At 48.4% G+C, this 411,473-nt stretch overlaps 1 protein-coding gene across 3 annotated transcripts; it reads left to right on the top strand.

The window, feature by feature from the left end:
• The first annotated feature begins 27,214 nt into the window (after positions 1-27,214).
• PDE2A (phosphodiesterase 2A) lies at positions 27,215-407,057 on the top strand. 3 transcript variants are annotated; one of them, XM_028725795.2, is made up of 31 exons: positions 27,215-27,585; positions 149,149-149,212; positions 293,595-293,684; positions 316,194-316,282; positions 343,102-343,211; positions 345,027-345,082; positions 353,905-353,964; positions 356,815-356,974; positions 360,114-360,166; positions 360,596-360,670; positions 362,786-362,827; positions 363,459-363,527; positions 365,168-365,298; positions 365,633-365,744; positions 369,042-369,081; positions 371,464-371,527; positions 373,931-374,009; positions 383,188-383,365; positions 384,902-385,014; positions 386,265-386,342; positions 388,114-388,236; positions 388,930-389,000; positions 390,769-390,891; positions 391,818-391,905; positions 392,571-392,618; positions 392,983-393,057; positions 394,392-394,491; positions 396,180-396,292; positions 398,883-398,921; positions 400,824-400,930; positions 401,684-407,057. In XM_028725795.2, the coding sequence occupies exons 1-31, from the start codon at positions 27,518-27,520 to the stop codon at positions 401,910-401,912; spliced, it is 2,847 nt and encodes a 948-aa protein (XP_028581628.2). In that variant the 5' UTR covers positions 27,215-27,517; the 3' UTR covers positions 401,913-407,057. The 3 variants fall into 3 exon arrangements, with proteins under 3 accessions (XP_028581628.2, XP_077782952.1, XP_077782953.1); XM_077926826.1 differs by lacking the exon at positions 27,215-27,585 and adding an exon at positions 148,814-148,913; XM_077926827.1 differs by lacking the exons at positions 27,215-27,585; positions 149,149-149,212 and adding an exon at positions 160,680-161,123.
• The last annotated feature ends 4,416 nt before the right edge of the window (positions 407,058-411,473 follow it).

Below are 411,473 nucleotides of genomic sequence, written 5' to 3'. Positions count from 1 at the left end.
CGCAGGGAAACCAAAATGCTTCTTTACAAAGACACTTGAACTCAGGACACAAGGGAGAAACGTGCCAAGAGGAAGGCACGCTTGGCAAATCCACACCATGATCAACTCCCGCCCGGAAACCAATGTCCCCACTGTGGAAGGACATGTGGATCCAGAAATGGCCTCCACAGTCACTTACGGACTCACTGTTAAAATTGTGATTGCCAAAGAAGAAAAAGAAGATCCTGGGAGGTGGAAATACCCGCTCCTCACCAGTCCTAACAGGAAGACATACTTATCAAAGTGTATGCACAGACACAAGGTCCTCATTCATGCCAGTTTGTAGCAGGAAGAAGGAAACAAAGCGACTGGTGGCAGCACCTCGATCAAGCAGATTTATTGCATCTTTTGTGAACTATAGGAGTGCGGTTTATCCTTGGCTGACAGAGAGATTATCCACACACACAGAGGCGGGTGCAAATAGGACATCGGGAGCCCAGGACTCACCACACAGGAGCAGAGACCCAGTTCCTAATCACAGTAGGAGGAGCGATTGCCTGGGATGTTAATGGTCATTCAGCTAGTGCAAATGACTAATGTTTATGTATGCCTGTCTTTCTTTACCTCTTTGCTTTTATGAATCACTTTCCGTGAATCATCCAGAGCGACTTCCCAAAACAATGGACCGCAGAATCATATAATTGTAGAGCTGGGCCCCCCAAGGGTCATCTAGCCCAACCCCGTGCAATCACAGCTGAGGAATGTTGTAAACAAAAATCTGCCCCTTTTCCCTTATGGGATATCCAGAGCCCATATAGAGTCCTTACGTGGGTTCCCTATTGGTAGGAGAGAATAACAGAGGCCAACCAGAGAATATTGAGAAGCAAAGCAGCTAGTAAGCCTGATCCTTATTGATCTGTTGCAACAGGGTGCTCCCCTCACATGCAGGAAAGGAGGAGAACCTCAGATAATGGCATGCAAGGCCTTATATAGACATTTTAAATTCCCTACCTGGAGTCCAAGACCACCCCTAGAAACATCACATATACATCACAGAAGGGGTGTAGCTCAAGACCACCCTCCCAGATACATCATACCTACATCACAGAAAAGGCGGTCTACAGCAGAAATCTGAGTGCTTTGTTTACCTCCTGTCTGCCAGGTTACCTGTTTAATGGTCACTTGACTGGATTGCCTGGGGAGCCTGGCCAGTCTTTTGTAATGATAAATACTTCGTTCCTGAGCCAGGTCACAGGCTCACACCCTATTCATATCTTAAATGTGCCCTTAAGACAGGATTTGTGAAGGAAAAGACAATGGGGAGGCTTTTCCATTTTCCTTTGACCTTGCAGAGAAAACATTTGGTCAGTCTGGGAATCAAAAATGGTTTCAGGTCGGTCTTCCTGTGCTGATCTATTTATGTGCTTGGTTGGTACACTTATGAACATTTAACATACAGTGGTACCTCAGGTTAAGTACTTAATTCGTTCTGGAGGTCCGTACTTAACCTGAAACTGTTCTTAACCTGAAGCACCACTTTAGCTAATGGGGCCTCCTGCTGCCGCCGCGCCACCAGAGCACAATTTCTGTTCTCATCCTGAAGCAAAGTTCTTAACCTGAAGCACCATTTCTGGGTTAGCAGAGTCTGTAACCTGAAGCGTATGTAACTTGAAGCGTATGTAACCCGAGGTACCACTGTATATCTAAGACCTCAAAATTCCTATCACAGAAACCCCTGACAGGTGACCATCCAACCTCTGCTTAAAAATCTCCAAGGAAGGAGAGCCCAGCACCTTCGCTTCTAACTGTGCAATATTCATATTAATTTCTGCGATATGTGTGGTCCTCCTGTCTTGCATGGGGCCTTGCCAAAGGGCATCTGGTCAGGACAGAGGCTTCTACACAGCCTAGGACTTAGTGTGGGATCTTAACTTAAGCCCAGAAGTGTCCTCTTTGCCAGCATGGTGGTGATTGGCAGGTAGCAACGTGGCTTGGCTTCTCCTGGGGAGAAACAGATGCAAACACAGCCCTCTTTGGGCTCCCATTGCCTTTTGGCTCAGGCTGCAAAGTTAAATAAACAGCTGACCTCGTTGAGCATCTATGCCTCCCGCATTGATCCTCAGACAAATCAATTTCACCGCAGTGTGACTTTCCAGCGCTAATTGCTGTAGAGATTTCCAATCGGAGCGAAAGACAAAATGGGCTTCGCCCAGAGTGGGTGTTCTTCCTAGCCCATCGCCTCCAGGCGAAGGCAGGGAGCACGGGAAGAAGGCTGTGGAGGAAGGCAGCTTCCAGGAAATTAATTCAGCAAAACTCCTAAGCCATCAGGAAAGCAATTATGGGCTTGCTGACAGCACAAAGATGGTTTGATTGAGGACGTATTTATCCCCTCTTTGCAGAACACCTGGGTCAAAAGGAAACAACTGAGTATCACTCAACTGTAGAGTTGGAGGAGACCCAAACGGGCATGCAGTTCATGCCTGGAAAGCATGGAGGAAAGGTAAGCCCAGAATCTCCCTTCCTGTCGGGTGGCAAACATAAACCATCAGCCCTAGAAGTCTTCCAAGCTAAACCCCTGGCACAGCTACTATACGGGGGCCCAGATTTGGACCTTAGCACTTTGGAAGCTGTTCAATCGAAGTTTCTAAGGCAGATTTTTTTTCTGTACCACCATGCGTCCCAAACGCATCATTGCGACTGGAGGCAAGTCTCCCTTCAGTAGAAGTACGGACTTGGCAAAGAACTTTTAATTTCTGGCTCCGCCTAAACTCAAATCCCCCCGGTTTACTATCCCTAGTACTTCAAGACTCCCATAAAAGTGCCTGGCTTAAAACCGTCTATCAAAAACGTCACTCTTGTGGCCTATCCCCACAACACCTACTCACTATGGGCCCCACTAAAGCAAACAGACTAATTGGGCAACGTCTATAAGATATCGAGCATCGGAACAACCTGGCCACTATAAGGAAATTCTGCCCTTGGTATGTTCATTTTCCACCTCTCCATTTTGATTCTCTGGCCCCATATGTGCACAAACTTATTATCCCAAAATACAGACGTGCTGTTACACTTGCAAGACTGGATGTTTTGCCATCTGTGGTACTTGAGGGTCAATTCCAAAAGATCCCGCCTGAGAAGCGTCTTTGCCCCTGTGGAGATGGTAGCACCGAAACAGCGGCACACGTCCTCCTGTCCTGTACTCCCTACAAAGACCCACGGAACGAGATCATCACCCCACTCCTACTAACCACCCCAGGGCGCCCAACCACTGCCACAATGTCCTTTCTTCTATCAGGTCAAAATGAGCAGATAACAGCAAAGGTGGCTAGGTTCATAGCAGGGGTAATCAGAATAAGGGCCACTAACTGACGGCTGATTCAGGACTTTAAATTGTGCTCTTATAGCAAATGTCCTTTTCTGTGTATACTGTAATGTTTTACTGTTGCTATGGCCATTGGCTAATGCGAATAAAGTGTTATCTATCTATCCCTTCCTGTCACTTGAATTCTTTCATTTGGGTCCTGCTCTCTGGAGTAGCAGAAAACAAGCTTGCAGAGATCTGAAGGTGGCTATCAGATTCATGGAGGGCTTCATCTGGAATGGAGTTGGCTGGGGCACAGCACCAGAATCTGGTGTGTGAGCTCAGTCCAAATGCGAAGGAATTATGATGAGGGGAGCATCCTTGAACAGATAAAATTATGGAGGGTAAGTCTACTGGTAAGTCTACGCCGAATATGATGCTTTTGAATTATGGTGCTGGAGGAGATTCTGGAGAGTCCTGTGGACTGCAAGAAGATCAAACCTATCCATTCTTAAGGAAATCAGCCCTGAGTGCTCACTGGAAGGACAGATCCTGAAGCTGAGGCTCCAATACTTTGGCCACCTCATGAGAAGAGAAGACTCCCTGGAAAAGACCCTGATGTTGGGAAAGATGGAGGGCACAAGGAGAAGGGGAGGACAGAGGACGAGATGGTGGGACAGTGTTCTTGAAGCTACCAGCATGAGTTTGACCAAAGTGAGGGAGGCAGTGGAAGACAGGAGTGCCTGGCATGCTCTGGTCCAGGGGGTCACGAAGAGGCGGACACAACTAAACGACCAAACAACAACAACAACAAAGTCTACTGGCGGCTGCTTGCTACGATGGGCGTGTTCTGCTGCTGCAGCGATCCCTCTGAATGCCGGGTGCAGGAGAGAGAGACTTTGAGTGCTCAGGTTAAGAACATAAGAAGAACCTTCTGGATCAGGCCAATGGATCATCTAGTCCAGGGATGTGCAACTGGTCAACCGCGATCGACTGGTCGATCCCCGGGAGGTTTCAGTTGATCGCTGTTGATCACTGGCTCTTTTTCCTTTGCGGGGGGGGGGGGGAGAACATCCAGCCCCGCCCCCTCGCCCCGTCCTCCAATTGCGCATGATCGCTAGAACGGAAGATGGAGTTTTCGCTGTGAGGCTGGTTGTTTCCTGAGCGATCTTTTGGTGAGCGACATTTTCCTTTTCACCCTAAAGAAAGCTCCACATTTTTGACCGCTCAACAACTTTGACCTGAACACCCCTCCCCCCCCAAAAGGTGTAGATCACTGCCAGTTTTTCTTTTTTTCTTTTTTTATACATAAATTTTCATTAGTTTTTTAACATATCATTTCCAACAGTAATTAAACATACTTTTACATCTTATTCAATTTTTTTGACTTCCATCAGTCCTGTCTGAAAATTTTCCAATCTAATCTCTTAGTATGCATTTCTTATTTTCCCTCTTACATTTCAAACTCATAACCAATATCTCTATCTTTTTCTACTTTGTAAAACTTTGTATATTTCTCCTTACAAAACTTCTTGTAGTTCTACTAGTGAAATTTGTTGATTACAGTTGCTCTTCAAATAATTCATATACTTCTTCCAATCTTCTGTAAATGTTGGAAGATCACTGAAAGATCACAGTTTTTCATTCTGTGAGTCGATCGCAGTCTCTTGGGGGTTGGACATCCCGTCTCTAGTCCAACATCCTCTTCTCACAGGGGCCAACCAGATCCCTGTGGGAAACCAGCAAGCTGGACTTGGGCAAAAGAGTCTTCTCCCCTCCTGTGGTTCCAGCAACTGGTTTTCAGAAGCATCTCTGCCTCTGACTGTGGAACACAGCTATCACGGCTGCTAGCCATTGATAGTCCTCTTCCTCCAGATTCTGGAGGCATCTGGTTGGCTACTGGCCCGATCCCACAGCCAGGTTCTCTTGATGTTTTAGAAAGGTGCTGTCAGGGGTTCAGGGAGAGAGGCACAGATGAGGGAGGAGACTGAGAGCGAGGGGGAAGAATCCCGGAACGAGGAGGAGGAGGATGACAATGACTTGAGGGTTTCCATGAGTCTTTCAAGTGAATCGGAGGATTCCCAAAAGGGGGCGCCCCTGGTCAGGCCAAGGGGAGCCACGGGGGGACTCGTCAGGAGCAGGGGAGCAGCAGGGAAACCCCGAGTGGGAGTTGGAGATCGGGGCCGGCTTCCCCGCCGGAACGGAGTGAAGAGGGTGGAGTTCCCAGTGTGACAGACGAAGCAGAGCAGGAAGCAGAGAGGGGAAGGAGATCGGGGCAAGACGTCCTGCCGGAAGGGGCGGAGAGTAGTACAGAGAGTAGTGTAGCTGTCAAGAGGAAGGTCAGAGGTAGCGAACGCGCGCCAAGTTCAAATGTGGAGGCGCGCGGAAATGCGGAGAGCCCGGAGGAGGAGTCTGGTCCCAAAGCACGGAGGAGGGGGGAGCAGGCGTCTGGGGACTCAGCGTCAGGGGAAAGCAGGAGGGAAGGAACCCAGGGGGGCAGAAAGACCTTGCGGAAAAGGAAGGACAGGAAGAGGTGGACCAGCAGAAGCCTCTTAAACTGGTGTGGAGGCGGGACTGATTCAGAGGGGACTTCAGCGGTCTAAGCGTAACAGACGTGGGGCTGCGCGCCTCGGCTGTGGAACAAACAATGTACTTCAATAAAGACTTTTGTAAATAAAGTGGACTTGGCGTTGGTCTCTTGTGAGCTGGGACCTGAGGCAGCCCTGACAGGTGCCAACAACTCATTCTCTTTTATGGGATTTGGGGTGCAGGGATGGCCACCAACTTGGATGCTTTTAAAAGTCAAATTCACGGAGGAGAGGGCTAGGAGCCATGGTGGCTCTGCTCTGCTTCAACAGCTGGAGGCAACAATGCTTTGAAGTACCAGCTGCAGGAAACCACAGGAGGGGAAAGTTGCTTGTAGGCTTCTCGTGGGCATTTGGTTGTCCAATGTGAGAAGAGAATACAGGGCTAGATGGGCCTTTGATTTGATCCAGGAGGCTCTTATTATGTCTGCTATGTGGGATGTGAAACACAAAGCAGTCAAGTCCAACATTCCTAGAGTGGACATGCAAGGAGATGCTTGGTCCAGCCAGTAGAAAACTTCCTGTTTCCTCCTGGGCTGGGACAAACTTCCTCTGCCTGTGACTAGAGATGGGTGTGACCTTACCTGTTCAGGTGACAAAAGGACCTCTCTCTCTCTCTCTCTCTCTCTCTCTCTCTCTCTCTCTCTCTCTCTCCATTCCTTCCAGAAGCAACAGCTCTTCAGCTATAGATGTCCTGTTGCACAAAGGGACTATCTCCTTTTGGGATAGTTTCCATGTGTATATACTTTGTAACCTAAGTCTGCCTTCAGGGATCCATCTGTGAACTGAATGTGTGAGTGAACTTCTTTTATACTTTTTACACAAGATTATGTTGTGTCTAAGGGACACGGGTGGCGCTGTGGGTTAAACCACAGAGCCTAGGACTTGCCAATCAGAAGGTCGGCGGTTCAAATCCCCTTGACGGAGTGAGCTCCTGTTGCTCGGTCCCTGCTCCTGCCAACCTAGCCGTTTGAAAGCACCTCAAAGTGCAAGTAGATAAATAGGTACCACTCCGGCGGGAAGGTAAACGGCGTTTCCGTGTGCTGCTCTGGTTTGCCAGAAGCAGCTTAGTCATGCTGGCCACATGACCTGGAAGCTGTATGCCGGCTCCCTCGGCCACTAAAGCGAGATGAGCGCCGCAACCCCAGAGTCAGTCACGACTGGACCTAATGGTCCGGGGTCCCTTTACCTTTACTATGTTGTGTCTATTCTTTTTAAGGGGGAGTAAAGGGGATTACTAGGCATCCTACATTGAATGCTTAAACGAGCTTGCAACAAGCTAACCGCTGTGCATTTAAAAGAGGAATGTTAAAACTTTGCTAAGTTATAGAACTTGCTAGCTCAAGTTAGGAAGGATATTATTAAACAATATATCCTCTCCTGCCTCCCTGAACATTCCCACATACTAGGCATCATCATCATTATTATATCCCACCTTTTCCCCAAGCCCAGGACTCAAGGCAGATGATAAGAATGATTGATGGCTATGTTCCACCTCCCTTTTTCAGAGCCAGGGGGTCAGGGACTGGCTGGATGAGGAAGAGTGGTGGCAGCCAAGGAGGACACAGAAGGTGATGAGATAGGTCCTGGATCCTGGTGGTGGGATATTGAAGAGCAGCCTGGACGAGCTGGGAGCTGGGAGGTGCTGGAAGCAGGGGGGTTGAGCAATCAAGGGAGGTCATGAGAAGAAGGCTCTTCCAGGATGGAGTTAGGGGTTCAGAGTCACAGTGTGACCACAGACTCAGGCAGAGAGAAGTCGGAGGTTGTTCTTGCTCCCCGGCTGCAAGACAGTCCCAATCCTGCTGGGTTTCCTCCCCCTCAGATGCCCCGATCGAGGAGAGTCCTGCATGTTGCTGGGCCAGACAGGCCCAGAGGAGGAGCTCATCCTCTCAGTGCAGCCTTCATCTGCTTGGAAGTGATCCAGAGTGAAAGGTCGAGCCAGTGGTCAGTTTCAGCAATGTCTCAGCTGGATTAAGGTGAACCAGAAGACTCTGCTGTCTTGCCATTTTCCGCTAATAAAGAGCCAGTTGCATTCTGTGCCTTCTGTATGTGTGCCTGCCTTGTGGTTGACTTCTCTCTTGACAGCTCCTTGACACAGGCTTGTGCAGTGGTTAGAGTGGGGATTTGAACTCTGACCTCCCAGATCCAGCATTCTAACCACTACAGGGACGCAGGTGGCGCTGTGGTCTAAACCACTGAGCCCCTTGGGCTTGCCGATCGGAAGGTTGGCGATTCGAATCCTCATGACGGGGTGAGCTCCTGTTGCTCTGTCCCAGCTCCTACCAACCTAGCAGTTCAAAAGCACGCCGGTACAAGTAGATAAATAGGTACTGCTCTGGCAACAAGGTAAATGGCGTTTCCGTGCGCTCTGGTTTCCGTCACGGAGTCCCGTTGCGCCAGAAGTGGTTTAGTCCTGCTGGCCACATGACCCAGAAAGCTGTCTGTGGACAAACGCCGGCTCCCTTGGCCTGAAAGCGAGATGAGCGCCGCAACCCCATAGTCGCCTTTGACTGGACTTAACCGTCCAGGGGTCCTTTACCCTTTTACCTAACCACTACACCACACTGACCCATATATCCCTAAAGAGGGGGAAAGGTCTTATTTTGGCCAGGGGCATTTTTATTTCCAGCTTACACCTCCTTCTGGAAGTACAGGGAAATACACAAACACACATGCGGAGCAAGCTGTTTCTAACAGTGTCTTTCATGGCCAATTGGAGCTTGGCTTCTCATCCAACTTCTCAGCTTTTTTTTATTATCTTCCTGGTTCTTCCTTCCTTGGCTCAGCTAACCAGGCTCTCCATCCCCCACCCCCAACGAACCAGCAGCCCTGCCAAGTTTTCTGTGCACACACCATAATCACTTCTCGTTTTAACATCTCTGATTATGGCAATTGGTGCTTTGACCAGCTGCAGCTGACTCACTTGGTCCAAACATGGTGCCACATCAGCAAACATCAATCAATCCTCTGGGGCTTCCGGCGTGGGGGTTGGGGTGGGTCAGCCGATGGCTCCCGCTCTCTCCCTGCGGAGTGCGGGCAACACTGTCTGACATGAAGGCAATTAGCCGGCACAGAATTTTAAGGGCGAGCTTACATAATCTATTTTTGACGCTGCCACGGTGTCACAACAAGGTGACATTTCCCTGCGAGGAAACAGATTCTTCTAAAAGAAATTGGAGGGTGACTCAGTGGAATCTGTAAATGCCCCATCATAGAATAATGGAACTGTAGAGCTGGAAGCGGACCACCAAGGGTCATCTAGTCCAACCCCCTTGCAACGCAGGAATCTCAGCTAAAGCATCCATGACAGATAGCCCTTTCTTGTAACTTGGGTTCAAGTCCTACTCTCCAGAGCAGGAGAAAACAAGCTTGCTTCCTCTTCATTGTGACAGCCCTTGAGATATCAGAAGATGGCTATTATATCTCCTCTCAGTTTCCCAGCCAGATGGGCGGGGGGTGGAAATAATAATAATAATAATAATAATAATAATAATAATAATAATAATAATAATTTATTTCTACCCCACCTATCTGGCTGGGTTTCCCAAGCCACTCTGGGCAGCTTCCAACCGAATATTAAAAACAATACAGTATTAGACATTAAAAACTTCCCTAAACAGGGCAGCCTTCAGTTGTCTTTTAAAAGTGAAATAGTTGCTTATTGCCTTGACGTCTGCTGGAAGAGTGTTCCACAGGGCAGGTGCCACTACCGAGGAGGCCCTCTGTCTGGTTCCCTGTAACTTGGCTTCTCGCAGTGAGGGAACCACCAGAAGGCCCTCGAGGCTAGATCTCAGTGTCCGGGCTGAACGATGGGGGTGGAGATGCTCCAAGGCTGTTTAGGGCTTTCAAGGTCAGCACCAACACTTTGATTTGTGCTCGAAAACGTACTGGGAGCCAATGAAGATCTTTCAGGACTGGTGTTATGTGGTCTCGTCGGCCGCTCCCAGTCACCAGTCTAGCTGCCGCATTCTAGATTAGTTGTAGTTTCCGGGTCACCTTCAAAGGTAGCCCCACATAGAGCGCATTGCAGCAGTCCAAGCGGGAAATAACTAGAGCATGCACCACTCTGGTGAGACAGTCTGCGGGCAGGTAAGGTCTCATCCTGCGTACCAGATGGAGCTGGTAAACAGCTGCCCTGGACACAGAACTGACCTGTGCTTCCATGGACAGAATGACTCCCAGGCTGCGCACCTGGTCCTTCAGGGGCACAGTTACCCCATTCAGGACCAGGGAGTCCTCCACACCCACCCGTCTCCTGTCCCCCCAAAACAGTACTTCTGTCTTGTCAGGATTCAACCTCAATCTGTTCGCCGCCATCCATCCTCCAACCGCCTCCAGGCACTCACACAGGACCTTCACCGCCTTCACTGGTTCTGATTTAAAGGAGAGGTAGAGCTGGGTATCATCCGCATATTGATGGACACCCAGCCCAAACCCCCTGATGATCTCTCCCAGCGGCTGCATGTAGATGTTGAAAAGCATGGGGAGAGCGGATGGCAGCGGAATCCCCCCCCCTTCAACACAGCCCACCCCCCTAATGTCTCCCAATCCAGCTCTGAAACCAGTTGTTGCCTGGAGCGAAAAGTGGGTCACACCAAAGCTTGAGTTGAAGAGGGCAGGCAGGATCACGTGGGACGCTGCCACCCCCGTGGGGGATCTTGCACTCAGATCAGGTGTCGACTCTCTGCTGTCTGCGCATATTGCCAGCCTGTGATTTTGCTCCGATTTCCTTGACAAACTGCCGGAAAGAATGTCCTGATTAGCAGCTTCCCCAAACCTAGACAGCATCTAAAAAAGCAGAGACATCACCTTGCCAACAAAGGTCCGTATAGTTAAAGCTCTGGTTTTCCCAGTAGTGATGTATGGAAGTGAGAGCTGGACGATAAAGAAGGCTGATTGCTGAAGAATTGATGCTTTTGAATTATGGTGCTGGAGGAGACTCTTGAGAGTCCCATGGACTGCAAGAAGATCAAGCCGATCCATTCTGAAGGAAATCAGCCCTGAGTGCTCCCTGGAAGGACAGATCCTGAAGCTGAGGCTCCAAGACTTTGGCCACCTCATTAGAAGAGAAGGCTCCCTGGAAAAGACCCTGATGTTGGGAAAGATGGAGGGCACAAGGAGAAGGGGATGACAGAGGATGAGATGGTTGGACAGTGTTCTCGAAGCTACGGACATGAGTTTGACCAAACTGTGGGAGGCAGTGGAACACAGGAGTGCCTGGCGTGCTCTGGTCCATGGGGTCACGAAGAATCGGACACAACTAAACGACTCAACAACAACAAAGCAGCTCCCCACTAAGCCAGACCCCCTCAAGTGTTAATTGGCTGAGGAGGGGGAAGGAAAGCCCATTGCCCAGGGAGAGTCTCAGGTGCTGGGCCAAGGAGGGCAAAAGAGCTGTGAGGTTTGGCCAAAGGGTACCCAGTTGCCTTCCGAGGTGGTGGAGGAACCTGGGGACGCCCATCAGGAAACCTGCAAGTTCCCTGGGGAGTCAACTGGCCACAGTGTCAGCTGAGAACATAAGAGCCTGCTGAATTGGACCACTGGCTGTCCAGCCCAGCATCCTGTTCTCACAGTGGCCGACCAGATGCCCCAAAGATGCCACTATTGGGAAACCCACAAGCAGGATTCGAACACAAGAGCAACTCTCCCCTCCTGCAGTTTCCAGGATCTGGTTGGTTTGTTTATACAGTGGTACCTCGGGTTAAGTACTTAATTTGTTCCGGAGGTCTGTTCTTAACCTGAAACTGTTCTTAACCTGAAGCACCACTTTAGCTAATGGGGCCTCCCGCTGCCGCCGCGCCACCAGAGCACAATTTCTGTTCTCATCCTGGAGCAAAGTTCTTAACCCGAGGTACTATTTCTGGGTTAGCGGAGTCTGTAACCTGAAGCGTATGTAACCTGAAGCGTATGTAACCCGAGGTACCACTGTAAAGCAAGCTTATTAATTTTCAAAAAAAAAGAGAGAGGTTATACAAAATTCAGTGTTATCAGACTGTTTGGTGACTGTGTACATGGTCCATATACAATTACAGTGGAACCTCGGTTTCTGAACGTCTCCATTGACAAACATTTTGGTTTTTGAATGCCATAAACCTGGAAGTAAATGCTCGGTTTTCTCACTTGCCTCGGAAGTCGAACATGCCATGTGGCTTCCACATTGAGTTTTCCATAGTGGTACCTCGGGTTAAGTACTTAATTCGTTCCGGAGGTCCGTTCTTAACCTGAAACTGTTCTTAACCTGAGGTACCACTTTAGTTAATGGGGCCTCCCGCTGCTGCTGCGCCGCCGGAGCACAATTTCTGTTCTCATCCTGAAGCAAAGTTCTTAACCCGAGGTACTATTTCTGGGTTAGTAGAGTCCACAACCTGAAGCGTCTGTAACCTGAAGCGTATGTAACCCGAGGTACCACTGTATTGTGTTTTCCGTATTGAATTTTCAGTTTTTCAAACGCTTCGGAACTTGAATGGTCTTCCGGAATGGATTATGTTTGAAAACCGAGGTACCACTGTATAGAGCACTGCTGGATGAAAAACGACATAAAATAAGAATGTAAATAACCAGAGGTATGTGAATGCAGAGAAAGTAGTGCCTGGAAGTATTCATAGCATAGACAGGGTTAAACAAGACAGGGTCACAAAACATGGACCCCATTATACCAAAGGAAAGTGCCCTCTCCTCTTCTGGGGTTTCCAGCAACTGGGATTCAGAAACATGGCTGCCTCTAACTGTGAAGGCAGAGCAGGGCCATCCTGGCTAGGAGCCATCAATAGCCTTCTCCCCTTCTGCAAATTTGTCCCATTAAGCCATATAAGTTGGGGACCATCACTGCCTCCTGTGGCAGGGAGTTCCATAGTTTAACTGTGTGAAGAAGTCCTTCCTTTTACCTGATCTGAATCTTCCAACGTCAAGAATATAAGAGCAGCCCGCTGGGTCAGTGGGGGTGGGAAGCCTCCTGCCTGGGGGCCAGATGAGGCCATCCCTCCCAGCCGCTCTTCTTGGGCCTATTCCCAGACTGCACCCCCTCCCAGGCCACGCCCCTTGCCACTTTGCAATCTTGCACGGGTGGTTTTTTTGCCTTGGTGGGATGTTTGAGGGCTTAGATATATGTTAAATGTTCATAAGTGTACCAACCAAGTATGTACATAGATCAGCACAGGAGGACCGACCTGAAACCATTTTTGATTCTCAAACTGACCAAATGTTTTCTTTGCAAGGTCAAAGGAAAATGGAAAAGCCTCCCCATTGTCTTTTCCTTCACAAATCCTGTCTTAAGGGCACATTTAAGATATGAATAGGGTGTGAGCCTGTGACCTGGCTCAGGAACTAAGTATTTGTCATTACAAAGGACTGGCCAGGCTCCCCAGGCAATCCAGTCAAGTGATCAATCAAGTGAGCCAACGTGGTATAGTGGTTAAGAGTGGTGGACTTGTGATCTGGTGAACCAGGTTCGCTTCCCCGCTCCTCCAACTGCAGCTGCTGGGTGACCTTGGGCCAGTCACACTTCTCTGAAGTCTCTCAGCCCCACTCACCTCACAGGGTGTTTGTTGTGGGGGAGGAAGGGAAAGGAGAATGTGAGCCGCTTTGAGACTCCTTCGGGTAGTGATAAAGCGGGATATCAAATCCAAACTCCTCCTCTTCCTCCTCCTCCTCTCTTCTTCTTCTTCTTCTTCTTCTTCTTCTTCTTCTTCTTCTTCTTCTTCTTCTTCTTCTTCTTCTTCTTCTTCTTCCCTGCCTGGATGAAGGACAGAGAGCAGTTGATGGGTGGGTGTAGAATAGGGTTACCAGACATCCCCGGTTCCCAGGGACAGTCCCCAGATTTGCAAATCTGTCCCCAAACAATTCCATCCCAGGAATATCCCCAGATTTGCAAATCTGTCCCTGGGAAACGTGGCAACGGCAGCTAGCACTGTTGGCTCTGGCTGGCTTCAGGAGCTGCTCGCGGCCATGGCAGCCGCCATTTTTCCTCTCCAGAAGTCCCCATATGATGTGCCTTGTGTGCAACACATCATATGGGGACTTCCGGAGAGGAAAAATGGCGGGCATCACGGCCGCGAGCAGCTCCTGAAGCCAGCCAGAGCCAACAGCGCTACCAGGCTGGCTCCGGAATGCTGCCTGCTGCCGTTGCCGAAGGAGAACTGGGCACATTTCACTGGGTGCAAAAGAAGGGCTTTGCCCCTTTATACAATATGCATGTGTGCTTGGGATCAGAGTCTTTTGCCTCACCATCTCCACTACTGACTCCCTGTTGCTACTCAGCTTCAAGAAAGAAAAAAAGAGAGTGTCCCCAGATTCATTGAAAAAAATCTGGTAATCATAGTGTAGAAACCAGCCGATCATAGGGAAGTAAAATTCTCATGCATTGTCCCAGCCAGCCACTGGGATGTGGCCCCCCAGAAGGCCACTTAGAAGCAAATGCGGCCCTCCGGCTCAGAATCTTTCCCCAGTTCGGATGACACGGGACAGGAACTGCAAGATGCCCTATTGCCAAATGATATTGTTCCCTGCTGAAAGAAAACCACCAACCTCTCTCTGCCCATGCCCAGCCTGCGTTGGTGATGATCATAGAGTCACAGAATTGCAGAGTTGGAAGGGACCCCAAGGGTCATCTAGTCCTGTGGGGTGTTATACATAAGTAGCAGTCAAGTACAACATTCCTTGTTTTCCTAGAGTGGACATGCGGGGGAATGTTTGGTCCAGCAGTTGAAAACTTCCTGTTTCCTACTGGCTGGGACATATTTCCTTTGCATCTGGCTTAGGGCCCTCGTATTTATGGGACTGCCTCTCCTGGCATGCCCTGCAGAGGACCTTAAGGTCCATGAATAACCATAGTTTAAAGGTCCTGGGCCCTACGGAAGTCAGTCTATCCTCCACCAGGGCCAGGGCCAGGGCCTTCTCAGTGATGGCTCCGACCTGGTGGAATGCTCTGTCCCATGAGACCAGGGCCCTGCAGGATTTAACTTACTTCCGCAGGGCCTGTAAGACAGAGCTATTCCGCCTCACCTTTAATTTAAATTCAGCCCGATCTTTTATTTCCCTTCTCTTCCCTCTCCCTCCCCTTTTATGAAGATTACCCTCTCTGAGACCCCACAGCTAATTCTCCCCTGGCCTCCTCGCTGGCCCAAGTAGGACCAATTCAGCCAGCTAGCCCTGGGGATTATCTAATGCTTATTTCCCCTAAATTGATTTCTGAATTTTGAATTTTATTGTTATTCATGTTTTTATGTTGTATTTTATGCTGCTTTTACAATTAAGTGTTTTAAATTTGTTGTTAGCAGCCCAGAGCCCAGTTTTTGAACGGGGAAGGGCAGGGTATAAATAATTTATTATTATTATTATTATTAGAGGTGGGCATGACCTTACCTGTCCAGGTAACAAAAGGACAAGTCACGCAACACTCTCTGTCTCTTTGACTTCCTCCATTGTTGGAGCAGTTTTTTAGCTAGAGATGCTCTGGTGGCATCCAGCAAAGGACACTGGGATTATCCCCATATGGGATAGAATAGATCCACATGTATATACTTTGTAACTAAGGGACTAATCTGCCTTCAGGGATCCAACTGTGAACTGAATGTGAGTAAACTACTTTTATTTACTTTAAACAAGATTGTGGTGTGTTTATTCTTTTAAGAGGGATATAAGGGAACTTAAAAAGGTAAAGGTAAAGGTACCCCTGCCCGTACGGGCCAGTCGTGGCCGACTCTAGGGTTGTGCACCCATCTCACTTAAGAGGCCGGGGGCCAGCGCTGTCCGCAGACACTTCCGGGTCACGTGGCCAGTGTGACAAGCTGCATCTGGCGAGCCAGCGCAGCACATGGAACGCCGTTTACCTTCCCGCTAGTAAGCGGTCCCTGTTTATATACTTGCACCCAGGGGTGCTTTCGAACTGCTAGGTTGGCAGGCGCTGGGACCGAGCGATGGGAGCGCACCCCGCCGCGGGGATTCGAACTGCCGGCCTTTCGATCAGCAAGTCCTAGGCACTGAGGCTTTTACCCACAGCGCCACCCGCGTCCCACATAAGGGAACTTACCAGGAAGCTAATAGTGAGAGGCTTACACAAGCCTGCAACCAGCTATCCGCTGTGCATTTAAAAAGGGGAATGTGAAACTCTGCTAAGTAAAGGAACTTGCTAGCACAAGTTAGGAAGGATGTTAACAAACGATATATCTTCTCCTGCCTCCCTGAACATTCCCACAAGTCCCACCCCCTTCAATGCAGGAACCTCATCTAAAACATCCATGACAGATGCTGTACTGAAGCAGGCATTATGCTTCTCTCAGGATAGGCAATGGCAGGTTTTGCTGTTTTTAACTGTTTATCCAGTTTTCTTTACCATAGGCATTGGTTTTCAAGACATTTCGAAACAGTGTCTTTACAGAGGTTCACGTTGTCTGCTGGCAATATTTGTCTGGTTCCGAAGCCTTCCTCGTCCTCCACGGATGTGCCTTTTTATTTTTTAAAAAAGAACTTGTAGCCATTGACAGTTGTCTCTAAATAATGAAGCCTGGAGTGACGCCATTGAAGAGACAATGTGGAATGCAAAAGGCGATTTAAGAGTCTTTTAATAGCCTCAACTTGTGACTTCACCTCATCCTCCCTCCAGGATAACACATTTTCCCCTAACCCCTGACTGATAGAATATAATTGCATTTGCTTTGGTGGCATTTATACTGTTTTGCCTCTCGGATTAGGAACATCCACGTGGGGGATTGGATCTGATTAACAGATAGCCATTTGTCACACAAGCCAAGCAGGGCATTGCAATCTCCCAAATGAAAGGATTTGAGGAAGCAAAAATGCAGAGAGTTTTTGCGTCAGGATTGTCATATAGGCAGAATGGGCGCAGCTAAATTGATCTGTTACAGTGCAGAAGGGGGGGGGGAACCATACATAAAGATCTACCCTTTTTTTCTTGCTACATCAGCACAGAGAAACATCAAAAGCAAAATTGACAGGCAGAAAGCGTTATGAGCAGTCATCCAATCTATATCCTATTTCTAAATTTGTGTGGATGTTCATCTGTGTGAGAGCTTCTCATGGCTGGAGCAAACGAAGCTCTAAGTGACATGTCAAATATAAGCAGAGAAGGAACAGCCTATGTTTTTATCTGCAGAAAGCAAAAGACATAAAGTAGGAAGGCACAGGTTTAGGTGAGCAATCATAGAATTGCAGAATTGTAGGGATCCCAAGGGTCATCTAGCCCAACCCACCTGCAATGCAGGAATCATAGCTATGAGAGAGAGCTGTTGTCGTGTGTTGGTGTGGCAGCGCTTCTCAGCTCTTGGTTGTTGGTGGTTCTGGTTGCCTCACCTCAAAAAGGATATTGCAAGGTCCAGAAAAGGTCCAGAATAGAGCAACCAACAGGCTTTTGCTGGAGAGGGAGGGATATAAATAAATTATTATTATTATTATTATTATTATTATTATTATTATTATTATTATTATTATTATCAAGAGGGTGGAGTGACTTCTCTAGGAGGAAAAATTGCAGTGCTTGGGGCTTTTTAGCTTAGAGAAAAGGCGAGGAAGAGGCAACATGATAGAAGTTTATAAGGTAAAAAGGTAAAGGTAAAGGACCCCTGCATGGTTAAAATCCAGTGAAAGGCGACTATGGGGTTGCAGCGCTCATCTTGCTTTCAGGCCGAGGGAGCTGGTGTTTGTCCACAGACAGCTTTCTGGGTCATGCGGCCAGCAGGCCTAAACTGCTTCCAGTGCAACAGAACACTGTGACAAGTGCCAGAGTGCATGGAAACACCATTTACCTTTCCGCCACAGCGGTACCTATTTATCTACTTGCACTGGCATGCTTTTGAACTGCTAGGTTGGCAGAAGCTGAGACAGAGCAATGGGAGCTCACTCCGTCATGGGGATTTGAACCGCCGACCTTCCGATCAGCAAGCCCAAGAGGCTCAGTGGTTTAGACCACAGCCAAACCATGATGCCTTGCATGGAGAACCCGCCCCCCCATAACACTAGAATGATTCAGGATAAAGAAAAGGAAGTCATTCTTCATGCAGCACATTGTTAACCTATGGAACTCACCCCCACAGGAGGCAGTTATAGCCACCAGGTTTGATAGCGTTAAAAGGGGATTAGACAAATTCATGGAGGAGAGAGCTGTCCCTGGCTACTAGCAATGCTTCTGAAAAGCAGCCGCATGAAACCACAGGAGGGGAGAGGGCCCTTGTGCTTGGATCCTACTTGGGAATTTCCCATGGGGGCATCCAGTTGGCCACTGTGAGATCAGGATGTTGGACTAGATGGGACATTGGCCTCATCCCAGTATACGGCCTCGATCCAGTATATCTGAAGGAGCATCTCCACCCCCATCGTTCTGCCCGGACACTGAGGTCCAGCGCCGAGGGCCTTCTGGTGGTTCCCTCACTGTGAGATTACAAGAAACCAGGCACAGGGCCTTCTCAGTGGTGGCGCCCTCCTTGTGGAACACCCTCCCTTCAGATGTCAAAGAGATAAACAACTACTAGACTTTTAGAAGACATCAGGGATGTTTTTAATGTGTGACATTTAATGTATTTTTAATCTTTGTTGGAAGCCACCCACAGTGGCTGGGGAAACCCAGCCAGATGGGTGGGGTACAAATAAATTATTATTATTATTATTATTATTATTATTATTATTATTATTATTATCATTATCATCATCATCATCATCATCATCCAGCATCCTCTTCTTAAGTTCTTGACTTGCTGTGATGTCACTCAAGCTTATGAAGGGATGTAATGCAGGAAGGGAAGGGACGCGGGTGGCGCTGTGGGCAAAAGCCTCAGCGCCTAGGGCTTGCCGATCGAAAGGTCGGCGGTTCGAATCCCCGCGGCGGGGTGCACTCCCGTTGTTCAGTCCCAGCGCCTGCCAACCTAGCAGTTCGAAAGCACTCCAGGGTGCAAGTAGATAAATAGGGACCGCTTACTAGCGGGAAGGTAAACGGCGTTTCCGTGTGCGGCTCTGGCTTGCCAGATGCAGCTTGTCACACTGGCCACGTGACCCGGAAGTGTCTCCGGACAGCGCTGGCCCCCAGCCTCTTGAGTGAGATGGGCGCACAACCCTAGAGTCTGGCAAGACTGGCCCGTACGGGCAGGGGTACCTTTACCTTTACCTTTAACGCAGGAAGGCAGCGGGGACTGCAAGATTGGGAAAATGAGCAGAAAGAGGAGCTGCTGCTCTTTCCAGGCCTGTGAGCACATTTGCTGGGGCTGATGGGAGTTGTAGTCCAAAAAGCATATGGCGGGCACCAGGTTGGGGAAGAGCGTTCTAGGCAAGACCGAATTTGCTAACTGGAAACGTGCTCACCACTTGCCAGCAGGCTTTGCTTTATCACTGGTAGTTTGTAGCCGGGGGAAAAAGGTCCAGATATAAATCAGTCGAGGTAATTTAAATAAAGCAATTAACATGGAAAACTGCAGTCAGAACAGCAGAAGCCGTAGATCAGGCTTCCAGAAGCACAATAAAATATTCTCCTTACTCAAGGAGGGATGTGAAATTAATCACATTTTGATGAGCTAAAGCATCACTTAATGACATAATACACCCTTTTGGGTGCCTGCACACTTAAGTGAAACCAGTTTGGTATTAGCTCTGCTCTCAAGACGTTTCAGAGGATAATTGCATCGAGTTTTGCAGCATTACAAGGTGCTGAATGTATAATCCATGGGGCTTTTCTCTGGACTAGGGACCTAATGAGAGAGAGAGAGAGAGAGAGAGAGAGAGTAGAAGACGAAGACGAAGGGGAGGTTGAACCCTCTCCACAAAGTGCCCCAAATTGCTTCTATTCCATCCAGGCTTTTCACTGCTTGAGTTTCTGCCATAATGGCCACACTTTGGGTTAAATAGAGCCTCCATCTTCTGGGCTTTAAAACTGAGTCAGAGGTAGACCTGAATGAAAGGAAGAGCTCTAGATGGCTTTCCCACAGAACAAAGTAGAGCCATAGTGACGTGGGTTTTTTGCGGGGGGGGGGGAGGGGGGGAGGGATGATATATTATAAATTTCCTCGTGTCCATTTGCTGAAAAACAACACGGCTCAGTGGGAAAATGAACAGAGGAGCATTTGAATTGTGTTATGGCAATGGATTTCTCCCGCGGAGCCAGGACACAAACCGGAGGATTCAAATTGCAAGAAAGGAGATTCGGACTAAACATTAGGAAGGTAAGTGCCATCTGGGACCCCCGTACCTACGGGACCACCTCTCCTGGTCCGCAGAGGACCTTAAGGTCCACAAATGACAACACTTTGGAGGTCCCAAGCCACAAGGTGGTTAGATTGGTCTCAACCATAGCTGTCAACTTTTCCCTTTTCCTATTCGGAATAAGGGAATTTCCCTTAAAAAAAGGAAAACATTGACACCTATGGTCTCAACTAGGGCCAGGGCCTTTTCAGTACTGGCCCCGACTTGGTGGAACGCTCTGTCACAAGAGACCAGGGCCCTGCGGGATTTAACATCTTTCCGCAGGGCCTGCAAGACAGAGCTGTTCCGCCTGGGCCTTTGGTTTGGACTCAGTCTGACACTTATGTTTCCCTCCCCTTATGGTTTTGATCTATGGGCTACTATTAAAATGAGGCTGAATTTTAAATTGTATTTTTAACCTGTATTTTAAATTGGCCCTCCCCCCATTATGTTTTTATTGTAATTTTACTGGTGTTAGCCGCCCTGAGCCTGGCTCTGGCTGGGGAGGGTGGGGTATAAATATATTATTATTATTATTATTATTATTATTATTATTATTATTACTATCTGGCAGGGCAATGGACATCCTTGGAAGGTGGTGGACTCTCCTTGGTTGGTGGTCTTTAAGCAAAGGTTAAAGGGATTCCTTAGGCGTGATTCCTGCATTGCAGGGGGCTGGTCCACTTGACCTTGGGGAGTTCCTTGCAATTCTACAATTCTGTGATCCTACGACTTAGACAAAACTTAGAGAAGGACTTGCTGAAGGTAAGATCTGTTCAGTAATGGAGGAGGCAGCCTCGGTTAGGGCTCTTGATACAAAAGCCTGGGTGGCCACCTGCCCAGGGATGTTGCAGCAGTGGATCCCTGGCAGCTGGCAGTGGGCTGGACTAGATGGCATCCGAGGGGCCCTTCAAGGGCTAAGATCATGGGTAGGCAAACTAAGGCCCAGCGGCCAGATGTGGCCCAATTGCCTTCTCAATCCGGTCCACAGACAGTCTGGGAATCAGCATGTTTTTACATGAGTAGAATGTGTCCTTTTATTTAAAATGCATCTCTGGGTTATTTGTGGGGCAGAGGAATTCATTCATTTTTTCCCCAAAATATAGTCTGGCCCCCCACAAGGTCTGAAGGGCAGTGGACCGGCCCCCTGGTGAAAAATTTTGCTGACCCCTGGCTAAGATCCTGTGGTCCTCTGCCCAGCACCGCCCTGATCACACTGACGCCTGGTGGGGAGAGGTTGGCTCATCGTCTGCCTGTTGATCAAATCAAGACAAAGGGGAAGGGGGGGAACACACCCATGATTAAATAAAGGCAGAGTCTGAATAGAGCTTGTGTCATCCCCAGAAAGAGGCTGAGCTCACATACAGCCTCACCAGGGCCCGGCTGACGGGAGGAGAGCCCTCTTTGCCAAGAACAGCATAAGTGTCCAGATCTCTCCTTGTCACAGCAAGCTGTAGCCTTTCAGGGCAGAGAGAAGAAAGGACTTCTTCACGCAGCACAGGACTAAACTACGGAACTCTCTGCCACAGGAGGCAGTGAGGACCACCAGCTGGGATGGCTTCAAAAGGGGACTACACAGATTAATGGAGGAGGGGACGATTAATAATAATAATAATAATAATAATAATAATAATAATAATTATTATTATTATTTATATCCTGCCCTCCCCAGCCAAAGCTGGGCTCAGAGTGGCTAACGACAGTAAAAATAGCACAATTTACATAAAATCACAGTCAATTAATTGAAATGCATTCTAAAACCAGTTCAGAATCCAATTAATGGCAACCATTGCACTAGAGTTCTATGAGGATTACAGAAGGAGAGAGGGGGTCAGACTGTGCCCTGGCCAAAGGCCTAGTGCAGGGGTCTGCAACCCGTGGCTCCGGAGCCGCATGTGGCTCTTTTACATCTTTGCCGCGGCTCCGGGGCGGATACTAGCGAGGGGAGGAGGCGCATTGTGCGCCCCAACACTTCCCAATGTGGCGGGCGCTGTACTGGCTGTGACGTCGCATGGGGGCAGTGCGTGCATTAGTCACGCACCGTCCCGACGTCACCTTCCCGCCCGCTCCGGAGATATATTTGTTTTAAATGTCGCAATGGTTTTGCGGCTCCCAGTTGTTGTTTTTTCTTCGGAAACGGGTCCAAGTGGCTCTTTTTGTCTTAAAGGTTGCAGACCCCTGGCCTAGTGGAACAGCTCCGTCTTGCAGGCCCTGCAGAAAGATGTCAAGTCCCGCAGGGCCCTGGTCTCTTGTGACAGAGCATTCCACCAGATCGGGGCCACGGCTGAAAAAGCCCTGGCTCTGGTCGAGGCCAACCTAACCTCCCTGTGGCCCAGGATCTCCAAGATGTTTTTATTTGAAGACCGTAAGGTCCTCCGTGGGACATACCAGGAGAGGCGGTCCCATAGGTATGAGGGTCCTAGGCTGTATAGGGCTTTAAAGGTTAAAGCCAGCACCTTGAACCTGATCCTGTACTCCACCGGGAGCCAGTGCAGCTGGTATAGCACCGGGTGAATGTGATCCCACGACGAGGACCCCGTAAGGAGTCTCGCCGCAGCATTCTGCACCCGCTGGAGTTTCTGGGTCGGTCTCAAGGGCAGTCCCACGGGCTCAAGGGCTGCTGTTGATGCTACCCCAGTTGGAGGCAGCAATGCTTCTGAACTCAGTTGCTGGAAACCATAGGAGGGGAGAGATGCTCTTGCGCTCTAATCCTGCTTGCAGGTTGGCCCCTGTGAGAACAGGATGCTGGACTAGATAGGCCATTGGCCTGATCCAGGAGGCTCTCCCTACGCCCTGATGTCTCTTTGGCTTAATCCGATGTTGTCTGGCTCCTCTCCTCCCCACCATCACACCCCACACTGCTCCTGCGGCTTGAGTTGCCTCTCCCCAACCGGCCTTTGTGATCAGGAATCATCCTGACCCGATTTCTGAGGCTCCCCCTGTTTCTTACAGGCTGCCAGTGAAAAACGGATTAACATACACAGCGGCCCCTTTCCCTCTCCATTGTAGCAATGCGAGGAGGAGAAGAAGAGAAAAAAAACCCTGCGCGAATTAAATTACCAACATGCACCCGGCTAATAATAGCTAGAGCGATTTCAGCAGTGGAACAGCAGCCCCGAAATCGACCAGCTCACTCATTAGCCACAATTAGGCATTCTTGGCCCAAGCCGGGCTCAAGGCGGCTGCTTTGGGGAGAGGGAGATGGGTTGGCGCTCTGGAGATGGTGTGTGTGTGCATTGGAGGTGTGTGTAGGGGCAGTGAGAGGATCCCTGCAGGGTCCTTGATCCCAGCAGGAGGGAAGGAGCACCAGTTTGAAATGGGACAGGAGAGGAGAGAGCCCTTCACAGCTGGAGGCAGCCATGCTTCTGAACAGGGCCGTCTTATGCATATCCGCCGCCGTGGTGCAAAGATCCCTTTAGCGCCTCACCCTTTCCCAGAGTTGACTTTTTTTAGGGCTGGAGGAGGCAGGCAGCAGCTGGAGGGTGGCTCCTCTGGCAGAGAAGAGGTGGGGGCTGGACGTGCTGGTTGCTTCATGCCACGGTGGCCATGGCAGGCAACATACCGAGCGAGCGGGCCTGTGCTGAGCAAGTGAGGGCATGTCCACCGCTCCCACCAAACGCTGGCTCAATTTTTTCCCTTTTAGTCTTCTGGCGCCCCGCAGAATTCGGTGCCTGCAAGCTAAAAGGGAAAAAACTGAGCCGCTGTTCGGCAGGAGCAGCGCACGCACCCTCACTCACTCAGCGCACTCGTTCGGTGTTCCCCGGAGTCTCGCCTTGTGCCCTCCAGAACTTGGCGCCCCGGTGCCCCGCACCACTAGCCTCTATGGGTAAGACGGCCTGCTTCTGAATCCCAGTTATTGGGAGCCACAGGATCGAGAGGGCTCTGGTGATCGGATCCTGCTTGCAGGCTTCCCTGGAGGCATCTGATTGGCCACTGTGAATACAGGATGTTGGACTACAGGCCCCATTATCCCTGGCTGCTGGTAGTCCAAAAACAGCTGGAGACCCAAGTTTGGGAAACCCTGTTCTAAGGGGACCAGATATGCAAGAAGGGCCCTCCGGGAGAAATAAAAACCTGGAGTTGGGGAGGTGAGGGGCACAGGGAGGGCTTGGCTGGAGACCAAGTGCAAGAAGGGCAATATAGCGAGTCTCTGCCTGCCTGCCTGTGTATTTCGGCTCTCAGCTGCAAAGTGCTGTAAATAAACCCACTGGCGGAGGAAGAGGAGTGCGGGGGGAACGTGCAGCCCCCAGCAGCGCGATCCTGGTAGGGTGCCATCATGGCTGCCCCCCTGCCTGCGTTGGGCGCCACGCCCCTGCAGGCAGCATGCCCCTGCCCCCAGGACGCATGCCACGCCCCTGGGCTGCATGCCAGCTCTGTCCCTGCCTGCTTTCCACCCCCTGGTTCTGGAGCATGAAGCTCTGCCACTGAATAAACCCAGTGGCTCATATGCTCCAGCCAGAGAAGAGGATTTATTGGGCACACACACGAACCAGCATCTGCATAAACAGACAGACACTGTAAGAGAAGTTTGCTGGACTAGTCATATGGCCCATCAAGTCCACCATCCTCTTCTTGCAGTGGCCAACCAGATTCCCTAAATTGAAGCCCCCAAGCAGGCCCTGGGCGGAGCAGCACACTTGAGATACCCCTCAACTAGTATTCAGAAGCATTGCTGCCTCTCACAGTAATCCAATCCAGCTCCCAGCACTCTCTGGCCTGGTTCGCATGCAGGGCTAAGCTAAGGCTCATCAAACTGTGGCCTGGCACTATGTCTGAACCCAGCCCAGCAGCTTAAGTAGAGTTAACATAAGCCTGCTGGGTCTGGCCAATGGGAGCCCAGCAAGCCCAACAACCTGTCCTCGCAGGGGCCAACCAGGTGCCCCAATGGGAAACCCACAAGCAGGATCCGAGCGCAAGGTTTCCTGCGACTGGTGTTCAGAAGCCTTGCTGCCTCTGAATCCTGGCAAGAAGCCATCAATAGTCCTCTCCTCCTCCATCAATTTGTCTAACCCTCTTTCAAATCCATCCAAGGTGGGGGCCATCACTACATGTTCCAACCTCCAAAGCGGGGCCTCAGACCCTGAGAATGTATGAGGCCCTCCATAACCTTCCATGTGGCCCCTTGGGACTTTCCCCAAGCCATGCTCCCACTGGCCCTGCCCTCTGCTGTCCTTGAGCGCATTTGACTGAGTGCCATGTGCTCTTGAACTGTGATCCTACCTATTCCTCCTGCCTGGATGGAAGATGGGAAGAGTCACGGGTGCAGAAACCTGTGGTTCAGGTGTGGCTGGAATTTATTTATTTGGGAGATTTTTGCCCCACTTTTCACCTGGAGTCCTCAAAGCACCTTTCCATGCCTCTAACACACAGCAGATGCACTCAAGAGCCCAAACAGAGATACCTTGCTTGATCAGTCCTGTGATCTTCAGCACAGACTAGCCAGACAGCTCAGGGAAGAGGCAGGACAGAGAATCTGTCCCCACCTGCTTTTGCCAATGTAGCATATTGCTACTGAATAGAGAGGCAACTTTCTGGCTGTTTTGGCTAATCGCTGCTGATCGGTTAACTGACACAGCCTGTGTCAATTTGTCTAATTTGCATACTCTAGAGGTCACCTGCTGTGCAAAGGTAATGAGTATGTGCTTAGAGGATAAAACTTGGACCTGGGAGAATCGGGTTCGAATCCCTGCTTAGCCCATCAAGCTCACTGGGTGACCTTGGGCCAGTCCGTCACGCTCAGCCTAACCAACCTCACAGGCTTGTTTGGGAGGATGAAATGGGGAGGAGGAGAACCATGTACGCCACCTTGAGCTCCTTGAAGGAAAGGTGGGATATAAATGTAATAAATAAATAAAATTAAAATAAAGCACTGCACCCTTTTCTCCATCCACTTTTTTTGCCTCCCCCCACATCTGGCATTTGACTAATAATAATAATAATAATAATAATAATAATAATAATTGTACCCCACCCATTTAACTGGGTTGCCCCAGCCACTCTGGGCAGCTTCCAACAAATATAAAAGAGTACTAAAACATCAGACATGAAAATCTTCCTGATACATGACCACCTCCAGTAGGTTCCTCATGGGGCAATGTGGTCTTCAGCATGAAAACAGCTCCCAACACCTGCTCTGGAGCATAAACATGTTCTCATTAAGCACAGCAGCCTCCTTATTAACTATCCCACAGAGCTGCTTCAGTGACAGAAGAGAATCAGTGTGCTATAGTGGTTAGAGTCTGGATTAGGACCTGGGAGATCAGGGTTCAAATCCCCAATTCAGCCATGAAGCTCCCTGGGACAGTCAATCTCCCTCTCAACCTAATCTACCTCATAGCGTTCTTGTGAGGATAAAAATGAAGCGGGGGGGGGGGGGCAGAAATGTGTGTAGCTACCTTCAGCTCTTTGGAGAAAAGCTGGAATAGAAACGCTATAAAAGATAACTAATAAATAAAAAGGAAGGCCAAGTGAAGGGAACGGTCCTGTCCTCCCCACCCCCGCCATTGGGGCAGGGGCCTTCCAAGCTCATGCATCTAGTATTGCTTACTCACTGGCCTACAGAGAGGGGCTGGAGCAAACACCAGTTTTGTCCTGGACCCCACAACTGGAAGACCCACATCCTGGATATGTGGGGAGATGGGGATGCAGCAGCACCTCGAGGAAATGGATCCCTTAGAGCAGCTGTTCTCAACCTGTGGGTCCCCAGATGTTGTTGGACTACAACGCCCATCAACCCTGAGCTCTGGCCTTGCTAGCTAGGGGTGATGGGAGTTGTAGTTCAACAACATCTGGGGACCCACAGGTTGAGAAAGGCTGCCTTAGAGTGTCAGAGGCCCCCGCTTCTCTATTGTTGTTTCCTTGATTCCTGTGATCAGGTTTTGGGGCTGATCTCCAACGAGCCTTTGCGCCTTCACCCCTGCAGTGTTGTGAAATGCTGCTGGGCTCGCTGTCAACAGCTCAGGGTGGTGGTGCATATTCTATACCCCACTTTTCCTTTTTTTAAAAACAAACCCAGATGTGTCAGTGAGCAAGAGCCAGCCTTCCCGCACCGCCTAGCCCTGGCAGAGGCCACAACACGCCTCTAACCCCCTCTGCTTTGCGACACCACGAAAGAGCTGCCACGAAACCGACCCGCGGGTTCGCCAAGGCGGGCTCCTCGCTCGCTTGTTCACGCGCCACACATCCACGCTCTCTCTCTCTCGCTCACTCCCCCCTCCTTCTGCATGCTTCGGCAACCTGCATTAGGATCCGTTACAGCATCAGCCTTGAGAGCAGAGCAGAGCGAGCGAGCGAGAGGAGAGTCCCTAACACAGCTCCATCATTTGCCTTCTTCGGTGGAGGCGAGCGGCGGCTGCCTCGCCCCGGGGGCCACTGGGGCGGCATCCCTGGCCACCGGCCCCAGCCTTCCCTCCCACTCTCCCGTCTCCTCCTCCTCTTCCTCCTTCTGGCGAGGCTGACGAAAGGATGAGGAGTCATGGGCCAAGCTTGCGGCCACTCCATCCTCTGCCGGAGCCAGCAGTACCAGCCGGCGGCATCTGACTTGTGAGTGGTTCGTCCTTCCCTCGGAGTCCCTGGCCGCCGCCAGGAGTTCGGAGACTTATGGGGAATTTGGGAGGGGGGAGGGGGAGAGGGAGGCGGACGGGACCGGAGCCGAAGGAGCCTGGCTGGCGGAGAGGCGGGGAGAGAGAGAGACAGAGAGGCGAAATCGGGAGGTGGAGAGAGTTGGAAAGGAATGCAGGCAGTTCGGAAATAGCAGCCAGGAAGAACAAAAGGCTTTGGAGAAAGAGAGAGAGAGAGAGATGGCGGGGAGGGGCGCGCGCGCACAGAAGCGCTGGGAAGAGTGAATAGACCGAGATGGGAACGCGGAGGGGGGGGGATAGAGGGGGAAAGGATGATGGAATGTGGAAGGTGAAAGAGGGGGTAAAAGGGACGATTTAAAGGGTGTGTGTGGAGAGAAAAGTTATCTCTGCAGCTGGATGGAAAGCGTTGAGCTGGACCCCCCCCCCCAAAAAAGCCAAAAGGGCTTTGCTCCCCTCTGGGCGGGTCCCTCGGCTGCAGGTACACCTGTCCAAGGTAGAAGGGAGCGGGGCGCGCGGCATCCCCCTCCCCAAGCGGTTGCCAGGGCGACGCCGAGGGATGCTGTTCTCCGCCTGCCTTAGAGCATCCCTGCATCCCACGCCGGCCGCCCTTGGGTACCTCTCGGCGAGCGCTGTCCGTGGTGCTGAAGGCGGGAGGTTGCGCGGAGCGAGGCGGAGCGCCTGCAGCGCCTGGCGAGGGGAAGGGCGAGAGGGAGGAAGCCGCTGGCTCCACATGGGCGACTTTGCCAGGTGCGGAGACACCTGAGGATGCGGCTGGGCAGGTAGCTGGGATTCCCCTCGCTGAGCTGGGCTGCTCCTTCCTCCGGGGTTGAGTCGGTGTCACTGTGATGGTCGGCTGGCCGGGTGCAAAGAAGGCAACAGTTTGGGGTGGGGGTGGGTGGGGGTAAAACGGTTTTGGTCAAGTTCTGCCTTCCGTTTCCTCCAGGATATGCTGGCGCAGGGCGGGGTGGGGGACATCCTGTGAGGGAACAGGAGCCCGAAAAAGGTTCCACCGGTAAGGAGAGCTCCCCTTGTCGTGTTGATACAGGGAACCACATTCCTCAAAGTTTGGTTGCTGCTCAAAACTAGAAATGCATGGAAAGGTGTGGATTGTGAGTTATGGAAGGGCTACTTTGGATCTTGTGGGGGGGGGGGTCAGTCGGATTCCCCTAAGAGTGATCATTTAATGTTTGCAAGCATTTAAAGTGAAATGTCATAAAGAGTGAAAGGTGAAAGTGGCCCAGTGAGTGGCTGCAACTTTGTTGTGGTTTTAAGCTTTGCATCTCTTTCATCCAGAGCGCTGAATGGTTGGCACCATGTTGAGAAGAAGCCTCAGTTTGGTTAGGGCTATAAACAAGGTCTCTCTACCCCCCCCCCAGCTGGTTTTGTGTGCTCTTGGGCTAAAGGGAGGAAGACCAAGATATTGTTATTTCTGCTTAGATTGCAGTATGTGGCTTGCCTCAGAAGAGACACATCACTTTGATGGTCTCCAATGAAGGGCAGAGGATGGAAATGGAATACATTACTTGCTATCCAGTGCCCTGGATCAAGAAACTTCCCCCCTCTTATCTTTTAAGCTGAAGGAGCAAATGCTCTTGCGATCTCCCATGATCTGATGGTGTGGTTCGCTGTGCCAATTGAAAAGTGGAAAGGCTCAGGCCTTTGCATGCCATGGAGTTGCACTGGTGCAACACCCAGGGAGTTGATCTGTCTCGAGTGGTGCAAATGCTCTGGTGCAAGTGTGCAAAATGGGGAGGAAGAGGATGTGGGAAGACACAAGTCAAAGGAGTGACAGCAGCACCTCCAATCCTGAGCAGGACAAAATACACTTCTTGCAGGGGTCCAACCACCAATGATGATGGCGATGATTTATTTGTTGCATTCACATCCCTCCTTTTTCTCCAAGGAGCTCAAGGTGGTCACATGGTTCTCCCTTCCTCATTTAACCCCCACAACAATCCTGTGAGGTAGATTAAGCTGAGAGGCCACGACTGGCCCAAGGTCACCCAGGCTCTAGGCCTACACTCTAACCATTATGCCACACTGCCTCTTACCAAGACCCACAGGTGCAGCAGACCACAGGAGGCTGAGCAGGTATTGCAGCACAAAGTACAAACAGTTGCACACCAACAGCCCTATAGAATAAAACTAAAATCTCAGAGGTTTTCAAGTGGTTCAGGTGACAATTTTCACAGATGGCTGAAGAAGAGCCCTGTGCTGCTCTGAAGCTTGGCAGCCTGCCAGCACAGCTAGTCCTCTAGAAGAAGGCAGGCAGGCCCCATTAAATGGTACCCACTGAAGACACTGATGAGAACCATCCTCACTATCCCTTCTGTGCTGAACAGGCCTTCTGTTCACCCACAAGAGCCTACTTTTTGTGCTATGCTTTGATACTTTGAGCCCACGTGAAAGTCCTGGCTTGCCTACATCTTCCAGATAATTAGGATGACTTGCGCATTGTGGAAAATATAATGTGAGAAGTGGGGGCATACCATGGTCAGGTCTCTGGCAGTCGTGCTAGGGGTTGTGGGAGTTGCACAAACACCCGTTGTGTGACCCACTGTGCTAATGATGTCATCACTGCTCTTCCGCTATTTACATAGGTCACATAAACTAGCTGCTCTGCTTGTAGACTCTTGTAAAGCCTTTAGGCGAAGTAGGTATGGTGTCCTCCCCTCACCCCCTTTTATGAATATATAAGAGCAAAACACACAGCCAGGGAATAAATAGAAACACATCAGACTGTTAAAATGACAGCTAAACTTCAAGAACCAGTTCAGCTCATGCATATATGAAGTCATCTCACTAGGCAATTTGGGGCAAGGTGTCATCAGCACACTGACGATGCCCAGATCTCTTTCTCTGTAGCATCTTAATCACAAGAGGCTGTGCAAGGCCTGGAACGGTGCCTGGACTCAGCGATGGCTGAATGAGGGCCAGTAAACAGATTTTGAATCCTGGTGAGATGGAGGCACTGTGGGAGGATAGTTCCTGAGTCTGGATAATTGGTCCATTGTCCCATGGTCAATCATGGAGGAGTTGTGTGGCCAAAGCATACAACATGGGCTCAAAAGCTGGTTATGGGGAGCACATGGCTCCCAGGTTGCAAAAGCTCCACTGGTGACCTGTCTGTTTTGAGGCACAATTCAAAGTGCTGATATGACCTATCAAGCCCTTTAAGGCTTAAGTCCAGGCTATCTGAAAGACCGTATTCCCTCATATGAACCTACCTAGGCTCTGATATAGCCCTTTTCTTGGTCCCACCACTCTCACAGGGACATTTGATGGTGCTGTGGAAGAGGGTCTCCTCAGTGGTGGCTTCTCCCAAACAACTTTGGAACTCCCTCCCTAGAGAAGCCAGACTGACTCCCTCCTCGTTTTCCTTCTACCAACAGGTGAAGGCAGTTTTATTCTAACAGGTCTTTGGGAACTGTTTGCATTTTAAGGAAAGGGAGTTTAAAGAGTGCTGTGCTGATTTTTATTATCTGTACTTAAATAGATTTTTAAAAATATATTGTTTTAATTCTTTTAACGGTACTGTTTGATATATTTTAAGCTATTTGTGTTTTACTTGTGTGGTTATGGTTTGTGGAAGCCACCTTGGGTCCTGGTTTGGGAGAAAGCTGAGATATTATTATTATTACAGTATTATTATTATTATTATTATTATTATTATTATTATTATTATTAGCTTTGAGGGGGTGCTCTCTCTTGGCAGAAAGTAGTGTTGGCATAAAGGTGTTATAAGAGGCTCATGAATTACGATCCTCAGACAGCAGAAAAAGTGTCGTCTTAGCAGATTTATACCGAAACTGACACTCATATGGATCTTAATACAGGGATAATCTTCATGGAACACGCAGGCAACATCAAAATATAGACATCCATTGCTGCAATGGGGAGCAGCCCAGCAACAAATGTCTACATTTCTTTGGTTCGAGAGAATTAGCTAATTTATTCTAACCATAACTAAACTCTCTCACACACAAAACATACAGACGAGGAGAGGCATAGATGGCTCTCAGATCGCCTCCTTAAATCTGCTCTTTTCTGGGCTAAACATCCCCAACCCCTTCAACCGTTCCTCATAGGGCTTGGTTTCCAGACCCTTTATCATTTTGACCACTCGCCTCTGCACACTTTCTAGCTTGTCCACACCCTCCTTAAACTGTGGGGCAGGGCGAGGTTTTAGTCTCTAGGCTCCCCTCTGCTCCCTCCAAACGTTGGAGTGCCTTGCTCACTTTCTGTGCACAAGCCTTGAGGCCATCGGTGCAACTCTCTCAGTGTCTCTTTCGCACGATTCTGCCAGTCTCCCTGCCTTGCAAATGAGAACCCACTGGAACCATTTTCAAAAATCATATGCCGGCTGCTGAAGCAGGGTGTCTCCCCGGCTCTTGCAGCCAGCAGCCTGGCAATATTAAATATCCAGCCCGAGGTGTTTTGTGCTCTGAGTCTTGATCTTCTTATTTACCCCCAGCGGCTGCTGGGTGGAAGTAGGCCACACTGCATGAGTTGGATCGTGTCTTCCTCTGCACTCATTGCATGGTCATTACAGGGACATCCAAAAATTGCTCCTCCGCCTTCCATTTACTGGCCCTTTGTCCCCACTTAGTAAACTCTTCCTTCCTTCCTTTCTTCCTTCCTTCCTTCCTTCCTTCCTTCCTTCCTTCCTTCCCTTCCCTTTCCTTTCCTTTCCTTTCCTTTCCTTTCCTTTCTGTATATTTATTTACTTATCACGTTTCTATACTTATCACGGCCTAGGACCCTCGTACTATGATTCTATGATTCTACTTGTGGGACCGCCTCTCCCGGTTTGCCCCGCGGAGGACCTTAAGGTCCATAAACAGCAACACCCTAGAGGTCCCGGGCCCTAAGGAAGTTAGATTAGCCTCAACCAGAGCCAGGGCCTTTTCAACACTGGCCCCGGCCTGGTGGAACGCTCTGTCTCATGAGACCAGGGCCCTGCAGGATCTGATTTCTTTTCGCATTTCTGTTCCGCCTGATTTCTGTTCCGCCTGGCCTTTGGCTTGGAATCAACTCGATCGCCTCCCCCTCCTTTCTCCTCCTGTGGCAGAACTCCTATTTGGGGACTTCCCTGGCTTTTCTCTGGCCCATGTAGGACCAGTCTGGATAGTTGGCCTTGGTGAAGATTTGACGTTTTCATCCCCAAAAAGTTTTTGATTTGAGTTTCTACTGAAATGAGGCTGCATTGCAATGTTGTATTTTAATCTTGTTTTTAAGTTGTCTTTTAATCAATTGTTTTTATACCTGGTGTTAGCCGCCCTGAGCCCGGTCTCGGCTGGGGACGGTGGGGTATAAATAAAATTTATTATTATTATCCCACCTTTTCCTCCAGGGAACTTAGGGTGGGTCACATGGTTCTTCTCACAACATCCCTGCCAGGTAGGTCAGGATGAAAGGCCATGTCTGTCCCTCCAGCTCCACCCAGTGAGCTTCAAGTAGAAGCCTGGCCTCCCATGGTTGTAGTTCCCATTTCATCATCACAACAACCCTGTGAGGAAGGCCAGGCTGAAAGGCAGCCACTGGTCCAAGTTGACCCAGTGAGTTTTATGGCCAAGAGGGAATCTGAACCCTCTTCTCCCAGGTCCTATTCTGACACCACTGCATCATAATTTTCTGTGGGCCCATGTGGACTCCTACCTACCAACAGAGGAGAGGACACTTAACCTGAAAAAGTAGGGTACCATGTTCTCCATTAGCCTTGAGGTTGTTACAGACCCAGGCAGTACAGATGCCCGATTTACTCATGAGTAAAGTTTCATACCCCCTTCATGGATCACTGCCTTGCCGCGGCGAAGGGGCTTGAATAACTCAGAGAAGCTATGAACTATGCCGAGCAGGACACCCAAGATGAAGAGAGTCCCATGGACTGCAAGAAGATCCAACCTCCCCATTCTGAAGGAAATCAGCCCTGAGTGCTCACTGGAAGGACAGATCCTGAAGCTGAGGCTCCAAAACATTGGCCACCTCCTGAGAAGAGAAGACTCCCTGGAAAAGACCCTGATGTTGGGAAAGATGGAGGGCACAAGGAGAAGGGGACGACAGAGGATGAGATGGTTGGATAGTGTCTTCGAAGCTACCAGCATAAGTTTGACCAAACTGCGGGAGACAGTGGAAGACAGAAGTGCCTGGCGTGCTCTGGTCCAGGGGGTCACAAAGAGTCGGACACGACTAAACAACTAAACAACAACAACAAAGTTTTGTACAATGGTTTTGCTTGGTCATCTCCATTAAGGAAAATGTGGTGTCATTTGTTTAATTATTATTATTATTTGCAATAAATTCTAATGCGTGGTGAAGGTTAGGACCTGTATCATGCAGTAAGGCTTGTCCACATTTACCACTAGGAATCATAAAGTTGGAAAAGAACCTAAGGATCATCGAGTTCAACCATCTGCAATGAGGAATATGCAAGGATCGAGCCTGCAACCTTGGTATTATCAACACCGTGCTCTAACCAACGGAGCTATCCAGGCTCCCTTGATCTCTTCATCATCTGTAAGAACATAAGAGCCTTCCAGATCAGGCTGGTGGCTCATCTGCTCCACCATCCTCTTCTCACAGTGGCCAACCAGATTCCTGTCGGAAACCCCCCAAGCAGGATTTGAGCACAAGTGCATCTCTACCCTCCTGTGGTTTCCAGCAACTGGTATTGTTGCCTTTGTGGCTTAGGGCCTTTGTATTTATGGGACCACCTCTCCTGGTCTGCCCTGCAGAGGACCTTAAGGTCCATGAATAATCATAGTTTAGAGGTCCCGGGTCCTAAGGAAGTCAGATTATCCTCCACCAGGGCCAGGGCCTTCTCAGTGATGGCTCCAACCAGGTAGAATGCTCTGTCCCAGGAGACCAGGGCCCTGCAGGATTTAACCTCCTTCCGCAGGACCTATAAGATAGAGCTATTCCACCTGGCTTTCCATTTGAACTTAGCCTGATCTTTTATTCCCCTTCCTTCCCTCCCCCTCCCCTTTTTATGAAGATTTCCCGCTCTGGGATCCCACAGCTAATTCTCCCCTGGTCTCCTCGCTGTCCCAAACAGGACTAATTTAGCCAGCTAGCCCTGGGGATCATCTAATGTTTATTGGATGGATTTCCCCCCTAAATTGATTTTTGAATTCTGAATTTACTGTTATTCATGTTTTATACTGTAATTTAATCTGTTTTTTGTTGCATCAATTGTTTTAAATTTGTTGTTAGCCACCCTGAGCCTGGTTTTCTGAACCGGGAAGGGTGGGGTATAAATAATTTATTATTATTATTATTATTATTATTATTAATTATTCAGAAGCATTGCTGCCTCCGACTTTGGAGGGCAAAGCGTTGTCATCAATAGCCCCCTCCTCCTCCATGAATTTCTCCCATCCTCTTTTAAGCCATACAAATTGGTGCTCCTCACTGCCTCCTGTGGGAGGGAGTTCCGTAGTCTAACCGTGCAGTTTCTTTATCCGTCCTGAATTCCCCAGCATTCAGCTTCATGAGGTGCCCACGAGTTCACCCACAGCCTCACAGAAGTCTGCTTTGAAGATGCTTCCTTCTATTGATATAGACACATCCTTGATATTCTGACAATCCCTTCATTTCTTCCTCTCTCTCCTTGACTGACGGGATGAGAGAGAGAGGGAGAGAGAGAGAGAGAAGAGAGAGAGAGAGAGAGAGAAGAGAGAGAGAGAGAGAGGAACATCTGTGGGATGGGATGCTGAAATATCGGTTGACATGGTGTGATAAAAGGAACATAATATCAAGGCAGCTTATCATGTATTTATGCAGCATGGAGGCACATCTTATCAGAGCAATTATGCTTAATAAATGAGTTGCAAGACAACAGAGACCCCAGAGTGAATAATTGCCTTATTGGGCCATACCCAGAGCTAGTTTGACTGCCTTGCTTACGCAGGAAACTGCAAATTCACCAGAACGTAAGTGATGGAAATGCAACTCCTTCAAGCTTTCAAGGGTGGGGGCTTTTTTTGGAGGGGGGGGGGACAGTTACTGTCCCATACTTGGTTCACAGGCCGTGACTGACAGCGTGTCAAAAAACCCAGAGGGGTTTTCCTAGAATAGAAAAAGAGGGAAAAGGGATCCTTTTGTGTCTGCTCTGCCTGTGACATTGCAAAGCCGCCTGGGTGCAGAGGGAGGCCAGAATGTCTCCCACAGGCCACAGGGTGATTTCGGTCTGTGAAAAGAGTACAGAGGACTGACAAAAGATTTTTTTTTTAAAGCCAAATGTCCAAAGAGGAACATGGTCTAAGCCCAAATAAAGAACCCTAGAAGAAAAAGGAAATGTTTGGAATTTTTTAGTTTAAAGAAAAGGCAAGTACAGTGGTACCTTGGTTCTCAAACTTAATCTGTTCCGGAGGTCTGTTCCAAAAATCAAAGCGTTCCAAACTCAAGGCACGCTTTCCCAAAATGCAAAACGGATTAATCCCTTCCAGACTTTTAAAAACAACCCCTAAAACAGCAATTTAACATGAATTTTGCTATCTAACAAGACCATTGATCCATAAAATGAAAGCAATAAACAATGTACTGTACTATAAAATAAATAAAACAATATTGTAGATGATAAAAATTAAAATATTTTCTTACCTGCACTGAAGGTAGTTATTGTTTGGGTGGTGGGCTTTTCTCCATTTCTGCAGTCACACAATCAATCAATCAATCAATCAGTAGCTGCACTGGGATCCTCACAGCCGCAAAAACAAATTAACTGAAAAAGCCTTAAAACAAAAAAACGCAAAATAAATAGCAAAAACAAAAGCACCAAATATAAGCTCCAGATATCACCTCAGAAGACTGCAATCGGAAACGGAAGGCTTGAATTACAATGGGTGGGACGCAAATCAGCAGCGCAACAGGAAACACAGGGGGACGAAAAATGGGGCACGTTCGGCTTTCCAAAAAAGTTCGAAAACTGGCACACTTACTTCTGGTTTTGCAGCATTCTGGTTCCAAGTTGTTCGTGAACTAAGCTGTTCAAAAACTGAGGTACCACTGTAACAGGTGGCACAATAGAAATGTATAAAATTATACATGGCATGGAGAAAGTGAATAGAGAAACATCTATCTAGATCATAGAATCATAGAATCATAGAATCATAGAATCATAGAATCATAGAATCATAGAATCATAGAATCATAGAATCATAGAATCATAGAATCATAGAATTGGAAGAGACCACAAGGGCCATCGAGTCCAACCCCCTGCCAAGCAGGAAACACCATCAGAGCACTCCTGACATATGGTTGTCAAGCCTCTGCTTAAAGACCTCCAAAGAAGGAGACTCCACCACACTCCTGGACAGCAAATTCCACTGTCGAACAGCTCTTACTGTCAGGAAGTTCTTCCTAATGTTTAGGTGGAATCTTCTTTCTTGTAGTTTGGATCCATTGCTCCGTGTCCGCTTCTCTGGAGCAGCAGAAAACAACCTTTCTCCCTCCTCTATATGACATCCTTTTATATATTTGAACATGGCTATCATATCACCCCTTAACCTCCTCTTCTCCAGGCTAAACATGCCCAGCTCCCTTAGCCGTTCCTCATAAGGCATCGTTTCAAGGCCTTTGACCATTTTGGTTGCCCTCCTCTGGACACGTTCCAGTTTGTCAGTGTCCTTCTTGAACTGTGGTGCCCAGAACTGGACACAGTACTCCAGGTGAGGTCTGACCAGAGCAGAATACAGTGGCACTATTACTTCCCTTGATCTAGATGCTATACTCCTATTGATGCAGCCCAGAATTGCATTGGCTTTTTTAGCTGCCGCATCACACTGTTGGCTCATGTCAAGTTTGTGGTCAACCAAGACTCCTAGATCCTTTTCACATGTACTGTATAGATCTATCTATATCTATCATCTATCTATCATCTATCTATCTATCTATCTATCTATCTATCTATCTATCTATCTATCTATCTATCATCTATCTATCTATCATCTATCTATCATCTATCTATCTATCTATCTATCTATCTATCATCTATCTATCTATCATCTATCTATCTATCTATCTATCATCTATCATCTATCTATCTATCTATCATCTCTCTCTCTCTCTCTCTCTCTCTCTATCTATCTATCTATCTATCGATCTTTCTATCTATCTATCATCTATCTATCATCTATCTATCTATCATCTATCTATCTATCATCTATCATCTATCTATCTATCTATCATCTATCATCCATCATCTATCATCTATTATCTATTATCTATCATCTATCTATCTATCATCTATCTATCTATCATCTATCTATCTATCATCTATCATCTATCTATCTATCTATCATCTATCTATCTATCTATCTATCATCTATCTATCATCTCATGACACTAGAATTCATGGGCATCCAATGATGATGAATGCTGGAAGATTCGGGAAAGATAGAAAGAAGTCATTCTTCACACAATACGTAGATACACTATGGAGCTCCCTCCCACAGGAGGCAGTGATGGCCACCAACATGGATGGGTTCAAAAGGATTAAATTCACAGAATCATAGAGTTGGAAGGGACCTGAGGGTCATCTAGTCCAACCCCCTGCAATGCCGGAATCTCAACTAAAGGATCCATCCAACCTCTGCTTAAAAACCTCCAAGGAAGGGGAGTCCACCAGGTGGTGGGCTCTCCTTCCTTGGAGGATTTTAAGCAGAAGTTGGGTGGCCGTCTGTCTTGCATGCTTGAGTTGAGATCCCTGCATTGCAGGGGGTTGGACTAGATGACCCTCGGGGTCCCTTCCAACTCTACAATTCTATGATTCTGTGTGCCTTTGCAGCTGGAGATTTGCATTGTGCTGTGCATGAGGGTGGGGAGAATAAAAAGGAGACCCGTAGCCTTGGCTCCTGCTGTTCCTTCTGCTTCACTGTCAGTCTGTGATTCCGGCCCTCAATCACTGCCTCTTAGCTAACCCTGCAGTTTTGTCCCTCCGTGGGGGACATTTTCCTCCCTGATTATCTGCTTATCCAAGTGTTTTATGGCTCTGGCATCTAAGCAAATGCACAACGCTGCCTCTTCCGGATGGCGCAGAGGCCGCCGAAAGAGCAGAGCCACAGCACGCGGCATTGGGGGACGGTAGCCCCCCGTCCTTTGCAGAAAAGACCTGTGTTTGGATTTCCAAAACACGACGGGATAGGGATATTTCCGCGAGGCCTCTGAGCACGCATTTCCGCTGCGAGAAATGCACGGCAGCCTCCGCAATGGGGCTCTCTTTGTGAAACAGGAGGGGGAAACAATGGGGTTTATTATTTGCAACAGGCTGCCCTTCCCGGCCTCTGATGCCATGGTCGTCATTCCACCACCAAATGCCAGGCACGGGTTACAATTGTGGTGTTTCATGTCAGCTGGCTTCAGAAGCTGCCTCTGCCTACGGACATTTTTAGATGTGTAGTAGCAAGACCAGCACTTTTGAGCTGCACACTTGACCACAGTCGATGCAACCTAGAATTGTGCCAGCTTTTCCCTCTACTGCTTCATGCTGCAGGGCTTAAATCTGGGAGGGGGCTCTGCTGAGACCTTCTTGCCCAAGCCCACCCACCCCACTCTGGTTAGACTTAACGCATCCCACCTGCTCCCATTTCCCCAGTTTCCTGTGTGATCTCTTACCTGCTGTGCCACGTGAAATGCTGATTACGAGTCCACCACTCTTAACCACTACACCACACCGGGACCCAAAGAGTCATCTAGTCCAACCCCCTTCAATGCATGGGAATTTCATTTACACTCCCAATTCCCCCCCTCCAGGAGCTTAAGGGCTTAAGGTGCTCAAACACACAATTTCATTTATATCCCACTTTCTCCAAGGAGCTCAAGGGCGCATACGCTGTTCCCCACAGCAACCCTGTGAGGCAGACGAGGTTGAGGTGAAATGACTGGCCCAAGGCCACCCAGGGAGCTTCATAGCTGAGGGGTATTTGAACCCTAGTCTCTCCCAGGTCCTAGTTTGACTCTCTAACCTCAACACTATGCTGGCTCTGATAATCCACCCTACTGATAATACGACTATATATATATTGCTGTGGTCTTGAAAGAACTACATTGGCTCCCAGGATGTTTCCGAGCACAATTCAAAGTGTTGGTGCTGACCTTTAAAGCCCTAAACGGCCTCGGTCTAGTATACCTGAAGGAGCGTCTTCACCTCCATCGTTCTGCCTGGACACTGAGGTCCAGCTCCAAGGGCCTTCTGGCGGTTCCCTCACTGAGAGAAGCGAGGTTACAGGGAACCAGGCAGAGGGCCTTCTCGGTAGTGGCGCCAGCCCTGTGGAATGCCCTCCCACCAGATGTCAAAGAGAAAAACAACTCCCAGACTTTTAGAAGACATCTGAAGGCAGCCCTGTTTAGGGAAGCTTTTAATGTTTCATAGACTATTGTATTTTACTCTTCTGTTGGAAGCCACCCAGAGTGGCTGGGGAAACCCAGCCAGATCGGCAGGGTATAAATAATAAATGTATTATTATTATTATTATTATTATTATTATTATTATTATTAGCACTGACACTGCAGCTGCGGAGGCATGTTTTGAAGTGTGTCTGCCTATTGTCAGGCAGCGATGTTTTCCGGCTGCATCTTTAGCTACCTTGTCTTTTGAATTGGTGGAAGACAGGCTATTATCAGAGGCAATGACTCCTGCAAATCGAGAAGAGGAGAGCCTTTGGTGATGGCTTGGGAGGGAGCTGTCAGCACTGACCTGGGAACAGGGGCGCTGCAAGCATGACTCTGTTTCTGCAGGGAAATATAGGCACGCTTGGGATGGTAGCTCCACAGGGAGGTTCCTAGTGTACTCATAGAATCGTAGAGTTGTATGGGAATTGCATTTAAACAACTCCTGACCTTCCAACCTCCATTTAAAAACCTCTAGTGAAACAGAGGGGACGCGGGTGGCGCTGTGGGTAAAAGCCTCAGAGCCTAGGGCTTGCCGATCGAAAGGTCGGCGGTTCGAATCCCCGCAGCGGGGTGTGCTCCCGTCGCTCGGTCCCAGCGCCTGCCAACCTAGCAGTTCGAAAGCACCCCCGGGTGCAAGTAGATAAATAGGGACCGCTTACTAGCGGGAAGGTAAACGGCGTTTCCGTGTGCGGCTCTGGCTAGCCAGAGCAGCGATGTCACACTGGCCACGTGACCCGGAAGTGTCTCCGGACAGCGCTGGCCCCTGGCCTCTTAAGTGAGATGGGCGCACAACCCCAGAGTCTGTCAAGACTGGCCCGTACGGGCAGGGGTACCTTTACCTTTACCTTTAGTGAAACAGAGCCCACCACTTTTGAACAGCTTTTAACTGTCAGATAGCTTTTCCTGATGTTTAGTCAGAGCAATGGCTCCAAGTTGCAAGAAAGGAGATTCCTACTACAGTGGTACCTCGGGTTAAGAACTTAATTCGTTCCGGAGGTCCGTTCTTAACCTGAAACTGTTCTTAACCCGAGGTACCACTTTAGCTAATGGGGCCTCCCGCTGCCGCCGCACGATTTCTGTTCTCATCCTGAAGCAAAGTTCTTAACCCGAGGTAATATTTCTCGGTTAGCGGAGTCTGTAGCCTGAAGCGTCTGTAACCTGAAGCGTCTGTAACCCGAGGTACCACTGTAAACATCAGGAACAACTTTCTGGCAGTAAGAGCTGTTCAAAAGTGGAACGGTCTCCCTTGGAAGGTGGTGGGGGGCTCTCCTTCCTTGGGGTTTGTTCAACAGAGGGTGGGTGGCCTTCTGTCAGGGATGCTTTAGCTGAGATCCCTGCATTGCAGGGGGCTGGACTAGATGACTTCTTGAGGTCCCTTCCAACTCTGTGACTCTGTGCCGACGTGACATCGTAGCCACCCCTCGCCTACCTCCGCTTTAGTCCCACTCTTAAAATACAGGCCTAACTTTCACAAGACAATAGGTGCTTTATTTCAGTGGCAAGTTTCCAACCAGCCTGTTTTTATTAAACCTCCTCGTAACAGAGGCACCACAGTCTCCCTCGAGGGCTCTTGGAAGCAAGAACATAACTTAACATCTACCTTGTTGCAATTTAAGCCCATTCTTCTAGGCTTCCCTTTGGTTGCCATGGAGAGTGTTTGTGGCACGCGCGCATGCGCACACACACACACACACACACACACACACAGCACATTGTTCAAAGATCTATAGGATCATGCAGCTTGGAAGGACCCCATATTCCATTTTGTCCAACGCCAGTCCACAAAGCATGTCTCATATGCCAGTCCAGTTTCCTTTATATGCAGCCTATGCCCGTGCGACTTTTAACAGGTGTTCAACAGGTAGACATTAAGCGAATAAAGGCTCCAGCACCAGCATGCTTTGAAGCTAAGAAAAATAAAAGCCCGATTTTGTGTGTGGATCAGGCTGGTGTCGAAGGGGCAGGGACGGAGCCAGGTTGTTGTTTTTTAGCCTCTCCTGCTCAAAGAACAGAGCAAAGGAAGCACATCTAGATCTGCATTGCAGACACTGACTGGCAGGCTCTCTCTCCAGGATTTCACCCAAAGGTGTCCCCCAGACCTACTGGAGATGGTGGGACTTGAACCTGGGACCTCTTGAACACAAAGCAGATGCTCTCCTCACTGAGATACACTCCCTGTGCTCAGGGCTAAAGCGCTCTGCTACTACGGGACTCCTGGAGAGAAGAAGTGCTCTCTAGTATTTTTTATTTATTAGTGCATTAATTTGGAGGTTTAAAGTACTTATTTGTATTGAGTAGGTTTGACACTTGATCTGAAGGAATGTCTCCTTATTTGACATTACATTTTAACGTTACTCAATGGCAGGGGGGATGGACTAGTTGGCCTTTGAGGGTCCCGACTCTACAACTCCATGATTCTGAATAAGGGACGGTTCCTTGAAAAACGGAACAGGTGGGATGGGGAGCCTATTTACATTCTTCTCTTCTTCCAAAGAGCTCAAGACAGCATACACGGCCTCATTTTTTACTATTTCAGTCACCCAGTGAGGTCACTTATACTGAGTGGAAGCCCCACAGCTGTGGAATGCAATACATAAGTAGCAGTCAAATACAACATTCCTTGTTTTCCTAGAGTGGACATGCGGGGGAATGTTTGGTCCAGCCAGTTGAAGCTTCCTGTTTCCTCCTGGCTGGGGCATCCTTCTTTTGCATGTGACTAGAGGTGGGTGTGACCTTACCTGTCCAGGTAACAAAAGGACAAGGCACACAGCACCTTCTCTCTCTCTTTGATGTCCTCCGTCATTGGAACAGCTTTTTAGCTAGAGATGCTCTGGTGGCATCCAGCAAAGGACACTGGGATTATCCCCATATGGGATAGAATAGATCCACATGTATATACCGTATTTTTTGCACCATAACACTCACTTTTTCCCTCCTAGAAAGTAAGGGGAAATGTCTGTGCGTGTTATGGAGGGAATGCCTATGGGTGGCATGCCTACGGATTTTCCTCCTCTAAAAACTACGTGCGTGTTATGGTCGGGTGCGTGTTATAGAGTGAAAAATACGGTAAGTCTGCCTTCAGGGATCCAACTGTGAACTGATGTGAGTAAACTGCTTTTAGATACTTTAAACAAGATTGTGGCATGTTTATTCTTTTAAGAGGGATATAAGGGAACTTAAGGTAAAGGTAAAGGTACCCCTGCCCGTACGGGCCAGTCTTGACAGACTCTAGGGTTGTGCGCCCATCTCACTCAAGAGGCCGGGGGCCAGCGCTGTCCAGAGACACTTCCGGGTCACATGGCCAGCGTGACATCGCTGCTCTGGCGAGCCAGAGCCGCACACGGAAACGCCGTTTACCTTCCTGCTAGTAAGCGGTCCCTATTTATCTACTTGCACCCGGGAGTGCTTTCGAACTGCTAGGTTGGCAGGCGCTGGGACCGAACAACGGGAGCGCACCCCGCCGCGGGGATTCGAACCGCCGACCTTTCGATCGGCAAGCTCTAGGCGCTGAGGCTTTTACCCACAGCGCCACCCGCATCCCTCTATAAGGGAACTTACCAGGAACCTAATAGTGAGAGGCTTACACAAGCCTGTCCGCTGTGTGTTGAAAAAGGGAGATGTGAAACTCTGCTAAGTAAAGGAACTTGCTAGCGCAAGTCAGGAAGGATGTTAATAAACAATATATCCTCTCCTGCCTCCCTGAACATTCCCACAATAGCTGGGTGTGGATTTCAACCTGGGATTCTGCAGGCACTGTCTTGGTTGTGACACACAAGAGAGCTCACCCCCTGAATGTATGGTCAGCTTTTCCCAACCTGGGGAGACAATGGAAGACAGAACACTTTTGCAGGTGAAGTCAACCTGTTGGAAAGTTTCAGCGCCTGCTATGGCTGTAGAGACAGATACGGGAGAGAGATGTTTTGTTGCAGCTGGGGCAGATGAAGGCATCCGGTTGTGCTGCTGCAGACGCACCAGGGCGTTTCTTCTCTCTGCTCTTCTCCCGGAGGTCATTCCTCCTCTGGTCGCTGCTATAGATGCATGACCTGTCTGTCTCTGGGCACTGCAGTCGTCTGGAAGGGATTCCCAAATGGCAGGGCTGATGTTGCCAGCCTTCATGATATATTTGGAGACATTCCAACTAAACCTTAGGAAAAACTTTCCAAAGATAAGGGCTGTTCAGCAGGGAGACAAACTCACTCAGGGGATGGTGGACTCTCCTTCCTTGGAGGTTTCTCAGCAGAGATCGGATGGCCACCTGTCAGGGATTCTTCAGCTGTGATTCCTGCATTGCAGGAGGGTGGACTGGATTGCACCTGGGGTCCCTTCCAGCCAGCACTCTCTTTAGCATATGTGCTGCCGGGGTGCAAAGATCCGCCCAGTGCCCCCAATTTAGTTTAGTCCCCAAATTAACTTTTACTATGCTTATGTCAAACACCACGCTTACGCCTTATCTCTTGTTTACGAAAGAAGGGAGGGAAAAGAAACAAACTTTTTTATTTGCTCGTTTATTTACAATGCACTTATGCTTAAGTATACAACACCACAACACTTAAACTTATAAGTATTGTTTAGGTACCTGCTTAGGAGAAACATCAGTCGTGTCAAAGGGCCACTAACCCCGCAGCTGAATAGCAGCTCAATACAATACGTAACATAATATTTTGATGTAAGAGTTAATTTTGCGTGCACAGCGCTATTGTGAATGACAAGCGTCGTCATTGAGTCTGAGAAGCGCCGCTGCTGGGGCGGCACGTCTTTGGTAAATGAGTGCACAAAGTCGAAAGTCCTTTAGTGAAACAGTAGGTATACATTTTGGTAATACCTAGGTATACAGTCATACTTCATGTTGCGTTTGCTTCAGGTTGAGTGTTTTCAGGTTGCGTCCCGCGGAGACCTGGAAGTACCGGAAAGGGTTACTTCCGGGTTTTGCCGCTCGCGCATGCGCAGATGCACAAAATGATGTCATGCGCATGCGCAGAAGTGGCGAATCGTGACCCGTGCATGCACAGATGCACAGACAAGGGTTGCGTTCTGCTCATGTTGTGAACGGCCTCCGGAACAGATCCCGTTTGCAACCAGAGGTACCACTGTATATGTATTTTGTTTTTCTAGCTTGATCAAAATTATTTATTACTTCATAACAGGTAGATAGTAAGAGTTTAGGCGGTTTCAGCGGTGGGCGCCCCTGGGTAAAGATGGCCCTCCTTCCAGCTCTACAGTCCTATGGTTCTATGACTTGGGAAGCAATGGGTTCAAACCTGTTGAGAAAATGAATTTGATGCTGTGCCCCGTTCATCAGTAACTTGACACACTTCATTACACTCTCTCAAGCTTCGAGAAATCTCTACATTTCCCCAAATCACTGATCCTGAAACAGGTTGGTAGTTAGCTGCTGCCAGAAGACGAACTTAGTCACTCTGATGTCAAGGGGAATGAGTTCATGAGTGTCCATCTGGGAGAATTCAGGTCTCCTTGAGCTCTGCACCCGCCTTCCCCATGCTTGAATTAACTTCTCCGCTCTTTATTTCTGTTTTGGATCTTTCCTGAATCTCATGCATACTCAAAACTAGGAAGATGCCACAACAATGCCCTCCAGCAATGCACCCTTCATTATTGCTCTCACTTCTCATCCGAAGAGAGAAGCCAGAGGCGCAGCAGTGACTTGCTCAAGGCTCTGTTGTAGCCTGCCGGATGCAGAAAGGACGTCTGAAATTGTTCCTTGCCAAGCCTCACCCTGTCTGCTTTCCTGCCTGCAAAATAAGAACATTTTTTTCCAGTTTCCTAATGCATCCCCTGAATTTGTGGTGCTCATGAGAGCATCCATCCATCGGCCATCATGCGTACCCAGCACAATATTAAGACTCATGACAGATAAAAGTTAGTCCTTCTTCACGCAGCATATAGTTAAACTGTAGAACTCCCTCCCACAGGAGACGGCTACAGCTGCCATTCTAGATGGCTTTAAAAGATGATTAGACAAATTCATGGAGGAGAGGACTGTCAATGGCTCCTAGCCAGGATGGGTCTGTTCCGTCTCCACCGTTGCTCTTGTTCTTGAATCCTGCTTGCAGGTTTTCCACAGGCATCTGGTTGTCCTCTGTGAGAGCAGGATGCTGGGCAAGATGGGCCACTGGCCTGATCCTGCAGGTCTTATACTCTTATGTTCTTAAATGGTGTCTGGGCAAGAGTCAGATACAAAGGCCTTTGATTCATAGACTTGGAGAGAGGAAAACACACACAGGAGAAGGAGCAAGAGGAGATGTGTTGAGCAGCTTTGCCGGTGAAAACTTTCCAAATTATGGCTCTTCTTCCAAGCAACCAGTTACTATTTCAGTTCAGGGGAAAGACTGAATCACATGAAGGCTTGGTTAACTCTGATATTGCTCAGCAGAGCACATGGATTTTATGCGGCTGTGAGAGCAGGCAATTTCAAGATCCGCCTGCCTGGCTTTGAGAAAGCCAAAGGAAAGTGATGCCCAGTTCCAGGTCAAGTGTCAGACTGTATTGTTATGAGGTTGGGGGCCTGTCTGGATGATAACTCGAGTCCCTTCTGTAAGGAGCTCGTCCTACACTCGAGTAGGACCCTGGCAGAGACACATGCCCGACTGGCATGTTCTCTCCCTCCTGGTCGACCGTTCGGGAGCTTCAAAAGCTTTCTTCAGCCCGAACATCACAGCGACCAATGCCAACCGACACTGGCACACTTAGGGATGTGCAGAGTTTGCACAACTTGCACATGACAGACCTCAGCAACTCAGCATTTTGGCTAATCTACTTTATTTACATATAAACACACACGGAGCACTGCAACGTGGCTCCCTCTCTCTCTAGCATCAGACAGCAAAGAGAGAAAGAACAAAGGACAACAGTCCCACTTCACGGAACACAGTAACTCAAACATCCTGTCTCCGTCACTTCCCACTCTGTGGAATGAAAACATACACCATCATGTGATAGACAACAATCCCATGACTGCAACCATGGAGCAGGAATTCTAACACCTTCCAGTTCTTGGGGTTCTGTGTGCAGCAAGGGTTAGCTTCTAATGGAAGAGGTTGTTGAACTGCTCAGACGAGGGTTGATTTTTCTTAGACACTGACGTTCGCTGGCCCTTTTAGTGTCCTCATCAGCATCCCAAAAGAATGAGCTCAGTCGCAAGAGTGACAACTAAGGGAAGGTGCTCTCTAGGAAAATGGGTGGCTTGTTCCTTCACCCCCCTCACCTATCTGCTGGGTAGGAGTTGTGCATGAGCTGAGTTGGGAGCTGGAGACACAGAGACCTGTTTGTTCTGTGCTAGATCCAAAGCTGTGACTAATGGGGAAGCAAGATTTGCTGGGTTGTTAACGCTGGGAGCCGCTCTGTCTCATGCTCAGGTTGTATATTTTGTTGCTGCTGTTGTTGTTGTTGTTTAGTCATTTAGTCGTGTACAACTCTTCGTGACCCCATGGACCAGAGCACGCCAGGCACTCCTGTCTTCCACTGCCTCCCGCAGTTTGGTCAGACTCATGCTGGTCGCTTTGAGAACACTGTCCAACCATCTCCTCCTCTATCGTCCCCTTCTTGTGCCCTCCATCTTTCCCAACATCAGGGTCTTTTCCAGGGAGTCTTCTCTTCTCATGAGGTGGCCAAAGTCTTGGAGCCCCAGCTTCAGGATCTGTCCTTCCAGTGAGCACTCAGGGCTGATTTCCTTCAGAATGGAGAGGTTTGATCTTCTTGCAGTCCATGGGACTCTCAAGAGTCTCCTCCAGCACCAGAATTCAAAAGCATCCATTCTTCGGCGATCAGCCTTCTTTATGGTCCAGCTCTCACTTCCATATATCACTACTGGGAAAACCATGGCTTTAACTAGACGGACCTTTGTTGACAAGGTGATGTCTCTGCTTTTTAAGATGCTTTGCCAGGTTGTATATACCTGTGCATAAAAGCATATCTCCTGCAGACACCCTGGTCTGCGCTGACCTTCCTTCCAAGGAAACCCAACCTGTGTAAGTGTCTGAAATCCAGAATCTCTCCCCATTCAGAGATTGGGGTGGCGTGCGACAGTGTCTCTGGAGCAGGGAGGTCACTTTCATAAGTGATGTTACAAATGTCATTTTTGTCTGTGGCATATATTTCCTCCCCCTAAAAAAGCTTGACTCGATATAGCACAGGGAACATGAATTTTTAATGTGAACTATATCATCTTTTAAAAGATATATTCTTATTTATAAAGCGTCCAAGAAAGGGTTGGCAAGGTGCTGGTCGAAGATAAAAATAAATGGCAGGCTTTTGCCTGCAGGAATGCAATCTGAAATGTCCCTGGGTTATGGCTATTACAACCCAAGTGATCTGGAAACCGTGCATTTGCTTGTTCACTTAAACAGACATGGTCCCAAAGGCATTTATCGCTAGTAATTGCCATTGAGGGTCATCTTTAGCTGCATCTACACAGCTGTAAAAAACACTGCTCTGAAAAAAAACACAACGTTTTAAAACTCACAATGGAAAATTTCATAGTTCCGATTTCAGCTCTACAGCGCCATCTGGTGTCATGGTGTTATATCACATTTATAATTTGTGTTGTTTTACTAAAGTAGCTGGGACGCGGGTGGCGCTGTGGGTAAAAGCCTCAGCGCCTAGGGCTTGCCGATCAAAAGGTCGGCGGTTCGAATCCCCGCGGCGGGGTGCGCTCCTGTTGCTCGGTCCCAGTGCCTGCCAACCTAGCAGTTCGAAAGCACCTCCAGGTGCAAGTAGATAAATAGGGACTGCTTACTGGCAGGAAGGTAAACGGCGTTTCCGTGTGCTGCGCTGGCTCACCAGATGCGGCTTTGTTACGCTGGCCACGTGACCCGGAAGTGTCTCTGGACAGCGCTGGCCCCCGGCCTCTTAAGTGAGATGGGCGCACAACCCTAGAGTCTGTCAAGACTGGCCCGTACGGGCAGGGGTACCTTTACCTTTTTATTAAAGTAGCTGAGTCCTTTGTCAAAAAGGAACCTGGAGCAAATAAGCTTTGCTGCTGCTAGTGTGTGTGAATGCAGCCTACGAACCTGTTCTGGGAAGCAAATTGGGGAGGGTTTCTCTGGCTAGAAGTGCCTTTTGCCGTCTGCAAGTGGTATGACAGCTATGGCCATTACTGGACTGGGAAAGCTGTTCATGTTCTGGAATAGCTCAGCTGGTAGAGCACGAGACTCTTAGTCTCAGGATCATGGGCTCAAGCTCCACATGGGGCAAAAGATCTCTGTATTGCAGGGGGTTGGACTTGATGACCCCTGGGGTCCCTTCCAACTCTGATTCTTTGATTCCATGTCAAGACAGGATAATAATAATAATAATAATAATAATAATAATAATAATAATAATAATATTTATACCCCACCCATCTGGCTGGGTTTCCCCAGCCACTCTGGGCGGCTTCCAACAAAATATTAAAATACAATAGTCTGTTAAACATTAAAAGCTTCTCTAAACAGGGCTGCCTTTAGATGTCTTCTAAAAGTCTGGTAGTTGTTTTTCTCTTTGAGAAAGAGGAGGTGGGAGGAGGTTCCACAGAGCGGGCGCCACTACCGAGAAGGCCCTCTGCCTGGTTCCCTGTAACTTCGCTTCATGCAGCGAGGGAACCGCCAGAAGGCCCTTGTGGCTGGACCTCCATGTCCGGGCAGAATGATGGGAGCCAATGAAGGTCTTTCAGGTGTTAAGTGGTCCCAGTCACCAGTCTAGCTGCCGCATTCTGGATTAGTTGTAGTTTCCGGTCACCTTCACTGCAATGTGCTCCTGTGTGAGGCTTCACCCGCGCCTGATCCAGAAGCTGTAGTTAGTGCTGAATGCTGCAGCATGATTGCTGACGGGAGTGAGGCCTTGTCAGCACAGAATACATAATTTGCTCTGGTTGCCAATTTTCTACTTGGCCAAGTTAAAACCCTCAACAATTTGGGACCAGTTTGCCTACAAGGTGCCATATAATACAGTGGTACCTTCGTTCTCAAATGCCTTGGTGCTCAAACAACTTGGAACCCAAACACTGCAAACTCAGATGTAAGTGTTCCGGTTTGTGAACTTTTTTTGGAAGCCAAACATGCTCCATTTTCAATGTTACACTTCCGATTCGAGTGCCACACTTCCGTTTTGAGCGTTATGCTGAGGTCTGTCTGTTTTTGCTATTTATTTTGCATTTTTGTGGCTCTTTTTGTGTGTGTGACTGTGCAGAACCCAGTTCAGCTACTGATTGATTGATGGTGTGACTGCAGTACATTGTTTATTGCTTTCATTTTATGGATCAATGTTCTCATTAGATAGTAAAAATTCATGTTAAATTGCTGTTTTAGAGGTTGTTTTTAAAAGTCCGGAACGGATTAATCCCTTTTGCATTACTTTCTATGGGAAAGCGCGCCTTGGTTTTGGAACGGACTTCCGGAACAGATTAAGTTTGAGAACCAAGGTACCACCGTACTTGACTGCGCTGTCCAAGCAAGCCAATAGCTTTTTGCCTCCCAAGGAGGGAGGGACCTGCAGAGACTAATGATCTCACGCCGCCGATTCCAGGAATCTATCCCCCTCTCCCTCCCGGCAGCTCTCAGCCTCTGAGCTTTTATTCTGCCTTTTCCTCTGTCTCCTTCTCGGCTCCCACGTGGCCGGCTGATGGGTGTGTTGGGCCTTCGCCAGGGCTGGAGAGGAGGAAGCTGCCGGGAGTCTCTCTGGAGAAGCCCAGACAGGAGCAGCAGCGAGGAGGCTGTTCTCGCTGCACCTCCAGAGGGGATGGGTGGAAGTGATGGAGGGGGTGGGAATGCTTGGAGCTTTCAGAATCCATTCTGCCCCATTCCCAGCTTTCATTCCCCATTTCTTTCCTGTCGATTCTCCTCCTCATACCTACTGCATTTGAAACTCAAGCTGCCCGGATTTCATCTTCAGAGGCTAAAGAAATGGGGATCTTTTTACAGAATTGCAGAGTTGGATGGGACCCCTAAGGGTCATCTACTCCAACCCCCTGCAATGCAGGAATTTCAAATAAAGGATCCCTGGCCGTGCAATGTCTGTTTAAAAACTTCTGATGAAGGAGAGTCTAGCACCTCCCAAGGGAGTCTGTTCCACTGTCAAACCCATCTTATTTCGAATGAACGTATATAATGAAAATATCAAATGCTGTGCTCATGTAATAATGTGGTCACTGCAGATGGGTTTATGAAGCATTCTATATCTACCCGGGACGCGGGTGGCGCTGTGGGTTAAACCACAGAGCCTAGGACTTGCCGATCAAAAGGTTGGCGGTTCGAATCCCCGCAACGGGAGAGCTCCCGTTGCTCGGTCCCTGCTCCTGCCAACCTAGCAGTTCGAAAGCACGTCAAAGTGCAAGTAGATAAATAGGTACCGCTCTGGCAGGAAGGTAAACAGCGTTTCCGTGCGCTGCTCTGGTTCGCCAGAAACAGCTTAATCATGCTGGCCACATGACCCGGAAAAACTGTCTGCGGGCAAACGCCAGCTCCCTCGGTCTGTAAAGCAAGATGAGTGCCACAACCCCAGAGTCGTCTGCGATTGGACTTAACTGCCAGGGGTCCTTTACCTTTTTTTAAAGTTGCTACTGGACAATTCTTTTATTCCCCAAGAGATTAACCAAGTTGGTTAATCGAAGGGAGGAAATGTGCAAAGAGGAAGCTGCGAACCGATGCTCACATTGGTCCATCTGCCTCAATATTGTCTTGCCTGACTGGCAGCAAACTCTGCAGGGCTTCAGGCAGGAGTCTCTCCCATCCCACCTGGAAATGCCACTGGGGGTTGGCCTGGGGTCCTTCAGCATGCAAGGTAGATGCTCTAACAGTGAACCCAGGTGAGAGCAGAAGGGAGCCACAAACCCTCAGCCTGCGCCCCAGGAGGGGCCTCCTCTCCCCACCTCTGTGGGTGGCGTCTCTCTCTCTCTCTCCCCCCTGTTGGCACCACGGAAATATCACTGCGCATGGGCTTACCGGAGAGTTGACTCACATCTCCCAGGCAGACAGCTGGGATTAAGATGCCAGCGCTCCCCCCGGAAACCTTGTGCATTTCACAGGCTCTGCACGATAGCTTCTGGCAGCAGGGTTCCTGCCAGAGTGGCTGGCTAACACCAGTTGTGCAAGCGCTGTTTTATTTTGGAAGAAGACCTTGACAGATTAGAGAACTGGGCCAAAACAAACAAGATGAACTTTAACAGGGAGAAATGTAAAGTATTGCACTTGGGCAAAAAAAATGAGAGGCACAAATACAAGATGGGGGACACCTGGCTTGAGAGCAGTACATGTGAAAAGGATCTAGGAGTCTTGGTTGACCACAAACTTGACATGAGCCAACAGTGTGACGCGGCAGCTAAAAAAGCCAATGCAATTCTGGGTTGCATCAATAGGAGTATAGCATCTAGATCAAGGGCAGTAATAGTGCCACTGTATTCTGCTCTGGTCAGACCTCACCTGGAGTACTGTGTCCAGTTCTGGGCACCACAGTTCAAGAAGGACACTGACAAACTGGAACGTGTCCAGAGGAGGGCAACCAAAATGGTCAAAGGCCTGGAAAGGATGCCTTATGAGGAACGGCTAAGGGAGCTGGGCATGTTTAGCCTGGAGAAGAGGAGGTTAAGGGGTGATATGATAGCCATGTTCAAATATATAAAAGGATGTCACATAGAGGAGGGAGAAAGGTTGTTTTCTGCTGCTTCAGAGAAGAGGACACGGAGCAATGGATCCAAACTACAAGAAAGAAGATTCCACCTAAACATTAGGAAGAACTTCCTGACAGTAAGAGCTGTTCGACAGTGGAATTTGCTGCCAAGGAGTGTGGTGGAGTCTCCTTCTTTGGAGGTCTTTAAGCAGAGGCTTGACAACCATATGTCAGGAGTGCTCTGATGGTGTTTCCTGCTTGGCAGGGGGTTGGACTCGATGGCCCTTGTGGTCTATTCCAACTCTATGATTCTAAGGGGGGGCGAGGACTCCCAGGAGGAGGGGGAAGCAGCTCCCAGACCTGGAGAGTTCTTCCTTGGGGCACAAGCTTTTGTCTCTTGATCTCGCCACGGACTCTGGATTCCTGGCGCCTCTGAATTCTCAGCCACACCATCTGCACATCATTCGAGCTCTCGGCCCTTCAGAAACTCAGGTCTGCGCTTTTCAAGATCATTTTTTGGAACACAGCTATATAGCTACACTGGAAGCTGCCTTATTCTGAGTCAGACCGTTCGTCCATCTAGCTCAGTATTGTTTGTACATGGACTGGCAGAGACTCGCTAGGGTTTCCAGTAGGGATCGCCCGCATCCCTACTTGGAAATGTGGGAATGTTCAGGGATGCAGGAGAGGATATATTATTTGATTATAGCCTTTCCAACTTGTGTTAACAAGTTTCACAATTTAGCAGAGTAACATTCCCCTTTTAAACTTACAGCGGATGCATTTGCTCAAGCTTGCTAAAGCCTCTATAATAACTGTTCTGGTATTTTCCCCTTAAAAGGTAAAGGGACCCCTGACCATTAGGTCCCGTCGTGGCCGACTCTGGGGTTGCGGCGCTCATCTCGCTTTACTGGCCAAGGGAGCTGGCGTACAGCTTCCAGGTCATGTGGCCAACATGACTAAGCCGCTTCTGGCGAACCAGAGCAGCTCACGGAAACGCCATTTATCTTCCCGCCGGAGCAGTACCTATTTATCTACTTGCACTTTGACGTGCTTTCGAACTGCTAGGTGGGCAGGAGCAGGGACCGAGCAACAGGAGCTAACCCCGTCGCGGGGATTTGAACCACCGACCTTCTGATCGGCAAGTCCTAGGCTCTGTGGTTTAACCCACAGTGCCACCCATGTCCCTATTTTCCCCTTATCCCCTCATAAAAGATAAGACACGACACAGTCTTCTATAAAAGTATAAAAAGAGTTTACTCACTGACATTCTGTTCACAATCGGATCCCAGAAGGCAGACTTAGCTTAGAAAAGTAACATACACCTGGAAACTATCTCATAAGAAGACAGTCCCTTTGTCCTCTCTTGGCTGGAGGCCAAGAGAGCATCTTTGGCTAAGCAGATGTTGCTTCTTCAATGCATGTAGTCAAAGAAGAGAGAGATGGCTGCCCTGCCCTGTGCTTTTGTCATTACCTGCACAGGTGAGGCCACGCCCACCTCTAGTCACATGCAGAGGAAGTCTGTCCCAGCCCAGAAGGAAACATGAAGTTTACCTGCTGGCTGGACATTCCTCCCCATGTGTAAACATGTTCACTCTAGGAACTCTTCTTCTCTTCTTCTTCTGGGTACCAGCTGCAGGAAACCACAGGAGAGGAGAATTGATCTTGTGCTCGGTTCTTGTTTGTAGGTTTTCCAGGGTGGCACCTGGTGGGCCCCTGTGAGAACTGGACTAGATGCCACCTTGGCCTGATCCAGCAGGCTCTGCTTACCTTCTTTTGATTCCCTGGGAAGAAAGAGCGAGCGAGCATTTGAACCAGTTTGTTTGGTAAATATATCTACAGTGACTCGCATGCAGCGCCCCCGGGTGCCTGTGGCATATCCAGCACAGCATCCCTGGCAAGTGTAAGGATGCAGGTGTCTCTTCTCTTCACTCACTGCGGTCCACTGGGGCATGGAACAGGAGCCCAGAGGCAGCAGCAACACGATGGGCATATTCACTGGGATGCCAGCCCTCAAATCCTCAGATCCGCATCCCATTCAGGCCACAGACAGGCAGCCAAGCTGCTTCTCAATCTCAGGCTCCTTTATGAATTCACAAGAGCGCAAATGAGTTTTGCTAATCAAGTCTTTATTAGGTGTCTCCTCTTGCCCCCCATATTTCTCCTTTTGTACTTTGCATCGCATTAATCTCTTAAACTCCTCTGGAAGCGCATCGCAGTGCGTTAATTACAATGATATCTTTGGAGCGCAGCAACCGCTGCCTCCCATTGTATCCATGATCCGAGCTGCAGACCTTTCCAAATTCCCTGCTCCGTCCTTGTGCGTACAGCCCCCCTTCCCCCTCCCCTTTTCTCCCAAAACAACCGCTGATGAGATGAGAAGGTTCATCGTACCTGGCCTCTCGCTTGTAAAATTACTGGTGACAACAACTCTAAACGCTGCTAATTATATCAAAGCTTGCAGGCTGCTTCAGGCTCACCTCAAAAGGGCTATTATAGAGAGGTGCTGGAAAGGGCAGCCAATGTGATGAAGGCAAGGGAGCGACTCTCCTGTGAAAAAAGCAAGCAACATGATGGAAGTTTGTGAAATTTTGCCTGGCCTGGAGAGAAACTTTCCTCCCTCTCTTGTAACGCTAGACCTCGTGAGCATCCTCATGGACAACCCCCTGCAATCTTTTTGCCCAATGTGGGGCTTGAACCCTGCATCCCATTTATCCAAAGCCTTGACTGATGCGTCAGAGGCAGCCCCTGCCTCAGAAGTAGCACATGTTTCACCCAAAGGGGATGTTTCAATCAAAGTCCTGGTTGATATCCCGCCTGGGGCAAGGAGATGTGGCACTCTTTCAGATTTCCGTAATTCAGAGGATCACAGCTAGAGCCTCTGGAAGCCAGAAAGCCTTTGGTGCAAAGCTTGCCAGACATTCAGTCTGCTGTTCCAGAGCAGTGAATCGCCTTCAGCAGGCCTGTATGAGAAAGGCAGAGCAGTAGCAGCTACATGCAGTTTTAAAAACAGGGCCGGAATAGATCTCAACACTGCATGGAGCTTAGAAATTAGTGGGCAGGTGCAGAATTCAGCACCTAGGAAATCTCCGCGTTCTTTTTCCAAAGCAAGCTTCTTCCTGTTTTCACTTCTTTCATTCTTGCTCATTTTCCCAAGGATCTGGGTTGCTCCCGCTGAGGAGAAGGAGGAACTGGCTCAAGGGAGTGCCGTCTGAACCACGGACTATAGAATTGTAGACTTGGAAGAGACCCCCAATGGTCATCTATATTTCAGATATTAATATTCTGCAGTTTGAAGCGACTGGAAGCATAAGAATGGGCTCCTTTTGGAAGAAATAATTGTCCAGACCCATAAAAACACTATTCGGACTTTTATTTGCAGACATTTTGTTATAAGAAAAACTGCTCCTTTTCCCTTATGGGGTACCCAAGAGCCCATATAGATTTCTTGTGTAGGTTCTCCATGGGTAGGAGAAAAGAACAGAGGCCAAACAGAGAATATTGAGAAGCAAAGCAGCTAGTAAGCCTGATCTTTATTAAACTGTTGCAACAGGGTGCTCACCTCACACGCAGGAGGGAGGAGGAACCCAGAACATTGTTGTGCAAGCTTTTATATAGACTTTTTAAATTGCCCACCCTGTAGCCCAAGACCACCCTCCTGAAACATCATACATACACCACAGAAGGGGGCAGTCAACAGCAGAGGAGGCGGTCTACACCAGAAATCCTGTTTGCCAGGACCTGATAATGCTCACTGATTGCTGATAATGCTCACTGATTGCTTTTACTTGGGCATCCTGGCCATTCTTTTGTGATGGTAAATACTCAGTTCCTGAATCCAGGTCACAGGCTCACCCTATTCATATACAGATGCGCCCTTAAGACAGGATTTGTGAGCAAAGAGACAATGGGGAGGTTTTCCCATTTCCATTTCTCCTCCTTGTAGAGAAATATTTGAGGTCAATTTGGGAGAGTCAAAATGGTTTCAGGACAGTTTTCCTGTACTGTTTCAGACATGTGGCTTATATATTTATGTATGTGTTTGCCTGGTACATTTATGAACATTTATTTTATATCTTAGACCTTATAATTCTCATAACACTTTCTTCATAACACAATTAAAGCATCAAATGTACATCAAAAATATCCATAGAATATCTTGTGTTGCCCAGCACGGGCTCAGCATCTTAGAAAATATGAAATAATCCAAACAGACCCAGAAGCAAAGGTCTCTCTCCCTCAGCACCCATTTTGCCTGGAGCTGTTTTCCTTGAGAGCTTAATTTGCATCTTCACTCCACAAAGTTTTGAGGAAAAAAGGCTCAAGGACTACTCCCTTCAAAATGGAGATTTGCAACCAAATACCACCACCAACTAGGGACGCGGGTGGCGCTGTGGGTAAAAGCCTCAGCGCCTAGGGCTTGCCGATCAAAAGGTAGGCGGTTCGAATCCCCGCGGCGGGGTGTGCTCCCGCTGCTCGGTCCCAGCGCCTGCCAACCTAGCAGTTCGAAAGCACCCCTAAGTGCAAGTAGATAAATAGGGACCGCTTACTGGAGGGAAGGTAAACGGCGTTCCGTGTGCTGCGCTGGCTCGCCAGATGCAGCTTGTCACGCTGGCCACGTGACCCGGAAGTGTCTGCGGACAGCGCTGGCTCCCGGCCTATAGAGTGAGATGAGCGCACAACCCTAGAGTCTGGCAAGACTGGCCCGTACGGGCAGGGGTACCTTTACCTTTTACCACCACCAACTGATCTAAGGTTACTCACGTGTTAGCTAGCAGGAAACAACAACAGTTAATTATCAACTAGTTAAAGCTCAGACACAGCTCTTTTTGCTTTTAATATAACCCCATGGAAAATCGCCATGTTAAAACCTTTTCACCAACACACATGCAGTCCCACTTCAGTGCCAAATAGTCTGGCAAGACTGGCCCGTACGGGCAGGGGTACCTTTACCTTTTACCACCACCAACTGATCTAAGGTTACTCACGTGTTAGCTAGCAGGAAACAACAACAGTTAATTATCAACTAGTTAAAGCTCAGACACAGCTCTTTTTGCTTTTAATATAACCCCATGGAAAATCGCCATGTTAAAACCTTTTCACCAACACACATGCAGTCCCACTTCAGTGCCAAATGAACCAATTATAATGCATTTGCTGCATGAATTCAGGCACTGGTAACCTTAAGACTTGATTATTACAATTTCCACTATATGGGACTCCCCTTGGACTTCATTCCAGGAGCTCCAGCTTGGGCAAAATCCTGTGGTTGAGCTGTTGATGGGGACAGAAAACCACCAGAACATAACTCCAGTGCTCAAAAGCTGCCCATTTGCTAACGGATCAGGTTCAAGGTTCTTGTCTTAATCAACAACTTGGGTCCAGGATACTTCAGGGACTGCCTGATCGCTTACATCCCTTTGTTAATCATATAATACGACCTTTGCTTTAATTGTGACGTTGAGTTTATTTGTTAGTTGCTGCTTTGCAAACAGAGTAATTTTTTCATGGATGGTTTGTTAATTATTCCATATGATTTATGCTGCATGTGTGATGTTCTGCTATGTTCTGCCATGCTATTGTTATTTATTGTTTGAAGGCTGCTTTGGGAATCATTTGAGTGAAAAGCAGCACAGAATCATACTCAATCAACAAAGCAAATCAAGAATCAATCCCTGCCTGATCATGGATGTCTTGAGGGGAGTCAATGGACGAGATTGGCCTGATCTAGCTGATGTTCTCATGCCTCTCCCAAGTCCCCACTAAGTGTACCTGTGAGGACTGAGAGAAGGGCCTCCCCCCAAAATCTCAGAGACCAGGTAGGATCATATGGGAGAATACGGTCCTTCAGATACCCTGGGCCTGACCCAACCATTGGACATGTGGTGGAAGTGTTATAAAAATTTTAAGGTCTTAGATATATAATAAACATTCATAAACGTACCAACCAAGCGCATATATAGATGTGTGGACCACATGTCTGGAGCAGCAAAGGAAGACAGTCCTGAAACAATTTCGACTCCCAAGCTGACCAAATGTTTCTCTGCAAGGAGGGAGGAGGTGAAAAAAACCTTCCTTGTTACAGGAATTGGGTAATCACCATCTCAAAGGAATGGCCAGACTACCAGGAAAGGCAATCAGATAAGGCATTATCAGATAACCTGGCAGACAGGAAAAACAAAAACATTCAAATTTCTGTTGTAGACCACCTTCTCTGTGATGTAGGTATGATGTTTGTGGGGGGTGGTCTTGAGATACACCCCTTCTGTGATGTATGTATGATGTATTGAGGGGTGGTCTTGAGCTCCAGGGCAGGGAATTTAATATGTCTATATAAGGCCTTGCGCGCCATTATTCGAGTTCCTCCTCCTTTCCTGCATGTGAGGGGAGCACCCTGTTGCAACAGATCAATAAAGATCAATCTTACGAACTGCTTTGCTTCTCAATATTTTCTGGTTGGCTTCTGTTATTTTCTCCTGCCAATAGGGAACCCACGTAAGGACTCTATATGGGCTCTTGGATACCCCATAAGGGGAAAAGGGCATATTTTGTTTACAACGGAAGACAGTCAGCCCCTCCCACCCCTTCAGCTGGAGAGGCTGTTCTTCCCACAAATCCATCCTGCCAATGGTTGCCCGCCAAACCTGCACACCCTCCAACATTTCTCCGGTGAAAATAGGGACGTCCCATTCCGTAATGATAATTCTACTGTTTATATCCCACACATCTTACTGGGTGGCCCCAGTCACTCTGGGCAGATTCCAACATATATAAAAGCACAATGCAACATTAAACATTTATATAACTTGCCCATACAGGATTGCCTTAAGATGGCTCGGGGGGGTCAGATAACTCCATGCCCTCCAAGATTTCTCCAGTGAAAATAGAGACGTCATAAGGAAAAGTGGGATATTCTGGGATCCAATCAGAAACCGAGACAGCTTCTCTAAATCAGGGATGTCCGTGGGAAATGGGGGCATTTGGAGGGTCTGAACCTGTGGTGTTTCAGCTCTGTCATGTACCTGAGCATCAGCTGCAGCAAGGCATGCTGGGAGTTGCCTCTGCAAAGGGAGGGGGCTTTTCCCTTTTCTTTGAGATTCATGGCAGCGTAGGAGTGTGAAGCGAGATTTAAAAAACAAAAAGCACCCAGCAGCTGAGCTGCATTCTGTTCCCTTCCAGGCTGTGTCAAAAACCCACCTGTTTATGTTCTCCCTTTTAATTGCCAGCTCGGGAAGCGGCCTGATTTGCGCAGCGAAAGAGCAAGGGTCGAATCCGAGGCTGGTGCTAATTGCAGAACATTTCTTGGCTGCCTTCAGCTCCTGCCACGCGGGGCCGTTTGTCGCCAAAGTTCAGCGAAACGCTTTGGAGGCCGGGGCCTAATGGAAGGCGACACGTTGCCGACTCCTTTGAAGAAGGCTGAGCCTCAGGTGCTCACAGAGGAGAAACCTCTCCGCCTTTTAGATCGGGAGTGAAGATTCTGGAGAAGGAAATGACTGCCTTTCTGATGTTGGGCTGCTCTGAGATCCTTCAGTTTTCCCAGTAGTGATCTATGAAAGCGAGAGCTGGACCATAAAGAAGGCTGGTCGCCGAAGAACGGATGCTTTTAAATTCTGGTGCTGGAGGAGACTCTTGAGAGTCGCGTGGACTGCAAGAAGATCAAACCTATCCAATCTTAAGGAAATCAGCCCTGAATGCTCACTGGAAGGACAGATCCTGAAGCTGATGCTCCAATACTTTGGCCACCTCATGAGAAGAGAAGACTCCCTGGAAAAGACCCTGATGTTGGGATAGATGGAGGGCACAAGGAGAAGGGGACGACAGAGGACGAGATGGTGGGACAGTGTTCTCGAAGCTACCAGCATGAGTTTGAGGAAACTGCGGGAGGCAATGGAAGACAGGAGGGCCTGGCGTGCTCTGGTCCATGGGGTCACGAAGAGTCAGACACGACTAAACGACTAAACAACAACAACGAGATCCTTCAGGCATGTGCGTGAGTTCTTGAAGGAGCAGCAGAGCTGGCAAGCTGAGATATTTTGCTTGCCTCTGAGGCAAATATGCCCATTTTGGTTCCTCTCAGTTTTAAGTCCGGCTCTCAACATCAGCTGCAAATTTTGAGAAACACAAGATCTCTTGAATATTCAGTAGCATTTCGCATCCAAACATACCTTTTTACACCATTGCCTCATCTGCCCATTACCGCAAAGCAATTCATCCTAATGCAATGCACTTTTCTATGTTCTTTGCATATGCAGTCTGCACACAGTTTACCCTGTCGAGAGTTTTTCTATATACATTACTGATGCGCGCGGCATTGCAAAATTTCGAAAAGTGTGAATACCAAAGGAGAGTGGCGTCACATATTGGGAGTGAGAATGATGGAAAATTGCTTTCAAATACAAACTGAAGCAATTTCCCCTCCAATTCCTACTAGGAACAAGCATAGCTGTCTCAGCTTCATCCTTTAAGAGAGCTGCATACCAGCAGATGTTTGCAGCGAGAGATTTTGGGGTGCTCCTCTTTGACCCAACGGGTGCTTAAGGGGAATACCCCCCCAAAAAAGTAGTTTATGATGACCTTTTTATTCAGCATTAATAATAATAGTAATAATAATAATAATAATAATAATAATAATAATAATAATAATAATTTATTATTTATACCCTGCCCATCTGCCTGGGTTTCCCAATGCACTCTGGGCAGTTTCTAACAGAATATTAAAATACAATAATCTATTAAACATTAAAAGCTTCCCTAAACAGGGGTGCCTTCAGATGTCTTCTAAAAGTCTGGTATTTATTTCCTTGACATCTGATGGGAGGGCGTTCCACAGGGCAGGTGCCACCACTGAGAAGGCCTTCTGCCTGGTTCCCTGTAGCTTTTCTTCTCGCAGCGAGGGAACCGTCAGAAGGTCCTCGGAGCTGGACCTCAGTGTCCGGGCTGAACGATGGGGGTGGAGATGCTCCTTCAGGTATACTTGGCCTTTGAGGCCGTTTAGGGCTTTCAAGGTTAGCACCAAAACTTTGAATTGTGCTCGGAAATGTACTAGGAGCCAATGTAGGTCTTTCAAGACTGGTGTTATGTGGTATCGCCAGCCGCTCGCAGTCACCAGTCTAGCTGCCGCATTCTGGATTAGTTGTAGTTTCCGGGTCACCTTCAAAGGTAGACCCACATAGAGCGCATTGCAGTAGTCCAAGCGAGAGAGAACTAGAGCGTGTACCACTCTGGAGAGACAGTCTGCGGGCAGGTAGGGTCTCATCCTGCATACCAGCTGGAGCTGGGAGACAGCCACCCTGGACACAGAATTGACCTGTGCCTCCATGGACAGTGGTGAGTCCAAAATGACTCCCAGGCTGCGCACCTGGTCCTTCAGGGGCACAGTTACCCCATTCAGAACCAGGGAGTCCTCCACACCTGCCCGCCTCCTGTCCCCCCAAAAACAGGACTTCTGTCTTGTCAGGATTCAACCTCAATCTGTTAGCCGCCATCTATCCTCCAACCGCCTCCAGACACTCACACAGGACCTTCACCACCTTCATTTACCCACAGTGAGAACAGGACGCAGGATTAGATGGGCCATTGGCCTGATCCACCAGCCTCTTCTGATGCTCTTACGTTTTCTGAACCCTAAAGAGACCCTGCCAGTCAGAGCAGACAATATGGAGCGAGATGGACCAAAAGAGTCCAACTTGGACTAATGCAGTTTCCAGCGTTCCTTACTGGCCGAGAGCCCCATTGATCACTGCTATTCATCTGATCATAAATACATACATGATGAATGCTTTCCCAGGAGCGTGAAAACGGCTGACGGCAGCAACCTGGAAGGAAGCGGGGAGTGAAAGCAACAGAGCCCCGGATAAATAATGGGATTCAAACACCAGCCGTCTCGCTCGCTGTGATTCATTCTAATGAGGACGCTCAGGTCGATAAATAAGCGGGACTTGAGGGATGTGAGAAAGGTGCTTTTCTGAGCTGTGACTGTGGGGAGAGGAGCAAGGGGACTTCTCTGCATGGCAGGCCCTGCTTCAGGATACGTCCTTCGAGGAGAGATAATGGAGGTGCCTGATTACCTCTAATTCCTCTCCTCCCTGCTGCGAATGTACCGGGGGTTTAATAAATGCAACATTTAGGAACCTGCCTGTTCATCTTTCAATTAAGAGATCCCTTCAGCAGAAGAAGGGAAGAGTAGGAAGAGATGAAAATAAAGATAATTGCCTAGATGGTAGGTTGACATATGTTCTCTTTTTCCGGGACATGTCTTACTTTTTCAGAATTAAAAATTTCTGTTCGGGTGGATTTTTAAAATTTGGCAAAATGTCCTCTTTTTTGTGTGGCTTACACTAACTCAAGATTTTTTCAAATTCCACCCCTCGCCGTTTTCATGAATGAAGTGGGAGCATTCTGCAGTGCCGTCCTCCCAACGAGGAGTTGCAGTTGTGGTCATGTGGGTGTTTGTAGTTTTGGCGCCCGCAGCTCTACTCCCCAGATTCATTGAAAAAAAAAATCTAGTAACCTTAATGACAATTAATACCAAGGAGGTTCATAGATATAAGAGAGGAATCTCCTCAGGAACTTCTCCTGATTGCTATCTGCCTACGTCAGCGGTTACCGTGCCTTGGGCCGGTGTCTTCAGCGCCGATCGCACAGCAGGCTGGAGGGCGGGGATGCGCATGCCCATACGCGTGCACACATGCTATTTCCGGCGCACCTCTGGGTTGGAGGAGCACCGGAAATAGCTTGTGCATATGTGCATGGCCTCCTCCGACCCGGATGTGCTCCAGAAATAACACTTGCGTATGCACACAAGTTATTTCCAGTGCTCCTTCAACCCGGATGTGGGCAGCCGTGCAGCGCAGCGCCGGTAAGAGCGGGCGGCGGCAGCGGGCGGCGGGGGTCACTACGGGCCGGATAAACGAGTCCCTCGGGCCTTATCTGGCCCTTAGTTTGGGGACCCCTGGCCTAAGTGTTCTCAGACAAGGGGGATTAAGGAAGCAGAGGAAATATTTAGAGTATTTAGGAGTGCCGAGATGGCTTTTGGATTGCTCTCCTGTACTATTTTAGACACTGTTTTAGACAAACATAGTTAGTCCCTAAGGTACTACTGGACAATTTTTTTAATTTTTTAATTTATTTCGACTGAGTCAGACCAACGTGGCTACCCACCTGAATCTATTTTAGACACGTGGTTTATAAACTTATGTATGTGTGTTTACCTTGTGCAATTATCAACATTTATTCTATACTTGAGACCTTAAAGGTACCCCTGCCCGTACGGGCCAGTCGTGTCCGACTCTAGGGTTGCGCGCTAATCTCGCTTAAGAGGCTGGGAGCCAGCACTGTCTGCAGACACTTCCGGGTCATGTGGCCAGTGTGTCAAAGCTGCATCTGGCGAGCCAGCACCAGCGCAGCACACGGAAACACCGTTTACCTTCCCGCCAGTAAGTGGTCCCTATTTATCTACTTGCACCCGAAGGTGCTTTCGAACTGCTAGGTTGGCAGGCGCTGGGACTGAACGACGGGAGCGCACCCCGCCACGGGGATTCGAACCGCCGACCTTTTGATCGGCAAGTCCTAGGCGCTGAGGTTTTACCCACAGCACCACCCGCGTCCCAGTCTCTAAGGTACTACTGGACAATTTTTAAAATTTTTTAATTTATTTTTACTGAATCAGACCAACATGGCTACTCACCTGAATCTATTTTAGGCACGTGGTTTATAAACTTATGTATGTGTGTTTACCTTGTGCAATTATCAACATTTATTCTATACTTGAGACCTTAAAGGTACCCCTGCCCGTACGGGCCAGTCGTGTCCGACTCTAGGGTTGCGCGCTTGTAGTAATGTTGCCCCCAGCCGCTGCCCCTCCCTCACCTGTCTCTGCTCTCCGGCCAGACTAGGTTTCTTGAGCAGGGTTGGCGGACACACTACTTTTTACAAAAACAGGACAAAATCCAACCGGTAAGGCTGCCACCACTCCCTCTGTCTCGGGGACATAGAACCACAACCCAGGGAGAATGCTGTGACCCGTTATTACTGGCTATCCCCTCTCCACAAGTTGTATTACAGACTTGCAGGCAGAAATTCTACGGTAAAGCGTAACCAAGCGTAAGGCTAGGAATTAGCTATTCCCCCGGAAAGGCACACAAACCAAACAGGTTCTTCTTTAAAAATTTATTTTAAAAGAATAACGGAAAACATGCTAAAATAGCAGGCACTTCTTTTGAAAATTACAGACAAGAAAATAAAGACATTGCATAGTCTAACTACTTAGCTACTCACAAAGTTAAACACAAATAGGATAGTCAGAGTCCGCAAATTGAAGGCTTTTGTAGATCTCCATTTCAAAAGACGAAACGACGGCTATTAGGTGGAACATCACAGCCGGGCATCTTTGCGGATTGCAGCAAGCAAAGGCAGAGAGCAACTTCCCAAACAATTCCCTGATCTTTTATCCACAATTCGCACTTGGCGTCGTAACTCTCAAGCCAATCATAAGTCTTAATTAATATTTAAACTCACCAATGACCGGCTTGCTAGTCAATCAATCTACCCCTTGCAGCTGTGTCAATTTAAAATGCAGGACCCAAATCAAAGTGTTTTACTCCCTTCCATAGAAACTATCCAGATCCGCATTCCCAAGCACTTCAAGGACCGATAACATCATTGGGGGGGGGGGGGGTGTTCACACCCTGAGACCCAGGTGTCAAGCATTTCATTAAATCAAGGATTCCTTTATTCCAATAAACCTTTCACGCCAAGGAGCCAGCTAGTCTAGGGTTTAAAGAAACACAACTTCTTTCCCAGGGTTCTTGTGGCTGATAAAGTTCCCACAAGGCCTCACTCTTTTTACTTGAAGGAATGATTTCTGAACAGTACCAACTTTACTACAGTGCTAATCTCGCTTAAGAGGCCGGGAGCCAGTGCTGTCCGCAGACACTTCCGGGTCACGTGGCCAGCGTGACAAAGCTGCAGCTGGCGAGCCTGCACCAGCGCAGCACACGGAAACGCTGTTTACCTTCCCGCTATAAAGCGGTACCTATTTATCTACTTGCACTTAGGGGTGCTTCCGAACTGCTAGGTGGGCAGGAGCTGGGACCGAACGACGGGAGCTCACCCCGTCGCGGGGATTCGAACCGCCGACCTTACGATCAGCAAGTCCTAGGCACTGAGGTTTTACCCACAGCGCCACCCGCATCCCACTTGAGACCTTAGAATTCCCATAACACTGGAAAACACAGGAGAGAAGAGTTGCTCGAATCCTGCTTGTGAGGTTTCACATTGGAGCATGTGTTTGGCCCCTGGATGCTGGACCAAATGGGCCATTGGCCTGATCCTGCATGCCCTTCTGATGTTATGTCGTACAACCACAAAAAGGCACCTGAAGATTTGCATCTCACAAATCTGTTTATCTACTACAAGCCCATTTAATTCTTTGGCAGCCCCCATAAAATGTACTGAGCGGAGAGATCTAGTGGCAGTTAAAAAGGTAAAGGTACTCCTGCCCGTACGGGCCAGTCTTGACAGACTCTAGGGTTGTGCGCTCATCTCACTCTAGAGGCCGGGGGCCAGCGCTGTCCGGAGACACTTCCGGGTCACGTGGCCAGCGTGACGAAGCTGCTCTGGCGAGCCAGAGCCGCACACGGAAACGCCGTTTACCTTCCCGCTAGTAAGCGGTCCCTATTTATCTACTTGCACCCGGGGGTGCTTTCGAACTGCTAGGTTGGCAGGCGCTGGGACCGAACAACGGGAGCGCACCCCGCCGCGGCGATTCAAACCGCTGACCATGCGATCGGCAAGTCCTAGGCGCTGAGGTTTTACCCACAGTGCCACCCGCGCCCTAGTGGCAGTTAAGCCCCTGCAAAGGACAGGATTTTAAATACAAGCTGCCCAACTTTCCCCATTGAGACGTTCCGACTTTTCCGGTCTGGGGTTTTTGCTCGCTGCTTATTTGGAAGAGAGAAAGAAAGAGTTGCAAACTGCCTACACCCCTCTCCTAAATGACATGGCTTTGATCCTGCGGCTTTCAAGGGAAAATCATCTCTGCTATCGAGTTCCACGCAGCTAGCAGAAGTACACTGGAAGTCAAGGAGTTGGAACACCTTCTCTGTAGGGAACAGCTGCAGCCTTTGAGGCTTTGAGGCTTAGATTCAAAAGACGCCTCTCTATAGGGGCTTTTGCAAATTTATCGAGGGGGAAACTTCCCTCCCACTCGTATCGCATTGGAACTCAGAGTCACCAAATAGAAGCGGCAGGAGATGGCCCTTCGCCAACCCGGTGCCCTCTGTGTGTTCTGGACCACAAACCCCGTTAGCCCACCAGATGCCCTAATGGGAAACCCACAAGTAGGATGCGAGTACATGAGGGCTTCCCCCCACCTATGGTTTACAGCAACTGGGGTTCGGAAACATTGAGAGCTTCTAATCTCAGGGTTGTGGGTTCGAACCCCACATTGGGGAAAGGATTCCTGCATTGCACGGGGTTGGACTAGATGACCTGCAGGGTCCCTTCCAACTCTATGATTCTGTGACCGTGCAAGTTGTTATGGAAATGACAGGGGGGGCACATCTTTAAGATCGGGTTTCTGCCTCCTCCCTTGTTATGTACTGAGTTGAATAGGATCCAAAAGGCAGCAGTTTGATTGGTCCTAGAACAATAGGATTCAGAATGCAGCAGTCTGATTGGTCCTAGAACAATAGGGTCCAGAATGCAGCAGTCTGATTGGTCCTAGAACAATAGGGTCCAGAATGCAGCAGTCTGATTGGTCCACAGGAGCCACCCAATCCAGCTCCGGGTGGAAGTGAATCCGCAACCTGATTGGCCTACAGGAGAATCCCGGAATTAGCCAATCATGTGGGGCCCATTGTGTAAATAATGTATATAAAGCAGACAAGTTCTTTCGGTGATGGGTACTTAAGAGGTTGGAACGCGGGTGGCGCTGTGGTCTAAAGCACTGAGCCTCTTGGGCTTGCCGATCAGAAGGTCGGCGGTTCGAATCCCTGCCACGGAGTGAGCTCCCATTGCTTTGTGCCAGTGCTTGCCAACCTAACAGCTCGAAAGCACGCCAGTGCAAGGAGATAAATAGGTACCGCTGCAGCGGGAAGGTAAATGGCGTTTCCATGCGCTCTGGTTTCCATCATGGTGTTCGGTTGTGCCAGAAGCGGTTTAGTCCTGCTGGCCACATGACCCAGAAAGCTGTCTGTGGACAAACACCAGCTCCCTTGGTCTGAAAAGTGAGATGATCGCTGCACCCCATAGTCGCCTTTGACTGGACTTAACCATCCAGGGGTCCTTTACCTTCTACCTTTACCTTTATTTAAGAGGTGTTGGGAAAGGTGTCTGATAAAGTGGCCTAATGTTGAACTTGTGTAACCTTTGTATACCCCTCCCCATTTGTGACATGCTAGTGATGTAGTGAGTGGATGCAGGTGGTGCTGTGGTCTAAACCACAGAGCCTAGGGCTTGCTGATTGGAAGGTCGGCAGTTCGAATCCCCGCAAAGGGGTGAGCTCCTGTTGCTCGGTCCCTGCTCCTGCCAACCTAGCAGTTCGAAAGCACCTCTGAATGCAAGTAGATAAATAGGTACCGCTCTGGCAGGAAGGTAAACGGCATTTCCGTGCGCTGCTCTGGTTCACCAGAAGTGGCTTAGTCTTGCTGGCCACATGACCCGGAAGGTGTCTGCGGACAAACGCCGGCTCCCTCGGCCTATAGAGCAAGATGAGCGCGCAGCCCCAGAGTTGTCTGCGACTGGACCTAACGGTCAGGGGGTACCTTTACCTTAAACTCTTTAGTGATGTAGTGATGATGTATCAATGATGCTGCTCAAAGTGTATTCTTGGGGAAAGAGGGACATTTTTTTTTTTTTGCATTATTAAGTTTTTTTTATATATATATTTTATTAAGGATTTTCTTGTTTTACAGAAGTGTAGTGCCTCGTATTTTTCTTCTTCTTCCATGTAACATTTTTACAAATCCGTTTCATTTGTTGAGGCATTAGGGGGAGAAGAAAAAAGAAAGAGGGAAGAAAAGGGGGGTGGAGAGAGGGAAGATGGATGGGGGTGGGGTCGGGTGGCGGTGTTTCTATTATGTTTAATGTGTGTAGAGTTTGGTGTCAGCGTTGCTTGTGTTGTTCACTTGTGTTCCTTTGGTGGTGAGAGAGGTTGGGGTTGGCCTAGGGTGTGATTGTTTGCTTGTGATTGGCTGTGGTGATCTTTGTTTTCGTGTGTGAGTGAGGTGGGTGGGTGTTTTGGATCAGGTTAGCCATATTGATTTGTATGCTGTTGGTGGATTATTGTCATTGTGGAAAGAGGGACATTTTAAAAGAGGATGTCACCCCATGCTTTGGGTTCTTGCTCTGTATGGGGACCTGTTGTGCAACAATAAAGATCATGGTCTACTGACCGCTGTTTTGCTCCAAATTATTTGGCTAGAACTTCCTCCTTTTACTGACTGCATGGACCCACAGGGGACTTGCACCCCCGATGAGCTGGACTGTTGAGTAGCCTCTCACCCCAGAATTTTTCCTTCACAAGGCAAAGCATAGTCATCAGGGCTAGTAGGCCTCAATGTCTCTCTCCTCCTCCATGACTGGCTCTAATCCTCATGGAGTCTCTTACTTGTTCTCCTCTAAACTCAAAAGCCCCAGACCTTTCTTTGCAGGGGAGTTTTTCCACCCCCCTCGATCATTTTAGTTGCCCTTCTCTGACCCTTTCCCCAACTCTACAATATCGTTTTCGAGGTGAGGTGGCCAGATGGAGCCTTGGTCTGATCAGAACAGACCTTTCTGATTTCTCTGCACAATCCACCCTGAATCCCCAAGAAATTGTGGGGGGAGATTATTCCTAATAAACACCGGCAAAGGAGCAGGGTGGGAGGGGCAGGGCTGGGAGCGAGGCCGTTAGGCTGATGAGGAAACGAGGGCTAATTAATGCTCAGGCTGTCTCTCGGCAAGAATTGAAACCTAATTAAGTGCGCTGGGCGGCCGCGGGTTATCGGGAACGGTGCTGCGCTCGCCGGCACTGCCTCCAGCCATCTTTTGCAGCCCCTGCATCCTTGGCAAACATATTCAGGATTGACAGCTGCCAACCCAGCCAGTGGAGTTCTGGTCCAGGGGCTCTTGGGAAACTTCCCCATAAAGCAGGGCTGGCCCAAGACATTTTGGCACCGGATGCGAACCACACCACAAAATGGCCCGCCGAGCCATGGAATAAGGGGTGAATGAAGATCTACTGATCTGATGCCCCTGTGGAAATAATAATAATAATAATAATAATAATAATAATAATAATAGTAACAGGCAACCAAGAATTCTGTAGCACCATAAAGTCTAAGGCTCCAGTTCCCAAACCTTTCCCCAGCCACCTCAGTTCCAGCTGTTAACTGAAAAATCCGAGGGCTCCCTTGGACAAAAACAAAGACACCAACCAGGATAACTTGGAGCAAAACAGCAGCCTGTGGGCTTGGCCTTTATTGAATACTGTCGCGACAGGACTCCCACCCGCAACAAGATGAAGCAAAATGGAAGTCCAGAACAAAAGAAGACCCCAACTTTTATTAGTTACTAATCCACCAAACTACACCCCTAAGACTACATCACAACTACATCACAAAAAAGGAGGGGTTGAGGGAGGAGTTGTGGAGGTAACCTGAGTATCTTGTCACCTGGCTGGTTCCTCCTCTCCCCCTCCCCATGAGTCATTTCCTGAGGACAAAAGGGAGTTGGCAGTTTCCTGCCCCCAGAGGGAAGATCAGATCATTGTCCTTTGTTCCAGTCCATGCTGAATCCACTCCCATATGCAAGTCCTTTGTGACCTTGATGGTCTTCTGTCTGGGACCATCAAGGTTGTCGTGCCAACTGGGTAGGGCTCCTGTGTATGTCCTGGTATCGTTAAGGGATTATGGCCATCCTGTATCAAACCATCCCCCTTTGATAGTCTTTCCTTCATGGAGCAAAATAAAAGTGGACCGGTGTAAATCCGATGTATGGTTGATTTACTATGAATTTATAACAGAAACATCGCGTATGTCGTGTGTGTGTGTGTGTGTGTGTGTGTGTGTGTGTGTGTGTGTGGTGTTTGTACAAACTGAATGATTGGGGGGGGGGGTTTCCTGCAACACAGCCCAAAAGTTGGGCCTAGTGAGCATTTAAGATTCCCAACCCTAATCTGTGGGTTGCCATCTGATGGGATTTTATTCTGATCCTGATCTGATTTTAGGATGGATTTTAATTGATTGCCTGATTTCATGTTAATGTGTTGTACACTTGATGTTAGCCGCTCTGAGCCCAGTTTTGGCTGGGGTGTGTGTGTGTGTGGTATTATTATTATTATTATTATTATTAATATAGTTGTTGTTGTTGTTGTTAATATTATCTCAGACCCTCCAAGTGTCCCTATTATCCAGGCACAGTCCTGGATTTACAGAAGCCTTCCCAGTTTCTGATTTGAACCTTCACTGGAGGTTTCCAAAGGCAGGTTGGGCGGCCCTCTGTCAGGGATTCTTCAGCTGAGATTCCTGCAAGGGGTTGGGCTAGATGACCCTCGGGGGTCTCTTACAGCTCTGCGATTCTATGATTCCATGAGGTTATCAGTGAGCTGGCCATTGGTGCAACAGCGGCTTCGCCCCAGAGATGAGCTGCGCTACGAGAATGCCTCTCTGACCTCGTAACACAGAGCGTGTGGGTTTTGGAAGAATCCCGGGAGATTGGGCGTTGCAGCCTCCAAGGTCAAAACTCATGCTGGCGTTGACACAGTACCTGACCCTCCGAGCAACTCGCACAGCCTCTGGTGTTACGGTCCCATTCTTCCTACGCAATTGCCACTGGCCTTTGCTCCTTCTCCTCCTTGGAGGGCTGCCGCGAGAAGTTTGCCGGCTTTTGTTGACACAGTCAAGACTCCCTTTGAAGCCTTCCTGTGGTTTATTTGACCTCCTCGACTGTAGAAGGTCAGGCGGTGGTGGCATTTTCCACAGCTCAGGCTGCTAGGTCAGGCTCTATTTATGCACATGGTGAGCAAATTGTGTGTAATTTGCGCTTGTTATGAAAAAAATCAAGGTGTGAGGCTGCTCAGTCACCCAGCTCCTCGGGCAGAGCCGGCGGGTCCCTGCGGAATAAAGGAAGGAGTCCAGGCACCAACCGGAGCAAATAGCTGTAGACCAAAGTTTATTGCGCAACAGGTTCAAAGAGGAATTTTGAACCCTGAGGATGGGGTGACTTTTAAAACTTTCCCACCATATCCCAGAATACAGTTCGTACAGCATCACTGCTACATCACTGGCATGTCACAGAAGGGGAGGGGTAGACAGGGGTTACACTAGTTTAACCTTGGCAAACATGTCCAGACAAGTCCTTGGTACAAGATTAGCATAAGCAGGCATGGCAGGGCAAGACTCAGGTATAAGATTAGCCTAGGCAAACACCTCTGAGGTCCCACCACCCAAAGCACAATAGAACTTCCTTTGCATGTCTGGACCCCTTGGCAAGTCCGGTGATGGGATTAGGCTTTCCTTGGCCAACAATCAGCTCAGCAATTGTCTCCTCTGGGCACTTCCTGGGGTAGGAGCTGTGTATACATGTCTCCACGCTTGGGGAGGTGGCAGGGGAAAGAGTCGTTTTTCCAAGGGCAAAATAGTGTTGAAATGGAGGAAACTGGCCAAGGAGTTGATTTTATATGATTGTTAAAGCTAGGTAACTTCCCTGACCTGTCAAGTCGAAAGGATACATTTATGCATAATATTTGTAACATTTAACAACTTTAAAGAGGCGCCCCCCCCTGTAATTTCCGTAACAGTGCTCGAAGATGCTTTCAGCGCGACCTTCCTTCTCCAAACTGGTGCCCTCCCAGATCTTTTTGGATGGGAACTCCCATCTGCTGCACCCAGCGCGGCCCAGATCTTTTGAACTACAACTCCCGCTGGGGTCTATTGGAGTTACGGTCTGGAGGGCACCAGGTTGGGGAAGGCTGGACTGGACCAATTCATGGAGGAGGGGTGAGGTCTGTCAGTATCCGGTTGTCATGATAGCTAAGTGGAACCTCCATAGCCAATAGCAGCATATCCCTCAATAGCAAAGAACAAGGAGGACTTCTTGGCTTCATGCCCTGAAATGGAAGGTGTGTACAGCTGCCTCTCCTGGAAAATCACTCTGTTTCATGTTGTTAAAAGTTTGGAGGGGTGTCACTCTGGATTATATCCATGGGTACATTTCAGGCTTGTGATTCTGTATCCATTGAGATTAGCATGGCTGGGGCTGATGGGAGTTGTAGTCCAGAAGACCTGCTCCAGTAGTTTGGGGTGTTTTCACCTGTAATAAATGAAAATCTGCCCTTATTCCCTTTTGGGGAACACAAGAGCCCTTATAGAGTCCTTTGTAGGTTCTCTATCGGTAGGAGAAAATAACAGAGGCCAACCAGAGAATATTGAGAAGCAAAGCAGCTCGTAAGCCTGATCTTTATTGAACTGTTGCAACAGGGTGCTCCCCTCACACGCAGGAAAGGAGGAGCACCCTGAACAAAGGTGTGTCCGCTCTTATATAGACATTTTAAATTGCCCACCCTGGAGTCCAAGACCACCCCCAGAAACATCATACCTACATCACAGAAAGGGGTGGTCTACAACAGAAATCTGAGTGCGTTGTTTACCTCCTGTCTGGCAGGTTACCTGTTAATGCTTACTTGATTGGATACCCTGGGGAGCCTGGCCAGTCTTTTGTAATGACAAATACTTAGTTCCTGAGCCAGGTCACAGGCTCACACTATTCATACACAGATATACCCTTAAGACAGGATTTGTGAAGGAAAAGACATTTTGGGGAGGCTTTTCTATTTTCCTTTGACTTTGCAGAGAAATCATTTGGTCAGTTTGGGAGCCAAAATGGCTTCATGGCTGTTTTCCTGTGCTGATTCAGACATGTGGTTTATATATTTATGTACGTGTTTGCTTGATAGATTTATGAACATTTATTATATATATAAGACCTTAATTTTTTTATTTCACACCTATTAACAAATCATGACCGAACATGCTGTCCTTTTACAGGATTTTTTTCAGCCTTTCGGAAAATAAAGCAGCCATGTTTCTGCTCTTCCCTAATCCTACCTTCAAGCGGAAAAGGTCAGTTTAGGTGGGGTTCAAGTGTTTGAAAGACCCATTTCGCCCCGATCCCGGCTGGTGCTGTTGTTGATTTCGCTGTACACGCCCCCATGCTTTCTGGTAACTGCTCCTGCCTCACTCCTGAATTAGCTGCACGGATTATCCCACACAACCAGGAATCACGCTGCCAACAGCATCAGGTCCCAGCGCTGACCTCATCCTGACCTAGTTAGGCGATGAAGTCATTGAGGTCGGTGCAAATGAAGGAGTGGAGGTTTCTTGCAAGGAGTGGTGAAAAATCGCCAAGAGGCACGGCTAATTGTGAAAATGGAAGTCGTTCAAGCCTTTATTCTGGAAAACAGGCTCCTGTCTTAAGCTCTTTGGCTCAGCCCCTGTAATGATTATAGGGGTTGCTCATGCGTAAGTTGCCGCCACTCCTGGCTAGTGTGCCTGGTTAAGCCTTTTCTGTCTGGACAGCCCTTCACTTCGTGGCTGTTTCAGTCGCTAGCAGAATCCGTCAATGGGCGTTTCTTAAACCTTTTCCAGCATAAAAGCTGTTTGACGCCAAGTCTCCTCCTACTCTCTCTGCGCGGAAGTCTTCTGCGCAGAGAGGGTGTGGGTAGCGGAGGACCCGTGCTCTCCCCGCTGGTCTCCGGCGAGGAGTCCTGGAGCCCCCTCGCCGATTCCCCCATCTGCCCCCCTTCATCCCTGGTGTTACGCTCATTTCCTTCCCCAGCTGATGAGCTGCCTCCCTCCCTTCTCCAGCATCGCTTGGGAGCCTTGCCTCCGCCTCTGGCTCCGATGGCAGTTCCCTGACAGCCCCCAACTGTGTTCTTGGAAGAATCCTTGCACCTTTCGAATGGGGGTTGGCAGGTCCAGCAACTCTGAGCTCACCATAACTTTGCACATCCTGCCCTGCCGCCAGCCCCTGATGGGGGCAAGGAGAGCAACTGTCCCTTACAGCCTACTCACTTTATTATTATTATTTGACATCTGGTGGGAGGGCGTTCCACAGGGCGGGTGCCACTACCGAGAAGGCCCTCTGCCTGGTTCCCTGTAATTTGGCTTCTCGCAGGGAGGGAACCACCAGAAGGCTCTCGGAGCTGGACCTCAGTGTCCGGGCAGAACGATGGAGGTGGAGACACTCCTTCAGGTCTACTGGACCGAGGCCGTTGAGGGCTTTCAAGGTCAGCACCAACACTTTGAATTGTGCTCAGAAACGTACTGGGAGCCAATGTAGGTCTTTCAGGACTGGTGTTATGTGGTCTCGGCGGCTGCTCCCAGTCACCAGTCTAGCTGCCGCATTCTGGATTAGTTGTAGTTTCCTGGTCACCTTCAAAGGTAACCCCACATAGAGCGCATTGCTGTAGTCTAAGCTCCACGTTCCTTAAAGGTAAAGGTAAAGGTACCCCTGCCCGTACGGGCCAGTTGTTTCTGACTCTGGGGTTGTGCGCTCATCTCACTTAAGAGGCCGGGAGCCAGCGCTGTCCGGAGACACTTCCGGGTCACGTGGCCAGCGTGACGAAGCTGCTCTGGTGAACCGGCACCAGTGCAGCACACGGAAACACCATTTACCTTCCTGCTATAAAGCGGTACCTATTTATCTACAAGCACTTTTGTGCTTTTGAACTGCCAGGTGGGCAGGAGCTGGGACTGAAAGACGGGAGCTCACCCTGCCGCGGGGATTCGAACCGCCGACCATACAATTGGCAAGTCCTAGACACTGAGGTTTTACCCACAGCGCCACCCGCGTCCCTTAGTTCCTTAGGACGTCCCTATTTTAATCGGAGAATTCTCGGGGGGGGGGGTATGGAGTTATCCGACCCCCAAGCCAAGGAGATAGCAAGACAACCTTTAGAAGACGTGTGAAGGCAGCTCTGTCTAGGGAATTTTTTTCAATGTTTAATGTTTTATTATGTTTTTCTATATGTTGGAAGCTGCCCAGAGTTGATGGGGCAAGCCAGTCAGATGGGCAGGGTATAAATAATAAAATTGTTGCTGTTGTTGTGTTTTCCGGCTTCTGCTCTTGCCCAAACTTCCTCCCTGAGCCTTTGGCCTAGCTGTGCAAATTACACCCCACTGAACCCAAAAAAACACTCATTTGCTGCCCAAAATAGGCCATTCTCAGACATGTTTCTCTCTCTCCTGCATACATGATCCGAATGATGGCAGAAAAAACCCACATTACGATTCCTGACCTACTTTCCCGGGGTTTGCATTCAGCGCCAGCCAAGGGGAGAATGCGAAAGCTGCTTTACTTGGGGTTTTGAAACGTTGACAGCTGTGCGCTTCGCACATTGAGATAATTGCGCGGAGACGACTTGAAGAGTGTGGGCAGCAGTGTGATGGGTCTCGCAGAGGAAGTGCAGAAAGCGCCTTGTGTGCTGACTCAGACCCTTGGGCCACCTAGCTCAGTACTGCCTGCACGGACTGGCAGGGGCTCTCTAGGAATGCATGCAGGGAGTCTTTCCTACCTGGAGGTGCCAAGGGGGTTCAAACCTGTCAAAGTAGATGCTGTCGCTAAGCTACATCCCTTTAGCCAAGATGTGCCACTACTATTGTGCTCTTGAAGTGCAGGAGTTTTCCCTAGGATTTTTTATTTATGAATGCATTAATTTGGAGAATCATAGAATCATAGAAGGGACTGTTTGTAAACAAAATCAATCTGCCCTTTTCCCCTTATGGGATATCCAGAGCCCATATAGAGTCCTTACGTGGATTCCCTATTGGTAGGAGAAAATAACAGAGGCCAACCAGAGAATATTGAGAAGCAAAGCAGCTAGTAAGCCTGATCTTTATTGATCTGCAACAGGGTGCTCCCCTCACCCGTGGGAGAGAGGGGGGACCCAGAAAAATGGCGCGCAAAGCCTTATAAAGACTTTTGATATTGCCACCCTGTAGATCAAGACCACTCCCAGAAACATCATACATACATCACAGAAGGGGTGTAACCCAAGACACCCCCCCGATACATCATACCTACACCACAGAAAAGGCGGTCTACAGCAGAAATCTGAGTGCATTGTTTATCTCGTCTGACAGGTTACCTCTTAATGCTCACTTGATTGGATACCCTGGGGAGCCTGGCCAGTCTTCTGTAATGATAAATACATAGTTCCTGAGCCAGGTCAGAGGCTCACCCTAGTCATACACAGACAGACATACCCTTAAGACAGGATTTGTGAAGGAAAAGACAATGTGGAGGCTTTTCCATTTTCCTTTGACCTTGCAGAGAAAACATTTGGTCAGTTTGGGAATCAAAATGGTTTCAGGTCGGTCTTCCTGTGCTGATCTATGTACGTGCTTGGTTGGTACACTTATGAACATTTAACATATATCTAAGACTTTAAAATTCTTATCACAGGACCCCCGAGGGTCATCGAGCCCAACCCCCTGCGATGCAGGAATATTTTGCCCAGCCTGGGACTTGAACCCACAACCCTGACATTCAGGGCCTCATGCTGTACCAGGGAGTAGCTCATCATTTGATATTATGCTGGCAAGTCTGTTGATATTCCCTTTCCAAAGAGCTCAGGACGGCATACATGGGCTTATGGTATTTGGGCCTGGCAAGAGCCCTGTGGCAGCTGTGGGTTGTGTGGTTGGCCTTGCAGAGGAACAGCAGCAACTGCCCTCTGCAGAGTCAGACCCTTGGCTCACCTCTTAGCTCAGTATGGTCGACACAGGCTGGCAGCAGCGACTCTCCAGGATTTCAGACCAGGAGTTTTGCCAGCCCTGCTGGGAGATGCCAGGGTTCAAACTTGGCACCTTCTGCATGCAAGCAGGTGCTTCGCCACTGAGCTATCGCCCTTTTCCAGCAGGAATGGTGCTTGCTTCTCTATGGGTAGCATATAGCCATTCTGGCTTGTGGCCGTCGAAAGCATGATCTTCCACGAATTGAGAATGGGAAAGTGTTTTTCAAGGACTGGGCGCCGGGTTCCTTCATGCCTTGCCACCTTCCATCTGCATTCCCCCGGCAGAGAGGGCGCATGCTTGCGCTCATCGTCGCAATAGTGCACGAACGTATGGGCCACTAAATGCGGTAATTGCAGCTAAGCTTTAATTAACATAATTACATTTCTGTACAAATAAAACATTCAGCCTCGTAATTCCTAGTCTGCAAATGCGAGCTGGCAGATTTTTCTCTTCTTTTGCTTCCCCTCCAACTTAACAACAGCACAAAGCAAACGGCTTAACCGAGGGTGAGTAAATACAATCGGAATTCAGGCGAGTGAAGGGTATGTTTGCGAGTGTGAGGACACGCACACCTTGTGGCTGTGAGCCAAATAATTTTAGAGCTGCCTAGCTGAACCTCACAAAGTCTTAAATTCTTGGATATGCTATTGCAATTCCAGTAGCTGGAAGCAGGCATAGCTGTCAACTTACAGATTTGAAAATAAGGGACCAGCAGCCTCGAAAATAAGGGATCAGCAGCCAAAATAAGGGATTTTCCGAACACAGGTATGTTCAACTTCTGAGCCCCTCTGAGCCAAAGGCAGAAAGCCCAGCCAGCAGCCAAACGAAGCCTCAAGCGGTGGTTCCCACAGCGCAGCAACCCGGCAAAGGGGATGCAGCAAGGAAAACCACCGTCACCTCTCCGCTGGGAAGCGCTGAGCAAAGGCGAGTCCCCAGGCAATGCGGCCGATTTGATCGGCACAAGGCATGCAAGCTCCACCCCCCAGTCGTTCGTAGACTCCTTATTGGGTGAGCAACGCAGCCAACCAACACAGTTGGAACCTCCCTCCTCCCTGGCCGGCAGGGAGGGAGGGAGGGAGAGGAGCTGCTTCCTTTGAAACCCGGGAAATTTAAGGGACATCATCAATAAGGGACAGCAGCGCTGGGATAAGGGACTTTCCCACCAAATAAAGGACAGTTGATAGCTATGGGAAGCAGGGCCGGATTTAGGTTTGATGAGGCCATAAGCTACTGAAGGTAAAGTAAAGGTAAAGGGACCCCTGACCATTAGGTCCAGTCGTGACCGACTCTGGGGTTGCGGCACTCATCTCGCTTTACTGGCCGAGGGAGCCAGCGTACAGCTTCCGGGTCATGTGGCCAGCAGGACTAAGCCACTTCTGGTGAACCAGAGCAGCGCACAGAAACGCTGTTTAGCTTCCCGCCGGAAGGTATTTATCTATTTGCACATTGCTGTGCTTTCAAACTGCTAGGTTGGCAGGAGCCGGGACCGAGCAACGGGAGTTCACCCTGTCGCAGGGATTCGAACCACCGACCTTCTGATCGGCAAGCCCTAGGTGTTATGTACTGAAGTCTCACCCTGGGCCAGCAGGGGGATACTGTAGATAGTTATGCAAATGAAGGATCGAAAGTGACGTTCAGTGATTGGCTAGTTACAGAAAATGGTTACTGTTGCATTCTAGTGGAGCTCTATATAAGCAGGCTGGCTGAGCTCCTCAGTTCAGTTCAGTTCCAGCTTACAAATAAAGAGCTGCTTTGGAAGAATCGCTGTGTCGTCTGATATGTTCGCCCACAACTTAACACTAGGCTCTGTGGTTTAACCCACAGCGCCACCCGCATCCCTTACCATTACTTACCATTACCCTTACCATTACTGAGGGTAATGGGGCCCTTTATATGTCCAGCTGTCCTTTGTCAACAACAAATTGTTCCTGTTTTTTTGTTGAATATATATGCTAGATGGTAATTTATGGACCTAATAGGTATCTAAAGCCATATGCACATGTTGTCTTCCAACCAGTCCATGCAGAATGTAGGCACCCTATATATAGAAAGGAGCAAACCAGTGATGTTTTAGGGAGCAGGCTAGCAGGCGGGGCCCATGACTTACATCAAAGGAGCCTAAACAACACAGAACACTGTTGCTGTATGTAGGTGTTATTCCATTTGTTTTTTATCTTATATCTTGGAAATGTACATCCAGTTTTTTCCCCTTTAAATTTTTTGGGGGCCCTCTTGGGGGCCTAAGCTATAGCTTGTTTAGCTTATACAGTGAAACCTTGGGTTATGTTACCCTTGGGTAATGTAAACTTTGGGTTATGTTACCGGCACCCCCGGAAGTGTTTCGCTGCGCATGCATGCGCAGAAGCGGTCTATCGCTGCACGCATTTCCGGTTCTCTGTTTTTATCTTGCTGCTTTCCCAGGAGAAGTCGCTATTTCCCACTGGGTCAGAACAAAAGCCAATCCGCAGAAACCCAACTGGCGTTTGCTCCAATTCAGCAGTAAACAGAGGGTCTCCCTGGGGAAAGAGGTGGGACAAAAGAAATCATGGCTAGAAATCAAGGGACAAACAGAAAAGTGGATAAGCTCCAAGTCTAGCTTAAAGAGGAAAGAACCATGAAGGGGAGAGAGCAGGGAAGCTGACCATTAATAGTTAGCACCTAGAGAATAGCTTTTGCCAAAGGTGTCATGGGCTTTGGAGACACTCGAACTCAGGACACAAGGGAGCTAAGAAGAAGGCACGCTTGGCAAATCCACACCGTAATCAACTCCTGCCAGGAAACCAATGTCCCCACTCTGGAAGGACATGTGGATCCAGAATTGGCCTCCACAGTCACTTACGGACTCACTGTTAAGACTGTGTTTATGGAAGACAATCTTACTTGGCTTCCATCATGATTTGCGATATATTGCCAGGTCAAAAATTATGAAACCAACATAAGGACTTAAAACCAGTTTTGCGTGATATATTGAGATCTTGCCCAGCCCTATAGATCACTGTTTGGGCCCAGCAGGGCTCTTTTTATGTTTTTAAAAGCGTGCAGAAATCTCTTTGGATAAAAAAAACTGCTGAGATTGGCGGAGGAGAAAGAGGAGCGCGAGAAAGGTTCATTCCCCCCCCTCCTCCTCCTCCCTCTTCCAATTCCTCTCCAGGATTCTCTATTCACAGCAGGAGGACATCCTGCAAAGCCTCTCTCTGCATCAAGGACCTAGCTTTTTATAGACTAATTAATGATACATGTGGCCTTTTTTCCTTATTGATGACAAAAGAGATACAAGGAGTTTGAAAGCAGCTCCCAGCTCTTTAGGAGCAGACCTGTTAATGGAGCCATAAGGACTCACTTTACGCTTAGCCTCATTGACTAAGCAGGCAATTCTAGATGTGCAGGGAAGCAAATCCCATTGAAATCAAGGTGACTTCAGAGTAAATGCAGATGGCGTTGAGCTGCAGGTTAACCACAGGTACCCAGCACCCTCTCTGTTAAGGGATCAGGGTCTCCGTGGCACCAGGAGCTCCTCCAGAACTTCCTGCTTCTTGGAGATCCATCCTGATTTGCTTGTATGTACAGTCATCCCTCGGGTTACAGCAGCTTCAGTTCGCATTTCTTCGGGTTGTGGACCGCTGAAACCGGGAAGTACCGGAACGGGTTACTTCTGGGTTTTGGCGGTTGCACATGTGCAGAAGCGCTAAATCATGCGGAGGGCAACCAAAATGGTCAAAGGCCTGGAAACGATGCCTTATGAGGAACGGCTAAGGGAGCTGGGCATGTTTAGCCTGGAGAAGAGGAGGTTAAGGGGTGATATGATAGCCATGTTCAAATATATAAAAGGATGTCATATAGAGGAGGGAGAAAGGTTGTTTTCTGCTGCTCCAGAGAAGCGGACACGGAGCAATGGATCCAAACTACAAGAAAGAAGATTCCACCTAAACATTAGGAAGAACTTCCTGACAGTAAGAGCTGTTCGACAGTGGAATTTGCTGCCAAGGAGTGTGGTGGAGTCTCCTTCTTTGGAGGTCTTTAAGCAGAGGCTTGACAACCATATGTCAGGAGTGCTCTGATGGTGTTTCCTGCTTGGCAGGGGGTTGGACTCGATGGCCCTTGTGGTCTATTCCAACTCTATGATTCTATGATTTGCACATGCGCAGAAGCGCCGAATCGCAACCCACACATGTGCAGACATGCAGACGCAGGTTGTGAACGCTGCGGGTTGCGAACGTGCATCCTGCACGGATCACGTTCGCAACCCGAGCGTCCACTCTACAATGCTTAAGCATTAGCAGGAGTGCTCGGCATTGCCTGGGAATTTTCAGAAACAAAAATTATATCACGATGTATCACCGGTGGCCCAAAAATGGGCATGGTCACATCAAAGTCGTGCCTTGGTGTGACATCTTGATTCAAGTGCCCAGCGCTGTCCAGAAATGTTAAGAAACCCAGAAACATTGTGATTTCTAAATCGATGGTGTAAATTGTGAGTTTGGGCTGGTCGCACCAAAGATTGGATGGAGTCACGCCAGAGTGACTCCTTGGTCCACCATTCAGTGCTGGGAGGGGCGACTGGAGAGCAGCTGCTAGTCAGTGTGTGGTTGTTGTTACTCTTGTTTAGTTGTTTAGTCGTGTCCGACTCTTTGTGACCCCCTGGACCAGAGCACGCCAGGCACTCCTGTCTTCCACTGCCTCCCGCAGTTTGGTGAAAAGATCACAATATATAAAATTAAAATAAAAGCAATAACCCAGCAATACTCCCCCCCCAAAAAAGACCCACATTTTGAAAGGGTATAGGATGTTGATCAGATCAACCAAAGGCCTGGTTGAAAAGGAACGTTTTTGCCTGGTGCCTAAAGTTGTAAAATGATGGCACCAGGCAAACTTCCCTGGGGAGAGCATTCCACAGATGGGGAGCCACTGCAGAGAAGGCCCTGTTCTCGTGTTGCCACCCTCTGCACCTCTTGAAGAGGCGGCACACGAAGGATGGCCTCAGAAGATGACCTCAGGGTTCATATGGGAAGAGGCAGCCCTTGAGGTATTGCGGTCATGAGCTGTTTAAGGCTTCATAGGTCAAAACCAGCACTTTCAATTGGGCCTGGAAACTAACCGGTACCGATGTTGACATTTCCATTCCACCTTAAGGAGCAGACGTGTGGAACTGTTGCGTGTCACATGTCTGTTTACATTCCAGCACAGTATGCTGGGAACCTCTGTTGTGTATAGCTTTTGCTTTTCCCGTTCTCTCTGAGACGACATGAGAGAGACGACATGTTTCTTTGTCCTGATTTATGCTTACTAAATCTGTAGTTGTAGTATGCTTCCACAAGCCTCAAGCCTATTCTGTGTGTGCAGTTCGCTCTGCTGATAGTGTGCTTTGAAGCCCGGGTTGCTGATTTACATCAGAGCAGAGGCCGATGGTCTTCACAGCTGAATGGCTGGAAGGAGACGGCCCAGCTGGGGCTAGCCAGCTGGCTTTGGGACCCTCTGCATGCAGACAGCCATTGCAGTTGGTGTAAGTGCGGGTGGCACTGTGGTCTAAACAACGTATGTTATGTAAAAGGTTAACATGAGTCCATAGAAACTAATGCTATTCTAGGCTGCCTCAACAGAAGTCAAGTGTCCAGATCAAGGGAAGAAATAGTTCCAGTCTATTCAGCCTTGGTGTGCAGAGGAGGGCGACAAAGATGACCCAGGGTCTGGAAACCAAGCCTGATGAGGAACGGTCGAAGGAGCTGGGTCTGTTTAGCCTGGAAAAGAGGAGACTGAGAGGAGATATGAGAGCCATCTTCAAATATCTCAAGGGCTGTCACATGGAAGATGGAGCAAGCTTGTTTTCTCCTGCTCTGGAGGGTCAGACTTGAACCCACGGCTTCAAGTCACAAGAAAGGAGGTTCCGATTAACATCAGGAAGAACTTTCTGACAGTAATAGCTGTCCGACTATGGACTAGAAGACCCTTGAGATCTCTTCCAACTCTTTAATTCCATGATCTCGGGATTATTATCCTCCTGCCCCGATAGTAGCTCTGGGCTGGGTCAGTGATGGTTCTATCTCTTTGCCAGACAGTCGCCCTGGATTCCACTTTCTTTACAGCTCCTCGTCTCGGGATAAAATACGGCGGCTGTAAAAGTTCATGTTTGCAGGGACAGGGAGAGGAAGGCGATTTGCTGCAGCTCATCGCGTCTTACAGTAATAATGACAAGGCTGGCATGCCGGCCGCCGCGGCTGAGCTGTCAGCCGGATGTTCTATCGCTCTCTCGCGAGCGACGCTCAGCCTGCCACGGCAGCTGCTCCAGTGCGCTGGCTCCCCGGGCTTGTGCCGCGCGGCTGACGAGGCCAAGCGCACCGTGAAATATGACATCTCTGTGGCAGGGAGACAGGGAGAGGCCTCGCTCGTCTTTATTAAGTGCGGGCGGGCGGGAGACGGAGAAATGAGCGTGGGAATGGGAGGAGAGTGTCTCCGCTCTCGTGCATCTTTATGCGCCAGCTCCATCTCTCATCGGATCGTTGGGAGGGCCCCCCAAAGGTCATCCAGCCCAGCCCCTGCAATGCAGGGGTCACAGCAGAAGACTCCAACCCTGCTTTAACCCCTCCAATGAATGCCCCCCCCCGCCATGTTCTGATGGAGTAGGTCCCACCTTCGAACAGGTCTGGTTAGTTAAGTACCGTGATTTAGCATCACCAAGGAGGCTGCTCTGTTGCCATGGAGACCCCACTCACCTGTCTTGAAGGCAGAAGAACAATAGGTTGTGGGTGTGCGAGCCAGAAGCTGGGAACCAGATGCTGAAACCTGGAGACAGAGGGGTGTCTTTGCTCAGTCCTTAGTTAAGTAGAACCAACTTGAAATAGCTGCTTCCTAACGCGAGCAAAAGGCTCCCTTGCTAATGGAGGCGAAGACCTTCCTTCCTTCCTTCCTTCCTTCCTTCCTTCCTTCCTTCCTTCCTTCCTTCCTTCCTTCCTTCCTTCCTTCCTTCCTTCCCTGTCTCAAAGCAGAAACTATTAGCTTCCTTCCCAAAGGTGTTTCTCCCTTAAGAAAATATGGGGGGGGGGGGGGAGTAGATTTGGCATCACAAAAGATGGAAAGCATGTAATTATTATTTTGATAGAAGAGTGTCTAAATTGCCTTTAAAAATATTTTCCCCCTCCCTTTAATTCAGCCCCCCCCTTTTTCTGGCACTGCATATTAAAGCATTTATATAACTCGCAGTAAATGACTTAAAAGGGATGACTCATTACAGCAAGTACAGAAAAGTCACTGTATATTTTTAGCTGCCACAGTGCACCCTCGGCGCACGTTAACCCTTTGGTGGAAACAGGGAAGGCAGAGCTTTGCCAGGCCCCAAAGGGAGGAACACCCCCCCAAATGTGGGAAATGTGTATTTTATTACACTTGTGTCCCATATGTGCTTCTCCCCCTCACAACAACCCTGTGAGGTAGACTAGATTAAGCCTAGCCCAAGATGAGCTTCATGGGTGAGCGTTGATTTGAACCTGGGTCCAAGGCCGGATTTAGGTTTGAAGAGGCCCTCAGCTACTGAAGGTAAAGGTAAAGGTACCCCTGCCCGTACGGGCCAGTCTTGCCAGACTCTGGGGTTGTGCGCCCATCTCACTTAAGAGGCCGGGGGCCAGCGCTGTCCGGAGACACTTCCGGGTCACATGGCAAGTGTGACAAAGCTGCATCTGGCGAGCCAGCGCAGCACACGGAAACACCGTTTACCTTCCCGCCAGTAAGCGGTCCCTATTTATCTACTTGCACCCGGGGGTGCTTTCGAACTGCTAGGTTGGCAGGTGCTGGGACCGAGCAACGGGAGCGCACCCCGCCGCGGGGATTCGAACCGCCGACCTTTCGATCGGCAAGCCCTAGGCGCTGAGGCTTTTACCCACAGCGCCACCCATGTCCCCTACTGAAGGTAATGGGGCCCTTTATATGCCCAGCTGTCCTTTGCCAACAACAAAGGTTTTTTGTGTGTTGAATATATGCTATATGGTAATTTATGAACCTAATAGGTCTCTCAAGCCATTTGCATATGCAGAATGTAGTCACCCTATATATAAAAAGGTAAAGGGACCCCTGACCATTAGGCCCAGTCGCGGACGGCTCTGGGGTTGCGGCGCTCATCTCGCTTTATTGGCCGAGGGAGCCGGCATTCAGCTTCTGGGTCACGTGGCCAGCATGACTAAGCCGCTTCCGGTGAACCAGAGCAGTGCATGGAAACGCTGTTTACCTTCCCGCCGGAGCGGTACCTAAATATCTACTTGCACTTTGACGTGCTTTCGAACTGCTAGGTGGGCAGGAGCAGGGACCGAGCAACGGGAGCTCACCCCGTCACTGCGGGGATTCGAACCGGCGACCTTCTGATCGAACCACGACCTTCGACCTTCTGATTGGCAAGTCCTAGGCTCTGTGGTTTAACCCGCAGCACCACCCGCGTCCCCACCCTATATATAGAAACGAGCAAACCAGTGGTATTTTAGGGAGCAGGCGAGGCCATTACTAACATCATAGGAGCCAACACAACACAAAACACTGTTGTTGTATGTAGGTTTCATTCTATTTGTTTTTTGTCTTCTATTTTGGAAATGTACATCCATTTTTTCCCCTTTAAATTTTTTGGGGGGCCCCAAGAGAATGAGGCCCTAAGCTATATAGCCTGTTTAGCTTATACGTAAATCCAGCACTGCCTGGGTCTGCCTAGTCGTAGATTCATTAATTTCAATTTCATGCTCTTCGCTGCATTTATCTGTCTTCTAATTTCCTACTGGAAGCTGTTCAGAAAACCTATGTTATTGGGAGGCACATAGCTATAGTAAATAAACACATTAAAGGCATAAGATGGTATCCCTCCCCCCGCAGCTCCAGGTATGGGCTGGGCTGGGCACATGCACCAATTGGGACCAAATCAGTTCATCCATCCCATAATTTCTGCAAAGTGCAAACTGTATTAAAAGCGGACGGTACATATAACCCCCCTGATAGCATCATGAGCACAAATCATCGCAAATGATTTTAGCCCGTGGAGAACAGAGAGCAAATGTTCGTGGAACAAATTTGGCTCTCTGGTTCCCCCTCCATTTCCAGAGAGCCAGCGGCCAATCACACCACAGAGCCCTATCATTCTGGTCATGTCTAAAGAAAGAAAGAAAGAAAATCTGATCGTTAACGCTCTCTGTTGCTCGCTTTCCTTCCCAAGGCTCCTGCGTCGGTCTCATTAAATGCGATCCCCTTTCCGCAGCTCCTCTCAGCACGATACCCCGGCAAATTAATTTGGAAATATAAATATTGAATGAATTAATTGGAGAGAAATGATCCCTTTTTAATCCAGGTTGAACTGCTTGGCAAAGCGTTAGCAGGGGAGGGAGGGAGGAGAGAGACCGTGTGTGGTGTCAGGAGAGGTCTCTGTTGCTGTTAAATGAAAGCACAGAAGTGCAGGTCCCTGGAAGGTGGGATAGAAATGGAATAAATACATGTACCCTTGTCAGCAGTTCTTTAGCCTCCTCGAAACATGGGATTGTAAAGTTGAAAGGGTCCAACCCCTTGCAATGCAGGAAACACAGTTCAGATGGCCGTGCAACCTCTGTTTTTTGTTGTTTAGTCGTTTAGTTGTGTCCGACTCTTCGTGACCCCATGGACCAGAGCACGCCAGGCACCTCTGTCCTCCACTACCTCCCGCAGTTTGGTCAAACTCATGCTGGTAACCTCAAAAACACTATCCAACCATCTCGTCCTCTGTCGCCCCCTTCTCCTTGTGCTCTCCATCTTTCCCAGCATCAGTGTCTTCTCCAGGGAGTCTTCTCTTCTCATGAGGTGGCCAAAGTACTGGAGCCTCAGCTTCAGGATCTGTCCTTCCAGTGAGCACTCAGGGCTTATTTCCTTAAGAATGGAGAGGTTTGATCTTCTTGCAGTCCATGGGACTCTCAAGAGTCTTCTCCAGCACCATAATTCAAAAGTATCCATTCTTCGGCGATCAGCCTTCTTGATGGTCCAGCTCTAAAACCTCCAAAAAGGTCATCCTCTCACAGATCAGGGCGTCATAGAGATTTAATGTTGGAAGGCTCCCCCAGAGGTAATCCATGTCAGTACGCCTTTCAACCGATGTCAGCGACTGGGCTCAATAACTGGTTCTGCCCCGACTGGGCTAGACGACTGGAGCACTTTCAGAGAACTTCCAGTCCTGGAAAACAGGTCCCAGTGCACTGGACCCACAACTGTACATTGTGAGCACCAGACTCAGCAGAGTATAAATAACGCGGAAGCTAGCTGTGAAGCATAACTCCTTTTATTTTTCAATAGCTACTGCAAACTAAGGAACTGCTGGCTTGCATGATTGTTAGAGCTCCCACTCTGCCATCTGGTCACTACATAGATAAGACTGTCTCCACACACAGAGTCAGGCAGTCAGGCAGGAGTGGAAGAGGAGAAGAGCATTCCACCCCCTCCTTTCTCAATAATAATAATAATAATAATAATAATAATAATAATAATAATAATAGATTATTTATACCCTGCCCATCTGGCTGAGTTTCCTCAGCCACTCTGGGCAGCTTCCAATCGAGTGTTAAAAACAATACAGCATTAAATATTAAAAACTTCCTTAAACAGGGCTGCCTTCAGATGTCTTTTAAAGAGAAGATAGCTGCTTATTGCCTTCAATGTCATTGTTCTGTATGGGACAATGACAATAAACATATCATATCGTAGGGCGTTCCACAGGGCGGGCGCCACCACCGAGAAGGCCCCCTGTCTGGTTCCCTGTAACCTCACTTCTCGCAATGAGGGAACCGCCAGAAGGCCCTCGGCGCTGGACCTCAGTGTCCCGGCTGAACGATGTGGGTGGAGATGTTCCTTCAGATATACTGGACCGAGGCCATTTAGGGCTTTCAAGGTCAGCACCAACACTTTGAATTGTGCTCGGAAACGTAGTGGGAGCTAATGCAGATCTCTCAGGACCGGTGTTATGCGGTTCTGGTGGCCACTCAAAACATCAGATCAGGAGATTCTGTCAATGGGAGGGGTGAAAATTGTTAGGATATTTCTGTTGCACCTTAAAAGGGAGCAGGCTTTGTGAGTCGCAGAGTCTGCGAATTTCCTGTTCACAGGATGTTTCTGTTGTGTCTATGCTTTCGTTTCTCTCTCTGTGCCTGTAGATACCGAAGCAGGCAGTCATGTTTTCTCTGTTCTGACCAACGCAGAATAAACTTATAAATAATGCTCTCCTGTGTACATCTTTCGCTGTGCATTATCTGCTGATAGAGCGTGCATCAGCTCTGGAATGTGGCAAGCTATTTCTGGAGCTCATGTCGCTAATTGCTGATACTGCGTGTCTACGGGAGATCGATGGACGTCCGGAGGCGATGTGGAGTCATGATGGACTTTGTCTCCCTGGCAGTATCCCAACAAAAATATCAACAATCCAGTCCAGCCCCTGCCAAAATCACAACTAAAAAAAATCCCTGATAGGTGGTCATCCCAACAACCATTTAAAGACCCCCAATGAAGGAGAGCCTGCCACTTTCTGAGGGGGTCCATCCCACGGTCGAACAGCTCTTATGCTCAGAAAGTTCTTTCTGATGTTGAGTCAGAATCTCCTTTCTTCTCACTTGAATCCATCGGTTTGGGTCCTACAGAGAAGGAGAAAACAAGCTTGCTCCATCTTCCATATGACAGCCCTTCAGGTATTGGAAGGTGGCTCTCATGGTAAGCTCTCCATCTTCTCTTCTGCAGGCTACACCCCCCCCCCAACTCTCTTGGATCCCAGAATTGTAAGGTTGGAAGGGACCCCAAGGATCATTTGGTCCAGCTCCCTGCAATGTAGGAATCTCAGATATTGGTTTCTCAAAAAATAAGTTGCCAAGCGAATCTCATTTCTTCTTTTTTTGGTGGAGTTACACACTTGATGGATCAGGGGAATGCTTTGGTGTGGACATAGTGTATCTTGATTTCAGCAAGGCTTTTGGTATTCTGATATTCTTGTGGGGAAACTGGTAAAATGTGGCTTGAACGAGGTTACTGTTAGGTGGATTTGTAGCTGGTTAATTGACTGAACCCAAAGAGTACCCATTAATGGGAGCCTCCAATTACTGGTTCAAAAAAGACAAACAAATCCCAAACTATAATCTGTTTAATCTGTTTTTAGTTTAAGAACAACTGTGGAAATCTGAACTCGGTCGCTGCTTTTGAATAACCTCTGTAGTTGTACCAAGTAAGAAATAAGGATGCAGGAGAAAGAATATTCTACTGTAAAAGGTTTGTGCAAAAAGTTAGTAAACTAGAAATGAAGTATGGAGAAGATGGGAAGTCAATGAATTACAAGAAGATTTATTGTCAGTTATATAAATTTACTGGTCCCATCACCTCCTGGCAAATAGAAGGGGAAGAAATGGAGGCAGTGAGAGATTTTACTTTCTTGGGCTCCATGATCACTGCAGATGGTGACAGCAGTCAGGAAATTAAAAGACGCCTGCTTCTTGGGAGAAAAGCAATGACCAACCTAGACAGCATCTTAAAAAGCAGAGACATCACCTTGCCAACAAAGGTCCGTATAGTAAAAGCTCTGGTTTTCCCAGTAGTGATGTATGGAAGTGAGAGCTGGGCCATAAAGAAGGCTGATCACCGAAGAATGGATGCTTTTGAATTCTGGTGCTGGAGGAGACTCTTGAGAGTCCCATGGACTGCAAGAAGATCCAACCTCTCCATTCTGAAGGAAATCAGCCCTGAGTGCTCACTGGAAGGACAGATCGTGAAGCTGAGGCTCCAAGACTTTGGCCACCTCATGAGAATAGAGGACTCCCTGGAAAAGACCCTGATGTTGGGAAAGATGGAGGGCACAAGGAGAAGGGGACGACAGAGGATGAGATGGTTGGACAGTGTTCTCGAAGCTACCAGCATGAGTTTGACCAAACTGTGGGAGGCAGTGGAAGACAGGAGTGCCTGGTGTGCTCTGGTCCACGGGGTCACGAAGAGTCGGACACGACTAAACGACTAAACAACAACAACAACATATAAATTTATCCTTTTTGGTCAATGGTGTAATTTGTAACAAATGACGTAAATATTTTCTTTTTGTGCATTTTGTTGGTGCGTAAGCATAAATAAAGGAAAAAAATCTGTTTTTAGTTTAGTTTACCATAGTTCTTTACATACAAGTGGTGTACAAATTTTATGAAATATACGAATAAATATAAATGAGCAATGGGAAGCATCTCTGAGATACTGGCTAGGTTTCATCTTATTCTTTGATTACATAAAGATGGACAGGGAAGCCAAAGGTCTGAATTGCTAAAATGTCCACTGTGATTTGCTCCAGAATGGCACCTTCAAAATTCTGACAGCTGGGTTTCATTTCTGGGCTGCCACTGCAGATTTGGAAGCAGAGGAAAGCACACAGAAGCATTAGGGTTAAAATGTAGTCCAGTGGTCTATTTTAAGAATATGATGAATATTTTTTTAAAAAAATATCTTAATAGCATTAAAACGAGTGTCATAATTATGTTTCGGTTTTTAAATTAATTTTATTGTTTTACACTGTAAAACAGGGGGTTGTTTTTGTTCCTTTCCTTGTTTGCTTTGTGAGATGCCCAGAAAGACTCCTTCCATGGGGGCGGCCAAATAAACCCAGTAAAAAAATAAAATAAAATAAAATAAAAACAGCTCTGGCAATATTATCAGCACAGCACAGCCCTGCCTTGCATGGAAGCAAAGGAATTTGTGCTTTTGGCAGATGTACAGAGCACATAATCCCATTTAATCCATTTCAGGTCTGTGCTGAGGGTCACTATATTCCCCCTCCACGAATCTGGGAGGCCTAACTTGCATATTATGCAAATTCTTTGCCAAGCATGCAAATTCCATTCTGACTTGTTTGAAAATGACATCGCATCAAGCAAATATTATACCACACTTTCCAGGTGCATTTTCTCTCTCCTCCCCCCCCCCCCCCGCCAATATTTATTTATAGTGGTACCTTGGTTCTCAAACGCCTTGGTACTCAAAGAACTTGGAACCCAAACACTGCAAACCCAGAAGTGTTCCAGTTTGCAAACTTTTTTCAGAAGCTGAGCATGCTCCGTTTTGAGCGTTACGCTTCCTATTTGAATGCCAGTTCTGTCTGTTTTTGCTATTTATTTTACGTTTTTGTGACTCTTTTTGTCTTGTTTTTGTGACTGTGTGGAACCCAGTTTAGCTACTGATTGATTGATTGTGTGACTGCAGTACATTGTTTATTGCTTTCATTTTATGGATCAATGGTCTTGTTGTTTGTTGTTATTTAGTCGTTTAGTCGTGTCCACCTCTTCGTGACCCCATGGACCAGAGCACGCCAGGCCCTCCTGTCTTCCACTGCCTCCCGCAGTTTGGTCAGACTCATGAACACTGTCCAACCATCTCATCCTCTGTCGTCCCCTTCTCCTTGTGCCCTCCATCTTTCCCAGTCCTCAGTCTCCTTCATGGATCACTGCCTTGTCGTGGCGAAGGGGCTTTAATAACTCGGAGAAGCTATGAGCTATGCCGTGCAGGGCCACCCAAGATGGACAGGTCATAGTGGAGAGTTTTGACTAAACATGATCCACCTGGAGCAGGAACCGGCAAGCCACTCCAGTATCCCTGCCAAGAAAACTCCATGGACAAAGACAACAGGCATGGTCTTGTTAGATAGTAAAATCCATGTTTAATTGCTGTTTTAGGGTATTTTAACAAGTCTGGAACAGATTAATCCATTTTGCATTCCTTTCTATGGGAAAACGCACCTTGGTTTTGAAACCCTTTTGTTTTGGAACGGACTTCCGAAACGGATTAAGCTTGAGAACCAATGTAGCACTGTATTTATTTTTAACATTTATCATTGCATTCAAACAGTTTGTGTAATCATTTTGTGAGATTCTCTGAATCTCGTGACTTTCCCCCATCCCCTACACGGCTCCTTAAAACAGAATTTTAAACTACATATCAGTAGATTCTCCATAATTTTCATTTTTCCAAATTATCCATAATCTCCGTACTTTACAAGTGTTTCTTAAGAGTCCAGCTAGGATTTTAATTTGTTTACAATGGTCTCCTAGGTAAATTATAATTCCCCCCCAGTCTTTTTTAAAGTCCTTGTCTTCTTGAATCCTGAGTCTCCCCATTAGTTTTGCCTTTTCAGCACAGTCCAGCATCTTGGCTTGCCATTCTTCCCTTGTTGGGATTGTGTTTTGTTTCCATCTTTGGGCTAATAACATCCGTGGAGCTGTTGTCGCATACATTAAAAGTATTTTCCAATCCTTTGGAATCTCAGTGCCTATAATTCCTAGTGAAAACACTTCTGGTTTTTGGACAAAAGTTATTTTAAACATTTTTAAAAGTTCATTATATACCATTTCCCAGAATGATTTTATTATCTTACGTGGCCACCACATATGCGAAAAGGTACCTTCCTTTTCTTTTCACTTCCAGCAGATATTTGAACTTGTCCTATACATTTTAGATAATGTAAAGGTAAAGGGACCCCTGACCGTTAGGTTCAGTTGCGGATGACTCTGGGGTTGCGGCCCTCATCTCGCTTTACTGGCTGATGGAGCCGACATTTGTCTGCATAGAGTTTTTCTGAGTCATGTGGCCAGCATGACTAAGCCGCTTCTGGCGAAACAGGAGCTCACCCCATCGCAGGGATTTGAACCGCTGACCTTCTGATCGGCAGGCCCTAGGCTCTGTGGTTTAGACCACAGCGCCACCTGTGTCCCTTTTTAGATACCGTATTTTTCGCTCTATAAGACTCACCAGACCATAAGACGCACCTAGTTTTTGGAGGAGGAAAAGAAGAAAAAAAAAATTTTGAATCCCAGAAGCCAGAACAGTTGGCTGTTCTGGCTTCTGGGATAGCTGCACAGCCTGCATTCTCTCCATAACACACACACACACACACACACACACACACATATTTCCCCTTACTTTTTAGGAGGGAAAAAGTGTGTCTTATAGAGCAAAAAATATGGTAATATGGTAGGAGTCAAATATCGCCAGTACATCATTTTCACATAGTTTCCTTTCAGTGTACAACATGTTCCGGTGCTTTTTCCAATCCATTTTTTTTTTTGGGGGGGGGGTGCTGGATTTGTCTTGCAAGCTCTCCCTATCGACTTTTTTGCCTGAATTGGGATTGAATCCCACCTGAAACAAGCAGAAGCCTCGAAGCCGCCCGAGAAATACCCGGAGCAGGTCTTTGGTACAACACAATGTTCTGTGCTTTAACGATGTACATCGCCACGCTGCCTGCGGGCAGAGAGAATTCTTAAATACAGTTCGAGGATCAAAAAGCCCTTGTTTTAAGACAAGAGATAAGGCTCCAAAAATGCGCTAATGCACTCATGGGAAAGGTGAGAGGCTGCACTTGCTTCTCTTCCCACCACCGTGTAAATCGTAAAGCCAAATTCTAGGCTAGGGATCACCAGGAAAGGAATAGAAAATAAAACTGCCAATAAGCTGAAGGTCATTATACAAATCTATGGTCTGGCCAGATTTGGAGCACAGCGTTGGGGACTCCTTAGTTTAGAGAAAAGGCAAATGAGAGCTGGCATGATAGAAATTTACAGAATTATGCCTGGCATGGAGAAAGAGGCTGCAGAAGAGTTATTCTCCTTTCCACCAGCAGCTGAGCAAAAGGAACGAGTCCCTCTTGGCACCTTGCCTGCCTCCACAACAGTTGCAGCTTTCCTGAAATCGATCCAGGCTCAGCTGCAAAGAGATTTTACAGAGGGGAATTGAGAGACTGTGGGTGAGGATGGAGTAGTCCATTCAGGCAAGGAAGAGGACTTGCAGTCTTCTCCGATGCTCCGAAGCCGGGCAGCGGGGCGGGAACACCTTCTGAAGGCGGGCGGGGGGCAAAAGTCTTTGTCCCCCCCTGCCTGCCCTCCCGGGAGAGCGGAGAAACGCAGCGCGTTTCTCCGCTGTCCTGGACGGCTTTTGAAGGCAGGCGGGGGGCAAAAGTCTTTGTCCCCCCTGCCTGCCTTCCCAGGGGCTTTTAAATCGCCCCGGACAGCGGAGAAGTCCTCCGCTGTCCCGGGGCGATTTTAAAATGCCGCCCGCCAGCATTTTAAGATCGCCCCGGACAGCGGAGAAGTCCTCCGCTGTCCCGGGGTTTTTTAAAATGCTGGCGGTGGGAAGAAAAGCCCTTGTCCCCCCCCCCCAGCCTTCAGAAGAGGTCCGGGGACAGACTGTCCCCGGACCTGGTCAGAAGTCGGTTTCCCTAGGAACGCATTAATTGATTTTCAATGCATTCCTATGGGAAACCGTGCATCACAAGACGAAAAACTCGCAAGACGAAGAGACTTGCGGAACGAATTAATTTCGTCTTGCGAGGCACCACTGTATTTGGTTGTGAGTTTCCCTTGCGTTTCTGGAAGCTGAGCCTTTTTTGCATCAGGGAATTGAGTAGGAAGCCCACAGCACTGGTTACCAAAGCAGTTTAAAGCCAAATAGCCATGATGTTTGCCTGGGGGGGGGGTTGGTGGTGGCTTGTGAATTTCAGGGGGCTCTTGAGGGGTCGAAACCACTGAGCCTCTTGGACTTGCTGATCAGAAAGTAGGCGCTTCAAATCCCGATGGAGTGAGATGCTGTTGCTCTGTCCCAGCTCCTGCCAATCTAGCAGTTCGAAAGCACGTCAGTGCGAGTAGATAAATTCCGTATTTTTCGCTGTATAAGACGCACTTTCCCCCTCCTAAAAATTAAGGGGAAATGTGTGTGCGTCTTATGGAGCGAATGCAGGCTGCGCAGCTATCCCTGAAGCCAGGAGAGCAAGAGGGATCGGTGCACACTGATCCCTCTCACTCTCCTGGCTTCAGGGATAGCCATGGAAAGCCTCCGGAGCGCAGCAATCCAACAATCCACTGGGTCTTCTACTTTTTTCGTTGAACTTTATGAGCTACTTCTGTTGAAATCTACAATTCAATACAATGAATAGTATATATTATTTTTTCAAATGTACAGCCAGTTACGTCTTGTGTGTTTATTGAATACTTTTCACTTAACCAGAGGTTTGTTGTTGTTTTGAACAGGAGATTTTCAGCAGGGACCTGATTTGCATCGCAGGGGAAGGTTAATCTTGTTCTGGTGCCAGAGAGCAGAGGGCCGTTTTCTCACCTCTTGCAGCAGGGAGTTCCATAGTTTAACTTTCCTGGCTCTTCCAACATTCAGCTTCATTGGATGTCCCGGGTTCTAGGGTTATAAGAAAACCTTTCTCTATCCTTTTCTTCACGCCATACGTCATTTTACAAACGTCTATCACGCCTCCTTGTAGGGCTTCTCTACACTTCTGCTTTTCCTGTGGCTAGAAAGCACAGATCCACGCATTTTCACTGCACCTTTCCCAGAGAAAACCCATTCTTTAGTGCTTTTGTTGTTTAGTTGTTTAGTCGTGTCCGCCTCTTCGTGACCCCCTGGACCAGAGCACGCCAGGCACTCCTGTCTTCCACTGCCTCCGGCAGTTTGGTCAGACTCATGTTCGTAGCTTCGAGAACACTGTCCCACCATCTCGTCCTCTGTCATCCCCTTCTCCTTGTGCCCTCCATCTTTCCCAGCATCAGGGTCTTTTCCAGGGAGTCTTCTCTTCTCATGAGGTGGCCAAAGTCTTGGAGCCTCAGCTTCATGATCTGTCCTTCCAGTGAGCACTCAGGGCTGATTTCCTTCAGAATGGAGAGGTTTGATCTTCTTGCAGTCCATGCGACTCTCAAGAGTCTCCTCCAGCACCACAATTCAAAAGCATCAATTTTTCGGCGATCAGCCTTCTTTATGGTCCAGCTCTCACTTCTATACATCACTAAATTCCACTAGTGGGAATTTAGTGCTAAATCAGAGCAAGCATCAATCCAGAGAGAGCCAAAATTACCGGTTGCTCTGACTGAGTGCTAAAGAGTGGTTTTCCTGGGTGGGGGGAGCAGCGGCACAAAATGAAATGTGTTGGAGCCCTTTCTTGCCTTTCCTCACCTAAAAAGTCCGAAACACAGCAACCTTCCCCTCATGAGGGAATCACTCCATCTCCTTATTCGTTTTTGAAATATACTCAGAGTCAAGTGTGGATTTCATGCTCTTTATTCAGCTCATAGTGGTGAGGAGGAATGGAAGTTCCCCTTAGAATGTCTGCTTTATATACATTATTTACACAATGGGCCCCACGTGATTGGCTAATTCCGGGATTCTCCTGTAGGCCAATCAGGTTGCGGATTCACTTCCACCAGGAGCTGGATTGGGTGGCTCCTGCGGATCAATCAGACTGCTGCATTCTGGATCCTATTGTTCTAGGACCAATCAGACTACTGCATTCTGGACCCTATTGTTCTAGGACCAATCAGACTGCTGCATTTTTGATCCTATTGTTCTAGGGCCAATCAGACTGCTGCATTCTGGATCCTATGCAGCTCAGTACATAACAGTTTTGGTCTCCCTTTTCTGAACCTTTTCCAACTCCTTTCTGAGGCAAGGCGACCAGAACTGTACACAGCATTCTCAAAGACTCTTTAGCTGCATCCTTAGCCTATTCCCTGGGAGGGACCGTCATTCTGTGACTCATTGTATTCATGCCGGTTGCTTTCGCTGAGCTAGTCCCTCCTTCCTAGGATGCTCTCCCTGGGTACCGCTACCTGATGTAATTATAGTCGAGTATTATTTGTGATATCGCCAGCGTCTTATCACAATTTGCATAAGTCCCTTTGGAAGAACAGGCCCTGGCTGGCTGTTTTGAATGCTAATTTACGTCCTCTAAGTGGTCTATCGGGAAGGAGAGTTCATGCTAGCCAGTGGGGTGCAAATGGGGAGGGAGAACAAATTAATGCACTGGGGCGACTCCCCTATGAGGAAATGTTGCAGAGTTTGGAACTTTTTCGTTTGGAGACAAGACGAGTAGAGGACTAAGGGAAGTCTGTAAAATGATGCATGGCAGGGAGAAAGAGAAGGAAGGAACGCCATTCTCCCTCTTTCAGAACACTAGAACCTGTGGACACCCAAGGAATGTTGGAGATTTGGGACAGAGAAAAAGAAGGACATCTTCATGCAGCACAAACTATGGAACTCACTGCCACAGGAGGCAGTGATGTCCACCAACTTTGTTTTATATATATAAAATTTTCATTAGTTTTTTAACATATCATTTTCAACAGTAATTAAACATACTTTTACATCTTATTCAATTTTTTTGACTTCCATCAGGCCTGTCTGGAAATTTTCCAGTCTAATCTCTTAGTATGCATTTCTTATTTTCCCTATTATTCAAACTCATAACCAATATCTCTATCTTTTTCTACTTTGTAACACTTTGTATATTTCTGCTTACGAAACTTCTTGTAGTCCTACTAGCGTAATTTGTTGATTACAGTTGCTCTTCAAATAATTCATATGCTTCTTCCAATCTTTTGTGAACCTCTGGTCCCGCAGGTTTCGAATCCTTCCTATCATTTAGTCCATTAATTTCGTCTGCCATTCTTCTTTCGTTGGAATTTCTTCTTGCTTCCATTTCTGGGCTAACAATACTCTTGCTGATGTCCACCAAAGCCACTTCTGGCCTGCCCAGGAGGTGGGGTTGCGGGCTTCACGCCCACCCCCATGTGAGCGGGGGCTGGTTTCAGCCCCCGCGAGAGCAGAGGAATCCCGGCCGCGTTGTCCCCCCCAGCCAGCCAATCGGATGGCTGGGGGGCGTGACCTGCCCTATTTAGGGCCGGCGTGGACGGGGCTCGCCCTCTTTTGCCGGCTAGCCCCCACGTTTGGGGCTTGGATGGTTTTCAAGGAGGGCTAAAAGACAAATTCATGGAGGAAATCTCAAATTTTTATGCAGGACGCTTGGTACCACTCATTCTGGAATAGAAGTATAATGGGGAAAAATATGCATAATTTGATATTTTGACAAGGACTAGCACTTCCACTTTTAATATGATTTAGCATTCTTTTATGACATTTACAGCAGAACCACCATTTTCAAAAAAACCCTCGCCGCAGGCCTGGAAAATCTGGAAGTATATTCGATAATCCGATAGCGCTGATAATCTTACAGGTTTTTATTTCTAACCCATGTGCAACTGTGTTCATTCTACGTGTCTGTTTTGTAGTTTTGCTTTTCACCTGTCAATCTTCATCTGTTATTATAATTGAGCTGTATGTTTTGCCTTAAAAAGCAGAGACATCGCCTTGCCAACAAAGGTCCGTATAGTAAAAGCTCTGGTTTTCCCAGTAGTGATGTATGGAAGTGAGAGCTGGACCATAAAGAAGGCTGAATCGCCGAAGAACTGATGCTTTTGAGTTATGGTGCTGGAGGAGACTCTTGAGAGTCCCATGGACTGCAAGAAGATCAAACCTATCCATTCTGAAGGAAATCAGCCCTGAGTGCTCACTGGAAGGACAGATCCTGAAGCTGAGGCTCCAATACTTTGGCTACCTCATGAGAAGAGAAGACTTCCTAGAAAAGACCCTGATGTTGGGAAAGATGGAGGGCACAAGGAGAAGGGGACGACAGAGGACGAGATGGTGGGACAGTGTTCTCGAAGCTACCAGCATGAGCTTGACCAAACTGCGGGAGGCAGTGGAAGACAGAAGTGTCTGGCGTACTCTGGTCCATGGGGTCACGTAGAGTCGGACACGACTAAACAACTAAAGAACAATGTTTTGCATACGTTATAAAATGGATTTTTTTAAAAAAAAAACTTTGCGAAAAACAACAACACTAGCAGTGTTGGCTGTGCTCTGTCTCCATGATCAGAAGCAGTAGTGCTTCTGAATATCAATTGCTGGAAACTGCAGTATGTGAGAAAGGGCCCTCGTGTTCAAATGATGCTCGTGGGTCTTTGACTGTGAGAACAGGAGGCTGTGCTAGATGGGTCATTGGCCTGATCCAGCAAACTCTTCTTATGTCCCCAACTCCTAGCTCCCACCCCTTCCACATTTCTCTGGGATTTCCTGAAGTTTTTGTGTGGCACAATTCAGGCCACCCACCCACCCACCCCAGGACTCAGGTCTGCTGGATCAGAGCTCCAAAATTAGAATTCCTGCTTTTTTTCTGGAGTGCGATTAGTTTCTGATTGTCCTCATTGTCGGATGCATGTAGCTGATTGTAGGAATGGATTTAGACAGTAGGAGAGGATATTTTGTTCCAACTCTACAATTCTATGATTATTATTCCTTGCTCACTCCATCCTTTGCAGCTTAAACTTGGAAAAGGCAAGGTTGATTTAACCTTCTAGAAATGGTAATTTTGGATGCTTTAAGGCAGACTAGATATTCCTGGTATTACCCCTTTTCTCCTTAAAAACAACGATCTCTCTCTCTCTCTCTCTCTCTCTCTCTCTCTCTGTCTGTCTGTCTCTCTCTCTCTCTCATACACACACGCAGAGTTTTGTGGAGAAGTAAAAGTCGTATTTACTTACATAACCTAGGTCTCGAAGCCGCAGTTATGAAAGCAACATTAAGGGAAGTTTCTAACTACCATTACTCAAAGCTACTAACATGAGTTTGACCAAACTGCAGGAGGCAGTGGAAGGCAGGAGTGCCTGGCGTGCTCTGGTCCACGGGGTCACGAAGAGTCGGGCATGATTAAATGACTAAACAACAACATAACTACAGTGGTACCTCGGGTTAAGAACTTACCGGTAATTCATTCTGGAGGTCCGTACTTCACCTGAAACTGTTCTTAACCTGAGGTATCACTTTAGCTAATGGGGTCTCCCGCTGCTGCTGCGCCGCCGGAGCACAATTTCTGTTCTCATCCTGAAGCAAAGTTCTTAACCCGGGGTACTATTTCTGGGTTAGCGGAGTCTGTAACCTGAAGCGTCTGTAACCTGAAACGTCTGTAACCCGAGGTACCACTGTACTATATAAGTTACAAAAGTACAAGAATCTCAAACTTGTGTCTGAGCTGCTCAGAATGAAGAAAGACATAGATGTCCAGGCAGGAAGAAGTACAAAGAAGAAGTATTGTTACAACTTCCCCCCAGGGCAGACAAAGGCAGCAGCAGAGCATATGCCCACTCTGCCCAGGGCGGGCGCGCTCCCGAGGGGTACGGGGAGCAAAGGGTGCCCCCCCCAGGTGCAGGATAGCGACTCGGGTGCACGGAACGGTGCGCGCCCTGCAGCCACCCATGGGGGTGGAGCAAGCCGCTGATGGCTGACATTTGGCACACCGTCTGCCTGCGACTACCAAGTCTCCTCCAGCTGTCAAAATGAAGGGGGAAGGGGAGAATGCCGCCGGCAAAGAGGCGCAGCTCCTCCCCTTCCCCCGATGGCTTGGGGGTCACAGGCGGGCGCCGTGCCGAATGTCACCCCCCCTCAGGGATGACACCCAGGGCGGACTGCCTCCGCTGCACCCTCCTTCCTCTGCCAATGGACATAAGGAAGTGATCTTACAGAGTTCTCTCTAGCAAATTTCACAGGAAAGCTCCATGAACCTCAGCTCCTTCATGTGCCTATCTAGCAAAGCATGTATTGTTGGCTGGACTTCAATAATGTCCCACACTGATTTGTATGTGTGTATATATGTTGTAAAAGGGACGCGGGTGGCGCTGTGGGTAAAACCTCAGCGCCAAGACTTGCCGATCGCATGGTTGGCGGTTCGAATCCCCGCGGCGGGGTGCGCTCCTGTTGCTCGGTCCCAGCGCCTGCCAACCTAGCAGTTCGAAAGCCCCCCTAAGTGCAAGTAGATAAATAGGGACCGCTTACCGGCGGGAAGGTAAACGGCGTTCCGTGTGCTGCGCTGGCTCGCCAGAGCAGCGATGTCATGCTGGCCACATGACTCGGAAGTGTCTGCGGACAGCGCTGGCTCCCGGCCTATAGAGTGAGATGAGCGCACAACCCTAGAGTCTGGCAAGACTGGCCCGTACGGGCAGGGGTACCTTTACCTTTTACCTATATATGTTGTAGCTGATTAAACGACAGAGATGGGGAAGGTTCTCAGGCTATGAAGGACTTGCTGACAATTTTATTGGCAGCTGCATGAATTATGATAGCTAGGAAGTGGAAGGGGCAAGCAGAATATAAAATGGAAGAATGGTAAAAAGAGGCGTGGGATATAGCTATTAATGATAAATTAACATGTTCTGGAGAAATGATTTTGAGGAAATATGGAAGGTGTTTGCAGAAAGGGGTCAAACCATCGCAAGAGGTGTTGAAATTTTTGAGAGGTTGGATAGTTACAATGGAGTGGTCTCGGTGGTGAGGTGCACATTTTTATTCTTATTTATGTATGATTATTACTTTGTCAAAATAAACTTAATTAATTAATTAATTGAAAGAAAAATATGAAAAGAGAAAGAGATGGGGAAGCTGTGGTCCTTTGGATGTTGTCAGACTCCAGCTCCCATTCGCTGCAGCCAGCATGTCCAGCGGTCAGAGATGACACAAGCTGGAGACTGAGGCTATGTACACGCCTTGCATTTATCTTCCCCATCCTTGACGTCACTTCCAACTTTACAATTCCACGAACCTATTAAATCCCTCTGAGTTGCCAAGAAAGTCTTTGCAACTTCTGCAGAGTGCGGTGCGAACGAGATGGCGGAACTGACTGCATCACTTCAGTCTAGGGGAATCCTAGAATTTGCAGCTTAATGTGGAGAAAGCCAGAGCAGGGCCGCTATCCCATAGCTGCTAGCTTTCCTCTTGCAAGGAGCTCCATTGACTGTTGTCCTTTTAAGCAGGAGGGTGGCGGAGGAGGGGGAGGGATGAAAGAGAACATTTTCCCTTTTGCTGCCCGAAATGATGCAGTCCTCTCCGTCCCCCCTTCAGGTACATCCACAGCCCCAGGTAGTTCAATGACAACACTGAGCCATCTTCATTCAGAGCCCTTTGGCTTCCACGAGGCACCGGTTCGGTTTGTACATCTAATTTTAACCCGCTGCCCTTGGCGCCAGCTTGAGGAAATAAATGGGACTTGGCAAGTTATTCCTAAATGGTAATTTGGGATGGAAATTAGGAGCTAATCACTTGCTGAAATGTAAATTGACCCAGTTAGGCGACTGTGGTCCAGCTGTTCCCCAGGAGGAGATGAAAGGGAATCCGTGAGTGGGCTGCCTTCAAATGGCTTATTTTGGGCTCATAATATGGAGCCCCTTCGTACGCCAGGGAGTAAATTGTGGGACTTCAGCCACACTCCCCTGGCATCGCCACCTTTCTGAGCTGGTTGGTGTGCCCAAAGACCCACCCTGGGGGTGGCAGCAAAGGGGCATTTGGAGGGTCTGCAATACAGTTGGCACATTCAAGCCATACTCGCAGTGCTTTCCCTCCCTGTTACAACGCGCACAACCGAACGATCCTTTGTGCGGGGTAAAGACACCACAACGTTCAACAATGGGAGAAAACAAATTGTCTGGCTTTTGTTGGCTGGCAGCACGCAGAGAAAAGTCCCACCCCAAAGCAGAAATACATAGCAGAAGTTATTGACCGTATTGGCCAAGACCCCCAGAGACTCTGGTTTTTGTTTAGAGAACGTTCCGCTTTGTATTATGCTTTCCTTTGTGTCATGGGCATCGACGAAAAAGCCTGACTGATTTCAGTCTGGCATTCACCGCATCCAAGGCCGTTCCTGCATAAAAAGTGTGAAATTCAGCCTTAGGTTTTTAATATTCGATTTAGAGTCCTACAGTGATGTTGCTGAACGGGCAGACTGAAGGAGTGCCATACCCTGTTACTGTTAAATGGAAAAACAAAGCAATTTGTTAGGGGTTGGTTCTGAAATGTATAATTCCACACCAATCTGTAACTTGCCAGCAGGCGCAGCCCACTATTCTTCCTTGCTGCTGTTCTTACGAACATAAGAAAATAAAAATAGAAGAGCCTGCTGGATCAGGCCAATGGCCAGGATCCTGTTCTCACAGTGACTGACAAGATAGCCCAAAGTGAAACCCACAAGCCAAATAACTGCATTGCAAAACTGGGTATCAGGTTGGAGACTCTTTTGAACCCTGTGAATTTGAATCGTAGAATTGTAGAGTTGGAAGGGACTGCGTGGGTCATCTAGACCAGGGGTCAGCAACCTTTTTCAGCAGGGGGCCGGTCCACTGTCTCTCAGACCTTGTGGGGGGCCGGACTATATTGGGGAGGGGGGATGAACGAATTCCTATGCCCCACAAATAACCTAGAGATGCGTTTTAAATAAAAGCACACATTCTGCTCATGTAAAAACACACTGATTCCTGGATGGTCCTCGGGCCGGATTTAGAAGGCAATTGGGCTGGATCTGGCCCCCGAGCCTTAGTTTGCCTACCCATGATCTAGACCAACTCTCTGCAATGCAGGAATCTTTTGCCCAACTTAGGGCTCAAACCCACAACCCTGAGATCGAGAGTCTCGTGTTCTACCAACTGAGCTATCCTAGCCCGTTTGTTGTTGTTGTTTGATCGTTTAGTCGTGTCCACCTCTTCGTGACCCCCTGGACCAGAGCACGCCAGGCTCTCCTGTTTTCCACTGCCTCCCCCAGTTTGGTCAAACTCATGCTGGTAGCTTCGAGAACACTGTCCCACCATCTCGTCCTCCGTCGTCCCCTTCTCCTTGTGCCCTCCATATTTCCCAACATCAGGGTCTTTTCCAAGGAGTCTTCTCTTCTCATGAGGTGGCCAAAGTATTGGAGCCTCAACTTCACGATCTGTCCTTCCAGTGAGCACTCAGGGCTGATTTCCATTAAAAATGGATAGGTTTGATCTTCTTGCAGTCCATGGGACTCTCAAGAGTCTCCTCCAGCACCATAATTCAAAAGCATCAATTCTTTGGGCGATCAGCCTTCTTTATGGTCCTGCTCTCACTTCCATACATCACTACTGGGAAAACCATTGCATTAACTATACAGACCTTTGTTGGCAAGGTGATGTCTCTGCTTTTTAAGATGCTGTCATTTGATTCGCCTTTAAATGCGTTTGGAATTGAATTGTTCCCCATTGTCATGGGCCAGGAGTCAGCTTCACCTGTTGAACAGCAGCCTGAAGGAGCAGAGGGCGAAGGGGCTCCACCTGCTGCTGATCAGCCTTTATTGCTCCTGATGAGAAGCAGCTGGCTCCAGCTTTCTGAAGCAGCGTTTCCAGCCTCACTCAGTTGCTGGAAACCACATTCGTTGTTCCTGCCCTGACCTTGATGCTTCTTGTGGCCTTGGACCCTCGGCTTTCTTGACCCCCAGATTGTCTGACTATGTGAACTGCAAAACTCCTGGCCTTAAGACTGAACTCTGCTCCCAGGTAAGTATCCCCTGGTTGTCTCCACTGACCTCTGCCATGTCTGGCATCGCAGGACTATGACAGCCACCCCTAGCCAGGCAGATGACTTCTGGGAGTGCGCTGTTCTCCCCCCCATCTCAAGTGATCTGTCTCACTTTTCCACATTGCAGAGGGTTGGCCTAGATGACCACTGAGGTTCCCTTTCAACTCTTCAATTCTGTGAGTCACTCACCCAGCTCCCATGTTTTGTTGCTAACTCAGAGCTGCAGCTTGGTTTGGGGGCGGTGGAAATTGGAGACAATGAGCCGCTGCGTGAAAAGATTACGCCAATCATCCAGGGCGCTTATCTGCATTTTCTGTTCAGGAGTGGTTTTTCCCCCTTTATTTTTCTTTTTTCGCACGGAGGTGTTTATTTGCATAGCACTGCAAAATGTGGCAGTTTAAGGGCAGCAGAGCATGCAGGGGAATTCAGAAAGGTAGAGGCTTTCCAAGAGAGCAGGATCTCTTTTTTTGGGGGGGGGGTGTCTAAATTAAAGGAGAAGGAGGCATCCATTTTTTCATGCTCCCACATTCTGGGGTGGTGCCAGAAGTCAAGAGGAACCAGGGAAACTGTGGCTTATGAGGAATGGTTGAGGGAGTTGGGTGTGCTGAGTCTGGAGGAAAGAGGATGGAAAGGTGAGACAATAGAATCGGTATTCAAGATGATGTTAACAGATTGGGGTAACTGGGCCAAAATGAACCAAATGATTGTTGATCGGGACAAAAGTAAGGTTCTACTCATGGCCTGGAAGAACCCAAAGTGCAAAGAAAAGATGGGAGGCACATGGCTTGAGATCAGTACAAGCTGAACATGAGTCCACAGTGTGATGCAGCAGCAAATAAAGCTAATGCTATTCTAGGCTGCATAGCAGAAGTCTAGTGTCCATGTCAAGAGAAGTAATAGTGCTGCTTTATTGATCCTTAGTCAGACCACACCTGGAGTCCTGTGTCCGATTCTGGGCACCACAATTTAAGAAGGATGTTGACAAGCTGGAATGTATGCAGAGGAGGGCAGATAATCTGGGGTCTGGAAACCCAACCTGATGAGGAATGGTTGAGGGAGTTGGGCATGTTTAGCCTGGAGAAGGGGAGAGTAAGGGGGTGATACGATAGCGATCTTCAGATATCTAATGGGTTCTCCCATGGAAGATGGAGCAATCTTGCTTTCTCCTGCTCCACACAGTAGGACCCAACCCAATGGATTCAAGCTACAAGGTAGGAGTTTCCGAATAAACATCAGGAAGAACTTTGTGAAAGAGCGGGCTGTTCAAGAGGTGGGATGGACTGTCCTTGGAGGTTTTTAAGCAGAGGTTGGATGGCCATCTGTCATGGATGCTTTAGCTGAGATTCCTGCATTGTAAGGGGTTGGACTAGATGACCCTTGGTTGTCCCTTCCAACTCTACATTTCTGTGATTCTACAGCTGAGTGGCGGATTTGAACCCTGGCCTTTCAGGTCCTAGTCTGACATCCTAACCCCCCCACCCCACTGGCATGGGTGGGGCATGTTTGAAGGGCCATAAGAATAAGGGCCTACATGATGTGACTCTGGCACGAAAGAGCGGGCTGTGTGAAGGTCCCTTTTCCCTTTATGTAAGGATTAAGTAAGGATATGTTCGCATTTAGCTGATCCTGCCCAGAAATTTACATCCAACTTGTCCCCTTTTGGAACTACACCTCTCGACTCATCTGTCACGAATACTGTTTTCAAAAATAATTAAAAGATGGTGAAAGAGCAAAACCCTGTCCTGGAGTCAGGGAGACGCATTTACTGCCTGCACAGCCTAAGAAGACTGCATTATGTTTCTCTCTGCTTATCGCGGTAAAATCTTTTCCTTAGATACCAGTAATACAGTTATGTCAGGTCATTACTCTGTGCTGTTGTGTAAATGGAGGTCAGAAAAAACCTTGGCATTTCAGCTCCTCCTTTTCTTCCGGGAAGAGCTGCCAGAGATATTTTCATAATAGTCTATTCTCTATCAGGACTGTGAGTGGCTTTGCTAAATGTTATGGGGTGTGTGTGCACATTTTGAATTCGTTGCAGGCTTGTGAATTAGTTGTGCGACCAACAATGAGGGAGTGAAGGAGGGTGAGAAACGGTGTCCTTCGTGGAAAAATGGCCTTCGTGGAAAATGGGATCCCTTTATTTCATAATGGAATTCTTGCTGTACAATATTAGGGCAGAAAGATGATTGATTGATTGATTGATTGATTATTCACCCTTCACCTTTAGGTCCCAGAGTACATTATGACAATAATAACCCAATGCTAAAAGCAGCTTAAAATGGCTTAACCACCACAGAGATGAGGTGGGTCAACAAATTGTATTACTGGACGGGACTCCCAAGGGTCATCCAGACCAACCCTCTGCAAGGCAGGTGCTAAAAGAATTAGGACTCCCTGAGAAGGTCCTTCGTTGGAGGTTTTAAAGCAGAGTTAGGATGGCTATCTGTCATGGACGCTTTAGCTGTGATACAAGCATTGCAGGGGGTTGGAATGGATGACCCCAGAGTCCCTTCCAACTTTACAGTTCTATGATTCTATGAAGATGCTATTCTCAGAGGTGGGAAATTTAGCGGAGGATGCAGAGATGTTCTCTTCATGCTCTGCAGCAAACACAGACTTGATTTCTTCCCCTCGGCCTCTCAGCGAAGCAAATGGATTTCACACTTTCTCCTCTCTGAGAGATGTCTGAGCTGTCAGGAAAACACCGGAAAGTTGTGCTAGGTGAGCGGTGCCCAGCAAAACAAAAATTGCCTCCCCGTATCGGGCAGATTGAAATACTTGCCTGTCAGGGCTCCTTCCTGTTTTTTGAGCAACGCCTGTCTAATTCTTCCTGTCAGCATCCAGCAATCATACAAGGCTTTTCTCTCGTTGCCTCTGCGTCTTTTCCACGGGCTTTGACACCTGACACGTATACCTGTTCAAGACCCGCTCTGTTTTGTGTGACTGTGTTTTTTAATTGCAAGTTTTTAAAAACTGTTTTAAACTGCGCTTTAAAATGCTGCGATGTGCCCCGGGAGCCTAGAGTAGGGGTCAGCAAACTTTTTCAGCTGTGGGCCGGTCCACTGTCCCCCAGACCGTATGGGGGACCGGACTATATTTTGAAAAAAAAAACAATGAATGAATGCCTATGCCCCACAAATAACCCAGAGATGCACTTTAAATAAAAGCACACATTTGACTCATAATTATAAATAATAATAATAAATTGTATTTATACCCTGCCCTCCCCGGCCAGAGCCGGGCTCAGGGTGGCTAACACCAATAAAATTTCAGTAAAAACATAATAAGAAAAAGAAAAAAAAAATTTAAAATACAGGTTAAAATACAGGTTAAAATGCAGCCTCATTTTAAAAGTCAAAACCATAAGGGGAGGGAAACATAACAGTAAAACATAATCATGCAAAAACACGCTGATTCCCGTACTGTCCATGGGCCGGATTTAGAAGGTGATTGGGCCAGATCCGGCCCCCGGGCCTTAGTTTGCCTACCCATGTCGACTATATGGAATTGGCGGAAATGACTGGCAGAATCCGAGACCAGGGAGAAGAGTTGGTGGAAGAAGATTGGAAGAAATTTAAAGACCATTTGCAGAAATACTGTAAAATTAATGAATGTTAAAATGATGTTGGATTGAAAATAAGTGGTATTGGTAATAAGGTTAACAAGAATATGCAATTATGGATTGATAATGGATGAAAATATATAGTTATAATAGGTTAAGATATAGAGTAAAGATAAATGAAAGAGGGTAAGGATTTGCTGAAATGATTTTGTAAATGGGAATACAAAAAGGGGATGAGTAAATGAGCCTAAAGATATTGAAAAATGGATTTATTTTTAATTTTTTTCCTAGCTATTTGTTTTTTGTATTTTGTATTTTGTATCTTTTTTCTTCTTTTTTCTATGTTTGCTTTTTAGTTTGTTAATTTTTGTTTTAATTTTCTTTATTCTGTAAACCTATGTTTTTTGTAAAACCTTAATAAATATTCTTTAAAAAAAAAATAGTTTGCCTACCCATGGCCTAGAGTGAAAGGCAGGTAACATAAGAACTGATCTGCATCCAAGGAAACTGCAGGTGTCATCTCGGAGCCTGTGCCTTTATCCTTCAGTTGCGCATTTTGCCTAAGGTCGAGGGACCGTCTCCTCCAGCATCCTCTTTTCACAGTAGCCAACCAGATGCATCAATGGGGGAAAAGCAAGCAGGAAGTGAGCACAAGAGCATCTTTCCCCCTCCTGTGTTTTCCAGCAACTGGCTTTCAGAAGCATTGCTGCATCTGACTGCGGAGACAGAGCAGAGCCATTGTGCCAAGTAGCCATTGATAGCTGTCTCCTCCATCAATTTATCCAACCCTCTTTTAAAGGTATCCAGCTTTACCAAGCACAATTCAAAGTGTTGGTGCTGACCTTTAATGCCCTAAACGGCCTCGGCCCAGTATACCTGAAGGAGCGTCTCCACCCCCATCGTTCAGCCCGGACATTGAGATCTAGCGCCGAGGGCCTTCACTGCGAGAAGCCTAGTTACAGGGAACCAGGCAGAGGGCCTTCTCGGTAGTGGCCCCCGCCCTGTGGAACGCCCTCCCAACAGATGTCAAGGCAATAAACAACTATTTTACTTTTAAAAGACAACTGAAGGCAGCCCTGTTTAGGGAACTTTTTAATGCCTGACGCTGTATTGTTTTTAATATTCTGTTGGAAGCCGCCCAGAGTGGCTGGGGAAGCCCAGCCAGATAGGCGGGGTATAAATAATAAATTATTATTTTTTATTGCTATTATTATACTCTAATTTACCCAGAACCAGTGCTTTTTTTCCTGGGGGGATGCAGGGGTACGCTTACCCCTAAACATTTTGTGAATCCAAATTTGTCCTCATTGAGGGGCAGTATTTCAATATGAATAGAAAAATGAGAGTACCCCTTGTGGAAATGTTCAGGGAGGCAGGAGAGGAGATATTGTTTAATTATATCCTTTCCAACTTGTGTTAACAAGTTCTACAGTTTAGCAGTGTAACATCCCCCTTTTTAAACTTGTGCAGCAGACAGCGTTTGCCAGGCTTGTATAAGCCTCTAAAATAAGTTTCTTTGGTAATTTCCCCTTTAGTCCCTCATAAAAAGATAGACACGACACAGTCTTCTATAAAAGTATAAAAAGAGTTTACTCACTCACATTCTGTTCACAAATGGATCCCAGAAGGCAGACTTAAGTTACAAAAGTAATATACCTGGAAACTATCTCATAAGGAGACAGTCCCTTTGTCCTCTTGGCTGGAAGCCAAGAGAGCATCTTAGGCTAAGCAGATGTTGCTTCTTCGACGAATGGAGTCAGAGAGAGATGGCGGCCTCCACTCAGGTATTTTGTTACCTGCACAGGTGAGGCTATGCCCACCTCTGGTCCCATGTAGAGGATGTCTGTCCCAGCCCAGAAGGAAACAGGAAGTTTACCTGCTGGCTGGACAAACATTCCTCCTCATGTGTAAACATGTTCACTCTACGAATGTTGTACTTGACTGCTCTGTGTTTCACATCCCACACCCCTAAACATTTTTTTAAGAAGAAAAACACTGGCCGGAACATTTAGGGGACTAGTCTAGTCCTCCTAGCCCATGGACTGCACACCATTGTTCCAAACCGAGTCTAAAATGTATAGCACTGTTTAATATCTCTTCAGCTCCCTCTTCTGCCTAAGGTCAAGGGAGCCCAGAAGCAGAGTTTATGGAAAGTGTCTCCTGCAAAGCTTTGAAATATCTCTCTGATTCACACTGGGGCTGCCACACTTTCTGAAAGTGATCCTGCTGGAGGGTTTCATGGGAAGTGCTAATTGCTGGCCTCCCCCAGGGGGACTGTAGGCGGCTGATGAACCTCTCCAAAGAGTTTGAGATCTGTGCGGCGCTGGGGAGGCACCGGCTGCTGCACAGCAGTCATGTCCCCACGGGGGTCTTGAGAGGCAATCAGAAAAGCATTAAAAGACTCGATGAAGGGAAGAGGGCTGCATCGCAACTCAGCACTGCTGTGTGCAGGCACAGTATGTGTGCGTCCATGCGCACTTAGAGTTTGGTGGGACCCCTGCGGGCCATCTAGCGCAACCCCCAGCAATGCAGGGATATGTCTGTCGGAGGAAGGCAACATCTTGTTCAGAGGACTGCGCTAATTTTTATTTTTAAATCCACAAAAATTCTCCAAAAAGCCCCCCAACGTTATATATTTGGGTAAGGTAAAGGACCCGTGACTGTTAAGTCCAGTCGTGGATGACTCTGGGGTTGCGGTGCTCATCTCGCTTTACTGGCCCACCAGCTAGCCCTGGTGATCATCTAATGTTTATTGGATGGATTTCCCCCCTAAATTGGTTTTTGAATTCTGAATTTGTTATTCACGTTTTATACTGTATTTTATGCTGCTTTTTGTTGCATCAATTAAGTGTTTTAAATTTGTTGTTAGCTGCCCTGAGCCTGGTTTTCTGAACCGGGAAGGGCGGGGTATAAATAAAAATTTATTGTTGTTGTTGTTGTTAGCCATTTACATATCCAGGGACACCTGTCTCCTTGCCCCTTAGCAGCCCTGGGTAATTCCACCCAGCCTAGGGTTGTGAGGAAGGATTTCTGGCCAGAGGTGATGGTGGTCTCTGGGCAAATAGGAGCACCGCTGACTCTCTGCGCAGAAATTGCCTGTGGGGGGAGCAGGGAGTACCCAGCTTCTATTGATTACCCTTTTCCTGTAGCTAAGCAACAGGAGAATTTGACTCCAGTGCTTTCCCGGCATCTTTCCACTTTAGACCTGAGAGAGGAGCTGGTGATGGAAAGCTTTCTCACTTGCCTCAGACTGGTGGAATCCCCCTGCCCCAAGACTTAACCCATTATGGTGTTAACTGAGAAATCTGAGGGCTCCCTTGGACAAAAAACAAGGACCCCAGCCAGGAATACCAGAGCAAAACAGCAGCCAGTAGGCTTGGTCTTTATTGAGGACTGTTGTGACAGGACTTCCACCTGCCACAAGGTGGAACAAGATGGAAGCCCCAAACAAAAGAACCCCCAAACTTTTATTAGCTGCTAATCCCCATGTTACACCCCCCCAAACTACATCACTAATACATCACGGTTACATCATGAAAGGGGAGGTCTGGTGGCAGTAATCTGAGCATCCTGGACCCTGCCCCCTGGTTCCCCTTGCCCTCCACCAAACACCCATCAAGTGTAACAAAAGAGATATTTACATTTCCCTGTTTCTCACCCTTTTGTCTTCATCTGGGTTTGTGATTTCTGGAATGGCTACCTGTCTGGCACTCAGGTATCAGGATGCCAGGAATCATCACTCAGGCAGAGGGGCTGCTGAGGAGCTGAGCTGACATATTTATATGAATTTCTGAAGTTTTCCCTGTGAGCCAGTACATAGATGCATTGATCAGTGAATTCTTACATTTGGTATTCTGCAGCAAAGGCCCTTTGAATAGATAGGAAGAAACTGTGATGAAGTGTTTTGTGGGGACAAACCACAAAAGTCACAAAAGTGATTGTGCTGATTTTGGTAGTGGGCTGCATGTGCATGATATCTGCTGGAGGGGCAACCCCCCCCCCCCAACCTACACATAAATTCCTGCAACTATGTCAATGGCAACTAGCCGCAATGTCTCTGCTCTGCCTCCGTGGGTCTCAAGTAGCCATGCTGGAAGTAACAGGAGAGGGCTCTTGTGGAAATGAAGCCTTATTTACCTAGGGATCCATCAGCCACGCCATCCCCGGACCTTGGAGGGAACAAAAGTACCAGGAAAGCAAAATCTTCTTTGGAGAAAAAGTTTATTGAAATCTGTGTAGAGACAATCTGTACACAGAGACAGCCAGCTGGATAGCTCCTGAAAATACACTGGCTGCAAAGCAATACGCATCTACAGACTTTCTTATACTTTTCTGAACACTCTTCCCCCTCCCATACCTTCTCAAATTATTCCCTTACATGGCACATCTATATTGCTTGCTAAACACATTTTATTGCTTGCTAAACATTCCCTCCCCTTTCCTTCGTACACGTGTCTTCATCTTTGCATTAGTAAGCATAAGGCAGGAAAAGGGGCCTCTTTAGCAGGCCTGGTTGAATTTGCAGACAACAGCTATAATGTCCTTGCAAGCTAACAGGGTAGGAAATGGACTTTTGACCTGCCAGCCAAATTTAGCAGGTCTGGTTAGTTATTGCTAACAGCAGCGGTTTCTTGCTAGCTGGCTAGGCAGGAAACGACCTCCTGACCTGTCTGATTAGATATAGCAAGCAACTGCTGTCTTTGCTAACTGTTTAACCACAATTGCAGAAGTAGGATTAACTCAGAGATTTACTTAGGAATTTACTTAGGTGCAGATAATATGGTGAACAACTCTTCTTAGGTACAAAGTACAAGGCACAGAAAATATTGAGAGAAACCTTTCCCATCTCCCTTTACTCCCTCCTCTTCTTTTGAACAACCTAATACTTAGGTTCGTTCTGGGGTAAGGGTCTATATTCTCTCATTACAGCAATCACGCGAGGTCCCATCTTGCGGGACATCATCTTCTCCATCATATTTTGCATACATTGCATCAAGCAGGGCATACAGAAGCAGAAAAGCAATAGAAGCATTATTGGGCCTATCACCATAGTAAATATCCTCCCCATCCATCCACCTGGGAAGATGCCGTCCAACCAAGACATATCCCAGCCCTCCCAGGTTTGTACAGGGACATGTGCTACCTTTTCAATGCTTGCTGCCAGATCACGGATAGCCTCGCCATGGTCTGAAATGTTGAAGCAACATGCTCCATTTCAGCCATTTGTAACCACCTATTGTAGGGGTTATGGGCACCCCACTCAGTCATCAAACGGGAAATGTCGGCAAGGGAGGTCGGGGGACCTTTCCTTGGCTGTGCCAATACGCAGGTGGGTTCTCCAACTAAAAAGAAAAGGAGAATCATCAAAGGTATAGATGGATTACGTTTCCTCCCACAAATACGGTACCGTTCATGCCAACAAAAATACAGGAGCATCCAAACAAGCAGGCCGGTACATATCACTCCTACCCACCATCCCCAATATCTCCATGGTTCCTCCCACCAATATTCAGTCATGGTGGGTATCGTGTCAGTCACTCAAGGGTATGTGTGTAACTACCTCTAAGGCCCACTGGGTGTATGGTACTTCGATGAGTGGGAGAAAGAGAAGCACCTCCTGGAGGGGGGTTTGGTGAGAAATAAAAAGCAACACACCCACAAGAATAGACTGCTGCTAAAACTCTAGCCTGGTGAGGAGTCAAATGCCCAATGGGGCGGTCCCCTTCCCAAATTATTGTAAGTCTCGCTCTGTCCCTATATTGTGATAGGATATTCTCAGGTGGGTGAGTTCGTAGAACAGGTACGTTGGGAGCGCTGCCCGCGGGCGCCCCTCCCATCCAATTCTTCAGCCGTGCGTAGAGGTATCAGCCTCCGGAGTGATACCAGCAGGGCGGTCGTCAGCGGAGGGTCTGGAGATGGTCAGCCGAAGGGGTTAATCAGGATTTAACTGCACAGTCCAATCTATAGTGGTCACTCTGGTGTGGTGGACCCAAGGGGTGATGCCGGCGAATTTCACGGCGGTGGGTGTGGAGAGCAGGACGATATAAGGTTCCAGCACGGTTGTAGCTGCGTCCGTGCCCAATCGTTTACCCACACTTCATCACCTGGCTCGAACTGATGCAGCCAACACACAGGGGTTGCGAGCCTGGGTCCACCTGTCGAGACAAAAGAAAACTCGGAAGAATATCTGGACTTAATTATTCAATTGCATATCCTGGCTAGCATATGGAGTTAACATTCTAACATATGGAACTGGTCTCCCAAACATAACTTCAAAGGGTGACAAATGGGTCCGTTTTGACGGGAGACTGCGGACCCTGAGTAATGCCAAGGGCAACATGGTCACCCAATTAGACCCGGTCTCCTGTGTCAGCTTGGACAGCTGATTCTTTAGAGTCCTGTTCATTCTCTCTACTTTTCCAGAACTCTGGGGTCTATAAGCAGTATGCAGCTTCCAGTTGATCTGGAGCGCTTTTGCCAGTCCCTGTAGGACGGCATGAACAAATGCTGGTCCATTGTCAGATCCTATGGACCTTGGCAATCCATAGCGAGGGATGATTTCCCTAAGCAGGCACCTGGTTACTTCAAATGCCTTTTCAGTGTTTGTTGGCCATGCTTCGGCCCATCCGGTGTAGGTGCACACTGCCACCAGCAGGTAGCGGTGTAGTCCACAACGGGGTAATTCAGTAAAGTCCACGACAAGATCTTCCATAGGTGCAGTTCCACTGTGCTGAATCCCTGGGGGAGCCAGTGGTCCGGCTCTGGGATTATTCTTTTGACACAGCAGGCATTTCCTGGAAATCTGGGCTGCCAGTTGGTAGAGGTGGGCTATATAGAAGCATTTCTCCAGCTGCTTGGTTGTAGCATCTGGTCCTATGTGGGTCTGGGACCAGTGCTCCAATAACCGAGGCGGGGGCCAGTTCCCGGGCTGCTTCTTTGGCCACTTTGTCTGCCAATCGATTTCCTCTGGCCACTTCCCCTGGTCCAGTCTTGTGTCCATAACAATGGATAACTGCCACTGCCTCGGGTTCCCATACAGCATCCAGAAGGTTCAATAAAGCTTGTGGGTGGGCCACCTGGTTTCCTCTGGAGGTAAGCAAACCTCTTTCTTTCCATAAGGCTCCATGGGCATGTAAAGTCAGGAATGCATACTTAGAGTCTGTATAAATGTTTATCTTCTGTCCCTTTGTCAGGCTCAGGGCTCTGGTAAGCGCAGTTAGCTCTGCCAGCTGGGCCGATGTTCCAGGCGGGAGTGACTTTGCTTCGATCACCTGGTCTTCCAGGGCTACCACTGCATAGCCTGCTTTCCGCTGTCCAGTCTCAACAAAGCTGCTTCCATCTACAAACCATGAAGGCCAGTGGGGGTTTGCCTCGTCTTTAAGATCAGGTCTGCTGGAATATACTTCGTCCATCACTTCAATGCAATCGTGCGTCTGCTCCTCACCTTCTCCTACCGGCAACAGGGTAGCTGGGTTGAGGGCGGTGGTAACCTGGAACTTCAAACGCGGGTGCAACAATAGCATCTGGCACTTTCTCATCGTTGCTTGGGAGAGGAAATAGGTACCCTTCATGTCAAGCAGAGCTGGGACTGCATGCGGGGTCACACAAACAGTGTCTTGGCCAAAGGTAAATTTGTCTGCTTTGTTCAGTAGGGTAGCTACTGCCACAACTGCTCTCATGCATGGCGGTAAACCTTGTTCTGTAGGCGTCAGGCGCTCAGATAGGTATGCCACGGGCTGCTGCCAGCTTCCCAATTTTTGGCATAGCACTCCCTTTGCTGTTCCCTGGTCTTCATCCACAAACAGGGAGAAAGGCTTCTCAGGATTTGGGATGCCCAGCGCTGGTGCTTGCTGCAATGCCTTTTTCAAATCCTTGAAGGCATGCTGTTGCTCTTTCCTAAGCAGCCTTGCCCTCCTCTTCTCCTCCTAACGGTGGACTTCCCGTCTTCAGGGCCATCAACTTCTCTGCCTGGTACTTCTCCTTTTTTCTTCTGGGTCTCTTTTTCCCTCTGATTATAAGTGGTTTGGGCTATTTCTAACATCCATTTCAGGGTGTGGCCCGTCTGGATTTTTCGGCAAATATCGGGCGCTGCCTGGGCTACAAAAGGCCGCTTTGAAAATTAGGGCGTTGGCAGCCTCATCTGGGTCCACGGGGGTACACTGGCGGTAGGCTTCCTTCAGCCTCTTTAAGTAGGCTCCAGGGGCCTCCTCTGTCCCTTGTACTATTTCTCTGGCCTCCACGAAGTTGGTGAGTTTTCTGGCTGCCCTCCTCATGCCATTTAAGACATTCTGGCGATAAGTGGTGAGGGTATTTTGCCCTTCAATGATCTGATAATCCCAATTCGGTGTAGTTTCAGGATATCCTGTTGCAACAGCTTGATCTCCTGCCCCCTGCGCTCTCATGTGTGCTCGGGCTTCAGCATGAATTCGCCTAGCCTCTTCTGTAGCTAGCAGGGCATCCATCAAATATTACACATCATAAAAAGTGGGGTTGTATGTTTTAAAAAAAATTCCCTCAAACAGCTTAATGATTTTGGCAGGGTTTTCTTCAAATGAAGGGTTTTGGTTCTTCCAATTACAAACATCTGCACTAAAGAAGGGGACATGTTGAACTGTATGAGTTCTATTGGGCACCACCCCATTAGGTCCCGCGGGGGTCGGAGGGTCATACACTCTATGGAGAGGCATCACTCTGGCCGCGCCCTTCTCCTGTGCTTTATGTGCCCTATGGAGGGTCACTCTTTTCACTGCCTTCCCCACTCCTTCTGCCACTTTCTTCTCTGTTCCCCTATACATCCCGCTGTTTTTTAACATATGGGGACTGACGTCCACTTCTCATAAAGTTCCACATACTTTTTCAAACGTTTTGCCTGTTCCTCTGTTCATATCTTTCCATCACTTGTCAACTTAATCAATCTTCCTACAAATGCCTCATCCTCATCATCCTCTTCTCGTTCCTCCCTTTCTCCATCTTCGCCCAGGTCTTAACAATGCATTGTCCACAGGATTGGGGCTGGGCCATCTGCTCCTTGTGGCGGGGGTGGTGCCAGGGCTGTTGCCGGGGCATAAGGCGGTGGGGCATCAAAACTTTATCTTCTTCCATCTCTGAATCCTGGAGGACTGGGGAGTTGTCCTCCTGTCTTCCTGACTGAGCAGATACGGCTGCCTGAGACTTTTTGGCAGCATGACTTCAGCCAGGGGGGGGGGGGGGTCTGTTCCACATTGGTCTTCCATGTGGAAATGTAGGGGATTTGATCAGGGTGGACATTCAAAATGTTCTGATATAATGGATTAATGAGTTGCAAATCAAGGGTCCCGGTGGACAGCCAATTTGTTCTTTTGGGGTGGGCCAATCTAATTTACACAATGTCCTCATCTTCCCCTCTCATCAGCTTGAATCCCCAAAAGCATTTCAAAGGGGTACTTCTACTTTGGCCAGAACCCATTTCTTCCAGATACTTCGCTCCTATTCACAGTAAAAATTCTCTCACACTACAGCCCTACAATCGCTCGGCCAAGGGGACACTAAGCCCTGGCCCACACTTGACAACAATTCAGTCACTGGAGTATCTGACATGCAACATAACAACATACAACATACAAATCACATCAATATAATTTCAACATGTAACACACTAAACACACCAAAATAACTTCAGCATGCAATACACAAAACACACCAAAATAATTTTCCCTCTGTCCCCCCTTTTTACCAAACCTTACTGGTGGCACACCACTGCCACGCCCTTTTTTCCCTTCCTGGCTGCACTCTACTGCATGACCAGGTGAGGCTGATCAGGCCTCGCCTTTTTTTCCCTTGGGCCCACGCCCACGCCCTTTCCCTTGGGCTTACCGTTTTTCGCTGCGGACCTGTCCCCTCGGCGCCGTCCTCTTTGTTTTTCTCCCTCAACAAGATGTCTCCACTGCAGGACAGTGTGGCCGGCTTCCCCCACGAAACAGGCGGGGTGCGCGCTGAAGCCTGCAAACGCTGCTGAGCTGTTCACCTTGGTTGAGCCTGGCCCTCCGGTCCGTATTTGGGGAGGGGGCTTATCCCGGCACGAGCCCCCAAAGAAATGAAGCCTTATTTACCTAGGGATCCATCAGCCACGCCATCCCCGAACCTTGGAGGGAACAAAAGTACCAGGAAAGCAAAATCTTCTTTGGAGAAAAAGTTTATTGAAATCTGTGTAGAGACAATCTGTACACAGAGACAGCCAGCTGGATAGCTCCTGAAAATACACTGGCTGCAAAGCAATACGCATCTACAGACTTTCTTATACTTTTCTGAACACTCTTCCCCCTCCCATACCTTCTCAAATTATTCCCTTACATGGCACATCTATATTGCTTGCTAAACACATTTTATTGCTTGCTAAACATTCCCTCCCCTTTCCTTCGTACACGTGTCTTCATCTTTGCATTAGTAAGCATAAGGCAGGAAAAGGGGCCTCTTTAGCAGGCCTGGTTGAATTTGCAGACAACAGCTATAATGTCCTTGCAAGCTAACAGGGTAGGAAATGGACTTTTGACCTGCCAGCCAAATTTAGCAGGTCTGGTTAGTTATTGCTAACAGCAGCGGTTTCTTGCTAGCTGGCTAGGCAGGAAACGACCTCCTGACCTGTCTGATTAGATATAGCAAGCAACTGCTGTCTTTGCTAACTGTTTAACCACAATTGCAGAAGTAGGATTAACTCAGAGATTTACTTAGGAATTTACTTAGGTGCAGATAATATGGTGAACAACTCTTCTTAGGTACAAAGTACAAGGCACAGAAAATATTGAGAGAAACCTTTCCCATCTCCCTTTAGTAGAATCCTGCTCGCAGGTTTCCCCACAGGCTTTTTGTCAGTCACTGCAAGAACAGGATGCTGGACAAGAAGGGCCATTGGCCTGATCCTGCAGCAGACTCTTATGACTTCCATAGAACCATAGAAATGCGGGGAACACTGGGGCAAGAGGCTTGGAGCCCATTGCACTCATCCTGGCCCAACTGCACTGGCTGCCATTTAGTTTCTGGGCCCAATTCAGAGTGATGGTTTTGACCTATAAAGTCTTAAACAGCTCAGGACTGCAATATCTAAAAGACCGCCTCTCCCAGGGTTGCCATCTTTCAAAAGGTAAAATTCCTGACACCCACTAAGTTGTTGAATTATTATTTTTTTATAGGAAGAGCTCAACATTGCGGAGCTCTTTTGGGCAAACCTAACCCCAAAATAGTGATTTCAAGCCTTTTTTTCTTCTTTTTAAAATCATTTTTAATTGATTTTCCAATAAAAACAGCCAATCAGCATGTCCACATCATATTCCAATTAAAAACAAAAAACTAAAATAGACCAAATTGTAACCCAAATTTTGATTATTAATTTTTCCGGGCTCCCCATAGTCTGGACCTCTGAAGCAAATCTCCAAATCTTCAGTCCTGCCTCCTCTCGTTGTTTTCATATTTTCCACATCCCAATCTTAACACTTTAAAGTTCTCCATCCCTGGCTCTGCAATTTTCAATCGTGTCAGAAATCATATATCCTTTCTTCCGGTGAATACAGCTTTATTTGTATGTGTGTGTGTGTGTGTATATATATATATATATATATATATATATATATATATATATTCAACTGTCTACTTGCCAGCGCAGCTTTCCCTGACTCAATTCCAATATTCCATTTTAAGCCTTTTGAGCTATTTCACTGGTTTTTTCCCATTGCGTTGCCATACATCCGGGTTTTCCCCTGACATTTTGCCGATTTGGCAAAATTCCCCCTGATGCCTTTTTTGCACCCAAAACCCACAACATATCAGGGATTTTCCTGACATTTGACAAGCCTAGCCTCTCCCCATATATACCGTCCCTGACTGTGTACATCCTCTGAGGCCCTTCTTCGCATGCCACCTTCTTTGTGGCAACATGAAAATGGGGCCTTTTCTGTGGTGGCTCCCCATTTGTGTGATGCTGTCCCCAGGGAGGCTCACCTGGAGCCTTCATTATACAGCTTTAGGCACCAGGTGAAAAGGTTCCTATTCAACCAGGTTTTGGGCTGATTTACATCTGATACCCTTCTAAATGTGTTTGTGGGAGGGGAGGTGTAGGAACAGCATACCCTCCAACACGACACAGCCCGAATCCAGGACACTGTCTTCCGGAATCAAAATCTTGCATGAGTCACGTGACCCACGAGAGATCACAGACCCCCAAAAAGCACATGATGCAACCCCCAAATTTTTTTGGGGGGGGTAAGATCTCAGTGCAAAATTGTGCAAAAGCAAGGCTCTTGCATTGAAAAAAGGGATGTCCCGGTTTTTCTGGGGCAGTTGATGGGTAGGGAGGCAGGGTTATTATTTTGTATTGGTTTTATTACTATGTCTTTTGTGTGGGTTTTTTAAATCCTGTACGTTTATGCTGTGTATCGCCCTGAGATCTACAGATGAAGGGCAGTATACAAATTTCAACAACAACATAAGCCAGGCTTTACGGACTGGTTCACATTGTTTAGGTTTGCTAATTCAGCCTTTGGCAACCTAGTGTCCTCTGGCTGTTTTGGAGTACAACTCCCATCAGTCTGATGTAGTACAAAACATCAGGCTGGATGGCTCATTTGGTTAGAGCATAGTGCTGCTAATGTCAAGGTTGCTGGTTCAATCCCTGTATGGGACTGTTGCATATTCTTGCAACATATTCTTGCAATTTTGCATTGAGCAAAATTCAAAGTGTTGGTGCTGACCTTTAAAGCCTTGACCCAGCAGACCTGAAGGAGTGTCTCCACCCCTGTCGTTCTGCCTGGACATTGAGGTCCAGTGCTGAGGGCCTTCTGGTGGTTCCCTCGCTGTGAGAAGCCAAGTTACAAGGAACCAGGCAGAGGGCCTTCTCGGTAGTGGCACCGGCCCTGTGGAATGCCCTCCCACCAGATGTCAAAGAGAAAAACAGCTACCAGACTTCTAGAAGACATCTGAAGGCAGCCCTGTTTAGGGAAGCTTTTAATGTTTAGTAGGCTATTGTATTTTAATATTCTGTTGGGAGCTGCCCAGAGTGGCTGGGGAAACCCAGCCAGATGGGCGGGGTAAAGGGACCCCTGACCATTAGCTCCAGTCGTGGCCGACTCTGGGGTTGCAGCGCTCATCTTGCTTTATTGGCCGAGGGAGCCAGCGTACAGCTTCTGGGTCATGTGGCCAGCATGACTAAGCTGCTTCTGGAGAACCAGAGCAGAGCATGGAAATGCCGTTTACCTTCCTGCCGGAGCGGTACCTATTTATCTACTTGCACTTTTGATGTACTTTCGAACTTTTGAACTGCTAGGTGGGCAGGAGCAGGGACTCAGCAACGGGAGCTCACCCCGTTGCGGGGATTCGAACCGCCGACCTTCTGATCGGCAAGTTCTAAGCTCTGTGGTTTAACCCACAGCGCCACCAAATAGTAAATTATTATTATTATTATTACAGTGGTACCTCTGGTTACGTACTTAATTCGTTCTGGAGGTCCGTTCTTAACCTGAAACTGTTCTTAACCTGAAACACCACTTTAGCTAATGGGGCCTCCTGCTGCCGCCGGAGCACGATTTCTGTTCTCATCCTGAAGAAAGTTCTTAACCCGAGGTACTATTTCTGGGTTAGCGGAGTCTGGGTTAGCGGAGTCTGGGTTAGCGGAGGTACCACTGTATTATTATTAATATTATTGTTATTATTATTGCAATGGGTTGGATGATCCTTAGGGTCCTATCCAACTCTGCAGTTCTGTGATTCTCTCCAAAGCACACCAGGTGGCCGAAGGCTGACTCAGAGGCACCTTCCAGAAATGGCTCCTCCGTGCTGCCGTTTTGCGGGTCCCGAGTTCAAATGTGCCTCCCTCAATGGGCTTCCTCCATCTCTCCTCGGCGCCACCTCCCCGTCCAAAGAGGTCAGCCTTCGAGTCTTTCAAATCAGGCTGGTAGCTCCGCTTCTGCTGGTGGATGCAGTGATGCCCAGAGGGAGCACAGCAGGTTCTGCGCGGAAGGAAAGGCCTACTCGAAATGTGATATATGAGTGTGGTCTTGCACGAGGCATCGCGTACCGAGGGGGCTGGGGATTAATGCACACTTGTCTGCTGTGGGAAGTGGGGGAATGGATATTGATTTGCAACAGCTGGCTCACCTGGAGATGCTCACCTCTGCCATTCTTGAGATGTTATGGGGTCAGCATCCACCATCATGAACCTGCCCAGGACAGTTCAGAAAGGATGGGATGCTCAGTGAGGGGTGATGGGTCCTCCACTTCTTCTTCTTTGGCGATCCCTCATAGCCAAGTAAGATATATTTTGTTCTGCCCTCTGATGCCCCCCCCTTCTTCTTTTTGAATAGCTTTAGAAGGGAAGTGGGCAAATTCATGGAGGAGACTTCTTCTTGGGCGACCACTCATAGCTGAGTAAGATTGTTTTCCATAAACATGGTTTTAACCATGAGTCCATAAGTGACTGTGGAGGCCAATTCTGGACCCACACGTCCTTCCACAGTGGGGACATTGGTTTCCAGCGGGAGCTGATCACTGTATGGATTTGCCAAGCATGCCTTCCTCGTAACACATTTCTCCCTTGCGTCCTGAGTTCGAGTGTCTTCAAAGCCCATGACACCTTTGGTCAAGGCTGTTCTCCAGCTGGAGCGTTCGCAGGCCAGTGTTTCCCAGTTGTCAGTGTTTATACTACATTTTTTTAGATTTGCCTTGAGAGAGTCTTTAAACCTCTTTTGTTGACCACCAGCATTACACTTTCCATTTTTAAGTTAGAGTAGTTGCTTTGGAAGACAATCATCAGGCATCCGCACAACATGACCAGTCCAATGAAGTTGATGTTTAAGAATCATTGCTTCCACACTGGTGATCTTTGCTTCTTCCAGTACACTGGTATTAGTTCGCCTGTCTTCCCAAGTGATGTGCAAAAAATTTTCGGAGACACCGTTGGTGTCTTTCGAGGAGTGGAGATGGCCTCCAATTCATATGCCTTTTTGTCATAATACTATAAGTTTGGGGGAGGTTAGGGAACCAGACAGGCATGTTTCTCTGAAGACAACAGCAGCTGAGCCCTTTAGTGCCCTGATCAGAACATAGGATTGTAGAGTTGGGACCCCAAGAGGACATCTAGTCCAACCCCCTGCAATGCAGGAATCACAGCAAAGTATCCCTGCAAGGTCGTCACCCAACCTGTGTATAAAAACCTTCAGTGAAGAAGAGTCCACAACCTCCCAAGGGAGACTGATCCATAGTCAAACACCTCTTACTATCAGAAAGTTGGGAAGGTTCACGTCTTTTTGTGTTCAACAAGATCCACCTGTGAATGAGGACTTTGCATTCTTCAATAAAATCCTATAAAAAGAAAGTTTTTCCTAATGTTTAGTTGGGAACTCCTTTCTTGTCATTTGAGCAGAGCAGCAGGTCATATGACAGCCCTTCAGATATTTGAATATGGCTAGAATTGCATTAGCTTTTTTTGCTGCTGCATCACATGGAGGGAGACTTGTCAAGCAGGTGGGGTCTGTGTTTCCATCTGTGTTGTTTTTTTTAAAATATATAATATTTATTCAAAGTTTAAAGTTACAACAAAAAAAGCAATACAAAATAGAAAGAAAAAGAATACAAGAATAACAGAAAAAGAAAAAAAGAAAAAGGTATAAAAATACATTCACTTAAAATAGAAAAAGAACAGATTAAACCTTTACAAACTTTCTTCCTTTACTTGTTTCCTTGACCTCCTCATACCTCCCAATTTTGTATTCTAATTCCAATCGTTTTTTCAGCAAATCCTTCCAACCTTATTTTCATTTAAATAATTTAATTTAATATATTATAGTTTAACGTCCTCTCTTTCGTCAATTTCATCAACTCATTTTTACTTAATCCTTTATATCATATCTACCAAAACTACCTAATTTTCTTTTTCCAACATCTTTCTAACAGTCCTTAATTTTACAATGTTTTTGAAGATATACTTTAAATTTTTCCCAATCTTCTTCCACCGACTCTTCCCCTTGGTCCCGGATTCTGCCAGTCATCTCAGCCAATTCCATATAGTCCATCACTTTCGTCTGCCTCCATCTGTGTTTGTGTATGAGCAGTGAGAATTTGGTGGCTTCTCAGTGAAATGCAAACATAATAGATTTCCTCCTCCATCCCTATTGTGGCAGCAACCGGGAGTCATGGTTGTGTGGCAAAATACAAAGGGTCCTCCTCCTCCTCCTCCTCCTCCTCCTCCCAAGAAAGGAGATCCCAACATAACATCAGAAACACTTTGACATTAAGGTGGAATCTACACACATGCTAAAAGCGTTGTGAAAACACTTTTTCTTTTAAAATCGTTCTGAAAAATGCATTGAATTTGCCATAGCTCACATCCGCCATCTAGTGTCACAACTGTATATCACACTTTACAACACATTCAAAACCTTTTATTTGCAGCTGTATAGCTGAGTCCGAAGAGCTGTTTCAGCGGAATGGTCTCCCTCGGGAGATGGTGGACTCTCGTTCCTTGGAGGTTTCTCAGCAGAGGTTGAATGGTCCTCTGTCTTAGATGCTTCAGTTGAGATGCCTGCGTTGCAGGGGGTTGGACTAGATGACCTGAGGGTACCCTTCCCAATCTGCAATGCTGTAATTCTCATCCTCCTCCTCCTTAATTCCAGCACATTTGGGTCCGGTGCCTTCCCCTTGTTGACGCCGCTTCCAAGCCGCCACTTAAGTTTCTCTCGAGCGCACACAAAACCAGCTGGAACGCCCGCTTTGCTCTGCCACAATTTCCCGCTCTGGGTTGTTGTCGAAAAGTACTTATTTCAGGCAGCTGGAGCGCTACACTTTACCTGCCAGGGGGCTGTCATTGCCAGCAGGGGTGGGGAAGCAGCAGCAGCCCAGCTATTACTTACTGTACCCTATCATCACGGCGGCTTCTGCTGCCACGGCGCATTTGCATCCAGACAGATGCCAAAGGCGTTCTCTAGGATCCTTCAAAAGAGCCTTTTGAGCACTGCTGGGAAACACAGCTCCTCCATCTTCCTAGATTTCCCCTCCACCGTTGTCTCTGAGGTCGCCTTCCCATGGCCCTTCTAGACAAATAAACAACTCTGCCAATGGTAGCCAGAGAGTCCTTTTCCTTCGGGCATCTTTTGTTGTTGTCGTTTAGTCATTTAGTCGTGTCCGACTCTTCGTGGACCCCCTGGACCAGAGCACGCCAGGCGCTCCTGTCTTCCACTCCTCCCGCAATTTGGTCAAACTCATGCTGGTAGCTTCGAGAACACTGTCCCACCATCTCATCCTCTGTCGTCCCCTTCTCCTTGTGCCCTCCATCTTTCCCAACATCAGGGTCTTTTCCAGGGAGTCTTCTCTTCTCATGAGGTGGCCAAAGTATTGGAGCCTCAGCTTCAGGATCTGTCCTTCCAGTGAGCACTCAGGGCTGATTTCCTTCAGATTGGATTGATTTGATCTTCTTGCAGTCCACGGGACTCTCCAGAGTCTCCTCCAGCACCATAATTCAAAAGCATCCATTCTTCGGCGATCAGCCTTCTTTATGGTCCAGCTCTCACTTCCATACATCACTACTGGGAAAACCAGAGCTTTAACTATATGGACCTTTGTTGGCAAGTGCCTGTTGTCTTTGTCCATGGAGTTTTCTTGGCAGGGATACTGGAGTGGCTTGCCAGTTCCTGCTCCAGGTGGATCACGTTTGGTCAAAACTCTTCACTATGACCTGTCCATCTTGGGTGGCCCTGCACGGCATAGCTCATAGCTTCTCCGAGTTATTCAAGCCCCTTCGCCACGGCAAGGCAGTGCTCCATGAAGGGGCATCTCGGCCACCACTAAATTCCAAATCTGCTTTGGCATGTAGAAGGTCCCAGATTGGATGACTGCCATCTCCAGGGAGGGCTGTGAAAGACTCCTGAATGAAACTCTGGACGGCCGTTGCCAGTCAGTGTGGGAACTACAGAGCTAAGCAGACCATAGGAGCATAAGAAGAGCCTGCTAGGTCAGGTTGGGAATAGGCTAAAGAAAGTGCTTCTTCCTGCAGAGCACATTTACTGTAGAGCAAGAGATTCTTCGTAGAATTGTAAAGTTGGAAGGGACACCCCGAAGATCATCTAGTCCAACCCACTGCAATGCCAGAATCTTGATGTTCTTGTGGGAATGTTGTGGATAGTAGAGGAGGATATATTGATTAAATATTACTCTTCCTCACTCACGCTGGTGAGCTGGTAGCAGAGCACATTCCTTTGCACATTGCTGGAAGCAAGTTGATGGATTCGTTACCATCATATAAGTTGAGCAATCCAGTCTGGCTTCTCCAGATTAGGTCGTTCCTGGCAAATTCCCTTTTTGTTCCCTCTTAAAACCAATAATGACATGACAGTCTTCTTTTAAAAGTAATAGAAAAGATTTGGTGAAGATCTGACATTTTCACCCCCCAAAAGTTTTGGATTTGAGTTTCTGCTGAAATGAGGCTGCATTTTAATGTTGTATTTTAATCTTGTTTTTAAGTTGTATTTTAATCAATTGTTTTTATACTTGGGGTTAGCCGCCTTGAGGCCGGTCTTGCCTGGGGAGGGCGGGGTATAATTTAAATAATAATTATTATTATTATTATTATTATTATTATTATTATTATTATTATTATTTTATTAATTTTTATTATTATTACATTCAGTTCACAGTATTGTCTTGAAGGGCAGGCTTTATCTTATAGTTACAGGTACAGTGGTACCTCGGGTTACAGATGCTTCAGGTTACAGACTCTGCTAACCCAGAAATAGTGCTTCAGGTTAAGAACTTTGCTTCAGGATGAGAACAGAAATTGTGCTCTGGCGGCATGGCAGCAGCAGGAGGCCCCATTAGCTAAAGTGGTGCTTCAGGTTAAGAACAGTTTCAGGTTAAGAACGGACCTCCGGAACGAATTAAGTTCTTAACCCGAGGTACCACTGTACATGTGTAGAGAAAAGAAGCCTGAGCTAGGCCTCAGACTTTCTACCTTGTGGCTTCCATCCTCTGTAAGGATGAGCCGTGTTCTGCTGGCTAAGACCCAGCAGAAGGAAGATAGCAAAAGAGCAGCAGCCGAAGGGCCAAAAGAAGAAGAAGAGGAGTTTGGATTTGATATCCTGCCTTTCACTCCCTTTAAGGAGTCTCAAAGCGGCTCACATTCTCCTTTCCCTTCCTCCCCCACAACAAACACTCTGTGAGGTGAGTGGGGCTGAGAGACTTCAGAGAAGTGTGACTGGCCCAAGGTCACCCAGCAGCTGCATGTGGAGGAGCGGAGACGCGAACCTGGTTCACCAGATTACGAATCTACCGCTCTTAACCACTACACCACACTGGCTCTCAAGGTGCAAGAGGAAGATGGCCGCATGACTAGCACCTTTATAGGGTTTGCCAGGGTCACACCCATCTACCTGGTCACATCCCATCTACGCAGGGGGCAGATGCTCCAGACCAGGTGTGACAAGAAGTCCTCCTGGCTGGAGCAACATTCCCCTGCGTTCCCACTCTAGGAAACAGGAAGTGGTGTATTTGACAGCTACAGTGAAGATATATCCCGCAGTTCCATGGCTCCTCTGGTCCAGCATCCTGTTCTCCCCATGGCCACCCAGACGCCTCTAGGAAATGGGCAAGAAGAACCCAAACACAAGAACCCTCTTGCCTCCAGCACAGGGGCCCTGTGGAGCACAGTGGATGCTGCCGCCCGAGGCAGTCGCCTCATCTTGCCTCTGCAGGCCAAAGGTCCTGGGTTCAACTCCAGGTAGGGCTGGGAAGAATTCCTGCTCCAAATCCTGCAGAGCTGCTGTCTGTCAGTGCAGACAATCCTGAGCTAGAGGGACCAATGGCCTGACGCAGTATAATAATAATAATTTATTATTTGTACCCCACCCATCTGGCTGGGCTTCCCCAGCCACTCTGAGCGGCTTCCAACAAAGATTGTGTGACGCGGCAGCTAAAAAAGCCAATGCAATTCTGGGCTGCATCAATAGGAGTATAGCATCTAGATCAAGGGAAGTAATAGTGCCACTGTATTCTGCTCTGGTCAGACCTCACCTGGAGTACTGTGTCCAGTTCTGGGCACCACAGCTCAAGAAGGACACTGACAAACTGGAACGTGTCCAGAAGAGGGCAACCAAAATGGTCAAAGGCCTGGAAACGATGCCTTATGAGGAACGGCTAAGGGAGCTGGGCATGTTTAGCCTGGAGAAGAGGAGGTTAAGGGGTGATATGATAGCCATGTTCAAATATATAAAAGGATGTCATATAGAGGAGGGAGAAAGGTTGTTTTCTGCTGCTCCAGAGAAGCGGACACGCAGCAATGGATCCAAACTACAAGAAAGAAGATTCCACCTAAACATTAGGAAGAACTTCCTGACAGTAAGAGCTGTTCGACAGTGGAATTTGCTGCCAAGGAGTGTGGTGGAGTCTCCTTCTTTGGAGGTCTTTAAGCAGAGGCTTGACAACCATATGTCAGGAGTGCTCTGATGGTGTTTCCTGCTTGGCAGGGGGTTGGACTCGATGGCCCTTGTGGTCTCTTCCAACTCTATGATTCTATGATTAAAAATACATTAAAATGTCACACATTAAAAACTTCCCTGAACAGGGCTGCCTTCAGATGTCTTCAAAATATCAGGTAGTTGTTTCTCGCTTTGACATCTGATGGGAGGGCGTTCCACAGGGCTGGTGCCACTACCGAGAAGGCCCTCTGCCTGGTTCCCTGTAACTTGGCTTCTTGCACCGAGGAAACCACCAGAAGGCCCTCAGTGCTGGAGCTCAGTGTCTGGGGGTGGAGATGCTCCTTCAGGTCTACTGGACCAAGGTTCCAATATGGCAGCTGAGGTTCCCTTTGCTTGCCCTGTCCTCAGGGCAGCTCAGCCAGTCACTGCCCACTCCAAAATAGCAGCAGCCTGAAAGCTCCCTCAGAAGGTGTGCAGAAGGTGAGACATTTGAAAGGAGGGAAGAGGCTGGATTCTGCAAAACATACAGGGCAAAGTGATGCTGCCAAACAGAGTAAATACAGAAAGACCTTGATGAATCCTCTGCTCAGCATCAGTATTCCTTTTTTCATGCGCCCAGATTAGAATTCCAATTTATTTCTTTGCCACTGGGAGAAAAAAAAAAAGATGATTCAAAGGGGAGAGCCTCAAAACCTGGAGAGCAGATTATGAAGAGCCGGGGGAATGTCAGTTTAAAACGAGCTTTCCTTTGGCATCGGTTGTCAGGGCAGAGAGGAAGGGAAGTTGGCAGGCGGGGCGATGCCCAGGTGCGCCAAGGCTGCTTGCTGGTTTCCCGTTGAGGCACCTGGGAGGCAAGATGCTCTCTTGGCCTGATCCTGCTGCAGGACTCTTCTGACGCGTTCTTGGGGCCATTTCTCCCAAGAAAGCAAAAGCTGATGTTTCGCCACCAACAGAGGCATTGCATGTGTGTGGGGTGGGGGACAGCAGAGGCCACTGCCCTGGCTGCACATTCAGAAGGGTGCAACTGGGCCGCAGTGGTCCTGAAGGTGCCCCGAAAATGGGAGGGAGGTGGCTCCCTTTTTTGGCCTGGCAAAGCATAGTGCATGCATTTCCTGGGTGGTGGGATGGGTTGTGAGTGTCAGGAGTTCAGCCTACACTCGAGTAGGACCCTGATAGAGACACATGCCCGACTGGCATGTTCCCTCCCTCCTGGTCGACCGTTCGGGAGCTTCAAATGCTTTCTTCAGCCCAAACATCACAGCGACCAATGCCAACAGACACCAGCACACTTAGGGATCCACAGAGTCTTCGCATCTCGCATAACAGACCTCAGCAACTCAGCATTTTGGCTAATCTACTTTATTTACATATCAACACACACGGAGCACTGCAACATGGCTCCCTCTCTCTCTAGCATCAGACAGCAAAGAGAAAGAACAAAGGACAATAGTCCCACTTCACGGAACGCAGTAACACAAACATCCTGTCTCCGTCACTTCCCACTCTGTGGAGTCAAAACACACACCATCATGTGATAGACAACAATCCCATGACTGTAATCATGGAGCAGGAATTCTAACAGTGACTGGAGAGTGGGCAGCCTGCCATGCGGAGCCCCTCTGTTTGCCCATCCCCTTCAGCACCTTGGGACGGTGCACGCCGCCCGCTTCTCATGCCATGGCTGGTGCCACCGTTGTGCGTGCTGGGCTGCTGCTGTGCGGGGCAGCCTCTTTGGTTGTCTCCTGCCCAGGTGCCACCACAGAACTGCCAGCGAAGGCCCCCATACGGGAGCAGGCAGCTGCAGGCACGGCGGGGCACTGCCAAAGTGCCTGACGCAGACACAGGTGAGCTGCGGTTCCTGTCTCTTTTGCTCCTTGCCCCGGGCACTGGCAACTGACGATACGGCACTTGGTCCACAAGCTTGATCCCCATTGCACCCAGCAACTGATATGTGCCAAAACTCGGACCATCACAATAAAAAGCCCCTGTGGGGATGCTGAGGTACATGGACCAGTGGCCTGATCCTGCAGGCTTGCCCTGAACTCAGACATTGCCTCTTGCTCGTCTGGAGACAGTATGTGAGCCTGCTGTGCAAAGGTAACAGTGGCACAGCCTTCTTTTGCTTTCTTGGGAGAAATAGCCCCAAGAATGTCAGAAGAGTCCTGCAGCCGGATCAGGCCAATGGGGTATCTTGTCCTCCCAGGGGCCAACTGTCAGGAGTTCAGCCTACATTCGAGTAGGACCCTGGCAGAGATACATGCCCGACTGGCATGTTTCCTCCCTCCTGGTTGATCATTTGGGAGCTTCAAAAGCTTTCTTCAGCCCGAACATCACAGCGACCGATGCCAACAGACACCGGCACACTTAGGGATCCGCAGAGTGTTCGCAGCTTGCGTAACAGACCTCAGCAACTCAGCATTTTGGCTAATCTGCTTTATTTACAGTGGTACCTCGGGTTACATACGCTTCGGGTTACAGACTCCGCTATCCCAGAAATAGTACCTTGGGTTAAGAACTTTGCTTCAGGATGAGAACAGAAATCGCGCTCCGGTGGTGCGGCAGCAGCAGGAGGCCCCATTAGCTAAAGTGGTGCTTCAGGTTAAGAACAGTTTCAGGTTAAGAACGGACCTCCGGAACGAATTAAGTACTTAACCCGAGGTACCACTGTATATATAAACACACACGGAGCACTGCAACATGGCTCCCTCCCTCTCTAGCATCGGACAGCAAATAGAAAAAGAACAAAGGACAATAGTCCCACTTCACGGAACACAAACATCCTGTCTCCGTCACTTCCCACTCTGTGGAGTCAAAACATATACTGTCATGTGAAAGACAACAATCCCATGACTGCAATCATGGAGCAGGAATTCTAACATCTACCAGGTGCCTCAACGGGAAACCAGCAAGCAGCCTTGGAGCCCAAGAGCCCACTTGCCTGGGCATCGCCCTGCCTGCCAAGTTCCCTTCCATGCCCTCTGCCCACTTTTGACTCTGACGCCACCCAGCCCTGGAAGATGGTTCAGATCCAGCCGACTCTCCTTCCTCTCTTAGCGTGCCAATGACTTGACAGGCGAGCTGTCTGGGAGGCAGTGTGAATTCCTTCCTTTTGAAGAGAGGAGCAGTGGCGCTGCGCTGTTGGCAAGAGGCCGCTGCTCTCCGTGCCAGAGCAAGGATGTTCGACACATGTTCCCTCATTACCGAAAGGTGCATTTGCTGCTCGGATGCTTGGCTTACAGCTTTATGAGTCAGAAAGACGAGGCTTCTGGGAGGGAAAGGGATGGAGCTCTCAGCTGGGAGAGGCTGGGCTGATTTGAGGCTTTCCCCAGCCCCGGTTTTGGAAAATTGAAAAGAATACTGTCCTTCCAGTGACTCCCACCAGTGTAGAGGCTTAAGTGCTGAAATAGGACCTGAGTTCGAATCCCATGAAGCTACCTTACAGAGTTGTCATGGGGATGAAACAAGAAGCATGTATGCTACCTTGTGCTCCTTGGAGAAAAAGAGATGGGATAGAAAGGTAATGGAGAAAAGGAAATAAATCGGAAATAGATGAGTTCCAGAGGGCTTTGCTAGCAATGGTTGCAGAAGGCACAGATCCTTGCAGGCAGCTCAGGGAGAGGGGGGGTGAAATGGGGGCTCCACTTCACCAAAGGCTGAATGGGATGGATTTCCAACCCCAACTGTCAGCCTAAACTACTTTGCAGGGTTGCTGTGAGGAAAGCAGGGAGGGAGGGACAGAAATGCAATAGTAAAGCAAATTTGCAGACCACATTTGCAGAAATGTTGACCCCCTCCTTTCTTTTTTTGCAATATCTGAGCGCAGTAACAACCTCGATGGGCGCTATCAGAGTGTGGGCTCCAGCACTTGGCATCCCTGGGCAATGGGAATCGGAGGTGGGGAGAGCGCTGCTCTTGGGCTCAGATTCCTAGCAGGGCATCTGGTTGGCCACTGAGAATGGGATCCTGAACTCGGATGTGCCCAGGACTTTCCTTCTTCTGTTCACAAGAAAGACAATCGGGCAACAATTGTCTGCTCAAGTTTTTCCGCCTGCCAGCTGTTTTCAAAGGCATAAAGTAACAGTGAGGCAGCACAAAATATTTGACTGGCTCACCGGCTACCAATCTTCCTGTCTTTTGTTTTTTGAGCTGCCCTGGTACCCAGCCCTGATTTTGAACAACAGCCCTACCACCCGCTCCCAGGCACCCCCTTCAGCACAGCTGGATCCAGGTTGTACTATATCTCTGGACCCGAAAGAGCACTGCGTCCTTTTTTAATTTTTCTTCTTGCAAACGGGGGGTGGGACTCTAATTTTAGCACAGAACGGATTGACTCACCGCTGACAATGAACACTCCCACACTGGGAAGGATAGCTTTCCTTTGCAGGGTGAGTAACACTGCTCCACACACCTGCCAGCTCTGGGAAAATCCAGAAAGGAGATGGGGGGGGGGCTCTAGGGCTTTCTTGCCTGATCTTCCACCACCCTCCACCCTCCCCACAACTGCAAGGCAAACGAAACACCACAGGAAGTTAAAGACAGTCAGGCCAGCCTTGAAGGGTCAGACTGGGGTGCAATGGGGTGGGGAGAGCTGGCGTTTATTGGGACTGGGGTTGGTTTGGATGACCTTTGGAGTCCCCTTCCAACTCCACAGTTCTACGATTCAAAGAAAAGGGAGCCCAGCGGAGCAGCCTCTGTTGTCAAGGTGGGCCTTTCTGTGCCCACCTTTCATTTATTTGTTTCACTAGATTTATACAGTACTCCGCTTGGTGGTAAACAAACAAACATGCCTATGAGACTCTCAATCTCTGGGTCCTGGGTTCGAGCCCCAAATTGGGCAAAAGATTCATGCATTGCCTGGGGTTGGGCTAGAGGACAACTCTGCAATTCTATCACACTAATAAATTATCAACGGGGGGGGGGGGAGAGAATTGGCAACAAATAATTTATGACTTTGTTGGTGATGGTTCAACAATACCTGGTTGGGGGGGGGCAGGTTTCCTACCCTCCCTTTTTGCACATGTTGGTTTTGCTGTGAGCATTAAGAGGTTCTGCGCATGCTCTCTTGATTAATAATGTTGTATGCGCTCCAATGGGACACGGGTGGCGCTTTGGGTTAAACCACTGAGCCTAGGGCTTGCCGATCAGAAGGTCGGCGGTTCGAATCCCTGCGACGGGGTGAGTTCCCGTTGCTCGGTCCCTGCTCCTGCCAACCTAGCAGTTCGAAAGCACGTCAAAGTGCAAGTAGATAAATAGGTACCGCTCCAGCGGGAAGGTAAACGGCGTCTCCGTGCGCTGCTCTGGTTCTCCAGAAGCGGCTTAGTCCTGCTGGCCACATGAGCCGGAAGCTGTACGCCGGCTCCCTTGGCCAGTAAAGCGAGATGAGCGCCGCAACCCCAGAGTCGTCCATGACTGGACCTAATGGTCAGGGGTCCCTTTAGCTTTACGCACTCCAATATTTGAGTGGTGAGAGATTCCAGCTCTTACCCAAGTTTGGTTTCCTTGGAATGAAGGTCTAGTGCTTTGGGGGGCGTATGATTTGCACATATATAGGATGGAAGGGCTCACAGCATTAACATCCCAGAAAATCTTGCTTCTCTGTTAGATATTGTTTTGTGGGGGGGGGGGGATCCCTCTGAAGCTATAGCTTTGGTGTCAGCAGAGAGAGAAAGTCCGGCCTCTCTGCCTTTCCACCTTTCAGCCCCCGGCCAAGATGAAGCGCACTCACTCCGGAGATTGTTCTCCTACTTGCAAGAAGATGCTGTCTCCAGCCAGGTGGGAAGGAAGGCCGCCCCCCCCTCTGAGAGCATCCTCTCCCAGCTGTCTCTATGGCAACCTCTTCAGTCGTACAGAGGGGGGTACTTAACTGGGCCAGCTAGGAAAAAGAAAATGGTTTGACTAGTTCAGTTTCTCCTATAGACCCCCCATGTGGTAGAGGCATGTGTGGGACCCATAGGCACAATCCAAACCAACCTCCCATCAAACCTAGCAAAAATGCTTCAGGATTTTTTTGGGAAATGTACCGTATATCTAAACATCTTTTTAAATTCATTATAGATCAATTCCCAAAATGTTTTTACTTTGTCACACGTCTACCACATATGGTAAAAGTCTCCGTCCCAGCAGCGCTCTTCTTGCACCCTTACATCCTTAAATGCTGTTCTGTTGGGCTAGGAGCTGACGGGAGTTCTAGTTTGAAACGTCTTCAGAGCACCAGGTTGGGAACTGAAGAGCAAAACCTCTGAAGGGGGTGTGACTTTGATGCGAGTGCGAAAATCAACAGAGGGAGCAGAGTTCCTAAAAAACCCAAAAACAATATTCAGCTTTACTGGATTCTAGTTCTAGTCTTAAAAAGCAGAGACATCACCTTGCCGACAAAGGTCCATATAGTTAAAGCTCTGGTTTTCCCAGTAGTGATGTATGGAAGTGAGAGCTGGACCATAAAGAAGGCTGATGGCCGAAGAATGGATGCTTTTGAATTCTGGTGCTGGAGGAGCCTCTGGAGAGTCCCATGGACTGCAAGAAGATCAAACCTCTCCATTCCAAAGGAAATCAGCCCTGAGTGCTCACTGGAAGGACAGATCGTGAAGCTGAGGCTCCAGTACTTTGGCCACCTCATGAGAAGAGAAGACTCCCTGGAGAAGACACTGATGCTGGGAAAGATGGAGGGCACAAGGAGAAGGGGGCGACAGAGGACGAGATGGTGGGACAGTGTTCTCGAAGCTACCAGCATGAGTTTGACCAAACTGCGGGAGGCAGTGGAAGACGGGAGTGCCTGGCGTGCTCTGGTCCAGGGGGTCATGAAGAGTCGGACACGACTAAACGACAAACAATGAATTTGGTGAAAGGTTCCATCTGAGCCTCCCTTGCCTAAGCCAGCCGTGTCCATCTGTGACGACAGAGTGACTAACCAGCATCCTTGAAAGCTAATTAGAGCCGACTGAACGTTTGACCTCACTCTGCTTTCCCCTTTCCTTGGCAACGATCTGCACCAGAGAATGGAGAAAAAAAAGGGAGAAGAAGGAGTTCAGTTATGAAATTGCCACTTGTGGAGATGAAAGTCAACGCGCGAGAGAGGATAATGAGCCACAAAGCATTGTAGAAAAGCAACGCCACGCAGGCGGTAGTTATGGGTTTTGTAGGCTGTGTGTGTCTGTCTGTGTGTGTGTGTGTGTGTGTGTGTTTTAAAAAGAAGCACACAGCAACCCAAATTAATGGGGACATGAATGCCACCTGAACGATGCGAAGTTGTTTTCCAGGGAGCTCGAAGCCCAGAGAGAAGATGGGCAATTTGTTCTGATTTAGGGGGTCTCTGCGGGACCCCAGATTCTGGTGCGCAGCCAAAGCCTTTCCTGCCCGGGGTTCAAGAGACAACCAATTTGAAAGCACTCCTGGGAGAGGCAGGTTGTTGGCAAAAAGAGAGATGACTGAAAGAGGCAGCTCATTAACAGGAACAGGAGCCGAGGGTGGGAGGGAGGAAGGAAGGAAGGAGGAAGGAGCCTCACCTCCACCCAACAGCCACTAGAGGGCAGCTGTGTTCCCTAGAATCACAAAAACTGTAGATCCAGAGAGTTGAAAGGGACCCCTGAGGGCCATCTAGTCCAACCCCTTACAATGCAGGAACCACAGCTCAAGGCTTACTGGCGGATGGCCATTGAATCTCTACTTAAGGCCCTCCAGTGAAGGAGAACCCACACAACCTCCCTGGGTTGACCGTTTCTCTGTCCAACAGCTCTTGCTGCCAGAAGGTTCAACCTCCAATGGCAGAACAGACCAGATAGCCATCTTCAACTATCTCAACTGTGAGCCAGTGTGGTGTAGTGGTTAAGAGCGGTAGACTCCTAATCTGGTGAACCGGGTTCAATTCCCTGCTCCTCCACCTGCAGCTGCTGGGTGACCTTGGGCCAGTCACACTTCTTTGAAGTCTCTCAGCCCCACTCACCTCACAGAGTGTTTGTTGTGGGGGAGGAAGGGAAAGGAGAATGTGAGCCGCTTTGAGACTCCTTAAAGGGAGTGAAAGGCGGGATATCAAATCCAAACTCTTCTTCTTCTTCTTCTTCAAGGGCTGTTGCATGGAAGATGGAGCAAGCTTGTTTTCTCCTGCTCTGGAGGGCAGAACTCGAACCCATGGCTTTGAGTTGCAAGAAAGGAGATTCCAACTACACACACGGAAGGAACTTTCTGACGGCAAGAGCTCTTTGACAGTGGAACGGTCTCCCTTGGAAGGTTGTGGACTCTCCTTGGACCTTTTTAACAGAGGCTGGGTGGCCATCCATCATGGATGCTTCAGCTGAAATTCCTGGGTTGGTCTAGATGACCCTCGGGGGTCCCTTCCAATTCCATGATTCTAGGAGTTTGAGGGAGGGGGTTGTTCTTCTGGTCCTTTTTTATGCCCTTCCTGACTAGTTTTGTGCTTGCTGCTTGTTAGTCTTCTGGCTGGAGGAAGGCTCGATTCTGCCACAAGGGGGCGCTCTGGGACAGCGCAGAACACCAGGCAGGTAGAAGATGGATCTTTCTTCTGGGTAAACTGCACTGCTAGTTTCCGCTAGTTTCCCTGTGCAAAGGTTAGGGTTTGATTTGCATCAGGACACCACAGGTTGCCTTCTGCTGTGTCAGACCCTGGGACCAACGAGCCGGGCATCGCTGCTCTTCCAGGCTTGCCAATATTGGATCTTTTCTCAGTCCTGCTGTACTTTGAACCAGGGACCTTCTGCATTCAAAGCAGCTGTTCTGCCATTGAGCTACCATTGATGGCGCCATTGATGGCGCTTGTCCCCATCTTCTTCCTCGTTAACTTCTAAAAGGAGAGGGGAGGATGTGGTAGCAGAGCTTCAGGAACTCTTTCTGCCAACAGCGCAAGAGCGATAGAAGAGGCCAACCAGACGCATCTTTTCTGCAAGCCTGCAAGCAGGATTCGAACACAAGAGCAACTCTCCCCTCCTGTGGCTTCCAGCAACAGGTATTCAGAAGCATTCCAACCTTCAGCTGTAGAGGCAGATCGGAGCCGTCTTAGTAGCCTTTGATAGCCCTCTCCTCCTCCATGATTTTTTCCAGACCTCTTTTAAAACCACCTGGGTTGGTTATGCACCACAGCTTCCTGTGGGAGGGAGTTCCATAGTCTATCTATGCAGTTTTGGTTTTTTAAACGAGACTACTTAAAATTGCCATTTATTTCCAATTGTGTTTCTGCATTTACTGCATCTGCAGATAAATAGAAATCCCGCTCTGGCTAGAATGTACATGGGAGTTTTTAAACCATGCCCTTCCGCTTCCTCCCTCTTTTCAATGACATTCACAGGTCATGAAGTCCAGAACCCTGGTCAGCAACTGCTTTGAGGAAGAACCACTTCTGGTGCGGGGTGCTGTGCAAGTCAGACCACTACTTATTCCACTGCGGCGAAATCAGGGCCTCCTTGAGAGCCAGTGTGGTGTAGTGGTTAAGAGTGGTGGACTCGTAATCTGGTGAACCGGGTTCGCGTCTCCGCTCCTCCTCATGCAGCTGCTGGGTGACCTTGGGCCAGTCACACTTCTCTGAAGTCTCTCAGCCCCACTCACCTCACAGAGTGTTTGTTGTGGGGGAGGAAGGGAAAAGGAGATTGTTAGCCGCTTTGAGAGTCCTTAGGGTAGTGATAAAGCGGGATATCAAATCCAAATCCATCCAAACTCCCCCTAAGGTCTAAGAGTCCAGACAGGTTCATACAGGAGAATATGGTCTTTCAGATAGACTGGGTCTAAATTGTATTGGGCTTTACAGGTCATAACCAGCACTTTGCACTGTGCCCAGAAACAGGTCGGAAGCCAGCTGTCAACAAGGGAGTGGCCGCCGAGACCACATAACACCAGTCCTGAAAGACCTTCACTGGCTCCCAGTACGTTTCCGAGCACAATTCAAAGTGTTGGTGCTGACCTTGAAAGCCCTAAACGGCCTTGGCCCTGTAGACCTGAAGGAGCGTCTCCACCCCCATCATCCAGCCTGGACACTGAGGTCCAGCTCCGAGGGCCTTCTGGTGGTTCCCTCCCTGTGAGGTTACAGGGAACCAGGCAGAGGGCCTTCTTGGTGGCGGCGCCCGCCATGTGGAACGCCCTCCCGTCAGATGTCAAGGAAATAAACAACTATCTGACTTTTAGAAGACATCTGAAGGCAGCCCTGTTTAGGGAAGTTTTTAATGATTGATGTTTTAATGTATTTTTAATCTTTTGCGGGACTTGACATCTTTCCGCAGGGCCTGCAAGACAGAGCTGTTCCACCAGGCCTTTGGCCAAGGCACAGCCTGACTCCCTCCTTCGGTAATCCCCATAGAAGTCTAGCCCAATGGTTGCCATTAATTTGATTCTGAATTGATTTTAGAATGTATTTCAATTAATTGACTCTAGTTTTATGTAAACTGGGCTATTTTTACTGTTGTTAGCCGCTCTGAGCCCGGCTTTGGCTGGGGAGGGCGGGATATAAATAAAATTTTATTATTATTATTATCCCTTGATCTGGACACTCGACTTCTGTTGATGCAACCTAGAATAGGACTCATGTTAAGTTTGTGGTCTACTGAGACCCTCTAGATTCTTTCCACAGCTATTAAGCTGGGCAACTTCACATCTTTTATTTGTGCCTCTGGTTCTTCCTGTGTGGGGACGCGGGTGGCGCTGTGGGTAAAAGCCTCAGCGCCTAGGGCTTGCCGATCGAAAGGTCGGCAGTTCGAATCCCCGCGGCGGGGTGTGCTCCCGTTGTTCGGTCCCAGCGCCTGCCAACCTAGCAGTTCGAAAGCACCTCCGAGTGCAAGTAGATAAATAGGGACCGCTTACTAGCGGGAAGGTAAACGGAGTTTCCGTGTGCGGCTCTGGCTCGCCAGAGCAGCGATGTCATGCTGGCCACGTGACCCGGAAGTGTCTCCGGACAGCGCTGGCCCCCGGCCTCTAGAGTGAGATGGGCGCACAAGCCTAGAGTCTGTCAAGACTGGCCCGTACGGGCAGGGGTACCTTTTCTTCCTGTGTGAGTGCAGGACTTGTCTCTGTTGGCAGATCAGGCCTGGCCTGACTGCAGGGAGGGAGAAGTTGCTGAAGAGCAGCAGAAGGAGATTTCCCTGGCTCTGCTTTTGCACTTTGGCCTCGGGTCTTGTCCTCTTGGACCACATGGATGATCCACATGCCGGAGCCTCTGCGCGACGCAGTCATTTCCATAACAGGCATGCAGGATCCCTGGGACGCCGTCATGTGGGCAGATAAGCATGCAAATTGGTTGATGCGCAGCAGCTGCTTTGCACGCACGACCTCGTCCCTGGAAGAGTGTGAGCGTGTGTCTCACAGGTGAGAGATTGGCAAAGCGGAAGAGAGGCGGTGTTTTTGATGAGCCAGAGTGAACTTGGGCTGACTGCTGCGCCTAGACCTCAAGTGCCACAGTTCAGTGCTGGAAGATACGAGCAGGAGGAGTCCTGAGCATGCGCAGAGTGTTCACTCCTCTGTTATTCAGTATACCTGACGGAGCATCTCCACGCCCATCGTCCAGCCCGGACACAGAGGTCCAGCTCTGAGGGCCTTCTGGCGGTTCCCTCATTGCGAGAAGTGAGGTTACAGGGAACCAGACAGAGGGCATTCTTGGTGGTGGCGCCCACCCGGTGGAACGCCCTCCCACCAGATGTCAAGGAAATAAACAACTATCTGACTTTTAGAAGACATCTGAAGGCAGTCCTGTTTAGGGAAGTTTTTAATGTTTGATGTTTTATCGTGTTTTTAATATTCTGTTGGGAACCACCCAGAGTGGCAGGGTATAAGTAATAAATTATTATTATTATTATTATTATTATTACTATTATTATTAGACTGGAAAGGAAAAGTCTTTGGAACAGGGTGTTGATGTAGCATAAGACATTTGGGAGGGAGGTGAAAGCAAAAGGATTTTGAGGGAATATTGGTGTAATTTTATACAGTACTGGAAGTAAATGACAAACCATCTTAGGAACCTAGGAAGCCACGTGGATGTTCCTCAGAGAGAGAGAGAATGCAGGAAGATACGGGCTGAAAGTTAATGAATGGAATGCCTCCCCACCCAGGGGCTCCCCTGAACTTTCCTCAAGTCACCCCAGGGTGCTACGGCACACTGGTTGAAAACCAATCAGCTATGAGAACCAATACCACACCCTATACAGTGGTACCTCTGGATACGAACGGGATCTGTTTCGGTTTAGACCACAGTGCCACCCATGTCCCTTTTTAGATAATTTTGTTGTTGTTGTTTAGTCATTTAGTCGTGTCCGACTCTTCGTGACCCCCTGGACCAGAGCACGCCAGGCACTCCTGTCTTCCACTGCCTCCCGCAGTTTGGTCAAACTCATGCTGGTAGCTTCGAGAACACTGTCCCACCATCTCGTCCTCTGTCGCCCCCTTCCCCTTGTGCCCTCCATCTTTCCCAACATCAGGGACTTTTCCAGGGAGTCTTCTCTTCTCATGAGGTGGCCAAAGTCCTGGAGCCTCAGCTTCAGGATCTGTCCTTCCAGGGAGCACTCAGGGTTGATTTCCTTCAGAATGGAGAGGTTTGATCTTCTTGCAGTCCATGGGACTCTCAAGAGTCTCCTCCAGCACCAGAATTCAAAACCATCCATTATTTGGCGATCAGCCTTCTTTATGGTCCAGCTCTCACTTCTATACATCACTACATTGGTACCTCTGGTTAAGAACATAATGAAGATCTCCGCAAACCCAGGAATAGTACCTCGGGTTAAAAACTTTGCTTCAGGATGAGAACAGAAATTGTGTAGCAGCGGCGCAGCAGCAGCAGGTGGCCCCATTAGCTAAAGTGGTGCTTCAGCTTAAGAACAGTTTCAGGTTAATAATGGACCTCCGGAACGAATTAAGTATTTAACCCGAGGTACCACTGTAAGTGTTTTAAAGTGTTTTAAATTTTTTGTTAGCCGCCCTGAGCCCGGTTTTTGAACTGGGAAGGGCGGGGTATAAATAAAAATGTATTATTATTATTATTATTATTATTATTATTATTATTATTATTATTTTATTTTAGCATATTAACCTTGCTTAGAGTAGCACTCACTTGCCAAACATCCTCAATCAAAGCAAATAATGAAAGGAAGCGTGGATCTTGGCCCAGGTGGCCAGGATGACAAATGCAGTTAGCATCTGCGAGAGGCTCGACGGCCAACCAATAACTCTGAAATGAAATGGAAGCTCAGCCTCCAGTTATCAGGCCCGCTTGGCGAGACTCCCTGCAGAGTTTGACAAATTTGTTTGCTGCGTAGGAAAAGAACGCAAACCCGGGACTCTGGGCTCATTTGTAGCATTTAATCTTGATTACGCTGGATTACCTGTGCGCTCAGGGTGATTCGTTTTGTATTGTCTCGATTCAATGAATACCAAACAAAATGGAGAGGAAAAGCACCATTTGGACCCAAGGCGAGATGGACTATTCCAGAGGGGTTGTGTGTGCTGTTTTGCAAAGATTTTGGCCGCATCAACTTCATGTATTGATCGGGTCTCGCCAGTCTTCTGTGCGAGAGGTGCAGGGTGTTTCTCTACAAGCTGATTGGCGTGATTAAAAGGGATCCCACTCACGGGCGGAGTGGACACGGCTGTCATCTTGTCCCCAGTACCTGGGGATGATTCCCCCTGTCCATTTCACATCCTTGCTTCCGGTTTTTTTGTTTGTTTGTTTGTTTGTTTGTTTGTTTGTTTTAGAAGAGTTTGGATTTGATATCCCACTTTATTGCTACCCTAAGGAGTCTCAAAGCGGCTAATAATCTCCTTTCCCTTCCTCCCCCACAACAAACACTCTGTGAGGTGAGCGAGGCTGAGAGACTTCAGAGAAGTGTGACTGGCCCAAGGTCACCCAGCAGCTGCATGTGGAGGAGCAAGGAATCGAACCCGGTTCACCAGATTACGAGTCCACCACTCTTAACCACTACACCACACTGGCTCTCCTTGCTTCCCGCTTTTGAAAAAAGAATTATTTATTTGCAATCCCCTCATCCCCGAGGCTCAGAGGGGCAGCAATAATTTAAACGCGAGGTGACCGGTTAAGATTGGTTTTGATCCTTTTGTGCGTAATCTTCACAAAATGAAAATGTCGGAACTAGAGCCCGGCTGACGTGGTGCCTCCTAATCCGCACTGCGCAGAGGACTGCTTCATAGAAACATAGAACTGTAGAGTTGAAAGGGGTTCTGGGGGTCATCCAAACCAACCCCCTGCAATGCTTGTTGCGCTATGATGAGGCAAAGGGACTCTGCACGTGATTTAGTCACCCTCTTCTTTCATTCGTGAAGTTCCTGGGGGGAACCAGGTTCAAGTCCCTACTGGGTGACCTCCAGCCAGATATTTACCCCCCGAGTGCCTCCTTATTTGCCTTTCCCCCTAAACTAAAACTCCCCAAGTGCTGTAACTGTTCCACCCTCTTATCCAGCCACACAATATCCTTTTTGGAGGCAAGTCAACCAGAATTGTACGCAACATTCCAAATATGCTATCATCACAGATTTGCATTCTGAAGTACAAGTTTCAGATATAAGCTCATGTATCCTGGCTAGTCAAGGATGCGGGTGGTGCTGTGGTCTAAACCACTGAGCCTAGAGCTTGCCAGTCGGAAGGTTGGCGGTTCGAACATAGCTGTCAACCTTCCCCTTTTTTTTGCGGGAAATTCCCTTATTCCAGTGCCATTTCCCGCTGCTTCCTGCTGCTATCCCGGATTGGTAGATATCCCGTAGACTGTCCACGGGACAGGTGAGGCTGCTGATCCCTTATTTTCAAATCTGAAAGTTGACAGCTATGGGTTCGAATCCCAATGACAGGGTGATCTCCTGTTGCTCTGTCCCAGCTCCTGCCAACCTAGCAGTTCGAAAGCACGAAGTGCAAGTAGATAAATAGGCATTGTCCGTGGTGTGGAGAAAGGGAATGGAGGAATTCTCCTCTCTCATAAAACTAGAATTCAGGGCCATCCAATGAAGCTGAATGTTGGAAAGTTCAGGACGGATAAAAGAAAGTGCATTGTTAGCCTAGGGACGCGGGTGGCGCTGTGGGTAAAAGCCTCAGCGCCTAGGGCTTGCTGATTGAAAGGTCGGCGGTTTGAATCCCCGCGGCGGGGTGCGCTCCCGTTGTTCGGTCCCAGCGCCTGCCACCCTAGCAGTTCGAAAGCACCCCCGGGTGCAAGTAGATAAATAGGGACCGCTTACTAGCGGGAAGGTAAACGGCATTTCCGTGTGCGGCTCTGGCTCGCCAGATGCAGCTTTGTCACGCTGGCCACGTGACCCGGAAAGTGTCTGTGGACAGCGCTGGCCCCCGGCCTCTTAAGTGAGATGGGCGCACAACCCCAGAGTCTGTCAAGACTGGCCCGTACGGGCAGGGGTACCTTTACCTTTACTATTGTAAGCCTATGGAACTCACTTCCACAGGAGGCAGCGATTGACACCAACTTGGATGTCTTTAAAAGTGGAGGGGGAAATTCATGGAGGAGAAGGCCATAACTGGCTACTGGGCAGGATGGCTTTGCTCTGCCTCCACAGTTGGAGGCAAAAATGCTTCTGGATAGCAGTTGCTGGAAACCACAAGAGGGGAGTGTCACTGCTGTGCTGTGGTCCATCTTGCAGATTTCCCGCTAGGGTACCTGGCTTGGCGAATCTGAGAACAGGATTCTGGACTAGATGGGCTATTGGTCTGATCCTGCTACAGGGTGGTTCATATGTGCTTAATCGTAGGTGCCAGCGTCCTGAGCACCCACAAAATTCCCCATGAAGGGGCCAGGCACCTACAAATTTCAGGAACTAGGGCCATGCATGTTGCATGGCAGCCACACAGATCCTGTTCCTAATAGTAATTGTATTTGTTCTGGATGTACGATAACTCACAGGCTCATATAGCTGGAAACCAATTGTTTGGTGATGAAACCTGGAATAGGAATTGAGTATAAAAAGGTAAAGGTACCCCTGCCCGTACGGGCTGTTAGAGGACATTCGGCACAGAAACATGTGTGTATACCTTTAAGAAGTTTCTGGGATTAATTGGCTGCAGGTGACCGTTGCTATAAAGGAAAAAAGCTGAGTTTTGTTGCTTGCCTGCAGGAATAACATCCACCAGAGTTTGTGTTTATTTGCTTAGTAATAAAGTCTTCGTTTTAGTTTGGGTTTTTACACCTATGTCTCCTGGAGTCACTCTGTCCTCTGCCACCGGCTGGAAATCCCCCTCCAACACGGGCCAGTCTTGACAGACTCTAGGGTTGTGCGCCCATCTCACTCAAGAGGCCGGGGGCCAGCGCTGTCCGGAGACACTTCCAGGTCACGTGGCCAGCGTGACAAAGCTGCATCTGGCGAGCCAGCGCAGCACACGGAACGCCGTTTACCTTCCCGCTGGTAAGCGGTCCCTATTTATCTACTTGCACCCGGGAGTGCTTTCAAACTGCTAGGTTGGCAGGCGCTGGGACCGAGCAACGGGAGCGCACCCCGCCACGGGGATTCAAACCGCCGACCTTTCGATCGGCAAGCCCTAGGCGCTGAGGCTTTTACCCGCAGGGCCACCCGCGTCCCATGGAATTGAGTATAAAGACACCATAAAAGACTGAGGCATCATATCTCTGAATTATTATATGTTTGAGTCTCTCTCTCTCTCTCTCTCTCTCTCTCTCTCTCTCTCTCTCTCTCTCTCTCTCTCTCCTCTCAGTTCTCATTAGCTTTCTTAACTTTACCAGGTTGGTCATTATTTCCACTTTCCAAATTCCATCCATCAACTTCCAGAGCTCTCCTCTTTAGCTTTTAATTCCAGCCAAGCTACGTTTGATCCTCAGCACATTTAGAAATAATTCCGCTTAAGATGCAGTTTCTGTTGGTTTAAATAGTTTTTTGGGGCCACAGCTGAAGGCGGGAACACCTGCTCTGTATGTCGGAGGACCCAGGTTGTGAACCTGGGCATCTTCGGTGAAAAGGACCAGGTTTCACGTGATGGGGAGAAAGAACTTTGTTCGCAGGGGATCTGCAGAGAATGCGGCTGCCGTTCAGAACAGGCAGTGCTGAGCTAGAACTGGACAACTTGATATGTGCAGTTTCACATGCAATAGCTCTAAGACTAAGTCCAACATCCTCTTCTTACAGTGGCCAGACAGGATTTGAGCAGAGGAGCACACTGCCGTCCTGTGGTTTCCAGTAACATTGCTTACTCTGACCCTGGATGCAGTCCACAGCCATCAAGGCTAATGAATTTGTCTAATCCTCTTTTAAAGACGTCATTTAAAGGCAAGAGTTCCATATAGTTTAACCATGTGCTGCGTGGAGAAATATTTTTATTTTTTAACTCTGTCTTGAATCCTCTAACATTCAGTTCCACATGCTCTAATGTTGGACTGCAAGCCTATGCACAAAACTATTGGACTGTGTGGAACTTCCTTCTAAGGACACATGGAAAACATGCGTGTTGCTAGTTTTAGAGTCAAAAGGTTTATTATTTCATCTCAGGCTGCCTCCATGGATGTGTTTGTTCCCTGCTCATCTTATTTGCCTGCAGAAAGCGTTGTGCATTACTTAGACTATGCCCAGCCTTTATCGAGCATATGTTCTGATTTGCTTACAGGGTGGTTAAACAATGATCACTCATCCTACAATCATCCTGACTTGCTTGCGGTCTGTTTACACATCTTCCCTGTTGAATGACTAGGCCAGTTATCTGTTGGAGTTCTTTAGTATGCGAGTAAGCGTTGTATGGTTAGTAGACTTTGTCTGTTGCAAACACACACAAACACACACATGCATATGCGCACGCACACACACATACACAGACACGAGAGAGAGAGAGATTTGTTGTACAAAAAAATAACAAATTAATTTATTATAGGAAGTACGTTTAACTTGGTTATAAATGATATCTAAAGGTAAAGGTACCCCTGCCCGTACGGGCCAGTCTTGACAGACTCTGGGGTTGTGCGCCCATCTCACTTAAGAGGCCAGGGGCCAGCGCTGTCTGGAGACACTTCCGGGTCACGTGGCCAGCATGACAAAGCTGCATCTGGCGAGCCAGCGCAGCACACGGAAACGCCGTTTACCTTCCCGCCAGTAAGCGGTCCCTATTTATCTACTTGCACCCAGGGGTGCTTTTGAACTGCTAGGTTGGCAGGCGCTGGGACCGAGCAGCGGGAGCGCACCCCGCCACGGGGATTCGAACCGCCGACCTTTCGATCGGCAAGCCCTAGGCGCTGAGGCTTTTACCCACAGCGCCACCCGCGTCCCATAAATGATATCTAGTTCTAGCCTAAACAGCTAGTCTAGAGAAGGCAAAGGCAATCAGGCCAATGGAACCTTTTGTGTGTTCCTGTCAAATGCATGTATGCCTTTAAACCTTATACACAATAAAGCAGAGTTCCCAAACTTGGGTCTCCAACAGTTTATGGATTACAATTCCCATCATTCCTGGCCACTAGTCCTACTAGCTAGGGATGATGCGAGTTGGTCCAAAAACAGCTGAAGACCCCCCCCTTTAAAAGTTTCTTTCCAAAGTCCCCGTCTTCCCCTAGCATGGAAAAAGACCATGTTTGATAAGTTAAACATGGTTCACTTACAAACTCTCCAAAGGTCAGATTCATGTGCTTTTCCACACAGCATTCAGAAAAAGTTGCACAGGCAGTAAAACTTTGTTTAGGTACAAAGTGATGAAAGTTCTTAATTTATTGGTATAGGAACTCAGGAGTGGCTTCTGAGTGCATGCAGTTGAGCTGGAGCAACCACCTCAAACCTCTTCTTCACTGGAGCTGTGAGCTAGCTAACCATTGGGGAAAAAACCAAACCCCTCTCAGGTTTACACATACTAAATTAAATTTGAACTTCTACGGGGAAAGAGGAGAGCGCTTGCTTTGAATTGCTGCTGGTTTTTTCTGGCTTACTACTGCATTTCTGTAAGATTAAGTCTGAAGTGAGGATGGTGCAGCCTTAATTTAGGGAAGGCGGCGTCTTATCATTGCAGTTCCTGAATCATAAATTGACCTTAAAAGCAATCTTCCATTTCCATTTGAGGCCTGGTTCCTGCCTACAGGAGTCTGATAACTAGATCTTCCTGGCAAAGGCAAGGATTAGCACTCTGATCTTTTCTGGAACTGTTAGGAGGTCCAGAAGCTAGTTGTTCTCTGCAGGTCATGTATGAGATAAGAGCTTGTACCAGGGTCGGAGATCGGCTGCACTGATGCCGTGATGTATTGAAATAAACCATGTGAAAAGTCTAGACTAGCACCTGCCGTTACACCTCTTCCTGAGCACCATTTCTCCATCAAGGAAATCCAAAACCACACGTTCACAAAATCCTTTTGGGAACTGTCGACCTGACTCCCTGGTTTACTCACTTCTTTGCCGTTCCACTGCACAGCCTTCCCCAACCTGGTGCCCACATGGTAGTGTAAACTACAACTCCCACACAAATGGGAGCATGGCCAAGCTGGCGGGGGGTGATGGGAATTGTGGGCCAAGACATCTGGAGTGGAGGGTGGTCAGATGTTGCCAAAGGCAGCACACACACAAAAAGGTCTCTGCTGCTTTCTGCAAGGACTGCCTCCCAGTCTCTATTTTGCTTGAACTGAATATTCTTAGTTCATTTCTGTAAGTCCTGTCCCCGCCAAAAAAATAAATCCTGGCTAGGCCCATGGTCCTAGGCCTCAGGGAGGGGATGTGGGGACCCTAAACGGCCTCAGTCCAGTATACCTGAAGGAGCATCTCCTCCCCCATCGTTCTGCCCGGACACTGAGGTCCAGAGCCGAGGGCCTTCTGGCGGTTCCCTCACTGTGAGAAGTGAGGTTACAGGGAACCAGGCAGAGGGCCTTCTTGGTAGTGGCTCCCGCCCTGTGGAACACCCTCCCACCAGGTGTCAAAGACAACTACCAGACTTTTAGAAGACATCTGAAGGCAGCCCTGTTTAGGGAAGCTTTTAATGTTTGATGCATTACTGTATTTTAATATTTTGTTGGAAGCCGCCCAGAATGGCTAGGGAAGCCCAGCTAGATGGGCGGGGTATAAATAATAAATTATTAATTGTTATTATTATTATTATTATTATTAGAGGGTGCCATTGTTCAAAACCTGAAAAGTTGCGTGCAGTTAAAGAGACATTGGGTGCTTTTGGGCGGGGGGCGGGTTGTCAAAATAAAAAGCTGCGTAAGAATCACTGCTTATGAGCGATCGGTAAGAAAGCCATGGTGTAAAAAAATAAACAAGCAACGGGACTTCTACAGCAGCAGGCGCTGAGGTCTGGGGGATGGAGGCAGCCCCTCTCTCCGTCTCTCCAGGTTTTTAGGACCCGGGGAAGGCCCTGGGCTCCGCTGCTTCTTGCATCAAGCCTGCGAAGTCTTCCTCTTCGCTTCTCCCTCTGCTTGGCAGCGAGAGAGCGATGCCCAGCCGCGCTCCCGGGAGCAGGTGTGCATGACAAGCCAAGTGTGTGTGACAGAGGCAGGCCGGCCACCGGGAGGGGGGGGGGGGACGGGCGCGCTCTAGCTCCGTATCTCTCTCTCTGTCCCTTGCTTGCAAAAGTCTCCCGGCTCCAGCAGCAGCCGCGCTCGGTCCTCAGCCGGCTTCTTCTGCAAGCCCGGCGGGGCAGCAGGATGGTCCTGATCCTGCCGCACATTCTCATTGCTGCCCTTCACTTTTTCAGACGGGGCCAGCAGGTCTTCCTGAAGGCGGAGGAGGCGGCGGCCCGAGGCTCGGACACGCTACAGGTAGGTCGCTCTTTTCAGTTCCCCCTTTTTTTCTGGGGGTGGGGTGACGGGGGGGCCCCAGGGTGGTCCCCAAAGGTGGTAACTCTCTTCGCGTGCTCGGGATGTCCGCCCTTTGCATGTTCCCGCGGCGCTCTGTACGTGGCACGGTGAACTCTTGATTGCGGTTGAGGAACTCTTGTTGGCGATCGGCCAAGTTGGTTTCCCCACGACCCCCCCAAAATTAACTTGTTTTGCTCTGTTCTAAACATAGCTGTCAACTTTTCCCTTTTCTTGCGAGGAATCCTATTCGGAATAAGGGAATGTCCCTTTCGAATGCCACTTCCATCCTTATACGCATCAACTCGCGGCTAACTTTGCAAATGACTTTGGGATGTCTCAAAAGATATTCCAAAGCATCTTAGCACTTCGAAATTGTCTGTGATTCCTGCATTGCAGGCGGTTTGAACGACCCCTTGCGGGGGGGGGGGACTCCCCTCCAACTCTTTGATTCTTCGTAAGTGGACACGGCGCAAGCACAGTGAAGGTCATGCGTGGCATAAACAGAAGACAACTCTTCTGAAGGCGATCCTTTGATCCCATCCCTAATAGATCATTTCGTAGCTGGCTGGGACAAAGGGTGGCGCTTGTTAACGCGGCCCCCAAAGCAGGGTTCGTCCAGAGGCACTGAGAAGCTTTTACACTTTTGTTGTCCCGCTAGCATATCAGCGCCCAAAGATTTGTTCTCAACTAAGCATGGGAAAAGACCTAGGATTGTTGGTGCCTCCATCTCTGCCCGGTTGAGTTTTGAGTAGGGGGAGTGCACTCTCTTGCTATTTCAGAAGCGACCAAATCCTGTTTGTAATTGACCAACAACATCCCCTCTCCTTCTTTCTTTCCTTCCTTCCTTCCTTCCTTCCTCCCTCCCTCCCTCCCTCTGTTGGCTAAAACACCTTTTATTCACATTATTTATCCTTTCCCTCTCCTTTATGTCTTCTCCTTCCCTCCCTCCCTCTCCTCTTATTGGACAGTCCATGGGGCTCCGTCGCCTCTTCTCCTCGCCTGATTTGCCTCGGTTTGAGTTTGTCAATGGAGGAGCTCTTTGCGCCCCGGGCAGTACCACCCCATGCATGCCCCCCCCCCTCTTTTCGCGAGGCACCGAGGCTGCCAGCCACGACCCTCGCGGCGGCTCGGCAGGGCCCGGGAGGGCCGTGGCGCGCTCCTGCCAGCCGCAGGCAGAGCGGGCTCGCTGCAATGCAGGCGTGCTCTGCACGGCACCGCTCCTGCGAGCAGAGCAGAGGCCCTGGAAGTCTCTGAAAGTTGCTGGCTGCTGTTGGCAAGCAGAGAAGCAGCTTCGGAGCATTGGCTTGGCGTCTGTATCTCCCTCTCCTCCTCTGCAAGCACCCAGGGGACTCTGCAGGCCACCTTATTTGGGGAGTGAAAACACACACTCACCCCATTCTTCTATTTCCAGGCACCTGCTACTCTACCCGCCAGCACCCCAAAGCTGTGTGCATGATGGGTGGTAAATTTATTATTATTATTATTATTATTATTATTATTATTATTATTATTATTATATCCCTCCTTTCCTCCTCCAAGGAGCTCAAGGCTGTGTACACGGTTCTCTCCCCTCCTCATTTAGTTCCCACAACGACCCTGCAAGGTAGGTTAGGCTGAGAGGCAGGGACAAGATAGCTCAACCGGTACAGCACAAGATCCCTTAATCTCAGGGTTGTGTGTTCAAGTCCCACATTGGGCAAAGTATTGCAGGGGGTTGACCCTAGATGACCCTTGTGTGTCCCAACTCTACAATTCTGTGATTCTATCACTGGCCTCCAAGGTCACGCCCAGGAAACTTCATGACCAAGCGGGGATTTGAACCCTGGTTTCCCAAGTCATAATCTGACGCTCTAACCATTATGACACACTGCCTCTCCACGGGCAGCTCTGGGTCTTTTGAAACCCGCAGGCTGGTTCCTGGGGTGAATCGTCAAATTCTGTGATTCTGCATTGCTGGTGCAAAACTTTGGCCTTTCTTGAAAGCTGTTGTGCGCAGGGAGTTGGCCGTTTGGTCAGTACGGATAAGCTAACATCATCCTAAAGAGAGAACCCCATATTGGAAAGAGAAACACCGCTTTCTGTGTGGTGTGGTTTAATTTTATTAAAGTTTATTCAATATTTTATTGAAGATGGCTTCCGTGCCCCAGCTTCTCACGGGACTCTGTGGAAGAACACTTTGTGTTGATTTCTTCTTGCTGTGTGGCATCACTTTGCATCTTGATTCCAATGTACTATTTTTTAACGCCGTCTCTGTGCTTGGGGGAAGGGAGTGGACTGGCAATAATGTCGTTATCATGTTCTTAGTTCTGTTATATCTGAATATCAATGGAATACAGGGTTTGGTGTTTTGTTTTGTTTTTTTAAAAAAGGAATCAGAACTGGACCCTTGGACCTGCAGGGTAGTGCATGCAAGTTTATTTTGGGTAGGATTCCAGCCAGAATGCAAAGGCGTTGAGTCTTCTACAACATCTGCTGGCAGAAGAGTTCTAGGAATCGAAAGCCATGCCTGCTTCTCATAGAATTGTAGAGTTGGAAGGGACCTAAAGGCTGTGGGAATGTTCAGGGATGCAGAAAAGGATATATTGTCTGATAATAGCCTTTCCAACTTGTGTAAACAAGTTCACAATTTAGCAGAGTAACATTCCCCTTTTTAAACTTGCAGCGGATGCGTTTGCTTAGGCTCGCTAAAGCCTCTGTAATAACTGTTCTGGTATTTTCCCCTTATTCCCTCATAAAAAGATAAGACATGACACAGTCTTCTTTAAAGGATAAAAGGAGTTTACTCACACATCATTCTGTTCACAATAGGATCCCAGAAGGCAGACTTAAGTTACAAAAGTAATATACCTGGAAACTATCTCATAAGGAGACAGTCCCTTTGTCCTCTCTAGAGCATCTTAGGCTAAGCAGATGTTGCTTCTTCGACGAATGGAGTCAGAGAGAGATGGCGGCCTCCGCTCAGGTATTTTGTTACCTGCACAGGTGAGGCCATGCCCACCTCTGGTCACGTGTAGAGGAAGTCGGTCCCAGCCCAGAAGGAAACAGGAAGTTTACCTCCTGGCTGGACAAACATTCCTCCCCATGTGTAAACATGTTCACTCTAGGAATGTTGTACTTGACTGCTCTTGTGTTTCACATCCCACATAGACTCATCCAGTCCAACCCCTGTGATGCAGACAACAGCAACCAAGATGCTTGAGGACTTGGCAGGTCCCGCTTGCGAGCTTCCCACAGGCATCGGGATGGCCACAGTGAAGACTATTTGGCTGGTCCAGTGTCTCCAGGAAGCCCACAAGCAATAAACAACTCCTTGCCCTCTAACAGGTGGTATTCAGTGAACGATTCCCCCTGACTCTGGGGATTCTACAGAGCTATAATGGATGATTACCATTGATATTATCCTCTTCCTCCTTTTCTCCATGAATTGGTGTAACAAACATCCTTTCCCAACCTCCTCAGCTAGCAGCCCATGTCTCGCCTTGTGCTTCTGAATTCCATAGATTAATTCATACACACACACACACACACACACACACACACAAACAAACATTTTTATTGATTTTTTTAACATATCAGTTCCAACAGTCATACAACATATCTTCTCATCTTATACAATATTTTAGACTTCCGTCAACACCTCTGATGATTTTTCGTTCTTTGTCACTTATTCTGCATTTCTTAATTTCTAGATTACATTTAATTATCCTTAACTAATAATTCTCTTCATAGTCTTTCTTGCAGTATTTCAAATAATCCACCTTACAAAACTTCTTGCAGTCCTGCTAGCGTAATCTGTTCATCACAATTACTTTTCAAATAATTCATATATTTACTCCAGTCTTCTAAGAATCTCTGATCCCGCAGGTTTCGAATCCTTCCTGTTAATTTAATTTATCTAATTCTGCATAGCCCATCAACTTCATCCTCCATTCTTCTTTCGTCAGTAGTTCTTCTTGCTTCCATTTTTGTGCCAATAATATTCTTGCTGCTGTCATTGCATATAAAAACAACTTACAATCCTGTCTATTAATATCTCCTACAATGCCAAGTAAAAATGCTTCTGGTTTCTTAATAAATGTATATTTCAACATCTTTTTCATCTCCTTATATATCATTTCCCAGAAGTTTTTCCATAGATTAATTCAACATTACATGAAGTCCCCATCCATGATATCGGGTAAACAAAGACCTAGAACACCTTTGTCTACTTTAGATCTCTTGTTTCTGACCATCTCCTGAACTAGACCTTGTGACCACCAGCCAACTCAGTCCCTGTGATTTCTCCCTTCTGTGCTGCACATTTCCCTAGCACTTTTGAAAACATCTTTGCCTCCCATAGAATTGCAGAGTTGTAGGGGGACCCCGTGGGTCATCTAGTCCAGCCCCCTACAACACAGCTAAAGCACCCCTGGCAGGTCGCCGTCCAACCACTGCTCAGAAACTTCGGATGAAGGAGAATCTACCGTCTGAGAGAGTCTGCTGCACTGTCAAACAGCTCTCTCCCTCAGAAAGTTCTTCCCAGTGTTGAGTCAGAATCTCCTTTCTTGTCATTTGAATTAATTGGTTCAAATCCTCCCTTCTGGAGTAGCCGAAAACAGGCTTGCTCCATCTTCCACGCAACAGCTCTTCAGATGGCTATCATATCTCCTCTCAGCCTCCTCTTTCACAGGCTAAATATTCCCAGTTCCCTCCGCCATTCCTCGTAAGTCTCAGTTTCCAGACCATTTTCGATCTCCCTCCTCGGCACACCTTCCAGCTTGTCAATATTTTTTGAAAACACTCCATGCTCATAACCTTTCTGTGCTGCAGAACTGGGTCTGGACTTTGTGTCCCCTTCACGTGGAGCGAGACACCCCAGCTCTGCGCCTCATCAATTCGTCCAGATGGCAACCGTTTGGCTTGAGGTTTTGAGGATGTTTGCCTCAACCTCAAATCGTGGGACTTGTCGTCCTCCGCTGGCTCATCTCCAAAGAGGAGATAATGATGTTCAGATGCTTCCGAAGGATTATTTGCCAGTGGAATAGACTGGCCTTGATAGCATCGAGGGGTACCTTGTCTGGAAGCAGGGGACATTCAGCGATGGTTTTTAAACATGCATTGGAGGTGTTTAAACAGAGGTTGGGTACCCACCTCTCAAGTATACTACTACTACTACTACTACTACTACTACTACTACTAACAACAACAACAACAACAACAACAGAATTCTGGAGTTGGAAGGGACCCTGAGGGTCATCTAGTCGAACCCCCTGCAATGCAGAAATAATAATAATAATAATAATAATAATAATAATAATAATAATAATAATAATTGTACACCACCCATCTTACTGGGTTTCCCCAGCCACTCTGGGTGACTTCCAACATAATATAAAAACACAACTTAATATCAAGCATTCAAAACATCAAGCATTCAAATACAGGGATGCCTTCATGTAACAACAACAAATTTTTTTTATTTATACCCCACCCTCCCCGGCCGGCGCTGGGCTCAGGTGAGCCAGCGCCAAATATAAATTACAATAAAATGTAATAGGAAAAAAAAGTTAATTAAAATACGGCTTAAAATACAGCTTAAAATACGGCTTAAAATGCAGCCTCATTTTAGTAGTAGCCCATAAATCAAGACCATAAAGGGAGGAAACATCAGATATTCACCCGATCCGGCTATCCATGCTGGTCCTACATGGGCCAGCAAAAAAGCCAAGGGAAAATTTATACACCAAATCCCATATAAGGGGTCAGAGTGAGTCTAAGCCAAAGGCCAGGCGGAACAGCTCTGTCTTGCAGGCCATGCAGGAAGATGTCAAGTCCCGCAGGGCCCTGGTCTCCCACGACAGAGCGTTCCACCAAGTCGGGGCCAGTACTAAAAAGGCCTTGGCCCTAGTTGAGACCAATCTAACCTCCTTGAGGCTCGGGACCTCCAAAGTGTTGTCATTTGTGGACCTTAAGGTCCTCTGCAGGGCATACCAGGAGAGGTGGTCCCATAGGTACGAGGGTCCTAAGCCATATAGGGCTTTAAAGGTAATTGGTTATCTCTTTGACATCTGATGGAAGGGCATCCCACAGGACGGGCACCACTACCGAGAAGGCCCTCTGCCTGGTTCCCTGTAACTTGGCTTCTTGCAGCGAGGGAAGCGCCAGAAGGCCCTCGGAGTTGGACCTCAGTGTCCGGTCAGAACGATGGGGGTGGAGATGCTCCTTCCGGTATACAGGATACTTTAGCTGCGATCCCGCCCTTGCAAGGGGTTGGACTAGATGACTTCTGAGGTCCTTTCCAATTCTACAGTTCTATGGTTCTTTGTTCCAGATCATTCTGCATGCATGCATTGCTCATTCTTCCTCCTAAGGCATCAGAGCAGGCGGCAACATTATAGCACAACATTAAGAACAGTTTAAAAGCCTTCTGTGTGCCCCAGAAGTTGCATGATGAAGGTGCCAGGCAAGTTCTGCAGGAGGGAGTTCCTCAGCCTGGGCATTTGGTTGCCCCCCCCCCCCCGTGAGAACAGGATGCTGGCACTGGCCTGATCCAGCAGCCTCTTTTTATGCCCTTATCCTTTCCAGCAAGCCATCCCCGTTGGCGGCACACAGCACCAGTAACAGAGAGCAATAAAGTCCGCTATCTGCTAGATGAGAGTAATTGACTTTGCCCTCAAAGGGTTGCTAAAGACTCCTAAAGCGCGTTGCCAATTAAAAAATGGCAAATTGCACCGGCGACATCCTCCTGTTGGCTGCGCCTCTCCGGTTTTATGGCAGGCAAATGTTCTGCTCCACAAAAGGAGTGCTATGCGCATGAGAGGAGGCAGCGCCAGTCAGCTGAGAAGGTCACCCGCCCGTGTGGCTTGTCGGCATCCCAGATGCACAGCAGCCCTGGAAGGCGGGCCCTGCCTGGTTGTCAGGAATTCCGTTCTATTCTGGCAACAGGCACACACTGCTCTCCTCCTGCTGGGGAGAGTAACTGGAACCTCAGGAAGACAGAGGGGCTGGCAGGCAGGCGGTGGCAGCAGAGAGTGGAGGTGTTCTTGTTTGTTCAGCTTAATGGGATGTGTGGCTATTTTATTGCTCTTGGAGCTGGCCAAGGGAGCACGACTGGCAAGCTTTATCTGTGGAAAGCCAGGCTGAACAGACTCTGGAGGTGTCCAGAGGGACTGCCGGGGAAACTGTTTTCATGCAATATATTCTCACAGGTGGATTTTCCCAAGCAAACGTATTACAGTAGTACCTCGGGTTACAGACGCTTTAGCTTCCAGACTCTGCTAACTCAGAAATAATACTTTGGGTTAAGAACTTTGCTTCAGGATGAGAACAGAAATCATGCAGCAGTGGGAGGCCACATTAGCTAAAGTGGTGCTTCAGGTTAAGAACAGTTTCAGGTTAAGAATGGACCTCCAGAACGAATTAAGTTCTTAACCCGAGGTACCACTGTAATTGTCCAATCCTCTTTTAAATCCATCCATGTTAGTGGCCATCACTGCCTCCTGTGGCAGGGAGTTCCACAGTTTATTTATGTGCTGTGTGGAGCACTTCCTTTTCTGTGCCCCGAAACTTTCAATGTTCAGCTTAATCGGAAGTCCATGAGTTCTAGCGCTACGAATACAAAGGAAAACCTTTCGCTCTCCCCTTTTTCTCTGCCATGCACAATCTTATAAACTTTTTTTAAAAAATATAAAATTTATTTATATTTTTCAGGTTTATACATTTCACTAATTTTACAATCATTTTAACATTTCAAAACTTGACTTCCTTCCCCCTCTTTCTGCAGTTCCTTAAATTTACTTTTAATATCTTCTGTACATCCAAATTAACTTAATTTGCTCATTTATTCATCTACTTTAAATATATATACTCTTCTAAAACTGCAGGTTATTGCAATAAACCTGCCAATGTTCTTCCGGTAAGTTTCACCATTTCTGCATATTCCATAAGTTTTTGTATCCATTCTTCCTTTGCTGGGACTTCTGCTTCTTTCCATTTTGGGGTGAGTAACATTCTTGCCACCTATACATGAATAAGTTTCTATACAGTTTAGGTAGTTCTGTCCCTATAATTCCCAAAAGAAAAGCTGCTGCTTCTTTTTTGTTTTTCACACAAATGTTATTTTAAACATCCTTTTCAATTCATTCTATATCATTTCCCAGTAAGCTTTAACCTTACTACAAGACTGTGATATTGACACACTGTTGCACCTGGAGCAAAACAGGCTGGGTTATTGTAGGATTACCAGATGTCCCCGTTTCCCGGGGACAGTCCCCAGATTTGCGAATAAGTCCCCGGACAAATTCCGTCCCCGGATTTCATCTAATGTCCCCGGGAAACACAGCAGTGGCAGTCTCAGCAGCCCGGAGGAGTTGGCTCTGGCTGGCTTCAGGAGCTGCTTGGAAGTCCCCATGGGATGGTGGTGCAGGGGCTCTCAGATGCAGCTTCCGGGCTGCCTCCACCTTCCCTGACCCCAGCAACTCAGCTGTGAAAGGAGGCTTCATGCTGCCTATCAGAACAGCCTCCAAACTCTTACTTGCGTGCAAGCGGGGCGGGGATCTCTCAGGTGTGAAGGGAGGCTTCATGCTGCCTATCAGAGCTTGCATGCAAGCAGGAGGGGACAGGGATCTCTCAGTTAGGCAACGGGAAGCCTCCCTTCCCAGCAAGTAGGAATGGGATTGGGGCTGCTCCTATGGGAAAGGAGGCATTGCGCTCTCCAAGCCTTGTTGCCACCCAGGCTTATGGAGAAAGGAGATAGAAGCCTCAGAGGAAGGGGAAACATGGTGGTTGAGGTCAAGGCGGCGGCTGCCCCTCTGCCACCACCATTGCTGCAGCATCATCGTCCCAAAGTGTATTATTGATTGATTGATTGATTGATTGATTGATTGATTGTGTCCCCGAATTCATTGAAAAAAATCTGGTAACCTTAGGTTATTGACCTTGGACAGGTCTCTGAAAAAGGAGAGGGCGATAAGGTAGAAGATACATGGCAATGCTGAGATCACCATTTTTGGATTTCCTGACGTCCCGGGATGGTGTTGACAGTGGAATAGGCTCCCTTGGAAGGTGGTGGACTCTTTTGTTGGAGGCTTTCAAACAGAGGTGGGATGGACATCTGTCAGGGATTCCTGACATTGCATTGCAGGGGGCTGGACTAGGTGACTCTTGACTAGATGACTACAGCGTGATGTAGTGGTTAAAAGCGGTGGACTCGTAATCTGGTGAACCGGGTTCGCTTCCCCGCTCCTCCTCATGCAGCTGCTGGGTGACCTTGGGCCAGTCACACTTCTCTGAAGTCTCTCAGCCTCACTCACCTCACAGAGTGTTTGTTGTGGGGGAGGAAGGGAAAGGAGAATGTGAGCCTCTTTGAGACTCCTTCAGGTAGCGATAAAGCGGGATATCAAGTCCAAACAAACTCTTCTAATGTGGCAGAGGAGACATGGACCTAGACTAAATTGCTGGCAGAGCAGAAGGAGATGGGAAGAGGTTTTGCCCAGGCAGGTAAGAGAAGCTACAGCTAAGTCCTCCTGCTGTCAGGGCACAAAGGGAGCGTTTCTTAGAGTTCTCTCTAGCAAACTTGCAGGGAAATTCTGCAAGTAACATGGCATCATAGACTCATTCAGGATGGATGGGAGTATGGGTGAAATATTGAAGGCCCAAATGCAGATGATACCAGCAAGAAAGAGAAGTGGGAGGCGTCTAAGGAAACCGGTGTGGCTCCATAAGGAGCTTACAGACCAGCTGAGATTTAACAAGGGCATGGAAGAAAGGAGGAAATAACGAAACGTGAATTGAGAATATCTCACAAGGCTGAGAGGCTGTCACTGACCCAAACTCACTGGCCACCTTAGCCGAGTGGGGATTTGAACCTAGATATTTTACACACATGCCATTTCACATAGATCTGCCCCTGACATTGCAGGGGTCGGCTAGTCAAGCCCCTGGCCAACCTTGTGAGTGACTTTGCAGGGAGGGCGGTTTCCACCGACAAGGGGCAGTGTTGAGGAGCTAGTTGGTGCTCAAAGCATCAGGACGAGATGACAATAAAAGCACCCTTAAAGAGGCCTGGAGTGACCCCGAATTGTAGCATTGGGGGAGATGATAAGAGTCACTTCTCCCCGCAACTTTCTCTAGAAAGAGCATGCCTGATTTCATAAGGGTGTGTGTCTAAACTAGGCATAGGCAAACCCAGCCCTCCAGGTGTTTTGAGACTACAGTTCCCATCATCCCTGACCACTGGTCCTGTTAGCTAGGGATGTTGGGAGTTGTAGTCCCAAAACATCTGGAGGGCCGAGGTTGCCTATGCCTGGTCTGAGCACAAGCTATGGACAGGGGCACCTCTCAGTGAACTAGATTTTTGCTGCAGCAAAATGATCTCCACTCATGTGTGCTCCCGTGGCAGTGAGTTCTGCAGGCTTATTCTGCGAAGAAGCATTTCAGACAAGTACCTGGAGGAGTATGCATTCCTGAATTTCAGAGGGTTGGGCTGGATGACCCCTGGGTCCCTCCCAACTCTATGATGCGGGGAGTTGATGGTGAACTGACTTCAGGCGGTCAGCCCCCTCCCCTTCTATGCTGCAGATTTATTGGTATTGCATTTCTAGCCCACCTTTTCACCTAGGGAGCTCAAGGTAGCGTAGGTGGTTCTCCTCTCCTCCCCCCTCCTCATTTAATCCCCACAACAACCCGGGAGATGCAGTGACTGGCCCTAGACCACCCAGGAATAGGGGCCATGTAGGGATGAGCAGAATTTTCTGTGGGCCTTTGCTTCCAGAGTCAGGCCACAGAGCAGTCCCTGGCTGACATCTCGCCCTACAAAACCCCTGCCGCCATGTTCCTCTGTCAGAAGGGGCTGGTTGCACATAATGCAAGCCACTGATTTCATAGGAATAGAGGTAAGTGTCTTACATTGAATCAGAACACTGGTCAATCTTGCTTGGTGTTGTCCACACAGACCGGCAGCAGCTCTCCAGGGTATCAGAGAAGGTTCTTTCTCTGTCCTATCTGGAGAGGCCAGTGGTGGAACTGAACTTGGGACCTTCCCCTAAACAACAACAACAACAACAACAGATTCTAGTCTCTGTGGTTCTACAAAAAGAAAATAGAGTTGAATTGAGCAGGAGCTGCCTTGCTCTGAGTTATACCTGGGTAGCTCAATTGGTTGCGTGGGGCTGATAAATGCCGAGGTTGCAGGTTTGATCCCCTTATGATAAAATCGCATAGTCCTGCATTGCAGGGGGTTAGACTAGATGATCATGGGGACCCCTTCAAACTGTATGATTCTATGATATAGAGCCATGGTGTCCATCTAGCTCAGTAATGTCTGCTCTGGCTGGCAGCAGGTTGTCCAGGGTTTCCCCGCCCTGCTTGGATATATTATTGAGAACTTCTGCATTCAAAGCAGCTGAGCCACCGCTCCTTCTGCAATATGAAAGAGAGCTTCAATCTCACTTAGAGAGGCTGGTGGAGAGAAGCTGCGCTCCCGCTTTCTGTGCAGGAAAGCGCTTGTGGATCGTGCTTCCTAACTCACGCAAAACCCCAGGCTGGTCCTGGCGAGCGAGGCTCCCTCGCCAGGCACGGCAGATGAGTTGGGGAGCGGGGGGGGGGGCTTGGCTTGGCTCGGCGCCCCGTTCCTGCCTCCCTCGCCCGGGCGCACACACTCCTGCATCATCCTCGCACAAGAGAGAGGCAGCCGCGCGCTCTCGCGCCGAGGGAGAGCCGCCTTGCAGACCGCAGCGGTTCCAGCCGGAGGAAATGGGCAGGACGAGACTCCCTCTTCCAGGGCAGCCGAGCTGAGCCCCGTCTCCCCGCAGCCTCAGCACCACTTTCCAGGGACCCAGCAGGCTGGCCGGATCGCAGGTGATGGGCTCCGGACATGGGCAGCTTCTCCGAGAGTGTAAGGACCCGTTTTTACTCGATGCGCTTTGAGGGGCGCTCGGCTGCGCCTCCCAAACTCCCTGCCTCTCCAGCTTGCAACCCTGCCTCCCTCTTTTCCTTGTCCTGGTCTCTTATAGTTGCGATTCACATCCTTTTCGGGGAGAAGGAACCCCCGACTTCAGCTTGCTGAGGGGGTCCCCTGTTCCCGAGAGGGCTCCGGAATTGGTTCCCGCCCGCCTTTCTGCTTTAAGGCTTTGTGCACGTGTGCAAGCGTAACAACCGTGCTCCGGTTGCGTGTGCGTTTTCCTGTTGGGGAAGTCGAGGTGACTGACTGAGCACTAGCGAGCATTACGGAGCATGGTGGGTGGCGAGGCTGAGCATTTCAGGACAGCTTGAGGAACATTTCCTCCTTGTCTTCTGGGAGCGAGAACGGCTGCTCCTTAGTGCTTGATCCGTCAGGGATCCCGGCAGATCCACCCACCTTAAACCTCACTCTGCCCTGTCAGGGCATATTCCCGTTGTTGCCCCCAGATCTCTCCGGGTCCGGTGGGCATCACAGCTAACCACCCCCTATGCCTAACACAGGAAAATAACGGCTCGCCGTTGGCCCTGAGATTCTCTGAAAATGATTCTGAGCGTAAAAGTTTTTGGACTTGGGTGTTTCCTTCCTTCCTGTTCTGCGCTGCCTTTCAGGTCGGGGATGAAATGTCTGCCAGGGGAGACCTCCTCCTAGAGGCCTCTTTTATTGTACGGTTGTCATGATTTGCGCTCTTGATGGTATCAGGGAGGTTATACGCAATTCCGCTTTAATTCTGTTTCAGCTTGCAAAAGTTTCAGGGTGGGTGTACTGCAACTTTTCCAAACTGGGGCACTTCCCGTTGAAACCCTGTAACTTTTTAGACTGCTAATGTGGGTTGTTGTGGTTTTATTTATTTATTTTTTGGAGGGGGGGTGTTTATTTGTCCCATTTCCGTTGTTGTGCTCTGACACCAGCATGTTACAGTCATTAGAGTGTCTGACTATCACCAGGGAGACCAGGGTTCTCATCCCCACTCAGCCATGAAGCCATAACTGTCAATGTTTTCCTTTTTAAAAGGGAAATTCCCTTATTCCAAATAGGATTCCTCGCATGAAAAGTTGACAGCTATGCATGAAGCCCGCCAAGTGACTTCGAGCCAGTCCCCATCTCTCTGCCCAGCCTCCCTCATAGGGCTGTTTGTGAGGTTAGCATGGAGAGGGGGAGAGAAGTGTGTGTGTGCCTCCTCAAGCTCTTTGGAGCAGCACGTGGCTCAGTTCTGTTTTCTGAAAAATGGCCTGATCGCTGGAGCATCTTGGCACAAATGCCATCCCTTCTGCTCTCTGCCTGCAGCAGCAGCCTGTGGGTGATGTGAATTGATGGGCGGAAGCCCAGCTGGCTGTGGATCTCTTCCAGTTCCCTGATTTCCTGACCGACGTCCGTTCCGGACCAAGATTGTGTGATTCTGGCAGAGATGTTCGTTTGCTGCAACGTATACATGCAACATGCCTTTGGTCAGCGCTGGCGTGGCGCGAGGTTAAGAGGAAGCAGCTCTGTAGCAGCTGTAGCTTTCCAGGGCAGCCTTTGCCAACCTGTTGGAAGTCGCAGTCCGAAATATCTGGAATCTGGAGGGCGCCGGGTTGGCAAAGCCTTTTTAAGGCTGAAGCGGACATGTGTATCATTAAGAATGAGCAACTGTCAATCACTGGTGGGAAACATTCGTCATACTTGTGGGCGGGGCTGGGTGCGAAAGTAGGAAGAGTGACAGCTGTCGCTCTCACCTTTGTACAGCGGCCATTTCAGCCATACACATGGGCCATAGCTCAGAGGAGGTCGTTGTTCAACCCCCAACGGTATCTCCAGGTAGGGTTGGCAAAGAATGTTGCCTGAACTCCTGGAACTTTCACTGCCAATCAGGGTAGACCAGGGCTTCCCCAACTCCAGCTGATTTTGAACTCCAGCTCCCATCATCCCTGATCACTGGTCCTGCTAGCTAGGGATGTTGGGAGTGGTAGCCCCAAAACAGCTGGAGACAGTGGCTTAGCATGGGTTGCCAGTACCCGGAGTAAGGCAAGTATCCTCAGCGCTGCCTGTTGATAGGGTGGAAGGGAGGGGCGATAGCTCAGCGACTGACCTGAGTGGCAGCCGAGGTGCCCCATGAGCACGGAGGAGAGTGGGATGGGAGATTGCTCAGAGTGATTACCTTTCCAAAGTCTGTGCAGAGGGTGCCCTAGCAAAGCGGCTGTCACTCAAATTCATTCCTCCATCTGCCCACGCGATCGTCAGGAGATTGTGAGGGGGAGGGTGTGCTATTTTTTATTCCTACTTTTTTGTCTTTTGAAATTTGGTACCCCGAAGAATTCTGCGCCCAGGGGAACCGCCCCATGGCCTCCCCACCCCCCATGCTATGTCACTGGCTGGAGACCTAAGTATGAGAAACTCTAGGCAATATGAGCTCGGTGAGCCGATGGTCTGACTCTGTAAAACACAGTTTCCTATGCGCATGTAAAGGCCAGAGGTTTCTACACATCCAGGAAACCAAGAGGCATACTTTAGCCCAATGGGGTGGGGGTGGGGGGGTTGCCTGGGAAGAAGGGGCGTGGTTTAGTTTAGGGAGAGTCCTGTAGACCCTGTTATCACATCATGGTATTTACCACACCACTGTTTTTTAGATGCCAGCAACAGAGAAATGCCACGATCGAGCTGGTTTTTAGAGGTCTCCGCGGTTTAGCTTGCTGATGACTGTATTTCTTGTCTACGCCGTTTGGTGTCCTAACCTGGCCTGCAATCTGAGGGTGGGAATAGGTGTGCATAATAAAAATAAATCGATAAATAATCTGACTGCAGTACTAAGCTGTTGGAGACGCCAAACCTCCAAGGGACTCGGCTACTGAAAGGACACTCCTTTTGGTCTGGGGTTTGTGTGTGTGGAGTTGTGGACCAGGTCAAGGGGTGCACGGACATGATTTTTTTGGGGGGGAGGTGGCTGTGGAAAAGGGTTTACAGCTCGTCTTCTCGCTCCCCCTCCCTCCCCAATCTCTCATCGCTTCTGCGCTTGACATTTAAAGAAAAGATTTGAGGCTTCTTAAACATGTTCTTGTGTGATAACTATAGTGAGAAACGATGACATTAAACCCTGGTTTCTTTCTGACCTTTCATGGGTTTTTTTTAAGGGAGCCTGGGCGGTTTGCTGATGTCCGCCACATGAAACACACCCAGGGCTACTCCAGACTGATTTATTCAGTATTCATCCTGATTTGCTTACTTCGTTGTCAGACTATTAGCTGATGTCTGGACTTTATTGACCATTCGTTCCACAACAACGTAAGAAGGGGCAACTGCTGGCGTAGGTCAACCACCCAGCTAGTCCATCATCCTGTTCTTACAGTGGCCAACCAGATGCCCGTTGTGGGAAACCTGCAATCAGGATCCGAGCGCAGGTGCCCTCTCCCTTCCTGTGGTTTCCAGCAACTGTGACCCATAAGCTTTGCTGACCCCCAACTGTGGAGGCAGCCCAAAGCCACCCTGGCTAGTAGTCTTCAACAGCCCTCTCCTCCTCTATGAATTTGTCTGATCCTCTTTTAGAACCATCCAGTGGGAGGGAGTTCCATAGGTCAACTGTCTGCTGAGTGAAGTCTTCTCGGTCTTTTGAGGTGCAGTGATGCCATGCAGCTGCCCCTTTCTTCAGAACCACCATTGGACTGAAGAAGCCAACATGGTGCCCTCCGGATCTTATAGGACTGCAAGTTCCATCATCCTTGACCCTGCTGCCTGGGGCTGATGGGAGTTGGAGTCATTCAGTGTCTTTTTTTTTTTAAAAAAAATGCTTTTTATTGGTGTTTCATTTAATACAAACAAACAAAATACAGCAAAATTCAACAGTCATTTACCCACACTCTGCTGAGCAATGACTTCCTTCCCTCCCTTCAAGAGGTTTTCTTATGTCAGTTACTTTTCCACAGTTTCTTATTGTATCCAATCCTATCGACATTGTAAGATTTATTTCAGTCCTGCCAGAGTTTTCAAATTTCTACAGTTATTATTTATGTATTCCATAAATTTACTCCAATCTTTTTGGAATTTTGCTTCCTCCTGATTTCAGATTCTACAGGTGTGTTTTGCTAGTTCCGCATAATCAACCATCTTCGTCTGCCACTCCTCTATTGTTGGTAATTCTGGTACTTTCTATTTTTGGGCTAACAAAGTTCTGGCAGCAGTCGTAGCATACATAAATAACCTTTGATCTGCTTTTTCTATTTCTTCTCCCATCAAGCCTAGCAAGAAAGCTTTCGGCTTTTTCGGGAAAGTTTATTTAAATATCTTTTTCAATTCATTATAAATCAGTTCCCAAAGTCCTTCAGTGTCTTGAGGGCCCCATGCCAGCTACCCTGTGGGGTGGAGGTGGGTGCTTATCATTGGGGCATCTGGTTGGCCCCTGTGAGAGCAGGATTCTGACCTAGGTGGGCCATTGGGCTGATCCAGCAGGCTCTACTCATATTCATGCTGCCTGTGGGAATGTTCAGGGAGGCAGGAGAGGATATATTGTTCAATTATATCCTTCCCAACTTGTGTTAACAAGTTCTACAACTTAGCAGAGTAACATTCCCCTTTTAAACTCGTACCAGCGGATAACGTCTTTGCCAGGCTTGTATAAGCCTCTAAAATAAGTTTCCCGGTCAGTTCCCCTTTATTCCCTCATAAAAGATTAGACACGACACAGTCTTGTATAAAAGTATAAAAGAGTTTACTCACACACATTCTGTTCACAGATGGATCCCAGAAGGCAGACTTAGGTTACAAAGTAGATACACCTGGAATCTATCCCATGAGGAGATAGTTCCTTTGTCCTCTCAGGGTAAGAAGATGTTGCTTCTTCGAACAATGGAGTCAGAGAGAGAGATGGCAGCCTCCCTTGTGCTATTTTGTTACCTGTACAGGTGAGGTCACTCCTTAAAGGGAGTGAAAGGCGGGATATCAAATCCAAACTCTTCTTCTTCAAACTCACGCCCACCTCTGGTCACATGTAGAGGAGGTCTGTCCCAGCCCAGGAGGAAACAGAAAGTCCTACAGGCTGGTCCAGACATCCCCTTTTTATGTCCACTCTAGGAATGTTGTATTTGACTGCTCTGTGTTTCACTTCCCACACTGCCAAGGACCGGAGTCGGCCTTCCTCAGAGGTGCGAAGTGTGATCCTCAGATGCACATTGTGTGAGGGTGGGGTGGAACTGCAAGCAGTATGGTCAGAGCAGAGGCAAATGAAATGCAAAATTGGCAGACGCTGAGCGTTTGAGCGTGAGGATCTCACATTTCCTGTTTCTCTGCAACACCTATTGCAGAATTTCTTCATTTTCCCTGCCAGGAAGAGGCAGAAGCTGCCGCCTCTTCCTGCGACAGGAGAAATTAGAGTTCCCCATTGAATCTTGCAGAGAAGCCTGCGAGCTGCTTGTTCTCTGCTCTTGAAAATAAGCAACAGGACCTTCCCCAACCTGGTGCTCTCTGGGTGAGTTGGACTGCAACGCAGAGAAGTCCCAGTTAGCACAGGCCAGAGAGATGCTTTGGACTACAACTCCCATCAGTGTGCTGGCTGGGGCTGATGGGAGTTGTAGTCCAAAAGATCCTGAAGGCAACAGCTTGGGGAAGGCTGAATGAGCACATTGCATGTGTTCTGCGGTGACTAGTGACCAAACTTCCAGTGGAAATGCCACTCTTAATATCTCCCTGTCCAACTGCTGATGTCCTTATTCTTCACCATATCGCAAGGATTTTGTTGTGACCTCCAGTCTCTTACAAAAGTAACTTCCTAGTCCTCATGAATATGGAGAAAACCCTGTTTTATTGCAAGAGAATCAAGGTCCCCAGGGTTCATTTGTGTTTTTGGGACTTCTCATGTATAGTACCTTGTAATCCTTACAGAAATGGGGTGCAGGTCAGTCAGATGATCTCCCCATATTTCAGAGTTGCCAAAGCTTAAAAAAAAAAAAGGCTTTCTGATGGCCATTCAGGGAGTCCACGGCAGAGGAGACATTTGAACTGTGGACCTCCTGGTTTGTCGTTTAACCTGTTCCCCCTTCTTCCCTTCTGCACCAGCTCTGCAACGTTCTAAGTCTCCAGCTCATTCAAAAATCCCAACAGAAATGATTTTAGAAAGATAAATATCCACCGCAACCTCTCTCCTGCAAAGAAATTGATCCAGCAACACAAAAGGATGTCCAGTCTCTAGAGGCATCCAGTCTCTACAACGGGGGAACCAGCATGGTTAATTCCAGATATCCTTGGACACCTACCGTACAGCTGGAGGGAAATGTTTTCGGCCTGGGGCCGTATTATCTCATGGGCTATCTTCTAGGGGGCATGAACCAGTCAGGGCCAGAGGCAAAAGTGGGTACAGCAGTACCAAAGCCTACATTGGCTCCCAGTACGTTTCCGAGCACAATTCAGAGTGTTGGTGCTGACCTTGAAAGCCCTAAACGGCCTCGGTCCAGTATACCTGAAGGAGCGTCTCCACCCCCATCGTTCAGCCCGGACACTGAGGTCCAGCTCCGAGGGCTTCTGGCGGTTCCCTCCCTGCGAGAAGTGAGGTTGCAGGGAACCAGGCAGAGGGCCTTCTCAGTGGTGGCACCCGCCCTGTGGAACGCTCTCCCACCAGATGTCAAGGAAAGAAACAACTATCTGACTTTCAGAAGACATCTGAAGGCAGCCTAGGGAAGCTTTTAATGTTTGATGCTTTATTGTGTTTTTAATATTCTGTTGGGAGCTGCCCAGAGTGGCTGGGGAAACCTAGCCTGATGGCGGGGTATAAATTATGATTATGATTATTATTTATTTGCCTTTTGTACAATAGTGCATTCACAAGCATGCAAAGGTCAGAGGTCTCTCCCCTGCAGGACTCCTCTCCCCACACAGGCAGGCAAGAGGCGTCAATGCAGTCCAAGGATGTAATCTGGCCAAGCCAGAGCAATCCAGTGGGGGGGGGGATTGGAGGGGGGGCCTGGGAGGGGGGGCATGGCCAGAATCCAAAGGGCCGCATAGACAGGTCTAGAGGTCCACATTTGCCTCCCAGGTGTTATTCCGACTTCACCCCTGGAAGCGCACTCCATTGTCACATTAAGACAATGTCTCTTATCGACCTGGGTAGCTCAGTTGCTTACAGCGGGGTGCTGATAACGTCAAGGTTTGCAGGTTTGTTCCCCATATGGGGCAGCTGCATATTCCTGCGTTGCAGGGGGGTGGGCTGGATGATCCTCAGGGTCCCCTCCAACTCTGCGATTCTGCCTGGCATTCTAGGACAGATGAATGCCAACAAGAACCTTAGGGAGAGCAGACTGGGTTTTAAGGAAAGGGCCTTAGAAGCACCGCAACCCTTTTATTATCTGCCTTTTAATAGATTTGCTTTTAATATTGTTTCAAATCTATTCGAATTTAATCACCTTTGTAATGACTTCCCTGTTTTCAGCTTTTTGTATTTTCCCTGCATCGTTTTAATGTCTTTAAACTGCCTCGGGTCTGGGGGAAAGTCAGGATATAAACAAAGGTAACAGAAACTCTCATTGCCCTGGACCGCTGGCCATGCTGGCTGGCGCAGATGGGAGGCTGCTAGCTCTGGCTATCCCCAACAACTGGAGCATATCCTGGAAGCCATTCATGGGTTAGGATGGATCTGGGTTTGCTCAGAGGGCTCTCTCCTCTTTGCACTTGCTAAGGGAGTCATTTCTTACCTACTTCGGGGCCTTAATTTTGGAGACCGCCAGTCGAAAACTCAGTGGGAAGTCATGCTATAATGGGACGGATCTCTCTCTCTCTCTCTCTCTCTCTCTCTCTCTCTCTCTCCCTCCCTCCCTCCCTCCCTCCCTCCTTCCCCTCTTTCTCTCAGCAGCCCATGACTTTAGTCCCTTCAGCCACTGGCTAGAAGCTAGATCTCTCGGCTTGCAGCTCAATGCAATTATCCACTGTCAGTGACACTCCGATAAATCACACCCTAATTGATATGTGTTAGCAGCCTGCCTAAATGGGAAATAATCTGATTGTGAGTCCCTGGTGCTGCTTCAGCAGCAGCAGTTTCTTTCTTGTTTCCAAGCCAGGGGAGCACAGAAAGAGCGAGAGCATGTCAAAAGGACAAAGGGGCAGGCCAGCTGACCACCACCTTCTCTTTTTGTTCTAGAGCAGTGATGGCCAAACTTGGCCTCCAGCTGTTTTGGGACTACAATTCCCATCATCCCTGACCACTGGTCCTGTTAGCTAGGGATGATGGGAGTCGTAGTCCCAAAACAGCTGGAGGGCCGAGTATGGCCATTGCTGTTCTAGAGGTTAGCTGTAAGCCACACCCACCTAGAAGGGGCAGAGATGTAAATCGCTCTCAGCGGCAGCCAGGCTTCCTCTATCTGAAACTTCCAAAGGTTTAGCAGATTCTGAACGGCTGCCTTTCCCAAAGAAGACGTTCCTTTCATTACACTTTTAGGGAAGTTTCTAAATGTTTGATGTTTTATCGTGTTTTTAATACTCTGTTGGGAGCCACCCAGAGTGGTTGGGGAAACTGAGCCAGATGGGCGGAGTATGTATGCATGCATGCATGTATGTATGTATGTATGTATGTATAAATAATAATAATAATAATAATAATAATAATAATAATAATAATAATTAGAATTTGTATGCCACCTTTCTATATGGAGAGCCAGTGTGGTGTAGTGGTTAAGAGCGGTGGACTCGTAATCTGGTGAACTGGGTTCGCTTCCCCGCTCCTCCACATGCAGCTGCTGGGTGATCTTGGGCCAGTCACACTTCTCTGAAGTCTCTCAGCCCCACTCACCTCACAGAGTGTTTGTGGTGGGGGAGGAAGGGAAAGGAGAATGTTAGCCGCTTTGAGACTCCTTTGGGTAGTGATAAAGCGGGATATCAAATCCAAACTCTTCTATATTACTATGCACAAGGTAGCTTACAAAGCTGAAGAAACAACAAAATAGACAGCAAAAGTCACACTCTTCATAACAATCTGACCCAATACAAAAAGCCACATTAACTTTAAAATAAACAACTTAAACCATCAGAATGTAATAGTAAACAGTAAAATTAAGTAAAGGTAAAGGTACCCCTGCCCGTACGGGCCAGTCTTGACAGACTCTAGGGTTGTGCGCCCATCTCACTCAAGAGGCCCGGGGCCAGCGCTGTCCGGAGACACTTCTGGGTCACATGGGCAGCGTGACAAGCTGCATCTGGCGAGCCAGCGCAGCACACGGAAACGGCGTTTACCTTCCCGCCAGTAAGTGGTCCCTATTTATCTACTTGCACTTTGATGTGCTTTTGAACTGCTAGGTTGGCAGGCGCTGGGACCGAGCAACGGGAGCGCACCCCGCCGCGGGGATTCGAGCCGCCGACCTTTCGATCGGCAAGCCCTAGGCGCTGAGGCTTTTACCCACAGCGCCACCCGCGTCCTGACAACAGTAAAATTAGACATCAGCAAATAATATTTAAGCAGTTTACAGTGGTACCTTGGGTTAAGAACTTAATTTGTTCTGAAGGTCTGTTCTTAACCTGAAACTGTTCTTAACCTAAGGTACCACTTTAGCTAATGGAGCCTCCTGCTGCCACCACACCCCATGATTTCTGTTCTCATCCTGAAGCAAAGTTCTTAACCCAAGGTACTACGTCCGGGTTAGCGGAGTCTGTAACCCGAAGCGCCTGTAACCTGAAGCGTCTGTAACCCGAGGTACCACTGTACACTTATCCTTTGCTATAAATAATTACTAAAGTATAATCAATAAAAACAATAGCCCGTCACAGAATACCACAAAACATCCAAAACCACGTGAAAGGATCAAATTGAGAAACAAGGACACAAAACTTATAAAAATATTTTATGAAAATATCCCTGAACTGCTTCTTCTGTTTTCTAAGCTGTGGTCTGGGAAAGGCTCCTAAGGTTGGAAGATGGGGCAGGACAGGTGGGAAAAGCTATTGCCGGATGGACAGCAGAAAGTCAACCTCCCACCCTCATGTTTTGCACTATTTTTCCCATCAGCCCTGTTCCAGTGTGGCCATACTCCCAGGGGCAGATAGATGGGAGTTGTAGTTCAAGATAATTGGAGGGCACCAGGTTGAGGAAGGGTGGTCTGCAGTGACTTCCTAGATACAGCTAGATTCCAAACATGGATTTGGCGATTTATTGACATTGGTAACCCCACAGGAAATGGGGTTAAGAACTAAAGCCTTAAGAACATATAAGTGCCCTGTTGGATCAGGCCCATCTAATCCAATGGTTTAATACTTCCAATAGACTAAAAGCGGATTAAAGCTTGCATCAGCTTTCTCTACATCTGGGTAAAATGTTTTCAGCAGGTGCCGAAAGCAGTGGAGGCTCCTGTCTGGCGTTCAAGTGGCAGGGAGTTCCAAAGTGCAGGTGCTGCCTAGTAGAATGAAACGTCACGTTTTCACAAATGTGGCACAGAATGCGGCTGCTGGGCCAGTTCTGCCGATCGAAGGGTTCAAGGGGGTGCATATGGGGGTCAGTCCATTTCATGGGTAAACTGGTCTTGAGCTGCTAAAGGCTTTACACGCTCATAACAACACCCTGAAATTGTCCCGGCAGCAAATCGGCAAGCAGTGTGGATTTCTGAGCCCAGGTGTTATTGGGAGTCATTTTGGACTCACAGCTGTCCATGGAGGCGCAGGTCAAATCCGTGTCCAGGGCAGCTGTTTACCAGCTCCATCTGGTACGTAGGCTGAGACCCTATCTGCCTGCGGACTGTCTCGCCAGAGTGGTACATGCTCTGGTTATCTCCCGCTTGGACTACTGCAATGCACTCTACGTGGGGCTACCTTTGAAGGTGACTCGGAAACTACAACTAATCCAGAATGCGGCAGCTAGACTGGTGACTGGGAGCGGCCGCCGAGACCATATAACACCGGTCTTGAAAGACTTGCATTGGCTCCCAGTACGTTTCCGAGCACAATTCAAAGTGTTGGTGCTGACCTTTAAAGCCCTAAACGGCCTCGGTCCAGTATACCTGAAGGAGCGTCTCCACCCCCATCATTCTGCCCGGACGCTGAGGTCCAGCGCCGAGGGCCTTCTGGCGGTTCCCTCATTGCGAGAAGCAAAGCTACAGGGAACCAGGCAGAGGGCCTTCTCGGTAGTGGCGCCCACCCTGTGGAACGCCCTTCCAGCAGATGTCAAAGTGATAAATAACTACCTGACATTCAAGAGACATCTTAAGGCAGCCCTGTTCAGGGAAGTTTTTAACATGTGATATTTTATTGTATTTTTGGTTTTTATGGAAGCCGCCCAGAGTGGCTGGGGAGGCCCAGCCAGATGGGCGGGGTATAAATAATAAATTATTATTATTATTATTATTATTGCTGGCAAGGCCTCACACCTGTTCAGCAATTGGACTGCAGCATTCTGCATGAACTGCAGATTCTGGATCAACTGCAAGGAGAGGAAAGGGAAGAGGTAGGGGAAGGAAGGAAGGAAGGAAGGAAGGAAGGAAGGAAGGAAGGAAGGAAGGAAGGAAGGAAGGAAGGAAGGAAGATGCATAGAGGTTCCTGCTGCCGACCACTTGGCAAACCGTTCCATCTATATCATCATCTCTTCCAGGACGGAGGAGGACCTTACCCGCTTCTTGGCTCCTTCCCCAGATTTCTGCTCATATCCTCTTTGGCACCATCACTCAGGCTGTCCATGTAAACAGTCTCCACTGAGTGTGCTGCCTCTGAGGGCGATGTAGGGTGACAGCGATGCTCTGTCTTTGGCGAGCGGCCTGGACGCTTGCCAGCCCTGCCATGTGATGTTGCAGTCATTAAGGGATGAGCATGCCTCTGCCAGTGCTGGCAAGAGCGCTGCTCACAGGTCTGGTTCGAAATGGGTGGCACAGGAGAGGGGCAACTCCGAAAGGGCGTTCCCTTGGGAAAGGGCGTTTGTGTGGCTTCCACACGTCTGTGCTGAAGCAGGCATTTGCCTTGCCTGATTCCCTGACATTGCCGATTAGAACAGGGGTCAGCAAACTTACCGCATCTCGGGCCGCTGTCTCCAGCGCTGATTGTGCAGGGGAGCACATGCGCACACGCTATTTCCGGTGCACTTCCGGGTCGGAGGATCACCGGAAGTAGCTTGTGCGCATGTGCACGGGCGTCCTCCGACCCGGATGTGCACCGGAAATAATGCTTGCGCATGCGCAAATAATGCTTGTGCATCATGCGCAAAAGCTATTTCCGGTGCTCCTCCAACCTGGAACTGGGCAGCTGCGCAGCGCAGAGCCGATAAGAATGGGCAGCGGCAGCGGGCGGCACGGGTTGCCGCGGGCCGGATAAACGAGTCCCTCGGGCCTTATCCGGCCCGCGGGACTTAGTTTGGGGACCCCTGGGTTAGAATCACGGAATCGTAGAATAGCAAGGTTGGAAGGGATCCCCACGGGTCCAAACTTCTGCAATGCAAGAATGATGGGGTTAATGGGGGATCAGTTTCCCCACAAATGACTTCTGCTTCATCTGTCCTGGCCACCTAGTAAAACCCACAGCTGTATCAGGGATGTGACAATGGAGAAGTAAAAGATTTGGATCATCGAAAAAGATGCGGGAGGAAATGATTAAATTAGGACCCATAAAGTGGAGGGTGGAAGTCCAGGAGAATTCTTTGCTTTTTGGCAGACCTGCGTCTTTTGCTGAATTTATACCGTTCTGTTTCGGTTGCTGGAATATACTCGGAGTCGAGTGTGAATTTCATGCTCTTTATTCAGCTTGTAGTAGCAATGAATCAAACTTTCCCCCAAAAGTCTAGCTATATATACATTATTTGCACAATGGGCCCCATGTGATTGGCTAATTCCGGGCTGCTCCTGTAGGCCAATCAGGTTGGGGATTCACTTTCTCCAGAAGCCTGATTGGCTGCTCCTGCAGGCCAATCAGGTCGCTGATTCACTGCCACCTGGAGCTGGATTGGGTGGCTCCTGCGGACCAATCAGACTGCTGCATTCTGGATCCTAGGATTCAGCTCAGGACATAACAGTTGGAACATTCTTCCTGCTGGACAGAACAACAGTCTCCCTCGGGAGGCGGCAGACTCTCCTTCCTTGGAGGTTTTTAAGCTGAGGTTGGGCGGCCATCTGTCATGGATGCTTTAGCTGAGTTTTCTGCATTGAAGGGGATTGGAGGAGATTACCCTCAAGTCCCTCCCAACTCTACAATTCTGTGATCCTTATATCATATATTGGTATACCACTCTGGGGACATTATGGCAAAGGTTGGAAAAGAGATCTTGCAAATGAGCGAATAAACAAACCTCCAATCGCTGCATCATCCTTGACCAGCTGGCTCATGATTGTCATCTGGTCCTCATAGATTGGTGTAGAATGGATGGACTGTCTCCTCCTTGTGGGTTTAGATGAGCTTCTCTTGCCCTCCAGAGTGTCCCAAACTACTTCTTCTCTTCTTCTTAGGTGATCCCTCATAGCCGAATAAGATTGTCTTCCATGAACACGGTCTTAACAGTGAGTCTGTAAGTGATTGTGGAGGCCAATTCTGGACCCACACGTCCTTCCACAGTGGGGACATTGGTTTCTGGGCAGGAGTTGATCACAGTGAGGGTTTGCCAAGCGTGCCTTCCTCCTAGCGCGTTTCTCCCTTTTGTCCTGAGTTTGAGTGTCTTCAAAACCCATGACACCTTTGGCTGTTCTCCACCCTTATGTGCACACCTCCAGGACTCAAAGCGAATCCTCTGCAGGTGTGAGCTGCACTTGTGAACGGTCCGCCAAACCCACGATGGGTGTAAAGGGGAGGAGACCCTTTGGTTCCCACCCATCTCTACAGTTGCGACCTGAACTGCAGGCAGCTCCTCTTCAGTGAAACGGCGTCCTACTGCGGCATGACTAACTGAAATGTGAGCCGTCTCCTTCTGCACAGGATTGTTACAAATGCGCTTCCTTAGCAGATCTAATGATCGTGGTGAATTGCCGCCTGCCTCGGTGATTAGCCCTTCTCCCAATATGGTGCCTATCGAGGAGGAGGAGGTTTTTCTTGTTAAGGGAAGGAGGGCGGTGAGGATGGTCCTAGCAGCAGATCATAGAATGGTAAGGGGCCACCAAAGGTCATCTAGTCCCTCCTATGCAGAAGTGTGTGAAGAGCAGACATGGCAGCAGGACTCCTGGGTTTGATTTTCATCCCAGGCAGAGGAGCACGTCTTACAGAGGTGCAGGCAGCTGAGGGGAAAGGCTTCTTGTTGTTCTTGCACATGAACACACACACACAAAAAACCTCCATAGAAAAATCCATTTCTTTAGCTTGCAAAGTTGAAGCCCACCTTTCAGCTGTGCAGAGCCCGAGAGCATCCATCATCATCATCATCATCACCACCACTTTTAATTTGTATACAGTACCATCTTTCTATCTTACAATACTCAAGGCAGTTTACAAGCTGCAGAAACAAGGAATGTACATCTTATAACAATCAATGCAATACAAAAATGTGATAATAAAGCATAACTTTAAAATAAGCAACCTACATAAAAAAATGTAATATTCAACAATCATTAGACTAGTATAGACCAGGGGTCAGCAAACTTTTTCCACTGTCCCTCAGAATTTGTGGGGGGCCAGACTATATTTTGAAAAAAAATAACGAACGATTTCCTGTGCCCCACAAATAACCCAGAGATGCATTTTAAATAAAAGGACACATTCTACTCATGTAAAAACACGCTGATTCCCAGACCATCTGTGGGCTGGATTTAGAAGGCGATTGGGCCGGATCCGGGCCCCGGGCCTTAGTTTGCCTACCCATGGTATAGACCAGGGGTCTGCAACCTTTAAGACAAAAAGAGCCACTTGGACCCGTTTCCGAAGAAAACAACAACTGGGAGCCGCAAAACCATTGCGACATTTAAAACAAAGGTATCTCCGGAGCCGCGATCTGACAGCGGGCGGGAAGGTGAAGTCGGGACGGTGCGTGACTAACGCACGCACCGCCCCCATGCGACGTCACAGCCAGTACAGCGCCTGCCACAGTGGGGAGTGTCGGGGCGCACAATGCGCCTCCTCCCCTCACTAGTATCCGCCCCGGAGCCACGGCAAAGGTGTAAAAGAGCCACATGCGGCTCCGGAGCCACGGGTTGCAGACCCCTGGTATAGACTATAATTTCAGGCTCCAGACTTTAATTTCAGGCTCTTGAAAACAGAGGCGCTCTTCCAGCCTTAGACTCGTAGAATTGTAGAGCTGAAAGGGGCACACAAGGGCCATCTAGTCAACCCCCTGCAACGCAGGAAGCACTGCTCAAGATTCCAGCTCCACAGTTCTCTTCCATCTCTACAGCTCTGTGACTCGGTTGGGAATAATGGCACAAACTGAATTTTCTGGTTTGCGGTCGCCGAATCCACCCGAAAGCAGCGAGAATCTGGGAGCGCTCTGGGGCGACAAGGCAAGGTTCATTCTGGAGCCGGAACCAGTTCCTCCCAGCTCCCCTCCCACACCCTTGTTTTGTATCAGCTGTATTTGCTGATTGAACAGTAATCTGTCTCCTGCCAATTTAAAAGCCAGAGGATGTTTGTTTTCTGGGTTGATGATATGCTAGAAAAACGTAATTGACCTCCGCAAGGTTTTACAACAGTTCGGAACAGGACTCGGCAGCTGCAAGGTGTAAAACAGCCATGCGGGTGGCTGCCTGGTTATCTTAGCGCAGTGGTTCTCCACCTGTGGGTGCCCAGATGTTGTTGGACTACAACTCCCATCATCCCTGAGCTCTGGCCTTGCTAGCTAGGGGTGATGGGAGTTGTATTCCAACAACATCTGGGGACCCACAGGTTTGAGAAAGGCTGTTTTAGTGCATCTGCACTTGACTTAGGAACATAAATCCACAAAAGCTATGAAGATGGATTGGGCAAAAGGAGGCCCATCTAGTCCAGCGTCCAGTTCTCACAGTGGCCAGCCAGATACGCCCCGAAAGGAAGCTAAAAGTTGGACAGTTCTGGGCAGAGAAAACAAGTTCTTCTTCATGCAGCACGTAGTTAAACTGCAGAACTCCCTCCCACAGGAGACTGGGATGGCCATGCCCCTGGATGGCTTTGAGAGAGGATTAGACAACATTATGGAGGAGGAGAGGGCTATCTGGCCACCAGCCATGGTGAACACACTCTGACTTCACAGCTGGAGGCAGAGATGCTTCTGAATATCAGCTTCTGGAAGCTGCAGGAAGGGAGAGTTGCTCTTGTGCTCACATCCTGCTTGTGGGTTTCCTGTGGGCATTTGCTCCTCCGTCACTGTGAGTATAGGAGGCTGGACCAGGTAGACCTTTGACCTGATTCAGCAGGTTCCTGGAATCATAGAGTTGAAGAGTTGGAAAGGGACCGCAAGGGTCCTCTAACCCCCTGCAATGTACAAATCTCAACACATGCCAGCCGGATTTTAAATCATGACTCTCCAGGTTCAGGATGTCTGCATTATCCAATGTAATCCATTCTCTTAACCGGCACAAGCAGGCTGCCTCATAATACATTTGCGGGTCTGGCAGGGCAAAGCCTCTTCTTTCATTTATGTCTATCATAATTTTATGTTTAATTCTCGGCTTTCCCCCCGCCAGATGAATTTAGAAATATCCTTCTTCCATTCTTTGAAGCAGCCTGAATTATTTATAATTGGTATTGATTGGAATAAACACAACATCTTGGGCAGTAGATTCATTTTGGTGGCTGAGATTTTGCCAAGCAGGGAGAGCTTCATTCTCTCTCCCAGATCTCCAACTTTTTCTTAATCACTTCCCACAGTTTAACATAATTATTTCCAAAGAAGTTGAGATTTCTTACTGTGAGCCAGATTCCCAGATATCTAACTCTTTTTTTTTAAACATATTTTCAAACCAAACTATTTTTCTAACATATTTTTCGACACACGGTCCCACATCCAATTGAAACCATATCAGACCCTCCTTGAAAATATCCTAGCATGGTCTTACGCTACGTACCAGTATGGCTGAATACTCTTCCAAGTTGCCTGCTGTATGTCCAGCATACAGGGACAGTCCCGGAATTACGGAAGCCGTCCCGGTTTCTGATTTGATCCTGGAATGTCCCGCTTTTCCTCCCCCCTCCCCTCCGTGTCTCAGAGAACAATGAAAAGTGTGCGTTTGTAGGTGCAAGACTGGAGTCCTGTTTATCCTGAACATAAAATCCCTGCACCAAATGGAGGAAATGGTGACACTGGCATATTAAGTCCTTCCTATAATTTTGAAGGGAAACGTCAGCAATCCACTTTAAATCCTCTCATTGCAATGCTTCCGCAGCCAGCCATCTCTTAGGAAATGCACGGAGTGCTTATTCCTTTATTGTAAGTGGAGCCTGACACTGTCTACTGAGAAGTAAGTGGAGCTTACTCCCGGGTAACCCGGTAAAGACTGTGCAGCCTTACACTGCAGTCCTAAGCCTTTTTACTCAGAACTAAGTCCCGCTCTAGGGACGCGGGTGGCACTGTGGGTAAAACCTCAGCGCCTAGGACTTGCCGATCGAAAGGTCGGCGGTTCGAATCCCCGCGACAGGGTGCGCTCCTGTTGCTCGGTCCCAGCGCCTGCCAACCTAGCAGTTCGAAAGCACCCCCGGGTGCAAGTAGATAAATAGGGACCGCTTTATAGCGGGAAGGTAAATGGCGTTCCGTGTGCTGCGCTGGCTCGCCAGATGCAGCTTGTCACGCTGGCCACGTGACCCGGAAGTGTCTGCGGACAGCGCTGGCCCCCGGCCTCTTGAGTGAGATGGGCGCACAACCCCAGAGTCTGTCAAGACTGGCCCGTACGGGCAGGGGTACCTTTACCTTTACCTTTAAGTCCCTCTCTGCTATGTTCCTCCTCATTCTCACAGTTTCCATCATCATCATCATCATCATCATTATTATTATTATTATTTCCCTCCTTTTCCCCGGCAGGCACTCAAGGCAGCTTACCGCTACATTTCATTCCATTTATCTGTGGAAGGTGTTGTACACGATCCCTTCCCTCGTACATTTTTTTCCCCTTTACAACAATCCTACAAGGCAGGTTTGGCGGAAAGGTTGTCCTTGGCTCAAGGTGACCGATCTTGATGTATACTTGACTTCTGTGTGTGCAGCGAGATCAAACGCAGAAGAAGCGATAAGCGATGATCCATAATGACTTGGGGGGAAATGTTTAAAAGTACTCCCCCGCCCCCAAACCCAGAGTCCTTTCTGTTGCGGATAATTCAGATTGAAATTCAGATAATTCAGATTGAAACTCCCAAGTGTCAAAAAAGGGTTATTTATGTATGCCACCACTGCAGCCCATGTTTTGTTAGCTCAAAAATGGAAAACGAGGGAGATCCCAACCAAAGAAGAACTTTGACAGAGTATGCACAACTCGCAGACCTAACATATAGAATAAAAGAACGTAAGTTTAGAGAAGATTAGAAAATGTATGTGAAGTAACTGTGCGCAGCTGAAAATGCTGGCAGCATTAAGATAAATTCAACGATGTAAATAAGTTGTGATGGATGTCATAATGGAATACTGAATGGTGTAGTTTCTGTAAAATATGCAGGGATTTGTGTTATGTAAAATGAACCACGGAAAGAGAAGAAAGGAAGTCGTTTATATTTTCTGGATGTTTAAATGAATATTCTAAAGCAGGTACCCCCAAACTCGGCCCTCCAGATGTTTTGGGACTACAACTCCCATCACCCCTAGCTAAAAGGAGCAGTGGTCAGGGATGATGGGAATTGTAGTCCCAAAACATCGGGAGGGCTGAGTTTGGGGATGCCTGTTCTGAAATGTAAGACAGAAAATTCAATAAAAAAATTATATATACGAACATGGGAGAAGCTACCTGGTGCAGAATAGAATGCCCCTGTTTTCATCAGAGAAATGTTTGAGGGTCTGGAGGCATGCCTGCCTTTGGGTTCCTTATGTTTTCAAATCGGATCAAACCTGGTCTGGGAGCCATTGGGGTTTTGGGGTATTTGTGTGTGTTGTGTAGGTGCTTCCTGATCTCCTGTGTCAGGCAAAGGCTCCGTATCTCCCTTTTTACAGTATGTGGGGTCAACGCAAACACCCAGTTCTGGGAAGCCAGGAAGGGGCCGAGCTTTCCATGTCATTGTATGAAGTCACAGGCTCCCTGGCCGCCCTTCCCCTCTCATTTATCAATAGCCTGAAGAGTCACGAGAGGAAATGGTGCTTTGTTGTTGTTGTTGTTGTTGTTGTTTAGTCGTTTAGTTGTGACCCCCTGGACCAGAGCACACCAGGCACTCCTGTCTTCCACTGCCTCCCGCAGTTTGGTCAAACTCATGCTGGTAGCTTCGAGAACACTGTCCAACCATCTTGTCCTCTGTCATCCCCTTCTCCTTGGGCCCTCCATCTTTCCCGACATCAGGGTCTTTTCCAGGGAGTCTTCTCTTCTCAAGGGGTGGCCAAAGTATTGGAGCCTCAGCTTCACGATCTGCCCTTCCAGTGAGCACTCAGGGCTGATTTCCTTCAGAATGGAGAGGTTTGATCTTCTTGCAGTCCATGGGACTCTCAAGAGTCTCCTCCAGCACCAGAATTCAAAAGCATCAATTCTTCGGCAATCAGCCTTCTTTATGGTCCAGCTCTCACTTCCATACATCACTACTGGGAAAACCATGGCTTTAACTATACAGACCTTTGTTGGCAAGGTGATGTCTCTGCTTTTTAAGATGCTGCTTAAGGAGAGACAAATGAGGAACCAGTGGCCGTCTCAACCGGTCACCGCAACCCTGGTCGCTTTGCCGGTTGGGTATGCCATGATCAAACTGGAAGAGCTCGGTTTCCACAAAGCCTCTGCAGTTGCTCAGAAATCTCACCCCCTGGGGGTACAGTGGCATCACATGGGGGGCCCTTAGAGCAGGCATAGCCAAACTCGACCCTCCAGCTGTTTTGGGACTACAGTTCCCATCATCCCTGACCGCTGGTCCTGTTAGCTAGGGGTGATGGGAGTTGTAGTCCCAAAACATCTGGAGGGCTGAGGTTGCCTATGCCTGCCTTAGAGGCAAGGAGGCAGCAGGGGGGGGGGGCACTGGAAATGGCTTCCTCCAAGTGCATTGATCAATTATTTTCCATTCACCAGGCTAGAGCCCAGAGCAAAACATCTCCCTTATTTAAACTTTTACTGCTCTTCTTACTTTCAAAGCTGTAGCCTTTGCTTAATGTTGTATAAATTAGTTACTGTACATCTCTGTACAGATGAAGGTTCGGTAAGTAGTTTTATATGAATGTTTCAGGCTATAAATTACGCAAGAAGTGTAAAAATATTTTTCATGCAATACTCTTTGCTGCATATACCCCTTTTTTTAAAAAAAGCTACAAGATCAGATCAGAGCATAAATTTATTTATCCAAGTTAGTTTTTCTGAGAACTTACATCTACAAATCGGGTTTTGAATAAAGGTGCAATTAATTGTTACTGTTTTGAATTTTATTATGTTATTATATTCCCGAACAGCTATTCTGATTTATTTATTCATTTCATGAAAATTTATGTGCCACTTGCTTGATTATAAAAACTACAGCAACAACACCTCCAAGCGATTTTTTTGAAAGATAAAACAATAAAACTGTGAAGAAGAAAAACCACAACCATACTTTAAAACATACAAAAGTTAAAATGCTAAAACAAATTAAAATTACTTTGATCGGGTAGGGGGCATTGAGGATATGTTTATTGAACCAAGTGTGCAGTTGCCAGAAAAAGTTGGGGAACATCAAGCATTGTGGTCTCTTCCATGTCAGAGGTAGGGGTGGGGCTTCCTCTTTAGCTGCATGCAACCTCTCCAGCCGGGAGAGGCTGCGCGCGGCTTTGGCAGAAGCCAAGACAGCGAGTGGGATGGATCCCGCTCGCTGTCTTGGCTTTGTTTTTAGCCGCGGGGCTGGGACGCGGGAAGCCCAAGCTTCCCCCGACCCTGCTCCCCAGAGCAGATCCAGGAGTGGTGGCAAGGTTGCGCGCAACCTTGCCTCCGCTCCCAGAGCTTGCGGGACTGGGGGCGGGGGAAGCCTGAGCTTCCCCCGACCCCAGCCCCCAGAACAGGCTGCTATTCGCAGGCCTTTGGAGCCCGAAGGCTTGTGGATAGCTGCCTGAAACCTGGGGAGTGCAGCGGGAGTTGGCTTTCGCTCCCCGGGCTTCAGGCTTCAGGCTGCTATCCGCAAGCCTTCAGAGCGTCCTATAGAGCGAAAAATATGGTAGGTTTGATGAGGCCCTAAGCTACTGAAAGTAATGGTGTCCTTTATATGTCCAGCTGCCCTTTGTCAGCAAGATATGGTCACTGGTTTTTGTGTTGAATATATGCTAGATGGTAATTTATGGACCTCATAAGTATCTCAAGCCATTTGCACATGTTGCCTTGCAACCAGTCCATGCAGAATGTAGGCACCCTATATATAGAAACGAGCAAACCAGTGATATTTTAGGGAGCAGGCGAGCAGGCGGGGCCCATGACTTACATCCTAGGAGCCTACACAACACAAAACACTGTTGCTGTAGGTAAAGGTAAAGGGACCCCTGACCATTAGGTCCAGTCATGGCCGACTCTGGGGTTGCGGTGCTCATCTCGCTTTACTGGCCGAGGGAGCCGGCGTACAGCTTCCGGGTCATGTGGCCAGCATGACTAAGCCGCTTCTGGCGAACCAGAGCAGCGCACGGAAATGCCGTTTACCTTCCCGCTGGAACGGTACCTATTTATCTACTTGCACTTCGATGTGCTTTTGAACTGCTAGGTTGGCAGGAGAAATGGTAGCTCACCCCGTGTTGCTGTATGTAGGTTTTATCTTATTTGTTTTTTATCTTATATTTTGGAAATGTACATCCAGTTTTTTCTCCTTTAATTTTTTTGGGGGAACTCCAAGTGAGTCAGGCCCTAAGCTATAGCTTGTTTAGCTTATACGTAAATCCAGCATTGGGGGTCAGGCAGCAAGGCTTCTGAACACTGGTTGCTGGAGGCGAGAGTTGCCCTCATCCGGCAGACTCTTATGTTCAATGGAGGAGGGCCAACTTGGCCCTGCGACTGTGGGTGCCCGGGGCCATGGGTGTCATGTAGCATGTATGGCCCTGGTGCCAAGATTTGTGGGTGCCTAGCCCCTTCATGGGGAATTCCGTGGGTGCTTGGACTCCCAGGACACCAGGGAAACAGCACCTATGGTTCAATGTGTATGTGCCACTTTGCTAAAAGAGTGGTTTAAAAAAAAAAAAAGAAAACGTGGGTGTTATGTTGCACCTGTTAACAGTGCCAGTATATTAGGCCAATATATCTCCGCCCTGAGATCTTCGGATGAAGGGGGTGGTATACAAATTTAATAAATAAATAAGAATAAAACGCTAGTCGAAGTTTCATACCACAATCTGCATGTTAGGAGAGACCCAGCCCGTTCTGAATCTCCCATCCAGCCACCAGGCAGCTCCCCACACTTCTGGGTGGAAAGCAAATTGGACGCGAATCAGAAAAGTGAGATCATCCCTTTGGCACCGAAATATCCGCATTGGACATCAAAGCTGGAAAGGACCTGAGAATTCGGGAGTGTTGGGTTGGGTGCAGCTTGGGAGGGACCAAAAGATCCCACCTTCTCACCCATCTCAAACCCAAAAACCTTTGGGAGGAGGAGAGTGGCAGGTTAAGGGAGGAGGGAAGAAAACTCCCCCAGCATTGTCTGAAGGTAGTTAAGGCGTTGCTAGGGAAATTACAAATTATTGAGTCGTTCTGGATGAATGTGACAGGATGGAGTGCTTGGCTGACAGGAAGAGAACACCCACCTTGCAAGGAGTTGCCATGGGGACTGTTGCATGCTTACAGGCGCCTGTTCAGCCATGGGGGGGGTGTCATTTAAATCAACCCTCTTTAAACCTCCCTGCCCCCCAAGTCTCCTCTGTCTGGCTAAAGAGCCTCCAGGAGGTGCCCTGAAGCAGATGTCCAGCTTCAGCCAAGGGGGGCAACGTACGCCAGCTGTTAACCTCTTCGACCTCTCCTCAACAATTCTGTCAAATTCACGATTTATTTACCTCATTTATATCCAACCCTTTTCTCCAAGGAGCTTGAGGTGTCTTTTTGTGGTTCTGCCCCTCTCTGTTTTATCCTCCCTACAACCCTGCGAGGTAGGGCAGGCTGAGAGGCAGTGGCTGGCACAAAGAGCTTCACACCCAGGAAGCAAGATGAGGGGGGATTTGAACCCTGGTCTCCCAGGTCCTAGTCCAACACGCTAACCACTACACCACCTTTTTGCGGTTGGCATCCATCTGTCTCAAGAGACAATGGAGTGGGCCTCTGTGGAATGTAATCCAAAGGGAGCAGTCAGATACAACATTCCTTGTTTTCCTAGAGTTGACATGCAAGGGGATGTTTGGTCCAGCCAGTCAAAACTTCCTTGTTCCTCCTGGCTGGAGCATCCTTCATTTTGCATGTGATAGAAGGTGGGTGTGACCTTACCTGTCCAGGTAACAAAAGGACGAGTCACGCAGCACACCTCTCTCTTTTTCACTTCTTCACTCGACCAGCTTCTAGCTAGGACTGCTCTGCCAGCTCTCAGCTAGCAGAAGCACTGGGATTATTCCCCCATATGGCGTAGATCCACATGTACATATTTGTAACTAAGTCTGCCTTCAGGAATCCAACTGTGAACTGATGTGAGTACACTTCTTTTATTGACTTTGAATAAGATTGTGGTGTCTTTATTCTTTTAAGAGGGATTCAAGGGAACTTACCAGGCATGTACAATTCATTCTATCTTAGATTGAATTGTACAATAGTGAGAGGCTCACACGAGCCTGCAACCAGCTATCTGCTGTGCATGTAAAAAGGGGAATGCAAACTCTGCTAAATAAAGGAACTTGCTAGTGCAAGTTAGGAAGGATATTAATAAACAATGTATCCTCTCCTGCCTCCCTGAACATTCCCACAGCCTCCAGGAGTGAAGTCAAACCAGTGGAGAATCACAGCGCCTGCTGTGGCTGCAGAGACTGGTAACTCATAACTGCTGCCTCCTGTGTTGTTTTTAGCAGCACCAAAGTAACAACTCTGGGGCTCTCTTGCCAAATGCCAGATGGTTCTTCTCAAATGAGATTCAGAGGCAATACAAAACACAAGTGAGTGAGAAGATTAAAGATTAAAGCATTATATACATTACCACACAAGCACTTTGATCTGCCACTTGGGAAGCCCTCAAGACGCGGCAAAGTGACTCCCCCAGGTAGCCTTTGGTTTGCACGACCCTCGATCGATCATCTGATTTCTAGCAAGATAGCCTGTTAGCCTGCGTAGCTTGCCTGACTGGCTATGTGCTACTAGCTACGTGCAAATTCTTTATTAGCCACCCTCTCCCAATGCCTCACTTTCTTCAAACAATGTCCGGCATCAAAAGAATGTACCCACCAATATTCACTTCCTTCCAACAGATTAGGACTAGGACATTAAAGGCTGTTCTTAGCCATCAAAGAGTTTTAAAAAATAAAGGGAAAAGGAACAAGGGGGCAGGAAGAGGGCAACCGAGTTAGATCGCTAACTCCTCGAAATGCAAATATCTTCTGGATAAATTGCCCATACAGGGGCCCAAGCCTGAGCAATGTGTCTGGAGGTCCTGAGCTGCCCAGATGACAAGGCCTCACAGATCTGGTCCACAGGAAAGCAGAATTGTAGCTATATTGGGGGAGAGACAGGCTAGGCAGGTTTTTTGCCCTGTGTGAAGCCTTCAGAGGCATTGAGGCTCCCAGCCTGACCTGAGGGAAAGAGAAAGAAAGAAAGCCCCTTGTCTACTATCCCTGATGGCTCAGCTCAACTTCCACGGTCAGATGCAAGCAATTGTAATAAACGAAAATCTGCCCTTATTCTCTTATGGGGAACACAAGAGCCCTAATAGAGTCCTTTGTAGGTTCTCCATCAGTAGGAGAAAATAACAGAGGCCAACCAGAGAATACTGAGAAGCAAAGCAGCTTGTAAGCCTGATCTTTATTGATCTGTTGGAGCAGGGTGCTCCCCCCACACGCAGGAAAGAAGGAGGACCCTGAACTAAGGTGTGCCTGCCCTTATATAGACATTTTAAATTCCCTGCCCTGGAGCTCAAGACCACCCCTCCATACATCATACATACATCACAGAAGGGCTGTAGCTCAAGACCACCCCCCACAAACATCATACCTACCGTATTTTTCGCACCATAGGACGCACTTTTTCCCTCCTAAAAAGCAAGGGAAAATGTGTGTGCGTCCTATGGGGCGAATGCAGGCTTTCGCTGAAGCCTGGAGAGTGAGAGGGGTCGGTGCGCACTGACCCCTCTCGCTCTCCAGGCTTCAGGAAGCTATCCGCTAGCCGCGGCTAGCGGAGCACTGCATTAATCCTGAAGCTTGGGGCGCGCGGAGCTCAGCGCGCCCCAAGCTTCTGGGTGCCGGCAAGGTCTCGCTAGCCCTGGGAGAGCCCCGCGACGTTGCGTGGCTCTCCCAGGGCTAGCGAAGCGCTGCGCTAATCCCGAAGCTTGGGGCGCGCGGAGCTCAGCACGCCCCAAGCTTCTGGGTGCCGGCAAGGTCTCGCTAGCCCTGGGAGAGCCCCGCAACGTTGCGAGGCTCTCCCAGGGCTAGCGAAGCGCCGCGCTAATCCCGAAGCTTGGGGCGCGTGGAGCTCAGCGCGCCCCAAGCTTCTGGGTGCCGGCAAGGTCTCGCTAGCCCTGGGAGAGCCCCGCGACGTTGCGTGGCTCTCCCAGGGCTAGCGAAGCGCCGTGCTAATCCCGAAGCTTGGGGCGCGCGGAGCTCAGCGCGCCCCAAGCTTCTGGGTGCCGGCAAGGTCTCGCTAGCCCTGGGAGAGCCCGGCGACGTTGCGTGGCTCTCCCAGGGCTAGCGTAGCGCTCCGCTAGCCGTGTCTAGGCTGCGGATAGCAGCCTGCTTCCCGGAGCGCCGGGCGCCCTGAAAGCAGAGCTCCAGGCGCTTCGGGAACACATCCGCAGCGTGGGGAGCCTTGCAGGAATTCCCCACAGGGCTCCCCACGCTGCGGATAGCAGCCTGCTGCCTGGCGGGTGGGGCGCCCTGAAGCAGAGCGCCCCTCGCGCCAGGCAGACATCCGCAGAGTGGGGAGGCTTGCAGGAGTTCCCCACAGGGCTCCCCACGCTGCGGATAGCAGCCTGCTGCCTGGCGGGTGGGGCGCCCTGAAGCAGAGCGCCCCTCGCGCCAGGCATACATCCGCAGAGTGGGGAGGCTTGCAGGAGTTCCCCACAGGGCTCCCCACGCTGCGGATAGCAGCCTGCTGCCTGGCGGGTGGGGCGCCCTGAAGCAGAGCGCCCCTCGCGCCAGGCATACATCCGCAGAGTGGGGAGCCTTGCAGGAGTTCCCCACAGGGCTCCCCACGCTGCGGATAGCAGCCTGCTGCCTGGCGGGTGGGGCGCCCTGAAGCAGAGCTCCCCGCCCGCCGGACAGACATCGGCCAGCCCCACAAGCTTGGGGGACAGCAGGGAGGCGCAGCGCCACTATCCCGCTGTTCCTCGACCTGGTTCGGTTTCCCTGACCTGCTTTTGGGGGGGAAATAAAGGGGAAATTTTTTTTCTTTATTTCCCCCCCAAAAAACTAGGTGCGTCCTATGGTCCGGTGCGTCCAATTGTGCGAAAAATACGGTACATCACAGAGAAGGTGGTCTACAACAGAAATTTGAATGTTCTTGTTTTTCCTGTCTGCCAGGTTATCTGATAATGCCTTATCTGATTGCCTTTCCTGGTAGTCTGGCCATTCCTTTGAGATGGTGATTTCTTAATTCCTGAAACACTGGGAAGGTTCCCTCATCCCCTCCCTCCTCGCAGAGAAAACATTTGGTCAGTTTGGGAGTCAAAATGGTTTCAGGGCGGTCCTCCTGTGCTGCTCCAGACATGTGGTCCACACATATGCGCTTGGTTGGTACATTTATGAACTTTTAATATATATATATGTTGTTGTTGTTTAGTCATTTAGTTGTGTCCGACTCTTCGTGACCCCATGGACCAGAGCACGCCAGGCACTCCTGTCTTCCACTGTCTCCCGCAGTTTGGTCAAACTCATGTTTGTAGCTTTGAGAACACTGTCCCACCATCTCGCCCTCTGTCGTCCCCTTCTCCTTGTGCCCTCCATCTTTCCCAACATCAGGGGCTTTTCCAGGGAGTCCTCTCTTCTCATGAGGTGGCCAAAGTATTGGAGCCTCAGCTTCAGGATCTGTCCTTCCAGTGAGCACTCAGGGCTGATTTCCTTCAGAATGGATCGGTTTGTTCTTCTGGCACTCCACGGGACTCTCAAGAGCCTCCTCCAGCACCAGAATTCAAAAGCATCAATGCTTCGGCGATCAGCCTTCTTTATGGTCCAGCTCTCACTTCCATACATCACTACTGGATTATATATATATAAGACCTTAATTTTTTTTATTTCACGATGCTTCTGAAACCAAGAGGGGAGAGGGCTCTTGTGTTCGAATCCTGCTTGCAGGTTTCCCACAATGGGCATCTGGTCAGCCACTGTGAAAACAGGATGCTGGACTAGATGGACCATTGGCCTGCTCCAGCAGGTGAGTCTTACGTTCATGTGTGTGTGTGTGTGTGTGTGTGTGTGTGTGTGTGTGTGTTTTCCATCTTTGGGAGGCTTGATGTCTTTGGAGACCAGTCAGATTCCTCTGGTTGCTTTGAGCCAGCCTTGCTATTTCGCACCAGGATGTGGCTTTTCTCATGTAGGTGGCAACCCAGCTGACCTGCTTGAACCCCAGGAGGCACAAACAATGGTCCCATTCAGTGGGGTCTCTGCAGCTGTCCAGACCCATCGGAAAGCAGAGAGAAGCCATTGGATGCCATCTAGTAGAGCTCCTCACTTTTCCTTAGCGCTGCTTTTTCATTGCAAAACCACTGTGGAATTTTTTTTAAACATTTCTAGGGAACGGGGGATGAACTGTGTTATCAAACTTTAAAATAAATGCAACCCCTCGCCCCACGAAATATATGGAGCAAAGCATTCTTCCTGGTTCAAATTGCCTTCTGCTTTCCCCTTTTCCTCCTCCCTGAGCTTTTGAAGCCAGGAGGAGATATTTGCAGTGAGAGGCAATTAGCAGCCCCATTCGCTGCTCCGATAAGCCCGGGGCTCATCCTCCAGGGTTGACAAAACAAACTGTGCTCAGGTTGAAGGAGCCTTGGAGTAGCTAGGGATGATGGGAATTGTAGTCCCAAAACATCGGGAGGGCCGAGTTTGGGGGTGCCTGGCGTAGATCTTTTAATATTTTGTTGGAAGCCACCCAGATGGGTGGGGTATAAATAATAATAATAATAATAATAATAATAATAATAATAATAATAATAATAATAATAATTTTAATTATTTTTATCCCCTTTTATTTTATTTTATTTTTTTTAAAAAAAATTATTCAAGATTTTCAAAATACATAGAAAAAGAAAAAAAGTATACAAAGAAAAAAACATACAGAAAAAATATAGCAAAACAGAAATATAACATCCTAGTCCGAAACTTACTTTCTTTACAAATTAGACTTCCTCACATCTTCCGTTCCTGCTTTCCAAATTTAAAAAGTTCTAGACAGCAATTTATCACCTTATTTCAGATACTTATTTATATTTTCCAATTATTATGTTTCCCATTTTGTATTTACCTTCAATAGATTTAGAACCTTGTTTTGGACATAATATTATTCAAAAATTTATCTTAGACTCAGATCTCATTATAATCATTATCATCTCACCTTCTTTTTAACTGGTTTACTAAAGCCACTCTTATTTTAACTCTTTCACTTTCTTAACATTCATACAATTTACAGTATTTTTGTAGATAGTCCTTAAATTTTTTCCAGTCCTCTTCCACTTCTTCTTCTCCCAGGTTACGGATTCTGCCTGTCATTTCTGCCAGCTCCATGTAGTCTATCAGTTGCATCTGCCATTCTTCCAGCATGGGTAAATTCTGTGTTTTCCAATGTTTAGTGATGAGTATTCTTGCTGCCGTTGTTGCATACATAAAGAAAGTATAATCCTTCCTTAACACCCTTTGGCCGGCAATGCCCAAAAGCAAAGCCTCTGGTTTCTTAGGAAAGGTATACTTAAATACCTTTTTCAACTCGTTATATATCATTTCCCAGAAGGCTTTAACCCTGGGGCATGTCCACCAAAGGTGAAAAAACGTTCCTTCGGTTTCTTTACATTTCCAACATTTATTATCGGGCAAATGATATATCTTTGCAAGCTTGACTGGGGTCATGTACCACCTGTATATCATTTTCATAATATTTTCTTTTAAGGCATTACATGCCGTAAACTTCACACTGGTGGTCCATAATTTTTCCCAGTCAGCAAACATAATGTTATACCCAATGTCCTGTGCCCATTTTATCATAGCTGATTTAACCATTTCATCTTGTGTATTCCATTTTAACAGCAAGTTGTACATTTTAGATAAGACCTTAGGTTCTAACAGTTCAGTTTCTAGCTTCGATTTTTCCACCTGGAATCCTATCTTTTTATCCAATTTAAAGACCTCTTTAATCTGAGCATAATGTAGCCAGTCTCGCACTTTATCTTTTAGTTTTTCCGCACTCTGCAGCCTCCAAGAGTCTATTTTTATCCCCTTTTAAAGCCATTGAAGTTGGTGGCCATCACTGCCTCCTGTGGCAGAGAGTTCCTTAGTATGTGCTGCACAAAGAAGGACTTTATTTTACCTGCCCTAAATTTTCCAACATGCTTTGCATGCAGAAATCCCAGCTTCAGTCGCCAACAGCATCTCTGGGTGGAGCCAGGAAAATATGATTGTCTGACGGCTCATTCACACTTCCGCTTGACCCAGAAAACACAGGTCTGAGTGGTTTTCCACTTTCCTCATGGTTTCTGGGCACACGTGAGCAGTTGTGCCTTTGCCCTGCTTCTTTCATAGAATCATACAGTTGCGAAGGACCCCCAAAGGCCATCTAGTCCAACCCCCTGCAATGCATTTTGCATTGGGAAAATTTTTTGCTGTGGAAAATTCGCTCTCTGGTGCTAAATCAGAATAAGAGGCAATTCCTTTTTTTATAATTTTTTTTATTGAATGTTTTCACATAACAAATTATTCCAACAAATCATCTTTATTATATTTCACCCCGTTTCCCCCTCCCCCTCCCTCTCCCTACGACTTCCCTCAGCTCCTCTCTCTGATTTTTTTAACACCTATTATTCTCTGCATGTTATAAAAATGTAAAGATCCTCAACCTATCTATCTATTATATTAGTAACAATAAGCTTTGTGTCTGTTTATTCAAAACCTGCCAAGGAGTCCAGTTCATTTTGTGTGGGGTTTTTTTAATAATTTGTAAAAGGTTCCCATTCTTCTTTAAAGTCACACTTGCCCTTATCTCGCAATTTATACGTCAATTTCGCCAGTTTTGCATAATCCATCAATTTCTCTTGCCACTGTTCTTTTGTTGGGGTTTCTTCCTTCTTTCATCCTTGTGCTATTAAGACTCTTGCCGCTGTTGTTGCATACCTAAATATATTCTTCACTTTCCTGGGCAGGTCTTTTCCTACAATCCCTAGGAAAAATGCTTCTGGCTAGAATAAGAGGCAATTCTGCAGAAAACCCAGTTGCTGTTTGTTCTGATTCAGTGCTAAACTGCAGAAGGAAAGCTTTGGGGCAAACGCAAGTGTTGTATTATTTTATTGTTGTTAGCCGCCCTGAGCCCGGCTTCGGCTGGGGAGGGCGGGATATAAATAAAATGAAATTATTATTATTATTATTATTATTATTATTATTATTATTATTATTAAGTGTGGGTGAGCCCTAAAATCCCGGACAGCTGCTTCCAGTCAGTGTGGACATTACAGAGCTAGCTGGACCAAGTGCCGGTCGCAAATTCAGTTGCCAGCTTGCAAAATTCTCCATATCACGCCTAATTTGTGGTTTGGTGGCAGAACACTTGCTGGGCGTGGAGAAGGCATCTCCAGGTCGGGCCGGGTCTCCTTTTGATTTGCAATTCCCTTCTTCCATTCAGCACTGACAAAACTGAGCACAGCAGATCTAGCATTGTGGGAACAGCTGCTCTAGGTGTTTTCCCTCTTCTTGCACAGCTGACTGAAGAGCTGCAGATTCTTCTGCCTTGATACAACGCCAGAATATCTGCCTGGCTCTCTTATCCGTGTCGAGAGCTCCTTGGATGAATGAGCGCTATTGATCCTGAGTGCTGCTGCTATTCCTGTCGAGCTTCTTGCGGTTTGGGTTCTGTTTCTGGGCCAACACAAAACCGAGGGGACCCGTCCCACGCTCAGGGTCTCGCTCACACTAGGGTGATGATGGCTCATTATGTTTCTCTCTCATGGCATCTTTTCCTTGTCAGTAAGGAAGGCCCGGCTGTGACTTTATGGCACCAGGGTGAATCCAGACACTGGAAAGGGGGCCTGTTAGTGAGGTCTTTGTGTTAATTAACAAAAATCTGCCTTTATTCCCTTATGAGGGACACAAGAGCCCTTATAGAGTCCTTTTCAGGTTCTCCATCGGTAGGAGAAAATAACAGAGGTCAACCAGAGAATACTGAGAAGCAAAGCAGCTCGTAAGCCTGATCTTTATTTCACTGTTGCAACAGGGTGCTCCCCTCACACGCAGGAAAGGAGGAGGAGCACCCTGAACAAAGGTGTGCCCACCCTTATATAGTCATTTTAAATTGCCCACCCTGGAGTCTTAGACCACCCCCAGAAACATCATACCTACATCACAGAAAGGGCGGTCTACAACAGAAATATGGGTGCGTTGTTTACCTCCATTCTGGCAGGTTTCCTGTTAATGGAAAATGGAAAAGCCTCCCCATTGTCTTTTCATTGACAAATCCTGTCTTAAGGGTATGTCTGTCTGTGTTTGAATGGTGTGAGCCTGTGACCTGGCTCAGGAACTAAGTATTTATCATTACAAAAGACTGGCCAGGCTCCCCAGGGTATCCAATCAAGTGAGCATTAACAGGTAAACCTGTCAGATGAGATAAACAAAGCACTCAGATTTCTGCTGTAGACCACCTTTTCTGATATAGGTATGATGTATCTGGGGGGTGGTCTTAGGTTACACCCCTTCTGTGATGTATGTATGATGTTTCTGGGGGTGGTCTTGGACTCCAAGGCGGGCAATTTAAAATGTCTATATAAGGGCAGGCACACTTTTGTTTGGGGTTCCTCCTCCTGAGTGTGAGGGGAGCACCCTGTTGCAACTGATCAATAAAGATCAGGCTTACTAGCTGCTTTGCTTCTCAATAGTCCCTGGTTGGTCTCTGTTATTTTCTCCTACCAATAGGGAACCTATGTAAGGATTCTATATGGATACCCCATAAGGGGAAAGGGGCAGATTTTGTTTACAGCACTGTACAATCGGAGGCAGCAATGCTTCTGAATTGCAGTTGCTGGGAACCACAGCGGGGGAGAGTTGCTCTTGTGTCCGGATCCTGCTTGCGGCTTTCCCACTGATGCATCTGGTCAGGGCCTGGGAGAACGTGATGCTGGCCGATCCAACAGCCTCTTCTTAGGTACTTCGGTTTTGAAATGACAGGCGTGCTTTCTCTCTGCTTCCCCCGTCCAAACACCGCTTTCTCGTGATCTCCTTGCCTGTCAAGAGGAAGTGGGGGAAAATGCAAGCCTGCCCGGCCATGGCAGGCTCTGCATCCTGACCTCTGACCCATCCCAAAGTGCTTTTCAGAGATGTTTGTTTCCCGAAGAGAAAGGAGGTCACTGGGTCTCCTCTTCCTGCCTACACCGAAGAGTCGGAGAGCTTCTGCCTGGAGGGAGACAAAGGGCAGTGGCAGAAATAGGGCATTTATTCCACGCCTTCCACACGTCAGGAGTTGAAATGCAGAGAGGGGAGGTGGGCATAACACAGCGTGGGGCATTTGGGGATGAACGGGAAGTGCTCTTGCTGCACTGACAGAATCAGAGAACTGTAGGGCTGGAAGGGACCCCAAGTGTCATCTAGTCCAACCCTCTGAAATGCAGGAAGCGTCCCTGACATGTGGCCATCCATGCTCTTCCTAAAAAACCTGCAGCAAAGGAGAGTCTATCACTTTCTGAAGAACTGGAAGCCTCTTTCCCAAATGAGGTGGTGCTCCCAGTGTTGGAGAACTGGGAACTACTATGTTCCTTAAGAAAGCAGGCAGGCAGGCAGGCAGCCTCTAAGAAATCCTGCAGGGCTGCTGCCAGTCAGTGCAGGCTATAATAATAATAATAATAATAATAATAATAATAATAATAATAATAATAATATTTTATTTATACCCCGCCCTTCCCAGTTCAAAAACTGGGCTCAGGGCGGCTAACAACAAATTTAAAACACTTAATTATAAAAGCAGCATAAAATGCAGTATAAAAACATGAATAACAATAAAATTCAAAGTTCAGAAATCAATTTGGGGGAAATCCATCTAATAAGCATTGGAGAGTCACCAGGGCTTGCTGGCTGAATTAGTCTTACTTGGACCAGTGAGGAGACCAGGGGAGAATTAGCTGTGGGATCCCAGAGCGGGTAATCTTCATAAAAGGGGAGGGGGAGGGAAGAGAAGGGAAATAAAAGATCAGGCTGAATTCAAATGAAAGGCCAGGCGGAATAGCTCTGTCTTACAGGCCCGACGGAAGGAGGTTAAATCCTGCAGGGCCCTGGTCTCATGGGACAGAGCATTCCACCAGGTCGGAGCCATCACTGAGAAGGCCCTGGTCCTGGTAGAGGATAGTCTGACTTCCTTAGGGCCTGGGACCTCTAAACTATGATTATTCATGGACCTTAAGGTCCTCTGCGGAGCATACCAGGAGAGGCGGTCCCGTACATGCGAGGGCCCTAAGCCACAAAGGGCTTTAAAGGTCAAAAGCAGCACCTTAAACCTGACCCGATACTCCACCGGGAGCCAGTGCAGCTGGAAAAGCACTGGGTGAATATGCTCCCATGGCAGGGAGCCTCACAATGGCATTCTGCACCCACTGGAGTTTCTGGCACAGCTTCAAGGGCAGCCCCGCGTAGAGCAAATTACGGTAGTCAAGCCTGGAGGTGACCGTCGCGTGGATCACTGTGGCCAGAGCTAAATGGGGCAAGAGTCTGATTCGGGATCAGACAGCTTTCTATGTCCCTGTGTTAGAATCATGGAATTGTAGCGCTGGAAGGGACCCCAATTTAGTCCAAGCGCCTGCAATGCAAGAATTGTGACTAAAACTTCCATGAGAGATGGCCAGCCAGCCTCTGCATAGGAACCTCCAATGGACCTTCCCATGTTTAATAAATAATAATAATAATATTTTTTTATTTATACCTTGCCCTTCCCGGTTCAAAAACCGGGCTTAGGGCGGCTAACAACAAATTTAAAACACTTTAAAACACTTAATTATAAAAGCAGCATAAAATACAGTATAAAAACATGAATAACAATAACATTCAAAAATCAATTAGACAATGTTTACACTGGGACAAGGATTTCCTTGGGGTTTCAGCCAATGCAGCCACCAGGGGTGGGTGGTGGTCTGCAGAGTGCAGACCCCTGGAGATCAGATTTGTTGCATGAAGGGTGCTCACCCACCCCATCCCAATCTGTGAATTTCACAAAGCCTGTCTCTCCCCTTTCATAATTTTCAAATGCAGCTCCTTTCCTCATAAATACATGGAGGGGAAAAAAGAACAAAAATAACGCAGGATAAAATTGTCTGGCACAACCCTAACTCCAGATGTATCTGCTCCTCTCCAAGATTGAACTCCCTCCTCCCTCCCCACCCCCAAAAAACCTGGCAGTGGGATCCAGGTTGCCCAGATTCACCTCTTGAACTTCCTCTGGTTTGTTCTAATTAATTTTCAGCTGCTTTTCCTCCCCCTAAACAGGGCAAGCAGCAAACAAGCATATCAAATCAATACAACAAAATAAATATATTTTTAAAAAAAGACGAAATCAATATTTCCCCCCCAAAAAAGACAAACAAACCGTTTTTTAAAAAAATCCTGACAATGAGCAGAGATAAATGCACCAGGGAAACAGCTAAATCATCAGGGTTTTTTTTTATAAAGCACTTTAAAAATGCCTGTTGGGATAATGAAATAAAAGTTTTCAGAACCCATCTAAAAGCAGGATGGGAGGTCAAGGTTCTGATGGATTGTTTCACAAAGGGAGTTCTATACTGGTGGGTGTGAGATGTAATCCTCTGGAGCAGTCAAGTACATTTCCGGTTTGCCTAGAGTGAACATGCATGGGGAATTTGGTCCAGCCATTCAAACTTCCTGTTACACCTGGCTGGAGCATCCTTCCTTTGCATGTGACTAGTAGGTGGGCGTGACCTTTCCAGACCTGGCAAAAGGCCAAGTCTTGTAGCTACCTCCCTTCTTTTTCGTCCTTTTTCACCTGGACCGCACTCTCAGCCAGCAGTCCCTGGGTTATCTCCCATATGGGGTAAACCTATTTGTACATATTTGTAACTTTAAGCCTAAAGCCTGCCTTCAGGGATCACACTGTGCTTTGCCCGATCGTAAGTAAAACTACTTTTTGTTACAGGTAGGTAGCTGTGTTGGTCTGCCGTAGTCGAAACAAAATAAAAAAATTCCTTCCAGTAGCACCTTAGAGACCAACTAAGTTTGTTATTGGTATGAGCTTTCGTGTGAATGCACATGAAAAGGTATCTGAAGAAGTGTGCATGCACACGAATGCTCATACCAATAACAAACTTAGTTGGTCTCTAAGGTGCTACTGGGGACACGGGTGGTGCAGTGGGTTAAACCAGTGTTTCCCAACCTTTTTTGGGCAAAGGCACACTTGTTTCATGAAAAAAATCTTGAGGCACACCACCATGCCAGATGGGGAAAGGTCACTTTTTACTTATGTAAAAAAAAATAAAAAAAATAGTAACAGCATAGAAGGTAATGGTTAGGCTAGCATCCCTCTTCCAAATATGCTAGGTTTTTATTTGCAGGGACTGTTCTACATGGGAAAGCATTCAGCACTGTCATTCTCCCATCTGCCATCTGAATTGGTACTATTCTGGGTCAACTTACTCTGCTGCATGTGTAGATGAAAATGGCACCAAGTGTGGGGGAGGGGGCAGAACAGGTTTCAGATACAGGATATTAAGCATACACGTACTTCAGATTGAACTGGTTGCTTGCTTTGCAAGTTTTCATTTCCCAAATGACTGCCTTGGCAAGCGCAATACCTACCAGGCTCAACGCCGGTCTCGCGCTGCCGCTTCCCGCGCTCTCAAGGACCCGGGAGGAGGAAGGCGTGAAGGGAATCCCGAAGGCGCGAAAACCTCGCGCATGCGCAGGCCTTCCGCCTGCGACAGCCCAGTAGGCCGGCCGAAGCGAGCGGCGATGGGATGTGGGAGGGAGCTCGCTCGCCGCCCCGCGTGTGCCTATGTGGGGCACGTTACAGCCCCGTGACGTCAGCGCCACGCAGGCAGCCAGGCAGGCAGACAGTGCCCCGCCTCTCGCCGCCCGACTCGCCCGCCTCCCTCCAGGCAACATCTCGCGGCACACCAGGCAACGTCTCGCGGCACACTAGTGTGCCGCGGAACACCGGTTGGGAAACACTGGGTTAAACCACAGAGCCTAGGACTTGCCGATCAGAAGGTCGGCGGTTCGAATCCCCGCGACGGGGTGAGCTCCCGTTGCTCGGTCCCAGCTCCTGCCCACCTAGCAGTTCAAAAGGACGTCAAAGTGCAAGTAGATAAATAGGGTACCGCTCCGGCGGGAAGGTAAACGGCGTTTCCGTGCGCTGCTCTGGTTTGCCAGAAGCGGCTTAGTCCTGCTGGCCACATGACCCGGAAGCTGTACGCCGGCTCCCTCGGCCAATAAAGCGAGATGAGCGCCGTAACCCCAGAGTTGGTCACGACTGGACCTAACGGTCAGGGGTCCCTTTACCTTTTCCTAAGTTTGTTATTGGTATGAGTTTTCATGTTCATGCACACGAAAAGGTATCTGAAGAAGTGTGCATGCACATGAAAGCTCATACCAACAACAAACTTAGTTGGTCTCTAAAGTGCTACCGGAAGGAATTTTTTTTTACCTTTTTGTTACTTATGAATAAGGCTTTTTTTGTCTTTATTCTTTTAGGAGGCATCAAAGGGGTCTTACCAGGAATAATAGAACATATCTCAGTCTGGGCAAGGCAGATTGAATTGCTTATTGCCTTAAGAGACTCACACGAGTCTGCAGCCAGGTGCCTGGTGTGTAATAGGGGAATGCAGTCTGCTGTATAAAGAAACTTGCTAGGGCAAGTTAGGAAGGATAATATTAATAATCAATATAGCCTCTCCTGTTAACCACAACATTCCCACAGTGGGGCCCCCCACGAGTAGGGCAGGGGTATTCCCTTTGGGGGTTCAGTATAACCACCCAGTTCTCTGCTTCTTAGGCTTTATTCAGAGGACTGTGTTACAGGGCAAAGTCTGCAAGATCGCTTCAGGATGATACACTCTCTATAGGCAAAATATACATGAACTGAGCACTCTTTCGCCCCACCATCTTTCATCCCACCACAGTCCTTGGAAGCTCAACTCATTTTCTTTACTGCACATGCAGGCCATTGGCCTAATCCTGCAGGCTCTTCTTCGGTGACCTTTGAAAGGACCGACTGTGTCTCTTGGGCAAAAAGGGTTCCCACTTCTCTAGTCTAAAGCACCTTTGTGGAATGAACTCTGCAAGGAGATGTGAGTATCTGTCTGCTACCTCCCCTGCCTGGTCGAACCCCTGGGGTTTTCCTCCGAGCATCTTAAAGATGTCTTTGTTACACAGAGCCGAGCCCTGAATTATGGATCTGTTCTGCTGCCCTCCAGTCCTTGTTTTTAATCTCTCTTCTTCTGCTTGTATTGATGTGCTAGCTCTTCTTAGATTTGTTCTTTTTGTGTTTGGGGGTGGGAGCTGATATTTTATATATGGGGAACTGTGGGAAGCGAGAATCTTAGTGGGATGAACGGCATGTGCATTTAAATAAACGAAGGGATGGAAATTTGCAAGTGGGCAGAGACTGAAGCAGCAGTGATGTGTGCGAAGAGGAAGATGAGGAACAGGGGATTGGGGCCTGACCCAGAAGACAAACTTACCTGCATTGTCATTGGGTCCAGGGCTGGGCCAATTCGTGAGCAGCATCTGTGCAAAGGTCCTGCGGCTCACAGTATGCCACAGTCCTGATCACAGAATCATAGCGTTGTAGAGTTCGAAGGGACCTCTGAGGGTCATCCAGTCCAACCCCCGGCAACGCACGAATCACAGCTCAAGGATCCCTGACAGGTGGCCAGCCAGCCTCTGCTTAAAATCGTCTGAGGAAGGAGAGTCCTCCAAGGATGAACTTTGTGAAGGCAAGAGCTGTTTGATAGCGGAACGGACTCCCTCAGAAGGCGGTGGAGGTTTTTAAGCAGAGGTTGATGGCTTGTGGTCATCCATCAGGGAATCTTGAGCTGCGACTCCTGCATTGCAGCGGGTTGGGCTGGATGACCCTTAGGGGTCCCTTTCAACTCTACAATTGTATGATTGAAAAGTCATCTCAAGAAGCAGGGATAGAGAAGATGCTGTTTCTGCCTGAGACCCCAAGGAGGTGAGGGAGTGATGGAGGGGAGCAATGAACAATCCGATTCAGCAGATGACAACTTCATACGTTAAGGCTTTTTTTTGGCACAGTTTGGGCCCTTTCTTTCTTGTTGACTTACCCGTCTGTTTTTATTTTCTTCCTGTTTTTTGCTCTCTCACCCACTGTTAAATGGGATGGGCTTAATCTCCAGATCCGGCAATAGGCAGCCACGTTTTTTATATATTATTGCAGGCGCAGGTTGGGAAGGAGTTAATCGCCTTTCTTTCCAACTCAAGGGCCGCAGTTGAGCAATTCTTCATATTCCTGATGTTTTTCACCAGGCGCCTGCATCTTCATAATCACTGTGATTAAACCACCCGCGGAGAACTAGGTCCACACAGAAATGAGCTGCGGAAAGTGAAAATTCCCTGGGCTGTGCAGTTGTTGCCATTTGAGGAACGGGAGGAAAAAAAGGGGGGGGGGAGAGAAGTTAAGAAACACTTTATTTTGGCAAGGAGGGCTTTGCTGGCTCCTTTTGTGACTCAGTGACACTTTGGCGAGGAAGGAAGAATTATTGCACTTATGCTTGGAAGTCCCAGAGTCCCGGGAAAACCAAGTTGATGGACTATGCCAGGGGTCAGCAAACCTTTTCAGCAGGGTGTCAGTCCACTGTCCCTCAGACCTTGTGGTACCTCGCAAGACGAATGCCTCGCGAGACAGAAAACTCGCAAGGCGAAAGGGTTTTTCGTTTCTTGAGTTGCTTCACAAGACGATTTTCCCTATGGGCTTGCTTCGCAAGACGGAAACGTCTTGCAAGTTTGTTTCCTTTTTCTTAAAACCGTTAATACAGTTGCGAGTTGACTTCGAGGAGCAACTCATAGCACGCGGTGTGGTAGCCTTTTTTGAGGTTTTTGAAGACTTTGGTATTTTTGAAGCTTTTCCAAAACTTTTCCGAAACCGTGCTTCGCAAGACGAAAAAATCGCAAGACAAAAAAACTCGCGGAACGAATTAATTTTGTCTTGCGAGGCACCACTGCATATATATATATATATATATATATATATATAGGAATGAACAAATTCCTATGCCCCACAAATAGCCCAGAGATGCATTTTAAATAAAAGGGCACATTCTACTCATGTAAAAACACGCTGATTCCCGCGCCGTCTGCGGGCCGGATTGAGAAGGCGATTGGGCCACATCTGGCCCCCCGACCTTAGTTTGCCTACCCATGGACTATGCCGAAATGGCAAAATTAACTGGGCAGAGTAACCCAGAGGAAGGAGCGACTCCCCTGTGAAGAAAGGGGAGTATCTGAGGCTTTTCAATTCTGAGAAAAGCCAAGGAAGAGGCAACATGGAAGAAGTTTTAAAAATGATGCAAAGTAAGGAGAAAGCAGATAGAGAAAAGTTTTTCATAGCACTAGAACTTGTGGACATGCAATGAAGCTGAATGTTGAAAGACGGAGGACAAAAGAAGAAAGTCCCTCTTAAAACTATGGAACTCCCTGCCTCCGGAGGCAGGGATGGCCAGCAGTCTTGATCGCATTAAAAGAGGCTGGACATATTCATGTGGGATGAGGCTATCAATGGCTACAGGCCACGATGGCTAAGCTCTGCCTCCACAGTTGGCGGCTGCAATTATTCTGAATACTAGTGGCTGGAAACAGCAAGGGGGGAGAGGTGCTCTTGTGTTCGAATCCTGCTTGCGGGTTTCCCACAGGCACCCATTTGGCTACCGTGAGAACAGGATGCTGGCCTAGGTGGGCCATTGGCCTGATCCAGCAGGCTCTTCTGACATTAATGTCTAGTTTTTCTAAAGTGATGCTGCGTATTTACTTGCAGAGAGCACCCGTCCTCTTAAGAATATATAGAAAAAGCTAAGGTGGCTGGACCGACCTTTCTTCTCCACTCCTCTTCACTGAAAAAAACAAACCCATTTCAGCTACAGGAGGTGATCAAATTAAATCCCATTCAACTCCCAATAATGAGTGGAGGAGGCGGGGGGATATTGAGGGACCACTTCTTCACTCTCATTATTCGCTTGAAGAGCAGCCTGAGGTACTTTATTCTGTTCTCCAGAGATGCTGAGGGTAGACTTGTCTTTTCTGGCTACAAGTGGATGTGGGAATGTTCAGGGTGGCAGGAGAGATATATTGTTTATTAATATCCTTCCTTACTTGCGCTAGCAAGTTACTTTATGTAGCAGAGTTTACACTCCCCTTTTTACAAGCACAGCAGATAGCTGGTTGCAGGCTCGTGTGAGCCTCTCGCTATTATACAGTTACAGTATGTCTCAGATTGAATTGTACATTCCTGGTAAGTTTCCTTGAATCCCTTTTAAAAGAATAAAGATGCCACAATCTTATTCAAACTCAATAAAAGATGTGTACTCACATTGGTTCACAGTTGGATTCCTGAAGGCAGACTTAGTTACAAATATGTACATGTGGATCTACCCCATATGGGGAAATAATCCCAGTGCTTCTGCTAGCTGAGAGCTGGCAGAGCAGTCCTAGCTAAAAGCTGGTCAGCGAAGAAGGAAGTCAAAAAGAAGGGAAGGGCGCTGTGTGACTCGTCCTTTTGTTACCTGGACAGGTAAGGTCACGCCCACCTTCTATCACATGCAAAAGGAAGGATGCTCCAGCCAGGAGGAACAGGCAGTTTCAACTGGCTGGACCGATAACGATAATATTTATTACGGCCATAGGCCCATACAGGTAAAAACAACACATAAGTGACAGCTTGTGCCTTGGGGAAAAGAAAAGAAAAAAAAAAAAAAACAGTCGCTAAAATACCACTATAACAATAAATACTATAAGATGGAAAGGCATGCTACGCCTTAATTAGCTTGTAGCGCTCCTTGGCGTCGCTTTTGGGAGAGGACAGCGACCAGGAACCTAGCCACTTTCAGGGTTGTGTGGGAATCCTTATCCTGCAAGATTTGGGCAAGGTGGAATTTTGGTGGGGTACCCTCTAGTTTCTGTATGATTGATCCCAACAAATTTGCCCGTGGCACATTGAACAGGGGGCAAGTGAACATAATGTGCTGGAGCGACTCCGGCGTCACCTTATCACATTCGCACGTGGCAGGGACTTGGCCCTTTGAGAATCTGTGTCTCAGGACATTGGAGGGGAAAACGTTGAACCTCGCTTTGGTGAAGGCCAGTCTATGGGCAACAGTCGAAAGGGAGGAGAGGTATGATGGAACGCAATAAGTTAAAGTGATACCAATGTTCTGGGGCGAACAAACACCTCCCCCCAGCTGGACCAAACATTCCCTGACATGTCTTCTCTAGCATCACAAGGAATGTTGGACTCGACTGCCTCTCATGGATCACATCCCAAAGTGGAGAGAGAGACTTCGCTTTCTGTCTGCCTCTTGTAACACGGGGTTGAGCAATACCGGTGATTACCTGCAGATCTGGGAGAGATCAAGCCACCGCTTTTGCAGATACTCCTGGTGGGGGTCCCACCAAGGCAGAACCCTAAAATGCTAGAATTGCACAGCTGGAAGGGACTCCAAGGGTCATCTAGTCCAACCCCCTTGCAATTCAGGAGTCCCAGCTATAGCATCCCTGACCGAGGACCACCCGTCCTCTGTTTAAAACCCTCCAATGAAGGAGAGTCCAGCATCTTCTGTGGCGGTGCAAGGTGCTGTTCCTTCCCCCAATACTTTTGTTGACGCCGACCAGAATTGGACTCGCTTTTCTTTCGTTGCTGAGCAATGAGCTCGGCTTTATCGCTTTGCAGCCAGACTAGGGCGGTGGGGGGGTGGAAGCAAGGAAGGCAAAAGGCTTAAATGGGGTGGGGGGGGCGTTGTTGCTGCTTTCCCCAGACACAGAACAATCCAGCCTGTCCGGCGAAGATCTAATAAAAGATAACTTGGCGACTCCTTCCCCCGAAGCAGATGGAGAGCCTAGCAACCGTCATCGACAGTCGCTGATAATTACTTTTAATCAAGGCAGATTCATTCTTGTAGGGGTTTCATTTAAAACCACACACACAAACAGCCCACATCGGTCCGCTTTTCCCTGTTCTCCGCAGCCCTTTCTGTCTTGTTTTCACAGGGTGGCTTCTAAGGACTAGAAACTTTGCCCAGTTTGTGCCACCCACCCTCTGCCACGCTGGGCCATAGCTTGAGTATCTACTGCCCCACCTCCTTTTCCTTCTTCCGATGCAGCCAAGCATTTGCGAGACCCTTCTCTCTAGCACTGCCAAGCTCCCCTTCCCTTTCCCCATCAGTCCCATCCTGTCTTTCTGTCAAGGAGTCTAGCATCTCGTCTCTTCTCTTCCTCCTCCTCCTCTCTGTCCATTTTCAGTTTGCCCAGAAGGGCTAGGGGTGGAGTAGAATGGCAGCAAGCTTTTATGAGCCCCCCACCCACCTTCCGAATGGAGTGAGTAATCCTTGAGTTCGAATCCTGCTTGCAGATTTCCTTTGGGAGCATCTGGTCAGCCACTATGAGAACATAATGTTGGACTAGATGTGACATTGGCCTGATCCAGCACTCTTCTCACATCTCCTCCAACATTTCTCCGATGAAAATAGAGACATCCTATCACATGCACTGGGCAAAAAAAATGAGAGGCACAAATACAAGATGGGGGACACCTGGCTTGAGAGCAGTACATGTGAAAAGGATCTAGGAGTCTTGGTTGACCACAAACTTGACATGAGCCAACAGTGTGACGCGGCAGCTAAAAAAGCCAATGCAATTCTGGGCTGCATCAATAGGAGTATAGCATCTAGATCAAGGGAAGTAATAGTGCCACTGTATTCTGCTCTGGTCAGACCTCACCTGGAGTACTGTGTCCAGTTCTGGGCACCACAGTTCAAGAAGGACACTGACAAACTGGAACATGTCCAGAGGAGGGCAACCAAAATTGTCAAGGGCCTGGAAACGATGCCTTATGAGGAATGGCTAAGGGAGCTGGGCATGTTTAGCCTGGGGAAGAGGAGGTTAAGGGGTGATATGATAGCCATGTTCAAATATATAAAAGGATGTCACATAGAGGAGGGAGAAAGGTTGTTTTCTGCTGCTCCAGAGAAGCGGACACGGAGCAATGGATCCAAACTACAAGAAAGAAGATTCCACCTAAACATTAGGAAGAACTTCCTGACAGTAAGAGCTGTTCGACAGTGGAATTTGCTGCCAAGGAGTGTGGTGGAGTCTCCTTCTTTGGAGGTCTTTAAGCAGAGGCTTGACAACCATATGTCAGGAGTGCTCTGATGGTGTTTCCTGCTTGGCAGGGGGTTGGACTCGATGGCCCTTGTGGTCTCTTCCAACTCTATGATTCTATGACTCTACATGATGATAATAATAATAATAATAATAATAATAATAATAATAATAATAATAATAATAATAATAATAAGTTTATTATTTATACCCTGCCCATCTAACTGGGTTGTCCAAGCCACTCTAGGCAGCTTCCAACATAGAAAAACATAAAAACACATTAAACATTTTTTTTAAAGAAAAACCCTTCCCCAGACAGGGCTGCCTTCAGATGTCTTCTAAAGGTTGTCTAGTTACTGATCTCTTTGGCTCGAGGGTTGCATAACTCCATACCCTCCCAACATTTCTCCAATGGAAAGATGGACATCCTGAGGATAAGGAGGAGATTCCAGGATCAAATCAGAAACTGGGAAGGCTTCTGTAAATCTGGGGCTGTCCCTGGAAAATAGGGAAACTTGGAGGGTCTCAGGTTCTTAGGTAAGCTGGGTGTCAGCTTCAGCTGTTTGGAAAGGTGGCAGGTGTTCTTCGAGTTTAATGAAAATTGCTGAACCTGCCACGAGGGCTGAGATTTGTAGAGGAGGTGTGGGAAACTGATCTTGCGTAGACCTCAAAGTACATGTGCCAGAATAAATATGACTCTGCTGTCTGGGCGCTGGTTGCCCTTCAAAGCGAGAAAAATCCTTTTGTCTCCTGTGACAACAATGCCCGTGCCCTAGAATGCTGCAGCATAGCTCTTTATCCCACATATAGCATGCAGCCCATGAGATGCTAGCCCTCTGCTCTCCCCAGAAAAGCCCCAAGCCCCACGCTCTACCCGTCCCAAGATTCCAGGAACAGAACAGCTGAGATTAATGCTTTGCATTCCACAGCTACAATCTCAGGGTTTCTGCTTCAGGGCAGTAATCCCTCTGGCCAGAAATAAATGCCTTGAGGGCAGATCCTGTTACATCTGAATGTGGCATCAGCTGGCTTTAGCAACCTGTTTGCTTGTATGGCAATGGAGATATCTCATGTCTCTCTTTGAAAGTACATGAGAACATATGCACCAACCTGGACCCGGAGATCATCTTCAGTGGCCCTTCTTCATGTGCCTCATCGGCCAAAGGTCTGGAGGGTGTAAACACGAGAGCAAGGCCTTCTTTGCAGTGGCTCCCCATCTGTGGGATGCTCTCCCCAGGCGGATACACGAGGCGCTTCATAATACACCATGCATAGGCAAACTCGGCCCTCCAGATGATTTGAGACTACAATTCCCACCATCCCTGACCACTGGTCCTATTAGATAGGGATGATGGGAGTTGTAGTCCCAAAACATCTGGAGGGCCGAGTTTACCTATGTCTGCAATACACCTTTAGGGCCTAGGTGCAGGGCATAAATACTCCTCTTTGACAGATGTCCATCCAACCTCTGCTTGAAAACCTCCAAGGACAGTCCATCCCACCTTTCTAGGCTCACTCTTTCAGATAGTTCTTCCTGATGTTTATTCGGAAACTCCTACCTTGTAAATTGAATCCTTGGGTTGGGTCCTACTGTGTGGAGCAGGAGAAAACAAGATTGCTCCATCTTCCATGGGAGAACCCATTAGATATCTGAAGATCACTATCTTAGTCTTCCCTTCTCCAGGCTAAACATGCCCAACTCCCTCAACCATTCCTCACAAGGCTGGGTTTCCAGACCCCAGATCACCTTGGTTGTTCCCTCTGCACACCTTCCAGCTTGTCAACATCCTTCTTAAATTGTACTGCCCAGAATTAGACACAGGACTCCAGATGTGGTCGGAACAAGGCAGAATAGATTGGTACTGCAACTTCCCTTGATTCTGAATCAGGGCCTGGTTAGATTTCCACTCTGTAACTGTGGCAAAGCAGCTTTCTTTGCAGAGCTCAGGGCAAAGCAAAACCTTTCCCAATCTCCCGATACATCTGTATCTGCCTGCTGTTCTCTTTATCCCGCATGCTGAGCAGCAGCAGCTCAAAGAAACCTAACAGAGATGTCCGAGGCGCTGCTACAAAACTGAGTGTGCTTTTTATAGTCTGCTGTTTGGATGGCTTTCAGAGAGGATTGGGCAAATTCCTGACAATCAAGGCTATCAGTGCTACCAGCCATGGCAAAGGCTATGCTCTGCCTGCACAGTTGGAGGCTGTGATGCTTCTGTGTAGCCGTGGCTGGAAGCCACAGGAGGGGACAGAGGGCTCTTGTCTCCAAGTCTTGCTTGTGGGGTCCCTGCAATGGGCATCTGGTTGGCCACTGTGAGGACTAGGTGGGCCAGTGGCCTGATTTAGCAGAATTCTTTTCGCGTTCCTAATACTTGTCTGGAGAGATGCTTTGCAAGTGGCTGCGTTTCAGTTCATGAATTGTTTGGGGAAATGTATGACAGTGGAACCTCGGGTTATGTACCGTCCTCCTTACGAACACTACGGGTAATGAGCTCCGCTAACCCGGAAGTAGGTGCTCCTGGTTGTGAACTTTGCCCTGGGATGAGAGCAGAAGTCGCGTGCCAACAGCATGGTGGCAGTAGGAGGCCCCATTAGCAAAAGCGCACCTCATGTTAAGAACGGTTTCGGGTGAAGAATGGACCTCCGGAACGAATTAAGTTCTTACCTGGAGGTACCACTGTATTAGTTTTGCCTTTCATTGTGACATGAATCTGATTTCTACTTGACTAGATATCAGGAAGAACTTTCTGAAAGTAAGTTTTTCAGTGGAACAGACTCCCTCGCGAGGCGACGGTCTCTCCTCCCTTGGAGGTTTTCAAGCAGAGGTTGGATGGCCATCTGCCAGGGATGCTGTAGCTGAGTGGGCTAGAGGACTCTACACTTCTGTGATTCTATACCCTCTCAATACCAGCCACTCATAGTGATGCTCATTTGGACCCTGAGTGAACGTTTCAGGCGATAAAGCTGGCTGCCTCCAGATCTGCAAGGAAAACATGTCAGCCCGCAGGGCAGAGCGAGTAAACACGTCTGCTTCAGCAGCCCCTTTTGATAACCATTTCTTGAATCATCCTTCCTGTGATTCTCATATTCCGGGGGGTTGGAGTAGATGACCCTTCGTGTCCCTACAATTCCGTGATTCGTTCCTTCCTCTTCAGCAAAGCAGCAGGTGATGCCAAGCGCCGGAGCATCTCCTCCTGACTGACAGCTCCTCGTTTTACTAAGAACAGGGTGGGCGTCGAGTTCAAATCCCTTCGCAGAATGGCAGCTCGCCTTAATTACAGGCTTTGCATTGCCCCCTGCTCTCTTTCCCTCCTTCCTGATCTTGGGCTCTCTAATTTCTCATTAGGCCTTGTGTGCTCACGCTCTCTGGATTCCAGCTGCATCTGCAGATTTGGCCAAATCTCTCAAGCTCACTCTGAAGCCATCATCTCCATTGCCTGATGTGCCCCTTCCATCTCTTCATCTGATAAGCAGTAGAAAAAAGCTAGGAACAGGTGGGGATTGCTGCAAACTGTTGAAGCCTGGAGGGAGGTGAGGAGGTTTCTATCTTGCTCTGTGTTTATCACAACCAGCACTGTTCCTTCTCTGCTAGAAGATGCACGGACAAGATGTAAACCAAGCCTTATGAGGAACAGTTGAGGTAGTTGGGGATATTTAGCTTGCAGACCAAGAGGAGATATGATAAAAGGTAAAGGGACCCCTGACCATTAGGTCCAGTCGCAGACAACTCTGGGGTTGCGGCGCTCATCTCGCTTTACTGGCCGAGGGAGCTGGCGTAGAGCTTCCAGGTCATGTGGCCAGCATGACTAAGCCGCTTCTGGCGAACCAGAGCAGCGCATGGAAACGCCGTTTACCTTCCCGCGTGAGTGGTACCTATTTATCTACTTGCATTCTGATATGCTTTCGAACTGCTAGGTTGGCAGGAGCTAGGACTGAGCAATGGGAGCTCACCCAGTCGCGGGGATTCGAACCACCGACCTTCTGATTGGCAAGTCCTAGGCTCTGTGGTTTAACCCACAGTGCCACCCGCATCCCTTATTAGGAGATATGATAGCTGTCTTCAAATATGTAAAGCGCTCTCACATGGAAGAGGGAACAAGCTTGGACCTGAACCAATGGACAATTGTCTTTGTATTTCTCTTTAACAACTCTAATAAAATTTATTTTTATTTTTACAAAAAAAAAGTTGAGAGAGTTGTAGGGAATGTTTAGCCTGGAGAAGAGTAGATGTGAGAGCCACCTTCAAATATCCTAAGGGCTTGATTTCTGCTGCTCCATAGGGGAGGACCCAAACCGATGGATTCAAGGGCAAGAAAGGAGATTCTGACTAAACATTAGGAATAACTTTCTAAGAGCCGTTCCACAGGGAATGATGGGATCTCCGTCATTGAATGTCCTTAAACTGAACTTAGCTGTTAGATCATTTATTACGGTCCGAGACCAGCTTATAAAACACACTTGGGGGTACAATCCCAAAAGGAAAATAAACATTTAAAACAATGTACAACAATAAATTTTAAATTTACAAATGTGATAAGCATATAGACACTTAAACTTTAAGATGAGCTGCTGCAGAGAGATGATCCAGAGTCAGCGATGGAACCAAGTTTGGGGATTTTCTTAACGAACTAGATCTGCGCCTGCAGATCTGTACACAGAATCTGGTGACCATCCGGGTCATCTTATGATCTTTGCCTAACAGGAGAAAGTGAGTTTTTTGCTTTTCCTGGAGGTCAGCGAGCCGCACCAGCAGGGGATCCATGGTCTCATAGAATCATAGAGTTGGAATAGACCACAAGGGCCATCGAGTCCAACCCCCTGCCAAGCAGGAAACACCATCAGAGCACTCCTGACATATGGTTGTCAAGCCTCTGCTTAAAGACCTCCAAAGACGGAGACTCCACCACACTCCTTGGCAGCAAATTCCACTGTCGAACAGCTCTTACTGTCAGGAAGTTCTTCCTAATGTTTAGGTGGAATCTTCTTTCTTGTAGTTTGGATCCATTGCTCCGTGTCCGCTTCTCTGGAGCAGCAGAAAACAACCTTTCTCCCTCCTCTATGTGACATCCTTTTATATATTTGAACATGGCTATCATATCACCCCTTAACCTCCTCTTCTCCAGGCTAAACATGCCCAGCTCCCTTAGCCGTTCCTCATAAGGCATCGTTCCCTCTTCCATGTGAGAGTCTCACTACGTGCCTCTTCGTAAAAGGGACTTCTAAAGAACAAGTGCCCTGGGCTTCCTATCTCCTCCAATGAACAGGCGCAAAGTCTCTGAGCATATGGGACTTTTTTAAAGGATTCTTCCGGGACCGGCGAGGGCAAAGCCGAGCTTCTGGCATTTTTGGATACGTGAAAGAAGAGATATGCTGCTGGTGCGGCTATAAATCTCTCGATTTTTCCAATTAGAACTTAGCTGTTCAACAGTGGAATGGACTTCCTTGGAAGGTGGTGGGCCCTCCTTTGGTTTTTAAAGAGAGGCAAGGATAGGCACGTATTAGGGATTCAACATTAATGATTCCTGAATTGCAGGGGGTTGGACTAAATGACTCTTGGGGTCCCATCTCTACAATTCTATGATTCTATGACATGAGAAGGGACGTGGGTGGCACTGTGGTCTAAACCACAGAGCCTAGGGCTAGCCGATCAGAAGGTCAGCAGTTCGAATCCCCGCGATGGGGTGAGCTCTCCTTGCTCAGTGCCTGCTCCTGCCAACCTAGCAGTTCGAAAGCACATCAAAGTGCAAGTAGATAAATAGGTACTGCTCCGGCGGGAAGGTAAACGGCATTTCTGTGCACTGCTCTGGTTCGCCAGAAGCAGCTTAGTCATGCTGGCCACATGACCCGGAAGCTGTACGCTGGCTCCCTTGGCCAATAGAGCGAGATGAGCGCCGCAACCCCATAGTCGTCCACGACTGGACCTAATGGTCAGGGGCCCCTTTGTTGTTGTTGTTGTTGTTGTTGTTGTTGTTTAGTTATTTAGTCGTGTCCGACTCTTCGTGACCCCCTGGACCAGAGTACGCCAGGCACTCCTGTCTTCCACTGCCTCCCGCAATTTGGTCAGACTCATGCTGGTAGCTTTGAGAACACTGTCCCACCATCTCATCCTCTGTTGTCCCCTTTTCCTTGTGCCCTCCATCTTTCCCAACATCAGGGTCTTTTCCAGGGAGTCTTCTCTTCTCATGAGGTGGCCAAAGTCTTGGAGCCTCAGCTTCAGGATCTGCCCTTCCAGTGAGCACTCAGGGCTGATTTCCTTCAGAATGGATCAGCTTGATCTTCTTGCAGTTCATGGGACTCTCAAGAGTCTCCTCCAGCACCAGAATTCAAAAGCATCCATTCTTCGGTGATCAGCCTTCTTTATGGTCCAGCTCTCACTTCCATACATCACTACTGGGAAAACCAGAGCTTTAACTATACAGACCTTTGTTGGCAAGGTGATGTCTCTGCTTTTTATGATGCTGTCCCTTTACCTTTACCTTTATGACATGAGAACAGGCCTCCTCAGTGGTGGCTCCCTGCTTGGGGAACCCTTTCCCCAGGGAGGTACACCTGGCACCTTCATTATCTGTTTTTAGGCACTGGGCAAAACGTTTTCTCTCCTACCAGACCTCTGTGACCTTGTTTAGTGGGCATGTTAGTAGGAATGTATTTTCAACTTTTATTCTGTTCTAGCTTCATGTTGGTTTAAATGTATGTGCATGTTTTTTTTGTTTTGTTTTTTTTGTAACTTGCTTTGAGCTACTTTCCGTTAATAAAAACAGTGACTAATAATTGCAATCAATCAATCAAGGCTGGAGGAAAGTGCTTGAGGGCTCGCATCGGAGAGCTTCCAATGCGATCATGTTGTGATTTAGCCCGGCTGGGAACCTCTGAAAGCTACCCTGCCGTACAATGGGGGCAGCCCTGCCAGCTAAACAGAATAATTGTCCGCCTTCTAGCTGCGCCGCCTGAGCTGGGGATGGACGTGCTGCCTTTGATGTGGCTGAGAACTTGAGCTCTCCCGGGAATGCGCTCACGGATAAACAACTTCATTTGGTATTGTGTGTGTTCCCCTCCCTCTTTCATTGTGCACAAGCTAGCCAGTGGAGAGTTGTGTGTGTGGGAGAGAGATGTTTTTGCAGTTCCAAGGGAAAAGTGTGCGCTCGCTCTGGCCACATCTGCAAAACCACTGAGCGTTGCGCGCTGACACTCGCACAGAGAGGAGCGCATGGCCTTCCCAGACCCTCCAATGTCCCTATTTTCCAGGGACAGTCCCAGATTTACAAAAGCCATCTCGGTTTCTGATTGGTCGGAGGGTATGGAGTTATGCGACCCCTGAACCAAGGAGATAAGGAACTAGACGACCTGCAGAAGACATCAAATCACACCTCCAAAGAGGTCCAGAAGACGGATTATGCTCCATGTCCCTTTTGTTCCCTAGAAAACAGCAAGGATGTTGGGAACGAACATCACCTCCTGGCCATCACCTCCTGTTTACACCCTGGCAGCTGGCCCCTGTTGGAGTCACAGCACAGGGGAAGATTAACCTTTAGTCCCGTCCACCATGGCCTTGCCTAGATTCTTGACAGCTTTATTCTCGATGAATTGCACCGCTTGACATTCCCGAAAACAAAAGTTGGCTCGCAGCTGGGCGTGAACTGGGCTGGAGTGGGCTGCGTGTGCACAAAGAATGTCTTTAGTACTTCTCAAGGCCAGGCAAACAGTTTATTTTGATGTCAGGGGCTGGGGAGGTACGGCACGCCTCTCGCACCCAGAACCACTTGTCTCTTCTCCATCCTTTGTTTGCCTCTTAAATCAACGACTTCCTGCCCCTCCTCGGAGAGCCACCCCAACGCCTCCGCCTTATCCCCGTCTTGTGAGCGGCAAATAATAATAGAGAGTGCACTTCCAGGGAGAGCGCAATGTTCTGCGCGACGGGAAATCCTTGAAGAGGGACGCCAGGCGTCCGCCGCACCATTTGTCCTCTCCGACAGCTGAGGATCAACAGGATGCGGCCTTGACACGGGCTCTCTCTGTTTCCCTTTTCTTAATCGCTGCCCTCGACGCTTTTTGTTCAGCTGGGCGCTTGACGCGGGCGATGTCCAGCTGAGGCAAGGCTGAAAGGGGAGGGCGGGAGGAGGTGGCCCCCGAGGTGCCAAATGGGCACATCCAGATAACGTAGGCGCACGTGTCCGCTTCTGCCTGCCCTCGGGGGAGGACACAATGTGCAGCTGGAGATCTGACGGATGCCTTCTTTTGACGTAGCCTGCCACAATCTGGGCACGGTGACATACCCTCCAAGGTTTCTCCGATGGAAATAGGGACATCCTATTCCACAACAACAACAATAACAACAACAATGTTGTTGCCCCAGCCACTCTGGGCGGCTTCCAACATATATAAAAACACAATGAAACATTAAACATTGAAAAAATAAACTTCCCTATACAGGGCTGCCTTCTAAAGGTTGTCTGGTTGTCTAGCTTCCTTGGCTGGGGGGCGGGTCACATTATTCCATACCCTCCAACATTTCTCCAATGGAAATGTCCTTTTTTAAAAAGTTTTTTTTTATTAACAAATTCAGCATAACAAATCAACAATACAAATCATCTTCGTTGTTTCCCCCCTCCCATTTTTTCCTTCCCACCTCCCCAACAAACCCTCCCTCCCTCCCCCCCCCCCCCCCGGACTTCCCTCAGCTCCTCTCTCTGATTTCTCATCTCATATTGCTCTCTGCATATTATAAAATCGTATGCAGTGGTACCTCAGGTTACATATGCTTCAGGTTACATACGCCTCAGGTTATAGACTCTGCTAACCCAGAAATAGTGCTTCAGGTTAAGAACTTTGCTTCGGGATGAGAACAGAAATTGTGCTCTGGCGACGCGGCAGCAGCAGGAGGCCCCATTAGCTAAAGTGGTGCTTCAGGTTAAGAACAGTTTCAGGTTAAGAACGGACCTCCTGAACGAATTAAGTACTTAACCCGAGGTACCACTGTACATCCTTATATTATCTATCCACCATATTGACCCAATAAATTTGTGCATGTTTATTCAAAACCTGCCAAGGGGTCCAATTCATTTTGTTGTCTTTTTAAATAGACTGCAAAAGGTTCCCATTCTTCTTTAAAGTCACAGTTGTCTTTGTCTCACAATTTACATGTCAGTTTCGCCAGTTCTGCATGGTTCATTAATTTCTCTTGCCACTGTCGGGGTTTATTCGTTCTTCCATCCTTGTGCTATCAAGACTCTTGTCCTAAGATAAACCAGGGCATTCCGGGATCAGATCAGAAACCGGGATGGCTTCTGTAAATCTGGAACTGTCCCTGAAAAATAGGGAAACTTGGAGGGTCTCAGGTTCTTAGGTAAACTGCATGTAAGCTCCAGCTCCTTGGAAAGGTGGCAGGTGTGCCTTGAGTTTAATGAAAATTGCTGAACCAGCCAAGAAGGCTGAGATTTGTAGAGAAGGTGTGGGAAACAGACATTTGGAGGGTCAGCACTGACCCCTCCATATATTGAAAGCACCATGGCTTTACATAGTCATGGCTTCCCTCCTGCGTACTGTAGTTTTTCAAGGGTGTTGAGCGATGTTAGGTGACTTATTATTATTAATAATAATAATATTAATACCCCACCATTCCTCCATGGAGCTCAAGGTGGCATTCACAACTCTTTTCCTCCCCATTTGCCCCCACAACAACCCTGTGTGGTAGGCTAGGCTGAGAGCGAGCGGCTGCCTCACCCAGTGAACCTCATGGCTGAGTGGGGATTCGAACTCAGGTCTCCCAACACCCTGTCAACATTCCACAGCTCATCCTTTCCACTCCCCACCGCCAGGCAGCATTAGAATGCTCATGTGCATTCTGTGACATCACAGCAGCTCCACTCGTGGCTGGGAAGTGGGAGGGGGGACTGTATGTAGAGCAGATCCTGAGGTTCACTAGGCAGTATGTTATGTACTGAGTTGAATGGGATCCAAATGCAGCAATCTGATTGGTCCTAGAACAATAGGATTCAGAATGCAGCAGTCTGATTGGTCCTAGAACAATAGGATTCAGAATGCAGCAGTCTGATTGGTCCTAGAACAATGCAGCAGTATGATTGGTCCGCAGGAGCCACCCAATCCAGCTCCAGGTGGAAGTGAACCCGCAACCTGATTGGCCTACAGGAGAATGCAGGAATTAGCCAATCATGTGCGGCCCATTGTGTAAATAATGTCTATAAAGCAGATATTTGGGGGGAACTTTCATTCCTCCTCACCACTATGAGCTGAATAAAGAGCACAAAATCCACACTCGACTCCGAGTATATTTCACAGTATAAGAGAGCTGACCCAAATAATGGGGGCTGTATTGTTAAGCCCCTCTCCTGGCAGACGGAGCAGCATTTAAAGTCCAGAGAAATGGCATTGCGAGGCAGATGGACCCCAGGCAGAAAGAGTTTTCTTGGCGCTGGTTCTCGTTATCCTATTATCAAAGGTTACGCAATTAGGAGTGGTACCTCCAGCTGCAGGCTGTGGCTGCCTGATTTGATTCCAGGAATCTAATTTGCAAACTAAGCTACGTCGGGAAATAGATCATTGCAGGGCCTGGAATGGATTCGCTTTCTTTCTTTCTTTTATATATAAATTTTTATTAGTTTTTTTAACGTATCGTTTTCAACAATAATTAAACATACTTTTACATCTTATACAGGTTTTTTTGACTTCCATCAATCACATCTGAAAATTTCCCAGTCTATTCACTTAATATGCATTTCTTACTTTCACTATCTCTATTCTTTCTCTACTTTGCAGGACTTCTTGTAGTCCTACTAGTGTAATTTGTTGATTACAGTTGCTCTTCAAATAGTTCGTATATTTCTTCCAATCTTCTGTGAATCTCTGGTCCCGCAGGTTTCGAATCCTTCCTGTCATTTTATCTAATTCTGCATAGTCCATTAATTTTGTCTGTCATTCTTCTTTCGTCGGAATTTCTTCTTGCTTCCATTTCTGGGCTAACAATACTTTTGCCACAGTTGTTGCAAATAAAAACAAATCAACATCTTGTCTATTAATATCCTCACCTATAATACCAAGTAAAAATGCTTCTGGGTTTTAAAAAAATGTATATTCCAACATCTTTTTCATCTCATTATATATCATTTCCCAGAAGTTTTTTACTTTCTTACATTCCCACCACATATGATAAAATGTTCCTTCTTTTTCTTTACATTTCCAACATTTATTATTTGTCTTATCAATAAGTTTTCTAAATCTTTCATAAATCTATTCCAAACACAACCAATACCTTACATTTAATCCTTGTCCTTCTTCTTCTTTGGTGATCACTTGTAGTCAAGTAAGATTGTCTTCCATAAACACATTTTAGCAGTGAGTCTGTAAGTGACTGTGGAGGCCAATTCTGGATCCACACGTCCTTCCACAGTAGGGACATTGGTTTCCGGGCAGGAGTTGATCACGGTGAGGGTTTGCCAAGTGTGCTTCCTCTTAGCAAGTTTCTCCCTTGCGTCCTGAGTTCGAGTGTCTTCAAAGCCCATGACACCTTTGGTAAAGGCTGTTCTCCAATTGCAGCGCTCACAGGCAAGTGTTTCCCAGTTGTCGGTGCTTATGCTACATTTTTAGGGACGCGGGTGGCGCTGTGGGTAAAAGCCTCAGCACCTAGGGCTTGCCGATCGAAAGGTCGGCGGTTCGAATCCCCGCGGCGGGGTGCGCTCCCGTTGTTCGGTCCCAGCACCTGCCAACCTAGCAGTTCGAAAGCACTCCCGGGTGCAAGTAGATAAATAGGGACTGCTTACTAGCGGGAAGGTAAACGGCGTTTCCGTGTGCGGCTCTGGCTCGCCAGAGCAGCAATGTCACGCTGGCCACGTGACCCGGAAGTGTCTCCGGACAGCGCTGGCCCCCGGCCTCTTGAGTGAGATGGGCGCACAACCCTAGAGTCTGTCGAGACTGGCCCATACGGGCAGGGGTACCTTTACCTTTATACTACATTTTTAAAGATTTGCCTTGAGAGAGTCTTTGAACCTCTTTTGTTGACCACCAGCATTACGCTTTCCATTTTTAAGTTCAGAATAGAGTAGTTGCTTTGGAAGACGACAATCTGGCATCTGCACAACATGACCAGTCCAACGAAGTTGATGTTGAAGAATCATCGCTTCGACACTGGTGATCTTTGCTTCTTCCATTACACTGGGCATTATTTCACTGCCATTAGTTTGATCACAGGCTGCAATGCAGGAATATGCAGCTGTCCCATATGGGAACAGAACCTGCAACCTTGGCATTATCTGCACCAGGCTGTAACTAACCGAGCGATCCACTGGGATGTGAATTTTTATCTGCTTTAGCATTTTGACTTTTCGTATGTTTTCTTGGTTTTATCTTTTCACAAACAGCTTTGAGAGGCCTTTTTTGCAATCAAGGGTGTATACATTTTATGGAAAAAAATAAGTAAAGTAAATCACAGGACATGGTTTGGGGTCTTCCTCCCATCCCTCCTCCTCTCCGTCTCAGCTACTGTCCTCCCCCCCCCCCCATGTGCATACCTGCCAACATTTCTCCGATGAAAATAGGGATGTCTCATTCCATAGTTATATTTCTTATCATTTAGACCCAACACATCTTACTGGGTTGCCCCAGCCACTCTGGGCAGCTTCCAACATAAATAAAAACATAATAAAACATTAAACATTTTTTAAAAACCCTTCCCTATACAGGATTGCCTTCAGATGCCTCGGGGGTTGGATAACTCCATACCCTCCAACACTTCTCCAATGAAAATAGGGACATCCTAAGGAAAAGTGGGACATTCTGGGATCAAATCAGAAACTGGGACGGCTTCTCTAAATCAGGGAAGTCCCTGAAAAATGGGGGCACTCTGAGGGTCTGCATACGCCTCTTCTTCAGCTCTGCAGTCCCAGGACGGCCTCAGGGGCTGAGTTAAGGGATCGTTTCCCTTTCCCATTCCCATCAAGCTCAGGATGCCAGAAGGAAGGTCCTTTCCTGCTGGGACAGAGGCCAAGAGTGGTGCTGTGAGGTGGCCTTGCGAGAGGCAGGTCCGTGGCGGGGGGGGGGGCTCCAGGATGTTCAGCCCCCCCACTTGGAGGGTTTGGTTGTGACAGAAGTCAGGGCTTTTCCTGGCCGAAAAAAAGAAAAAAGGCATCTTGGTTTTACGCCCTGTTATCTCTCTCTCTTTCTGTCTCAGTAGAATGCCCCTTGCAGAAAAGATGGGAGACCTACAGAATTCTGCAAAATGAATGGAATATGGAAATTGTGGCAATGTGCATCTGTATTTTTAAAAACTTTGCTTTGCTGGTTGTGTTGGTCGAGTGGGGAAATGAATGTAGATCTCTCTGCAGCACCTCGTTGCGGACTTTTCTGGTTGCGCAAGGACCCCCGGAATGAATTAAGTTCGTATCCGGAGGCTCCACTGTATTATTATTATTAATAATAATAATAAAAGTGATAAAAGTTCAAACATTAAAAACTTCCCTAAACAGGGCTGCCTTCAGATGTCTTCTAAAAGTCAGATTGCTGTTTAATTCCTTGACCTCTGATGGGAGGGCGTTCCACAGGGCGGGTGCCACTACCAAGAAGGCCCTCTGCCCGGTTCCCTGTAACCTCACTTCTTGCAGGGAGGAAACCGCCAGAAGGCCCTCGGAACTGGACCTTAGTGTCTGGGCGGAACGATGGAGGTGGAGACGCTCCTTCAGGTCTACTGGGCTTTAAAGGTCAGCACCAACACTTTGAATTGGGCTCGGAAAAATCCCGGGAGCCAATGTAGGTCTTTCAATGTAGAAAAGAGGCTACCTTGGAAAGTGGTGGACTCTCCTGCAGTAGAGGGTAGGAATGTAGAATTGTAGCATTGGAGGGCACCCAAGCAGTCATCTAGTCCAACCCCGTGCAATGCAGGAATCCCAGCAAAAGAACCTCAGAAGAAGAGGAAGAAGAGTTTGGATTTGATATCCCGCTTTATCACTACCCAAAGGAGTCTCAAAGCGGCTCACATTCTCCTTTCCCTTCCTCCCCCGCAACAAACACTCTGTGAGGTGAGTGGGGCTGAGAGACTTCAGAGAAGTGTGACTGGCCCACGGTCACCCAGCAGCTGCATGTGGAGCAGCAGGGAAGCGAACCCGGTTCACCAGATTACGAATCTGCCGCTCTTAACCACTACACCACACTGGCTCTCAGACACATAGCGCTCCAAACTCTGCTTGAAAATCTTGTTTCTTTTTCAAACCAAAGGATTCAAATGACAAGGAAGAACTTCCTGATGGCAAGAGCCATGGTGGATTCCCTCGGAGGATTTTAAACAGAGGTTGGATCACGGGTTCCTGCGTTGGAGGGGGTTGGGATCCTTCCAATTCTACAATTCATTGATCTTACGGGATTTGAGCAGCGGCGTGCTTGCTCTTGCGCTAAAAGTGTTCCCTGTATGCCCCTTCCGAAGTGGAATTGGGCCCCAAACGAACTCAGCTCCGCTGCCTTGTGTCACGTACTTCATTTTGAGTTCCAGAGGCAGATGGCTCTGATGAATTCGCGCACACTCGGGGCCCTGGCGTCCCACGGTGCTTTGCCCAGCATGGAATGGGCAAATTCCAATTGTTTCTGACGTACTGCAAGTTTCCAGCTACGCCGGCAGATAATTGAAGAGCAAGGAGCCACAAGCGTGCCGGCACCATGGGATGGGTTGCAAAGTGAATCACAGCCGAACTTTTGCAAAAGGCTGGGTGGGATTTGGCGGAGCTGCTGGGCAGCGTGACTCAGCGGTTGCAGCATGCATACTTTGAATGCCAGAAGTCTCAGATTCAGCCTGCAGCATCTTCTGAGAGAACCAGACTTCCCCAAGCTAGAAAGACAAAGCATGTAAAAGGATGCTAGTCTCTTTCCCAGCCCCCTCTGGTAAAGGGTGTATTTATAAGAGCAGAAGAAGGTAAGAGACTGCTGGGTCAGACTAAAGGGAGCCTATCTATTCAAGTGTCCTCTTCTCACAGGGGCCGACCAAGCAGCTTTGACATGGTTTCCTTGCAGATCTGGGGGCAGCCAGCTTTATCACCTGAAAGACCTGAAGGAGGGAAAGAGAGTAGGGAGCAATGCAAAACCTGTAATTAAGGCGAGCTGCCATTCTGCGAAGGGATTTGAACTCGACGCCTACCCTGTTCTTAGTGAAACGAGGAGCTGTCAGTCAGGAGGAGATATGGCATCACCTGCTGCTTTGCTGAAAAGGAAGGAAGGAATCACGGAATTGTAGGGACACGAAGGGTCATCTACTCCAACCCCCCGGAATATGAGAATCACAGGAAGGATGATTCAAGAAATGGTTATCAAAAGGGGCCAGTGAAGCAGACGTGTTTACTCGCTCTGCCCTGCGGGCTGACATGGTTTCCTTGCAGATCTGGAGGCAGCCAGCTTTATCACCTGAAACGTTCACTCAGGGTCCAAGTGAGCATCACTATGAGTGGCTGGTATTGAGAGGGTATAGAATCACAGAAGTGTAGAGTCCTCTAGCCCACTCAGCTACAGCATCCCTGGCAGATGGCCATCCAACCTCTGCTTGAAAACCTCCAGGGGAGGAGAGACCGTCGCCTCGCGAGGGAGTCTGTTCCACTGAAAAACTTACTGTCAGAAAGTTCTTCCTGATATCTAGTCAGGTAGAAATCAGATTCATCTCACAATGAAAGGCAAAACTAATACAGTGGAACCTCTGGGTAAGAACTTAATTCGTTCCGGAGGTCCGTTCTTAACCCGAAACCGTTCTTAACATGAGGTGCGCTTTCGCTAATGGGGCCTCCTACTGCCACCATGCTGTTGGCACGCAACTTCTGCTCTCATCCCAGGGCAAAGTTCACAACCAGGAGCATCTACTTCCGGGTTAAAGGTAAAGGTAAAGGTACTCCTGCCCGTACGGGCCAGTCTTGCCAGACTCTAGGGTTGTGCGCTCATCTCACTCTAGAGGCCGGGAGCCAGCGCTGTCCGCAGACACTTCCGGGTCACGTGGCCAGCGTGACAAAGCTGCATCTGGCGAGCCAGCGCAGCACACGGAACACCGTTTACCTTCCCGCTGGTAAGCGGTCCCTATTTATCTACTTGCACCCGAAGGTGCTTTCGAACTGCTAGGTTGGCAGGCACTGGGACCGAACAACGGGAGCGCACCCCGCTGCGGGGATTCGAAGCGCCGACCTTTCGATCGGCAAGTCCTAGGCGCTGAGGTTTTACCCACAGCGCCACCCGCGTCCCTACATTGGGCATTTGTTGTTGTTTAGTCGTTTAGTCGTGTCCGACTCTTCGTGACCCCCTGGACCAGAGCACGCCAGGCACCTCTGTCCTCCACTACCTCCCGCAGTTTCGTCAAACTCATGCTGGTAACCTCGAAAACACTATCCAACCATCTCGTCCTCTGTCGCCCCCTTCTCCTTGTGCCCTCCATCTTTCCCAGCATCAGTTTCTTCTCCAGGGAGTCTTCTCTTCTCATGAGGTGGCCAAAGTACTGGAGCCTCAGCTTCACGACCTGTCCTTCCAGTGAGCACTCAGGGCTGATTTCCTTTTGAACTGCTAGGTGGGCAGGAGCTGGGACCAAACGACGGGAGCTCACCCCGCCACGGGGATTTGAACCGCTGACCATGCGATCGGCAAGTCCTAGGCGCTGAGGTTTTAATACATTGGGCATTAGTTCGCCATTATTTCACTGGCATTAGTTTGATCACAGGCTTCTGGGTTAGCGGAGCCCATAGTGTTCGTAAGGAGGACGGTCCATAACCCGAGGTTCTACTGTCATACATTTCCCCAAACAATTCATGAACTGAAACGCAGCCACTTGCAAAGCATCTCTCCAGACAAGTATTAGGAACGCGAAAAGAATTCTGCTAAATCAGGCCACTGGCCCACCTAGTCCTCACAGTGGCCAACCAGATGCCCATCGCAGGAACCCCACAAGCAAGACTTGGAGACAAGAGCCCTCTGTCCCCTTCTGTGGCTTCCAGCCACGGCTACACAGAAGCACCACAGCCTCCAACTGTGCAGGCAGAGCATAGCCTTTGCCATGGCTAGTAGCACTGATAGCCTTGATTGCCAGGAATTTGCCTAATCCTCTCTGAAAGCCATCCAAACAGCAGACTATAAAAAGCACACTCAGTTTTGTAGCAGCGCCTCGGACATCTCTGTTAGGTTTCTTTGAGCTGCTGCTGCTCAGCATGCGGGATAAAGAGAACAGCAGGTAGATACAGATGTATCGGGAGATTGAGAAAGGTTTTGCTTTGCCCTGAGCTCTGCAAAGAAAGCTGCTTTGCCACAGTTACAGAGTGGAAATCTAACCAGGCCCTGATTCAGAAGCCCATCCTAAACACTGGGCTGTGATTTAGCCTCTTCCACCTCCAGGAGTCTGCGAATCCAGGACTGTTCCTGCCTTGTGCTGCGGAGTCCAGTACAGTGGTACCTCGGGTTAAGAACTTAATTCGTTCTGGAGGTCCGTTCTGAACCTGAAAGTGTTCTTAAGCTGAAGCACCACTTTAGCTAATGGGGCCTCCTGCTGCCGCCACGCGATTTCTGTTCTCATCCTGAAGCAAAGTTCTTAACCTGGGGTATTATTTCTGGGTTAGAGAAGTCTGCAACCTGAAGCATCTGTAACCCGAGGTACCACTGTATGGAAGACTCTAGAGGCGCAACCATCCACCCAACACATCACCTTGCTGCGAGGGCTGAAGAATGCAGTTCAGTGGCTTGCCACACGGGGCAGCAGCAGCAATGCCCAAAGTCTCAGGATTGTGGCCATAGGCCACCACACCCTCCCAAAGCCCTCCTACCTCCTTTCCACCAACCAAGGGCAGCTCAGGGCATGGGAATGAGGGCACATGACCCAGCAATACTATGGAACCCAGGCAGCTTTGGGTCTCATTCTCAGTGACCACCACCGCTGGCAGTGACACAAGGGAGAGAGCCTCTTTCGTGGCTGCTTCCCAATTGTGGAATTCCCTCCCAAGACAGGCTTGTTATCCTCCCATGTACAGGTTAAGTCCTTGTTCAGACAGGTCTTTGGAGACTAAGACCGACTGCCTGGCTGCTGTTGGGGCGAACTGTATTACAGTCGCCAGTTCTAAACATGTTCCAGCGGGTTTTAGCTATTGTCTTTCGCTGCTTCATTAAAATGCTGGAAGCCTCCTTGTATCTCCATCTCGGGAGAAAGACGGGATATGAAATATTAAGTAAATAGACAGCAAATAATTAAATGTTTTAAGTAAAAAAGACAGCAATGAGCATTTGAAAACAGCAAATTAGCCACAGGCAAAAGCTCCTTGGAAATCTCTTTCAGTCCATTTTTAAGACACACACGCAGTAGACTCTACATGCCAATTTAGTACTTGCTTGTTCAATTGTATGGAGAGATTAGGCCCTGCCTTATCTTTGCCGGCAAAGTGACAAGAGCTTTAGTGCTAGGCAGCTCAAAGCCGGACACACCGACCTGGATTACCTGAAGGCAGCAAAGAGCTCCTTCCAAGTTTTGACGTGAGCGTCCGTGGCTGCAGGTTTTGGCCTGGCGGTGTTTGATCTCTGAGGGATTCTGTCTCTGAGCTGGTAAATCCACGCAGCCCAGCTTATTATCCCCTTCTTTAGAAAGGGAGCAGCCCTCCCCTGACCATAATGGATGATGGGGTTGGAAGATGGTTGGGTGGGCATGCAAGAGAGAGCCGGAGGTGGGGAGGGTTTACTGAAGCATTCCTGCAAGGACAGCATTTGCAAGCTTTAGTCAAAGCTGACACTTTATGAAAATGACCAAAGTCCATAAAACTATTGCACGGCAAGGAGAAATTGGATAGGAAACATGAGAACAGCCAATGACCCATCTAATCCAGCATCCTTTTCTCAGGGTGGATAAGCAGGTGTCCATAGGAAACTGATAAGCAGGATTCGACCACTAGAGCACCCTCTCTGCCCATGGTTTCCAGCAACTGGTATTCGGAAGTTTTTCTCCCTTTGTCCTAAAACTGGAAGTTGCGGATGTACAATGAAGCTGAATGTTGGAAGATTCTGTTAGGAGCATCCTACTCTCGTGTAGGACCCTGGCAGGGACACATCCCCAACTGGCATGTTCTCTCTCTCCTGGTCGATCATTCGGGAGCTTCAAAAGCTTTCTTCAGCCCTAATATCACAGCAACTGATACCAAGAGACATCAGCATGCTTAGGGATCCACAGAGTCTTCGCAGTTTGCGTAACAGAACCAATAGCGCAGCATTTTGGCTAATCTACTTTCTTTACAGATAATACACTCGGAGCGTTCCAACTTACCACCTGCCTTTTTCTCATCAGACAGCAAAGAGAGAAAACAAAGGACAATAGTTCCACTTCACAGAACACAGTAACGCAAACAACCTGTCTCCGTCACTTCCCACACTGTGGAATGAAAACATACACTGTCATGTGATAGACAACAATCTCATGACTGCAATCATGGAGCAGGAATCTTAACAGATTCTTCCTAATGTCTGTTTGGAATCTTCTTTCTTGAATCCATTGGTACCCACTGGAGCAGGAGAAAACAAGTTTGCTCCATCTCACATATGGCAGCCCTTTAGATGTTTGAAGGTGGCTATCGTATCTCCTCTCAGTCTCCTCCAGGCTAAGCATACCCAACTCCATCTATTGTTCCTCATAAGTTACAAGAAAGGAGAATCCAACTAAATATCATGAAGAACTTTCTGAAAGACAGTGGAACGATCTCCCTTGGGAGGTTGTGGACTCTCCTTCTTTAATCAGAGGTGAGATGCTAATGGGTCGTGTATAATCTAGCTGAGATTCCTCTGTTGCAGGAGGTTGGACTAGATTTCCCTTGGGGGTCCCTTCCAATCTACAATTCTATGATTCTGTAAAGCTTGGTTTCAGACTCTTGATCATCTTGGTTGGCCTTCTCTGCACACATTCCAGCTTCTCAACATCCTTCTTAAATTGTGGCGCCCAGAACTGGACACAGGACTCCAGGTGTGACAGAATAAAGGCTGATCGCCGAAGAATTGATGCTTTTGAATTCTGGTGCTGGAGGAGACTCTGGAGAGTCCCATGGACTGCAAGAAGATCAAACCTCTCCATTCTGAAGGAAATCAGCCCTGAGTGCTCACTGGAAGGACAGAACGTGAAGCTGAGGCTCCAATACTTTGGCCACCTCATGAGAAGAGAAGACTCCCTGGAAAAGACCCTGGTGTTGGGAAAGATGGAGGGCACAAGGAGAAGGGGACGACAGAGGACAAGATGGTTGGACAGTGTTTTCGAGGTTACCAGCATGAGTTTGACCAAACTGCGGGAGGCAGTGGAAGACAGGAGTGCCTGGCATGCTCTGGTCCAGGGGGTCACGAAGAGTCGGACACGATTAAATAACAACAACATGACTTCCCTTGATCTGGACATTATTACCTCAGTTGATGCAGCCTAGAACAGCATTTGCAGCATTTTTGCTGCTGCATCATGTTACTCGTGTGAAGCTTGCGGTCTTCTAAGACCCCCTAGGTCCTGTTCACATGTACTGCTATCCAGCTCAGAACAATAGCCTATCTCCAGACATACCACACCCCTTTGAGCATGGCAAGAACAAGCATGTTTCGGAGCGAAGGTGACTAGAATTCATTCCTTCGGCCCCTGCTGGAGTGTCGTCTCCGCTCCACACAAGATGATGAGCTGTGCTCCGATAATGGAAAACAAAGGCACCTATTTCCATCTGTCAAATGTCAGGAGGCAGGTGGAGGAAGTGAAAATGAATCCTATTTCCGGCTGGGGGCACAGCAGGGGCTGATGTCAGCAGAAGGCCCCAAGAACTTTCACTGGAGAGAAAGTTTTACAGCAGGACAAGACGTAGCCGCTTTTTTTGCAACCATGCGTTGAAATATAAACTATGTCCTCTGTTCCTTTGGCTCTGCAGAGAACTGCTACCTTGGGCCCTTAGAACGAAGGATGTTCATTGCCTGGGAAAGAGCAGAGAGATTGCTCACCTCAGTGTTTCAGCAGGGGGAGAGCCTTTTGACAGTGGAGAGGACTCCATCAGAAGGTAGTGGGATCTCCTTCGATGGAAGTTTCAAACAGAGGCTGGGTGGTCATCTGTCGAGGATTTGGGCTAGATGAACTTTGAGGTCCCTTCCAACTGGTAAGATTCTAAGATATCAGGATTGTTCCAGCTTCCACCATTGCTGCCTCCTGAGGGAGGAAGCTCCATAGTTTAACTGTGCACTGCATGAAGAAATCCATTCTTTCTATCTTTCCTCAATATCTCCTTCCTTGGAGGTTTTCAATTGGATGACCTTCTGTTGGGGATTCTTTAGCTGCACTGAAGTGTTTTGAGCTCCCTTCCATGTTTACAGTGGTACGATTCTATAATTCTATGAAGTTTCTCCTGAGTGCTAATGAAGAAAGGGGCAGATGTAGCACACCTATTCCACAAATGGGGAGCCACCACCTAGAAGGCCCTGTGTTGTGTACTAAGCTTGGATCCTAGAACAATAGGCAAGTAGAATCCTAGAATCTGACAACTGATTGGCCTGCAGGAAAAGACCAATCAGGCTCCAGGAGGGAAGCAGAATCAGCCAATCAGACGGGACTCATTGTGTAAATAATGTTTATAAAAGCCTGAGGTTTGGGGGACAATTCAATCACTGTTTTACAAGCTGCAATAAAGAGCATGAAATCACTACAGGACTCCGAGTATATTTCACTGGTGATGAAGGTGGGATCCTGCTGAGCTGCCTGCCGCACACCGCAACACAGCATCACACCGTGCACCCAGGTTACAACTCCAGGACTCAAGGACCCAGAATGGCGACAGACAACTGGGCAGCAAACATCAGTGATAGGCCCTCTCCTGTCTATCATAAGGCCCAAAATGGTTGATACTGGGAGAGACAACCTTTCTGGTCTCGGGTTCCATGCCACATAGCTACTAATACTTTGAATTGGGCTCATTAGCTGACAGGTGGTCAGTATAGCGATTTCAGGACCAGTGACACATAACTCAATTGGGCTGCCCACTTCCAAGCTAGCGGTCACATTCTGCACTAGCAGCAGCCTCAAGATCAGCATTTCCCAAACTTTTTTTTTGGGGGGGGCAACCCCTCTCTTTGTTTCCATAAACTCATCCCTAATGCGCCCTACCCTATGGAAAGCATTATGCAGAACAGCAGTTTGCATGACCGGCTAATGAAGACAACAACACCATTAAATTCAAAGCGGTAACAATTAACTGCACGTTTATGCATAAATAAATACATGCAAACAAAAATATGTGCTCTGGTCTAACCCTGTAGCTAAAAAAAGAACGCACAGCTAAGAATATCATGTGAAAAGTATTTATACACATTGCTACTAACGCAAACATAAGGGTGGAGGAAATTTATAGCACAACATGTTTATACATACATAACTGCTTACCAAATATGTACAAACTGTCCCCTGCTGCAGATGTACGGTTAATAAGAAAAACAATAATTGGCCATCTTGCGACAATTCAGAGTTGCAAATACAAAGAAAATGTGAGCAAAGGCAATAGCTCTGAAAGTGAGAAGAGCAGGAAAACGTTAAATACGAAGCTAGGGAGATGTTTTGTTCTAGGAACTAGCCTGGTCAATTGTTGTTGTTGTTTAGTTGTCTCCGACTCTTCGTGACCCCATGGACCAGAGCGGCACAAATACAAGATGGGTGACACCTGGCTTGAGAGCAGTACATGTGAAAAGGATCTAGGAGTCTTGGTTGACCACAAACTTGACATGAGCCAACAGTGTGACGCGGCAGCTAAAAAAGCCAATGCAATTCTGGGCCTCATCAATAGGAGTATAGCATCTAGATCAAGGGAAGTAATAGTGCCACTGTATTCTGCTCTGGTCAGACCTCACCTGGAGTACTGTGTCCAGTTCTGGGCACCACAGTTCAAGAAGGACACTGACAAACTGGAACGTGTCCAGAGGAGGGCAACCAAAATGGTCAAAGGCCTGGAAATGATGCCTTATGAGGAACGGCTAAGGGAGCTGGGCATGTTTAGCCTGGAGAAGAGGAGGTTAAGGGGTGATATGATAGCCATGTTCAAATATATAAAAGGATGTCACATAGAGGAGGGAGAAAGGCTGTTTTCTGCTGCTCCAGAGAAGCGGACACGGAGCAATGGATCCAAACTACAAGAAAGAAGATTCCACCTAAACATTAGGAAGAACTTCCTGACAGTAAGAGCTGTTCGACAGTGGAATTTGCTGCCAAGGAGTGTGGTGGAGTCTCCTTCTTTGGAGGTCTTTAAGCAGAGGCTTGACAACCATATGTCAGGAGTGCTCTGATGGTGTTTCCTGCTTGGCAGGGGGTTGGACTCGATGGCCCTTGTGGTCTCTTCCAACTCTATGATTCTATGATTCTATGATTCTATGATTCTACGTCAGGCACTCCTGTCTTCCACTTGGTCAAACTCATGTTGGTAGCTTCGAGAACACTGTCCCACCATCTCGTCCTCTGTCGTCCCCTTCTCCTTGTGCCCTCCATCTTTCCCAACATCAGGGTCTTTTCAAGGGAGTCTTTTCTTCTCATGAGGTGGCCAAAGTCTTGGCGCCTCAGCTTCAGGATCTGTCCTTCCAGTGAGCACTCAGGGCTGATTTCCTTCAGAATGGAGAGGTTTGATCTTCTTGCAGTCCATGGGACTCTCCAGAGTCTCCTCCAGCACCAGAATTCAAAAGAATCAATTCTTCGGCGATCAGCCTTCTTTATGGTCCAGCTCTCACTTCCATACATCACTACTGGGAAAACCAAAGCCTTAACTATATGGACCTTTGTTGGCAAGGTGATCTCAGCTACCTACAGATATCTCAAGGGCTGTCACATTCTCTCTCGGTCAGACCACAGCTGGAATAGTGTGTCCAATTTCAGAAGGATGTTGACAAGCTGGAAGGTGTGCAGAGGAGGGAGACCAAGATGATCAAGGGTCTGGAAACCAAGCCTAATGGGGAACGGTTGAAGGAGCTGGGTCTGTTTAACCTGGAAAAGAGGAGACTGAGAGGAGAAATGATAGCCATCTTCAAAAGAATTCAAAAGCATCCATTCTTCAGTGATCAGCCTTCTTTATGGTCCAGCTCCCACTTCCATACATCACTACTGGGAAAACCAGAGCTTTAATTGTATATGTGATCAACTGGGGGGGGGGGGCTCCAGTGCCCTCCTGCCGCTTCCTTGCCCCATAGCATCTCCCCAGGTAATCCCACTGCCTGTTTTGGGATCCACTGCTCTAGACTGTCTCCAAGGGCAGCCCCACAGGGAGCTCATTGCAGTAGTGCAGGTGGGAAGTTGGCCGAGAATCAACAACCGAGTCCGGCCTCTTCCAGATCAAGGAGCACAAATACCGTCTCTCTGGGTAACCTGAAAGGGGATTTGGCTGCTGCGGTGAAGCAGTCTGGTCAATTGTAGCTCTGCTTAGCCCTTCCTTTGAGACGCCGAGTTTGCAACAGAGTGGAAGTTTCCGACAAACTCACCGGAGGGGAGGCAGGAGCGATGGATGGGCTATTTTTTCTTTCTGGCTTTGTCCCTGGGCTTTTGCGAGCACTTCTGGAGAGAGGCCCAGCTGGGAGAAGGGAGATTACTCAGCCTTCCATCCGAAGCAAAGTGCTCACCTTTCTTTTGGCATCCTGGAGGAATTTGAATAGATGCTTAATAGAGGTCAAGTTGCATCGCACCAAGGCTTTGCAGATAGCAGCCACAATGTGTGTGTCTGTCTCTCTCTGCATGTGTTTAAATACCATGGCTCTCCAATTTTCATTTTTTTTAAAAAAAAAACTGCAATCACGGCACCTTATTCCACCTCCTTTTGCAAAGCATTTCCTCCTACCTGGCATATTTTCCGGGAGCCAATGCAATGCCCTTCAAAGATTTGAGCGTTTCATTCTGACAGCTGAATCGAAAGCGGCGAGGAAAAACATCATCTGCGTCCAAGTTGGTTTATCCAGCCACGGCCAGCCAAGCACCTGAAATTGCTTTGGTGGTGATTAGTTAACCTATGTGCTTTCCAAATGGCCAGGGATCAATTCTCCCCCACTGGGGAAACTGAGGCAGTCCCCGGCTAAAGTGCAACTTGGGGCTTATCCACATGCCCTCTTTCCCCCCAGGAGAAACTGCTCAATCAGAGCAAACAGCAATTCAGGTTTTCCTCATACAGTGGTACCTCACGTTACAGATGCTTCAGGTTACAGACTCTGCTAACCCAGAAATATTACCTCGGGTTAAGAACTTTGCTTCCGGATGAGAACAGAAATCGCATGGCAGCAGGGCAGCGGCAGGAGGCCCCATTAGCTAAAGTGGTACCTCAGGTTAAGAACAGTTTCAGGTTAAGAATGGACCTCCAGAACGAATTAAGTTCTTAACCCAAGGTACCACTGTATTGACATTTTATAGAATCATAGAGATGTAGCGTTGGAACAGACCCCAAGGACTAGCTAGTCCTAGTCCAACCCTCTGCGTTGCAGAAACCTCAGCAGAGTGAGCGACAATAGACCTGAGATCATAAAAAGTATAGAGTTGGAAGGGACCTCAAGAGTCATCTTGTCCATGCCCTGCCTGGCAACTCAATCACCCATGACAGATGGATGGCCTCTGCTTAAAACCAGTGCCGGATTTACGTATAAGCTAAACAAGCTATAGCTTAGGGCCCCACTCTCTTGGGGCCCCCCAAAAAAATTAAAGGAAAAAACACCTGGATGTACATTTCCAAAATACAAGATAAAAAAACAAATAAAATAAAACCTACATACAGCAACAGTGTTTTGTGTTGTGTAGGCTCCTATGATGTAAGCAATGGGCCCCGCCTGCTAGCCTGTTCCCTAAAATATCACTCATTTCTATATATAGGGTGCCTACATTCTGAATGGACTGGTTGCAAGGCAACATGTGCAAATGGCTTGAGATACGTATTAGGTCCATAAATTACCATCTAGCATATATTCAACACAAAAAAGTTTGTTGTTGACAAAGGACAGCTGGACATATAAAAGGGCCCATTACCTTCAGTAGCCGAGGGCCTCATCAAACCTCAATCCAGCTCTGCTTAAAAGCCTCCAAGAAGGAGAGCCCACCATCTTCTGAGAGAGACTGGTCCACTGTCAAACAGCTCCTACTGTCAGGAAGTTCTTCCTGATGTTCAGTCTGAATTGCCTTTCTTCAAGCCATAGGTTTGAGTCCTACCCTCCAGAGCAGGAGAAAACAAGCACGCTCCCTCTTCCATGTGACAGCCCTTGAGATATTTGAAGGTGGCTATCACATCTCCTCTCAGCCTCCTCTTTTCCAGGCTGAACATACCCAGCTCCTTCAACCATTCCTCATCAGGCTTGGTTTCCAGACCCTTGATCATCTTGGTCGCCCTCCTCTGCACACCTTCCAGCTTGTCAACATCCTTCTTAAATTGTGGCACCCAGAATTCGACACAGGACTCCAGGTGTGGTCTGGCCAAGGCAGAATAGTGGGGCTATTCCTTCCTTTGATCTGGACACTAGCCTTCTGTTGAGGCAGCCTAGAATAGTGTTAGCTTTTTTTTTGCTGCTGCATCACACTGTTGCGTTAAGCTTGTGGTCTACTAAGACTCTCAGATCCTTTTTACGTGTATTACTAGTAAGCCAGATCTCCCCATCTTATATTTGTGCATCTGGTTCTTCCTGCATTTTTTCAATCTATTACTAAAGAGCAGGGTTTCCCTTGGAAAAGAGCAGAGCAAGGCGAAAACGGCTCAGACCTTCACTTTCTAGGCCTGGCACAAGCGAAAGCAGGGACAAGCCCTTTGGTATTGATTTGTTTTGCCGAGGGAATAAGACTTATGTGCGTGTTTTCTTGACACACTTCTCTTAGAAGGAAAGTTGGGCAGCCTGGAGGCAATCCTCAGCTTTCAGTTCTGAAGTAAGCCTGCCAAACGTTGCAACTGGAGATTGACAGCCAGAAACACAAAAATGGTGTTGCTGTTTCCATATATTATAGGAGATGTGGGTTTCTCCATTCAAAAAATGCAGGCAAGCATATATCTCCTGGGACAAAGTGTAGATTAAAAACACATTGATTGTAGAGCATATAGAAAAATGCATCGTATTAGGGGATCTTGCTGTCCAAAAAATGTGTTGCTTAGGCAAAATTGCACATAAATGCGTCACACTAGGAAAGTGGTTCCCAACTTTTTTGGGGGCCATGCCCCCACCTAAGCATCTCTAAAATCCTGATGCCCCCTCCTTGTGACATATAATTCTTATTATCCAAAAATGAACTCCTATTCACATGGAGGAAACCTAAAAGGTCTTTAACTTGGTCTAACTCATTCTCAAATTGCCCCCCTTAAAAATCAAATTGCCCCCCCCATGGACTGTGTGCCCCCACATTGGGAACCTCAGCATTAGGAGAAATTTGCAGGGAAATGCTGGTGAAATTTTTGTGTCAATTTAAAAAAACCAAACTGAATTGGTCAGTGAACTGAGTTTAAGCCTGGAAAGATGAAAAACTGAGAAAAACCAAAATAAGCAGATTTCCTCATCCCCAGCAAAGAATTGGCTTCCCCTATCACTTAGCGATTAGTTAAAGCCATGGTGATGTATGGAAGTGAGAGCTGGACCATAAAGAAGGCTGATCGCTGAAGAATGGATGCTTTTGAATTATGGTGCTGGAGAAGACTCTTGAGAGTCCCATGGACTGCAAGAAGATCAAACGCATCCATTCTTAAGGAAATCAGCCCTGAGTGCTCACTGGAAGGACAGATCGTGAAGCTGAGGCTCCAGTACTTTGGCCACCTCATGAGAAGAGAAGACTCCCTGGAGAAGACACTGATGCTAGGAAAGATGGAGGGCACAAGGAGAAGGGGACGACAGAGGACGAGATGGTTGGATAGTGTTTTCGAGGTTACCAGCATGAGTTTGACCAAACTGCAGGAGGTAGTGGAGGACAGAGGTGCCTAGCGTGCTCTGGTCCATGGGGTCACGAAGAGTCGGACACGACTAAACGACTAAACAACAACAACAACATCACTTAGCGATGGGTGTTAGAGGTAGCACAGTCTATTAACAGGGTGCAATTTGGGGGGGGGGGGTATCAAACAATGCCCAGACCCTGAGGTCCAGCTCTGAGGGCTTTCTGTCGGTTCCCACCCTGCAATAAGTGAGGTTACAGGGAACCAGGCAGAGGGCCTTCTTGGTGGTGGCGCCCACCCTGTGAAACGCCCTCCCATCAGCTTTCAGGGAAAGAAACAACTGTCTGACTTTTAGAAGACATCTGAAGGCAGCCCTGTTTAGGGAAGGTTTTTAATGTTTGGTGTTTTATTGTATTTTAATATTTTGTTGGAAGCCAGTCAGAGTGAAACCCAGCCAGATAGGCGGGGTATGAATGAATGAATGAATGAATGAATGAATGAATGAATGAATAATGTACCATACTTTTCCGTGTACAGTGGCACCTCAAGTTACAGATGCTTCAGGTTACAGAGTCTGCTAACCCAGAAATAGTACCTCGGGTTAAGAACTTTGCTTCAGGATGCGAACAGAAATCGCGCGGTGGCAGCAGCGGGAGGCCCCATTAGTTAAAGTGGTACCTCAAGTTAAGAACAGTTTCAGGTTAAGAACGGACCTCCAGAATGAATTAAATTCTTAACCCAAGGTACTACTGTATGTTGTTGTTTAGTCGTTCAGTCGTGTCCAACTCTTCGTGACCCCATGGACCAGAGCACACCAGTACTACTGTATAAGACTAGGATTTTGTCTTCCAAAGTTATTCTAAAAAGTGGTCGTCGTCTTATACATGGATAGTGCATAGGGTGGACATTTGATTGATTGCTGCCATGGCTGTCAGCAGCTGTTGGGCGTGTTATTGGTTGCTGTGTCGTGGGCTGGTGTTGATTGGCTGACGCTACGGCAATTGGGCGGGCGATTGTCAGCTTCTGGGGGGAGTTTTGCGCTGCGTGCAGGCGAGCCGTTTTTGTCAATCCTCCCCCCCCAAAAAAATAGCTCAACAACTCTGAGTTATCTCCCCCCATTTTCTTAAATATGAGTCCCCCAAAATCGGGGGTGTCTTATACACGAAAAAATTTGGTACATTCCTTGACTCCTAGCTGGAAGGTGGCGATTTCTCAGCTGAAAGGAAGGAGAAGCATTGTCAAGAGTGCGTTCAGGAGCCAGGCCCTGTGACCAGTAGGACTTTGCAGGACTGGGGCCTTCCTAAGTTTGTTCTGAAGAGGCAAGGTGCAACCCCACAGGTGAGGCCGATTGGTAACTCACAGCACCTGGTGGCAAGAGCCGGGAAGGGATATAAGGTCAGCATTTCCCTTCGGCTCTTTGCCACAGCAACACACTTCCTGCCTTGGGCTTCTTGCTTCCTGATCCTTGAACCTCGGCTTCTTGACTCCTTGCTTCTTGTTCCTTGGACCCTTGGCTTCCTGACTCCTGGCTCTCTGACCCTCAGACCCTTGGCTTCCTGACTCCTGGCTTCTGGACCCCCGTTCCTGCTCCCGCCCCGCCATCTTGCCCTCGGTCCTGATGTCCCCTGCCGGGAATTCGATCACCCGTGAACCACACCGTGACAAGCATATCTGGATTTGCATTAACTGTCATTTCCGCCTTGCATGGGGTTGGGCTAGATGAGATTTGGGGGTCCCTTGCAATTCTGCCACCTGTGAGTTGGGTTTAGCGCACCTGTGGATGGGAGTTCCACCTTGCCTGCATCATCCTCCTGCCTCCTTTCATCAGCAAACAGAGCAGGAAGATGTCATTTCCTGAGTGACACATGCCAGCGGGAGGGGGTGGAGTGGGTGAGATGTCAGTGAGTCGCATCCCATAACTGGCAGCTGAACTCCTCTGTCTTGGCCCTTCAGAGGTGTCGGAGGGAAGTGACAGTGACACGGCACTGTTACACTCTGCTATTACACTGCTGGGATGGCGTCAGAGGGTAAGAGAAGGAAGCAGATTATTTGGCCTGCCGCAGTGGCAATAATGCAGAGAGCCCTCCTGTTTGACTGGCAGCCACTGATTAATTCTGAGTCTCTCCTCTTTGTCAGATGAGCTGAGGTGTGGATTGACTCTGGCCCTTGCCTTGCAAGGATGCCTTCATGTCTGGGACGGCACTTGTCACCAGTGACGGACTGAGCAGCCTCTGTTTCCGTTTCGTCGGTGCTAATGCATCATATCCCGTTTTCGCACAGGTGTCTTGGAAAAGAACCCGCAGAGAAGCTCTGCATTTAAACGGTGCTCAACTTTTTAGATAAAATAAGCATCTTCAATGCTTTCTGAGGCATTGCCCTATAAAAACGCCCTGTCCTGTGGGCATTTTATAAAATTCTATGGGACGCGGGTGGCGCTGTGGTCTAAACCACTAAGCCTCTTGGGTCGGCGGTTCAAATCCCCATTGCTCCTGCCAACCTAGCAGTTCGAAAGCACACCAGTGCAAGTAGATAAATAGGGACCGCTCTGGTGGGAAGGTAAATGGCATTTCTGTGCGCTGGTCTAGTTCGCCAGAAGCGGCTTAGTCATGCTGGCCACATGACCCAGAAGCTGTACGCCGGCTCCCTCGGCTAGTAAAGTGAGATGAGCACCGCAACCCCAGAGTCGTCCGCAAGTGGACCTAACCGTCAGGGGTCCCTTTACCTTTATGATTCTATAATTCTATGTTTATCACTCTGATGAGTCAACCTGGTCCAATCTCAAGAGAAGAAGTAAGTGGGAAAAGTCCCTGACCCATGTACAACCATGTTCATAAGCCATACTGTGCAATACTGTAAGAGAAAGGAAGAAGAGAATTTTGGGAATTATAGGGACAGAACTACCTAAATTGTATAGAGATTTATTCATGTATGCTACTACAGCAGCAAGAACATTACATGCCCAAAAATGGAAAGAGGAAGAAATCCCAGCAAAGGAAGAACAGATACAAAAACTTATGGAATATGCAGAAATGGCAAAACTTACTGGAAGAGTAAGAAATCAAGATAACATTTTTTAATATATAAAAGAAAGGAAATGGTTTATTGAATATTTGCAGATAAATGGTAAACAGATAAAAAGATTGGCAGGACTATTGCAATAACCTGCAGTTTCAAAAGAGTATGTATTTAAAGAAGATGCATAAATGGGCAAATTAAGTTAATTTGGATATGCAGATGTTGTTAAAAATAAATATAAGGAACCGCAGAAGGAGGGGGGAGGAAGCCAGGTTTTGAAATGTCAAAAGGATTGTAAAATTAGTGAAATGTATAAACTTGAAAAGTATAAATAAAAACAAAACAAAAAAACAAGGGGAAAAATACGGTAAGAACTGTTTGACAGTGGAATGGACTCCAAAGGTGGTCGACTCTCCTTCCTTGGAGGCTTTTAAGCAGAGGTTGGTCGGCCATCTGTCATGGATGCTTGAGATTCCTACTAGATGACCCCTGGAGATCCCTTCCAACTCTACACTTCTACGATTCTTTGACTTCCTGGCTGGCGTATGAGGCGACAACTTAATAAAGTTTGGCTTGTTCTGTCCCAGAACTTGCTGTAGTTGCTCTTTGTAGGTCTTCCTTCCATTTGTGAAAAAATAGCTTTTTCGTATCAACGTGCGAAGCTTCAACGGCCGGAAAAGAAGAAAAAACGAAATGTAATAATGGTATTCCTGGCCATTTGGGGAGCAAGGGGGGGTCCCCTCTCCATTAAAAGCAAGGCCGGGTGATGCTTCTCATGTTCTTTCAATTTAATGGTCCGTGGGTCAAGAAAATGGCATTGAATCAGGAAATCAGTAGGGAGGCTGCCTTGGAGAGAGAAAGAGGCCGGATTGCATGTTCTTCAGGACTGCTGCCACACACACACGGCCACATGAGCTGGGCAAAGGTTATTGGTGGTCCCTTCCCGAGGCTTCCGCGTTGCTGTGGGAGGCCATGCAAAACAAATAAAACCACTTGATTCCCTTCTGGAAGTCTGGATCCATCATCAGACCAGAGATGGGTCAGCAAAGCTGGTAGAGGAACGTCCTTGTGGAGCTGTTTCACCAAATAATTTTAGAGCATGCTTGGTGGTCCTGCTATTTGCTGGACCTTAGAAGGTTCCTGGGCCAGAGGATGTGCTAATCCTTTCCTCCTCCTCTGTGGGGCAGGGGGGTGGAAGGTCTCCGGCTGGGCCTGACTTGCACTGCACCCCCAGTTGTGTGCTTCTTCTTCTTCTTCTTCATAATAATAATAATAATAATAATAATAATAATAATAATAATAACATTTTATTTATGTCCCGCTCTCCCCAGCCGAAGCCGGGCTCAGACAACAGTAAAAAAACCACAGTTTACATAAAATCACAATCAATTAATTGTAATACATTCTAAAATCAGTTCAGAATCAAATTAATGGCAACCATTGGGCTAGAGTTCTATGAGGATTACAGAAGGAGGGGGTCAGACTGTGCCTTGGCCAAAGGCCTGGTGGAACAGCTCTGTCTTGCAGGCACTGTGGAAAGATGTCAAGTCCCGCAGAGCCCAAGTCTCATGACAGAGCGTTCCACCAGATCGGGGCCACAGCTGAAAAGGCCCTGGCTCTGGTCGAGGCCAGCCTAACCCCCCTGTGGCCCGGGATCTCCAAGATGTTTTTGTTTGAAGACCATAAGGTCCTCTGTGGGACTTACCAGGAGAGGCGGTCCCATAGGTACGAGGGTCCTAGGCCGTATAGGGCTTTAAATGCTATAGAAGACTATAGAAGGGGACCCCTAGAGTCATCTAGTCCAACCCCCTGCAAGGCAGGACTCTCAGCTACAGGCATCCATGAGAGGTGGCTATCCAACCTCAGAAAGTTCTTCCTGGTGGGGAAGGAGGTCCACAGGGGCTGCCACAGAGAATGCCCCCCTCCAGGGATGCCCCCCTAAGTCTCTAAGGGTGGAAGAACTACCAAGAGGCCGCCCTCTGCCAGTCTCAACACCAGAGAGGGTCTAGTAGTGTTTCTCAAACTTGGGTCCCCAGCTGTCGTCGGGCTACAACTCCGAACATCCCTCGCTAGCAGAACCAGCAGTCAGGGATGATGGGATTGGTAGTCCAACAACAGCTGAGGATGCTAGGTTGAGAAACAGTCTATAGGGAAGGAGGTGGGCTTTCAGATATTTGGGGCCTGAGTCGTTTAGGGCATGGGTAGGCAAACTAAGGGACGCGGGTGGCGCTGTGGGTAAAAGCCTCAGCGCCTAGGGCTTGCCAATCGAAAGGTCGGCGGTTCGAATCCCCGCGGCGGGGTGCGCTCCCGTTGTTCGGTCCCAGCACCTGCCAACCTAGCAGTTCGAAAGCACCCCCGGGTGCAAGTAGATAAATAGGGACCGCTTTCTAGCGGGAAGGCAAATGGCGTTTCCGTGTGTGGCTCTGGCTCGCCAGAGCAGCGATGTCACGCTGGCCACGTGACCCGGAAGTGTCTCCGGACAGCGCTGGCCCCCGGCCTCTTGAGTGAGATGGGCACACAACCCCAGAGTCTGGCAAGACTGGCCCGTACGGGCAGGGGTACCTTTACCTTTATCTTTTTAGGCAAACTATGGCCTGGGGGCGGATCCGGCCCAATCGCCTTCTCAATCCGGCCCACGGACAGTCTGGGATTCAGCGTGTTTTTACATGAGTAGAATGTGTGCTTTTATTTAAAATGCATCTCTGGGTTACTTGTGGGGCATAGGAATTTGTTCATTTTATTTTTTGTCAAAATATAGTCCTGCCCCCCACAAGGTCTGAGGGACAGTGGACCGGCCCCCTGCTAAAAAAGTTTGGTGACCCCTGGTTTAGGGCTTCTGACACTAATATTGTGCACCTTGAATTGGGCCCGAAAATGAGCTGGCAACCGATGCAACTTTTTTAAAAAATACTGGGGTTGTGTGAGATCAGCAGAGAACCCCAGGCAGCAACCCGGCTGCTCCATTTAGGACCAAATTTCTGAGTCATCTTCAAAGGTGGCCCCACGCACAGCGCATTGTAGGAGTCCAGCCTGGAAGTTTCCAGAGCATGCATTCCTGCGTTGCAGGGGGTTGGACTAGATGACCCCTGGGGTCCCTTCCAACTCTACAGTTCTGTGATTCTTTGGTGTAAAACGACCAGGATATCTCCATCTGAAAGGGGTTGTAGCTGGCGTACTAGCCGGAACTGGGAAAAGGCCCTCCTAGCCATTGTGGCTGGCTGAGTCGACAGTGACGGGGTCAGATCCAGAAGTATCCCCTTGGCTGGTTCTTCTGTCCCACGCTTCCTGCAGGCTTGGCCTCTTGACGCCAGTGGATCTTCTCTGTTCGCAGCCTTTTTTGCAAGAACCGGCTGTTGACAGGCATGTCCCAGGGCTTTGTTTCCCCATCGCTCCCCTTTGGGAGTTGCCGTTTTCATGTTTCCTTTCAATTCACGGCAGTGCGGGACACTTCATTTCAAAGAGCTGACAGGGTAGATCAGATACACTTTCCGTCAGGTGGTGGCTGGGAGAAACAGCAGCAGCAACGGCAGCTGGCTGGCAATATGCGAGAGCAAAGGAGTTCATTTTCCGTGGCAAAGCTTTCCGTCAAGAAGGAGCGGAGTATTGCATGAGACAAGGGGACTTCATTCCACATGGGAACCTCAAAAGAGCCAGTGGCCTCTCCAGTCCAGCATCCTGTTCTCACAGGGGCCAACCCATTATGAGAAACTCGCAACCAGGATTTGAACACAATAGCCATCCTGCGGTTTCCAGCAACTGGCATTCAGAAGCATCGCTGCCTCCAACTGTGGAGGCAAAACAGAAACATCCTGGTTAGGGGCCATCAATAGTCATCTCCTGCTCTGGAGGGTAGGACTCAAACCCATGGCTTCAAGTCAGAAGAAAGGAGATTCCGACTAAACATCAGGAAAACCTTTCTGACACTCAGAGTTGCTTGGCGAGTCCCCCGCCCCAGTGGAAATAAAGACACATGACACAACTATTAAGGTTAATAGGCTAAAAAAGGCCACAACTTTATTGGTTACAGGTGATGAGCGGTATTGGCTTAGGCATTGGTCCTGACCGACTATATCCGACTTCAGCCTGTCTGCTTGAAGTCCAGGAAGGGTTAACCACCAGTAGGGGGGAGTCCTTCTGATGCACATCAACTAGGAACTCCCCCAGGGTCACCAATAGGGGGCGTGCCTTAGGCCCTCACCTCCCTAGGTTTTGGACAGGGCCATGCCCCCCGGATTCCTTTACCGGACTGCCCTTCAATATGCGGGGCAGGTGATGGCGCTACCTCCCCTCTTCCATCTACAGAACTATTCCAATGCCTAACCGCCAATACCCAGAAAGCTGTGACGATTTGCTACAAGGTAGGTGAAAACCAAGTGGCTGGTGCCAATTTGCCAAGTGGAAAAATTCCTACCAGGCCCCTCAATGGTGACCAACCGAGGTCCATAGCAAGGTCAAGGAACGAAAATCTTATAGGGTGGGAGGGTGGGAAAAGCAGGAACAGCTGGCAGGCGGCAAAGAGGGCGATCCCCGGCTGCGCCTGCCTTAAATAGGGCAGGCCACGCCCCCAGAGCCAGCCGATTGGCTGGCCAGGGGGTGACGCAGCTGGGGATTCCCCCAATCAAGCAGGGGCTGGGCTGTGAAGCCCGCAACCACACCTCCTTTGCAGGGTGGAAGTGGCTTTGTTTGACAGTGGAACAGTCTCCCTCGGGAGATGGCAGACTCTCCTTCCTTGAAGGCTTTTAAGCGGAAGTCGGTCGGTCTCTGTTGTAGATGCTTTAGCTGAGATTCCTGCTTTGCAAGGGGGGCTGGACTAGATTGTGGTCTCTCCCAACTGTACAGTTCTATGAATTTGTCCAGTCCTCTTTTAAAGCCATCTAGCTTGGTGGGAACCACTGCCTCATGTGGGAGTGAGTTCCACAGTTAACTATGTCATTTATTCTATTTGTTCGGACTCTTCCAACATTCAGCTTCCACGAGTTCTAATCATAGCTGTCAACTTACAGATTTGAAAATAAGGGACCAGCAGCCTCGAAAATAAGGGATCAGCAGCCAAAATAAGGGATTTTCAGAGCACAGCTATGTTCAACTTCTGAGCCCCTCCGAGCCAAAGGCAGAAAGCCCAGCCAGCAGCCAAACGAAGCCTCAAGCGGTGGTTCCCACAGCGCAGCAACCCGGCAAAGGGGATGCAGCAAGGAAAACCACTGTCACCTCTCCACTGGGAAGCGCTGAGCAAAGGCGAGTCCCCAGGCAAAACGGCCAATTTGATTGGCACAAGGCATGCAAGCTCCACCCCCCCAGTCATTCTTAGACTCCTTATTGGGTGAGCAACGCAGCAGTTGGAGCCTCCCTCCTGCCTGGCCGGAAAAGAGGGAGGGAGAGGAGCTGCTTCCTTTGAAACCCGGGAAATTTAAGGGACATCATCAATAAGGGACAGCAGCGGGACACAGAGCTGGGATAAGGGAGTTTCCCGCCAAATAAGGGACGGTTGACAGCTATGGTTCTAATGTTAGGGGGGGACACCCCTTTTCTCAATCTGCTTTCTCCACGGTTTTATGAACTATCATTTTGCTTCCCGCTTTACTAAAACATCCCAAACGCTGCAACTTTTCCCCAATGGGGAGTTTCTCCATTGCCTTGATCATTTCAGTCACCCTTTCCCAAACCTTCCCCACCTTTCTAAGGTGAGGCAAACAGAGAGGTACACCCGTCTCCAAATGCCGTCGCGCCAGAGATCCGTGTGGCGGGATAATGATCCTGCCGCTTATATTTTTCGATTCCCTTCCTAACGATCCCTGGCACCCTCCACCACTTGCACCCATCTCCCAGGCACACCCACCCAAACCGAGGTTGCTGGGAGTATTGTTCCTCCCATAAATAGTTCCAGAACTAATTTCGTCGGGATGTTGCTAGGCGACCGGCATCACACCGTGGCAACAGAAACTCTATCGGACCTTCGGCGAGAAGGTGGAAGGGGCAGCGACATTTGGGAGGGGAGAGCAACTGTTTCTCTTTGCCCAGGACAGGGCCTGGCAGGCCTCATCAGGTCTGCAGCAGAAGCGCCTGCCCAGCAAGGACTGGGATATTTTGGGGGAAGTTTGGTCGGGAGTTTTTGCTATTGTTACTGATATAAACTTTTTGTATCTTTCTTTTTATTTGGAAATTGTTCAGTTGGGTTATGTGGTTTTCAATGAGTTTTATTCATTTTTATGACTACTTTGCTATACAGTGGTACCTCAGGTTACATACGCTTCAGGTTACAGACTCCGCTAACCCAGAAATAGTGCTTCAGGTTAAGAACTTTGCTTCAGGATGAGAACAGAAATTGGGCTCCAGCGGTGGCAGCAGGAGGCCCCATTAGCTAAAGTGGTGCTTCAGGTTAAGTACGGACCTCCAGAACGAATTAAGTACCTAACCTGAGGTACCGCTGTATTTGCAATTATGTAAGTCTTTTCATATTGTAAGCCGCCTTGAGCATTGTTTTAACTGTGGGAAGATGGCATACCAAAAAAGAAAAGAAAAGAAGGGATGACGAAGATAAGCTTTTCCAGGGGTTTAGGATAATAATAATAATAATAATAATAATAATAATAATAATAATAATAATAATTTATTTATACCCCGCCCATCTGGCTGAGTTTCCCCAGCCACTCTGGGTGGCTCCCAATCAGTGTTAAAAACAGTACAGAGTTACATATTAAAAACTTCCCTGAACAGGGCTGCCTTAAGATGTCTTCTGAATGTCAGGTAATTGTTTATCTCTTTGACATCTGATGGGAGGGCGTTCCACAGGGCGGGTGCCACTACCAAGAAGGCCCTCTGTCTGGTTCCTTGTAGCCTCACTTCTCGCAATGAGGGAACCGCCAGAAGGCCCTCGGCGCTGGATCTCAGTGTCCGGGCTGAACGATGGGGGTGGAGATGCTCCTTCAAGTATATTGGACCGAGGCCGTTTAGGGCTTTAAAGGTCAGCACCAACACTTTGAATCGTGCTCGGAAACGTACTGGGAGCCAATGCAGATCTCTCAGAACTGGTGTTATGTGGTCCCGGCGGCCACTCCGAGTCACCAGTCTAGCTGCCGCATTCTGGATTAATTGCAGTTTCCGGGTCACCTTCAAAGGTAGCCCCACGTACAGTGCATTGTAGTAGTTCAAGCGTGAGATAACTAGAGCATGCACCACTCTGGCGAGACAGTCCGCGGGCAGGTAGAGTCTTAGCCTGCGTACCAGGTGGAGCTGGTAGACAGCTGCCCTGGACACAGAATTAACCTGTGCCTCCATGGACAGCTGTGAGTCCAAAATGACTCCCAGGCTGCGCACCTGGTCCTTCAGGGGCACAGTTACCCCATTCAGGACCAGGGAATCCCCCACACCAACCCGCTCCCTGTCCCCCAAAAACAGTACTTCTGTCTTGTCAGGATTCAACCTCAATCTGTTAGCCGCCATCCATCCAATCTGTTAGCCGCTTAGGAAGGGGGGGGTGGGGGCTGAGGCAGGCCACCCCATGGGGTCATCCTGGGGTGTGTGTGACAAAATCCCCCCGGGCGTGATGGCCCCGCCCCCAGGTGCGCGGCATGTGCGCCGCTCCGGGTGCCCAAGCAGCTTGCTCCGCCACCGAGCTTTGCAAAGGACGAGTCCCGGCTGGTAATTCAGCAATATATTCCCTTGAGATGACTCAGTGGCCCAGCTGACTACCATAGCTGGGATCAGGGAGGGCCAGTGACAGCGCTAAGGGACGCGGGTGGTGCTGTGGTCTAAACCACTGAGCCTCTTGGGCTTGCCAATCAGAAGGTCAGTGGTTCAAATCCCTGTGATGGGGTGAGCTCTCGTTGCTTTGTCCCAGCTCCTGCCAACCTAGCAGTTCAGAAGCACACCGGTGCAAGTAGATAAATAGGTATTGCTCCGGCAGGAAGGTAAATAGCGTTTCTGTGCACTTTGGTTTCCGTCATGGTGTTCCGTTACGCCAGAAGCAGTTTAGTCCTTTTGGCCACATGACCCGGAAAGCTGTCTGTGGACAAACACTGGCTCCCTCGGCCTGAAAGCGAGATGAGCGTCGCAGCCCCATTGTCACCTTTGGGATCCAGGGATCCTTTACCTTTTTTACCTTTAGTGACAATCCTGTGGCCCATATCTGTGGGTCATCACAGGAGATGTTTGCTTCACAGGTGTTGTTTGATGTTCTGTGGGTGTGGCAGCCAGTGACATGAATGATGTGGGCTGATCGGGGGGGTGGCGGCTGCTAGTCCTCATGAAAATGTATGTATGTATTTAACAACAACAACAACAACAACAACAACAACAACAACAACAACAACAATTTATTATTTGTACCCCGCCCATCTGGATGGGTTTCTCCAGCCACTCTGGGCGGCTTCCAACAAAGATTAAAAATACATTAAAATGTCAGATATTTAAAACTTCCCTGAACAGGGCTGCCTTCAGATGTCTTCTAAATGTCTTCTAAATGTCAGGTAGTTGTTTTTCTCTTTGACATCTGGTGGGAGGGCGTTCCACAGGGCCGGAGCCACTACTGAGAAGGCCCTCTGCCTGGTTCCCTGTAACTTGGCTTCTTGCAGCGAGGGAACCACCAGAAGGCCCTCGGAGCTGGACCTCAGTGTCCAGGCAGAACGATGGAGGTGGAGACGCTCCTTCAGGTATACTGGACCGAGGCCATTTGGGGCTTTTAAGGTCAACACCAACACTTTGAATTGTGCTCGGAAATGTACTGGGAGGTCTTTCAAGACCGGTGTTATGTGGTCTCGGTGGCCGCTCCCAGTCACCAGTCTAGCTGCCGCATTCTGGATTAGTTGTAGTTTCCGGGTCACCTTCAAGGGTAGGCCCACGTAGAGCGCATGGCAGTATTCCAAGCTGGAGATAAATTGTATACCACCCTATAACCGCAGGTCTCAAGGCAGTTGCAACATAAAATCACAATATAAAAACACAACATATATTTATGTATAAAAAAAATCACTAGCATTTTAGTGCAGATTTCTAGTAGACAGATTTTGGTATGCAATTTCCGCTAATATTTTGGTATGTTACTTTTTCACTAGCATATGCATTTTTTACACACACTTGATTTATTTTTATTATTCACAGTTATATTCCACCTTTCACACCCAAGGAACTCAAGGTGCCGTACTTCTGCCTCTCTCCGTATTTATCCTCACACCAGCCCTGTGGGGCAGGGTAGGCTGAAAGAAGATCACCCAGTGGGCTTCATAGCTGAGTGGGATTTGAATCCTGTTCGCCCAGGTCCTAGTCCAGCACTCTAACCACTGCACCACACTTCCCCAAGTATATGTATTTTTGTGCACATTACTCAGCTACAGGACTGCGCTGCAAAATTCAGAAAAGGGCGAATTTCAAAGGGGGGCTGTCTTTGAGTTTGCATTTTATTTCAGGAAGGGTGAATTAGGCAGGGTGATCTTTAAATGTGAACTGGCTTGACTTTATCCCCGCATTCCCACCTCTTGATTCCAGTTGCTAGAAACCACAGGAGGGGAGAGCTGTGTTCGAATCCTGCTTGCAAGTTTCGCTTTGGGGCATGTGGTCGGTCAGTTTGAGAAGAGGATGTTGGGCTCAGTGGGCCACTGGACTGGTGCAGCAGCCAGGCTCTCCCGACGAGTCCCTTCCATGTCTCTGTTTTTTACAATTCTCAGTTCCTCATCTGTAAAATAGGAAACTTAATGAAACTTGTCAAGGAGTTGCTTTCTGAGGGTGTCGGAGAAGAGGTTGGCAAATCGCTTTTGTGCAGGCTGAAAATTCTGCGGAAGCAACACATGATTAATGGTGATGATGAAAGTAGTTACCGAAGTTTGAAAACAAAGAATTAAGGTTCCTTCTTTCTTTCTATTTTGCCTCTCAGCGGGTGCCGGAGTCAAGATGCTGGCAAATTGCCTTCCCAGGTTTCTGGCATCATTTAGAAAAAAGGTTAAAAAGGCATTCAAGGATTTCATACTCCCTGTGAAACTGCAAACCTGAAGGGTGTGTGTGTGTGGAAATGTATGGGGACTGGCAGGGCCAACCCAAGACAGTTGGGCACCAGAGGTGAACTGCAAAATGTCTCTCCCTGCCTGGGAATCATAGAATCGTAGAATTGGAAGGGACCCTGAGGGTCATCTAGGCCACCCCCTGCAATGCAGGGATCTCAGCTAAAGCACCCAGGACAGATGGCCGCCCAACCTCTGCTTAACAATCTCCAAGGAAGGAGAGTCCACCATCTCTTGTGGGAGTCTGTTCCACTGTCAAACAGATCTTACTCTTTTTAAATGCTTAATGTTTATTACGTTTTTATATACAGTCGTACCTTGGAAGTCAAATGGAATTTATTCCGGAAGTCTGTTCGACTTCCAAAACCTTTGGAAACCAAAGCGCAACTTCTGATTGGCTGCATGAAGCTCCTGCAGCCAATCGGAAGCTGCGGAAGCCCCGCCAGACGTTCAGCTTCCAAAAGAACATTCAAAAACCGGAGCAGTTACTTCCAGGTTTCAATCGTTTGGGAGCCGATTTGTTCGGGAGCCAAGGCATTCGAGATTGTACAAGAGGTACGACTGTACAGTGGTACCTCTGGTTGCGAACGGGATCCGTTCCAGAGGCCCGTTTGCAACGTGAAAAGCCCACAACCTGAAGCGCCATATCTGTGCAGGTTCATGGCACGATTTGGCGCTACTGCGCATGCGTGAGCGGTGAAAACCAGAAGTAACCCTTTCCGGTACTTCCGGGTCGCCGTGGGACGCAACCTGAAAAAACATAACAGGAAGCAAACGTAACATGAGGTATGACTGTATGTTGGACAACCCAGTCAGATGGGCAGAGTATTAACAACAACAACAACAACAACAACAACAACTGAATAGGCTGTCCCTATTTTAATGTTCGAGGGTATGCACTTTTGAGAGCCGTTGGGAACCTTGACGAGCGGGCTGACAGCTTGCCGTCGCTGCTTTCCTGCTGCGGAATAACATTTCCCGTGCTAACCGACGGCTTCGCTCACTTGCAAGTGCCTTTTAAGAAAGGTGCCGGCAGCAGGGAACCTTTCTGGTAGTGATCAGCGCTGCATTTTAGTGGCATTTTGCCGTGGCCTTTCCGTGACCCCAAACACGTGGCTCTCCATGTACCCGGCTCACAGACAAGCTCTCGCACAGAGGCAGCATCTGAATCTGATGTTCGAGGGATGGAGAGAGCGATCCGTCAAGTGAGAAGAGCTTTCTCCCTCTGTCTGCAGGGGTGGGGGCTTTCCTCCTTGCAGGGGGGGCTCCCGCATGGATTGAACGTGCACAATGCACAAGTCTCCCCACATTATGGATCTGTAATGTGGGGAGACTTGCGCATTGTGCATCATCAATCTGTGCAGGAGCCTCCCCACATTATGATTTTTTTTTAATATCTACATATACATTTTTATTGATTTTTTAACATATCAGTTCCAACAGTCATACAACATATCTTCACATCTTATACAATATTTTTGACTTCCGTCAACACCTCTGATGATTTTCCGTTCTTTATCACTTAGACTGCATTTCTTAATTTCCTATTACAGTGGTACCTTGGGTTAAGTACTTAATTTGTTCCGGAGGTCCGTTCTTAACCTGAAATGGTTCTTAACCTGAAGCACCACTTTAGCTAATGGGGCCTCCCGCTGCCGCCGTGCCGCTGGAGCACGATTTCTGTTCTCATCCTGAAGCAAAGTTCTTAACCCGAGGTACTATTTCTGGCTTAGCGGAGTCTGTAACCTGAAGCGTATGTAACCCGAGGTACCACTGTACATTTAATTCTCCTTAACTAATAATTCTCTTCGTAGTCTTTCTTGCAGTTTTTCAAATAATCCACCTTACAAAACTTCTTGCAGTCCTGCTAGCGTAATCTGTTCGTCACAATTACTTTTCAGACAATTCATATATTTACTCCAGTCTTCTAAGAATCTCTGATCCCGCAGGTCTCAAATCCTTCCTGTCAATTTATCCAGTTCTGCATAGTCCATCCTCCATTCTTCTTTCGTCGGCAGTTCCTCTTGCTTCCGTTTTTGTGCCATTAATGTTCCCCACATTGTGGATCTGTTGCAACATGCAATACACTTGGTCAAGGAACGGTTGCAGCATTTGAGACTTCTCAGGTTAGAGAAAAGGCGAGTAACAGGCCACATGATAGAGGGGAATAAAATGCGTGGCCTAGAGAGAGAGGCTGGAGAGAAGTTTCTCTCGCAGCAGTAGAACTCGTGGGCATCCCGTGCACCTGCATTTTGGAAGACTCAGGGCAAATGGGTAAACTATGGAACTCCCTGCCACAGGAGGAAGTAATTGACACTGATCCCTGATCGGCGGCACCCTCTGGGACGCACACCACGCCCTCTGGGATGAGCGCCGCTCCAGGTACTGGAGCAGCTTGCTTCGCCTCTGAAGAGGCCACAATGCTTCTGAACACCAGTTGCTGGAAACCACAGGAGGGGAGAGGGTCTTGTGTTCGAATCCTGCTTGCAGTTTTCTCGCAGGCATTTGGTTGGCCCCTGTGAGATGCTTAAAATGCCACCGACTGCTTAAGGACATTTTAAGCCACATTAGACACTTGGAGCAGGGAGGCAATAGCAGAAGAACCCCACACTTTCCCAAGAGTTTGTTCCAATGAGTCCAGCCCCACTCACTAGGCACTGCCGCATGAGTCCTTTTGTAGCTGGGCGTGTGAGGGCCTGGAAAAGGCCCTGGAAGGGAGCAGGCCCTGCAGTCCTCACCACAACCGATGGTACACAGATATTGTTGCATGCTTCACCATTTCTCCAGGCGATAGGAATTTGCAAGGGAGGCGTTAGGCAGGTTCTGGTTCCCTTTGGCTGAGAGGACACAGAAGGCTTTTGAGCACAAGAAGAGCCTTTGCTGGATCAGGCCAATGGCCCAGCGAGTCCAGCATCCTGTTCTCACAGTGGCCCGACCAGATGACTCAGGGGGGAAACCTGCAAGCAGAAATCGAACCCAAGAGCAACTCTTCTTCTGAAAACTGCTTGCAGTTTTCGAGGTGCTGGAAACCACAGGAGGGGAGAGTTGCTCTTGTGTTCAAATCCTGCTTGCAGTTTTCTCGCAGGCATGTGGTTGGCCACTGTGAGGACAGGATGCTGGACTAGGTAGGCCATTGGCCTGATCCAGCGGGCCCTTCCTATGTTCTTAAAAGATGCACAACATTGGAGCTTGCGTTTGAAGACACGTGCTGAAATAACAGCAATCTGTCCCTACCCCCACCGCCCACCCCCAAACTAATAGAGGAGCGGCTCGCTCCCTGCCATACTGTAAATTTGTAGTGGATGCAAAACACTGTCTGTTTTCTCCTGTCAAACCTTGAAGGGTGTGAATGATGGAGCTGGCGAGGAGGAAGGTGTGATCTCGGTTTGGAATGACAGAAGGCATGATGTTGAGGAATGAAAGCGGGCCAGAGAACTCCATATTAGCGCACTGGTACATGCTGTCATTCAGAGCCAATGGCCCTACCACAGGATGCAGAGAGGAGAACCAAGATTCTTGCAGAGAGCTAGAAGTGTAGATGACTTTCACTGATACCACGGCATCCAATCCATCTGTTTTCTTTAATGAATTAAACTAGATAGTTTTAATTTGGTTTTGAATAAATGTATAAGTAATTGTTGCTGTTTTGACGTTTGTTTTCATTCTTATCTTCCTTATTGGGTCTTGCAACCAGCTCTTCTGAACAATGGTTCTTATAGGGTAGGGTAATGGGGCGCTGGGAATGAGTTAATGGAATGAATGGGATGTTAGGAGAGCTTGCAGCTTGGTGAATTGGATTGATCACTTGCAGTCTCTGGGGTTCAAAGGCTTTATTCATGCAGGAGGCATTCACAGGTTGAGTAGAGATTAAAGAGAGAAATAACAGACATCTTGTCTCAACAAGTTGGGAGAGAGAAAAACCAAAACATGACTCAGCTTTTAGGAGTGGAGGTAACTTTGATGAAGAGGCTACAAGCAAGTTAGACCAGGCATGTCCAAAGTCCGTTTTGGTGGGGTGTAATCCGGTCCGCCGGTCGGTTTAATCCTAAAACCTCAACAACTTCAGTCCTAAAAAAAGGTTAACAACTTTGGTCGGCCCTCACGGCTCTTCACTTCATCAAATCTGGCCCTCTTTGAAAAAAGTTTGGACACCACTGAGTTAGATAAACAGTGCCCTGGTGTAGTTTAAAGTAACACATGCATTAGTTCAAGAGGAAGGAAATGTATTTGCTTTTCTTCAACGGGGGGCTGTGGCCCCCCAAATTTTGCAAACCACTTGTCTAGCCCCTTTGCCCTTTCCTCTAACTGAAAAGAAGCCTGTAAATGAGGGCGGTGGTTCATATGAGCCAATGTGACTAGAGTGTCAGACCTGGGAAATCTGGGTTTGAATCCCCACTCAACCAAAGAGCTCACTGGGTGACCTTTGGGGTCAATCACTGCCTCTCAGCTTAACCTACCTCACAGGGTTGTTGTGACAATTAAAGCGGAGGGGAAGACCTGGGTGTGGAGGACTCCCTGGTCCTGAATGGGGTAACTGTGCCTCTGATGGATCAGGTACGCAGTCTGGGAGTCAATTTGGACTCACAGCTGTCCATGGAGGCACAGGCCAATTCTGTGTCCAGAGCAGCTGTCTCCCAGCTCCATCTGGTACACCAGCTGAGACCCTATCTGCCCACGGGCTGTCTCACCAGAGTGGTGCATGCTCTACTTACCTCCCGCTTGGACTACTGCAATGCACTCTACGTGGGGCTACCTTTGAAGGTGACCCGGAAACTGCAATTAATTCAGAATGCGGCAGCCAGACTGGTGACTGGGAGTAGCCGTCGAGACCACATAACACTGGTCCTAAAAGACCTACACTGGCTCCCAGTACGTTTCCGAACACAATTCAAAGTGTTGGTGCTGACCTTTAAAGCCCTAAACCGCCTCGGTCCAGTATACCTGAAGGAGCGTCTCCACCCCCATTGTTCTGCCTGGACACTGAGGTTCAGTGCCGAGGGCCTTCTGGTGGTTCCCTCGCTGTGAGAACTGAGGTTACAGGGAACCAGGCAAAGGGCCTTCTCAGTAGTGGCACCCGCCCTGTGGAACACCCTCCCACCAGATGTCAAAGAGAACAACTACCAGACTTTTAGAAGACATCTGAAGGCAGCTCTGTTTAGGGAAGCTTTTAATGTTTGATGCATTATGGTATTTTAATATTTTGTTGGGAGCTGCCCAGAGTGGCTGGGGAAGCCCAGCCAGATGGGCGGAGTATAAATAACTTCTTCTTCTTCTTCTTCTTCTTCTTCTTCTTCTTCTTCTTCTTCTTCTTCTTCTTCTTCTTCTTCTTCTTTTTCTTCTTCTTGTACACCACCTTGAGCTAAGACCATACCTCAACAAAGGGAGTAGTTTGAAAGGCTTCCTCATATACACTCCATCCTCGCAGGTAGAGGATTGAAGGTTTGTTGTAAGGGGACCTAGTGTCCCATCCAGACTGACCACTCCCAAACATTCTGCAATTGCAAAACTGTTTGTGTTTCTTTGTGTCTGCCTGTATGTTTCCTTGATACCGTTCAGCTCTTTTCACTGCTTGGCTTGTGACATTTATGAAGGTTGCTGCAGATGGAGATCATTCTCTCAAACCCTGCTGACTGACGGGAGATGGTTTTGTCACCTGCTGAGTCATGTGAGGGGACAGCGTTTTGCTTGCACCCTGTCGACTCATTGGTAGCGCTTTGCTTGCGCTTTTGCTGACTGGAGAAAAGAGCCCAGTCGATGGAGAGCTGTCCACGCTCATTGCATGAGATCACAGGCAGTCATTTGCTAAGTGTTTGACGTGCACCATTTAGGAGCGCTTGGCAAACTATTTGCCTTCCTCCGTCCTGCCAAGAACAGGGAGGCGATTTAACCACACTTCTGCACCCGATTTAAGTCCAGAAAAGCGAGCGAGTGAGAGAGAGAGTGCTAAGAAACATCTCACTGCTGGGTGGGAGGCTGCAGATGGACGGCCGGCTTAATAGTGATATGTACAACTTGAGGAGCAGTCAACTGTAATCACTCCAAGTTTTGGCAAGGAGAAGCTGCAAGGAATTAGCTTTGGCTGGTGGCTGCATGTCAGCCTTGCCAGCCTTGAAGAGAGCCAGTTCTAATCAGGCAGACAGCGGAGACAGAAAGCAGGTGGGCTGGGCTGCTCTCCATCAGGTACGTCAACATGTAGAGACAGGCAGATGGAGGACTCAAAAGTCGAGAGAGAAGTTTCATAACAGAGGCTGGGGAACTGGGTTCATCCTTAATCCTCACATCCCTAAGGACCAGTTTCCAATCGTAATGATGGCAAGCGACTGCAGCGGTGCCACTTTGAGCCAAAGATTGAGGGGGCCCAACATTGCAGGCATGTGATAAGCACTTGTGACATCACTTTGTGGGAATGTTCAGGGTGGCAGGAGAGGATATATTGTTTATTAATATCCTTCCTAACTTGCAGTAGCAAGTTCCTTTATGTAGTAGAGTCACATTCCCCCTTTTATATGCACAACACATAGCTGGTTGCAGGCTCGTGTGAGCCTCTCACTATTATACAATTACAGTATGTCTCAATAAAAGAAGTGTACTCACATCAGTTCACAGCTGGATTCCTGAAGGCAGACTTAGTTACAAATATGTACATGTGGATCTACCCCATATGGGGGAATAATCCCAGTGCTTCTGCTAGCTGAGAGCTGGCAGAGCAGTCCTAGCTAGAAGCTGGTCAAATGAAGAAGGAAGTCAAAAAGAGGGAGGTGTGCTGCGTGACTCGTCATTTTGTTACCTGGACAGGTTAGGTCACGCCTACCTTCTATCACATGCAAAAGGAAGGATGCTCCAGCCAGAAGGAACAAGGAAGTTTTGACTGGCTGGACCAAGCATTCCCTTAACTATATGGACCTTTGTTGGCAAGGTGATCTCAGCTACCTACAGATATCTCAAGGGCTGTCACATTCTCTCTCGCTCAGACCACAGCTGGAATAGTGTGTCCAATTTCAGAAGGACGTTGACAAGCTGGAAGGTGTGCAGAGGAGGGAGACCAAGATGATCAAGGGTCTGGAAACCAAGCCTAATGAGGAACGGTTGAAGGAGCTGGGTCTGTTTAACCTGGAAAAGAGGAGACTGAGAGGAGAAATGATAGCCATCTTCAAATATCTGAAGGCCTATCACATGGAAGAGGGAACAAGCTTGTTTTCTGCTGCTCTGGAGGGTAGGACTCAAACCAGTGGCTTCAAATTACAAGACTAAAACATCTGGAAAAATTTTCTGAAAGTAAGAACTGTTTCAGGGGAACAGACTCCCTTAGGAGGCAGTGGACTCTACTCCCTTGGAGGTTTTATAGCAGAGGTTGTTTTAGCTGGATGTTTTAGCTGAGATTCCTGCATTGCAGGGGGTTGGACTAGATGACCCTGGATGTCCCTTCCAACTCTGCAATTTGATGATTCTATGAAATCTCAACCCGAGGAGAATCCGAATTGCTGTTTGCTCCAGTTGGACTAGAGGACCAATGACCTTCCATCTCTACGATTCTATCATTCTGAGACTTGGTGGGCCGTTGGCTTGATCCAGCAGACAATCCTTCGGTTCTTATGGTCTTTCTTACGTTCAGGATTGGGAGCAGGGGGAGGTAGACAGTCTACACCAGGGTGTGATGCTATGGTGGAGCATCTTTGCGCTGCCAGCTTCCAGCCCTGGCGTTGCTTGTCTTAATTGACGTCTAGGGGTGCGGTTGAGTCATTCCCTTCCTCCTTTGCCCTCTGGCGTCTCCTGCTATTCTCCTTGATTGAGAAGCTGGCAGGGAGCAGAAAGACAGGCTGATGAAGGCTGATTGGATTGCCGGATGTCAAGGACTGATCATGTTAACCCGCAAGCGTCACAATCTCAGCCAGCCTTCCCCAAGCTGGTGCCCGCCATCTCTTTCGGACGAACTACGGCTGGCGCTGGTTGGAGCGGTGGTCCAAAACAGATGGAGAGCGCCAGGTTGGGGAAGGGTGATTTTTAATTTAGCAGGGAGAGACAGGTAAGCAGAAGGGATCGCATAGCAATAGCCGGGCATAATTGGCCAAGGTGGAGAATCAGTTGACTAGCAGCCAGGGAATGAATGAATGAATGAATGAATGAATGAATGAATGAATTTAAAAACCTAAGAAGAGCCTGCTAGGTCAGGCCAATGATCCATCCTAACTGTGTTTATCAAGGGATAGTGATAAATGGTCTGGGAAAATAAAAATGTTGTTTTTTCATAGAATTGTAGAGTTGGGAGCCTGAGGGTCATCTAGTCCAACCCGTGCAGTTTTGGCCTGTTACTCGGAAGGCCGCAGGTCTCACTCGCACCACCTCACCTGAGACAGCAGGAGCACCTCCAAAGAATATACTGATGTATTGGCAGCCCTGTGTGAAGGCATTCAGATTGAAAGGCTTTGAAGTCTCTGAAGGCAAGGGCCAGCAGTTTGAGCAGTCTGGATTGTTTTAAAAGAAGATTCGACAAATTCATGTCCTGTCACTAGAAATTGCAGACATCCTGTGAAGCTGAATGCTGGAAGATCAAGGACAGGCGAAAGAAAGTCCTTCTTCACACAGTGCAGAGAAACTGTGGGACTCCCTCTCTCAGGAGGCAGTCAAGGTCACCAACTTAGATTACTTTAAAAGAGGAATAGACAAATTCCTGGAGGATGTGATGGCCTGGGACTTGAGCTCGGACTCGGAGCCAGGGGAGTCTCAGTCCGCACCGGACCCTTTGCCTCAGGCAGCAGCTGAACCTAGTCTGGGGCCTGATTCTGAAGAGCCCTGGTCTGCACAGGTTTCCCTGCAACAAGCACCAGCTGGGCCGAGTCCGGGCCTGAGCCTGCCCTGGCTCCAGATGCAGGGATGACCTCGTTGCCTTCAGCTGGGCCATCACTTACAGCTGCTCCACTACCGGTTGGGTCAGGGGAGGCTGAGGCGGCCTCTGGGTCTAGTAACCCACCGATGTGGGAGCTGCAGAGACTGAGGTCTGAGAGAAGGAGAGACCTGAGTATTCGCAGGAGGAGTGCTCGCCTTCGGGCGAAACAGGGAGGTGAGTCACCGGGGGATCAGGACTAGCCGTTACCCGGACAAAGATAAAAGGCTGCTGGACCCTGCCCCAGGTTGGGGGAGCAACATTGCTGTTGGCCAGAACCTGCCTCTGATCCTGTGCCTGACCTTGCCTGGTTTCCTGCCTCGTCTCCTGCCTCATCCCTGTTGGACTGACTCCTCGCGGAACCCTTGGATTCGGGACCGGACCTTGACCGCGTTGCTTGGGTAACCCCCAGGCCCAGCACAGTGGAGGAGAAGCCTATTGATGGCGAGAAGCCAAGCTGGCTCCGCTCTTCTCCATGGTTGGAGGCAGCAATGCTGAATCCCACGGGGGCTGGAGATGGCTCTTGTGTTCGAATCCTGCTTGCAGGGTTCTCGCCAGCATTTGGTTGGCCCCAGTGACAACAGGATGCTGGTTTCGATGGGCCACTGGCCTGATCCAGCCGGCCCTTCTTAGGCGCTTTCCTTCTTAACTGATGATTCCTGTCTCCTCTCTGCTTCGCCATCTGCTCCCATTAACCCAACATGGATGCTCTGAAAACGCAGCACGTCCTCTATTGAAATGGGTGGGTAGCTTCCCTCCCCTCCCCTCCCCAAGTGGACGCATGTTCCCGCATTGTGTCCCTCCTAATGAAAGCAGGGCCCTATCTTGTCCGCGATAAGGCTGCTATTGTGTCCTCTTATTTGGCGCCCAGCATCACCCGCCGCCATCAACGCCACCCTTCGGAGAGGAGATCAGATAGGAGGTTATGAAAGGAAGAGCGCTGCCTTTCATTCGCTGCCCCATCCAGGCTAGCCGGGAGACTGTCATTGTTAGTATTGCTGTCACCGTGCTGTCGATGGGGCAGGCGTCGCTGCCGGAGCGCCCTCCCCACCCGCTGCTGCTGCTGCCATGGCCTTGCCACCCACTCGGAGGACGTGATTCCCCTCCTCTCCCTTCTCTAATCTCCTAAATGGCTCCATCAATAACAATCTCAAGGAGTGCGCATGAGACATACGGGCGCACCTTTATTGATGTACGCGAGCCCCTGGAAAGGCACTTGAGAATGGATGGACGCAGATCAGCAGGGCTGGCGCGCTGGCATGTTTGGGGAGCTGCTGACCCCCGTCAGCGCCCCCAAGTGATCCAGGGCAACTCTCTGGATTTCTGGCAGATTGCCGCGGACTCTGCAGGTTTGGCTCAAAGCAAGTGTTTGCAGCTCCTTGAAATCTTAGCTTTGCAGCCAGTGATGCAAATATTTCCGGGAGTTTTTTCCTTTCTCTCTCTTGTGTTGGGAGGGGGGAAGGTAGCAAAGAGAGAACATAATAGCTGGTCAGTTTTGGTTAGAATGGGGGGGGCTGATAACGCCAAGGTTGCAGGTTCGATCACCGTGATTCTCAGGGTCCCTTCCAACTCTATAATTTTATGATTCCCTATGAAAAAGCAGAGACATCACCTTACCAACAAAGGTCTGTACAGTTAAAGCTCTGGTTTTCCCAGTAGTGATGTATGGAAGTGAGAGCTGGACCATAAAGAAGGCTGATCGCCGAAGAATGGATGCTTTTGAATTCTGGTGCTGGAGGAGACTCTTGAGAGTCCCATGGACTGCAAGAAGACCAAACCTATCCATTCTGAAGGAAATCAGCCCTGAGTGCTCACTGGAAAAACAGATCCTGAAGCTGCGGCTCCAATACTTTGGCCACCTCACGAGAAGAGAAGACTCCCTTGGAAAAGACCCTGATGCTGGGAAAGATGGAGGGCACAAGGAGAAGGGGACCCCAGAGGACGAGATGGTGGGACAGTGTTCTCGAAGCTACCAGCATGAGTCTGACCACACTGCGGGAGGCAGTGGAAGACAGGAGTGCCTGGTGTGCTCTGGTCCAGGGGGTCACGACTAAAGGACTAAACAACAACAACAACAACATAAGGCCAGGAGCCCATCTAGCCAGACTTCCCACAGTGGCCAACTGATGGCTGCAGTTTGCATCTGTGTCCGAGGTCATGAATGAAAATTAGGCAGGCGAACAGGAGAGGGATTTGTTGCCGTTCTATCATTAGAGACTCCACCCACTCACTAAGCCCTGTAACCCCTTCAGCTTCTGACACCTCCTCTTCCCAGGCTTCTCTCTCTTCTCCCTCTGACCACCCATCCTCGTCTCACCACCACTCCCCAGGCTCTGAGCCTTCTTCCCTTGGGGGTCCCCCAGCTGGTTCCTCCCACCATAATAACAATAAGCTTCTCCATAGTTGTACAGTCTACAGCATGGAGGCAACTTTTGCATATAGCCCACAAATTCTCTATGTGATTTACATCCAGGGAATTCCCTGGCCAATCAAGTACAGGCATACCTCAGGTTACAGATGCTTCAGGTTGCGTTTTTTCGGGTTGCGGATCGCCAAAACCTGGAAGTACCGGAACAGGTTACTTCTAGGTTTCTGTGGTCGCTCATGCACAGAAGCGCTAAATTGCACATGCGCAGAAATGCTGAATCACAACCCACGCATGTGCAGGCGCGCCACTGCAGGTTGTGAACATGCATCCCACATGGATCACGTTCACAACCCGAGTGTCCACTGTACCTGTGTTTGCTGCTCTGTCCTGAATTCTTTCACCACTTTCGATGTGTGAGAGGGGGCTAGGTCCTGCTGCAATATCCCAGTACCGTCAGGATACCTGTTTTTACAGCTCTGGAATAACTCTCAATATATTGGGGTAGAACCTCAATATATTGTGGCGAGCGCATCATTCCTTCTATTGGCTGCAGGATTCCGACACCATAAGGATCAACCGACTTTTCTGTTTCTGTTTGTCAGTTGATCCTTTTTAAAATTTTTGAATGTTGATGACATTGAAATGAAATGAAGGGGTTCTAGTAAATAAAGCAAAAGATTACGTAAGAGTGGATTGAGATTAGATGAAAGTTTGAAGTTAAAATATGTGAAATATGTGAGGAAAAATAATTAAGGACTAACCAATAGGATATGAATTTGCTGAACCAATTTTTAAGTGGAATACAAAAAAGGGAGGCGTGAGGAAGTCAGGATAATAAGTTGACTAAAGTGGATAAAAGAAAAAAGAGGGTTTTTTTCTTTTTCTTTTTCTTTTTCTACCTTATGTTAATTGTTTGTATTTTTGTATTTTTGTGCTTTTGAGTTTATTTTTGTGTTTTTCTGACTGTTTGTCTTATAATTTCTTTGTTGTGAAAACTGAATAAAATAATATATATATATATATATATATATATATATATATATATGATCAACTGACTTTTCGTGTTTGTTTTGAGGACAGGATTACGAGTAAGATAGAAAACAGGCTTTGTTTCAATTAATTTGCACAGGGGTGTAGATGTGCTGCCGGCCAGATCCAGAACGTGCTCTCCTGCTGTTCTTATGTCCTTTGCCTTCTGCAGCCAGGGATGACCAGGGCTCAAAGAGAGACAGGTGACGTCAGGGGCTGGGCATCCTGACAGGTGGCCACTTTTGCCTTCAGCATCTTTGCACGTACCATGGCAATCTTCCCATGCTCAATACAGCCATGAAAAGGTCCAGCCAGGCTGTCCTGTTCCGCACCCGGTCCTGCTTAAGCCCAGTTAAACAGAGCTTGATCTGAGCCAGGGATTCTCTCTCGTGTCCTTGAAGACATAGCCCCATTTTTGCGACCAGCCCACTAGGCCACACTACCCACTTCCTCCTCCCTACGGGGCTCCCCAGCTGTCGGGAGGGAGGGCAGGGTTACAAGCTTTGCACGCCTGCTGTCCTCTCCCAGGCTGTCACCAGCAATTCCTCTCCGCTGTGAGCGCGGGCAGCCGAGGGCTGTGTGTTGTGGTGGTGTTGTTGTTGTGAACAAACCTTGGGGCTTGATGATTTCTTCAAAGCATCTGTCAGCTTTGAAGGCATCCAGCACGTTCCAGTTGTTCTGAGCCGCCAGCCATGACCTTTCCCCTGGCTGATGAGTTCGATGGAGAAGAAAGAGCTCTGGTGGAAAGCCTGGCATCCTTTTAATCCTCCAAATTTATGGTCGGCCCTGCAAGGGGGGAGTGATTTAGGGAGCCGCTGCCGTCCCGCAAAAGGGTGGAGGGGAAGCAAGAAGGGCTTAAGGGAAGAAAGACCTTCTCTTTTTTTTTTTTTTATAAATTTTTTATTGCGTTTCTTTCCATAGTTTTATAGGTTACAAACAAATAACATAATTGCAAGAAACAAATTTTCCCTTTTTTTTAACAACAAGAACAAACAAGAACAACTTGGACTTCCCCACCCCTTCCGATTCTGCGTTATTTAAATTAACAATGTCAGCATTTTGTTACCTTATTTCATGCCTTATTGTAACTTTCAAATGTTATGTACCCAGATTCGATATATTGTATCTCAGTTTCAATGCCTTTAAAATAAACATAACATGTTCGATTCAAATTGTCTCCTTTTCTCTTTTATCACTTATTTTACAATTTACTTAATCATGATTGCTAAAGCATAACTTTTCCTAATCATGCACTATCTTAAGATTCATACAGCTTGTAGTATTTTTGCAAATAGTCTTTAAATTTTTTCCAGTCCTCCTCAATTGTTTCTTTATCCAGATCTCGGATTCTGCCGGTCAGTTCAGCTATCTCCATGTAGTCCATCAACTGCTTCTGCCATTCCTCCAGCGTGGGCAGATCTTGTGTCTTCCAGCTCTTAGCAATGAGTATTCTTGCTGCTGTGCTAGCATACATAAACAAGGTTCTGTCTTTCTTTGGCATTTTCTGGTCTACCATGCCCAGCAGGAAGGCCTCTGGTTTCTTGGGAAAGGTATACCTAAATACCTTTTTCAATTCATTATAAATCATTTCCCAGAAGGTCTTCACTTTTGGGCAGGTCCACCAGAGATGGAAGAAAGTCCCCTCTGCTTCCTTACACTTCCAACATTTATTGTCAGACAGGTGATGTATCTTAGCTAACTTGACTGGGGTCATGTACCACCGGTATATCATTTTCATAATGTTTTCCTTCAAGGCACTGCATGCCGTGAATTTCATTCACCTTCTCCATCCTCACCATGTAAGGTTGCCACCTGTTCTGTATCCTGTATTTTGATGTAAAATGCTACGTCCTGTATTGATACGGTTTTGTCCTGTATTTCAAGTCTGTCCTCTCTCTCTCTCTCTCTCTCTCTCTCTCTCTCTCTGCCAAGTTAGGGATCCTTTCCAAATGCATGTGTTTGAAGGGGTTTCAAAAAATTCCACTGGAAAAACGCTTATGTCCCCATGGAGATGGCAGTATTGAGTCAATGGCTCATGTGCTTCTGGCTTCCACTCTCTATAAAGATTTGAGGAGTGAGGTTATTAAAGGTAAAGGTACCCCTGCCCGTACGGGCCAGTCGTGTCCAACTCTAGGGTTGTGCGCCCATCTCACTCTATAGGCTGGGGGCCAGCACTTCCGGGTCACGTGGCCAGCATGACAAGCTGCATCTGGCGAGCCAGCGCAGCACACGGAAACGCCGTTTACCTTCCCGCTAGTAAGCGGTTCCTATTTATCTACTTGCACCCAGGCGTGCTTTCGAACTGCTAGGTTGGCAGGCGCTGGGACCGAACAACGGGAGCGCACCCCGCCGCGGGGATTCAAACCGCCGACCTGACGATCGGCAAGTCCTAGGCGCTGAGGTTTTACCCACAGCGCCACCCGCGTCCCTCCTAGTGAGGTTATTACCCCTCTATTATTGTCCATGCCGGGTCGCTCAACGATTGCTACTGTGTCCTTTCTTTTAGCAGATCAAGATGATCAGGTAACAGCAAAAACTGCAGGGATTTTAGCGGGGGCAATTAGAATTAGATCTATTCTCTGGGCCCTGAAATCTATTATGGGAAACCCGCAAGCAGGATCTGAACACAGGAGCCCCCCCCCCTGCGGTTTCAAACAACTGGTATTCAGAAGCATTTCTTCCTCTGAATGTGGAGACAGAACACAACCTTCATCGTGGCTGCTAGCCATCAATAGCCCTCTCCTCCACGAATGTGTCTAGTCTGCTTTAAAGTCTATCCAAGTTGATGTCCATCATTGCTTCCGGCTTCCATAGTCTAACCTCTGCTGCTTGGTGACTTATTTATGGAAGCAGGCATTTTAAGCAAGTTTCCCAGTTGATTTTACCTTTTGTAAACGCGCAGGGCGCTGTTTAGAGACTATGAAGTTAAGTGACGTATAAATTGTTGTGGGGAAAGGGTTGGAATAAATTTAGCGGTAGAAGCAGGCGCAGAAGTTATCCCTCCAGGCACAGGAATGCGGTGGCAAAAGACAAGGGCGGCGAGGAAGCCTGCCTGTTCCCAAATATATAATAGGCCTCCTTGGCGCCATAAATCCTTCTGCAACAACGGGAGAGCGAGCGCCTGCTCTCTCCTGGGCATCCTCCGTTGCGCACCGAGAAATCGAACGGTGCGCTTCATTATTTACAGACAGCCTCCTGCCTTCACTTGTGTTCCTTCCTCCTTTCCATCTAGCTGGGTCCCTAATGCGGAGCAGATACTCAAACAAGCTCCCTAACCATCCCTGACCGCCCGGCTGGATTAAAAAAACATGGGTTTGTGCAGTGAGATGAGGAAGTCTTCGCCCCATCAGGAGGACGGGGGATTTTGTGCGCGCCTGTTGTGGCAGAGCTCACTACAGCCGTCCTGATGGAAGTACAGGGATCACATTCCCTTTCATCCCTAATGTTGGGAGTTCTTGCTTCCATTTCAATCCGTGCACCCCTAAGGATGGAGGGAGGGAGTAGGCATACGATTCAAAGGACTTAGAACCAGGACTTTGTTGACCAGAATCTGCCTTGCCCCCCTCTTTTTTTGTAAATAATTTGTATTTGATATTACAAATGTAAAATTATAAAAGCAAAATTATAATTATAAAAGCATCAAATACATTTCTCTGAATCTCTAGACTTCCCACCATCTCCTCCATGGTTCCTATTTTTTGGCATTTTCAACTGCATATTATTTCATCATCCGTATTTTAAATCTATCCATATTGTCTAAAGTATTTGTTATAACAATACAGCATTAAACATTAAAAACTTCCCTAATCAGGGCTGCCTACAGATGTATTTTACTCTAATGGGAGGGCGTTCCACAGGGCGGGCGCCACCACCAAGAAGGCCCTCTGCCTGGTTCCCTGTAACCTCGCTTCTCGCAGGGAGGGAACCGCCAGAAGGCCCTCGGAGCTGGACCTCAGTGTCCAGGCTGAACAATGGGGGTGGAGACGCTCCTTCAGGTATACTGGACTGAGGCTGTTTAGGGCTTTCAAGGTCAGCACCAACACTTTGAATTGTGCTCGGAAACGTACTGGGAGCCAATGCAGGTCTCTCGACTGGTGTTATGTGGTCTCGGCAGCCACTCCCAGTCACCAGTCTAGCTGCCGCATTCTGGATTAATTGCAATTTCTGGGTCACCTTCAAAGGTAGCCCCTACCTGCCCACCCCCCTTGTTACAAATATGTACATGTGGATCTACCCCATATGGGGGAATAATCCCAGTGCTTCTGCTAGCTGAGAGCTGGCAGAGCAGTCCTAGCTAGAAGCTGGTCAAATGAAGAAGAAGGAAGTCAAAAAGAGGGAGGTGTGCTGTGCGACTTGTCCTTTTAGTACCTGGACAGGTAAGGTCACGCCCACCTTCTATCACATGCGAAAGGAAGGATGCTCCAGCCAGGAGGAACAGGAAGTTTCGATTGGCTGGATCAATGGCTGGATCAAACATTTCCCTGCATGTCTTCTCTAGCATTACAAGGAATGTTGTACTTGACTGCCTCTCACGGATCACATCCCTTCCGTCTGAAGGCAGCTCAGTCCAGCCATATGCTACCCTGGGTTGGGTTGGTGTTGGCATCCGTCTGTCTCAAGAGACAACAGAGTTTGTCCCTGGGGTGAAGTCAAATGACTGGAGAGTCCCAGTGCCTGCTGTGACTGCAGAGACCAGTAGCTCCTAACTGCTGCCCCCCGCATTGCTTTTGCTGCGCACCAAAGTGACCTCCCCAGGGCGCATGCCTGGGCAGCGTGTCTGGGGGTCCTGGGCTGCCCAGATGGCAGGACCCCCCTCTGGGCCTCCCTGATGTGGTGCAAAGGAAAGCAGAACAAGACGCTGGGCACCAGCTTCGAAGGAGGCGTTCGAGGAGCCACCCAACCGATGGATTTGTGCAGGGTTCCCTCCTGAGCCTCTTCTTCTCCCGAAAATGTTCTGCAAAGCATCGAGTTGGGTTAGGATGGGTTCGAATGCTCAGGGTTCTTGTTGCTGGTGTCTCCTGGTCCCCTAGGCAGGCTTTGGGGACGGGATAGGCAGCATCTCGGATGGAGCCTCACCCAGAAACAGAGCCCCCAAATGGGCAGCACCTGACGGAGCCCACGGCAAGGAAGGCCTGGCTGTATTCTACAGTGCATGTGTCTCCAGTGTTTTTGAGCAGCTGGAGATACGGCCCTGTCGGAATAACAGCCAGAGCCAAGAGCGTCAAAGGGATCCGTCTCTCAGGTATCTGCAGTGGGGCTGATGACGTTGACTGATGATTTAGTTTACTTATATGCTGCTTTCCCACAACGTGCTGTGCCCAAAGCAGCTCACAGCAAACATTCAAAAACACCAAAACATTGAAAATACAAACATGCAAATTACAGGACATGTTAGTAAAGTCAAGTGACAAAAATCGACAATTCAATAAATGCAGAATAAATCAGTATCGCCAAAACAAATAAACAAACCCAGACAAATCAATGTTCAAGTACATAAAGTAAAACAAAAGTGAGCCAGCAATAATGCTTCTGGTCTTGCTGCACTCTGAGGAGACTGACTTATAATTTAGAGGGAAGGAGCAGATGACATGCTGCTGGCATACAGGCTAGATGACACACAGCTGATTGACTTAATATTTTAAAATATGCTCTCACCGACACATTAGACTGATTATATGCTGATTTATTAAAGCAAAAATACATAAAGGTAAAGGTAAAGGTACCCCTGCCCGTACGGGCCAGTCTTGCCAGACTCTAGGGTTGTGCGCCCATCTCACTCAAGAGGCCGGGGGCCAGCGCTGTCCGCAGACACTTCCGGGTCACGTGGCCAGCGTGACAAGCTGCATCTGGCGAGCCAGCGCAGCACACGGAACACCGTTTACCTTTCCGCTGGTAAGCGGTCCCTATTTATCTACTTGCACCCGGAGGTGCTTTCGAACTGCTAGGTTGGCAGGTGCTGGGACCGAACGACGGGAGCGCACCCCGCTGCGGGGATTCGAACCGCCGACCTTTCGATCGGCAAGTCCTAGGCGCTGAGGCTTTTACCCACAGCGCCACCCGCGTCCCCATACCCAGTTTGAAATGCAAAATTAGTACATGGCATTTCTTCCATTTTCAGCCTCGTGCTGTTATTCGTAGCATGAAGGGCAGGTCCATCTTCTTCTCTGCTTTGCCAAAGTAGATGTAGCCATGTTGTTTAGTATTGGGGATGTGGTAGAATGTGAGTCCAGGCCAGTCATACCTCGGGTTACAGATGCTTCAGGTTGTGCGTTTTCAGGTTGCGCACCGCACCACACCTGGAAGTACCAGAACGGGTTACTTCCTGGTTTCGGCACTCGCACATGCGCAGAAGCGCTAAATCGTGCTTTGCGCATGTGCAGAAGACCAAATAGCAACCTGCGCGTGCGCAGACACGAAGCTGCGGGTTGCGGACGCTGCGGGTTGTGAACGTGCTTCCCGCACGGATCACGTTCGCAACCCGAGTGTCCACTGAACTACCACTCTGCCTCCCCTCTCAAACTGGATGTTCTGGGACCCTTTAGGAATATTGGGACATTGGGGCAAGGCACTGGGCTGCAGGACAGGAATAAAAACATTCCCATGGAATGGAGTGGGGGGTTAGGAGTGGGGAGAAAGGGGCCGGTGGGGTGGAAGCTCCCCTTTGGGGTTCAAGAATGGAGGCTCACACCATTCTCAAGTGGTCAGACTTTATTTGGTGATGGATCACAGGCAGAGCCCAAAGGCTCTGCAATAACATTTCCATTAGGACACACACAAGAAATAAATTGTTGGATGTCCCGCCCCCGCCCCTCAATCTCTGAGTTCTGTGAGATTCCAGTGGCTCCAGGGTTTGTGATTCCTTTTGAGATTGAGGCACAGCGGAGATTACAATGTCCGTAGGAGACATTGTTTATTTACACGTATATACAACCTGAGCCTAGGATGGAGGGGTTCGCAGCATCAACACCCCAAAACGGTGTTGCTTCTCCCATAGTCAGCTGTATGCCGAGACCCTTCTAATTCCTGGTTCCAGCAAGTGCTAAAATCTAAAAAAGGGTTCAAATCCCTGGAATAATCAGGCTAGCTTCCTGTTGAGGTGATTGCCTAAGCAGGGGTCATTAAGGCAACAAAGGAAGTGGCTCTGTGCCAGAGGAAAAAAGGGGTGCCCCTCCCTCTCTCAACTGTCCGGTAGTTAGAAAGACAAAGGCCAAAACTGAGAGTTGAGTTGTGCGCAAGCCAGAAGCAAGCTGCAGTCTGGGAAGACAGGAAGCTGGAGCCATGCCTGATTTCTGCTTGAATTCAAGGCTGCAGCTGTGAGAGAAGCAAGACGCCTTGGGGTGTTAATGCTGTGAACCTCTCCATCATCTCAGGTTGTATATACGTGTAAATCAGGGGTCAGCAAACTTTTCTAGCAGGGGGCCGGTCCACTGTCCCTCAGACCTTTTGGGGGCCGGACTATATTTTGAAAAATAAAATAAAATGAACCAATTCCTATGCCCCACAAATAACCCAGAGATGCATTTTAAATAAAAGGACACATTCTACTCATATAAAAACTTGCAGATTCCCGGACCGTCCACGGGCCGGATTTAGAAGGCGATTGGGCCAGATCTGGCCCCCGGGCCTTAGTATGCCTACCCATGGTGTAAATAAACCGTATATCATCAAGCCACTACGGTCTCCTCTGTGCCTCATTCCCAGAAGGAAACACAAACCCTTGGCAAGCGCCAGAAACCCCTGGAATCTCGCCCCACCTGGAGATTGGGGTGGTGTGCCAAAATATTCAGGGTGCCCTGCCTCCCTGCTGCGGATTTTCCTCTCCTGCCCTCTACATATTTTCCCCAGTCTCCGCTACCTTTCAGCCTCTCCTTGCTAGCTAAGCTATAATCCACACCCTCCCTGCTCTCCGAGTTCATTACTAGGCCCTGCGATGGGCTTGTGAGCTGCATCGATCTGTCCATAAGCATCACAACACAGCTAAAGTATGTCCTGATGATCAATGACACCCGGCCTCAAGGGACAGCGAAGATGCTCGCAGGCTGCAGATGCTCGCACAAAAGCGAAGGAGTGTGTGCCAGAGAGACGGAGCCTCTCTCTCCAATTTCAGGTGCTTATGGCTTATGGCTGCAGTTAATTAATGGCGAGGCAAAAGCACTCTGGACAAAGAAGCAAAGAATCGTGGAGTTGGAAGGGACCCCCCCGGCATCTAGCAGACGCTCCAGGTGTCTCCAGTTTCCAGGGACGTCCCTGATTTAGAGAAGCCGTCCCGGTTTCTGATTTGATACTGGAACGCCCCACTTTTCCTTAAGATGTCCCCAGGACCGGATTTAGGTCTGATGAGGCCCTAAGCTACTGAAAGTAAAGGGGCCCTTTATATGTCCAGCTGTCCTTTGACAACAACAAATGGTCGCTGTTTTTTGTGTTGAAAACAGTCATAAGGTAAAGGTAAAGGTACCACTGCCCGTACGGGCCAGTCTTGACAGACTCTAGGGTTGTGCGCTCATCTCACTCTAGAGGCCGGGAGCCAGCGCTGTCCGCAGACACTTCCGGGTCACGTGGCCAGCGTGACGAAGCTGCTCTGGCGAACCGGCCGTTTACCTTCCCGCTATAAAGCGGTACCTATTTATCTACTTGGACTTAAGGGTGCTTTCGAACTGCTAGGTGGGCAGGAGCTGGGACCGAACGACGGGAGGTCACCCCGCCGCGGGGATTCAAACTGCCGACCATGCGATCAGCAAGTCCTAGGCGCTGAGGTTTTACCCACAGTGCCACCCGTGTCCCTTGAAAACAGTCATACCTCAGGTTAAAGACGCTTCAGGTTGAGTGTTTTCAGCTTGCATCCCGCGGCAACCCGGAAGTAACGGAATCTGCCAGAATCTTATTTCCACCATGCAGAAGCAAAGCTGGTTTCCTGGGTGTGAGCAGAACCCTCTGGAAGAGTGTGTGATGTGTGGGGAAGGAAACATTGCATCTGGCAAGCTGAAATCTGTTGGCTCCGCCTCTCCTTGGCTCTGGCTCCGCCTACCATAGGCTGTCTTGCCTTCTGCCCCACAAGTCCAAATGGGGCCTGCCCCCCACTGCTTATCAATGCAATATCTGTTTCCTCCTGACCACCACGGCAACAGTAGTCCAAGACCCTCCTGTAAAGGTAAACCGACTAGAAATCTTTACATGGGATATAAAATAAAAGTGTGATCTTAGAATCAAAGAGTTGCAGGGAAAGGATTCCCCAGCAGTCATCTAGTCCAACCCACTGCAATGCATGAATCACACATAAAGCACCCCTGAAACATGGTCATCCAAAACTCATCCTAATCTCATTTTTTGTGTTGAGAATTAATGTGATAGTATTCTTACCTGATGAGAAGATTAAGATCCTCGTGACTGATATCAATAATATAAGTGCTCACACGATCGCAGCTGAACTAAACATGTGCATGTGTACCACAACGCAGCGGGCATCACACCTTGTTGTGTTTGCACAGGGTTCGCTTATGAAAGCATGCAAATGCGACTGTGACTAACTAGATGAGACTGCGCCGGGTCAAAACGCAGGAGTGAATGTTCCTAGAGAGTCGGAAGTACTCAGTTCACAGCAAAAGTTTGCAAGCCGTGATTCAGAATTGTGCATGCATTGAACAGGAAATATATAGATATATTATTAGGAATTACATAAAACATATCCTGTACGGTGGTACCTCGGGTTAAGAACTTAATTTGTTTTGGAGGTCCGTTCTTAACCTGAAACTGTTCTTAACCTGAGGTACCACTTTAGCTAATGGGGCCTCCCACTGCCACCGCACAGTTTCTGTTCTCATCCTGAAGTAAAGTTCTTAACCTGAGGTACTATTTCTGGGTTAGTGGAGTCTGTAACCTGAAGCGTCTGTAACCCAAGGTACCACTGTAATATAGTTCAGACACCACCAAACTCAGCCCTCCAGCTGTTTTGGGACTACAATTCCCATCATCCCTGACCTGTTAGCTAGGGATGATGGGAGTTGTAGTCCAAAAGCAGCTGGAGGGCTGAGTTTGGGGATGCCTGATCTAGTTGGACTCCAAGCCTCCTTTTGGACCCCCAGGCCCCAGTAATTCGTTCTACCTTCCCCCCTTCTCATCTTCCCTGCCTAGAAGCGCCTTCAATTTCCACAAATCAGAAGCATGTGCAAAGCAGAGAAGAGTTAACTTTGTGCGTCAAACTTAACTCCAAAATCGTGCGTGGAGAAGATTCTTTCTCATATCAGAAGGAAAGCCCATTATTTTTGCCCTGCTATATCTGGCTGGTTATGAAAAATTGGAGCCAGCGATCATGGAAAAATTACTTTCATTCTTTTTTTCTGCTCCCAAATAGGCTCCTGTCCTAAGAAAAGAAAAAGGATGCTCTGAAAATAGCAAGAGCCCCATTGTCCTCTAAAAGTAGAAAAATTGCTCTGAGCCATTTATAAAAGCTTCTTATTCCCCACCCCCACCCCCGCCAGTCCACCACCCCAGGATATCTGTGGTTATGCAACCAAATTGTGGCGTACCTCCAGGTACACACTGTTGCCTCACAGGTCTTCTGTGGCCATCGATATAGGGGAGATTTGATTTATAGGCGTTTTTAGAGAAGGGCTCTATTCTCAGCTGGGCAGAGCAGAAAGTGGATGAGGCTACACATACACAAGGGACGCGGGTGGCGCTGTGGTCTAAACCACTGAGCCTCTTGGGCTTGCCGATCAGAAGGTTGGTGGTTCGAATCCCCGCAACAGAATGAGCTCCCGTTGCTCGGTCCCAGCTCCTCACAACCTAGCAGTTCGAAAGCACGTCAAAGTGCAAGTAGATAAATAGGTACTGCTGCAGCATGGAGGTAAACGGTGTTTCCGTGCGCTGCTCTGGTTTCACCAGTAAACTAGAAAAACTATCTGTGGACCAACGCCGGCTCCCTCGGCCTGTAAAGCAAGATGAGCGCCGCAACCCCAGAGTCATCTGCAACTGGACTTAACTGTCCAGGGGTCCTTTACCTTTTACCTTTAAAGCCCTTAGGGATGAGGGTGGCGCTGTGGTCTAAGCCACAGAGCCTCTTGGGCTTGCCGATTGGAAGGTCAGCAGTTCGAATCCCCACAATGGGGTGAGCTCCCGTTGCTCTGTCCCAGCTCCTGCCAACCTAGCAGTTCAAAAGTATGTCAAAGTGCAAGTAGATAAATAGGTACTGCTACAGCATGAAGGTATACGGTGTTTCCGTGCGCTCTGGTTTCTGTCACGGTGTCCCGTTGTGCCAGAAGCGGTTTACTCCTGCTGCCCACATGACCCGGAAAGCTGTCTGTGGACAAACACCAGCTCCCTTGGCCTGAAAAGCAAGATGAGTGCCACAACCCCATAGTCGCCTTTGACTAGACTTAACCATCTAGGGATCCTTTGCCTTTTACCTTTACCTTCTTTCTCTCTCTCTCTCTCTCTCTCTCTCACTCACTCACTCACACACACACACACACACAAGTTGTAGTGTTTCCAGTGCTGGTGCAACAACTCTAGACAACACTGGTGCAGCTGAATTCTGCAAAGACTTTCTCAATGGTGCGGTGGGGCAGGTTTGGAGAATAGTTAAATTGCATATAATGCCACTCCTATCATCATCATTATTAAGTTTGTATACCAGCCTTCATTCGATGATGTCAGGGCAGTTCGCAACATAAAAATACGGAATGAAACCCACAAAGTATGTAATGGAAACAAGAACAGGAGCTACATCCTTTGTGACGCTGAATCCACAAGACATGAAGAATAATGTTTGCAGTGCTTATATGAGGCTGCCTTAAGAATGCAATAAGATCAGAGGAGGTTGCTAGATCAGGCCAATAGCATCCTGTTCTCCCAGTGGCCAAACAGATGCCCCAGTGGGAAATCAGCAAACAGGATTCATGCACAAGAGCATGAATTGACACCAACCTGGCTGGGTTTAAAGGAGAATTGGCCAAATTCATGGAGTGTGCGGCCAGAGCTAAATCATCCTTGCTAGTAGTCATCGGTAGCCCTCTTCTCCTCCATGAATTTGTCCAATCCTCTGTTAAAGCCATCCATGTTGGTGGCTGTCACTTTTCCTGTGGCAGGGAGTTCCGCAGTTTAACTCAGCAATGCGTGAAGAAGGACTTTCTTTCATCTCTCCTGAATCTTCCAAGACTCATCTTCACGGGATGTCCGCAAGTTCTAGTGTTAGGAGGGAGGGAGAAAACATATTCTCTGCCCACTTTCTCCCTGTCATGCAACATTTTAGAAATTTCCTCCTATTTTTGGAAATAAATTTTATTAGTTTTACAAAACAATTCTCAGTTAACACATTTACATTTTAAAATAGAACTGAAATTCTTCTGAATCTTAAAACTTCCCTCCTCCCCACCGTGGGTCCTTTCAATATCATAATCAACTGCATTTTATAGTTCATCCAAATTATAGTCCTCCAATATGCTCAAAATCTTTGTAACGTTGCAAGAGTTATTGAAAGCCTGCCAAAGAGTTCAGGTGTTTACAGTGTTAGATGCCATCTGCGTTTACAGTTTTAGATACAATCTGTATTTATCCCATTCTCTGTTGAAGTTTTGATCCTCCTGGTTTCTGATTTTCCCAGTCAATCTGGCCATCTCTGCATAGTCCAGTAATTTCATCTGCCAGTCCGACTTTGTTGGCATCCTATCTTCTTCCCATCCCTGGGCAAGCAGCGTCCTTGCAGCCATAGTCCCGTACATGAACAGTCTTCTCAAGTCTTTCAGTATATCTGCACCTAAAATTCCTAAGAGAAAGGCTTCTGGTCTTTTAACAAAGGTTATTTTAAATGCCCCCCCCCCCAAAAAAATTCATTATATATCATTTCCCAGAATTCCTTTATCTTATTACAATTCCACCACATGTGGTAAAAAGTGTTCTCTTTTTCCTTACGTTTCCAAGAGACATTTGAGTTAGTCCTTGAATACACTCGGAGTCAAGAGTGGATTTCATGCTCTTTATTCAGCTCATAGTGGTGAGGAGGAATGGAAGTTCCCCCAGAATGTCTGCTTTATATACAATATTTACACAATGGGCCCCACGTGATTGGCTAATTCTAGGATTCTCCTGTAGGCCAATCAGGCTGCGAATTCACTTCCACCTGGAGCTGGATTGGGTGGCTCCTGTGGACCAATCAGACTGCTGCATTCTGGGTCCTATTGTTCTATGACCAATCAGACTGCTGCATTTTGGATCCTATTCAACTCAGTACATAACAGTCCTACACATTTTCGCTAACTTACTGGGTGTTAAATACCTGCTGTACATCATCTTCATATAGTTTTCTTGCACTGTAAAACACGCTGTAAATTTTAGCTCCTCTCTCCAAAGTTTTTCCCATGCAGCCAATTGCATGATATATCCAAAATCTCTTGCCCGTTGAATCATTACACATTTTAGAGATTTCCACCCTGTCTCTCCTTTCTCGCCAATGAAGGTCATGGACCACTGGTGGTCTGCAGACCACAGTTTGGGATCCATGGATCTTAAGAGCAGAAGAGCAGAAGAGCAGAGCGTTTCTCAAATTGTTAATGTGTTGTTTCCAACACATTGATGGTTCAGAGACGGAATCTTGAAAACACCAGAATGTCTGTGCGTGGTTTTTCCCAGAAGCCCCTCCAACCCAGCCACCAGCGCCTCATGACAGCGGCTGCTCAGGTTTCTCTGCAAAGCTTGATATCTCAGGACGTTCATCATCCACCACACCTGGAAATCCGAGCTGCCCTGGCTCACGATACGGAGGCTGTCTTTGGAGCTGCGGCAGCTGATATACATTGATGGACGTATCCTCCACAAACATAGCTAATCCCTTTAAAAGCCTCTTGTCATGGAACGATGATGGATTTGATAGGCTAATTGGCTAATTACACTTCGAGAGAGAACCTGGATTGTCCCCAGCTCTAGTGTGTGGGTGAGAGAGGCAGACAGACTTCATTTCACTCTCTTTCTTTCCTCTGCATCATTCATAACACGGTGGCTGGGCGTAGTGGTTAGAGCATCGGACTAGGACCTGGGAGAAGAGCAGGGTTCGAATCCCCACAACTCGGACATGAAGCTCACTAGGTGTGACCTTGGGGGCCAGTCACGGCTTCTCACCCTAGCCCACCTCACAGGGTTGTTGTGGGAATTAAATGAGGAGGGGGAGGAACCATGCTCGCCACCTTGACATCCTTAGAGGAAGGAAGGAAGGAAGGAAGGAAGGAAGGAAGGAAGGAAGGAAGGAAGAGGGGAAGTCATACGTTTGTGGGTATCACATACCGGTATATCTTTATGAATGATGCACAAATTCGCTTGGCTCAAATTGATGACTGGTTGATCAGGAACCTTGTAGAAAAGGTGTTATATAAATGTAAACAACAACAACAACAACAACAACAACAACAACAACTTTATTATATGTACCCCACCCATCTAACTGGGTTGCCCCAGCCACTGAGGCAGCTTCCAACAAATTATAAAAATAATACAGTCATACCCATGTTACGTCCGCTTCATGTTACGTTCTTTCAGGTTACGTCACACAGTGACCCGGAAGTACCGGAAAGGGTTACTTCCAGGTTTCGCCACTCGCGCATGCACAGACGCACAAAATGATGTCACGCGTATGCGCAGAAGCGGTGAATCGCAACCCACGCGTGTGCAGACGCGCCACTGCGGGTTGCATGCCTTTCATGTTGTGAAGGGGCCTCCGGAACGGATCCCGTTCGCAGCCAGAGGTACCACTGTAAACGATTCCCTTTGCCTGTTGGCTCTCCCAGTTGTGCAGGGAGTCTTCTGGGCCCAGCAGTCCGAAGCCTCAGCTGAAGCTCTGTAGCACCTTGAGCTCAAAGGACACAGAAGCAGCCCTCCAGTTTAGCTTCTCCTAGGGGGATATTTTAAGAGACTTGTGAGGAGATGGACTCTCTGAACTCGGGGGAAGATGGAAGACTCTTGCACTGAGCATGATGCAAAATTCCTCGAGGCTTTTTCAAGTCCTGTAAACAAACCACCCTCGTCTGAAATGACAGGCCCTCCAAGATTTCTCCGTTGAAAATAGGGACGTCCCATTTCGTAATGATATTTTTACTATTTATACCCTACACATCTTACTGGGTTGCCCCAGCCACTCTGGGTAGCTTCCAACATAAATAAAAACACAATAAAATGTTAAACATTTTTTTTAAAAAACCCTCCCCTATACAGGATAGCCTTCAGATGACTTGGGGTCAGATAACTCCAGACCCTCCAACATTTCTCCAAGGGAAATTAGGATGCCCTAAGGAAAAATGCCTGTTGTCTTTGGAGTTTTCTTGGCAGGGATACTGGAGTGGCTTGCCGGTTCCTCCTCCAGGTGGATCACGTTTGGTCGAAACTCTCCACTATGACCTGTTCATCTTGTGTGCCCTGCTCGGTGTAGTTCATAGCTTCTCTGAGTTCTTCAAGCCCCTTCGCCACGACAAGGCAGTGATCCATGAAGGGGCAAAAAAAAAAAAAATCACCTTGCCAACAAAGGTCCGTATAGTTAAAGCCATGGTTTCCCCAGTAGTGATGTATGGAAGTGAGAGCTGGACCATAAAGAAGGCTGATCGCCGAAGAATTGATGCTTTTGAATTCTGGTGCTGGAGGAGACTCTTGAGAGTCCCATGGACTGCAAGAAGATCAAACGCATCCATTCTTAAGGAAATCGGCCCTGAGTGCTCACTGGAAGGACAGATTGTGAAGCTGAGGCTCCAGTACTTTGGCCACCTCATGAGAAGAGAAGACTCCCTGGAGAAGACACTGATGCTGGGAAAGATGGAGGGCACAAGGAGAAGGGGGCGACAGAGGACGAGATGGTTGGATAGTGTTTTCGAGGTTACCAGCATGAGTTTGACCAAACTGCGGGAAGTAGTGGAGGACAGAGGTGCCTGGCGTGCTCTGGTCCATGGGGTCACGAAGAGTCGGACACGACTAAACGACTAAACAACAACAACAACAAGGAAAAATGGGACATTCTGGGATCAAATCAGAAACCGGGATGGCTTCTCTAAGACATCCCTGGAAAATAGGGACACTTGTAGGGTCTGAAATGCGTCTCCCTCAATGCTTCCTTGATTCTGGTAAAGCAAAATCGAGATTGCCTCCAGTTTTAAGTAAACAGATTCCCTTTTTCCTTAAATGCCTGGGAGGAAATCAACACATGGATCAGTCCTTGTAAGATGCACACCAGCCTTGGAAGGAGAGAAGATGATTAAATATAAATATATTTAAACACAAGAAGGATGTCTCTGGGTAGAGAAAGTCCGTTTCACATTTCAGCTACAGTTTACTGAGCATCCCCTTTGCAGTAAGCAAAGGTCCTCATCCTTTGCAGAAAACTGGTGCGGGCCAGGAACTGTGGTTTGTGCAGAAACTCCTGTTTCTACTGCAGCTGCACCATAAAAATGCTGGATTTGGGGGAGAGTGCTAAATTTAGCATTATGTAGCGTGACTTAAAAAGGGAAACGGAAAGAAAAAAGTATGTAGGGCGGCAAAAATTGTGGCATGGATGACTACATGTGAGAACAAAGATATTAAGTTGGGCAGGTATCCGTTGCACAAAGAGAGGGGCTGCTTCTTCTTTGGCGATCCCTCGTAGCCGAGCAAGATTGTCTTCCATAAACACGGTCTTAACAGTGAGTCCATAAGTGAGTGTGGAGGCCAATTCTGGATCTACACGTCCTTCCACAGTGGGGACATTGGTTTCCACAGTGTGGATTTGCCAAGTGTGACTTCCTCTTAGCACGTTTCTCCCTTGCGTCCTGAGTTCGAGTGTCTCCAAGGCCCATGACACCTTTGGTAAAGGCTGTTCTCCAACTGGAGCGCTCGCAGGCATGTGTTTCCCAATTGTCGGTGTTTATACTACATTTTTTTAGATTTGCCTTGAGACAGTCTTTAAACCTCTTTTGTTGACCACCAGCATTACGCTTTCCATTTTTAAGTTCGGAATAGAGTAGTTGCTTTGGAAGACGATAATCAGGCATCCGCACAACATGACCAGTCCAAAGAAGTGGATGTTGAAGAATCATTGCTTCCACACTGGTGATCTTTGCTTCTTTCAGTACACTGGCATTAGTTCACCTGTCTTCCCAAGTGATGTGTACAATTTTTCGGAGACACCATTGATGAAATCTTTCAGGGAGTTGGAGATGGCATTTATAAGTGGTCCATGTTTCACAAGCATACTGAAGACTGCAGTGATCCAGGAAAAACAAAAATGTAACAGCAGAATCAGACCACGAAATGGCTGCAGAGTTGCAATTGAGGGCCAAGGATTTCAGCTTAGCTGTCGTGTGGATAGTGTTGGACACTAGCCAGGGGGCAGGCAGGGGGCGGTGGGAAAGCCAGGTTTCCTTGGCATCCGTGATGTAAAGCCCTTCTCCTTCCAGCTTCGATGGAGCAACTTCATCCCAGGAACATGAATGACATTTTAACGCACGAGGCTTAATATCCCTGATGGATATTTTGGCTGCGTTGAATATTCTGCTCTTGGCACCTGCGAGAAAGTCTGCTTCGTCGTGAAACCTTGCTGAATTACTCTCCTCAGCGCTGCTGCTACAACTCTGACAAATCATTATTTTATTAGATTTCTTTTTTTTAAAGCACTTTCCGTCTGCTGTGTTTGTGATGCTCAGTCTGAAGCGCTCGCAAGCGAAGAAGCATTTTCTCGGGCTGAAAACTTAGGTGTTAGTTATTCCTGCAGTTTCGTTCCTTCTCCGCTTCATTATTCATTCATTGTTTGGCAGCTCCAACTTCAAACTGCCTGCACATTGTTGATTGCCCGAACCATCTGGCCTGATGAAGGAGAAAGTAACTAAGTCCGGCTCCAAATGCCAAGATATTTGAATTTGGCAGACATTTTCTGTTTTAAAAGTGCCATATACCTGACAATGTACAAACAAGCAGAAGCCAGGGCGGGGGCTGGTGGGATCTCTCATCCAAAACAACTCTCATAAGGGCACCACATTTGAGAACCATAGAACTGTAGAGTTGGAAGGGACACCCAGGGTCATCTAGTCCAACCCCCTGAGATGAGACAACTACAGCTAAAAAGTGGTGATCCGACCTCTGTTTTAAAACCTGCAATGAAGGGGATACCACCACCTTCTGAAGGAGTCCTCTCCTTCAGAAGGTTCTTCCTAATATTTAGTTGGAATCTCCTTCCTTGTAATTTGAACCCATTGTTTCAAGTCCTACCTTCCAGAGGAGGAGAAAACACGCTTCTTCCATCTTCCACATGACCAGGGCTTTTTACCCCAGACAAAACCTGCCAAACTCAGATCCAGTGCCTCTCAGGTGGGCGCCACTGCCATTATTAGAAAATGAGGGAGGCGCTCATGGTGAGTTCTGGCACCTCTTTGTGTAGAACATGGGTAGGCACACTAAGGCCCAGGGGCCGGATCCGGCCCAGTTGCCTTCTAAATCCAGCCCACGGATGGTCAGCATGTTTTTACATGAGTAGAATGTGTCCTTTTATTTAAAATGCATCTCTGGGTTATTTGTGGGGCATAGGAATTTGTTCATTTCCCCCCCAAAATATAGTCCGGCCCCCCACAAGGTCTGAGGGACAGTGGACCGGACCCCTGCTGAAAAAGTTTGCTGACCCCTGGTGTAGAAAAATAGCCCTGCATTTGACAACCCTTGAGATATCTGGAGATGGCTCTCATATCTCCTCTCAGTCTCCTCTTTTCCAGGCTGAACAGACCCAGCTCCTTCAACCGCTCCTCATCAGGCTTGTTTTCCAGATCCTTGGTCATCTTGGTTGCCCTCCTCTGAACACCTTCCAGCTTGTCAACATCTTTCTTCAACTGGGGTACACAGAATAATGGAGCCTCCCTCTTCTGGCGCAGTGTACCTCTTGTGTACCAGTTGCTGGGGGACAAATGCTTTCTTGTCACCCTATTTGTGGGCTTTTGGAGTTATCTGATTGGCCAGCTTTTCATCCTGTCACCTCTTGCGCTCTCTCTCTCTCTCTCTCTCTGCAGCTGTCTTACATAATGCATATCAGAGCCACGTCACCTGCCAGCTGTTATCATTGCTGGAGAAAATAGCTTCTGGGCAGGCGTATGCAAAGGAGAATGTCAATGTGTGTTTTGGGAGAAGGAGGCTCCCATTTTGCCTGCAGCCGCCACTTTCTCTCCCACCTGACGCTTCCTGGGCAACAAATGGAAAGCTGCAAAACAGGTGTCAGCAAGGATGGAGAGGTCTTACGTCACAATCCTGACCCCGCTTACCTGAGTGCATTAGTCCTGTTGAATTCAGCAGGGCTTCCTTTCCAGCAGATGTGATTTTAAGGCACTTTCAAGGACAATTTGACCCTTCTAAAGCAAAACCGAGAGTTCTGGCTTCTCAGCTCTCCGTCTTCCTACCTGTCCACAAACTATTCTGCTGATATAAAGCCCTGGATGCCTCAGGGCCCATTTAAATAAGAGAGCTCTTCCCCCTGGATAAATTCCCATGATTCGAGATCTGCTGGGGAGAACCTCCTCAGCAGGATCTGTGACCTTCTAGCAATAGTGACCCAGTTATGAAATCCGCTCCCTGGAGATTCAGCTGGCACAAATTCTGCTAACCCTTGGGTGCTGCCTGAAATCCTCTCTTTTTTCCACAGGCGGTTTATAATTAAGACATTGGCCTGATTAGTGGTATTTTACAGAGAGCTGGTGTTTTATTCAATTGTATTATGTGATTCAGTATGTTTAGAGAGAAGATTGAGAGGAGATATCTTCAAACATCGAAAGGGCTGGGATACAGAGGATGGAGCAAGCTTGCTTTCTCCCACTCCGGAGGGTAGGACTCGAACCCGTGGCTTCAAGTTACAAGAAAGGAGATTCTGACTAAACGTCGGGAAGAGCCATTTGACGGTCTCTCTTGGAAAGTGGTGGGCTCTCCTTCCTTGGAGGTTTTTAAGCAGAGGCTGAAGGCCATCTTCCATGGATGCTTTAGCTGAGATTTCTACAACTCTATGAGTCTGTGATTCCATAATTCTATTTTTACTGATTACCTTGACTGTTTTGACCTTGTACACTGCCCTGAGGTCATAAGACGAATGGTAGAATATAAGGTTTTTTTTTATAAAAAGTAAGTTAGTAAATAATCTTCTGACCCCACAGTTGTGTGAAATTAGTCCCCACCACACGCACGCATGCATAAACACCACCTCACCCAACTTTCATGCCTCTCGCACAAAGTACGAACTCTTTGCAAGTACAGTCATACCTCGGGCTGAAGTAGCTTCAGGATGAATATTTTCGGGTTGTGCTCCACGTCAATCCGGAAGTAACAGAGAGCGTTACTTCTGGGTTTCACCACTCGGGCATGCGCAGACGCTCAAAATGACATCACACACATGCGTGGAAGCGGCGAATTGTGACCCGCGCACGCGCAGATGCACGGACGCGGGTTGCGTTCACTTCAGGATGTGAACAGCGCTTCAGAACGGATCCCATTCACATTCAGAGGTACAGTGGTGCCTCGCAAGACGAAATTAATTCATTCCGCGAGTTTTGTCGTCTTGCGATTTTTTTCGTCTTGCGAAGCACGGTGTCGGGAAAGTTTTGGAAAAGCTTCAAAAATCACCAAAGTCTTCAAAAACCTCAAAAAAGGCTACCACACCGCGTTCTATGAGTTGCTCCTCGAAGTCAAGTCGCAACTGTATTAACGGTGTTAAGAAAAAGGAAACAAACTTGCAAGACGTTTCCGTCTTGCGAAGCAAGCCCATAGGGAATATCGTCTTGCGAAGCAGCTCAAAAAACAAAAAACCCTTTCGTCTAGCGAGTTTTTTGTCTTGCGAGGCATTCGTCTTGTGAGGCACCACTGTACACTGTATTCTTTTTCTGGCAGTTTTGTCCTGAGCAGTTGGGGTGTTTGTGAGCATGCCAAGACATCACAGCATTCCCGCCAATGGTGGGAGTGAGTGACTTGGAGATGGGCTGGCGAGTGAAAAACAACAACCGGCGTGTGGGCTTTGCTGTAGCAGCACCTGTAACGAATCCTGCCATACAAATGTGACCTCCCCGAATTCTCCAGCCTTTTTGCATGCAGCGATTCCTTCATTGCAAGGGGTTGGACTGGATGACACTTGGGAACCCCTTCCAACTCTACCATTCTGTGACATTGGGGGCATTTTGCGGAATATTCTTTGGGGGTAGTCGGAACAGTTTGGCATTGAGGAGCTGGATGAATCAGCTCAGAAAATTACCTTCTGGGGAATTTTGGCGCAGTTACAGTCCTTAAATCCAAACACTAACTACATCCTGAGAGTTCCCACCTTGGCTTGAGAGACATCAAAGTTTCTTTTTTAAAAAATAATTTTTATTGAGGTTTCCACTTTTATCATATTCACATTTTGTTGCATAATTCTATAGCTTAATACATTACTCTATAAGAGCATCGACCCCCTTCCCTCCCTCTTTCTGACTTCTACACGTCTTTCTATATTCTTCTTGTTGTTGTTTAGTCGTTTAGTCGTGTCCGCCTCTTCGTGACCCCCTGGACCAGAGCACATCAGGCACTCCTGTCTTCCACTGCCTCCTGCAGTTTGGTCAAACTCATGTTTGTAGCTTCAAGAACACTGTCCCACCATCTTGTCCTCTGTCGTCCCCTTCTCCTTGCGCCCTCCATCTCTCCCAACATCAGGGTCTTTTCCAGGGAGTCTTCTCTTCTCATGAGGTGGCCAAAGTATTGGAGCCTCAGCTTCACGATCTGTCCTTCCAGTGCTGATTTCCTTCAGAATGGAGAGGTTTGATAATCTTGCAGTCCATGGGACTCTCAAGAGTCTCCTTCAGCACCAGAATTCAAAAGCATCAATTCTTTGGCTATCAGCCTTCTTTATGGTCTAGCTCTCACTTCCATACCTCACTACTGGGAAAACCATACCTTTAACTATACGGACCTTTGTCGGCAAGGTGATGTCTCTGCTTTGCTCTGTTTGTCCATATTCTTAGCATTTCTATAATCACTTATTTACCTTCTATCATATTGTAGTATTTCACCTTGTTATCGGTAAATCAGTTCCTTATGTATACATTACAAAACATTTCATTTCAAGCCTACAAACGTTTTCAGATGTTTACAATTTTCTTTCATGTAAAATATAAATTTGTTCCAGTCCTTTTGAAACAGTTTGTGGATCTTAAATTCAAACAAACTACATCCTGAGAGTTCCCACCTTGGCTTGAGAGACGTCAAGGAAGAGCTGACAGAAGCCTAAAGAGGGCTAGAAAACAGGGAGAAGGAATAGGGAAAGAAGGAAAGAAAACACCCTGTGACAGAATGGCAGATTGTGTGACATTGCAAATGAGGGAATAATTCATGAATAATGGCAAATTTGCAAGTTCAAGACGAACAATTTGCCAGGAAGAGGACAAATGTGACAGGCCTGCCTTCCTGGCTCGTTGTTCTCTCCACCCACAGCGGCCAGGCAGACAGGAGAGTCCCCAGGAAGTCTTACGAACAGGGAAAGATCAGTACATCCGCCCTCTGTCATTATGCCTGCAAAGCTGAAATGTTGACAGTTGCCCTTTGGGTTACTCTGGCTAGTAGCCAAGGATAGATCTGCTTGCAATATTTTCCCCTAACTCATATTTGTTGGAAGATTCGGAACTGATGAAGGAAAGTGCATAGTTAAACTGCGAAACTCCCTCCCACAGGACGGAGTGACGACCACCAGGCCAGCTGGCTTTATAAGAGGACAAGACAAGAGGAGAGGGCTATCGATGACTACTAAGTGCAATGACTTTTGCTCTGCCTTCACAGTCAGAAGCAGCGATGCCTCTGAACCCCAGTTGCCAAAGACCACAGGAGGGGAGGGTGCTGTTCCTGTGCTTGAATCCTGCTTGCTGGTTTCCCATAATGACGTAAACGTAATAGGCTGTATAATAACAATTGTAAAGTTATTTACTAGAAACTACTTGCCGATCAGAAGGTCAGTGGTTCGAATCCCCACGACGGGGCGAGCTCCCGTTGCTCAGTCCCTGCTCCTGCCAACCTAGCAGTTTGAAAGCACACAGTGCAAGTAGATAAATAGGTACCACTCCAGTGGGAAAGTAAATAGTGTTTCCGTGCGCTGCTCTGGCTTGCCAGAAGCAGCTTAGTCATGCTGGCCACATGACCCGGAAGCTGTACGCCGGCTCCCTCAGCCAGTAAAGCGAGATGAGCGCCGCAACTGGACCTATTGGTCAGGGGTCCCTTTACTTTTTCTCATAATGTCAAAATCAACATCATGACCTAACATATTAAAATGTAGCTTATTCAGTTAACCACCAAGTCCAAGTGGTACCTCGGGTTACAGACACTTCAGTTACAGACTCCGCTAACCCAGAAATAGTACCTCGGGTTAAGAACTTTGCTTCAGGATGAGAACAGAAATCGCATGATGGCGGCACGGTGGCAACGGGAGGCCCCATTAGCTAAAGTGGTGCTTCAGGTTAAGAACAGGTTCAGGTTAAGAATGGACCTCCAGAATGAATTAAGTTCTTAACCTGAGGTACCACTGTATGTACAAAATGAGATTCCTATTTTGTCATTCCCATAGTGCGTTCTTTTCTAATTTCTTCATCTTCTCTTGTATTTTTCTCTCTGACGTATTCCTTAGAAGAGTGCCATGAAATAGACTTGCATGTGTCTAATGAAGATGATAAGGTTGTTGGACATAAGAAACTGGCACTGGTAGATGCTGGCACAGGTAGACAAGGCAATGATTCCTGGATATTCCCCTCTTTCGCCACAAGGGGCTTCATCAGCTGTGCATGGTTCCAAATCATATGGATTTGTGTAATATAGGCATTCTAGTGGTTTTGGTTTCCCATAATGGGCATCTGATCAGCGACCGTGAGAACAGGATACTGTACTTGATGGGCTGCTAGCCTGATCATTTAAGGGCTCTTTTGATGTTCTTAAAGGTAAAGGTACCCCTGCCCGTACGGGCCAGTCGTGTCCGACTCTAGGGTTGTGCGCCCATCTCACTCTAGGGGCCAGCGCTGTCCGGAGACACTTCCGGGTCACATGCCCAGCGTGACTAAGCGGCATCTGGTGAGCCAGCACCAGCGCCGCACACGGAAACGCCGTTTACCTTCCCGCTATAAAGCGATACCTATTTATCTACTTTCGAACTGCTAGGTGGGCAGGAGCTGGGGCCAAAAGCCGGGAGCTCAGCCCGCCGCGGGGATTCGAACCACCGACCATGCGATCGGCAAGTCCTAGGCACTGAGGTTTTACCCACAGCGCCACCCGCGTCCCTTTTTTGATGTTCTTATGTTGTATGAAAAAGCCCCTGGCCCAGCCCAGCCGTGAGACTTCTGTGGGGATACTGGGAGGCCCTTGCCCTCTTGCCTTGCCAAGCTCGGCTGACTGCCAGTTCCTCTCCGTTGGAGGCCAGCCTGATAACCCCTGCTTTCATCTCAGCTACGACAACTTAGCCCGTTGTTCACGGCATTCCTAACTCTGCATCTGATGGAGCTCACCAATGACGTCTCACTGTGTGGAGAGGCAGCTCTGGAGTCAAGGTCGTAGGCTGTTAATGCACAAGATTCGACAGGGAGCAGTAAGAATAAATGCACGGGTCATTGCACCCAACCTAGAAAAGGAGGACGGTTGCAAATGGATAGGCATGGAGCAGCCTTTTAAGGAAGGAATAATTGCTGAGTGGAGCTTCATCTGGGACTCTGCTGCTGGTGGAGAATTCAAGCAGGATTTGCACCCCTGCAAAATTTCCCAAAGGGCCAATGAATCATAGAATTGTAGAGTTAGAAGGGACCCCAAGGGTCATCTAGTCCAACGCCCTGCAATGCAAGACTCTCAACTAAAGCATCCACGACAGGTGGCCGTCCAATCTCTGCTTAAAGACCTCCATGTCAGGAGAGTCCACAACCTCTCGAGGGAGACTGTTCCTCTTTCGAACAGCTCTTGCTGTCAGAAAGTTTTTCTTTATGTGTAGTCAGAATCTCCTTTCTCGTAACTTGAAGCCATGGGTTCGAGTCCTACCCTCCAGAGCAGGAGAAAACAAGCACGCTCCCTCTTCCATGTGACAGCCCTTGAGATATTTGAAGGTGGCTATTTTATCTCCTCTCAGTCTCCTCTTTTCCAGGCTAAACAGACCCAGTTCCTTCAACCATTCCTCATAAGGCTTTGTTTCCAGTCCCTTGACCTCCTCTGCACACATTCCAGCTTGTCAACATCCTCCTTAAATTGTGATGCCCTGAATTGGACACAGTCTTCCAGGTGTGGTCTGACCAAGGCAGAATATGGTGGTACTATTTTCCCCCCTTGATCTGGACACTAGACTTCTGTTGATGCAGCCTAGAATAGCATTAGCTTTTTTTTGCTGCTGCATCACACAGTTGACCTAGCGGCATTCTTAATAAATACTTTATTAAGCATATAAGATTCAGATAAAATTATCAAATTGTTTGAGTATATGGAGTTGGCAAAAATGACGCAGAACATTAGACAGCAAAAAGGGAGAAAGTTTATTGATGAATGGTCTAGATTTATAACATATATAGAAACAAATTCTAGAGATATAAAAATCACAGTAGGTGTAATATAACTCTTGCGACGCGTAGATATTTTATAATGAAAAACTGCAGATTGAATTAAATATGCATATAACCCAAAACCGAGATGAAGGGAAGTTTGTAATGTTTGTGTGTTGGTTGGTTTGGGGGTTGGGATTTGGTTTATGGTCTTGTTTGTTTTTGATATGTGACTGTTACCTCATTCTTTCTTTTTATGTTGTTTGTTTGTTTGTTTGTTTGTTTTTTCCCTGTCATCGTCTGGTAATGAAAAATGAATAAAAAAAACAAATTAAAAAAAAAAGATTCAGATAAAATTAAGACCTTCTTCACACAGTGCACAGTTAGGTGGGTTTGTTTTTTTACTGTTTATTGTACTGCAAACCTCGAGGTTCCCCTTAGAATGCTTTTGCTTCCCCCTGGACCCGCAATGGCTCCAATCCTGTCAGCATCTGAGTTCACTGTTGCACAATGTGACAAAAGAAATAAAGGGAGGGGGGATTTGCAGGGAAAACAGCAATTAAATCTCCTCCACCTCATATCAGAAGCAGATGATTACAGTCTGAACACATACGCACAAATCAATTTAATGTGCACGATTTAGGCCTGAGACGCAACACTCAGCAGTTCCTTAGTGTGTAATTTGTATATATGCCCCCCCCCAAACCTGCCGACCTGTTTCCAAAGAGGAGCCTGGTTCTATTTCACTCCCTCTCCAACTCAAGTGTGGTTACCTGCTCTTGCACTCTTTGCCAGTCCTATGAATATTGCATCCTGCGTGCGTCGAGGAGTATGGGGAGTTGGAGAGTTACAACCTTCCAGTAAATATTCAAAATGCAAAAGGTACATTTTGGATTCGGTCTCATCCAAGCGTCTTAAAAAATTAGCGGTTGCCTTAAGCGGTGTGCACTGTCAGCGGAGAACTTCGGGTGACGCTCGCTGGGGCGGACTCTGTCAGATGGGGTCTAATTCACACAGAGAGAGCAGCGCCTCTTGAGAAGGGGATGTGGGTCCATTGCAATATGCAGCACTGCCCTTGAAGCTGCAGCTAGTGCAGAAGGAAGCAGCAAGGCTGTTTTTGGGTGCCCATGATAGATCTGGTCTGGTCGCCTCTCCTCAAAACGGAGGTGGCAGAGAGTTGGAAAAGGGCAAACAGAATGCTCAAGGAGGTGGAGTGAAAAGCTGCAGCATTTGAGTAAGGGAGAAAGAGGTGACACGCTAGAAGCTTATATAACGTTGGAAAAATGTCAACCGCTTCTTCTACCTGGGCAGTTATCTTTCCACAAGGGCCGACATTGAATCATAGAATCATAGAGTTGGAAGAGGCCACAAGGGCCATCGAGTCCAACCCCCTGCCAAGCAGGAAACACCATCAGAACACTCCTGACATATGGTTGTCAAGCCTCTGCTTAAAGACCTCCAAAGAAGGAGACTCCACCACACTCCTTGGCAGCAAATTCCACTGTCAAACAGCTCTTACTGTCAGGAAGTTCTTCCTAATGTTTAGGTGGAATCTTCTTTCTTGTAGTTTGGATCCATTGCTCCGTGTCCGCTTCTCTGGAGCAGCAGAAAACAACCTTTCTCCCTCCTCTATATGACATCCTTTTATATATTTGAACATGGCTATCATATCACCCCTTAACCTCCTCTTCTCCAGGCTAAACATGCCCAGCTCCCTTAGCCGTTCCTCATAAGGCATCGTTTCCAGGCCTTTGACCATTTTGGTTGCCCTCCTCTGGACACGTTCCAGTTTGTCAGTGTCCTTCTTGAACTGGACACAGTACTCCAGGTGAGGTCTGACCAGAGCAGAATACAGTGGCACTACTACTTCCCTTTATCTAGATGCTATACTCCTATTGATGCAGCCCAGAATTGCATTGGCTTTTTTAGCTACCACGTCACACTGTTGATGCTGAAATCCAGCATCGCCTGAGCTCTGTGAGTACAGTTTTCTCCCAATTGAAGTGCAGAGTGTTTGAGGACCAGGACGTTCACAGGGAAACCAAAATGCTTGTTTACAAAGCTATTGTACTACTAACCTTACTGTATGCTTGTGAAACATGGACCACTTATAAACGCCATCTCCAACTCCTTGAAAGATTCCATCAACGGTGTCTCTGAAAAATTTAACACATCACTTGGGAAGACAAGTGAACTAATGCCAGTGTACTGGAAGAAGCAAAGATCACCAGTGTCGAAGCAATGATTCTTCAACATCAACTTTGTTGGACTGGTTATGTTGTGTGGATGCCTGATTGTCGTCTTCCAAAGCAGCTACTCTATTCCAAACTTTAAAATGGAAAGCGTAATGCTGGTGGTCAACAAAAGAGGTTTAAAGACTGTCTCAAGGCAAATCTTTAAAAAATGTAGTATAAACACTGTACAACTGGGAAACACTGGGCTGTGAGCGCTCCAGTTGGAGAACAGCCTTTACCAAAGGTGTCCTGGGCTTTGAAAACACTCGAACTCAGGACGCAAGGGAGAAACATGCTAAGAGGAAGGCACGCTTGGCAAACCCTCACCATTATCAACTCCCGCCCAGAAACCAATGTCCCGACTGTGGAAGGACGCATGGATCCAGAATTGGCTTCCACAGTCACTTATGGACTCATTATTAAAACCGTGTTTATGGAAGACAATCTTACTTGGCTATGAGTGATCACCAAAGAATAAGATACAATTATGCATGGCAGAGAGAAAGTGAAGAGAGAAAAGTTTTTCTCCCTCTCTCATAACACTCGAACTAGTGGGCATCCCACGAAGCTGATTGTTGGACCATTCAGGGCAGATAAAAGGGAGTCCTCCTTCTTGCAGCACATTGTTAAACTATGGAACTCGCTGCCACAGGAGGCAGCGATGGCCACCAACTTTAAAAGAGGATTGGACAAATTCATGGAAGAGGAGAGGGCTAGGGATGGCTGCTGGACATCAGGGCTAAGCTGTGCCTCCACGGACAGAGGCAGTGAATACTTCTGAATACCAGTTGTGGATACAGCCATAGTTCATCTGCAGAAGATGGATGATAGATTAGATGGCTCTCAAAGGGGGTTGGTCAGATTCATGGAGGATGGCGCTTTCGACAGCTGGCAGTCGTGACAGGAACCTCCATCTTCGGGAAAGGGATGCAAGCTAAGCGGACTGGATGGCAGAGTTGGAAAGGGAGTGAAAAAGAACCAAGATCCTTTTCAAAGCACCCCTGGCCGTTTGGGTGAGCTCTGCCAAAATTGTGGGGATGTTCAGGGATGCAGGAGAGGATATATTGTTTGATTACAGCCTTTCCAACTTGTGTTAACAAGTTCCACAGTTTAGCAGAGTAACATTCCCCTTTTTAAACTCGCAGCGGATGCGTTTGCTCAGGCTCGCTAAAGCCTCTCTAATACCTGTTCTGGTATTTCCCCCTTATTCCCTCATAAAAGATAAGACACGACACCGTCTTCTATAAAAGTATAAAAAGAGTTTACTCACTCACATTCTGTTCACAATTGGATCCCAGAAGGCAGACTTAGCTTAGAAAAGTAACATACACCTGGAAACTATCTCATAAGGAGGTAGTCCCTATGTCCTCTCTTGGCTGGAAGGCAAGAGAGCATCTTTGGCTAAGCAGATGTTGCTTCTTCGATGCATGTAGTCAAATAGAGATGGCTGCCCTGCCCTGTGCTTTTGTCATTACCTGCACAAGTGATGCCACGCCCTCCTCTAGTCACATGCACAGGAAGTCTGTCCCAGACAGGAGAAACAGGAAGTTCTGACTAGCTGGTCTAGACATCCCGTTTTATGTCCACTCTAGGGATGTTGTACTTGACTGCTCTTGTGTTTCACATCCCACAAAAATAAAAACCCAAATAGCTCCCTAAGGGACCCTTCCATTCTGTGTTTCTCACCTGAATTAGGCACATTAAATAGATTTGTGTAGATCTGTTCATACTGATGTAGTTATTGATATAATCTGTGTCGGGAGGGGTCTCGCTCGGGTTGCCATGGGGTGCCCTGAGACTCCCCGGCAGCCTTATAGGGGTGCTAGTGTTGTACATGGCGGCTCCTTAGTAATCTGCACCGATTCCCGGCCATGATGGGCACATCGGCTCCCGGCTCCGATTTCAATCTGCCAGCATTGCTGATCTCGCAGTGCTCCCGCGGTGACATTTTCGGAGGGCACAATAGCACAGCATCAATCACAGCTGGGGAACAAACAACAGCAGCTCCACGCAAAGGCAAAAGGTCGGGGCAAGCGTAGACGTAAGAAAATGCCCTCTCCAGCTGTGGGGGGAGCCGCCCCCCACCCATGCAATGCCCTCTCCTTTGTGCATGGAATGTGTTCCAATTTGTATAGTCCCTCTCAATCTTTCTCTCTGATGCCTGTCAGCTTTCCTAGTAACCTTCTCAAAAGAGACAGCAGCAGCTGTCAGATATTTTTTTGGGGGGGGGGGATGAGCTTGTAGAATCACAGCATTCTAGAGTTGGAAGGGACCCCTGAGGGTCATCTAGTCCAACCCGCTACAATACGATAACCACAGTGAAAAGTATCCCTGACAGATGGCCACCCGACCTTCGCTTAAAAACCTCTGAGGAAGGAGAGGAGAGGAACCTCCTGAGGGAGTCCACTCCTCTGTCTAACAGCTCTTGTCACCAGAAGGTTCTTCCTAATGCTTGTCTGAAATCTCCTTTCCCCTCATTTGAGACCTCTGGGTTCAGGTCCTCCCCTGTGGAGTAGCAGAAAGCAAGCCTCCTCCGTCCAACAGCCTTTCAGATATTTGAAGATGGCTATCAATGCGGGTGGCGCTGTGGGTTAAACCACAGAGCCTAGGACTTGCCGATCAGAAAGTCGGCGGTTCGAATCCCCGCATCGGGGTGAGCTCCCGTTGCCCGGTCCCAGCTCCTGCCAACCTAGCAGTTCGAAAGCACGTCAAAGTGCAAGTAGATAAACAGGTACCACTCCAGCGGGAAGGTAAACGGCGTTTCCGTGTGCTGCTCTGGTTCGCCAGAAGCGGCTTAGTCATGCTGGCCACATGACCCGGAAGCTGTACGCCGGCTCCCTCAGCCAATAAAGCGAGATGAGCGCCACAACCACAGAGTCGTCTGCGACTGGACCTAATGGTCAGGGGTCCCTTTACCCTTTACCTTTATCAGGTCCCCTCTCTGTCTTCACATACTCCCTCAATAAGGCTCAGTTTCCAGACCCTTGGATCATCTTGGTCGCCCTCCTTTGCCCACCTTCCAGCTTGTCAATATCCTTCTTCAGCTGGGGTCCCCAGAAGTAGGCACAGGATTCCAGTTCGCACCTGAGCAAGGCAGAATAGAGTGGGGCTCTTATTGTCCTTAACCTTGCACCTGTTGAAGTTCACATGGGCAGCTTAAAAGCATAAGAATAGCTTGCTGGATCAGACCAATGGCTCACCTAGTCCAGCATCCTGGTGCCTCAATGGGGAAGCGAGCAGCAGCTCAAGAGCATCTCTCCTCTCCTGGGGCTTCCAGAAGTTGGTAATCCTCTTCTAAAGCCATCACTGACCCCTGCAGAAGCGAGTCACACAGTTTGACCCTGTACTGTGTAAAGAAGCATTTCATTTTATCTCCCCTAAATCTTCAGCTACATTGGATGTCCATGAAAGAGAGAGCGAAAGAGAGAGATCAGTGCCTGATTTACATATAAGCTAAACAAGCTATAGCTTAGGGCCCCACTCTCTTGGGGGCCCTAAAAAAATTTAAATGGAAAAAAACCTGGATGTTCATTTCCAAAATATAAGATTTATAAGCTATAAAATCTATATGGTTTGCTCATTTCTATATATAGGGTGCCTGCATGCATTTCAGTTCAACAATGACTTTGATAAAATACATATTTTGTTATGTGCAAATGGCTTGAGATACCTACTAGGTCCATGAATTACCATCTAGCATGTATTCAACACAAAAAACAGTGACCATTTGTTGTTGACAAAGGACAGCTGGACATATAAAGGGCCCCGTTACCTTCAGCAACTTAGGGCCTCGTCAAACCTAAATCCGGCCCTGAGAGAGAGAGAAGAGAAGATCCCAACTGGTGATCTGGGTCACTTGACCTTTGCTGCAGTTCCCTGTCTGGCCATCGGTCGTGGGGGCGCTGCAGTGTGGGTTCTCCCAGGTCTCAGAATCACACTCCACTCTAGAAGGAATTCCTCCCCTAGCCAAGAAAACACGGATATCACTGATGAGCTCAAAGCCATTGAATGTTGCTTCCCGGACTGGATCCAGTCAAGTCCCCCCACCATTGTGCCTGCTGGTTTCAGTAGAAGTCCCTCGAGAGATATTTTTGTCCCGTACTCTATTAAACCATTCTGCAATCCTTTAAGCAGGGCAGGAAAGAGAGAGCCCTCCCTGCCCCCTTGTGGGTCAGAGTGAGGCCACCTCTGAAAAGCCGATCTCCATTAGCGCACTTTGCCTGGGTTAGTCCATTCCTTGCAAAACGGTGGTGTTTTTTTTTACCTTTAATATCAGTAATTTAGATTGCAGGCATTCAAGGGTTTGGCAAATTGCCCCTTTTGAAAATATATCTCAATGACTAAATGTCTCCAGAGAGCAGGGCTTGAACGACTGGGTTTTTCTTTTTTAATGGCATGGATTCATTTCTTATACAGTACCAAAATGCGGCACACGGTCACTCAGTGTCCACAGCAGAAGCAAATGCCTGGCTCATTTAAGACCACATAGAACCTTTATTCACAATAATGAACTCACAGGTGGATAATGCTTCCATTTTTGTATTTCTTTATTCTTTGAGAAGGGAATCTTTGTACAAGTTAATACTCTATGCTGCGCGCTGTCTTTCGACTTTTGTCCTTCCAAGCTCTGACGCTTTATGGCTCAAATGTCTGATTCTTTGTTTTCTTTCTTTTTGATAGGTTTTTGTTGTTAACAAATCAAGATTTTTTTCAAAAATCGCTTTGCTAGGGATCTGCATGTGCACCTCCAGCATCTCAAAGCAGGGATGTTCTCCTCCAGTCACTCCCCAGCTAAATAGTGACTCCTAGCGCTGAGAGGAAGAGGACAGCATGAAAGACTGAGCGCTACACTCCAAATATTTTAATAATAATAATAATAATAATATTTATACCCCGCCCATCTGGCTGGGTTTCCCCAGCCACTCTGGGCTGCTCCCAACAGAATATTAAAAACATGCTAAAACATCAAACATTAAAAATTTCCCTAAACAGGGCCGCCTTCAGATGTCTTCTAAAAGTCAGATAGCTGTTTATTTCCTTGACATCTGATGGCAGAGGGCGCCACCACAGAGAAGGCCCTCTGCCTGGTTCCCTGTAACCTCACTTCTCGCAGGGAGGGAACCGCCAGAAGGTCCTCGGAGCTGGACCTCAGTGTCCAGGTTGAACGATCGGGATGCTCCTTCAGGTATACTGGACCAAGGCCATTTAGGGCTTTCAAGGTCAACACCAACACTGAATTGTGCTTGGAAACGTACTGGGAGCCAATGTAGGTCTTTCAAGACCAGTGTTATGTGGTCTCGGCAGCCACCCCCAGTCCCCAGTCTGGCTGCCGCATTCTGGATTAGTTGCAGTTTCTGGGTCACCTTCAAAGGTAGCCCCACGTAGAGCATATGGCAGTAGTCCAAGCAGGAGATAACCAGAGCATGCACCACTCTGGTGAGACAGTCCGTGGGCAGATAGGGTCTCAGCTGGCGTACCAGATGGAGCTGGGAGACAGCTGCCCTGGACACAGAATAAAGTGTGCCCCCCAAGAATCCTGGGAACTGTAGCACTGTGGTGGGTAAACTAGAGTTCCCATTATTCTTTGCAGGGCTGTTTTAAATGTATGGCATGTGTGCAGCCAATATGGTGCAGTGGTTAGAGAACCTGGGAGTCCAGAGTTCAAATCCTCCCACTTGGCCATGCAGCCTTACCTACCTCACAGGGCTGTTGTGGGGGTCAAATGGGGGTGGAGGGGGCAGGGAAGGATAGCACACACCACCTTGAGCTCCCTGGAGGAAAGACGGAATATGAATGCAATGCATCAACAAATCCCAAACCCAGCAAAGTGTTACTATTCTCTATCATTGTGGGTTTGTGTGGCTGTTTCTCCTGGTCCTCTGTTATCCCACCTCTCAGTCCCTGTTCATCACTGGCAGATGCTAACCGAGAGAGTTAGCATTACGGACTCACAATTTTTTATGTTGCCGTTGATAAAACGCCTGTAAGAATCTCGTGTGCTGTTGCAACACCACCAATCACACTCTCTGTGGCTGAAATGCCACAGCCAGTGAGAGGATCTCTGGTAGAAGCCAAAGATGCTGATTTGGGGACATTGTGTGCAAAGAGAAATAAAACCGCACTGAACAGCAATCCCCCGCCCCTTTCTCTTTTAGTTCCTGCAGGCTCTCGGTGCTTATAAACTAGAGAGAGAGAGAAAAGAAAAGGAGAAATAAGAAGTCAGTACCGGAAAATGAAAAGTAATAACTGTCCTCTGCAAGCTAGAGGCAGGCAGAGGTTGTTCTTTGGTTTCCGATTCGTAATTCCAAGCCGAACCTCAGACATGTTTAGAGGTGGAGGAGAAATTCAAGGGCCGTAGCGCAGTGGCAGAGCATTCGCCTTGCATGCAAAAGGTCCCAGGTTCAATCCCCAGCGGCATCTGCGAGAGACTCCCTGTCTGAAACTGTGTGAAGCTGCTACCAGTCAGCGCAGGCACTGCTGAGCTAGATGGGGCAGTAGGTCTGGCTCCGCATAGGGCAGCTTCCGCTGTTTTGAGTTTGCATTTGATAAATACAATAGTTTTATTTCATTTATTTGTTCCCTGCATGTAAGCGGAGATTGTGATTAATACAGTGTAATTCTGTCCATCAGGGCTAGGCGGATTTGTGATGGGAGTGTCTCTGGTGGCATTTTGTAACAGTTTCCTTTTAGAGGGGAATGTTGTGCTTTGGGATCAAACCCCAGCGTGGCCTTTCTGTGGAGAGCAGGATTCAGCAGGAGGTTGTCATCCACTTGTGGGGACTGATAACAAGGCCCCGAACCAGCGCTGGCAACACTGATGAACTCAGATCCCCTTCTGGGACAGCGTAGGCTGAGCGTCATAGCCAGGGACTGGGCAAACATGCCATCATATTTGGATAAGGCAGCACAGCAATTTTGCATTTACCCACTGCTTTGCAGGACATCTTCTGGAGAGGAAAAGGCCAAGGTGTAAAATCAACATAAATGGAGAGCAGAGTCCCTGAGACTCGATTCTCTGCTTGATTCTGACTATGCCTCCTTATGTGTATTGTGCTCAAGGAAGTCTGGTTTGGTCAGAATCGAGTGCAGTGGTACCTCGGTTTACGAAAAGTCCTGTTTACGAACGATTCGGTTTACGAACTCCGCGAAACCAGAAGTAGTGTCCCGGTTTGCGAACTTTACCTCGGTCTAAGAACGGAAGCCAAATGGTGGAAGGGCACCAGCAACCGGAGGCCTCATTAGGGAAAGCACACTTCAGTTTAAGAATGGTTTTGGTTTAAGAACGGACTTCCGGAATGGATTAAGTCCATAAAACGAGGTACCACTGTACAGTCAAACATCAGCTGTAGAATGGAATCCATTCTGGAATACCGTTCGACTTCTGAAACGTTTGACAACCAAAAACTGAAAGCGCAAGCCCCAATACAATAGGGAATCTCAAAATGGAAGCCGTTTACTATCCTGCCAGAGCGGTACCTATTTATCTACTAGCACTTTGACGTGCTTTCGAACTCCTAGTTTGGCAGGAGCTGGGGCAGAGCAACGGGAGCTCACCCTGTCATGGGGATTTGAACCGCTGACCTTCTGATCAGCAAGCCCAAGAGGCTCTGTGGTTTAGACCACAGCACCACCTGCGTCCCATACACTTCCAGACTTAAGGCTAAATACATTCCTTTTGGCCAATGAGCCACCACAGCTGCTAGAGGGCCGTGAAAATGTGTGTCCCAGACTTTTTAGACTCGTCTTCTGATGTACTATGTGAAAGCAAAGAGATGCATTGGTTGCCAGATCAGAAATATCTACAGTCACTGCTTCTCAGGCTAACCTATCTCACATGGTCATTGTGGGGATTAAATTGGTGGGGGAGAAGAACCATAGACTCCACCTGGAGCTTCTTGGTGAAAAAAGCGGGATAGACGTGCAATAAATGAATAATTCTTAAAAATAATAAAGAATGGATGGGTCTTTGAACCGGCAGGGCAGTTCTCCTGTGCTAAAGCTCCTGCTGTTTTCCCCTTTCTCCCAGGATGCCTTGCTGAGTCTGGGCTCTGTCATTGATGTCTCCAGCCTCCGGGAAGTCATCAAAGATGCCATCGCCTCGGTGCTCCCCAAAGTGGTAAGTAGAGCAGTCAGTTTTTATTTTAGGAGGGGGTTGGCCCGAGGACAGCAACTTCTTTCCCCTTCCAGCTTCATCTGTGCAGCTGAACTGGCCAGAGGGAGGAGGGGGCTCCCTTTTGACAGAAATTGAGTTTTCAGGTGTAGGTCCTGTCGACATGCAGAGGGCCGGGAGGCCAGCTGGCAAGCCCCAGCTATGCCGTCTCCATCCGTCGGCCCGTACTCTGACGTAAATCGGTGACCCGGGCTTCAAAGCCAGGGCACGCTATCAGCAGAGAGAACTGCACACACAGAATAGGTGTGAGGCTTGTGGAAGCATACTACAACTACAGATTTATTAATCATAAATCAGGACAAAGAAACATGTCGTCTCTCTCTCATGTCGTCTCAGAGAGAACGGGAAAAGCAAAAGCTATACACAACAGAAGTTCCCAGCATACTGTGCTGGAATGTAAACAGACATGTGACATGTAACAATTCCACACGTCTGTTCCTTAAGGTGGAATAGAAATCTCAACAGGTCCCAGTCTGCCTAGAAGCATCTTGGTCTGCAGATCTTCGGAGATTCTGAACCACAGAACTTCATTTACTTGCCTTCATGTTCCTGACTAGAACTCCAGAAACTGCCTTCTACTCGGTTATGTTTAGATCCATCTTCTTCAGTATTGTTGTGGGTTTGGAGGGGGTCAGTCTGGATGATGCCCCGAGTCCCTTGCAGGTCTTGGGGTCCTGTACCCAGTGGGAGTTAGCATCTAAGAGAGGATGCTATTGCAGAAGTGGTCGGGAAGGTTTTTTGGGGAGACAATGACCTTAGCTGGCCACTTAAGTGTCCTCATCAACATCCCAAAAGAATAAGCTAGGTTGCAAAAGCTACAGCTAAGGAATGGTGCCCTTCAGGCTGGGGGGGGGTGCTTTCTTCCACCCCACTCTATAGTGGGAAATATGTGTGAGCTGAGCTTGAAAGCAGGATGGGAGCTGGGTGCAGAGACCTGTTTGCTCTGTGCTGGATCCAAAGATCTGACTAACGGAGAGGCAAGATCTGTTGGGGTGTGAATGCTGGGAACACCTTCGTCTTGTGCTCTGGTTGTGTGTGTGTAAATAAATCCAGATATCTTAAAGACACCACAGTCTCTGTTGACCTTCATTCCAAGGAAACCTAACACCAGGGCAAGCTCCTGGAAGCCCTGGAATTTCTCACTGCTTAGAGACTGGGGTGGCAAACAACAGCATTATCTGCTGGGATGGACAGCTGCTTTCACAAGGCCAGAAGGCTTTGCTGTCCTGCTACCCGAGATCCTTTCAGTTGGGGGTGTTGAGATTTGAACCCGGGACCTTCGAAACAAACCTGGCATTCCCTTTGCCACTGACCTGCAGCTCTTCCTCCTCCTCTTCTTGATCCCTCTCCTCAATAAGGGCCAGCAGCTTAATCAACTGAAATGTGTGTTGATTAATTGGTGGGGGCCAATTTTATTCTGCAGGGCTTTTGGTTAAGGGCACACCTGTCTTTCATGATTCTAGATTCAGGAAGGTAGCCGTGTTGGTCTGACGCAGTCGAAATAAATTAATAAATTAATAAATTGTCCAATAGCACCTTAGAGACCACCTAGGTTTGTTCTTGGTATAAGTGTACATGTGCACAAAAGCTTATACCCAGAACAAACTTAGTTGGTCTCTAAGGTGCTACTGGACAAGTTTTTTATTTATTTTATTTATTTTGACCTGTTTTTCCATTTCAATTCAGATGTGTTTCCATAGCAGGTAATGGAGAGTCTTAGAGATATCTCCTCCTTTAAGCAATAAGTGGTAGCTTTGGTGTTTTAAATTTTAAGTAATATCTCATTTATCACATATCTACATCTGAAAAAGACGCTTCCGTTGACTATTTAGAAACATGCGTATTAAATCTCAGATGATAAATGCACTAATATTCTTGGGAATGATTGACAACCCGGCTGTTCACCCATGATGAAAGTAAAAAATTAGTCACGGCGTTTTCATATTTGCATTTTGTCAAGTTCCAAGACACTTCCCCTGGCCAGACCGCGAGGCTGAAGAGCCAGAAAAACACTGTTCTCCCTCTCTTCCGAGCGTGGCACCTCTTGGAAGATCTGGCTGCGTGACCTTAGAGCTGGATTCAGAAGCAGCTCAGATTCAGCAGAGTGCAAGCTGTGAGGCTGTGCTTTGATCCAGCAACTCCTTGGGGATTACTCAGGTCCCGGAGTTCAGCTGGCCACTTCAAAGCAAAGCACTGCTGCGTGGCTGCTCAGGTCTTTCCTGAGCTAATGTGTGCCACACAGGGGAGAAACTGCTCAGGTTGCCTTGCAAAGCAATCGACTACCAAAGGAATAGAATCATAGAATCATAGAATCATAGAATCATAGAATCATAGAATCATAGAATCATAGAAGAGTTGGAATAGACCACAAGGGCCATCGAGTCCAACCCCCTGCCAAGCAGGAAACACCATCAGAGCACTCCTGACATATGGTTGTCAAGCCTCTGCTTAAAGACCTCCAAAGACGGAGACTCCACCACACTCCTTGGCAGCAAATTCCAAGGAAGATGCAGTTCAGTGAGCCCCACCTGTTCCTAAAACCTGCACATGGCAGCTTGCCATGGGTCCGAGGCCAACCCATGCCTATTATTATTATTATTATTATTATTATTATTATTATTATCCCACTGTTTACCCCTTCTTGGCTCCCTCCTCCTCTCCTCCTTGTCTGCTTCATCCCCTGAGTTTTGCTGTAACAGCCATGCTTGATAAGGTACAACCCGGGTTTCCAGGATGATGTAGTGGTTAAGAGCGGTGGATTCGTAATCTGGTGAACCAGGTTTGCTTCCCCGCTCCTCCACAAGCAGCTGCTGGGTGACCTTGGACCAGTCACACTTCTCTGAAGTCTCTCAGCCCCACTCACCTCACAGAGTGTTTGCTGTGGGGGAGGAAGGGAGAGCACATTGTGAGACGCTTTGAGGTAATAGTAATAGTAATAATAATAATAATAATAATAATAATAATAATAATAATAATAATAATAATTTATACCCCGCCCATCTGGCTGGGTTTCCCCAGCCACTCTGGGCGGCTTCCAACAAAACACTAAAATACAATAACCTATTAAACATTAAAAGCTTCCCTAAACAGGGCTGCCTTCAGATGTCTTCTAAAAGTTTGGTAGTTATTTTTCTCTTTGACATCTGGTGGGAGGGCGTTCCACAGGGCGGGTGCCACTACCAAGAAGGTCCTCTGCCTGCTTCCCTGTAACTTGGCTTCTTGCAGCGAGGGAACAGCCAGAAAGCCCTCGGAGCTGGACCTCAGTGTCCAGGCAGAATGATGGGGGTGGAGACGCTCCTTCAGGTATACTGGGCCGAGGCCCCCACCCACCCCTGTAGAAGTTTATTCCCCTCCTGTTCCTGGTGTAGATCTTTCCTGGGAAGGGACCATTTTGTGGTCCTCCTCAGGTGCCAAAATGTCTTGGGCCAGCCCTGTATGATAGATGGGGAGACAGACCTGGTGTAAGACTGTTTCCTGCATCTTCCGAATGCCAGACATAAAAGCAAAGGTCACCTTGGAAACGTCCCGAAGTGACGGCGTGAGTATGTGCTTGTACCACTTTAAATCCATCTTCGTCCTCTGCCTCGTGGGCATGTTGCTTTGATGTGCTGTTAGCCATTTCAGAACATGAAATCATTCTTTCTGACATTTGCTAATCGCCCGCGCGCTCCCTCCCTCTTTCCCCCGATAGCGCAGCGCTCAACAATGCCAAATCCCTGCTGCGTCTCCAAACTATTGTGTTCCTAATCTCCTGGCATTACAGCATTAATGCTGCAGGATAATAATAACACCTTGCGCAGGACCCCCTCCCCCTCAGAGAGTCTATTAGTGCTTAATCTCAGCTATGAGCTCCTCCAGAAGGCGGCACGGGCGACCGCGCTGCGGCTGTACCGGCGCTGCTCCCTTAGAAAGATAACAGGAGCCTGCCGGATCAGGGCCATGGGAGTCCATCGATTCCAGTATCCTGCTCTCACAGTGGCCGGCCAGATACGTGTTGGAAATCAGCAGGCAGGATTTGAACACAAGAGCCCTCTCCCCTCCTGAGGTTTCCAGCAACTTTATTCAGGAGCTTTGCTGCCTCCAGCTGTGGGGGCAGAGCAGAGCCATCAGGACTAGTAGCCATCAATAGTTCATTGCCTCCTTCGGAAAGGAGTTCCACAGTTGAACTGTGCACACGTCAAGTGCAAGTAGATAAATAGGTACCGCTCCGGCGGGAAGCTAAACGGCGTTTCCGTGTGCTGCTCTGGTTTTGCCAGAAGCGGCTTAGTCATGCCGGCCACATGACCCGGAAGCTGTACACCAGCTCCCTTGGCCAATAAAGCAAGATGAGCACCGCAACCCCAGAGTCGGCCACGACTGGACCTAATGGTCAGGGGTCCCTTTACCTTTTTTACATGAAGGAAGACAAACCTAGACAGCATCTTAAAAAGCAGAGACATCACCTTGTCAACAAAGGTCCATATAGCTAAAGGTATGGTTTTCCCAGTAGTGATGTATGGAAGTGAGAGCTGGACCATAAAGAAGGCTGATCGCCGAAGAATGAATGCTTTTGGATTCTGGTGCTGGAGGAGACTCTTGAGAGTCCCATGGACTGCAAGAAGATCAAACCTCTCCATTCTGAAGGAAATCAGCCCTGAGTGCTCACTGGAAGGACAGATCCTGAAGCTGAGGCTCCAATACTTTGGCCACCTCATGAGAAGAGAAGACTCCCTGGAAAAGACCCTGATGTTGGGAAAGATGGAGGGCACAAGGAGAAGGGGATGACAGAGGACGAGATGGTGGGACAGTGTTCTTGAAGCTACCAGCATGAGTCTGACCAAACTGCGGGAGGCAGTGGAAGACAGGAGTGCCTGGCGTGCTCTGGTCCAGGGGGGTCACAAAGAGTTGGACACAATGAAACGACAACAATATGAAGGAAGACTTCCTTTTAGCTGGCCTAAAACTTCTTCTTTAAATATATATTCATTTTTCTTTTTCATTCATTACATTACATGCATCTCAAATTCTTAGCATTTACTATATATTCCTCCCTCCCTCCCCTCTAATACTTCCCCCAATTTGTGCTTCTGTTTTGTTTCTATTTTCACCCACTTTGCTATCTCTCAACAGAAAAAGTTATTAATAACATAACATCAAACCTAAAAACATAAAAATAAAATTAAATACACCATCCTATTTTCACTATCTTCTAAACATTTTCTGATGCTAATAATGTGGGTGTTTATTTAAATCCTACCATCAAGTCTATTGACTTTCTTTGTTTCTGCAAATATAATATGAATGGTTCCCAATCTTGTTGAAAGGCTCTGTTGCCTTTTTCTCTTAGTCTTTCTGTCATTTTTGCCAGTTCTGCATAGTTCATCAACTTCTCTTGCCATTGCCCTTTAGTTGGCATTTTTCCAGTCTTCCAATTTTGTGCAGTCAACATTCTCGCTGCTGTAAAACTTCAACAACCAGCTTCATTCAAAGTCCACAAGCTCTACTATTAAGAGAGAGGGAAGGGGGGGGGGCTCTATCCACTTTCACCATGCAGTGCATGATCTCATGCCAGACGTCAAAGAGAACAACAACTATCAGACTTTTAGTAGACATCTGAAGGCCGCCCTGTTTAGGGAAGCTTTTAATGTTTGATGCGTTACTGTATTTTAATATTTTGTTGGAAGCCAGAGTGGCTGGGGAAACCCACATTCTACTCATGTAAAAACATGCTGATTCCCAGACCGTCCATTGGCCGCATCCGGCCACCAATGGGCCTTTGGTTGCCTACCCATGGCCTACTCCATGGTGGCCCCTGAGCTGTGGAAGGGCCTCCCCAAAGAGGTGCCTCTGGCCCCTTCATGGTACAGATTTCGGCAACTGTTGAAGATGCACCTGCTCACCCTCGCTTTTGACGCTTGAGGTGGGTATTTTTAGCACCCACCTTATTCTTGTTAATTTAAGCTGTTTCAACATAGACATTTGGTGCTTCTGTGGCAGGTGGGGTCATTGAGTATATAACCATTGCAAATAAGTGGGAAAACTAAAATGTTGGGGATTGGGGAAGAAAGAGCTCCAGAAGGAGCACACAGACACATATTGCCGTAAAAAAACCAAAATAACGAAGTGAGGAAACCGCATTAATGCTTCGAGTGCCGAAAAAGTGTCTGAGAGAAGACAGAGCTTGCTTCTCAGAGAATAAATGATTTTGAAAGTGGTCCTTGCTTTCCACAGCGGGCAAGGAGATGGTAACCAAATGGAAGCCAAGGGGCTAAAGTTTCTGAAATGTTGATTTCAAAAAAAATCAGCAGGAGTTGAGGGGGGTGTAGTTTAGACTGTTTTCAGAATATTGTGTTATATTGTGCTGAATGTGTTTCCATTGTTGTAACCTGCCCTGGGACCTTGGAGTGATGGATAGGTAATAAGTTGTAATATTAATAATATTAATATTAATAATAATAAATGTTCTCTCTGTCCCCGATTCTCACACACGCATAGAGAGGGAGAGAAATAAATGAGGACGTTCTCGTTTTCCCCTTAGCTGTTTTCACGCAGTGCAATTATTGCTGAGCGCCTGTTAGCAAGGGAGCTTTGTGTGAGTGCGCATGTTAATTAAATTCTTTTCAAAAAGCCAAGATCAGAATGACTATTCTTTGTAAAACAGAAATCCACGCTTTGCAGCTTTGAGAGAGACTCGTTTGCTGCATTGGGGCGGGAGTGAAATCCCCTTGCCTTGTTTCTGGAAAAGATAATTGCAGGGGCTGTTCTTGTGTTAGAGAGGCACAGAGGCACTTTCAAGGCTGCAGAGGGCCCTGATCCTGCAAGCTCTCCTTAGGTCCTTCGGATTCTTATATTGACCTAACTCACAGGGTTGTTGTAAGCTCTGCAGCTAGACAACGCCGGTGCAAAGTCCCCAGAACACTCGCAAGCGCCAGACAAATGTAAAGTAGGAAGTTTTTCAACCCACCCATTAGTGGGCAACCTCCTTCAAATCTCCCCTCCCCCTCCAGTTGGCAGACGTCGCTTTCATGCTCTGACTCACTTCCTGGCAACTGGGTGCCAAAATAATTAATGATAACGAATGTGTTATTGGGTCCGTGCCAGCTAATTATTGCAGATCTTTCAGCCTGCCCTTGCCCAATTAAATACATTTAATTAACGCCGTTTGCAAAACTTGTACACACTGTAGCACCCTTTTGGAGGAAGCTGTGAAAAAGTTTGTCTTCAAGATGAGAGCTGTGTCTTTTGCAAAAACAAAGGCGCCTCCTCTGTGGGAAACAGTGCTTTGTGGTTTACATCCTCGGTGGAAAGCCATCCATAGGGAGACCACCTTGTGTTCCTGTCTGCAGCTGGTGGTTGTGGAGGTCCTTGAGAGAGAGCCAGTCCAATACAGACCACTGGGTGTTAAACTTGTACAGTGGTACCTCGGGTTAAGAACTTAATTCGTTCTGGAGGTCCGTTCTTAACCTGAAACTGTTCTTAACCTGAAGCACCACTTTAGCTAATGGGGCCTCCCGCTGCTGCCGCACGATTTCTGTTCTCATCCTGAAGCAAAGTTCTTAACCCGAGGTAATATTTCCGGGTTAGCAGAGTCTGTAACCTGAAGCGTCTGTAACCCAAGGTACCACTGTACACTGAAGCAGGAGGGGGAAAGGGAAGAAGAAGTTGAGTAGATAGTGTACATTTTTACACACAATAGATCTTAGGTGTGATACCTGACAGCATCTCCAATTAAGAAGGAGTCGTCGGATAGCAGTTGAAGGGAAAGTGCCCTGTCCTGGTTCTCTGCCTAAGAGACCCTGGAGACCTGCTGGCAGTCAGGGCAGGCCATGGGTGGGCTTGAAGGACCTATTTTGGTGTTTTACTAAAACCACTAATGCCTCCTGAAGGCTCCTTCGTCAAGTCTCTCTTTGCTCTGCCCTCTTCATCCCTCTGTGTGTCCTGGGAATCCAAGGGGGGGGGTCATAGAATCATAGAGTTGGAGGGACCCCAAGGGTCATCTAGTCCAACCCCCTGCAATGCAGGAATCTCAGAAAAAGCATCCACGACAGGTGGCTATCCAACCTCTGCTTAGAAGTCTCCAAGGAAGGAGAGTCGACAACCTTCTGAGGGAGACTGTTCCATTGTCAAAGAGCTCTTACTGCATGGGTAGGCAAACTAAGGCCTGGGGGCCAGATCCGGCCCAATCGCCTTCTAAATCCGCCCCGCAGATGGTCTGGGAATCAGCGTGTTTTTACATGAGTAGAAGGTGTCCTTTTATTTAAATTGCATCTCTGGGTTATTTGTAGGGCCTGCCTGGTGTTTTTCCACGAGTAGAATGTTTGCTTTTATTTAAATTGCATCTCTGGGTTATTTGTGGGGCATGGGAATTCGTTCATTTTTTCTCTCCAAAATATAGTCTGGCCCCCCACAAGGTCTGAGGGACAATGGACCAGCCCCCTGCTGAAAAAGTCTGCTGACCCCTGTCTTACTGCCATAAAGTTCTTCCTGATATTTAGTGGGAATCCCCTTTCTTGTAACTTGAAGCTGTTGGTTCAAGTCCTACCTTCCAGAGTAGGAGAAAACAAGCTTTCCCCCTCTTTGCAGCAGGCAGGGGAGAGTCTTAAGCAGCCGGCCTCCTCTCTGTCTCCTGGTCCCTCTGCTCCTGCCGCTGAGTCTGAACTGCTCTCTGCCCCAGCCTCTTCCTGCTCACCTAAGCCTGTTGCTCTGACACCTTCTTCTTCCAGTCTGCCCCCTCTTCTCTCTCTGACCACTCATCGTCGCCCCACCACCAATCCCCTGGCTCTGAGCCTTCTTCCCACCCCTCCCAAGGGCCCCCAGCCTGCTGCCCTGAGACAATGCCTTCCGCTTGCTTCATGGGTGGGCCAGCTCTGTTTGGAAACAATGCAAAATATGCCAAACATCTTTGATCAAGAGGCAATCATTCCTAGCACATCAAACCCTTCCTGCATCTGAGCTTAATCAGTTAATTGCACTCATCGATTAATTTAAGCTCGCAACCCGAATAATGAAGAGGCCTTGGGCTGCAGTTTGATGAGAGAAGCATTGGGTTGTTGCTAGTCCTGTAGTTCTGCCTCCATCGCGCCTATCCAGCCCAAGGCTGGAGCCACCAGGTATAAGGACCTGGACAGTTAAGTCCAGTCAAAGGCAACTATGGGGTTGTGGCGCTCATCTCGCTTTCAGGCCGAGGGAGCCGGCGTTTGTCCACAGAAAGCTTTCCGGGTCATATGGCCAGCAGGACTAAACTGCTTCTGGCACAATGGGACACCGTGACGGAAACCAGAGCACATGGAAATGCTGTTTACCTTCCCGTCGCAATGGTACGTATTTATCTACTTGCACTGGCGTGCTTTCGAGCTGCTAGGTTGGCAGGAGCTGGGACAGAGCAACGGGAGTTCACTCCATTTTGGGGATTCGAACCGCCGAACTTCCAGTCGGCAAGCCCAAAAGGCTCATTGGTTTAGACCACAGCGCCACCCACATCCCTTAGCCACCAGGTACACAGGAATGGCATGAATAGTGGTCTCCTTTCCATCCTTTGGGTTAGCATCTGTGCTCAGCAGGCATTACACACGGAGCATCTGTTTGGCAGAAACCAATGCAAGAAACTCTCAGCACAGGTACTGATCACCTGTCCAAAAGGGGGGGGGGAGCAGGCAGGTTAGCTGGCCTGCCTATGGAATAACTGTTGCTCCACACAATGGCTCAATAAGCAACACCTGTCACTCCATACAGGCTTGATGCCAACGGGAAAACCTGCCTGGTACTGCCAAGTGGATGACCACATGTGGAACAGCAACAATGGGCTGGCTTGCGCTTATCACATGATGGCTGCCGCAACTCCTTATGTGAAACCACAGCATCCAGTGGTGGCATTTTAAGTGACAATGAGCCGCAGCGGACCGGACACTCATCACTTGATTGCCACCTAAGTGGAACATATTGTGTTTGCGGACGTGAAGGCAAAGAGTCAAGTGTTCATCTGTGGGACGTTGAAACTTCTCTAAACTAAAATCCTGTGGCTTTTCCTTTTCAGGGGTGTTTCCCCTTGGTAATTTTGGTTGCCCTTTTGTGAGCTTCCCCCGGCACTATGATCAATGCTGGGTTTACATATAAGCTAAACAAGCTATAGCTTAGGACCCCACTCTCTTGGGGGCCCCAAAAAAATTAAAGGAAAGGAAAACTGGATGTACATTTCCAAAATATAAGATAAAAAACAAATAAAATAAAACCTACATACAGTGTCAAATTGGGACGTGGGTGACGCTGTGGGTTAAACCACAGAGCCTAGGGCTTGCCGATCAGAAGGTTGGCAGTTCGAATCCCTGAGACGGGATGAGCTCCCGTTGCTCAGTCCCTGCTCCTGCCAACCTAGCAGTTCAAAAGCACGTCAAAGTGCAAGTAGATAAATAGGTACCGCTCTGGTGGGAAGGTAAATGGTGTTTCCGTGCACTGTTCTAGTTCGCCAGAAGCGGCTTAGTCATGCTGGCCACATGACCCGGAAGCTGTACGCTGGATCCCTCGGCCAGTAAAGCAAGATGAGCACCGCAACCCCAGAGTCGTCCGCAACTGGACCTAACGGTCAGGGGTCCCTTTACCTTTACCTTACAGTGTCAAATGGCTTTAGATACCTATTAGGTCCATAAATTACCATAGAGCATATATTCATCACAAAAAACAGCAACAATTTGTTGTTGACAAAGGACAGCTGGATATATAAAGGGCCCCATTACCTTCAGGAGCTTAGGGCCTCATCAAACCTAAATCCGGCCCTGGCTATGATGGAGTCCTTTCTGAGAGGAGGAGGTCAGGACAGGACACAATATGCCAAAGGCGGTCGCACCGTAGAATGGTGTAATCTACAGATTTGTATAACGACATTTTCCGACTGTGGAATCATTTGGGTGGGAAATGACTGGTCTGGGCTGCTGTTGAATTTCCCTTCCTCACATGTCACACGGTAGAACAGCAGATTATAAATGGGGCTTCCATTCCTCAACTGGACAGGCAGAGCTTAGCTTTAATTAACCCTGCCTCCGTGCAGAAGGAGAGATTAACAGCTTCCCCGAAGCCTCTTCCAAGCCCTCTCATTTCATCGAGGCGGCAAAACAATGACCGGTTCTTTGAAGCTGGTCAACTGAAGTGTCCGCCCACCAGGTTCCCCTCCGGTGTGCATTGCGCAGATTGCAGAACCCGTCATCAGATGGACTCCAAAAGGCGTCTGGGAGGGGAGAAGGTAGAAGAAAGCACCGACGGAGAAGGGAAGGAACTGGGAATGGTTTCCAATCATAGAACTATAGAATTGCAGAGTTGGAAGGGACCCCGGGGGTTATCAAGTCCAACCCCATGCAATGCAGGAATCTCCTGTGCCAAGATTTTGGTGACCTCTGTAATAAACGAAAATCTGCCCTTATTCCCTTATGGGGGACACAAGAGCCCTTAGAGAGTCCTTTGCAGGTTCTCCATCGGTCAGAGAAAATAACAGAGGCCAACCAGAGAATATTGAGAAGCAGCTAGTAAGCCTGATCTTTATTGATCTGTTGCAACAGGGTGCTCCCCTCACATGTAGGAAAGGAGGAGGACCCAGAACAAAGGTGTGCCCACCCTTATATAGACATTTTAAATTGCCTGCCCTGGAGCTCAAGACCACCCCCAGAAACATGATACGTACATCGCAGAAGGGGTGTAGCTCAAGACCACCACCACCCCAGATACAGTATACCTACATCACAGAAAGGGCAGTCTACAGCAGAAATCTGAGTGCATTGTTACCTCCTGCCTGGCAGATTACCTGTTAATGCTTTCTTGATTGGATACCCTGGGGAGCCTGGCCAGTTTTTTGTAATGACAAATACTTAGTTCCTGAGCCAGGTCACAGGGTCACCCTATTCATACACAGACATACCCTTAAGACAGGATTTGTGAAGGAAAAGACAATGGGGAGGCTTTTCCATTTCCTTCGACCTTGCAGAGAAAACATTTGGTCAGTTTGGGAGCCAAAATGGCTTCATGGCTGTTTTCCTGTGCTGCTTCAGATGTGTGGTTTATATATTTATTTGTGTATGTGTTTGCTTGATAGATTTATGAACATATATATATATATACACACACATACACACACACACACCTTATTTTTTTTTAATTTCACCTCCAAAGGGGGAATTTCCCTCTCCTCCCCCCCCCCCCGCCCCACAGCATATGTGGGACTATGATTGAGAGATGGGTTGAAGTGAGTCGCCCAGCAAGGGGGAGGTCTGTACAGATGTCAAGAGAGGCAGTGCAGTTCAGTGGTTTGAGTGTTGGACCAGGAGCTTGGGGACCAGGCTTCAAGTCCCCCACTTGGCCATGGTGATCTCACTGGGTGACCTTGGGCCAGTCACATGAGGATAAAATGGAGAGGGAGGAGGAGGAGAACTATGCCTGCTTTCTTGAGCTCCTCAGAGGGAAGGTGAAATGTAAATGGAATAAATAAATGTTGGAGACCCTCCACCCTGGTCAGCAATAGTGGAGAGTCCAGTGCACAGCTGAAACAGACCCCAAGCATCACCCAACCCTTCATTGCAGGAACCTCAGCTAAACCATCCATGGCAGATGGCCACCCAACCTCTGCAAGAATAATGGAGACGACAGGAGGTTGAATGCAGGTGAGCTGTGCAGAAGCACGCTGGCAAGCATGCTCCAAGCAAGCTGCCGGCTAGCTCTGCTGAGGCTCCTTTTATTAGCTGAAGTCAGCAATTGGAAACAGTAGTGAAACCACCCTGAACTTAACGTATTTCCATCTAAGCCCATTTCCAGCGTTAGCAAATACACGTGTCAGGTGGTGTTTCCCTCAGATGTCCCCCCGATTCTTGATTACGTCTGCATCCCCGGTCATGCTCCAGCCAATCGTTATGTCTAGCAAACAAATTGTGAGAGAAGAAGAAGAAGAGTTTGGATTTGATATCCTGCTTTATCACTACCCGAAGGAGTCTCAAAGCGGCTCACATTCTCCTTTCCCTTCCTCCCCCACAACAAACACTCTGTGAGGTGAGTGGGGCTGAGAGACTTCAGAGAAGTGTGACTAGCCCAAGGTCAGTCTGCATGTGGAGGAGCGGGGAAGTGAACCCAGTTCACCAGATTACGAATCTACCGCTCTTAACCACTACACCACACTGGCTCAAAAGGTCATGGGAAACCCCTGTTTTCTAGCCAAGAAGGCAAAAGGTCAGAGAAAGCAGGCGCAACACTCTTGCATGTCTGGTGCGAGGTTTGCCTTCGCAAAGTGGAGCGTTACCTCTGCTTAAAAACCTCCAAGGAAGAAGAGCCCACAACCTCCCCAGGGAGTTCGTTCCACTGCCGAACAGCTTTTACTGTCAGAAAGTTCTTTTTTAAAATAATTTTTTATTAGGATTTTTACAATATTGCATAATAGAAAAAGAAAAAATACAAATAAAAACAGTTAAACAATCAATCTTTTCATCACTTATTTTTCATTTACTTGTTTCCTGGACCTCCTCATACCTCCCTTTTTTGTATTCCAGTTCTGTTTATTAGTTCAGCAGTTTCTTTCCCTCTTTATTTTACCCTGATCTTTAATCTTAAATTATTATAACATTAAATTTTACTTATAAAAAAACCATTTTTTCCTAGTCTTTTGTACCATTACAGCTAGAAACCACTTCATTTCAGTCCAACATCATTCTAGCATTCATTAATTTTGCAATATCTCTGTAAATAGTCTTTAAATTTCTTCCAGTCTTCTTCCACCGACTCTTCTCCCTGGTCTCGGATTCTGCCAGTCATTTCCGCCAATTCCATGTAGTCCATCACCTTCATCTGCCATTCTTCCAGAGTGGGTACTGTCAGAAAGTTCTTCCTGTTTAATTGGGACCTCCTTTCTTGTAACTTGAAGCCCTTGTGTCACGGTCCGGTCTACGGGCGATCAAAGTCCCAGCTGAGGAGATCGGGACCGGGGTTAAGATGGTGGGGTGGGAGCAGGAACGAGAGTCCAGAAGCCAAGGGTCTGAGGGTCAGGAAGCAGGGAGTCACGAAGTCAAGGGTCCAAGGGTCGAGAAGCAGGGAGTCAGGAAGCCGAAGGCTGAGGATCAGGAAGAAGCCAAACACAGCAAGGCAGGAAACGTGTTGCTGTGGCAAAGAGCCGAAGGGAAATGCTGACCTTATATCCCTTCCCAGCTCTTGCCACCAGGTTACCAAGCGGCCTCACCTGTGCGGCCACACCTTGCTTCTTCAGAACAAACTTAGAAAGGCTCCAGTCCTGCGAAGTCCTACTGGTCACAGGGCCTGGCTCCTGCACACACTCCTGACACCTTGCTTCAACTCCTCTATTCTTGAGAAGCAAAAAACAGGCTAGCTCCACCTTCCATGTGACAGCCCTTGAGATATTCAGGGATGGCTATCACCTCTCAGTCTTTTCCTCTCCAAATGAAATGTACCCGACTCCTTCAACTCTCTCTCATAAGCCTCATAAGGCTCAGTTTCCACTGTGACTACCCTCCTCTGTATACCTTCCCACCAACAAGCCACACAAATCCCAGCTTACCCAAGGGAGACCGTTCCACAGTCAAACAACTGTCAGAAAGTTTTTCCTGGTCCATACAGCTCAGTATTGTCTACACGGACTGGCAGCAGCTCTCTAGGGTTTCAGGCAAGGAGTCTCTCCTCCCAGCCTTTCCAGGAGATGCCAGCAGGACTTGAACCCAGGGCCTTTTGCTTGCAAGGGAGATCCTCTACCGTTGAGCTACAGTGCTTCTTAATCCTGCCACCCAATGGCAAAACATCATGTGTTTCCTGGGTCAGATGGGAGTTGTAGTCCCAAACAGCTGGAGGGCACCAGGTTGGGGAAGAATGGCTTTTGCTCTTTTTCTCCCAGAGGTGCACAAAGATGTTTCTGTTCCACTGAGGCCTTGGGATTGTACTCTGCTACCAGCGATGCTTCTTTGGAAACAGTTTTATCAAAGATGTTTAATTTGTAATAGTTCCCCCTCCAAATTAATGCCATTTTGCAAGCTGCCTTGAGAACATCTGTCAAGAGGCAGTCTATAAATACTGCGAGCACATGAGTAAATAAGGGGAAAGTGCCAAAAATTAATAGTGGAAAGGGAGGCAGAGTATCTCTTCCCTTCTCAGATCTTTTAAGCTAATCTTTTGGAGAACAAGGTAAAAAAAAAACAAATCTGAAACCACTCAATTATTGGCTCACAAAATGCACTGCCCAAGTCAAAAGGCACTGGTGGTGCTACGAACATCCTCTCTCCACTCCAGGGAACTTCAGAGCTCCTTGGCAAAGGCCACACTCATCTACAGAGAGCATATAGCACCGATCCTGGCCCAACTGCGCTGGCTGCCAATTAATCTCCAGCCCCAATTCAAAGTGCTGGTTTTGAGCTATAAAGCCTTAAACGGCTCAAGATGGCAAGACCTCAAGGACCGCTTCTCCCCATATGAACAGACTCAGACAATTCCAAAATTGCCCTCTGGTCCTGCTGCAACCCACTCCTAGCTCATCATAGAAGAGGTGGAAGGGAACCCAGTGGTCATCTAGTCCACACAGCCCAGCCCGTAATGCAGGAATCACTGCTCAATAATCTCTGACAGGCGGCCATCCAACCTCTGTTTAAAAAGGTAAAGGTAAAGGTACCCCTGACTGGTAGGTCCAGTCACGGAGGACTCTGGGGTTGCACGCTCATCTCGTTCTATAGGCTGAGGAAGCCAGCATTTGTCCACAGACAGTTTTTCCAGGTTATGTGGCCAGCAGGACTAAGCCACTTCTGGTGAACCAGAGCAGCGCACGGAAACGCTGTTTACCTTCCCACCAGAGCGGTACCTATTTATCTACTTGCACTTTGACGTGCTTTCGAACTGCTAGGTGGGCAGGAGCTGGGACCGAACAACAGGAGTTCACCCCGTCTTGGGGATTCGAACCGCCGACCTTCTGATTGGCAAGCCCAAGAGGCTCAGTGGTTTAGACCACAGTGCCACCCTGTCCCAACCTGCTTAGAAACCTTCAATGAAGAAGAGTCCGCCGCCTTCTGAGCGAGTCTGTTGCACTGTCAACGAGCTCTTACCGCCAGAACGTTTATCCTATAGTTTAGCTAGAATCACCTTTCTTATCATTTGAATCCATCGATTCAGATCTTCCGCCCTGGAGCAGCAGAACTTGCACCACCTTCCACTTTGCAGCCCTTTTGATATTAGAAGATGACACAGGTTTGCCCACTGACTGCAAAGGACTAGCCCTAAGCAGTGGGGACTCCCACTTCAATTGCAAAGGCGGCGACCTGGTTCAGCATCCGCCTGTGCGCATCACCCCAAATTGCCCGTCTCCCACCTGCTTAACATCTTCCCCAGGTTGTCCCCGTCGGTGCCAACTGGGACTCTGGCATCGCGCCACTCAGTTATCATCTCCTCCTTCGGGTGGAGGCAAAGCGCCTCTTCTGTAATGAGCTTCATTGAGCGTGAAATTGAGCGGAAGTCCTTGTCAGCTCCCAAATAAATCAATGGCTCAGATAAATATAGGCAAGAGATGCAGCCGCGTTCCTCAGAAAGATGTAGTGCCATCGCCGTCATTTAAGCACGCTGCCCTGGAGGTTGTTAGACGACGACAGCGGCAATTGATAAAGCACTTCAGGGAGATTTAGAGTATTTGCTTGCAATCCTAACAACAGTCCTGTAAGGTAGGTCACTATTATTAATCCCCATGTGATATATATGGGGTGTGGGGGGGGGGGGGGAATGAGAATGAGTCTGCTGGATAAAGCTGAGGCAGAGCAAAGCAAATGTGGCTGGAAGCCACAGAAAGCCCTCTTCTCCTCCATCAATTTGTCCAATCCTCTTTTAAAGACTCCCAGGTTGGTGGCCATCACTGCCTCCTGTGGCAGGGAGTTCCATAGTCTATGCACAAAGAAGTCGTTCCTTTTATGTGTCCCGAATCTAAAAATAAAAATAAATTTATTATTTATACCCTTCCCATCCGACTGGGTTTCCCCAGCCACTCTGGGCTGCTTCCAACAGAATATTAAAATACAATAACCTATTAAACATTAAAAGCTTCCCTAAACAGGGCTGCCTTCAGATGTCTTCTAAAAGTCTGGCAGTTGTTTTTCTCTTTAACATCTGATGGGAGGGTGTTCCACAAGGAGGGCGCCACCACCGAGAAGGCCCTGTGCCTGGTTCCCTGTAACTTCACTTCTCGCATGGAGGGAACCGCCAGAAGGCCCTTGGAGCTGGACCTCAGTGTCCGGGCTGAATGATGGGGGTGTCACCTCACACCCAGGTAGCCTGGCTACCTTCCAAACCTCCAGTCTCTGTTCACATCTCAGGGCAAGTGGGGAGGACAGTTCTCTCGAATTGCCAATGGTTCTCCATGGCCCTCTCTTGTTTCTTAATGTACAGTGGTACCTCGGGTTAAGAACTTAATTCGTTCTGGAGGTCTGTTCTTAACCTGAAACTGTTCTTAACCTGAAGCACCACTTTAGCTAATGGGGCCTCCTGCTGCTGCCGCGCAATTTCTGTTCTCATCCTGAAGCAAAGTTCTTAACCCGAGGTAATATTTCTGGGTTAGTGGAGTCTGTAACCTGAAGCGTATGTAACCTGAAGCGTATGTAACCTGAGGTACCACTGTATCTTGGCCAGGTCATTTTGCATAGGCTAACCCAGGAATTCCTTCAACCTGCATTTCTCCCTTCACACCCCAATTAATCAAAATCCTACCATTTATTAATTTCTAGGGTTTAGCCCCCATCCCACCCCCCAGAAATCTAAAACAAAAAGATCAAAACTGGTTCCCAGAGTGCAGCATGGCTCACTTGCTGGAGTAATTTGGAGAGATCTTCTTTTTAATAACACGTTCCTTCTCCGTCTGTTGCTCGGCCTGGGCTGTCCAGCGGGTGTTGAAGAATCCTTTTAGCCTTATTTAGCTTTTTCCCTTTCACTGCAATACTTCAGTTGCAAGACAGTGAAAATTATGGCTCTCGTGGCAACTGCCGATCGATACGTGAAACATTTAAAAAATTGTGGGGGGAAACCATCTGAAACAAAGCGCAGTTGTTTTTAAGGCATACGCTGCAAAGTTCATCTATCAAAGTAAAGGCCTTTCAGAAAAGGGACATTTGTGCTATTATTTTCACTGACACAAATCACAAAGCCCAGAGACACTGCTTTGCACTCTGGTGATGCTCCAGGAACAGTCAATGTCTGTGTGTCACGCACAAACTGCAAGAGGAATGTTGTCCCTTCCCTCAAAGGACCTGGGTCCCTGCTTAGGCCATTTATTAGTTTAAAAAGACAGCTGTTCTGCTTTTTGAAGATGGCAACATGGTGTGAGATCCATAAAATTCACCAAGGCGGTTAATACAATAAGATTACCTGGAGTCCAGTGTCCAGTTCTGGGCGCCACAATTTAAGAAGGATGCTGACAAGCTGGAAGGTGGGCAGAGAAGGGCGATCAAGATGATCAAGGGCCTGGAAAAACCAAGCCTGATGAGGAACGGTTGAAGGAGCTGGGTCTGTTTAGCCTGGGAAAGAGGAGATATGATACAGTAGCAAGCTTGCTTTCTCCTGCTCTGGAGGGTAGGACTCGAACCCATGGCTTTAAGTTACAAGAAAGGAGATTTGGACTAAGCATTTGGAAGAAAGGGACGCGGGTGGCGCTGTGGGTAAAAGCCTCAGCGCCTAGGGCTTGCCGATCGAAAGGTCGGCGGTTCAAATCCCCGCGGCGGGGTGCGCTCCCGTCATTCGGTCCCAGCGCCTGCCAACCTAGCAGTTCGAAAGCACCCCCGGTTGCAAGTAAATAAATAGGGACCGCTTACCAGCGGGAAGGTAAACGGCGTTCCGTGTGCTGCGCTGGCTCGCCAGATGCAGCTTTGTCACGCTGGCCACGTGACCCGGAAGTGTCTCCGGACAGCGCTGGCCCCCGGCCTCTTAAGTGAGATGGGCGCACAACCCTAGAGTCTGTCAAGACTGGCCCGTACGGGCAGGGGTACCTTTACCTTTACCTTTATTTGGAAGAACTTTCTGAGGGTAAGAGCTGTCCAACAGTGGAACAGTCTCCCTTGGAAGGTGGTGGACTTTCCTTCATTGAAGGTTTTAAACCAGAGGCTGGCTGGCCATCTGTCAGGGGTTTTCTATCTGTGATTCCCTCATTGTACGGGGGTTGGACTAGATGGCCCTTGGAGGTCCCTCCTGATTCTACAATTCTAGGACGGCATGAGGTGGTAGCCATAACTGCATTAAAAAAAAAAATTCTTCTGGAATGTTTTACTTGTTGCCATAAACCACTTTGTAGGCAGTCACGAAATTAAAAGACGCCTGCTTCTTGGGAGAAAAGCAATGACAAACCTAGACAGCATCTTAAAAAGCAGAGACATCACCTTGCCGACAAAGGTCCGTATAGTTAAAGCTCTGGTTTTCCAAAGTAGTGATGTATGGAAGTGAGAGCTGGACCACAAAGAAGGCTGATCACCTGAAGAATGGATGCTTTTGAATTATAGTGCTGGAGGAGACTCTTGAGAGTCCCATGGACTGCAAGAAGATCAAACCTCTCCATTCTGAAGGAAATCAGCCCTGAGTGCTCACTGGAAGGCCAGATCCTGAAGCTGAGGCTCCAAGACTTTGGCCACCTCAGGAGAAGAGAAGACTCCCTGGAAAAGACCCTGATGTTGGGAAAGATGGAGGGCACAAGGAGAAGGGGACGACAGAGGAGGAGATGGTTGGACAGTGTTCTCGAAGCTACCAGCATGAGTTTGACCAAACTGCAGGAGGCAGTGGAAGACAGAAGTGCCTGGCGTGCTCTGGTCCAGGGGGTCACGAAGAGTCAGACACAACTAAATGACTAAACAACAGCAATCATGTTTGCCTGAAAAGTGTTACACAGATAGGATAAATAAATAAATAGATGATGTTTATTTCTGCTGAAGGTCCCAGGTTCAGTCCCATGGGGCTTATGCCGTTTGGGCTGGGAGAGAGCCCTGCCTGCAATCCCAGAGAGCTGCTGCCAGTCCGTGTAGACAGTATTAAGCTAGATGGACCAAGGTCCTGATGGTTCGATCCTGAGCAATCTCCACCTCCCTCTACCCCTGGCATGGCAGCGTCACGCCGCTGCCTCCTTCCCACCCGGCCTCCAACGCTCAGCTTCGCTGCTCCCCTGCCGCAAAGTGCCCGTCTCCGTGGCCAAATTAAGCACAGCTTCATTACGGACGTTACTATTACGGGCGGAGAGCGAGCAATTTGCAGGCGCTGCTCTGCCTGGAGGGAGACTGCTGAACCCTTCATTTGTCTGGAAGGGGTGATTTAGACAAATCAGGGCCTCAGAGATCGGGAACAGCTGAGGCGGAACAAAACAGAGGGCATGTTTCTGTGGCACCAGGACGTCAAATCACTCAGCGGCGACTGCATTATTTCCGATATTAGCTAAAGATAATAGCTCCGCGTCCCACTCAACTGGCATAAATTGCGCTTACTGACTTCAGAATGCCTCTCTGCCTCGTTGCCTCCAGCAGGCCTGGAGTTGTGGGGTTGGGGACCCCATCTGCCCAAAGCTATGGTGCAGCGATGTGCATCACCCATGGGCATACACAAGGGATGCGGGTGGCTCTGTGGTCTAAACCACTGATCCTCTTGGGCTCGCCGATTGGAAGGTCGGCGGTTTGAATCCCCGTGACAGGGTAAGCTCCTGTTGCTCTGTCCCAGCTCCTGCCAACCTAGAAGTTTGAAAGCACACCAGTGCAAGTAGATAAATAGGTACCGCTGTGGCGGGAAGGTAAATGGCGTTTCCATGAGCTCTGGCTTCTGTCATGGTGTCCCGTTGCGCCAGAAGCAGTTTAGTCCTGCTGCCCACATGACCCAGAAAGCTGTCTGCAGAAAAACGCCGGCTCCCTCGGCCTGAAAACAAGATGAGCGCCACAACCCCATAGTCGCCTTTGACTGGACTTAACTGTCCAGAGGTAACAGTAAAAATCTTCTTTTAAAGCCATCTAAGTTGGTGGTGCTGTGGGTTAAACCACAGGGCCTTGGGCTTACCAATCAAAAGGTCGGCGCTTTGAATCCCTGCGACGGGGTGAGCCCCCATTGCTCGGTCCCAGCTCCTGCCAACCTAGCGGTTCAGAAACACGCCAGTGCAAGTAGATAAATAGGTACCACTGTGGCGGGAAGAACTTCCTGACAGTAAGAGCTATTTCAAAGTGGAATAGGTTGTGGACTCCCCTTCTTTGGAGGTTTTTAAGCAGAGGTTGCCATGGGTACTTTAGCTGAGATCCCTGCATTGCAGGGGGTTGGACTAGATGGCCCCTTGGGGTTCCGTTCAATTTTACAATTCTGCGATTCCATGTCACAGAGATGGCATTGCTTCTGGGGCGCCCAGCATCTTCTGGCCACACCCTGGACCAGGCATAGGCAAGCTCAGCCCTTCAGTTTTTTGGGGGGGACTACAATTCCCATCATCCCTGACCACTGGTCCTGATAGCTAGGGATCATGGGAGTTGTAGTCCCAAAACATCTGGAGGGCCAAGTTTGCCTATGCTTGCCCTAGACCATTAGGATTTTAGAATTGTGCAATTGGAAGGGACCTCTGTTTAGGGAAGTTTTTAATGTTTGAAGTTTTGTTCTGTTTGTAGTGTTCCGTTGGGAGCCGCCCAGAGTGGCTGGGGAAACCCAGCCAGATGTGCGGGGTATAAATATTCTTATTCTTATTCTTATTACCTCAAGCATCATCCAGTCCAACCCCCGGCAATTCCCAAATTTGTTTTGGGGAAAACGATTTTCATCTGCAGTAGAAAACAATGCAATCGAATAAGAAGAGAGGGAGGTAGAACAGCCAGTCCGCCAAGAGAACAGCCACACCAGCCCATTCAGCTAAGCCCCCCTGAAGAGGATTTAATTGTGAGGCTCCTCAGTGGTGAAGACATTGGGAGACAATTAGCAGCAAAATAGTATTAATCTGTTCCGGGAGGTTGCAAGACGCTGGCTATCTGGGGCATGGGGTGGGGTGGAGGCTCGCAGGAAGTTGGGTTTTTATTCCGGAAAGCTGTGCCAACAGCGCCTGGGTACTGTGGCCTGTCGCCTGCCCTCCGCAGTCCCCCTCTTCTCTCGGCACTAATGGCCTGGCGTCTCCTGGGCGCCTTTGCCAGCCTCCCTGACACACTTAATAGGCTCAAGCGGATGTCCAAATCAGAGTTAATTGGAGCCAGAAGCAGTGCTGTTTCATCTTGGGGAAAGCAGCCAGCTCCTTTTTCGGGCGCCCGAGCTTCATGTGGGTCTAGGATTCTGACGAGGCAAATCCTCCATTGGGTGCTGCGTGACGACAGCCTTATGTTTTTATTTATATAGGAAGATAGGGCTCTTCTGATGTTCTGGTGCCAAGCTGTACTGGGCTTTATTCACCCAAACCAGCACCATGAACTTAGCCCAGTAGCTAATTGATAGTTGCTGTGACTTATTCTGCAGTGGCTTAACACGGCATAACAATCTGTGCTCTTTAACCCTCAGGAAAGAGTATATGTCTACCTCCTGGATGGAGAAACCCGGCTGACGTGCAACGACCCACCCCATGAGTTGCCACAGGAGGGAAAGCTTGGGTAAGCTATATCATCTCTATGTGGGGGGTGGATTTCATATAAAGAGATCGCAGTGTAACACCAGCATTACCATCTTCTGCAAGAGTTGTGCTGTAACGGAGAATGTGATACTGATTTTATTAGTCGAGAAAGAGAGCGTATCGGCTGTAACGTTCTCATTATTTTCCCATCTTTTAATATACTACAAATGTAGTCCTAGTGGTGCAGCAATGAAACCGCTAGCATATTGGCAAAGCTAAGCTGGCTCTGTTGGGATGCGGGTGGCGCTGTGGGTTAAACCACAAAGCTTAGGACTTGCTGATCAGAAGGTCGGCGGTTTGAATCCCCGTGACGGAGTGAGCTCCTGTTGCTTGGTCCCTGCTCCTGCCAACCTAGCAGTTCGAAAGCACGTCAAAGTGCAAGTAGACAAATAGGTACCACTCCGGCGGGAAGGTAAACGGCATTTCTGTGTGCTGATCTGGTTTGCCAGAAGCGGCTTATTCATGCTGGCCACATGTCCCGGAATCTGTACGCCGGCTCCCTCGGCCGATAAAGCGAGATGAGCGCCGCAAGCCCAGAGTCGGTCACGACTGGACCTAATGGTCAGGGGCCCCTTTACCTTTACCTTTAAGCTGGCTCTGGTATGGTTTCAAAGTGGAGGGGGGGGCAGCGTGTTGAGATTCCTGCATTGCAGGGGTTGGACTAGATGACCTGTGGGGCCCTTCCAACTCTCCAATTCTATGATTCTATGATTGCACTCTTAATACAAAAAAATATCCCCAACAACATCAGCCCATTTGCTGCTTTCTTTCCTCTCGGTCTTGACGTGAACATGCCAGTCTGATCACTCTCAAATTTCCTTTCACAAAGCCTTTCGCTTTTCACAAGCTCACTCAGCCACAGCTGTGTCAGTCAAATTCACAACAGCTAATTCCTGGTGGTGGTTTCTGATTGTACCTTTTATTTATTTATTTTTATTTTATTTTTACAGATTGGGATTGCAGGGTGGGTGCCACAGGCTATGCATACTGAGCAGAGAGAATTCTCCATATTGACTGGAGAATGTACAATAGCCAAACACGGTGCAGGTGTTTGCGTGACGTCACAGGTGCTAGCCAACTGGCGTCCTTCACAGCTGGGTTTTGCAGCGGATTTGAAGAACCTGTTTATTTTTAGCTTGACCCTGGTGAGGGAAAAAATTACATGTGCATTGAATGGAGTGGTGGTTCCAAACCTGCTCCTCCGCTGTAACTGTTAAATCTGTTTTTGTCCAAACATTATTGAGAGTCTTTATTATTTTTATTAAAAATAAGAGGCTTTGTGTTTCTGCTGGAAAGAGGAAAGGATGCAAAGCTGCCCATAATGATTCCAAATCACCCTGCTTTATCTGCGGCCGCCTGTCTATCACTTGCAAATCAACTTGCCACCGTCAACAAACCAGTTATGGGGAAGGCGATTGCTCTCCCTCTGCAAAAATAACTTGTTATCTGAGTTACGATTCACTCGACTGCGGCATGTTCTCCTGGTCCCATCTGGACCTATAAAGTGCATCCACTTCAGTGACCTCACAGAGATAGATAGATGCACATAAAGGCACTCTCGCTGCATGGATACAAGATACGAAGTTTTATAACCCTTCGCTAAAGCCTGCCAAGAACAGGCCAAGGGTCTGTTCAACCCAAGCACAATATGCAGTCTTCTTAGTCAAAGCTACTGCAGGTCAAGGGCAGCCTTCTCAGATAGCTATTGATTTCATTTACTTATTTTACTAATACCCTACCTTTCCTCCAAGGGACGCAGATGGCGCTGTGGTCTAAACCACTGAGCCTAAGGCTTGCCGATCAGAAGGTTGGTGGTTCGAATCCCCGCGATAGGGTGAGCTCCCGATGCTCGGTCCCTGCTCCTGCCCACCTAGCAGTTTGAAAGCATGTCAAAGTGCAAGTAGATAAATAGGTACCACTCCGGCGGGAAGGTAAACGGCATTTCTGTGCGCTGCTCTGGTTCACCAGAAGTGGGTTCCTCATGCTGGCCACATGACCCGGAAAAAAAGTCTGCGTACAAACATCAGCTCTCTTGGCCAGTACAGTGAGATGAGTGACGCAACCCCAGAGTCGTTCGCAACTGGACTTAACTGTCAGGGGTCCTTTACCTTTACCTTTCCTCCAAGGAGCTCAAGGGGGCATGCACAGTTTTCGTGTTCCCCATTTCCCCCTCACAACAACCCTGCCAGGTAGGCTAAGCTGAGAGGCAGCCACTGTGACCTAAGGTCACCCAGTGCAATTCAAGCAACCGACTGGAGATTTGAACCCTGGTCTCCCAGGCCTTAGACTGACACTTTTAACTATTGCACCACCACTGAGACCAGAAAGCAAGAGGAATGGATTGATTGATGGATGGATGGATTGATTGATTATATTTCTATGCCGCTTTTCATTCAGATGATTCCCAAAGCGCCTTATAATTGCTTAGTTGGTTAGCGTGTGATTATGACATATTCCTGCACTGCAGGGAATTGGATTAGATGGTCCTCATGTTTTCTTCCAACTCTTGTGATTCTATGAGAAATAACAGGTAGAACATAATAGGGCAGCACAAATCATATAGAATAATTAACAAATCACCGGTAAAACAATTGCAATCTATAAGCCACTGCAAAAAAAAGCAACAACTAAAAAATGAGCTAAATGTCGCAATTAAAGCAAAAGTCTTATTATATGATTAACAAATCAAGACTGCATTTACGATCGCAGAAACAATAATTAACAGCATTAGCAAAATAGCAACCAAAAGACCATACTCTCCACACCCCCAAGACTCAAAATCTTTTATTCTATTTCACTCATTAAACTACATATACAGCTAATGCCCGCTCAGCTGCCCTGCTCTATTGCACTGACTGCGGGACTAGGGCAGAAAGGAGAAATCTAAGAGCTGAAATCTCCCCGAGGAGGTTTAGAGAACGCTTTCCCAGCCTGGCACCCTCCCGGTGCTTTGAGCTATAATTCCCACCAGCGCCAGCATCCTGTAGCGCTGCATCAACTACAGCTCCTAAATGACCAGAGGCAGCTGCTCTGCTTCTCCCTCCTTAGTGCCAGCCCTTTTTGGTGCGCTTGCGGCTACTCGGCTGCAACCCGACAGCCAGTCTGGGAGAGGTGCCAGTTGCCAGCGGCAGATTAATGCCCTCCCCAGGCTGTTTACAGCCCCTGGCTGTTATCTACTGCAAACAAGTCAGCGGCAGGCAGACAAATCGTTTTCCGTGGATATTGCTCCGCTGCCTCAGAGTGCCAGAGGATAAGACGGCCTCCGTCGGCCAGGAGTCAGCCTGCCCACACCCAGCCCCTTTGCAGCTCTCGGACTGGCACACTGGGCTCTCGTGAGATCATAGAATTATAGGATTGTAGAGTTGCAAAGGGGTCATTCAGTCCAACCCCCTGCAATGCAGGAATCTCAGCTGAAGCATCCGTGACAGGTGGCCACCCAACCTCTGCTTAAAAACATCCAGCGAATCCCATGAGATCTCGGCTGGTCCTGTGACATGTTGTGAGAGCCTTCCAGAGCCTCTTAAGCAAGGAGGAGAACTTAAAAGCTCTCTGCCTTGCATAGGGCGGGAGACCTTTCCAGTGCAGCAAATTAAGAAAGGTAAGGTTGATTGGATGGGGCGGTTCCAAGGGGGTGGTTCGAGGATGTAAGTCCCACGCAAGTTGCAAATCGACCGTATAAACAGACAAGCAGTGCTCAACTGAGAGCAGGGGTCGGCAAGGTTCCCTCCTAAGGCTTGGTTTCCTAAGACTTGAGGGCGTCTTTTGTTAGAAGCACAGAATTGTAGATTTGGAAGGGGCCCCACGGGTCATCCAGCCCAACCCCCTGCAATGTAGGTTAAAATCTGCAGCCCAGCTAAGTCAGATTGCTCCTAGCTGCCAGAGCCTCCTTGGCAGGGCAAGCAGAAACTCCCCACTTAGGGAAGAACTGATTGATAAGCCGAGCAAACCGATTCCAATAACCACACACTGCTGTGGCAGCAGGATCAGGGAATATGAATGTTGGCTATGCTGCAGCGCCACCGCTGCATGTGGCCGGCAGGTGGTACTGCAACCACCAGCTTCGGAGGGGGTCAGATGGTGGAAGGAGCCCACCTGAGTCTCACTGGCCTTATAAAAGCTGCCAGTTGCCCTGGCACCTTGGTGCAAGCGGCACCATCTCTCCATCGCAGGTTGGGATTCTAGGGCCACCAGCCCAAACGGGAGCAAACAACTTAGCTGGCTAATGAATTGCTCTTAAAAGAATGGTGAGCGGCCATCCCTTGACGGAGGCATTGCACTGGGGCATGGCTGCAGGAGCGATTTTAACAGTCCTTCAGTTGCACAGCCACTATTCCGGTGGCAAATGTTTGCTTATCAGGACACCTCTTGTGCTTTTATAGCCTTGCGCACACGGGAGCTGCCGGAGGTTTATGGCCTGCTATTCATTTTAAGGTCTGTTTGCTCACAGGGCCTTTCAGCACTTTTTTCTGGAGATAGCAGGTGAGGCTGCAGGGGGGGGGAGGGGCGGAGAGGAGCTCACTTCTTCACCCTCTCTTGGCAGCTGGATGAAACTGCTCCCCTCGTTTCAGGGACGGCTTCTTTTGCAAAAGACGCTCGAGTCATCTCAGTTAAGATAATCAGGAAGCTGCATTGTACTGAATCAAACCTTTAGACCACTTAGTTCAGAACTGCATGCTCTGACCGGCAGCATCTGTGCAGGCTTTGGGGGCCTTTCCACCCTACCTGCAGATGCCACTGGAGGCTAGGCCTGAGACTATCTGCCTGCAAGGTGGATCCTATCTCATCCAGCCATGGCCCCTCCTCTGCCCTAGGGAGCTGCCCTCTGTGAGTCAGACCTTTGGTCCACCTAGCTCAGTATTGTCTACACTGACTGGCAGAAGCTCTCACAGAATCATAGACTTGGAAGGGACCACAAGCGTCATCTAGTCCAACCCCCTGCAATGCAGGAATCTCAGCTAAAGCGTCAGTGGCAGGTGGCCATCCAACCTCTGCTTAGAAGCCTCCAAGGAACAAGAGTCCACCAGCTTACAAAGGAGACTGCTCCACTGCCAAACAATTCTTGCTGTCAGATAGTTCTTCCTGATGTTTAGCTGGAATCTCCTTTCATGTAACTTGTAGCCATGGGTTCGAGTCTTACCTTCCAGAGCAGGAGAAAACAAGCTTATTCCCACTGCCATGTGACAGCCCTTGTGATATTTGGAGGTGGCTATCATATCTCCTCTCAGTCTCCTTTTTTCCAGGCTAAACATACTGAAATAAAAAAATTAAGGTCTTATATACAGTGGTGCCCCACAAGACGAATGCCTCGCAAGACGAAAAACCCGCTAGACGAAAGGGTTTTCTGTTTTTGAGTTGCTTCACAAGACGATTTTCCCTATGGGCTTGCTTCGCAAGATGAAAACGTCTTGCGAGTCTTGCAATTTTTTTCCGCTCCCCCCCCCTTTTTCTAAGCCGCTAAGCCACTAATAGCCTTTTAACTGCTAAGCCGCTAAGCCTTTAATAGCCGCTAAGCCGCTAATAGGGTTGCTTCGCAAGATGAGAAAACCGCTAGACGAAGAGACTCGCGGAACGGATTAATTTCGTCTTGCGAGGCACCACTGTATATATAATAAATGTTCATAAATGTACCAACCAAGCGCATATGTGTGGACCACATGTCTGGAGCAGCACAGGAAGACCGTCCTGAAACCATTTTGACTCCCAAGCTGACCAAATGTTTTCTCTGCAAGGAGGGAGGGGGTGAGGGAACCTTCCCATTGTCTCAGGATTTGGGTAATCACCATCTCAAAGGAATGGCCAGACTACCAGGAAAGGCAATCAGATAAGGCATTATCAAATAACCTGGCAGACAGGAAAAACAACAACATTCAAATTTCTGTTGTAGACCGCCTTTTCTGTGATGTAGGTATGATGTTTGTGGGGGGTGGTCTTGGGTTACACCCCTTCTGTGATGTATGTATGATGTATGGAGGGGTGGTCTTGAGCTCCAGGGCAGGGAATTTAAAATGTCTATATAAGGGTGGGCACACCTTTGTCCGGGGTCCTACTCCTCCTTCTGCATGTGAGGGGAGCACCCTGTTGCAACAGTTCAATATAGATCAGGCTTACAAGCTGCTTTGCTTCTCAGTATTCTCTGCTTGGCCTCTGTTATTTTTTCTGACCGATGGAGAATCTGCAAATAATTCTATAAGGGCTCTTGGATACCCCATAAGGGAATAAGGGCAGATTTTAGTTTATTACAATACCCAGCTCCTTAAACCATTCCTCATGAGGCTCAGTTTCCAGACCCCTGATCATCTTGGTCACCCTCCTCTGCCCAGCTTGTCAACATCCTTCTTAAATTGTGGTGCCCAGAACTGGACACAGGACTCCAGGTGTGGTCTGAACAAGACAGAACAGATAGAGTGGGACTATGATTTCCCTTGAGCTGGACACTACACTTCTGTTGATGCAGCCTAGAATAGCATTAGCTTTTTTTGCTGCTGCATCACACTGTGGGCTCGTATTCAGGTTGTGGTCCACCAAGTCCCCTAGATCCTTTCCACATGTACTGCTAGTAAGCCAGGTGTCCCCCATCCTATATTTGTGCAGCTGGTTCTTCCTGCCTAAATGCCTTCAGGGTTTCAGACTGAAGACTTTCCCAGCCCTACATAGAAAAGTCAATTGGGACTGAACCTGGGACCTTCTGAAGAAGCGTTTGGATTTGATATCCCGCTTTATCACTACCCGAAGGAGTCTCAAAGCGGCTAACATTCTCCTTTCCCTTCCTCCCCCACAACAAACACTCTGTGCGGTGAGTGGGGCTGAGAGACTTCAGAGAAGTGTGACTGGCCCAAGGTCACCCAGCAGCTGCATGTGGAGGAGCGGGGAAGCGAACCCGGTTCACCAGATTACGAGTCCACTGCTCTTAACCACTACACCACCCTGGCTCTCTGTCACTACACCACACTGGCTCCGTCTGGAAGGGAGAAATAATACCATGTGTGCAAAGTGCATGCAAACTTCCCTGGGATTCAGACAACCAACTGCCCACCCGTTTCTATAAAAGTCATTTTAAAAAAAAAAGAGAGAGAGAAAATAAACACCCTCAGCCCTCTTGTCTTGTTGTTGTTGTTGTTTAGTCGTTTAGTCGTGTCCTACTGTTCGTGACCCCATGGACCAGAGCACACCAGGCACCTCTGTCCTCCACTATCTCCCGCAGTTTGGTCAAACTCATGCTGGTAACCTAGAAAACACTATCCAACCATCTTGTCCTCTGTCGCCCCCTTCTCCTTGTGCCCTCCATCTTTCCCAGCATCAGTGTCTTCTCCAGGGAGTCTTCTCTTCATCTGAACTGAATTCGCCCATTCCCGTCCATTTTAGTTCACTGATGCCCAGGATGTCAATATTTATTCTTGCCATCTCATTTTTGACCACCTCCAACTTACCCAGGTTCATGGTTCTTACATTCCAGGTTCCTATGCAATCTTTTTCTTTACAGCATTGGACTTTCCTTTCGCTTCCAGGAATATCCGCAACTGAGAGTCCTTTCGGCTTTGGCCCAGCCGCTTCATCAGCTCTGGATCTACTTGTACTTGCCCTCCGCTCTTCCCCAGTAGCATGTTGGATGCCTTCCGACCTGAGGGGCTCATCTTCCAGCGTCATAACTTTTATATGCCTGTTGTCTTTGTCCATGGAGTTTTCTTGGCAAGGATACTGGAGTGGCTTGCCTGTTGCTCCTCCAGGTGGATCACGTTTGGTCAAAACTCTCCACTATGACCTGTTCATCTTGTGTGCCCTGCTCGGCGTAGTTCATAGCTTCTCTGAGTTCTTCAAGCCCCTTCGCCACGGCAAGGCAGTGATCCATGAAGGGGCCTCTTGTCTAAAGCCAGCCAAATCTCCTAAACCCTGAAATTTCAGTGAGATTTGACTGCCTCCCAATTTCATGGGGTGTCTTTGTCGCCTCCCCATCACCCTGCAAAATAAAACCTGAACCAAAAGATGCAGCCAAGCTCTAAAAAGTCCAACGGTGTCCATAGCTCACAGCTACCAAGTCCTGTAATGCCAGTGGTGATCTTTCCCCAGGGATCAAAAGGGCCAAAATGAGGCTCGCGCCACTCTCTTCCCCCTTCCCTGTATTATAAAGAGGTATGGCCACCACTAATCTCTCTGAATAGAGGGAGAAGGGCAGGACCAGCAGGGAGGCCCCACTTCTTGCTCGCTCGCCTGGGGGGTAATCACTGCTCGCCGTGGGCGATCAGGAAAGCAGCGAATTACCCCTCCGCCAAACGGCAGGGCCTGTTTCTGTGCCGCATGGCAATAAGCGCATATTGGGAATAATAATAGCAACAAATTAGAGACCGAAAGAGTGAGGGAGAGAGATTTGATTTGTTTCTGTCGCTTTTGCAGAGAGGGAGGGGCGGAGGAAAACCTGTCTCTGAAGCGCTGTCAAAAGAAGCATGTTGCGCTTCAGATTGACACACAGGGGGCAGGCATGTAGGCAGCCAAGTACAATAGGCAGGCAATCCAACACGCATCTGATTTGGGATTTTTTTTAAGCGTGTGGGATGGCAGTGCTACCCCAGGAGGCGAGAAAACGCAAGAATACAGCGCGATCATTTTTGTTCAACTTTCAAAGGGTGTGTGTGTGTGTGTGTTTATGATTTGCATTCTTTTAAAAACCGACGGAGATGATTCATGCCAACCCCGCCTTTGCCAGCAAGGCATATTTCATCTCGTTTAGCTGCGTGGCGAGCCGCTGTTAATTGCATCCACGAAACACATCAAACGGAACCGGAGATAAATTGGAAATGGAGACCGACATGAAAAGGAAGACAGCCAGATCCGTGCCTCTATATCACACGTGCACCTTCCTTCCATGCCCTCAAGGTTGTTGGCCTGGGTTTATTTTCTCACCTTCGAAACACACTTTGTGGGCTCCTGCAGTGTAGGCTTTGCTTTCATCTCCCGGAAAAATCCTGGGGGCGCCATCCTGCCTGGCAGAAGCAGACGGGCAGGAAAAGGTCCGTCCACACAGAATTGAACTGTGGAACTCACTCCCACTGGCGGAAGTGATGAGTATCAACCTAGAAGGCTTTAAGCCAAGGTTGGATGGCCATCCGTCAGGGATGCTTCCTGCGTTGCAGGGGGTTAGGGCTAGATGACCCTTGCGGTCCCCTTGTTAGCATTTCACTCCTCCGTTGATGGATGTGTGATTGTTACATCACACGTCTGTGTTTACTTTCCAGGCTTGGGAAGTGTGAGAACGGAAGTCAGTCCTATCTCTCTAACTAAATATTAATTTTAGGTGGTGACTACAGGTGAGATTTGTGTGCTAATTTAGTGTAGTCATCTGGAACTCTAGCAAAACGGGAAAACCCTACAGTGGTGTTTTACACTACCCTAACCTTTGAGCAGTGAGAGAATCCAGGGTCCCCAGGCCCTTCCTCAGGGTTCATCTTCCTTGAAATAAAGGTCAGGATACAGGCTCCTTATTTGCACGTGTATGCAACCTAAGTATAGTACCTCGGGTTAAGAACTTTGCTTCAGGATGAGAACAGAAATCACATGGTGGTGGCACAGCGGCAGCAGGAGGCCCCATTAGCTAAAGCGGTACCTCAGGTTAAGAACAGTTTCAGGTTAAGAACGGAACTCCAGAACGAATTAAGTTCTCAACCCGAGGTACCACTGTACATTAAAACAGTCATTAAAGAGGGCTGCCTTCATATTTGCTTTTTATTGAAATTTCCACAAAAAAAACAAAAAGCATACAACAAAGGGAAAATAAACAGACAAAAATAAAAAAGAAAACACTCTTATTAATCAATTTTAAGTATCATCCACTTATTTACACAACGTTAACACTCGTCTTCAGATGTCTTCTAAACGTCAGATAGTTGATTATTTCCTTGACATCTGATGGGAGGATGTTCCACAGGGCTGGCGCCACCACCGAGAAGGCCCTCTGCCTGGTTCCCTGTAACCTCACTTCTTGCAGGGAGGGAACCGCCAGAAGGCCCTTGGAGCTGGACCTCAGTGTCTGGACTGAATGATGGGGATGGAGACGCTCCTTCAAGTCTACTGGGCCGAGGCCGTTTAGGGCTTTAAAGGTCAGCACCGACACTTTGAATTGTGCTTGGAAATGTACTGGGAGCTAATGTAGGTCTTTCAAGACCGGTGTTATATGGTCTCAGTGGCCGCCCCCAGTCACCAGCCTAGTATCTTCTCTTAGCTTCTAAACCTCCCCGGGTACAAGACTCCAAGAATGACAAGGGGCTTAGGGCATCATCCAGACTGAACCCCGCCCACCTCCCAAAAAACTGATAACATCATTTTTTTTAAAAAAAAGTTTTCCTATCATCACCCAATGAAAAACCAGTGAAGCTGGCCACACAGCCCAGGTTCAAGAGAGTTTGCTCTGTGTCCATTTGTAGTTAAATGCCAGCCCCCCTTCTGCAACTTTGCTGAGGTGGAGCAGTGAAAAAACAAACTGTCAGGGAAGAAAAATGCAGCAAACCGCTTTCTCTAATCTCTTAATTGCAATCTTCTTTTTTTTTAAGGTTGCTGTTTCTCCGTTCTTTGCAAAAGGTGTGATTTGCAAGCCGCCACGGTGCTTTGGGAATATTTCATTAGCACGGCGGGTTTGCACATTTAACCCAGCTCCCCGGGACTCCCGGAGTTTGCAATTGCTGCTTGAAAGGTTTCAGATCTTTCGACGAAGGAGCATTTAGGAACTGCAGGTCCTCCATAGCAGTGGGATGCTTTGGGCGTTTGCTTGAGACTGTCTCGCTGCAGATCCATTGATGGCCAAAAAACCCACAAATGAGATCTGAGAATCTGTTGAGCTCGGCTCCTTGTCAAGGAATTTGCCGGGCCCTGAGATGGGATCCTCTCCCTGCCCCACGTAACTCCTGCCCCTCTCTAGAGAGATATCAGCTTGCCTAACACTCGCTGGTTTGCTCATTTCTATATATAGGGTGCCTACATTCTGCATGTGGAAATGGCTTTAGATACCTATTAAAGGTAAAGGTAAAGGGGTAAAGGGACCCCCTGACCATTAAGTCCAGTCGCAGATGACTCTGGGATTGCGGCTCTCATGTTGCTTTACTGGCCGAGGGAGCTGGCGTTTGTCCGCAGACAGTTTTTCCAGGTCATGTGGCCAGCATGACTAAGCCACTTCTGGCAAACCAGAGCAGCGCACAGAAACGCTGTTTACCTTCCCGCCGGAGCAGTACCTATTTATCTACTTGCACTGCATGCTTTCAAACTGCTAGGTTGGCAGGAGCTGCTAGGTTGGCAGGAGCAGGGACCGAGCAATGGGAGCTCACCCCATCACAGGGATTCGAACTGCTGACCTTTTGGTTATAAATTACTATAGGGCATATATTCAACACAAAAAACAGCGTCAAATTGTTGTTGACAAAGGACAGCTGGACATATAAAGGGCACCATTACCTTCAGTAGTTTAGGGCCTCATAAAACCTAAATCCAGCCCTGTTGTGGGGGGTGGGGTGGCAAAGGGACCTGTGCCCCTAGGAGTTGGCACCCCTTATTGGCAGTTGAAACTGATGGAATATGCAGAATTAGCAAGTTTAACTTGCAAAATCAGAGAGCAAAATGAAATAGATTTCAAGGAGGATTGGGAAATGTTTGTAGGTTATTTTTAAAAAAAATATTGTAAACGTGTTGGCACGCTAGCAGGTTTGGAGTATATTCAGCAGTTAAAGTTCTTTTGCAATAAAGCTGGAAAAAAAGTTATAGATTCATTTTGATACACAGCAGCAAAAGATAGCCATGAGAAAACACGGAAGGGTGGGAGGGAAGTCGACTTTTCAAAGTGAATATTTACTGGAAAATGTTTGATTAATTGTCTTTTGTTTGTGAAAAGTTAATAAATAAAAATCTAAAAAAGGAGAGTTGGTGCCCTCGATCATGGCGCTGGCCTGACCAGCCTGAATTTCAACTTCTGGTTGACTTGGTCGCTGCAGAGGGCTTTCTTCTCCCCCAGAAGGAGCAGCCAAGTACTGGGCGCAAGAGGTCTATCGGTGGCCACGAGCCACAAGGGCTCTGCTCTGCCTCCACGGTCGAAGGCAGCAATGCTTCTGAATCCCACTTGCTGGAAACCACAGGAGGGGAGAGGGGTCTTGTGTTCAAATCCTGATTGCAGGTTTCCCATAAGGGGCATCTGGTTGGCCCTTGTGGAAACAGGATGCTGGACTAGACGGGCCATTGCAATCATTCTTCTGTTAATGCAGCAAGCAATCGATTTCCTCCTCTCCGGCTGTTGGTGGAAAAGATAAGGGGTTATTGTGGGCCACTTCATCATATGGAAACCATAGGCTGAGTTGTCACTTGGTTTCCTTCATCAGATCCACATCAGTCACGACTCTGAGCGGTTGTTTTTCATGGCGGGGGCAGGGAATAACGATCCTTTGATCTGAGACAGAAATGTAAACTTCTTTAAAAGTCTTGTTTCTCGATTTGCAACCATCTGTGCCCAGAGACCTGTGCCTAAGACGACAGGAGGCTCTCAGCGCTGTGGAATGACGACAGTTGGTCTGCCTCGGTCTGCGGGCCCAATATGGCCACTTTGGATGGCCTGCGTGGCGGGGATTTGTGGCAGATGCTGTTTGACAGGCGGATGATTAATTGGCTGGAATGAGTAAATGGCCTGTGGGAAAGAGAGAGAGGGAGGGAGAGATTAATAACATGCTAAAAATCAGTCTTTGCCAACCTGGTGCTCTCCAAATAAGAGCATTAAGAACAGCCTCTTGGATCTGGCCAAAGGAGGCCCATCTAGTCCAGCTTTCTGTTCTCACAGAGGCCAACCAGCTGCCCCTTTTGGGAAGCCATCAAGCAGGATTCAAGCACAAGAGCGGCAAGAGACAGCCGGAACGTGTCTTTCGATCGGCAGCATGAGAAACCAGCCTTAGGATCGTGGAAATTCGGGAGCGACCTGCAGGCTGCCGAGCTGAGCTTCCTGTGATGGTCTGGGATTCAGACTCGGAGGCTGAACCTGAGGAATCCCAGCCTGCACAGGATTCCCCGCCTCCAGAACCAGCTGAGCCGGGGCTGGGGCATGAGCCTGAAGGGTCCTCACCTGTGCTGGATCCTCAGGTGCAGGCACCAGCTGAGTCTGCTCTGGCTCCTGAGGTGATGGAGGACCCTTTCGCTGCAGGTGCTCCACTCTCAACCCCGTCAGAGGAAGCTGAGGTTGCCTCTGGGTCCGGTCACCCTCCAGCTTCTCCTGGGCTGCAGAGGCTCAGGGCAGAGAGGCGGAGTGAACTAAGTTCCCGCAGGAGGAGTTCTCGCCTCCAGGCCAGGAGAGGCGAGTCACCAGAGGATCGGGGCCGCCCTATGCCTCAGGGCAGATAAAAGTCAGCCAGTCCCAGTCCCAGGTTGCGGGTGCAACATTGTTGGTAGCCAGTTCCTGCCTGCACCCTGTCCTGCTCTTCTGCCAGAACTCCTGACCTCACCCGACTCCCTGCCTTGGACCCAGCTTCAGCTCTGACGGACTGCCTCCATACTGCACCCTCAACCTCCGACTGGACACGGACCTCGCCTCACGGATATCCCACAGGATCAGCATACTTCCAGCATCAAGGGAGGGAGACTCAGAATGGACTTGCAGTTGTCTCTAACTTTCTGCCGCCGCCTCCTCCTCTGTGGTGGGGCTTGGTTTCTGATCGGCAAGGCCAAGGAGCTGTCCAGCATCGTCAGGGTGCTGAAGCAGCGCAGCAGCTGTCCAGCCAAGGCACCACAACCCGGCCCCTGAGAACGCAAGGAGGTGTCCGGGGGATTGCACTGAGGGCATCATCCCAATTGAGGAGTGTTCTTTGGGGGTGAAGTCAAACCATCAGAGAGTCACAGCGCCTGCTGTGGCTGCAGAGACCAATACAGGAAAGACATGTTTTGTTGCAGCCAGGGCAAATGAAGGCATCTAGTTGTGCTGATGCAGATGCACCAGGGCGTTCCTTCCCTTTGTGTTTTTTAGGCATGAGTGTGCACTTTCCTGGTCCATGTCTTTTATTTATTTATTTTCTATTCAAAATTAAAACAAAACATATTACAGTGGTACCTCGGGATGCGAATGGGATCTGTTCCGGAGCCCCGTTCGCATCCCAAACGGAACACAAGATGCGATGGCATGTCTGCACATCCGCAGGTCGCATTTTGCCACTTCTGCGCATGCACGTGACGTCATTTTGAGCATCTGTGCATGCGCGAGCGGCGAAACCCGGAAGTAACATGCTCTGTTACTTCCGGGTTGCTACGGAGCGCAACTCGAACGCGCTCAACCCGAAGCACATTCAACTCAAGGTATGACTGTATCCAGAAACATATCATCCTTATTCCCCCCCCCCCATTTTTTCTCCCTCCCCCCACCCTCCCACACAAAACCCACCCACACCCCGGCTTCCCTCAGTTCCAGTGTTTGATTTCTCTGAGAATGCTGTTTTCTGCATGTTACAAAGTTGTATAGATCCTCAAACTATTTAGCTGATTATTATCAATAAACAGTTTGTCCATAGGTAAACTCTGTGCTATGTGAAGTTGGGGTTTTTTGGGGGGGTGAGAAAGTATGCCCTGAAATTTCCAACATTCAGGTTCATTGGATGTCTGTCCCAGAGTTCTAATATTATGTGGAAGAGAAAAGCTTCTCTCCATCTTCTTTTCCCCACACTGTGCTTAATTTTATTCACTGTAGCAGCATTATGATACTGGCAGTTTTATTTCCAGTTCCTTTCCTAACGGCCCCTAGCATGTAATTTGCCATTTTCACAGCTGCTCCATGCTGTGCCAATCTTTTCATTGACCCCAAGGTCTCAGTCCTAGTCTGTCGCTGCCAGTTCAGACCCCAGGAGTGCAGAGGTGAAACTAAGGTTTCGGGGTTGTTGTTTTTTGCCCTAATATGCATAAATTTGCACCAGCTGACACTGATTTGCATTTGCCATTTTACCACCTACCCACTCAGTTTGGAGAAGTTCTGCAATCCCTCTTTGCTTTAACCATCCTGAACAAGTTGGTGACATCAGCAATCTTGAAAGCACGGGCACCAGAATAGGCACCAGATCTCAAAATTCATGGGTGCATCCAGACATATATAATTTGAGTGGTGCATCTGTTGTGTTAGTTTTGTTCAGATGTTCAACCTTCTGTGAAATGATTTGGAAGGAAGGAAGGGCTTGTTGTTGTTTAGTCATTTAGTGGTGTCCGCCTCTTCGTGACCCCCTGGACCAGAGCACGCCAGGCACTCCTGTCTTCCACTGCCTCCCGCAGTTTCCTCAAACTCATGCTGGTAGCTTCCAGAACACTATCCAACCATCTTGTCCTCTGTCGTCCCCTTCTCCTTGTGCCCTCCATCTTTCCCAACATCAGGGCCTTTTCCAGGGAGTCTTCTCTTCTCATGAGCTGGCCAAAGTATTGGAGCCTCAGCTTCACGATCTGTCCTTCCAGTGAGCACTCAGGGCTGATTTCCTTCAGAATGGAGAGGTTTGATCTTCTTGCAGTCCATGGGACTCTCAAGAGTCTCCTCCAGCACCATAATTCAAAAGCATCCATTCTTTGGCGATCAGCCTTCTTTGTGGTCCAGCTCTCACTTCCATACATCACTACTGTGAAAACCATAGCTTTAACTATACGGACCTTTGTTGGCAAGGTGATGTCTCTGCTTTTTCAGATGCTGTCTAGGCTTGTCATTGCTTTTCTCCCAAGAAGCAGGTGTCTTTTAATTTCATGACTGCTGAGGGAAGGGAAGAGGTAACCTATTCCTCCTGTTGGCAGCTGAAGCTGGCTGGCCACAGCCCTGATTGGCCGGCTCACAGCTGAATCTGGCCGTGCACAGTGCTGATTTGTTCCCTCCCTATGTTGCCACAGCCACTTCCCCTGGAGCTGTTTTTCAAACTTTTGCAAAACCGATTCCCTCCCCCTTCCCCAAGGAGGAACAAAACTGAATGAGGTGTACATTCTGTGCTTTTAAAATTCTTATTCTTTTTTAAAGTAGGCAGCATGTGAAGAGGGCCGGGCAGTAAACTGATTCAGTCTTCAGTTAGTATGTCTGCCATTGGAATTCAAGGCACAGGAAGAAGGTGGGCTCCTCCTCTGCTCCAAGGGGAAATCTATGCTGCAGTTCCTGGGTTTTTTATGTACTTTTGTACATACTTAGATTCACTCTTCTATGAAGGAGAAACAAAATCCCCAGTTGCCAAACACAAACAGCCAGATTTCATTCATCAGGTCTCTGCATGTTCAAACAATGGACTCCTATGTCGTGGGGTTACTTTTCCCTTAAAAAATGCACTTCGGGTTTCTTTCATTTGCATTTCAATTGCTTGATCCTCCAGAGCACACCAGATGATCTTGGTTTTCAGAAATACACCCATTGTTGTTATTCAGAATGGGTTGCAGGGAGAGTTTCAGTCTTTCAGCAGGTGAGGTCTTCGAAATACTCCAAATGAAACCCTGTTTGCAGTGAAATAATCTGAAAATTTGCAGCCAGGAAGCTGGTCCTATCTAGGCTGGCCTTGTAGCAGTTAACCTGTGGGACTCACTTCCACAGGAGACAGGGATGGCCAGCAATGTGGATGGTTTTAAAAGAGGATTAGATAAATTCATGGAGAGGGCTATCGATGGCTAATAGCCAGGGTGGCTCTGCCTCCACCATTGGAGGCAGCAATGCTTCTGAAAACCAGTTGCTGGAAACCACAAGGGGAGTGCTCTTGTGTTCGAATCCTGCTTTTGGGTTTCCCAGAGGCATCTGGCCAGCCCCTGTGAGAACAGGATGCTGGACTAGGGAGGGCTATTGGCCTGATCCAGCAGGCTTTTCTTATGTTCTTATGTACAGCAGCAACCGGCACCCAACATTTGACAGCAGAGGTAAAAAGGTAAAGGTAAAGGGACCCCTGACCATTAGGTCCAGTCGTGGACGACTCTGGGGTTGTGGCGCTCATCTCAGCTTCCGGGTCATGTGGCCAGCATGACTAAGCTGCTTCTGGCGAACCAGATCAGCGCACGGAAACACCGTTTCCCTTCCCGCCGGAGCGGTACCTATTTATCTACTTGCACTTTGACGTGCTTTCGAACTGCTAGGTGGGCAGAAGCTGGGACCGAGCAACGGGAGCTCACCCCGTCATGGGGATTCGAACCGCCAACCTTCTGATCGGCAAGTCCTAGGCTCTGTGATTTAACCCACAGCGCACCCACGTCCCTGAAAGCAGAGGTACAACACAGCTATTGAAGCTTTTCCAAAAGCCTCACAACCTTGCTCTGCGTGAAGGTTGGTGGGGGGGAGCAGAGGGGTTGCTGTCACTTTTTTAAAAAAACAACAACGAGGCAATAAGATCATCTCAGTATAACAGAGAGGCTGGCACCGAGAGCCGTCAAACCGGTGTCTTGCCATTTTTCTGTGATGGAGAGCTTCAGCAGACCTGGAGGAGAGATGAGTTCATGACTCTCCAGGCCATTAAGCAGGGACCCATAGCCACTGGCAGTGACTGATGTCAGCGCCTGAGACATCCATCGGAACATCATTATTCTCACACAGCCGGGAAAGGAAGCCCATTAAGCAGAGCCTATCTCGAGGTGCGCTGTGCCCTCCAGGGGCCATCAGTCACAGGGATGGGCTGAGAGCCGGGAGCCACGTTCCTACGAAGTCACCTGCCTGGTGCTCTCCCTCCCAGCATTCACTTGGCAAAAAATCTTTTTCCTGTCCAGATGGCTAAGGAAGGCCATCAGCTCTTGCTCTCCTGGCCTCAGTGCCAGATTTACTTATAAGCTAAACTAGCTATAGCTTAGGTCCCCACTCTCTTGGGGCCCCCAAAAAATTTAAAGGGAAAAAATGGGTGTACATTTCCAAAAGAGAAGATAAAAAACAAATAAAATAAAACCTACATACAGCAACAGTGTTTTGTGTTGTGTAGGCTCCTGTGATGTAAGCAATGGGCCCCGCCTGCTAGCCTGCTCCCTAAAATATCACTGGTTTGTTCATTTCTATATATAGGATGCCTACATTCTGCTATTTATCATTATTAGTAGTTTGCATCATATATTTACACCTATTATTATTTCATGTTATAGCAAGTTTCTAGAGACGAGGCTATGAGTCTTGGTAAACTGTGTTTCTAAAGGAACTTTTGTTGTTGCCAAATGCCAATGTGTTTGCATTATTAAGTTTGTTATGAATAAAAATTCATTTTAAGTTAGAGCTTAATAATTATTTCACTGTTAATATACTTCTTCTTAATTGTATTTCAGTTCAACAATTACTTTGATAAAATACATATTTTGTTATGTGCAAATGGCTTTAGATACCTATTGGGTCGATAAATGACCATATAGCATATATTCAACACAAAAGAAACCAGCGGCAATTTGTTGTTGACAAAGGACAGCTGGACATATAATGGGCCCCATTACATTCAGTAGCTTAGGGCATCATCAAACCTAAATCCGCCCCTGCCTGGCCATATTTATCTATCTGTTTATTTATTTGATCCATTTAACCCGTCTCTTCCTCAAATGCACTTCTCTGCAAAGCAGCTTACAAATACATCTAAAACCATAACCTCCAACATTTCTCCGGTGAAAATGGGGTGGTCCTATTCTATCATCATCATCATACCCCGCCCATCTTACTGTGTTGCCCCAGCCACTCTGAGCAGCTTCCAAAATATGTTTTTATAATAATAATAATAATAATAATAATAATAATAATAATAATAATAATAAACTATACAGAGCTGTATGGAAGTGAGAGCTGGACCATAAAGAAGGCTGATCGCCGAAGAATTGATGCTTTTGAATTCTGGTGCTGGAGGAGACTCTTGAGAGTCCCATGGACTGCAAGAAGATCCAACCTCTCCATTCTGAAGGAAATCAGCCCTGAGTGCTCACTGGAAGGACAGACCCTGAAGCTGAGGCTCCAATACTTTGGCTAAATCATGAGAAGAGAAGACTCCCTGGAAAAGGGAAAGATGGGAAAGATGGAGGGCACAAGGAGAAGGGGATGACAGAGGACGAGATGGTTGGATAGTGTTTTCGAGGTTACCAGCATGAGTTTGACCAAACTGCGGGAAGTAGCGGAGGACAGAGGTGCCTGGCGTGCTCTGGTCCAGGGGGTCACGAAGAGTCGGACACGACTAAACGACTAAACAACAACAACATACAGGGCTGTGCAGTTACTTATCTCCTTGGCTCAGGGTTCGCATAGCACCAAACCCTCCAATGCAAATAGGTACATTCCAGGGTCATTTCAGAAACTGGGACAGCTTCTGTAAAACCAGGACTGTCCCTGGAAAATAGGGACACTTAGAGGGTCTGTAAAACTACAATCAGCACCACAAATGTGTGTCTTTGTGTGTAACAGTTGAAGGAGCCGAGAATGTTTCGCCTGGAAAAAGGAGAGTGAGAGGAGAGATTATAAAAGGTAAAGGTACCCCTGCCCGTTCGGGCCAGTCTTGACAGACTCTAGGGTTGTGCGCTCATCTCACTCTAGAGGCCGGGGGCCAGCGCTGTCCGCAGACACTTCCGGGTCACGTGGCCAGCGTGACAAAGCTGCTCTGGCGAGCCAGCACCAGAGCAGCACACGGAACGCCGTTTACCTTCCCGCTATAAAGCGGTACCTATTGATCTACTTGCACATAATGGTGCTTTCGAACTGCTAGGTGAGCAGGAGCTGGGACCGAAGGACGGGAGCTCACCCCGCCGCGGGGATTCAAACCGCCGACCATGCGATCGGCAAGTCCTAGGCGCTGAGGTTTTACCCACAGCGCCACCCGCGTCCCTTAGGAGAGATTATAGCCACCTTCAAAAATCTAAAGGGCTGTCACAGGAAAGACCGGCTGGGGCAACTCAGCCAGATGGCCAGGGTATAAATAATAAAATTATTACCATCTCAAGCTCTCAAGTTTGTTTTCTCCTGCTCAGGAGGGTAGGACTTGAACCCATGGCTTCAAGTTACAAGAAAAGAGATTCCAACGAAACATCAGGAAGAACTTTCTGACAGTAACAGCTGTTCAGCAGTGGAACAGTCTCCCTCGGGAGGTTGTGGACTCTCCTGACTTGGAGGTTCTTAAGCAGAGGTTGGGTGGCCATTTGTCAGGGATCGTTGAGCTGAGATGCCTGAGGACCCTCGGAAGAATCATCTCCAAGGAAGCAGAAGCAGGTGCAACACAGTTCGAGTAGGGCAGTGGCGTCCAAACTTGTTTTTGGACTACAACTCCCATCATCCCTGGCTAACAGGACCGGTGGCCAGCGATGATGGGAGTTGTAGTCCCAAAACAGCTGGAGAACCAAGTTTGGCCACCACCGGAGTAGGGCTATCAACGGCTCCCTTTCTGAAACCCTGCCAGCCGGTGTGGACATTGCTGAGCCAGCTGGACCAAAGATCAGCCACAGCTTCCCGTGTTCTCCACATGGCTCATAATTTGGAGGAGAACAGCTAGGCAGAACACGTGCCTTGCATGCAGAAGGTCGCAGAGTCACCTCTCGGGAATGGCTGGGAAGGGCTCCCTGTCTGACACCCTGGAAAGCTGCTGGCAGTCAGTGTGGACAATACTGAGTTACATGGACCGATGTTCCGGCTCTGTCCGAGGCTGCTTCCAATGTTCTTTGTCCCTGAAAGCTCTCCTCCTATCTCACCCCAGGCCTACTGAGGAGGGAAGGAACAGCGTGAATCAGTTTCCATCGACATGCCGCAGATAAGGATGCGCAGCGACTGAGAGATGCTTTAGGAGGAGGAATTTCGCCAGCCATAAATCAAAATGTAGCAGGAGATCAAATGCAGGCCTTGTGGTGGGTTTTTGAGGGACATGCCATGCCTCCCGCAGATAAGCTCCAGCAGAAGAGATGTCTGTTTCCATGGCCAGCTGCTATCGGTAACCCCTCGGTGGGTTGTTCATTCTGCATTCCCTTTCTGCTTCCAAGAGGCACAGCAGATGCCAGCAGCCACGGAGCTTCGCTCTGAAAGACCATTTCCTGCTCCCAGGAAACACCACAGCTCTCTCTGGGGAAGTGAGAAGCCTCTGCACAAATAAGACTCTGAATAGGTGTGATTGAAATGCAGCTACCTCTGGAGAGGAGCACAGCAGCAGCGTACATTATTTTATTGTTTCACGATCTATTGTTTCACAGAATTTATACACTGCTCGGTAGTAAATAAAACACACCGGAGCGGTTTATTAGGAGAATAAAATTATCAGTAAAAGCAACTATTGAGATAAATAAAACCAGCAATAAACTAAAAACAGATGCTGGAGGAGACTCTTGAGAGTCCCATGGACTGCAAGAAGATCAAACCTCTCCATTCGGAAGGAAATCAGCCCTGAGTGCTCACTGGAAGGACAGATCCTGAAGCTGAGGCTCCAAGACTTTGGCCACCTCATGAGAAGAGAAGACTCCCTGGAAAAGACCTTGGGAAAGGTGGAGGGCGCAAGGAGAAGGGGACGACGGAGGACGAGATGGTGGGACAGTGTTCTCGAAGCTACCAGCATGAGTTTGACCAAACTGGGGGAGGCAGTGGAAGACAGGAGTGCCTGGCGTGCTCTGGTCCAGGGGGTCACGAGGAGTCGGACATGACTAAATGACTAAACAACAACAAAGCCCCGTGGATTGTGAAGGAGGCATGCAGTTCATTTTGTTTGACACCTGTCCAACGACACGGAATTTTGCAGAATCTTCCTGAGGCTCCAGAATCCAAGCTTTCATCTTTGCTTTTCGGTTTAAATAAAAGTCTGCTTCTAGTCCTCATGGTTACAGAGATAGGCTGGGACACCCATCATCCTTCTCTGTAAAAAAAAAAGTTCAGTTGCCCAACAGATGGAGCCCTCGGACTGTACATCCCTTGTACAGTCTGGGGGGGGGGCTGTCCGTCCCGTTCTGGCCTGTCGTGGGCTTTGCAGTGATCCGGGTGTGCAAGGATTAACTGAGCAATGAAAAAGCAGCAGGGAACTGTTTAATGGGATGATTCAATAATCCCATAGCCAGAAGTAACAGGAAACCACTAATTAAAGAGGAAGTAGCGTTGGAAGCCGAAAATGATTTAAAGGAATAGAGGCAAGAGGAGATGGCTCATTCAAAGGCCTGCAGCGAAACAGGGATTTAAGTCAAAGAGGAGTACTTATGAGGAAACATGTATCAGGATCTTCCCCCTGGGGATGGCCTTTGCAGGATCATTATGGGAAATATACGGTTATATTAAGTGTGGAGCTAAAAGACTGCCAGCTGAACGTACAGGAGGAGTGCCACTTAAGGCTTTTTTCCAGCCAGAACGTACCAGAACTCAGTTCCGGCACCTCTCAGGTTGGCAGCATGGCAGTTACAAGAGAACAAGGGAGGTGTTCATGGTGTGTTCCGGCACCTCTTTTCCCACACAAGGGGGTGAGGGGAGGTTTGTAGACAGTGGAGTCAGAGGGAAAAAGAGACCAATCTGCCATATGGGTCAGGGAACAGGCACTAACTTTCTACTGTCTCTGGAGGGTGTGCCATTGACAGCCACGAAAGTGTGCCCCAAGGCACCTGAGATAGATAGATATTTAGGATCCACCCTATTCTCTTGACTGCAGTTTGGTTTAACTGATTGCAATATTGTCTTTTTACATCGGTTACCCCACCCGTGGGAGCTCAGCCTGCAGCTATATTGGATTCAAATTTGTTTTCATATATGAAATTGTTTCTAACCATTTGCATATACTGATTTTTTAAACATATGGATCTGCTTTCATCTGTGGAATCATTTTTAACCATTGGTGTCTTTGCTGTGAACCAGCTTTGAGATAATTTGTGGGACTCAATTAATGAATAGGATTAAATGAATGAATGGTGGAGCCAAGCAAGAAATATTCATAACCACCCTTTCCCCTGCCTTTTATGCCCTAATAAGATCTGTCACACTGGTTCCCCCCCCTCCCTTCTTGATCAGGAATTCAGCCCCTTCCTTCCACAATCATAGAACTGCAGAGTTGGAAGGGACCCCAACGGTCATCTAGTCCAACTCGCTGCAATTCAGGAATCACAGCGAAATAAAACTTTATCCTCTTTGCTTTCTCTATTCCAGCTCACCTTCAGCCATCCTTCACCCATCTCCTATGGAATGCAGCTTGGCTTACTTGCTAGAGCTCTCTGGGGCGGCGTCTTCCGCAGGGGCCTGCTCCCCTTAGGGTAGCCCACCTGCCACACTCTCTGCTTGTAACGGACCCTGGCGTAATAATAATAATAATAATAATTTATTCGGGACCAGTGTTATGTGGTCTCGGCGGCTGCTCCCAGTCACTGGTCTAGCTGCCGCATTCTGGATTAGTTGTAGTTTCCGGGTCACCTTCAAAGGTAGCCCCACATAGAGCGCATTGCAGTAGTCCAAGCGGGAGAAAACTAGAGCATGCACCACTCTGGCGAGACAGTCTGCGGGCAGGTAGGGTCTCATCTTGCGTACTAGATGGAGCTGATAAACAGCTGCCCTGGACATAGAATTAACCTGTAACTCCATGGACAGCTGTGATTCCAAAATGACTCCCAGGCTGCGCACCTGGTCCTTCAGGGGCACAGTTACCCCATTCAGAACAGGGAGTCCTCCACACCAGCCCGCCCCCTGTCCCCCAAGGACAGTTCTTCTGTCTTGTCAGGATTCAACCTCAATCTGTTAGCCGCCATCCATCCTCCAACCGCCTCCAGACACTCACACAGGACCTTCACCGGTTCTGATTTGAAAGAGAGGTAGAGCTGGGTATCATCTGCATACTGATGGACACCCAGCCCAAACCCCCTGATGATCTCTCCCAGTGGCTGCATGTAGATGTTAAAAAGCATGGGGGAGAGGACAGAACCCTGAGGCACCCCACAAGTGGGAGCCCAGGGGTCTGAACACTCATTCCCCACCCCCACTTTCTGAACACAGCCCAGGCGTAGTCAACAAGGAGAGCCTTTCCTTCAGCAACAAACAATCCCTTAGCTTCCGTTCCTGCGTGGGTCCGAATGATCCTCGGGGGTCCCTTCCAGCCCTACCATCCTATGAATCTAGGAGCCTCGGTCTCTTTTCCAGCTCTGCTGTTCTTCTTTTAGGGAGCTTCTGATTCACCAGGAAGTCTCGCCTCCCCAAAGGGAGAGCTGGATCTCGTGGGCAGCTGTAGCAGATTACCGTCAAATCCTCCGAAATGCCAGGGGGGCTTTGGCAGTAATCCTGACAAGGTGGCAAGAGGGAGGGAGGGAGGGACACACACACACACATCACAAGCTGTTCTGCTAGCTAAAGGGAAATCAGGTGGGAAGCAGGAAAGCAATGGCCAGTTTGTGCCAGCAGCAAATATATATAAATATATATATATGTATTCAAAGTGTTGGTACTGACCTTTAAAGCCCTAAACCAGGGCTTTAAAGGACCAGGTGCACAGCCTGGGAGTTATTTTGGACTCACCGCTGTCCATGGAGGCGCAAGTCAATTCTGTGTCCAGGGCAGCTGTCCCACTCCACCTGGTACACAGGCTGAGACCCCACCTGCCCGCGGACTGTCTGGCCAGAGTGGTGCATGCTCTAGTTATCTCTCGCTTAGACTACTGCAATGCGCTCTATGTGGGGCTACCTTTGAAGGTGACTCGGAAACTACAACCAATCCAGAATGCGGCAGCTAGACTGGAGACTGGGAGCGGCTACAGAGACCATATAACTCTGGTCCTGAAAGACCTACATTGGCTCCCAGTACGTTTCCAAGCACAATTCAAAGTGTTGGTGCTGACCTTGAAAGCCCTAAATGGCCTCGGTCCAGTAGACCTGAAGGAGCGTCTCCACCTCCATCGTTCAGCCCAGACACTGAGGTCCAGCTCCGAGGGCCTTCTGACAGTTCCCTCCCTGCGAGAAGTGAGGCTACAGGGAACCAGGCGGAAGGCCTTCTCAGTGGTGGCACCCGCCCTATGGAACACCCTCCCATCAGATGTCAAGGAAATAAACAACTACCTGACTTTTAGAAGACATCTGATGGCAGCCTTGTTTAGGGAAGTTTTAAATGTCTGGTGTTCTGTCGTGTTTTTAATATTCTGTTGAAAGCTGCCCAGAGTGGCTCGGGAGACCCAGCCAGATGGGCAGGGTATAAGTAATTATTATTATTATTATTATTATTATTATTATTATTATTATTATTATCATTATTACTATTATTATGGTTGCTTGGCATCCACTTCTCTGGATCTGAGCAGCAATCAAATCTGCAAAGGCTGAGACCATGTCTCTTCCAAAGCCCAGATTATAATCTATTATTTTATCTTGTGAACTGCCCTGGGATCTTCTGATGAAGGATGGTATATCAATCTAATAAATAGATATAAATTAAAATGAAATACTCTGTGGCTCAGCAGAATTGGCTGTACAGCTTCCTTCCTTCTCTACCTGGGATCCGTTCTTACACCTGTGCAGCCTGCTCTGACGCTAAACATGAGCTGCTCGGTGTATACGGATGCTTGGCTGCGATCCCCGCATTGCGTGGGGTTGGACTAGAGGACCTTGAGGGCCCTTTCAACTCAGCAATTCGATGGTTCGAAACAATTTAAAGCGTATGCCTCAAGGTTCAAAAGTGGACAGGGGGGTTTCAGCATCCTCCTTAAACTGCTCAAGGAAGGTGCCAGTTACAAATCCTTGCGGAGGGAGTCCCACAGATTAGGGGCCGCCACAGAGGAGACCCTCTTCCCCTGGGGCTGCCGCCACCCCATAGCCTCTGAGGGCGGAAGGGCTACATTCAGCTGGACTGTTTTAAAGGCCAGGAGGCTGTTTCTCGCTTCCCCTTCACACTCAGCCCAGAAAAATCTTTGCTTGGTGAGAATGACCACTTAACACTCTGATTCTAACCCAGGCTCCTTTATTGGGAAGCGCCGGCAAGCAGGTGCTAATGGGACTTGCTCCCGGCTTTTGAATGGCGCCTCTGAGTGCCCCAGCCTCAGCTGGGAGAGGTCCCCTTTCTTTATGCTCAGTGTTCATTGCATATTTGAGAGCTTTTTTGAGAGCACCAGGGCTCTGTTTCTCTAAAGGATCCCTAAACTGCTGAATGCATATATGCATATATGCATATATACAGTATAATATATGTTATATTATATATTACTACATGTTTCCCTCCCCTTATGGTTTTGATCTATGGGTTACTTTTAAAACTTTTAAAACGAGGCTGCATTTTAACCTGTATTTTAAATTGGTCCCCCCCCCCCATTATGTTTTTACTGTAATTTTACTGGTGTTGGTCACCCTGAGCCCGGCTCTGGCCGGGGAGGGCAGGGTATAAATAAATTTTATATTATTATTATTATTATTATTATTAATAATAATAATAATAATAATAATACCCACTCATCTGACTGGGTTACCCCATCCACTCTGGGCAGCTTCCAACAGATATAAAAACATCATATAACATTAAACATTTTAAAAAACCCTCCCTAGACAGACCTCTTCTAAAGGCTGTCTAGTTAATTATCTCCTTGGCTCGGGGGCCGCATAGCTCCATCCCCTCTAACACATCTCTGATGAAAATAGGGACATCCTAAGGAAAAATGGGACATTCTGGAATCAATTCAGAAACTGGGACACCTAAAGATGGAGTCTTAAGGTGGTGCCAGGCGAGTCTCCCTGGGGAGAGCATCCCACAAACAGGGAGCCACTGCAGAAAAGGCCCCGTTCTCATGTTGCCACCATCTGAACCTCTCATGAGGGAGGCGCCTTGATTTCTTGGTCATTTCTCCAGAGCTAATTTTCTCTACCATTTTGCATTTGCGGTGCACTCTAGACTTTCGCCTTGTTCTTGTACCAGCTCTCCTTCAGCTCTGCTTTCCTTTTTAATTGTCCTTTCAGAGATGCCGTCCTGCAGCAGAAGAGGGTGGAATGCAAAGGGCTGCCGCCGGCGGAGTTGCAGGGCAAGCCCATGGTTGGCCTGGCCGCCCCGTTAGCCCTGGATAAGCAAGGTAAGAAACGTCCTGGGAAAGAGCTGGAGCGGAAGCAGGTTGAGGTTATAGTTACGAGATTTCTTTCAAGGAATCTGGGGACACTTTCCTTTTTCTTCTTTTGAATTTCATGCTTTATTATTTTAGGAAAGCCACTTCCGCCCTGCAGAGGAGTTGGGGTAATAATCATAATAATCATAATAATCGTAATAATTTATTATTTATACCCTGCCCATCTAGCTGGGCTTCCCCAGCCACTCTGGGCGGCTTCCAACAAAATATTAAAATACTGTAATACATCAAACATTAAAAGCTTCCCTAAACAAGGCTGCCTTCAGATGTCTTCTAAAAATCTGGTAGTTGTTTGTTTTTCTCTTTGACATCTGATGGGAGGGCATTCCACAGGGTGGGTGCCACTACCGAGAAGGCCCTCTGCCTGGTTCCCTGTAACCTCACTTCTCACAGGGAGGAAACTGCCAGAAGGCCCTCGGAGCTGGACCTCAGTGTCTGGGCAGAACGATGGGGGTGGAGACGCTCCTTCAGGTATACTGGGCCTTTGAGGCCGTTTAGGCCTTTAAAGGTCAGCACCGACACTTTTAATTGTGCTCAGAAACGTACTGGGAGCCAATGCAGGTCTTTCAAGACCGGTGTTGTGTGGTTTCGGCGGCCGCTCCCAGTCACCAGCCTAGCTGCCACATTCTGCGGGCTTCACAGCCCCACCCCAGGCGCGGTGGCTGGAGCCCAGCCCCCGCACCATTGGGGGAATCCCCGGCTGCATCACCCCCTGGCCCGCCAATTGGCGGGCTCTGGGGGCGTGGCCTGCCCTATTTAACGCAGGTGCGGCCAGGGATCTCCCTCTTTTGCTGCCTAACAGCTGTTCGGGTTGCCCAGAGTTCTTGACCTTTTTGGGGGGGGAAAGTTGTCAGGCGCGCACCTCAACACAAGGCAGGTGGAGAAGCCCATCTACAAACACACAAATGCCCCCAAAAAAGAGAGGTGGAGGGGTATGAAGAGAGATTGAGTAAAGGTGCTCGCTGGTCTTGGGAAAACCCGCATTAAAACACACACACAAGGCAGCCGAGCGGCTCAGAGCCCATTGGAGTGCCGCGGGTTCTTCTGCTTCGGGCTGCTCTGCACGAGTTCGGGCTGAGTGTTGATCGAGAAAGCAAGCCAGAAGGAAGTTCTCTGGCTTGTGCCTCGGTTTAAATAGCCCCCCCCCCCCCGCCAGCCAGCCAGCGGATTGGCTGGCGGGAACTTTGACGTGGCCGGGACCTCCAGTGCTGCTCGCTGCCATGGCGCCTGCCATGTTGCCTCGCCGGAAGTCCCCAGGCATAAATCCGGGGACATTAATTAAAATCCAGGCACAGATTTATTGGTAAAACCTATTTGGTGTTTTGCAACTTTCTGACTAGTTGCAGGACCTTAGCCAGACCTAGCAGAGCACACACAGAATCCACGGAAGCAATTGGCGGCTTGGCTGCAGACAGGATAGACGAAGCAGGAACCAGGAACTTGTAGTTGGGTGTTTATTATATACAGTGGACTATTTACAGGAACAGAACACGGATCTTTTGCTAGCTCTCTCTGACACGACTCACAGCTCCTACACTGACACACAGAACTCTGAACTCATGAACTCCGAACTAACAGATTCCAGTTAGTAGGCCATTAATTATCACTCCTTTGAGAGAGCTTGACCAATCAGGGAGCAGTCTCCATGTCTCTGTTATCACCAGGCAGACTTACTCCTTCAGATTGCCTTAATTGAATCTGTGTGAGTAGCTGCACGTACACAGTTTCCCAACAAGATTTTGTCCCGTCCTCTTTGCCTTGCAGTGCTGATCATCCCCTTGGCGGACAAGGATGCAGGGACCGTGGTCTGTGTCATCCTGGTAAGTCCACAGGTATTCGCACCTAAGAGGGTCTGCGGGGAAGGAGGCGTTCTACTCAGGTCTTTGTGGACGGAGGCATTATTTATTTCACAAAATATATACACCTCCCGGTTGTTGTTGTTTTAAAAACCCACAACCTCAAAGCGGTTTACGAACAAGCTAAAGCAGTTAAATTATCACGGCGAAAAATGAGCACCCATAATTTTAGATCTTTGAAAAGTTAAAATAGCAGTCGACTAAGAAGCGGGTCCCTAAGACTAGGGATGCGGTTGGCACTGTGGCTTAAACCACTGAGCCTAGGACTTGCCGATCAGAAGGTCGGCGGTTCGAATTCCCGTAAAGGGGTGAGCTCCCGTTGCTCGGTCCCTGCTCCTGCCAACCTAGCAGTTCGAAAGCACGTCAAAGTGCAAGTAGATAAATAGGTACCACTCCGGTGGGAAGGTAAACGGCATTTCTGTGTGCTGATCTGGTTTGCCAGAAGCGGCTTATTCATGCTGGCCACATGTCCCGGAAGCTGTACGCCGGCTCCCTCGGCCGATAAAGCGAGATGAGCGCCGCAACCCCAGAGTCAACCACGACTGGACCTAATGGTCAGGGGTCCCTTTACCTTTACCTAAGAAGCGAAGAAAGCGCACATTCTCTACAACTGAGTCGGCTTGTCTGACCAAGAACGTTTTTAGCAGGCACCAAAAAGAATACAGGGAAGGCTTCTGCCTGAAATCAAGAGGCAGGGAGTTCCACAGGGCAGGTGCTGCCACACTAAGCAATTGAGTTCTTACAAATGCACAGCAGGTATTATATAGCAGCTGTGGCCATGCCAATTCCACCAACTGAAGCAGTCGAGTGGGCAATATGTATATGGGGTACGATGGTCTCGTAGGTAAACTGGTCCTAAAAAGCTTTAGATACCAATAGCAACGCCTTGAACTTGGCTTGGCAACGGATTGGTGCCCAGATTGGTGCTCTCTGAGCAGCAGATATTAGATGCCGAAAAGGCCTTGCTTCTGTTGGCATCCACAGCACCAAGCTGGCACCGGGAAGCCTGATTTAAATGGGCTGTTTTGCATTTAATTCCTGGGCTGGGCTCTGTAACGTTTTTTCAGACTGCTGCTTTCAGCTTGTTCTACCTGTAACGAGATTATTTCAGCCGTAGTTTGCACTTTTAATTGCTTATCTGGGCTGCCTTGAGAGGGCTTTACCCAGAAACCCAGACTGGCGGCTCAGCGGTGTGTGGCAAGAGAGGCTGAAGAGGTCATTCGTGGCAGCCTCTCTGACACGGCCATTATCGGCACTCCAATTAAGCCGCCTCGTTCGAGCCCCAAGAGCCGGAGGGTCAAACCGGGATGGGATTTCTGCAGAACTTTTCCCTTCACGGAGGCGGCGAGGCGAGCGGCGAGGTTAACCAAGCCCTGGAGCTGCCCGACTTCTCTTGCCAGCGCCCAGCAAGGTTGCGGCGACGGAGTCGGCAGCCGGGGAGATAAGGGCTTAAGTGGATTAGCGCCTGGTGCTCTGGTGCCACATCTGCGAAATTCGCACCAGCGCTTATTAAAAAGGAATTAAGATGATTAAGAGGCGCTGACCTTTCCCTGCTGGCACAGGGAGATGGGACCACGTGGCAGGCGCGCTTCGTTTCCACAAAGCCGCATTGGCCTTTACTGTTGCTGGCAGGAGTGAGGCCTTGTCGGCGTAATAATAATAATAATAATAATAATAATAATAATAATAGTTGCTTTACAGTTGCTGGCAGGAGTGAGGCCTTGTCAGAATAATAGTAATAATAGTAATAATAATAATAATAATAATAATAATAATAATAGTACCCTGCCCATCTGACTGGGCTGCCCCAGCCACTCTGGGCAGCTTCCAACAAATGCAAAACATTAAAAACTTCCCGGTACAGGGCTGCCTTCAGATGAACAACGTCTGTGCTCAGAGATTGGCGCTGGCCGCCGCTTTGCAGCTGGGTGTTAGAATAACAGAAATGTAGAGTTGGAAGAGACCCAGAGGGTCATCTAGTCCAACCCCCTGCAATGCAGGAAACTCAGCTATTCCTCAGCCGGTTTACCTGTGGGATCACCTCACCCCATATACACCCCTTCAGCTGCTTTGACTGGCAGAACTGGCGCTCTTACAAGCGCCCCACGTATCACCTGTTCCACATTTGTAAGAAGCTGATGTTTTTGTGTGGCAGGGCTTGCTATATACTTTGGAACTCCCTGCCTCTTGAAATCAGACCTTCAGAGTCCTCTTTTCCACTCCTGCTTAAACCATCCCTGTTTTGACAAGCCAGTCCAGCGGTTTTAGAAATGGTGGGTTTTAATCTGTTTTCAGGTTTTTAAAAAAACTTTTGAAAAGTTTTAAATTGTTGTTGTTGTTGTTTTCTTATCAGCAATCTTATCGCTTCATCTTTTTCTGTGAACAGTTTCGAGGTTTTTTTAACAATCAAGCGGCGTAAAAATTTTATAAAATCAAATAAATTAAAATAAATAAAGATCAAGTATGTAGCTTTTTCGGACAGCAAAAGGATGGCAGTATAAACTTTAACTACCCAGAGTGGTTTAACCAGCCATAGGCAAACTCGGCCCTCCAGATGTTTTTGGGACTACGACTCCCATCATCCCTAGCTAACAGGACCAGTGGTCAGGGATGATGGGAATTGTAGTCCCAAAACATCTAGAGGGCTGAGTTTGCCTATGCCTGGGTTTAACTATCCATCCCTCTGCATGGGGAATTCTGGGAACTGTAGCTCTGGGAGAGGAATTGAGGACCCCCTAGCAACTCTCAGCACCCTAAACAAACTAAAGCTCCCAGGATTCTTTTGGGGGGAAAGCTATGGCTGTTTAAACCGACATCGTTGTATTTTAAAGGTGTGGTGTGAATGTGGCCGGGCTGATTGAGAGGGAGAACTGGGCTCCTTTCTGCAGGATCTCGCGCTTCCCGGTTGTTGGACTGGGCCTGCTTTTAGCAGCTTGCTTGTCAGAATTACAGAGCAGGGAGCTTTTGTTGCATTTGTTCCTGGCAGGCTTGGCGGGGTTGGCTGAGGTCTCCGAGAGGCTGGTGAGAACTCGGTGCTAATTAACCGGAGATTTATGACAGGGGCACTTTTCAAGGGAGAACTGCAAATGGAAGGAATGAAGTAGAGAAAGAGAAGAATGTCGTGCAACTCATTGCCAGGACCACTGTGGAAGTATTCTTAGTGTAATTCAGTGGCAAGAGGGCATAATTTGCACACACACACACACACACAGAGAGAGAGAGAGATTTACGTATAAACTAAACAAGCTCTGGGACGTGGGTGGTGCTGTGGGTTAAACCACAGAGCCTAGGACTTGCCGATCAGAAGGTTGGCGGTTCGAATCCCTGCGACGGGGTGAGCTCCCGTTGTTTGGTCCCTGCTCCTGCCAACCTAGCAGTTCAAAAGCACGTCAAAGTGCAAGTAGATAAATAGGTACCACTCTGGCGGGAAGGTAAACGGCATTTCCGTGTGCTTCTCTGGTTTGCCAGAAGCAGCTTAGTCATGCTGGCCACATGAACCGGAAGAGGTACGCCGGCTCCTTCGGCTACTAAAGCGAGATGAGCGCCGCAACCCCAGAGTCGTCTGCGACTGGACCTAATGGTCATGGGTCCCTTTACCTTTTTAAACAAGCTCTACTCTCTTGGGGGCCCCAAAAAAATTAAAGGGGAAAAAGCCCTGGATGTACATTTCCAAAATATAAGATAAAAAACACATAAAATAAAACCTACATACAGCAACCGTGTTTTGTGTTGTGTAGGCTCCTATGATGTAAGCAATGGGCCCCGCCTGCTAGCCTGCTCCCTAAAATATCACTGGTGGGCTCATTTCTATATATAGGGTGCCGACATTCTGCATGGTTGCATGGCAACCTGTACAAATGGCTTTAGATACCTATTAGGTCCATAAATTGAGACACAGGTGGCGCTGTGGGTTAAACCACTGAGCCTAGGGCTTGCCAATCAGAAGGTCGGCGGTTCGAATCCCCACGATGGGGTGAGCTCCCGTTGCTCAGTCCCTGCTCCTGCCAACCTAGCAGTTCAAAAGCACGTCAAAGTGCAAGTAGATCAATAGGTACCGCTCCGGCGGGAAGGTAAACGGCGTTTCCGTGCGCTGCTCTGGTTCGCCAGAAGTGGCTTTGTCCTGCTGGCCACATGATCCGGAAGCTGTACGCCGGCTCCCTCGGCCGATAAAGCGAGATGAGCGCCGCAACCCCCAAGTCGTTCGCAACTGGACCTAACGGTCAGGGGTCTCTTTACCTTTAGGTCCATAAATCACCATATAGCATATATTCAACACAAAAGCAGCGACAATTTGTTGTTGACAAAGGACAGCTGGACATAGAAAGGGCCCCATTACCTGCAGGAGCTGGGGGCCTCATCAAACCTAAATCCGGCCCTGTACACACACAAACATACATTCAGTCTATGGCAGAGGGCGCTAACTCTGTGTGGTTTTTTGTCCAAACTCCCATGTGTTGAGGTTTTCTCTTCTTCCCCAAAATCACCACTTTACTTTTAGAATGGTTGACTGTTAACTGCTCTTTTGTGCAAAAGACATTCAATTTCCTCAAAAGTCTCCGCATCCCAGTTAAGGCAGCAGAAATCAAAACATTATCATCAGCATGCGAAAGAACTGAGAGCTTGACATCCTGAATAGAAACAGGAAAATATTCTAGACCTCTCAGTTCTCGAACAATGTCATTTATATAAAAATGAAAAAAGAAAGCGTGCGAGGACTGTCTGGTTGAAGGAGCTGGGTATGTTTAGCCTGGAGAAGAGAAGAAACAGAATAGATGTGATTTGTTGTTGTTTAGTCCTTTAGTCGTGTCCGACTCTTCGTGACCCCCTGGACCAGAGCATGCCAGGCACTCCTGTCTTCCACTGCCTCCCGCAGTTTGGTAACAAACTCATGCTGGTAGCTTTGAGATAGATGTGATAGCCATCTTCAAAGATCAGAAGTGCTGTCACATGGAAGGGCAAAACCAAAACCGATGCATTAAACTGGCAATAAAGAAGATTCCAGTTTTACCAAAAAAAAAAAAAAAAAAAACTGGAATCATTCCTTCTTGGGATTCTAACTACCAATATTCGAAAAGAAAGATAGAAATTATTTTTCTATGCAGTAACGGTCGCTAGGATATTAATAAGTACTGGAAGGGTAACCATATACCAACTAGAGAAGAATGGCTACAAAAGCCAAGCGAGTACTTGGAACTCACTAAGTTGACTGAAGCCTTAAGGAGCAGGTCAAATAAAATAGCCCAGAAGGAATGGGAATGCCTAAATACCTACCTATCAAGTCAAGGTTCAACAACCAAGATTTGGTTGTGTTTAGAACAGGGGTCTGCAACCTTTAAGACAAAAAGAGCCACTTGGACCCGTTTCCGAAGAAAAAACAACAACTGGGAGCCGCAAAACCATTGCGACATTTAAAACAAATATATCTCCGGAGCCGCGATCTGACAGCGGGTGGGAAGGTGATGTCGGGACGGTGCGTGACTAACGCACGCACCGCCCCCATGCGACGTCACAGCCAGTACAGCGCCCGCCACAGTGAGGAGTGTCGGGGCGCACAATGCGCCTCCTCCCCTCGCTAGTATCCGCCCCGGAGCCGTGGCAAAGATGTAAAAGAGCCACATGCGGCTCCGGAGCCGCGGGTTGCAGACCCCTGGTTTAGAATAAACCCGTAAGTGGGGAAATGTCTCCTTGTACCAAGATGAGGAATATATTGAAATACAGAGAAATTGTTTTAGTTCTAGGAAATGAACCACCGTGAGGTCGATGGAAGGCAAAAAACCAAAAGTATAATAAAAAGAGATGTACCCCAGAAGGGTCAGCATCTTGGTAGAGAAATGACATTCTGGGATGTCTATTATAGTTACCTTGTGTTATACTTACGTTCTTACTTTTTGCATTTGCTCTGTTTTCTTTTTTGTTTATTTTATTTTTTTTGTATTCAGTTGAAATATTTGTATACTTTGTTTCGTTTGCATCTGCATAATAATTCAATAAAAATTAAATTTAAAAAAAATTGAAAGATAAAATAAAATAAAGGAGATTCTGACCAGCCATTGGCATAACACCTCTCATAGAATCACAGCACTGCAGAGTTGGAAGGGACCCCCAAGGCTCATCTAGTCCAACCCCCTGCCAGACAGGAACCACCACTAAAGAATCCATGACAAATGACCACCCAAGCTCTGTTTAAAAACCTGCAATGAAAGAGAGTCCATCGCCTCACGAGGGAGACCGTTCCACTGCCCAACAGCTCTTACTGCCAGATAGTTCCTCCTGATGTTTAGTGGGAATCTCCTTTCTTGGAACTTGAAGCCATGGGTTCGAGTCTTACCCTCCAAAGCACGCGAAAGCAAGCTTGCTCCATCTTCCACATGGCAGCCCTTTAGGTATTTGAAGATGGCTAGCCTATCTCCTCTCCTCTTTCCCAGGCTAAACACACCCAGCTCCTTCAACTGTTCCTCTGTTAGATTTCTGTTATGCCACTGTGCAGTTTTTGGAGTCACAAGACTCTGTTGACATTCCAGACTGTTGGAAGTCTCATGGGAGACGGGAGACGGATGCTGAAGTTCTGGTTTCCTGTTTTCTTTGCTCTTGTTGTTCTCTGTCTCTCACAGAGAGCAGACACATATTCTTTTCTGTCCTGCGTAGTTAGAAATAAACGTAGCAATGTAGCACATATTTCTGGCTCGGTGTAGTGGTTAAGAGCGGTGGACTCGTAATCTGGTGAACCGGGTTTGCTTCCCTGCTCCTCCACATGCAGCTGCTGGGTGACCTTGGGCTAGTTACACTTCTCTGAAGTCTCTCAGCCCCACTCACCTCACAGAGTGTTTGTTGTGGGGGAGGAAGGGAAAGGAGAATGTGAGCCGCTTTGAGACTCCTACAGGTAGTGATAAAGTGGGATATCAAATCCAAATCCAAACTCTTCTGTTTGGGTACTCTGCGTAATGGGAGCGTACCTGAAGTCTCATTAAAGGCTTAGGTCATTAATCACCATCGGAGCAGAGGTCGCTGGATTCTGAAGATATGACGAGGAGGAGAGCCATTACAGCTCGGTCGTACGGAAGTTTGGTTTCCAGACCCTTGATCATCTTGGTCGCCCTCCTCTGCACTCTCCCCAGCTTGTCAACATCCTTCTTAAACTGTGGTGCCCAGAACTAGACATAGAATCACAGAATTGAAGTATTGGAAGGGACCCCAAGGGTCATCCAGCCCAACCCGCTGCAATGTAGGAATCCTTTTGCCCAACGTGAGGCTCAAACCCACGACCTTGAGATTAAGAATCTCATGCTCTACCAATTGAGCTATCAAGAAGAGAGAGAGAGAGAGAGAGAGTGCTGTTAATGTTCAGCCGATTGGCTGTTTGTGGTCTGTTGTTCTCAAACATTTGCATCGATGGTCTGCTGCAGCACTTTTACTGCTGCGTAGTTTGGATAAGCTGTCAAGGTTCTGAGAAAATGGGGTGATAAACGACGACACAAGCTCAGCTTCCAGCGGCTGCATAAAGCAGACCCAAGTTATGTTGCCCCCAGACTGCATCAGTGGCCATATGGCTGGAAGAAGTGCCTGTCGCTGCCTCACGAGTCTGTGTCCAAGGCCAGATCCGAACCAGAGGCTTTTGTCAATATCCTATGTCACTGCTGTCCCCCTCCATCTCTGCAGCCCCTCTTAAGAGCCCGTTTTCTGGGCTGGCTTGGGCCTTTCCTTCCATGAGTCAGAGAGAACTCTAGCAGGTGGGAGCTTCTGCTAGGCAAAAGGACCTTGAGGCAAGGGCTTTGGGATCACAGGGAGCGAGGAGCACACTCCCCCTTCTCTGCATCTCATTATCCTTATCTCCCATGGACTGTAGTTATCTGTCCCTGCTTTGTCCAACTCATTTGTGTGCGTCTCTCTGCTGAGGGATGCTTGCCTGGCGCAGGGAAGCAGAGAGGGCACTCACCCAAAGCGTAAACAAACAGGAACTCGGGAAGGAGGGAGGGAGAAATCCAGAGTGCTTCAACCAGAAGACTGCCAAGTTTTGGGAGGCTTCAGTCCCAAAGATACTCCAAAGTGGTGCCCTCCGTGGACTGGCAAAAAGGAGGCCTAATTATGGGCTAATTGGCCACAGTGGGGGCTACTTTGGAGGCTGCGAGGGCGCTGGGGAACTGGCATTATTTTCAGGGGGAGAGAGATGCATCCTTGAAGCCCCTGCCCATCACACAGAGGTGTGTTGACAGCATGTCAGGAGGGCATCCCAGTCCAAAGGCTCATCGCTTTGGATTTGCTCAGATCATTGCCTGATTTCGCTCAGGGATTTGACAAAAGGAGCATTGGGTTGTATGAATGTATGTAAATGAAAACTGTGACTGCATTATTACATGAGCACTGTTCCACAGCATTTGATATTTTCATTTACATACATTCATTCGAAATAAGATGGGTTTATGAAGCAATTCTATATCCTCCCACCACGCTGATGAAGAATTCTACGAAACAGTAGTCAATATCCGGAATCACTGTTCAGTGTTGACATCATATTTGCTGTATACACAAAGCTTCACCGCTTGTCTTTCATCATACAAAGTCTGGTACTTCGCTTCATTTAAAGATTTTCAGAGACTTTGAGGCTAAAGATTTCATTTTGCACTTATTATGGTTTGAAGGAATTCTATAAAGATTATCTGTTGCTTATGTACATGGTCATTGTGTTCCCTAGATATTGCTGACAAACAACTCTTACTGTCAGAAAGACCTTCCTGATGAAAGCTGACCTTGAAATTGTTGCTTTTACACTCTTTCCTTCTCCTTTTCAGGTACACTGCAGTCAACTCTCTGAATCGGATGAGCTGAACCTTCGCGCTTTAGAGAAGCACGTAAGTATTATTATTATTATTATTATTATTATTATTATTATTATTATTATTATCTTTCTGTGATGCTACTCACCAGTACGGAAAACCTTAAACTCTTTGTGTGTCTGCTGCTACCAACAGCACTTTGATCACGATATTTTTTACCCTTGTCCTTGTTACCCGTCGACCTGCTTTAGACACCGTTTTAATGCGGGGACTCTGCTGCCACATCTTAAGACTCACCTTCCATCATCTTTCTCCCTGGAAGACATTTACATGTGTTAGCGGATAATATGCCATCTTTTTGAGCGGGTGGAGATTTACCAAGTTGTTACTCCAGCATCTCATCTACCGCAGTGAACATAAGAATATAAGGAGAGCCTGGTTTCAGAATCAGGGCAATTCCCCCTGGGTAGTCCAGTATGAGGGGACGTGGGTGGCATTGTGGGTTAAACCACTGAGCCTAGGACTTGCTGATCAGAAGGTTGGTGGTTCAAATCCCCGTGACGGGTGTGCTCCCCTTGCTTTGTCCCAGCTCCTGCCCACTTGGCAGTTTGAAAGCACGTCAAAGTGCAAGTAGATAAATAGGTACCGCTCCGGCGGGAAGGTAAACGGCGTTTCTGTGTGCTGCTCTGTTTCGCCAGAAGCGGCTTAGTCCTGCTGGCCACGTGACCCAGAAAAACTGTCTGTGGACAAACGCCGGCTCCCTCGGCCAGTACAGTGAGTTGAGCGCCGTAACCCCAGAGTCAGGGGTCCTTTACCTTTACCTTCCAACTCTATGATTCTATGAAAGGTCACTCCCACCTACCAGTCACATGCAAAGGAAGGATGCTCCAGCCAGGAGGAACAGGAAGTTTGACTGGCTGGACCAACATTCCCCTGCATGTCCATTCTAGGCAAACAAGGAATGTTGTACTTGACTGCTCCAGAGGATTACATCCCACATTTCTTAAACTGGGGTTCCCAGAATTGAACACAAGACTCCTATGAGATAAGCTGTGATTCCTGCATTGCGAGCGTTTTGAATAGGTGACCCTTTGCATCCCTTCCGACTCTATGATTCTAAGTCCAATGTCTCATTCATCCTTGCCCTGTCTCCCTCCTTAGAGCATCGTCCCTCTTAACAGGCCTCTTGTTGTTGTTGTTTAGTCGTGTCCGACTCTTCGTGACCCCCTGGACCAGAGCACGCCAGGCCCTCCTGTCCTCCACTGCCTCCCACAGCTTGGTCAAACTCATGCTGGTAGCTTCGAGAACACTGTCCAACCATCTCGTCCTCTGTCGTCCCCTTCTCCTTGTGCCCTCCATCTTTCCCAACATCAGGGTCTTTTCCAGGGAGTCTTCTCTTCTCCTGAGGTGGCCAAAGTATTGGAGCCTCAGCTTCAGGATCTGTCCTACAAGTGAGCACTCAGGGCTGATTTCCTTCAGAATGGAGAGGTTTGATCTTCTTGCAGTCCATGGGACTCTCAAGAGTCTCCTCCAGCACCAGAATTCAAAACAGGCCTTTTACGGAACAGTAAAACTCAATCCATCCACATCCCTAAAGGTAAAGGTAAAGGTACCCCTGCCCATACGGGCCAGTCTTGACAGACTCTGGGGTTGTGCGCCCATCTCACTTAAGAGGCCGAGGGCCAGCGCTGTCCGGAGACACTTCCGGGTCATGTGGCCAGCGTGACATTGCTGCTCTGGCGAGCCAGAGCCGCACACGGAAACGCCGTTTACCTTCCCGCTAGTAAGCGGTCCCTATTTATCTACTTGCACCTGGGGGTGCTTTCGAACTGCTAGGTTGGCAGGCGCTGGGACCGAACAACGGGAGCGCACCCCGCCGCGGGGATTCGAATCGCCGACCTTTCGATCGGCAAGCCCTAGGCGCTGAGGCTTTTACCCACAGCGCCACCCGCGTCCCTATCCACATCCCTAGCCACACACAAACCCTGCTCTTGCCTTGCGGATCTGAAAACTCCCGTCCAGCTTAATCAGCCGGCAACAGGAGACTAGAATAGTTGACACGGAGAGACCTGTGCGGGAGTGTTGCAAGAGAACGCCAACCCTGCCAGGTGGAGCGGGTGGGAGGCTGCTGCGAAGACGGAAGCGTTCAAAGCCGCTCTCCCTCTCCATCTGCCTGCGTTTTCTTGATGCCGTGATAATGAGGAGCCCACCTGCCACTCAAGAGACAAGGCGCTGCTGTTGCAAAGATGAGCTCCACACCCCAGGAAGTTGTGCTAGTGCTGCATTTGCAACCTGGGGTCGCGGGTTGCAGGATTCAAGCCTGCCTAGAAACCTCATCCTCAGGTTTCAGACATTTTGGACTCACAGCTGTCCATGGAGGCGCAGGTCAATTCTGTGTCCAGGGCACCGGTCTACCAGCTTCTTATGCTACTCAGGCTGACCCCACCTGCCCACTGACTGTCTCGCCAGAGTGGTGCATGCTTTGGTTTTCTCCCACTTGCAATGCGCTCTACGTGGGGCTACCTTATTATTTATACCCCGCCCATCTGGCTGGGTTTCCCCAGCCACTCTGGGCGGCTTCCAACAAAATATTAAAATACAATAATTCATCAAACATTAAAAGCTTCCCTAAACAGAGTTGCCTTCAGATGCCTTCTAAAATTCACATAGTTGTTTATTTCTTTGACATCTGACGGGAGGGCGTTCCACAGGGAGGTCGCCACTACCGAGAAGGCCCTCTGAAGAATGATCATGATAATAATAATAATAATAGCATTTTATAATGATAAGGGGAGAAGGGCAATTTAACTGGGGGTGGTGTTGTGCTTTGGGCCTCATTCCACTGCAAATTTTCTGTCCTTCGCACCCAGAGTTCTTTGCTCCATCTGTTTCCCTTGCCTGCTTGCAAAATGCAATTCCTTGCAGATCCTGGTCTCCTACAAGCGCATCCAAGCCCTGCAGAAGCTGCAGCCCTGGCCGCAGGTCAGCCTGTCCACCAGTTCGTCACAGAATTCTCTAGCAAAAACCGAGGGGCCTCCCAAGAACAGCTACAGCGACTTGGACCGCAAGATCCTCCAGCTGTGCGGTAAGGGTGCGAGGCAGCCAGCGACGTGCTCTGATGCAGATAGATAACAATATACTGTACATTCTTTTATATATCATTTTCAACAATTGTTTTTATATTTAGGGGTGCCATATTTCCAAAAGTGAACATCCGGACAGAGTTATTGAGCTCCCCACCTCCCACCCGGACATTTTGCCGATTTCTGAAACTTTCCTGGGCCGAAAAACTCGGACATATGGCAGCCCTATATATATATATATATATATATATATATTTGCTTTCGTAGATTTTCACGGGTATAGGAATGCAGGTTTTGGTGTCCTCGGGTGTCTTCCCGTGTAAAAGTTGGGGTGTCTAGGCGACGTTTCGACGAGGTCTCACTCGTCATCTTCAGGCTGGTGCTTTCGGCTTCTTGTTACTGGAACAGAGCAGGATCTCAGTGTTTGAGTTCCTATAAATACTGTTGAGGAGGTGTGGTGTATAGCCTCCAATGTTCTGGGCAGAGAGGAAGTTCCCAGGCTAGTGTGCCTTTTCTTCTTTTGTTCCTTAATTGCTTGAGGGATATCTTGAGTGATTTCTTGAGTGATATCCTGAGTACCACTTAGGTGGGTCATTAGGTGTGGATTAGTTGCTAAAGCCTTTGTGTCTTGACCTCTTGAACTTTGTGAAGAGTTTTTCTGAGAAGATGGCTGTACTGCATTCAGTTGTGCTCTGGCTTGGCTTCGTGTATAGGGGCGAGCTGTGGTTTTGTGGCCTGTGCCAGCCAGATCTGTGTAGGGATTGCAGGGGGGTGCAGCATCCGGAGGTGCCACCATGGTTTGGCTACTGGATGGTGTCTGTAATTTATCTGTGGAGAGGGTCTGGGTTTGGGTCTGGTGTGGTCTGGTGTGGAACATCACCACAAGAGAATAATCATGGAAGCCATCGAGATAGAGAAACACCCTCACAACATGAACAAGCGTGACGACACATCCCGCTTGCCAGACATCTGGAAATTAGCCCTCCCCACAAAAACTGACACCAGATCCAGAGGCACACAGAACGCCATCACCAATCAACCACACCAGACCCAAACCCAGACCCTCTCCACAGATAAATTACAGACACCATCCAGTAGCCAAACCATGGTGGCACCTCCGGATGCTGCACCCCCCTGCAATCCCTACACAGATCTGGCTGGCACAGGCCACAAAACCACAGCTCGCCCCTATACACGAAGCCAAGCCAGAGCACAACTGAATGCAGTACAGCCATCTTCTCAGAAAAACTCTTCACAAAGTTCAAGAGGTCAAGACACAAAGGCTTTAGCAACTAATCCACACCTAATGACCCACCTAAGTGGTACTCAGGATATCACTCAAGAAATCACTCAAGATATCCCTCAAGCAATTAAGGAACAAAAGAAGAAAAGGCACACTAGCCTGGGAACTTCCTCTCTGCCCAGAACATTGGAGGCTATACACCACACCTCCTCAACAGTATTTATAGGAACTCAAACACTGAGATCCTGCTCTGTTCCAGTAACAAGAAGCCGAAAGCACCAGCCTGAAGATGACGAGTGAGACCTCGTCGAAACGTCGCCTAGACACCCCAACTTTTACACGGGAAGACACCCGAGGACACCAAAACCTGCATATATATATATATATATATATATATATATATATACGCAATTATTTTAATTGTTTTTATATATTGCTGTTGGAGGTGGGGTCAGTCTGGATGATGCCATGAGTCCCTCCCAATTCATGGAGGTTCCTGTACCCAAGTGCTGGTTAGGGATGATGCTATCACTGAACTGGTCAGACCAGTTTCTTTGTAAGACCTTAGCTGGCAGCTTAAGTGTCCTCATTTGCTTCCCAAAAGAAGGAGCCAAGTTACAAGAGCTATAACTAAGTGAGGGGGCCACCCTCCACCCCCTCGCCTATCTGCTAGCTAGGAGAACAAAACAGAGGTACCTTGGTTCTCAAACTTAATCCGTTCTGGAAGTCCATTCCAAAACTAAAGCGTTCCAAAACCAAGGCGCGCTTTCCCATAGAAAGTAATGCAAAATGGATTAATCCGTTCCATACTTTTGAAAACAACCCCTAAAACAGCAATTTAACATGAATTTTACTATCTAACGAGACCACTGATCCATAAAATGAAAGCAACAATCAATGTACTGTACTATAAAATAAGACAGTATTGTAGTTGATAAAAATTAAAAATAAAATTTTTTCTTTACTTGCACCGAAGATAGTCATTGTTTGGATGGGGGGCTTTTATCCATTTATGCAGTCACACAATCAATTAGTAGCTGATCTGGGTTCCACACAGTCACGAAAACAATTTAACCGAAAAAGCCTCAAAAACGCAAAATAAATAGCAAAAACAAAAGCGGCAAACTTAATCCGTTTCAGAAGTCCGTTTGACTTCTGAAATGTTCAAAAACCAAGGCGCAGCTTCTGATTGGTGCAGGCGCCCCAGAAACAATAGCCGACAGCCACATCGGACGTTCGGCTTCCAAAAAACTTTCAAAAACCGGAACACTTACTTCGGGTTTTTGGAGTTTGGGAACCAAAGCGTTTGTACCACTGAATTGTTATTAGGCATGTGTTCTTTGCTGCCATTTTGTTGTTGTTTTTTGCAGCTTGTAAACCACCTTGTGTGTAGCAATATAGAAAGGCGGCGTGCAAATTAAAAGAAAAACACTCACTTCTGGGTTTTTGGCATTTGAGAAGCAAGGTACCACTGTAGCAGGAAAGTGTGTGAGAGCTGGGATTGAAAGCAGGCTGGGAGCTGGAGACACAGAGACTTGCTCACTTTGTACTGGACCCATAGCTCCCGCTCATGGAGAAGAAAGATCTTTTGTGGCAGCGATACAGTGAGCTCCTCCATCCCTTGATGAGGTTGAAATAAAACCATAAATCCTAAAAACACTGCAGTCTGTGCTGACCTTCATTCCAGGGAAACCGAACCTGAGCAAACGCCTGGAAGCATTGGAGACTCTCACCTCCCGGAGACCAGGCTGGCCTGAAACACATATTCTTCTATATGTTTTTATGAATCAGTTCCCGGTTCCTCAGCAGAAGTGTTTAAGAAATGAAATAAGCAGTTCTGGTTACGTTTGTTAATCTCGTAGCAGGAACTCACAGCTCCCGATCTGTTGCTTTTGCAGGCGAATTGTACGACTTGGATGCAGCCTCACTCCAGCTCAAAGTTATTAATTACGTGAGTATTTTGGAGCCTGGCTGTCAGAATCATAGAATCGCCAAGGTGGGGCACCCGAGTGTCATCTAGTCTGACCCTCTGCAGTGCAGGAATCTCAGCTAAAGCATCCAGAACAGATGGCCACCCAACCTCTGCTTAAAAAAGGAGAGTCATTGCTTATTTCCTGCTCGATCCCTGCTGGGGGTGAGGGGTCCTTTTGTCTTCCACAGACACCTGGGAAACCACTCGCAGCTAAAGGGAATGACGCCCTATGGCTGTGACAACCTTCATTTCCTGCATTGCAGTGGGTTGTACTAGATAACCCCTTTGGGTCTCTTCCAATTCCATGATTCTATGGAGAACAGAAGTCGGGTGGTCTGGGAGCGGCTGGGATGTGGGTGGCTTCCCCCTCCTGGGAATGGCTCACTTTTCTCTCTCCCTCTCTCGCAGCTGAAGCAAGAGACCCAGTCGCCATGTTGCTGCCTCCTCTTGGTTTCTGAAGACAACCACCAGCTTTTCTGCCAGGTGAGCTTCCTGCCCTAAGGGAATCACTGCTCCCGATTATTCCCCTATGCAGAGATTTTGCGAGGCTGCCTAATTTTTGAGCTATGCTGTAGATCAGACTAAACCACACAGAGCACCATGAATGGCCTACCAGGGTATTTTTTTATTATTTTTATCTATTGCCCCATGTGCAAAGACAGCTGGAACGGCAGAGCCTAAGTCGTGAAAAGATTCTAGAATTGTTGTGATATTAAGACCAAGTAAAGACCCAGAAAATCCAGAAAATCATATAGGAGTACCTTGTGTAATAGGCTCCCTAGATGTTCACAAGGCCTTTGACAAAGTTGATTGGGATTATTCATTCCAATTACAGTCACACCTCGGGTTACAGACGCTTCAGGTTGCGTTTTTTCAGGTTGCGGACCGCTGAAACCCGGACGTACTGGAACAGGTTACTTCTGGGTTTCGGTGGTCGCACCTGTGCAGAAGCGCTAAATTGCACTTTGCGCATGCGCAGAAGTGCCAAATTGCAACCCGTGTGTGCACAGACGCGCCACTGCGGGTTGCGGATGTTGCGGGTTGCAAATGTGCCTCCCACACGGATCATGTTCGCAACCCGAGCATCCACTGAAAGCGGCAAAGGGGTGGGTGGGAACTGGGTCCTGCTCTCTGGACAGCAAGATCATGCATCTCTCCTGGACAAGGCTGGAGAAAAGCATCGCAGCAGCAAAGTCACGTCCTGAGTACAGGAAAACTTTCTCGGTGTGTTATGAAACCCACAAATCCCAACTTCCATTAAAAATGTTTATTCCCAGGAGGCAGTGCTGGATTTACGTACAAGCTAAACAAGCTATAGCTTAGGGCCCCACTCTCTTGGGCCCCCCCCAAAAAAATTTAAAGAAAAAAAACTGGATGTACATTTCCAAAATATAAGATAAAAAACAAATAAGATAAAACCTACATACAGCAACAGTGTTTGGTGTTGTGTGGGCTCCTGTGATGTAAGCCATGGGCCCTGCCGCCTGCTAGCCTGCTCCCTAAAATATCAATAGTTTGCTCCTTTCTGTATATAGGGTGCCTGCATTCTGCATGTGCAAATGGCTTGAGATACCTATGAGGTCCATAAATAACCATCTAGCATATATTCAACACAAAAAACAGTGACAATTTGTTGTTGACAAAGGACAGCTGGACATATAATGGGCCCCATTACCTTCAGGAGCTGAGGGCCTCATCAAACCTACCGTAAATCCGGCCCTGGCAGGAGGCATCTTAGATGCATGGCTGCAGGCTCAGCGATGGGCATTTGTGATCATCAGACTTTGAAAAGCTGGAATCAAAGGTTCAAGTTTGTCAGTTTTGTTGAAACTAAATAGCTTTGTCACTGTTTTGAGTTTCTCTATGTTGTTGTCTTGGTGGGTCATGCAAACCCCTGTTCTGAATAATGTCTTTTGTAGGGTGGGGGGTACTGGGGATGAATTTATGGAACTACTTATTCCTCCCTAAGGTCATTGTCTTACGAAGAATTTGTCGGACCATTGCAGCCACCTCTTCCATTAGATTTTATCCCTCATTGGGTACAGGACCCCCAAAATTGGAAGGGACTTGGTGCATCGTCCAAGACTGACCCCCCTTAAAAACCTAAAACAGTATATTCCATCCCCTCTGTTTCTGGTGATCAGGCACCATTGGTTATGTAGCCAAAACTGGATGCAGAAAAGGGAGTAGTTCCAGGACAACCTCTGAAGTCTGGACAACCTCTGAGATTTTCAGAAGTGCCAAAAATTGGGGTGGGGGAAAATTAAGAGGGGAACCCCAAAATGACACCAGTGAGAGCTGAGCATACTTTGCGGCCAAGAGAGTTGTCAGAACAGAGTAGTTGGACAGTATTGCTCTACGCTGCAACATTTTGTTGCAGTACCCACTTGTGTGTTATCTTTAGGTGGACAATATTTCAAGTGATTGTTGCTCCCTTCCTCCCAGCCGACCATTCGGTGAGATGTTGGTCTACAAGCCTTAAGAAACAACCTGTGGCTCCTACAGCATCTGAGATTTAAATGCTGCTGCGTCTTTGAAGATGGGAAAGCCTTTGATTCATTCCTGTTTCCCACATCCCTGTTTTCTTGTTTCTTGCAGGTCGTTGGAGACAAAGTGTTGGAGGAAGAGATCAGCTTCCCTGTGAGTGGATCATCATCATCATCATCATCATCATCATCAGTGCTTTTCCCCCTAAAAAACTGTGCCTTGCAGTTTAGGAGGCATCTCTTCTCCTGAAGATCGTGAGCCTCTGTCTAATTACCGTATTTTTCGCTCTATAAGACGCACCAGACCACAAGACGCACCTAGTTTTTGGAGGCGGAAAACAAGAAAAAAATATATTCTGAATCTCAGAAGCCAGAACAGCAAGAGGGATCGCTGCGTAGTGAAAGCAGGAATCCCTCTTGCTGTTCTGGCTTCTGGGATAGCTGCGCAGCCTGCATTCGCTCCATAAGACGCACAAACATTTTCCCTTACTTTTTAGGAGGAGAAAAGTGAGTCTTATGGAGCAAAAAATACAGTATTTTTATTTTTATTTTATCCCACCTTTTTCCCTGACAGGGACTCAAGGTGACTTGAGGTGGTGATTGCAGTTTTACAATCCTCTAAGTAATTATTATTATTATTATTATTATTATTATTATTATTATTATTATTTATACCCCGCCCACCTGGCTGAGTGTCCATATTTCCCCTTCCAACTCTGCAGTTCTGTGATCCTCTGAAGCCTTCGCCTCCTTCCCATCGCTCTCTCTTTCTTTTCCCCATGCAGTTAACGGTTGGGCGTCTGGGGAAGGTTGTGGAGGAGAAGAAATCGATCACCCTGCAGGACATCAGCTTGGTAGGTCTTTCCGTGCGGCCGATTCTGCCCTGGGCTTCTTCAGTACGTGTCATGCATGTCACGGGGGCTCCCATGCTGTGGCTCCAGCACGATTCACATTTTATTTCTCCGACTGCCCGCTCTTGAATGAAGCCAGGATTACAGAGATGGATGTGAACCGCCTTCCCAGCAGGGGCTGTTTGGAATGTGCCCATTCATATTTGGTTTGCAAAAAGGAGGCAGATCTTCCTGGAATATATATACACACACAGTGGTACCTTGGTTTTCAAACTTAATCTGTTCCATAGGTCCGTTCCAAAACCAAAGGCGTTCCAAAACCAAGGCGCACTTTCCCGTAGAAAGTCATGCAAAATGGATTAATCCCTTCCACTTTTTAAAAACAACCCTTAAAACAGCAATTTAACATGGACTTTACTATCTCACAAGACCATTGAGCCTGCACCTCTTCCTTAACCGTGATTTGCTCAGCTCAAACCATTTTGGCTCAATCTGTCTTCTCCGTGCCCAGTTAAAGAGCCCTCTTGCGCCCCAGACCTCCTCTCTCTCGGCTAGATTTGTCACGCTCCAGGGTGGACTAATATTGCGTCTTAATCATGCGGTGGCTTGGCTGTACGCAGGGAAATCTGGCGGGTCAGGGAAAGGCTGGCCGGCCCTCTCCCTTTTTCTGCCTTGGCAGTCGGCTGCCAGGCAGCATCCATGCAAGGCTGGCATCCCGCGATTTTGGACCAGCCAGAAATGTGTTTAACTCCCCGTCCTGCCCTATTTGTTGACTGAGGCATGGATGATGGATCGGCCGAGCAAAAGAGCTTGCCGAGGCGCCACAGGCTGGCTCTGGCGGTTGCGACGGGGATGGGTTTGATTAAAGGGGGAAAATAGAACTAGTTGCTTCCCTTCTTAGTTCCCAAATGTTTTGGCTCCCAAATGTTGCAAACTTGGAAATGACTGTTCCAGTTTGCAAACTATTTTTGGAAGCTGAACATCCAACAGGGCTTCCACAGCTTCCGATTGGCTGCAGGAGATTCCTGCAGCCAATCGGAAGCCGCGTTTTGGTTTCTGAATGTTTTGGAAGTCAAACAGACTTCCGGAATGGACTCCGTTTGACTTCCAAGGTATGACTATATCGGTAAAATGCCCAGGGAAACCTGGGCATATGGGAACCCATGTCGGAAGTGTTGATTTTGGGGCGAATTTCCTTTAAAATAGTTTTTTAAAATAGTTTTTTTTTAAAAAAAAAATACGTATCCCTGCATTTATCTGAGGGACGTTGGAGGGTATGCCGGGGGGGGGGGGAGTTCCCTGGGTCTCAGGTTTGGACCTTGATATCTGCCAAGGAGATATGCTGCCAAGGAGTGTGGTGGAGTCTCCTTCTTTGGAGGTCTTTAAGCAGAGGCTTGACAACCATATGTCAGGAGTGCTCTGATGGTGTTTCCTGCTTGGCAGGGGGTTGGACTCGATGGCCCTTGTGGTCTATTCCAACTCTATGAGTCTATGATTCTATGATCTCAGGGTCTGTGACATTTCTGATGTTTCAACCCTCGAGACCCAGACGCCCCACCCCACCAACCAAACCACAGACGGAAAGGAACCTTCCAATTCTGCTCCCGTCCCCCGGATGACTGGCCCTTGTCTTTTCCCGCCAGGAGGAGCATAAGCAGCTGAACAGCATGCTGGGCTTTGAGGTGACCGCCATGCTGTGCGTCCCCGTGATCAGCAGAGCCACCTCGCAAGTCGTGGCGTTGGCCTGTGCCTTCAACAAGCTCGGTGGAGAGAGGTGAGTTCGAGGCTCCGTGCCGGCCGCGGACAGGAGCCGGAACAGAGCTGCTGCCAAGAATTCTCCCCTGCAGAGTTTGATGGTCTCCCATTCTAGACCCCCTTCCTGCCAGGAATATATATTGCAACAAAACCATAACTGATGTGCCCTGGTGGCTGTTTTCTTTGGAGGGGGTGGATACTTCCACAAAAGCGCCATAGAAATTTCTTTCTATGGAAGCTTGCTACGGGAGTGGGGAGGGATGGCGGCAAATGCGACTCCAGTGGCGGGTAGTTCCGCAGTACAGAATTAACATGGTTGTTGTTCTTCCTCTCTCTCCCCCCCCCCCCCGTAGCTACTCAGAAATGGACGAGCACAAGATCCAGCACTGCTTCTGCTACACCTCCACGGTGCTGACCAGCACACTGGCCTTCCAGAAGGAGCAGAAGCTGAAATGCGAGTGTCAGGTGAGGGGCGGGCAGGCGGGCACACCTGGCGTCCTCTAGGGCAGCGCTGGAGAGGTGGGCTGGAGCTCTGCATCTCAAGGGTGTCTCCAGACAACGTGCTTGCATCAGTTTAACCATTACAAAGGCACTGTAGTTTGTTGATATGGCAGGGCAGTGTGGTGTAGTGGTTATAGCAGGGGTTGGCAAACTAAGATCCGAGGGCACGATGCGGCCCCCCAGGCTCGTAAATCCAGCCCGCAGACGCTGCCACCCACTCAGTCAGTCCCTGCATGCTGCGGACACCTCGCCACGTGGGGACTGACTTCCGTGACGCTGGCACAACTTCTGGGCGGGCGGCAACACTGGCGAGGCTTCGGATCAGCTGTAGAAAGCTCCTGCAGCCCATCCGAATCGCGGGCAGCTCTGGGTGGGTGGTGACGCTGGCACGGCTTTGGATTGGCTGCAGGAAGTTCCCACAGCCAATCCGAAGCCTCGCCCCCTGCAGCTGAGGTAAACCCAGCAGGCGGGCAGCGGGTCTGGGCCGTGCCATGGGCACCGTGATGGGCTCATCGCGGGGCTTCAGCTGGAGCTTGGCACGCCTGCTGGCCTCGCCCATGGCACCTGGCTCGGCATTGCTGCTGGTGGCGCGCTTGGTGGCTGCACTGGAGGGCGAGCTGTGCGCTCTGTGCGCTCTGTGCAGCCTCAGACGACAGGCCGCAGCGCATAGTGCACGCCGCCTAGGAGCTCCGCAGGGACAGGCCGATGGAGTGGCTGCTGTTTGTCAACAACGCCAGTGAGCGGGCACTGCCAAGACATACTCCTGAGCCCGTGCAGAGTGCGTTCCTCCTCCAGGTCCGAAGGCAGCTGCAGAACAGGCTTGCAGGGTATTTATATTTATCAAAATCTAGTCTGCTACCCCCCAAGGTCTGACGGACAGTGGACCGGCCCCCTGATGAAAAAGTTTGCTGACTCCGGGGTTACTGTGTCCAAATGGTTGCCCTTTTCTGAACGTCCCCCTCTTTCGCAAACTCTCATCTGCCCCCCCCCTTGAAACTTCACCTTCCTTGGTCCTACTGCCAAACGCCCGCCCGGCATGGAGGGAACTTTCCTTTGCCGGAGCCGTGCAAAGTTTTTGACCTGTCGACTGAAACTCTTGTAAATCCTGCTGGTCTCCTTTTCCCCACCTGCTGGCCTGCTGACGCTGGAAGCAGCAGCAAAAGCTCAGCAGGGATGCTCTCTGCAGGATCCTGCGCAGCCCACAGAGCAGCCTCTGAGCTCAAGCAGCAAGGGGGGCGCAGGCAGTCGCCTTCTCAAAGGCCCCCAGCCTCATTAGAGCCAGCCAGGTGACGGCATGAGAGGGAAGGACGGAAGCAGGTTCCGGGAAGCAAGCTGAGATCAAAAGAGCCCGGGAGGCTGCTGCAGAAGAGGCGGCAGGAATCGAGGAATCCTAGAACCTTAGAGCTGGAAGGGGTCCCCCAGAGGTCATCCAGTCCTACCCACCCGCTATGCCCGAATCACAGCTCAACCTCTGTTTGGAAACCTCTGGTTTGAAAGTTTTTCCAAGTTAGGTTCAAAGGAGCATATGTACAACAAGGACATGGAAACACAGAATTGCAGAGGTGGAAGGGACCCTGAGGATCATCTAGTCCAACCCCCTGCAGTGCTGCAGTGGTTAGAGTGCACCAGGAAGAGATCTGGGTTCGAATCCCACCCCAACTCAGCCATGAAGCTCATTGGGCATAACCTTGGGCCCAGTCACTGCCTCTAACCTCCCTCGCAGGGTTGTTGTGGGGATAAAGTGAGGGGTGGAGGACAACCACGCACTGTCGCTTGGAGCAGACAGGTGGCAAAAATCAAGGGAAATATTAAAGGACGGCTTTCTCAACCTTAAAATATTTCTGTGCCAGCTGCATGCAAAGAGCACCCTCTTGTGGCACCAGCTGGTGCTGCAGGGCAATAAATAGCACTGGCTGAGGATCAAAGCTGATTTATTGCTAATACTGCTGCACATGGAAATTGATTTGGCGTGGAAGGATTTATTTGTTTGTTTGTTTCATAAAATTTATACACCGATTGCTGGATTTTAAAAACCATTGTGTTCCTTCTGGGGTGGTTTGTCCACCTTTGGTTCCTATCCTGAAGTCATCTCTCACCTGTGGCTCCTAGAAGCTGTCAGCTAAACCAGGTGAAGGCAGCCAGTGGGTCTCTAACCCTCAGGGAGTTAGGGACCTCCCCTGAATGAGAAGACAGGCTCTTGCAGATTGAGGGGACAAGACCAAGATTGGATCTAATGGTCAAGAAAGCTGTTTCTGCAAGTGCTGTAGAGAGAAGGGAGGGTTAGATGGGGCTCATCCACCTGGAAGGGGGCCCATCTGGGAGAAGGAAAGCTCTGGTCCTAGATGTCTTCTGCCTTGAGGGACATCTTCGGGAGAAGAAAGGGCTCAGCAGTAAACCCTACACAAATCTGGAAAGGGGTCCCGAAGACAGGTGGATGGTGTCTTTTATACTCCTCTTTCCAGCAACTCCAGCAGCAGTGCCGGATTTACGTATAAGCTAAACAAGCTATAGCTCAAGGCCCCACTCTCTTGGAAATTTAAAGGGAAAAATCTAAAGGGGAAAAACTGGATGTACATTTCCAAAATATAAGATAAAAAGCAAATAAAATACAACGCACATACAGCAACGGTGTTTTGTGTTGCGTGGGCTCCTATGATGTAAGTCATGGGCCCCGCCGGCTAGCCTGCTCCCTAAAACATGGGTAGGCAAACTAGGGGCCGGATCCGGCCCAATCACCTTCTCAATCCGGCCTGTGGACGGTCCAGGAATCAGTGTGTTTTTAAATGACTAGAATGTGTCCTTTTATTTAAAATGCATCTCTGGGTTATTTGTGGGGCACAGGAATTCTTTCATTATTATTTTTTTCAAAATATAGTCTGGCCCCCACAAGGGCTGAGCGACCTATTAGGTCCATAAATTACCATCTAGCATATATTCAACACACACAAAAAGTGGCAATTTGTTGTTGACAAAGGACAGCTGGACATAGAAATGGCCCCATTACCTTCAGTCATCAAACCTAAATCCGGCCCTGTCTGGGAGCCAAGCTGGTACCAAACGTATTGTTCTGCATTCCTTTGGACCACATCAGGAAGGTTGAGAGGACCACATAGTGTTGTAATTCTAATTACATTGACATTTCGATGTTGCGTCGTATGAATAATGAAGAGGGGAGGTATCACCTGCTTTTCATTTCAGAATTAAGGAGCGAGATTTATATATTTCATCTCTCTCTCCTTCTCTCTCTCTCCTCCCCTGTAGGCTCTTCTGCAAGTAGCCAAGAATCTCTTCACACACCTCGGTAGGTATCCTCCTTCATAGCTGCCCCAGTGTAGCCTTGGGACTCGACCCCCATCTGTAAAATGGGAATAATGGCAACAACAACAAACAATGGGGGAGCTTTGCAATGAAATCCTGAAGGGCCAGAGACATAGCTGTCAACTTTTCCCTTTTCTTGTGAGGAATCCTATTCAGAATAAGGGAATTTCCCTTAAAAAAAGGGAAACGTTGACAGCTATTGCCAGAGATCAACCTTCCAAAAAGGCCTCTGTGTGCCCCCGCAGTCATGATATTCAACAAGGAACATTTTCAATGGCCCATGTCAGGCCATCGCTGAGCTGTTGACGTCTGCAGGTGCCCTTGAGCCATCCACCGTTCCCACCTCACAGGGTTGTCGGGAGGGTAAAATGAGGAAAGGGGGGGAATTCTTCATGCCGCCTTGAGCTTCTTGGGCGAACAGGTGGGGTCTAAATGTGATAATATTAAATAAATTGAAGGGGAAAGGGGGCTGCAGGGAAAAGGGGTGCCTTTCTGGTCCTCCCTCTGGACCCCAGAATTCTCTCCGCATGGAGACTCGCCACAGCTTGACGCACTCTCTTGTGCTGAGCGAAGGGAGATGATGGGATAGAAACTGAGCCTAGAGTTTCCAGCAGATGTGATGAAAGTCCTGTCTGGCTTTTTTATCATTTTTATTGATTTTCCAATAAAGAACATCCAATTAATATATCCAATCATAATACTCCAATTAAAATTTAAAAAACTAAAATAAAAAAGACCAAATTATAGTCCAAATTATAATTATTATTTTTTCGGAGCTCCCCACAGTCTGGATCTCTGAAGCATATCTCCACATCTCAGTCCTGCCTCTCCTCCTCGTTTCCGTATTTTCCACATCTCGATTTTGATGCTTTATAATTCTCCGTCCCTGAGTCCACAATTCTCAATCATGTCAAACATCATGTACTTTCATCCCTCGAATACAGCTTTGTTAGTATATATTTTTCCAACTGTCTTTTTATCAGCACAGCTTCCTCTGACTCCGTTCCAATCCGGGATGTTGTCCAAGTCTGTTATCTGGAGTTTAATGGCGCAGCAACTCCCAATCATTAATTGTCCAAACCTTCCTTTTGAGCTTTATTGAACCAGAACCTTCCAAGCTAAATTGTTAGGCAAAACTGTCTGCAATATTGCAATGTAGATAAACTGTATTCCAAAAATATCAGTCATTTGGCGATCGATCAGCCTTTGGAGACCGCACTCTGCCCTCTCTGGGGAAGTCCTGTATAGCTTAAAGGTAAAGGTACCCCTGCCCGTACGGGCCAGTCTTGACAGACTCTAGGGTTGTGCGCCCATCTCACTCTAGAGGCCGGGGGCCAGCGCTGTCCGGAGACACTTCCGGGTCACGTGGCCAGCGTGACAAAGCTGCATCTGGCGAGCCATACCTTCCCGCTAGTAAGCGGTCCCTATTTATCTACTTGCACCCGGGGGTGCTTTCGAACTGCTAGGTTGGCAGGCGCTGGGACCGGGCAGCGGGAGCGCACCCCGCCGCGGGGATTCGAACCGCCAACCTTTCGATCGGCAAGCCCTAGGCACTGAGGCTTTTACCCACAGCGCCACCTGCGTCCCCCTGTATAGCTTAGGTCCAAGCTATCTGACGGGGCTTCTCCTTCCTGGGCTCTGAGATATTCAGAGATGCTCTTCTTTGAATCCCCGCTTGGTGGGGACGTGACAGAGGGCCTTCTCATACCTTCCCAAAACCAGGATGCCTGTCTTCCAGGACATCCTCCCAGGCGAGACATGTGACCCACGCCTCACTCTCGCTCCCCCCCCCCAAAAAAATGCTTTTTTTCAGGGCAAGATCTCACAGGGTGCCCCAAAATATGCATTTTTGGGCACCGTGCAAAATCGCAGCACCCAAAATAGCCACAGTGCTCTCGCACAAAACCCCCCCCAGGACGCCCTATTTTTTCTGGGGCACTTGGCAGGTTATGCCTTCCTGATGGTTTCTGCTCCCAGACAACTTTGGAATTCCCTCCCTGGAGAAGCCAGACTGGCTCCTTCCTTACTGTCGTGCCAACAGCCAGGGGAGACTGTTTTATTCCGGCAGGCCTGGGAAACTGCCTGTTTTCCAAGGACTTTTCAACAGCACTGTGCCGTTTTCACTGTATTTTCACAGATCTTTATATTGCTTTAGCTCTATTGCAGTCCAGTTGTTTTTCGACAGTCATCTTTGATATGTTTCCAGCTTTTTGTATTCTGACTTGCTTTTAATTTCTGCAACCCTCCTCGAGTCCCGGCCGGGATATAATTAAAATTAGCCGTAACCAAGAATAAGAACAATCTTCCACAAGCCGCTCTGTGGCCTTTGGGTCTTCTAACCGACTGCCTCTCTGACCCTTCGCAGATGACGTCTCGGTGCTGCTGCAAGAGATCATCACAGAAGCCCGGAATCTCAGCAACGCCGAAATGTGAGTCTCCCGCAGCGACGGTGACGCACGGAGCTCTCTCTGGTGCAACGTGAAGCCAGGGGGGCTGGCATTCCTGAAAGCAAGCCCCCGCCCTGAGACACCAGACCCTCTGGCCAAGGGACGGGTCCCAGACGGGTCTTTTCATGGGTCGGTATATTTAGAAAATTGCCTCCAAGATGGTTTGGGAACAGCAGGACAAACACATTTCTGAATTTAGCCGTGCGGGTTTGGACTGACTTCGGATTCCCAATGCGTCACCCTGGCAAGGAGTTTGTTCCCTCTCCCTGTTTTTTTGAAAAAATTGAATTTGGGGTTGTTTTGGAGAAATGAGCTAGAGGAAGCTTTAGGTAAAGGTAAAGGGACCCCTGGCCATTAGGTCCAGTCACAAACAACTCTGGGGTTGTGGCGCTCATCTCGCTTTACTGGCCGAGGGAGCCGGCGTACAGCTTCCGGGTCATGTGGCCAGCAGGACTAAGCTGCTTCTGGCGAACCAGAGCAGCGCACGGAAACGCCGTTTACCTTCCCCCGGAGCGGTACCTATTTAGCTACTTGCACTTTGACGTGCTTTCGAACTGCTAGGTTGGCAGGAGCAGGAACTGAGCAACAGGAGCTCACCCCGTCGCGGGGATTCGAACTGCCATCCTTCTGAACTGCAAGCCCAAGAGGCTCAGTGGTTTAACCCACAGTGCCACCCATGCTTTAAAGGAGGTTTTAGTGTACCAATATTCCCCTATCTCTTAGTTTCCGCATCCTGTTCTAACTTTCACCCGATACAGAAGCTGCTTCTGGAAACCAAGTGGAATATAGCACGAGCTTGGCGCTCATTTCTGCGCTATTTGCTTCCGGCAAAAATCCGTTTCCAAATCAACGTGGAAATGAGCGCTTAACCTGCACCAGGCAGCACAATCACCTCTTGCACCCGTGTAACTTGCGCTATTTCAACCATACGCAGCTGAAGGCAGGGTGGTGGAAACTGCGCAAGTTAAATCCAAGCAAGACAGAGAGATTAAAAGCTCTTTTTGCTCGGGTTCTACTTATGATAATAATTGTATTAGTTATACCCCACCCATCTGGCTGGATTGCTCCAGCCACACTTGGGGTTACAGGGCATTTAAAGAGCTTAAAAGCTCTCTGCCTCACTGCCTGGCTTGCTCACAGCACCAACTCTGGGATGCTCATGCGAGATCCCACAGGACAAATCTGAATTCCCACAAGATTTCGCACAAGATCCCTAGCCTCCCAAAGCTGGGATACTGAGCTGGCTTGCTCCCCAAGCAAGGCAGATGGCCAGTGCTGGATTTACGTTTAAGCTAAACAAGCTATAGCTTAGGGCCCCACTCTCTTGGGGCCCCTCCCAAAAATTCACTATTAATATACTTCTTCTTAATTGTATTTCAGTTCAACAATTACATTGATAAAATACATATTTAGTTATGTGTAATTGGCTTTAGATAATTAGGTCCATAAATTACCATACAGTGGTACCTCAGGTTAAGTACTTAATTCGATCCGGAGGTCCGTTCTTAACCTGAAACTGTTCTTAACCTGAAGCACCACTTTAGCTAATGGGGCCTCCCGCTGCCGCCACACGATTTCTGTTCTCATCCTGAAGCAAAGTTCTTAACCCAAGGTACAATTTCTGGGTCTGTAACCCAAAGTACCACTGTATGGCATATATTCAACACACACAAAAACCAGCAACAATTTATTGTGGACAAAGGACAGCTGGACATAGAGCTTAGGGCCTCATCAAACCTAAATCCAGCCCTGCAGATGGCTCAACAGGTGTGGTTTTTTTCTGCCAGGTCTTCTTGGGTTACCTGGTGCAAAATGAGCTTTTAAGTTCTCCACCTTGCTTGGCAGGCAAGGTGGACTCTGGAAGTTCAGGGGATTCTCTCTCCTTCCGCCTCCTCCTCCTCAGCTTCTAGCCACAGAGCAGATCCAACACTTGAAGAAGAGAAGAGTTTGGATTTGATACCCCGCCTTTCACTCCCCTTCAGGAGTCTCAAAGCGGCTAACATTCTCCTTTCCCTTCCTCCTAAATTGAGAACAATTTAAAACCACCCCACCACAAATAAACAACACTCAAGTTAAAAACCCCACCCCCATCAAAACCATAATTTTAGCATATGGGGGGGCTGACCCACACCCTCATTCCATCCCTAAAGTGCCACCCCCCAAAAGGACGAGCCCCTTGGGCGTCCCTGCTATGGTGGCAATTATCTCCTCCTTTATCAGATACTTGGTCGTCACCGTGATGCTTCTGGGACCTCACAGTTTCTCACACCACCACTTGAACCCGTGCGCAGGCCCAGAGGTTGCGTTCCCCCTCGCTTGTCGGTCAGGATCCTGGTGACGGTGGTTTATCAAGCCTGTACCTCACCTGGGCTTGTTCTTTTGCAGATGTTCTGTATTCCTGCTGGACAGAAGCAGCCACGAACTGGTGGCCAAGGTTTTTGACGGGGGCGTGGTGGATGATGAGGTAAGGGCCACCAGCAGTGCCGGATTTATGTGTAACCTAAACAAGCTATAGCTTAGGGCCCCACTCCCTTGGGACCCCCCAATAAATTTAAAGGGGAAAAAACCTGGATGTACATTTCCAAAATATAAGATAAAAAACTAATGGAATAAAACCTACATACAGCAACAGTGTTTTGTGTTGTGTAGGCTCCTGTGATGTAAGTCATGGGCCCCGCCTGCTAGCCTGCTCCCTAAAATATCACTGGTTTGCTCCTTTCTATATATAGGGTGCCTACATTCTGCATGGACTGTTTGCATAGAGACTGGTTTTTAGAGACTGGCTGATGAGTCTCTGTAAATTGTGTTTCTAAAGGAACTTTTGTTATTGCCAAATGCCAATGTGTTTGCATTATTAAGTTTGTTATTGTCAGAGTTGCTTCAAGATCCTAGCTCACAGAGGATCACGCTAGCCAACGGTCATTAAGTAAAAGTCTTTATTGAGTTACAGTTTCCATTCTCAAGCTGCTGCGTGCAACCCTACGTCTAGTAGCTAGATCGGCGAAGCTCCGTCTGAATCTCCGCCCCTCGTACACCAACTTAATATCCTAGCCCTGCTCCACCTTTTCCGCCTGACTGTTCTTCTCTGGGTCCCTCTGCCCCCCTGGGTCTCTTCCTTCCGGGATTCTTCGGACGCTGACCCCCCGGACTCTCCTGTCTCCTTGCGCCGGGCTTTAGGACCCGGCTCTCTTTCCGGGCTGCCTACTGCGCCTCCCTCCTGTGCATTTGAACTTGGCGCGCGCGCCCAACCTTCCACCTTCCGTCTAACCGTTTCTTCGCTCCCAGATGGAGGTGTGGCCACCCCTGACTCGTGCCCTCCCTCCTGCTGTGAGCTGCCAGCGCTTGCCCCCTGGCTCCTTTCCTCTTCCCTGTTCTCTGGCGGTGACGCTGGACCCGATCTCCAACTGCTCTCCTCTGATTCCCCTCTGGCTCTATCTCCCTGGGGTGCCCCCCTAAACTCCCCCCTTGCCTTGGCCACTGGTGCTCCTTTCTGTGAATCCTCCGACTCACTGGAGAGACTCGGAGATCTCGGGTCGTCGTCATCGCTCATCCTTTCTTCTGCCTCCTCCCCTTCGCTCTCTGTTTCCTTCCTTGCCCTTGCCTCTGCTCCTGAACCCCTGACATCCATCCCCCCCTCGAAGCCCCCCACTCCCCCTTCCCCTCCTTCCGGTGCTGGAGCTGGGTGCTGCTGCGTCAAGGAGACGAATGTCGGGTACCGTTCGGTTCCCGTAGCGGGCCTCCCTCCGAAGTCTTCCGGTTCTTCCTCCCTTCTCTCGTCGACGACGGTCACCTCTGCTTCCATCTCTGTGCCGCCGTGCTCGAAACCTGGATCGTCCCCGAAAATGTCCATGTCCGTCTCTCCCTCGCTTCCTCCAGGCGGCGTTGCTCGGCCTGGACCTTCTTGCCACTTCCTGCGCCACTGTTCCTCTGGTTTGTCGTCCCACCAATACGAGGGTTCTGAGGCAGATCCCGAGGGCGACCCCTCCGGGGAACGGACGTCTCGTATCGGGTCCTCGTCCGAGTCGAACCCCCGGAACGTGCTGCCCGAAAGCGTGGGTGTGAAAAGCCAGTCGTCGAAAAAGTCTGCTGGCATCGGTCTATGTGGGAAGAGGGCATGAAACTCGTCTTTGAGCAGAGGTTCGTCCAAGGCGTAGTCCGGCACCCAACTGTTCGCACTGGCCGGGGTGCCCTCCCTGGCGAGAAAGTATTCTACCCCTTCTTCCCCCCATCTGGAATCCAAAATCTCTGTGACTTCGTTGATGCGCTCCTTCTGTGCCACTCCTGCGTGCCCTGTTCTGTCTCTGGCCGGACTCTGCGCCGTTCCGGGTTCCTGAAACCTGTGCGGTGCCTTGTAGGGAGTGAGCACCGATCTGTGGAATACCGGATGCATTCTGGAACCCTCCGGAAGCGCCAGCCTGAAGGCCACCGGGTTGACCTGCTCTTCGACTTGATAGGGCCCCAGTTGCTTATGCCCTAGTTTCTTCTTGGCCAACGACCTGGCCGGCACTGCGTGGGCTGCTAACCAGACCCAGTCCCCCACGTGTAGCTCTTCGCCAACCCTTCTGCGTTTGTCCGCTTGTACCTTGTATGCGTGCTTGGCCAGTTCCAGGTGGCGCCTCAGCTGATCGTGGACTTCCTGCAGTTCCGACGCGAACGCATCTGCCGTCTGCGGCTCCCCTTCCCCCAGCCTTTCCAGTCCCGGGAAGGTTCTGGGGTGCCTCCCGTTGTTGGCGAAGAACGGTGTGACCCCCGTGGACACGTGCTTCGTGTTGTTGTAAGCGAACTCGGCGAGCGGCAGGTAATCCACCCATGTCGCAGGCTGTTGATTTGCATAACACCTCAAGTACTGCTGCATGATGGCATTGACCCGCTCTGCTTGCCCGTTGGTTTGCGGGTGTCTCGCCGACGCCAGGTTGATCTTGACGTTCAGGAAGCCCATCAGCCGCTGCCAGAAATTTGAGATGAACTGCCGCCCCCGGTCGGACAGAATAGACCGTGGCAGACCGTGAACCTTGAACACGTGGTCTATGAACAGTTTGGCGGTTTGTTCCGCCGTGGCCACCTTCGCACACGGAATGAAATGTGCCATCTTGGAGAACAAGTCCACCACCACCAGCACTGCCGTCTTGCCCCTCGAGCTGGGCAGATCCGTGACAAAGTCCAGGGCCACCCTCTCCCAAGGTTCGGCCGGAGTTTGCAGCGGTTCCAACAGTCCGGCCGGCGGTCTAAGCACTGGCTTCGCCCTCTGGCAGGTGTCACACCGTGCCACGTAGTCCGCGACCTCCCTTCTCATTCCAGGCCACCAGAAATCCCTGGCTACTAGTTCCACCGTCTTCTCCTTGCCGAAGTGCCCTGCAGTGGGCGCGTCGTGCATCTGCTGCAGCACCTTGGCGCGAAGTTCGTCTCCCGGCACGTAGATGGCCCCTTTACGGATGAGCAATCCATCTCTTAGCTGGAAACCGTCGGCCGCTGCTTTGCCCCTTTGCACCTCTGAGATCTTTGCTTGCGCGAAGGAGTCCCCCTGCAACGCTCGTCGCACCGCCTCCAGATCCACGGTTGCCGCGGCGCACGCCCACACTGTTGGTGCGAAGATGTGCATGGCGGCCGCTGGCGTTGCTTCCTCCAGATACTGTGGCTTGCGGGAGAGAGCGTCCGCCATGATGTTGGTGTCCCCCGGGACATACTCTATTCGGAAGTCGAAGTTCGCAAAGAACTCAGCCCAACGTATCTGCCTTTGGTTCAGGAACTGTGCCGTGCGCCAGTGCTCTAGGTTCTTGTGGTCCGTGCAAACCTGCACCGTGTGCTTGGCGCCGATCAGAAAGTGCCTCCACGCCTTGAACGCTGCATGAATGGCCAGCAACTCCCTGTCCCATATGGTGTAGTTCTGCTCGGACTTGCTGAGCTTCCTGGAGTAAAACGCTCCCGGTCGCCACACCCCCTGCGGGTCTTTCTGCAGCAGGACCGCCCCCACGGCTCTGTCCGAGGCGTCAGTCTCCACCCTCATCGGCTTGCTGGGGTTGACATGAAGCAGCTGCTCTTCCGACGCGAAGAGACGCTTGAGTGCCTGAAAGGACTGTTCCGCCTGCTCTGTCCAAATGAACTTCTTTTTCTTGGAGCTAAGCGTGTCAGTGATGGCCGCCGTCTGCTTAGCGAAGCCCTTGATAAACTTGCGATAGAAGTTCGCAAAGCCGACAAACCGTTGGACCTCCTTCCGGTTGCGCGGGCTCTTCCAATCCAACACCGCTCGAACCTTGGCGCTGTCCATGGCGAGCCCCTTGTCAGACAGCTTGTAGCCCAGAAAATCCACCTCCGTCACGTCAAATTGGCACTTCTCCAGCTTGGCGTAGAGCCTATGGTGCTTCAGCCTGTTCAGTACTTCCTTGACGTGTTTGTCATGCTCCTGTTGCGACTCCGAAAAGATCAGGATGTCATCTAAGAAACAGACGCACGTCTTGTAGAGAAGTCCCGCCAACACGTGATGCATGAATGCTTGAAAAACGTGGGAGCCATTTTGCAATCCAAAAGGCATAACTCTATATTCGTAGGTCCCCAGTGGCGTGAACATGGCTGTTTTCCACTCGTCTCCCTCCCGCATGCGAATGAGGTTGTACGCACCTCGCAGATCCAATTTGGTGAACACTCTGCCCTTCCGCACCTTTGCGAGGAGGTCGTCAATTCGGGGCATGGGGAAGTCCGACGGCTTAGTCACACTGTTCAAGATCCTGTAATCCACTACGAGCCTCTTTTGGGGCGTATCCCGCTTCTTAACGAAGAACACCGGGCTGCCTCCCACCGCCTTGGACTCTCGGATGAAACCGCGCTCCAAATTATGATCTATGAACTCCTTGAGTTCTTGCAGCTCGTCCTCTGACATGGAATACAGTTTCCCCTTAGGCAGCGCCGCCCCTGGCAGCAGGTCAATCTTGCAGTCATATGGCCTGTGAGGGGGTAGCCTGTCTGCCTCCTTCTCGCAGAAAACTTCCAAAAATTCTGCGTACTTGTGGGGAATCGCTTGCAGCGTGCCTAGCAGTAGCTGTGACTCCTCTTCCTCTCCTTCCTGCCTGGGCACGATGCAGTGTTCAGCACAAAAGGAAGAGCCGAAGGTCAGCTGCCTCTGGTACCAAGCCAGCGTTGGGCTGTGTTTGTCCAGCCAACTCATGCCCAACACAATGGGCGTGTCCGACAATTGAGTGACGTTGAAGCTGATGACTTCTTGGTGATTCCCAAGTCGCATCACCATCGGTGGCGTCTGCTGCACCACTTGCCCTCCTAGCAGCTCCCTGCCATCCACCGTGACCACCTGCAGGGGCAGTGTGGCCGGCAGCAACTGTATAGCATGCTGGTTGACAAAGTCCTGCCCCATAAAGTCCGCATTGCTGCCTGAGTCAATGGTGATTGGCACGTCCATGGTGATGCCATTGGGCAGCTGGAGCGACGCGGTGAGCCTCACCACTGGTTTGGGCGGGAGGGGGTTCACGGTCTGTAAAATCTCTGGGGACTGCATCATTAATACGTCTGGCTGGGCCCCAGTGCCTCTTCCTCCAGCCAGACAGCGTCGTTTCCCTGCTGTGGTTCTCCTTGCTGCGTTGCTGCAGTCGCCATTGCTGAGGCTGCAGTGAGCTTGTGGAGCCTCTGGGGACACTCTTTCGCCATATGCCCTGGCTCCTCACAGACGTAACACTTCCTGTTCCCTCTAGGAGGCTTCGCTTTCACTGCTGCTGGTGCTAGGGCTCTGTTTGCTGACTGAGCCCTGGCACCTCCAACCTCCATCGGTTCAGCTCCTCCCCCTGGCGGAGGCGTGGATTGCGTACGTGCTGCTTCTCTGGGAAAGAAGGAGGAGCCCCTGGCTGGTTCGCGCCCTCCACGCCCTTCGTCCCTGCTCCACGGACGTCCTTCCAGCCGTACCCCCACTGCCAGCGCCCTCTGCACGACCTCCTGGGTGGTCCGGGGTCTCTCCCCCCTCGCAATCTCATCTTTTACAGAGCTGTTTAGTCCCTCCCAGAAAAGGTCTCTTACAGGGGTCGCATCTCTGTCCCATTCTAGGGCACTGGCCAAGGCGAAAAAGCGGGCATGGTACTGCCGTACGCTGGCCCTTCCCTGCTTCAGTCCATGAATCTGTTGCCGAGCAAGATCCACGTCAATGCTTGATAAAAAACACGCATCCATCGCTTTAATAAAGGCATTCGCATTTTGGAGCGCCGGATCGTTATCCCTCCATAAATTGCGCAGCCATGCTCTGGCATCCCCATGCAAATAAGACATGATGAACCCCACTTTCTCTTGCTCATCTCTAAAATCTTTACTCAGCAGTTGCAGTGCACACAGTACGTCTGCTTTAAAATTGGGATACTGTTGCAGGTTCCCATCGAAGTGAGAGACCAGACCGCCTGTGCGTCTCCCCAACCCAATCCCCTCTGGTTTGGGTGTCTGTTGCCCTTGCTTCGTAAGCACTTCCAACCTGACCTGGAGATCCCTGTAGGCGGCAGCTGCGTCCTCCTCTCTCTTCCTGGATGCGAGAGCCTCGGCATTCAGCTGTGACACTGCTTCTCTGAGTTCCGCTATCTGCTGTTCAGCCGTCATGTCGGCTGCCGTTCGTGAGCTCACTAGTAGGCACCTGCTTCTCTCCTCTCCTCGAGGCTGTAGATGCCCACAATACGATTCAGACGGAGCTTACTGTCAGGGTTGCTTCAAGATCCTAGCTCACAGAGGATCACGCTAGCCAACGGTCATTAAGTAAAAGTCTTTATTGAGTTACAGTTTCCATTCTCAAGCTGCTGCGTGCAACCCTACGTCTAGTAGCTAGATCGGCGAAGCTCCGTCTGAATCTCCGCCCCTCGTACACCAACTTAATATCCTAGCCCTGCTCCACCTTTTCCGCCTGACTGTTCTTCTCTGGGTCCCTCTGCCCCCCTGGGTCTCTTCCTTCCGGGATTCTTCGGACGCTGACCCCCCGGACTCTCCTGTCTCCTTGCGCCGGGCTTTAGGACCCGGCTCTCTTTCCGGGCTGCCTACTGCGCCTCCCTCCTGTGCATTTGAACTTGGCGCGCGCGCCCAACCTTCCACCTTCCGTCTAACCGTTTCTTCGCTCCCAGATGGAGGTGTGGCCACCCCTGACTCGTGCCCTCCCTCCTGCTGTGAGCTGCCAGCGCTTGCCCCCTGGCTCCTTTCCTCTTCCCTGTTCTCTGGCGGTGACGCTGGACCCGATCTCCAACTGCTCTCCTCTGATTCCCCTCTGGCTCTATCTCCCTGGGGTGCCCCCCTAAACTCCCCCCTTGCCTTGGCCACTGGTGCTCCTTTCTGTGAATCCTCCGACTCACTGGAGAGACTCGGAGATCTCGGGTCGTCGTCATCGCTCATCCTTTCTTCTGCCTCCTCCCCTTCGCTCTCTGTTTCCTTCCTTGCCCTTGCCTCTGCTCCTGAACCCCTGACAGTTATGAATAAAAAAATCATTTTAAGTTAGAGCTTAATAATTCACTGTTAATATACTTCTTCTTAATTGTATTTCAGTTCAACAATTACTTTGATAAAATACATGTTTTGTTATGTGCAAATGGCTTGAGATACCTATGAGGTCCATAAATGACCATCTAGCATATATTCAACACACAAAAAAGTGGCCATTTGTTGTTGACAAAGGACAGCTGGACATAGAAAGGGCCCCATTACCTTCAGGAGCTGAGGGCCTCATCAAACCTAAATCCGGCCCTTGCCACCGGAAGGAAAGGGGGGAGACTACAGTGAGAGTGGGAGTTGAGAAATGGGGGTCATTTTTCTCCAGTTTCCCCCATTCTTTTTGCCAGTTTTTTAGGGACAAATTGAAGGGGGGAACAGGAAAAATGGGGAAGGGAAACTCCCCCCAAGTCCCCCCCCGCCTCATATCTCTATCTCTGTTCCCCCAGATATGGTTGGATCACAATTCCAACCATTCTCATCCCTGACCAGTGGCCACACTGGGACTACTGGGAGGTGGTGGGGATCTAACAATATTTGGAAGGCAGCAGGTTAGACACCCCTGAACTAAAGGGATGGGGGTATAATTGTGGGAGCCACCTTATTTTTATCCTTGTAAGTTCTTTTAAACTGCTCTTAATATTTTGTTTCTTGGTTGTCTCAAGGATTTGGCCCCAGTGTGGTTTTTAAGGCTCCAGGTATCTTTTGCCAAACTCAATTCCCATCCCTTCTCTTATTCTTTTTTTATTTTTTTATTTTTATTATTTTCAATGCAGAATCATAACAAAAATTACAAACATTGAATCCAAAATAATACTATACAAAAAAAAGGAACATACAAAAAAAAACAGAAAAGGAAAAGGAAAAAAACAAAGAAACAAAACTAAACAAAAACGAAAAAGCACACATCTACAGAAAAAAACCATATCATTACGTACATAAACACATATTGACTTCCTTCCTTTGTTCTAAGACCTCAAAAGATTTACTCTTACTATATTGTTGTGTCTAATTAGATTACTTCCACCTTTGTACTTTTTTTTAACACCATTTTTCTTTTTCTTTAACCCTGTAAAGCATCATTCGTTACATACCAATATACTTACTCCAGAACAATGTTTTTTCATATACTCTTTCATATACCCTTCTCTTATTCTTACACCGTCTGAATCCGGAGAGATTATTGTAAAAATGAAATAAAAAGAACTGGGAGAATTTGAATTCATTTTAAATCCCGGCACATTCAAGCCAAGCTTTTGGCAGTAACTGACCTTTGGTTGGAAGCTAGTAGTCAATTTTGCGCCGACGTTTTGGTGAAGGAAGCCTCAACTGGTTGGGAGAAAAATGGAAAGGAATTCTGGGCAGGAATTCTCCAAATTCCGGGCGGCTGTCAGAGCCTCAGTTGCCCCCTAACTTGAAAACCTCACTTGTGACTTTCGCTTTGGTGCAAAAGTAGGTGACATTTAGCATTAGCTGAAAGATAATAAGTCATATATTGCATGTTGCCAAAGGCTTGGAGGACGCTGGTAAATTCTAAGCTATTTGGTGGGATTTTATCTTTGATACAGCAAATTCAGGCACCCAGGACTCCCTCCCCACAGGGCAACATGAAATTTGGCTTTCCTGGTGGTCTTATTCCGTCTACCAGCCTAATCACAGAACTGCAGAGTTGGAAGGGACCCCAAGGGTCATCTAGTCCAACCCCCTGCAATGCAGAAATCTTTTGCACAAAGTGGGGCTCGAACCCCCAAACCTAAGAGTCTCGTGCTCTACCGACCGATAACATTTTATTAGAAAATAATAATAAATGTTATCTTATTTAAGATATTTATCCCTTTAGATTTCAAGCAGATCCATTTTCAGTATCTTTTAATAGTCTGCTCCTGGTTAATATTACCTGTTTTCCGGATAAACCACACTGCTTTTTTTGAACTTCTGTTATTTTTATTCTATCAATTTTCCCCCTTCTCCTCCCAACCAGTTTGCGCTTCCATCCCCTCCTTTCCTTCCTGTTGAGGCAGAATGTCTGTTGTCTTCGACCCGAAGGCCGAGTATTGGCTGGCCTTCCTCTCAGTCCTCAACGATGCCCTTCCAGTAACAAGGCTGGTTGGTGGCGGGTAGTTCCACACACACACACACACACGAGACTGTGGAGTAAGCCGCTTTCCTTCTGCTGTGCACTCCTTTCTCAGAGCCACGAATTCCGGATTCCGGCCGATCAGGGCATTGCGGGCCACGTGGCGACCACGGGGAAGATCCTCAACATCAAAGACGCCTATTCGCACCCGCTCTTCTACCGCGGGGTGGACGACAGCACTGGCTTTCGCACCCGGAACATCCTCTGCTTCCCCATCAAGGACGAGAACCAGGGTGAGTGTGCAGGAGAAGCGCAACGGCAGGTGTGCGCAATGCCCCACGCAGGTGAGATGTTTGAGAAGCCCCTCGTCTTCCGTGCTCCCCCAAGTGGGAGAAGAATCTACGTCCCTTCCCCTTTCCCATCCACCTGGGCTCACCAACTTACTCGAGAGTAACTGACAGCTCCCTTGCCTTTTGACATGCCAAGAAGAAGGCACATCATCGGAGCACCCTTTGGAAGGGAGAAAGAAAGGGAAACATAAGGAGAACTTGCTGAATCAGACCAACAACATGCCCATTATGGGAAACCCGCAAGCAGGATTCGAACACAAGATCCCTCTCCTCTCCTGCTCTTTTCCAGCAACTGGCATTCAGAAGCAGAGCCCTCCTGGCTAGTAGCAACTGATAGCCCTCTCCTCCTCTATGAATTTATCTAATCCACTCACTGCTGCCTCTGGTGGGAGAGAGTTCCATAGTCTAACTATGCACTGCAATTGTGGGAATGTTCAGGGAGGCAGGAGAGGATATATTGTTTATTAATATCCTTTCTAATTTGCGCTAGCAAGTTCTATAACTCATCAGAGTTTTACATTCCCCTTTTAAACACACAGCAGATAGCTGGTTGCAGGCTTGTGTAAGCCTTTCACTATTAAGTTCCTGGCAAGTTCCCTTATAAGGGATGCGGGTGGCGCTGTGGGTTAAACTACAGAGCCTAGGACTTGCCAATCAGAAGGTTGGCGGTTCGAATCCCCGTGACGGGGTGAACTCCTGTTGCTCGGTCCCAGCTCCTGCCAACCTAGCAGTTCGAAAGCACATCAAAGTGCAAATAGATAAATAGGTACCACTCCGGCAGGAAGGTAAACAGCGTTTCCGTGCGCTGCTCTGGTTCGCCAGAAGCGGTTTAGTCATGCTGGCCACATGACCCGGAAGCTGTACACTGGCTCCCTCGGCCAGTAAAGTGAGATGAGCGCTGCAACCCCAGAGTTGTTTGTGACTGGACCTAATGGCCAGGGGTCCCTTTACCTTTACCTAAGTTCCCTTATATCCCTCTTAAAAGAATAAACACGCCACAATCTTGTTTAAAGTATATAAAAGAAGTTTACTCACATCATCAGTTCACAGTTGAATCCCTGAAGGCAGACTTAGTTACATGTGGATCTATTCCATATGGGGATAATCCCAGTGTCTTCTGCTGGCTGAAAGCCAACAGAGCATCTCTAGCTAAAAAGCTGCTCCAACGATGGAGGAAGTCAAAGAGAGGAAAGAGGAAAAGAGAAAGAGTGTTGTGTACCTCGTGCTTTTGTTACCTGGACAGGTAAAGCCACGCCCACCTCTAGTCACATGCAAAGGAAGTATGTTCCAGCCCAGGAGGAAAGAGGAAGTTGCGACTGGCTGGGCCAAACATCCCCTTGCATGTCCACTCTAGGAAAACAAGGGATGTTGTACTTGACTGCTATCTATGTATCACATCCCACAGCAATCAGGTGTGCTCCTTCTCCTGCCCATCCAACGCAATAACTCACCTGTTGTCTTCTTCTCCGCTTCTTCCAGAGGTCATTGGAGTGGCTGAGCTGGTGAACAAAATCAACGGGCCTTGGTTCAGCAAGTTTGACGAGGATCTGGCCACCGCCTTCTCCATCTACTGCGGCATCAGCATCGCCCACGTAAGCAGGATACTTTGGGTTCCCCTGGCTCTTTTCTCCACCCCGGGTAGAGCTGTACACCTCCCTTGCGCAGTGGACCAGCCTCCTCCAACTTGGTGCTCTCCAGAAGCCTTGGATGCAGCTCCCACGACTGCACCAGCTGGGAGGGCACCAGGTTGGGGAAGACTGCAACGGACCATATTCTTTCCAGGAAAGAGGGTGCAAAGCCAGCCGTCTTGCTGAAGATCACTAGATTTTGATCCATTAACACAGAGATGCGTTTCCATCCTATAAAAAGGTTTTTCAAGCTTTTACTTGCAGAGCTTTCTTCAGAAACAAAACAAAAGCATCCAAGATACGTCAAAAACATCCATACAGTGGTGCCCCGCAAGACGAACGCCTCGCAAGACGGAAAACCCGCTAGACGAAAGGGTTTTCCATTTTGGAGGCGCTTCGCAAAACGAATTTCCCTATGGGGTTGCTTCGCAAGACGAAAAAATCTTGCGAGTCCCCGCGGGGTTTTTTTCGCTCCCCCCCCCCTTTTCCTAAGGCGCTAAGCCGCTTATCAGCTGTTCCGCTGATAAGCCGCTTTACAGCTGATCGCTGAAAGCCGCTAGATCGCTGTAGCGCTAATCCGCTAAGCTGTCAATGGGCTTGCTTCGCTAGACGAAAAAACCGCTAGACGAAGAGAATCGCGGAACGGATTCTTTTCGTCTTGCGAGGCACCACTGTACACTCAAGTAGGACCCTGGCAGAGACACATGCCCGACTGGCATGTTCTCTTCCTCCTGGTCGTTCATTCAGGAGCTTCAAAAGCTTTCTTCAGCCCGAACATCACAGCGACCGATGCCAATAGACATCGGCACACTTAGGGATCCACAGAGTTTGTGCACCTTGCGTAACAGACCCCAGCAACTCAGCATTTTGGCTAATCTACTTTATTTGCATATCAACACACACGGAGCACTGCAACATGACTCCCTTTCTCTCTAGCATGAGACAGCAAAGAGAAAAAGGACAAAGGACAATAGTCCCACTTCACGGAACACAGTAACTCAAACATCCTGTCTCTGTCACTTCCCACTCTGTGGAGTCAAAACATATACTATCATGTGATAGACAACAATCCCATGACTGCAATCATGGAGCAGGAATTCTAACAGGGGGCACTACTGGAGGCCTTCATCGGTGCTTTGGTGCCTGTGGGCACTGGGTTGGCGACCCCTGCATTAACATATTCCCTACCCACTCCTTGTTTTCCTTCACTCCAGTCTCTGCTCTACAAGAAGGTCCACGAAGCCCAGTACCGGAGCCACCTGGCCAACGAGATGATGATGTACCATATGAAGGTAAGGCCGGCTTGCCTTTGCGTCTTGGAATCATAGAACGGTAGAGTTAGAAGGGACCCCGAGGGTCATCCAGTCCAACCCCCTGCAATGTAGGAATCTCAGTTCCAGAATCGCTGGCAGGTGGCCATCCAACCTCTGTTTAGAAACCTCCAGTAGAGTCTACCGCCTTCCGAGGGAGACCATTGCACTGTTGAGCAGCTCTTACAGTCAGAAGGTTCTTCCTAATGTTCAGTTGCATTTCTGATTCATTGAATCCATTGGTCCAAGTCCTTCCCTATGGAGCACCAGAAAACAAGCTGACTCCCTCTTCCTGCATCACCTTCCTCTTGGGAGCATTTGAGGGGGGTAGACCTGAGCATCAGCATACTGATAGCGTAGCTCAGTGGCAGAGCATCTGCTTGGCATGCAGGAGGTTCTGAGTTCGAACCCTGGCAGCATCTTCAGGTATAATAATTTTATTTATTTATTTATTTATTTATACATACATACATACATACATACCCCACCCATCTGGCTGCGTTTCCCCAGCCACTCTGGGCAGCTCCCAACAGAATATTAAAAACACAATACAGCATTAAACGTTAAAAACGTCCTGATGTTGGGAAAGATGGAGGGCACAAGGAGAAAGGGACGACAGAGGACAAGATGGTTGGACAGTGTTCTCGAAGCTACCAGCATGAGTTTGACCAAACTGCGGGAGGCAGTGGAAGACAGGAGTGCCTGGCGTGCTCTGGTCCAGGGGGTCACAAAGAGGCAGACACGACTAAACAACAACAAAGCAGGGCTGCCTTCAGATGTCTTTTAAAAGTACAATATTTGCTTATTGCATTGACATCTGGTGGGAGGGGGTTCCACAGGGCGGGCGCCACCACCGAGAAGGCCCTCTGCCTAGTTCCCTGTAACCTCACTTCTCGCAGGGAGGGAACCAGCAGAAGGCCCTCGGAGCTGCACCTCAGGGTCCAGGCTGAATGATGGGGGTTCAAGTATACTGGGCCAAGGCCGTTTAGGTCTTTAAAGGTCAGCATCAACACTTTGAATTGTGCTCGGAAACATACTGGGAGCCAATGCAAATCTCTCAGGTCTTCCACACCTGCCCGCCTCCTGTCCCCCCAAAACACTACTTCTGTCTTGTCAGGATTCAACCTCAATCCGTTAGCCACCATCCATCCTCCAACTGCCCAGGTAGGGCTGGGGAAGACCTTGGAGAGTTAGAATCATAGGCTTGGAAGGGACCCCGAGGGTCATCTAGTCCAACCCCCTGCAATGCAGGAATCTGCTGCCAGTCATACTAGGAAATACTTAGGTGGATAGACCATGGCTCTGACTCTGTACCTGCCGGCTGCCTAGGTTCCTGTCATCCTATTTCAGCTTATGGCAGCCTCTGCTCACCTGGCACCTTGCATTGTTGAACTACAACACCCACCATGGCTGGGCCTAAGGGGAGTTGTGCTCCAACAACCTCCGGCGGGCACCAGGTTGGCAGAGGCTGGCATATGTGTTGGTAAGCAGGTAAATGAACATACTAACACAGGTGACTTAGTGTTGGCAGTTTAGCTTAAAGTTGGGAATGTGGCCAGTTTGCAGGTACATCTTCATGTGGAGTCGAAAAGGGACTCCAATTGTCATCTAGTCTAACCCCCGGCAGTCTTGATCGTCACCATTTCTCCTCCTCAAAATAGCTTGTTCCACATAATAATAATAATAATAATAATAATAAGGCGGCACCAGCTATTTTTCCTTTTGAAAAGCTAAGCGCTGCTTCGTCTTCCAGGTTTCAGATGATGAATACACCAAGCTCCTCGACGAAGGAATCGTGCCCGTCTCAGAAATTGACCCAAACTTTGCCAAATTCACCTACACCCCGCGTTCCCTTCCGGAGGATGACACGTCTATGGTGAGCATTGGCGGGCAGAGGAGAAATTCAGTTGGGTTTGCATTTTAATGAGAGATGTACCTATTTTGTACTTTCCAAAACAAGGCAAAATACAGGGATCCTTAGAAATCGGCTCCAGATTTTGTGAGGAAGCTCTCCACCCATACAGCATATGCCCTCTGTGCTTTCTTAGGCTGAGGGGAGTTGTAGTCCAAAGGTGGTGATGTAGTCTAAACCCCTGAGCCTTGGGCTTGCTGATCAGAAGGTTGGCAGTTCAAATATCTGCAACAGAGTGAGCTCCCATTGCTCTGTCCCAGCTTCTGCCAACCTAGCAGTTCAAAAGCATGCCAATGCAAGTAGATAAATAGGTACCACTCTGGCGGGAAGGTAAACGGCGTTTCCATACGCTCTGGTTTCCATCATTGTCCCGTTGCACCAGAAGCGGTTTAGTCCTGCTGGCCACATGAAACCTGTCTGTGGACAAATGCCAGCTCCCCACCTGAAAGCGAGATAAGCACCGCAACCCCATAGTCACCTTTGACTGGACTTAACCGTCCAGGGGTCCTTTACCTTTTTACCTTTACCTCTTAGGCTGATGGAAGTTGTAGTCCAAAGGAGGGCATCAGGTTGGGATTGGCTGCTTCTGCACACCTCCTGAATACTCTCTCTCTCTCTCTCTCTCTTTCGCTCTCTCTCTCTCTCTCTTCTCCACAGGCCATTCTGAGCATGTTGCAGGACATGAATTTCATCAGCAGCTACAAAATCAACCGCCAGACCCTTGTCAGGTAGGATGTCCAGAGGTCTGCCTTTTTTCTCTCTCCCTTTCATAGACTCACACATTAGAATCACAGAATTGTAGAGCTGGAAGGGACCCCTAAGGGTCATCTAGTCCAACCCTCTGCAATCTTTTTGCCCAACGTAAAGCTCGAACCCACGACCTCGAGGTTAAGTGTCTCATGCTCTGCCGACTGAGCTGTTGCTTGCACTCAGCTTTTTCCCCAGACTGGGACTCGAGGTGGCTTAAAACAAAACAACACAGATAAAATACAAAAGACCAGAAATGTATAAGATCTTTATTAAAAGGTAATTGAACTCAGTTAGCATCAAAAAACAGAAACAGCACAGTGCTATTAAAAGCACTTTCCTTAAAAACAAACACCAGCCGGTTCCCAAAGACCTGCAGGTAGTGCCCGATTTACATATAAGCTAAACATGCTATAGCTTAGGGCCCCACTCTCTCGGGGGGCCCCCAAAAAAATTAAAGAAAAAAACTGGATGTACTGTACATTTCCAAAATATAAGATAAAAAACACATAAAATAAAACCATACAGCAACCGTGTTTTGTGTTGTGTAGGCTCCTGTGATGGAAGTCATGGGCCCCGCCTGCTCACCTGCTCCCTCAAATATCACTGGTTTGCTCATTTCTATATATAGGGTGCCTACATTCTGCATGGACTGGCTGTAACAGTTACTTTGATAAAATACATATTTTGTTATGTGCAAATGACTTTAGATACCTATTTGGTCCATGAATTACCATTTAGCATATAAGCCACAACCTTGGAACTGCAGAAGGGGCAAGGGTCTCTCCAGGGCTGTCTTAAGCATATGCGGCGCTGGGGTGCACAGATCCGCCTGGCGCCCCCCACCCCGGTTGCCCAGTCCCAGGCACGCAGGAGGATGGAGCCGGCCAGACACCTCAGCGTTTCGCTGGCTCGGTTGCCTCCGAACTCGCGGCACAGAGCCGCCTGCAGCAGAAGAGCCTGCTGCGGCACTCCGACCGATGGTCAGGCTCTTCCCCAGACTCAACTCTCGGCCCTGGGTCTCTCCCCAGTGCCTGCCTCTCCACTCTCCAGCCCGCCACTGGGAGGAGGAAGGCTGGGGCTTGCCCGGCCCCTGGGTTGCAACCGAGAGCGCCCAAACCAAACTCCCGAAACTGGCTGTGCAGACTCAGTTATTTGGAAAGAGCAATTTAAGGGGTGCCCACTTTTAAAGGAACAACGGTCTTGCAAATGGCTAGGTTTCACCCGCCGAGCTTTTCAGAGTGCCACATCATTTTCACTCCAGACTTATCACCGTTATTACAAATGTATAAATGTATAAATTCATTATACATTTAAATCCCGCACGCTTCCTCAGAAGGAGCCAAGGGTGGCACAAAATTGGTATTTCAGCGTGGCAGCACCTGTGCTTCGCAACTCCCTGTCAATTGATATCAGGGCCTTTTGCTGCTGTATTTTCAGCATTGGCTAAAAAAACCCACCTTTTTGTTTGAGCATGCCTACCCAGACATGTGCATCTGACATGTATATTAATATGGAACTATATTTTATTGTGAATATTTGGGGGGGGAGGAGGAATAGACTAACTTTGGTGTTTTTTTAAATGTTTGAATTGATCCTGAATTTTAATGTATATTGAATGTAAACTACTTAGTAGTTGGCTTCTTGTTATGACCAAACAGAGTGCAAAATCTATTAAATGAAAATGAAAATGAAAATAGCTAGTGTCATTCTCACCAATGGACTTCTTTTGGGGGGGTTTCCTAACAGGTTCTGCCTGATGGTGAAAAAGGGATACAGGGACCCTCCATACCACAACTGGACCCACGCCTTCTCTGTCTCCCACTTCTGCTACCTGCTCTACAAAAATCTGGAGCTGGTCAATTACTTGGAGTAGGTGGACGATGCTTTGCTCGCCAAAGGGAGGGGGGCCGAGTTTATGCCAGGGTTCAGCTGCAGAGCGCATGGAGGCAGGGACAGGGGAGGGTGTCCTGGTGATGCGGAGCTTGGTGGGGTATCTTCTTCTTTGGCGATCCCTCGTAGCCAAGTAAGATTGTCTTCCATAAACACGGTTTTAACAATGAGTCCGTAAGTGACTGTGGAGGCCAATTCTGGACCCACACGTTCTTCCACAGTGGGGACATAGGTTTCCGGGCGGGAGTTGATCACGGTGTGAATTTGCCAAGCGTGCCTTCCTCTTAGCACGTTTCTCCCTTGCGTCCTGAGTTCGAGTGTCTTCAAAGCCCATGACACCTTTGGTCAAGGCTGTTCTCCAACTGGAGCGCTCACAGCCCAGTGTTTCCCAGTTGTTGGTGTTTATACTACATTTTTTTAGATTTGCCTTGAGACAGTCTTTAAACCTCTTTTGTTGACCACCAGCATTACGCTTTCCATTTCTAAGTTCAGAATAGAGCAGTTGCTTTGGAAGACGATCATCAGGCATCCGCACAACATGACCAGTCATGGGGCTCAAACCCATAACCCTGAAATTAAGAATCTCAAGCTCTACCAGCTGAGCTAAGGACCCACATCCTGACTCCGAATCCAATACTGACATCTTGCTCCCCTGTTCCCTGGCTACTTGCCAAGGCCCCCTCCCCCTCTGCTTTAAGAAAATGAAATACTTCGGATCTGAGGGTGTGCTTGGTTGGCAGGGGGGCACCAGGTTGGGGAGGCTGAGTGAAGATGCCACCTCCAACTCCCTTGGGGCTGGTTTGCATATGGGGTGCCTCCTCTACTGCCAAATTTGGGAGCAGCCCAGGCATCTCAGAGCCCTTCCGCAGCTCATACGTGGGTTTTCCTTTTTTTCTCTTTGACAGAGACATCGAAATCTTTGCTTTGTTCATCTCCTGCATGTGCCACGACCTGGACCACAGAGGCACCAACAACTCCTTCCAGGTGGCTTCGGTATGATTTTTTATTTATTTATTCCGCATTGCGGTTTATATATATGTCACCTTTTAGCCCAAAAGGCTCCCGAGAACAAACGTACAAATGCAAAATAACAAGGCAGATGGCGCCAATTCAAAATGTTTCTGCAGTCTTTCCAAACCAAACACGCCTGTGTCCCTGCCGGAAAGAACATTCCTTGCAACACTGTGAAGGGGAAACAAAAATATTCAAGCAGAACCTATCTTCGAGATGCCACCCGCGTCCCTAGTGGGACGCGGGTGGTGCTGTGGGTAAAACCTCAGTGCCTAGGACTTGCCAATCGTATGGTCGGCGGTTCGAATCCCCGCGGCGGGGTGAGCTCCTGTCTTTCGGTCCCAGCTCCTGCCCACCTAGCAGTTCGAAAGCACGTCAAGTGCAAGTAGATAAATAGGTACCGCTTTATAGCGGGAAGGTAAACGGCGTTTCCGTGTGCTGCGCTGGTGCTGGCTCGCCAGAGCAGCTTCGTCACTCTGGCCACGTGACCCGGAAGTGTCTCCGGACAGCGCTGGCTCCCAGCCTCTTAAGTGAGATGAGCGCACAACCCTAGAGTCTGTCAAGACTGGCCCGTACAGGCAGGGGTACCTTTACCTTTTTACCTTGGGTTCCCTGACTTGATGTCTCTTTATTTTCTCTCTTTTCAGAAATCGGTCTTGGCTGCCCTGTACAGCTCAGAAGGCTCAGTAATGGAGGTAAAACTATTACAGATATTAATATCGTGCAGTTTGAAGTGGCTGGATGCATGAAAACTGGCTCCTTCTTGAAAATAAAAGTCTTGAGGTTCCAGCCCTCTGGAATCAGTTGCCAGCTGAAATTAGACAGGCGCCCCACATCGTGTGGTTTAGGCGCCTACTGAAGATATTTTTGTTTGAAGGAGCGTCTCCACCCCCATCATTCTGCCCGGACACTGAGGTCCAGCTCCGAGGGCCTTCTGGCAGTTTTCTCGCTGAAAGAAGCCAAGTTACAGGGAACCCGGCAGAGGGCCTTCTTGGTGGTAGCGCTCTCCAGAGGGCTGGAACCGGGACACTAAAAGGATGTGTTTTTCTCTTTGCACAGAGGCACCATTTTGCTCAGGCCATCGCCATCTTAAACACCCACGGCTGCAACATCTTCGATCATTTCTCTCGGAAGGTGAGTCAGAAGAGGGTCAGCAGTTCCCGGGGTCTCATAGCAAAAAGCATTGATGGTTAAAGCCAGTCATTTCTCGACACTCTGTCATCTCCAACCTGGTGCACTCCAGGACCTGGTGCACTCTCATCAGCCTCAGCCAGCATGACTGGCAGCTGTCTCGTGTGTCACCGGCAGCTGACATAAGTTCAGGAGGGTGTCATATAGAATTGAAAAGTTGGAAGGGACCAGGAATCACAGCTAAAGCATCCTTGAGAGATGTCCACCCACATCCTGACTCCAAGGAAGGAGACTCCACCGCCTTCCGGGGAAGTCCGTCCCGCGGTCAAATGGCTCTCACGGCCAGAAAGTTCTTCCTAATATTTGGTCGGAATCGCCTTCCTTGTGACTCAAAGCCATGGAGCAGAAGCGTGTTCCATCTTCCATGCAACAGCCCCTAAGATATCTGAAGATGGCTCTCCTATCATCACCTCTCAGTCTTCCTGTCTGTGATTCCTTGGAAAAGAAGAAGAAGAAGAAGAGGTTGGATTTGATATCCCGCTTTATCACTACCCGAAGGAGTCTCAAAGCGGCTCACATTCTCCTTTCCCTTCCTCCCCCACAACAAACACTCTGTGAGGTGAGTGGGGCTGAGAGACTTCAGAGAAGTGTGACTAGCCCAAGGTCACCCAGCAGCTGCAGGTGGAGGAGTGGGGAATCGAACCCGGTTCACCAGATTACAAGTCCACTGCTCTTAACCACTACACCACACTGGCTGTTCTCCAGTTGGAGTGCTCGCAGGCCAGTGTTTCCCAATTGTTGGTGTTTATACTACATTTTTTTGAATTTGCCTTGAGAGAGTCTTTGAACCTCTTTTGTTGACCACCGGTATTAAGCCTTCCATTTTTAAGTTCGGAATAGAGTGGTTGCTTTGGAAGACAATCATCAGGCATCCGCACAAAATGACCAGTCCAACAAAGTAGATGTTGAAGAATCATTGCTTTGCCACTGGTGATCTTTGCTTCTTCCAGTACACTGGCATTAGTTCGCCTGTCTTCCCAAGTGATGTGTAGAAATTTCCAGAGTAAGCAGACAGCAAAAGGCATCAAGAGTAAGAATAAGCAAGAGAGTAAGGGGAAGATGGCTGCGTGACCAGCGCCTTTATAGGGTCTCCCAGGGTCACGTCCATCTACCTGGTCACACACAGGGGGAGGATGCTCTGGACCAGGTGTGACAGGAAGTCCTCCTGGCTGGAGCAACATTCCCCTGTGTGTCCACTCTGGGCAAACAGGGAATGTTGTACTTGACTGCTTTGGTGATGTCACACCCCACAACTTCCAGTCTTATTGCCCCAATAGGATTACCAAAGGATGCTGGACTTGATGAGAGACATTATCCTGGCTACAGACCTTGCTCACCACCTGAGGATCTTCAAAGACCTCCAGAAAATGGCAGAAGGTAACCAGGGGTCCGCCAGGTGGAGCCAGATGTGAAGGGCATGGCCACCAGATTTCTAAAGTTGGAAGGGAGTCTCCCTACATAAAGGATACAAACTCTCACACACAAACAACTTCTTCCTGTCTTATGACAAGGAAACAGAACCCGGGGCTGGGATCTGTTGGCTTTCTTGTGTTGAAGTGTATTCCTTCGAATACACAATTCAGTCTAGCCCACAGGAAATATTAGGTATGAACCATAGAAGAAGTTAACCTGGGTTTCCAGTAACACACAAAAACTTAAAAGACTCTGCTCTCTCCACCTTCGTCTTTTCAGACACATCCCTAGGGGCACGAGAGCTAGAAAGAAAACAAAGGCAAAGTCCTAAAGAAACCAGATTTTGAAGCACCAAATCATGGAATAAAAAAAAATTGTAGAGTTGGAAGGGACCCTGTGGGTCATCCAGCCTGTCATGCAGGAATATTTCACCCAATGTGGCGCTTGAACCCACAACCTTGGGATTAAGAGTCTCATGCTATTAATAATATTATTATTTATTACCTGCCCTTTATGCTAAGGACCCGGGGCAGGTTGCAGCAATTTGAAATACAACATTAAAAAGCATTTTTTGAAACAAAAGAGAAAAAAATCACAAAATAATCTAATAAAAATAACATCTAATCAGAAGTAACAAAAGTTCCTATAATGGCTTATATTTTCTTTAGATTTCCAGTCTTTCTGCATTAGAAATCTTCATGGCCCTCTTTCCCAAAAGTGATTACTTTTCCCATGTCGTGGGACGGAGAGATGAAAGGGACCCGGGGTCATCTAGTCCAACCCCCCCCCCCCCACAATGCAGGACCAGATCCCATGTTTCTGACAATAGCTGCTTTCTTCCTGTGGCCCAAATACTTATTTTTACCCAGGTCTGGGGGTTTTTTTTTTGGGGGGGGGGGTTCAATCACACACAATGGAGTGTGATTCTGAATCCCTTACGATACGATAATCTTTATTGTCATTGTCCCATACAGAACAACAAAATTGAAAAATCTACATAAGACATTCAAAAACCAAGCAGCCTGCTATCCCAGCTATCCCAGCCTGGTTAACCCCCTAAAAACTCTGATACTTCCATAATTAAATACAATATACTTCCATAGAGACTACCTTAAGGTAAAGGTAAAGGGACCTCTGACCATTAGGTCCAGTCGTGACCGACTCTGGGGTTGTGGCGCTCATCTCGCTTTATTGGCCGAGGGAGCCGGCGTACAGCTTCCGGGTCATGTGGCCAGCATGACTAAGCCGCGTCTGGCGATTCAGAGCAGCGCACGGAAACGCCGTTTACCTTCACGCCGGAGCGGTACCTATTTATCTACTTGCACTTTGACGTGCTTTCAAACTGCTAGGTTGGCAGGAGCAGGGACCGAGCAACGGGAGCTCACCCCATCGCAGGGATTCGAACCGCCGACCTTCTGATCGGCAAGTCCTAGGCTCTGTGGTTTAACCCACAGCACCACCCATGTCCCTGAAACTACCTTACAGTGCGTTTAAAACCAAGGTGTGATTCTCCTAAGGGCTATTGGGGGGGATAGAACAGAGACCCCACACCTTCCAGGCCTCGTTTCTTTGGGCAGAGGGTCTCGCTGGCCTTGTGCTGTCTCTGCGGAGTCCAAAAAAAGGAGACCTCCTCCATCTCTCGCCCTTTCCAGTTGGCTACGACCCCAAAAACAAGCAGCACCACAGCCTCCTGCTCTGCCTCCTCATGACCTCGTGCGACCTCTCGGACCAGACCAAAGGCTGGAAGACCACCCGCAAGATCGCGGTGAGTGTGGGAATCTGTAGAGTTGGAAGGGGGGCCCCCAGAGTCATCCAGTCCAGCCCCCTGAAATGCAGGAATCTCAACCAGATCATACATGACAAGGTAGCCTTCTCACCTCTGCATCCTCATGAGGAATGGTCGCCACCTCCAGGGTTTTTTCAATTCTGGGGAAAGGCGAGTCAGAGGTGTGTAAAATCATGCTTGACGTGTCAGGAACAGAAAGGTTTTTCTGCCTCTCAGGCATAGGCAAATTCGGCCCTCCCAATGTTTTTTGGGACTACAACTCCCATCATCCCTAGCTAACATGACCAGTGGTCAGGGATGATGGGAGTTGTAGTCCCAAAATATTGGGAGGGCCGAGTTTGCCTGTGCCTGCACAAGAACTCGGGGAATGTTGGAAGATTCAGGATTTCTTTCTGTAAGTTTTGTGGTATTTTGTGCCTTGTGACTTGCCAATATTCTTATTGATTATAATTTATAGGAATTGGTAAGTGTAAACTGTTTCACTGTTATTTGCTGATATGTCATTTTGCTGCTTACTATTATGTTCTAATGGATTACTGAATATTGCTTTATTTGATATAAGTTGTTTATTTTAAAGTTATTGTGGCTTTTATCTACAGTGGTACCTTGGTTCTCAAACTTAATCCATTCCAGAAGCCCGTTCCAAAACCAAAGCATTCCAAAACCAAGGTGCACTTTCCCATAGAAAGTAATGCAAAAGAATTAATCCGTTCCAGACTTTTAAAAACAACCCCTAAAACAGCAATTTAACATGAATTTTACTATCTAACGAGACCACTGATCCATAAAATGAAAGCAATAATCAATGAAAGATAAAGTTAAAGGGACCCCTGACCATTAGGTCCGGTCGTGGACGACTCTGGGGTTGTGGCGCTCATCTCGCTTTATTGGCCGAGAAAATGAATAAGACAGTATTGTAGATGATAAAAGTGAAAAATTATTTTTTTCCTTCCCTGCACTGATGATAGTCATTGTTTGGATGGGGGGCTTTTATCCATTTCTGCAGTCACATAATCAATCAATCAGTAGCTGAACTGGGTTCCACACAGTCACAAAAACAAATTAACCGCAAAAGCCTGAAAAACAAAAACGCAAAATAAATAGCAAAAACAAAAGCGCCAAACTTAATCTGTTATGGAAGTCCGTTTGACTTCCAAAATGTTCGAAAACCAAGGCGCAGCTTCTGATTGGTGCAGGCGCCTGGGAAACAATAGCCGACAGCCGCATTGGACGTTCAGCTTCCAAAAATCGTTCTAAAACCGGAACACTTACTTTGGGTTTCCAGAGTTTGAGAACCAAAGCATTTGCACCACTGTATTGTTATTAAGTGTGTGTTCTTTGCTGCCCATTTTGTTGTTGCTTTTTGCAGCTTGTAAACCGCCTCGTGCGTATCAATATAGAAAGGCGGTGTGCAAATTAAAAGCAAAACGATGCCTGTGGAACTCCCTGCCACAGGAAGCAGTGATAGCCACCACCATGGAAAGCTTCAAAAGAAGATTAAACAATTTATTGAAGGAGAACCAGGCTATTGGTGGCTGCAAGCCATGAGAGAGGCTATGCTCTGTCTGTATAGTCAGAGGCAGTTGTACTTTAATTTTGCTGTTTAACTTAATTTTGCTGGAAAGCGCAGAAGAGGGTAGGGTGCTGTTGGACCGCGAGTTTCCCACAGAAATCTGGGTGCCTGTTTCTCCATGCCTAGAAAAGCTTTACCTGTTGCACTGCTGCCAGGAGGTTAGAAAAGGAGTTACCCTAATTGCTTAGGGATCCTTGGATATTGTTTGAACCATATTGACGCTGTACTAGTAGTTTGAATTTTGCATGCAGAATGTGCCAGGTTAAATCACAGCATCTCTGTTTTTAAAAGGCTCTGACCTGGTGGAATGCTCTGTCCCATGAGAACAGGGCCCTGCAGGATTTAACCTCCTTCCGCAGGGCCTGTAAGACAGAGCTATTCCGCCTGGCCTTTAATTTGAACTTAGCCTGATCTTTTATTCCCCTTCCTTCCCTCCCTCCCTCTCCCCTTTTTATGAATCCCCGCTCTGGGATCCCACAGCTAATTCTCCCCTGGTCTCCTCTCTGGCCCAAATAGGACTAATTTAGCCTGCTAGCCCTGGTGATCATCTAATGTTTATTGGATGGATTTCCCCCCTAAATTGATTTTTGAATTCTGAATTTATTGTTATTCACGTTTTATACTGTATTTTATGCTGTTTTTTTGTAGTATCAATTACGTGTTTTAAATTTCTTGTTAGCCACTCTGGGCCCGGTTTTCTGAACTGGGAAGGGCAGGGCAGGATATAATTATTATTATTATTATTATTATTATTATTATTATTATTATTATTAAAAAAACCTTCCCAAGACTCTGGGGCTCCACTGCCAGGCAGAGGAAACAGTTGTGGGTAGCGTGTACCAAAGGTCGGAATTGAAGGCTGAAATTTGGGCAAACAGTCGGGGGCACATACCGCCAAGGGTGCTGACTCGCCTGACCAGGGAAGAAGGTGACCAGATGACTTCACGTTGAGGAAATTAATTAAAACTTGCCTAATCCGTGACTTTTGCTTTCCAGGAGTTGATCTACAAGGAGTTCTTCTCCCAAGGAGATCTGGTACGTAAGAAAACTCTCCTGAGACATGCATGTACACCCCCCCCCCCATAAGCCCCTTGCCCAAATCCTTGCTGACCCTTACCAGGCCTGACAGAGCTAAGAACGGTGGTGGGGAGGTCCCAATTGTAGAAAGAACATCGGGTGCCCTGGGAAAATCAGATTTCCCAGGGTGCCCGGAATGCCGCTAAACCTCATCCAAGCTGTCAAGGAGAGAGGGAGAGTGTGCTGAGGAGGAAAGCTTCTTCCCTGTTTCCACTTGCTGCTGCAGATCCCAGATCTCCCTCGTAGAAAGAACATCGGGTGCCCTGGGAAAATCAGATTTCCCAGGGTGCCCGGGATCTTGCTAAGCATAATCTAAGCTGACAAGGAGAGATGGAGAGTATGCTGGGGGAAAGACCTTGCCTGCTCCCACTTCTCCTATTGCTGCAGATCCTAGATGGGGAAACGAGAGGGAAAGAATTAGATGACAATCTGAACCGGGAGAGAACTTTTGGGTCCTCCTGAACCTCTCCAGTTGGAAGCTTTCTGAGTTGCAAAGGTTTGGATTCCAAACCAGGCAACCAGGAGGCTCGGCAGCACCAGAAACACTTCTCTGGCTGTGCATTGCAACAGTAAACTCCTGTTTCAACACTGGGTGATGGCAGATCTTTCTCTGCCTCTGAGCTTGTATTCGTTCCAGGAAGTTTAACTTTCAGGGTTTTGTAAGTACGTTTCCAAGCACAATTCAAAGCTTTAGTGCTGACCTTTAAAGCCCTAAACGGCCTCGGTCCAGTATACCCAAAAGAGCATCCAGCCCGGACACTGAGGTCCAGCAGCGAGGGCCTTCTGGCGGTTCCCTCGCTGCCAGAAGTGAGGTTACAGGGAACCAGGCAGTGGGCCTTTTCGGTGGTGGCGCCCACCCTGTGGAATACCCTCCCACCAGATGCCAAGGCAATAAGCAACTATTTTACTTTAAAAGACAACTGAAAGGCCTTGTTTAGGGAGGTTTTTAATGTCTGATGCTGTATTGTTTTTAATATTCGATTGGAAGCCATCCAGAGTGGCTGGGGAAACCCAGCCAGATGGGTGGGATATAAATAATAAATAATAATTATTATTACCACCACTACTACTACTACTACTACTACTACTACAAACTTCTCAGAGACATTTGGTTACAGAGCAGTATGTACATCCTTAGGTTTTCCACGGACAGTGAAATTAGAGACATCGTTTCACTCGCAGGAGATGCTCGTCTGCAGCGTTTTTTGAAGACCGTGTTGCTGAGGCAGGGCTCTCTTCACCTTAGACATAATCCCCTCCCCCCCAACTTGGGATTCGTATGAATTTAGTTAAGCACATCCAGACCAGGGCATTTGATGAGTTACGATCTCAACTCATCCATGCTCTCAAGAGTGCTCCTGCATTGCAGCATCACATGGAAACATTGCAATGATGTCTCCACATTCAAAAACGACTGAGAATTATCTCCGGCTCTGGGCTGGATTTGGAAAGACCGGAGAGTCACAGAATTCTAGAGTTGGGTGGGACCTCAGGGGTCATCTAGCCCAACCCACTGCAATGCAAGAATCATGGCTAATGCATCCCGGACAGATGGACATCCAAGCTCTGTTTAAAAACCTCCAATGAAGGAGACTTCATGATCTTCCAAGGGAGTCCGTTGATTCTTCCATGGTGCAAGAAAGGGGAGCCTTTTGTGATCCAGTTGTTGCTGGACTACAGCATCCATTCTGGCCGGGGCTGATGGGCGCTAGGGTTCAACAAATGGAGGGGGTAGGCTCTCTGTTTCTCCCCAAGAGTGTGGAAAGTCAGGTGGGGGTCATTCCTCAGCTCTCTGGGCTCACAGGAAAGCAGGGAAGTGAGCTGTGCCTTGTTGACTTGAACAACCCGATTTCTCTGCAGGAGAAGGCCATGGGCAACCGGCCGATGGAGATGATGGACCGAGAGAAAGCCTACATCCCGGAGCTGCAGATCAGCTTCATGGAGCACATTGCCATGCCCATCTACAAGTGAGTGCTTGGGGGGCGGGAGAGGATTGTGGAGGGAGGGGGCTGCAATCTGGAGTAAAGCTCTGTCTGGCCAGAGTGGTGCATGCTCTGGTTATCTCTGTGGGATCTGATTTCTTTCTGCAGGTGCTTGCAAGACAGAGTTGTTCCACCTGGCCTTTGGCTTGGAATCAACTTGATTCCCTCCCCCTCTTTCCTTTCTCCTTCTGTGATGGAACTCCTATTTGGGGACTTCCCTGGCTTTTTTCTGGCCCATGTAGGACCAGTCTGGATAGTTGGCCTTGGTGAAGATTTGACGTTTTCATCCCCAAAAAGTTTTTGATTTGAGTTTCTACTGAAATGAGGCTGCATTTTAATGTTGTTTTTAAGTTGTATTTCAACTTTGGTTTTATATCGGGTGTTAGCCACCCTGAGCCTGGTCTTGGCTGGGGAGGGCGGGGTATAAATAAAATTTATTATTACAGTGGTACCTCGGGATGCGAACGGGATCCATTCCGGAACCCCATTCGCCTCCTGAAGCAAACGCAACCCGCGTCTGCGCGCGTGTGGGTCGCGTTTCGCCGCTTCCGTGCATACGCATGACGTCATTTTGAGTGCAACCCAAAAATACTTAACTTGAAGCACATGTATCCCGAGGTATGACTGTATTATTATTATTATTATCAGCTCATAGCAACGACTCCAGAGTGTTTGTTCATTGACATGGATGTTGTTGGACCTTCTGTCTCTCTCTTTCTCCCCCACCCCCCCCCCCAGGGTCCTCAACGACCTCTTCCCCAAGTCAGCCGAGCTGTACGAGAGGGTGGCCAGCAACCGGGAGCACTGGATGAAGGTCTCGCACAAGTTCACCATCCGCGGCCTCCCCAGCAACAACTCCCTGGACTTTCTGGATGAGGAATACGACCTGCAAACGATGGGCGAGAACAACGGCCTCAAGATGAACGGGTGCCTGGACTCGGAAGACGGGCACATGGAGGCAGAATGACGCCCCCAGGCACCTCCCCGCTTGGGGAGGAATCCGGACACACACAAGTGCAACTTTGCAACCCTTTTCCCTTCCGGGAAAACAACGGGGCTGATTTTGGAAACAAACAAAAAAAGGGGGTTCTTCTTATTTATATATACAATGTGCTCTCCCCGCCGCAGGCATCTCCTTCCATCGCCACCCACCTCCCTCTCCCCACTCTCCATGCTCCTCCTGCCAGACACCTACACCTCACCCCACCCCACTGCAACACCTCGCAGACCAGCTTCCTCCATGAGGACTAGGAGCCTGCCAGCTTGCTGTCGTTTCTAAGCTTCCTTGCGCAGTTGAGTGGGATGAATGCACGACCCCCCTGCCCCACACCACCCAACCCACTTGACTCACCTGCTCGTCGTCAGCGTCTGGTCAGGCAAAGTCATCTTTGGGTAGCCTGGTGGGATGTGCGTGTGTTCCCCAACTCTGGTAGCACAGTCGTTTAGGGCTTTAAATGCTAAATGTGATCAGCAACAGGTAAAACTGCCCCGGCAGAATGCAGCCCACCTCACCCCCCCCTCTCCTATAACCAGAAATGCAATTCCTTCTCATAGTCAAGGCTGAGAGCTGTTTCACATAGAACTACTGTCTTGCACCTCTGGTCCCACACACTCAGTAATGCCCACACTGGCTGGCAGTGACCCACCCAGGGGTCTACCTAGAGATGCCAGGGTTGAATCTGGCACTTAGACTCCCCCCCCCCCCCGCTGCCAAAGGAGAACCACAGAATTGCAGAGTTGGAAGAGACCCTGAGGACCAGCTAGTCCAAAGTTCCCCAAATTTGGGTCGCCATCTTTTTTTTGGGCTACAACTCCCATCATCTAAGCAGGACCAGTGGTCAGGGATGATGGGAACTGTAGTCCAAAAACAGCTGGAGATCCAAGTTTGGGAAATCCTGTTCTGGCCCAATTCTAGGCTTGAAAGGACACCTCTCTCTTTCAGTATTCTGAACCAAACCAGCCAGGTCTGTAGTCGAAGGAGATCCATCCACCCCTTTAGCAAATCGTGGTTCACTGAGTTCAGGCTTCCAGTTTCTTCTCCCTCTTCTTTTGAAATATTGTGTTCTCGTTCCTGGCATTGGACCTTCAGGTTGCTAAGCCATTCGGAGTACAGGGCCCAAGCAGCCGAGTCAGTGATGGGCTGCCTTCTCTTCCACCCTAGACACCTCTACAAATAATTTGGAGGTTAATTCCTCAGGCATCCTCTTCATCCCCGGAAAGGTATTGCTGTTCTGGGATTGGGTCCAGAACAAGCTTCCGGTGCCTGGCAGGCCCTGAATTGCATGACACCGTGGGAGCAGTAGCAGGGGTCCTGTTGGCAATTTGAAACCTTTATGGACTGGGCTGCGGGTGCTTGTGGGGCAGTGTGTTAGCAGGTTATGGGGAAAGCAAGAGTTTGCTGGAGAATACAAAGCTCAGACCGGGAAATCAATGCAGGAAACTTGCTACTTAAGCAGGTGCATAAAAACAAAACCATGGTTTGGCTTCGCATGCCATCCAAACCCAGGATCTTGGTTAAGGCGTTTCCTCCCTGGGGATGGGCGAGTCTGACAATTCCAGTTTCTCTTAATTTCTCACCCCCCCCCCCCATCTTAAATTCCCTGCATTTCCACATCAGTTTGCAATACCGTCCTCGTGAAAAGCCATTGCCATTTCAGCGCAGATTCCCCCCCCCCCCGTGTGAATATTTTTGTATGCAATTTTGCCTAACGTGCACTTTTGTAAATTATTTTCACCGATATACACATTTTGAAGCGCACATCGCCTGAGCATGGGGATCTTCGTACGCAACGCTTGGCTGGAGAGCGGATCTGCAAAATTCAGAGAAGTGCAGATTTCGAAAGGCAGCTGCGCTTCAGTTTATGTATTGCTTCGGAAACTGTAAATTAAGTAGATTCACCTTGCAATGTGAATTGAATTTCTCCCTCACCCCTGCTTATCCATAACCACAATCTATAGCCAAGTTTTGACCTATGGTTACAGGTTGTTAAGGTGGAGAGATCTCAACTATTGTCCCTGCTTCAGATGACGCACTAAGCCAAATGCAACTGGTGTTCAGAAGCATCACTGCCTCTAACCTTGCAGGCAGAGCACATCTATTGAGGCTAGTAGTCATTGATAGCTGTCTCCACAAATTTGTCCAATCCTCTTTTAAAGCCATCTAGGATAGTGGTCATTGTTGCCTCCTGTGGCAGGGAGTTCCATAGATAACTATCCAACACCCAAATATGGCTGGGACTTCTGGGTTGAGGAATGTCAGGCTCAAAGAAGGGGTGCGATTTCATAGAAACATAGAAGTGTGAATTCAGGAGGGACCCCCCAGGGCCATCTAGTCCAACCCCCTCCAATGCAGGAATTTCAACTGGATCCTTCATGACAGATGGCCCTCTAACCTCTGCATAAAAACCTCCCAGGAAGGAGATGGCCACCAGGTCTTGTGGGAGACAGTTCCACTGTCAAACAGCTCTTGCCATCAGAAAGTTCTTCCTCATGTTGAGTCAGACTCTCCTTTCTTGTAACTTGAAGCCATGGGTTCCGGTCCTACCCTCCAGATCAGGAGAAAACAAACTTGCTCCATCTTCCATGCGACAGCCCTTGAGATATTTGAAGATGGTTGTCATATCTCCTCTCAGTCTCAGTCTCTTTTCCAGGCTAAACCTTTACCCAGCTCCTTCAACCGTTCCTCATCAGGCTTGGTTTCCAGACTCTGGATCATCTTGGTCACCTTCCTCTGTACACTTTCCAGCTTGTCAACATCCTTCTTAAATTGTGGTGCCCCAAAATGGACACAGTATTCCAGGTGTGGTCTGACCAAGGCAGAATAGAGTTGGACTATGACTTCCCTTGACCTGGACACTAGACTTCTGTTGATGCAGCGTTGAATAGCATCAACAGAACCCATAGCCTCCTCCATGAATTTGTCTGATCCTCTTTTAAAGCCATCTAGGTCAGTGGCCATCGCTGCCTCCAGTGGCAGAGAGTTCCATAGTTTAACTATCCAGCACCCAAGTACGGCTGGGACTTCTGGGTTGAAGGATGTCAGGCTAAAAGAAGGGTGTGATTTGCATTCCTGATGCTGCTGAAGTCCTTTTGCGCTCACTAAATTTCCATTTTGAAAGCCGCTTGGCAGAGAATCTCAGGACGAGGAGCAAAGCCAGAGAGGCGTGTTGCAGCAGGGCTAAGGAAGCATGATTCCCACCCTCTCCCCTCTTTCTCTTAAAAGTGATGGGCAGAGAGATGTTTCCTTGCTTGAGTCTCCACTCTGGACCAAAGACAAGAGCAAAGTGATGAATAGCTGGAAATGATAGCTGTAGGGTGCCACTCCTGAAAACTTGTTTAAGAACCTAAGATGAACCTGCTGGACCAGACCGATGGCCCATCTAGTCCAGCACCCTCTTCTCACAGTGCCAGCCAGGCGCGGGCAGGATTCGAACTCAAGAGCAATTCCCTCCCCTCCTGCATTTGCCAGCAGCCGGTGGCTTGCGCCAGTGCCCAAAGCACATGAGTGGGTTCCCTTCAAAATACCAAATTTTAAAAACCAGGTCTACGCTGAAACTGGCCTTGCTTTGGGAAAGTTTTGTGGGCGCTGAAAACCACCTCCCCTGCTTTCTTTGCATCTATCTGCGCCAAAGATGTTGGCACTTCTCCAGACCACCTCCCTTCTCCCCGTGTGCCCCTCTCTGCCTGCTGGCGATACGGCGGTCCATGTGTCTTTCTTTTTGCCAAGGCGTTTGCAAAGAAAGTCCTGTGGCTTACCTGGGCCATGGAGGTTCGATCGCAGTGTGGGAATATGAGGCCGAGAATCACCTTGGGGGCAAAGAGAGGGAACATGGCACGGAGAAAGAGCATAAATGGGCACCGGCCGAGTTTTTTGGCAGCGTCATAGAATTTGTCTACTCGAAAGGGCCCCCTAATACTCATCTAGTCGTACCCCTTGCAAAGCAGGAACGAGCTACTTTCAAATGAGCTGTTTTCAAAAAGGGTATCAAAGTCAGAGAGTGGGGTCTCCTCCTCCTTCGCTTGAAGAAGAGAAAGCCCCCTTCCATACCCATCTTGTTTGAAACTCTGGACATTCTGAATCACAGAATTGTAGAGCTGGGTGGGACCTCCAGAGGCCACGTAGTCCAACCCCCTGCAATGCAGGAATGTCAAAGTTCACATTCTCAATCGGACATTTGAGCTCTGTCCCTTGACAACGTCATCTTTACAGCCTCGGGCATTAACGCGCTAGACCAGTCTTTGCCCACCCGGAGTTTGGGACTACAACGACCATCGTCCTCAGCCATCGTCCTCTGCGCTGGCAGGGGCTGATGGGCGTTGTAGTACATAACACCTGGAGGGCGCCTGGTTGGCAAATGGATGCCCACGTTTTCTCTCTGGCCTGTTTCATTTTCCACTCGCGCACGGTCCCTTTCGCAACGTGGCTCACACGAATCTTTGCTGAGATTTCCTTGGCTTTCTGCATCGGCCGGTTCCCGTCATCACTGCCAGTTTCTATCTTTGGGAAAAACGGGTCTTTTTCGGTATCAGTCCTCTCTCACTCAAACACCAACGCAAGGGCTCCCGAGAACCATTCAAGTGTTACACATTTATTACAAAATAAAAATAATAATAAAAATGGCGATCCTCTGCCCCTCCCTGCCTCCCTGCGAGTGACAGGAGTGTCCGTGCGAATCCTGCTGCATAGTTGTCCTGTATTTAATAACAGCAACACAAAGAGGAACGCCGAGGTGTCCTGTGTGACACTGGTGTTTGCCCATTGCGGCCATATCCTTACTGGTTTTAATGTGGGTGGGTGTGTTGTCACGTGTGTGTGTGTGTGTGTGTGTGTGTGTGTGTATCTGCAGATATATATATACACAATATATATCCCAACATGTAGATACTGTTTGAGAGAGTCAGGTCAGTAGGGATATTCTCTTTGCGTGGGGGCGGGGGGGGGGGGACCGTGTTAAAAAATATTTCCAATTTGCTTTCCTGTCTTTTCTTAACGATAGTTGATTCATTCTGGGTTTTTTGGGAGGGGGGCTGGGCTGCCTCCTTTTCCTCCCCTGAATAGATGTGAAGGGGCAAAAACGAGGATTCTCTTTTCCTAATAAATTTCATATGCAGATCTCTGGAGTCTCTGGTCCTTATTTATTCAATGCATTCACGTCTTGCTCCTTTCTCCAAGGAGCTCAAGTTAATGCACATGGGCCTCCCACCCTCCTAATTTAATCCCTGCAACAACTCTGCAAGTGTGATGGCCTGGGATTCGGACTCGGAGGCTGAACCTGAGGGATCCCAGCCTGCACAGGATTCCCCGCCTCCAGAACCAGCTGAGCCGGGGCTGGGGCTTGAGCCTGAAGGGTCCTCACCTGTGCTGGATCCTCAGGTGCAGGCACCAGCTGAGTCTGCTCTGGCTCCTGAGGTGATGGAGAGCCCATTGCCTGCAGGTGCTCCACTCTCAGCCCCGTCAGGGGAAGCTGAGGTTGCCTCTGGGTCCGGTCACCCTCCAGCCTCTCCTGAGCTGCAGAGGCTCAAGGCAGAGAGGCGGAGGGAACTAAGTTCCCGCAGGAGGAGTGCTTGCCTCCAGGCCAGGAGAGGCGAGTCACCAGATCGGGGCCGCCCTATGCCTCGGGGCAGATAAAAGCCAGCCAGCCCCAGTCCCAAGTTGCGGGAGCAACATTGTTGGTTGCTAGTTCCTGCCTGAGCTCCTGACCTGCCCTGGCTCCCTGCTTGCAAGCCTGTTCCTAACTTCACCCAACTCCCTGCCCTGCACCCAGCTTCAGCTACTACGGACTGCCTCCACGTTGCACCTTTGACCACAGACTGGACTTGGACCTCACCTCTTGGGTAACCCACGGGGCCAGCACAGTGAGGTAGGTCAAACTGAGAGGCAGTGACCAGCCAAAGACCAAATTCCAGCCCAAGTGGGGGATTTGAACCCTGGTCTCTGGCACTCTAATCACTACACCACACAGAGGAGTTGTTGTTGTTGTTTTACAGTCCAGGGGAAAGGTGGTGGGTGGAGCTTTTCATTTTATTATCCCATGCAGCAGGGAGTTCCCCTGGTTACAGTGGGTGGAGGTGCAGGTGGCTGGCCAAGATTACGACGAACTGCTATGAAGGCCCGCTTCTCTTGGGACCTGGAAGAATCTGCTTTCATTCTACAGTGGTGCCTTGGTTCTCAAATTTAATCCGTACCCAAAGTCCGTTCCAAAACCAAGGCGCGCTTTCCCATAGAAAGGAACACAAAATGGATTAATCCGTTCCAGACTTTTAAAAACAACCCCTAAAACAGACATTTAACGTGGATTTTGCTATCTAATGAGACCATGGATCCATAAAATGAAAGCAATAAACAATGTACTGCAGTCACACAATCAATCAGTAGCTGAACTGGGTTCCGCACAGTCACAAAAACAAAAACGCAAAATAAATGGCAAAAACAGACAGACCTCAGCGTAACACTCAAAATGGAAGTGTGGCACTCAAATCGGAAGCGTAACACTCAAAACGGAGCATGTTCAGCTTCCGAAAAAAGTTCGCAAACTGGAACTCACGGTACATCCGGGTTTGCAGTGTTTGGGTACCAAGTTGTTTGAGTACAAAGGAGTTTGAGAATCAAGGTACCACTGTATTATCCCCTTTATTTTCATTATTAAACCCTTATTTCTTTTGCTATGCATTCTGTCTAAAATCCTTCCTTTCCCTTATTGCAGGGGTGTCCAAACTTTTTTCAAAGAGGGCCAGATTTAATGAAGTGAACATGTGTGAGGGCCAACCAGAGTTGTTGAACTTTTTTTGGGATTGAACTTGTTGAGCATTTTTTACCATTTTACCCCAGGAAATAAACTGCCACAGGGGCCAGATTAGGCCCCCGAAACGGACTTTGGACATGCCTACCTTATTGCAATTTATTTGCACTTCCCTCTGTCTCTTCTCCTGCACCCCAAAAATTTTCAGGGAAATGCTAGAGGAAAGTTGGGGGTCAATGCACCTCCTTATGAGAAACTAGCACCCTAAAGGCATTTCTTGGAGGTGAAATCCTAAGTACAAGCATTAAAAAAAAATGAGAGACTTTCTAATGGCATAGATAATTAAATTTGAGCAAATGCATAAACGAACTGGAAACAAAACGAAAAAAAATACAGCAACATAATGCAGGGAAGGTTTGAATTGCAAGCATTAGGAACTGAGAAAATATCCATCTCGATGCACTACTCAAATAAAAAATTATATGGATTTGGTTACAAAAATTCTACATTATTAGCATATAAATTGAAACAGCGAAATCTCCAAAATAGAACCAGCTCTGTAAAAATGAACAGTGGCTCACAAATATTCGACTCTAGATTAGAAATGAATTCAAATTATTTTACAATAAACTATATACAAAGGAAAACTTGAACCTGGATTCAACCCAACAATATATAGAAACTAATAGGTCGGAGAAAATCACCAGTGAACAAAAACAACCCATGGTAACACCAGTGGAGGATATTTATTGAGCCATTAAGAAACGTAAACCACATAGAGCACCATGAATGGCCTACCGGGGTATTTTTCATTATTTTTATCTATTCCCCCATGTGCAAAGACAGCTAGAAGGGCAGAGCCTAAGTCGTGAAAAGATTCTAGAATTGTTGTGATATTAAGACCAAGTAAAGACCCAGAAGATCATATAGGAACACCTTGTGTAATGGGCTCCCTAGCTGTTTACAAGGCTTTTGACAAAATTGATTGGGATTATTCATTCCAATCAGTCATACCTCGGGTTACAAACGCTTCAAGCTGCGTTTTTTCGGGTTACGGACCACCAAAACCCGGAAGTACCGGAATGGGTTACTTCCAGATTTTGGCGGTCGCGCATGCACAGAAGTGCTAAATCATGCGCAAAAGACTGCAATGAACTGTATTGTATCAAGATTCCCAGAAGGAGAGCATGTACAGTGGTGCCCCGCAAGACGAATGCCTCGCAAGACTGAAAACCCACTAGACGAAAGGGTTTTCCGTTTTGGAGGTGCTTCGCAAAACGAATTTCCTATGGGCTTGCTTCGCAAGACGAAAATGTATTGCGAGTTCCTGCAGGGGTTTTTTCCATCCCCCCCCCCCTTTTTCCCAAGCCGCTAAGCCGCTTAACAGCTGATCCGCTAAGCCGCTAAGCCGCTTAACAGCTGATCGCTAAGCCGCTTATCAGCTGATCCGCTAAATCGCTTAACAGCTGATCCGCTAAGCCGCTAAGCCGCTTATCAGCTGATCCGCTAAATCGCTTAACAGCTGATCCGCTAAGCCGCTAAGCCGCTTATCAGCTGATCCGCTAAGCCGCTAAGCCGCTTATCAGCTGATCCGCTAAGCCGCTAAGCCGCTTAACAGCTAAACCGCTAAGCCGCTTATCAGCTGATCCGCTAAGCCGGTAATAGCGCTAATCCGCTAAGCCGCTAATGGGCTTGCTTCGCAAGACGAAAAAACCGCAAGACGAAGAGACTCGCGGAACGGATTCTTTTCGTCTTGCGAGGCACCGCTGTAGTGGTACTTCTCCCCAATATGTCTCATCCTCGCGTGGAACTTCTCACTCAGAGACAGCTTCGTGCAACTCTGATTGTCCTCTAGCAGCTTAACAGGTCCTTGCTCACCAACCCAGAGTCCCTCATGAGTTGATCCATCCAGGCAACCTCTCTGCACGCTTCTGTAGGTGCAACATACTCTCCTTCTGTGGAAGACAATGCGACACAGTTCTGTTTATAACTACCCCACGCAACAGGTCCATCCCCAAACATAGAAACATATCCACCTTCAGGGAGGTAGCCGTGTTGTTCTGACACAGTCGAAATAGATATATAAAAATTTAAATGTCCAGTAGCACCTTAGAGACCAACTAAGTTTGTTCTTGGTATAAGTTTTTGTGTGTACAGCGGTACCTTGGGTTACAGACGCTTCAGGTTACAGACGCTTCAGGTTACAGACTCCGCTAACCCAGAAATAGTACCTCAGGTTAAGAACTTTGCTTCAGGATGAGAACAGAAATTGCATGATGATGGCACGGCAGCAGCAGGAGGCCCCCATTAGCTAAAGTGGTGCTTCAGGTTAAGAACAGTTTTAGGTTAAGAACGGACCTCCGGAACGAATTAAGTACTTAACCCGAGGTACCACTGTTTCTGAAGAAGTGTGCATGCACACAAAAGCTTATACCAGGGGTCACCAAAAATTTTCAGCAGGGGGCCAGTCCACTGGGCCTCCGACCTTGTGGGGGGCCAGACTATATTTGGAGGAGGGAAATGAACAAATTCCTATGCCCCACAAATAACCCAGAGATGCATTTTAATTAAAAGCTCACATTCTGCTCATGTAAAAACATGCTGATTCCCAGACCGTCTGTGGGCCAGATTGGGCCGGATCTGGCCCCCTGGCCTTAGGTTGCCTACCCATGGCTTATACCAAGAACAAACTTAGTCTTTAAGGTGCTACTGGACAGTTTTTTTTTCATTTTTTCATATATTTCGACATATCCACCTGTCGTACAAAACATCTCTTAACACGTCCACTG

The sequence above is a fragment of the Podarcis muralis genome, chromosome 4, assembly GCF_964188315.1.
Source record: "Podarcis muralis chromosome 4, rPodMur119.hap1.1, whole genome shotgun sequence".
Classification (NCBI taxonomy): domain Eukaryota; kingdom Metazoa; phylum Chordata; class Lepidosauria; order Squamata; family Lacertidae; genus Podarcis; species Podarcis muralis.
Note: the sequence above shows the minus strand (reverse complement) of the source record. Positions and strands in the feature narration are given on the sequence as shown.

Coding starts and splice junctions, on each gene's coding strand:
- PDE2A (XM_028725795.2), top strand. CDS start 27,518: ATGGGCCAAGCTTGCGGCCACTCCATCCTCTGCCGGAGCCAGCAGTAC. Junction 316,283..343,101: donor CCACAGGAGGGAAAGCTTGG/GTAAGCTATATC, acceptor TTGTCCTTTCAG/AGATGCCGTCCTGCAGCAGA. Junction 365,745..369,041: donor AGCTGAAATGCGAGTGTCAG/GTGAGGGGCGGG, acceptor CCTCCCCTGTAG/GCTCTTCTGCAAGTAGCCAA.